The sequence below is a fragment of the Schistocerca gregaria genome, chromosome 2, assembly GCF_023897955.1.
Source record: "Schistocerca gregaria isolate iqSchGreg1 chromosome 2, iqSchGreg1.2, whole genome shotgun sequence".
NCBI lineage: Eukaryota > Metazoa > Arthropoda > Insecta > Orthoptera > Acrididae > Schistocerca > Schistocerca gregaria.
The window spans coordinates 809,137,144-809,636,444 of record NC_064921.1 but is presented as its reverse complement, the minus strand read 5'-3'; the positions used below and the strand labels follow the sequence as shown (position 1 = coordinate 809,636,444).

Genomic DNA, 499,301 nt, shown 5'->3' with positions numbered 1-499,301 from the left:
CCTGGGCCATAACAGTTAATCATGATACTGTTGATGTCTCCAAAAACTCTTATGAGTACACTTCTTATAACTCAGTACTGTCCTGGTAATGAATGTAATAATCAGCTACTTTGACAAGCCTGTGACTTCTCAAATCATGCCCTGATATGAGGTCCATTCTGTATGACATTTTGCCCACTGCAGCAGGAATAGCTATTTCCTAAACCAGGCAGAATCTCTCATTAATTAATTCAGTTGGTAATCAAGATTTTGAATAACTTTGAATCATAAAAGATTTATTTCAGGATTGACGCCATACTCATATATAGGGTATCTCATATGAAGCACAATAGTAATATTCCATATACTTTTGTGGATTAGCAACCTGAAACATTTTTCTTAAATCAAACAATAGCAAAGTCTTCGAGTCCATACCAAATAGTAGAATGTAACCTAACAGAATTTCAAAGCATTATTTATTTCAGAAAATTCACATCATTTCTTGATACAATCATGCCTACCCCAAAGTAAGCAGCCTGTGAGTGGCTGACACATCACTAGCAGCTGTATATCGGATTGCATAAGAGTTCATGGCCAGTTAGCAGTTGAGTAACACTTATGCATTAGTAAAGTATGTGCCTGGAGTTTATGCCATTAACATCTGTATGTCTGACCTTGTTGCTTGATTAACATCAGTGTGTCATTTTGTATGGGATCATGCATAGTGCTATCATTTTGTTCACATTTCTGCTTCAGCCAACGTTAAATACTAGATCTCAGTGTAATACATGTAACAAGTGTATCTGCCAAGATCATGAGACTGTGTAGTTGGCTTCTGTGTTTAAAGAATGTTGTGTGAGCCAATGCATTATTCAACCTGAAGGTGTTAATGGTCTGCAAACTACATTTATTGGACAGCATTATGTATGTTGGTAACAATACTGTAAGACCTTTATGAGCACTGATACAATAATAATTCTGTCATCATTTATTCTGTCACTTTGAACCTTAACGAAATCTGTGACATTGCCTAGTAGTTCAGTGATTCTTCTTCCTTATGGGTTTACAAAGAACGAGGTGTGCTTCCTTTTACCTGTGTATACTGTGAATTGTGGAACCAGAACTAGCCACTGACAGTGTGCCTATCAATGACTCAACACTTCTTCATTTCAGTGGGTAGTCTCCCAAAAATAAAACTGGAAAATGTTATTATGAAGAGGAAAGATTGCTACTCACCATGTAGCACAGATATTGAGTTGTAGACAAGCACAACAAAAAGAATGTGTCAAAAATCTGTCTCAGTTGCGAAATGTTACTGGTCTTTACCCAGGTTTCAGCGAGAGTAATCTAGTCTTCTTCAGAAGCATATAATAAACTAATACATGCCAGAATAAGGCACAGTCAAACATAAAATCTAAAGTACCGTAGTACCATGTCAAACTATGTTACTTAGCTGAGGAACAGCCCCAGCCCTACTTCATGGAATGCGGTCAGTTAGCCGCAGACACTACATTGGAACTGACTGTGGCACACAGATATGTACCAAGCAAGACTGTGGGTCACACGCATGCACACACAGAAAGTCAAAGGTGCCTGCTATTGGCTGTCTTTATGTTATGTACCGGGAAATTACCTATAATGTTAAACCATAAATTTGTGAGAGAACAAGGCACTAATTAGATAGAATCACGATGAGCATTAACTGTAAACCGAGACCTTATTAACTGATAAGAAATTTACTTGGATGTTAAGTTCAGCTTGTTAGATTAAAAACTACATATGATCACCACTATGTTATATGGTTCTGCATGATCTGATGTGGAGGATGAACAAGGTTATATGTCCGTAGTGTGAGAACTTCTCAGGGTTAGGAGAAGGTGGAAATAAAATAATTTCCATTACACATGGAGTGATACATCAGTTTGTTAGCACGAAATTTGACTGAAGTTGTTATGTTATGGCTCTACATTACTCAGCATTTATGACTGACTGGGTGCGTAAAGCTTAGGGCATCATTTATGACTTTATGCACAGATGGTCAACGTTGTGTTTTATGAAACCTGTAATAACTTAACCAAACATGACCGACCACTATATTTACTCACAAGGGTGACGTGAAACAAAACACTTATCAGAAAAGGTTATTATTAGTTATCCCTAACTGTTGAAATACACACACTAGTGTATATAGAGTATCAGATATTACCTATTTAGGATATTGCCTATAAGGCTATTAACTATTTAGGATGAGGATTATTGAGAGTATGGTGGAATTCTCACATAGACTACCAAGATATAAGGAACTAATATTTAAAGTACGGTGTGCCAGGGCGTACAACACCACTGCCAATACACTTATATACTATTGACTGACAAAGGTCAAGTTAATAATATGAACATGAGCTGTATTCTTCCCTTTCGAACAGGAACATAAATTAAGGAGAGACACTTAGACTTTGCTCACTATTAAACCATGCCCTTAATTAAATGTGCACTGCATGCTCCAAGCCAAAATCACAAAAATCAGTGGACGGCCACATGTGCATCTTTGCCTTTTCATCGTCAATGGGCTCATGAAGAACACTGACCATTCCCATCATTACTGGTGACAAGAAATGGTGTCTTTAGGCCAACAAAAGAAAGGAATGGCTGAGACAAAAAAAGCACCAATTCCCAGTACAAAGACCTGCGTGCTTCAAAAAAAGAAATCAGACATCTGGTGGAACTGCGACAGTGTATTGGGCTATGAATTGCTCCCCCCAACATGTAACCATCACTGCTGATGTTTACTGTCAACAACTGAGACATCCTGCAGAAGCAATCTAAGAATAATGTCCAGAAAGACTCTGTGAAGTGATGCTACTCCATATAATGTCCACCCGCATTCTCCAAGGCTGACAAAAAACATTACGTTTGAGCTCAGAATGTATTCTAGGATTCTACTACAGATGGATGTTGGTGAGATGGCATAGTAGTCTTCTGAATCACTCTTGTACTCCGCTCATAGGTAAGGGCCTTCTTACTACCACTGGGCACAGTTTTTCATTCAAGAAATGAATTAATTTGTCTTTTTCTATATTCAATGTACTATTAAAAATATGCAATGGACCAATAAATGATGATGATGATGATGATGATGATGACATAAAACACTTCACGGAAAATGCTACTTGTAGTGGACCGAAGATCAGGCCACTCCGTTGCCTGATACGCCCTGGATAAAGCACTCAATGGAACACATTAATGCAGAGCTTCAAGAATTTCTCAGAGTCAGGTGTGTTCAAACATGGGTGTAACACAGAAAATGCCTCTTTCTGTCATACAATACCTAGGATGTATTGCATCCGAATACTTCTAGTATGAGATTACCTGCTTGTCTAATTATTAGAGGAATCCTGTCAAACCAAAGCAAAATTAATTTTATCCCAGTGATTTCTAATCTATTTCCTAGGCCCTTTTAGGGGAAAATCATCCAAAAGACAAAGCAGCCAAACAAATATAACTGCAGTTGATTGGCGACACTTTAGAGTGCTGTGTGCACAAGGACCATATAAATGAAATTAGAAGGAACTTCAGCTTGGGCATAATATTGATGGTTTATTGATAGCAAAATCGTTTTCAATCACATAGTGATCATCTTCAGCGCTGTGGAGTACAAATTAAACTCATAGGTACAGGAATCAAGATATTATCAGTAACCAAAGCTAAGAAACAATCACAATAATCACAGTATTTGCTGGAATTTTGTTGGATTTAGTTTCAGATGCAGCAGAAGCCAAGTTGTCTCAAGTACAGTTAAGTACAATAACAGGGATACATTTTATGAAGTGCGTTATGTGGACGTCGGCTGATGATAATGCAACAGCTTGACCGGCACATTTAATTTGCACAGCACAGGCTGGCCAGCCAACTGGTCAAACTGATCTGCAGTGATGTGAGCGGTTGAAGTTAAGATGTAGAAAGACACAAGCAGACACAATATACCTTCAAATGTCATTTAATTTTTAAACAGACTGAAATAATATTTGGCAAAACTCCAGCAATACCGCATGCTCCTTACAGAACCAGATGGAAAGCATAAAACACTCTTGTTCTTGGACAGTATAATACTGTAATTAAAAATAAGAGAGATGAAAATTCCTAACTTAAAGACAGGGCAATTTTTCTGTACAGACTGTATGTGTCTAAAAAGTGTATTGCAGGGATTTTATCTTATAGCTAAATATTATAGCCACTGAAAGTATTACAGTTACTCGTATGGTAATCTCTGAACTCCTTCCATTTCTAAATCCAAAAAATACATTTCAGTAACATAACTACAATCTCCTACATTGTAAATGAGAGGATATACATCAGAATACATAATGCCAACCAAGTGCCACATTTTCTCCTCTTTTTTTATGACACCCTCTTCTGTATCCCACCAGTATTTGGCAGAAGTGGGTGACAAAGCATCATGCATTAGTTCCAGTATGTCTCACAGTTTAAATGTGTTGTTATTTCTCGTGACAAATTCATTAACATGGCCCCAGGTCAATTGGGGTGGGTTCATACATCAATGGTACAGTGGCAAGTGCAAGAATTCAGTGTTTGTATGGCGTGCTTGATGCCATGAAAATTATTGTTTTCCATGTTTCTACAATGCTTACCACTCTGGCTAATGTGAAACCACATCTGTAATATAAAACAATAAAGAGTATCTGATTTTTCATTTTTATCCTGAAAATTTAATTTGGTATGTTTTCTTAATTTAAACAATCTTTGATAATCAAGAATTTATACTTGCAATTAAAACTAGAACTTTGCATACAGCACATAATTAGAAACAAGATTACATGCATTTCTCATAAAATTGATGACTAGATATGAGGGTAATTTCAAAATTAATGCCTCCTATTGTTTTGAGGTGAAGGTCATCTGCATTGGTGTAGTGCTGCTTGAACATTCCTCTTTCATTTGCAGGTGGTTCTGTTGTTCTGCAGTAGTTGGCACCAGCATAGAAGGGTTCCAAAATGGAGTCTGATATGGATGCATGTATAAAACAGTGACATGTGATTGAACTCCTCACTGCTGATTGCACCGATTGAAATCCATCAATGCTTGCTAAAGGTGTGTGGAGATGAAACAACAGATGTGAGCAATGTGAGGTGATGGGTACGGCATTTTCAGTGTGGTGAAAAGAGTGCGGATGACAAGCCACAGCCCAGTCAACCATTCAGAGCTGTCATCCCTTGTAATGAAGAGCATCTTGATCAACTCATCCATGCTGATCAGCAGATAATAAACAGAGAATTGTGTGCAAAGCTGAATGTCAGCTGTAATGCCTTGGAACATCTTGGATATCACAAAGCCTGTGCAAGAGGAGTCCCGCAGATGCTTACAGAAGAACAAAAAACTCACCAAATGGATATCTGTCAGGACCTGCTGGACGAATATGAAGCTAAAGGTGGCAATTTTCTGAATAGCATCATCACTAGAGATGAGCTGTGGTGTCACCACTGCAAGCCAGTTATGGAACAGTGACATGTGAATTCTGTGTCAAAGAAGAAACTCAGGAGACAACTGTCTGCAGGCAAAGTGATGCATACTGTCTTCTGGGATAGCCAGGGTGTGGTTCTTTTGGATGTCCTGAAGCCTGGAGAAACTGTCAGTTCAGCATGCTACAATATGACACTGACTAAGCTGAAAGCCTGAATTTCCAGTGTAAGGCCAGAGAAGAAGACCAATTATCACCGGCACCATGATAATGTCAGGCCCAAACCAGTTTTGCGACCACACAGCTCATTGCAAGTTTCAGCTGGACTGTCTTACCACATCCACCATACAGTCCCAATTTAGCACCTTCTGACTTCCATTTCTTTGGGCCTCTGACAGATGGACTGCCTGGTGAACATTTCAAGACTCAGATGCTGTTTCAAAGCTTTAAGGAATTGGTTAGCCTCAGCTGGTCCTGATTTTCACAAGTGCAGCATACAAGCTCAGGTTCATATTCGGCAAAAGTGCATAACAAATGGTGGTGATTATGTGAAAAAATAACAGGCTGAAGCTAAAATATTGCTCTATTTAGCTCTGTTGTTGTGATTTATATATATTCTGTAGTTCCCATGCATGAAAATAGGAGGCATTACTTTAAGAATGACTCTTGTATGTGTTAATTAGCATATATTTGATGAATTTTATATTTAAAAGATGTACCTATTGCAAACTGAATAAAGAAAAAAGAAGGCCAAAGTGAGGTTTAGAACCATCTCTCTTTAGGCTATCCCACATTATGATTCTCCAATGCTGCTTATTCAATGATGCATTGCATTTACAGTAACACCTTAAATTTAGTGAATAATATCCTCAGAAAACTTCAAAACTGATTTTTTCTGTGAACCTGTTAAAAACTTTGGCAAGAATTAGTTTCTTGTTCATGGTTTTCCAAGCACATCTTTCACTATGGAGCGGGAAACAGCATCAGCCATTTCCACACTATGTATCAACAGTGCAATAGTCTGCATCAGTACAGAGACTGCGACTGTACTCGATTCATGAAACAAAAACTAATATCTGAAGTCTGATTAAGAAAAATGTTAATGGCCATTAATGCATTAGAATATCATAAAATTTCATTCACCATAACTTAGTAACAACATATGTAACGCAGAAGTACAGCCTACTTGCAAGAGCGTAACAACAGCACTGTATGTGTGCTATTGTTGCTTGTTTACTTCAGGCTTATTCTTATGATGAAGAAAACAGAAAAATACAAGTATGGAAACTCCTGGATGGAGCAATATATAAAATAAGAGAAAGGCAACCACTTAGCTATAGGGAATCAATGCATGGAGCACAAAAATACATTTCGGAGTTCAAGCAAACTAAGAAAGTATTACAGCAGTCTGCAGACAGGTTGCTGCTCCATGGACATAATTAGGGATGGTTCACCTACATACTGCAAGGCAGTGCGACAGCTAGCCCTCCACCAGAAACGCAGGAGGCCACACTACTTTGTTCTGTGGCACATCTCCCTCCTACCAAGTTGGTGTCATTATTTATTTCCTACACACTGTCTCAACTTCCTGAGACAAATGCACTCTTCTTCATTGTTGATGCAACTGTCTTGTTATGGCTTGGTAAGCCAGATATAAGTGCTGCAAATCACTGAAATTGTTGAAGCTCATAGCACTATGACAGAACTTGTGTGTTCACAAAATTTTGGAACCTCCCACATCCAGCCTAGCATGTACTTATTAATGAGTGCAATTGCTGGTCTGATGTTAGCTTGAAGTTCCTGAGGGCCTGCACCAGGTCTCTTAGGCAGTGTCCTTCACATAGCCCCAAAGAAAAAAAAAACTAATCCAGGAATGTCTAAGAGACCTTGGGGGCCAAGAAATGGGTCCTCCTCTGTCAATCCAGTGACCTGGAAATATGTTGTTCAAAGGGTTTGTAATGATTGGTTCCAATATGTTCAGATAAACAGTTAAAGTTATTCATGGCTCAGCTAAGAAAAATGGTCCAATCATACAGTTATGAAGTAGACTAGACCACATGTTTTCCTTTGAACTGTCATGTATAATTTTCATCAAATTGTATGGATCCTCAGAGCCTCAGGTCCTCATATTGCGCCAGTTTACCTTCGCAGACACACAGAATCAAGCTCCATCCATGAGCATTACCTTTTCCTGATAGTGTTCATCACCACTAATGTGGCTCAGAATCTCAATTGAAAATGGTCTGTACTTCGGCCTGCATCAAGTTGAAGCGCATGTAATTGTTTATTGTGTACATCAACAATATAATAATTTCACAAAATTTTAACATAGTAAATTATGCTGATGATACCTCCTTCATAAGTTGGGGCTCTACAAAAAAGTTAGTAGTGAAAAATAATTCAGAGAACATTAGCCTTGTCAAAGAATATCTCATCAAAATCAAAGTGGCATAAATAAGGACAAGACAATTCTGAAGAAGTTTCTGCTAAATTATAAATCAAGACAGGCAGATACAGAACCAGAGCTATCAGTTGAAACAATTGGATAAAATGCCTTTCTAGCATAATAGCGCAACATGTTTTAAGACAAATCTATTTTGGAATTATACACTCCCACCTGCAATATGGTATCGAGATTTGGGGTGGGCATCAACAGTGTATATGGCTAGGGCCTTTGGAGCCCAGAAAAAAAGCAGTTAGGATAATGGCAATAATTCATAAGCATCAGTCCTGTAGAGAATATTGCATTAAGTATAACATACTTACAGTGCATTTATTGTGTGTTCTCATAACTGAAGTGTTTGTAAAAGAAAATATGGAGCATAGTGTACTCAATAGTGAAATCCATAATTATAATACAAGAAAAAGAGAGGATTACCACATAAAATTTAGTAATAAAAGAGCAACAGATCATAGTCCATTTTCTGCTGGAAGATATTCTTATAACAGATTGCCAAATAACATAAAATTATTAAAAGGAAACATATTTAAGACAAAATTAAAGCAACTGTTAATTGATAAATGTTTATACTCTATCAAGGATTTTTTAACTTATTGTGTATAATTTATCTTTACTTCTAAACTGTTTTTAATGTTCTTGTGTTTGTAAATTGGCTATGTCCATGACTGTTAAGTTATTATGGACAAATAAACCATTCATTCATTCATCAACTATACTTTGTAAGCATAAAGCTTCAGTCTATTGTGCCGCAACCTGAGCACTGTTGTTGGTTAGTAGCTGCTACTGTCAAGGCGTTTCATAAAATGATTTCGTTGGCCTGCAGATAAATGCCTGTTACATCCATTCCACATCTATAATGCAATTATAAATAAGTAAAATGACTTACAGGAACCTGAAGTACAGATTATGGCAACCTGTCTTAGCAGTTCTGCAAGTCCCTAGTTAACTACAGTCATCTGCTAAGGCCACAGGTATCTTCTTCCACATATTTACTTCCATCTCAAAGTGTCAAACATGCCACATGGCCAGAAACCTGCTTACTACAGTAGCTCACTGTGGTACAGCACAATTTCTCAGTTCTGAGTGAGGTTTTTATCAACCTAACCACACTCTCACTCTTTGACTTCTCCTTGCAGCATCAACAACAGCTTCTGCTCTATATCTGAATCGTGATGGACACACTATATGGTGATCCACTTCATTCTGAGATGCTTATCATGTTGTTTCAAGACACCCCCATGCTCCACCATCTATATGCCTGCTATGCAGCAGGCATGTAAATTGGTGTTTCATTCTATGCCTTCCACCAGAGATGATTGATTACCCACTTCGCATTGTAAAATATCAGTGTCATGCTGGTCATAATCAGGGACAAGGTTGCAACTCTGCTAATTGGCCACCATTCCTACAACGCTGCACCATTGTCTACAACTAGCACATCAATGAGAGACTTTCTTAGGTATCTGTAAATTTTGAGAGTGTTTCATGTTTTTTATAGCAATATAGTCATTCAACAAATGTGTTGTTTCTTAACCACATGTGGACATTGTTCTTTGTGTGGCATCTACAATACCTTGTTTCACTGTTTTGTAATCAGTCTCCAAGTTAGGCATGGAAATGTTCCTACCAACAATAAAATCAATTGACTTAATATTCTACTTTGGCATGCTGTTGGCTGCGTTTTCCTGACAGTGTTTGTTTCAACACCCACCCATGTGTGCACCCACCCAGCAACTTCCATATTTGTGCTACAGACAACAGAGTGCTTTACATCACAAGCTGTTTCTCTTGCATGTGTTTCATCATCCTTTGTGCAACATAACGAGCCTTGACTGATTGATTGATTTATATATTTATTTATCTTACAGCTCGAAACAAGTATTTAACATGCATGGGCAATGTTATAATAATTACATTTGGATTATTGATACTCAATATAAATAGATTACATGCTACTAAGTAAAATATCATTTAAGTATATTTAACATAGCATTCCTGAGGTCAAATCATATCAGCACCATACTGTATGGGCACTTCAATATAAGCCATTTTTTTAACTTGTTTTTAAAAACTCTACCAGAAAGCTGTTACAGGTTGTTTGGCAGAGAATTATAAAATATTGCTCCCTTAATGAATGGGGTATTTGTTGTTAGCTTCAATCGTCTGCTCACCATATGAAAGTCAGATTTTTGTCTTGTATTGTAATCATGGATTTCCATATTCCTGTTTGTCACTTTTTTGTCTTTTTTCACTAATAATATTGATTAAAACATACATACTGCATAGATAGTCATAATATTAAACGTAATAAACAGGTTATTACATTAAGTTCTGTGTCTTACTTTTGTCATAGTTCTTATTACTCTTTTCTGCAATACAAATACCCTTTTTATATTGTATTGGCTACACCCACCCCACAATACAATTCCATAAGATAGATGGGGATACACCAACCCAAAATGCGCTATTTTTAATGCTTCAATATCTGAGTATTGAACTAATCTCCTTAGTAAATACAGACTAGATGTTATTTTACCACAGACATGATCTATTTGCTGATTCTACGAAAGTCTGTCATCTATATATATCCCCAGAAATTTACATTTTGAACAGGTATTTTCCTGAATGTCCTCATTTACAACAGTATTTTTATTTGAACTACTTGTCTTAAAATAAATTAAATTAGTTTGGTTAATATTGACCCTCAGGGTTTCTTTTTCAAAATGTGTTTGGGCCTTTTCAACAAAATTCTGTACCACTGAATTTAGGTCATCATTAATTACTACGTGCCCAGCAAAGCCCAGAGGTGTCATCAGCATACATAGTAATACAATGACTGGTGTCTAATACTTGGGAAATCATTCACGTAGCAAATAAACAAGACGGGGCCCAAGATAGAGCCTTGTGGCACACCAAAAGTAATATTCCTTATCTTTGATCTTCTTTTTTCGATTACCTCTCCATTATCATACACAACTTCTGTACATTGTTGTCTATCTTTAAGGTACGATTCTATTAAAAGCAACAGTTTCCCACTGACACCATTATAAGCAAGTTTGCTTAAAAGAGCGCCATGATGGACTCTGTCAAACGCTTTGTAAAGATCCAAACACACTCCTGCCGTTTCGTAACCCTCATTTATTTTCTCCAACAGACAGTGTAGAAACTGTACTGCTGCAGATATGGTGCTCCGACCCCTTCTAAAGCTGTGTTGGAAATCTCCTATTAAGTTATTCATATTATAGTGCTCAATTAGAATTTTTAGCATTATTTTTTCAATTAATTTAACAAACACTGAGGTTAAGGCAACTGGTCTGTAATTCTGTGGTTGTTTTCCTTCCCCTTTTTTATATAAAGGTTTAACTATAGCAAGTTTCAGTTTCTTCAGAAACACACCTTCTTCGAGTACACAATTTATTAGATGGACTAACGGTCTGGCTAACTCACCCTTGCATTTTTCAGTAAAAAAGGAGAGAGTTCATCCCATCCAGCTGATCTTTTATTTTTAGGTTGTCCATTACCTGTGTTACGTTCTCGATGGTTACTGTAGGTAGCTTACAAGAGTCCTGTTCCTTTTCCATATCATATTTAAACTGCCTCTCCTGTTTCATGCAAGTATCAATTTCAATAGCATCTATAAAGTAATCATTAAATATATTGCTAACTATATAAGGATCAGAAAAATTATCATTATGTATACTTAACTCTATATTATTAATTTTAGTTTTTGAATCAGTGTTCCTCATATCATTAACTACTGTCCAACACGACTTTGAGACACAGTCAGAATTTTGGATCTGTTTACTAATATGTTCTACTTTCCTTCTCCTTACTTCCTTGCGATACACATATTTATATTTTTTATAATCCTCTTTATATGAATCACGACTAGTTTCTCTGTGTAGCTTATACATATACTCCATTCCTTCTTTGAGTCTTTTCGTTTTTTCATCCAGTTTTACATGTTTGACTACTGGAGGTTTATTTTTATTTACATTGATCTTCTTTGCCGGGATAGTAATATCAATATGTCTAGTTAAAATTTTTACAGATACTTCCCATTTGCTGTCAATTCCCCTTTCTCTATAAACTGATTCCCAAGATTCTTGACCCAAAGTTTTCTTTAGCAAGGTGATGTTGTATTCAGAAAATAATCTTCTATTCTCGATTTTTTGTTTTGTTTAAGTTTATTAAGACAACCAATCACTAATAATTGTTCTAGATGATCGGATATGTGCCCGTTTACAGCCTGTGCCAACACAACATTTTCATAAATTGGTCATTACACGATCGATGGAAGTGCTGCTTGACTCAGTTATTCTAGTGGGAACATGACCAAGTAGATCTTTAATATCATAGGCTCGTATGCAGTCTTGTAAACCTTTGCATTCCTGGCAGTCGCTTAGTGTGTTTTTATTAAAGTCTCCTAACATTATAATATTTGCTGTATTGCCACCCTTGCTTAGCTTCCCCAATACACTATCCAGTGCTTCCAGGAAAACCTCGAGATTACCAGAAGGGGCTCGATGTATACCTACCACAATAAGTGGGACGGATACAATCGTTGACTTAATTATCACTGCTTCAAAGTCTTTCTCGGTACAACAATCATTAACCCATGATACTTTTTCTACACAACTTATTAGGTTACATTTCCTTATGTAAGCAGCAACACCCCCTCGTTTATGTTCTGTTCTGCAAAAAAACTATGTAGGATTATACTCCTGTAACTTATAATACTGAATATTACGGTTAGCTTTTTAATGCTCTGTAACCACGATTACATGTGGAGCTAGATTTGTAACTAAGGCCTCAAATACATCGATTTTGTTACCCGAGCCCTCAACATAATCATGTAAAAATGGTACATTAGTACAATCATGAGAGGATATATCCTTCTCAAGGTTAATATTACCACACAAATTGATAGTTTCTAAATTGGGAACACTGAGGGGCTTTTTTATCCTAAAAAATCAACAGTCTTGGCACTGCAGTGAGGAATTATTTCCGTTTGCTTGCTCTGCAGGCATATATAATTATCACTTCCGTCTTTCGTGTGTATGACATCTGAGGTACAAGGTACCAGATTTGAATTATGGCTTTTTGTTTCCTCAATAGCTCTGTTGATGTCAGTTGCTAGAGTATTCTTACCCAGACGATTAAGATGTAGTCCATGTTCAGTGAAGCTGCTTCTTTGTAACTGTTAAGGTCCAGCAGTCACACATTTTTTAACTTCGAGCAGAAATGTTTTAATTTTTTTTATTTGTAGATCAGATTTCTCGCTTCACACACGACCAGTCAGGCATATCAAATCTTGCCAGAATATTTGACACGATCACATTTGTATGGGACAACATCATTAACATAACAATCAACTTTTTAATAAATGAACTGGCATCGTTGCAATAAACGTCTTTTGAACCTGCTATAATAACAACATCACTTTCTGTAAAATCAGTGTAGCCATTGTTTACAGAGCTTGTTACATCAACAAACTTCGCTCCAGGTTTAATAACAGATGAAATGCGCATGTTTTCTGTGGACGAGTTAGACATACAATCTGAAATATTGCGTGCATGACTATCTCCGTAAATTTCAACATTCGTTTTACACTGAAATTGAGCTTGTTTAACCTTAGGACTACTTTTTGTAGTTTTGGTGACACTACTTGTATTTGCAGTTGCACTTTCACATGTGGTTTTCAATTCTTGTTGCTATTTTGTTTGATGTATTTCACCCACATCGGACTGTTTTTCAAGTATTCGTCTAGAATTTTCTTCCTTTAAACATAATATTTCAGTTTTTAATGCCTGAATGTCATTTTGAAGTAATTTTATAATTTCATTTTTGGAGTCCATCAGTCCACTAAAGTTACAAGATCGGCCGTTTCGTTATGTAAACAAGCGTGACACGCCCACGGAAAATCCTCACTGATGTATTTTATGTTTATTTTCGCGCACTTTTCATGTAACCAATAGTTGCACTTGACACACCAAATACCTTTCATAAATCGCTTTTCACATTCTTTACACGACGAACTGCTTATTTTTTGCCTTTTGGAAAAGAGCACAGTGCCACTACACTTTTCCATCGGCGCCATCTTACTTTAATGATTCTGCCACCACCCCCAATGACTTCTTGTCGCACATGACTGTTGCTCCTTTGCCCCATGACATCATCGTCGAGCTGACAGTGCATCTCATGGAACAATGCTGCAATGCCAATCTGCGTGCACAATTTGCAGTGATGCAATGACCGGCAAACCAGCCCCCAGCAATACCCGCAAAGATTCCTACTTCTACCGCCACCACTGCCATCTCCCCTGGCTCCACTGCACTGACACCAATCCCTTGCATGCCTCCAACAATCCATCCAATCACGTGATATCTCACCTGCTGCCCTTCTGTTGTGTCCCAGGTACAATCTACCAAATGGAAAATCAGAATTAATTACAACTTAGAAGATTTAGTCCGAAAACAAGGTGAACACAACTCAACATAATCACTTGTGTCCATGTCCGTAGCCAAAGTTCAGCTCCTGAGAAGCTCTAGCACAGCAAAACAGCATCACAACTGGCAGGAGACCTGCTCCATACTCCAGGAGGCCCACCATATGACTCTCCTTCTGGGCTGTGACAACGTGACTTAATCACATGGGGCTGCATCCTGGTTGGCTCCATCAACTCCAGCGGTATGACTGCTGCAACTCTTGCGGTGCCCCCACTGTGAGCACTTTGAAGTATGCCATGCTGCCACCACCGGAGTGTTGGCACATGGGGCTCAAAAAGGCAGTGGCCACATCTCACTTGCAAGAACCACATTGTTTGAATGCACAGCACAACACCTTTAATCTGCAGGACATTCACCTTTGGTTTTCCTTAATGGACACAATCTTTGGCAGCTGCAGCATTACCCAGGCTGCCAGAATGTTTGCTATGGTGATCATTCACTCAAGCTGACATTTGCAATGGAGGTTCGTCACGTCATCTCGTCACCACCAACCAAAACTAGACACTCTGGCACCACCTCAAAATGGAACTCAGGGCACCCCAAATGTGGAACGTTTGGGTCCTCCTTTTCCTTAAGCAGTGAGGGGACTAACAACCCTCAAAATTCCTGTGCCACCTCGAAAGCCTGATCAAGCCACATATGGTCTCTGATGGTTTCCTATACAATACTGACTGGCCCACCTCCCAGCCCTGATATAGGTGCTGATATATATGCTGTTGTCTCCCTCAAAGACGCCACAAGTATGGCCAACAGGGTGCATGAGATGTTGGCCCCTCTGTTTCTGACCACCTCTGCCGTCTGCCAGCCTCACCTTATCAGGTGCATTCAGCTGGCCAGCACTCTGCCAGCCACCCCGCTACAAACTCCTCCTCACCGCTTGACACACTGCTAATGATGTCACCAGCCACTCTGCTCCCAATTGGCCCGTAGCAAAGTGCCTAGCAGCCAGGAGCATATGACATCCTCACCCACATGAGTGCAGATATGGCAATGCTGCAGACAATGGTGGTCCACCTTGATCCAGCCACCACTGTCCACACAGCCCCAGCCACCAGTGCAACAATGGCTACTTCCACTACAGCTCCAGCCACTCTGCCAACACATCTCGCATCATGCTCAACCTCTGTTGGTACGACAAGCACTTGGGACCAGATGATATGACGTGCAGCAAGCCCTTCTCTTGTCACCCGAATGCCAACAGCCATCAGGATTAGGTGTACCTGGTAGCTCCTCAGTCTCCCATCACCTGTTTATCTGTAACGCTCGCTCCGCCACACCATTCCTCATTGACACCAGCTCTGAGTTGTCTATCTTCCCATGACAGCTTGTACAGGACCCTGGTGTTGTTTCAGACATCCTCCTGACAGCAGCGAATAACTCCTCCATCACCACCCATGACACACATCATTCCAACATCAGCCTCAATCTGTAACAGAACCTTCATAACACTGAACCATTTTCGAAGCAAACTTCATTGACATTACTGGCTAATCCTTGATGTTTTCAGGCAGTGACTCATTGGCAACAACCCCAGGTGATCAGCAAAGTGCACCATTCATTTCGCTGTTCTCTTCAATGTGAAGCAGGTGGCATATTCCAGCCCACATGCTGAAATCCTAGCACAATTTCCTGATCTCTCACTCACTCACCCAGTGCACCTTGGAGGTCCACCATTCAACTGTCCACTACACTGACACCACCACCCATGGACTATCTGTCTTCTTCCGGCCACTGCCCCTACTGCCGCACAAACTCAAGACTTCCAACACCAAGTATGACGAGCTGCTCACTGCTAGCAGGCTGTGTTCTTCAAAGAGCCTGTGGGCGTCTGCCTTCACCTTGTCAAGAAGAAGAATGGCTCCTGGTGCTCACGTGGCAACTAACAGGAGTTGAACACTGTGCCACCCCGACACTGCTACAACAACACACTAGCTGTGGCTACAATTTTCAGCCTGATCAACTGTGACAAGGCTTTCAGCTAGATTCCAGTCACACCTGAGAACATCCCAAACACTGCCATTGTCATGCCATTTGGGGCACAATGAGAATGTCTTCATGACCTTCAGCCTGGAACACCATGAATACCTCTACAGTATTTCTGAATGCTTCCAGGATGCTGGCATCATCATCAACACAGCAAAGTATGTTCTCAGTGCCAGTGAGGTGATATTCCTGAGCTGTGTCATCTCCACCACCAGCTCACATCCCGTGTCTGACAAGGTACAAGCTATCTTCACATTCCTACACCCAGAGACTTTAGCAGCCTGCGCTGCTTTCTCGGCATGTTAAATTTCTTCTACCACCATCTGACAAATGCCACTGCTATGCGTGATCACTCATTGACGCCATTCATGGTGGCAAAATAAAGGGCAATGGGCTGGTGCTGTAAACGCAACAAATGGAAGACAGCTTCTCTGCCAACAAGTGCAACTTGGCAAATGCTACCCTGTTTGCCCACCCTCACCCACCTTCCCACTTGCCATCATGGTTGACTCCAGCCAGACCACCATTGGCACAGTCCTGCAGTAGCATGCATGAGACACCTGGCAGCTGCTCGCTTTCTTCTGCAACAGGCTTTCTGCCACTCAACAGAGCTGAAACATGTATGACAGAGAACTCCTCACCATCTATGAGGCAATCAAATACTTTCAGCTGTTGTTGGAGGCTGTCACATCAGTTTTCACTGACCACAAGCCTGTAATGTTTTCCCACTATGTTATTCCTAGTGCACAACGCCTTTGCCTAGTAAAAACCCATTGATTAGTGACTTTTTTCAACATCTGTAAATTTTGAGACTTTTTCATGTTTTTGTAATAGTTTAATTGTCAAATAAATTAGTTGTTTCTTAACCAATTGTGGACACTGTTCTTTGTGCAGCACCAACCATGCTTTATTTCACTGTTTTGTACTCAATCTCATAAGTTAGATAGGGAAACATTCCAAGAAGATAATAGAACATAATGGGTGAGGATCCATGTGCAAATTCTAGCCATGCAAATAGATAATAAGCAAAGATGATTCCATCATGTGGATAAATTAACCAAATTCTGAGTTTTGCCTGGTTTGCATTTAGAAATTTTCTCACTATGCTGATTTATAAACAGGATTGCTACTATACTTTGCATATTTTCACTGACTACAGTCCTATGGCGTTATCTTCATGTTCCTTGCACCTATGATAAAAAATATATTAATTTTCCAGACTCACGCAGAAAGAACATTTTGTAAAATTGATAAGCAAATATCTGTAGGAGGCTGTTTAGGTATTGTTAATGACTAATGCAAACCATCTCAGCTGTATTACACATTTTTCGTGTTGTGACTGGTTTCATTCATAGAACATCTCCAGGCTGCCAAGTTGTGCCCAAGTCATGACCCAAGTGGTCTCGCTGTCATGTGTAATGTTAAAGATCAAATCCAAAACAATAATCATATACATTCCACCATCCATCAAAGATTATTTCCTTTTCAGATACTTATGATGAGCAAATATGTATTGTCCGCAAAGGTATTTATGGTTAACACTTTCAGTGAAACTATTAGGAGACAGATGGACTGGTTGCTGAATGTTACATCCTAGTATCCCTTTTCATGGACTGATGTCACTGCAACAGATGTTAGACACTCAGGAAATACGCCAGTTTTTACTAACTAGTTACAAACATAGCTTTTCATATCCATCCTAATATTAGCATGACATTGAAAAATCCACATTAGCATGAAACACATCACTCCCTTGGCAATCATGAGGACAAGATTAGATTAATTACAATATGCAATTCAAACGATCATCTTCCTGCACTCCATATTCAAATGGAATGGGAGAAAGCACTTAAAACTGGTACAATGGGTCGTAATATGCCATGCACTTCACACTGGTTCACAGAGTATAGATGTAGAAACAATTGAATTATAGGGTCTTATTCATGTAAGAAAAGAAATTGGAGGGGGGAGGGGCAGAGGGGGAGGGAGTGAGGGTAAGGGTGAGGGTGGGAGTAGATTAGAGGGTGGGAGAGGGTGACAGGGTGGGAGAGGGTGACACGGTGGGAGAGGGTGAGATGGGGAGAAGAGGGATGGGGAGAGGGAGAGGGGGAAGGGGGATGGGGGAGTGATGGTTCAAATACCTCTAAGCACTATGGAACTTAAAATCCGAAGTCATCAGTCCCCAGATGTACAGGGAGAGGGATACCGGGGGGAGATGGGTACAGTGGGGGCAGGGAGAGAGGGAGAGGGGGAGGGGGAGGGGGAGAGGGGGAGGGGGGGAGAGAGGGAGGGGGGGGGGAGAGAGAGAGAGAGAGAGAGAGAGAGAGAGAGAGAGAGAGAGAGAGAGAGAGAGAGAGAGAGAGAGAGAGAGAGAGTTGGGGGGGGGCAGTGATCTGTTGGTTTGGGAGAGAGGGAAGAGTGTATTGATGATTTTTATTGTTCAATTTGGAGTCTCAGTTTCCATATTCCATTATATGACCACTACAGAATATTTTATAGGTAGATAATCTCTGTGAACTCTTTTCTACTGACAATTTTGTGGTTCCCATGAAGGCAAAAACAGCTAATGATATAGCTGATACATGGCAAAAGGGCATTCTCACTTCACACATTAAAAGGTATATCCTCTCCTTCTTATTGCACCATATTAAGAACTCTCTCATGTGGAAAAACTATCTTTAGGCCTTTAATGAATGATCAGAAATAATACAATATTTCACAGCTCCTACCACTCTGTCAAACTGTTTGGTGGCAACAAAACAAACAGATGACAGAATCATACACGTGGATACTCAGGGCGAGATTTCCTAAGGACTGATGAAAGACTAAATTTTGTGAATAGTTGCTGCAATTGCACATCTTGATGATGGTTTGAAGGCTCTAAAAGAAAGTTAAATTATGTGGCTATGACAAAGAGTATATTGATTCATCCTGATATAGAAAAAATATATGCCAAATTTGCAAGAGCAGAAAACACAAAATGGCAACACTGCTGAGAGTACTGATAAATGTGATACATCAGACATCCCACTAAATGTAATATAGCACAAATACCAATGGAATTAGCAAGAAATGACACTAGGAATCACTGTACTGCACCTGTACCAGAAACTAACATTCTCATATTAGCTGACAAAAATGGCAGAAAGTGTCCATTCACTTTCAATAAATTATCGGAAGTCACTCTATCTGTAATGTCCTTTGTTAAACCGGGTGTGGTATTTAACAAAGTCACTGGATATATTCATAACAGAATCAAACACCAGGGAAAAGAAGAGCAAATGAAAGTAGTAATTGAAAGCAGTACTATACTTATAGAAATGATGTAACTGAAGTAATCAGAAAGACATTACACACAAGTGATGCTGTGTATAATTCTATACCAGCATGACAGTGTACAGGCAAATGATGTCATGTATCAGTCGAACAAGTGCACCGTAAAAGCAAGTGAAAGTACAACCATGTCATAGTAGCTGATGTAAACAGATTACTACGAAGACAGGATTTCACATGCCAAGGAATGAATATAAGCAAAAGAAGATGAATGAAACTTTGCAGGGAATCGCAGTGTGCAGTAACAATTGAAATTCAATATAACACAGGATAAACCACAGTGACTAATAAAGAAAAATATCCTACAAAAACAAAAAACAAGAAAGATATGAAACCTTGGCCATCACATTCCAAAAACGAGAGAGATCACATGGATCCAACAACAGAGAAAGGAGATGCACCATTAAATAAGGTATGGGAACCATCACATCACAAAGAAACAGGAAGACCACAATATGTTAACAAAAGAACCAGCTGGTGCACCATTGAATGAGACAACTGAACCATCACATGCAGCACTCCAGAAAGAATATGAAAGACATCAAGGTGCGAAAAAGCAACAACCACTGACTTCAAAAGTTGTGCAAATAGAAAGGAAACCAATGGACAGTTTGCAGAGAGTATGAGCACTTCCCCACCACTTAGCAAAAGACTTTTTATTCCACAGCCAATGAAAGAGAAGAGGGACAAGATAAATTATAATGAAAACAATGTGGTCACATGTCACTTTCCAATTACAACAGATCTTGCACAACACAAGGTTCACCTAAAGGAAAATAACAAAGTCTTTTAGCAAAATGTTCAATACCTAGACAACAAAGGACTACAAGTACAAGTGCTCCTGAGTGAAACAAAACAAACTGTATTATGCCTTAGTGAGCATGGGCCAAATGAAGCACAACTCTGCAATCTAAAATTAAGACACTATGATCTGATTGTTTATTTATGTAAATAAGAACATAAAGTTGGAGGTACAACTGTATACAAGGAGAAAATTGGTAGTCTATTGTATACTGTAAATGTATAAACCTTCCAGCATGCATTAAAAACAATTCTGAAATTACTAGCATAATAAGTAAAGAACTAATAATTTTCCATGTATACAGGTCCCTAAGTAGTAATATACATTTGGGGGTAAACTAACAAAATTATTACTTAAGTTTAAAATGAAAGATGTTGTAATATATGGAGACTATAACACAGATTGGGTAAAGAGTATTACTGAAAAAAGTAAGGTTTCAGCCAAAAGGCCTTCATCTGAAGTAGACAACACACGAAAACATTTGCACAAGCACATCTCTCACACATAAGACCACTGTCTCTGGCCATCGAGTCCAGACTGTGAGCAACTGTGCATGATGGGAGACACAATCTGGGTGGTAGGGGTAAAGAGGAGGTTGGGGCAGGGATAGTAGAGTAGGGGTGGAGGAAGGTAAAGTTATATGTGTATTGATAGAGGATCACTGCTATCAGCTGCAGCGAGGCATTTACCACTGTGCCATCTAGGACACAGTGCTATCGCAACTGCACAGACTGTCTTTGTACACCTCAAGGCCAATCCACACTCCCATCAAGCACCACCTACCACACCTGCTTAGCAAGTAGGAGATCCTGGGTTCGAACCCCAGTCCAGTACATATTTTCGCTCATCACTGCTGATTCTGCTAAATGTCTCACTGCACCTGATAGCAGAGAAACCCTTCAATTTAGATATAATGTTTCACAGCTGCAGGAGCTGCATGGTGTCTGTTCTTTCAAAGGAACAGACACTATGCATTCAAATAACGAAGGTAAAGTGATGCCTGTGGGAGTATATAGGGATGTAGTGGGGATGGGGTAGGTCAGCTAGTGCAGTTGGGAGGTAATACAAAGGGCAGGGAGGAGGGAAGTGAGCGGAGAAGGAGAGAAATAAAAAGACTGTGGGTGCAATGGTGGAACAGAAAGCTGTGTAGTGCTGGAGTGGGAACAAGGAAGAGAATAGGTGGTGAAGGACAGCAACCAATGAAGGCTGAGGCCAGTGAGATATGGGAACATAGGATATATTGCAGGAAGTGTTCCTATCTGTGCAGTTCAGTAAAGCTGGTGTCGATAGGAAGGATCTAGATGGCACAGGCTGTGAAGTAGTCATTGAAGTGAAGAACTTCGTGTTGTGCAGTGTGCTCAGCAACTGATTGATCCAGCTGTTTCTTGGCCATAGTTCATCAATGGCCATTAATGCGGACAGAAAGCTTGTTGGTTCTCATGTCCACATAGAATGCAGCACAGTGGTTCCAGTTTAGCCTGTAGCCCAGATGAATGCTTTCACATTTAGCCCTGCCTTTGATGGAATATGTCATGCTTGTGACCAGACTGGAGTTGATGGTAGTGGAACGATGTATGGGTCAGGTCTTGCATCTATGTCTATTACAGGGATATGAGCTGTTAGGCAAGTTGTTGGGTCCATTTGTGGACCAGGATATTGTGTAGATTTGGTTGGTGGTGGAATACCATTGCGGGAGGGTTGGGAAGGACATTCCTCATTTTAGTGCCCAACGAGAGTTAGTCAGAACTCTGGTGGAGATTGTGATTCAGTTACTCCAGTTTCGTGTGGTACTAAAGCATGATGAGAAAGTTCCTTTGTAGGTGAATGGTGGGTGGTGTGTGACTGGAGAGTTAGGGCATGAAAGAATTGTTTCTGAGCAAGGTTGGGACAGAAACTTCTTTCAGTGAGGGCCTCAGTGAGACCTTTGGAATATTTCAAGAGGGACTGCCTGACACTGCTGATGTGACTACCATGGGTGGCTAGGCTGTATGGGAGGGAATTCTTGGTATGCAATGGGTGTCAGCTGTTGAACTGGAGGTGGTTGGTGGTGGTTAGATTTGATATGGATGGAAGTACTGATGAAGCTATCTTTGAGGTGGATGTCAGCTTCAAGGAAGGTGGCTTGTTGGTTTGAGGAGGACCACATGAAGTGAATGTGGGACAAGGTGTTGAGGTTGTGGAAGAATGTGGATACAGTGTCCTCTCCTTCAATCCATATAATGAAGATGTCATCACTGAATCTGAATCATGTGTCAGGTTTGGGACTCTGGTGATTAGGAAGGATTCCTTTAGATGGTCCATGAATAGGTTGGCATAGGATAGTGCCACACCAGTGTCCATTTCCATACTACAGATTTATTTGTAGGTGATGACTTCAAAGGTGAAATAAATTTGGATTAGAATATAGTTGGCCATGACGACCAAGAAGGAAGTCCATCGGGAACTGGGAAAAATAGTGTTCAATAGCAGCAAGGCCATGGGCATTGGGGAACTTAGTGTAAAGGGAGGTGTCATCAACAGTGATGAGCAGGGTACCATGTGGTAAAGGTACAGGAACTGCAGAGAATCAGAGGAGAAAATGGTTGGTGTCTTTTATATAGAAGGGTAGGTTGAGGGTAATAGGCTGGTTGGTCGAAGACCGCACAGATTCTCTGAGTAACCGGCCACAATAAAATTTAGTGGGTGGTTGGGTTTATGGACTTTAGGAAGCATGTAGAAGGTAGGAGTGGAGGAGTGGTAGAGGTGAGGAAAGAGATAGACTCAGGGGAGAAGTTCTGGGATGGGCCTAAGGATTTGAGGAGAGACTGGAGATCATATTGGATTTCTGGAATGAGGTGACCATGGCAAGGTTTGCAGGTGGACCAATCCGAAAGCTAGCTGAGTCCTTCCACCAAGTAATTCTTGCTGTTCAATACCACAATTATGGGACCTTTGGTAGCAGGTAGGATGAAAGATGAGGATCAGTTTTTAGTTTCCTCGTACTTCATCTGTTCTGACCTTATTGTGATTTTTCCCACAATTTTTTGCATGTTTTGCCAATTTTTTCATACTTATTTCTATATTAATTAAGTATTTTTGTGTGTTTTTATCCTTCACCATGGAGCTTTGCTCCTTCCATCTGCACCAATACAGAAAAGTTTAATTATCTCTAGTCAGAACCCAGTTCCACATACTGTTCCTGCATTGTTGCCTGGCTCTTGGAGTCCCTACAAAAGGCCTTAACATCAAATTACCCATCTCCTGCTGCAACCCTCACTTCCAAGATAATCTCCAGCTGTTCAAATACTGCCAGTCCTTAGCCCCCACTAACCTACTCATGCAAAACCATCTAAACCAGGCTCAAACCACCTTGCTGTCCTCCTCTCCACCCATAAAATTCTCCTGCTGTGTAACCTCAAATTCCTGTGTCCCTACTCTCAAACTGAAAGTCTTGCTCTACAGGAACTAATGCAGAATAAACAACACTACTTCGAAAAGCTCTCCATCCTGTTTACCTCCTACTCCCACCTTGGACTGCCTCTATCCGCCATCTCCAAACCTCCCCATTATCTCATAGCTGACAAACCCTGTCTCAAGGACCTACTGCATTTACCACACCTTCAAAAACTCCCTCCCATCACCATACAGAAACCGGAACACCAACAGACCTGAAACACAGTCATGAACCTTTCCTCCTAAAGTCCTACACAAGTATCAGCCCTTTCCAAAGCCCTTGTCTTTAGTACCACTCTCAAATTCTATCATGCTGGGATTGTTGAAGACCTTCTCTCCTTCTCCCAGCCCCTAAAGTGGAAACACTTTCTTTCACCAGCCAGATTCAACCCAAAACCTATGTTGAATACTGTATCAGTTAACTCCTCCATCCAACAATGAGCCACCCCTACTGTCCCCCAAATCACCCCCTGTTAACTATCCAGAATATCTTAACTTTGAACCTTGCCTCACCATCAATCTTCAAACCCCTGAACATTCAAGCTAACCTAACATTCACAGAAAGAACCAGACTCCATCATCTAAAAACTGATTCTAACTAATAATCCTGCCTGTTAACAAACGGTCCACCACCGCAGTTTTGAATTACTTGGCAGAAGGACTCTGTCAGCTGTCAGATTTGTCCACATACAAAGCCTGCCACAGTGACCACATTCCAGAAGAATCCAGTCTCTCCTCAAATCCTTCGGTCCATCCCAGAACCTCTCCTTGGACTCTCTCTCTCTCTCTCTCTCTCTCTCTCTCTCTCTCTCTCTCTCTCTCTGTCTCTGTCTCTGTCTCTGTCTCTGTCTCTCTGTCTCTCCTCCCTCACCCCCCCCCCCCTACACACACACACACACACACACACACACACACACACACACACACACACACACACACACACAAAAATCCTACCCCTCCCCACACTCTTGCCATCTACATGTTTCATAAAGTCCATATACCCAACCACCCAGATGCTCCACTGTGGCAACTTATTGTGCCCCTCTGCCCCCACAGAGAGAATCTCTGCTGTCAGCCTATTACCCACAACTTACCCTCCTACATAAAAGACACCAAACATTTCCTGCAATGACTTTCCACAGTTCCTGTACCTTTACCACATGGTGTCCTGCTTGTCACTATTGATGCCACCTCCCTTTACACTAATATCCCTAATGACCATGGTCTTGCCACAACTGAACACTATCTTTCCCGATGCCCAACAGTTTCCAAACCCACAACCTCATGGTCACCATAACCAACTATATTCTCACCCACAATTAGTTCACTTTTGAAGGCATCACCTACAAGCAAATCCATGGTTTGGCAATTGGCACTTTCATGACACCAATATATTCATGGGCCATCTAGAGGAATCCTTCCTAACCCTACTGAGTCCAAACCACTGGCATGGTTCAGATACAGTGATGACATCTTCATGATTTGGTTTGAGGGTGAGGACACCCTGTCAACATTCCTCCAGAAAATCAACACTTTCTCCCATATTTGCTTCAATTGGTCCTCCTCAACCCATTGGACAACTTTTCTCGATGTTGATCTCCACCTCAAAGATAACTATGTCAGTACCTCCGTCCATATTAAACCTATCAGTCACAAACAATTCCTCCATTTCAACAGCTGCCACCCACTCCAAACCAAGAAGTCCCTCCCACACAGTCCAGCCACCCATGGCCATCAAATGTGTGGTTACAAGCAGCCCTCCTAAAATATACCAAATGTCTGACACACCAACTGAATGAGCCTCCCAACACTGTACAGAAACAAATCTCCTATGCCTTAACTCTCCAGTCAGCCAACACCTACCAAAGTCACACCATCCAACCACAAAGGAGCATTCTCCTAGTGTCTCAGTACCACCCAGGACTGGAGCAACTGAATCACATTCTCTGCCAGGGTTTCAACTACCTCTCATTATATACTAAAATGAGGAATGTCCAACCCACTATCATTCCCACCCCTACCACAGTGGTATTACACTGCCAGCAAAACCTTCACAATATCCTCATCCACCCTACTGAATGTACCATCTCCTGGAAAGTCTTCTAAAAACTGTATTAACATGTTACAATAACCACAAGTGAACTCAATCAATGTTGAATAAAACTATGCATGGTTCTTATGCAAATGTGCTATCAATGATGTATGCTGAACATAAAAATATTAATAATAAACATATTTCTATGCAACAAATATTAATAATAATGAAGACAATTAGTACACAATGTCATGGAATTTCTATATAACTGTCTGATAAAGACTTGGATGAATAAAATGATCATTCTGGTGTCAGCTCTCAAACCTACTAGACACACATGAATGAGGTTGCTTCTGAATGCACAATTTTGTTAATTGCATTTAAGTTTTTTTCAGAATATATGAATAAAAAGTATTTATCCTTCTAACTGCATTTCATACCTCTCCTTCCATGTGAATATTATTAAGTGGAAATAATTAATTATGGGTAGAATTTTCCAGTTTTATCATTGGCCATCTGCCATTCTTTTTTTTGTAATGGCACATTGGCAGCCATTACATGAAATATAATTACTCACATGATTTTCAGACATCACCCAAAAGATAACAAGAAAAAAATGCTTTAAATATTTTGCTATCAGGAAGAGAAAATATATTTTGCAGAAAAGTTTCCATTAAACATAAAAGACAAATGCAAAGATAATAAACAATAACATGAAGCTCAACCTTGCTTATGAATAAATCACAGACTGCTAAAAATCTTGTTTTTGCTGCTGTAAATAATAGTCAAATCATAATTAGCAATACAAAAGGTCAGTGTTTACCAAAGAATTTATGTAAGATTGAGAGAATAATATTGCAACTGCATACGTGATCATATTGTGTTTCTCTCTGCAATAATATTTACTTATCATGCATTAACTACTATGGTTTTAAACACACAATGTATAATTTTGAGCTATTCATGTGTTGGCTGCATAAGTAAATTGTCACAACACAACCCAGTACCTTTACTAAGAATTATTTGCCTACGTAGCAACATTGATGATTGTCAGCATATATTTTAGCCACTACTATGAGCATGCAAAATATCCGAGATGTCACAACTTACAAATATTTTCATTCACAATTCCAAATATAACAAACTGATACCTTTCATAAAAAAAGACAGGGAGAGGGAGAGGGAGAGAGAGAGTGAGACGATGTATCTGCTCCTGCCCCCATTTTTTTCCATTGTTTGGAAAAAATAAGAATTAAAGGAAACATTATACAGTGTAATATGAAAATAACAATATTACTATTGTATCTACAGAAGTGAGTGATCAAATTCAGTAAAACATTAATGATATTATCACTAATATTGAAAATAGTAAATGTGAAGCAAAAGTTCTGCAGACAGCAATCTCTTATCATCATGGGTTAATGTTTTGTATTTACAAAAATAGGAGTATGAAAACAGAAGTAAAGTAACACAGAAGAGAAGTCAATTACCTGTCTTTTTAAAATAACATGGAGGAAAGAAGATTGGAACTGAAACAAAGGAAGCACAAAGCCCAGATGAGAAGTGTGATGCATTTCTTAACACACCAGTGCACCATTTTCATTAGTCTTCCCCAAAATAACCTTTCAGAAAAAGCAGAATTAGTAGGCAATGAATTGTCACATATATAACTGAACTCAGGACTAGAGTGAAGGAACTCAAAGAGAAAAATATGGAGGCATATAAACAATGTAACATTGCTGCCCAGTTTTTAGTGAAGGTTGCGAGGAAGCTGCAATGAAGTGTTCAGTAGCAACCATGGGCCAGTAGGCGCAGTGAGGTGACATTTGCTCAGAATAACATGCACACATAAGAAATGCAAGATGGGCCAGCGGTGCTTGACAAAGCCTGCACTGTACAGGCAGGATGGAGTCACCACACCAGGGCAGGACCCATGCTGTGAGCCACATGACTGAGGGCTGGGTAATAGGACAAGCAATGTAAAAAGGTGTGAATTTTGAGGGAGGTTCATTCAGAGACCACCACCACCACCACCACCACCACCACCACCACCACCACATTAGATGATGAGATGAGCAGGCACTGCCAGCTCCATCCATGGGTTCAAGGCCAGGTCAGGCAAGCCACCTAATTCACATGATCGTGTGTTGAGTGGCACTGAGAAGCCACTGTGGGTGAATGTAGAGCTTGACTTACCAGTTGGCATGTTGTGTATAGTGGAACTGCTGGAGGATAGTGATGTATTAGATACAGGGTGTTGTTTAGTAAGACAAACAGGAAAGGGATGGAGGGAAAGCAATATCCATCAATGTGGATAATTTTGCTGCTGAGGTGGTTAATCATTGAATGTAGTGTTAGTAGCAATGTTACAAATCCAGAAGAGGAATATTGATGCACAGAAGGTGTAGGCAATGAAAGAGCAAAGGCTGACACTAAAACTGCATTGTGTTGGAAGGTGATGTATTTGAGGGGAACAGAGAGGGCAAAGGTGGAAGAACTGTTTCAAAAGTTGATCTCTATGTGAAGACTGTTACCTACACTACTCATGATGCAACACAGAATTCCCAGATGGAACGAAGCACAGGGTGCTAGAGGCCATACAGAGTATCATTGTCTTTGCAACTGATTTTGAGTGAGTTTATCAGTCAACAGTTGGCTGCTGGTATAACAGAAGAGAGTAGTAGTCCTTGGAGGGGCAGCAGTTTTAATTGTACAGACGAAGTCCACAGACAGTTTGAGGAAATATGAAATCTGCTGTAACTACTGCCATTTGAACAGTAAAACTATGACAGGTGCTTACCCCATTCCAAAACATCGTGGAAATGATTGATATTGTTGGACAGTGGTTATATTTCCCAATGGTGGACTTGAGGAGTGTATACCATCAGTTAGAGGTGGCTCAGTGTCTTTGGGACACTACCAGTATAGAAGAATGCCATTTGGTTTAAAGAATGTACCAGCAAAAATTCAGCATTTGTTGAATGGAGTGATGAAAGAACTGAAGCCTCAACAATGTTTATGTTAGAAAATGATGAGATTCCTCCAGGTGTTGGTTTTATTGGAAACTAGAAAGGCGTGTTCCGTGCGGAAGGCAGGTAGTCGTATCTGCCTTTCACATGGAACACGCCTATCTCACCACTGACTACTGGTGTTAGACACATACAGTTGCTGTCAACGAGTATGGGCGTGAAGATGATGATGATAATGTAGCAACATCGAAACTAGTTGCCAATAAAATCAACACCTTAAAACAGCTGGAGGAATCTCGACATTTTCTAACATATATTATACTATCTGACATCCCAAGTCATCCGTTTCAATTATGGATATACAAAGATCATTAATGTTTAGTGTATCTGGATGACATAATTGTGTTTTTTGCAAGACATATGCAGGAACATATGAAACAACTGAGGGAAGTATTCAAGAGGCAATGGGCAGCTCATTGAACACTGAGAACTGAAAATTGTCACTTTGTTTTGGTCAAAGTAAATTTCTTAGGTCATGTAATTAGTAAGAATGGTGTGAGGACTGATCCAAGATATAGGTGGTGCAGGATTTTCCAGCACCAGGAACAAGCAAGGAGTTACATTCTGTTTGGGGCCTCGTAAATTATTACAGGAAATTAGTGAGAGGATTTGTGGTGGAGCATGTTTGCTTATGCAAGCACTAAGGAAACATATTGAATTTGTGCGGTCTGGGGAGTATCAGAAAGCATTTGTCAGGTTAGAAGTACTGACATCGAGTCCAGTGTTGGTGTTGCCAGATTTTTTAAATGAATTTATATCATCATATGAAGCATCAAACCATGCTCAGAGAGAGAGAGAGCATCAAACCATGCTCAGAGAGAGAGAGAGAGAGAGAGAGAGAGAGAGGACTTAGCCTGGTGTACATATTTTCAATGTTACCTATAATGGAGGAAGTTTATAGTAGTGACTGACCATGCTGTTTGAAGTAATTACTAGGGTTGAAGGACCCATCCAGTACACTTACACTGATAAACTGGCATTAAAACTCAACAATTTTGAGTATGAACCATGGAAGAAAAATGGAAATGTGAACACACTAAGCAGCAACACAGCACTGATAAAGGCACTAGGTCGAGACCTTGCTGAGTGGCAAGCAGTACAGAGCACTGACAGGGAATATAAGCACTACAGTAATAAGCAGCAGTTCAAAATGTGTAACAGGTTGCTGTGTATGGAGAGAGGTTATGGCCACAAGTGGCAGGACCAGCGAAACTAAGGGAAAAGGTGCTAAGTGAAATGCACGATCATGTTTTGTTGGGCCATGGAAAATGCAGAGTGATGAATCAGCATGGATATTTGAGTTGGATGAAAGTACTGCTGCAGACAATGCCAGAAGTGGCAAGACCATTTTGTTTTATTGGGGTGGATATGCTAGGGCCATTCTGCTGGAAACATTTTGTGACAACTATAACAGACCATTTTTCTTGTTACATTGAGATGTTGCTGATGTCAGACCAGCAGGCAGTCACAGTTATGGAAGCATTGGTGAATACACTGAGGTTACAAAAGTCATGGGATACTTCCTAATATCATGTCAGACCTCCTTTAGCCTGGTGCAGTGCAGCAACTCGATGTGGCCTGCAGAAATCTTGAGCCATGCTGCCTCTATAGCCAATTGTAATTGCGAAAGTGTTATCGGAGCAGGATTCTGTCCATGAACTAACCTCTTAATTATATCCAACAAATGTTCAAGAGGATTCATGCCAGGCAGTCTGGGTGGCCAAATTATTCACTCGAATTGTCCAGAATGTTTTTCAAACCAATTGCAAACAATTGTGGCCAAGTGACAAAGCGCACTTTCATCCATAAAAATTGCATCATCATTCGGCTGCAAATGATCTCTAAGTAGCCGAATATAAACCATTTCCAGTCAATGATGAGTTGAGTTGGCCAGAGGACTCCAGCCATTCCATAAACACAGCTCACACCATTACGGAGTCACCACCAGCTTACACAGTGTCCGCCGGCCAGTGTGTCCGAGCAGTTCTGGGCGCTTCAGTCTGGAACCGCGCGGCCACTGCAGTTGCATGTTCGAATCCTGCTTTGGGCATGGATGTGTGTGATGTCCTTAGGTTAGTTAGGTTTAAGTAATTCTAAGTTCTAGGGGACTGATGACCTCAGATGTTGAGTCCCATAGTGCTCAGAGCCATTTGAACCATTTTTGCACAGTGTCTTGTTGACAACTTGGATTCATGGCTTGGTGGGGTCTGCAGCACACTCAAACCCTACCATCAGATCTTACCAACTGAAAACTGAACTCATCTGACCAGGCCAAAGTTTTCCAGTCTTCTACGGTCCAACTGATCTGGTCACAAACCCAGGAGAGGCATTGCGTGCATTGTAATGCTGTTAACCAAGGCATTCATGTCGGTCACCTGCTGCCACTGCCCATTAATGACAAATTTTGTGAGACATTCCTAACAAATACGTTCATTGTACATTTTGTTGTACAACCTACATTGATTTCTGCACTTATTTCACATAGTGTTGCTTACCCATTAGCAATGACAACTCTACACAAATACTGCTGCTCTCACTCATTAAGTGAAGGCCTTCGGCCACTGTGGTATGTGTGGTTAGAGGTAATGCTGAAATGTGGTATTCTCAGCACACTCTTGACACTATGGATCTCAGAATATTAAGTTCCCTAATGATTTCCAAAATGGAATGGTTCACGTTTCTAGATCCAGCTAGCACTCCATGTTCAAAATATGCTAATTTCCATCATGTGGCCACAATCACATCAGAAACCTTTTCGCATGAATCACCTGAGTACAAATGACAGCTCTGCCATTGCACTGCCACTTTATATCTTGTGTATGGTATAGTTCCAACATCTGCATACACGAATATCGCTATCCCATGACTATTGTCACCTCAGTGTACATGGATGTTGAAGTTTGGGATGCCAGAGACAATAATTACAATTCATGGGATGAACTTCATGTCAGACCTCACGAAAGAATGATGACAGCTCCTGGGAGAGAATAAATTATGAACTAGCCCATTGCAACCTCAATCAAACGGAAGCATGGAGCAGTTTCATCAGACAATTGGAAGGATAGTTAGTTATTATGTTAATTTTTACCATACAGGTCAGGTCATGTATTTATCTTTTGTAGTGAGTTTGTATAATTCAAAGGCACATCACCAGATTGTCGCCATATGAGGTGATGTATGGTAAGAAGATACCATCAGCATGCAACATGACTAAGAAGAAAGGGAGCTGCAAAGGAGAGTCAGTCTGAGAATTTTGAGAACGGTGAGAGAGGTTTGGAAAAAGGTTCAGCAAGAAAACACCAAGGCATTAGAAAGGCATGAGGGGGCTGTAAGGCGTTCAGGAAATTTACCTCAATATGAGGTGGGCCAGTGGATGATGATGTCAAATCTGCACACTCCAAAAGAGAAGACAAAAAAGTTTGTGAAATGGTGCCAGTACTCGTACTAAGTGATTGGTACCCATGAATGTGAAGCTATTGCTGCTGCATATGTCAAACATTTACAACCATTCAAGGGTGCACCAGAAGTGATCCCAGAGGGGACTATTAGCAAAATGAAGGGAAAAAGCAAAAAATAAGAAGCAGAAGAATCTCCATGTACCTTGTGTATTAAATTCGAGAGGGTAGTCAACATGTTCCATTTTTTGTTATCATTCTCCTGATTCTGGTTATTTTCTTTCTGTGTGTGGGATAGATTATTAAAGTAATTTTGGGTAGGAACATATGCATACACAAAGGTAAGGATTGTCTTTTATTATCTGGTGAGAGGTGCTGTTCGGAGACAGCAGGCTTCTGACAGGAGGTGAGTTGATAAAGGTCCCTGTCCTCAGATTACCATTCGGTTTTGGTGGTGCTGTACATCTTCTCCTGGTGTAGAGGGGGAGGGGCACTGCACGATTGCCATCTGGACAGAGGAGTTTTGCTTTCCAGGCACCAGGATGAGGTATTACCTAGTCACAAATAGTTGTTAAATGTTGTGAACTATGGAAGGTAAGGAGATTGGAAAAGGCTTGCAACAATTAGTAAGTAGTAATGGAGTACCCAGGGAATGTGTCAGAAGAATATAAGAAATAGCTTGTCACTTATGTGTGACTGAAGGAGCAGATGCAGGACTAGAAGGAGTAGTGCCGAATGAGCTACGAGGGATGAAATGCTGGAGGCAGGATACTCAACATGGTATTCAGGACAGCGGATGCAAGCAATACAAGCAAGCTGAATAAAACAGCAAAAGCTACAAGATAATTGGCAGAAGGAGAAAGGGCAATTATAGTGTGGCTTTCCACACAGATTGCAAGTTTCAAGAGCAGCGTGTTGAACAACATTGCTTGCTTTGACAGATAACTACAGAGGTAGTAGATTATGCCGGAACATCAGCTACCACTCTGAGCCTGGATTTAGAGGCAGTTCAAGCACGAATCCAAGTGTTAGATGCAAGAGTAACATTAACGAGACGGTTGAGTCACTAGGAGACAGTATTCTGGATTCAAGAGTGGGGCTGACAAGATTGCAGGAAGACATTCATCAGGCATTACTGTGCAACTGAGTGTGTTCTTGTTGTTACTCAACACCAGAAGAGGCTGAAAAGGTGTGGAGTGGTACCAGAGTCCAACAGCCATAACCTGACTTTCTACAACCATGTAGCAACTGTGGATGAGAAAACAGATGCACATTTGTATGTGAAGGTACCAGTGGTAGACAAGCATGTGTTATTTTAAGCGGTATGATGCACACCTATAGAGTAAGGCTAGAAACAGTGGATTAAGTTTGTGCAAGTAAAAGAGGATGGTATGTTACAGGTGACAGCAGATGGTGATCAGCATGTAGTAATGACTGAGACTGAGCAACACCAATGCCAAAGCAGAGTAGTCATTATATGTTGAACTAACATCATCCAGATGGAAGGAAGCACATGTGTCATGCAGACATTCTGGGGAAAGGCAAAGGATCATCCAAGCCAAAAAGAAAATGATGAAACCAAAGTCATACTTTCAGTGAGTGGGTCTACATTGGATGTACTAAGTCAGAAAAAAAATAGCAACTATGCAGAGAAATCCACCATATTTGATAGCGCCAACGTGTCTTTTATACCTGGAAGAAGAATTATACCCAGACTCGAAGAACAATGCCATCAACTGGTTGAAGGGACACAGGCTATTTTACATACTGTCCAGTAAAGAAGGGAGCGAAGGAGATTTTTGGAAGTACATCTCCTACCAGCATCACAAGCTACTACGCATCAACAATACATATGCCATCTTCCACAGAAGAACTCCAATTTTCAATGATGCGATTCAGAACATGGAGAAATGAGACAAAATCTGATCTTTGAAAAACACACACAATCAAATGATGAACATCACTTTCTGGTCTAGACCTGGGTTTCCTCTAAAATGTCAAGGAAACTGTAATGAATTTTAGTTTATTTTAAATTTCAGTTGAAAATTATGTACTACAGTAGAATGTTATGACCAATAAACTGAACATTTTTATTAAAAAAAAGTGTATTACAACATAGTAGTGGTGGCAAGTTGCTATGAAAAAAGGAAGCTCATGGGAGAAAGATGCAGAGTTCAGAGGCAGTGGCTTGTCAATTAATGGAACTGTGTGTGATGTTACAGGACCACCATTTCATTAACCACCTGCAAAGATGTGAGTTGATCTTTTAAATATAGCACAACTGCAGTACTACTGGCCAGAGGAACCCTTATGCACATTGCCTAAAGAAAACCTTACCTACTTGAATGACACATAGGAACCAAGCCTAGTTCATTCACTAAGTCGGATGATAGCCCCACAGTAAAGGCAGATCACAGCAGAACAAGTGATGCAGCATGTTGAACAGTATTAGGATGGTAGATGTCGGGTAACCGTGACTTTGAGTCTCGCTGTTCCTAGTGCCACAGTGACTCTGAGCAGGCTCATGAAGTCTGGATATCTATGGAACCAGGTACAAATATTGGTGCCTTGTCTTATACATGTACGAGTGGGACTTGGTGTTATTCATGTGAGAGGGCTGAAGGTGACACGACTGTAAAGTCAAAACTGGCTGCCTAATAAAACAATATCAAAATAGCAACTGTTGTATGGTATTAATACATTTAACTGACCAGCTGCTGTCTCACACTCCTGAGCCCAAGATGGAGTTACATTTAATGAAATTTTATTAAGTCAGTGAGAACTCAGAATAATATAGTCATCAATAGGGCTTCAGATGGGATAGTGAGGTGTAAAATATGACAATAATTCCAAGAATATGTTATATATGAATAAAGGGGAAATCCTTTAACTACAGTCTCTCTAACGTACCTACCCTACTGAGAGGGCAAAGACAGAGAAGAATATTTCCTACACAACTACGAGGAACTGGACCAAACTTATAAAGGTGGTGATAAGACATATGAATACTAAGGTAGGGTAGGAGTGGGTATTCTCCCCTAACATTGGTAAATAAAGCCTCCATAAATGGAATAGTAACAATGGACTCTGCCTGATAAATCATGCAACATCACTTAATATGACAGTTTCTAGCACATGGTTCCAACATAAGAATATACATAAGATGACTGGGGCATCCCCAGACAACAATACTAGGCACCAAATTGATCATACTCTGACATATACCAGGCATTGCTCTGACGTACTAGACTGTGTAGTTTCAAAGGTGCTACTATTGACTCCAATCATTACTTCCTCATACCAAGAATAAGGAGGAGAATTTTAAATACACAAAAGGTTAAAGGAGAAAGACAAAATAAGGATATCATCTCAGAACTTATGGACCAAGGAAGTCTGCTTAGCTGGCTATTTATTCGGAAAAGAGACTGACAGGAATACTTCAAAACTATAACTGTAACTTACACAAACAATGGAATAAAATCATAAATGATGTACAGATTGCTGCAAAGGAAGTGATTGGTATGGAACAACAGACCAGAAGGAATTAATGGTACTATGAAGCATATGAGGAAGCAAGAAGAACAAAGCACATACAAAGACACAGGGAAGAAGAAGAAGAAGAAGAAGAAGAAGAAGAAGAAGAAGAAAGCTAGTGGATGACTACAGAGAAAAAAAGGGGTGCAGAAAAGCAGATACTGAAAGCAAAGAAGATAAGCTTTTTCAAAAGGCAGTTGCACAAAACTGAATTATTGAATAATGTTAATGAAAGCAGGAAATACTATAGAAATATCAATTCAGATTCTTTAGTTGCCATTAGCCTCTTGTAGTGGAATAGGCTTTACAATGACGACATGATATAACATCAATCACTAAATTAATGTTCCATTACATATAAAAATTATTTATCCTGCACTAACCAGCTGCAGAGAATAGTGATCATAATCTCAAAACACACTTTATTCACAACAAATATCCAAGAATCAGCTTAACATATGGAATGTATTGTCTACTAACCAGTTATACAACTTCCTATTAAAATTATTGAGAGGGGTATAGAGTGTAGAATGTGGTAGTTTATTAAAAAATGTCAAACAGTTCATTTAGCAAGAGTTTCCCATTTTCTTTGCCCTATACCCAGCAATGTCACTAATCTTTTTGCTTCTGGTGACAAGACAGTGTTTACTCTCTCTAGTGTTAATTCTGTTATGGTTTTTTTTTTTTTTTTAATCATATATTAATGCTGCATAGACACAAAGGTTATCAATATGTATTCGAAGCAGTTTTACAGGTTTTGATTCTACATCTTTGTTGTGGTTTCTGGTGTAGACTGGACTATCTCAATCTGTGGTGATCAAGGCTTTATGACCCACCTGGCACATGACTGAAGCCCAACATAATGTGGCAAATCATTAATTGCAACAGTGCAGAAGAATGGTCCAGGAACAGAACCCTGAGGTACAGCAGATGCAACTTTCTTCCAGCAAGAATGTCTATTTTGAACTGACAGTCTCCCATTATTTATATAATAATTAATTATTACGAAAGCTGTACTATTTACACCATATACTGGAGCTTGGCTAGTAAGATGCCAAAGGCAATAGTCAAATGCCTTACTCAACAGAGACCATATTCTTATTTTCAAATGCAGTTAATGTATGACTGACAATTGCAAGGCCTGCAAAAGTGGTATTTTCTCCACACAACATTTTGGAAAGATCTTTGATGTGCAGCAACAAGTACGTTGCATATTTTCGTATTACAAAAGTATAAACATGAATTTCATCAAATATCACCTGTTACTTTCTGAAACATTGAAACTGAGATTGTGACACACTTTAGTAAGCCAGTCATAGCTCATGTAACGTTATCTCACAGGTGATGACAGTGGATATTCAGAGTATAGCAACATCACTGCCTTCAGTAGCGCACACACACACAAACAGGAAAAATTAATTGTTTAAATTAATATATGTAGTATTGCTACAAGAAAAGCAAAGCTTTCACAGGTAAAAGGAAATTTACTTTGAAAGTAACACTTTTCAAACCACCATTTGCAATATTTTCCCAGGACGTGCTAGAAATTTGTTCGTTTCTTGCCAGAGAGCGCCACATAACAGGCGTCACCATGCTTGCGCAGCTAGGATGGCGTAGGAAGCCGATATATTCTCACTTGTAAAACATTAAGAGATCTTACATTATGTCATAAAAGAAGCAACACATCAGAGGATACCCCAAGAGCATCGGAATTTTGTGAACCATACTACAATCCATAACTTGGCTTAAAGTGCACATTCGAATGTCCAGATTCCCAATGAATGATACTCTTTTCAGTGTGGTTTTTTTTTGAGATCTAAATTTTTCTTGGAGTACCAGTACTGTATTATCTTATGTTTGGTTCTTTATTATGGGATAATGCCATACATGCTAGAATATAAAAATGTGCACTTGAAATGCAGTGAACAGTTGAAACTAGCCAATAATGTGGAATTAATTATTAATGTTTGATTGTCAGAAAGGTGGAAATAAAATAAGACCTGAAACTAATATCATATTTTAGCATTCCTTAATTATGTGAATGTATTTTAATTCACTTGATAGCTCCCAGTCAAACAAATCCATTTTGTTTTCATTTGACACGAGAGCCGTGAATGACAGGAAGTGGCAAAATTACTAAATGTAAACACTCCCTACTTAAACTCAGACTGCTCTGTGCATCAGCCTCTGATCAACGACATTTCCGATCTGAGCAAAACTAGATTGTGACCCCCCCCCCCCCCTTTCCCGCCACCGCACCCTCCCTCGATCATTTGAGATAAGATGCCAAAAATTTAAAAAGTTGACTTTTTAAAAATATGTTCATTTTGTAGCGCACGACTTCCTGAAGAGTCTGATACATAAAACATATATTCGAGGTCTTAAGTGTGCCAAAGTGCAGTGCCACACCTCTTCACACAGCTTTCTTCTATCACACGTCACCGTATTTCGCTCTGTGGAATTCAAACTAATTGATGCCAAATTAAAACATCATGTGGTGCCTCTCCTGCTCCCAGTCGGCCGGCTTGATATCCAGCCGAGAGCGAGAGAGAGAGAGAGAGAGAGAGAGAGAGAGAGAGAGAGAGAGAGAGAGAGAGAGAGAGAGAGAGAGAGAGAGAGAGAGAGTGACTCAATTAGTGGTGGATGGGATTATTTGTAACCAGGAGGACAAGGTTCCAGAAAATTTTCACATTTTATCGCGTATTGTTTCATGTGACATAAAATTAAATATAGGATACGTAAAACCAGTAAAGGCAAGAGATAAGCAAGATATAAGCAAGATGGTACACTTTTCTTCAATCCTTAGGTCCTAGCTTTTTTTCTCTCTCTTATCTTGCTACAGCTTTACATGTTGTGCTTCTTTCTGCAAAAGACTCTAATACCTCATCAAAATTTGTCAAAAATTTTGCTACATGAAAAATCTAAATGTCATCTAACACCTACACGTCTATTTTCACACTGTCTGCTAGATAAAACAAAATAGGCCTGTCTAATATTGCAACAGTTGTAGCACACACCAAATAAACAAGACTGTATTGGCACAAATGGTCATTTTTATAGCACAACAGAATATAATTCACGAAGTACCAATATCAAATGCCTATTAGGCCTATTACAAGCAAAAAGCTTTATGTAAGGACGTAGTTTCACATTTCATTCATACACTCCAGATTCTCAAGCATGAGATCGAATAGTAGTAGTATGAAATTTTTGTATAAATTTGGAATCGTCATATTCTTCCATAATTTGTGTGATGTCCCTGTTCTCCTTCTTCCTCATTCTATCAAACAATATTGTTATCACTAATTCTGTAACTATTCCTGTCAGTGTAAAAATTCATTCTCTGGTTAAAGTCACTCAACCTGCAAGAATCGCCGGTTTCATTATCCTGCGTTTACTCTCTGATTAGGCATTATTAAGTGTCCATTCAACATGTTTTCCCTGCTACTCCCAGAACATAACTTAAGTGGCTGCTGGCTGGGGACTGTACAAATGACCCTTACTTGCATAATGACCTGGCCCAACATTTTCTGTCAAAATGTCATTTTCTTGGGTTCACTGAGAAGATAATACGAATCTTTCTTACCTGTTATTCCTATTTGTCATTTATTTCCTCTCTGGTAGTCTGAATCTATGGATTTCACTAGTAATTATGACAAAGATGATTATTCACAAACACAATCAACCACATAAACGAACAGTGATTGGCATTGGCCAGTTAGGGTTTACGCCGCTCAACTCGTGTAGCCTATCCCCCTTTGTCCAGATGCGACCATGATTCCCCTGGCAGAAGCATCATGTACACTATGCATGCATTCAAAAATAAACTTATTATTTATTCAGAAATCAATTTAGAATGTGTTCAAAAATGTTCAAGAACCAACAGGGATGTGTTTCAATGTCATATGAATAATCGATAGATCAACATGCGCTGGATGCCAGGCATTTTGTGAAACAAGGTTTTCCCCCCCTCAAGAATATGAATTTGGCAACCCCATTGAAATTGCCGCCCAGGGCAAGTACCCCAGATTGTGGAACAGGTAACGTGTACGAGGAGGGATAGCAGGATACGGGTGGGAGAAGAGAAGTCAGCAATGCCTGTCAGAGCATGCAGGGACTAGATGGTGGCTGGACAAGGCACCCAGCTGCAGCGACAGGAGGCTGTGGAGGGAGGGGAGGGGAAGAGAAGTGGGAAAGGAGAGTATCAGAGAAGGAGAAAGGACTGGTGGATGCAATGGCAGAGAGCAGTGCACAATGAGGGTGAGGGATGTGAACTAGCAGGAGGTGATAGGACAGAGGCGGTGGGCATGTAGGGCAGGGGGTGTGGAGACAGTAGGTTACCATAGTTTGGGGCCGGGATGAGTAGGAGTGATGAATGTGTTGCAAGGATAACTCCCATCAGCAGAGTTCAGAAGAGATAGTGGAGGAAGGGAGTGTCTAAATAACCTTGGTTGTAAAGCACCCATTTAAATCAAGCATGTTATGTTCAGCTACACGTTCTGGCATAGGGTGGCCTACTTAGCTCTTGGGCGCAGTTTGGCAGTCACCATTCATCCTGGTATACAGCTGGTTGCTAGTCATACCAATATAGAAAGCTGTGCAATGATTCCAGCTGAGTTGCTATATGACATGGTTATTTTCACAGGTGTTCCAGCCTCTGATATGGTAGGATAAATCAGTGACAAGACTGTAATCTGAAGAGCTGGGTGGGGGGATTAAGCAGATTATTCACCTGGGTCCTCCACACGGATATGAACCCTGTGGCAAGGTCAGTTTGGAGTGTAGCAACCAAATGGACCACGATGTTGTGGAGGTTGTGACCCAGGTGTAAGACCTGCCTAATCCATCCACCCAACACTTCATATTCCAGTTCTGTCAGAGACTTATCCTACCCCATCAGAGGCTGGGCAACCCGTGAACCTGTGAAAGCAGCCATGTCATATACCAGCTCTGCTGCAACCATTGCTCAGCTTTTTACGTTGGTATGACTACCAACCAGACCCCACAGGGATTAATGGCCACCCCCGAACTTTGGCCAAGAGCAAAGTGGACCACCCTGTGGCACAATATGCAGCTGAACGTAACATGCTTGATTTCAGTGGCTGCTTCACAACCCGGTTCATCTGGATCCTTTGTCCTGTGGTGTTATCAGTAATTGACAACCACAGAGATGTTGTACATTGAAACAGCATCGCCAGACACCAACGGGGAAGGAGGAATAAGACATGCATCCTGTAGTTAAAAGGGACCACTGCTACACTAGGCTCTTCAAATTCCACCGCACAGTACGAGAGAGATGAGTTCTGGTGAAGTCTAGTCAAATCTACAAGAGTATCAACAGTTCTGCATCTGCATCTACCTACAGCATGGGCATATGGCAGTCAATCAAGCTTCATTCCTGCTTACACAGGCATATGATGCAGAGTTCCACCTACGGGCACTTATTTGTAACAACTGCAATAAACAGTTGGTGTTCCTTAACCGCAGATTTGTACTGTATGCAGATCAATGACTTCAGCAGCTCTTGTGTATCTGGATCTCCATTAGTTCCACATGTGCTGTCACAGCCACAGCAACAAGAAGCAGAAGTTAAGTGCATGGTTTTTGTATTAATAAAGTATTCTGTTCATTTACTGGTCACTTGTCTCCTTGTGTGTGTTTGTGTCCAAAGCAGGACACTACATGTCCTCACAACACATTCTCCACTGCCAAAATTATCCCGACCTCAACCTAATGTAACCTACTGCCCTAAATCTTCCACCCAACGGTTCCCACCCCCTCTGTCCTATCACCTCCTCCCAATTTACATCCTCCCACCCTTGGTGTATGTTGCTCTCTGCAAACACACCCACAGACTTTTCCCCTTCTCTGCTCCTCTCCTATTCCACTCCACATTCCCCTCCCTCCCATCCCCTTAGCCTCCAGATGCCCCATCTGAGAGCATTGTCCTGCCATCATCTAGTCGCTACACACTGCCAGGCAGTGCTGACTTTTCTCCTTCCCTGTACCCCACTATAGCTCTCCCTTACCCGTCCCACTACAGACTGCTGCTTCCATTTGACACAATGCAATTGCATTCTGGTCAAAGCACTGGAGATAGAGGTCATGAGTGCATAAGGTACACTTGCTTCTATTAATGTGTCTGTTGTCCTCTCTCAAGTAATATCTGCTATACATAAGAAACGGGACATCCTGGAATGTACAGACTATAGAGGAATTACAGTATTAACACTGATGTAAAATAATCTCCTCCCTGCTTTCTGTCTGCATAAAACCTTCTGCAGAAAAACAATCCAGAGATATCAGGCAGAATTCAGAACTGGCAAATCAACTATTGATCAAATATCCAGCCTGAGGGGAATATTGCCATAGAGAAACACACCATATATTTGTTGATTTTAAAGCAGCATTTACCACCATAAGGAGAAACATGCCTTTCGAAGCCATGAATGATCTGGGCGTACCACAACAGTTAATACACTTCATGAGTCTACGGAAAAAGTAGTATTCAAAGTAAAGATGCCAGGAAACTTAACAAGTACTGAGACTAACTGTGGACTAAGGCAAGGGGATACACTATTGTGGATGGTTTTCAATGTACTACTAAAGCTCAAATCAACACAACAGGCACAATATACAGTACAGTAGTGCAGAGATTTTGGTCTTTGCAGATAATGGGAGTATTATTGCAAGAACAGCTCTAGCCGCTTTTTTGTTTTAAAAAAACATGGCACTGCTGGCAGCAGCAATAGAAATAGGACTGGAAGTGAACATCAATAAAACCAAACACATGCAAATAACACAGGGCTAAATACATTGCTAGAAACTGACCAGGTGTAAATAGAATCTATTAGTGACTTTTTCTACCTCAGAACACTGGTATTATCATAGAATGATATTAATGTGGAAATAAAGCAAGACACGTTCTTAACTAATCCCTTAGCTAATAAATGCTATTGTAAGCTGGCTCCTCAACTTATGGCCAGAAATTTGTCCTGAAGAACAAAGTGTCAGCTACATAAAACTTTAACGTTGTTGTCTTCAGTCCAAAGACAGGTTTGATGCAGCTCACCATTCTACTCTAGCCTGCGCAAACCTCTTTGTCTCTGAGTAACTACTGTAACCTACAGCTTTCTGAATCTGCTTAGTGTCTTTACCCCTTGGTCTCCTATGATTTTTATCCTCCACACTTCCTTCCAGTAATAAATTTGTGATCCCTTGATGCCACAGAATGTGTTCTACCAACTGATCCCTTCTTCTAGTCAAGTTGTGTCACAAATTCCTTGTCTACACAATTCTATTCAGTACCACCTCCTCAGTAACGTGATCCACCCATCTAAATCATCAGAATTCGAACATAAGGTGTTATGCAACACCTATGGGGGTGACTAATGAAGGTGGAGTGTGGCGCAGACAATATATTTTTGAACTTTACAGATTATAGTATATAAAAATCTTGAAATCGTAATGGTCATTACTATAAACTGACAGAAATAGGTCAGCCATGTCTTTTGTAGCAACGTGAGGACCCAACAAAATAGTGCTGCTACAAAACATGGTGGAACAAAGAAGGAGGGAAGACCACGACTTCGGTACTTCAATGACACACACGAAGATCTAAACATAATTGGTGTTATTTCCAACCAATAGCTCAGTACACAGTATCAATACTAAGAATAAGAAGAATCTACATAAAGGCCTAAAATCATTTAACTTGGTCCAAAAAGGGGTCCAATGTTCAGGAACACACATTTTAACAAATTGCGAGCAACCATTAAAAACTTGGTTTCAGATAAAGCACGGTTTAAACATAGTTTGAAAGACTTTTTGATAGGCAACTCCTCCTACTCCATAGATGAATATCTGAACAGAGATGTTAAGTCAGCTTAAGTAAAAATATTTGTTAGCTTTCAGTTTTAACAACACTTCGTCACAACAGTCAAGATTAGGTATTTTGCATATGATAAATTTATTAATAGTGGATAACAGTGTTTCATTCTGACTGTGTGTTAATTCTATAAATATTAGCTGTCCTAGTTTACTGCATTGTATTAACTTATTTTCACCTATCTCCTGACAAATGATCAGGGTAGTAAGTATTATATTCAAACGTTTTATGCTTTTATGTCACACTTTCTGACATGTTCCACACTCACAAGAATCAGGTCATTTTTTGGGTCTATGGAACAAAAACTGACTCTAATCTAATCTAATCATAGTAGGATGATCACATTCCTACAGAAACACAATTCTGATTCCGGCACAAAGCAGTTTCCAAAAAAGGAAATCCACAGATAACTGCTTTCTCAAGCCTACAAGAACCTATTGTAGATGCATTAGAAAGAGCAACTCTGTACCTGGTATGTTTCTGGCTTTGTCTCAAGTTTCTGGCACAATCATCCATACAGTACTAATTGAAAAATATAAAAGCTATGGCATGGACACAAAGTACAGTGGATAAAATCATATTTCAGTAACAGAAAACAGTATGTGATAACATAATCTAGATGCAGATCTGAACTGAGTGACATCAGTTGTGGTGTATTTGGCCCACTTGTGTTCAATGTATTTATGAACAATACTGAAGTCAGAAGTATAAAAAAAGAAAGTACTGTATGGTAATGATATGATGTTATTGAATGTAGAACTTTGGAAAGGAGCATATCTACATCAACAAATAACAGTACATTGGCTCATATACAATGACTTAATTATAAATCTAAAAAAAGGAGAATTCATGAATAGAGAAAAGGAAGATTACACAACATAGACTAAAAGAAGTTACATCTATAAAAGTTTTGGGAATTACAGTTGACAATAGCTCCAATGGAGGTAATATCTGTTGTAACTTAAGCACAATAATATTTATTATGAAACAGCTTGCACATTATGCAAATAACTTCTATGTACAGTGTACTGTGTCCCAGTTGAACCATATTTAGAATACGGAATTACTGTTTGTGGAAACTCCATCTGCAATAACACAAAGAGAATTTTTGTATTGCACATAAAAAGGCCACAGGAGTATCTTGAATAAAAAGCAAATGGAGTCATGTACAACTGCCTTTCATAATCTACAAATATCTACATTTCTATCCACGTACACACACAGAATAATAATTTCATTAATGAAAGGCAATACATTACCAGAAACAAATGCAGATGTTCATTCATATGAGACAAGAAATATAGGCTAGGTGAGAAGTATACCACAGAGACAGAGCCGCAAAGAAAGGTCCTCAACAGTTAGGTGTAGAACTGGTAAAGTGTCTTCCAAGGAGTCTACAGGACAGTATGAGTGAAAAGACATTCCAAGAACTTCTAAAGAACCACTCAATGGAAAAATAATTTTATAGCATGAAGGAGTAGGTGTGTAAAGACTGAGGAATGCTATTATTACCTGTATGTATGTTCTGTAATCACTTGAAAATATTGTAAAATGTAAGTAACTTGAAGACTTAAATATTAATAAAGAGAAAAGTGCATGCAACACTACTATCACTATTGCAAATTTGATGTTTTATTCTGTAATATGTAGGCTAAATATTTTAAGAGATTAGGTTACATTGACTTGTCCTGCATTAGAAGTATATACACTGTACGTAATGTAATCAAATGGGACTCAATAAAAATAAGCCAGTCGGTCAGTCAATCTTATCCTAGGATCTGAGTAAGCTGCCCTTCCTCTCCCCGCTCTGGGACAAAGTTTTGACAACTAAGTAGTGCGGCTCTACTAAACGGTACTATACATTTTGTTTCCTGAAGGTATATACTGGCCAGCAAGTCTATCTCTCACCACTTATTAGTTTTCTAGAATGAATTTTCCCCTGATAAAATTTTCTACACTGAATTATAAACAGTGATTTGACATGACATATGTAAGTTATATATGTGTACCACTCCAAATTACAATCAGGCAGTGTCTTCACTGCAAGATGGATGGGGTAAAATGGTACACATGGTCATGCTACAAAGACGTAGAAATGGTATTCATACTGTACTTAAACGTAAACTTCAATAACATGAAGCTCACAAATTCGAATCTTATAAGGAGCCAACAAATAAAAAACGCAAAATAAATGAAAATCAATCACACCTTACATATCAACAAAAACTGCAATCAAACAGGTCCTCTAAAACACAATCCCCCCCCCCAACAACCACCCATCCCATTAAGTCCACAACCAATACCCACAACCACCACCAACACCCACACATATCCAACCCACCACTGTCAGCCTCTACGTCTTACCCACAGCCCTCAAAAAACCATGAAAAATACAATAATCCCCAGTGACACTCTTCCGCCAGCAATACTCATCTAAATGAGATTGCTGGTTAGAAGAGCACCTCTTTCCCCCTCCCTATGACTAGCTTATCCACACACCCCTCCCTAAAAAAAAAAAGCCTCCATCATATTAGTGCCAGCCCCAGTTTCATAATTTTTAAACTCAAAGACGCTATGACTGATAACTAAATTCTTGTAACCTCTCTTACCCAAATCCCTATACAACAAAAATGCATCTGAAACGTCAGTACTTCCCTCCTCAACATATTTCTCAATAAACCCCACCAATCCCCCTTAGCACAGCCCTCCAAAATCCTAACAACACGGTCAGCATACCCACCCCCGAAATAACAGCCCCCTCACACCCACAAACCAATACAACTTACCCCTATACTTAACGTACCACGAGCAAACCTATCTACGCAAAGAAAATCAGTCTAACACCATTCTCTCACTCACTCCAGTCTCATGTGCACAAAAACTAATAGTGGACCTATAATAAAAATAACACATCAACAAAACAATCTCCCTCATGGTCAACACAGATTTCTCAAACCAGCTGCAGTATCTAATGGAATACTGACGTCATTATGTCGACACCACCACATAAACACGTACCTGGTCCGAGACACCGGAATTCTTGTTGGCTTCGTATTTTCATCACAAATACTGCATCTGACAACCTCCACAAAAAGACCAAATACCTATAAGAATTTAATAAACTAAATCATCGCCCCTCTCATCTCTCAATGAAGAACTATTATATTTCGGGGTCATATCCATGCCTAACAACAAAAACCACATAACAAATTAAACTTTTTATGGCACAAACCAATAGAAAAAAACCCTTAATAATGCACTGAAAACACTTTCAATGCACAATATTTGACCACTCCCAGCAACTTTGCACTGTCAACACAAAACCTCAAATGAATCCAATACAACACGTTACGCTCAGCACATACACTGACTATAAAGGGCACCATCAAAGACAGAAACAAAACATCCACAACCACAATCAATTCAAAAACTCCGTGCCATAATGACTTCACACACCACAACATTGTTACGTCATGGGTCAAAGCAGATGAGTGGAACTGGGCACATCTGTTGACCCTAAATTCCTCCCAAGCACTTAAATTTCTCAGTTATTTACAGGAACATTATACCACAGTTTCTGGATTACAGGTACAAGAAGATATAGAGATGTGTACTGCTTGCTGCAAAAGAATCATTCAATGACTATATAATACTGGGTGTTCCAGGACTGTCATACACAAATAGGGTCTTGCACTTAGCCATGCAGCCAACGTACACACGTTTTGGTGTCATGGTAGAACTAATGTGGATAGCTTTATAACAGACATAAGCCCCTAAATGTTGCCCTTTAAATAAAAACAAACTTCTGTGCAACTTTGACAGTTTTGCAATTTTACTGATTCTAGCATATGACAGGAATGATCACTCAGAGTAAAAAAGCACTCTACTAAACATGGGCTCTTAAAATGCATGTTTTAAATATTTATGAGCACTTCTTTATCTTCAAAACTGTGAAACAATCTCTTCCACTGCAAGCTTTTTGCTTCCCTCATTTTGAGAGGTAGTAGCATAGACCAAAACAAAGAAAAAATGTCCAGTAAACATGGGTTCTAAAGTGTGTACCTAAAGACCCAGAGCACTTCATCATCTTTGCCTTTGTCAAACACATTGCTTCTACTGAACAAGTGTTGTAGCTGTAAGCTATGCATCTCAGAGCCCATGTTTGCTACACTTTTTTGCTTCAAATGATCTTTCCTGTCATATCCCTAAGTAATGACCATTCCTTTTGGAACACCCTGCATAATACAAAGTAATAAAAGATGCCATCAAACATCAAACTGGAAAAGGCAGGCACAATTATAACAACATATGAATCAAAGATGTGGGTAGAATAATATAAAGTCCTAAGGAATTGGTATATTTGGCAAATGATCTTCCTAAACACTTGTAGGATCCACAATGACTTACATAGAAAGCACAATGAGGTTTTTCAAAACAGAGCTTGAAATCAGGTAGACAATACAGAAAAAAAGTCGGCAGACTCTGATAACGTTCCAGTTTCAGTTCTGAAGGTGTGCACAGACAGCATGCAATCCTCATTAACAAACATAACAACTGAGTCCTTCAGTGCAGGTATTTTTTCCAGAGCACCTTACTAAACTACAGCCTGTATCACTGCTGTCTGCATGTTCAAAAATAACTGAACCATCCATGACAGACAGATTAATGAGTTACATAATAAAAACAACCTCTTTAATGAAGCACAGTTTGGTTTTCAGCATCGTAGAAGTACAGTATTGGCCATCATAGAGATCACAGGAGTGGTACTTGAAGCTATTAGTTAGTTTCATGTTCCATAGATCTTTTTGTACAATAAATCATAATGATGTGGAATAAGTCATTTTATGCCCACATTGCAAATTTGTAAATATAGTTACGATCTGAGCATTTATAAGGGCATGTCTTGACAAGAATGACTGTATTGCAGGCATATTCTTACCCATGACCAAGATTTTTGACCCTGTTGACCATAAAACCTTATTAAGTAAGCTAAAAGAACTAGGTGAAGAGGAATATCAAACAAGTGGTTCCAATCTTAACTGGAAACTGTGTGCAAGAGGCAGATATAGTTCACGTCTGCTGATAATAAAATTTTACTGAGACCAGGTGTAGATGAAAAACAAAAAATATAGGTGTCCCTAATGTTTATGTACTGGATGCAATTATGTTTTTAATGTAAATCAATGAGTTTCCAGACAATACCAAGACATGGTGAAAAAGTTGTTTTCTGATTACAGCAACATCATAGTCACTAATAAAACACCAGAATGCCTATTAAAGAAAGCAAATTATCCCCCCCAAGGATGTTTACAAGTAGTCAGTATGTAATAAATTGACAATGAACACAAAGTAAAGAAACCATATGCACTTCAGCACACTTTAAGCATACAAGATTAATCTATAGATTGTGTACCAAACACAAATTTTTTTAGGGCTGAATATTGATTGTCAATTAACATGGGGTGAGCACAAAAGATAATGGCAAACAGAATTATCAGCATCCTATGCTCTTAGAGTTCTATCATCAGCTTGTAACAGCCTGTCTTGTGGTGACATATTTTTTCTACATACATTCAGCTCTTAGATATAAGATTCCCAAAATGTGGATGATGTTGTTGTTGTTGTTGTCGTCTTCAGTCTAGAGACTGGTTTGATGCAGCTCTCCATGCTATTCTATCCTGTGCAAGCTTCTTCATCTCCAAGTACCAAATGCAACTGCCATCCTTCTGAATCTGCTTAGTGTATTCATCTCTTGGTCTCCCTCTACGATTTTTACCCACCATGCTGCCCTCCAATACTAAATTGGCGATCCCTTGATGCCTCAGAACATGTCCTACCAACCGATCCCTTCTTCTAGTCTAGTTGTGCCACAAATTCATCTTCTCCCCTATTCTATTCAGTACCTCTTCGTTAGTTCATGATCTACCCATCTAATCTTCAGCATTCTTCTGTAGCACCACATTTTGAAAGCTTCTATTCTCTGCTTGCCTAAACTATTTATCACCCACGTTTCACTTCCATACATAGCTACACTCCATACAAATTCTTTCAGAAGAGACTTCTCGACACTTAAATCTATACTCGATGTTAAAAAACTTCTCTTCTTCAGAAACGCTTTCCTTGCTATTGCCAGTCTACACTTTGTATCCTCTCTACTTCGACTATCGTCTGTTATTTTGCTCCCCAAATAACAGAACTCATTTACTATTTTAAGTGTCTCATTTGCTAATCTAATTCCCTCAGCATCACCCGATTTAATTCATCTGCATTCCATTCACCTAGATATTCTAACTGCACCAAGTGAGTACATCTACCAATCTGATGTGCAAATCGGGGAAAACATTACAAAGTACTCCACTTATAGTTCTACACTTCATCATTGGAATGAGAATAGGCTTCAAGGAGGGAAGGGAATGGGGGAGGTGGAATAACCCAAGTATTTTCCACAAGTCATTGTCATTGTATAACAAATTCCTTGCAGAGATAGAAAAGGTTACTAATAAACATCTTTAAAAAAAGATAGTTAAAATATTCCTCATAATTAATTTATAAAACACAATCAAAGATTGCTTATAGGACTCAAGAGTAGTGCTTACTAATGACAGGGGAGTATTAAAACATCTGTCACCTTAGAATACATAATTATAGTGTAAGGCTTTTACAGGGCAAATCATGCCAAAATCTAAAGTGCACAATAGTAATGTTATTTCACTCTCCACCACTTAAAATCCCACTCATTTGGGGATGCTGATTCAGTCTTTTCAGGCAGCCAGAGGGAAGGACTTAAAAGATGAGCATGGGGCGTAGTTGGACATTTACCAGCCTGGAGTCAATTTTCCAAACACAGACGAGGGAGTGCGGAACATTCCAGCATGTTCGTTTTGCATCACAAAAATACACTTTATAAGTTATATGGTACAACTTGTGTGCGAGGTAAAGAACATTGCACAATAGGGATCAACTGAATGAAGCAGTGCAGCTTTTAAAACAGCGACATATTTGGGACAGTGGCACTGTCCAGCCATCATTATTTAGTTTTTCCTAAATCATTTAAGGCAAATGTTGGAATGGTTCTCCCATCATGTCTATGACCAACCATGTCCTATCCTCATAAAAACGTACTTACATATTCTGTATGCATTTGTATTGTGAGATATTTGTTTTCACTGTATTATTGTGACAAATCCTTCATCACAAGATAATGAATGGATGAATAAATAAGACAAATCACAGACCACAGCTTAATGTACTTTTAATGTCAAGACTATTGGATCTCAATGGGGAAAGAAACTCATCACTGATTGTTAAAGGAACAACACCTCTGAAGTGATTTCAGAAAATGGAACACCTACATTTGGATAAGTGTGAGTTATGCTCCTGAATACTAGTCCTATTCATCGCTTAACTAAGGCTCCTCTTCATTAAAACTGATCAGAAGGAATACTGAATATATGTATATAAGGCAGCAGTTATAATGATCAGCATAAATTGGTAGAGATAAATAAACCGTGATCAATTTTCCCACTTACCTGCTTAATTATAAATAAGTATCAACAACATTAATAAAGCCGACTGTAAAATTATTGTAAGGAGTTTTAATGGAATCTGAGCTCTTCACTACATATGTTTATATTTTCAGAAAAAGTGCTTTATTGTGAATGACATAATTGTCCGTTCACAAAAATTAGTGTAATTTGGTTAGTTCTCGGACACTAAACATAAAACTAACATACACTTTTCAGTATCATCTGACTGTTTCTCGCGCAACGTGTCACACACGAACTATCACAACACAGTTACAATCCAGCCTCACACTTTTCCTCCTGTTTTGTATGGCAATAGGATGAATTCACTGACTATTTTCGTTGTTCCACTGATGATATTTATCGCTCCTCCATTTGCTTGTCCTTAGTAATAACGGAATCGTCGAATTTCACCATATAAGTTGTGCCTTTGTGCCAATGCGCTGTCACTTTCGCTGGAAAACCACACCCGTTGAGGAACGCTTCAACAATTCCAGCAATAAATGTCGCACAATTCAAACTTGACTTGTCTTTCGGTACAGATATGAATTTATTTACGAGCGGCTCTTTCTCTATGATGTAGTACGTTCTCTCATCGTCATTTGCATGCTCCAGTTTGTCTGCTTCCTTCCCAAACAAAGTCTTCCACAGTGTTGACTTTATAAATAAAAGCATATTCAACAATTTTATCTCACGTTTACAGTTTCTCTCTCGGACAAATAGCAAATCTATCAGTCTCACTCCAACATCTTGCCCAATTTCTGCAAGCTTATTCTGCAGTTCTGGTACAGTGTAGACTCTATTCTGACAGTACTGAACCAGTTCCGAAAACAACAACGCGTAGCAGCTGATGCTAACTTCGCCTTTACCTCTACTGAGGGATTTATCCAGGATACTTGTTTTCGGACGAACGGTAGATATTCTGATACTCATCTTTCACAATGAACTAACAACCTCCCTCTTGTCCGACGGTGACAGTTCAATACCTGCTTGCCTGCTTCGCAAGAAGACTGATGCGCCCAGCGCCACAATGTAACAGCTGAAGCTCTGTGTGAGAACAAATGACAGACGGCCGATATTACGACAGTAGGATTTTTAAAAGATTGCCGGCATGCCGTTTAGTAAGAAAAATGTTTAACGCTTGATAACGTATAGAATGTGAGAATACAATCACAAAAGTTTGCATTTGCTCACCAATACTCTAACGTCTGACACAACTGATCTTCTCATGCCTACTGAAATAATTTAAGTGGGTCTTGTGGGACACGTTTACGTACCATAAAAATGTCTATCTATATGCCGTGACGAGTTAAAGTCTTTCTCATAGGAAATAACTGACATGGAAATCAGGGTATCGTGCGCAGCCATGACTTACCGCTTATGGTGGATTTGAGAAAGAGAAATAGTGTGCCACTGCACAGCAGACTATAGTACTTTGACGGCCACATTTCATCTATTCATTCGTAATATTATTTATGTATGTCATCATGACTTCAAACCACAGTGATCAACTGAAACAGCCACTTTCAACCTGATAAACCATGTCTTAAATGCAGTGGACAATCACAGAAATATCTCAGGTTTATTCCTGGACCTAACAAAAACTCCTGCTGTGATTGATCATTCTGTGCTTCTGAGGAAGCTTGAACGGTGTGTTGTAAGCCATATCAGTGGATTAAATCATATCTGGAATATCGTTCTCAAGTAACCAAAATTAAATACATGTAAGGAAATGAACTCTAGGTACACCTTCCAGAACCATTTGGACTAAGTCATGGTGTTTCACATGGCTCTATTTCAGGTCCCCTCCGCCTCCTCCTCCTTCCCTTTTTTTAATACATGAATGATTTCCTACGACACATTAGGGATTCTGAAGCTGTAATGTTTGCAGATGACACTAGTCTATTGATTGAAGTAAATAAGGAAGAAAATCTAACTGCATCTGCAAAAGATATTACAAAAGAAAAGTCTGAATGGTTTTATAGACACAGGCTAATAATTAATCCCCAAAAAACGATACTCATGAATTTCCACACAGATCAAAAGAAAAATGTGGCACAGCCTGTAATATGTATAGATAACCAAATCATTAGATCTGCCAATTAAACTAAATTTCTTGGGATTCATATTCAGGAAAATCTTAAATGAAGCACTCATATCACATCCCTAAATTCAAAATTAGCAAAAATGAGCTATGTAGTAAGAATTAAAAAGTCATTAGGCTTAGATGAAGTACCAGTGTGTACTGAAACAATGGATAGGGATTATACAAGGCCCCTTAACATATATAATAAATTAATGCTTCACATCAGGGACATTTCTAGAGCAGTTACAACAGGCAGGTGTTGTACCTTTGCTTAAGAAAGGTAATGCAAAAGTCATAGAAGAATACCAGCCCAGTTCCCCACTGTCAGCATTCTAAAAAATAATAGAAGCAATTATGAAAGACAGATTAATGAATTACCTGAATAAATATAATATTTTAAGTGGATCACAGTTTGGTTTCCGAAGTGGCAAAAATACGGAGTCAGCCACAGTAGAATTCACTTAAGTTGTACTTGATGCTCTCGATAAAGATGAGTGTGTCATAGGCATATTTTTGGATCTTTCTAAGGCATCTGATGCAGTCAACCACAAGATTCTATTAAATAAATTAGAAGCAATAGGAATAGGAGGGGTCGCTAATGACTGGTTTCAATCATACCTAACAGATAGGGTACAAAGAGTAGATATAACACATACCGAGTGATCAAAAAGTCAGTGTAAATTTGAAAACCTAATACTCTATGGAATAATGTAAATAGAGAGGTAAAAATTGACACACATGCTTGGAATGACATGGAATTTCATTTGAGCCAAAAAAAATAAAAATAAAGTATTGCTAGATGCATGAAAGATCTCTTGCACGCGTTGTTAGGTGATGATCGTGTGCTCAGCCGCCACTTTCGTCATGCTTGGTCTCTCAGGTCCTCAGACCTCAGTCTGTGCAATTATTGGCTTTGGGGTTACCTGAAGAGACAAGTGTATCGTGATCGACCGAGATCTCTAGGGATGCTGAAAGACAACATCTGATGCCAATGCCTCACCATAATTCCGGACATGCTTTACAGTGCTGTTCACAACATTATTCCTCGACTACAGCTATTGTTGAGGAATGATGGTGGACATATTGAGCATTTCCTGTAAAGGAGATCATCTTTGCTTTGTTTTATTTTGTTATACTAATTATTGCTATTCTGATCAGATGAAGTGCCATCTGTCGGATTTTGTTGAACTTTTGTATTTTTATTTATTTATTTATTTTATTTATTTATTTTTGTTCTAATAAAACTGTGGTGTCTCCGCCAGACACCACACTTGCTAGGTAGTAGCCTTTAAATCGGCCGCAGTCCAGTAGTATACGTCGGACCTGCGTGTCGCCACTATCAGTGATTGCAGACCGAGCGCCGCCACACGGCAGGTCTAGAGAGACTTCCTAGCACTCACCCCAGTTGTACAGCCGACTTTGCTAGTGATGGTTCACTGACTAAATACGCTCTCATTTGCCAAGACGATAGTTAGCATAGCCTTCAACTACATTATTTGCTAGGACCTAGATAGTTGCCATTATCAGTTACTATTGATATTGTAAATCATGTACCGTCAAGAGCGATGTTCATCATTAATGGATTAAAGTTAAGTATTCCACCAGCTATGTCCGTTGTTTCTAAATTCTTTCCTTGTCCTGTTCCAGACCTCACGCCAGCCTGCGTGAGCAAAATCGCGTGCCTTTCGGCCCTCTCTAGTAACATGGTGTTGGCTCTCCTGCCAACCACAACACCAGAATCAGAATCAAAATACATCAATATATGGGTTCCACAAGGTAGCATATTAGGACCAATACAGTTCCTGATACACGCCAATGACTTTCCCAGTAGTGTTACTCATGGTGGCAAAATTCTCTGTGCTGATGACAGCAATATTATAGTCACTGAGAAACAAGAGAACTCCTTGCTGAGAAAGCAAATTAAACTCTCAAGGAAGTCTATGATTGGTCAATAAACAATAACTTCAGTTTGAAGAGGAAAAATGACAATGTTAAATTAAATGTAGATGGCACCTCTATAGACTGTGTAACAAATGCAAAATTTCTAGGAATGAATATTGATTCTCAGTTGAAGTGGTATGAACACACAAAGGTACTCGCAAACAGAATGTCATCAGCATGTTATGCCCTTAGAATCCTACCATCACTGTGTAACATACAGTATCTTTTGATTACATATTACCCATATGTACACTCAATTTTTCGCTATCACATTCTTTGAGGCGTGGCGCCTTCGCATCGCTCCTGTCACTTGTTAGGACGACATCATTATAGGCATGAGTCAGTGACAGATGTCACCAGCTGACGTGGACCTGAGTTACAGAGCTGCACGTAGTTGTACTAGTAGCCGGCAGAGGTCAGCAGTTGACGGACAGTGCTAGCAGTCGTAGACAAAACAATGTTGTAAAGTTATGTTTGACTAATATTTAATGTATTTGCATAATTATAATTGTTTTATATGTGTGGTAATTAGCAGTGTGAGTGTTGTATGAGTGAATAAAAACAGAAGTAAATGAAAACTATTTTGTTTATTCACGAAGTACCAGTTAAACTATGCAGGGGATTTACTATAATTAAATGTGCAGTCAGTTTATGGTACTAATAAATCGTGAGTAGAACACAAATTAATCGATAATTTCAGAAGGAGTAATATTATATTTGATACTTTTCTAAATTTATTTATTTAGCAAATTGCCATAGAAAGAAGTGGTTTACTATGATTGGTCATTGAAGTAATGCACGGGTTAGTGCTGGATAATACTGCAACCTGATTTGCTGTTTGTGACATCAGCCAATCAGAAAAATGCAGGCTCATGCCAATCTATGCTGGGAACAAAGCCTTTGGTGTGATCTAAGTAAGTCAGGGCTGAGGGTTCGAACTTGTAACATCCCACTGAAAGCAGCTCTGACGAAAGTACTGCAAAATCGTGGAAAAATGCTAATTATGAGTTCATGAAGTAGTACAAAGTGTGTTTAAGTTAACGGTTTAGTGAAAGTTGTGTGGTTATTTCGGACGGAATATCAAAATGATTGCTTTTGACTGTTACTTAAAACCGCGTGGCATGTTGTGCGATCTAAGACTGGAACAGGTATTACATGTAGAGCACAGTGCACAACATTTGAGCAAGCATTTTCATAATTAAACGATCCAGTGAACTCTATTACTTCTGTAACGGGTGTAAATACCATAAACTGGCTATGTGTGTGATTGTGGATTGCATGTGAACTTTACATTGTGTTTCACTTAGTACGAACTTGGTAGTATTAACTGTGATCTTAATCATAAAAATACACCTGAAAATTTGCATTGCCAAGTTGAAACTTTTATTTCAGTACTAGCCATATGCCGTTTTCCGGACAATTCTATGTATGTTGCGACCTGCAGTAGACAGTAGTGGTCTAGTATTTTCTACTACAGCTTTTAGCTAGACAAATGAACATTGCTGGACACTGACAGGGCACTAAGAAGTAGTGTGCCATGCCACATCTTTTTTAAAGAATACATGCAAAAAATATAAACACAATTTTCAAACTCCAGAAAAAAGCCATAAGAATAATAACCAAAAATACTAGTTGAGCTCATAGTAAAGATCTGTTCAAAACACGGGATTTTAACTGCTCCATGAGAATATATTTACCCGTCAGTTGTACATATCACAAATAACATTGGTTGGTTGGGTTGTTTGTAGGAAGAGACCAAACTGCGAGGTCATCGGTCTCATCGGATCGGGGTAGGACGGGGAAGGAAGTCGGCCATGCCCTTTCAGAGGAACCATCTTCTGGAGCGATTTAGGGAAATCACGGAATACCTAAATCAGGATGGCTGGACGCGGGATTGAACCGTCGTCCTCCCGAATGCGAGAATAACATTGGTAATTACTGCACAAACAGCTCTGTCCATGACCATGTAACAAGAGAGAGACTTACCAAGAAAAAATAAACATAAAACTCAAAACAGAATTTTCTACCAAGAAATGAAACTCTACAATAAATTACCAAAAGAGATTAAAGAAATTACAAAAATACACTTATTTAAAAAGGCAGCTGAAAAGTACTTGTTATGCAATACATTTTATACATTGAAGGATTACTTGGGTAAAACAGAGTAGGGGTTCGATAAAAAAATTATACAAGTAAATAATAATAATAATAATAATAATAATAATAATAAAACATCCAACATTCCACTAACACCTTCACTTTATGTTTTTTTTCCCCTTTCTAGAAATACTTACCCCCAAACTATGCATAGCACAATACCAACACCTCTTCTTCTTTCTGAGCTCAACATCTCACTCGTTACGGAAGGAGGCTGACTCAGTTTTTCAGGATAGCAAATGGGAAGTTGCAGTACAGAAAATGGCCCAAAGACACAAAGAAAGATGAAAGTAATGAGAAGTAACGGAAATGAGAACAGCGAGACACTTAACACCAGATTGATGGTCAAGAAGTAGATGAAGTTAAGGAATTCTGCTGCCTAGTAAGCAAAAATAACCAATGATGGATGGAGCAAGGTGGACATCAAGAGCAGACTCGCTATGGCAAAAAAGGCATTCCTGGCCAAGAGAAGACTACTAACATCAAACATAGACCTTAATTTGAGAAAGAAATTTCTGAGAATATACCTTTGGAGTGCAGCATTGTATGGTAGTGAAACATGGAATGTGGGAAAACTGGAAGAGAAGAGAAATGTAGCATTTGAGATGTGTTTCTACAAATGAATGTCGAAAATTAGGTGGACTGAAAAGGTGAAAAGGTAAGGAATGAGGAGGTTCTGTGCAGAATCAGACAGGAAAGGAAAATGTGGAAAAAACTACAAGGAGAAGGGACAGGATGATAGGACATCTGTTAAGACATCAGGAACTTATTTCCATGGTACTAGAGGGAGCAGTAGAGGGCAAAATCTGTAGGGGAAGAAAGAGATTGGAATACGTCCAACAGATAAGTGAGGACACAGGTTGCAAGTGCTACAGGTTGGCACAGGACAGAAGTTCGTGGCGGCCCACATCAAACCCATCAGAAGACTGATGCCTCAAAAAACACGTAAATTCCCCATTCATACTGTAATCATCAGCAGAGACTTTAATCATCCAACAATTAATTACAGTTTTGTTTGTGGTGGGTATGATTAGACATCCTGTGAAATTTTACTAAATACCTTCTGTGAAAACTACCTAGAACAGACAGTTAGTGAAGTGTCTGGGCTACCTGAATAAAAATGTGAAAAATGCAACTCCGAAAACAACTTATTGGATGCACAAAAGGAAACAATAATACAATCTCCAAAATAACAACAGACTCAATCCCAATTGTGCACCATCGCAAATATAAAATATCAAATAATAATAGAAAAAAACCCAACTCTTCACGGGGAGAGATCACAAGAAAAGAATTCTGTAATGTCAAGATGTTTGTTGGCTATGCCAAGTCCATCTGCAAGAGATCAGCCAGCTAGAAGAGGCGTCTGGCCATGGCTGCCGGGGTGGCAGCTCTGTATACTTCCAAGTGGTGAGTCTAACTGCCCTTTGCCGGTAGTGCACTGCCCTGTAAAGACAGTTTGGTGGATGTTTCTGCTGGAACTATTTGCGATTACATGCCTGTTGTATTAAAGTAGTTCCTGAGCTAGCTGTGACTTCTGGTGAAGCTGTTCTGCAGGCTGTGCAAATGGGTAGCGGTTCCTGGTGGCCATTGATATAGGGGTAAAGCTGGTTGGTGTGCTTACGGGACATCATGCCATCATCAAGGGTGACTGCTGCCATAGCGTGGCCAGTAAGTGACAAGGTCCTGGCAGGAACCCACCAGGAGCTGGTGTTGTGTTGTGGCCGCCGGTAAATATTTGTGTTGATAACAGAGACGACGTAGGTTTTCCTGGTGAATATATGCTGTGTGATGCAGGAATCTTGTATTGGTTGAACGTGAAGTGGGATGGTGATGCAGTAGGCGCTATGGAGTATGAAATGGGTGGCCACAGCAGACATCTCCCCCACAGCCCCTGACCCCCAGGAGTGAGTGGAAGGCTCATCTCGACATCAAGCCCCAGGGGCATTGGTGACAGAAGACCGGGGACAGTCTCAGGTGCAGGATCTACCTCCATGGGCATACGGACCGCTGCCAGAGGGTCCGCCTGGGGTGTGACTGGTGGCAATGGTGGAGGTGGCAGTGAGAGGAGCATCATCATCCCCAAGTGCCGACAGTCATAAAGACGGCAGAGGAGATGGCTGCAGACGACACCAGGGGTAAAGCTGGTTGGTGTGCATACGGGACATCATGCCATCGTCAAGGGTGACTGCTGCCATAGCATGGCCAATAAGTGACAAGGTCCTGGCTGGTAGTAGTAGTAGTAGTAGTAGTAGTAGAGGGGTTTGTGGGCACACGACAGCAAGGTCTTCAGCGCCCGTTCAGTAACAGAGTGAGACGGGTGTCAAGAAAAAAACTCAGAACAGTTATATAAAACGGAACATAAAACATGGGGAGCAATAGTTGAAAAACATGTGCTCACCCACACCGAAGCATGGGATGAAGCAGGGCGTCAGCAGTAAAACATGGACAACACAGACAGAAAGTGGTAGAGGGAGCTAAAATAATGGAGCAGATTGAAGTGGCTGGCTGACCGCAAGGGAAAAAGGGAGGAGTCAGCCACTCTGCAATACACTAAAACCTCCAGCCTAAAAGTTTAGGCCAGAGTCCAGACACATCATAAAACTTAAAAAGCCTAGACACACACATCTCATCGTTAGCTAAAACACAAGCCAGATCCCCATCAACTTGTGCTTCCGCCCTCGCATTACGGTATAAAATGCAGTCTGTTAAAATTTGGCGGACAGAGATGTGCACACCACAAGCATCACAAAACGGAGGATCCTCCCGCCGTAATAAAAAGCTATGTGCCTGATCCGAAGATGTGCGAGGGCCACCTCTTCCTGCCTGAGCAACTGGCAGGAGGAACGCCACGACAGAGTGGTTGACTTTACCAACCGCAGTTTATTGGCTGTCACCGGCAGCCATTCGTCTTCGCACAACTCCATGCACTTCCTGTGGAATGCAGAGATGACAGACTGCAAGGGGATGGGACACTGGACCACATCCTGCACTCTGCAGGCCTCCTTGGCAGCCCGATCGGCCTGTTCATTGCCCCATATGCCGACATGACCAGGTACCCAGGTTGGTTGGTTTATGGGATTAAAGGGACCAGACTACTATGGTCATCGGTCCCTTGTTCCAAAGGAAAAAAACTAAAAACTCCTAAAGAGAAGAAAAACGAACAACAGGAAAGACGGCAGATGACACAGGACAAGAAATACTCAGACAAAGAACAGACAAAACAAAGTAACACCACACAGAGTGTGGCGGTGGTTGGCCGACCATAGGGATAAAAAAGGAATAGCCAACCATCGAGAACACATTAAAAACTCAGTTTAAAATCGTAGGCCAAAGGCCAGAATCAACACAATACAATAAAATGAAACAGAAACACCCAGATTAAACGATATAAACCCCCTGACCGAATAAAACGTAAAACTAAGTCAGCCATAGCAGAGTCATCTGTTAAAAGCACAGGGAGCGTGTCAGGCAGTGCAAACGACTGCCTGAGCACAGCTAAAAGTGGACAGTCCAATAAAATGTGGACCACTGTCAAAACGGAGCCGCACCGACATAAAGGTGGGTCCTCATGTCGCAATAGGTGGCCGTGCGTCAGCCATGTGTGCCCAATGCGCAGCCAGCAGAGGACAAAAGACTCCTTGCGAGAGTGTAAACACTGCAGCCAGACGGCAACGAACGTTGTTCAGAATGGTCCCCTAAGTTAGTGCATAACCGACACGACCAGCAACCATCGAACCGTAGGTGTAGACAACGCCAGAGCCCTGATACGTGGTCAGGATGGAATAAAAGCGGCGTCGGAAGGCCTCCGGAGGGACTGAGTCCTTCGGGCCCTGTGCCAAGTTGAGCCGAAGGCAAGGGCGAGGCACACACCACGGGGGTGTACGCAGAGGGGCCCAGAAAGGAGGTGGAACAGGGAAACACCCAAGCCCGTAGAGAAGCTGTTCGACACATACGGCGATCGGACAACCCAACCGGGGCCGACGTTCTGGCAGATGGACGACTGACTGCGGAAACAGGACACGATAATTTGGATGCCTGGGCAAGCTAAAAGCATGGGCAGCATAAGCAGCCAGTAACCGCAGTGAAGGGACACCTGCCTCCACAAGTATTCTGTCCACAGGGTTGGTTTGGAAGGCACCAGTGACAAGGCCTTGCGGATTGCGCCCTGTAGCCGACGTTCAGCAGCTGCAATGCCAATAGAGCTGTAGTAAAGACAGAAGTCGTCAGTACCCAGTACCAGGTACCCAATTCAAGCGCCGGCTCACCATCCGTTCAAGCAACTTGGAAAGAACGTTGGTGAGGCTAATGGGACGGTAGCTTTCCACCTCTAAAGGGTTCTTCCCCGGTTTCAGAATGGGAACAACAAGACTTTCCCGCCATTGCGACGGAAACTCACCCTCGACACAAATGCGGTTGTAAAGGTCGAGGAGGCGTCGCTGGCAGTCCACTGAAAGGTGTTTCAGCATCTGAGAGTGGATGCTATCTGGCCCAGGAGCGGTATCAGGACAAGCGGCGAGGGTACTGTGAAATTCCCACTCACTGAATGGAACATTGTACAATTCAGGATGGTGGGTGCGAAAAGAAAGACTCCGACGTTCTATCCGCTCTTTAATGGAGCGGAAGCCCAAGGGGTAGTTGGCAGAAGCGGAATTCAGGGCAAAGTGCTCTGCCAAGCGGTTTGCAATGACGTCGGAGTCAGTACAAACTGCTCCATTCAGTGAGAGCGCAGGGACGCTGACAGGGGTCCGATAGCCATAGAGGCGTCGAATCTGGGCCCAGACCTGCGATGGAGTGACATGGAGGCCAATGGTGGACACATACCGCTCCCAGCACTCCTGCTTGCGTTGGTGGATAATGCGGCGGCCTCGCGCACGCAGCCGTTTCAAGGCGATAACGTGTTCAATTGACGGACGTCGCTTGTGACGCTGGAGCGCCCGCCGGCGAGCTTTAATCGCTTCAGCTATCTCAGGCGACCACCAAGGCAAAGTCCGCCGCCGAGGGGACCCAGAAGAACGGGGGATGGCAGATTCGGCGGCAGTAATGATGCCGGTGGTGACCGATTGAACCACTGCATCAATGTCATCGTTAGAGAGAGACTCAATAGCGGCAGTGGAGGAGAACAAGTCCCAGTCAGCCTTATTCAGAGCCCATCTGCTAGGGCGCCCAGAAGATTGACGCTGTGGCAGTGACAGAAAGATTGGAAAGTGGTCACTGCCACACAGGTCGTCATGCACTCTTCATTGGACAGATGGTAAGAGGCTAGGGCTACAGATGGAAAGGTCAATGGCGGAGTATGCGCCATGCGCCACACTGAAGTGTGTGAAGGCACCATCATTTAATATCGAGAGATCGAGCTGCGCCAATAAATGCTCAACGATGGCGCCTCGACCTGTTGCCACTGACCCACCCCACAGATGGTTATGGGCGTTAAAGTCGCCCAGTAACGAGAAAGGTGGCGGCAACTGGGCTATCAGAGCAGCCAGGACATGCTGCGTGACATCACCATCCGGTGGAAGGTAAAGACTGCAGACGGTAACAGCCTGTGGCGTCCACATCCAAACAGCGACAGCCTCTAAAGGTGTTTGGAGAGGGACAGACTCGCTGTTAAGAGAGTTCAGTACATATATGCAGACGCCACCAGACACCCTTTCATAAACTGCCCGGTTCTTTTAAGAACCCCGATAGCCATGGAGGGCGGGGGTTCGCATTGCCGGAAACCAAGTTTCCTGCAGAGCAATGCAGAGGAAAGGGTGAAGGCTGATAAGTTGGCGGAGCTCAGCTAGATGGTGGAAGAAACCGCTGCAGGTCCACTGGAGGATGGTGTTGTCCATGGCTGAGAAAGGTGTGACGGGACTGGAAAGGCAGATTACGCTGCTGGGTCACCTGCTGCCTCCAATGGAGCACCCGTGCAAATGCTATCCATTGCGTCTGAGGGACCGGCGAGAGCGAGGTCCTCAGCGGACGCAAGAATCTCCACCTCATCCTCAGACACAGAGCTTGTAGGTAGTGGTGGAGTAGGTGCCATCGCTGGTGCCTTGGTCTTATGGGGCTTCAGTGTCGTTTTGTCTCGCTGTTCCTTTGGTTGCCGTTGCTGATAGGGCTTATTGGAGTCAGTCTCCAGAACCGAAGATGATCGCGAAGCTCAACGACCAGCGGCCTGTGGCTTCTTCAGCCACTGGTTGGTGTCTGCTGTGCCGCTGGTAGGAACCTAGAAAGGGAGTGACCCAAGGGATCCCTTCCGAGCGAGAGAAGCCGAAGAAGACTTACGCTTCTCCAGCTTAGAAGTGGGGACTCGTGTCCCCGGTGGTTTAGTGGGTTCTGCTCCCGAGGTAGATGGTGTGGGAGCAAAAGCAAGAGAAGGGGCCCCCATCGTCAAGGGTGCAGGTGAGGTCCTCTGACGCTGAGAGCTGACTGTCTGTGGTGCAGCTAAAGGAGCTGGAGCAGGAGTAACAGTGGAGGCATAAGATGACATCATGCGCACAGGATGTAGCCGTTCAAATTTCCGCTTAGCCTCAGTGTAAGTCAGTCGGTCCAGGGTCTTATATTCCATGATTTTGCGTTCTTTCTCTAAGATCCTGCAGTCTGGCGAGCAAGGTGAATGAGGCTCTCCACAGCTGACACAGATGGGAGGCGGAGCACATGGAGTATCGGGATGAGATGGGCGTCTGCAATCTCGACATGTGAGGCCGGAAGTACAGCGGGAAGGCATATGGCCGAACTTCCAGCAGTTAAAGCACCGCATCGGGGGAGGGATATAGGGCTTGACGTCACAATGGTAGACCATCACCTTGACCTTCTCCGGTAATGTATCACCCTCGAAGGCCAAGATGAAGGCACCGGTAGCTACCTGATTGTCCTTTGGACCCCGATGAACGCGCCGGACGAAATGATCACCTCTACGCTCTAAGTTGGCGCGCAGCTCGTCATCATACTGCAGAAGTAGGTCCCTATGGAAAATAACACCCTGGACCATATTTAAACTCTTATGTGGTGTGATGGTAACATTAACATCACCCAACTAGTCACAAGCAAGCAACCTGCATGACTGGGCGGAGGATGCTGTTTTTATCAAAACTGACCCAGAGCGAATTTTAGACAAGCCCTCCACCTCCCCAAACTTGTCCTCCAAATGCTCTACAAAGAACTGAGGCTTCATGGATACAAAGGATTCCCCATCAGCTCTGGTACAGACGAGATACCTGGGCGAATACATGTCACTATCATTCATTGCCTTTCGTTCCTCCCGTGGTGTGGCCAGGGATGGGAACGATTTGGGGTCATGAACGTTAGCTTTAAAATGAGCCCTTGAACGCTTAGAGACTGCTGGTGGCTGGCCACCAGCAAGAGATGATGTACCATGCTTCATTGCGGGACATCCGCCCTGATGCCACCTACTCCGACCAAGGGCCCTCCCCATGGGCGCCACACAGCCACAGCAAGAGCCACCTGGCAGGATGGCCATTGCCGGGAGTCCTGATGCCCCAGGGAGATGGCCATCTACTCCTTGGCATACATGGGGAGTAAACGGCGCGGGCATCAGTAGAGCGATCCCTGTGTTGTCAGGGGGCTACAACCAACAGGGTACATGGCGGCCCCACCACAACGGACTGGCTACCGTGCTGGATCTTAGGTGCAAAAATGTATAAGGTCGTCGTCGCAGCGAAAAGCAACACTGCACAGTGCAGCGTGGTAATCACACCCAGAGACGTATCCTCGCCCAAGAGATGGAAAACGAGCGGGACACTATTGCAACGACGAGAAAGCCAGGTAAAGGTCTCAATGCACGACAGATACAGTGCACCATGTAAGGCGCCCTTCCCCAATTGGCTCGCTCTTCGGAACAATTTAGAAAGATGGAGGTCAAACCCGAGAGGGGACCATCATATAAGACCGAAAAGGTTGAGACTCCTTTTAGTCGGTTCTTACGACAGGCAGGAATACCGCGGGCCTATTCTTACCTCCGAACCCGCAGGGTGGTGGTGGTGATTAGTGTTACCGTCCCGGCGACAACGAGGTCATTAGAGACGGAGCGCAAGCTCGGGTTAGGGAAGGACTGGGACGGAAATCGGCCGTGCCCTTTCAAAGGAACCATCCCGGCATTTGCCTGAAACGATTTAGGGAAGTCACGGAAAACCTAAATCAGGATGACCGGAGACGGGATTGAACCGTCGTCCTCCCGAATGCGAGTCCAGTGTGCTAACCACTGCGCCACCTCGCTCGGTGAACCCGCAAGGGGGGGGGGGGGGGGGACCAGGCACCCAGCAGGAGGATACTTCTGTACCCCGCCGTTGCAGCAAGTACAGTTGGTCATGTATCAGCCGGACCATCCCCTCAGTCGGGTACAGGTTCTGCAGTGATTGTAAGGCACTAAGAGAATTGGAGCAGAGAAGAAATCGATCGCCCCGAACACGATTCATCTGCTCCAGTGCCTTCAGGATCGCTATGAGCTCCACTGCGAAAACGGTATATTCAGCAGGGAGGCGAATCCGCGTAACTTGATCAGGGAACACTACAGAACAGCCAAGGAAATTCTCCTGTTTGGAGCCATCAGTGTACACGACGGTGAAACCGTGATGCACATCTGAAATGTTAAAAACAGAGATTGGAATGCAAATCTGGTGTGCTATCTTTCTTAAAATTAGTCAAATCTAAAATAAGTTTGAGTCGCCGGAGGAGCCAAGGTGGAGATCTGCGCCAACCGCGGCGTAAAACACGAAGACCAGCCATTGACATGGCACCGAGGCAATCCTGTGCGCGAATCCCATAGGGCGGCGTCGTACGTTGCCGGTTATGAAATAATCGTGCCAGAGGAGGCTGAGCAACGGTATGGTATGCAGGGGTGTATGGTGTGGACAAAGTTTTATACGCCTGGCGCACTGTAAGTAGCCGTCGCCGCATATGAAGTGGCGGTTCACCTGCCTCTGCACAGAGGCTTGGTACGGGGATAGTCCTGAATGCCCCAGTGGCCAACTGAAGCCCTTCATGGCGCACAAGGTCCAACATCTTTAAGTAAGAAAGCCTCGCTGACCCATACACTGTGCACCCATAATCGAGCCAAGATCGCACCAACGCCCTGTAAAACTGGAGCAGACAAGTCCTGTCAGCTCCCCATGTACTGTGGCTAAGACATTTTAAAATACTTAAAGCCTTAAGTGACCGCCGTTTCAGGTCTTTAAGATGAGGTAACCACGTGAGCTTCGAGTCAAAAATGAGCCCCAGAAACCTCACCGTGTCTTTAAAAGTGAGAATAGTGTCCCTCATCCGCAACTCAGGAAAGGTTAAAATCGAACGAGAACGGTTAAAAAGAACACATACAGACTTCTCGGTGGAAAACTTAAAACCACTCTTCTGCGACCAGTCATCCAAACGCCTAATCGTAAGTTGCAACTGACGAGTTGTCGTTGCAAGGCTTGAAGAAGAGCAAAACAAAGAGAAATCATCCGCAAACAAGGAACACTGGACAGGACTTTTCACTACGGACGTAATGCTATTAATAGCGATGGCAAAGAGAGTCACACTTAAAACGCTACCCTGAGGCACACCGTTCTCCTGCTCAAAGCGATCAGACAAGACGTCACCAATTCGGTATCTAAAATATCGTGGCGAGAGGAAAGACTGAATAAAAAGAGGAAGACAACCACTACAACCCCATTCGTGAAGTTGCTCCAGGATGAGGCGCCGCCAAGTGGTATCGTAGGCCTTCTCGATGTCGAAAAATACACCTAGAAGGTGATGACGGCGTAAGAAAGCTTGTTGTATAGCCGCCTCTAGGAGGGCAAGGTTATCGAAGGTGGAACGAAACCTCCTGAACCCACACTGAAAGCGACTTAGGAGTTGCCGGGATTCTAACATCCAGACAAGGTGGCGGTTGACCATCCGCTCCAAGGTCTTCCCTATGCAACTAGTGAGGGCAACACTACGGTAGCTACTTGGGCTAGTGCAGTCTTTCCCAGGTTTTAAATAAGGGATTAAAACTGCCTCACGCCACGCGTCAGGAAAGTGACCCGACGCCCAAATGGCATTAAAAAGTGCGAGGAGGATTTCTCTGTTGCGCATTGTGAGGTGCCATAGCATACTGTAATGGATCCTGTCGGGACCAGGGGATGTGTCACGAGCTCCAGACAATGCAAAATCCAGCTCCCACATAGAAAATGGGCAGTTGTAAACATCATGAGAAGTGGACTGGAAGTCCAGACTACATCTCTCAGCAACGACTCTATGGCGCTGGAAACCTGGATCCTGACTGCTTGTTGCAGGAACGAAAATGGGCAGTTGTAAACATCATGAGAAGTGGACTGGAAGTCCAGACTACATCTCTCAGCAACGACTCTATGGCGCTGGAAACCTGGATCCTGACTGCTTGTTGCAGGAACTGTGGCAAAATACGCTGCCATAGTCTGGGCAATGTCTCGCGGATCCGTGTGGAGAGTGCCGTTATTCATTACAGCAGCTATGGGGCACCTCCCTCCTCTGCCAGAAATTCTCCTGATGGTCTCCCACACAATGGAACTTTTGGTGGAACGATTAATGGTGGTCAGGAACTGTTGCTATGACCTCTTCTTGCTCTCACGAATAATGTGGCAACATCTTGCCCTCGCTACCCGAAAGGCTGCAAGATTCTCAGCACTCGGCCGACACTTGAACCGACGCAGAGCCGCACGCCTGGTCCTGATTGCAGAGCAGCATTTGGCACTCCACCAAGGCACAGGTGGCCTCTTCCGGTGGCCTGTGGAATGGATCTGCAGAGGCGTGGTGGACCATTTTGGTAATATGATCCACCCACACCTCAACATTCGCACAGTGTTTGAATTGAGCCAACTGGCTATAAAGTATCCAGTCAGCTCCACTGAGCACCCATCGTGGTGGTCTCCTTTCGGGGCCCACGCCATCTGGAAGGTGAATCCAGAGTGGGAAAAGATCACTGCCGTGCAAGTCAGCGACCACTTCCCAGTGAGCACTGGCGGCAAGAGCTGGAGAACAAAGCGAGAGATCAATGGCAGAGAACGACCCAGTCGCTGTGCAGAAATGAGTACTGTGTCCTCCATTGAGCAAGTAGGCACAGGATGACAGGAGAAGCCTCTCAATTGCACTACCCCTGGGGCTGGTACTTGCAGAGCCCCAAAGCACATTGTGGGCATTAAAATCACCACAAATAATGAATGGCTGGGGGAGCTGTATAAGAAGGTCGGTGAGGGCCGCTTCATCAAGTGTATCATGTGGGGGTAAGTAAAGCGAACATATAGTCAATGGATGAAGCACGTACATGGACACAGCGATGGCCTGTAAAGTCGTCGTAAGTGAAAGAGGCGAGGAGTGGTAGTCCGTCCTGACGAAAATACCTACGCTTCCTCTAGCTCTCTCTCCACGCAGGTCATCCTTTTTGTGGAGTGTATAGCCTCCTATCTCAGAGGAGTATGACGGATGGAAATAAGTCTCCTGGAGACATAGACACAGTGGTCTACCCTGAGATAGTAGACCAAGTTCCTCTACATGCGTCCTGAACCCTTGCAAGTTCCACTGAAGTATGGGAGCCACCTATGATGGGGGTAGCACCTTCATGCTGTCTCTCCGACGGGGCGGGGAAACCACAGCAGGTGGAGGGGCAGGTGTGGGGGCGAGATGATTGCCCCACACATACTTCGCATTCCATCAACTCTGGGGAAGAGTCAGATGAAGCCTCACGTAAAACAACATCCGCATGGTCAGAAGGTTTACCACGGGATTTGACCCGCTGATGCTGCTGTACAGGAGCCTTCTGTGGTTTGGTGGGCTTTGGGGGAGTTGATGTGAGAGTGGTAATGGCTGTACTGGGCTTCGGAACATTCTCAGCTGTTGGAGGCGCCAGGGGCTGGCCCAAGTTCGCCACTGTACCTTTGTCTGCCGTTCGAGTAGGGGCTACTGGCTCTGAAACACTGGCTGCGTTGCAAGTGCACTGACAGCTGCAGGTGTTAGTGCCAACACTCACCACCTCAGTCTGCGTTGAGGCATCGACTTTTGGAGTAGGCTTCTGAACCAGAGATGCAAAAGATGTAGCAAATGTGGGGGGTTGCATCGACTTATCGATCTTCTTGGCCTCACCATATGGGATACGCCGGGATGTTTTTATTTCCTGAACTTTGCGTTCCTCTAAAAATATTCGGCAGTCACTACTCCAAACAGGGTGGTTTCCAGAGCAATTGATACATCTGGCTGGAGACGAGCAACCAACTCCTTCATGAGCAGCCTTTCCACAGTTGCCACAAGTCGCTTCACCTTTACACCCTAAGGTGGTATGCCCAAAACGCTGGCATTTAAAACAGCGCATTGGAGACGGGAAATAAGGCCGCACACTAAGGCGAAGGAAGCCAGCTTTAATATGTTCTGGAAGTTTCCTGCTACTGAAGGTCAGAATAAAAGAGTCGGATTTCACAAGATTGCCATCAACCCTCTTCATGATATGTTGAACATCAACGATACCTTCCGGAGCCCACTCATGTTGCAGTTCGTCTTTGGGAATGTCAACTAGATCCCGGCAAGTCACAACACCTTTGCTATAATTCAAGATGCTGTGCAGTTCAGTGTCTATGGCATACTCCCCAAGGCATTTAGCAGCTTGCAGGTTAGTGGCTTGCTGGGAAGTCGAAGTTTCCACGAGCAAGGTCCCATTACGCAAACGCTTCACTGATTTTAAGGAGCCACAGATGCCCTCCAGACCCTTTTGTATATAGAAGGGCGAAACCTTCTCAAAACTACCCTCCTTCCATTTTACAATGAGAAACACATTCTGATGACCAGAATGCAATCTGTTACTAAAGACTTGGCTAGTCAAAGATGTGCTGCAGTCAGGGGGACTGACTGCACGAGCCCTCTTCAGAGACTGGGTGTTAGAACCTTCCAGCGGCCCACCCTTTCCGCTGGGAGGAGGAAAGAGGATTTCGAAGGATCCATCTCGGTCCCACGAGCAGCTAGGGAACGAGAAGTCCACCTAGACAGAGCCCCGCGTGCCTAGGTAAGCCTTATACAACTGGGGTGCGGCAGGTGCCTCAGAGGTTGCCCCCTTGCGACTGTTCCACCCCAACAGCCATGCATCTTATAGGCGCGCAACACACCGTAAGATTGAAGGGTTTTTATAGAGGTTTACCTTCCTCGCAATCCAGGCGGTCAAGCCAAGATTACCATTCCCCGCAGCACACAACATTCCACTGCTGCACCATACAGTGATCGCTGAAGCATGTCCAAGGGTTACGGTGACAGCAGACTCAGGACCCCAGGGTCGCCAAGCCCGTACTCAGCAAATGAATGCTGAGCCCCTGGGGGCGTCCTGGCAGGAACCCACCAGGAGCTGGCTGGGGAGAAGACAGAAACAGGAGAGACAAGGGGGACTGATGAGGGCACCATGAAGTTTTTCAGCTGGGGATGACCCATCCTGAAGTGGACTGGTAGGAGGAAAGAAAGATGGTAAGGGTGTCATCCAGGGAGTGTTGGGGACGCAATTTCGACATCTGGACTTTTAATGTATGGACAAATGGTTTGGGTACTCCTTTAGATGCAGGATGAAAGGGAGCAGTATGAATCAACTGGGTGCCCAGAGTGGTGCAGAAAGAGATAAATTCAGCAGATGTTAATTGAGTGCCGTTGTCAGTCACCAATGTCTCTAGAAGGCCCTCAATGGTAAATATGTGGGAAAGAGCTAGGATTGTATGGGCAGATGTCATGGAGGACATGCGGGAGAGATAACGAAACCCTGCGTCGACTTGGATAAGCCAGGAGGAGCCAAGGAATGGGCCCATGAAATCCAAGTGCAAACAGGACCAAGGAGAAGGTGCAAGAGGCCACAGGTAGAGGCATCAAGGGGGTGTCGACTGGTGCTGTTGACAAGAGGGATGTGAAGCCACCACGCGGGTGATGGCGGCGTCCACCCCCCTCCAGTAGACATGCTGATGGGCAAGCCGTTTCGTCAAGACAATCCCCCAATGACCAATGTGCACGAGCTCCAATGCCTCCTGGTGGAGGGAGGGCGGGATCACAACCTGCCATCGATAATTATCACCCAAGATAAAGAGGACCCCATCTCTGAAAGACACATTCTGGCGGTGGTGCCAGTACGCCTGGACCTCCGGCTGCAGCAGCTGACAACAGACTGATGGCCACCCATGCTGAATGTGGTGCATCAGCACCTGGAGGGTTTGGTCGTCTGCCATGTGATATGTGACTAGCTTGGCATTCAGCGGCAAATCAGCTACTGCCTCAGCAGCTGCATCATCCAGGTGTAAACAGGCAACCGGGTCAACATTGAACTCAGGATCAGCAACCACTGGGAGACGAGAGAGAAGATCCGTGTTAGGACGGAGATCTGTGGCCTGAAAACGGATGTCATAGGAATATTCCACGAGGAACAATGCCCAGTGCTGGAGTTGACGAGCAGTCGTTGTGAAGATGGCAGACGTAGCATTGAACAATGAGACCAGAGACTTGTGATCAATGTATAATGTGAAGCGGTGGCCATAGATGAAATTGTGCAATTTCTTAAACTCAAAGATGATGGCCAAGGTCTCCTCCTCAATTTGGTTGTAGGTATTCTTAGCTGGGGATATCATTTTGGAGATAAAGGCCACCAGGCACTCGAATCTGTTGATGACGTGAGACAATGCAACCCCCACAGTGTAGTCTAATGCATCGGCAGCCAAGGTGAGAGGCTTGCTGGGGACATAAGGGAAAAGGCAACACGGTGTCAGGAAAGAATGCCCTATCGCAAGCCTGAGACCAGTCCCAGGTAACATTCTTATGGAGGAGGCGGTGAAGAGGTTCTGCCAGAGTCGTGGCATGTGGGATGAAGCGGCGATAGTAATTGAGTTGATCCAGTACTGACCTGAGATGGGAGATGTCTGTCAGGGGCAGCAGCTGCTCAGTAGCCTCGACACACTGAGGCATTGGTTGATGCCATTAGTGCTCAAAACATGGCCGAGGTAGGGCACCTGAGGGACAAAAAAAATACATTTCTCCTTGTTGCAATGTATGCTGGCACTCTGAAGGACAGGGAAGAGGTGCCAGAGGTTCTGGGCCAAGTCCGGAGTTGAGATGCCAGCGACTAAGATGTTATCAAGGTAGTTAGCCATCCCCGGAATGTCTCTTGTAAATGTTTCCAAATAACACTGGAAGATGGCCAGAGCATTGGTGACCCCAAACAGGAGGCGGTTGTAACAGAAGAGCCAAAAAAGGGGTATTGATTATCAAGATCATTTTCGATGACTTGTCCAAAGGCAACTGGAGGTAGGCATCCTGCAGGTCACTTTTGGCAAACATCTTGCCGCCAGCCAACTTGGTCAGGATGTCATCAACCTGGGGTATGGTACAGGAGTGAATAACAGACTGAGCATTGACAGTGGTCTTAAAATCCCCACAAACATAAAGGGATCAGTTTGGCTCTCAAGGACCACAATGGGTGTAGCTCAATGACTATGGGGACTGGGATCAGGATGCCCTCAGCCTCTAGGTAATGAAACTCCTGCTGTAGTTTGTCACAGAGGGCAAATGATTCTTAGCAAGCCTTGTGGAACTTCGGTACTGCCGAGTAGAGGAGTTCAGTATGGACTGTGAACCCGGCGACCCGCGGAGATGTAGCAGAGAGCACGCCTGAGAAGTCATCCAGAAGCTGCTGCAAGTGATTGTCAGCCGACAACGACTGGTCAGCTGGATCCGAGTCATGTATCTTGAGGCCCAGTAAGGGAAAAAGATCCAGTCCCAATATGTTGGTGGCCTTGGGCGTGGCAAGGACCAAAACCTGGGCCATGGTATTGTAAGTGAGGTGATGGACCCAAGCCAAGAACCACTCCTGCAGTTGCATGATATCAGTGTAGTTATTCAGGGAAGCATGGAATGGATGAAGTGGCTGTGAACTGAGATGGCAGTGGGAATCCCCATCGATGATGGTGGCGGAGTGCTCCACATCCACTTGAAAAGGGAGAGGAGTGCTGTTCAACCACACAGTCACAGTGATTGCTGCTGCCGTGTGCGGAAAAACCAACTGCACAAAGGAAATTGGTGGCAGCAGGTCCATCTCGTCTACCATGGAGTCGGAGGCATCCAAAACGGTGTGGTCTATGGCTATCAACATTGGCAACAAACAGACCTCAGCTTTGTAACCCTGCATTCCACAAGCCAAACAGGTCACCCTCCAGAAGAGGCAATCCTGCCTCTGATGTGTGACAAAGCATTGACTACAGGAGGGCAACCGTTGTCACGGCTGCTGTGGCCGCTGTTGGCACAGGTGGGAATCAGTGCCCTGGTCCTGGAGGGTGGATGCAGCCTCACAAGGGGGCCCTGGTGCTCCTACAGTGGCTGTGGTGATGTGAACCAGCATCACGAGGAGCGGGCGGCAAAGAGGTGGGCGGCAAAGAGCTGCACCGGGGACTGCAGCACAGAAGCAGAGCAAAAGGACTGCTCATGAGTGTGGATAATGGATAAACAGGTGTCTAAAGAGGGCGCTTTCAGCTTCAGAAGATCAGTCCATAAGGTATCATCTGGGACAAGAATCATATCACAAATGAGTGCCGAACCATAAGACCACTTGCAATGGGGGTTGCCACAGAAAAAACAACAGTCACAAGAGAGACCTTGCAGTGAAGCAAGCCTTCTCCATTATGACTGCACAGGAAGCTTCTGACAACAGAAGAACTTGTGATGTGCTGCCACGACATGGACTTGAGAGTCAAAATAGTCAAGTAGGCTAGAAGTCAATGCCTCATAGGAGAGAGAATGAGTTTCTGCATCGGGATGCAACTGTTGAAGAAGGTGATAAATTTCTGGTCCCACAAAGACAAGAAAAAAATTTGTGATGCTGAACGTCACCAGTGACATTGTGAGCAATAAAGTGTTGCTCCAGATGAGCCATGTAGTTGCCCAAGGCTCAACAGATTTGTCAGACTTGGGAAATGCAGGGGACACGGCGCAGAGCCCCAGAAGCAGGGAAGTTCCGTGGGAGCACTACATAGGCACCCCGAAGGAGGGGGGGGGGGGGGGGCGCTGAATAATGAGCTCACTCATTTGTTGTTGCGTACTTTCCAACAGCACTATGACTCTCGCTGAGGGTTCATCAGTACTTGGAAGACCGTCTGCCATAGTGGACAACTACCAAGCAAAAGCGGAAAATTCTTAAAGCAACTCATCGCCACTGAAGAACCTGCACTAACAGAATAGAAATGTGGAAAACCCAAGTCCAAAAACAATTTATTGGATGCACCAAAATGAAACAACAATACAATCTCCATACTCTATCCCAACTGCAGATCATCACAAATATAAAATAACAAATAATCAGAAAAAATCTGACTCTTCAGGGGAGAGATCACAATAAAACAACTCGACAATGTCAAGATGTTCGTCAACTACACCAAGTCCATTTGCAAGAGATTGGCCACCTAGAAGAGGCGTATGGCCATGGCTGTCAGGATGGCAGCCCCGTATACCTCTAAGCAGTGTGTCGAACTGCCCTTTGCTGGAAATGCACCGCCCTACAAAGCCCATTTGGCAGATGTATCTGCCAGAACTATTTGCGATCACGTGTCTGCTGCATCAAAGTAGTTCCTGGACTAGCTGTGACTACTGGTGAAGCTGTTCTGCAGGCTCCATGAATGGGCAGTAGTCCCTGGCAGCTGTTGGTGGAAACATGGTGTTGTGTTGTGGCCGCCGGTAAATATTTGTGTTGACAACACAGACAACGTAGGTTTTCCTAGTGAATATATGCCCTGTGATGCACCCATCCTGTGTTGGTTGGACGTGAAGTGGGGTGCTGATGCAATAGGCATTATGATGTATGAAGTGGACGGCCACAGCAGTTAGCAACCCCACTAATGATGGAAATATATTCGATCTAATGGCAACAAACAGACCTGACCCCTTTGAGGATATACACATTGAAACTGGTATCAGTGACCATTAAGCAGCTGTGGCAACAATGATTATCAAAGTACAAAGAACAACTAAACCAAGCAGAAAGATATACATGTTCAGTAAACTAGATAAAAAATCAATAGTGTCATAACTTGAAACTTTCAGCACAGGGCAGGAACATGTAGAGAACTTCGTCTCAAGTTGAAAAGAGTATTTGACTATTGCAGTCTTTCGCAGCGTATTCCACTGATGAATTCTTCTCGGGTTATCAGCCGATTGGTAGCGTGGTCTTGTTGCAACGTTTAAATGCTCACAGAAAAGTTGCAACAAGACGATGCTACCACTCGGCTAATAACCTGATAAGAATTCATCATAGTTGACTATGCACTGGATAGATATGTACCCAGTGGAAGAGTTCATAATGGGAGGGAACCCCCATGGTGTACATCACTGTAAAGAAACTTCTACAGAAGCAAAGCTTACTGCATAATAGATGTAAAACAAAGTGCAGGGCTACAGATAGAGAGATGCTGAATGAAATGTGTTTGGCTGTCAAGAGAGCAATGCATGATGGCTTCAATGATTACTGTGATAGAGTACTGTCAAGTGATCTTTCACAGAACCCAAAGAATTTCTGGTCATATGTAAAGGCTGTTAGTGGCACTAAAGTTAGTGTCAAGACCCTAATGAATGAAACAGAAACTGAAATTGAGGGTAGCAAAGCAAAAGCTAAAATGCTTAACTTTCATTTTCAAATGTTGCTTGACAAAGGAAAACATAGGAGAATTGGCCCAATTTGATCCTCGTGCTACTGAAAAGATGAACAAAATAAGTATTAGTGTCAGCGGTGTTGAGAAACAGTGGAAATTGTTAAAACTGTAGGCCCCATGAAATCCCTGTAGGATTCTATACTGAATTTGTGGCTGAGTTAGCCCCTCTTCTAATTATAATCTATCATATAGCCCTCAAACAAAAAAACCATACTCAGTTCTTGGAAATAGGCACAGGTCACACCTGTCTCTAAAGAAGGGTGATAGAAGTGATTCACAAAAGTCTCGTACAGTATCCTTGATATCAATTTGTTGTAGAATCTTAGAACATATTCCGAGCCCAAACACAACGAGGTATCTTGAACACAATAACCTCATCAATGCCAACCAGCAAGGATTTTGAAAAGGTTGATCATGTGAAACCCTACTTGCACTTTCCTCATGACATACTGAAAGCTTTGGATCAAGGCAGCCAGGTAGATGCAGTATTTCTTGATTTCCAAAAAGAATTTGATTCAGTACCATACCTATGTTTATTGTCAAAAGTACAATCATAAGGGGTAGCAAGTGAAATTTGTGACTGGACTGAGACTTTTTGGTAGAGAAGGCACAGGATGTCATCTTGGATGGAGAGTCATCGTCAGATGTAGAAGTAACTTCAATCATGTGCCAGGGAAGTGTGTTGGGACCCTTGCTGTTCATGTTTTATATTAATGAGCTTGCAGACAATGTTAATCGTAAAATAAGGCTTTTTGAGGATGCTGTAGTTATCCATAATGAAGTACTACCTGAAAGAAGCTCCATAAGTATTCAGTCAGATTTTGATAAGATTTCAAAGTGGTGCAGATACTGGCAACTTGCTCTAAATGTTCAGAAATGTAAAATTTTGCACTTCACAAAACGAAAAAATGTAGTATCCTATGACTGTTGGAATTGGTCAACTTGTACAAATACCTGGATGTAACACTTTGTAGGGATACGAAATGGAATGACCACATAGGTTCAGTCATGGGTAGATCACGTAGTAGACTTCGGTTTATTGGTAGAATAGTGGGAAAGTGCAGTCAGTTTACAAAGGAGACAACTTACAAATCACTCATGTAACCACTTCTAGAATATTGCTAAAATGTGTGGGGCCCATACCAGATAGGACTACCAGGGGATACTGAACGCACACAGAGAAGGACAGTACGAATGGTTACAGGTTTGTTTAATCCATGGGAGAATGATATGGAGATAGTGAAGGAACTGAACTGGAAGACTCTTGAAGACAGACGTAAGCTATCCTGAGAAAGTCTATTAACAAAGTTTCAAGAACTGGCTTCAAACAATTACTCTAGGAATATACTACATATAGCTCACACCATGAGGATAAGCTTAGAATAATTACTGCATGCACAGAGGCATTCAAACAGTCAGTCTCCCTGCACTCCATGCATGAATGGAACAGGAAGAAACCCTAATAACTGGTACAATTGGACGTACTCTCTGCCATGCACTTTATTGTGGTTTGCAGAGTATAGGTGTAGATGTAGAACACATACACTCACCAAATTTTACAAGCATCAAAGAATAAAACAGCACTAACTGTGTGAACCACTATATGCTCCTAGTTAAACAGACGTTATAGAAAATTTATGGTATAGCGAGCAAATGTATGATGTCATATCTAACCAAAGAATACAGAAGGTTGAATCCAGTAATTTAACCAACGTTATCATCGGAAATTTGTATGACTGGGAAGAAATCACATATGTAGTTCCGCAAGGTTCAGTCTTAGGTCCACCATCTGTGTACACGATCTTCCGTCTGATACACAACAAGCGGAGTTAGTTCTTTTTGCAGATGACACTAGTACTGTAATCAATCCATGGAGACATCCAGCAACAGAATAAATGGTAAACAAGGTTCTTAACAGTGTCATTGATTTTCTGCAAATTGTCTCACTCTTGATTTTAAAAAGACAAATCTATTCAGTTTTGCACATGTAAAGATGCTACACCCCTGATAAGTTGTACACATGGCAAGGGAATAATAAATATATTGGCAACTTCAAAATTTTTGAGTGTCAACATTAATGACAATTTAAACTGGAAAACAACTTAGTTCCAGCACATTTGCACTTAGAATTATTGCAAATCTTAGGGAGAGACAAATCAATGAGCTGATATATTTTGCATATTTTCATTCAAGACTATCATGTGAATTAATGTTCTTGGGTAAGTCATCTGTAAGAAAGAAAGGCTTCATTGCTCAAAAACATTTTGTAAGAATAATATGTGGAGGTCACCCATGATTATCTTGTAGACATCTTGGGCATTCCGATTACTACTTCACAATATATTTGTGCCCTCATGAAGATTGTTGCAAATAATCCACTGCAGTTCAAAAAGAACAATGATGTATATAATCACAACACCAGAAGGAAGAATGACATGCATTACTCAGTTTCACATCCTTACAATTTATCATGCAAGTGATCTATGGAACATAAACCTAACTATCAAGGTAGTGTAAAGGAAGAGGAGGGGGGGAGGAAGTAAATTGCAATTACAGTGTAGTCACATGTACTCAGGAAATGAATTTCATTGTAATGCTAATATCTGTGTTCAGAACGGAGTGGTCGATAGAAATGAAGTTATTTTGATATAAGATAAAATAAAAACCAAGAGGATTTGTCAAACCATCTTGTATCATCTAAATCTTAGCTACATGCAAAACCTTGATGGCACTTTACTTGTGCACAACATATAAATATCCCATTTATTACATCAAATATTTTGGTAATGCAAACTATGGTGGAATTCGCTTTTTAAAAGTATTTTGTTAAACATATATAATCACCCTCTAATAACCCGCATAAGTTTTATGAACACCTCTGCAATCAAAGAATGAATTCTCAAACATCACTTAACAATGTAAAGTACAGTGCTAAGCTGCTTCCATCACATATATTAGAATGGCATCATTCTTGGTAAAATATTCTTGGTCATAATTTTGAATGTTACATACCATAATCATGTAAATAGGTAATGGAACTTGAAAAGCAAAATTGCTAGGATGAAGTTTGATGTAGTGGGAATTTGTAACATGAAGTGATGGCAAGACTACAAACAGCATCATGAGTTCATTCTCATAGCTAGGACAGACACAAAGCAAACACTAAACACATTAGTACAAATGCCTATTGTCTCTGCAGATGATGAAGAGACTGAAAAGATTTAAGATGAGCTACAATAAATTAGCCAATACAATAACTGTGATGGGCAGCCCAAATACAATAGTAGGAAAGGAAGAGAAGGAAAATAGTGTAAGAACATGAAATGGGGAGAACTGTACGGAAGGGGAAGCTGGTGTAATTTTGCACAAAACACAGTTTAACTATCACAAACACTTGGTTTAAGAACTAAGAAAATAGTCTGTATGCATGGAAGAGAAGTAAGCACATCAGAAGATTTCAAATAGATTATGCAGTGATAGGACAGATATTTAGAAATGAGGTTTTAAAGTGCGAAGCATTTCCTAGGAGCATATGTGAATTATAATTTATTAGCTATGAAAAGCAGATCAAAGCAGAACAAAGTGCAGAAAGATGGGATATGGATAAGTTGAAACAATCATGAGCTCCAGAGAGTTTCAAGGAGAATATCAGATAACAATTGTCCAAAATAGGTGAAAGAAATTTAGCAGAAGATGAATTAGTTGAGAGATGACATAGTGAAGGCAGCAGAAGAAGAGGTCAGCAAAATTGCAAGGCCCAGTAGAAATCTTCAGGTAACGAATGAAAGGAGAACTTAAAAAATGATGCAAATGAAAAAAGTGAACAGGAATCAACATCATCAGTCATTTATCATCCATTTGCTGTTGGATATTCCAGATTTCTCCATACCTTAAAATATTTAGCTTTTCTCATCCAAGTTTGTCCTGCTTGTTTCGCCATGTCATCGATCCATCTTCCGTTGGTTGTCTTCCAGGCCATTTTCTTATAATGATGAATCCAACAAAAAACTACCTTAGCCCATCTATCATAATTTTGTTTTATTATGTGGTCAGCAAGTCTCCATTTCAGTTTTGAAACATTCACAATCAACATCCACAAATCCTATCTTTTCTGTTACCCATTTATTTGTTTTTCTACCCCTTCTTTTTATGACTAACAAACATCTTTCCATTGTTCATTGGGCAACCCTAAGTTTTTGAACTGCTTGTGCATTTAATGCTTGTGCATTTTTCACAGCTTCACAGGTGTTAATGGCAACCTTTCGAGGCAGCTGTCGCACCAAAGTTGAACTTGGCTTGTGCAGGAAAGACTGGGTCTGTCTGTACTGACCTTTATTTATTTACTTATGGTAATTGTTGAAAGTCTACAGCTGCAGATATAAAGAGTTCCAGTGACTCAGATGGCTCGCTGAAAAGTATTCACATTCAGTCTACATCTACGTCTGTGGAGCTTGTTCCAAAAGGTACCAAATCCAAAAAATTCAAAAAAACGCATGGGAGATGGCAGCCCATACCTAATAGCTTGCTGGATCTACGAAGTAAATATTTTATTGCAAAAACTACCAAACCCCTTATAAAGACGTCACCAAATCCAGCATTTTCTACTGAAACATACCAAATACCGTTGAACTTCCTCTTGCACTCATCTGTCTGTGGCAGTTTTTCAAGTCAGTCTTAAATCCATTCTGTGATGCATATAATTTTAAGTATTTTCAATTGTTTGATGGCCGTTATGCATCTCAAAACAAAAATTACTGTATTTTGTTTCCGTTCAGTGTGAGTGCATGACAGTATGTATTTCAGTATGGGTGGCTCTTCCCTGCATATGACCACTCATACATGCCTGCAGATAGAGCTTTTGGTATTGTACAAAAGAAACTCCAGAAACTTGAAATTGTAACGCTTCCAGAGGAACATGACAGTGATTTGAGACAGTAGGAACACTTCACTATGTGAATTCTGATTTTTCCTGGTTCACTTGGTAAGAACTCAGTCAAATATCAGTTCCACAGTAAAAATCCTTCACAATTGGTGAAGCTAAAATTCTCACTATTCATCAAATGTCAGCACTGCTTGTTGCATGCTGTGAATGCAAAGACACCAGTGTGCAAACACAAAATGATCAGAAGGGGATAAGGTATGATCGTATTTTGCCTCAGGTAAAACATTTACCAAATAGTAGTCACATACAACAGGCAAAGAAATATGACTTGGTATTCCTTCTTTCTGCAGTGGGCTATGAATCGAACCAAATCCCTTTCTGAATAAGTATGGTAAAGGGTAATGATGTAGAAGTAGTTAATGTGGATGGAGACAATGGCAACACAGACGCTTATTATGGTGACTCAGGTTGTGAACTAAATGTCAGTAATACTAGAAAAAATTAGTTCCTATAACCATTATCAATACAGTATCATTTATCAACTCAAACAAAATAATTCTATCAGACTTACGCTAAATTCCACTCTAGAAGGTCCAGTAGACAATTAATAGATGATAAGTTTTGCTGTAAGTATGACAAAGAGAAGTTTTGCTCAAAATTTTTGATTGCTAAACATATCCTTTAAAGCCATTTGTAATAAATGTCACCAAATATATTAGTATTGTGTGTTATTTGGTCATGAAGAATAACTGGTACACTTTGAATACACTTTTTATGACAAACAGTACCAAATACAAAATTAATTTCCTAATAATTGTAAAATAATAATGAGTCCCAGACAAACTGTATATCAACTATAGTTTTCATATGGGAACTGTTGTGGCTACAAGGAATTTTTCTGCCCTACTGAAAAATATGCCTATTTGGATTTGATATCTTTTGGAAATGAGCTCAACATCTACATAAATGCTCCACAAGGCACCAAACAGTGCACAGCAGAGGGCACCTCATACCACTACCACTCATGTCCTTTCCTGTTTTTCTCACACACAGAGCACAGGAAAAATAACTGTCTATAAGCCTCCGTATGAATCCTAATTTCTCTTATCTTGTCTTAATCATTCTCATGCAGAACGTATGTTGGCATCAAATGCCAATGAGGGTCTACTTAACAATCTAATCATACAACTTCCCACCCTTTACCTGCTGTAATTTTCCCCAACAGTCAAGTTGTTGAAGACTTCATACACATATAAGCACCATGTCTCCCAAAGGGGGCCAGAGCACACACTTCAGCACTAAAAAGGAGAGAAGACACTATTATGTACTTTCCTGAACACCATAAATGGTTCCACTAAGCCAACATTAATGTGGGTGACCATCATGGAGATGGGAGCAACCAGCTGCTGGTCTATTGATAAATATAGATTTCCAGTGAAATCTGAGACATATAGCACAATGGTGAAACATTTACCCAGGTGACCACTATCACCATCCAGGTCCCAGTCTACTGTCATCACAATGCTACACTGACAGGAACAGCTGTGTCTTACTTTCTGGCAGGGAAGGATTTTAGAGCTGTTCCTTTTCGATGTGAGAGCTGGATTGGACACTACCTGCACCTATTGACACAAGGCTCCTGGTCATGACAAATGTATTAAACCATGATATGGCACCTCAAAGGAACAATTAAAGTAATCCTCCTCGGCCTGTTCAGTTGAATTTAGCAGACACAAAACTTCACCAGCTTTGACATTTAGTCCCACTACAAGTGTCACAGAAATGCTCAACAAACTGCACTGGGAGACATTACAAATAAGCTGTTGTGCTTTACTGTTTCCATTCCAAAATGGGACAGGGAGCTAGCTATAGCTTGCTATAACACACACCTCACATGATGACAATTGTAAAATTAGAGACATTTAGGTGGACAAAGCCCTGTCAACAGTCTTTCTTCCTCTGCACTACCCACACATGGAATACGAGGCGGGGGGAGGGGGGGGGGGGAATGAATCTCATAAAACATGCACCCTCCAGCAAAGACCACATGCTCCATTGCAGAACATAGATGCAAATACTGTCTTGGAAAAACGCGAGACAAATACTACTTCTGCAGTCAGTGAAGAACTATTCTTGTCCATGTAGTTATCATTGCTTAGAAGTGAATAGTGAACCATTGCTTCATCTGGATTCCTGAGCCCATAGAGATCTCCCATGTCACTTTCACCTTGGATTCCTCTCCCATTGTTTGTTTGGGTACAATGTAGGGAAAGCCCTGTTGGACTGACTTCAAGAGGATAACAGTGTCCCTCAAGACAGTGCCCTCACATTACCATCTTTTCTGTTCTACATTTACATTTATACTCCGCAAGCCACACAACGGTGTGTGGCTTTAGGCACTTTACGTGCCATTGTCATTACCTCCCTTTTCTGTTCCAGTCGCGTATGGTTCGCGGGAAGAACGACTGTCGGTAAACCTCCGTGCGCGCTCGAATCAGTAGCCTTACTTTCACTGTCAAGACACCACTGATGATTTTTCTATATTTTGCTCCTCCATTAACCTCGCAATAGTGACATACCAGTTCCAGCTGATGGAGTTGTGGTTCCAGCTTTCAGATGTTCAACATTTTTAACTCACAGTTTCAGCACTGAAACATACCACTCTGAAACTGAAATAGATTGTGAGATTCTTTGGCATCTTGTTTGATTATAAACTGATGTTACCACACCTCACAGAACAAAAACCAGGTCCCTCAGTGCACTTAATAAATTGAAAAGCATTAGCTACAAATCCTGGGGTGCAGGTAGATCTTGTCGAGGTGCAGATAGATCTTGTCTCCTCCAGTTTCATAATGTTTATGTGTTGTTCATGTTCAGTGGTGGGTGCCAGGTGAAGGACAAGCAAGGCATAGAAGTGCAGATGCTGTGAATAATACAGCTGGCTGCAAATGATTACCAGATCCCAGCCACCAAAATTCTGTGCTGACATTGGTTAGCTGCCACCACCCACCTAACTGCAGCTCCTTATGAAGCAACAATCTACAATACACATACTCAATTAGCCAATGTACAGAGCATGGTGTGTGTGTGGGGGGGGGGGGAGGGGGGGTTACTTTGTACCATTCGCTTTCCTGTTCCAGCAGGGAGCAGTGTTTTTGACTGCATGTATGCCTGCATACAGTCCCTCATTTCTTCATTATGCCCCATATGTGAGATGTGCTATGGAGGCTGTAGAATCATTCCTCAATCTGTCACAAATGCTGGTTCTCTAAACTCCCTCAACAATGTTTCAAGAAAAGACCACATGCTTCCCTCAACAGATTCCCTTCACAGAATATTTTGAACATATTCCTGTACTGATGAAAGCAACTTGTAACAAATCTTACAGCATGCTCTGAATGGTTTCTGTATCTTCCATTCACTCACTCACATGTCATGTTCCTTTAATTAACATTCCAAACACTTAAGCAGTACTTGAGAATGGGTCACACAAGTGCACTATAGTGTCCAAAAAGAGTAGTCCACTATTCACCTTCATTACAACAGACCTTATGTGTTTGTTTCACTTCACTGCCTTAAGCAACATTATGCCTAGATATTTAATTGGTATGACTGAGTCATGCAGCACAAAATTAACACTGTATTTGAATATTATGGGAATGTGTATGCTATCCATCTGCATAAACTTACATTTATCCGCATTTAAAGTCTGCTGCCATTAATTTCACCAAATATAAAGTCTGACCAAGTCATCCTGAATCTCCTGACAGACATTCAATTACTTTGCTACACACAGCAGTATTATTATAAAATAGTCTCATACTGCTGCTCACTATTTTCACCAGGTCTTTTATGCATGTGGAAAACAGGAGCAGCCCTATCGCACTTTCCTGAGGCAATCATATTTGGCACATACACTTCTCCAACTTTTAAATAAACATTGAGGAAATTATTATATTTGTCATTTGTTGTGTTAAACAAACATAAATCTGCCCTATCACACTTTCCTGAGGCAATCATATTTGGCACATACACTTCTCCAACTTTTAAATAAACATTGAGGAAATTACTATATTTGTCATTTGTTGTGTTAAACAAACATAAATCTGGCCTATTTTTTATTTAGGCCTATAATGTTTTCTATCATGGCTTATGTTAAAGATGCTAATGCCTCTGACAAAATCAAACAGTGGAAAATCTGGCTTCAGCAACCAGAGACTGTGGTCATGTGTGTGTGTGTGTGTGTGTGTGTGTGTGTGTGTGTGTGTGTGAGAGAGAGAGAGAGAGAGAGAGAGAGAGAGAGAGAGAGAGAGAGAGAGATCTATTTTCAACGAAGGCCTTGTTGGCTGAAAGTTCACTTTCTGACAGTCTTCTTGCTGTGCCTACAGCATCTCCACTATATGGTGAGTAGCTACTATCCTTTTCATAATATTGTTCCTGCCCATTTTTTTTCAGGGCACAAAAACATCTAGGGTTATATGTAACCATGTCAGAACCGTAGAACATGAAGAAAAAACAAAAAGAGTTAAGAATGACTACACGTTAAACCGAATCGACGTAAGGAAAGATATCTACGAACAGGGACTTGGAGAAAGGTCCATAAAATACACCATAGAGAAACAGAGATTCTGAACTGAAGATTAACTGTCCTTCACCATATTCTTGTGACAGATAAAAAGTAAAATGTGGCAGACAGACCATGTGTCATTCGCTAAAACAGCCGATGTCACGGACAGTAAACATAAATGAGAACGTAAGTCATTAGAAAAAGGGCAAGTCACGAAATGGTGAATCGTGAGAGGTTGAAGACAGTACATAGTGGTGGGGGAGCATCACTTAACAAATGGCAATGACTAAAAAGACAGTGCCCAGTATGCAACCTAGCTAAAATGATCTCCTCATGGCAAGAGGGCCAAGAGGAGGTTGCCCAAGCCAATGGGATAGTCTTAATTCCTTGGAGCTTGTTCCCTTGAAGGGAGGACCAGTGGTGATGACAAAGTGACACCAGCAGCTTACAGAGGGCTACACAAATATCAATGGAGGGACTGGAAGAACTAGCGGGCCAAGGGATGAGTAGTGCAGCCGTGGCAGCAACGTCAGTGGCCTCGTTTCCCATCAGACCGACATGACCAGGAACCCACATAAACATCACAGTGGCTGCATCAAGAATGAGCAAGTGACAGCTTTCCATTGCCCATTGCACTAAGGGATGGATGGTGTAGAATACACTGAGGCTCTGAAGGGCACTGAGAGAGTCAAAGCAGATGATGCAATTGAAAATCCTGTGTTGCCAGATGTACTGCATGGCCTGATCCAGGGCAAAGAGCTCTGCTGTAAATACTGAGCAGTGTTCTGGAAGCCAATACTGAAAAACTTCAATGCTAGTGACGAAGGCACACCCAACACCATGGCCAGTCCGAGAGCCATCAGTACACACAAAGATACTATCATGAAATTCTGTGGGAAGGTCATGAAACTTAAGGCAATAGAGTGGGGCTGTAGTAGTGTCTTTAAGAAGTGAATGAAGGCCAAGGTGGACATAGGCCACCACACAAAGCCTAGGTGGTGAAGGGTTCATACCCATCAGGAAAGTAGCAGACAGCGTGAAGTTAAGCTGCCGGAGCAGGAGATGAAAGCGAACTCCAGGAGATAACAGAGAAGAGGGATGTGCCCCATACTGGTGATCTAATGTGTCGTCAAAGAAGGATGTGTAGTACAGGTGGCCAGGCATGGAAGACAAATGGCATGTGTATCTGCAGAGGAGTACATCATGGTGGTACGACAGCAGTAGTTTGGCTGTTTCGGCATAAAGACTCTCAACCATGCTATTGTAAAGAGCACCAGTGACCAAACAGATGTCACAATGGTGGACAGTATTGACACGGCATAAGAGGGACGGACGTGCAGATGAATAAATGAAACATCCATAGTTTAGTTTTGAACAGGGGGCTGATACAAATGAAGGAAGGTGCTCTGATTCGCACCCATGGCAATATCGTTGTGCACACTGAGGATAGTGAGGGACTGCGTACACCGGGCAGCCGGGTAAGTTTCCTATCGAGCATGAGCCACAGGAATTTTGTAGTTTCATCAAGTGGAAAAGCAACAGGCGCAAGACATAAAGACGCTGGAAGAAACCAACTGTGCCACCATAAGTTCATACAAATGGTTTTGTAAGTGGAAAAGTGAAAGCCATTGTCGATGCTTCATGAGTAAAGACCACTGATACATTCCTGAAGATGTCGCTCAAGAAGACAAGTCCATGGAGAACTGCAACAGATGGCAAAATCGTCAACAAAAAGACAGTTGGAGATGCCTGGTGGGAGACAGGCCATAATAGGGTTAATGGCGGTATCAGAGAGGACGATGCTCAGGACAAAACCCTGAGGCAGCCAGTTTTCCTGGATGAAGGTGTCTGACAAGGCAGAACTGAAACATGCCTTGAAAACTCTCTTTCATTAATTCATGAAGGAAATGGGGCATGCGGCCACAGAAGCCCCACATATAGAGAGTATGGAGGATATAGTCGTGGAGCAGGTGTCACATGCTTCCTCCAAATAAAAAAAACATGGCTGCAGTTGGGTATTTCCACAGAAAACCATTCATGATATGACTGCAGAACAGAGCACTTGGAATCCACACTGCAGTGGTTAGTAAATTGCAAGATTCGAGCCACTGTACCAGCTGGGCATGAATCATATATTCAATCACCTTGCAAACACAGCCGGTGAGAGAAATGGGGTGATAACTAGAAGGAAGGCGTTTGTCCATGTGGGGCTTAGGTATGCATTTGACAGTGGCTTCACACCAGTGTCTGGGAAACGTGCCCTCTGCCCAGATGTGATTGTATGTATGAAGGAGAAAATGCTTGCCTGTAATAGAAAGGTTCTGCAATATCTGAATATGAACACTGTCCAGCCCTGGGACAGAGGATCATGATGAAGTGAGAGCATGGTCTAGCTCCCTCATTGTCAAGGTGGCATTGCAGCACTCATGATTCTGAGAATGGAATGGTATTCTCTAAGCCTCCTCAACTTGTTTCCAATTGAGGAAGGCAGGATGGACACGGGTGGAGCTCGAAATGTCTGCAAAATAGCAGCCCAAGGTATTGGAGAAAGCAGTAGGATCCACTATGACATCATCTGCCACTGTCAGGCTGGAAATTAGAGAATGGGTTGGTCCCAGATAGCCGTCAGATATTGATCCACACCACAGAAGACAATGTGGAACTATTGATAGAACTAGTAAAGGAAATCCAGCTAGCTTTTCTGCTATCCTGAAGAAAGCAATGACACTATGCATGCAACTGTTTTTAACAAATGCAGTTGGCCATCTCAGGCTGGCAGTTAACAACGCAGACCTCATACAAAATGCGCTGCGGCATGACTCAGTCCACCAATGGACCGGGACATGGCACAGCAAAGAGGAAGTGCTAGGAATGGAACATTCTGCAATGGTAAGGATAATGTTTGTAAGATATTTTACCTGGTCATCACAACTGAGGAAATGTTGTTCATCAAAGATCACCAGGGAAGAGTAAAGCCTCCAGGTACCCTTAGAAAGCTGCCATTTGGGTGTGCAAGTAGATGAGACACGAATTAGCAATCAGATAGTGCACTGGTAGTGGCCACTGGTTTGTGTGTCAGAGAGAATGGACCACTTGAGATGATGGGCGAGCCGAGCAGTGCAGAAGGAGAGGTTCAAATGGGAATAGGTGTGAGTGGAGTCGGAAAGGAACATGGGTGCTCCTGTGTTACGGCACACGAGATTAAAAAGATTGAGGTCAGCCAAGAGGGTGAGCCCCAATGGGGATAGTATGTATTACTCACCGAGCAGCAGAAAGGGGTGATGGAATTGCCCAATAAGCTGGAGGAAGTCTGCCCTGGTGACACCAAATGAGGGAGGGATGTAAACAGTACGAAGGGAAAAGGTCAGTGAGGAAGGAAAACAATAACTGCAACAGCCTGAAGCTGGGTAGTCAGGGAGTGGGTTGATCCATTGGAGGAGTGCCATAACAAGGAAAAGGGAAGAGGTAAAAATGAAGATGTGCCACCTCGGCTGACACTGAGTGCCAGCCTTTGAAGACTCACTGCAAAAGGGTGCAGGGGCTGGAGGATTCTGCCCATGAGATCTACAGAGGCATCAGCAGTCTCCCTCTGTCAGTCTATGGAGGTTCAGGGCAGAAAAATGTTTGGAGGTGCGCACCAGCAACATGGAGGTCGGCCGGGTGAGGGTATCACGTGGCAGCACTGTCAAAGAGGATCTCTGAGTCGGCGAAGGAGAAGACTGTATGACTTTCTTTGACTTTTTTGAGCCTTTCCAGTTGGCAGAGGAAGTCTCAGATGTTTGTTGACTGGAGGGACGTAGGAAGTCTCTGCAGGAGTATTCCTTGTGTCCTTTCTGGCCTGCCAGTTGTGTAGCAGGTGACTTCACCCAATGAAGTGAATGTTTGGTGCTTGTTGCACATGTGTACAAGGAGACATTAATGCTGCCATGACACTGGGCAATTTTATAACCACAATGCAGAATTTTCGGTCACATGTCTGCATGGTCATGTCCTTCATGGAGTGAGATGTAGCAAGAACAGTACTGTAAGTGCCATATCGTAGAATGCACGGTTTGCAAATAGCCAACAACTTGCGAGCGACCAGTTAAAAAATGGCTCAAATGGCTCTGAGCACTGTGAGACTTAACATCTGAGGTCATCAGTCCCCTAGAACTTATAACTACTTAAACCTAACTAACCTAAGGACATCACACACTTCCATGTCCAAGGCAGGATTCGAACCTGCGAACATAGCAGTTGTGCGGTTCCAGACTGAAGCACCTAGAACCGCTCGGCCACTTCAGCCGGTGCAAGCGACCAGGTAAGGCACTTTTTCCTTCACCCAGATCTCCCGGACAGCCTGCTCATCAATATATTTGGGACAATTTTGGGAGGAGGCAGCATGGTTGCCACTGCAACTGATAAAGCGGGGAGAAGGAGGCGGACAATCGCCCTCGTGAGCATCCCTACCACAGGTTAGACATTTGGCCGGGTGTCAGCAGAACATTTGAGTGTGGTTGTAATGATGACAATGAGAGCAGCGCATCGGGTTCGAAATGTACAGTCAGACTGTGGTAACTTCATAGCCTGCTCTGATCTTTGACAAAAGCACCACTCTATCAAAAGTGAGAAAAAGACTGTGTGTGGGCACTAAGAATGCATCTACCTTTTTCATCACCCAATGGACTGCAATGACAAACTGATCAGAGCAGTACATTTGGATTTCTGCCTAGTGTACATAACACCACAGGAGGAATTCAGCATTTGATGGGCCTTGACACAAACAGGATAGCTGTGGAGGAGGGAAGATGCAAGTAGTTGTGCTTGAGAATCAGAAGCAGTCTCCAAAAGCAAACTGCCATTTCATAAATGAGAGCAGGATTTCTCAGGGCCAGCTATTGCATCAACACCTTTCTAAATAATAAGTGGATTTACCATAGCAAATGAGTTACCGTTTTCAGTATGTGGAACCACAAGGAACTGTGACGCAGCTGGGATGGCCTTTGAATCATTAGCCGCATTCCGTTTACAGTCATTAGATGTTGACTGTGAAGAAGATGGTGGCTCTTTGAAAGAAAATCCCAGATGAGTGCCGGTGTCTCCAATGGCAAGCAACTTCCCTCAAAAGGGGCCACACCTGCCTTACTTGATTAACCACAACTCAGGTCACATCTCTCAGATACCTGACAGAGCGACCAATCAGCAATTTGAGAAGGGAGCAGCCCAGGCATCACCTCTTCCTGGGTCTGGCCTATACCAGGGGCTACATGTGAACCCTACCTGTAAACCCAAGATCTGGGAATTATGCATTACCCAGTCACTTGTTATGCTTCAGACAAGTGAGCTAGGCTTCAGGAGGACACAGGGATGAAGAAGAAAAAGGGGAACTCAAATGCTGAAGTGGAGGAAGGACAGAAGAAGGGGGACAAAGAACGAAAAACGGAACAAAAAACACTGGACAGCCTGTTCTGATTTCTTCTTCTGAATATGCAGAACACATTTTCAAAAACATCCCAGACATGTTCTCCAAGGGAGGGGATAAAGAATAACAAGAGATAGACATGCACCACGGAAGCGAAAAGATGCTGCAAAGGCCAGGCCCATGTGGTAGCCAAGCACAAACCCACCAAAGAGCGGCAACCCCCGGGGCATGGGGCATGGTGTCTCTGACAATTACCTGCACAGCATCTGATATACCCTAGCAAAGATATGGGCCGCAAATCAAGAAATCGATTGAGATAAGCGAGTTTTACAAAGAGCAGATTATTACTACGCACAGCCTGTGAATGAGTGTCTCGAAAACGGCGACGCTGGCTGAATGAAGTAGAAGGACAGTGAAACTACAACTAGACACTAAATAGTTGGACATCCATGACTCTTCACAGAACATGGGATACAGAGGCTAGTCTGCTCTTTAAAGAAGGATAGATAGTGATATGTGGCATCTCTCCTGAAAGAGCACAATGCTAGTGCATGCACAAATATTTCTGAGCACACTGTTCATCATACATACCACCCCTACATGTTCACATGTTGACCCAACAACACTGTCAATTATGATTGTAGTGGGCAGAGGGTCATCACGATTTGACCGCCAATCAATGGAAATATGTCAGCTCTGTGGGTGAATCACATTTTAGCTATTCTAAAAGTCGATGCTTGTCTCCCCAAACATCATCACCAAGGTGAACGGTGGCTTGAACAAGCAGCACACCATGGATGCAGGCTGGTGGGAGCAGTATTACGCCATAAGAGACATTCTCCTGCACTTGCATGGAACCTGTGGTAGTAATCAAAGACATGGTGACAGCTGTAAACTAGAACTGTTGATATTTTTTAAAATATGGGGAATCCAATATATTGATATTTTAAAAAATATCATTATCAGCCCTTGATATATCGAGAAAAAGTATCAATATACCGACAGAAAAAATGTTGACGCACCAGCCTATAAAAATAGAGCTGCACATAAACTGCTGCTTTTAGAGCTGTATATTTAAATATTGATATATTGTTAGATATTGTGTACATCAACGAGTTAACACCCTCCTTTTAGTCCTTAGAGCAAGAATCGAAAGGAAAGTGATGCATGTTCATGCTTGGTGATAATCACTTCATTAACAATGGTAACTGCATGCTGTTGAGGTGGTTGTTGTAGTGGTCTTCAGTCCAAAGACTGGTTTGATGCAGCTCTCCATGCTACTCTATCCTGTGCAAGACTCTCCGAGTAACTAATGCATCATACATCCTTCTGAATCTAGTTGCTGTATTCATTTTACTAACTGGTGATCCCTTGATGTCCTACCAACCTATCCATTCTTCTAGTCAGGTTGCCCCACAAACTGCTCTTCTCCCCAATTCTGTTCAGTACCTCCTCAGTAGTTATACGATTATCCATCTAATCTTCAGCATTTTTCTGTAGCACCACATCTCAGAAGCTTCTACTCTCTTCTTGCCTAAACTATTTATCATCCATTTTTCACTTTCATACATGGCCACACTCCACACAAATTTATACACGATGTTAACAAGTTTCTCTTCTTCAGAAATGCTTTTCTTGCCATTTTATATCCTTCCTAATTCGGCCATTATCAGTTATTTTGCTTCCCAAATAGCAAAACTCATTTACTACTTTAAATGACTCATTTCCTAATGTAATCCCCTTAGCATAACCTGATTTAATTTGACTACACTTCATTATCCTCGTTTTGCTTTTGTTGATGTTAATCTCATATCCTTCTTTGAAGATACTGTCCATTCCCTTCAAGTGCTCTTCCAAGTCCTTTGCTGTCTCTGACAGAATTACAATGTCATTAGCAAATCTCAAATTTTTTATTTCTGCTTCCTGCACCTTAATTCGCACTCCAGATTTTTCTTTTGTTTCCTTTACTGCTTGCTCAGTATACAGATTGAATAACATTGAGGATAAGCTACAATCCTGTCTCACTCCCTTCTTAACCACTGCTTCCTTTTTGTGACCCTCAAATCTTATGACTGCCACATAGTTTCTGTGCCAGCTGTAAATAGCCTTTCACTCACTGTATTTTACCCCTGCTACCTTCAGAATTTGAAACAGAGTATAGCAGGCAAAATTGTCAAAAGCTTTCTCTAAGTCTACACATGCTATAAATATAGGTTTATCTTTCCTTATACTATCTTTTATCAGAAGTCGTAGGGTCAGTATTGCCTTATGCATTCTTACATTTCTCCAGAATCCAGACTGATCTTTCCATAGGTCAGCTTATTCTGTAAAGGATTTATGTTAGTATTTTGTAATCGTGACTTATTAAATTGATAGTTCAGTAATTCTCACACCTGTCAGCACCTGCTTTCTTTGGAATTGAAATAACTACATTCTTCATGAAGTCAGGGTATTTCACCCGTCTCATACATCTTGCTCACCAGATGGAAGAGTTTTGTCATGGCTGGCTCTCTCAGGGCTATCAGTAGCTCTAACAGAATGTTGTCTACTCCCATGGCCTTGTTTCAACTTAAGTCTTTCAGTGCTTTGTCAAATTCTTCATGCAGTATCATATCTCCCTTCCCATTTTCATCTATGTCTTCTTCCATTTCTATAATATTGCCTTCAAATACATCTCCCTTGTATAGAACCTCTATGTGCTCCTTCCACCTTTCTGCTTTTCCTTCTTTGCTTAAGATTGGTTTTCCATTTGAGCTCTTGATAGTGATACAGGTGGTCCTCTTTTCTGCAAAGATCTGTTTAATTTTCCTGTATTCAGCATCTGTCTCACCACTATTGATATATACTTCTACACCTTTACATTTGTCCTCTAGCCATTCTTGCTTAGCCATTTTGCACTACCTGCAGATCTCTTTTTTTTTAAAAAAAAATCAGGTATTCCCTTTCACCTGCCTCATTTATTGCTTGTTTATATTTTATCCTTTAATCGATTAAATTCAATATCTCTCGTGTTACCCAAGTATCTCTAATAACCCTCATCTTTTTACATACTTGGTCCTCTGCTGCCTTCACTATTTCATCTCTCAAAGCTACCCATTCTTCTACTGTATCCCTTTCCCCTGTCCTTGTCAACCATTGCCTAATGCTCCGTCTGAGACTTTCTTCAACATCTGGTTCTTTCAATTTATCCAGGTCCCATCTCCTTAAATTTCTGCCTTTTTGCAGTTTCTTCAGTTTTAATCTGGTTCAAAACCAATATATTGTGATCAGACTCCACATCTGACGCTGGAAATGTCTTACAATTTAAAACATGGTTCTGAAATCTCTGTCTTACCATTACATAATAATCTGAAATATTCCACTGTCTCGAGGTCTCTTCCACATATGCAATATTCTTCCATGATTCTTAAACCAAGTGTTAGCTATGATTAGATTATGGTCTGTGCAAAATTCTACCAGACAGCTTCCTCTTTCATTCATTTCCCCCAGTCCATATTCACCTACTACTTTTTTCTCTCTTCCTACTATCGAATTCCAGTCCCCCATGACAATCAAATTTTTGTCTCTCTTAACTATCTGAACAATTTCTTTTATCTCATAATACATTTCTTCAGTCTCCGGGGCTAGTTGGCATATGAACTTGTGCTACTGTGGTGAGTGTGGGGTTCGTTTCTATGTTGGCTACAATAATGGGTTCAGTATCCTGTTCATAGTAGCTTACTCATTATTAAACCTACTCCTGCATTATCCCTATTTGATTTTGTATTTATAAACCTGGATTCACCTGATCAGAAATCCTGTTCTTCCTGCCACTGAACTTCACTAATTCAATTATATCTAGCTTTAACCTATCCAGTTCCATTTTCAAATTTTCTAACTTACCTGCCCGATTAAGGGACCTGACAGTCCATGATACAACCCGTAGAATGCCAGTTTTGTTTCTTCTGATAACAATATCCTCTTGAATAGTCCCCACTCACAGATCCAAATAGGAGACTATTTTATCTCCAGAATATTTTACCCAAGAGGGTGTCATTCTCATTTAACCATACAATACAGCTGCATACCCTCAGGCAAAAAATTACGGCTGTAGTTTCCCCTTGCTTTTAGCCAATCCCAGTACCAGCACGGCAAGGCTGTTTTGGTTGATGTTACAAGGCCAGATCAGTCAATCATCCAGACTGTTGCCCCTGCAACTACAGAAACAGCTGCTGCGTCTCTCCAGAAGTGACTTGTTCGTCTGGCCTCTCAACAGATACCCCTCCACTGTGATTGCATCTAGGTTATCTGTATTGTTGAGGCACACAAGCCACCCCACTGATGGCAAGGACCATGGTTCGTGGGGGAGGGGGGAATGAGGGGGCCAGTGGCACAATAAATGGCGTCCCACGGGGTGCGTCATTTGGTTCCATCACTTATCGGATTTGTCTGGAATGCTTCATGTCGACTTGCCTGTTTTTTTCATTTCTGGAAGAGTGCTGATCATGTCAGGCTTTTACTCTTCTACATACCTACCCACCATGAAGACCAATCTTGTCACTTAGGTTTTTGTACATCATTTTTAGCAACTGTTTTTGAAAAACGCCAATGTGAAAAAATAGTGCACTAGTTGCATTAAAAATTGATTTTTAACACAACTGAGATTATGTTTCTTCACATCAGAAATCTTGTTATTCTGTTCACACTGCCACCACTCAGTGCAGTTGAACGTCTTACTTGTGCCACTTACACTTGCTTCACATAGTAGAAGAAAAAGACTGGATGTGAAGAGAGCTCAAAAAGTAGTAATACTCCTTCACACAGTGAAAGTAAAATTATGTTCTGCTAAATTTTCAAAAGCACAGTTTCAGATATTTACCAGAAATTGTGAAAGAAATATAAAATATCAGGACTCAGTATTGCCACTTCGATATCGAAATATCAGAGAAAAAGTATTGTGGATAAATACTGATATTTTTTGGAAAAAGTATTGATATTTGATATATCAATAAATTTATAAACAGTACAACTTCAAACCACCTGCAACCCTTCATTCTTGATGTTTTCCCCTAAGGCTACGTCATCTTTCAGCAGTATAACTGTCCATGTCTCAGAGCCAGAACCATGCTACAGTGATTTGAGGAGCATTATAGTGAACTCACATTGATGTCTCTGTGACCAAATTTGACTGATATAAATCTTATGGAACCCATCTGGGCCACTATCAGGCGCCATCACTGCGTACACAAATCAGCGGCCCATTACTTATGTAAATTACATGACCTGTGAGTGGACATCTAATGCCACATACCTCCACAAACCTACCAACAAATTGTCTGATCACTGATATGCCGAATCAGTGACATATTTTGTCCCAAAGACAGACAAACAGGATATTAAGCAGGTGGTCATTATGTTTTATATCATCAGTGTACTTTTCTTACCAGATATTTATATCTATCACATTAAAATTTTGGAAGTAATGTGAGTCTTCATTTATCTGCTTACTCTATTAAAAGCTGTATGTACACTGTAGGTTGTATAAAACTTCCAAACTCTGTTTTAAAACTCAAGCCTGATCCAAGAGGTCTTCAAAAATTAAGTTAAATGTGTTGTCCCATGTTAAGATTATTGCATAACAGTGCTGCTTTGTCAGAAGACTGTACATGTTCTACATTTCCTGCAGACCATTTCTGCTGTGGTACAAATAACATGTCTATCACCAAATGGGAAATGCAGCATGGGACAATTCTTGTGGGAAGAACATCTAAATTCTTGTGGTATATGGACCAAGTGCAATGTCATATTCTGCCATAGCGAGATGGTACCAACAATTTGACCAAGGCTACACAGACATGGGTGATACCTTTCAGCAAGGAAGGCCAATCACTGTTTACAGAGTCTTGCTGACTGGCGAAAAATAGTGTCATGTACATGCCACTTTGAAGTGCTGCATAACATTCAATAAAAGTGATTTGACCTGCCATAATAATGAATAACTTATGGTTATGGTTACAAATGGCAGTGTTATCGAAAGCTGGTTCAGATAGCTACATTCAAGAGAGGCATGTAAAACTGCAAAAACTGTGTTCGCCAGAAGGAATATGAGAAACAGCAAAAAATGGAAAAGTTGCACGACAAGTAGATGTCTGACAAACGGTGTTACAGACAGCATCAGATATTCATTTGCAGAGGATGACTACGAAGGGAGCAGTGTTCTCTCACTTCATTGACTATAATTCATAACTTTCAAAAAATATCAGTACTATGAAAGCAAGAAGAAGGGAGGCCTCACCAAATTAAGCAGTTCTTACACATTAAAAACATGCAGACCATTGAAAATAAACTCTTAGACCACTTATTTTGAATCCTTTCACTCGTTCATTATTCACTGCTTTCCGTAGATGCAAACAATGAAGAAAAATTTAGTAGGTGTGGGACTGGTAGATGTTGTTGTGGTCATCAGTCCTGAGACTGGTTTGATGCAGTTCTCCATGCTACTCTATCCTGTGCAAGCTTCTTCATTTCCCAGTACCTAATGCAACCTACATCCATCTGAATCTGCTTAGTGTATTCATCTCTTGGTCTCCCTCTATGATTTTTACCCTCCACACTTCCCTCCAATACTAAATTGGTGATCCCTTGATGCCTCAGCACATGTTCTACCAACCGATCCCTTCTTCTAGTCAAGTTATGCCACAAACTTCTCTTCTCTCCAATCCTATTCAATAGCTCCTCATTAGTTATATGATCTACCCATCTAATCTTCAGCATTCTTCTGTAGCACCACATTTCGAAAGCTTCTATTCTCTTCTTATCCAAACTAGTTATCGTCCACGTTTCACTTCCATACATGGCCTCGCTCCATACAAATACTTTCAGAAACGACTTCCTGACACTTAAATCTATACTCGATGTTAACAAATTTCTCTTCTTCAGAAACGCTTTCCTTGCCATTGCCAGTCTACATTTTATATCCTCTCTACTTCGACCATCATCAGTTATTTTGCTAACCAAGTAGCAAAACTCCTTTACTACTTTAAGTGTCTCATTTCCTAATCTAATTTCCCTCAGCATCACACGCCTTAATTCAACTACATTCCATTATCCTCGTTTTGCTTTTGTTGATGTTCATCTTTCATGACACTGTCCATTCCGTTCAACTGCTCTTCCAAGTCCTTTGCTGACTCTGACAGCATTACAATGTCATCGGGGAACCTTAAAGTTTTTATTCCTACTCCATGGACTCTAATACCTACACCGAATTTTTCTTTTGTTTCCTTCACTGTATGCTCAATATACAGATTGAATAACATCGGGGAGAGGCTAGAACCCTGTCTCACTCCCTTCTCAACAACTGCTTCCCTTTCATGCCCCTCGACTCTTGTAACTGCCATCTGGTTTCTGTACAAATTGTAAACAGCCTTTCGCTCCCTGTACTTTACCCCTGCCACCTTCATAATTTGAAAGAGAGTATTCCAGTCAACGTTGTCAAAAGCTTTCTCTAAGTCTACAAATGCTAGAAACTTAGGTTTGCCTTTCCTTAATCTAGCTTCTAAGATAAGTTGTAGGGTCACTATTGCCTCACGTGTTCCAACATTTCGACGGAATCCAAACTGATCCTCCCCGAGGTCTGCATCTACCAGTTTTTCCATTCGTCTGTAAAGAATTCGCGTTAGTATTTTGCAGCCGTGGCTTATTAAACTGATAGTTCGGTAATTTTCACATCTGTCAGCACCTGCTTTCTTTGGGATTGGAATTATTATATTCTTCTTGAAGTCTGAGGGTATTTCGCCTGTCTCATACATCTTGTTCACCAGCTGGTAGAGTTTTGTCAGGACTGGTTGTCCCAAGGCCGTCAGTAGTTCTAATGGAATGTTGTCTACTCCGGGGGCCTTGTTTCGACTCAGGTCTTTCAGTGCTCTGTCAAACTCTTCACGCAGTATCGTATCTCCCATTTCATCTTCATCCTCTTCCATTTCCATAATATTGTCCTCAAGTACATCACTCTTGTATAGACCCTCTATATACTCCTTCCACCTTTCTGCTTTCCCTTCTTTGCTTATAACTGGATTTTTCATCTGAGCTCTTGATATTCATACAAGTGCCTCTCTTTTCTCCAGAGGTCTCTTTAATTTTCCTGTAGGCAGTATCTATCTTACCGCTAGTGAGGTAAGCCTCTACAATCTAGCCATCCCAGCCATTTTGCACTTCCTGTTGATCTCATTTTTGAAACGTTTGTATTCCTTTTTGCCTTCTTCATTTACTGCATTTTTATATTTTCTTCTTTCATCAATTAAATTCAGTATTTCTTCTGTTACCCAAGGATTTCTACTAGCCCTCGGCTTTTTACCTACTAGGTCCTCAGTTGCCTTCACTACTTCATCTCTCAAAACTATCCATTCTGCTTCTACTGTATTTCTTTCCCCCATTCCTGTCAATTGTTCCATTATGCTCTCCCTGAAACTCTGTACAACCTCTGGTTTAGTCAGTTTATCCAGGTCCCATCTCCTTAAAATCCCACCTTTTTTGCAGTTTCTTCAGTTTTAATCTACAGTCCATAGCCAATAGATTGTGATCAGAGTCCACATCTGCCCCTTGAAATGTCTTACAATTTAAAACCTGGTTCCTAAATCTCAGTCTTACCATTATGTAATCTGTCTGATACCTTCTAGTATTTCCAGGAGGCGTCCTCTTTCATTTCTCTTCACCAATCCATATTCACCCACTATATTTCCTTCTCTCCCTTTTCCTACTCTCGAATTCCAGTCACACATGATTATTAAATTTTCATCTCCCTTCACTATCTGAATAATTTCTTTTACTTCATTTCTTTTTTGATTTTATATTTATAACCCTGAATTCACCTGACCAAAAGTCTTGTTCCTCCTGCCAGCAAACTTCACTAATTCCTACTATATCTAACTTTAACATATCCATTTCCCTTTTTAAATTTTCTAACCTAGGGATCTGACATTCCACGCTCCGATCCATAGAACACCAGTTTTCTTTCTCCTGATAACGACATCCTCCTGAGTAGTCCCCGCCCGGAGATCCGAATGGGGGATTATTTTACCTCCAGAATATTTTACCCAAGAGGACACCATCATCATTAAAGCATACAATAAAAGCTGCATGCCCTCGGGAAAAATTATGGCTGTAGCTTCCCCTTGCTTTCAGCCGTTCGCAGTACCAGCACAGCAAGTCCATTTTGGTTAGTGTTACAAGGCCAGATCAGTCAATCATCCAGACTGTTGCCCCTGCAACTACTGAAAAGGCTGCTGCCCCTCTTCAGGAACCACACGTTTGTCTGGCCTCTCAACAGATACCCCTCCGTTGTGGTTGCACCTACGCTACGGCTATCTGTATCGCTGAGGCATGCAAGCCTCCCCACCAATGGCAAGGTCCATGTTTCTTGAGGGGGTAGACGTACGCATTACAAAATAACAAGTAAATTGTAGAAACTTCCTGTATGCATTTATCACCCACATTTTGCCCAGTAAATTATAAGCAAATCCACAACTTTGAAAAAAGCTGCCGCTGTCTCTGTTATATTAAACACCTGCTTCTTTTGGTAACTTAATAAGTACTAGAATAGACTGGTACTTAAAAATAAAATAATTACCTCTATCCATCTGCAATACAACCCTGTTTATTACACACTACTACTTGCACGTTACTCTGCAATAAACACTTCAGCTCGACATCTAACTTACAAAAAATATTCAGTCCTTAAATCTAGACTACCAGAAAATTTGTAGGAGTGGCTAATAAATAAGGTCATTTTCCATTGAAATGGTCTTTGCAACAGAACATGCAGCAACGTTAAGGGACCTACATAATGAGGAAAATCCTACATTAAAATTATTTTTGTGCCTTATTGTGATTTGGTGTATCTTGCAGTTCAGTTGAAACTGATTTTCCTCATCACCTACAAAAACTATTAAGAAGTAAACCCACTGGGAAGTGGATGTGTTCGAAGATACTTAAAAGATCTCTACGTGATCATACACAATTATCTTGTGAGATAACACAGACAAAGTAAATATTTAATCAGCAAAATTGGGCGGTATGAATATACCAGATTGTGCAAAGTTTATCAACTGCACACCGTACACACTTTCCCACAATTTTCTCCTTAAGTGTATTTGTTGCTAACAACAAAAATTAATTTCAGCTGCCTTGTTACTCAGCCCACTACAATAAAATTACAAAACTAATGATACAAGCTCATGTAACAAGTAGTAGGCCAATGCGAAAGACTGAACAGCAGCTATTTATGTTTGTATTTGGGCATCAAATATATGTTAAGAGACAATAAAATCTCATAAAGGTACATACTACAACGCAAAAAATACTTAGTATGCGATACAAATCGACAAAAACTGGAGAGCAAAAAATCGGTGGCCAGAGAACATTTACATTTGAATATCGTCTTACACTCGTACTCCGTTCATTATTATACCTAACTGACACGGCAGAAGGATAGTACGAAGAATTTGATTTTCCACTACTGGTTGGTCAAGTCAATCTATGTTGACGCTATTTTGCGTATATTCTGCTCTTCACACACCTCACTCAGAATTTTCAGTTATTAATCTCCTTCAAAATTTCCAAAACTAATTTATTTAATAGCAATCACTGATTGCACCAACATATTCATTGAGTTCATCATGTATACCGAAATAGTTCATTTTACGTTGGCCAGATTTTAGCCCTAGACAAAAGTTTTGAATAAAAATGTTTGCTTTGTCGTAATGACGCTGCTCTCAACTCCCACCATGTCGTAGTTGCGAATTTGGCTAACAGATGGAATGCAACTATCTAGTTCAATGTGTTACTGTAAAGACTTTTCAATCCATTAATTTAATAAAATAAATAAAATAATATGCTGTGGATGAAAGAAATACGATTATTGTTCACAAAAAACGTTGTTATTAAAGTTCCTTATTTCTTACTAATTTTTTTCTTTATGGAATACTGAAATATCTTCGAACAATCATGTAAACTATCTTTCACGGCAGCACATCAGTTCTTTGGTAATGGCTGTAGTGGTGTGTTTCTTGATGGAAGTGCTGAGGAAGTCAGTTGACAAGTTTAAAGGTTAAAAAGTGTTGTAGATGTGTGCGAAGGCTGTGACTTTGTCATTATGTCAGACAAAAACTCCACAAGAATAATGAAGTCCTCATCTGAAGGTGAAATACTTGACAGGGAAGAAACACAGTTAATAAATGAGACTGCCGATTTTACTAGAGCGAACTCTTATGCAGAGCCGAAGTTAAAACGCACCTTCACTCTTCCTAGGAATCTTTTGTCGTCGAGAATGAGTAAAAGAAGAGCTAAACATAAAGAAGGTAAAGATGTCAATGCCTCAAATGCGCAGACAATTTCGGAAGTGCAAAATACGGATGCTCAAAAGTCAAATAAAAAAGTGTTTAGAGTTCCTTCATGGAAGAAGTTTATAAACAAAGTGGTGCATCATATGTCGACCGTAGGTGTTCCAAATAATAAATATGTGAGTGTTAATTATAAATATGACAGGCGTAGACGAGATACTGTATCGCTATCGTCATCTGATATTAGGGTACCACCGACCCGCCCCGCCCACCTTGCAAATCTGGTAAACAGTGACAAGGTCCCCGGTGTAACAGGACTACGTAACCATGGGAATACGTGTTTTATAAATGCAGTTCTTCAGTGCCTCAGTCATACCGATATTTTAGCTGAATATTTTGTTCTGGACCAATACAAAGTTGACCTGTCCCGTAGGAATAAGTTGAATTCAAAAAAATATGGCACGAAAGGTGAAGTGACAGAACAGTTGGCCCTTCTCTTAAAAGCTATTTGGTCGTGTCAGTATGACCCCGAGATCACCAACCAATTCAAGATAGTTGTCGACAAATATGGTAGTCAGTATAGAGGTAACAATCAACACGACGCCCAGGAATTTCTTCTCTGGTTGCTCGATAAAGTGCATGAAGATCTCAACACGGCGACGAAGAAGAAATACAAGATTATTAAGGTAAGATGGTTACATTTTATCAAGAGTTTGGTCTCTTAATGTGGACTGCTTTTTAACCAACTTGTGAACACCATTTAATCATACACTGTATGATGTAAGAAGTGGTTTGTATTATAGATCATATGATGGCATATTCGTATATGGAGTTTATTACTATAGTGGTTCTCGTATGCAATTTTGTACTTTACACTCGTACATTGTGTAGTCACTGTAAATCTTCATTTTATAAGATTTGCTCTTTCGAATATGGTATGCCCTTGTTAGCTAATTTTTCTGTGTAAATAGTTTATTGTAGTGAGTTCAGTAATTATACACTCCTGCGGTTCGTTCGCGTTACACTATGTAGTGAGTGATTCAGGTTCTTTCCTGGATTTTTATAACAAATAATTATGTACCTTTACGACGGCGACTGGTGTTTACATGTGACTTTCAAAATAACTTGCAAGGAATATTATTTGTAGAAGTATTTGCTTTGTACGTCGAGTTTAACAGTATTAAATTTGTTTAATGTGGGCGTTTTGTTGATATGTTCCTTCAAATATTGTTACCTCAAAAGTGCCTTCACTGCGAAACACGCATTTCGTTGTTGGTTCTGGCCAGTGTACTACGAATGATTAGTTTTCTTCCGAATGCTCGTCAAAGAAGATGTGAAATTTATACCCATACAATCGCGATTGGGCGTTTCCGTATCTGAACTACAGATAGCGAGCAGTGGGTAACCCATAAAGCGACTACGTAGCTTTTCTCGCATTAGTGTTAACATGGAACATGCATGGAATTACTACCTGCTGCAAATCCGTAGTCGTTAAACTTGTCAATTTGGCGTTGTTTATGCAACGTCAACTTATTGGCCGTGTCAAGATACCCGTTTGCATTTTTTTATTTAATACCGAGAGCTCCTTTTGCCGAAGCATATGTGAATATGCACCGAGCCTATTTAAGAAGCAATAGAAATCAACCGATTTGCGTCGAGTTACAATATATCGGTGTTGATTTTAATGTTGTTATATGTCGGAGCGTATTGGCTCGCTGAGGATAGTTTCTAAAACATTAGTTTCCTCTGAATTAGGCTGGTCTGAAATTTGTTTCCACTTCGGGCGCTGTACCGTAAGTCATCGTTTCTTACCTGTTGCGTAATTACTAAACATTACAAGAATTATGTAAACATCCATGCCGTGAAGACACCTTCGCTCATTAGAATTGACATGTATACATATTGTACGTGGAGCGGTCTAGATATTTTCTATAAATTTTGACGGTTGTGTGTGTGGTTTGTGTTTTTCCTGTTTTCTGCTGAAGAAGTTTACCTTGGCATAATGTGCAAATTTACATTGTCAGTTTATAACTTTAAGGCCCTTTGAGGTGTATTGCAGTAGTGCGTACATTATTTTACACATAATCAGAATTTTCGTGTAAGTTATGCGAAGAAACCAACTTAGAGATCGCTTTTATATTAACTGTAATGCATGATATGTACACAAATATGTACGAATCGTACAAAACTGCTTAGGGGAATGGCATCGAGGGGCTATGATAGGATGAATGAATGCCGCTGTACCAAACTGCAACCGTTAAAATGAACGCATGCTAATGACTTATTATCTTGTGCTTTAAATAACACTTGGCAAATGATATATGTTTTAAGTGTTCTGACTGAGTGGATGTCCTTTGTGTATAATAATGCCATCTCGCTACCGGGAAGGCATTCAACAAATTGGGAGCTATAGGTATGAGTGGTGACTGTTGCTTATTTATTGATGACTGAAAATTACTGCGAAAACAATGCTTTTGAGTGAGAAATTCTTTGCCACTGTGTTGGTTGTAATATCGCAATCTTTGTAAATATTTTCGCATTTAACAAAAATATTTTAGGTTGTGTGTGGTGCTTTACGCTATGGGTATGTAGACATCATAAAATAACTCAAATAACTGCTTCATATACTCGTATCATGTACCACTACTCACTTTTTCTTGAAGACAAGCAAACAACAATGCTACAAAATGATTCGGGATTTTCGATGTCAGGAAACTGCAACTCGACGTTAAAGATTTGTGTATTTTGTGCTTCTTCGTTGCAAGGGACAGTGACGTTTAAATGGGTCGTTTCTAACTCTTTTTTTTTTCTGTATGGCAGCACTATCCCAAGGATCTTTCACCACAGTAAGGAATGGAGAGCAGGAAACCACTGTCTGTTCGAAATCGATGACAGCGCTATTTGTGTAAATAAATGGCATAGTCAGTAGTGGCTGGTCGCTGCTTTATGCTTCGCAAGAATCAACCTTCTGTTGATTGATTTGTTTTTAGAAATAACAGGAATTGAAAATACGCAAACTTGTAACGACGAACAGATAGAATAACACATTTGCAGGCATCTCGCTTTCCATGTATAAAGGAATGTTTGTGTGAAAACAGAAAAGAGAGAGAAATACATTAGAAGGCAATTTCTGAATTCTATTGAAAGCAGTGACGTTTGTTCACTGTTGTTTCCAAAAAAAATGCCGGTTAACACGTCTGCCATATTGTATTTCAAAAAATAGATCCTGGGCAACTTCGGATGTCTACTTCTTCACATTGATCGCAACAGCTGTCAGAAAATTAGAATCTTTAAAATCGCAGGAAGATCGTATTATGTCGTTACTGAAGCACACAACATTTCTTTAAAACATTAAAAATGAGTGCTCAAAGCCTTTTCGTAATTTGGAAGATGTGTTTTTTGCAAGCGTCATTGTGACGTGATTGTTTTGACTACCGATACATTGTACCTAGTAGTCGCGTCCGTGTTTCAAAGTAACATTTAAATAATTGTCGCATCTTGTAAATTAACGACTAACAAGTTGCAGCAAGCCGTTGTGGCCACGGAATGAACCACCGCATACACAAATATATATATATATATATCTCCAGTAGTAGTGTCATTTGCATTCTAACTCCGCCTATGATGTCACGAAACTGAATATAATAATGTATCATTAACAGTGTACTATTATGTGAAGGAGCTCGTCCTTCGATGCAAGTAGTAACGTTTCAGAATCTCTTGTTATTCTATTGTCTAGAAGAAATGTTAACAATGACAGACTTCGTGTGTTTGTATTGCTTCCCACATTAGTGATTTTGGTACATTCTTTAGCCGAAGCAAAGTTGATACTATGTCAGTGATTTGGAGACACAAGTATCACTACATGTCAGTGCGCACCAAATGTGAGTGGCTGTTTGGCGCAGGGTCACCGATCTCCAGTACTGCTCTATTTACGCTTTAGTTTCCGTCGTGAAGTGGCAATGCCATCTTTCAGCCACGGTAACACATCGGGCCGTAGAGCCAGTCCGATTAGCACTATTTTTAAAATATAGTGGAAATGGTAGAGGAATCATTCCTTCCCTTTTTTTATCACTCGTAATATGGTTTTGACGTGATTCTTACGTCGTGTGGATCACATACAACCAATGAAAATGGTGCCCGGAGACACATCATAGCAATTCACTAACTTGGTTTTGAGTTGCTTGTGGCGAACGGAAATTAGCATAAAAAATCTGCCGAAGTCACGATATGAGCTAGGCGTCGACGCAACGTTAACGCTCCCCCTCCCTCCCCATGATTACTTTAAAAAGTATGCCGGCCGTTGTGGCCAGATGGTTCTAGGCGCTTCAGTCCGGAACCGCGCTGCTGCTACGGTCGCAGGTTCGAATCCTGCCTCGGACATGGATGTGTGTGATGTCCTTAGGTTAGTTAGATTTAAGTAGTTCAGATGTTAAGTCCCATAATGCTTAGAACCATTAAAAAAATACCACAAATTAAGCTATCCAGCAGCTCAAATTGACATTTAAGTTGTCGTGGAAACGCACCTGCACAACAAAGAAACATGAAAATTTCTTTGATCTCTATGCCAGGGCGAGTTCCATCCACTTGCACTACTCCGCCGCCCTCCCCCCCCCCCCCCCCCCCTCCGGTTCCCAGGTAGCAATTAATATTCGTATGTTTGCAGATATATAATGTTAACCTGTTAACGTCGATGACGCTCTCACGTCGCAGAAAAGGATGCAATTGCTCTCGGCTACGAAATTAAGCGGTATATTGTGTATAAGCTGCCGCCAAGGGCAAGAAGCCGAGGAAGGTGAATGCTCTTCTCCGCGTACGATTTACAGCGATGCGTTAGTAGAGGCGGGCAGACCTGACGAAAGCATCGTGCGAAACAATACCGCGGTAAGTGCAATTGCGAAACAGGAGCGTGCCATTGTGTGCCGAGGTGGCGTGTAGCGTGTCGCCTGACATCCGAGACGTCAGAGCGAAACCTGGCTGCCGGCGCTGTGGACCCGAGAGCACGCCACAGCCACAGACACTCAGTTTCCGGGGAAGGCAGTCTGGCCTATGGTCTATACTTTGCAATCGCAGAATGCCTTATTTTGTTTTCGTTGTTTCTCCAAATCATCGAGGCGTCTGTTGGTACACAGTGGCCCTTGTTCCTTCAGAGTAACATGTAAAGCGCGCAGGTTATTGACATAAGCCTGTTTATTCGCAGAAAATTTTCTCTTTTTTCGTTTTTCCGTCATTTTTTCGTTGCTTCAAAATTTGTGAAGGTATATCTACAATTACGTGGATACGCTGTCGATTACACTTAAGTGCCTGGCAGTGTGTCCATCAAGCCACCTTCGCAGCAATACTCTGAGTCCACTCTCGAGCAGTATGCGGAAAAAACGAACGCCTAGTTCCTTCCGTGCGAGCTCTGATTTCCCTTATTTTATTATAATCGTTACTCCCAATGCAGGTTGGCGTCAGCAGAAAATTTTGCATTTGTCGGAGAAAGTTTGTGATTGAAATTTCATGAGAAGATCCCGCCGCAGCGAGTAATGCCTTCTTTTAATTATGTCCATCCCAAATCCTGTATCGTGTCCGTGACACTCTCTACCACATTTTTCGCGATAATGCCAAATGTGTAGCTCTTCTTTGAACTTTCTTGGTGTACTCCATTCATCCTCTCTCGTAAGGACCCCACACCGCACAGCAGTACTCCAAAGGAGGACGGACAAGCGTAGTGTAGGCAGTCTCTTTAGTAGATCTTTTGCATCTTAGTGTTGTCAATAAAAAAATCGCCGTCTTTGTTTGTTTCGCCTTCCCCAAAACATTTTCTGTGTGTTCTTTCCCATTTAAGTTGTTCGTAATTGTAATTCCTATCTATTTAGTTGAATTTAATCCTTTGGATTTGATTAATTTATCGTTTAACCAAAGTTTAACGGATTCCTTTTAGCACTCTTTTGGATGACCTCACGCTTTCCATTATCTAGAGTCAATTGCCAATTTTCGCACCATTCTGATATCTGTTCTAAATCGTTTGCAAATTGTTTTGATCTTCTGATGACTTTACTAGTCGATAAACGGTAGCGTCGTCTGCAAACAACCTAAGACGGCTGCCCAGATTGTTTCCTAAAGCGTTTGACTAGCACTCTAGTAAGAGAGGATGAGTCGAAGCAGTATCTAACCAACAACCTGTAAGTTGCCAACAGAGTGACGTTTTCATTTTTCGGCGGAGTGAAAGACACATTTTGTATGTTATCTGAGATTGTGTGTACGTTGTCTCTACTTTCACAGTTCCGTTGGCTTTGGTTTGTGCCTCAATTCCAATTATTTCTTCGTCTGTATAGTATTTAATGGTTCTTTTGCTGCAACACGACTTCGGCAGTAACACGCACGTTAGTAGAAATCTGTTTGTGCTGTATTTTCACCATACGGCAGTGGTTAGCAAAGTAGCAATGATACAGATTAGTCATCGCAATTATTTTGTAGTCGTCGGAAACTAAACAATAGCACTGTTTCTTTCCAGCAAGCCACTGATGTAGATGGGCTGTCATTTAACTTATTTCAAGAATGTTCGGCTCCACTTCAATGAAGAGAAACTACGAAAAGGAGTTCTGGTTTTTATCTAGAAAACTACCATATTTTAACATCTTAAGGCGCAATGAATCGGTATGTGGAAGTGTCCACCTACAGACACTCCCATGCTGATCGCAGCAGCAAAGTATGCGACGAGCTCAAACTTCGTGTTCCCTTTTTATAAGGGCAGAGGGCAACGTTGCGGCACATGCCTAATTAATATTTGTAGCTGCCCATTTTATCAAAATCAAACTCTTCCTTCCAACAGCATTCCAATTACAACAGACAATGGTTATATACTAATCGACCAGATAATTATGACCACCTAACTAATAGCCGGTATGTCCACATTTGGCACGGATAACAGCGGCGACGCGTCGTGGCATGGAAGAAATGTGGCCTTGGTAAATCGCTGGAGGGATTTGGCACCACATCTGCATAAACATGTCACCTAATTTCCGTAAATTTGGGCGGAGCGGGGGAGAGATCGATGAGATGTGACGCTACGTTCAATCATATCCCAGATATGTTCGATCGGGTTCAGATCTGGCAAGTTGAGGGGCCAGCACATCAAGTGGAACTCGCCACTGTGTTCTTCGAACCACTTCATCACATTCCTGGCCTTGTGACAAGGCATATTATCTTGTTACGAAATTCCACTGCCGTCGGGAAAAAAAGATTGTCATGAAATGATGTACGTTGTCTGCAACCAGTATAAAATACTCCTTGGGCGTCATGGTGCCGTGCACGAGCTCCGCTGGACCCATGGATGCCAACGTGAATGTTCCGCAGAGCATAATGGAGCCCTCGCCAGCTTGTCTCCGTCCCACAGTTCAGGTGTCAAAGAGCTCTTCCTCTGGAAGAAGACGGATTCGCGCCCTCCCATCGGCATGAAGGAGGTATGGGGATTCAGCAGACCATGCAACGCTCTGCCACTGCGCCAACGTCCAGTGCCGGTGGTTACGTGCTTATTTCAGTCGTAGTTGCCGATGTGGTGCCAACGTTAGCACATTCATGGGTCATCATCTGCGCAGGCCCATCGTTAGGAATGTTCGGTGCACTGTTGTTCAGCCGCATTTGTGCTCTACTCAGCATTAAAGTCTGATGTTAATCTCGCTACAGTTCGCAATCTCTTCTGTTTTACCAGTCTGCCTAACCTAAGACGTCTGGACTGATTTCACCTTGGTTTCGCCACGTGTTGATGACTCACCACAGCAGTCTTCGAGTACCGGCAGGTCGTACAGTTTCCGAAATACTCCAGCTGAGCCTCCGGACCATCGCAATGTGCCCCTGGTCAAACTCAGAAATTGCGACTTTCCCATTGCACACATGGAAGCACACTCACTGATACTACATGCTGCGTGCGTGTGTCTGATCAGCAGACATTCCTGGGCAGTTGACGCTGCTATCGTCTGGGCGGGATTATATCGGTAGTAGGTCGGTGGTCACAATGTTCTCATTGTGTAAGCCTTTAATTGTAGGAAGATGTGCCTGCAGCGTAGGCACCGATACGCTTACATTGAATGAGTGGAGAGAACCAAAGACAATTTGCCGACAGCAGGCGGTTTAACGGTAGTTTCTGCAAGTGAAGTGTTGATATAAAATAGGGCCTGTTTGTCGCATCAACAGTAAGCGGAAAAGAAGTTCATCAGAACAGTGCAACCAGGGCACTAAGGAAACCGACTCCAACACGTGTCTTTTCGACCTTCTATATCAGTGAGTGAAATAGTTGACTTCAGTCGATTGTATAAAGCATTTGAGTATTGCTTAAATGTTTTCATATCAAGTTTTACTCGGAAATCTGCGTTGTATGAATGTTCGTCACAGATTACATCGCCGCGAAGGGGAATCATACCTTACGCGAAAATTCGCGGCTGGAAGTTATGTTCAACTGTAATCTTCAGCTTACAATGTAGTGAAATTACAAGATAACGTTTTTGTCAAAATTGAAATGTTAAAAAAATTGGTAGCACAAAAACGTGGAAGTATTTATGTGACTATGCCACTCCCACACTCTGAAGCTCGAAATATTTTTTTCTGTCTTTAAGGTTAGGTAAAAGGAACTTTCGGCTATGCACATAATGAGTGCAGATAATAATTGATCTCAAGGCAATAGTTGGAGACGACTCGTATTTTATGTGAGTAGCTTAAAGGCTTGTTAGACACACTTAGCGACAGAGTAAAAGGGAAAATTCGAAATATTTGCAGTGAGCAGTTAAGTATGGGAATTTTGACAGGGGCCAGCAATGATTGAACACCTTTAATGTGCATACTCGGCTGAAGTAATAATTTTTTTACTGGCGAACACATTCTATGATAACATGCGCGTTAATTAATGAAACATAATCAAGGATAAGTAAGTCATTAGCATGTTCATATTTACTACGCAACGATAGTTTGGTGGCTGAGATTTTGATCGGGCATGGATGTGTGTGATGTCCTTAGGTTAGTTAGGTTTAAGTAGTTCTAAGTTCTAGGGGACTAATGACCACAGCAGTTGAGTCCTCAGAGCCATTTGAACCATTCTGAGATTTTGATTTGTGACTGTAGTGCAGAGGATCGCAACTTCGAAACGATGTCAATCCTCGGATTTTTTTCCGTTTGGTAGTACTCTCTCTGTATTGTTGGGTCATAAACATAACACTAAGTTTTAAAACCATTCCATACTTTCCGTTTTCAGTGATGGGCAGCATCATTTGTACAAGAACCTTACGCCATTCGAACCATATTGTTTCCTTCCGTTTACTTTACAGATATTTGAGTATTCTGTCTGATGTGTATACTGATGCCGACAGCGAGTTCAACGACCTCCCCCATGTTCCGTGATCTAATTCTTGGAATTAAATGATAAATAATTTAAGGTAAGCTTTAGTTTCGTTTGGACAAAAATACTGTTTAGCAGTTACAGCTGAGATTGAGAGCATCTGCTGATACCAATCAAAAGAAACCAGTCACTGACTCCAGAGTGCGTGCCGCTTTTAACATTTGCGATTTTGTGCTACAGAAAACCTTCAGGTGGTGGTTGGCGACTTGTTTAAAAGAGATCTAGTAACAGCCTGCATTGCATCACCGGAGTAATTTAATTGCCTACGAAGGAAAATGACAGGAGGAACCCAGCGTGAGTTTTATCAAATAGCGAATTTTGCTTGCGGTTTTAGGCGTTTTTGACTCTACTTCTATCCGCGTGAAATCTCCTAGTGCACAGATATTTAGGAATCGTGAAGCGTGGTTTTCATTAAACGTACAAGTAAGCTGCTGTGTTAAAATATAGCAGCTAGACGTCTAGGATGTGCCGACGACAGCATTTTCGGAAACTCATGAGCACATGCTGTGTTCCAAAGCAGGAGAAATTCCGGATGGCATACTTCTAGGAGATAGTGGGTATCGTTACAAGTATCTGTCGACGCCGGTATCACGCGAAGAAACGGCGGCTGGGTGAACAATAATCGAGCCCACACTGGTCATCTCAGCAGTTGAAAGTCTGTAGTAGCAAAAAGACGGTTTGCATGTTTAAGTCTAAGACTCATTGTAAAACTAAATCTTGCGGCATTTACTATAGTTACATTTTTTTCTTACACTGTATAAATATCAGTGCATCGGATTACGAGCCTGAAACGGATGACAGTGTTTGTTAGGTGAAGAATGTAAGGAGAAATTAAAGTACCTACAGAGAATGAAGCTAACAGGATCACAATGCATTGAGGGTGGCATTAATTAACAATGTATGTACGCTGATCCGTCTATAGAACTCACAAGGACACACCTCCTCTCGCTGTCCCACAACTTAAATCACGAAAGTAGTAGACCTTTAGTTTATTGCATAAACAAGCCGTTTGCTGTGGTTCTTAAAGTTTTCCTGTGCTGATTTGGAGAAGCTACATTCGGTTCTACGCGCTACACTGGTTTTAATAGCTTGTGGAGAGCAAGGCCGTTTTACACAGTGTGACGTCAACAGCATCTGGGTTCATTGTCAGGAAGTCATCTGCATCGCCTGGATGTAATGTTTAAATACAACCGTGCGCCGTGTGTTGGATGCTGTGAGGCGTATCGCCGCAGATGCAAGATGGATCGGGATCTTTCTCCATTTGAACATAAAGTCGTTCCATATTCTATGATTTGCGTGGGGCCTATTAGTCGTCCTCGACGGGTGTCGTGGCAGATTGAATCCTTCTCGCTTAATGCGGATGTTTAAATGGGTTTGTACTCCTAGTGCAGCAAGTTGGATCCATAATTGCTCCCATTCATGGCGTGTATAAAAGTGTGCTAAAACACGTTTATTGCTGGTTGTCTGCGTTGTAGCCTGTCGGAGATAGCACTTTGGTTATTGTCATGAAAGGGAACCTCGCAGTTGCCGAATATCTTATGTTCTTCTAACGAAGTTAACCGCCCTCTGGGTTCACAGCTTAGGACTGGGAGCTGGTAAGTTGGTGTAGTTTGTAAGACATCCTGTGATCGTACACGTTATTGTATTGAGAGGGGGGTGTTGTTGCTGTTTAGCCAAGCAGGTGCACAGTGCTCTGCTGAGGGTTGCAGCTGTTGATGACCACAGGTTTTGGAGTATGTTATTCCCGACACGAACGTTGGTTTCAGTATTTTCGTCGTTAGATCGTCCTGAAAATGACCCTATCTGAACCTGAAGTACTTTTCACGTGTGTTGTGGGCAAGAGACCAACAAATGAGATTGTTGCGCAGCCATTTACAGTTACTCGTTTGGCACCACTCAGGGTACACGCGTAGAGCGACTGGGACGTAATACGGTCCCGGGTAATTTGTGGCTGTCTCTGCGCGCAGGTATATCGTACCGATAATTTCCTTTTGCTGAACAAGGGCTGTAAGAGACAAGTAGAAGACTGCGTGCTCTTTCGGCACTGTTCCGTCAAGGTTCTCATCAGCGTGTATTGCACGCCGCGCCAAGAAAACTATACAATTATGCTTGAACAACGTGAAATATATGGTCTAGTCAGAGTAATGTGACCACCGTCAACGAGTAATAACCACTTACAGACGGTAGGTGGCAGTACTAGCAGTAGAGGGTATATAAAGCGTGTTGGGGGAGACACGGAAAACTGTTTAGTCGTTGTCGTAGTGTATAAACATCTATAGTGTGAGCATAGCCAGCTGTGCATGTTCTCAACATCAAACCAGGCTAGTCACGTGGCATTGCGACGTCGCTGCTTGTCTGCAATGTATGGTAACAGTGAAACTTTAATATTACTCGTATTCGCCTGTTTTTACATGTGTTTCTACACGTTTTAGTAGTAATAACATCCATGCTGCAGAATTGTTTTTGCGACGGTGCAAAGAGAAGTACGTGAAAGGAGGACCAGTTAATTTTCATAGGTACATACAATAAATCTCTAATAGTGAATATCATATGGATTGAGGCGCTTTATATGTTTAAAAATATCGAGACACGGTATTATAATGTCGTGTATTGTGGAGCAAATTTCTACGATTTCCCCCTCCCCATGCGTTTACGAAAGAAATGCTAGATAAATTTGCAAGTGTGTTTAAGCTGCCAGTCAGTGTTTACGTTTTCGTGTTATGTTCATCTTCAGATAAACTTTATATAAGACAGTGTGATTAATTTCCTCCATTTTATTCAGGTCCTCAAATCCTTGTGTGTATCTATGTACTTATGCACGAGACACTTTCCTACATTATATGATTTTAGTATTCTAACTCCCCGAAAGATGAAAAAGAGTCAAAATACGGCTCCACAAAATAAAAAGAAAGAATTTCGTCCCTATAAAATATCCCCCCCCCCTTTCCTGTAGTGCATCGGCGCCCAATACAGTGTCATTGTGGTGTAATCAATTAGAACGGAATTCGACAACGTGAATAAGTGCAGTAGAAAACCTAAAATGGTATTGTTGTTGGCTTTCACTTTTCCCGCACCCGAAAAAAACGTAAGTGGAACCGAGCTGTGGTACTGTGACGAAAAAGCACAATACCGTTGCTCTTGACAGCTTTAAAACTATTTCAGTTCCAGGTATAAAATTGGTAAGATTTCTATAAAATGCTTATACAAAGTTTCAGGATACTTCTGAAGGTGATGTATCTGTTACAGATAGCTAAGCGCTATACGGACTGACATGCGCCGTCCCAATACCACGTGACTTGAGCAGCAGATGTTGCGGAGAGATTTCTCGTTCTGCGCATCCGAATGCTCGCTCCATAGATATTTATACTCTATGGTCGTAATGCGGAAACCGCACGATTTATCTAACGTCCAAAAGGGCATGATAATTGACTTACGCGCAGTAGTGGAAGCATACCCAAAACTGCCAATTTTGTAAACAGCTCACGGGCGCCGTGGTTAAGTATACTTTGCATGGCAAAATTGCGCCGATCAACTGTGGTACACCACGGGCTATACATGAGAGAGATAAGGACGGCTGCGGTAATGTGTTCTGGCGAATAGACGTGCAACTGTTGAGCAACTGAACGCCCAGATGAACGAAGCAACTACCAACAGTCTCCTCAATGACTGTTCGATGAATGTTGCTGCGTATGAGCATCTGCATTAGGCACCAGGTCCATACATCCCTGCTGACTGCTGTTCATCGCCGACAAACGCTGAAATTTGCTCGCCAATACCGCAGTTGGACGTCCACTGAGTGGCGACAGGTGTCTTTTCCAGGTGAATCACGTTTTATGCTCCATCGGACAGATAGCAAGCACCCTGCAACATCATTGAAGGATTCAGGCCAGGGAGGGAGCGTTGTGTTCTGGCGAATGTTTTCGTGGCTCATTCTGGAAAGCACAGTGGATCAACACAAGTATGTACGTATCCATGGGAACCATGACCACCCCTCCACGCAGTTTGTTTTTGCGCGGCACGATGACATCTACGAAACGGACAATGCAGCGTGTCACACAGCTCGCAGTGTGCGTGCGTGGCGCGAAGAGTAGCAAAATAAAGTTTCCCGTTCCCCCCTGGCCACCAAACTTCGCGGATTAAAACCCAGTCGAGAATCCGTGGCGCCGCCTCGATCGGACTGTTCGTGCCATGAATCCTCCACCGAGAAACGCAGTGGAGATGGTCAGGGCACTGGAATCAGTATGGTTCCACATCGCTGTCGGTACCTTCAAGAACCTCATTGACTCTGTTCCTGCACATCTCGCAGCGCTCCGCGCTGCGAAAGGTGGATGTTCAGCATTTTGACAGATGGTCAAATTACTGTGACTGAACGCTGTACAAGAAACCCTAAGTTATATAGTGATCGCTAAAGCCACAATACTTCCCACCTCGCTGAGCAATTCCAAACCAGCTGCTTATGAAATCACAGACTATTATTCCTAAACATTATGTAAGGAACTAAGTTTATAAACCCCTTCATCTGCCTCACCTCCGTCCTCTACTCTCTCTCCCACTCCCAAACCTGTCTTGCGAATACCTTTGAGAACCAGCTATTCATTAAAAAAAAACTTTTACTGCATTTTTGTTTAGTACACTCTACCATCATTCTCTGTGATTTTGGCCCTTCGCCGATGGTCATCCTAGATTTTGCGGCTGTAAATACGAACGGCACTTCAATGTAACCGGACCGCAGGGCAGGGAGGAAAGCGATGCAGTAGATCGTTTGAACTCCGCTTTCGGTAATCTCAGTTGTTAACTATAGGTGTTGCGGGTTATTTATGCACAAGCGGAACCGTGCCCAGCATTCGGCTCAAAGCGCAACCATTGCGACGTGTGTTGCAGAGCAGAGGAATCCTATCGCTCTTTCACTCCCTCCTCGCATCCGGTTGTTTATGGTACAATTCGGTAGGAGCAAATGGCAGCATTTGTGTTGAGTCATATGAGTGGAACAATTTTTTTCTAATTGATCTTAGGCATTGGTTTATTTTTGAGGAATACAATATGAAGCTTCGTATGGCTCGGTGGCTTTGTCAGCAAGTGCCAGACCAAAAACCCAGGCGTCGTAGTTGTAGATTCCGAGGTGGTCCAAGGATATTTGCCGCTACTTTTCAGCTTTGGCAGCTTAAGTCAGGAGGCAATGTCATTCCACTTTTAGTGAGATCGTGCTCATTAAAGTGCTGTGGTGTTCAAACCAGCCTCCTTTCCTTGCTACGAAACTAATTTTGAACAAATTTTTGACGTTGTTTGTATGCGTCACCTTACTATCTTGTGTTTCCAGCTGCGCTCCCTATGAAATAGTTTACAGTCGAGTGTGGATCTTCTCTCTCTCTCTCTCTCTCTCTCTCTCTCTCTCTCTCTCTCCCTCTCCCCCTCTCTCTCTCATGTAGAGGAAAGAGGATGTTGAATGCCTTGACCCGAAGTATTTTCTTTCTTTTGACCTACCGCCCCGTTCTCTTCTATTTTTCTTCGGGAAGTAGTTTGGCCAGCGTTGTAGGAAAGCGCCCGGGGACTGGGTGTTTGTGTTCTCCTTGTCCTCCTCCTCCCCCTCCTCCTCCTCCTCATCATCTGTTGACGTGGCTAAAATTGGACTGTGTAATGCACCAACCGATACCCCTCAGTTTCGCTTCTTGCGAAAGGACGTCGCCGCATTGGACCTCTTCGCGCGTCCTAGTCGCGTTGTACGGCTGCTAGTCTAGCTTCGTTGCTAGCAGAGAAAGCTTGTCGCAGATTGTAAGTTATTGCCTGTCTGAACATGGGCATAGAGAGAGGCGTCCTCCTCCGTTCAGTTGATGGAGGTGGGACAGCGAGCGGGTGGCTTCTCTTAAGAGGCAGGGAGAGAGCTGATACATGGGGAGTTCCCGCCCCCATCAGACTCCCTCACCGCTAAGGGAAGCCTTACGACCGCCGCCGGCCAAAGAGGCGTGCTTGTCAATTAAGGGCACGTACACGGAAGGGCGGAGGCAGCGGCTGCTGTCTGATAGTGGCTAACGTATCCCGCGGCCTCAAGGAATAACATCACGTCGTTTAATGGGCATCGGTAAACTTTCCCCCTATATCGTCACGTAGGAATCGACACCGGCAACTGAGATTGTCGTAAGAGGTCACTTTTGCATTATTGCTACGAAGATGCAAATTTTTTTCTTCGTTCTGCGCTTGATTTAAAATCCATTTAAAATGTTTGTATCCTACAACAACCATGTAAAAGTTATGTCATTTCATGTTTGATGGAGTTCTCTGTAGTGTCTCTAAACATGTCAGAACATTTTTTATTTATTTTTAATTAGAGCCAGAGTAGCCTATTAAAAAAAAACCTGGTGAAAAGTACCTTTCTGAGTAACAGTTTCATGTTTATCGCTGTCCCACGCCTTCGCTTGCATAGCTACCATCCGAAAGTTCTACAGTCACCGCTGCACACGGGGTTAGTAAGGTACTGTAGTGGGAATCGTAAGTGGATCACATTCCCCCCACCCTCACACCTTCCGTCCGACCCAAGACTACTTTTATGCAATGTTTCTATACAAATTTGGCAAATTTTATAATTTTCTAAGTAGGTTCCATAAGAACGAACCACATCGAAACCAACTGCCCACTGAAATCTAATCCAAGAACTACATGTATTAATTGTTTAGCATAGTGTTTAGATAAGAAACTTGACTTTTTATGCTTCAGAATGTGTCAGAGTTTCATTTGCGCTAGAATAACAACAGAATACGTAACACGTAAGTAAGGCCTGTTTGCAGTGGTCTTCAGACAACAGGTGTTGCAACTAGTGACGTGTGGCAGAGCATATCTTTCTTTACGCGAGGGTTCAAACGAGATGAACCGAGTAGAACTGTCTAACGGCACGACGATCAACAACTGCAGTAATAGTATGTCAGCCCCAGAAGGCTTATTCTCGAATTCTTTTTTATTTACGCAATAGATAAATCAAGCGACACGAGGGAGCAGCAGAAACACTGCCTGCAGGAGCAAGTAATTCACATACATAAGCGAACTGTGTAAACAGCTGAGTGAACCAAGAACCCTCGGAGACGGTGTTGTCGGGTTGTACGACGACTCGCGTAACAAAAGTGGTGTGTCAGTTCATGCTTGATGCAGGACGTAGAAGTAGGTAGTTCGTCGATGGTTTATAGCAATCGTCGGCTGCTGTGACGTGTGCTGGACTGGACCAGCTGCTCCTGCGTAATGGTTCTGTGACAACGCACAGCCGTCGTAGGAGAAACCAGTCTGCTCATTAAACTCGCCTCTCAGTGTGTTGGTGTGTTTGGTATAACTGTCTGTGTGGCAGTGTTATTTGCCTCCCAGACACATATCTGCCGAGCTTCGTCACAGGAGCTCGCCGATATGTTTAGTCTGCGTTGTGTCCGTCCGTTGGCCACAGGCGGTCAGTTCCACTCGCGAAAGAGGGCCCGTTGTGCTTCCACATGTTGTGATCTTAGTTTCCCAGATTGTAAATGAAGGGGTTATTGGTGTCTCCCGTTTCTGTACGGTCTCGTAGCCGATTTCTTGATTTCGTCCGCAAGAGGCCACATGTGAAACTGGAGAAGCATGTGTCGACTACGTTGTACTTGCTCCAGCAACCCACCAAGGCCGGCGAAATTACATCGCGCCAGCCACATCTGGTGAAAAGCGTTTAGTTGCTGGGCATTTTGGAAGTTCTCTCAAGATTAAAGCAGCGCACTGTTTGGTAGCCGGAAGTTACTACTTTATTTTTCCTCGCAGGCTCTGCCACTTCTAAGTTAACGTACTACTTTTGGCTTGTGGCACAAATTTCTTCTGTGGAGGAGGGTCGTTTCATTTTGCTCTCCCCTCATTCAAGAGGTATACAGGGCGTTACAAAATGGTACGGCCAAACTTACAAGAAACATTCCCCACACACAAAGAAAGAAAATATATGTTATGTGGACATGTGTCCGGAAACGCTTACTTTCCACGTTAGAGCTCATTTTGTTACTTCTCTTCAAATCGTTTTAATCATGGCATGGAAACACACAGCAACAGAACGTACCAGCGTGACTTCAAAATTTTGGTTACAGGAAATGTTCAAAATGTCCTCCGTTAGCGAGGATACACGCATCCATCCTCTGTCGCATGGAATCCCTGACGCGCTGATGCAGCCCTGGAGAATGGCGTATTGTATCACAGCCGTCCACAGTACGAGCACTAAGAATCTCTACATTTGGTACCGGGGTTGCATAGACAAGAGCTTTCAAATGCCCCCATAAATGAAAGTCAAGAGGGTTGAGGTCAGGAGAGCTCCACGCAGGCCATGGAATTGGTCCGCCTCTACCAATCTATCGGTCGCCGAATGTGTTGTTGAGAAGCGTACGAACACTTCGACTGAAAAGTGCAGGAGGTCCATCGTGCGTGAACCACATGTTGTGTCGTACTTGTAAAGGCACATTTCTAGCAGCACAGGTGGAGTATCCCGTATGAAATCATGATAACGTGCTCCATTGAGCGTAGGTGGAAGAACATGGGGCCCAATCAAGACACCACCAACAATGCCTGCCCAAACGTTCACAGAAAATATGTGTTGATGACGTGATTGCACAATTGCGTTCGGATTCTCATCAGCCCTCACGTGTTGATTGTGAAAATTTACAATTTGATCGCGCTGGAATGAAGCTTCATCCGTAAAGAGAACATTTACACTGAAGTGAGGATTGACACATTGTTGGATGAACCATTCGCAGAAGTGTACCCGTGGAGGCCAATCAGCTGCTGATAGTGCCTGCACACGCTGTACATGGTACGGAAACAACTGGTTCTCCCGTAGCACTCTCCATACAGTGACGTGGTCAACGTTACCTTGTACACCAGCAACTTCTCTGACGCTGACATAAGGGTTATCGTCAACTGCACGAAGAATTGCCTCGTCCATTGCAGGTGTCCTCGTCGTTCTAGGTCTTCCCCAGTCGATAAGACGCCGATCAATTGCTTCGAACGTCTTCCTGTCGGGACACCTTCGTTCTGGAAATCTGTCTCGATACAAACGTACCGCGCCACGGCTATTGCCCCGTGCTAATCCATACATCAAATGGGCATCTGCCAACACCGCATTTGTAAACACTGCACTGACTGCAAAACCACGTTCGTGATGAACACTAACCTGTTGATGCTACGTACTGATGTGCTTGATGTTAGTACTGTAGAGCAATGAGTCTCATGTCAACACAAGCACCGAAGTTAACATTACCTTCCTTCAATTGGACCAACTGGCGGTGAATCGAGGAAGTATAGTACATACTGACGAAACTAAAATGAGCTCTAACATGGAAATTAAGCGTTTCCGGACACATGTCCACATAACATCTGTTCTTTATTTCTGTGTGAGGAATGTTTCCTGAAAGTTTCGCCGTACATTTTTGTATACATTTTGAAAGGTTTTGCAGGTACATGGGCGAATAGCTACCAATTGACAAGTGTGTGTGACTCCATTTTCCGCAGCAGTTGAGTAAATATTCGTTTACAAGCAAAACTCCTTTTTCGCGCTGTTACGCTCCCACGCACAAAAAAGACAAGATACCAAGTGACAAACAAAACTACCACAGCTGTATTGAGTACCAGGTCGTCAGTGAATTATTCACATCACGTCACCTCAGCGAAACACCCGTGATACTGCAAGGTAGTTGCAGTATCAAGAACTGCATCCATATCATTACACATTAACTCAAAACCAGTTGTCAGAAGACTGCATTCGACGAATACCGTTCTGTGAATGGCTTTTGCACCTATTGGAAGGTAAATAACATGATACAGACTGACGAAACTAGCTTTACTAGTGAAGGTATTTCCAACCTCGACAACAGCCATTATTTGTCGGAACACAACCCACATGTCACCCGTGAACGCGACTTTTCAGGCAAGCTTTTGCATAAATCTGTGGGCTGGAATCATGGGATGAGTGCTTTTGGGCCGTTACCCATTGCTGGACAAGTTGAATGTCCCCCTCCCCCTCAATGTTTCTTTGCAATACTTTGCCTGACGCATTGGAAAACGTTCCACTTCGTGTTACGCGACAGCCATGATCTCAGCATGCTGGTACAGTGCCACTCTTTGGAATGAATGCTCGTCAGTATTTAAATGTAAAATGAAACGTTTCTAGGGGAATGGATTATTCGTGGAGGTCCAATGTTTTGGCCTCAACGTTCGGGGCCTTAATCCACTAGATTTTTATTTGTGGAGGCTTTTAAAGGAACTAGGTTGTAGTACTCCACCAATGCATGTACACGACGTTATAGCTCGCGTGTATTCTGCTTCCGCATTGGTGGATGCAGACGTGTTTCGTAGAGTCCAGCAAAGTATGATCTTGCAAATGCAAGGTGGTCGCTTTGGAATCTTCTCTAAAGTCAACGTAGCTCGTACGTGCACGTACCGGCTCTGTGAAGATAAGGCTGGACGCGAAACGTACAGAATTGTATATAAACCTGAACTTACCTTCACGTATGTCAAGTATGATATAGTGAGGAAACTAAGTTTCAACGTGGACGCGTGGGGACTTCTGGCGAGTAAATGAAAGAGTGACTTTCAGTATCTTATATCAGAGGAAAAACAGAACTTAAAGGACATAAGATAATTAAGCCAAGTTCCGTATTATTTCCGCATAAAATTGAGCATGAACAGTGCTATGGCTGTGATTAAAAATGTAGAAACAACTCTGGATCCTTTTTCAGAATATCCACAACATACGTCTTTCATATAAAAGGCGAAACCGTTCTGTGAGATTAAATACAAATATTGGAGCAGAAAAAAATGTTTTGTTTGTAAGAGAATCTTTAAATAATTTTCTCGGTTGAAATATTCTCCCCTGTACGTAAATGGACGATGGCTCCGCTAACAGGTAGGAGGTGGAATGTTATCTTGGACAGAGGAGAAGAGCGGCGTTACAAAAACAGATAACGCGCCCGTTCCAGAAAGCAGCGTCTGTCCGAACTTTGATGTTGACGATCTGGGTAAACAGTTGTTGATTACAAGACGCGGTCGCTCCCGGGAAACTGTAAGGAAATGCAGCAACTCGGAGACAGACTTTCTGTGTATGATTATTGAATAAATTCCAAACTTATCTCAGCCGTGCCTGTTAAAAGTACTTGCTAAACAGTGTTCCCGACGACAGGAAGGATTCTCGTCGTAATCACTAGTATGGATATTAATCCGTGTCGTTTTCGTCTTTATGACGTTCTCTCGTCGGTCGCCCTCATCCTTGCTTGCTTTGTTAACAAGAGGTCATTGTGGTAGCATAGTGTGATCCAAGGAAATTGTAATACTCACTGTCGCTGGGTGTACGAGGAATGAATGGAGTGAATGTATCCTCTGTTTGCAAGATTGCCATATTTTGTTTACAGAATGTATAGCACAGGCGTGTTTTACTTCTCTAAAGTAGCTCTGTTGCTGTTTCTAAATGTAAAAATATTAAACTACTTTTTTGTTAGGATGCTAGTTAAAATACCTCGATCCATAATCTGAATAACATTTAAAATTTTGGACTGATTTAAACTGGCCTATCTGTGATTTTAATGGAGCTGGTACTTGAAATAAATGTGATGATGAAAATATAAACCTGCGCGGCATGGAGTTAGAATCGCAACGTTATCGTTAAGCCCCGTCTTCTTTTACCATTACTAGAAGTTTAATACAATCATTGTACTTAGAAAAGATAAAAACCTTGCTAAGTTTCGGCTTGATTTGCCTTGCTACGTTTCGGCTTGATTTGCCGGTCTATTCTGCCCATCACACTCCCACGAGCAGTACGTGGACGTGACGTGTGCGTCACAGATCTCGTGACGTATGCCATGTGTTGCGGAGTGGGTTTCGGAGGTGCCAGTGTAGGCAGCTCGCTGTATGCTGCTACGTGTGGTTCGTAGCTGGTAAAAGTTTGGATCATATGCTTCAGGCCATGGGGGCTCTATTTATGGAACGGCGAAGCTTGTGAACGGTTCAAGTGCCTCTGCGGTGGAAGGGTGTCGTAGACAAAAAAATGGCGTCGTTGTGTATAACCCATGTGGAAACAGCGCTTGTTACTAACTTAAGAGATGAATGTCAGCTACGGCACTGTGCGATGGAGAACCGACATTTTTACAGTTGAAGAACTGACTTCCCACGTAAATCAAGCCCGCTAGAACACAGCAGTGGAAAGCTAGAGAAATTAGAGCACATACGGGGACGAACGTACAGTCGTTTATCCCACACAACATCGTGTATGAAACAGGGAAGGACGAAAATGAATACGATAGCAGAAGTATCCTCAGCAACTCACCGTAAGGTGACATGCTGGTGTACAAATATTCACGTTCTGTGTGACACCGGCGGAAAGGTGTCACATAGACATACGGTACACTTACCTCGTAGATCTGTTACTTGTTCGTGTGGTTTCGTGAGTGCCGAAGAAATGTAGTTCAACAGTCACTGTATTATAAGACCCTAGTAGTTTATCTTTGGCGCTGATAATGTAGTCTTGTCATTATGCGCATTATTATTTTCGTGTCGTTACAGAGCTGCCAAAGGCAACCCAACCACAGATCATCCGGTGATGGCGACGAATCCCACAGTAAACGTGAGGAAGTTTTACCTCGCTGAAAACGACACCGCAGTGCTCGAAACATTTTGCGGAGCTGCTGACATTATCATGTACTACATACATCTCCATCGCAAATAGCAGTGACCTCGATAAAATTTCCTCGAGTCACATCCGATGCAGCGGTCTCGTATGCGTACTTTGAACTGGTGTTCTAAATTGGTCCTGACGTAAACCGAGATTGTGTTGACAGAGAAATGGAGAAGACGGATGTTTTGTTTTGTGAGCGCGGGGCACAGCTGAGAGGTTCCCTTGACGCAGCCCCGGATCTGGACTCTGTAATTACATAAGGCACGACCGGCGCCGTCGCCACAGATAAACCGGTCGCCTGCACAGCCGGACGTGGGTTGAGCTCTGTCCCTGTTGCTTCGTGCTTACAGAATGGCCGCTGTTCCATTTCGCAGGTAGCACATCTACCCAAGTTAAGGCTGTACTGGTATCCCATTGACTTCATTCAGTAAAAAGATCGTGGTCAAAAACACACCTGAGTTGTTTGCCGCTTGATCAAGATATACTGATCACCAGCGGAGTAGGTGGCGCATACTTACGGAGCGTTTATACCTTTACACCTTGCGCCTAGACGCCGTGCGCCTGTGCTTGCCTCACACGCAAATAGAGGCACGCGTGTAGGTTGTATGCCTCTTCCTCAACATATGCGTACGAGTGATTCCGTTCACACCTGTGGTCACACTGGGCGCCTCTACTTCCTTCTGGAGCAAGCTATAGCCGCACCGCGACTGCATTCTGTTCATTATTAGAATAATGGTTCAAATGGCTGTGAGCACTATGGGATTTAACTTCTAAGGTCAGCAGTCCCCTAGAACTTAGAACTAATTAAACCTAACTAACCTAAGGACATCACACACATCCGTGTCCGAGGCAGGATTCCAACCTGCGACCGTAGCGGTCGCGCAGTTCCAGACTGAAGCGCCTAGAACCGCTCGGCCACTCCGGCGGCTCATCATTAGAATTAAGACCAATACACGCAAGTACGATGATGCTGTGTTACACGCACATAGATTGAGCGATAATGTGCGGGACAACAGCTTTACCTGAGCATTTAACTTGGGCAGCATTGGCCAGCCAGCGGTCAAACTAGCCTGGATTGATGTGAGCAGTTGCATTTCAGACGTAAAAAGAGACGGACAAAGAAACAACATAGCTTCGAATGTCATTTAATTTTTAAAGAGAATGAAATAATTTTCGGCAAAACTCCAGCACTACCTCGCGCTTTTTAGGTGACCAGGTGGAAAACATAAAATGCTTTCTTTCTCACTTGACATAGTACTATAATCACAAACAAGAGTGACGAAAATTCCTAACTTCAACACAGCGTAATTTTTCTGAGCGAGTCACGTTTGACGCAAAAGTATACTGCAGGTATTTCACTCTACTGTTGAATACTCAAGCCACTGAAGGTATAAATTAGACAGTCGTGTGGTAATCTCCTAGCTCATTCCTTATCCGAATCCGAGAAACACATTTCAGTACTGGAACTGTCATCTGTTACGTTGATAACGAGTTGATCAACACTAGAATGCACGAAGCCACCTAGGCGCCGCATTTTCTTCTTTTATGACGTGTCATTCTAAATCCCGCCAACGTACAGCAGCAACATGAAATTGTTACTTCTCGGGCCAAATGCGTTAACTTGCCTCCAGATCAGTTCTGATGGGTTCATATTGTAATGGTACAGTGTCAAATGTAAAAATGCAGCATTTGTATGGTGTGCTCGATGCTGTCAAAATGATTGTTTTTAATGTTTCTGCGACACATCCGTGGTACAAAAAATGGACGTAGTCCAAATAAAGCGTATTTAGTTTTTCATTTTTGCCTTAAAAGTAGTCTTAATTTAAGCAACCTTCGTCAACACGATTTCATAAAATATCGATAATTGAGAATTTATATTTGAAATGAAAACAGGAATTTAGCGTGCAATACAAATTAAAAACAATATGTGCATTGTTCATGAAAAAGATGACTAATTTTACAATTACGAAATGTAGGTAATTCAAATTGAACGAGAAAAGATGACTCAGGCAAGACTTGAACCAGCAAGCCATGTGCTGTAATATTCCGCTAACTATTGCGCTACCGATTACACTAAACATTACCGTATGTAACACAGGCCCTTGAAAAACGTCAAAGCGAATTATCTCTGTAAATTTATGACGAACATTAGGAACAACCTATTTCTCGGCACTCTTCAATCGTGTTCCACACAAGTGTTTCACTATGGAATAGAAAGCAGCCGCAGCCTTTTTCACACGGCGTATTAACAGCGCAACAATCAGAGCACAACAGTGCAGAGGCTGTGACTGTTCACATTTTTTAAATAAAAACTACATAGCGAAAGCGTAGTTATGAAAAACGTTGATGGCTGTTAATACATTTGAATATCTTAGTTTCAACTAAGGCAACTTAGTAATAATGTATCTAACACTGAAGTAGGACCTACTTCAACGACGGTAACACCACCAGTGTACATGTGCTACGGCTTCTGACCAATCATCGTGTTTGTTTACATCAGGTTTATTCTTATGATGAAAGGAGTATAGCCGCAACGCAACTTAGTGTTACACGATAGAGACGCCAGCATCCATCCTTATTATTGAACTTTAATTATTCTCTATTTCCCAGTAGATTTGTAAGGGGACATTTTCGACATGAATATTTACTCGCAGGCTGTTTCGAAGTGGTACGCCTGCTTCCGTATTTGGCGGTGCTGCGGTGTACAGTCGTCGACGCAGATGCGCGCGTCAGGTTGTCCTGCAAAGGCAGGGCTAGTCGCAGAACGCGTTCAGTGCTGGCGCGACCTTGGGAGCGTCGCCCCGTGGTCACGAGGCCGCGGCCCCCCACTGAACACACACACACACACACACACACACACACACACACACACACACACACACACAGGGATTCTGGGGGCACAGCTGAGACTTGGAGCCTCTGCCCACCTGCCGCGCCGCGCTACAAACACAAACACCTGTCGTCCCCCGCACACCTGCTGCCATCAGCAGCAGTCGGCACCACGCACTGGACACTATAAAGAACCCTTCCAGCACAGCTCAGCATCAAGTAGTGTTTGAACCCCACGGCGACAGCCGCGCCTCTGGAGCGATGCCTGCTTCATTGTCATACTCAGTAAGCCACTGTGCGGTGCATGGAAGGTGGTACTTCGTATCACTGTTCTAGTCATCTGTTCTATTCGCGCTGTGCGCGAGGGGAATGATGTTTCGGTAATTGACTCGTACTTTTAGACTTTAAAATAATAACAGTATTTGGAATGAGTGTGGTCGTTGGGATAAGGGTGTTGTATGTTAACCGGGGACCTAGAAACGACGGAGAGACTCCGTCCCCGCCGCAGCCGCAGTGATCCACAACCCCACGACGACTACCGCAGTCGACTTCACGCCTCTGCCGCCCCCACACAGAACCCAGGGTGACTGTGCGGTTCGGCCCCCGGTGGACCCCTCCCCCGAGGGTACGTCTCACACCAGACGAATGTAACCCATATGTTTGCGTGGTAGAGTAATGGTGGTGTAGGCGTACGTGGAGAACTTGGTTGCGCATCAGTCGCCGACAGTGTAATTGCGGCGGAATAAGGGGAACCAGCCCGCATTCGCCGAGGCAGATGGAAAACCGCTTTAAAACCGTCCACAGACTGGCCGGCTCACCGGACCTCGACACAAACCCACCGGGCGGATTCGTCCCGGGGACCAGGAGCTCCTTCCCACCCGGATAGCCGTACGTTAGGCCGCACGGCCAACCTGGCGGGCTTGGGATAAGGGTAGTTGTGGGAATGAGAAGAAAACATCCTTAAAAATGAACCGAACTAGGCGAAATACTAATCATGACTTTATAATATATCCTTGTATATAAATTTCCATGCAGATAATTTTGAACAAAATTCTGTACACAGCATTACAATACCTCGCTGTAAACGATATTTGACATAAGAATGTAATCTTCGTGTACTTTTTTTTCATTTTCCTTAACCCACTGGCAGGCGCGCCCAGAAGTGTGACAAGGTTAGGCGCGTGGACCGCTGGTGTAGTCCAAACTAAAAATTTAAACATGAAAACATAATTTTTGTTTTAACATCAGTGATATTCTGCATTACACAAAAATTATCAAAAATAAATTTTAGCTTTGAAGGTAGAGATGTACAAAATGTAATTAATTTCAAAAGAGGACCCCATTGTACAATAAATTTTTATATATTCAAATACTATTGCATTATAAACAAATAAAATTAAAAAGAATTAGGACACGCTTTACGGTCATATTCCTTACATACAAATTTGCCCTCGGCCAAATTTCACATCATCTTGCGACATTCGAAGATCCTTCCAGAGATAAGGCAGATATTTCTGGCTCAGAAAATCCCGAGATGTATCTTTCTCCGCGTATAGTGGTGGGAGGCAGTGTGGGAATACTCGTCCTACTCTCGATTTGAGGTTTGACAAGCTCCCAGCCTATACTTTTCCGAAATTCTCTTCTTTTATTTTCGTCTTCGTTCAAGTTATTTGATTTGCATATACGCAGTGCTTCCAGAGATGTTTAATAAGCCAGATAAAACTGCCAGTGAACAGCGATAAGTGGTTCAAGCAACATTATATTTCTGGATCATTGGAGCTATTGCATCGACTCCAGTCTTCCTTTTGTAACAAAAGTCACTAGTTCTGGGTTTTTTTCCAGATTCCTCATCAATAGCATTTTCATGCTCGAAATCGATGTTAGACTTTTTCTATAATAGGCCACAAGAGTGCACGAATTTTATTCGTGAGGAATTCTAAAAGGTATCTCTCATTTATTCATTCGTAGCGTGCCGACAGAAGTAATTCTTTTTTCACCCAATTTGTTCACAAGAGAGTAACTGGAGAACCATTATCTCCAGTCTGATTGCTGTTGCCGTTTTCAACAGGTTATACTAGGTGAAAAACAACTTCCTCCCCAGCATTACGACATTTGTAAGGCCTGGCTGGTTGAATTCCGACGTAGATTTCTAAATTGAAAGTGTATCCAGTTTTAGCGCCACAAGTGCGAACATTTTGAGGCCATATCTTGGTGGCTTACTGGGGATAGATCGCTTGAAACAACAGGGTCCCTGAACGCTAAAAATTGCTCAGCGACCGTGAGAAATTCCCTGGCAATAAAATTCTTTCGACAATTGGACACAAAAATTTGAAAAATATTGCTAGTTGCAGCCAACTCATTCGTTTTTTTTCTATTCTCCTATGAATATCATCAGATCTTAGACGTCGTTGAAGAAAGCTAAACCTTTTTTGACTTAATTTATGGTAACAAGATTCCACTCGTGATCCTTCAGAATTATCCAAAATCTGTTCCAAATTTTTCCTCGAACTTACCAGTTATGAGAAGAAAGCTTCATAGCTTTAACTTCCATTCTGTTCGTATCTCTTAAGTCACGACATCGTATGAATTTTTCTCTATTTGAAGCTGTGTAAATGTGGGTGCAAGTCGGTATCGTTGTGATGATATCAGTCAAGAAAAGTTCTGCACAATGGATTTAATTTTTCGTGTTCGCAGCATTCGTTTTAGAACCAGGGAAAAGTTTTATAATATCATGGCCACGAGTTATGACATTCACCCTCGATGCTTCTTTTCGCCATTTTGTTATTTTTTTACCAAAGTAATATTTGTTAGTCATTATCATCTCATCGCTGCTATCACCTGAACTAACCTGAGGATCATCTGGAGTGATTTCCTGTTCGGACTCTGTATTATGCTCACTTTCTTCACTATAATCCTCACCTACCTCAAATTCATCTTCAGTGTGGTCATTCAACACACTGACTTTTGGCTAGCCACCAGGCGGCGTGTGGCGGATGGCACAATTCGTGCCAAATTCATATTTCCCCCCTTCAGTTCCACTCGCGCGAGGGAAAAACGACTGTCTGAACGCCTCAGTAAGAGCTCCTATTTCCCTTATCTTTGAATGGTGATCATTACTCGATTTGAAAGTTGGTGGTAATAATATATGCTCTACATTCTCGGTGAAGGTTGGATTTCGGAATTTAGTGAGCTTCCCCTTCTGTTTAGCGTTTAATCTACCTGCAAGTGTGTCCCACTTCAAACATTCTATGAGATTTGTAACGCTCTCGCGATGGGTAAATGTACCAGTCACGAATCTTGCCGCTCTTCTTTGTACCTTCTCAATCTCTTGAATCAAACTCAACTGGTAAGGGTCCCATACAGACGAACAATACTCTAAAACTGGACGAACTAACGTATTGTAAGCTATTTCCTTTGTTGGAAGACTGCATCGCTTCAGGATTCTACCAATAAACAGCAATCTAGAGTTCGCCTTACCCGTTACTTGTGTAATCTGATCATTCCATTTGTGATCGTTTCGAGTACTCACACCCAGATACTTGACTGATGTTACCGCTTCCAAAGACTGATCATTTATTTTGTACTCATACATTAATGGGGATTTTCGCATTGTTATTCGCAGTAGGTTACACTTACTAATATTGAGAGAGAACTGCCAGTCATTAAATGACTGATATGTCTCGCGGTAAGCAAGCAGTGCCTAGATTTTGTTAATAAAGAACGCTATTTCTCTTTTATAAAATGTGAAATAACTTAAGAGTATTGTTGGTAGAAGCGTTGAATAAAAGTCAAGAAAGCTTAAATATTTGCTGTAGTTCACTATAAAAATATAAAAACCAAAGGTTTTTAATAACAGATATTATTACTATTAGTAATTTACAAGAAGATAAAAAAATCGCTCACCAAAAACTGACACCATTAGGCGCGTGCACTGGAGGTGTAGCGCTTTTGGGTTTACATGGCACAGGGTCGGGGTCGTCAGAGGTATGTCCCCCTTACAAGCGGCTACTATATAGATACCAGGCACGCACGAGCCTGTAGAGAGCTGTAAGGCAGGCTTCCGAATTTGTGTAGGCTACAGCCATAGTTCGCGCACCTGACCAAGCGTTCAGGGATACAACAATGTTAGTTGATTTAGTTACCATTGAAAAGGCTACATAGAACTGACCGTGAGTGAAGACGGTATTTAGTAAATACAATCCTACTTTTTGAAGCGTTTGTCCCTGCGACTTGTTCATAGTGATTGCAAATGCAGTTTTAGTAGGCAGCTGTCTTCTTGTCATTTGAAAAGGCCAGCTTGGATCAGATAGTACTAAGTTTAACAGTGTATTACAGCAGTTTTCCCGGTGCCCATCAGCTGAGCATTAATTGTAAATTCATTTAGTTTTGTTAAAACAATACGTGCTCCATTGAAAAAGCCGTGATTAGCGTATGGATTTCTTACCAACATGACAGTAGTGTTTTTTCTTTAATAGAAGCTTATGTGGCGGTAATCGTGACGAATCTAATTAATGAAACAACTCTAGAGGAGGATAGAATTGGTTATCAGTCCCCTCGTCGGGTCGGGCTGCACGGAGTCACAGTCGTAGTGAATGCGAAGTGTTTAGGTTAGAATGTAGTGTTTCTTTCTTATATACTATATCACTAAATCCACGGTAACCTCGAACTGTATTTTGAGATTTTAATTGCACTTCGTACTCTACATAATCAAGTTAGGCCGTAGTAGCTAGGTGCAGCAAATCACAATTAAGAAGGAAAATGACATATGTTTGTCATTTCGGAAAGTACATTCCTTTAGAAAAGTCAGCTTCTACGTCAGGTAAGGATAGTGGACTACCGCAGTTGTCACGGTTATTATCCGTGACAATGCTGTACATAAATTGTCCAGTTAATAAGTACTTTAAAACAAATAAAATGGTATTTGTAATAAGATAATATGAAAAGGGAGTCTCTTACTCTTGATTAAAAAAATTAGCTTTATGAAATATAGCTATGAAGCTGGGCATGCATGACGCCGTTTTGCATATATCTTTTCCGTTAATATTTCCCACAGACAGTAACTTCTAGCGCAAAATCAGTATGCAATTACAGAAGCCGGTTAAAAAAATGTTCCTAACAATACCTCATTCATCCCTGTACGCTTAGTATATGTTAAGGAAAAGGAAGATTGACTTAAGAAATAATATACATGTGATCAGACATACAAAGAAAGAAAATACGAAAGTTTATTTACGGCATGTGCACGTTAAGAATTGAGATAAACGTAAGTTTGAAGTGCTGTAAGTTCCTTTTTGTGGTGCTGAGTTACGTACAGTGAGAGTAATGCTCTTGATAGAAACAGATAGTCTTCAGTGGTGATACAATCCAGTAAGTCATTAGTAACTAACAATGGGAGCGTTGTGCTATGTCGATGTAATTTCGTCACTGCAATCTTAAGCACCAAGGTTGGTACGTTTGTAGACGCAAGTTCTCACTGTGGCTGCTTGAAAAGACGCACAGGCCGATCAGAATCGCGGGCAGCGACGTGATATGGACGAGCGTCCTCTGGTGGCGCCTGTGCGTGCCGACTCCCTTTCGGAGACACTGAGCGATGGGGAGTGGCTGGAGGGACATTTAAATGTGCCGTCACCGGCTTAGCTGTGAGCGGCGCGACGCGTGCAGTCGGCAACGGCGCCGTCGATGCCGCGTGGAAAAGGCGTGATAAGCTGTGGTGGCAACCTTGTGGTCGCACTGCCGTGAGCTTCTGCATGTCAGGACGTCGAAACTAAGAGACGTTATCTGTGCCGGATAACTGAAAAGTATCAGAAAAAATAACTAATATGGAAAGTGGCGGCAACTGCGCGCTTGACCAGTCACTATACTGTCTTCATACTGGTTACCCGCTATGATCAGCTAATTACTGGCATCGTGATAGACCATTTGAAAGTGCTGTAGTTCCCGAATGAGAGCGAAGAGGAATTACAGTATTAATCTGCACGCGGAAAGAAAAATGTGCGGGCGCTCCATCTACTAATTCGAAATTCCTGTTACCATTGTACTTGCAGTACTCGTAATGGGAACGTTTGGCCATGTCTTTGGTCTGGTTTAATTCTACTCAACTTTTCATGAGCACTATGCGATTTAAGGTGTTTCAGTTAAGTCGAGAGAGAGGAGAGATTCTTGGCTGAAATAGCTGTGTGCGAATTGAGCAGAAGGGGGAATTAAATCGTTTTGCTTCTAGTAAAGTAACTATTCTCTTTCGATCATACGTTTCTCTTCGAAGCTTTATCTATACAGGACACACTGAAAATAATGAAGATTGTAACATACTTTGAATCTTCTTGCATGATATTTGCTGCTTCTCGTGTTGATCGATTTTTCTTTTTTCTCTATCCAAATATCCTGTCGTTTTAAAATATATATTATTTATCTGGTGGTGGTTAGTGTTTAACGTCCCGTCGACAACGAGGTCATTAGAGACGGAGCGCAAGCTCGGGTTAGGGAAGGATTGGGAAGGAAATCGGCCGTGCCCTTTCAGAGGAACCATCAAGGCATTTGCCTGAAACGATTTAGGGAAATCACGGAAAACCTAAATCAGGATGGCTGGAGACATATTATTTCTCTGTTCTGTGAGTACTCGTACAGTCTTTTCCGTCTGTAGGTCCTTAAATGTTACGTCATTACACAGTCTGACAACCCATGTTAATATCTTAGTTGAAACAGTTTGCGGGCATGTAACATGGAATTGTTTGCATTGGATCAGTTGCATGTAAAGCAGGTGGAAGACGTCGGTTCATTGTACGATACTGGCAAAGTTTAAACAGTCCGAAAACGGACGTCCCTTACAAAAGTCTTCAGCGACCCACCCTAGAATACTATATGAAACACTGACGAGGGGTATTGACTGTATACAGAGACTGAAACACTTGACATTGCAATCGCTTAATGAGGATTCCTACTAACGTGTCTCCCCGGTAAGAATAGCGAGACATGATTAGACTGATTACATCTCTGATATTTATTTGAGCATTCATTTGCGCCGCGCTCCATACGCAAATGGAACAGGAAGAACTCCTACTGTGTGGTACAATGGGAACCGCCCTCTGTTACGTACTTCACAGACGTTTGCGGGTGGTGGATGTAGATATAAATTTGTAGTCCCTTGTAGTGCAGTAATGTCACTCGATACACCAAGTGGGGAAGTCTTGTGTTTCGCTCACTACGTTGTTAGCAGTACTTCTGTCGTTCCTAGCGGATTATTCGCGGGTATTGGAACTATGCGGCGCTTCTATAACGAAGCTGAAGGCCGCTAAGCAGACGAGCGGAGATGTAGAGCGACGCTTTTCGCTCCAGCCCTTTCCATCAGTTGCCGTTTGTTGCGTTTTACCCTGATAGCTTCCGCCGAAAGCACTAACGTTCACAGAGTGGCGCTACAATAGAGAGCGGGTTTATGAGCCACGCCGCAGGCGAGGGTTGTGTGTGAGGTCTGGCGAGTTGCGGCCGGCACGAGGAAGCATCTGTGTCGAGGTGACACGCCTGCCCGGCGCTTGAGCAATGTCCTGCGTCGACGCCGCACGGCTGTTGAGTCATCGCGTTATCACGCCGCACTCTGCAGCGAGGCGTTTTAATCGGACTTCACTGCTCTGTCTGCTCAAGTGTTTGCAGAATCGTTTCGAAACGTTACTGTCCAGCGCTCAGATTCATACGGACTAACACTAGTGCCCGGTGCATCATGAATGGACCATTCACAATCGAGCGAGTTGCTACAACACAGAACACGCATTCGTGAGGACCTGGGTTCAGTTCCTCTTTCGACCGTCTGGGTTTTCGTTTATCGTAGTCCGGCTAACCCGCGTAAGGTAAATAAATGCCTGGAAGGTTCCAGTGAAATGACTTGGCTGATTCCCTTCCCCGATCAGAGCTTGTTTTCCGTCATAAATGATGTCGTCGTCGACGGTACGTTAAATCTTAAACTTCCTTCCTTGGACGTCTTCTCCAAGTAGTATCATTTGCCACGCTTGTAAACTTCTGTAAGAACTGGCGTTTTAAATAATTTAAAACACATGCGTGGTAGCGAGTTCAAAGATGATACTAGCACATAGCCTAATCGTAGCTGTAGGAGGAGGTATCCGAATTGCAGATGCAAGTCTTTTGAACCACTCCTTTTCTTCCCACGCGTTGCGACTGCTTTCAGCTAGGAACTCCGCAGAAAGTAAGCTGCTTATGTAGGCATTGATGTCCTGAGGACTGTATAGGTCTTCACAATCAGTTTGAAGAGTGAAACGTAACGAGGCCGGGCATCGTGATGCCTTATACCGCTTCACTCATTGTAATCTGTAGTCCCTGCATATTCTCGGTATTTTTTTTCCTCTTGAACGGATAACACTATACACATCGTCAGTATCGTGTAAAGATTGATCTAAAATCTGATTCTGTACCTAGTGTTAAATGAGTTGAATCCAGATCACTCTGGGACAACTAATCGTAATTGAAGACTGGCAACGATAAACTACGGAATTCGATAAAACTGTGAGAGATCGCTTATGACCACCCAAAATGAGGAGGGGGGTGGATTCGTTATTCATGAGTGTGAAAATCAATCCCGATTTCCGCCACCTGTGGCTCTCTGCTGGTTTCTGTCTTTTCACGTCTGATCGTGCCATTTCACCACTCGTCTGCTCAATGGACATCTTCGTCGTATTTACTACCACCACCACCACCACCACCACCCCACCAACACTCACTACACATCTCTTACTGACCCACAAAACCCGCTTTGTGATTCCTTAGTCTTTCATAGTCTTCGTTCTGTCATTATTTTGCCGTTTCTTGAAGGAAGCAAGCAAGCATGATTAGTGTTTGAAGTTCCGTCAACAGCGAGAGCATTGGAGACGGAACACAAACTCGCATGGGGTAAGGTGAAGGAGGAGGAGAGAAATCGGGTGTGCCCTTTTCAGAGGCATTTCATTAACTCTTTGAGAGTTCCAACAACATGACGAAAAATAATTTTAAAACGTTTCACGAAAGTAACCTTTATCATCATAGTCAAACACTCAGTTGTTTTAACGAAGTCATTTCACTTTGGAGTATAATTTTAAAAATTTTGACAAAATTAAAATTTATTGGCATAGTGAGCAACAAGAAGAAATTGGGAAAAAGTAAACATTTTTTTAAACAGGACGTTGGAACCACTGGGACATACAGTTTTCAACCATGAATCATTTCATGTGATATATTTGAAAGAAAATTAGCGTTTTCCTATACACAACCCATCATCTTGAAACCTTCAGGAACGTATAATGGCTTAAACAATTAAGTCCTAAATAACAAGCAAAACTGGGCCTATAATTTAATAAATTTTGTTTCAAAGTTAGATACTGCGCCAGTTTTGTTTCATTTCGAAACCACTTATGAACGCGTTAGTAGAAACTCAAATTTGCGTGAAAATAACTTTAGATATACTTCATTTTGAGTGATCTCCTCCATATTGCCATTATTAAACAAAACAAAAATTGAAATCTCTCACAATCACATTGCAGGATCTTCGCGCCGACTGGTGGTTTTGAGTGCTGTTAAGAAACTGCTGCGATGCACTGTGTATCACCAGATTTCTCTGCCTTAACAGCGTCGGTGGTATGATAGTAAATTTGTGGTTTCAGACAGAAACCACTGGTACCCAAACGGTTCAGCGACAGAGAAAACACGGAAGACCTTAATCCTTGTGGCCAGGCGGGGGCTTGAATGGCAGTGTTTGCGCCTTAACAGTTCCTGACCTCGCTCGGAGCCATTGACGTTTTGGCGCATCCCTCTTATTTCGAAGAGAAAGAGTGTATCAGGTCATACCCCGCCTCAGCCAGATTAGAGTGGTTCTGCACATTTGACATACAACGGAGGCGTCCGTATCGATCTTCGTTTGCCTGGAAGGTCTGCTGTGACGTGTCGATCCGAACCCGAGTGTGTTTATAAACAACTGTAAACCAAAGCACCTGGGTTCACTCACCGGTCTCGAATGAATTCCTCCTGCAGTTTTCGGCTCTGATATTCCGGGACTCATGATTTTATGATATTTTTTTTATCGTTGGGTTTACATTTATTACCTTTCCTATGTGATCCTGTCACTTCTGCGTTTGCGTAATCGCGCCACGTTCGACTTACATTCTCTGTGCCAAGAAGTTGTACTCGCAGCTGTAAATTAAGGGATTCTAGAGATCCAAGGAAGTTTGCGTCGTGGCGATTCTGTGAAGACTAACAGTCGAAACTTAACCCCATAACGTCAGTGCATGGCTGTGGAAACGATTCAGTAGGGGGGAGGGGCGGACATTTGAAATAAGTTTAAAGTTTAGGCAAGATGAGCCGTGTGCTGCGTGGAAGCACCGGCGTTGTTAATCTCGCCTTTAGATGCTCCCGTAAACAACCAAATTATGTTTCAGAATCTACTAGTTTATTACTACACTACTGCCTATTAAAATTGCTACAACACGAAGTTGATCTGCTACAGTCGCGAAATTTAACTGACAGGAAGAAGATGCTGTGATACACAAATGATTAGCTTTTCAGAGCATTCACACAAGGTTGGCGCCGGTGGCGACACCTACGTGATGACATGAGGAAAGTTTCCAACAAATTTCTCTTACAAAAACAGCAGTTGACCGACGTTGCCTGGTGAAACGTTGTTGGGATGCCTCGTGTGAGAAGAAATGCGTACCACCACGTTTCCGACTTTGATAAAGGTCGGATTGTATCCTATCGCGATTGCGGTTTATCGTATCGCGACATTGGCGCTTGCGTTGGTCGAGATCCAGTGACTGTTAGCAGAATATGGAATCGGTGGGTTCAGGAGGGTAATACGGAACGCCGTGTTGGATCCCCACGGTCTCGTATCACTAGCAGTCGAGATGACAGGCATCTTATCCGCATGGCTGTAACGGATCGTGCAGCCACGTTTCGATCTCTGAGTCAACAGATGGGGACGTTTGCAAGACAACCATCTGCACGAAGAGTTCGACGACGTTTGCAGCAGCATGGACTATCAGCTCGGAGACCGTGGCTGCGGTTGCCCTTGACGCTGCATCACAGGCAGGAGCGCCTGCGATACTGTACTCAACGACGAACCTGGGTGCACGAATGGGAAAACGTCATTTTTTCGGATGAATGCAGGTTCTGTTTACATCCGTGTTGGGCGACATCGCGGTGAGCGCACATTGGAAGCATGTATTCGTCATCGCCACACTGGCGTATCACCCGGCGTGATGGTATGGGGTGCCATTGGTTACACGTCTCGGTCACCTCTTGCTCGCATTGACGGCACTTTGAACAGTGGACGTTACATTTCAGATGTGTTAAGACTCGTGGCTCTACCCTCATTCGATCCCTGCGAAACCCTACATTTCAGCAGGATAATGCACGACCGCATGTTGCAGGTCCTATATGGGCCTCTCTGAATACAGAAAATGTTCGACTGCTGCTCTGGCCAGCACATTCTCCAGATCTCTCACCAATTGAAAACGTCTGGTCAATGGTGGCCGAGCAACTGGCTCGTCACAATAAGCCAGTCAGTATTCTTGATGAACTGTGGTGTCGTGTTGAAGCTGCATGGGCAGTTGTACCTGTACACGCCATCGAATCTCTGTTTGACTCAATGCCCAGGCGTATCAAGGCCGTTATTACGGCCAGAGGTGGTTGCTCTGGGTACTGATTTCTCAGGATGTATGCACGCAAACTGCATGAAAACGTAATCACACGTCAGTTCTAGTATAACATATTTGTCCAATGCATACCCGTTTATCATCTGCATTTCTTCTTGGTGTAGCAATTTTAATGACCAGTAGTTTAGTTTATTATTTACCAGCTTGCTGAATTGTGTGAAATGTTTGCCAAACAAGGACAATGAGAGAAGTCTGAATTGACGACAAATTTGACAAGATGACAGACGTTGTTTGTGTTGATGTTTCGCCGCGCATGTTTAGTTAGAAAGAGCACTCGTAGTTACCGAAATGGTAGAGGTGTTAAGCCTCTCAGCAATATGTTACGCAGAAAGACATTGAGGAGAACATCAGCATTCTACGCACAGCGTACACGCGGGACTGCAATAAAGTTAAAAATCGAAACTCCGGTTCTTCCGCGGACGATGTATATGTTCTCACGTTGTGATGTTTTAACGAACTTGCAGCAGAGGACAAGTAGAAAAGAATAAATTTTCACATAGGCTACTTGTCTTTTTCAGTGTAAGCGCGAAGTGATCGTAACAAGTTATTAAAAGTTTGTCTGTTTGGAGGAAAACGATGTAATCATCAAGTTTTGAGTATAATATTTCCTACAGCAGATTTTCATGGGTATATTTCTCTCTTTTTCAGCCAGTCTTTGGACCAGCTTCTTGTTTCCTGTTTCTGCCTTGTATGCGGTGCCAAATTCAGAGCAAGATATGCTTTTTCAACATATGTAGCCATTCCCACCACTGTCAAAATACGCTCTAAAATGACAAATCACACACCATGAAGGAATTATACCAATGGAACGGAATCGGTACACGTGATTTACATGTACAAATAAACAAGTGATTACAATTTCTGAAAAACTGGCCCGTTTGTTTCAGAGAAAATATTTCACAATTTGAGAAAGTCAATAACGCGTTTGTTCCACCCTTGGCTCTCATGCAATCAGTTATTCGCCTTGGCACTGATAGTTGTTGGGTGTCATCCCGAGGCTTATCGTTTCAAATTGTGTCCAGGAGGCGCGTTAGATCATCAAAATCTCTATATGGTTGGAAGGCCCTGCCAGTAATGCTCCAAACGTTCTAAATTGGGGAAAGACCTGACAACCAAGGTAGCGCTTTGGAAGCTCGAAAACAAGTAGTAGGAACTGTCGCAGGTGCGGCTGAAATGTAAGCGCAGGATGGGTTCCAATGAAGGCCAATAAAACGGGGTAGAGAATATAGTCAACGTACTTGGGCTGGAAGGGTACCGCGATCACAACCAAAGGGGTGCTGCTATGAAATCTCCAGTTGGCGGGCGACAGTCAGGTTGGTATCTCATCGCTGTCCAGGGCGTTTCCAGAGACGTTTTCGCTGGTCGTCGGGACTCTATTCAAAGCGGAACTCATCACTAAAGACAATTCTACTCCAGTCAGTGAGATTCCAGGCCGAAAAGTTGATGAGTCTTGGCTTAGCCTGCTTCAGTTGTACTTTAGCCTGGTCAGTAATTCTCGCCGTTCGTTCGTCTCTTCAGGCGATCCCTTGAGACATTACAACCTTGCGACAATTGTAGAAAACGTGTTTTTCCGACTAAGTACACGCGCCACTGCTTGTGCTCCCTAGGATCACATTGGCGGGTCGGAATGGGCGCATGACCAGTTACAGCGGAATGTGAAGCACAGGGAACTGCTCTCCAGCTGATGGATGACAATGCCCGAAACAAAATACTAGCCCGCTGGACCAGTACCAGCAACAGAACCGCCCGTGTCTAGTGGGCATTTGGCTCCACGAACTTGCGTCCATTCGGACTTGGGTGAGACACTCTAGAACGAAGTGTTGCAGCCCTAACTGCGGCACAAGTCCTCACTGCAAATCTAGTAATGGGAGCCGCTACCACGGACGGTACTGGACAGCCTCATCCTTGTGCATCCGGTATTGTCATGTGAGGACGCCGCAACACTCATTGACGTTCCGTATGCCACCTGCCGAAGATTACCCCACAGTACGTGACATTTGCGGCCCATCGTCAGACCGGTGTTACGTGTCACGATAATTTGATTGTACCTGTAGTGCACGTGTTACCGCCGTGTGTCGTCTTTCGCAGACCTCGACAATCCCTTAGCAAAAGGGCTTTTGTTTGTGGCATGCCTGGTGTATAACAAACGATGTAATATTTAAACTAGTGTGTGGCGGTTTTACCGCGACGGCCTGGATACTACAACATGCTAGCACAAGCTCATGAATCAACGCCGTATATTGTTTTGCAGTTCTCGCTTCTGGAAACAGTGTACCGGCGTTATCCTTGTTTGCCGGCGCTGCCAGCTACGGAAGACAGTGTTTGGAATAACTTGTCAGACTCCGTAACGCCTTACAGAGCGCTGACGGAGGCTGCGGCTTTGGTCTTGGTGGCTATCAAGGAGAAGCCTGAGATGGCGGGCTAAAACCAGTTGTGTAACGAAACACGATGTAGTCACCCTCCTAATTTTGATGGTTAAACACACGAAAATGTGTTCTGAGCAACCCGCGCCACAGCTCTTGGTTGATCACAAGTTGATTTTCCGAATTGTATTATTATTAAACACTCCACATTATAGTTCTTTGCGTAAATAAATGCATCCATTTGATGCAGGTATAATATATAGAAGTAACTGATGGCACTTACTTGTGTCGTTGAATTCACATTCATACAATCACTGATAGGCCTAACGAAAAATTTCACGTTCAAAATTAAACTTCAGAGTTATCTTTTACATTGAGCTTATCTTCTTCCGCGAATGATCGCATCCTGTTGCGATGTTAAAACATCGTTTAGTATTGGACATTGTTACATCACTTGCTCACATTTGCTTTGGATCCTGTTTCTATACATCGCACCTGCACCGCATGAAAAGACAGGCACTCAGCCATGTGTGCTGGGATGCAAATGTCAGTAGGGTAGACTTCATAATGCTTTAAGGCAGATACAATGGCAACGCTGAAAATTAAAAAAAAATCAAACCAAGATTAGTATTAAATTTAAATGGTTTTATTGCTTTTTGAAAATATTCTCCTTTAACATCCATATATTTTTGAATTCTATGAAACGAGTCCTTAAAGTAGCGATTTCACTCTTCTTGATCAACTTCGTAAACCAGGTTTTTCTGCTTCGTATGATGATCAAAATGATTGGGAACAAAAAGAAATCTCAAGGTGTTAGGGATGTATGGTGTAGGGCCCATGATTTTGATCTTTAGGGCATCAAGATACTCTGTTGTTAATTTTGCTATGTGCAATGATCCGTTGTCGTGGCATGCTACAAAAGAATGCTATAAGGAAAGGTGCAATGAAAGTGATGCCTTGGTTGACCAAATTTGAAATGGCAGGATGGAGTCAGGAAAGGTCTGACCGCCCTGGGAGGTCACGAGAATATGAGCGGAGGCAGAAATCAGTGGAAGATGCTGATTAGTGAGCCAGAAGTCCGACCTCGGTCCGTGTGGCCATCTTGGTAAGCTAGGGTAAATAGATGAGTCGAGAAATACTGTTTCTCCTTCACTCGGCAGACGTGCAGAGACACAACATTTTACGTGTTGTCTCATGTAGCTCGGAAATGCTGTCTTTCGAGGAACACGAGCTGCTATTCAGAACGATGATTACTCGTTCCTCTCTGTAAGCCTCAAAGCGGGAATTCGGAATTGAAAAACACGTGAAACATAAATTAAATGTGTCAGTAGAGTCTCGCCGTATAGGCTTCTAGGACTGAGTTGTACTTCAGCATTGCGAGAAACACACAAGCGGATTCCGGAGGGTTAGTTTCGTTGCTGGCAGACCCATATAATTGGCTGCTCTAGTGATTCCCGAGGGAGCCAGAATTTCTGATGTGAACATCTCCTGAAATTTCACTGGTCCGCTTTGGATTTCGTTTGGGTTGGAACTGTATTGGCTCTTTGCATGCAAAAGGAGCGAAATAGCGTTGTTAACATCGCATTGTTGTATAACGTGTGACCTTAAACCACACCGATTATATATCGGTGTTCAAATATTTAAAAGCTGTATCTCGTAGCCGCACCATAATAGGCTGAAGCATTTGCTGTGTCTGGGATCTTAGGTGGCGCATTGATTACGACAGAGCACACGTATCAGGGAATAGCGTGAGTCGGATCCGTTACTGGCCATTCCGATCGTTTTCCTCCATCTTAGAAATCAGACTACCAAAAAAGCAGACTACCAAAATACTTGGATATTTCCTTTGGCATAGTAAGTCGCCATTCTTACCATCAACCATAATCTAGCTGCTAGTTCTTAATTATTGTGTTTGTGGACAGTACGATCTAATTCATAACTCTGTAGTTGAGTCTGTCACTGAAGTGCGCCGTACGTAGGTGCTTCAAATAAAAAATAATATGAGTATTTGGAGATAAATCAAAAAAAGCACCAGTGCTGCAGCAGCGTATCCATTTAACACATAGAGAACAAACTGCCGGTAAGTGTTTGTAAGAAATAAAATTTCCGGTAGTGATTCAAATCAACCGTTAGCTTTCCTTTGTGACTGAAGGTTAAACATATTTCTTGACGAAAAGCTGTCTCCGAAAAAAAGGTTTCCTCGTGGAGTAAAGACTGCTTCGTGGATGCGGAGTACTACTTCCTTTCAGATTGCAATTTCATGCTCTGCCGACCAGGAACTGAGTGAAGATTGACGAAATGAGGAATCAGGAACACATTATTGATCGCCATGCCTGATCGCCGTGTAGTCCTTCATTCATTCATTTATTTAACTGAAGTAGTTATGATTCTGATAGACAACATGGTTCTTTATACCTCTGTCAGCCCAATACAGTTTGACGCAGGAAGGGAGAACGTTACAGCATGGCAGCCGTAGCAGTAACCTTGCGCTCCCGTTCTGAATATCTTCACAAGCTCCCCCAGTCGACGATGAGTGCGCTTTGCAGGGCCGCGAGAGCCTTATCAGGTCTCAAGGCACTTTGATTTGGAGATGCAAACATTTTATTGCGTAAATCACCTTGCACAGAGAAACAAGTAGTCGAGTTAATTGCCGCGATTGTCGTCCGTATCTGGCTGCAGTAGCTTGCCAGCACTTGCAGCAGAGCAATTAGTCAGCGGCCATAGAACAAAAGGCGTGTAACAAGGGTCATTGTCCGCTTGGTTATTGGTATGGTAGCTGTCTTGAAAACAGCTGGATGAGTCACTTCGTTGATTTGCTCTTCTGCAGGTGTAAGATAGATTAAGCATATACAGGGTGGGGCAAATACACTCCTGGAAATGGAAAAAAGAACACATTGACACCGGTGTGTCAGACCCACCATACTTGCTCCGGACACTGCGAGAGGGCTGTACAAGCAATGATCACACGCACGGCACAGCGGACACACCAGGAACCGCGGTGTTGGCCGTCGAATGGCGCTAGCTGCGCAGCATTTGTGCACCGCCGCCGTCAGTGTCAGCCAGTTTGCCGTGGCATACGGAGCTCCATCGCGGTCTTTAACACTGGTAGCATGCCGCGACAGCGTGGACGTGAACCGTATGTGCAATTGACGGACTTTGAGCGAGGGCGTATAGTGGGCATGCAGGAGGCCGGGTGGACGTACCGCCGAATTGCTCAACACGTGGGGCGTGAGGTCTCCACAGTACATCGATGTTGTCACCAGTGGTCGGCGGAAGGTGCACGTGCCCGTCGACCTGGGACCGGACCGCAGCGACGCACGGATGCACGCCAAGACCGTAGGATCCTACGCAGTGCCGTAGGGGACCGCACCGCCACTTCCCAGCAAATTAGGGACACTGTTGTTCCTGGGGTATCGGCGAGGACCATTCGCAACCGTCTCCATGAAGCTGGGCTACGGTCCCGCACACCGTTAGGCCGTCTTCCGCTCACGCCCCAACATCGTACAGCCCGCCTCCAGTGGCGTCGCGACAGGCGTGAATGGAGGGACGAATGGAGACGTGTCGTCTTCAGCGATGAGTCGCTTCTGCCTTGGTGCCAATGATGGTCGTATACATGTTTGGCGCCGTGCAGGTGAGCGTCACAATCAGGACTGCATACGGCCGAGGCACACAGGGCCAACACCCGGCATCATGGTGTGGGAAGCGATCTCCTACACTGGCCGTACACCTCTGGTGATCGTCGAGGGGACACTGAATAGTGCACGGTACATCCAAACCGTCATCGAACCCATCGTTCTACCATTCCTAGACCGGCAAGGGAACTTGCTGTTCCAACAGGACCATGCACGTCCGCATGTATCCCGTGCCACCCAACGTGCTCTAGAAGGTGTAAGTCAACTACCCTGGCCAGCAAGATCTCCGGATCTGTCCCCCATTGAGCATGTTTGGGACTGGATGAAGCGTCGTCTCACGCGGTCTGCACGTCCAGCACGAACGCTGGTCCAACTGAGGCGCCAGGTGGAAATGGCATGGCAAGCCGTTCCACAGGACTACATCCAGCATCTCTACGATCGTCTCCATGGGAGAATAGCAGCCTGCATTGTTGCGAAAGGTGGATATACACTGTACTAGTGCCGACATTGTGCATGCTCTGTTGCCTGTGTCTATGTGCCTATGGTTCTGTCAGTGTGATCATGTGATGTATCTGACCCCAGGAATGTGTCAATAAAGTTTCTCCTTCCTGGGACAATGAATTCACGGTGTTCTTATTTCAATTTCCAGGAGTGTAAAAATGGCCGATAGAACAGAGTCACAGGGTAGAAAGAAACACAGCAGAGGGAAGGAAATAGGGTACTGAAGTTACTGTAGCAGATGTTGAAAGTGACTACCATTCACCTTTGGTACTTTTGGGCCCTGGTCAGCTAGTTGCTGAAGGCAGATCGAAGCTGGACTCCTGGAAATGCTGCAGTCGTATTCGAAATGTTCTGCTGTAGTTCTTGAAGACTAAGGGGGTTGCTACGTCACACGTTAGACTTGAGGGCTCCCCACACAAAGTAATCGCACGCTGACAGATTAGGCGACCTGGGTGGCTAGCTAAGGCGGCGACCACTGACCTCTGCTAACAACTCAGGCGTGAAGATCGTGTAAGTGAGGTCCAAGGTTCGGCCGGCTGCATGGGCAGTTGGCCTATCCTGTTAGCAGTAACTGTAGGTCTTTTCCTCCTCCGTTAATTCTGCCACAGATGCTTTCAAAATGTTGGCGATGTAACGCGCCTAAGTCAGCGTCTGATGAAAGAAGGTGGGACCAGCAATAAAGCGTGCAAACATTCCACACCAAATCCCCAACCTTCTGATCCTGTAATGGTGTTGCGTGGAAGTTGTTCGGAATGTCTGCTGCCTAGAACCTGTGATTCTGTGAGTTGGCATAACCACTCAGGTGAAACCAGGACTACTCGGACACAAAGAACAAATCCATGTCCAAGCCATTCATTGTTATCTCAGTGAACAGCCAATCACAAAATTGGAGGCGCTGAGTAGCATCTGCTTGTTTTAATGCATGAACAATAGACACTAGTTGTGGATGCATGTGCAGGTCCAGGTGAAGTATTCGTCCACATGATCGACGTGATGTGCCGGTCTTTTGCAACAGGCGTCGGGTTAATTTGGTAGGACTCTGAAGTATTCTCTGCTGAACTGCAGCCACTATTTCTGGTGTGCGGGCACGTTTCGGAATGCTTTTTGACTTGTTCAAAACAGATTCCATCTGGCGCCATTTCCGGACTAAGCGTTGCTTGGTAGTCTGTGCTGGCACCTTGACACCATTAAACTTCTCAGTTCGAGTCCTCCCGCAGGCTAGTTAACTACTGTGTAAGCTTAGGGACTGATGACCTTAGCAGTTAAGTCCCATAAGACTTCACACACATTTTTTTTACAAACTTCTCAGTAAACAACCGACAATATACCGTTTCCACGACTTTTTGTCACGTAACTTCCCACACCGAACACCCGCTACTCCACAGTGAGTACCACTGCGTGGGTGCACTGCTCTACTCCACTGACACAACCCGCACTACGCTCTGAACCGGCGTGGATCAACGGCGGGCGTACACGTGTTCGCGTCACGGGGTGTGGTTATATGTATACATTCACGTCCAATCGTATCCACTAGTTCGAGTCACTTTTATGTGCCCCACCTTTAATTTCTGCACGTCAAGCGCTAGATCTGTGCTCTTTAAAAAGCGTTTGTCCGGCGAGTGGATGCCATCACGCGCAGACTCCTCTCCAGTAGGAGGAATCTGCGTTCAAGACCGGCCCACACTTATTTCCAACTTACCACAAAGACATAATCCACCAGATAATACGGAAATTCCATTCATATGAGCTACATTTGTGAGAATAGCCAAAGCGGTTTCGCACTGCCACCGTGCCTGGATGGGAGCGATTGTACGAAGGTAAATAATATTGGTATTTTAGTTCGAGATTTAATTTAAAAAATGGTTCTGAGCACTATGGGACTTAACTGCTGTGGTCATCAGTCCCCTAGACATGAGAACTACTTAAACCTAACTAACCTAAGGACATCACACACATCCATGCCCGAGGCAGGATTCGAACCTGCGACCGTAGCGGTCACGCGGTTCCAGACTGGAGCGCCTATAACCGCATGGCCACTTCGGCCGCCGGGATTTAATTAGATTTGCGCGAAATGTGTTTGTCTTTCCTGACATACAGACAGGAGCAAAGAATCAAGTGACGATTCGCGCTTCCGTATACCTATACACCCACGTTCCGACTTAGTATTGCGTTAATTCGGGCATCCCCCCTCCCCCCCCCCCCTCTCTCTCTCTCTATCTCTCTATCTCTCTATCTCTCTCTCTCTCTCTCTCTCTCTCTCTCTCTCTCTCTCTCTCTCTCTCTCTCTCTCTCTCTCTCTCTCTCTCTCTCACACACACACACACACACACACACACACACACACACACACACACACACACACACACCTCTAAACAATGTTGTAGCAGACACAGCCAAAAAATTATCTTTCGTATTCGAAAAGTTTCACTGAATGCAGTACAACTGTCTCTACATAATAGTTTAACTTCCTACCGTTAAACGATGTTGAGTCATCAACCATGTAACCAAAAGCCACTTCATTCTAAGTTTAGGGAAGTGCCAGCGTCTGCACCAGATTGAATTCTTGATATTATGACATGCCTTGTTGTTCAGTCACTGACAATCACCTCCGGTAGATTAGCGTGTCTGCTTGCTTATGTGCGAGACGAAATGCTGATTGCGACTTGACTGTTTTATACACTGTTTTCTTCACTGAGTGTTTCAGATTACAGAGCCCTCTAATTCAGGCATATTCGGCCGTGTTATGTGTACACGTAAAGCGATTTGATGGATTGTAATCTGCGGGACGTAACAACGTATAACGCATGTGGGAGTTTTCGACTCCGCATAATTCAGAAGCCTCTTACGCGATCCTCAAGCTGCCATAATCGTTCAATTACATTGTGTACGCCATATTTACCAATCGAATTGAACTAATGGATGTGCTGTGCGAAACGCTTGTAGTGAACACTGGAGAATTGTCTTGTAATGCTCGTTCTCTTATGTCCGCAGAATTCGTTCCATTGTAAACCACACTTAATACGATGATCGCGATTTAAGCTTTTATGAATGATTAGTTGATGGTGCTGTTCAGACGCGACATTGCTCATGTCTTAAAACATATTATAGCTTATTAAAATAATTACAGCTCTGAAACCTGAGACTGGGCGGGTTTTTATTTTTTTTTTTGCATCGAACTATTAAAGAAAGTGTTGTAAACTGGAAATTTCTCACGAAGCTATTCGCCCGATAATTTTTGTATTTCTGTCAAGTCAGCAACTTCGTCTCGAATAGTTCGTTGAATTTTTGATAGTCACCTGCAGAAAACACTGGTAATGTTTTGTTGCAGATTTTGATCGTGTTCGTGTTTTCGTCTGCGATGAATTCCGGTTGTCTTTCTAAAATGTTGGGATGCCGTTGCGCAGAAAGATTGAAGAGGCTTAGCATTTGACTTACCGTGAGAAAGGCGTCCGTAGGCATAACCGAAACAGCATTGGCTTGGATACTGAATGAACATTTAGCTATGAAAAGATGTCCGGCACAATGTCACCAGAGCTCAAAAGTAGGACCGGGTCAGTTGGTGTATTAACAGATACAGAAAAAATTCCATTGAGGAGAAGCAAAGCTTCTATAGAACACCGTAACAGGGGGCGAAACGTGGATATACTAGTACGATCCGGAAACTAAGGAGGGTGTTCCAGTATGAACCGAAACCAACAAGTGGTTTGTTCACAAAGTACTTCGAATGAAATGGTGGCCTGTTTCTTTGCTTTCAGTGAGCGCATCACGACCATTGCTTGAGAGGGTCGAAGAGCTGTTAATGTTTAGTGGTATACAGCAGTTTGTTTGCCACAAGTCATCTATGAAATCAGAAAAAACAACGGAAAACGTCCTTAATCATGACAGTATAATACTGTTCATTATTTGATGCTCATATTCACCTGTTAGTCCTAACGACTTTGTTCTCCTTACAAGGGCCAGAGAAGTTGATCGGCGGCCTACGCGTAAGTTAAATCTGTGGCTGGCAGTTAGACGTATATCATTATCATTTGCACTGTAGCGACGTCTTAGCAGGTGTACTAAAGAAAGCTCCGGATTTAATTACTCGTTCAAGGTGAAACCGCTATCTCTCTCAATTAAATTGTTCGCCAAACGAAATCAACTACAGTACTTCTTTGAGCACCAACTCCCTAAAAGAGGAAGTGAATGGTACAGTTTAATCGTCTTGAGGCGGCGTAGAGTGACAGGAGTCGTTGCAGTGCTCTGCCACGTGCGAGATACACTGATCAGCCATTACGCTATGACCACCGACCTACTATCCATATAAATCCGTCCAGGCGATAGAATTGCCACCTGGGGAGGAATGACTACTACTCAGACACACGCAAGGTGCATGTAGTACCAGTGAGCGTGCTGTGCATGTGTAGAAGGCGCGCGATCTCTTTGTTTGACCGAGGTCAGACCGTGATGGCACGGAGGCTCGCCACGACCATTTCGGAAACTGCACGACTTGTCGGATGTTCGAGGAGTGCTGTGCTAAGTGTCTTCAACACGTGGCGAAAGCAAGAAGAAACCACGTCCTGACGTCGTGGGGTTGGGCGGCCACCTCTCATTACAGATATCAGACGTCGTAATGTGAGTACACTGGTGAAACAGGACAGACGGCGAACTGTGGCAGAACTAATATTAGATATTAATGCTGGACAGTGTAAAAGTGTGTCTGAACACACGATGCACCGAACACTCCAACCGATAGGCCTGCGCAACCGACGACCAACGCATGTTCCAATGTTACAACCACCAACTGCGACTGAAATGGACACGTGAAAATCGGCACCGAACGTCGGCGTACTGCCAGAGTGTTGCATGGACTGACGATTCCCGATACCTTCTTCATCATGCCGATGGGAGTGCACAGATTCGTAGCCTTAGAGAGGAACAGCTCGTTGACACCTGTAGTGCCGGAGAGTCAAGCTGGCGGTCGCTCCATTATACTCCGGGGAACATCCACGTGGGCATCCTGTGGGTCCGGTTGAGATCGTGCTAGAAACATCTACATCTACACTCCGCAAGCCACCTGACGGTGTGTGGCGGAGGGTACCCTGAGTACCTCTATCGGCTGTCCCTTATGTTCCAGTCTCGTATTGTTCGTGGAAAGGAGGATTGTCGGTATGCTTCTGTGTGGGCTCTAATCTCTCTGATTTTACTCTCATGGTCTCTTCGCGAGATAAACGTAGGAGGGAGCAATATACTCCTTGACTCTTCGGTGAAGGTATGTTCTCGAAACTTTAACAAAAGCCCGTACCGAGCTACTGAGCGTCTCTCCTGCAGAGTCTTCCACTGGAGTTTATCTATCATCTCCGTAACGCTTTCGCGATTACTAAATAATCCTGTAACGAAGCGCGCTGCTCTCCGTTGGATGTTCTCTATCTCTTCTATCAACCCTATCTGGTACGGATCCCACACTGCTGAGCAGTATTCAAGCAGTGGGCGAACAAGCGTACTGTAACCTACTTCCTTTGTTGTCGGATTGCATTTCCTTAGGATTCTTCCAATGAATCTCAGTCTGGCATCTGCTTTACCGACAATCAACTTTATATGACCATTCCATTTTAAATCACTCGTAATGCGTACTCCCAGATAATTTATGGAACTTACTGCTTCCAGTTGCTGACCTGCTATTTTGTAGCTAAATGATAAGGGATCTATCTTTCTATGTATTCGCAGCACATTACACTTGTCTACATTGAGATTCAATTGCCATTCCCTGCACCATGCGTCAATTCGCTGCAGATCCTCCTGCATTTCAGTACAATTTTTTATTGTTGCAACCTCTCGATACACCAAAGCATCATCTGCAAAAAGCCTCAGTGAACTTTCGATGTCATCCACCAGGTCATTTGTGTATATTGTGAATAGCAACGGTCCTATGACACTCCCCTGCGGCACACCTGAAATCACTCTTACTTCGGAAGACTTCTCTCCATTGAGAATGACATGCTGCGTTCTGTTATCTAGGAACTCCTCAATCCAATCACACAATTGGTCTGATAGTCCGTATGCTCTTACTTTGTTAATTAAACGACTGTGTGGAACTGTGTCCAATGCCTTGCGGAAGCCAAGAAACACGGCATCTACCCGTGAACCCGTGTCTGTGGTCCTCTGAGTCTCGTGGACGAATAGCGCGAGCTGGGTTTCACACGACCGTCTTTTTCGAAACCCATGCTGATTCCTACAGAGTAGATTTCTAGTCTCCAGAAAAGACATTATACTCGAACATAATACGTGTTCCAAAAGTCTACAACTGATCGACGTTAGAGATACAGGTCTATAGTTCTGCACATCTGTTCGCCGTCCCATCTTGAAAACGGGGATGACCTGTGCCCTTTTCCAATCCTTTGGAACGCTTCGCTCTTCTAGAGACCTATAGTACACCGCTGCAAGAAGGGGGGAAAGTTCCTTCGCGTACTCTGTAAAATTTCGATATCTACCATTTTGTCATCTGTGCGACAATCTAGAGAAGGAACTACAGTGCAGTCTTCCTCTGTGAAACAGCTTTGGAAGAAGACATTTAGTATTTCGGCCTTTAGTCTGTCATCCTCTGTTTCACTACCATTTTGGCCACAGAGTGTCTGGACATTTTGTTTTGATCCACCTGCCGCTTTGACATGGCAGAAAAATCCTAAGAAATTTTGGTCCCAAGTCAGTACATAGAACTTTACTTTCGAATTCATTGAACGCCTCTCGCATAGCCCTCCTCTCACTAAATTTCGCTTCGCGTAATTTTTAGTTGTCTGCAAGGCTTTGGCTGTGTTTATGTTTGCTGTGAAGTTCCCTTTGCCTCCGCAGCAGTTTTCTAACTCGGTTGTTGTACCACGGTGGCTCTTTTCCATCTCTTCTTCCGATCTTGCTTGGCACATACTCATCTAACGTATGTTGTGCGATGGTTTTGAACTTTGTCCACTGATCCTCAATACTATCTGTACTTGAGACAAAACTTTTGTGTTGAGTTGTCAGGTACTCTGAAATCTGCTTTTTGTGACTTTTGCTAAACAAAAAAATCTTCCTACCTTTTTTTAATCTTTGACGGCCAAGGATTATCGTACAGTGGTTGCAGACCATGTACACCCCCTCATGGCGATTACGTTTCCCGACAATGTAATGCGCCATGTCACAGGACCAGGAGAGTGATGGAGTGAGTCGAGGAACACAGTGGCGAATTCTAATAGTTCCACTGTCCCCAGCTCGCCAGATCTTAACCCGATCGAACACATCTGGATGTGAATGAACGTAGCATCAGAGCTCATCACCCCTCCCCAGAATATACGGGAATTAGATGATTCGTGTGTGCAGATGTAGTGCCAGCTCCGTCCAGCTACTTATCAAGGACTCATTGCTTCCATGCCACAATGCGTCGCCGCTGTTATCCTGTACCAAAGGCGGACGAAACGGCAATTAGGTAGGCGGTCATTATGTCATGACTGATCAGTGGGTGGGGATGTAAGGTTGCGATCACAATGGTAGCGATATCGGTGGATTGCACTGACCTCCGAAAAATGGCCGATCTTAGAAAATCAGTACGCCACTATGTGCGCGGTCACGACGCAGCCGATGTAGTCGCAACACACAGACCTTGGCCGACACCCTCGTCCAGGAAATATGGACTGCCAGAAGCTGATAAGTTCAGTCAAACAACATAGTATGTGGCATCCTGAGAATGAAAGATTTCTCAATGCGATATAGTGGCCCGGATGTTCGCCACGAGCATTTCGGAAACTGCACGACTTGTCGGGAGTTCGAGGAGTGCTATGCTAAGTGCCATCAACATGTGGCGAAAGCAAGATAAAACCACGTCCAGACGTCGTCGGGTTGTATGGACTGAAATTGCAGCTTTATTGGAAACCACAAGGAGGCAAAATTACAACCTCAGAAATAAAATGTTCAAGTGACAGGGGTGGCTTATGTTTTATGCTTTAAGTTTGTAGTGGTTATTTTTTACATTGTTATAGTTGGGCATTATCTGTCGCCAATTATTGTTACTGCTTACCGGCATTTTATGCCAGTTGGGTAGTGATTCCGTTATGAGTGTTGCGCAAATGTTATATAGGCCACGTGTTACCACTGCCCTGTGCTTTCTGTGTTAAGAGTATCATTTCCTAAAATTTATGTTTGTCTTTCACGCGCGTGCTGTATGAGAGTCATTGATGTCTGTTTTTCTGAATTTATTTGAAGATCTGCAAAGTAGTTGTAATCTTGCTTTCCAATATCTGCACGGACCATTTCGTTAATGTGATCGAACGTTTCTCACTTTATCTCGTATATTCGTAAAACTCAACTGGGTACTCCAGTAACTTGAGTACAGAGTTTGCAGTATTCGCCACATACGTTTTGAGAAAACATAGCTTATTCAGTGTCTCTTGTAATAGCAACAGGCGCATTGCAGCTATCGTCTCCAAGACTAGAGGCGTCGTGGCAACCATCACGCCCACTGAAATTAAAACCAATTCTAATATCCTTAATAGAATAGGTTATAACCTAAGTAACGTCCTTGATCCCGCCAAAAACTGACGGAGATAGGACGTATGTTATCGGGCGACTTCTGGCGACGGCGTCTGGCGTCGGAGTGTGGCGTTCGTTATCGGCGCCATCCGTGAACTGCAATAGTAGAAAAGCTGTTTCAGCGCAGGAAAACACGGAATCCGGCGCTTGCTTTAATAACTACGCAAAAACGTCGCTTTAGTGCAGCTGATCAAGGTACGCCGATATCGCAGTGGCTCGATCGCCTAGCCACACATTCAGTTCATGCATACTCTTTTCCCGCCGATCACAGTCTGTGGCGACTGTGTATCTACGGCAGCATGCGCGGTGGCACGGTACGCAGGTTTAAACGGACGCAGCGAGTGCCGTAGATTCAGGCCGAAAGGCCTGCGGCCGAAATATAAGAGTAGCAGGGTTTGCACGGCTGTACGCATGAAATTTTATTCATAAGGGTTTCCGGTATTTGTTCGAACGCATGCAAAAGCGTACGCTAATTAAGCTTATCCATCACGGGTTAATTGAATGTAAATACATAAAATTGAAACCAGTCACTTTTTAATCATTATTTATTATTCCATGAACCGGTTTTCGAACCTTTTCAGGTTCATCTTCAGATGGTTTCTGGAAGTTGCATAATTATTTCTAACATAATGCTGGGTGCTGGCTTGCGACAGTATGGGCGGCTTTTTTTCTTTAGTGCCCATCTGTCTGCTTCCATTTTGATGGCCAGTTGGTATATCACTTCACATCACTTCCATCAAAACGACAGCAGACGATGGAGACCAACGAAAAAAGCCGCCCATACTGTCGCAAGCAAGCACCCAGCATTATGCTAGAAATAATTATGTAACTTACAGAAACCATCTGAAGGTGAACCTGAAAAGATTCGAAAACCGGTTCATGGAATAATAATTATTCAAAAACACTGGTTGCGGTTTTATGTATTTACATACAAAAGCGTATACATTTTAAAGGCGGATATTTTAAGAACTTAGTTGCACGGAAAATAAGCCTTTCGTGGTTTCAGAATCGACGTAAAAACTGCCCTTGAAGTAACAACGTGTAACCGCGTAGCGCGAACACAACCCCTGGTGCACCGATGTTGGCCCATCTGCCGGACCCGCCGTTGCATGTACCGGAAGCTCACCCCGCCTCCCCCTGCAGCGGCAGGTGTCCTCCCCAGACGTCTTCCCCTACTCCCCATGTTCCCCGTCCTGCCGGGCCCTCCGGCTATTTTAAGGCGTGACCCGGGCGTGTGTAGCGGAAATGCAATTTGAGGGGAGACCGGGCACTTCCGGCGGCCTGTCCACGATTCCCAGAACCGTCTAGCCGCTCCCGCTCCGAGGTATGGCCCGCTAAGCTTCGGCGTCTCTGTCTTCAAATTGACGTCCGTATTACAGGCATTTCATCAAAGGCTCAGGGCATCGAAATAGTTCTCGCTAAGAGGTGCTAAGCAACAGAGTTATTGGTTGCTACAGGTTTTATGTCGTAGCTGTGCTGACTAACGAGTGCGGTCGCTGACCAAGTGGTTGGAAAACTAGTACCAAGCAAAGAACGGAAAGCTGAATGGGGGAAGGAGTATATATAGAGGCTGCACAAGGGAAATGAACTTGAAGAGAATATTATGGTAACGGAATGGGAAGTAGATCATGATGAGATGGCAGATACGATACTGGGTGGAGAATTAGAGGGAGGTCGGAATGACACAAGCGGAAGAAACAGCGCCCCTGGAGTAGATGAGGTTCCTTGAGAAATCTGATGTCATTGGCGAGCTAGCCATGACAAAACTATTCTACCTGGTGAGCAAGGTGTATGAGATAGGCGAAATACCCTCATACTTCAAGAAGAATGTAATAATTCCAGCTCTAAAGAAACCAGGTGCTGGCAAGTGTGAATATTGGCGTACTGCAAGTTTCATGTGTTGCAGTATACTGCCACGAATTGTGTACAGAATACTGGAAAAACTGATAGAAGCCGACCTGGGGGAAGATCAGTTCGGGTGTTTATGTGGTCTTCAGTCCAGATACTGGGTTGATGCAGCTCTCCATGCTACTGCAACCTACATCGTTGAGCATCTGTTTAGGGTGGTCATCTCTTGGTCTCCCTCTAACGTTTTTACCATGCACGCTTCCCTACAGTATTAAATAAGTGATCCCTTGATGCCTCCGAACGTGTCCCACCAACCGATCCCCTTATCCTATTCAAGTGTTGCCACAAATTCCTCTTCTCCCCAATTCTATTCCGTACTTCATTAGTTACGTGATCTACCCATCTAATCTTCAGCATTCTTCTGTAGCATCACATTTCGAAAGCTTCTATGCTCTTCTTGTCTACACTATTTATCGTCCATGTTTCATCTCCCTACATGGCTAGACTCCAAACAAATACTTTCAGAAAAGACTTCCCAACACTTAAATCTATACTCATTGTTAACAAATTTCTCTTCCTCAGGAAAGCTTTCCTTGCCATTGCCAGTCTACATTTTATATCCTCTCTACTTCGACCACCATCAGTTAATTTGCTCCCCAAATATAAAACTCCTTTACTACTTTAAGTGTCTCATTTCCTAATCTAATTCCCTCAGCATCACCTGACTTAATTCGACTACATTCCATTATCCTCGTTTTGCTTTTGTTGATGTTCATCTTATATCCTCCTTTTGAAGACACTGTCCATTCCGTTCAACTGCTCTTGCAGGTCCTTTGCTGTCTCTGACAGAATTAAAATGTCATCGGCAAACCTCAAAGTTTTTATTTCTTCTCCATAGATTTTAATTCCTACTCTAAATTTAACCTTTTGTTTTGTTTACTGCTTGCTCAACACACAGTTTCAACAACACTGTCTCACTCCCTTCTCAACCACTGCTTCCTTTTCGTGCCCCTCGTCTCTTATAACTGACATCTGGTTTCTGTACAAATTGTAAATAGCCCCTGCCACCTTCAGAATTTGAAAGAGAGTATTCCAGTCAACATTGTCTAAAGCTTTCTCTAAATCTACAAATACTAGAAACGTAGGTTTCCCTTCCCTTAATCTATCTTCAGTTTGGGTACAAGAAAAAACGAAAGGTAAAAAGTAAGAATATGCGAGGCTAAACAAACCCTACGACTTCTCTTAAGGAAATACAGATAGATGCCCTCAGCATTACTAGACTCCGCCAAAGCTTTTGATAACGTTAATTGGAATATACTCTTTGAAGTTTTGAACGTAGAAGGGGTAAAATGGCGGGAGCGGAAGGCTATTTAAAACTAGTTTAGAAACCAGGCGGCAATTGTGATAGTCGAGGGGCGTGAAACGGAGTCAGCGGTTGAAAAGGAATTGGGACAGGGTTGTAGCTCATCCCCATTGTTATTCAATATATGCATCGAGCAAGGAATAAACGAAATCAAGGAAAAATTAAGAGTATGAATTTAAGTTCAGGAAAATGAAATAACAACTTTGAATTTTGCCGATGAGATTGTAATTGTATCAGAGGGAGCGTAGGGCTCGAAAGAGAATTAGAGTGGACGTTTTACTGTTTGGGCAGAAAAATAGCTGATGGCCGAAGTAGACAGGATATAAAACATAGACTAACAGTGTCAAGGAAAACTTTTCTCAAGAAGATTAATCTGTGAACAACGACCATAAATTTTGTATGGTAGTCTTTCCTGGAGGTATTTGTTTAAGAGTGTTGTGTTGTATGGAAGTCAAACGTGGACGATAAGCATTCCAGCCCACAAGAGAATAGAACCTTTTGGAGTGTGTTGGTATGTCGTCTTACTAATGAGCAGATACCGAATAGAATTGCGGAGAAAATAAATGTGAGAACTTGAAAAAGCAATCAGTGGGCATATTCTATATCCTGAGACATCAAGGAATCGGCACTTGTGTATTGGAGGAATGTTTGGATGGGGAGGGTGCGCAAAAATTGCAGAGGAAGGCAAAGAGGTGAACGCAGTAAGCACGTAGGTTTCTGTATGTATTCAGAGATGATCATGCTTGCACAGTATATAGAAGCGTGGAGAGCTGGATCAAGCCAGTCTTTCGGCTGAGACCACAGTAACAACACGTATAACAATATCCGCATTGCAAATAAAGGTTAGGCGCTTCAGGATTTTGCTGATTTACAAAATATCGCCCCCCCCCCCTGCTCAATAGGTTAACGTCTCTCACAATCTGCGGTGAGGCGGCGTCCAATGCCAAGTGCTCGGCGTGGGCACTAGTCACGTGTGTTGCGGAGCGCGTGGCTGGCGGCTGCCGCAGGGGAGGGGCGGTGCAGTGCAATACAATACACACGCAAATGGCTGGGCGAAGTGAAGCTGGTTCTGGAACGTGTAGCGTGTGCATGAGACGAGGATACTGATTCGTCGCAACTTCCGCTCCTCGTAAATGTCTAGTAGAGATGAAGATATTTGATACAGCCACTATAGTTCTTTTAAGAAAGGTATGAACGGTAGCATTTTGGACGTAGTGGAAAAACTCGACATGTATTTAGATTATTTCTAGGAAATTTAGAGACGATCTCAAAAGTGTCACTATTTGTGTTGGACAGAGTGAAGGTTCCAACTTTCATTGTGGGCGGTTAGGGTTTTAAAAACACTTTCATTTTAGTGTCGTAAAAGTCGATTTTGCCCTATAGTTTTTGCAAGTAGTTATTATTGTGATTTAACTTGGTATAACTCTGCTTCTTTACATTCTAGCTATCCCTGCTTAGCCATTTTGCACTTCCTGTAGATCTCATTTTTGAGACCTTTGTATTTCTTTTTGCGTGCTTCATTTACTATGGAAAGAGGATGTAGATGAAGATGAAATGGGAGATAAGATATTGCGTGAAGAGTTTGACAGAGCACTGAAAGACCTGTGTCGAGACAAGGCCCCGGGAGTAGACCACATTCCATTAGAACTACTGACAGCCTTGGGAGAGCCAGTCCTGACAAAACTCTACCAACTGGTGAGCAAGATGTACGAGACAGTCGAAATACCCTCAGATTTCAAGAAGAATATAATGATTCCAATCCCAAAGAAAGCAGGTGTTGACAGATGTGAAAATTACTGAACTGTCAGTTTAATAAGTCACAGCTGCAAAGTACTAACGCGAATTTTTTACAGACGAATGGAAAAACTGGTATAAGCCGACCTCGGGGAAGATCAATGTGGATTCCTTAGAAATGTTGGAACACGTGAGGCAATACTGACCCTACGACTTATCTTAGAAGAAACATTAAGGAAAGGCAAACCTACGTTTCTAGCATTTGTAGACTTAGAGAAAGCTTTTGACAATGTTGACTGGAATACTCTTTCAAATTCTGAACGTGACAGGCATAAAATGTTATTCAATCTGTATATTTAGCAAGCAGTAAAGAAAAACAAAAGAAAATTTCGGAGTAGGTATTAAAATCCAGGGAGAAGAAACAAAAACTTTGAGGTTCGCCGATGACATTGTAATTGTAACAGAGACAGCAAAGGACTTGGAAGAGCAGTTGAATGGAATGGACAGTGTCTTGAAAGGAGGATATAAGATGAACATCAACAAAAGCAAAACGAGGATAATGGAATGTAGTCGAATTAAGTCAGGTGATGCTGAGGAATTAGATTAGGAAATGAGACACTTAAAGTATTAAAGGAGTGTTCCTATTTGGGGAGCAAAATACCTGATGATGGTCGAAGTAGACTGGCAATGGCAAGAAAAGTGTTTCTGAGGAAGATAAATTTGATAACATCGAGTATTGATTTAAGTGTCAGGATATCTTTTCTGAAAGTATTTGTATGGAGTGTAGCCATGTATGGAAGTGAAACATGGACGATAAACAGTTTGGACAAGAAGAGAATAGAAGCTTTCGAAATGTGGTGCTACAGAAGAATACTGAAGACTAGATGGATAGATCACATACCTAATGAGGAGGTATTGAGTAGAATTGGGGAGAAGAGGAGTTTGTGGCACAACTTGACTAGAAGAATGAATCGGTTGGTAGGACATGTTCTGAGGCATCGAGGGATCACCAGTTTAGTATTGGAGGGCAGCGTGGAGGGTAAAAATCGTAGAGGGAGACCAAGAGATGAATACACTAAGCATATTCAGAAGGATGTAGGTTGCAGTAGGTACTCGGAGATGAAGCAGCTTGCACAGGATAGAGTAGCATGGAAAGCTAGCTACATCAAACCAGTCTCAGGACTGAAAACCACAACAACAATAATAACAAATACTCTGCTTCATAAATTTTGTGAACGAAGGTTATATGTCACTAGGTGAACGGAAGTTATTTCCGTACATCATAAATCACCAACACTAACAGAGATACAAAAGTGGGGTGCCAGCTAAAACAAGATTGACTATTCTTTATTTGGCTGAAAGCTAGGGACTGAGGCCGAATGAGAGTAAAATATTCTGTAACCGTCAACTACACTCTGTGGAAGCTGCCCAACTGTGTTGGTGGTTTGGACGTTAGTTTATCTGTAATACAACGTTGACGTAACATTTCAGAACAGTAATTTTGGACACGCTCTGCAACGAAACGCTCATTTCAGAAAAATCAATACAATTACAAATGACACGTGCAAGGTCCTCTCTGTTTTGTGACAGGGACATTACCCCTTTTTTCAAAATGGTTCAAATGGCTCTGAGCACTATGGGAGTCAACTGCTGTGGTCATCAGTCCCCTAGAAATTAGAACTACTTAAACCTAACTAACCTAAGGACATTACACACATCCATGCCCGAGGCAGGATTCGAACCTGCGACTGTAGCAGTCGCACGGTTCCGGACTGCGCGCCTAGAACCGCGAGACCACCGCGGCCGGCCCCTTTTTTAAGTAACGTTAATACCGTCTAGAACGAGGCTCGCTTTGTTTGAGCTTGCGACAGATTTTTATTTTGTTATTTAAATTTGTGGCCGGATGCCCTTCCTGAGCCCACGGTCGTCAAGGTTACCCGGAAGTATTGAGCCCCACATACTGTATGTGTGAATCGTCCAAACTTTGTTCTGTGTGTTACAGGATTTTAACCGTTTGCGTATCGTACTCTGAGGCGGAACCTGGGGGTCAGCAGAGAATTTGCTTAAAGAAGCGTGGGAAACCGCCTAAAACCTACATTCAGGCTGACCGGTATACCAGCCCACGGTCGTTAATCCGCCACGCGCATTCGATCCGTATCTCGCCCGCCTCCCCGTCTCGCTGACTAGTGCACTGCGCGTTAAGCTGTAGAACCAGGTCAGACCTTCGTCCTTCACACAAGTATAATCAAACCGTTGACCCAAGACATTCGAAAATCTTGCGAAGAATATTCAGTGATAGTTTGTGTAACCCAAGAAAATCAGTGAAATGCGCATTTGGGATGTTGACATAAAAATCCAGAAATGTAAATATGCCACGTGTTGCAACCCTTCCGAAGTTAATACTGTCATTCAAGGTATTTTCTTGTTGCACGAAATTATTCTGTATTGTGACGAAACATTGTCTCAAGTTTCCTAAGCACCAATGCCATGATAGTACACCAAACGAGCAGTGAATTGCGGCTACAGGAGACATCTCCACGAGATGTTTTTAACATGTTCTCACAACGGTCTCCATGTCATTTCATTATAGTTACTGCATTCACTGAACAATCATAACGAGAAAACTGTCAGTTCTTACCCGTAAGCTTTTTTTGTAAACACTGTTCAATTACGACTAACGCTGAGATTGTTTCTCATAGCAATCCATGTTAATCACGTGTTTCACGCGTTTTGCTAGTTGTAAAACTTACGAACTCACGTGGAAGAGGATATTCGGTTCAGTTTCTTTTTCCTTCAAATCGCGCCGTGTCTGAGAACTGACGGACCTGTAGCAGTGCGCGGCCTGAACGTCTGGTATATTCCAGACAAAATACTAAGTCTCTTCCTGAGCTCTTCATCTAGCATTCCACATAATAAGTTCTTTGCACTACTTTCACCTATTGCAAACAACACCATATCGTCCGCAAATACTGTGATATTCTCTTTCCTCAACACAAACTCCACTTTTTCCAACAAAACATTTTTCAATAATTTACTGTTGTGTATATTAAAGAACGTTGGGGATACACAGCATCGTTGCCTCTCTCCCTTTCCCACCACACGTTCGTCAGGTGTTTCATTTCCAGCACTTACGCTTATCGTCTATTCTAAATATGGACTTAGTAATACTCTTCTTTCCTTCCAGTCAGCTCCTTTCTTCTTCAAACTATAAGGGGCAGCTTTTTTAAGTGTCCCCTTTTTAAGGGGACCAGAAATGATTCACTTCTGATTCGCTTCCTGCAGCACGGGACAACAGTTAAAGCCCAGCGTTACTCGCAAACCTTTACCACCCTTCGCCAAGCGATCAAATCAAAACGACCAGTCAATCTCACGCGTTGGGTCATTTTGCTCCACGGCAATGCAAAGCGTCATACGGCCAACACAGTCGCGGCACTCCTGCAGAAATTCAAATGGGAGGTTCTCGGCCACCCTCCATACAGTCCGGACCTCTCTTCCTGTGAGTAAGTCATTTTTGGTACCCTTAAAAAGGCTCTGAGGGGCAGACGATTTACCACGGACGGCGACGTCCAGCAGTACGTGCGGAACTGGTTAACATCTCAGTCCCGGGAATTTTATGAGACAGCCGTTCACCGCCGTGGGTCACAGTGGGACAAGTGTCTCAGCAGCCAGGATCAAAACTTCTAACATGCAGCTACTGGTTTCTGTAATTATGCCTCAGGCCCGTTTCGTTTTGAACACCCCTTATGCTCAGCTTGGCCCATTGCATTCTGCCGAAAGCCTTTTCTATATCAACAAATACAGAATAAATTTCTCTCCCCCTCGAAAAGTATCTCTCAGCTGTAACTTATTTCTTAGTAGTCCATTTGCATCTCTTTTTCCTTTCCCGTTTCTTAATCCAAGATGTTCTGCTATGTGCCAGTATAGCTTTTCATACAGCCTTCTGTTCAGCGGTTTGATAAAGTTATCTGGTCATCCTCCTCTTTCATACATCTCATTAGAGGCGGACTGTCTGTCAGACAACCTCTACGTTACTTCTGCTGGAAAATCGTCAGTTCCAAATGTCTTACCACTTTTCATATCGTTCAGCGTATTCTGCACTTCTTTATCCATAGTAGTATACTGTTTCTCATCATCCCGTACACCCACATCTTCATCACTAAATTGCTTGATCTTTGGTCCATCTCATACACATGCTATCTACAGGCCGGATCACCTAAAACTTGCACTGCAGATATTGCGGAAATGGAAAGTGCTGTTGGCGTGCCGTTTTCACAGAATGGACTGGTAGTCAGGAGCTCGTACTGTTAGCCAATCAACAGATCGTAATAACACTTAGAATGTGTATTTTATGTCCAATTGTTCCATTTAATTGGCATTGTTTTATTTAAAAAAATAAGTGGTTGCACAAAAATACACTTTCTAAATATTGTTACCATCTGTTGATTGGCTAACTGTACGAGCCCCTGACAACCAATCCATTTCCTGAAAACCGCACATTCGTTGCATATTCCATTTCCGCAATTAAGTTGTAGGTGATTCACGCTGTATATTCTCGTCATCTGTGTAACATCTGTTGCTATTCTTTAGTTATCGCGCCATCCTTTCTGTCGATTTCAGTCTACCTTCCTTTTCCTAGTTTCCTCTCGTGACTAAGTATGGACGTGTCCCGGACGATGAAGCGACGTGTTCGACACGTCATCGCTGTGTGCGCTGCTTCGTATGTTAACTCGGGCGTTCTACGTGTGGTCATCGAGCCTCGGGGGAGTCTGGTGACACCGAAGTGCTACGCGAGAGAGACGGGCGGAGGAAGCGCATTCCTTCACGCCACGCCAGGCCGCCACGCCTGGAGGCGACAGCACAGTGGCCGCTGCCCGTTCCACAGGACTCGCCACGGAGACTCTCACTTTCCGAGTACGTTGCTGCAACTGTACGAAAATTAACCAGTTTCTCTACAGTGTGCGCCTATGTTCATTCATTGCAACCGCCCACTGAATAATTATTATTACGGTGGTGCCTTGTGGTAATAAGCAGATGGTTTCGGACCTTTAGCACTCATACATGTATTTCTTAAAAAACCTCCGCTCGAACAGGCCATGAAGGCCTAACCGTGCCGACGGCCACCGTGTCATCTTCAGCTCATAGACGTCACTGGTTGCGGATATGGAGGGGCCGTGTGGTCAGCACACCGCTCTCCTGGCCGTATGTCACTTCATGATACCGGAGCCGCTACTCCTCAGTTTGCCTCACAGGGGCTCAGCGCACCCCACTTGCCAGCAGCACTCGGCAGACCGGATGGTCACCCATCCAAGTGGTAGTCGAGCCGGACACCGCCTAACTTCGTTGATCTGACGGGAATTGGTGTCACCAGTGCGGCAAGGCCATTGGCATATCTATGGAAAACATTGCCTTTTTTCAGTGAGTCCAAAGAGAAATGCGGAACGATGAAAGAGTACTTCACAAAACCAACGTGTGAGCAATCTCATAGATCACGAAAAGGTTATTAGACGAAGACCAAAAATGTAAATTAACAATAATGGAATGTAGTTGAATTGAATTAGGTGCTAATGATGGAATGAACTAAGGAAATCAGACAATGAAAGCAGAAAAAATAACTGACGATACTAGAAGTAAATGTGAAATGGGAGACTCGCAGTAGCAAAAAGGCGTCTCTGTGCAAAAGAAAAAAATTGTTGACATCGAACATAAACTTAAGCATCAGCGAGTCGTCTTTCAAGATATTTCTCAAGAGCGTAGCCTTACAAGGAAGTGAAACGTGGGCAATAAACAATGCAACTACTAATAAGCAGGTACTGAATCGAATTGGGTGAAAAAATAAATGTATTGGACAACTTGATTAAAAGCAGGGGTCGATTGGTAGGACATGTCTGGAGGCATAAAGAAATCGTCTGTTTGGGAATTTGGGGTTGGGTGTGAAAAATTGCGAAGGGAGAACGAGGCATTAATACAGTAAGCATGTTCAGTTGGACGTAGAGTGTGTTAGTTATGCAGAGACGGAGAGTCTTGCACAGTATACACTAGCGTGAAAAGCTTCATCAAACCAGTGTTTGCACTGAAGACCAGAACAGCTCATAAAGGGAGGTTACCGCATACTGGATAACGATAGACATCGTGAATTCCAGTACAAGATTAATTAAGCGACGTCATGCATTTGTACCAAAGTGCCATGAATAACGAGTCAGATTACATGCGCTGTGGTACGTATCCGGCCCTGTGTAGCATCAGATGTCCACGCACAGCTCAGCTAATTCCTCTAATTTACTGGCCATTAGTTTGTGGACCCAGGCGCTGCCCTACAGCAATCTGCCCTCTGTGAAGTCGGTTATGTCTGTGGATTTTCCCATTTTGGCTCGTATCTTCAGTAGAACGATTGATGATTCGTCTCTTCTCCGCTTCTATACTTTCCCTGGCTCGTCACGTGCCCTTAACATCACCAGGTGGCATTTCTCGCCTCGAGCAGGGGTCGCGCTGTTTTCGCCCGCCAGTTTCTGTTGGGTCTGGACGTGAATAGTCCACCCTGCTAACTTGTAAGTAGTATTTAATACAGGGCTGCTTTCCCTTTCCAGTTGTAGGAAGCAAACCACGAGGGCCGTGATCGCATGCATTTCGCGGTTAGCAAACAATGTTTGATGTTAGAAAGGGGCCAGCATTCTGGCTTCTCGCTGACGTTTGGAGCTGCACCGGCCCCGAGACAAGGTCGCGGACAGCGCTCCGTGGCCCTACTTGCAAGGTCGTCAAGTTTGTCGCCTCTGGAATGCCGATCTCAAAGCTCGACGCCAGCTTTCCACTGTTTGCGATTACTCGTTACGAGCTGTCGTGTTTCTGGGCAATTATTGCTTTCCAGAGAAATCGCCATGACACGTACGTAAGCATCGTGTCTGATCACCTGCATCCATTCATGTCCGTTGTGTATTCCGACGGACTTGGGCAATTCCAGCCGGACAGTGCGACACCCACATGTGCAGAATTTCGACAGAATGGCTCCAGAAACTCTTCTGAGTTTAAACACTTCCGCTGGCCACCGAACTCTCTAGACATGAACCGGGATGTTGTAATGCGCTGTTCAGAAAAGATCTCCATCCCCTCGTACTCTTACGGATTTATGGACATACTAGCAGAATTCATGGTCTCAGTTCCCTCCAACATTACTTCAGACGTTAGTCGAGTCCATGCCACGTCGCGTTGCGTCACCTGTGCGTGCTCGCGGGGGCCCTACACGATTTTAGGCAGGTGTACCAGTTTGTTTGGCTCTTCGATGTATGTGGTTTGCTAATGTCTTCCGACGGTCCGTCGCAGACTTTTCCAGCAATGTCTGCGTTATCGGTGTCCTGTTATATGGCGTAGAAAGTTGTTTCCCGCTATTTAATTGAGATTGTCGTCATTGAATAATTTGCCAACGGACGCGGAAGCTTTCGTCTGTTACACTGTAAGTTAAATAACTTTACCGGCATGGGAAATTACTACCCGAAACTTTTCACGAAAGAAATCGGCGTCTTTCTGCATGGGAGCCGTCGTGCAGATTTGTTAGTATTTGTAAGCTAAAGGGCTACGATCATCAAAGCGCTGCGCCTTTTAGAGACTTGATATTTCTGATAATCTAGTCTTATCTAATCATGTCAGATGATTCTGCGCATTTATGAAAAGCTTCTGAGACGATGCACGTGCGTTGTACGAGGAGACTCCAAGGAGTTATCACACATCGTGGAAGGCCTAGTAAGTTTCATTGAATGACGCAGTATACTTTAAAGTGATCCTGTTACATGACACTATCTTTCAACACAGCCATCAAGTATTTGTAAACAACGGTCGGAATGTTCTGCCAGTCGTTAAGTTCTCTTGACTACAGAAGCGCGCTCCTTCTTCATGGAGCCATTCAAGAACTGCTGTGTGGCCGATATCATCGTTGGAAACCCTATTTTCCCCAACTTGCCGAAAAGGTGAAAATCGCATGGTGCAAGTTCTGGACTTCCAATCAGCAACATCTACTTACGTGCGGCCTCTGTCAAGTTGTTGGCGCCAGTTTACTATTGCTGACCACGACATCGCATTTGGTCCACAAACCGCCAGAGTTTTTGACGAATCAGGGTGCGACTTACATTTTTTGCCCACAAGAATCTGACTGTCCCGCGTACTTCAGATTTGTAGTTGGCGCGCCATCTCATTCGCACCCTGTGATGCGTCTGTTATCCGTACCGCAGCACAACTGTGTCTGCAACAAACACGGAACATGCACTATCTTCTGACAACGAACCTCTATTGTTGCGCAATGATCTTAGCGTGGGACGTCATGTGGAACTTAATTTCTGAAGTTTCTACATGTAAAGTCATCTTCCCGAGAAACATATGAGAAATCCCTCTATCGCATTCCTTCGGATAAGTCCGTGTATCCAGACCAGTTTCTTCCTAGGTAATCAAATTTCGCAGAAGAAGTGATGGGCGTCAGGAATATTGGTTATAAATTTATTGAAATCTGAAATCTGTGCGGGACTCTGATTTGCTTTTTATTTTACAGAATTTTCCAAATTAATCCACACAGTCCCGAATTCAAAGACTTGGGTCGAGTCGACCTCTGTTTACTGCTTTAATAAAGCTAAGCTGCAGAATTTGCGTATAATCTGCGGCGGTTCGCGTACGCCCTGTTTAGCATTTGTTCATCCGGCGCGTGTCAGAGCGCCCCTTTACAGGCCGCACAACGGTTTGAACGCGAGTCTTCCCGAATACAAGTCCACCGCGTTAACCACGTAATGAGCCTGCCGTGACACATCGCCCGAATGGACTCCCGAGCGCCGTTGGAGCATTATGCCGGCTGCTGAACGGCACGCAGTTCAAACCACACACCATATAAATGCCTGTTCGTTATTTAAAACTCTGCTGTCGAGTGATAGCAGACTGGATCACAGGCGGCTTGCACATCTAGTGTAGATTGCCTCTACCGACTCGTCGTAAAACAGGGACGTAGCGACATGCATTCTACACTAGTAAACGGATAAACCGGTGCACGGAGCACAGTCTCAGTTGCAGGTTGCTTATAGAACGGCTTCCAGGTGCAATAAAAATTCTTTTTCAGTATTTCGTCTGATCGACCTATTTAAAAAAAATTATGTGATGCTGTAATTTACCCATTAAGGGCTGCAATCTTAAGTTAAAAGTTTAACTCGGCAAGATGAGCATTACAGTTAGAAACTGTGTGTTTCATGGCAGCGCAGCTGATGGGGGGCAACTTACCGAGACAATTCATCCAGTATTTCTGAATGAAAGCACCTGATGATTTCAACTTTCATGAAAAAGGCAAAACGTCATAGTGGACACGACGTCGCTGTTCCAGCTCTCTCTCTATCTCTCTCTTTCTTATTCGGAGTAGGAGAGCTTATTAGCTTTTTCTCACTTGTTTTTTACGCACGCTAGCTTACGTATTTGTGTCAAGGATATGCCTGCCGAAAGCAACAGTGGAAGACTGAGACTAGTCTGGCCCTGTTGGAACTGCCGCCAGCATCTTGCAGGGTCATCGACCTGCCGCTGCTGGCTGGAAAATCGCCCAAGTGAGTTTCTTGTCTTGACGTGCACTCCCCATTCCCAGACCACCACCATCACCACCCTCCCCCCACCCCCTCCCCGCTTTCTGGGCGTACAGGAGACAAAAAGGAGCGACATTCTGTGTCAACGGTTTTCTGTATCCGTTTTATAGTTATAAACATCTCTGACAATAATTCCTTCGTCTCTATTCCCATTTTACCCGAAAACGAAAAGCATACATGATAAGTTCTGTTACATTGTCTTGGCGTAAAAATTCAAATATATTTTCTTCACTGTTCCTGTAATACGTTTGACAAATACCTGTCGTTTAGGCATGCTGCTGATTGCTATGGAATACGTTGCTTTATCTTAGCGTGTGCCTTTGAAGCCCAAACAGCCAGGGCAGTCGCCAGTTGCTGTCTGCCGGCATAATGGTGGTAGTCCGGTCACAGATTTTATCTTCACCTTGTAGTTCGTTTTTAAGCTAATTCGAATTGAGTGAACTGATTCGAATTGAGTGAACTGTAAGAAGAAAGTTAAATCCAGATAAAAGTAAAAACTAGGTGCTTCATCTTAAATCCGTAGACTTGTCTTCAGATGGTGCTTCTCAAATGTCTGATTCATCTACATCTACATACATACTCCGCAATCCACCATACGGTGCGTGACGGAGGGTACCTCGTACCATAACTAGCATCTTCTCTCCCTGTTCCACTCCCAAACAGAACGAGGGAAAAATGAGTGCCTATATGCCTCTGTACGAGCCCTAATCTCTCTTATCTTATCTTTGTGGTCTTTCCGCGAAATATAAGTTGGCGGCATAAAATTGACTGCAGTCAGCCTCAAATGCTGGTTCTCTAAATTTCCTTAGTAGCGATTCACGAAAAGAACGTCTCCTTTCCTCAAGAGACTCCCACCCGAGTTCCTGAAGCATTTCCGTAACACTCGCGTGATGATCAAGCCTTCCAGTGACAAATCTAGCAGCCCGCCTCTGAATTGCTTCTATGCCCTCCCTCAATCCGACCTGATAGGGATCCCAAACGCTCAAGCAGTACTCAAGAATAGGTCTATTAGTGTGTTTTGTAAGCGGTCTCCTTTACAGATGAACCATATCTTCCCAAAATTCTACCAATGAACCGAAGACGACTATCCGCCTTTCCCACAACTGCCATTACATGCTTGTCCCACTTCATATCGCTCTGCAGTGTTACGCCGAAATATCTAATCGACGTGACTGTGTCAAGCGCTACAGTACTAATGGAGTATTCAAACATTACGGCATTCTTTTTCCTATTCATCTGCATTAATTTACATTTATCTATATTCAGTTACCTGCCATTCTTTACACCAATCACAAATTCTGTCCAAGTTATCTTGTATCCTCCTATAGTCGCTCAACGACGACACCTTCCCGTACACCACAGCATCATCAGCAAACAGCCGCACATTGCTATCCACCCTATCCAAAAGATCATTTATGTAGATAGAAAACAACAGCGGACCTACCACACTTCCCTGGGCACCCCAGATGATACCCTCACCTACGATGAACACTCACCATCGAGGACAACGTACTGGGTTCTGTTACTTAAGAAGTCTTCGAGCCACTCACATATTTGGGAACCAATCCCATATGCTCGTACTTTAGTTAGGAGTCTGCAGTGGGGCGTCGAGTTAAACGCTTTTCGGAAGTCAAGGAATATGGCATCCGTCTGATACCCTTCATCCATGGTTCGCAAGATATCGTGTGAAAAAAGGGCGAGTTGTGTTTCGCAGGAGCGATGCTTTCTAAAGCCGTGCTGATGCATGGACAGCAACTTCTTTGTCTCAAGGAAATTCATTATATTCGAACTGAGAATATGTTCGAGAAACCGGCAACAAACCGATGTTAAGGATAGTGGTCTGTAATTTTGAGGATCCGTCCTTCTACCCTTCTTATATACAGGCGTCACCTGCGCTTTTTTCCACTTACTCGGGACTTCACTACGTTGGGCAAGAGATTCGCGATAAATGCAAGCTAAGTAAGGAGCCAATGCAGTAGAGTAATCTCTGTAAAACCGAATTGGAATCCCATCAGGACCTGGCGTTTTATTTATTTTCAACCCATTCAGCTGCTTCACAACCCCAGGGATGTCTATCACTATGTCCTCCATACGGGAATCTGTAAGAGACTCAAACGCCGGTATGTTTGTACGATCCTCCTGCGTGAAACAGTTCTCAAATGCTAAATCTAAAATTTCAGCTTTTGGTTTGCTGCCAGAATACGCTGAAAATGAGGAAAAAATCAAGATGGTGTAATGATTAAGAACTGTAGGGATGGAATCCCAAATCCCCGTTCCCAGAAAATCGCGTTGGACAAATTCATTGATGAGTACTTGAAAAAATAGACCGGTTTCTTTGCTAATCACAGTTACGTCTTTCATCACCTCGCTAGCAAAAAAGCTTTAAAGCCTATTTGTTTTCCTTCCTTTACACATATTTCAGCGCCTTGATAGCTCTCCCAGAAAGGAAGAGCTGATAACTGTGTGGCTCCAAGTATGGAACGATTTTAAAATTCCAGAAAGCCGGTGGCCTACTGATAAACACAAGGTTTGCAGTTCCTTACAGCGTAGCTTAATTTTCAGGCTAATGTCATGCACGGCGCGTTCATAGACATTCGAAGGCCACAGGGGGCTATTGTTCTCTACGGATTGTTGTTGTGGGACTCCCTGGTCATTCACGTCAGGTTTCGAAAGGCTTTTCAATATCATATCCGCTTCCCACTGTGGTTACGCTGTAAACTCGCAGCCAATTCCCTAACCTTCGCTTTAACTTAATAGAAAACTAGTGACAACTTTTACGAGCGACACCATTGACGGCGGTTAAACGAGGGCAGCGCGAATAGTTTCGGACGTACAACGTACAAGCTTTTGTGTGGTTTACAAGCTTCTGTGTAGTTTGGCACCAATTTTACTATTAGCAGCAAAGCAAATTAGCCCATGTAGTGTGCAGTCGCATCTGCAGTGACCATCGCCCCCCAGCTCCCCCAACCCCTCCAACCCCCCTCCCCTCCCTCCTCACACAGTGTTGTGCTTTCAACCCGGTAACAAGTGTTAATATGTTTCTCTCTTGTAATATAAAGGTCACTTGTCGCGTAAAATGTTGCTAATCTAAACATAATTGTTTCTCATAAAAATCCTGCATTCGATTATTAATAAACTCTGTTTTCTCAAAGTTTTGCACCATCTGCATATTTACTGACGTTTGTAGGTTTAGATCGAAGGGTACGTGAGTGAGAGAAAAACTTCGAAGTTAATCAGCACAAAAGGTAACACGTTCGAAAGTGCACATATCCTCAAATCAAATACAGTATTTTCCTTATTCTTGGGCCCACAGCTCTCAAATATCAGTTAAAAGATGTAATAGTCCCGCAGAGGCTCTGTTATTTGAATAAAATGTTTTATTTGTCACTATTGCCTAACAGCGACCACGTGGGCATTATCAAATGTCATTTACATACGACCATACACATGCTGATGTTCGTCCCCCCTTAGCTGAGCGGTCAGCGCTTCTCGACTGCCATGCAGCTGTTCCGGATTAGATTCCCGGGCAGAGTCGGAGATTTACTCCGCTCGGGGATTGGGTATTGTGTCGTCTTCGTCATCATAGACGCACAAGTCGCCCAGTGTGGAGTCAACTGAAGAGGCTCGTAACCCAGCAGCCAGGAGGAGACTTCAAGCCACCAGGGCCATACTATCATCGTACACATGCTATAGACCGACCCACAAACGATGGCAGTTCGCGCAGCTCGAGACACGGACGGGGATACGTTGTTGCCAGTTGCAAGCGACGGTTGCCGTAAGCGCATACACGAGATCTGCGCTTGAACGAATGGTATATAATGCAAATTACGTCTGTCGGTTGCTTGTGCAGAATTTGTCGCTTACCGCCACCATTAGTGGTGACAGCTCGCAGCTAGTGGGATGGAAATTCACTAAATAACTCGCTACAATCACGTTTATTGCTCGCATCGCCTATGACATTCACAACAGAGCCTGTAGAACAGTAGAGAGCGCTCAGTGCCTGTCGGAGAATGTGTGACGTAGATGCTCAGAACTGGCTTAAACTGGACCGCCATCGTTCGTGACTCCAGCTATAATAGCAGATCACGCACACAATTATAAATGTAGAAGGGAATGCCTCGTCATCTGCAAGTGATTAGTTGATATAGTTGATCATAGATCACGTACTGACGCGTAAATACATCATTCTCCGCGCGCCGCCTAGTGGTGTGTGGCGCAGGGTACTTGTGGTACCACTAACTTACCCCCTTACCCTGTTCCATTCGATGGAACAGGGTTCGATAATGTCCCATGGGGAGAATGATTGTTGGTAAATCTCAGTATTCGCTGTAATTTCCCGAATTTTCTCGTCGTAGTTATTACACAAGATGTTCGTGGGAGGAGGTAATATGTTGTCCGACTCTTTCCGGAAAGTGTTCTCTCGAAATTTCAGTAGTAAACCTCTCGGTGATGCACCATGCCTCTCTTGTAGCGTCTGCCAATAGAGTTCGTTGAGTATCTGTGTAACGCAGTCGCGCCGACTAAACGATCTCGTGACGAAACGCGCCGCCCTTCGTTGGATCTTCTCTGCCACTTCTATCTCGTACCTTGTAAGGGTGCCATGTTAATGAACAATAAGAATCAGTCGAAGAAGCACCTTGTAAGCCAGTACCTTCGTGGATGAGTTAAATTTCCTTAAGATTCTTCCCACGACTCTGTCTGCCATCTGCTTTTCCTGCTATTTGTTCTATGTGGTCATTACACTTACGGTCGCTCTGGGTAGTTACTGCTAGATATTTTATGACAGATACTGTTTCAAGCAGTTTCTCATGAGTAGTGTATGTGTACTATAGCGGCTTTATTTTTCTGTGCATGTGTAATGTTACCCTCCACTTCGAGAGACTATACCGTTCATAAGTCCTCTGGAGGTCATTCTGCAAATCGCGACTGTGTTCGGGCATTGGCTGGTCCCGGCGGAGGTTACAGTCCTCCCTGAGGCAGGTGTGTGTGTGTGTGTGTGTGTGTTTGTGTGTGTGTGTGTGTGTGTTTGTGTGTGTGTGTGTGTGTGTGTGTGTGTTTGTGTTCGTGCTTAGGGTAATTTAGGTTAGTAGTGTGTAAGCTTAGGGACTGATGACCTTAGCAGTTAAGTCCCATAAGATTTCACACACATTTGAACATTTGTTCGGGTATTGTTATTTTGTTGTAGACAACCGCATCATCTACGAACAGTCTTAAAGATCAATACATTTCCCAGTAGGTGTGAATATAGTGAACATGCGTTGCGTGCGTCAGTACGCTGATCGGAGCGTGCTGGCAAGCCTTTGTATTTTCTTTTTTTGTCTAAAGTCATTATGTACGATCTGATGTTTGCATATGTTTGAGCATGGGTGCATGAGGCTTGATAATTACCGTGTGGGTGACATTGACCTATAGATGCAAGTAAAACATTTCATTCAAGTAAGACAGTATCAGCGGTAGCTTTGTGTCTTATGAGCGATCTTCGCACATCTATGAAATTAAAATCTGGTTGTATGCAGCAATGTATTGATCCACTCTGTTCTGCAACGTGCTTGGACCCTCGTTGGTACGCCGTCTGCAAGGTGGTCCAGCCTGTCTCCCAGTCTTCGGCGGCAGCCCTCATGAGGTCACTCAGGTTTCATAGGAGAACACATTAAAAGTTGTAAATGGTTCCATGTTGCAAACTGTGCTCAGTCGACATAATGTTCGCAAGTAAAGCACGACATTGCATTCGGCTGATCACTGCCTCCTACAGAAAGATGTCCACGACTTGGGCCCAGAGTGCTCGTCGTAATAGTCTTGAAAGATGAACCCACTGAAATGTTGAAAGTCGACTGTAGGAGTGGGTGATGCTGTTCACACTGCACAGGCCTGTTATTGCTCTCGTTAGTGAGGGGAGGTGACAGACATCCCGTATATGAACCCAGCATGAAATGTGGTTGACCCACGTGCGTGATGAAAGCCGTGGGAAGTGCTTCGGTAACTGGCCGCGTCCACAATCTATTACGACGATGATCAGCCATCAGACGAATCCTACATTCATCGGTGAAGAGAATCCGTGCCAGGTGTTCATTTGCCTGCTCACCCAGCTCACCTCTGTGAGGTTTGTACTGTTGTTTGTAATAGACACTTAGAGGCAAAATAGACGTTGCGGAGGCGGTTGTGTACCATCTGGGTCTACAGAACCGATCTGCGTGCCTCTGGAAAGGCAGCATTCAGTTCCGTTGTGTTCTCCTCAGATAAAGTAGTTCGTAGTTGACGATCGTCATTTAGTATTATTGCCCGTGGACGACCACTCTACGAGGTAGATCTACCATGTTTTGTGCCTCGTGAAAGCGGCTGAATGTTGAGTGGCGTCGCTGTGGTGTACGAAAAATCAGCGGGCAGCTTCCCATCCTGACAGCCCTTCTTGCCGTAAAGTGACAACTGTCAATGGCCGTATTCTGTGTCATTCCTACTGATCGGTGCAGTAGGCTAGCCTCGGTAGTGACGTCATCTTCGGTTCTTTATCCGAAGCTCCTATTCAGTAAGCTTCTGAGACCTGCTACTGATTGGTCTGCCTGCCGATTTTTCGACAACTGTACCGAGAGGTTTTGGGTTTCGATATGGCCCTCTTCTTCGGCTCGGTGTGGTTTATTTTTTCCTAGAATTTGTTATTTTAACCATATTGAGCCGTTTTAGCTTCGGATTTAATGATTGTGTTACTGAAGAATCACCAGGATGCTTCTGGGTGGAAAGTTACCTTTGTTAGAAATTTTTGTTTTGTTGTTACTGTAAATGATTATAACATAAAAAACAGTTTTGGTCACTATTCTTACAAAATACCAGTTTTTTTACGTGATAAAGATTTTTAAAATCATTAATTTTCAAAAGGTCAGCTCTGCTTAATATAGCACACGAGTGTTAGCTGAAATACTAGCGACTACGCGTACTTTTTTGGCAAATGGTTTACTTATTAACTATAGAAATGTGTTTAAAACTTCAAAGTAACAACACAAAGGAATTGTTTGAAGCCTGATAGAGGAAACCTTCCAAAATTTCAAGTATTTACGGTCTACGCCTGCATTATTCGGCAACGAAGTCAGCCTGAGTCTCTTTCGAATCAAATCATGTGGAATAAAGCGTTACAGACAAACGAGTTGTAGCACAGTGGGTAAGGCAACGAACTGCTGTATCAAATGTCGTAGGTTGGCATACTGCTGGGTACCAAAATATTTTTTTCTCCTTTTCGTGTTCGTAACACATTGAGACTTATCGAAGTTAAACATTTTTCTGATATATTTGTTGTTATATACACGTCAGAGCGAGCTTTCTCACTAATAAGTGTCTTCGATTTCGTGACTCCCATATGTTTAATAAATGAAAGATGAAATTGCTGTGCTTGAAACAACTGACAGTGAAATTTATACTTTCTCTTGTCACAAATAATTCACCATTTCCTTCTGAATGCATAGCAATTTCCGAGTGTGGTAAGACAGGAATCAAAGAGCACACGTTAAATTACTGCGAATAAAACTAGCAGCAGTCGTCTTTACACTTCAGCTTGTCACAAGTATTTATCTGCCATGGAATCCTTAACAACAGTAGACAGAGATGAGAGTCCCGCCACAATATTTTTAAACTATACCACCAAATACGAAATATTTTGAGTCGTCAGATGCATGTTATAAACTGCAATGAACTTCTGTAGTTGCACTCGCCACATGCTCCCAAAAAGGAGTTTTTTTCCAATTTTGTTTTTATGAACCAAATCGTCCATGTTTCATGTTGGAAGTAGGCTACTACATCATTTGGATCTCCAGGACCGAGTTACAACCACATTCTGTGCATGTTCTTATCCTTTGGCACTCTCTTAAACAATTTTTCGGGTTCGTGGAGATGTGTTCCGTCTATGCAACGAATTGAAGATAGTTGGTTCATTGCCATACACGTTTCGCCTTTTTTATTTGTGAAGCATGTTCACGGAACGTACCTCCATGAATTTTGAAGCAACTAAAGAACAGCGGAAAATAGGAAAAAATAACGAATTTTTCGGGTGTTGCTATACATGTATTTGTACAATGTGGTACCACACACTGTTTCTAAATCTTATTCCGAAACGTAAAATCCAAAACAAGAGGTCGATGTGAATGAGAATAAAAAGACATAATGTGACATTTATGGCAGTTTCAAGAACACAGTCAATATTCTATTGTTTCGTGCATTCGTGGAAGCACGTGACCAGCGAAATTTGAACGGTATTACATACTCTACCCACACTTTTCGCTACCGTGAAGAATAGCATGTCTGTGTCGGCTGCTAGCCGCTTCGGGTTCGTGGCACTGCTGTGCGCATGTGCGGATCTGAGGCAGATTGCTTTTAATTGGTTGGTGCGAGGAGAACGGACAACAGCGTCTCTGTTCGCTAGGACAGTTCGGCATCGCTTCCGAAATACTAACAGAATAATGTTGGGGCTCTCCTTCGAAAACAAGACAGTTCGGTGCGTTCGCGTACCGATCTGGTCGGCAACATGGCGGAAAGATACAGAATAAGGCCCCACGACTTGGGCCTTGGAGGCCTGCTAACAGGCTGAACAGTTGAATGTACACGTGCAGCACCGAGCTCTTCACGACTGGAGGCGCAGCGCGCTCGCTGAACTGCACTGAGACAGCAGGTGTGCCTCTTCCTCTGTTGCACAGGTGACTGTCCCTGGTCGTTCCCTCCGCTCAAAATATGGGGTGAAAAACGTGTCTAATAACTTCTGACGTACTGGTTCGTAAGACTGTGGAGACTGTTATGGTCATACGAGGGAAAAATTACGTGATAGCGAAATACCAAGTGGTTATAACACCGTAGCACCACAAGGCCATGATCTGACCTGCTCCGAACAAATCAAATAAAAAAAAAATAATCTACCAGTACTGTTTCGTAAAATCAAGAAATAATGCACGAGAAGCAAGGTTGAATGACCACATTTGCAGTTTTAGTGTTTTCTAGGTGAATCAGTGAGAAATTCACGTAGGGTTATAGGACCAGCGCGCATACTGATATGAAAAACGCTTCTGTTTTCTATCATAAATACGGTGGTTCCGCAGCGCTCTGTGTGCCGTGTTGTCCAAGCCACGGAGCGCTGTCGCCATCGTAAACGCAGCAGTGGTCTCCATACGCTACTGGGTAGGTGTTAAGTTCATTTACTCACGAATGTAAATTCTTTATCGAATGCTGCCTGAGCAGCGAAAACAATGGTTACATCTAATACTATCCGCAAGGATATTAATTTGTGATGTAATTGATGTATCACACACCCGACAACCGGATGCCGAAGTTTTCCAAAGAAGGGCTGCTTATCGCGGATGTGTGCCATACGATACGGCGACATAGGTGAATGTACAACTGGGTGATGACTTAATCCGAGCAGCCAGATCGTCATTAGAGACACACTATACCAGTTTTTACTGATCAACCACTGTACGACGTTGCACTGGAATGGAGCGTGTAATGAATCGGCGATAGCTACCAAGAATAAGCGGACGACAAGTTAGGCGTCAATGCTTGTTTTATCTATATGTTACTTGTAGCGTGTAGCTAGGTTCGTATTTGCATTTGAAATAAACTTTGTGTTATATGCGTCAAATACGGTACCTCCGACCTGCAGATCGGGTACATCACGACGGTAACCCACCCAGCTAAATACAGTTTCCGCTGTGCTGTTTAGGTGTAAAGCCCAAAGAGATACGGAATACTGAGAGAGACTGTGGTACCTTATTTCGTGCTCCCAGCAGTGCTATTAACCGCCATATTCTGTCATTCTGCAGTCTCTCTCAACACGAGAGAGTCGGTGTTTAGTTTTGTAAGTCGCACATTTGCTGAATTTATCTCCGGAATTATGGCTGCAAAGTGCTCAGGGTATAAATGCACGCATATACCTGAAAAAAAAAGATCGATGGTGGTTGTACACATGTAAAAAAAAAAATATTTTCCGTAACCATCGTGTGTGTGTGTGTGTGTGTGTGTGTGTGTGTGTGTGTGTGTGTGTGTATTTTTTGTAGATTGATGTATTTGTGCACCTGTGCAATACCACTTGCTTCACGTGAGTCCTCATTGACATTTCCTTCGAGATACACGATATTTGCAGAATTTTAAGACAGTGGAGAATCTTAAGGAAGGCCTGCAGTCTTCGTAACATTTCCGAAATGTAAGGTTCATAAGATCGTTAAGTTTTTGTTGTGTTTGAAAAGATTGTTTGTGGGTGGAGGGCACGGTGAATATCGCCTTTTTCTTATGAGTATTATAAAGTAATACAGATATGGCAGTTGCAATAGGGCTTACTGCATGTACAACACACAGTGAGAAGCACAAGTGAATTGTTGTAACAAACGTGGTTGAAGAAACGCCGAAAATCGGCCACCTGCAGTACGTGTACCGAGTAAGCACATTTCCAGGGCCACAAGCATGGATAGCAACATTGGAAATCGTAAGCAACCCCAAACGAAAATTTAATATCACGAAACTGGTGCTAGAAAAGTTCTTTTTTCACGTGAAAAACAAGACAGTAACATAGGAAAACGTAACGTAGTAACAGACACTGAAGCGCCAAAGAAACTGGTATCGGCATGCATATTCAAATACTGAGATACGTAAACAGCCAGAAGGCAAAATACGGCGCTGCGGTCGGCAACGCCTGTTAACACAACAAGTGTCTGGCGCAGTTATTAGATCAGTTACTGCTACTACAATGGCAGGTTATCAAGATAAAAGTGAGTTTGAACGTGGTGTTATAGTCGGCGCACGAACGATGGGGCACGGCATCTCCGAGGTAGCGATAAAGTGGGGATTTTCCCGCACGAACATTTCACGAGTGTACTGTGAATATCAGGAATATGGTAAAACGTTGAATCTCCGACATCGCTGCGGCCGGAAAAAGATCCTGCAACAACGAGACGAACGACGACTGAAGATAATCGTTCAGCGTGACAGTAGTGCAACACCTTCTGCAAATGCCTGTAGATTTCAGTGCTGGGTCATAAACAAGTGTTAGCGTGCAAACTATTCAATGAAACATCATCGATACGCGCTCTGGGTGGCGAAGGCCCACTCGTGTACCCTTGACGACTGCACGATGCAAAGCTTTATGCCTCTCCCGGGCCCGTCAACACCGACATTGGGCTGTTGATGACTGGAAACATGCTGCCTGGTCGGGCAGTCTCGTTTCAAATTTTATCGAGCGGATGGACGTGTACAGGTGTGCAGACAACCTCATAAATCCGTGAACCGAGCGTGTCAGTAGGGGACTGTTCAAGCTGGCGGAGGCTCCGTAATGGTGTGGAGCGTGTGCAATTGGAGTTACATGGGACCCCTGATGCCGGCCGGTGTGGCGGAGAGGTTCTAGGCGCTACAGTCTGACCCGCGCAACCGCTACTTCGCAGGTTCGAATCCTGCCTCGGGCATGGATGTGTGATATCCTTAGGTTAGTTAGGTTTAAGCAGTGCTAAGTTCTAGGAGACTGATGACCTCAGAAGTTAAGTCCCATAGTGCTCAGAGCCATTTTTGGATCCCTGATACGTCTAAAAATGACTCCGACAGGTGAAACGTAAGTAAGTATCCTGTCTGGTCACCTGCATCTATCCATGTCCATTGTGCATTCCGACGGACTTGGGCAATTCCAGCAGGACACTGAGACACCTTAAAGTGCGTAATTGCTACAAAGTGGCTCCAGGAACTCTGTTCGGAGTTTACACTTCCGCTGGCTAAAGAGATCTCCACTCCTTCCTACTCATACGGATTTATGGACTGCCCTGCAGGATTCATGGTGTCCATTTCCTCCAGCACTACTTCAGACATTAGTCGAGTCCGTGGCACGTCGTTTTGCCGCACTTTTGCGTGCTCGCGGCGGTTCTACGCGATATTAGGCAGTTGTGCCTGTTTCTTTGTTTCTTCAGTGTATATGAATTACAGTCCACTGAAGGTAATTAATAAGTGAAAGAAGCGAATTGCGCAAGCCAAAAAACAAAAACTGCCTTTATGTGGTTTCAAATGCGGAACATACCTCCTTGAATCCATGAAAGGATATTATTATTTGCCCTTTCAGAGCAGTACTTTTTCCGTTTATCACTGTCCAGAAAATCGCATCAAACGGAAGTTCTAAAAAGAAAATAGCGCTCTGACGACGTCTCAAAACAGATGCAGTCAGGTAGAGCATTTAGACGAAGTCGGCAGCCAGAACCGGGAGCCCGCAATCGATAGTGCAGTTTACAAGTATCATCTAGGGGCGCGGCTGGGGAAAGCGTTTTTCGGAAAACCGGATTGGTGAGCTAACGTGAACGTAGGTCAGCTGCAGGTGCAGTCGCCGTCCACACGGAGGGGAAGGGAAGGACGAGGTGGACGGCACGGGCGGCTGCTGGATGTCGGTGGCAGGCGCTGGCCAAGGCCTCGGCCCAGCCTTGAGCCAGAGCTGCGGCCGCGGCTTGCGCAACTTCCCGTGTCGTGCTGTGCTGCGGCCGCGCCACACGCTCTGTGCCTTACCCGTCTCTGCCCGCCTGCCTTGTACCACACGCCGTGCCTCGGCGGCGTACCCAGGCAGGGCCGCCACCTTGGCGTCCCCCGTGCCTGCTAGCTCTGACTACACCGCAAGGTGCGCGCCGTGAGCCTGTTAGTCGCCGTGCACCTGCGAGTGACTCTCGCGCAGAGGGAGGCGGGCGTGCAAGTGGATGCCTCCTTAACGACGTGCACGTCTGCGTGATCCCATTCACACCTAGACTGAATCAGTGGCCAAGATGTCCGCTTCGCCGGCAGCAACTTTCGCTGCAGCCGGTATATTTTGAGACAACGACGCAGTCGTAGACGAAAGCACAAGTATTGGCATAATTAATACCTTTTGCGTAATGCGTGTATGAGCCTGGTAAACAGAGATGATAAAATGTATTCTGTTAAGTAACTCTACTCTTGATACTAACAATATATCATTTTGGGCCAATAATACCGAAGGAAAAAACAAAATACAGGTCCATTACACAAGTGGCGAAAAGGTTACATCTGATACTTGGCATTCTTGCTGCTGGGGACAGTGATCCAAATTTTAAGTTCCAGTTAGATACATTTACTGCATCGAAATCTATCATCATCGCAGATGTTGCCCGGGCTCTGATAAAATCCCTGGGAGACTGCATTAAGCTAGTTCGATGACCGCTTCAAATTTCTCCCTCTGGAAAACGAAATACTTATTTCACACTTAGCATTTAGTAAACACTCGAAGAACATCAGAATTTATCAACTCTGTTGAGGTATGTGCTACGGGAGCATTGAAGTGTGTGTGTGTGTGTGTGTGTGTGTGTGTGTGTGTGTGTGTGTGTGTGTGTGTGTGTTCAGTGGGAGAGGGGGGAAAGGTCTTCATTTCGTCAAAAGCATTTAATTGGATTTTGAGTGTCTTGTTTCTTCTTCAGTCTCCAAACTCCAGAAACGAGTGATTGGATGTAGCGCGAAATTTTGAAGCAAAGTGGAATTTCCCGCACTGTTTGAGAACTTCGGCCAGGAAACATGGGGTTCCGCGGTAGCTATACAACAGCAAAAGCAGCTACTGCAATTATAAGAAACATTTTGGTGATGTTTTATTTGATCTCTCCGACAAAAACTGTTTGTGAGGTTAGCGACAGCTAAAGGAAGCACACGGTTTCCGCATAACAAGGGCCGCAGATCACGCGTGTCGTTGAACATGTATTCTGGTTTACCTTGGTTGTTTCCACATTCTTTTTGTTTGTAGGTAGCTGTAGACGGGCGTTCTCTCTCACTGTTTTTATAATCCGCTGATTCACCAACTGCAAATAAGAAAAATTACTATAACACTCTTAAAAATACAGCGTGTTTCTCGTTATAGAACTAGTTCAAAGTGCTAACGCAAACTGAATCTTCCAACGTTGAGACGAAGTAGAACATATCACCGAAGGAAGAGAACCAGGGTCGGGCTGACTTGAAACTCGCGCGGTAGTCCGTACGCACAAATCACAGGCACCCTTGGCTTCGCACTGTTCAATGCGCCGCATTGCGTCTTCGTGGAACGGCCGCATTCGCCTAGGACACACGGAAAGGCGCAGAGGCGTAAACACGCTGAATGAACTTAAATATATTAAAAACAGAGCAGCAGCTGCCGCCGCAGCCGTATTAAGGAACCCACCACGTCGATATCTATCATCATCCCAGAACTTTCCTATGCTGTTTAGAAATGTCTGGAAAGCAACAGGAAGTTAATAACTATTAAATACGAATGGCCGACTAGATTGAAGGAAAGCGTCTCGTGGAGGAATTACGATGGCTTCGGCGCATCAAGGGCGTCAGAAGCACTCCGCTTTGGTCCGCCACGAATTCCTTTCCTGTGCTAACCTACCTCCTCAATTATTTGCTTGACGTATTCCAATCTCTGTCTTCCTCTACAGTTTTTGCCCTCTAGAGCTCCCTCTAGTACCATGGAAGTCATTCCCTCATGTCTTAGCAGATGTCCTATCATCCTGTCCTTTCTCCTTATCAGTGTTTTCCACATATTCCTTTCCTCTCCGATTCTGCGTAGAACCTCCTCATTCCTTACCTTATCAGTCCACCTAATTTTCAACATTCGTCTATAGCACTATATCTCAAATGCTTCGATTCTCTTCTGTTCCGGTTTTCCCACAGTCCATGTTTCACTACCATACAATGCTGTACTCCAGACGTACATCCTCAGAAATTTCTTCCTCAAATTAAGGCCGGTATTTGATATTAGTAGACTTCTCTTGGCCAGAAATGCCTTTTTTGCCATAGCGAGGCTGCGTTTGATGTCCTTACTCCGTCCGTCATTGGTTGTTTTACTGCCTAGGTAGCAGAATTCCTTGACTTCATTGACTTCGTGACCATCAATCCTGATGTTAAGTTTCTCGCTTTTCTCATTTCTACTACTTCTCATTACCTTCGTCTTTCTCCGATTTACTCTGAAACCATACTGTGTACTCATTAGACTGTTCATTCCGTTCAGCAGATCATTTAATTCTTCTTCACTTTCACTCAGGATAGCAATGTCATCAGCGAATCGTTTCATTGATATCCTTTCACCTTGTATTTTAATTCCACTCCTGAACCTTTCTTTTATTTCCATAATTGCTTCCTCAATGTACAGATTTAAGAGTAGGGGCGAAAGGCTACAACCTCGTCTTACACCCTTCTTAATACGAGCACTTCGTTCTTGATCGTCCACTCTTATTATTCCCTCTTGGTTGTTGTACATATTGTATATGACCCGTCTGTCCCTATAGCTTACCCCTACTTTTTTTAGAATATTGAACAGCTTGCACCATTTTATAATGTCGAACGCTTTTTCCAGGTCGACAAATCCTATGAACGTGTCTTGATTTTTCTTTAGCCTTGCTTCCATTATTAGCCGTAATGACAGAATTGCCTCTCTCGTGCCTTTACTTGTCCTAAAGCCAAAATGATCGTCACCTAGCGCATTCTCAATTTTCTTTTCCATTCTTCTGTATATTATTCTTGTAAGCAGCTTCGATGCATGAGCTGTTAAGCTGATTGTGCGATAATTCTCGCAGTTGTCAGCTCTTGCCGTCTTCGGAATTGTGTGGATGATGCTTTTCCGAAAGTCAGATGGTATGTCGCCAGACTCATATATTCTACACACCAACGTGAATAGTCGTTTTGTTGCCACTTCCCCTAATGATTTTAGAAATTCTGATGGAATGTTATCAATCCCTTCTGCCTTATTTGACCGTAAGTCCTCCAAAGCTCTCTTAAATTCCGATTCTAATACTGGATCCCCTATCTCTTCTAAATCGACTCCTGTTTCTTCTTCTATCACATCAGACAAATCTTCACCCTCATAGAAGCTTTCAATGTATTCTTTCCACCTATCTGCTCTCTCCTCTGCATTTAACAGTGGAATTCCCGTTGCAATCTTAGTTACCACCGTTGCTTTTAATGTCACCAAAGGTTGTTTTGACTTTCCTGTATGCTGAGTCTGTCCTTCCGACAATCATATCTTTTTCGATGTCTTCACATTTTTCCTGCAGCCGTTTCGTCTTAGCTTCCCTGCACTTCCTATTTATTTCATTCCTCAGCGACTTGTATTTCTATATTCCTGATTTTCCCGGAACATGTTTGTACTTCCTCCTTTCATCAATCAACTGAAGTATTTCTTCTGTTACCCATGGTTTCTTCGCAGCTACCTTCTTTGTACCTATGTTTTCGTTCCCAACTTCTGTGATGGCCCTTTTTAGAGACGTCCATTCCTCTTCAACTGTGTTGCCTACTGCGCTATTCCTTATTTCTGTATCTATAGCGTTAGAGAACTTCAAACGTATCTCGTCATTCCTTAGAACTTCCGTATCCCACTTCTTAGCGTATTGATTCTTCCTGACTAATGTCTTGAACTTCAGCCTACTCTTCATCACTACTATATTGTGATCTGAGTCTATATCTGCTCCTGGGTACGCCTTACAATCCAGTATCTGATTTCGGAATCTCTGTCTGACCATGATGTAATCTAATTGAAATCTTCCCGGATACCCCGGCCTTTTCCAAGTATACCTCCTCCTCTTGTGATTCTTGAACAGGGTATTCGCTATTACTAGCTGAAACTTGTTACAGAACTCAATTAATCTTTCTCGTCTTTCATTCCTTGTCCCAATCCCATATTCTCCTGTAACCTTTTCTTCTACTACTGCATTCCAGTCGCCCATGACTATTAGATTTTCGTCCCCCTTTACATACTGCATTACCCTTTCAATATCCTCATACACTTTCTCTATCTGTTCATCTTCAGCTTGCGACGTCGGCATGTATACCTGAACTATCGTTGTCGGTGTTGGTTTGCTGTCGATTCTGATTAGAACAACCCGGTCACTGAACTGTTCACAGTAACACACCCTCTGCCCTACCTACCTATTCATAACGAATCCTACACCTGTTATACCATTTTCTGCTGCTGTTGATATTACCCGATACTCATCTGACCAGAAATCCTTGTCTTCCTTCCACTTCACTGACTCTTACTATATCTAGACTGAGCCTTTGCATTACCCTTTTCAGATTTTCTAGTTTCCTTACGACGTTCAAGCTTCTGACATTCCACGCCCCGACTCGTAGAACGTTATCCTTTCGTTGATTATTCAATCTTTTTCTCATGGTAACCTCCCCCTTGGCAGTCCCACTCCGCTCATTGGACACGTACTCATTGTGTTCCTTCCGGAAGTACAACACACGCACACGCCTTTTGTGTGGGTGTCTTTGTTGTTTGCACATTGTCTTTATTTGTGAGGAACTGTAGACAGTCATTTCGTTACACACTGTCTTATAATTTTGCCGACAACAAACAATGAAATGCGCGACAGTCCTCTACACCTTCCATGTATTTATCATTCGAGCACACAGTCATAGTGCTAACGCATGGTCAAATTTTAGTGCGTGCGAAAAACTGAATTTTTCAACAAGCGGTAGTAAAGGCAGCAAAGGACAGAACAGCGAACTGACGACTGCTGCAGTGCACACGTGTCTCCCCGAGTGGAATGAGCAGGTTCTGGTCGACCCCCGCACAGGTTGGCTCGACGCGTGACTTTGCACCCTGTGCTCCCAACTGCCTGCACGTACGTGCGCACAGAAAGTTGCACAGTTCCAAAATTGCGGGTGGACGCGTTCTCGTACTGATTTTATCACGCTTGTTCCTATTTTGAACCGGTAGCCATCTCAGGACGCTCGAAATGCTAAAAGCAAATAGAAATGATTTTACAGTATGATGTGTCTGTTCTAGCACTCGTCGAGGTAATTTATCCGTCAAACACATAATTGTGAACAACGATTTCAAGGATAACAAATCTAAGGACTACAGAAGCATAGTACCGTGTAACAGACGATTAAAATTGTTCAGGGAGTACAAAGTGTGTGTCAGAAGTCTTGATGATCCTGTACACGCTGTACATTGACAAGCCGCAGGTCACGTCACGTAATTAACGTTTCATCGTCTGTCTGCTTTCCGCTATCTGCCAGCAACTTCCTGCACCGATATGCAGCGCTATGTTAACATGTTGTTGTTGTTGTGGTCTTCAGTCCCGAGACTGGTTTGATGCAGCTCTCCATGCTACTCTATCCTGTGCAAGCTTCTTCATCTCACAGTACCTACTGCAACCTACATCCTTCCGAATCTGCTTAGTGTATTCATCTCTTGGTCTCCCTCTACGATTTTTACCCTCCACGCTGCCCTCCAATGCTAAATTTGTGATCCCTAAATGCCTCAAAACATGTCCTACCAACTGGTCGCTTCTTTTGTCAAGTTGTGCCACAAACTCCACTTCTCCCCAATTCTATTCAATACCTCCTTATTAGTTATGTGATCTACCCATCTAATCTTCAGCATTCTTCTGTAGCACCACATTTCAAAAGCTTCTATTGTCTTCTTGTCCAAACTATTTATCATCCATGTTTCACTTCCATACATGGCTACACTCCATACAAATACTTTCATAAACGACTTCCTGACACTTAAATTTATACTCGATGTTAACAAATTTCTCTTCTTCAGAAACACTTTCCTTGCCATTCCCAGTCTACATTTTATATCCTCTCTACTGCGACCATCATCAGTTATTTTGCTCCCCAAATAGCAAAAACTCCTTTACTACTTTAAGTATCTCATTTCCTAATCTAATTCCCTCAGCATCACCTGATTTAATTCGACTACTTTCCATTATCTTCTTTCTGCTTTTGTTGATATTCGTCTTATACCCTCCTTTCAAGACACTGTCCTATGCGCTGCAAAAAGCCGGTACGAAGTCGACAATCCTGTTGCGTCATTTGGTAACATGGTCGATGTGGCTTTCGATACTGAACTACGGAAGTGGCGGTTGCACAGAAAATGTAGATGTAGCATATCCACGCGATGCAGTTGTCAGGTGTGTATACTGTTCCATTCCGTTAAGTTTTAATCACTTCGTTCAAACTTCGATGAGGAATAGTGGAATTAGATACGAAAATGCAGAAACTTCTGGTTTCGGAAATACTACCCCGTAAGTTTTCTTCAAGCAGATGATTAGCTTTCTGCCAAATAACACCACATGTATGACTTTTGTGAGTCTGCTGGTCTAATTTCCTATTTCATAGTATTACTCCTTCAACGACCCTTTCTTCTGTAGACTTCATTTTTCCTTAAAACATCGGTTGGACACAGTGTACAGTTGTACTGCTAAATTACTTTGATGAGTTGTGGTACACACACATGCATCACAGTATTTTAAAATCACTACTCTTGCTAAAAGGGAAATACAAATTTTACATATTTTCAGGAGACAGGCCTTCTTACATAAATACTTACAAGCATAATGGCCTAGAGTTGCTTCACTAGAGAATCTTGCAGGTACAGCCATTATTGTCGACTTTTTCTAACTCGATGCTTCGTGTAATGAAAAGTGGCGAGTACATCCACTACTTTTTTTCGAAATATTCCGAAACTTTTTAGTACAAATACTTCAAAATGCTATGTACGTCCTCCGTTTAATTTTGCCAAATGCGTGAGTGTAGTTGTTTCATACTCGCGAAGAAGTATTGAATGTCAGTAGGTCCAAAGTATTTTGACAACATTTGGAAAAAACAGAAGGGCAAATGAGCAAGTATTCAGAATGAGATTTTCACTCTGCAGCGGAGTGTGCGCTGATATGAAACTTCCTGGCAGATTAAAACTGTGTGCCCGACCGAGACTCGAACTCGGGACCTTTGCCTTTCGCGGGCAAGTGCTCTACCAACTGAGCTACCGAAGCACGACTCACGTCCGGTACTCACAGCTTTACTTCTGCCAGTATCCGTCTCCTACCTTCCAAACTTTACAGAAGCTCTTCTGCGAACCTTGCAGAACTAGCACTCCTGAAAGAAAGGATACTGTGGAGACATGGCTTAGCCACAGCCTGGGGGATGTTTCCAGAATGAGATTTTCACTCTGCAGCGGAGTGTGCGCTGATATGAAACTTCCTGGCAGATTAAAACTGTGTGCCCGACCGAGACTCGAACTCGGGACCTTTGCCTTTCGCGGGCAAGTGCTCTACCAACTGAGCTACCGAAGCACGACTCACGTCCGGTACGGCGATCCTATTTACGCACTACTTCACGAGGACAGCAGCTGTTGTAAATCTACTGAGGGCTGGAGTCTGGTGGTTACAACCGGCTGACACAAGAAGTTACTGGGCGAGATGACAGCCACGGCCAAACTGAACTGGTGTGCGGCGTTGCTAGGGCGGGTTTCCGAGTCAACTGTTGTAAAGCGGAGAAATTGCACGAGATGTACGTTTATTGCAATACATAGATAATACCATACATTATATAGGTGAACATTTGATTCGCGGACATTCAGTCGCACTTCGTTTGCAGTTATTACTTGAAATACTATGGAGTATTCTTCTGTTCATTAACCAGAAGTAACTGACGAGATCTCGGTTTACCGGCTTTGACAAAGTTTCTACACTTCTGGCGAGTAGGACACGTCGACGCATCAGTGGAGGACTGCTGCTGTATTCTTGCGCAGCTGGTACTCGTGTCAGAATTTGGGAAGAAACTGTGAGGAACATTTTCTCACTTAATGATTGGAGACTAATAATGGGATATCAGACCACCACAGCTCTTGACCTGAGGGTCACGTGGTGGAAGCCACATAACCATTCCCCGACGAGTGGCCTGCAGATTCTAAACATCCGCTAGCACTCTCGAGGCAGACGCTGGCTACCAAACGAGCTCTCTCTCTCTCTCTCTCTCTCTCTCTCTCTCTCTCTCTCTCTCTCTGCACTATTCTTGGCTGAGGTCACAACACAAGACTGTGACCCACTTTCAATTCGCCTCGACTGTTCGTGAGTCTGTGTTCGCATTCGCCTGCTGAACCTAGACAGACTTGCAATCCGCCATGGCTCGTGTAACTGCACGCGAGGAGAGCTGCGTTTATACGGGAAACGTAGCGTGTTATGGGAGTGGGCATCCGTCACAAGTGGCCAACTGTTGCTGGTCTCTAGGAAACTTTAATTCGTGTTTAACCTTTATAAAACACAGGTAATGAGGCTTATTTTTTAGGGTATTCAGATCTGTAGGGAAAATAATTCAGTACCAAATGTTCAAATCCATTGCCCGCTCGCCAAGTCTCATTACCAGCAAGAAGATGAAAGTGTATTTACAAGTAAGACGTTTTTAGAATTTCCTACTGCCACAGATATTTGCAGTTCTATGACAATCAACCAAAGTTTTGTGTTGGTTTGAGTAGGATAAGAGAATTAATACTTGTGCACACCTCTGAGAGCTGTGGGTAATGATGCAAAATGTAGAACTTCTGCATTTAACTTTTTCTGCTTCCTCGGCGATGCTAGTCCCTATCTCGCTAGACAGTGTTTCTCAAAACACCACCACTCGGTTAGGATTAAGCCTAGAACACCGATCGCGTTAGGCTATCATTCTCCGTACTTATCCCACGAATTTCGTAATCGTGTATATTATTTCTCAAATCAACATCCATTTCTCTCAAGACATAATAATCGGACAGCGATGAATGAGGTATCGTTAGAAAGGTTTTTCAGTCGACTTCTGGCATTACATATAGATTTTTCTCTAAAAATATTTGTGGAACATTTTAACATAAAAACATTTTAACATAAAAAAAAGACTTCCAACTATCAGTAGGCAAAAAGGGCATCGTGGATGCCCAGCTTCATACCTATATTTTACGAAGCTAACTTGTTAATCACGAATAAGTCTCCCGCGTCAAATTATCTTATTACAAATACAATTTTACTTGTTTTAAAGTATGTATTAACTTGATAATTTGTATGGAGCATTGTCACAGATAATAACTGGGATTACTGCGGTAGTCTATTATCTCTTCCCCTATACCTTAAGTAAAGTGAAATAAGAAAAAGTACACGAGGATTACGTCAAATATCGTTGGTACCGAAATACTGTAATACTCTGTAAACAATGTTGCTCACAATTATACGCATGTACGTATGATTATTATTTCACGTCGTTCGGTTCATTTTTAAAGATGCTTTGTCTTCATTCCCACAACTACCGCTATCTCAACGACTACAAGCATTCCAAAATTCTGTCATTACTTAGAACTATAAAATTGCGAAAGATTCCTACGGATCACCTGCTTAGGCTATGTTTGATGCTGCTGTAGCAACTGTTGAATAATCAGCGCTATGTGCGATGAATACGGTGACTGTTTCTCGAATGACACTGTAATGTAGGTGTATAGGTTGGCAGAAAATTCGTTTATAAACAATACTCCCTTTGAAAGCTGCAAGTGGTGGGATTTATTACTCCGGATACGTTTCGCCTTGTATGTGGGAGAGCAATAGGTAGGGGGAGGGGGAGACAGAGGGATGGGGATGGGTGGGAGGGAGGGGAAGAGAGGGAGTGGTCGAGGGGCTTCAAAGAAGGTACTAGTGACACAGTCAAAAACAGTCGCGTGAATCGATCTTTCAAGACTAAGCAATATCATTAGATTGAAACGTAACAGTGGCGGCGCGCAGACCTGGTCCATGACTTCGGCCTTGTAGTGGGCAGAATTAAAAAATAGCTCAGTAGGCAAAAGCGCTGCGAACAAATGACGAAGTTCGGAGTTGGGATCCTGGTTCGGCATATATAGTGTAAACGTATCAGGAAGTTTCAAAGCGGCGCACACTGCGCTACAGAGTGAACGATTCATCGTGGATACTCGGTATCCAGTAACCGTAGAACTTGTCTTCAATTTTGTTAATAAGAAACTCAACCGTGACTGATTCCTGTGTTTTATTGCCCCGCGGTCTGGGGCGTCTTGTCATGGTCCGTGCGGCTCGCCCCGTCGGAGGTCCGAGTCCTTCCTGATGTGTGTGTGTGTGTGTGTGTGTGTGTGTGTGTGTGGTCCTTAGCGTAAATTAGGTTAAGTAGTGTGTAAGATTAGGGACCGATGACCTCACCAGTTTGGTCCCTTGTGACCTTACCACGAATTTCCAATTGTTTTATTTCTACGCAAAAGGCAAGAGACCATTGTTCCCAGAATGGGCGCTGTCACCTTTGAAGGTAACTTCAAATATTTTGGTAACTGTAGAACGTGCAGGGCTATTGCCATTCTTGTTCCACAGTATGTTACACCGCAGTGTGACCGAGTGGGGTGTGCAGTGGTTACGTCTGTAGACTGGTATCCGAGAGGTGCGGAGGTCAGATCCCCATCCCGGCCTCTAAGATACATGTTTTCCGTAGTATCGCCTAAATCCATTGGTATGTCGGTTGGTTCCTATGAAATTATCATCATCATTTTCCTTTCAAGGATTAGCCTGTTGCCTGTTCCGAACTCACAAACAGAATAAAATGAGGCTGTTTATGAGTTTTCCAGTAATTTTAGAATCCCCTATGTGCGTTACGAGCGCTGCACAGTTTAAGTCGCGTGATGGTGCTGCCACTTCTATATAGGTATCGCGACCTGCCTGATTTTTTTGTCGGAGCTGTCTCCCTCAAGGAAGCTGGCTTCACCGCACGTTTAGAACCTTCCCTCCATGCCTTGTGTCCTGCTACACTCTTCGTCCGGCTCCTAATTCGAGATCAATCCGGCTAGGGTGATTGCAAGTAGCTACGCGACCGCCGGCCCAGCTTTCCGCTTCGTCGAAGCATGCAAACCCTCCCACCCGGCGCTGAAGGCGGCGTCTCCCGGGAGAGTCTACGAAATTATAAGACCGATTTCTTTGGAAAACTTGTCCACGTCTATAAGGACCTTGCCTTCAACAGGTCTCTAAACTCTGAATCTTCCTTTTCTTTCCATGGAAGGGATTTTCCACCTTGTAACTCTGTACATCAGGGTCGCCCAAGGTTGTACCAACGTACGCCCTCGCCAACGGCACAGGCACAGATAGGGGCACAAAACAGACTGGTTTGATGCAGCTCTCCGTGCTACTCTATCCTGCGCAAGCTTCTTCATCTCACAGTACCTACTGCAACCTACATCCTTCTGAATCTGCCTAGTGCATTCATCTCTTGGTCTCCCTCTACGGTTTTTACCCTCCACGCTACCCTCCAACACTAAATTGGTGATCCCTCGATGCCTCACAATATGTCCTACCAACCGATCCCTTCTTCTAGTTAAGTTAGGCCACAAACTTCTCTTCTCCCCAATCCTATTCAATACATCCTCATTAGTTATGTGATCTACCCTTCTAATCTTCAGCATTCTTCTGTAGCACCACATTTCGAAAGCTTCTATTTTCTTCTTGTCCAAACTATTTATCGTCCATGTTTCACTTCCATACATGGCTACACTCCATACAAATACTTTCAGAAACGACTTCCTAACACTTAAATCTACACTCGATGTTAACAAATTTCTCTTCTTCAGAAACACTTTCCTTGTCATTGCCAGTCTACATTTTATATCCTCTCTACTTCGACCATCATCAGGTATTTTGCTCCCCAAATAGGAAAACTCCTTTACTACTTTAAGTGTCTCATTTCCTAATCTAATTCCCTCAGCATCACCTGACTTAATTCGACTACATTCCATTATCCTCGTTTTGCTTTTGTTGATGTTCATCTTACATCCTCCTTTCAAGACACTGTCCATTCCATTCAACTGCTCTTCCAAGTCCTTTGCTGTCTCTGACAGAATTACAAGGTCATCGGCGAACCTCAAAGTTTTTATTTCTTGTCCCTGGATTTTAATACCTACGCCGAATTTTTCTTTTGTTTTTCTTTACTTCTTGCTCAATATACAGATTGAATAACATCGGGGAGAGGCTACAACCCTGTCTTACTCCCTTCCCAACCGCTGCTTCTCTTTCATGTCCCTCGAGTCTTACAACTGCCATCTGGTAGTAGGTACGTGCATTTCCCTACCCTTCGCGTTGCCATCTTCTGAGAATCCGCCTTTCGCTAGGCGCTCCACTGTAAACGCACAGTGGAGTCGCTTTGTCATTTGGTCCAAGCAACATCAGGGCTCATACAGCTGCCACATACACAGCTCGCTTACATTCAAGAACGATGCGTTTGATACTGATTTGCGACAGTATTACAGGATCTCAAAAGTCGGCGAACGGCCTTTGTATAATTACGGTACGGCTTTCGATGTTTTCTGATTTTTGCCGACTGAGAACAGACGCGCCGTGCGAGTGAGGAAGCAAAAAAGACACAGGAGATGTATAATTTATTTAGCCCTCCAGACCGTATTTTTGCTGCTCTCAAGTTTGTTGGTACGATCTTCCGTGTAGATAAAAAAAAATCAGGGTTAATTAAGGAGTTGTTACCCTTAAGAGCCTATAAATTGTTATACTCAGTACATCTAAAAATAAGTTGAACACTACCGTAAACAAACGTGTCCTCTGTCGTTAACCATGGGTTACGTTTTCAAGTACGTGGTGTCGTTAGACACCACTGGAAGGATACCTTTCTGAAACACAAAGTATGTTTTGTTACTGCAGCGGAAACGACACGCTGGCACACGCTAAAGCATCTGACGCCTAAAGTTTATTTTCTAATGTGTGTACTAAACGTTTAACCCATTTAGTTCTTGTATGAAGTCTAACTGGAATTGTTCGTATGAGTGGATTCTAGTGTAGAAAAAAATTGCAGAAAGGAAAGGGAGGGGGGTGGATCTTCGGCAATTGTGCCAGGGGACGCTGCATCGCTTCGCTACGGCTTTGCTGTACGCGAACACTGTGCAGATGTGTGAGACACACACACACACAGCCACCAGAGAGCCGCTGTGGCCATCCCACGCCGGCGGAAGCGGCTCCCGCATTCCAGCGCGCCCCACTCACTAGTCGTAGTGTAGGCCAGGCCAGACCGTCCTATTAATACCCCGCGTAAAGGACAGCACGTGCTGCGCCGGCAGCGACCACTTTATGTGCACAACACGGCGAGCGGTCGGCGCGCCGCTGCCTGCGCGCTGTCCTCCCACTCGGCGAATGAACGGCGTTCTTGGCGCTCCTACCCAAACGCAGTGAATTTTGGCCGTGGCGTGTACACCCACGTGCATGCCCCTCAAGCGTCTGTACTGCGCGGGTCGGAGGGTACTTCGTACCAGTATCAGCGGTTTTTTTCGAGCTCTCACGCAGCTTACGAGCAATCGTTCTTTCCGCGAACCATTCGCAGCTTGAACGGGAAAGGGAGGAGGTGACAGTGGTGCGCAAAGTACCCTCTATCGGACACCGCAGCGTGGCTTCCGGAGTAGAGATGCATACGTAGATTCCATTAACGTAGTCGTGCGGAGTGGTCGCGTGGTTTGAGGCGCCATGTCACGGATTGAGCGGCCCCGCCCGCCGGAGTCGCGAGTCCTCCCGCGGGCGTGGGTGGGTGTGTGTGTTGTTTTTAGCATAAGTTAGTTTAAAGTATTGTGGAAGTCTAGGAACCGATGACCTCAGCTGTTTCGTCCCTTAAGAATTCAGGCACGTTTGAACATTAATGTAGTGGTAAGAGTGGAAAATTATTCCCTCCGTGCCTCTATACGCTCCCTAATCCGTCTCACCTTACTCAGCGAGTCATACGAAGGTCGCAGCAGAATGGTCGAACATCTTCCTCCAGTACCGGCTCACTAAATTTACCCAACATGGTTCCACATTAAAAAATCTGTTTTCTTTCCAGGGATTTTCGTTAGTGTGGCGAACACTTCTGTTAAATTTTTGCTTAGGCTCTTTCGATCCTAGCATCGCCCTTTTAAATTCGTTTGATGTCTGTTAGCATCCCTACTAGAAAAGCTAGCACAGTGCTATAGAATTGATCACTCTCCCCTCTTGCACGCCTTTACCTTTACAGATGCACTGCGTTCTAATAACAGACAGGAAAGAAAAACTTTTTGTAATTTTCTGTTCTTTGATTTCGTTGCCCTCGATGTGATCCCTTCGAGAAGTTGCGAGGAACCCGAAGTGTGAGTCGGTCGTGGAAGACGCGCTGAGAACCTGTCAGGCATTGTCTTCCAACACGCTTAGCGCCTTCTTCTGGCCAGAACGGTCCCCGATCATCCGGAACGCTTACCAAGCGGTTCTGTTACTCGACTTGCTGAAGGAAAAAGGTAATTGGTTTGCAAGTTCAGGGTTGCATGAAGCTGACAACAGAATTTGTTGCCTACTCGCTTCCCTGTCTTCGCTACTGCTCCTCAAACTGTTTGACGCATAGGTCGTCATAGTGTAAGAGCCCAGCTGGAGGAGTCACTTTGGCCGTTTAGGCGGTCGTATGCAGTCGAGTACAAATGCTTAAGAAATCTGATGGTACAAAGCAGGAATAAACTCTACCACCTACTAGTTAAAATGCAATCGCCGTCGAGGCTAAATGTCCCTTCATGTTGACACGCACCTTGTCGTAATTCGCTCGGAGTCACATACAACCAACAGGAGTAAATAGTCGAGCAAGTTAAGCCTTTAATAGTACAGATGCTACTCAGTGCCGACTAGCGCATTCGAAACGTTATCGCTCGCCTCACATCAGAAAGTCACAGTGCCGGGATGGTATGTTGTTTCACAGTTATGGGTGCACGAACACGCTAGTGGGGTCAGGTGACCGTTTCTAAAAGTAACCAGCGTGTAGGGTGAGTAAACCGCTGTGGGGCAGCTTGGACTTGAAATAGTGGTAATTTTCGCGCGCCACAACGAAACAACGTTTTTAGGGCACAAATGGTATGTGTTGTTATTACAAAACAAGAGACAAGTAATGCAGCGGTCGAAACTTTTCTCTCACCTAATCCATGTGATGAAAAATATATACTTTCTCGATAGTTTTATAACAGAAGTTTGAGATTTATCTTTGATTTTAGATGTCAGAGTATACTCTCAAGTGTGAAATCTGCTTGTCACAGCTGCACAGACCTTTTTTGCATGCATACTGAGCAAGATGTCTTCAGAGTAGTCAAATCATGGTTTGGTGCTGTGTGAAGGAGGAGGGTACGATATGAGAATCGAATCAAGAATCTCCCAATTGGGCTACCACTGTGTCAACGCTAGGCGCATAATCAGACTTTGGTGATGACATGTCGCGTGTTGTAACGTCTGCATTACATGTTAGGCAGGCCTTTCCCTTGTGTGATACGCTGTCTAGGAGTTTCCTTGCGATATTCCGATAAATGGCTAAAGCAAAATATGCAAGTAGCTCTTTTAAAAGCACTGGAATTTATTTGGTCCGAGAATTAGGAGAGTAAGCATACCAGTTACAGTCCGATTGACGCTCACCATTCCGTTTCTAGCTACTGGTGATTGCTACAGAAGTTTACTGTACCTCTTCAAAGTGCACTATACATCAGTAAGCTCCTTAGTGCGAGAAGTATGCAGTACTTCGGTAGGAGAACTGAAGACTCCATTAAGATACGTTTGATATATGAATACAATTTTGTTTTATTTGTTTATCAGCACGCAGAAATAGACCTGATAAAGCCTATTATTTTCTTATATTTGTGGTCATAGATGAATCGCATTTAAGAAATTCACGTTTCTCTCGTTAGTCCACTTCTCCATTGGTGTATAGTGTAAACAACTACTAACAAAACATTATGTACGCATGCAAACTTTCCGCCTAGCGTAGTGGCCACGCGGTTTGAGGCGTCCTGTCACGGACTGCGCGACCCCTCCCACCGGAGGTTCGAGTCCTCCCTCGGACATGGATGTCTGTGTTGTTCTTAGCATAAGTTAAAGTTAGTTTAAATAGTGTGCAAGTCTTGGGACCGATGACCTATGCAGTTAGGTCCCTTAGGAATTCACACACATTTGAACATTCTTTGCCAATTTTCCAACAAGAGCGAAACGATCTTGTTTTCGCTCAGACCTGTGACTACAGCTCTGCCAGTGAGAGAAGTAAAAAACAGAGGCGTGCGCGAGAGCCAAGCATTTACAGACAACAACATAAACCGATGTTGCCCCGCAATACGAAATGTTCTTCAGCCTTGCCGGACAACACTAGCAACACCGCGGCAATACGTCAGCAACATCCTGCAACATCAGCAGTATTACCCAGCAATAACGCAGAATTTCAGCAAAGTCGACGGCAATGGTTATTGAGGCCAAATATTGCCATAAAATATGGACCGTGTAAATGCACCATTGAATTCGGAACTGAAAGTCCAAAGACAACGAAAAAAACCAATGAATGAACATCAGTTTAGGTGGGTGTATATCTAATTTTTAAGTTAAAAGTGTTGGAAATCTTTTGTATAACGAAAGCGTGGACAAAATGTCAACAGTATAAAACTATTTCAACTCGGAAGACTAGTTACTACACCAGTTTGCGTTACTGAGCATGGTTTCACTGAAGAGATGTAGCAACGTGGCTACAGCTTTGGTGAGGAGCTGGACTGACATTCTGGACATGTTCCATTCACCGATCCATGATCCAGGTTCAGACTTCCCGTGGTTTCCGTAAACAGCTTGAGATAAATACGTGGTGGCTCCTTTAAAAAAACATGCGGCCGGTTTTCCCCAGCAACCTTATTCCTCAGGAAGACTCGCTCTCCGATAACCTCAGTCGCGGTCGCGACGGTATGTCAAACCCTAAGCTTTATTTTTTTTTTTCGTGTACCTACCTTTCCGTTGAGTGTGGGATACTCTTACCTTCCTCAGACGCCTGAATTGATTTATACAGGAATGAAGTACAGTTTAACGTGGACACTGGATCATGATGCATCTCGGCATTTCTTACTCACCTAGTCATTGCCCCAGGTGAAAGAATCGATAGGCGAGAGAAAAAAAAATCGTAGCTTTGGATTTGCGGTCCATCAATTATCCATCTAACCACCAAGCCACAAACAAGTGTCCAGAAAGAATTCACGAGGAACCGTCCGATCCAGCTCTACACAAATTCTGTGTAGTGCTTCACCATTCTGAAGTTTTTTGTAAGTTGTTCCATACAAAAGGAAATCCAGTATTCTTCGTAAGGCGCATTCCGAGTTATTGCAGTCTCCTCCACCATGAAAAGCAAAAACTTACTTCCTCTCCCTCCACCCCTTTCCCCTCCCCTGTTCTGCGGGGAGCTAAAAGCCGCAAGTGCCTTTCAGTGAAAAAGATAGCAGACAAATGGTGGCAGTAGCAGCGGTGGCAGTTGTAGGGACAAGGAGGAGGCAGCTATATTGCACTGGCTCTGGCAACAGCGCGAAACTCTCTGGCCGGCTTCCAGCCGTATTTCATCTCCAGCCGTGCAGTTATCGACACTGGCGCCGTGGGAAGTGTGCCAGGAGTTTGAAGTCCGCCGCGACGTGGCTGCGTGTCACCGTCGCGCCACCACGAGCAGGTGCGGCGTGTCGCCGGAACGCGTTCTCAGTTTCTGCAGCGTCATATCACGTCACGTTGAATAGGTATCCACGTCCTATTTTCGTAACACGATGAGGTCTGGCGATGTGACAGCTGGAAAGTACCTTGCTATTCTGCCATTGTCTGGTGACTCAAAGCTCGTGACAGCCGATGGGTGATATTCTTGAGTCATCTGTCCGCATTTAACCGTGTTGCTTCCCGGCCCCTCTTGTTGCTGTGCGACTTGTTAGTGCGGGGGAAGTCGCACGAAGCAGGCAGCTTTTTCTTAACCGCTCTCTGGCCCGTTACTTCCACCTGTAGGTCCAGTCTTCCGTGTGTCCGGTTCCCACTTGAGGCGGCGGACAGACAGTAAGCGTCGCCCAGCTAGCGCCTCCGTCACCTTCACGCGGGTGTTCCGGAACTCCAGTTACCGGCATCATGGCCCTGAGGCTGGAGCAGCCACTTAGATACCCTCTTAATGCAGAAACCGCATCTATCGTTAACACGTTCGCTGCGAGTTAGGGAAGCCATGTGGCTAACGCATAAGAGTGCTACATTAAGAAAACAATTCAAAAATGGAAAAGTCAAACGTTCAAAGTGCGAAATATCACATTTGTCAGAACAGTCAAGTCTCTCTCTCTCTCTCTCTCTCTCTCTCTCTCTCTCTCTCTCTCTCTCTCTCTGTGTGTGTGTGTGTGTGTGTGTGTGTGTGTGTGTGTGTGTGTGTGTGTGTGTATCTTAATAACTTACCTGTATCCAAAGAACTGAGAAGTGATTCTGATATCACAGAACTATACTGCTCACCTTCTCACTGTAGAAAACAAAGATACAAATTGGTAAGTAGTCTTGTCAAAACAATTTGGTGATCAGTTGAGGTATCTAGGTTCGGAAGTATTGTCATCGGCAGAACGAACTAAAATGGTTCGATGTCTTTCTGACGGCTCTACGGAGTGGAGATAACAAAATTACGGACACCGAGATAATGGTAATAACGGAAAGTTGCTGCACAGGGGGTTGGTGTTGACGTGTGTCTACCAAACGAATTACACAAGCAGTCGGGTTCGGATAGTGTGTGAGCAGGTAGTGCAATGCAACAACAACGTGACTTAACTCGAAGCTATGGCACGGAGAGCCATAGGAAGGTTGGAAGCAGGACAGACGCGGAGGGAGGGGACTGCAGCTATTGGAGTGTCCCAAAGTGTAATATCCAGGACCTGGACGCGATTTCAGACAAGAGGAACCGTTAAAAGAAGGCAAGACCAAGGTCGTCCACGGGTAACATCAGCAAGAGATTACCGTTACCTCCGGTTAACAGTCCGTCGAGACAGGAGGCTGAATGAAACTCAGCTGCAACGCACCCTCCAGGCAGCAACAGGACGCGCAGTATCAACACACAGTCCGAAATCGCCTTCGGGAATGTGGCCTCTACGCATGGAGCCCAATGATGTGTGTCCCTTTAAAACCTCGACACCGTTTGGCCCGCAGAAACTGGGCATTGGAACATTAGCGTTGGAGGTGTAACGAATGGCGCCGGGTGCTGTTCACAGATGGGTCAAGATTTTGTGTTCAGCCGGCCAGTCGCCGTTTCCTCATCTGGAGAGAACGTGGAACTCGGAACACTCCTGCTTATGTGCAGGAAACCTCACCTCACCACGCCATGGTGGTGGTCGAATGGTGTGGCAGGAGTCAGTATTGGTGAACGAACCTCTTTGCCGTTCAGAATGGCGCTTTGACTACTCAGAGGTATAGCTGTGAGATCCTTGTACTTTTTGTTGTGCCCCACGCTGGTGCCGTAGGAAATGGGTTCTTTCTGGTGGACGGTAACGCTCGTCCCCACAGAGTTGGATTGTTGGACAACGTGCTTGAAACTGGGGGAATTGAACAAGTGGAGTGGTCAGCTTGTTCACTGGATTTAAAACTTGTAGGTCATGTCTGGGATGCACTTGGCTGACGCATTGCAACCAGACCAGCACCTCCTGCAACGGTTGTAGAGCTGGATATTGCACTCATGGAAGATGGCCAAATATCCCTCAAGAGCTGATTGATAACGTCATACTGTCCATGCCACGCAGGTGTGCAACTCTACTGGCCGCCCGAGATGATCACACACCGTATTAGAGGGCAACGAGAATGACTGTTTCATTATTGTGGTAGCCCCATGGTGCCTCGCTCTACGTAAATGCCATGTAAACCTAAAGTACAAACTTGAGACAGAAAACTGTCGTACCGTATCACACACAAATTACAATTGTAACCGATATCTATATAAAATACGTTACCATATGTCTGTTGTGTATGATATTTCACCTGATACCATAATTATTTCAGCAGTGTAAATAACTGATCGAAAACTTTCTGTATGCCATGCCTGGAAACTGACTCATACTAAGTGCCAATTAGAAAGTTTCTGTTTCAAGTTCCATTGATGCTAAGACACTTTTTATTTGTGATAATACAAGTACAGTAATATAGCAGTTACCTTCCAACTAGTAGAACTGCAGCCAACAAAATTAGTTTCTCCTATCTTCTATTTTTAGAAGCGAATGATAAAATAAATGGAAAAAACCCATCAGTATTGATGTCTGTTCCCATCCCTGGGCTCGGGCGTTGTAAGGTATACTGCAAAACTCCCTGTGCTGTTGAGGGTGAAACGTCAACGTCGTCGACACGCCTTCCTGTTTCGCAACTCCACTTTGACCGTGTACGGTTCCGACTGCACTCCTATCTGCTACAACTAATTGATTGGCCCCTATACATTGCGGCGCGGGGGAGGACATCGACCATATCTTTTTCGGCTGTACTCTGCCAATCACGCTACAACCGAATTACTGCAGTGCTTGGTGCTTAGTGTACGTCATCTTGCTACCACTGTGCAGTCACTGCTGGCAGCGCGTGATGTATCATTCTATACACGTAAATCCCATTTTGGAAGCTGAACAAATCATGATTTAATTGTTCTGTATAAAACAATGTAAGTAATGTACGTGAGGTGTGTGTGTGTGTGTGTGTGTGTGTGTGTGTGTGTGTGTGTGGTGTGTGTGTGTCCAATGAATGTGATTAGATGTACATTTTAAACTGAAACATATCATGTATTGGCGGGTGGTTGAGTAGATGAGTAGATAGGGCCCGAAGCCTACAATAAAAGAAAAAAAAGAGCGATAAGCCTAGTTGGTCTTGAAACCTTCTCGTCTCCTCTATATCTCTTTTGTTACGCAACCTTCCGTTTTACAATAATCTATGAAATCTTCCCTTAGGATTTCTATCTCTTGGTTAATAATAATAAATGAAATCTTCCCTTTGAGATTTATTCTCTTTCTCAATCTTCGCATACACATTTAATTGCTGCTTATTAAAAGTGATTTTCTGATTATTTCTACGAAACATAGATGTGTCGTCATCGTGGCCCTCAGTCGTTACCTGCAATAACCCAAAACTGTTCCTTACCTTTTTTACTGTTACTGGATCGCCATCTGACTGCTACATCGAACTGCGGTCATGAATATACTCACTCTGTTTTACTAGACTCTGTTAGCTGCTGGTGGGCTGTCATAATAAGTGGCTGTGTTTATTACCAAAGCTGACGTTATTCTTTAATTTGACTGACGTAATTCATAGTTAAACTTTTTCTTGACAACAATAAAATTTTGCAAAGTTTTATGTTGTTGATTTTTTGGATGGATTATTATCAGTAATGCAGTATTGCTGGCAAAAATTAATTATAGTCTGACGGAAATGATTTTACAAACGTTCAAATGGGACTTAATTTTTGCAATATTCTTACAACTAGCATTGCGCAAACTTACCTTCAGTAATCTTGAGTTTCTCAAAAAAAAAAAATCAATAATATTAGTTCCTGTTATGATAATAGTCAGCTGATGGACGCCAGGCACACCGCTCCTCTCAACCTCTCGCTTCAGACCTGCTACCGACTGACTCACTTCACTTCTCGCTTACTACTGACTTCCAACGAACACTGAAGTGCGGTCTCTCCCGCCAACAATCCTTTCTGGTGCAGACAATCCATGTTACTATTACAAAATATATCAATGCGCGGTCTTTCCCGCTCTTTTATTAAAATGTATCCATTCGCGTTCTCTCCCGACGTATTTAAAATTATATCAATGTGCGGTCTCTCGTGCCAACAATACTTTGGTGCAGATATTCCCTGCTACCACAATTATTTCCAACATGACAAATATTAATTATTCCTACTTAATCTTACTAATAAAATATAAACATCTTTCATAAATTGTGGTTTGACAATAGACAACAGAAATATACACGTCTCACTGAGAAGACAGTAGCACCGAAAACTCATTTTGTGCAAAAATGGGGAACATTATACATTTCCTCTCTTCAGTTTTTACACACACAGTTTTATTGTCACCCAGAGTGTTATCCTTCAAAATTTATACACTTTTACATGTGTCGAACCAGTTCTGGAAATTGAAAAGTTGTTTCTTCATTATAATGTTGGTACCTTAAAACATAACTTTGGAATATCATACAGCTTTTAGAAAAGATGAAAATACCATTGTTGACGCATTCATTGCTAACATGCGGGAACCAAAAGACTTCGTTAGACGATGAGTCAGGTGAATCGTGCAACGAGACGATAGTTGCAGGTTTCTCTCCGTTTCTCAGTAGATTTGTTTGACGTGCTGTGTGACAGTTGGCATTGTCATGATGAAGAATGCCCCAAAAATTTTGGTTGCCATTGGCAGTTTCATTGGTGGCTTGTCGCACACAAAACGTTGTATAGCTTTCAGCATTCTTGTTCGCCGACGTCTGTAGCGGTCGTGACATGTCCAGTGTAATCGAGAAAAAACGCCTACCATGTTCTTGGAAGCGCTTCGCGCATGAACCGCTTTCCTCGGAACAGTCAGACTGTTACATATGTTGGGAATACAGGTTGGTGACGCCTTAAACAACCGTAACATTTCGACAGGTGCACATCGTCATTTTCAAGGGACAAGTACAACGAGAAAGCACTGTGGAAGGACCAGACGTAAATTGGGTGAGTGATCAAATTACGACACTTAAAATCTTCGTCCGCTTTTCCGTACACAGGAAGCTTTTCCAACAGGATTGGCCGTATTCCGCGTTAACACGATGGGAAATGTCTTTTTCGACCACCATCTAAGATTGGTACCCGTCTTATTCCTTGCGGTTGTATTGGTCAGACCATCAGGACCGTGGGGGACCGTTTTATCGAGCTTAGGCGTAACACACACGTACAAAGGCTGAGCAAATCTGCTCTTGCACAAAGTTTGCTTGGCACCGGTCAACACACGAATTTCCAGCTATTAGGATAGTATTAACTAAGAAAACAGCTGAAATTAAATTAGCAAGTGACTTTGTAAATGGAGATGGAACTTTCCTGTTTCCCTGGTGAAACAACAGACGGACAGAGTTAAAGTTACCTCGCCAGTAGGTTGTTCATATTCACCATCGATAATTTCCCGACGACGGTCATTTTTGGTTGAGTGATGGCGATAGTGTTTACCATTTATGCCTTCAAAAAAAGAGGTTGTGCACTTGTCGAAATGACATTTGTGGAGGACGTCATCTACATCCACATCTACATGACTACTCTGCAATTCACATTTAAGTGCTTGGCAGAGGGTTCATCGAACCACAATCATACTATCTCTCTACTATTCCACTCCCGAACAGCGCGCGGGAAAAACGAACACCTAAACCTTTCTGTTCGAGCTCTGATTTCTCTTATTTTATTTTGATGATCATTCCTACCTATGTAGGTTGGGCTCAACAAAATATTTTCGCATTCGGAAGAGAAAGTTGGTGACTGAAATTTCGTAAAAAGGTCTCGCCGCGACGAAAAACGTCTTTGCTGTAATGACTTCCATCCCAACTCGTGTGTCATATCTGCCACACTCTCTCCCCTATTACGTGATAATACAAAACGAGCTGCCCTTTTTTGCACCCTTTGGATGTCCTCCGTCAATCCCACCTGGTAAGGATCCCACACCGCGCAGCAATATTCTAACAGAGGACGAAGGAGTGTAGTGTAAGCTTCTCTTTAGTTGACTTGTTGCATCTTCTAAGTGTCCTGCCAATGAAACGCAACCTTTGACTCGCCTTCCAACTGAAGTTGTACGTAATTTTAACACCCAGGTACTTAGTTGAATTGACAGCCTTGAGAATTGTACTATTTATCGAGTAATCGAATTCCAACGGATTTCTTTTGGAACTCATGTGGATCATCTCACACTTTCCGTTATTTAGCGTCAACTGCCACCTGACACCATACAGCAATCTTTTCTAAATCGCTTTGCAAGTGATACTGGTCTTCGGATGACCTTACTAGACGGTAAATTACAGCATCATCTGCGAACAGTCTAAGAGAACTGCTCAGATTGTCACCCAGGTCATTTATATAGATCGGGAACAGCAGAGGTCCCAGGACGCTTCCCTGGGGAACACCTGATATCACTTCAGTTTTACTCGATGATTTGCCGTCTATTACTACGAACTGCGATCTTCCTGACAGGAAATGACGAATCCAGTCGCACAACTGAGACGATACCCCATAGGTCCGCAGCTTGATTAGAAGTCGCTTGTGAGGAACGGTGTCAAAAGCTTTCCGGAAATCTAGAAATACGGAATCAACTTGAGATCCCCTGTCGATAGCGGCCATTACTTCGTGCGAATAAAGAGCTAGCTGCGTTGCACAAGAGCGATGTTTTCTGAAGACATGCTGATTACGTGTCAATAGATCGTTCCCTTCGAGGTGATTCATAATGTTTGAATAAAGTATATGCTCCAAAACCCTACTGCAAACTGACGTCAATGATATAGGTCTGTAGTTCAATGGGTTACTCCTACTACCCTTCTTAAACCCTGATGCGACCTGCGCAATTTTCCAATCTGTAGGTACAGATCTATCGGTGAGCGAGCGGTTGTATATGAGTGCTAAGTAGGGAGCTATAGTATCAGCGTAATCTGAAAGGAACCTAATCGGTATACAATCTGGACCTGAAGACTTGCCCGTATCAAGCGATTTGAGTTGCTTCGCAACCCCTAAGTTGTCTACTTCTAAGAAACTCATGCTAGCAGATGTCCGTGTTTCAAATTCTGGAATATTCCATTCGTCTTCCCTGGTGAAGGAATTTCGGAAAACTACGTTCAATAACTCCGCTTTAGCGGCACAGTCGTCGGTAACAGTACCATCGGCACTGCGCAGCGAAGGTATTGACTGAGTATTGTCGCTTGTGTACTTTACATACGACCAGAATTTCTTCGGATTTTCTACCAAATTTCGAGACAATGTTTCGTTGTGGAACCTATTGAAGGCATCTCGCATCGAAGTTAGTGCCAAATTTCGCGCGTCTGTAAATTTTAGCCCATCTTCGGGATTTCGCGTTCTTCTGAACTTCGCATGCTTTTTCCGTTGCTCCTGCAACAGCGTTCGGACCTTTTTTGTGTACCACGGGGGATCCGTTCCATCTCTTACCAATTTATGAGGTATGAATCTCTCAATTGCTGTTGCTACTATATCTTTGAATTTGAGCCACATCTCGTCTACATTTGCATAGTCAGTTCGGAAGGAATGGAAAGTGTCTTTTAGGAAGGCTTCTAGTGACACTCTATCCACTTTCTTAAATAAAATTATTTTGCGATTGTTTCTGATGGATTTGGAAGAAACGGTATTGAGCCTAGCTACAACGACCTTGTGATCACTAATCCCTGTATCAGTCATGATGCTATCAGCTCTGGATTGTTTGTGGCTAAGAGGTCAAGTGTGTTTTCGCAACCATTTACAATTGGCGTGGGTTCGTGGACTAATTGCTCGAAATAATTTTCGGAGAAAGCATTTAGGACAATCTCGGAAGATGTTTTCTGCCTACCACCGGTTTTGAACAAGTATTTTTGCCAACATACCGAGGGTAGGTTGAAGTCCCCACCAACTATAACCGTATGAGTGGGGTATTTATTTGTTACGAGACTCAAACTTTCTCTGAACTGTTCCGCAACTGTATCATCGGAGTCTGGGGGTCGGTAGAAGGAGCCAATTATTAACTTAATTCGGCTGTTAAGTATAACCTCCACCCATACCAATTCGCACGGAGTATCTACTTCGACTTCACTACAAGATAAACCACTACTGACAGACACAAACACTCCACCACCAATTCTGCCTAATCTATCCCTTCCTGAACACCGTCTGAGACTTCGTAAAAATTTCTGCAGAACTTATTTCAGGCTTTAGCCAGCTTTCTGTATCCATAACGATATCAACTTCTGTGCTTTCTATTAGCGCTTGAAGCTCAGGGACTTTTCCAGCGCAACTGCAACAATTTACAACTATAATTCCGACTGTTCCTTGATCCAAGCACGTCCTGTATTTGCCATGCACCCTTTGACATTGCAGCCCACTCCGTACTTTCCCGAGGCCTTCTAACCTAAAAAAACCGCCCAGTCCACGCCACACAGCCTCCGCTACCCGTGTAGCCGCCAGCTGAGTGTAGTGAACTCCTGACCGATCTGGGGACAGACGGGACGTGGTTGACATCCCCGTGATACCCAAGTCCGGCTCCCCACATTGGTGCCCATTGGCAACAGCCTCAAGCTGCGCGACCGAAGTCAGCGCCGATTGCAGCTGTGAGCGAAGGAATGCCAAGTCAGCCCTCATCCGAACACAGCAATCGCAGTCCCTGTCCATTCTAATCGATGTTGTACAACAGTTACAGAAACACGAGTCCGTGCCTAGATAACGCAAGCGAAACACGCAAAGAATGTATCAACTAACCTGTACAAATGCCTAACGACTGCGCTACAATCTGCTGAATTTACGATTACAGTAACGAAAACTCGAAATTGCACCTCCTATACGAAACTCACACGCAATATAAGTAAGAATCTACCAAGTAAACACTAAAGCGCGATGCTACAACTGTCAAATACTATAATACGCCCGAAATATGAATGAAACAATACAAGTACCCAAAAACACGCAAAGAAATTAAACTATGTAACAAATAAGTAAGCTAGGGATATAAGACTTGCTACTGGCAGCTGCTTATCCAACGGCGGCAGGGAGCACACTGCATTCTCGTAAGTTTATATGAACATTATACACATTGGGAGAAACTCAAGTTTGACAACAAGATAGTTGTTGCTTAGTTTCTGGCTCTTGCCGAGTAAGTTTGCTGTGTACGGATTTTGCATTTTCTGAGCTTTTGCTTACACCGATTGACACATGCTTGATTTCGAGCTTCAGTCTAATTGTGTTCACCGGCTGGGTATAAGCATATTGTGAAACACTTTGGTCGTTTTGTGATGCAATGAAGAAAAGATTCCCGTTCTCATTGTGCTGTTTCCCCTTTTCAGCGAACAAAATCTATACTCACTCTCTTCCCAACTGCTCATTTACTTACTGGCCATCCCCGTGACTGTATTCTCCGTTGAACAGCAGCATACATCGTGTAGTAGAGGCCGCTCACAACATTTGGTCCATTGATAGAAATCTGGATTAGCAAATTACCATATCGCACTTTCTGTAGATTGTGCCGTCATCCGAAAACATAGGTACGTGCTTCTCGGAACAGTCACGAGGCCTTCGTCTTGGTGAGCGCAGCCGAGCCGCTGAGAGTCCCTACAGCCACGTGTTTACTATCAGAGCAGGAATTAGGTTTACATTCCGCTGCGGGGCGATTGGCCTCTCTGTTTGTGTTCTCAGGCGCCCACGGAAATTGACGCGCCGCTCGATGTGGGCTCGGGAGCGCGGCAACGGTGCAGCCGACGTACGTGTGTGTGTGTGTGTGTGTGTGTGTGTGTGTGTGTGTGTGTCTCCACAGCCTTCACTCGTCCCCGCTGATCGTACAGTGCGGGCTTCAACTGCTGATATTTACATGGCCGGTGATTTGTGTTGTATGGGAACCAGGTCGTGGTCTGAGGCGTGTTACTGTACCCATCGTGTCTTCAGCTAGCGCCGGAGACATCCTGAGAGACTGCGCCGTGTCCTCCTGGTGGCTCGTTGCGTGTGTCTCGGCGACCGAGGACTCGTGCGCGAACAACAAAACTATATTGACTGACCCTTATTATCTGTTCTAAGCATTCCCTTTGCTGGTCTTCACAGAGACTACACGTGAAGAAAATATCATATACGCTGAACCGCCAAAGAAACTGGTATAGGTGTGCGTATTCAAATACAGAGGTAGGTAAACAGGCGGAAGACGGCACTGCGGTCGGCAGCGGCTGTTAACACAAGTGTCTCGCGCAGTTGTTAAATCGGTTACTGCTGCTGCAGTGGCAGGTTACCAAGATTTAAGTGAGTTTGAACGTAGTGTTATAGTCGGCGCCGAGCGATGGGACACAGCATCTCCGAGATAGCGATAAAAAGGGGATTTTCCTGTTAGACCATTTCACACTTTTACTGTGAATATCAGGAATCCGATAAAACATCAAATCGGCGACACCACTGCGACTGGAAAAAGATCCTGCAACAACGGGACCAACGAAGACTGACGAGAATAGTTCGGCGTGACACAAGTGCACCCCTTCTACAAATTGCTGCAGATGTCAATGCTGTCAGCGTGCAAACCATTCAACGAAACAACATCGATATGGACTTTGGGAGCCCATGGCCCACTCGTGTACCCTTGATGACTGCACGATACAAAGCATTTTCGTCTCGCCTGGGCCCGTCGATGACAGGAAACATGGTGTCAGGTCGGGAAAGACTCGTTTCAAATTGCATCGAGCGAACGGTCGTGTACGGATATGGAGACAACCTCAGGAATCCATCTTTCCCGCATGCCAACAGGGAACTGTTGAAGCTGGTGGAGGCTCCGTAATGCTGTGGAGCGCGTGCATTTGGAGTGATATGTGACCCCTGAAAAGTGTAGACACGACTCTTGATAGGTGACGCGTACGTTATCATCTTGTCTGTCTATTCATGCCGGCCGGTGTGGCCGAGCGGTTCTAAGCGATTCAGTGTGGAACCGCGCAACCGCTACGGTCGCAGGTTCGAAGCCTGCCTCGGGCATGGATGTGTGTGATGTCCTTAAGTTAGTTAGGTTTAAGTACCATAGTGCTCACAAGGGAACCTCCCCATCACACCCCCTCTCAGATATAGTTATAAGTTGGCGCAGTGGATAGGCCTTGAAAAACTGAACACAGATAAATCTAGAAAACAGGAAGGAGTTGTGTGGAACTAAGAAAAAATAAGCAAAATATACGAACTGAGTAGTCCATGCGCAAGATAGGCAACATCAAGGCAAGTACGAGCTCAGGAGCGCCATGGTCCCGTGGTTGTCGTGAGTTGCTGCGGAACGAGAGGTCCTTGGCTCAGGTCTTCGCTCGAGTGAAAAGTTTAAATTTTTATTTTCAGACAATTATCAAAATTCAGGCACTCACACCTAATCAACTTCGCTCTCCAAAATTCCAGGACATGTTCAGATATGCTTGAACATATGCAGGATTTCACGGTCTACACACGGAAAAATTTGAAAACGTTAAAAACATATGTTTTGACAGAGCACAGGAAAAACTGTGCGACTGTGAAACTGTTGCATTCATTTGTTGAAGTTTATGTGACAAACTCTTACGTTTTCATCACTTTTTTGCGAGTGATTAGCACATCCACAAGAAAATCTAAATCGGACAAGGTAGAAGAATCTTTTTACCCATTCGCCAAGTATACAAGTTAGGTGGGTCGACAAAATATTCCTGTCATGTGACGTACGTGCCGTCACCAGTGTCGTATATTATGTATCAGACGTGTTTTCCTGTGGAGGAATCGGTTGACCTATGACCTTGCGATCAAATGTTTTCGGTTCCCATTGGAGTGGCACGTCCTTTCGTCTACTAATCGCACGGTTTTGCGGTGCGGTCGCAAAACACAGACACTACTCTTATTACAGTGAACAGAGACGTCAATGAACGAACGGACAGATCATAACTTTGCGAAAATAAAGTAAACTTTTCACTCGAGGGAAGACTTGAACCACAGACTTCTCACTTCGCAGCTACTCACGCTACCCACGGGGCCATGGCGCTCCTAAGCTGACATTATCCTTGATGTTGCCTATCTTTCGCATGGACTACACACTTTGTATATTTTGCTTATTTTTTCGTAGTTAGAACGTCTTCCTGTTTTCTCGATTGATCTGTGTTCAGTTTTTCTAGCCCTATCCACTGTGCCAACTTATAACTAAATCTGAAGGGGGTGCTATGGGGAGGTTCCCTTGTCAGGGCCATTTTTGTCTGTTTATGTCCATTGTGCATTCCGACGTACTTGGGCAATTCCAGAAGGACAGTGCCACACCCCACACGTCCAGAATTGCTAAAGAGTGGCTCCAGGAACACTCTTCTGAGTTTAAACACTTCCGCTGGCCACCAAACTCCCCAGTCATAAACATTATTGAGCATATCCGGGATGCCTTGCAACGTGCTGTTCGGAAGCGATCTTCACCGCCTCGTACTCTTACGGATTTATGGACAGCCCTGCAGGATTCATGGTGTCAGTTTCTCTCCAGCGCTACTTCAGACATTAGTCGAGTCCGTGCCAAATCGTGTTGGGCACTTTTGCATACTCACGGGGACCCTACACGTTATTACGCAGGTCTGCAAGTGTAAGAGTTTCCTCAGGTCTTCAGTGTATGTCTCCTGTTGTTGGTCCCAAACATTCAGCGGTGATAATTTTGTACCTATAGAACAGGAGTTGACTAGGAGATTATCACTGATTAAAGATGTCGATTGTGGAACTTGTTTATTTCTAATATTCTGTTTATCTCTGTGTAGCCAGGGATGAAAAAGAATGTCATTTATGGAAACATTTCATGAGTTTTGTGCACCCCCTATGCCTCTTACTTAACCGTGAAAACACACAAGGTTAACAAACTAGGCACTGGATGAACTATTATGAGTTTTATATTACATTAGGGCAATACTAAAATATCCCGTCTTCGTCCACCCTGAGCTAGTTTTCATACTGAACGTGGTTGGTAGGCGCCTCTTCGAGGACTTTGGACGAATCTGTGGAAGTTTTCCCCTCTTCTCAACTCGCAGAGGTTTTCCTGTTGTCTATCTCTCAGGAAACTGCGTTTCCTCCAACGGCTTGAGTGTAATGGGTTTTATATTATATTGCAATGCCTTTGTTGTTAAGAAGAACGATGCAATTTTCCGTCGGAGGAACAGACCCTGCGGCGACTAACGAGGTTAGGAAATACCTGAAATGTAATCACAGAGGGACAACCATCAGCTGTGTAACGGAATGACGACAATGAAAGTGTGTTCCAGACCAGTACTCAAACCCGGATTTCCTGCTTTCCGAACGGCCGCCTTTAATCGTTTTGGCTGTCCGTACGACTCAAGGCCAGACTCGGACTTTCTTATATCGTGTCGTTTGCTTTCAAAGTATTGATCCCTCCAATTTATTCTACTCTGAGTACAGGCGACAATCGCAACAGCGCAGGGACTGGGCGAAACCGTGTCGCAGACCTGTTTGCTTCTGTGGATGTCAAAGCACCTCGTCGAGCGGGCCTTCTTGTTTCAGTAGTGTACGGTAGTGAGCCGTTCTCTATTAGTATCGGGCGCATGCCTGCGCCATCTCCAGATTCACACTACAGGCGATGTTCTGTCGACAGTGGAGAAGCCCAAAATGGAAGCAGTCTGTGCACTATATAAGTCCCTTCGTAGCGTCTCTATTAGGTGCTTGACCTAGAGACAAAGGGTTTCCCACCGCTGCTCGTGCTACTTCACTCGAGGCTGTTATTGTGCACCGGGCTTCAGGCTGTTTGCTTCATATCTCCATCTCTTACAGGGCCTTGCTGATGATAGTGAAGCGGCGAGTATTGTGACTGTGGTATTGTATTGTCTGGCATTCCAGCTAGATGCTCTGTCCACTGTGGTCCCTTACTTTTCAGCTTGCATTTGGCACTTTTACAAATTCATGCCATTGGCGTTCTTTATAATTTTCATGCTTAGTTCTAAACTACTATTAGTCGGATCTTTCTCATTACGTTCCGAAAGAAAACGCTTATTTTTGGCATTTCCACATTTCTTTGTTAATCACCCGAGCTACTGTGCCGTATAGCAGATGAGAGAGGCTAGCATTTTGGACCAAATGTTTTAGATTTAAGTGAAATCCTCAATAGCGTAAAGAATCGTTTATCCTGTACCTGTTGTTTCACATATTATGTCCATTCTTTCCTCCGTATTACTGAATCAGATTCTATCGTATTGGGACTCTTCAGCGTTGCGGACTCGCGTGCTGTCACGAAGCTGTTAACTCTTTGGCTGAACTCTTGTCCAGTAAAACGCCAAGTCTTTGGCTGTATCCCAATCTTTCGTCTCTTAAAGTTCTCCAGCTTGTCTCTCAGCACTACTAAATTATTTGTTTATTGGAGTCAGAAACAAATATAATTCATGATTATTACATTACAAGAAAATGAAAGAACTATCAAGCTACACTAGTCGTGACCAAAATCTTTCCACTTCAACTGAACCCGGTGTCGCATCAGATCTTCTGTGAAAGATTGCAGGACGTAGTTGACAATCCAGTAGGTTCTCCATGATTTGTGGTTCTCCGCAATCACAGTTGGTGGTATCCACAGGAAAGGGCAATTTCTGAAGGATACTGCTGGAACTTGCAACTCCAGATGGCTGAGTGGCCTCCACACGATTCAATTCTGTTGATTCGCGGGTGGAAGGGGTTCCCGGAAAAATGGGGGAGGGCGGCAGGCAGTTATTCTCAAGTCGAGATATCCACAATTGTTTTCTTGTTATAGCTGCTGCTCTTTACAAGAATGGAGCGGTCTTCTACTGGACTCAACCTTGGAGCTGCTGGAACATAGCCCTTGCCGTGTGATGTCACGAATGCGACGTGCGTGATTATGCTTGATATGAAACATACAATTTTGCTGTAGCTGGCTTCGGGCGAAGTTGGTTGTTAGAGTAATAGGCACCCAGCTCCCTCAGTGCGACATATTCAAAAGATTTCCCTTAACCAGCTGCTGCCAGATCATCGGCATAAAGGAAACTCCTTATTTTCACTGGAATGTACAGTGGAGAGCACAAGGAGCAAGTAGCAGTACGCAGCTGTTTTTACTCTTCCCTTGCCTTCCACTTGATGTCCTGTTTTGTAGAGGCGTGTATGTTATTCAGTAACACCACCTTCGTAACTAAACTTCTCTCCACCTGAAGATGATGGTGTGATCCACAGAAATGCGTAGTGACAAAATAAATGTTTGACGTTGAAAACTGTTGTAAGTACAGGCTGTTCAAAAAGTCAGTATAAATTTGAAAACTTAATAAACCACGGAATAATGTAATAGAGGTAAAAATTGACACACATGCTTGGAATGACGTGGAGTTTTATTAGAAGCAAAAACAAAACAAAGTATTGCCAGAAGCGTGAAAGATCTCTCGTGCGCGTCGTTTGGTGATGATCGTGTGCTCAGCCGCCACTTTCGTCATGCTTGGCCTCCCAGGTCCCCAGACCTCAGCCCGTGCGATTATTGGCTTTGGGGTTATCTGAAGTTGCAAGTGTATCGTGATCGAAAGACATCTCTAGGGATGCTGAAAGACAATATTCGACACCAATGCCTCACCATAACTCCGGACATGCTTTACCATGATGTTCACAACATTATTCCTCGACTACAGCTATTGTTGAGGAATGATGGTGGACATATTGAGCATTTCCTGTAAAGATCATCACCCTGCTTTGTCGTACTTTGTTATGCTAATTATTGCTATTCTGATCAGTCGAAGCGCCATCTGTCGGACATTTTTTAACGTTTTTATTTTTTGGTTCTAATAAAACCCCATGTCACTCCAAGCATGTGTGTCAATTTGTCCTCTCTATCAATATTATTCCGTGTTTTATACAGTTTTCAAATTTATTCTGACTTTTGATCACCCGGTATATTCAGGTCACGAAAGTGACGTTGAACATACAACTGTGAGGTAACTTAGGTGTCAGATTATAGCTGTAGTAGACCGTTTCGTATACAATATAGGTCGTGTATGAAGAATTAATGCTTATAAAGATAACGTTATTGTTACTGTGTTTGTTGTTTAATTATAAAACATTGTAATAGACACTAGTATATGGGAATGATGGTAACGCCTGATATCTTTGTACGCTGATATCTTTGTACGCTGATCACCCACAGCGTTGTGTAATACATCGCTTGTTGTTGACACCGCAAATGTCGAGAAATTGCATTTTTAAGAGAGATGAAGAGGATTCTAACTGTAAAGAGGCGTAGTTTACGTAGTCTTGGAAGTGTGGAATGTGCGTACATGTCTGGCTTACAATTACGCGGGACAACCTGAGCTGGTGAGCAGTGGTGGAAGAAAAGTGGTTGTAACAACCGAGTGGCCAGTCGATTGATTCTTCGTTCGATTGGTTGATTCCGTAGAATGAAACAAGTCTCGTCGACCACGTCAACTATCTGAATATTTTTCTTTCAGTCTCCGGGTTTGAGTGGTTTCAGTGAATGATGCAACTATCCGATGGTTACATGGGTGTTTCCATTCAGTACTCGGGCAGGGGTATACTGGCATGGGTACTTGTTCAGTCTTTTCGGTTATATATGGAACATGACTGGGGTGCCAACTTTTGTTGATACAAATAACTTACCTTGTTTCAAAAGGAGGGAAATAAAGAGTATTTCCAAAAATAATTTATTTTCAAAATTTATGTATTTATTGACCTATATATACAGATGCCTGTTATTTGAGGCATTAAGTGCATTTTTAATTTAAATGTACAGTATGTAAGGGTTAGTTAAATTAAAACGAACCAGATGGAAAACGTAAGCAAACTGTTTATTGTTTCAAAAGTAATGGCTATAAATGTTAACACATGTGTATCTCATTGTGAGACAAGGCAGTCAGTGGCTTCACGGAAAAATATTTGTGGTTGCCTGCGGAACCAACATTGTATCCGGACGTGCACGTCTTCTTCTGAAGCAAATAGACGGCCACGAACGGGAAATGTGGAAATCGCATGGGGAGAGATTGTAACTGTATGTAGGACGTGTGAGGGCTTCCCAGCGAAACTTCTAGATCGTAGTCGAAACAACGTTGGTAAAATGTGGGTGCACATTATTCCATATTTTTGGAGCCACGAAGAAAGACATTCGAGGCTGTCGATTTGGTACGTGCAATGAGATGCATGATTCCGCAGGCAAACGCAAACAATTTTTTTTTTTCGTGAATGTACTGACAAGTATTGTCTCGCAGTGGGATGAGTGTATTAACAGTTACGGCGATTAATTCTGCAATAATAAATGCAAAATTGACGCGACAAGAAAACCGAGAATGTTTTACTTATGAGTGCTGTCGCAAAAGACTTCGTTCTCAAGACACAGCTTATTTACTTTTTTTCGTCTGGCTTGTTTTCATAAGAGTTTTCCTTACAGAATACAGTTTTTAAAAAATTGTTTCTTTACCTAGTCATTTGCATTTTAAGTGTGTACTGCCATTTGTCGGTAGTATTTTTTCGCGAAAAATGTTTATCGTTTGTTAATTTTCTTTGAATTGTGAAACCGCCCAGCATTCGTCTGAACAAGTGAGAGGAAACTGCGTAAAAATCACACCGAGGCCGGCCAGCAGAAAGCGACAGAAAGGCTAGAGAGCAGCTTCACTTGAGAAGAAAGAACGAATAATTAAGGGAATATGCGAAAGTACAACTGTGTCGACTTTTTTTGTAGGATGCTGCCACAGACTGCTTAAAGTCGACGAAAATGAATGAGTAATAATTCAGCCCCTACGTAAAAGAAAAAAGCGAATGAGGCGATCGTTTTGCGACAAGCAAGTGAGTCGACTGTTTCCATTCAGTTGTCGGCCTCACTACTGGCGAGGAGGCCGACCGCGGGCGCCAGATAAAGTCTGGAGGCCGCGCTCCACGCAGATGGCTGAACTTGACGCTCGTTGCGTAAGGGCCGCCTGCTCTGCTCCGCCGTAATGGTGTGACGTGAGGTGACGTGTTGTAAGGTCGCGCCGGCGCCGCTGCGACGCCGTACCTCGGTCGTTTCTGGCCGCTTTCCGCGCATGGCGCTGAGTGCATGCCGACCACCACCGACAGCGCTCCGGTCCGCTACCAACACGATGTAGGGCCACCGACACGGCACTGTACCTCGTCAATGTTTACCAGGACACCCACTTCTCTATCATTCGCACAGAGGTGGTAGGTAGTGGCGCTAGACACGACTCAACAGAGTACGTCTCTACCAATCTACTCTGGTCTAACGTGAGGGAGAATTCAACACCTTAAGCACTTCGTGGGAAATCTAATGTATCTTTTTCTTTCGCGGCAGTCTCTCTTCTCCAAATGGATGATTAGCAAGAAAATATTTTTGCGATTCGGAGGAGAAAGTTGACCGGACTTCGCGACACTTTGCTAATTGTCCCCCCCCCCCTTCCCCCTTCCCAAGTCTGATTTTCGTTTGTGTGTTTGGATCTTATGGGCATTCAACGACAAGGTCACCACCGCTCTTACACTTAACTGTGATTGTAATAAATTGAAAAACAAAACAGTTTCCAAATAATAATTTATTCAGCTGGCCGGTGTGTTCGAGCGGTTCTAGGCGCTTCAGTCTGGAACCGAGCGACCGCTACGGTCACAGGTTCGAATCCTGCTTCGGGCATGGATGCGTGTGCTGTCCTTAGTTTAGTTAGGTTTAAGTAGTTCTAAGTTCTAGGGGACTGATGACCTCAGATGTTAAGTCCCATAGTGCTCAGAGCCCAATAATTTGTTCAGATCAATAGTTACTACAGTGTTTTAGCATAAGTGTCAATAAACTGCATCTCACAGAAACAAGTAACTGGAAAAGCATTCGTATAGAAAACTGAAACCTTCACGTGATGATGCAATTTATTAACCAAACTGCCCTGTTTCTTCCACGAGTCCATGATCGTTATGAATATTTTGTAAATAAAACGCTCTGTACCTCTTAATGTGTTCATTTATTACGCCGTTTGGGTTGCTGCCGTCATCAGTTCTGCAATTAAGAGTTAATGAGGTTAAAGAGCTACAGGCATTTGATCTACTGTATATCACCAAGCTGGAAAAGCTGATAAAAAGTCAAATTATTTTGAGAAAGTTCATTTACCAAAAACTTAGAACTTGCAGACAAGGTTCAGTGTCAGTACCAAAAACCTTTCTCACGTTGAACCTTGTTTTGCAAGCTCTCAGTTGTTGGTAAGCGAACTTTTTTTAAAAATAACTTTTTATCAGCTTTTCTTCGCTAATGTATAAGAAAGGCCTGCAGCTATTTATGCCCCTTCGATTTTAGTTGCAGATGTGATTATGGCAGTAACCGACATGGTGTAATAAATAAATAAACGGTTTTAGGCGCAAAATATCTTGGAATTGATTTAAGAACTTTAATAGCATCACGCTCTTGAGGACATCATTACTTTCGCGATATCAAATCGAAATATACATTTACCGTTATCAATCTTGACTGAGGTGTTCGATAGTGAACACAGGTCTCGAGTTTGAGGCTACAGCCCGATAAGGAGAAACGCCAAAAACTTTTCAGAGAGCAGAGGCAGCGATATGTGCCTTGTGACGGCAGGAGGAAGCGCGACTGAGCGCGTGAGCGTTTGACAGGTGAGGGGGCGTGCCTGCTGCATTCGGCGAGCAACGAGGCTGTGACATGGCCCAGCCCAGCAGGCTGCTACATACTCCACACTGCGTGACTGGCGGACAGTGACGGTCTGGGGAAACACGACGCCAGGGGGTAGACCTGTGCGTGATCCGGCACGTGCAAGAGGAGCGTGGATGGGGGCGCCACTACACACTGAGTGAACATAAATTCAATAAAAAAAAAAGATCCTAAACAGTCACATGAAGGCTATAACACCTGTAAAGAGTGAAAATTAAGATGACTGTATGCTTGAAAACGCTCCATCTATCAAACGAGTTGTTTTCAAGTTTTTCATCATCAGAGCTTTTACAAATGAAATGAACTTTAAAAGTTAATATCTTTTCAATGCCCCGATCGATTTTCATATACTAAATGTCCACTGGTGGAGTTGGTTGAGCTCTTATCAAAACATCTGTTATATTTGTAAATAATATATATATTTTAAATTACGGCATGCTTATAATTAATCTTCCACTACTGGAGACAGTGTAGACGTGAAAGTATCTACAGTTTGACTACTCTACTTTATACGAATGATGATCAGTGTGTGCGCTGCACGATTTGGGTTGTTAAGTAGTGCTAGTGTAATGACTTACCTTTATGCCGTGGCACTTACGCCTCGACGCAGGGTGGAGACGCAAGCATCAGTGTGCACTACAGTTGCAAGCAGTGAACATGGGTCTGGACAAGGTTAGCGGGGCTTTACTTATAAAGGTGTTTCATCCAAACAACGGCAGTAGTGTTGTTGCTCTTCGCGAGTATCGACGCAATAAAGGAATACGGAAAGCTTGTCTTACCGCAGTGGGGTTAAAGGACATGATTGTGAAGTTGGAATTAACGGATGATTTGTGAATTGCTCCTGATACACGCCGACGGCCAATTGCGGCAGCCTGGTACTGATACCGTTAGAGAGCACTGACCTGATCGTGTTGCGTAACTCCGCGCCTGCAATTTGCATTTGTACATTCAGTCAAGGTAGTATGGCAACTATCTTCGTGCACTGAAAGCCTGGACATTGTTTCCGCTATGGTGTCTGGGTGATGTAACATAGTCTATTTCTGGCGCGTTACTCCTGTAATCTGCTCGTGTTACGCAGTTAGCCTCGGTAAAGCATTGTACTTGATTTACACCTAGCATTTTGCTTCATTTATAACTAGCTGCTAATCACCTTTACAAGGCGCTATCTCGGCAGTGTCATTCTGTCCGTACTTTGTCACGTAAGTGGGATCATCTCCAAATTGCCTGAAACTGGAGCTGGCGTTGCTCGGCGTGTCATCAGGTTAGATGTTCACATCACCAGTGATTTGGAAGTGTTTGCTGATTCTGACAAAGGCGGTAATTTTTAATGTGGGTTGCCTGGTGGTAACTAAATAGCGGTTGATGTATATGGAAACTGTGGCTAGCCGCTTTATACCGGTCAAAAGAGAATTTAAAAAAGCTACATTATTCATTATTTTAACCACAGCACAGGGTCCAGCGTCGAGAATGAACGATGTAAATAAAACGTTACAAATCTAATCCACTTACCAGTGAACGTAAGAACTTCCCTTCACCTACTTGATTCATATTAATAGGGTATGTAGGGCACGATTAGGACTTACATGTATTTATAAAAAGAAAGGCACAAGTCTTAACCATTTTTGTATAGTCGCTAATATCCAAGCACTCCGCAGTCGAGCAAGTAAGCGCCTAATTTCGTAAGCACAGGGTTTCTTAATCGAATCTTGCTGCTGGTACTTTTCCATTTCCACGTAATTCTAACAGATTTATTGTGAGTCTGCTAATTATTAATATATAATGATTCATTTATTATTTATAGTATATTTATCCTGAAAACAGGAGGAAAAAGCTGTTTTCGTAAGGTAATTGGAAAAAGAGACATACTATAACTTTCAAGAAAATCAGTACAGTCATTGTATTTATATTATTGCATCTACATTTGTGGAAAGTATAATATGTAACCTGTGGAGGAGTTAACGCTTCAGCGTAGTACTGGTCGTAGAAAAATCGAAAACAACATTTATTGAAGCATACAGCACGCGTGATGAGCGCCGAATTTTTTTTCGTCTGCATGGTTTTTCAGTGTGTCTTTTGCAAAACAAGCTTGGTTTTCATTCATAAATGGCTTTCGGCACACGAACTTAGCGGAATACTTGCGCGTATCAGCGAAACTGTGGTACAGACGACTTATGGTATACAATTTATTGAATTTTTATGCAGTCTTCCCGAGCAGCTGTCTATTTATTCTATTAGATGTTGTATGCATAATTTTGTAATCGTTTTATGAGGTTGTTCGCTTGCATGTCAAAATAGTCCGCTCCGATAGCTGAGTGGTCAGCATGACGGATTGCAGTCCTATAGGCCCGGGTTTGATTCCCGTCTGGGTCGGGATTTTCTCCGCTCAGGGACTGGATGTTGTGCTGTCTTCATCATCATTTGATCCCATCCGGCGCGCAGGTCGCCCAATAAGGCGTCGAATGTAATAAGGAGCTGCACCAAGGCGGCCGGACCTGTCCCGCAAGGAGCCTCCCGGCCAATGACGCCAAACGCTCATTTCATTTCCATGTCAAAATAAACGTCGCAACGCTATACCAGCGGGGTTACATTTGAGAGATACTGGTTTAACACTGCGTGTTGACAGCATATGGTGGGGCTGAGCGAAAGACAAGCAGGTTCGATCCATCGACCTTACCAAAGAAACCCCTTACTCGCTCACCTGCGGACTCCTTGGACGCTACCGACCACACAAAGTACAAGTACAAGAGCAAGAGCATAAGCAGGCCTAAAATTTTCAGATACCGTTTTCTCGAAAACTGTTGAGAGTTGCGGCTTCCTTTCTACATATGTCGGCAGTCCTAGTTGTGCCCTACACACCGCACCCCGTCAGAATCAGTCAAATCGGTGAGGCGAAGATAAAAGGGTCCCGTTGTTCTCACGCTGGCAGCGAGAAGGCAGAAGTCTGCCGTTAGAGCTCGGCCACCCGCATGCCCCTCGCGATCGCAGGACTGGACCTCGGAGAGAAGACGTTTCCCGTTATTTGTCACTTTCCCATCTACGAGGGTAAGTCAATAATTATCCACAAAGTATTCATAAAATTTTATTGTAATCAAATAGGAAACTTACAAGAACATCATTTTTCGACAGAGTCTCCTTGCGATTCAACGCATTTGGTCCATCGTTGTACAAGCTTCCTGATGCGCTCATAAAAGAAGGTTCTCGGTTGAGCTGCGAGCCAGGAATGCATCGCTTCTTTCACTGCTTCGTCAGAGGCAAATCGGCGGCCCTTTAATGCCTGTTTGAGTGGACCAAACAAGTAATAGTCAGAAGGGGCAAGGTCGGGACTATATAGAGGACGATCCAGTACTTCAAATTTGAGTTTTTGGAGCGTTTCAGAATTGTGGGCAGCAGTATGCGGACGGGCTTTGTCGGGCAACACCACACCTTTTGACAGCAGTCCTCGGCGTTTGCTTCGAACTGCAGGCTTTAGCTTGGCAGTAAGCATTTCACTGTAACGTACACTGTTCATTGTTGTGCCCCTTTCCCCATAATGTTCCAGTACTGGACCTTGTACGTCCAAAAAAACCGTAAGCATCAGTTTTCCTGTGGACGGTTGGGTCTTGAACATTTTCTGGCACGGCGGATATGGATGTTCTCATTCCATGCTCTGCCGTTTACTCTCCGGCTCGTTATGATGGAGCCCTGTTTCGTCACCAGCAATGATCCTGTCTAAGAAGTTGTCCCATTCGTTACCATAGCGATCGAAATGTGTATTTGCATATGTCCAAGTGCGTTTGTTAATGCAGCTGTGTACGTTGTTTTGGGACCCATCTTGCACAAACTTTATGAAGCCCAAGTTTGTTGTGGATGATTTCGTAGGCAAAACCGTGACTAATTTACAGACGATGTGCCACTTCGTCAATAGTTAATCGTATAAGAGAATCATTTCATGTGAACGCTCAATGATTTCATCATTTGTGGCGGTAAACGGTCGTCCGACTCCTTCACAGTGCGTAACACTTGTGTGACCATTTCGGAATTTTTCAGTCCATTCGTAGACACTCTGTCGTGGCAAAACACTGTTCCCGTACTGTACCGAAAGTCTTCGATGAATTGCGGCCCCTGATACGCCTTCCGACCACAAAAACGGATCACTGAACGTTGCTCTTCTTTGGTGAAAATAGACAGCGGAGCAGCCATGATTAACATCACGGCAGCGATAACGAAACTAACCTAGCAGCTTGAAAATTGCAAAGATTTAACAACAAATAAACAAAGCATGGGTCATCAACGTAAAACGACAGTACTACGAAAATAAAAAAAAATATAGCTAAATTGCGGATAATAATTGACTCACCCTCCTACGTATGTGTACACTACAGAATTCATCGTCCTGTGTGTGCTACAACGATGATGTGGGCACAGAAACTCCGATACAAAATCTCTCAAAAGTGCCACACAAGCACGTTTTTAAATCCAGTGTTGTTGCTATTTCTCTTTTTTCAAGACTCAACAATTTGTAGTTTTTACCAACATCAGTGTGACGGGACCGCGCTCTTCATTGTTTGCACACGCCGGTGCGTTCTTTAGTATCCAGTAGCAGCTTCCCTTCTCATATCATTTCTGGTGACATTTGGAAAGGATGAAAACTTCTACAGCCCGCCTGCCGTGAAAGACTTCTGTTACTTTTGGATTAATAAGACTGGCTACCCCAATGACTCCGCTGTTGTAACTCGTGGCTTCCATCTGTAGTCATTTCCATACTATCTCAAATCGTTTTAGTATTTGTCCATGATCAGAGAAAAGTTCCACAAGTCGGAGAAGATGAGGCGACACACTATTTGATTTATAAATATTAATTTATGGACGGCAATGTTGCCTTGTAAGATAGTAAGTTATGGAGTTCGAACGATTTCGCGTATTGTTAATAATGCTGTACCGTTTATACACGATTTCTGCTTGCATGGTAATTCCCCAGTGCCGGTATATCAAAATTCCTTGAGGACCCGTAATGATAAACATGGGATGTAACTAAAGTATTCAGAAGTCACCCTAAAAACGCAAGTTGAATAAATCCTTAATATTTTCGGTCTTAAATCTTAGTGAGGTCGAGACAAACTAACAACACAATATGGGACTACTATTTGTTAACATCGAAAGTGTAGACATAAGTCAAGTCTATCGTATCAAGGACGGTATAATGCATTTTTCTGAGTCAGATCAACAAGTTCTGAATGCAGATTGTACAGTGGTTAAATGTTGGAAAGCCATAAAAATGTTGAGCAGCATAAGGTCATAAATGCGTCAGCGTAGCTTAGTGGTGTCGAAGCCTGTTTGCTGGTATGCGTTAGTTATCCGAGATAGCAACACGCCAGAGGAAGGACAGACAATGGCAAAGGGGCTCCACAAGCCTGCTAGTTAACCAGTTTCGTGGTTCTGCCACGGATATCAAGAGCCACCTTAGCGTTGTACAGTGGACACTCCCACGTTGTTCATCTGATGTCAACAAACTGAAGTCTGCAGTGAAACCGTGATACTTGATGCAGTGGACGCCTATGTCCCTCCTGCACTGTTGGTGTCAACGAACCGAACTGCCTTGTTGTAATAATTTATATCGACCTGACGGCTATTTAAGATCGAATTAGTCGAAACTGATAAAAAGAATTGTTATAGCTTTTAGCCGCTTTTGTTAAGTCTTTCCGAAATGATTTAATAGCTCTGGCGAACTGCTTGCATAAAGTATTTTAAATTTAGACGCTAAAGTGCTATGTGTAGTGTGGAAGTTCGGTATGCGACAGACCTTGCTCCGCTTCTAGCAGTGGTTTTTTCGTGTGTCACTGGAGCAACAAAGGGCAGAGTGCACACAGAACTGACTCAGTCCGCACCTGCGCAGATGGTGCGGCAGCGAGCGTGGTGGGGTCTCCGCGCATTAGAGGCGGCGCAATCCGACGATTGAAGTCTGTGTGCCTACGTATCTCACATGACTTGTAAGCCACAGCTAGCGAGCATGCAAACGGCGGTTTACTAACATGGTATCTCAGTACTACTAGTAGTTCAACAAATATAGACCTTTAGAGTGAATAGTTTCTCGGCAGAGTACCGAAAAAGTAGTAGCCGTATAAACTAAGAATCACCCAAAACAAAACAAGATTGACCACTCGAATCCGCATGGAAATATTGTCAAACAAAAACGAGACAAGGAATATAGCGTGGTGAACAAATTCGGTTACTACATTGGTCAAAATAATTCTTGCATATTGCGTTATTGGACATAACAGAAACAAAACTGATTACGTTGTCACTTACAGTCATAATAAAACAAAAATAAAGAAGATAAACACATTTCCACTTGATAAACAAGAACAAAAAGAAAACCTTACAAAAGATTCCATTGCAAATACTACTGTTTGTCACCTTTTTGCGTCACACATTGTTTATGAGCTCGTTTAACTGTGCCCATTTATCCTCGCTGCAGCTGACATTTGCAGAATATACACCTGTCTCGTCCCCGTTCCATTAGACCAGTGGTTTCCAACCTATTGGCAATTACCACGTGAGGGGGTAAAACGCAATTTTCTGAGGGGTGGAAGCAACAGGGTTGAACTGTGTTTCGTTCATGACTCTAAATTATTTTTAAAATCAATATTATAATTATTCCTTTAGACTATAGTATTGATTGCGTAAGTTGCTAATAACTGCATTTTAAAAGTACGAGCATCAGTATGTAACAGAGTATATATTACAGTTTGTGAGACGAAACGATGAACATCGTCTTCCTCACAAAACCTACCCACTCCATACATACTTCATGCCTTGCATCTGTGACAGCAAAATTGAGATGTATTGGTCACATATGCTTCGATATGTAATGAAAATAGCTTGTTAGGGTTGTAGGTAGTTCCCACAGTAGATCATAGATTGCTTCTGTATTCCCTTTGTAAAAATAAACGAACCAAAAGACAACACAATAGTAGCTACGTAATGGCTATTAAGCTTTTGTAGGACCTACACTGTCTTAATAATGATGATAATAGTGGCAGTGGTGAGGCAGAAAGCATGGCAGGTCGATGTCTTCCAGTTTGTGCCATTTCAGAAGTAAAGAGTTCAGCAATCAAGTGCAGCACAAACAGCAGGCCTAACTGCAGTGCACGCATTTTACTGTGGTTGATTTTAAATGAGAGCACAGAGAATGCGTCAAGCAGGTGTCGTTAGGAAGAAGAGTGGTGCAGAGGAAGTATGTTTTGTAACCAATTTCAATCTTTTGTTAGCTGTCTTTTCTGAAACGGAGTTACAGGTAACACTCGTGATGCACCGATAATTGCTTCATCATTCATAGAATTAAACAGCAACAGTTGTGTCACTGAATTATTAATTCGTGGTTTACTAAAGCACCTACAAAAAAAAACTAAATGTAATTTATCTTCTGTCATTTTAAAAATGTGTGTTCAAAGGACATTCTTCTTCATTCTAAAGTTACGTTAGGAGGTAATATTGATAATGGTGGGACGAGCTAATGTCTGGTTGTACTCAGGGGTAATGGTTTCAGAAAGATTGGGAACCACTGTATTAGTGACTATACAGGGCCTCTGATCATACGTTACGGTTATCTAAGCCATCCTGAAGCAACACAGCTCTCATAATGACACAGAGCACAATTACTGCAGTGTTTACAGGTGACACGTTTGCCATAGATTGTAGATACTGTCCGCTCACGGTAGCAATTTGAACTTTACCACCTAGAGTTATATTACAAATAAACCAGTGTGTTGTCATATTTCTGGTCACAACGTTCAGTGTTAAAGTTTCAGCAATATGCAACATTTATTTTCAGCTCTGTACGATATTGATAATGTATGACGAAGTACATGTGTCGCGTGGTAATTGTTGGTTCGCTCACAACCTGTTCAGGAATACTACCTAAAAATAAAGTTTTTTCTGCGTATTCCGCATCTTTCAGAAGCTGTGAAGCCTTGGGAAGTATTGTAGCTATGTTTTATTCTATTTAATGAGCTACTGGAGTAGTTAGTGGTTCCTGCAACTTTCTCAGGAGCAGTTTTATCGAGAATTTTGCTCCGTAGTTTACCTTTTCCGGAAAAAATTAATGGCATTCATTTTAATCGCACGTGCCAGATTATGAAGAACAATCCGTGGAGCTACGGTGCCTTGCTATGTACTGAAAACACAGCAGTGAGAACGCTCGAAGTTTGCACGTCGGCCGGCGACTCTAAAACGCAGAATAGAACGGTGTGTGTGTGTGTGTGTGTGTGTGTGTGTGTGTGTGTTGAGCCGGTGTGGCGTTATCTTGCGCGAGCTGTAGAAAAAAAGCGTGGGTTTTTTTCCCATTTCAAGAAGGGTCGTAGGACTTATGCACATAGTTTTTGGGCTGTATAGCTGATGTCATTCTACTGCAGAATTATGTAACGTGCTGCATTCTTAAGGATTATGACGTTTTTGGAGAACGAGAATCTCCTTTACTAGTCAGCATGTTTTCAGCACACAGAGATCTTGCGAGAGACAGCTCGCTATGTTCCTGCATGGGATCCAGAGCGCCGTAGACAAAAGGCGCTCAGGCTGAAGCCATGTTAGTTCGCTTCATAGAGCATCTGATACGGTGCCACACTTTCATTTAGTGAACAAAATACCAGCGTAGTATCGTACACGTTGTGTGGTTGGAGCATGAATTCACTGCAGATGAACTCAAAACGTCGACATTACGGGAACAAAATTGACAAAGGTAATTCCTGGGAAACCCCAGTGGAGTGTTAGGGTGCCGCTACTATTTACAATCTATATTAATTACATAGTGGATAACGATGGAAGGTCCGTGAGACAACTCGCGGACGATGCTGTCGTCTATAGCAAGGTTGCAACTACAGAAAATTGGAGCGGAAAGCAGTCGATCGATGTTTGGTACAGAGAATAACAGCTGATCCTAAACGTAAATAAATGTAATTTATTGCGAATAAATAGCGGGAAAGATACATTACTGTTAGATTACGCTATTGGCGACAAATGAGTGGAAACTGTAACTACCGTAAAATAGCTAGTAGTAATGATTCGTAGCGACCTAATGTGGAATGAGCACACAAAAGAAGTAGTAGGAAAAGCATACCCCAGTTTGAGATTCTTTCGGGGAAACTTAATGACATGTAATTTATCCAGGAAACGAACGACTTACAACACAGTCGTTCGACCGATTCTACAGTATTTGTCATCAGTAAGGAACCCTCACCAAGTTGAATTACTATGGAGGCAGCGGTGCGGGAGGAGAGAGAGAGAGAGAGAGAGAGAGAGAGAGAGAGAGAGAGAGAGAGAGAGATGCAACGGAGATTGATGCGTGTTGCCACGGGATCGGTAACTCGGCATTAGGGAGTTCACGGAGATGCTCAACAAACTCCAGTGGCACAGGCAACAAGACAGGTGTTATGCATCACCGAGAGATTTACTATTTAAATTTCGAGAGCACACGTTCCGAAAATATCGGGGAACATATTACATACTCCCACATAGGTCTCGCCAAATGATCACGATGAGAAAAATATGGGTATTAGAGCGCAGACGGAGCTGTTCAGTCACTCTTTGTTCCCGAACACTCGTTAATGGAGTAGGGAAAAGGCAGTGCTACCAGGAGCATCCGTCGCCAGTCACTATGACTAGACGCCTGTGGAATATTGATGTAGACGAAGCCGTCAGATAGTGTCGTTGCGGTTTCCTAATGCAATCCCCAATTGCACTATAAATTTCGTTTTGTTCTGTGTTTGACATACAAATAGTTGGCTATTGCCTCAGTTGTGAAGTTTTGATTTACCGCACGCTCCGTTTTCACTTCGGGTTGTCTGCTCTGTAGCTTCTGTCGCGTCGACGCGCTGCCGGTGGCTCCGAGGCTGTCCTGTGCGAAGATAAGCCGCAGCTACCAAAGCCCGTGTTTACTCCACTTACAGCTCCCCGCCTGTCCTTCATAAAGCGAGGTCGGCCACGAGCTTTTTATGCGGCGGCGCCTCTCTTCTAGAGTGGAGACACGGGAGTGCCTCCACCTGCCGCCGGAGGCTCCTTCTTGCTGGCGAATGTTTTCGTCTTGTCGTAAAGAACACGTCTCATCAAAAAATGGCTCTGAGCACTATGGGACTTAACATCTGAGGTCATCAGTCCCCTAGAACTTAGAACTACTGAAACCTAACTAACCTAAGGACATCACACACATCCATGCCCGAGGCAGGATTCGAACCTGCGACCGTAGCAGCAGCGCGGTTCTGGACTGCAAGGCAGAACCGCTCGGCCACAGCGGCCGGCCACGTCTCATCGTAAGATTGTTAGAATGTCTGGGTCGGAATGGCGCCACGACCTAGCACCGCTCTCATGTAGCACTAGATATGTTCATGTGGTAGCTAGACCAGTCTGCCATTGCTGTTCACCCAAACAAAAGTCGCCGAGGCGTCATATCGCGCAAACTGCTGGTCGTTTTTTTTCCAACACCTGATTTCTTTTATCTTCTTTATTTTGAAACTCGTCTACTGTTTGAAAATTTTCTCAGTTGCCCAGACCATAGCCCACTAGTATGCTCTTAACAGCCTCGGCACCCTGGATCTCCGCCTGTCACACCGTGTAGTTCAGCCGGCCGCCGCAGAGAGCTGTCTGCCGACTGTTCCAGCTGCTACTGTGTGGGGCGTGTATGTGTGAAACACGCTGCAACTTTCGGTTCAGGTGTTTTAGCAGAAGGAGGTACCAGATTTCGTGAAACTGGCAAAATCGCTTACACACTCGACCACAAAGAAGTAGCGGATGGTTTCACCAATTCTGTTTATTGGTGGGTAAATTACAACTCCTCAATAAAATAGATTAAATCTGTTTTTATGGCATCTGTAAACAAAATTACTGCTTTTCAGACTTTCAAACGTCGCAGAAGCGTAGTTTGCAACGTATTTTTATTTCAAATATTTATACCTGTTAGCAACATGTATAACTGTAGTACGAGTGAAAATACTACAACATTTTTAACATTATATGCATGCTTTCTGTATTATTTACTGTACCTTCGTTAATATGACTTCGGTTAGATGATGATCGTCGAAAACAAATAACGCAGCAAACTACTATTCACTGACAGGTAAGATCACTGTTCAGGGCCTACACAAGCACATGTAATTACAACAACAGTTCCTGAAATACAGTCCGAAAATGTCTGAACATAACGGTCTATTAAGCTGGGAACAGTCAGGTAGTAGCGCTGCGTGCGCCAACAGTGGGAACTACCCCAGACACGCTAAATCCCATTAGATCGGCGAAGCGCTGGGGCTGTTAAGAGCTTACTATAGGGTCAGACTAAAATCTAAACCAATGTAGCCGTTTCTCATTGGATTATATTGTGTAAAAGTTCGGGAAGTGAGCATCGTTTCTAGGGAAGTAGAAGCGTGATGAAACATTTATTCAGTGGGCGGTCCAAGCTGTTTCGCACGGTTCTTTCTTTCTTTCTTTCTTTCCTTCTCGTTCGTGTCCTTCATGCTCCATATCTAATTGAGGACTCTAGAGGCTGCATTCTAGATTCCGCGCTCCTTCGAAATTCACTTAGTTTTATGCGTTTTAATAATATAAACACCTGCCCCGTCTTAGTTAAGCCTTTGGGCGTCGCAGAGTATTATTGTATTTGTACATGTGCTAGTCAGATATGGAAACAAATGCGACAAGTTGTAGAATCTTTCACCACCTCTTGCTAAAGTAACCTAACTGTCAACTATTGCTTGTGATAAATCTACAGGGTGTAACGCGAATGTACCTACAAATGTCGATTGGTTGAACAGGCCGTGTTGAGGAACGAAATATTGCACAGAACCCCATGTCCGGATACGTCATCCGACGAAGCCACACTGCGTACAAGTTAGAGGGGGAAACGCCTGCCGCTAGGCCGCCCTGCCAACAGCGAACGTAGCTTTGTACGCTGACTGAGCGTGACCGGGGGCCCAAGTACTTGACTCGACGGCTCCCAGTTGCTCGTTGGTTTTTAGATGACGTCGAACGCGGCCACGCCTGCCTAAGCAGCTACATAGTTTGCGGCCAAAGAGGTCGCGTAACGCCAGACGTTTCGCGGTCTGCAGCGTTGTCGGTTGTTGTTTCCGGACAATTCAGCCCTGTCGTCAACGTACCATATACGTACGACCCATCCACGTCTGTCAGCATACGAAATTGTTTAAAAAATTCTGGAACTTTGTTCACAAAATTTTTCCACGCTTATCTTTTACTTAATGTGAATGGTCTCCGTCGAAATACTCTTTTCCACAATATGATCACCGCTCCGAACGCCGTTTCCATTTCCGGAAGTTGTCTTTGTACGCCTCTTGCTGGATCGCACAGAGCACCGTCTGTGAATTTTCATTTATCTCGTCTATCTTTTCAAATCTTCGTCCTTTCAACGGTGTTTTCAATTTTTTGTATTTCCAAAGTCCGCAGGGGCCGTGTCTGGAGAGTACGTAGGATGAGGCAGCATAGTGATTCATTTTTTGTGCAGTCACATTTCATTGTTTCCTTCTCACATGTTCTCGCAGGCGTCGCAAGTCGTCAGAGACTACCATCGAGTAACAGTTTGTCCCTGTGGCACGAATTCATGATGAATTAATCCTTAAAAGCAAAAGAAAACTATCAACATAGTTTTCACCTGACGTTTTTTTGCTCTTGAATCTTTCCCGACCCATTCTGAAGATTGAACCTTGGTCTCAACACTATTACCGTAGAGCCATGTCTCATCGCCAGTCATCATTCTTTCAAGAAACATCTCGTTCTCATTTGCGCGATCTAAAAGCTCTTCAGAGATTGCGAGGCGAAGGTCTTTCTGATCGAGTGGAGTACACTTGTCAAGTTCTGTCTTCTGACTAGGCAACAGTCGTGTCGCGTGGAACGACGTGTGTAACGTACTTTCTGAATTGCCTACATTAAGCGTGCCTTTGTTTATTCTGGAATAGAGAACAGAATATGAAAAAAAACGAGGAAGTCATGAAACGTTAGACGAAGAATACCATCCAGTAGGTATCCGTATGTGAGTTTTTGGAACACTCTGAAGGCCAGCTGACAGCTAGAAAGTTGAACTAGTGGGTCACTTTTAAGTGGTTTTAATTTTTTTTAATCATTTCTCACCAGAGCGTGCCAGACAAGGAGTAAAGTGAAATTGGTTGAATTTGTTAGGAAACATTTAATATTTCACGCAAAGGGGCGACTGGTTCGTTGTACTTCTGACACACTTTTGAGATATTGCATTTTCGTTATTACTGAACAAAGAATTCCTTTTCGACTTGCAGCAGATCTGGGTATAACACACTCCATTGTTAACGTAAATATATGCACAAAAATAACATAAATTGCGTTTTTGGGCTACATTTTGTCGGTGGAGTTTGTTCTCTCCCTCTCCCTTTCTCCCCACCCTTCACTTCAATTTTAAGTGGGAGTGCAGTTGTATCGAGAAATTCAGCTCTAACGTGTCTCACACAATAGACTGTTTTTGCATTTAAGCACTGTTGCCAGCGATAATATGTACTGTGTTGCTCTCCTCCTCCTATTTCCAATTGGAATATTAACCAACCCCAAGACTTCATCGCGCTGCGTAATGTGAGCCTTCGTCTATGTCTGGAGCCGTTGAGGGAATGTTGACTGTCCAAGGGTCGTGGGGCTCCTGAGGCGTATGTGGCATGGGGCTCGTACATACGCGCAAGGTAACCGTGCGCTTGCGAATGTAGACAACTGTCAGCTGTGTAAAGGATTGAAGCCAATGAAAATTTGTGTCGAACCGGGGCTCGAAAACGGTTTTCCCGCTTGTCACGAACTGTCACCTTACCACTAGGCTGTCCGAGCACGACTCGCGGCCAGACTCAAAATCCCATATGTCGTCAACCACGTGTCTGCAAGGCGAATCCGAGTTAGTCCCGTCCGGCACAAATTTTCATTGTCATTCCTTTATACAGCTGATGGTAGACAATATTGGCAACTGCGAATGCATTTGATGTATTTCATATCGGCTGTAGTCGCGGTCGCAGTGCCTGTATTTTTGGGACATGCAAGCGTGTGCGAACTAACTCTACACCGTAGCTCTGAACGACATAGACACTGCAGTATCGCGTATAAAGCGCGCTTTTGTCGGAGCGCGTGACACCACGCTTCTTGGGAACGGCCCACGGAGCGTCTGTGTGGCGGTGCTTTGTGGAGCGTGTAACGCGGCTGTTGTGGCGACACGGAGACACGCACGAGCGTCCTTTCTGCCTGCCTGCCGCAGTGAAAGCGCCTGCTGCAGAAGAGCGCAGGTAAGAAAGAAGAGAAGCCATTCCTTCCATCTAGCGGAGACGAGATGTGGAGGGAGGGGGAGAGAGAGAGAGAAAGAGAGAGAGAGAGAGAGAGAGAGAGAGAGAGAGAGAGAGAGAGAGAGAACTAGCTATGATAGGTACAGTGTACTACCAAAAAAGCTGCTGTCACGCTAGCACTGTACTGAACGGAATTTCAGAGCAGGGTGCATATGCAGTACATTTAACTGACACTTTCTCCCGTTGCCACCATGTCCGCAGTCAGTGCACAAGGTATACAGTTTAGTTTTTGTGACGGCTTGCTTCCCGTTTCTGTTCGTCTTGTTGTTTACTTTGAAGACTGATTTGACGAGGCTCTCCGTGCTTGTCTTTCCTGTGCAAGCCTCTTCATCTTTGCACAACTACGGCAACCTACATCCATTTGGACCTGCTTGCTGTAAGTCTACCCTCGATCGCCGTCTACAATCCAATCCACGCCGCGCTCGCGACCAGCCCGCACATGCACTACACTTCCCTCCGCTGCAGTACTGTCGACTCCTTTGTGCTTTTAGGTGTATCCTGTCAATCGATCCCTTCTCTTAATCTAGTTGTACCACAAAGTTCTTTCTGCACCGTTAAATTCAGTGCCTCTTCATTAATTACTCGATCTACTCGTGTAGTCTTCAGCACCGTCCTTAAGCATGGCATTTCAAAAGCTTCTGTTATCTTCTTGTGTGTACGCCTTATTTCCATATAAGGGTACACTCCACGCAACTGGTTTCACAAACAGCGCTTTCGTATTTGTTGTTAAAACTTTGGCATTTTCAGAAAAGCCTCTTTCTCTCGCAAGTCTGCATTTTACATGGTCTTCATTTTTGCCATTGTCACCTACTTTGCTGCCCGAACAGCAAAACTCGTCTGCTATTTTCCGTGTCTCATTTTCTTATGTCATTTCTCGAGCTTCGATAAATTTGTTTCGAAAGGCCTTCATTACACTCCTTTCTACTTTTGTCAAAGTTCATTTTATAACCGCTTTTCGAGGCAGTATACATTTTATGAACGATCTTTCAAGTCCTTTGCCGTCATCGACAGAATTAAAATGTCATCGACAAGCCTGAAAGTTTTTTTCTTTTTTTTTTCTCTTCCCGAATTCACCTTCTAAGCTAAATTCCTGTTTGGTATTCTTTACTGCTTGCTTAGTGCACATTGCAACGTCGGCACTATTCTGCAAGCATGATTTGGCGATTGCAATTACACCATTCATCTCTGTAACGAGCAACGTTTGACTGAAGTCGACAGTTTGCTATAATGTTTATTTACAAATACCACCGAAATCCCTAAAAATATAAAACAGGAAACGATAAACGGTGCCTGGGTAAACCGGACAAGGACATAATCCCTAATGTCACTGTGCCTTTAGAATGACGATGGTCCATTCTCAAATTAAGAGTGCAGTTTGCAGAACAGATGTGCCCGTTGTATGTGAGAAATGGAACTGTAGCAATTTCGTGTTTGTTTCTGAATCACACCCTTCGTTGGACGAATTCTGAAGTTGACACGGGTTTGACAGCGACCAGCGCTAGCAGACCTTTGGGAAGCGTTATGTCTGAAAACTGTGCTGTACGTAAAGAACGGTTCCGCAGTCGTTTCTCGGCTCGGTGAGGAGTCGCCTGTGCGCGGTGGACAGGTGTTGAGAGCGGACAGCTGCGCCGCTCGCTGCCAGCGCCTTCCCCGTCACAGCCACGAGCAGCCTCCCAGGACGTTCAGCGGCAGCTGTGTGTGTGGATGCCATGTAACAGGCAGGCCGCTGCCTCCCTGTTCCCCAAGTCGTGAGGAAGTGTTGCCACGTTAGTTATCTTACTTTCTCTCTATTGAAATCAGACTCTCACAGCGCGCACCGTTGGTCAGTAGACATCTCTGGTAGTGAAACTTCCTGGCAGATTAAAACTGTGTGCCCGACCGAGACTCGAACTCGGGACCTTTGCCTTTCGCGGGCAAGTGCTCTACCATCTGAGCTACCGAAGCACGACTCACGCCCGGTACTCAAAGCTTTAATTCTGCCAGTATCCGTCTCCTACCTTCCAAACTTTACAGAAGCTCTCCTGCGAAACTTGCAGAACTAGCACTCCTGAAAGAAAGGATATTGCGGAGACATGGCTTAGCCACAGCCTGGGGGATGTTTCCAGAATGAGATTTTCACTCTGCAGCGGAGTGTGCGCTGATACGAAACTCCCTCGCCCTCTTCTCCCTCCCTCGCCCTCTTCTCCCTCCCTCGCCCTCTTCTCCCTCCCTCGCCCTCTTCTCCCTCCCTCGCCCTCTTCTCCCTCCCTCGCCCTCTTCTCCCTCCCTCGCCCTCTTCTCCCTCCCTCGCCCTCTTCTCCCTCCCTCGCCCTCTTCTCCCTCCCTCGCCCTCTTCTCCCTCCCTCGCCCTCTTCTCCCTCCCTCGCCCTCTTCTCCCTCCCTCGCCCTCTTCTCCCTCCCTCGCCCTCTTCTCCCTCCCTCGCCCTCTTCTCCCTCCCTTGCCCTCTTCTCCCTCCCTCGCCCTCTTCTCTCTCCCTCGCCCTCTTCTCTCTCCCTCGCCCTCTTCTCCCTCCCTCGCCCTCCTCTCCCTCCCTCCCTCGCCCTCCTCTCCCTCCCTCCCTCACCCTCCTCTCCCTCCCTCCTTCGCCCTCCTCTCCCTCCCTCCCTCGCCCTCCTCTCCCTTCCTCCCTTTTTCTCTCTCTTTCTCGCTTTTTCTCTCTCTTTCTCGCTTTTTCTCTCTCTTTCTCGCTTTTTCTCTCTCTTTCTCGCTTTTTCTCTCTCTTTCTCGCTTTTTCTCTCTCTTTCTCGCTTTTTCTCTCTCTTTCTCGCTTTTTCTCTCCCCCCCCCCCATCTCTCTCTCTCTCTCTCTCTCTCTCTCTCTCTCTCTTCCCCCTCCTCTCTCTCTCTCTCTTCCCCCTCCTCTCTCTCTCTCTCTCTCTCTCTCTCTTCCCCCTCCTCTCTCTCTCTCTCTCTCTCTCTCTCTCTTCCCCCTCCTCTCTCTCTCTCTCTCTCTCTCTCTCTTCCCCCTCCTCTCTCTCTCTCTCTCTCTCTCTCTCTTCCCCCTCCTCTCTCTCTCTCTCTCTCTTCCCCCTCCTCTCTCTCTCTCTCTCTCTCTCTCTCTCTCTCTCTCTCTCTCTCTCTCTCTCTCTCTCTCTCTCTCTCTCTCTCTCTCTCTCTCTTCCCCCCTCCTCTCGCTCTCGCTTCCCCCCCTCCTCTCGCTCTCTCCTTGAACCTTGTTTATTGTTACTGCAAATAAAAGCTTGAATGGGAATTGAAGTATCTTAAAATGAGCAGGTAAATCAGTTGGGGTCATTAGTATGTGGTGTATGGAAAGCACGTCTCCAGCTGCTGGATTTCTGAGTATAGAGAATGACGAAATTTTGCGCGATTCAGGTTCCGTAGGACCGGTAGTGTACTAATCAGAAGTCTGTAATCCATAAATACACATCTCCTTATTACTGAGAAATCCGACTGCAAGAAAAAAAATCAGCATATTTTTGTGCCAGATCACAAATTGTCTGATGGTTGCAACGCGCTGCTGTCGTTAAAACTGACTGCACGGGAGGAAAGGTAACTGCTCATTTTCACAGCACAGAATTTTATTGCTCGCAGACAGTTTAACAGAAAGCCTGTACATTGTTATTTAAAAACACACACAGTTTTTATCCATCTGAAATGTTTATTAGAGTATCTGTAAAAATTAGAAGTTAAACGGTCAAGAACTTTCCGAGATTTGTGCATATCATAGTAAAATCATGCTGGGTTATATATGCTTTGAAAGACGTACAATGTGTTTGCGATACATATATCAAAGGATCGATAAATAAACGTTCATTTAACAACAATTCCGTATTATACATCGATTATACCTACCACTGTTATTTTTTATGTTGCCACTGGCACTATCCGAAGAATGGTTTGTTGTACAGGTAAAACTTTTTTGCAAGTCTAGGGAAAATAGTTAATCTGAAAGGCATTGCGGGGCAGATTTTATTGCTGGTTACGCTAAGGAAGTGTGGAAAACTCGTGAAAAGCGCATCTTATTCGAATGGCATTCGTTACATCTAGTTATTTAGTAAAATGTTGCGAAAGGTGAACAAAATTGTTGCGTGCTACGCTTAAGCCAGGCACACACGGAGTCAGTTTACACGTATAGGACAGAGGATGAATGTGAGCGACGTACTTAAACTCTCTCTAAAGTGTAACCGAGACAAGTTTCCGCTTAGTATGGCTCCGTCACTTACGCAGTCGGTGCCGGACGCAGTAACTTTCGCAGTGCAAACAGCCAGCCCGTTGTTTGGGATGCTCGCTTACTAATTGGTTTATCGCAGTTGCTAACCGCGGCCATTAGAAGCCAGCGTCACAGCGCTTCTCTCAGAGCGGGCAGCCAGTAAACACACTTAATTATTTGGCCACGACACGAGGCGGTAACGCTGTGGGCAGGCGCTGTTTGAAACCATCAGTTACAGTACTAAACCAGAGGGTGACGTTCTTCGTATGACACCATGCTGCCGCGATGCCGCACCGAATGCTGCCTGACAAGCGGAAGTCACCGTCCACTGGGTGGTCAAAGTGTCTCGATCCATTTCTAAGAAATAGTAAATCCATTTGTATAATACACATGTATGTTTGTTAGTCTATATATACGTTTTAACCGCTCTTCAATATGGCCTCCATCCATTTCGTAGCGTCGGTCTCATCATTGAAGAACAGGCGTCAATACATGCTGAAGCATGTCTTGTGAAATGGCCAACTCTGCATCCCGGGCTCGAATTCTTTCATTCATCCTGGAGATCCCTTACTTTTGTTTGGTACAGCCTTGGCTTGTACCCCCAAGCGAAGAAATCGCAGCGTGTCAAAGACGGTAAACGCAATGGCCACAGTGTTGGGAACATCTACCCATCCATCCGTTGGTGAATCTTCGGTTTGGTACTCCCTTATTATGAGAGCAAAATGAAGTGTGTTCCATCCTGCTGGAACGTGTCAGCGTTGTCGTGTTACTGAAGCTGTGGTTCCAAGAGTTGCTCCAGCATATTAAAGTAAAATGTTTCATAAACTGTAGTCTTTGTGAATCCAAGCCACACATTCACTTTTGGTGTGTCTCATTGCCACCCGATGGTAGCAGGAGGGGACTCTTTACCCCATATGCGGCAAATATATTCGTTAGATTTTCCACCGTTGTTGAATGTGGCCTCATACGTACACAAATTGTAATCCATGATGTGTTCGTTGTGTGCAGCTTCTATCACATCATAACACACAGCTTGGCGAGCTGCGTATTCTTGGTGGTACAACTTGTGAAGCATCTGAATCTGGAACGCTTTTTACTTTAGTGTACGGTGTAAAACTTTTAGTATCGTTCATTTTGGCACATCCAACTCTTGAGTGTTAACGACGAATAGATTGATTCCGCCTTGTGTCGATTGCTTGTCGAATTACGCTCTGGGAAAATCATGTACAGCAAGAGACTGTTCGGTAAATTAATCGGTTTCCAGTCCTTTGAAATATATTGAAAAGTAACCGAATGCTTGCTGTTAATGGCTTGTGAAGTATCGGAGTGAACTCCTGGTCTACCCCCAAATAAGATAAACTGCGGAATAGTTCACTAGCAACTACCACACTATCTTTTATCGTACAAACTTTTCGTGATCATTCAGGAAAAAGCACGCCCAGTTTATCACAGAAAAATAATATACTTTTGTATTATGTAAATCAACAGTTATTTCTTGGAAATGGATCGTTACTTTATGATAATTCAGTGTCATATATAACTGTCACTCTGTGTGCAGGCCGATGTACATTTGCAAGTAACATGCGCGCCAAGCCACAGATAATAGATAGTCCTACGCGTATGCAATTTGGCCGATAGTCGTTTGTTAGTTTGGCATTACTACCCCAGTCTGTTCCCATCTGTGCGTTTCAGTTCCTCTGAAATGTCCAATGTTTTGTGGTGTACAGGAGAAAAATAAACTGCGTTCACTGAATAACAAACAACATTGCGAGACGTTACGCCTACGGCCAGTCAGCGCACAGAGTCACGTTTGCTGCCGAAGGGGTGGCCTGGTGACAGGCGCCGGTTCCTGTAACTTTGACGCTCAGTAGCCTCGTTGGATGACGTGTCCATGTACGGGTTCCTATAATCGATTTGTTCCTCAGGACACACTCCACAACCTCTCGAAGTTCGTCGTAACATTTTTGAAACACCCTGTAGATACTCCCAGCTCTGCAGGCGAGTTGTGCCGGGTCTCTTAGTGCAGCTGTAGTTATTACATTAAATATGTGGCCTTAGGTAGCGACTGCCCGAGGCCAGGGCAAATACGTACAACTGCACTGCACAGAAGCGTTGATTTTTCAACTCCGTGATTTGGAGGTAGCACAGAATTCCGTGGGGCGCCACCCGTCGTTTCCGCTACTGAAATTTAAGGCAGCGAATTATGTTGGGTCCGGACGCCCCGAAAGTGTAACCAGCCAGCCACCGCTTTAATGTATGTGAGAAACACTGCCAGTCATCTTTATTGAGCATTAGTGCAATTCAGCAACATTTCGCCGCTGTAGATTGATCGCAAAATTGCCTTGCTCCGTGCCAGATCTTTAAGTAACATTCACTAACCCAGTCACACGTAACGTATGTGTTTTATGAACTGATTTCGCTAATGATGTTTCATCTTTTCGATCACTGGAAGTGACCCTGATTTGGTCAGTCGACTGAAACTGATCAATAGTGTGCCGGAACTGGTGGCCACATCCCTCAGGAAAGCGCGCAAGAGCGCTGTTGGCAAGAGTGGTTGTCTGTGAGAGCAGTTAAGTCGGTTACAAATAGCAAAAGAATTTGCGTAATAGCCTGCCACTGTCCATTAGCTGAGCTGCAACTGTTGGGCAAAAGTATGGAAACGCCGCGAGAAAGACAAGCTTCAACGTAAACGCAGATGCTAATGTAGTGGCTAATCTCGTAGCCAAGGGAGCCGAAGTGTTCGGTGTATCAAGGGGCACCATATCGAAGATTTATACGGCATACAGGGAAAGCGGAAAAGCATCACCCGCTGAGTCACAACGGACCGAAGTGTGTGCTGAGTGATCGTGATAGGCGGCCATTGATGAGGATTGCGACGAAAAATAAGAGGACAACAGTTGCAAGACTCGCTGCAGAGGTGAATGCCGCACTCACGGACTGTGTCAGCACCAGAACAACGCGAAGGGAGTTCTAGAAACAGAGAATTGCAGGGGGCGAGCTGGAATTCCTAAAATATACATCAGTGATGCAAATGCTTGTGACAGGAAAACGTGGTGCCAAGTCGTAAAACCTGGACCGTGGAGCAATGGAAGAACGTCAAGGTCGGTTGAATCTTGTTTGAAACTTTTTTCGTTTTCTGGACTCCATCCCAAGCGTACGATGTAGTTTGCTTGCCGCCAAGAATCTAACATGACGAGGCATTCATATCGTGGTATTCTATGGGCCCGTGGTCGCTCAGCAAGGTCTCATTACTGCCAAGGGCCATTTTGACTGATCAGCTCCACCGCATGCTACAGTAGTTGCTCTCCAGTGGTGATTCTGTGTTCCAGATGACCGGTCCCCTGTTCACGCAGCTTGTATCGCCCAGGACTGGTTTTGTGTGCACGAGGTGAACTGTCGCATCCGCTCCTGATCACCACAGTCACCAGGTCTCGATGTTGTCGAGTCTTTGTGGTTTACTTTCGAGAGAGAGGTTCGTGATTACTATCCCCCTCCATCATCGTCACCTGAACTTGTCAGTATTTTGCAGGAATAGTACTATTAAAATTCCATTGAAAACCATACAGGGCCTACATTTATAAATTCCGAGACAACTGGAAGCTGGTTTTGAATGCCATCGGATTTCCTACACCGTATTAGGCATGGTAATGTGTGGTGCTTTTGGTGTTTCAATATTTTTGTCCACCTCTGTACCTCGCTACAGTGTGTATGGAAGCATATGCTATGGGGAGTGGTGTCATCTCAGCTCTTGCGAAGCATATTGGATTGCTTATTCGCTAGCCGTGACATTTGCACTGTCTTTAGATAGAAATAACGAAGGAAGGCAAGTACATTCGGATTGAATGTCAACTTGACGACTAGCTCATTAGAAACAGAGCAGAAGCTCGAGTAGGGGATATAGGTGGAGAAAGGGAAGTGGAGAAACGGAACAGACTTGTGCTCTTTTCTAGAGGTACCATCCTGACGTTCTCGTTCACTGTTTAAGGGAGTTAGTGAAATATTAATCTGGATGGCTAAACAGTAACTTGAGTTGTGCTCCTCTCGGAAGCAAGCCCAATGTCGGCCTAACCAGAGTCTTGCCGAGATTGGTGTTTGTGGACACACAGTTATATATACGGTCTTTTTTCTGATATACAGTCCTAGTCACTAAAAAGTTTTTCTTAGTTTACAAGTAACGAGGGACAGGAAGTGAAGCCTTGTTTCTTCTCGCAGAAGTCACTGGGGAACCGTTCGTCTTTTGACTTTCGTTTAATCCACTCAGCTAGACTTCGATTCACGAAGTGAAAAAAGTTGAAAGATACTTACACGGACAGTCACACTCACACTCTCAAATAATGCTTACCTTGGTTATCAGCATAGTAACTACACAGGGCGACAATTACTGAACTACCTGAAATAAAATCGTCATAACTTCTGAACGGTTTGCGTTAAGGCGTTCAAACTGCACCGTTGGCCGCGGCGCATGATGACATGATGGTAATTAGTATGCGGGTTCATGGTTTCTTTTAGCGATTAAGTCCACATTCATTTGAAAGGGTATGTCAGTTAGCAGAATTGGGTCATTTCGCGATCGAGAAGTCTCTTCACCCTCAACGGGTGACTGTGGTGTGCAGTGTCCAGTCACGAAATAATCGGCGCGATATTCCTTGTTGGCGCAGTTACTACCGAACGGTATGTGGAGGTTATGGATGATGATTTCGTCCTCATTATCCAAAGTGACCCCGATTTCGACAAGATGTGGTTCATGCAAGACGGAGCTCTCGACCCCATCGAAGTAGGAGAATATTTGATGTCCTGGAGGAGCACTTTGGGGACTGTATTCTTGCTCTGGGGTACCCAGGGGCGACTGGCATGGGCCTCGATTGGCCGCCATATTCTCCGGATCTAAACACATGCGACTCTTTTTTTTTGGGGGGGGGGGGGGGGGGGTTATTAATAGACAAAATGTACAGCAATAACCCCAGAAGCATTGCCGAACTGAGAACAGCCATTCAGGAAGTCACCCACAGCATCTATGTTCCGACATTTCAGCGGGTCATGCAGAATTTCGCTATTCGTCCTATCTACATCATCGCCAATGACAGCAGGCATATCGAACATGTCATAACGTAAATAGTAATATATGTATGATGTTCACATGTCGAATAAAGTGTGCGCGCGCCGTAGTTTGTAGCTAATTTACTTTTTTTCATATAGTTGAATAATTGTCTCTCTCTATCATATGTTCAACCGCTAAAAGTTGTGTGTAGTTATACAGTCACATATCATGCTTTGTGAGTAGCGTTTTCATTCCGGGGGCAGTTGCTGTTCACGAAGCACTAAACACTGCAGGAAATGGATTGTCACGTGGTCTCGCAATGGGTAGCCTAAAATGATGATACAGGTGTCTTCCTCCTCTCCGCATTCACATAGGGTTGAATCAGTCAGTCAGTTGTAGCCGACAGGGGTGTTGTTGGAAACGTCTGTGGTTGAAGCGAACGTGGAACATGGTGCTAGAAAGTTCCTACTGTACATACGGAGTTCAGAGAAGCATTGTAGTAGAGCTGCACATGTATGTGCGATAGGCGGCACTTACTGTTCAACAATGTTCTGATCTGCCGGCGCACCACTTGCAGAATGTTCGAGTAAGGAACACCCTCGTATGTGTTTGTCCCAAGATGGATAGTAATCAGCGAAAGTGTCAACAGCTTCATTGCCCGTGATACCGTACTGCATCTTTACCCACATCTTAGTGATTTTCTTGTCACGGTTCGGTAGTTCTGCAGTTAGGTATATAATCTGGTACTCCATGTTTTATCATTCACAGCATGATTCCGTATGAGCAGCAGTGCCGATCGCGTGTCTGTCAAGTTAATATTATACAGGATTATTCTAAATGATGGGCCTATTTTCGAAAGTTCGTATGTATTAAAATACAAATCCAAAATGAACAAGCTTTATACCAATGAAAAGAGGAAGATTCAAAGTTTTTGGCGGACAGCGGCGGGGGAGGGGGGGGGGGGGGCGTCGATGATGATTTCAGAAGGGGCCGGTAAATTTCGAGCGGCAATAGGGCCATCATTCCGTTTCACTGTCAGTAGTGAGTGAGATGGTGCAGTGCAGCGGGCATTTCGTACCGAATTCGGTATTAAACCACCAACTTGCAAAAACATTAGCCGTTGGTTTAAGTAATTTAAACAGACTGGGAGTGTATGCAAAGGAAAAAGCACAGGCCGATCGTGTGTGTCAGAGGATGGTGTCACACGGATTCAAGAAACTTTTGGGCACAGTCCCAGTAACTATACCAATAGAGCGAGTCGAGAACTTGGAAGACCCCAACCATCTGTACGGAAAGTTGTGAAACGGCGTTTGCTGTACAAGCCCTACCGATTACAACCTCTGCAAGGTCTCAACCCCAATGACAAAGAGAAGCTCTCACATTTTGTGGTTAAGTGCTAGCAAAGATGGAGGATGACGCATTTGTACAGCGTGTAATTTTTAGCGATGAAACGACGTTCGACCTTAGTGGAAAAGTCAACAGACATAATGTTCGCATATGGGGTTTTGAAAATCCACTTTCACCATTGGAACACAAGAGGTTCACCAAATATCAGTTTGTTCTGTGCAGTATTCAGTACAAAGATTTACGTACTATTTTTCTTTGGAGAAAGAACTGTAACGGGAATCACGTACCTGGACATGTTGGAACAATGTCCGTTCCCTCAAGATATAAAAGATTCCCAGGACTTCATTTTCCAACAGGATGGAGCTCCGTTCCATTGTCACAGTGATGTACGAGGCTTTTTGAACGAGTCCCTTTCTCAACGCTGGATCGGTCGCAGGGTACTTGAGGACCTAGCTCTGCATTTCTGGCCACCGAGATCTCCTGATCTCACCCCCTGCGACTATTTCGTATGGGCTTATGTGAAGGAAAGTGTTTACGTCCCGCCTATACCAACCGTTCTGAACGATCTGCGGAACCGGATCACTGCTGCCGTGCACTCAGTAACGGCAGATACGCTTTCGCGTGTGTGGGACGAATTTGGCTACCGCTGCGATGTTTGCCGTGCAGCCAACGATGACCACATTGAATATTTACAAGATTTATCACATTTATAATGATTAAAAACTAATTAATTACAAATTATTAAATTTATTAAATTGCTATCAAATATTATTAAAAAACTTTGAAACTTCCTCTTTTCATTTGTATAAAGCTTGTTCATTTTGGAGATGCACTTGAATAAACATGAAGTTTTGAAAATGGGTGCATCATTTAGAATAACCTTGTATATTTATGTAAGCCTAAGTCGCTCTAGTGTTGCAGTGAGTTCCACTGTAAGCACCCGAGATTTCGGAGGCATTTATATTTAGCCACAATGGCGCGCCTGTTCGCCAAAATATGCACTTCTAACGCTACCGGAAGTATGTGATCCATCTTAGTATACTGCTCCATTTATTCGCACGGACTTCTTTGCGCTGTTCTTAAGAGCTGCAGGCTGATTTATGACTAGCGACATGGAGTTGTCCATTGTGTCGAACAGAAAGCTAGTGTTGTTGCAGTTAAACTGCGGTGGTTTTCCACAAATCGTCTATAATACTGGTGTTCAAAGCACGGCTGTATCATTGCGAGTGTCGCATCAGACTGGGGTATTTGTGTCTTCCAGACGCTCGGTGCGAGGAGCTAACGTAGGGGTTGGACTGCGTTAAGACAGGGTAGTCTGAGGCGGTAATGGAGCGGGTGGTGGGCTGACTGCCGACTTCTAATTTCGTGCGCCGCTGCGCCGTCACGCCATTGTCATGGAGATGGCCGTCTGGGCGCGCGACCTTGCGCGGAGCTCGCCTGCCGCCGGAAACTGGAGCGGGCGGAGCGGCTTCCACGTACCTGCCGGCTCGTCTCCCCCTGTACAACCGCCGGCAATCGCACCAGTCTAAATAAATACTGCACACGGTGCCTTCCGTGTTTCATTAACAACGCCATAGGGCATTGGTTGGTCAGATACAGTCCGTGCTTTCCTATCCACATGATGCAATTTCGTACTTCCAAATGCATTTTTGTGACTTATGGTTTCAGCTACACAATCCAGCAGATCTCACGTACGACTATTATGCGTAATACTCTCATTATTTCACCAAATCGCATTCCTGCCACTCAATTAAAAAAAAAGTAATCGCAGAGCGTTCCAGCACGAATGGGAGTTCTCTGTAGGAGAAACTTCCAATTTGCATTTGAAAGCCTGCGACTTTGGAACGGATACGAATTATCTTTTCCATCTGACGGAAACGTAAGTTGCTGAGCCCTGCTCTATTTTCTGTACGCTAGTTCATGACTTGCTCGGAGCAGAAAGATGGAGTCTCTGTGTCGAAGTTCACTGATTGCCTATTGCTGATCCTTTTAAACTAGGCCATGTTAAAGCTACAGTGTGCAGAGCATGGCGGAAGCTACTTCGTACCAATATTAGCGATTTCGTGCTCTATTCCACTTGCGTATTTTGGGCCACAGCAAAAGACGAAGGTAGTGTAGTACTGCTCCGATGACTGATAAGTATTGCTGCATGATGGTAGCAGACAGACAGCATAGCTAAACGTCTTGAAAATGAGGCTGCCGATACAGACAACGGACATGGTAAACGCTTGTTGGCTTCTTCTTCCTTGGCGACTAGCGCCATCTGCTGTTGCCACGCAGCAGCGCTAGTGAGTCGCTGCTGAAGTACTCTGATATATTAATCAGAATTATCCACCATCCTACTGAAAACAAAGTCTAGGCGCACTCAAAGAATGACTAATTTAGATATCGCAAAAATTTGTGATCGCCGTCATCGATATTGACTAAATCTTTTTCGAATACCTGTTCCCGTTGACGTCAACATGCTCGAGAGATACGAGCGTAGACTGCAGAGGCAGAATAATTGCTATACATCAGGACAAAAATCGCGGTGACTGATTTGTGGGAATATATATATATATATATATATGTGTGTGTGTGTGTGTGTGTGTGTGTGTGTGTGTGTGTGTGTGTGTGCGCGCGTGCGTCCCAGTAAACTACGTATGGTGAATATTCGACACTGCTCTAAAGAACAGAAAGAAGACCTACAGTGTTGCTATATCTGAATTCTTGCCAAAATTCTTAGTAAAACTTGATCGTAAAATAAACCGACAAACCGTTCATGTGGATTTGCAGTTCACTCCGTGCCAGTTATACATTTTGTTGAGAGTTAATGGTGCAGCAAATTGCGGATATGGGAGAGACAGTGGCAGGGTGACTGGCAGGTCCGTGCGTGAGTCATGGCTGCAGATAAAGGCCGTGCCTGCAGTTAAACGCTGGGCTCGGCGACTGGCAGCTGCGCCTAATGGGATTGCTTGTTAGCCTGTGCCGCGGCAGGACATCCACGTCCCCGCGCTATGTCTTCTATTTAGAAGATACCTATACAGTTTCTGAAAATGAGCGATTCTCTCTCTGCTCTGTGGTTCGAAGAAGAGGCTCCGTGCAGTAGTTCTGAGACCTCTGCCGTCATTATTTCTCTCTTCCGTCGCGATGCCGGGTTGGCGGAAGGAAATGGCAAATTATGTACAACAGCCAGGACTCGGCACAGAGCACAAACTGGTTGCCGACTCCCCACCCGTCTGCCCGTCCTCCACAGCACTGCCCCGTTCGTTGGCGAGTAGGTCGTTTGAGAGCTGTGTGCATGAAGGAGGCGCAGCGTTCCGAGTCGTTTCGGTTTATGTTTTTTCAAATGCGATAAACTGCATGAGGTCGCCCGCCTGATAAGCCTGAGTAAGGCACGAGCAGCGCGAGGTGGTGCGTCCGGCCGTGGTCGCCTCTACCGGAACCCGACTTGGAAACCTCCCATTTCGCAAAAGCGAGAACGAGGCCAAGACAGGGAGGGGGAATGTGCAACTAGAACAGAAGAGGCACGGACCTCGCCGCTGTTAAACTGTCAAATTTACCTGTGCCTATTATTATATCAGAAGCAATGTAGTAACGCGCAGTGTAACGTTCATGCAGTCTGGCGAATCCTCCTCCGCGTTATTTCCAACAACAGGCGAGTGTATAATACGTGCGACCGCCAACGCTGCTTACGATCCTGGCTGTCTCGTGCCAACGGTGAAGAATTTCGAAGGATGTTAGGGTTAGAATTTCAGAAAGCCACATAGTAATTGTATCGAACAACATCTGAGAAATGGCTAAGTGATTCATTCTCAGGATTGTTTTGACATTAGGATACTTTGTCGATATGGCAGTTTGGCACGAGTGACTCAAATCTACAGCTTTTTGCATCCAGTTATCTTCGCTTGTCGCCTGTCGAAGGTCACCTCAAAGACAACTTTGGCTGGAAAGGTTTCAGGAATCCGGACTACGTTTCCTGTCCAACTGAAGTCTGCCGCATTATTTTCTGGCTGTTGGATGTATAACATGTGTAGCAAGCGCGCCTCCAGAAATTGCCCGTGTAGCCTGTAGCAGAGCGCGCTAGCTTCTGAGACCGAGGGGTCAGCCAGACGCAGATCGAACCAGCGCAGCTGATTAACGGCGATTCACAGACACGTGGCGAACACGACTTCTCTGCCCCTGGTTGTGTGACGGTTTTGGCGACAAGAAGAGCACCAGGGCGTCAAGTCAGATAAACTTCAACAGCACACCACGAACGACAGGGTAAACGCTGGGAGGAATGGGGAGGGGGGGGGGGGGGTGCATGCAACATCAAATCGGAAAGTGTGAAGTCGTTATTTGCAACAGATTCGCAAGTAAGCGAGATACTACAAGTAACTCGAAATATAGTTTTCACTCATTAAAACGAAAAGCACACAGTCATGAAGAAATAAATTCTCAGTTCATAATTTTCGTCTGAAGATAATTTATAGCTCGTCAATGAATTCGATGGGATGGTACAAAAAAAAAAACTGCGCCATTATTTTGCAAACGACCAGGTAGTATATTAACGGTAAGTGGGTGTGAATGGTGGAGAGCGGTTGTCAGACGGTGGCTCCCGCAGTTGGCATGGTCGACAGTGATTAGCCGTGTACTGTAGGTTTTACGTAACAAGTGTCGAGTACGCGTAGGGTCTCGAGAGGCGGCCAGGCTGTCGCAAGCTGCTTCCGTTGTCGTAAGCGCCAGCCGGTCGTCGGTCTGAAATAGAGTAGCTGCCTGCGACACGGCCGGCTGACAGCGCCGGCGCTCCGTCCCGCGCGGACAGATTATTGTGGCGGCGGGCAAGGACCTCGCGAGGGAGAAGCACGTCATGTGCGAAAGGCCGCGGCGGCAGTGCGAGTGAGTGGCGGCGAGTGTGTCACTGCCCGGTGCCTGCCCAAGAGTATAAACAGCCTCCGTGCGGTTTATCTTGGGAGGTTTGTGGGTGGGGGCAGTCTAGTACGGACATTGAAGTAGCTCAAGACGTGCCACAGGTAAACTTAGCACCCTGGATACTCATCATTGTATGCGTACACAACATGTGTAGCAGATAGCACCAGATTTAAAATTACTTCGGAAAAACTCTGTTGGCAGTAAACTGTGTGATAGAAGAAAATAGCTTGCATAACACGCCAGACGTGGCAAAAGAAAAGGCTACAAGAAATAACGTCCATTGTTACAAGCTTGCAATCGTAAAATGCTCAGCCCCACGAAACGGTAACTTTTTAACAACATTCTCTGTGAATTGAGAAGTCAGCACTGCGAGTTGGTCACGGCTGTATCGACAATCATACTCTGCAAACCACTGTAAAATGCATTGAACTTTACCCGGGAACGTAACTTGCCTGACCTTAATCAGTTTTCTGCCCTGCTGCAGTAGTTCTCGCTTTAACCCGCGCGGTTGGATTAAATTTGTCACTAGTAATGCAGCTGCTGTTACTACAGAACTAATAAATGCTCTGAAGGAAGATTCCACAATTGGCTGGCCGGCCGCGGTGGCCGTGCGGTTCTGGCGCTGCAGTCCGGAACCGCGGGGCTGCTACGGTCGCAGGTTCGAATCCTGCCTCGGGCATGGGTGTGTGTGATGTCCTTAGGTTAGTTAGGTTTTTAGTAGTTCTAAGTTCTAGGGGACTTATGACCTAAGATGTTGAGTCCCATAGTGCTCAGAGCCATTTGAACCACAATTGGCTTGGAAAATGTGCACTGTTAACAATTCATACGCTGCCTTGTAGCAACGTTCGACCGCAGTCTCTTCAAAAGCAAAACAGTAATACAGCAGGACCTCAGGAGTGGAAAGGTCACTCGAAAACGCAGTTCGAGATTCCACAGAAAGAAATGTAATTCGCTCCTCGCTCGGTTGTAAGGATTCTAGCTACGGAGCACTTACACCCTCAATAAACTGAAACACGGCTAGAAAACCGTAAAGTGAACAACTAGACCTAGTCGATTCTCTTTCGGGTTGTTTGGCCGAAGATGGGCAAGGCGAGGGGCAGTCTGTTTGGTGGCGATACTGTGGTGGTACGCGGAGGTGTGGAAGCTGAGCGACTGAAGGAGGATACAAAATGACTTGGACAGAATTTCCAGTAGGTGTGATGAATGGCAACTAGCTCCGAGTATAGAAAAAATGTAAGTTAATGCGGATGAGTTGGGAAAAACAAACCTGTAATGTCCGAATACATCATTAGTAGTGATCTGCTTGACACAGTCACGTCGTTTAAATATGTGGGCAAACCAATATGAAATGGAACGAGCGTGGCGCCGGAAAACACTCCCCGACACCGGAAAGTCCTTGGTCCCTTAGTCGGCCTACCAGAGCCCGACCAGAACCCACAGAGTGTCGCGGCGGGAACACCGACCCATCACCTCGAAGTTGGAAAAAACACCCCCGAAGCTTGAAACTGGCGTTCGAGTCTTCTAAAGCCACGATTTGGCTGGCAGTGATGTGTTACATTATAACGGACGGAATGCCCCTCTGTACTTTCCTCTAGTATTTCACATTTAATGCTCCTGAAACACGACTGTCCTCCATTACAGTGACGTCTCACGAATTCCGAATAATTGAGGCGAGTCGCAATCCGAATTAGAGAAATATTGTCTAAAATAGTTACCTGAAGCTACAGTTAGGAATATAAGTGTGTGTATCGGTCAAATAAAACCTAGACACCGAGCGAGGTGGCGCAGTGATTAGCTCACAAGATTCGTGTCTCCTGCCATCCTGATGTAGGTTTTCCGTGATTTCCCAAAATCACTTCAGGCAAATGCCGGAACTGTTCCTTTGAAAAGGCACTGCCGAATCCCTTCCACATCCATCCCGCATTCGAAAGGACCGATGTCCTTGTTGATCCCCTCCCCCAAAACAACCAACCAACCAACCAAAATCTACACGAAATGTTCTGCTGTGTCAAATACTAGGCAGTACACACTGATGAGCGAAAACATTACGACCACCCGTTTAGTAGCATATTGGTCGTCCTATGGAACGCAATGCAGCAGCGATTCTGCGCGGCATAAATTCGGCAAGTCGTTGGTAGTTTCCCAGACGTGTGTGGCGCTAGATGTCTTCGCGTATATAACACGTTTCCTGTAAATTGAGGGCCGCTGCTGCATGGGCGTAAAGCTAGCGCCTGATAGCGTCCCAGATGTGTGTTACTTCGGGCTCCGAAGGTCATTAACTTGGGTTTACTGTCATGCTCCTGTAAACATTTACCACGGTTCTGACCTTGTGGCACACACTGTTACCCTGACGCCTGGTGCCATCGCCATGAAATGAAGCAAGTGGTCCGCAATAACGTTGACGTCGTCCACACCTGTCACAGTGCCTTCCATTACTGCTACAGGCCCCACGAAAGTCCTGCGAATGTCCCTCTTAACACAGTAGTGCCTCCATCGGACTGCGCCCGTGAAGCGGTCAGTGTTTCAAGCAGCTGTTCGTCTGGATGAGAACGTATGCACACACGACCGTTAACATACTGTGACAAGAAATACGATTATCCGACCAGGTGTCACGGTCCCATTGACCGATGGTCGACGTTCAACTATCACGTGTCACTGCAGTCATAATTGACGATGTTGTTGCGTCAATATGGCAATATGTAGAGGGGCGTCTGCCGTGGAGCCCCATGTTCAGTCGTGTACGCTGAACGTTATGCTTCGAAGCACGTGCTCCTGAACCAGTATTGTATCCGTTGTCAAATCTGGTTCAAAATGGTTCAGATGGCTCTGAGCACTATGGGACTTAACTTCTGAGGTCATCAGTCCCCTAGAACTTAGAACTACTTAAACCTAACTAACCTAAGGACATCACACACATCCATGCCCGAGGCAGGATTCGGACCTGCGACCGTAGCGGTCGCGCAGCTCCAGACTGCAGCGCCTACAACCGCTCGGTCACTCCAGCCGGCGTCAGATCTGTGGTATGCTGGCCCGACGAGTGCGAAACCCCCGCACAGCGGCTGTCGTCTAGGTCCAAGCGTTAAGAGGCGCTCCTTAAGTTTGCTAGCGCTGCTGACGCCACCTCAGCACTAGGTGCGGGCCTTAGCCCACGCGGCAGCCTAGAGTGTGCCCGCAGCCGCGCTATGAAGCTAGCAAGTACCGCTGGGACCGGGACCTCGGTCATGTCCCGACTGCGCTGTCCTATTTATCATCGCACTCATAATTGTTTCGTTTCCTGATATACCTGCGTGTAGGTTCTTGGTTTCGTTCACTCCCCGGGCTTGCCGTGTTGTTTTCGTTGTCCGTCCATTGCTGCTGTTGTCTTTCCGTGTTTATCGGCGACTGACCGTCGACGCCCTCGGCCGGTCGGCCAGTGTACGATTCCGATAAAGTCTGCCACAGGTCGCCGCCAATTGAGCTTTACAGATACGACAAGCTTCCGACTGACACATTCTGTGCTGAGGCTTGGACTTCCAACAACTTGTCACCTAGTCGTGGTTTCAGCACCCTTCAAGCAATCCCCAAACTGGTTCACAATAGTAGCCAACGAACAGCCGACAATTGCCGTTTTCGATACGTTCTTTCCTTGGCGCTGTGCTATAACAATCTTACCTTTGTCGGTGACTTGTGTGAGTGGATTCCTCCATATTCGGCCTATATCGTCGTCAGAATGATTCATCTTTTGCTTCATTTCCTTTTATATAGTTTCTTTGGTGCGGCACGTTGCAACAAGGGCACCATTGTTGCTGAGGGCATTGCCCATAGTGTTCTGTGTTTAATTTAAACGCAGCTAATGTTGTTGTTGTTGTTGTTGTTGTTGTTGTCTTCACTCCTGAGACTGGTTTGATGCAGCTCTCCATGCTACTCTATCTTGTGCAAGCTTCTTCATCTCCCAGTACCTACTGCAGCCTACCTCCTTCTGAATCTGTTTAGCGTATTCAGCTCTTGGTCTCTCTCTACGATTTTTACCCTCCACGCTGCCCTCTAATACTAAATTGGTGATCCCTTGATGCCTCAGAACATGTCCTACCAACCGATCCCTTCTTCTGGTCAAGTTGTGCCTCAAACTTCTCTTCTCTCCAATCCTATTCAATACTTCCTCATTAGTTATGTGATCTACCCATCTAATCTTCAGCATTCTTCTGTAGCACCACATTTCGAAAGCTTCTATTCTCTTCTTGTCCATGTTTCACTTCCATAAATGGCTACACTCCATACAAATACTTTCAGAAATGACTTCCTGACACTTAAATCTATACTCGATGTTAACAAATTTCTCTTCTTCAGAAACGATTTCCTTGCCATTGCCAGTCTGCATTTTATATCCTCTCTACTTCGACCATCATCAGTTATTTTGCTCCCCAAATAGCAAAACTCCTTTACTACTTTAAGTGTCTCATTTCCTAATCTAATTCCCTCAGCATCACCCGACTTTATTCGACTACATTCCATTATCCTCGTTTTGCTTTTGTTGATATTTATCTTATATGATGTTATCTTATACCCTCCTTTCAAGACACTGTTCATTCCGTTCAACTACTCTTCCAAGTCCTTTGCTGTCTCTGACAGAATTACGATGGCATCGGCGAACCTCAACATTTTTATTTCTTCTCCATGGATTTTAATACATATTCCAAATTTTTCTTATGTTTCCTTCGCTGCTTGCTCAATATACAGATTGAATAACATCGGGGAGACAGTGCAACCCTGTCTCACTCCCTTCCCAAGCACTGCTTCCCTGTCATGTCCCTCGACTCTTATAACTGCCATCTGGTTTCTGTACAAATTGAAAATAGCCTTTCGCTCCCTGTATGTTACCCCTGCTACCTTCAGAATTTGAAAGAGAGTATTCCAATCAACATTGTCAAAAGCTTTCTCTAAGTCTACAAATGCTAGAAACGTAGGTTTGCGTTTCCTTAATCTAGTTTCTAAGATAAGTCGTAGGGTCAGTATTGACTCTCGTGTTCCAATATTCCTACGGAATCCAAACTGATCTTCCCCGAGGTCGGCTTCTACTAGTTTTTCATTCGTCTGTAAAGAATTCGCGTTAGTATTTTGCGCTTGTGACTTATTAAACTGATAGTTCGGTAATTATCACATCTATCAACACCTGCTTTCTTTGGGATTGGAATTATTATATTCTTCTTGAAGTCTGAGGGTATTTCGCCTGTCTAATACATCTTGCTCACCAGATGGTAGAGTTTTGTCAGGACTGGCTCTCCCAAGGCCGTCAGTAGTTCTAATGGAATGTTGTCTACTCCGGGGGCCTTGTTTCGACTCAGGTCTTTCAGTGTTCTGTCAAACTCTTCACGCAGTATCGTATCTCCCATTTCATCTTCATCCTCTTCCATTTCCATAAATTGTCCTCAAGTACACCGCCTTTGTATAGTCTGTCTATATACTCTTTCCACCTTTCTGCTTTCCCTGCTTTGCTTAGAACTGGGTTTCCGTCTGAGCCCTTGATATTCATACAAGTGGTTCTCTTATCTCCAAACGTCTCTTTAATTTTCCTGTAGGCAGTATCTATCTTACCCCTAGTTATATAAGCCTCTACATCCTTACATTTGTCCTCTAGCCATCCCGGCTTAGCCATTTTGCACTTCCTATCGATCTCATTTTTGAGACGTCTGTATTCCTTTGTGTCTGCTTCATTTACTGCATTTTTATATTTTCTCGTTTCATCAATTAATTTCAATATTTCTTCTGTTACCCAAGGATTTCTACTAGCCTTCATCTTTTTACCTACTTGATCTTCTGCTGCCTTCACTACTTCATCCCTCAAAGCTACCCATTCTTCTTCTACCATATTTCTTTCCCCCATTCCTGTCAATTGCTCCCTTATGCTCTCCCTGAAACTCTGTACAACCTCTGGCTCTTTCAGTTTATCCAGGTCCCATATCCTTAAATTCCCACCTTTTTGCAGTTTCTTTAGTTTTAATCTACAGGTCATAACCAATATATTGTGGTCAGAGTCCACATCTGCCCCTGGAAATGACTTACAAATTAAAACCTGGTTCCTAAATCTCTGTCTTACTATTATATAATCTGTCTGATACCTTTTAGTATCTCCAGGCTTCTTCCATGTCTACAGCCTTCCTTTATGGTTCTTGAACCAAGTGTTAGCTATGATTAAGTTGTGCTCTGTGCAAAATTCTACCAGGCGGCTTCCTCTTTCATTTCTTTGTCCCAGTCCATATTCACCTACTACGTTTCCTTCTCTCCCTTTTCCTACTACCGAATTCCAGTCACCCCATGACTATTAAATTTTCGTCACCCTTTACTATCTGAATAATTTCTTTTATTTGATCATACATTTCTTCAATTTCTTCGTCATCTCCAGAGCTAGTTGGCATATAAACTTGTACTACTGTAGTAGGTGTGGGCTTCGTATCTATCTTGGTCACAATAATGCGTTCACTATGCTGTTTGTATTAGCTTACCCGCATTCCTATTTTCCTATTCATTATTAAACCTACTCCTGCATTACCCCTATTTGATTTTGTGTTTATAACCCTGTAGTCACCTGACCAGAAGTCTTGTTCCTCCTGCCACCGAACTTCACTAATTCCCACTACATCTAACTTGAACCTATCCATTTTCCTTTTAAAATTTTCTAACTTACCTGGCCGATTAAGGGATCTGATATTACACGCTCCGATCCGTAGAATACCAGTGTTCTTTCTCCTGATAACGACATCCTCTTGAGTAGTCCCCGCCCGGAGATCCGAATGGGGGACTATTTTACCTCCGGAATATTTTACCCAAGAGGACGCCATCATCATTTAATCACACAATAAAGCTGCATGCCCTCGGGAAAGATTACGGCCGTAGTTTCCCCTTGCTTTCAGCCGTTCGCAGTACCAGCACAGCAAGGCTAATGTAATAATCATAATAATGTAAGTAGATTAAAGAAGTAAAGGGGAGGTTTACTATCTTTGACCCAAAAAAAGCATGTTCTTTGAGAATTTTTTTTTCGTGATGTGTTATAGATATCAATTTCAAATTTGGTTAAAATGTTTATTGATATTTCCTCCACAAACTGGAATTTTTTCGACCGGAAATGTCGACGATCAAAGGCGGAAGTGCCATCGGAGCGAAACAAAATATCGATGTATACCTCCACGCGCGGTATGTCACAGGTCAGGTCAGCTGAAGCGTCTGAAATCAAAATTGAGTTGGCGTTAGCGATGTATATAAGATTCTGTAGGAGTTGTACCTCGATTAAGTTATTTGGACCGTAGGAAACAAAATGGCGGCCGTTTGAAAAAGTAGAGATTTTCACCGATTTTTCAACTTCGTCGGCCAAGTAAAAATATTTATAGTTGATGGATCGGAATAAAAGTGGTACAGCTCCTAGACAATTTAGTTAGCTTCGTCGGAAACAAAGAATCATGCCAATCGGTTCAGTAGATTTGAAGTTACCCTACCGCCCGATAAAAAAGTCATTTCGAGAAAAAAGCGTTTGAAGTTTTGACTACATATAAATGCAATATTATGCAACTTACGTTCAATCTGTTATTCCGGGTCCATAAACTATTCCTTCCTCATAGATTGCGTTCTGCTCGATCTGGCCCATTCTGCGCTGTTTCAGAACCGCTCGTACGGCCGGTGACAAGCGGTTTTCGGCCGCTTCAATCCGTTGGTCGTCCGAATGCTTGGCGAAGTGCGTCGAATAGTGTCTCAGGGTGACGTCCATCGTTGGCATGGTCTTCAGAATTGCTGAATATCTTTCGTTGAACCTGCTCACTGCCAGAAAAGTCGCTATCTCCACAGTCTTCGCACCAGAATGCAAATGCTTGGGGGCTAACTTCCAAACACACGCGTTCAAACTTTCATTTGAATTCTGTGTGTTTCCTCCCAAGCACTGGTACAATAACTCGTCCTGCGTAAGGGCCTCGCTGATCGGATGAATCAGTTTTTGAACTTCTTTGGAGAGCGGCTGGTCGTGTTGATATTCGTCCAGAAGCCCGGTAGCCTCTGCAATACGCCACTTGTACCAACTACTTTCCCCAGCCGAACAATTTTTGTGTTGTGGGTGGTCATCCATCGAACACTTGTGGAAATACGTTGCCCAAATAGCCTTCATCATCTGTTCCACCGAACTGGAATGCCGTCGGATTTGCCAAGCTGTAGTACGTTGTAAGTTCCTTGATCACTTCATCAGTTTTAGTCATGGGCAAGCACATAGAATACTTTTTCGCGGCTACAAAGTCGAGATTCCCGAAAATGCTGGCGCGTGAAAAAGGCCGATTTCAGGCAGATGCATTTTTTTGTTCAACCGCGAATAACAAACATTTTCGTTCTGTATTTGGAAAAACAGTTTCAGGGGTGGATCCTAAATACTTCTATGGATCCAAAAATGCAGTTTAAAAAAATCGATTTTTGCAACCAAAAGATAGTAAACCTGCCATTAAGGTTAAAATACGTACTAAAAGATAAGACTAAGATAATCGTGATTTAAGCAGTGCTGCAGACATACTTTATTGTATTTATTGAAATTCGGCACTGTATTTGAAAATTATATCCTACGTTTGCTGTAGGATGGTGTGTACTTCGTAAGTTATCTTCCGCAGTCGTCGCTGTTATTGCTGCTATGGCAGCATTTTCATTGCCAAAACGTGTTGATAAAGCTTAAAGGAGCAAGTTATTTCTCGTCGATACTCTTTCGTGCACTTGCCGATTATTTCGCTGACAGTCCAATTTGGTTGGCTTAGTCTTCATCTTCTCCAGTTAGTGTCGAACATCCTGCACGGTTGTAGATGCATCCTGGAAGTCTGAATCTTCCCTTCCTTCAAGACGAAATACTGTTTCTTTGTTGCACGAAAGATTATTCTTTTCGTTTTGACCAGTCAGGTACCCGTACACCCCTCAAGGTATTTCTGATGATGATCTTACATTCTCCTGCTGTAGTATGCCACGCAGTCGCGACACACAAACGCTCACCGCCATAATTTTACACAGCTGTAATCGCACAGAAACCAAGAAACTAACTTTTTTCAATTTCTCATGATACAATTTTGCTTTAACGCCTTAACACTGCATTTGAACTCACAACAAGGCCAATCAATCAGTTCATGGGTACCGTAAATAACTTTTAAATTGCTGTGCAAACAAGTATAATGGGCCATTTTATGTACGAGATGAACCACGACTGCGATAAACTTTTAGAGCTTGTGAAGCTTTCAGTCGCGTGTGTGACTGCCTTTACACACTGGCGATAACACCACTTTGCTGCGCGTCTGCAGTGTTGGTAGACCGCCAGTGACGCTGGCGGCACGTGGCGGTGTTCTCGTTAATACGAGCGGCTTTGGGGGCCAGCGCTGGCGCTGTCGTGTGGGCGCTGGGCTCTGTGGCGCCCCGCCCTGCTGTCGTGACGACCTGAGTCGGGCGGCCGGTGGTGACCTTTGTTCCCTTCCGCCCTTCCCTGCCTTAGCCGTGGCGTCCGCCGCCTCCCGACACAATGCATTGCCCCTCTCGAAATACTGCTCACCCAGCACACGGTTTTCACTGGCGCACTCTGCTCTGTTTGGATCTGCCACCTACGCAGAAAACGTCATATCGCCGCGAATAATAAAGCGTGAGTTGCTCCAGGGGTAAGGAACATTGAAATAACACCTGCCGATACTTCGATATGTGAACAGTCCCGTCATTTTCACGGCTCAAGTGCCACGAGATATCTCTGTGCACGGCTATTTAAACCTTCGGTGGACGGAATTGCGCCGACGCGGAAACTGAAATACGGCTACCACAATACCAAAGATGAGCCACGTCACACTTAATCGATAGTGGAACAGCATGGTAATTCTTACCATATCGCTCTGCGTGGGAGTCCTCCGTGCCTATGACGTCTCAAACCCTGGAAGTTTTTCAACTGAGACTGCAACGATACTGATGCTGTTAACAGTTTAGTAATCAGACATAATCTGCAGTTGGGATCTGTTCATTGCTCCGTAATCACCATAGGGTGACTTACATGACCTTAATTTGGTACGATGGCCTTCAATAAGTAATGCAACAGTTTTTTCTCGACCAGTTTAGATTTTAAAAAATGCGAAATTTCTTGTGGGACTTCAAGGAACATTCCCGCTTCAGCCTCAGTAGTTTCATTAAGTTCCGATATGTGGCGGCGCTATACGTATCCTTTACACTGGCGTCTGTGACGAAGATGCGTTCCAGAGAAGTGTCATTGAGTTTCTTCTGGCGCAAAACGAGACTATCACAGACATTCACAGGCTCTTGCAGAACGTCTGCGGAGACCTGGCACTGAACAAAAACACGGTGAGTCGCTGGGCGAGGCGTCAGTCACCGTCTCAACGAGATCGCTCAAACCTGTCCGATCTGCCGCATGCCTGCCGGCCGCACACAGCTGTCTCTCCTGCAGTGTTGGAACGTGCGGGCACACTCATTCGAGGTGATCGACGGATGCAGACGAACTTCCCATGACAACGCAAGGTCTCTCTCAAGTCTGCGCACCCGAGAGGGACTCAACAAACGTCATTGGATTGCTCTTCCTCATCCACCCTACAGCCCGGATCTCGCACCTTCCGACTTCCATCTGTTTGGTCCAATGACGGATTCTCTCCGCGGATAGCAGTACGTGGATGATGGGGAGGTTACTGATGGAGCAAGACTTTGCCTCCGAAACGTCGACTAGTAGATTTGAACCAATACGGCACACAGCGCCTCACAGTAAGGTGGTCTAACGCCGTCGCATTGAACGGGGATTGTTGAAAAATAAGGTTTTGTAGCGAAAAGAGAGTGGAATAGTATTATGTATTGGAATCCTGAATAAAACCAACACGCTTTCAGAAGAAAAATGTGTTAATTACTTGTTGAACATCCCTCGTATATGGCTCATCTGTACAGGATGCCCATAAAGTCTGGGTACACGGGGAATTCCAATAAAAATAATTAGCACATTTTAGTCACTTTAATGTAACACATAATATTTTCAACACGATGCCGTGCTCTTCAGTGGATAATTTGATGCGCTTTGCAAGATTAAGATGAAGTTCATGGAATAGATCTGAATTGTCGATTTTAACACACTGACTGGTAATGCGTTCCGTCAGGTGGTTGAGATTTATTATCTTCTTCGCGTAAACTTTCTCTTTCAGCATACCACAGAAAAAGAAACAAGGGCATAAAGGTCTGGCGAACGAGGGGACCACTCAACATGACCTCTTCTCCCATTCAACCAGTCTCTAACAGCTGTAGCAAAATGAACTCATCCTGCTGAAACCTGTGTGGAAGTTACCCACCCAAACGCTCAGTTTGAGGCATCAATTTGTCTCTTAGCATGTTCACACATGTCTCGCTCGTTACATGTTCAAAAAGATGAAAGATCCAAGCACACCATCACCTCTCGCCAGCCCTGATGTTTGGATGGACTCATCCAACGTGGATTGTCTGGAGACTAGTAATGCAATATTTGTAACTTGTACGGATGAAAGCCAGCTTGTGTGGCCGGGCGGTTCTAGGTGCTTCAGTATGGAACCGTGCTACCGCTACGGTCGCAGGTTTGAATCCTGCCTTGGGCATGGTTGTGTGTGATGTCCTTAGGTTAGTTATGTTTAAGTAGTTCTAAGTTCTTGGGGACTGATGACCTCAGAAGTTAAGTCTCATAGTGCCCAGAGCCATTTGAACCATTTTTTGGTTGTATTTCCAACAGGCTCTCTACATCCACATCCATACTCCGCAAGCCACATGATGGTGTGTGGCGGAGGGTACCCTGAGTACCTCTATCGGTTCTCCCTTCTATTCTAGTCTCGTAATGTTCGTGGAAAGGAGGATTGTCGGTATGCTTCTGTGTGGGCTCTAATCTCTCTGGTTTTATCCTCATGGTCTCTTCGCGAGATATACGTAGGACGGAGCGATATACTGCTTGACTCTTCGGTGAAGGTATTTTCTCGAAACTTTAACAAAAGCCCGTACCGAGCTACTGAGCGTCTCTCCTGCAGAGTCTTCCACTGGAGTTTATCTATCATCTCCGTAACGCTTTCGCGATTACTAAGTGATCCTGTAATGAAGCGCGCTGCTCTCCGTTGGATGTTCTCTATCTCTTCTATCAACCCTATCTGGTACGGATCCCGCACTGCTGAGCAGTATTCAAGCAGTGAGCGAACAAGCGTACTGTAACCTACTTCCTTTGTTTTCGGATTGCATTTCCTTAGGATTCTTCCAATGAATCTCAGTCTGGCATCTGCTTTACCGACGATCAACTTTATATGATCATTCCATTTTAAATCACTCATAATGCGTACTCCCAGATAATTTATGGAATTAACTGCTTCCAGTTGCTGACCTGCTATTTTGTAGCTAAATCTTTCTATGTATTCGCATCACATTACACTTGTCTACATTGAGATTCAATTGCCATTCCCTGCACCATGCGTCAATTCACTGCAGATCCTCCTGCATTTCAGTACAATTTTCCATTGTTACAACCTCTCGATAGACCACAGCATTATCTGCAAAAAGCCTCAGTGAACTTCCGATGTCATCCACCAGGTCATTTATGTATATTGTGAATAGCAACGGTCCTATGACACTGCCCTGCGGCACACCTGATATCAGGCTTTATCATATTCCGCAGAAACACGGTGTCAAGTGTGTTTTTCGACCACCATCTAGGATTAAGGGCTTTGTAGGTTCTCTAAAGGGTGAACTTGGTTTACGTACTGCCGGTGTTTACCGTATCCTGTGCAGTTGTGGAACATCATATTTTGGCGAGAACATTAGCACCGTGGAGGACCAGTGTATAGAGCATAAGCATCGTGCAAGCTTACAACAACCGAGCAAACGTGCGATTGCCGAAGAACATTGCCTGGGTGCCGATCATCCGGTGGAATACAGTCACCGGGATTCTTTCGTGCGTTCCAGTTACTGGGGTAGTGTTGCTAAGAAACCTATTCAGAATAAACCAGCAATTTAAACTGTCAATACGGTCGGTTTCGGCTAAATTCTGCTTGGAATCCCGCTTTCTGCCAGGCTGACGGTACGTGATCGCTCGTTGTATGTCACTGTTTCACTACCGCTAATACCTGACGTTGCTCGTGCTCAGTCGTGTCACGGCGCAAGAAGTTTACTGCGAGTGTCGCCCCTCCGCATACTCCGCCTTTTGCTTCTTGGTTGGCGTACTCCGCTCACTTAGGGTTTAAATTGCAATGTTCGTCGATCTATTGTCGCGATTGTATCATGAAAAATTTTCGGCTGCATTCCCGTAAGTTATTTCTTGAATACAGACGTGGTTCCTTGACGGCAGTCGCCTACGCGTACTGCGGGGAAGCGTAAAAAAGGTGGACGTCCCGTAGCGTCGATGATTCTGCACCGGTGTCCCTTGTCTGCGTTGACGTTTTTCACTGCCGTCTGCGCAGTTATTTGGCTGACAAAAGCTGAAATGGTCTCATTCTCAGGGCAAGAGATTTCTTCTTCCGTTCTCAACGACGGCGCCTCTGAGGCGATCGCGCCGTGGTGGTTAAAGCACTGAACTGCCACTCAGGTTGAGTGAGTTTTTAGCTCCCCGCCCGACCACATAAATTTACATCGCTCAGTAGTTTCCCAAAATCACCTCAAGCAATTGGTAAGTTTGCTCTGTCAGGGAGACCACTGTCACTTCTATTCCACGACCTTCCTCGTCTGAGCTAATCCTACGTCTCCATTGAGTCCTATATGATACTCCTTTCCCCTTCCTTCTTCGTGAACTAGTGAAAATATTGCTATCTACCAGTAGCTGAAGAGATGATGCACAGGTTAAATCTGTACACTGACTCCTATTTTTGGGATGTGAAGCTCCTAGTCTAATGACATTATTTTGATTCTGGTTTCCCGTGATTCCCTAAAGACACTAACATGATGCTGTGACTAAGATGATTCCGTCATCAATTCCGCGGTGATTTACGTAGATTTCGTCTGTTACTACATTCCAGTTTCCACATTGTCAAAGCGACGAGAAAGTGTAATCCTTTAGAGACACTTTCATTTATTGCCCAGCCTCTTCGCCTCACGCTTAGTACAGTAATACATACACAGTAATACATGGTCCCCCGGAAAGCTCAAAGCAGGGGTGCCCAACCTTTTTGCTCACCTTGGCCTCGTTGGAAGAAGACCTTTAATCATAACTTCTCTTCAACGGAAGTTTGTGTTTACCCCTTGCTTGGATTTGAGATGGCGGTGAGCGACGTCAGTATTCAGCGCTTTTAGGCACCTAGCCCCATAGCTGCGGAGCTCTTATTCAGCCAAGGACGTGATATGGGAGCGATGCACATACTGCTCACAAGTGATGACCTGCTCGCGAATGCACTCGTTGATTACCGCAGGAAGACTTACGACGTATACTGTCGCTAGTTGAAGTCGATTTTTTCCTTGCTTCGTAAGCGACGCGCATCGCATTCGGGAGGACGGTGGTTCATTTCCCCGTCCGTTCACCAATTTTCCTTGATTTCACGAAATCGCCTTAGGCAGCTGATGGTATGTTACTTTTGAGAACTACACGGCTGATATCCGTGCCCAATTGGAGCGTGTGCTTCATCCCTTATGATCAGTTTATCGACGAGAAGTTAAAGCGCAGCTTCCTTCTGTGCTCGTAGTGCCCAGTAGTGGTGTGTGGTCCTGCTGTGTGGTTGAGGCGCTTGACTTGTGTCTAGAAAGCGGCCTTTGTACTTCATAGCGAGCAGCTGGTTCTGTGAGGCGTGGTTGTTCATACCGTTTTGGTGGTGGTGGTGGCAGCAGCAGCAGAATGAGGCGTGGCTTCCTGGCTAGAACGTCGAGCCTTTTATGCTGAGGCTTTTCCTCCAACACGGCAGTTCTCTTCATAATCCAGGCAACTAGCAATGTACAGCCTCCAGCGTTCGCAGAAATGTAATTCTTTTGGCTTAGTCACTACTGAGCTTCGGCGCGTAGCTTTTCATCCTCACAAAGATGTTTGGTCCAGGCATTGTTGGTCCAGGCATTGTTGGTCCAGGCATTGTTGGTCCAGGCATTGTTGGTCCAGGCATTGTTGGTCCAGGCATTGTTGGTCCAGGCATTGTTGACACGTATCTGCTTGTGCAATGGTAAGTCTAGTGGTGACCAGAGCTGATTAGCGTTACAGTAAACGTCAAGCTAAAATGTCGTCCATGTTTTCAGGTAACTTGTTGGCTCTCAAGGGGATAATATCACCTTATTTTCTTGCCAGTATTAGCGTTGGTGAACGATTTGTTCACTGAATGCAACTGATTGAGCCAAGCAAAAGCACAGTTTAAAACATATACTACTTTATTCCAGTTGACTTCACATCCACACTGCAGCTCTGCCCCGACGGGAAAGACCCCTCATCACCGCTCCCGCCACACTGCCGTCATACAAAGTAGCCACTCCAAAACCATAATAATTTCCACAACTTTCTCATCTTCAGGCATTCCAAGAATGTTGTTTAATGCGAGATTTCCCGCTGTTCTTAAGGAAATATCGTGACTTTGTTGTACTTCCATGGAAAAATTCAAGACATGCGGTGCATGGATACAGTATCTGAGAGTACAGATTTCGGGTGAAAGTAACCAACATATAGAAATATCTTTCGGTTGTTTTCAAACAGTCTCTGTGATGTCACTTGTCACTAACTGTTGATGTTTCATTGTAATATGTTATTCTATTGTTACAATACCTATTGTTGAAGTGCGATAACTAAGATCTACACAGGGCAGATCCTGAGATGTCAACCAATAGTTAATTCTGTAATGGAGGGAAGTGTAGTTAAGGAAGAGGAGACCAAGATTCGAGTATAGTACAATATAAGCAGGTTGAAGTAGCTGTATGATGTAGTTAGTGGTTGTGCAAAGATGAAGAGACCTGTGCAGGATAGGTTTGCCCTGAGACTTGCATCAAAGCAGTCATCAGAGAGAGGATCGCAACAGCCGCCGTTCTTTTTTATTCTGCTACGTAACGTACTATCACATCTGCAAGTGCTGAACAGTGCAAGGCGCACCTTTTGTGGACAGCACAAAATCCTGGAAGTGAGGGCGAGCCACGCGGGCACAGATCCGCCCAGTAGCCAAGACGCGGCGCGGAGAATACAAACCCGTGTCTCCCTCCCAGGCGGGCAGAACAGACATTTAATTACGGGCGATTCCGCGAAAGCCGCTGCCTGCTATATGTGGGCGTGTCCCCTTTCCTCTCTGAGACACCGCCCTAGGAGCCGGCGCCGCCCGCTTTTTTCGCTTTCAGGGTTCCGTAACTAGTCACACCCAATAAGGTTTTACTCGCGAGTGTTAAAAGTCGTGTTACACAAAAGTAACATCTCGATTACATCTGTAATATTTTGTGGCTACATGAGGAAAGGAAGAATAAGCCTTTCTAAAATGTTTGGGCTCACTCTTCTCGTCGTTTTACTAATGTCGTAGTGCATTCGCCAACTGTAGCAATCGTACAGTTGTTCGAAACGACCAGTGTGGCCTCGTCCGCCCGACGCCATATTGTCCTGGCTGTTCAGAAAGGTTTGCTGTGCCGTGTGGTCATTCAACTGCACTGGGAAGCACCTCGCCGATACGAGTATCTTATCATAGTATTTCCCCGTGTAGTGCGTCACACATTTTTGAGGAAATCGACACCGGCTGTATCCTCTTAACGTGCACAAACGTCACCAAATTGTAATCAGCGACGCAACTTCCTTCAGCGAAGTAACCTACCAGTTTTCGCTGCCGTCGTGCATTTGGTTATAAGCAAGCGCTGCTTACTGTGTACTTTGCATCGTATCGCTACCACTACACACACCAGCTGGTCAAATTTCGACAATACCAGAAGAAACCTACCATAACTAACAACAACAACAACAATAATAATAATAATAATAATAATAATAATAATAAAGCGCAACTATCTGATCACGATCTTAACTTAGGCAAAATTGTGATGTCCGAAGTAAACAACTTCCTATAGCAGTGACTGGTTGCCGGTAACTGTTACTATTTAAAATTACAGCTGTTCATTCTACAAAGAAAAATTACATAACGATTTCAGAAACTACGTCAAGAGTGTCCTCACACGCTAATACCACTGTTCAACTAGTGGCGTATTGCCACAGCCAAGTACATGTTCCGGATAGCAGGTGTATCACAGTGTACTGGTGAAATTGCGCGGCAACTGGAGAGGTACTCCAAAGCTGAAGTACGCGGAACGGTACGATTCGTGAGGGCAAAACGTCTAAATACCACACAGGTTGTCACTGAAATTCTGGCGGTACGTGCACCAAATGCAGTATAGCGTCCAGCCGTAGTCACATGCCGACAAGATGACCAGGGCTGCGCAGGTGTGAGTGATGCCGGTAGCAAAGTCCACATCTCGATTTCCATCTTTTCGGTAAGCTGAAAGAACATCTAGAGGAAAAGAATCTTTCCAACAACTAGACGTTCCACAGCAGTTTCCGAATGTGTCCGAGGGATTGAACGATTGTTAGAGCGTTGCCACCTTTGTTTACAGAGACTTGGTCACTGCTTCTGTCTTACTACAATGTAGTGAAGCATGTCGTGAAAGAAGTTCCTTGAGCATGTTATTTCAAATTTCGGGCAACCGCAGCCAAATTTCCATATTTGGAAAAAATGATCCGCGCTGGCATTGCCAGTCTGGTTCGTTTCATTCAGAACACGGTGCCAACCGTAATAATGTGTAACTGACTTCTTGACGTCCTTTAGTAATTACGGAACCAGAAGGATGTGCTGCACGTAGCACGCGCTATGAGGCACAATCTCCACTGTGGTATACTGTAACTGCTGTAAAACACTTTTGATTATGATGATGATGATGATGATGATGATGATGACAGCCGGACCCTAGCGCAGAATGTCTCCGAGCTGTTCGGGAATCGAACCCGGAGCCCCGTGTTCCGGCGTCAGCAACGCTAACCGCGAGATTACGAGCTCCTGATTGGTTGTCGTAGTGTTGAAAAGAGTGCCTAACGTCGCAGTACTGTAACTGAGCCCGAACGCTTTCAGCTATTGCTGCAGTACTGCTGCTATCACGAGCTATACCTTTTTCTTGATTTGTGTTTTAATTATACCTGACATTGTATGTAATATCGCAACTGTTTCTGACGTAGATGCTTTACCACACCATATTATTGGTCTCTGACATCAGTGATTGTTATTCGAGACGCGGATTACGGAGGACGAGGCTTCAGATCCCCGTTGGGCCATTCGAATTTCGGTTTTGCGTGGAGTCCGTAAAAAGATTGCAATGAATGCTGGCGTGATTCGTCTGATATCAGACAAGACCGATTTTCTTTCCCGCCCATACTCCATCCCAAGTTGTGCTCAGTTTCTAACGACCACGCCGTCCACAGAATATGAAACAAAGTAGTAACTTTTTAACTGTCTGAAAAGTATGTTGCGCGTATTAGATGTATTGGGTACATTAAAAACGTATCCATACTTAAGGTGTGATAGGCCATCTTGGTCAGAAACAGTCTGAAAAGCTTGTAGCGGTGTTTACAGGCAAGGTTGCGCGAAGAAATAATTGTTAAGATGAAATTTCTACACGTTGCACCATTTCCGATTTAATTAGCATTGAAGCTAGCCAGTTAGCGTGTCACGCGCGCAAGTTCAGGCAGCCTGCCACAGACGGAGTCGGCAAACAAATTCTGTTCGTATCCTGAAATTGAACAAAAGTTGCTTTTGCTCATCTCCCTTCAATTTATCACTTCCGAAAGAAGCTAATATTGATTGATAATGAACATTTCAACGAGTGGTAACTCACAACGCGACGGATGTTTTTGCATTGCCGTATTTTAGCGCATGCAAGTAGCTTGAATTCGAGCGTGCAAGAATCTGATTGGCTAACTTCAGTGCTAAATACAGTGAGACGACAAAAGTAGAGAGATTCCTTATAATATCGTATCGGACCTCCTTTTGCCCGGCGTAAAGCAGCAGTTCGATGTGGCATGGGCTCAACAAGCCGTTGGAAATCCCCTGCAGAAATATTGAATCATGCTGCTTCTGCAGCCGTCCATAATTGCGAAAGTGTTGACGCAACAGGATGTTGGTCAAAAACTGACCTCTCCATCATGTCCCATAAATGTTCTGCATTCATGTCGGGCGATCTGGGTGGCCATATCATTTGTTCGAATTGACCAGGATGTTCTTCAAACCAGTCGCGAACAATTGGGTCCCAGAGACAAGGCACACTGTCATCCATAAAAATTCCATCGTTGTTTGGCAGCATGAAGTCCACGAATAGCTGCAAATGGCGTCCAAGTAGCCGAACGAACCATTTTATGTCACTAATTGTTTCAGTTCGACGAGAGAACCTACTTCATTCCATATAAACAGAGCCTATATAATTATGAGGTCACTGCCAGCTAGCAGAGTGTCTCGTGGACAACTTGGGCCCATAGCTTCGTGACGTCTGCGCCACACTCGAACCGTACCACCAGCTTCCTACTAAGTGAAATCCGGATCATCTGATCAGGCCACTGTTTTGCTGTCGTTAACGGTCCAACCGATACGCTCACGAGCCCAGGAAAGGCGCTGCTTGCGATGTCGTACTGTTAGCAAAGGCACTTGGCGCCGGTCGTCTGTTGCCTTAGCCCGTTGACGCAAAGTTTTTCCGCATTGTCCTAACGGATGCGTTGGTCATCTATCTCTCATTAATTTCTGCTTTTATTTCACGTAGTGTTGCTTGTCTGTTATCCCTAATGATTGTCGAAATGGAATGTTGCATGCGTTTAGCTCCAGCCACCATCGGCGGTCAGCGTCTGTTAACACTGCCGTCCACACGTCTCGCACAAATTTATTCGCTTGGCGCCGGCAGCGCTAATTCGGATTACTTGGCTTGTCGCCGGTCGTTCTTCACATTATCGGGAGATCATAAACTGTTAAGTTTTACTAATCTCTTCGTTAGTTCTCATAAGTTCTCAACTCTGTTCCCCACTTTTATGAAATTTCAAAGACGTACATAAGTAAATACAAAATTTGTTTGTTTGATATATTCGTTTATTTGCATTGTCTTTGGTACTTTGTATTTCTCTTTCATATGATATGCAGCAAAACAGTCTCCAGTATGTAACACAACTTGTGGCGATACCTGTAAGACACCGCTAGCCCACGGCTCTCGCGGTGTGCGTTTAACCCCATTTAAACGACGCGCCGAGCGCGCGCCCAGCGGCTGTACGATTAATTAAATAATCGACGTGCCAAACTCAGTTGAAATCTCTGGTCCAGAGGGACGTGAAGAGGCTGTGGTCCAGAGAGAGAGTAGAGTCAGTCGAGTCTTGTTCAGGCTTAAGAGTCAGTCGAGCTAGAAAGTGTCTTGTGAAACGATCATTCTGTGGATAATATTAGGGTGTTGATTTCTTTTATATGTGTTGTGTTGTCTTCTTCGATGAATAAAAAAAAATATAGGTAAAATAAATTTTTGTGATGTCCATCAATAAGTTCATTCCAGTAAAAATAGAACCACTTCCCTTCACCTTTATTCACCCTTTTTTCTTTCTTTCCTTTCAAGATAAACCAAAAACAAAAATTACCACCTCCTATTTTTTTAATTTTAATTCCGGACATCACAAACTCCACAAGACTTGCACATTAATTTGTTGTTCTTTTTTGGTTTGGTTTGGTACATCCATGGCAGTTTCTTCGTTTCGGAAATACGTAGGCCTATAAGTTGGTGTTTTATGTGACCTGTCAACCGGATCATGATGAGACGTATGTGATTTAGTGGCAACCTCCAAGATTTGCTTCGCATATTCATCGTAAATAATCGTATCGTCTTTCGTCTGCCATCATGAAAGAGCACAAGTACTTAATAAAAGCAAAAAAAAAAAAAAAAACTTGTTGACGTGTGTAACTTATTGCTACCTAAACAAAACACCAACAGAATGCAAAAGATACTTAAGTGCTGTCGCCGGCCACTGCGCGATTGTATGCTCATGACACCACTGTGGAGTTGCCGGACTGCAGAGTGTTAATTGCCGTATTTCGGTAATAATCACATGAATCACCTGAGTAAAATGACAGCTCCGCCAATGCAGTGTCCCTTTATACCTTGTGTACGCGAGACTACCGCCCTCTGTATGTGTGCTTGTCGCTGGCCCACGACTTTTCTGTGTATGCGCCAAAAGTGTTTAAACGGCTGTAATTGTAAGTTCAGTGCAGTCCAGGGGTGGGGGCGAGGAGCTTCCATTCGTTAGAGTAGTGTGGAACCCGTGAACTTGCGTTTCCGGGCGAATTCGCGTCCGCCGCTGCCGGATGCTACGCCCCGTCGCGACCTATATGCTACCGTCAGCGCTCTGCTGCCTCGCCGCTGGACCGTAATGAAATTCCCGACCTGCTACGGAAGCAGTCTCAGTGCTGCCGGAATCCGACATCCTCTTCGCCGCCTCCAGGCATCGCGACGGGATTCGGAACTGGCCTGACATACCGCAAGAGTGGAGCGCCTCCTGCAGCGCAGTGTGTTATCCTGTACACCGAATTAAGCATCGCTGTAGTCATGACAAGTACTGTGTTTTGTTTGGAATCTGTCTTCCTGTCGGCACAGTCTGCGCTTTACTGTTCCTCGGCGTCGCCATCAGTCGTCGAAAAACCACCTCGCACTTTTCTCACATGACATGGCGAAAGCCATGCGGTGAGACAGTCGAGTGAGTGCAGTATTTCTATACTTCCGGAAAATGTTTTACGCAGTAGCACACCAACACTTACTAACGAGACTACACCCATACAGGGCATCAAGCAAAATTTGTGACTGGAGTAGACGTGGTAAGAGAGAACGCACTTTTGATACATAAGCGTTTGGTGTTGACACACAATAATAATAATAAGAGTTGATTAGGGAGCGAAAGGAGCGTGGTCGATGGGAACTGCAAGTAGATACAAAAAATAGACTGTTCTGGAAGACTTAACTATGGATGTAATGAAAGTGTGGATCTAGTGGTGTGGGTGGGGTAGTTGTACAGGTGAATGGATGGGCTAAATTTACCAAGCTATTGTTCAGTGATTTGTACAATATAAGAGAAGACAGAGCCGAGTATGTAGAGGATCCTTAGGTGTCGTAAAGAAAAGTGCAGCCGAAATACCAAAGAATTATCCGATTCTGGATGCCTGACATTTTACGCCGTGAAAACCTCAAAATGAGCTTTATTCTCCAATCGTTCGCATTGTTGGTGAGGAAATACATCCCATTTTAGTTGTTTTATTGGAGCTCAGTAGTGTAAGAAAACACAAGTTACTATTTGATTTTCATATCCCTGTTTCTCTGTTACAGGTGAGTCTTGAGTTACAGCCTGATTCAAGCACCAGTGAGGAAACCTGTCGGTAAGGCTGAATGAATATTACAAAACCCTACATACTATGTATTTTTAATGCAAACAAGCCTCTTTTTTAAAAAAAAAAAAGTAGTGCTTGTAAATTATCAGAAAAGCTACATTCGTAGCTTGACTCTTAAAATTGTTCCGCAACATAACGGGATGTAGTGTATTAGGTGACCCGGCTTCGCAATTGCTAAATCTCTGTTCCTTCCCCCCCCCCCCCCCCCCCCTCGCCTTCTCTATGTCAATTTCCCTCTCGCTGTCCATTTCCTCACTTCCACCCCACCCTCTCTCTGACCTTGAACCTTGTTTATTGTTGCTATAGCAAATTCAGATTCCATAGTAGTATTCTAATGATAAGTAGATGAGCCACAACTCCTGATTTCTGTGAGAACCGACTGACAGGAATAAAACAAAGTAGCACATTGTTGTGTTTTCACTCTTTGCTTAAAAAATAGAAGTTATGAGACAGAATATATCATCGGTCAAAAATTTGTAGAGAACTTTGGTAACTACGTATAATATACACAAGCAGAGTGTACACTAATGAAACCGACCAAGTGCAGGTCCTACGAACATATGTCCAGAAATCGACGGCGAGCGTGCAATAATAAATTGTCTCGGAACACAGTACAGAGCTGCATCGAATCCACGTCACAACAGGTGTTTAAAGTGGCCTTCATGGGATGCAATGCCCGCGTTCACTCCTATCGTGGATTGCTGCACTCTCTCCCAGTAGCGTCACATGCGTCGTTAACAGGCTGTTGAAGGGTCTGCTTATCAGGAACTGGTTCAGCATACACAATGCTTTTCAGATGCTTCCAGAGCTAAAAATCCAGGGAGTTTGTTCTGTGATGTGGCAGACAATGCTACAGGGCCTCAGCGTCCTATCCAACGTCCGGGGAAGATGCTGATGTGTTGGCAAACTGTAATGCGGAAGTGCGGTGGTGTGCCGTCATGCAGAAAACACGTAATCTTTCGTATTGCCAAAGGTACATTCTCAAGCAGCCCAGGCAGAGTATTCCGCAGGAAGTCCAGGCATGGTCTTCCATCGAAGTGTTGTGGCATAATAACCTGTCCACGAATGTGGACGCCAAGAATCCCTGTCCACACACTGATGCTGAGCCGATGCTGATGAAACGTCTCAACCATTCGCTGAGGATTATCTGTAGACCTCATACGACAATCATGGAGATTGATCATGTCATTCCTGGTAAAGGTTGCTTCGTCAATAAAGAGGACTGATTACAGAAATTCCATAATTGTGATGGCCTGGTGCAAAAAAACATCGACAAAATCCTTCCCGTAGAGCGAAATCTGCTGCTGATATTCCTTGTCCTCGTTGTAGGTGACAGGGATAGTAGCGGCCGTCATGCAAGATACACGTAATGGTACTTTGGATTACACGATGTAGCCGGGCACTTGCCTAACCTTGTACTAAGATTCGTCCCAATGTTATAGGAGAACCAAGGTCCTCCAAATCTATTCTACGCACAGTGCACCGCCTTCCTGCACGTTCGTCTGTCTCAAAGGACCTATGATCACGCAAACGCCCAAAAAGGGCTTGAAATTTTGTGTTATTTGGTTGGTGTCTGTGAGGATACTTCCATTGGTATAACCGCGCTGCCTCTCGACCGTTTCCATCTGCTTGGACGTATGCCAACACCATCTGGGCTTGTTCCCGACTTGAATACCTGACCATTCTGCTGCTTACAGTTCCTTGCGTGACGGGCAGCCTGCAACACATAGGAACACACGGAACGTGGGGAGAGGAACTGGTGTTCGTCAGCGCCATGTGCCGTGGCAGCGATGCATTTCCGAACGTATGTCACAGGTCCCTTCTCCCCACAGTTTCCAGTCAGGAATTCGTCGCTGTAGTTTGTCGGTTTTATTAATGTTCTCCCTGCATGTGTAAATGTGCATTAGGATAGGGTCTACCGTCGGGTATACCGATCGCCTAGTGCAAGTCTCTTCAGTTGACGTCATTTCGGCGACTTGCGTGTCGACGAGGATGACAAGACGATGAAGACAACGCAACACCCTGTCCCAGAGCGAGAAAATCTCCAACCCGGCCGGGAATCGAACCCGGGCCCAGCGCATGACATTCTGCCCCGCTGACCACTCAACTATGAAGGATACATAACAACGTTAAATAACGATTTATGTTTATATACTGGTGTAGGTTGATATAGCACTTCGCCACTACATTCCCTGTGCAGAGCAAATGAAACAACTTTCTTTAATTCTACAACTATTTAAAGTGTAAACCAGGTGTCGGCAGTACTAATTGGTCGCCCTAGTGGATCCTGACAAATCGTGAAGGAGGTTATACTTTTTTCGTCCGCGGTGTGAAACAGCGTCGGATATTGAAGAGATTGAAGGCGTCACAATTTTATTATAATATTACCGCGTCGGTAATAGTTGTTGCTAGCGTTTCATGCTTACGTCGTAAACTACTATTATGAATGTCAGCCAAGTAATCTACAAACCATTTCGTAATATCATCATGGAAAAATACGCACAGAAGGAAGCCAGAATTCTGAGACACGCACGCGGTTAAACAAACTTTAACACTTTTGGCTGAAATATTTTCAGATTAAGAACATAAAAATAAATGAGTTCTTCTAAGTGTATGGAAGAAGCAGAAGATTCTTTTTCTTAAATACACTGCCTATAAAGAATATTAACGGAACAGAGGAGGTAATGTTCTAATTTTTGAATGTTTCAGTCGCAGCTAAAGAAGAGGGACTGAGATTATGCCTTTGAGGTAGCTAATAGGAAGTTCATTTTAAACAAAGATGCTGAGAAATAGAGATTGCAATGCACGCAATCGAGTTGGGACTGGAACAAGGCCAGAGATTCAGATACCCGAGAATAAGCGTGAGAAGATGGAGTACTGTGGGGTAGTGGGTCACCTCGCTTTCGTGTCACTTGCCTTCGAATGACTGATGCTACTACGTAATCCAAGTGAGCGTCCACAAGCCATGCGCGTCGCAGTGGTGCGCTTCTGCCTACTCTTGCTCAGTGGCTCTCCGGTGCTAAGGAACTTGAAACCACCTCATACAAGAAGACAGCGAGGTCTTGGCCATTTATGGTGTAGAATCCAGAAGAACCAATCACTTCCTGTGCACGATGTAATCCCGAGAGGCTCTGCAGACATGAGCCATTAACCGCCCTTCCAACGCCCAGGCAGGCCTCGAAATGTTGTTAATAATTCTTCCGGGTTATATGGCCGTGGTCCATGGAATTCTTCAATTCCCAACGTTTCGTCCAATACTACTTTGGACATCTTCAGAGGTATGGCTGGTCCTGCTGACTCCTGCCGACTGACGAGTCAGGCGTCGGAGAGCGGCCTAAATACCGAGGAAAGTGGGCGAGGTCTAGCTTGCACATAGTAGCAGAGAGAAAACTAGTCGAAGATAAAATGTAACTATCGATAATAGTCCGTCATAGATAAAAATCACTTATCGATTCTGTAACGCCACTGTCCAATATCTCACTTAATTTCAAGGCCTCTCAAATTGAGATATGGAAATGCGAACGTAAGGACATCGAAGTTTTTATTTTGAATTGTCCCAAACAAGAATGGGACTAACAGACTTTCTCTACAAACGCAATGACGCGATGGCTGAATTACTTTCGACGAGATGAAGCCAAACTATGCACTGTACATTTTGATGGTGTAACCCAGAGAACTAAATATCTACAGGTACTGGTCTATAAGACCAGTAGTAGAAACGTCAAAATTTTAAAAAGTAATGCCTTTTAAAATATTTAAAGAAATTTCGAGATTCCTACATTTTTGCAATAATCAAACTGCCGACAGTGCCAACCGGTTTCGAAAGATAAGTTATCAGCAACCTCATGAATGAGAAATTTAAAGGAATACAGACATTGGATGAAAATGTCAGTATAGACGAATCCTCAGTTGAATATAAAGAACGTTTAGCATTTAAACAATTTGATTCATCGTAAAGAGCGAGAATTGGATGAAGTATTTATAAGCTATGTGTGTCAAGTAGCAGTTATTGTTAAACTGTCAAAATGTATACTGGTCAGGGCAAAATTGGTCGGAATAATAGCATACCAAATGTCATGGACTTGGCAAAATACACACTGAATAAGGGCTATACTGTGTTTCTTGATAACTGATATTCCTCCCCCCAACCTATTTTTAAAAATACAATTTATCTGCGCACTACGCATCAAGAGGCAAAACATTAAAAAATAGACAAAAACATAAGAATGTTTATGGAGACGTAATAATTTGTTGGCTCTGAGATGGAAAGATTAAAATGACGTGTCTTTGATATCAACTAGACACGAAGTATAGAGATACCTAGACACATAGACAAAAACTTAGAAAAACAATGAAGCCCAAATGCATCCCCGAATACGATAAGGTAATAGATGGAACTGTTCTTCAATATCAGATGTTGGCCTGTTTTCACACGTGAGGAAAATCCTCAAAGGAACCGAAAACTTTTTCTATTTATTTCAGATGTGATCCTGTTCAACACGTGCATTATCCATCAAAAAAGCACAAGGTCAAAGAAAGGAAACTTGTGGTGTTAATTACCAAATAAATCTAACAGAGGTACTTTCAAAAAATTTCCAATTACTGGGCTACGAAAATAGTGGAAAATCTTCACTAGGTGAAACACGTCTACGACTCAAAGCGAAATACTGGGACCATCTCCCAAAACACACAGAACCGATGCCAAAAATTACATTCAACAGGGGTTTTCAGTGTTTGCATAAAACACAAAGTGTAAAGCGAAACGACGTGGACATGCACGGAGTGTGAAGTGGTGCCACATCTACCACAATGCTTTCAAAATCACCATGCCGTGCAGGAGTACTAACGTCTAGAGTTGCCCTATTTTCCTATTAGGAATTCGTTCAAGAACAACATTTCTTCTCATAATTACGTTTCTTTGTTGGAAATATCTACTTCTAGGTGTCTTGTTACCACATTTATTCTGAAGGAGTCACAGCTGATGACGCCCAAGGTTCTAAATTTCACGCGAGACTCCTCTTCTGGACGTCAACACTAATTTAATTAGTGTAGACGTCCGCAAGCAGAGTAGCGCTGAAAGAAAACTCAGCGTGTAACTACATGAAAGGTATTGCTGATGTCTCCAGCGTTACACTTGCCTGTTTAGCATGCGTCGTCTCCAACCGCTTGGGCAAGTTCAAATGGTTCAAATGGCTCAGAGCACTATGGGACTCAACTTCTGAGATCATTAGTCCCCTAGAGCTTAGAACTAGTTAAACCTAACTAACCTAAGGACATCACACACATCCATGCCGAAGGCAGGATTCGAACCTGCGACCGTAGCGGTCTCGCGGTTCCAGACTGCAGCGCCTAGACCCGCATGGCGACTTCGGCCGGGGCTTGGGCAAGTACTTCGTCGCAGTTGACGGAACGGCAAGTTAAGAGACTGCTGAGTGAGTTGCCATTTTGGTGCGGACATCAGGGCGCAGCCTGCGGGTCACAACCTGCTTTATTGTAGGATGACTGACTCCGTCGCAGCCCTAATGAGGAATCGAGCCTTGTCCAGTTTATGTCTGCTAGAGCTCCAATACTCGACGTGCAGCGATGTGATATTTGGAGCACGTCATAAATCCGCCGCACAGTTCGCAGACAGGATATTGGCACAGGTTAACGCACAGGGGCTGCGTCGGACAGTGTATGGAGGCTGCGCCGCCGCCCGAGTGTACACAGTGTAAAGTGGCTGCCTTCCGCTACGGCAGGCGGCACGCACCGTGACTCACGCCGACGCACGGAGACACAGCCTCCTCCGCCTCCGCAGGCGGTTTGCTCCTCCGGCAGGCGGGGCTCGTAATCGATTCCCAATACGGTGGCTGGCTCCCTTGCCTGGGCCTGTCCTGTTCCTCAAACGTGCCGAGAGGTCGGCCCCACGGCGCGCGCCGAGGTCAACCCACCAAAACGGAAGGCGGACTCAGACCCGCCCACTAGCAGGCACAACCGCCACCGTCTAGACTGCGCCCCTCTCGCTTACAGCCAGTTCCCGCATTTCGTAAGAGTTCGACAGACATTCCACAACTGCATCTGGAGTCACGCACTTCTGCAGGTCCATCCGAAGCCACACACGCCGTTGGCTACGAGAGCCGAGTATTAAATTTTTGCGAAGAGACTGAAACTCAGCCATTTTTATGGTACAAACCTTAATATTCTTTCTCAAAGTATTCGAGATCAAATGTTTATACACTGCTGCGCCCTCCGGAAAATAGGCACATAGCCATACATTCAAGCACCGAGTTTGTTAGTATTCAGGTGCTTCCAACACAGATTTCCTGCTTACGCTATACGTCACTCAAATAGTTCCATCGTGCACGACCATAAACATCAGGAAGACGAAACACTAGCATTCTGTAAGTATTTATTTGGCTCTATTCGAAACCACGTTAGCAAAGTAATTAAGTTTTTTCAGAAGTTGTTGTTGTTGTTGTTGTTGTCTTCAGTCCTGAGACTGGTTTGATGCAGCTCTCCATGCTACTCTATCCTGTGCAAGCTGCTTCATCTCCCAGTACCTACTGCAACCTACATCCTTCTGAATCTGCTTAGTGTACTCATCTCTCGGTCTCCCTCTACGATTTTTACCCTCCACGCTGCCCTCCAATGCTAAATTTGTGATCCCTTGATGCCTCAAAACATGTCCTACCAACCGATCCCTTCTTCTAGTCAAGTTGTGCCACAAACTTCTCTTCTCCCCAATCCTATTCAATACCTCCTCATTAGTTACGTGATCTATCCACCTTATCTTCAGTATTCTTCTGTAGCACCACATTTCGAAAGCTTCTATTCTCTTCTTGTCCAAACTAGTTATCGTCCATGTTTCACTTCCATACATGGCTACACTCCAAACAAATACTGTCAGCAACGACTTCCTGATACATAAATCTATATTCGATGTTAACAAATTTCTCTTCTTCAGAAACGCTTTCCTTGCCATTGCCAGTCTACATTTTATATCCTCTCTACTTCGACCATCATCAGTTATTTTACTTCCTAAATAGCAAAACTCCTTTACTACTTGAAGTGTCTCATTTCCTAATCTAATTCCTTCAGCATCACCCGATTTTATTCGACTACATTCCATTATCCTCGTTTTGCTTTTGTTGATGTTCATCTTATACCCTCCTTTCAAGACACTGTCCATTCAGTTCAACTGCTCTTCCAAGTCCTTTCTGTCTCTGACAGAATTACAATGTCATCGGCGAACCTCAAAGTTTTTACTTCGTTTCCATGAATTTTAATACCTACTCCAAATTTTTCTTTTGTTTCCTTTACTGCTTGCTCTATATACAGATTGAATAACATCGGGGAGAGGCTACAACCCTGTCTCACTCCTTTCCCAACCACTGCTTCCCTTTCATGCCCCTCGACTCTTATGACTGCCATCTGGTTTCTGTACAAATTATAAATAGCCTTTCGCTCCCTGTATTTTACCCCTGCCACCTTTAGAATTTGAAAGAGAGTATTCCACTCAACATTGTCAAAAGCTTTCTCTAAGTCTACAAATGCTAGAAACGTAGGTTTGCCTTTTCTTAATCTTTCTTCTAAGATAAGTCGTAAGGTCAGTATTGCCTCACGTGTTCCAACATTTCCCCGAGGTCTGCATCTACCAGTTTTTCCATTCGTCTGTAAAGAATTCGCGTTAGTATTTTGCAGCCGTGGCTTATTAAACTGATAGTGCGGTAATTTTCACATCTGTCAGCACCTGCTTTCTTTGGGATTGGAATTATTATATTCTTCTTGAAGTCTGAGGGTATTTCGCCTGTCTCATACATCTTGCTCACCAGCTGGTAGAGTTTTGTCAGGACTGGTTGTCCCAAGGCCGTCAGTAGTTCTAATGGAATGTTGTCTACTCCGGGGGCCTTGTTTCGACTCAAGTCTTTCAGTTCTGTCAAACTCTTCACGCAGTATCGTATCTCCCATTTCGTCTTCATCTACATCCTCTTCCATTTCCATAATATTGTCCTCAAGTACATCGCCCTTGTATAAACCTTCTATATACTCCTTCCACCTTTCTGCCTTCCCTTCTTTGCTTAGAACTGGGCTGCCATCTGAGCTCTTGATATTCATACACGTGGTTCTCTTCTCTCCAAAGGTCTCTTTAATTTTCCTGTAGGCAGTATCTATCTATCTTACCCCTAGTGAGATAAGCTTCTGCATCCTTACATTTGTCCTCTACCCATCCCTGTTTAGCCATTTTGCACTTTCTGTCGATCTCATTTTTGAGACGTTTCTATTCCTTTTTGCCTGCTTCATTTACTGCATTTTTATATTTTCTCCTTTCATCAATTAAATTCAATATTTCTTCTGTTACCCAAGGATTTCTGGCAGCCCTCGTCTTTGTACCTACTTTATCCTCTACTGCCTTCACTACTACATCCCTCAGAGCTACCCATTCTTCTTCTACTGTATTTCTTTCCCCTATTCCTGTCAATTGTTCCCTTATGCTCTCCCTGAAACTCTGTACAACCTCTGGTTCTTTCAGTTTATCCAGGTCCCATCTCCTTAATTTCCCACATTTTTGCAGTTTCTTCAGTTTTAATCTACAGGTCATAACCAATAGATTGTGGTCAGAGTCCACATCTGCCCCTGGAAATGTCTTACAACTTAAAACCTGGTTCCTAAATCTCTGTCTTACTATTATATAATCTATCTCATACCTTTTAGTATCTCCAGGGTTCTTCCACGTATACAACCTTCTTTCATGATTCTTAAACCAAGTGTTAGCTATGATTAAGTTGTGCTCTGTGCAAAATTCTACTAGGCGGCTTCCTCTTTCATTTCTTAGCCCCAATCCATATTCACCTATTATGTTTCCTTCTCTCCCTTTTCCTACACTCGAATTCCAGTCACCCATTACTATTAAATTTTCGTCTCCCTTCACTATCTGAATAATTTCTTTTATTTCATCGTACATTTCTTCAATTTCTTCATCATCTGCAGTATTGTTTGAAAAACTATATATGTTAATTTCATCATTCAATAAAATAATATGTTTAGTAGAAGAAACTTTTAAAAAGAAGGAAGTTTTCTATGTATTCAGTTAATCGAATCAGTTAATTTTGAATTGTAATTTTTGTAAATTAAACATCGAACAATGTGTAGTTTCACTACCTATTACTGTGAGGATATATAAAGGCCCGAATTTAGGTCCCGAAACGGTCAGTCCACAGCCGAGTTTCAAACAAGACACCCGTGTTGGTTAAAACAATGGCAGTGTCTGGTCCATACGTATCTTTCAATTCTTCAAGAACTGTGAACTTTGTGGTTAGGTTTTTACTACTCGTAGATGTTCAGTAGTAAACTATTTTAGCAGTATGTGGAGGGTTGCCTGCAAACTGCACTGCCACACCCCCCCCCCCCCCCCTTATTTTTTCAGCCAGTATGTCGACACCGAGGACAATCAACAAACGAAGAAAAAAGAGTAGGAAAACCGTCACAACTTGTTGCGAACTACGTGTTTTACACTATTAACCGTTCTTCGCCCATCTACAGCTGTGGTGTCGACATTTGTATTGTAAGCAAAGAAACAAACGATCATTTTCTCGAAAGCAGTTCCCGATGAATCACTTTAGCTGGTTCCATGTGCGAACACCTATGTAATTGACGGCTGTTTAGTTCCGGCTGGTAAGAATACATCCAAGGTTCTACTCCTATTACGATGTTGTTTAGGTGTTTTCCATTCCTTGAGCACTTTCTTCTAGCGATTTAACCGATATTGTTTCCGATGTTATATCAAATTGGGCGGGAGAAATAAGCAACATATTTTCTCACAGTTAAATGTTCGTGCAAAATCGAATGTAGAGAGCAGTCTTCGCCATGTCTAACGACGGCTCTATGTTTCACGCGGTTAGTCGCCTGCCGGTATGCTCTTCTCCCATGCCGCTCACAGCATCTTTTTCTTCTTCAGGCAACACCTGATTTTGACTGATCTTCAAGAAGTTTCGGAGACCTATTTTCTGAAGGCGATAGACTAAAGATCACCAAAAGTTGAAAAAAATGACTGGATGTATTGTTGCTAAGTTAGTCTTTTACAAAAATCGTAAAAAAAAGGGACTGACTTGAACTTCCACGTCCAATTCCCATTTCTTCACAAACCTTTCTTTAGACGCTCATAAAGTAATAAAAAAAATGTCTGAGATACTAAGGTTTTAATGCTGACTTATCTGAGACTTCGGAGCAATTAATGTCACATTTCAGTCTAGTGGTCGTTTTTACAATATCTCTACGGTACAATTGCGCGAGCAGCTGCTTCTGTCATTCGTTTAACTTCCGGATCTGCCCACAAATTCCTCGTGACACAGCAGCGTATCACAAGACGTCCTATGGAAGGGAACATCAAAGGTACCTGGATTTATGACTAAATCGGCGATCCAAATTGGAGGAACAAGCAGTGTGTTATAGGGGTAATAGTGATACAACACAGTTTGGTGAACGTCGGAAAATACTAACAAATGAAAAGCAAGGGTACAGTGGTGCACGTATAGCGAATATGGTACATGTTTTGTGCAAAGGCAGAACAAAGAGAACCAGTGGAGACGCAAACCAGTGCGTACAGTTCCGAGACAACCACCACCGTACTTCTCCTCTGGCGGTTGGCAGGTGGGCGAATAGCTCAGTGCCAGCGGAAGTGGACGCCAAGGGTGATGGGGCACCAAGAGCGCCTACATGGGAAAGAGTCGACTCTCAGCCAACCGCAGCGCTGTACGACCCAGCCTGCAAACTCCGCAGGAGATCCACTACGATGCTGCGGACCTGGCATCTGCGCTAGAAATTCCTCAACAATTCCTAATCCATCACTCTTCTAGTCCAAGACGATGTTTTGCAGCAATGAACTCTCATGAGATAAAATACGCTGCATTATTTTACTCCAGAGACCAAACGAGACACAAGAGAGTCGGGCCAAACATTTTCTCGGTCACGAAAGACAATCAAATAGAAGTCCTCTGTCAGGGACTGGGAATAATTATATGAAATATAAACGCTGTCATCCAATGTTTTACTGTGAACCGTTATTCCAAAGCGTCTAAAGATCCCCTAATAAATGGTTTCGGCAGAAAATCTTGTTATTTTGGTTTTGAACCTCAGTATGGTTCATGACGACGCCAGACTGCCAGCCTTTTTAGAGTGGAAGGGAAGGAATTCTGTATAAGTGAAGTCCACGAACCTATGTTCTCTTGTAAGGACACCACCATTCACTGTCTGAGTAACTGATCGGGAAAAACTTTGGGAAACAGTCACGTCGATTAAGCATTTTACCGTAGGGAGAAGCACGTACTTTGTTTCGCCCGATCTCAGGAACAGCCAAACACAGATCAGCCGTGGTGTAAGAACATAAAGAACATCCCCATCAGATACGAGACTTAGTGTCACCCGAAGCAATAGCTGTACATCTAAATGAAGACGGGCGTGCCTAAGGGAAGTGAAGTGTGACCGCGCATACTACTAACAACACAATAACACCGTCCACGACTGATCGCGCACTCTGCCGTCGCCTGCAGAGAGGAGACGGCGCAAAAGCGAAACACGTGTTGCTCATCCACTCTCCTCTTACGGGAAATTCTTAGAGAAGTTCAGCATTCTAATTACACCTTCAATATCCCCTAAGGAAAGTCATCAAAAATAAACGACACTTGCAACACTAAAATAAAAAAAAATTAATATCTTTACTCACTACTGAAACTATCTATTGTTCAGTAAGGAGTTCAAGATTCAGCCACGAATATCGTTGATGATTTGCCCAATACTACAAAATTTCTCACAGACAGGAAATTAAATTTCAAATCCTGAATAATTTCTTACGGATACCACCACCTATTCCAATGACGAGTATTAGCTGCACGAGCCGTCCAGTGTGGCCGAGCGGCTCTAAGGCGGTTCAGTCTAGAACTGCGCGACCGCTACGTCGCAGGTTCGAATCCTGCCTTGGGCATGGATGTGTGTTATGTCCTAAGGTTAGTTAGGTTTAAGTAGTTCTACGTTGTAGGGGACTGATGACCTCATATGTGAAGTCCCATAGTGCTCAGAACCGTTCGAACTAGTTACACGAAAACACCAAAGCTGGCCCACCCGGAAAGGTTAGAACAGTCACGGCATTGCTACGGCCACGGTGAGAACTCGGAAGTTCGAGGAAGGTTCGTTTCATGCATGATGGACAAAAACTGTGTGTCAACTCACAAACTAATCTGAATGTGCTTGTTGAGGTACAGAGAATGATCTCGTGGACGGAGGGACAAGTGCATTCTATGTGGCCGAACTGTAGTCTATGCAACATCACTTAGGACTTCAGCATCTCAACCAAGAGCACGAGAGGCTTGCGGTTCTTCAGCCTTATGATGACCACAGAGCTAGTATTCAGGACTAGTGATACAGCAGGTGTCTCTCCTGACAGTCGTCGGGTGCATTGTCTGTATTTTTCGTTAGTCATTTGCCGTTGCATTGTTGCAATTGGTAGCTGGAGTCAGCCGACACAAACATTGGCCATCAAGTCTTTCTTGCGACGCCCAGTGGCTGGAAAGTGTCGGTTTGTTTGCCGTTACAAACAAAATAGTGGAATTTTACGTGCCCATTCGATAGCGCTGTTTCAGTTTAATCTGGTGCGACATTCGAATTAGCGATACGTAGTGGGAGGGACAGTAGAACACGGAGAACTTGTCGCGTCTCGTGCGCCCTGCCCCGGGACCTTTGCTACCGCCATACCAGCGCTGCTATTCGTCTCTACCGGAGTACTGATTATTCGTGTTTTACTGTCTCCGTTAATACACAGCGATAAACCGAATATCGCACTAGACTAATTTGTGGTCTTTCTTTCGAGTGGACGTATAAAACTTCGCTTTAAAATTAATTTTTCATGTAAATGGAAACAAATTAACGCTTTCCATTGACACTGGGTGTCGCATGAACGACATGACGAACAGTTTTTACTTGGGCCGACTCCACCTGCATATTGCAAATGCATGTATTTCCCTTTTATAAAATTTGTAAATAACTGAGAGTGTTGAAGTTCGTGAATGTATTGTATGAAGTTTATGGCACACCGAAAATGACTGATTCATGTGTAGAATTGCTCTATAGTAAAGGTATTGCAACGTCAGACAAGGAAAGGAAAAGCAGGGGAGAAGTATCGCTGTGCTCGGGCTTTTAAAGTTGCCAAGCGAAAGGGTGCTGCAAGCTTTGTGTGGGAGCGCGCCAGGCCAGCGTAGAAGCTACCGAACAGTTACCTAACCCGGTAGGGTGAAAAGGAGGAAGAAAGTGTAGGGTGAGCAATGTAACTGTGTCTGCGTGCGTTATGAGCAAACGCCACACTGGGCTCCGTTGTACGTAACCAAGCGGTTGCACTGGTACAGTGAACAAAAATACGATACGACAGACGTGCCGTGCGAGAGTCTGGTGTGCAAAGAGTCTGTAATGAAAGAAAACATCCAATTCTTTTTTACCGCCTTTAGAGAGAATACCCTGTAGTATTGTAAATGTTTTGATCCCTATTTATATCGAATGTATGTATTATTGTACAGGCCATGATTAACACTGTACATACTGCCTGGTACGGACTCCTTTGCCAAATCGTTAAATTTGAACCTTACTGCCACTATATGCGAAAAATATTTACCGAAAGAACTTAATGATTGTCAAACATGTAAAACAATCTTTTTTTTTCTTTCTGTGTGAGAACTTTATTCAAATTGCCACGGACCAAGTGGTAAGTAATACGGACGGCAGATTTTCTAATCAGTTCTCTGACGAGAAGCCATATATATGATTTACCAAAACTAAGGGATTTGGTGGTCCGTTGGTAATTGGGCTATGCACGACTCTGACCAGAAAATGTGACTTGAGATTATCATGGGGTGGAGGCGTGCACGTCTGCTTTCATGCATGTTAGTTACGATAGCCGAAGTAACAGTTGCAGATTATGATACTCCAGTCAAACAACTAAAGCACTGACAAGTTAAAGGAAATTTTAATCAACCACAAATTGCAACGGTACCGACCGGCCGTCGTGTCATCCCCAGCCCACAGACGTCACTGGATGCGGATACGGAGGGGCCTGTGGTCAACACACTACACTCCCGGCCGTTTTGTCAGTTTCCGAGACCGGAGCCGCTACTTCTCAATCAAGTAGCTCTTCAGTTTACCTCACGAGGGCTGAGTGCACCCCGCTTGCCAACAGCCCTCGGCAGACCGGATGGTCACCCATCTATCACGTCTCCACACAAAGTCCTCTTTTTATCCTGGCCCGACACGAAGTTCACCGTATTATATTTTCCCAAGAAGTTTTTCTACTCTCCACCACCTCTCGACACCAAGTGTTCCTTTATCACCTCTCCCAAAAATCACACGTAGCTATTAGAATGTCCCAGAGTCTCACCACTCGCGCCATTGAGAAACAATCGTTCCCCCATCAAACATAATGATTTACTAAAATCTATAAAATGGAGCAGCATTATTTGCATAATAGTGAAGCTACAGATTAGGTACCAAGCTTAAGTTAAAGAACATTGTCCCCTACTTTGTTGAGTTGAAATATACGGCATTGTTCATATAAAAACATACAAGCAATTAAGTAAACAAGATTTAGCGCATACACGCTTATGGCAAATAATAAGAGTATTCGTTAAAATATGTGCAATATAAGCTCAACTGATGCGATTTTCACGCTCAGACCATTTACGGTACGAACTCTTACAGAAAGGTACAACGGTTTTAATACTCGCCAAAAATAACTTTTAGTAAACATAGAGAAACAGTTAATAAGGGTACGATGCTCTAACACATTTACATAATAAAAAGATATAAATCACAATAATTTAAAAAATAAAATATGTATCAGTGAGTGACTTTTACATTCGTAGATAGTCGTCAAGTATCATCCAGTACTTCGTTTACAAATATTGCACGAAGCGTTCAATAGTTACTAATGTGCAGTGACTATTGTAAGTATGTTTATTGTGCTCAGCTAGCTTCTACAGGTCTATGATATTTATAAAATGAAAGTCTAAATAAATGCGCCTCAATGTCGTGAACACGCTGATGTGTTTGCTACTGTCATAGTATGAAGTATCGAATTATTGTAGAATTATGAAGTATTTCAATATGGCCATCTTTCCATACTGCAGCAAAAGCCACCACTGTACCGGGCAAGCTCTTGCTGCTCGGGCTGAATGTCTGCCGCTTTCTCCCTATTAATGGGGAGAAACCCCAACTGCACCATTCTCCGCGGGCTGTCCCGTCCTTTGTCGATGCACGCAGGCCATCCGGGAAGTCGCGTGCAGCGCGACAGCGATCGCACTCTCTCGCACATTTTAAAACTTCTCTCTGGCCGTTTTCTCGAACATACGCGTTACGTTACAAACTTTAAGAAACATTTTTCCCTAGGTTAGTACTTGAGACTGAAAAGTAGAATTTAATTTTTTGCAGAATTTAGTAGTTTGGACAAATTAAGTTAGTTAATGATTGTGAATCTCTTTCCGATTTCATTTAACGTGCCATTTCTGTGTGAATTTATCAACGTTCTTATTGAGAGATTATCATTATATACCCAAAATTAATGTAGAAAGTATATTATCGAAAGGTTAAGGTTGGTTGATTTGGAGGAGGTGACAAAACAGCGAGGTCGTCGGTCCCATCGGATTAGGGAAGGATTGGGAAGGAAGTCGGCCGTACCCTTTCAAAGGAACCATGCCGGCATTTGCGTGAAGCGATTTAGGGAAATCACGGAAAATCTAAAACAGGATGGCCAGACGCGGATTTGAACCATAAATGTTACCATTTCACTTCATGAAAGTGAGAGTTGTTAAAAATTATGATGAATGCGGTCCTCAGTAACAATATGGTACACATTAGTACGCGTCCAAATTGGATTAGCGACTGTTTATGAAAATGCTATAACATACTCGTGAGTCAAATTTTGCTGCCAATTTTAAATTCTATAAGCTGGCACTCCTTTGCATTCTTAATTGTACTGAACTTTTAAGTCACTATAATAACATAGTGACAGGGAATCGTGTTGATAAATTAAATCCGATAACCAATCCATATATAGATATCACTTCCACAATCAGAATTCCTTTAAACTTCATGAGAGTGCGGGCTCAGTTTTTTCTTCACCCGCTCGAGCAGACATTGTCTATAACTAAAAACGTGGAAATTGATGCGAGAAGTACAAGATCATACCAAACTGCAGTGGGCATTGATTGTCACTGTTTCAGTGTCATCTGTAGAGTAAAAATACGAAACACCGAATGTATTTTTGGAATTCAGTACTTTTTTATTAATTTAATGCAACGAGCGTATTCGTTAGTAAAACTTCATATTGTATCGGGTTATTTACTAGTAAGGTGTCAGCCACTTGCCATAGTGGGCGAAACGTTAATCTCTGCGACAACGTGAATAGGCAGCCCCGTATCGGGAAATGTTTTTGCAAAAGTCTATAACAGACCTCGAATTTTCCGTGTAATCGCCGCTGATGTCCACACAGCTTGTGAGCATTGTCACGAGTCTCTCTCTCTCTCTCTCTCTCTCTCTCTCTCTCTCTCTCTCTCTCTCACACACACACTCTCACACTCTCACACACTCTCTCTCTCTCTCTCTCTCTCTCTCTCTCTCTCTCTCTCTCTCTCTGTCTCTCTCACACACACACACACACACACACACACACACACACACACACGCCTTTCGGTTGTTCTCTGGCTCTCACTGCAAGTTCACCAGCGCACTTTTTGCATCTCATCATCTCTGCAAAAATATTTCTAGGTGCTTTTTATTGCACCATACATTTCAGTTCTTTCGCCCCCGCTTGTTCTGTGTGCGAAGCGTGGGGAGATGAACTGCTTGTGCGCCCCTGCCCGAACTGCTGAATGCTATTAGCCAGATTGTATTGTGCGAGCAGAACTACATCGAAGTGTAAGGAGGCCGAAGAAGATTGGTAGCTTCCTCTCAGACAGTTTGTTTGTGAAATATTGCCAGCAGATTGCGATAAATATACAGCGTATTTGTTCGCGTGCTTAACATTCCTGTTTCACAGCATCTCCCCACGCTCTCCCGTCTGTCAGACTAGTCCGTAACCATATTCCTCGCCCTCCTTTACGTACGTTTCATATCCCCTGACAGTCCAACATGATCTTGGCCGCACAGTCTTATATTCAAGTGCACTAGGTGATCAGATGTATCCAAACATCTATTAGTGGACAATAATGTGGGATGTATTCACCCTTCTCCTCAGTGAAAACTTGAACAATGCTGGGGACAGTTTCAATCAGGTGCCTGAATGCGATCTGCAGTTTTCCCGGCGTGTTTCCAATTTGAACAGTTCTCGGGTATTCGACCGTTGAAGGCAGCTGTGTTTATTAATTACATCGTCCTGTAGTCCGATTTCGATTGCCTCCTTAGTAACGCAGTCCCAGAAGTAGGAGGTTGACAGAGTATTTTTGTTTTTTCATAGTCCATAGTATGGCCAGTCTTTCTACAATGGTCAGCCACGGCTGATATAGTGGCTTGGCGTAATTCGGTATGGCGCTTGTGTTCGCGGCACCTCTCTTCTACATGGCCATACTATGGACTATGAAAAAACAAAAATACTCTTTCAACCTCCTACTTCTGGGACTGCGTTACTAAAGGGGCCATCGAAATCCCACTACAGGACGATGTAATTAATAAACGCAGCGGCGTTCAACTTAGTCAGACTTGGAACCCTGCACTCACGCTGGAGAGAGAGATGCGGTCCCAGAGATCGAGTTCGGCCCCCGACGGCGGTAGCAGGGAGACTGCAGAACCCAGTTCAGACCCAGGCGCCGCTTCCCCCACCACCTCCAGTAGCCGCCGCGCCGGCCACAAAGACACCAGGAGAGGAACGGTGGAGGGCACAGTTCAACAGCTCGTCATAGTCACATATTTCTGTAGTCAATGCTAAGACACGCTTGAGTCGGAAGTAAAAGAGCGAAGCCACTGGTACTGGATGACTGCAATCGAGCGATCTGGAGTAATAAATCACGCTCGACTCTGTCGCAACCCCATTCGTGGTGGTAGTGTCTTTCGTGGTGGTCCCCTTAAGTAACGCAGCATCTGTGAGGCAATGGTTTATGGACAACAGTATTCCTGATATGGACTGGCCTGCCATGACTCCTGATCTGAACCCAAAGGGACAATTCTCGGGTGAGTTAGAATGTCGACTTCGCTCCAGTTCGCAGCGTCCAATCTAGCTACCATCCCTGATTTAGGCTCTTGAGGGAATATGGGTTATCACTTTTCCACAGACATTCAGGCACCTTTTTTGAACAATTCTTGGGTATCCGACCGGGTAGCGTCGTAGTTTCTCCACAATATTTCGGCAGACGTACATGCTGCCATCTTCAGGTGGTTCCTGACGAATGCTGTGCTGTCCCTCTCGGCGCCCTATATAGGCTTCGCTCTTTTACTTCCGACTCAAGCGCGTCTTAGCATTGACTACAGAAATGTGACTATGACGAGCTGTTCAACCGTTGCACCTCGTTATTTTTATCTTACTCCGCAAATTTATTGTGTTAGCTGGATCACTGGAAGCAGTTCGTAACTCACCATTGATGCCTTCGGCCTTTTTCATGCGTTTTTTTACTACCACCCTCCGCAATACTGGACGGACGCTGTCCGTCAGTACATGAGGTCTTGCTGGTGCACCTGTTCTGCTGTTACAGCTTCTCTACTGGTAACGCCATACTGACGGTTTTGTTATACACTACTGGCCATTAAAATTGCTACACCACGAAGTTGATGTGCTACAGCCACGAAATTTAACCGGCAGGAAGAAGATGCTGTGATATGCAAATGATTAGCTTTTCAGAGCATTCACACAAGGTTGGTGCCGGTGGCGACACCTACAACGTGCTGACATGAGGAAAGTTTCCAACAGATTTCTCCTACAAAAACAGCAGTTGACCGGCGTTGCCTGGTGAAACGTTGTCGTGATGACTCGTGTAAGGAGGAGAAATGCGTACCATCACGTTTCCGACTTTGATAAAGGTCGGATTGTAGCCTTTCGCTATTGCGGTTTATCGACATTGCTGCTCGCGTTGGTCGAGATCCAACGACTGTTAGCAAAATATGGAATCGGTGGGTTCAGGAGGGTAATACGGAACGCCGTGCTGGATCCAAACGGCCTCGTATCACTAGCAGTCGAGATGACAGGCATCTTATCCGCATGGCTGTAACGCATCGTGCAGGCACGTCTCGATCCCTGAGTCAACAGATGGGGACGTTTGCAAGACAACCACCATCTGCATGAACAGTTCGACGACGTTTGCAGCAGCATGGACTATCAGCTCGGGAGACCATGGCTGCGGTTACCCTCGACGCTGCATCACAGACAGGAGCGCCTGCGATGGTGTACTCATCGACGAACCTGGGTCCACGAATGGCAAAACGTCATTTTTTTCGGATGAATCCAGGTTGTGTTTACAGCATCATTATGGTCGCATCCGTTTTTAGCGACATCGCGGTGAACGCACATTGGAAGCGTGTATTCGTCATAGTCATACTGGCGTATCACCAGGCGTGATGGTATGAGGTGCCATTGGTTACACGTCTCGGTCACCTCTTGTTCGCATTGACGGCATTTTGAACAGTGGACGTTACATTTCAGATGTGTTACGACCCGTGGCTCTACCCTTCATTCGATCCTTGCGAAACCCTACATTTCAGCAGTATAATGCACGACCGCATGTTGCAGGTCCTGTACGGGCCTTTCTGGATACAGAAAATGTTCGACTGCTGCCCTGGCCAGCACATTCGCCAGATCTGTCACCAATTGAAAACGTCTGGTCAATGGTGGCCGAGCAACTGGCTCGTCACAATACGCCAGTCAGTACTCTTGATGAACTGTGGTATCGTGTTGAAGCTGCATGGGCATCTGTACCTGTACACGCCATCCACGTTGTGTTTGACTCAATGCCCAGGCGTATCAAGGCCGTTATTACGGCCAGAGGCGGTTGTTCTGGGCACTAATTTCTCAGGATATGTGCACCCAAACTGCGTGAAAATGTAATCACATGTCAGTTCTAGTATAATATATATGTCCAATGAATACCCGTTTATCACCTGCATTTCTTCTTGGTTTAGCAATTTGAATGGCCAGTAGAGTAGTAGTAGGACCGCCGCTCTTAAAATATGATGGTCAGTTTGGCATTACACAGAAGTGTCTGGGTATCTTTGACCACATTGTGTACCTGCGTGTGCCGGAGAAATGTTTTGTATGCCATGTCTTTCGAAACAGAAATCCAGTTTCCCCACAGTGTTACCAAAGCGTTGTCCATTAACCAGTAAATAATTTACAAGGGATCTTGGTTGCATACTCATCATTCAGCGTCTTCTTGGTATTTACAAGAGCGTGGAAAAGTGTAAAGCTGTAAAAAGTGGGACACCCAGGAGCAGTCATGGTGTGTGTGTGTGTGTGTGTGTGTGTGTGTGTTGGATCTGTGCGACTCAGTGCTGTTTCTTTTACGCATTCTCCGTTATTTCGTACGAAGGAGTGAGAGGTGGCGTAAGGCGAATTTTACACGAAAAACCTTGGCCCTCTCACCATGCTGAATGGCAGTGAAATACTGCACCGTAACCTGCGCAACTCTATAACTTAGTGCAAAGAAGGCGGTAGGAATGTTGCGACGATACCATGATCGTATAGTTCTGGAAATTGCTGCACCGAATGAGATTCTGTTTGCAAAGGGAAAGTCAGGAGCTGCTACAACACTCGGTGAAGACTCGTTATGGTGACTAGCGCTTCGGATCCGTGCCTCTCTTGTGCTGTAGTAAGTCCCATTCGAGTGTAATGAGGTGTCTTTCATACTGACATGTCGAGCAAAGAAAGACGTAAAAATGGCGCACGTATCATATGGATCTTATGTTCTGTCAGTGGTATCTTAATCGGAAAATTGTGAACTGCAGTCTGGTATTTAGGTTCACAACGACGAGCTTGCAGATTAAACTTGTAACATTTCATATCCCAGCCGATGGCTGTAAATTGCGTTATTCGTCGCCGGTGCTGTATGCTTAAAACACAACGAGCGAAGTGGCGTGGTGGCTGAAGCGCTGCACTGGTATTCGTGAGGGGGCGTCGTTCAGAACTCCGTCTAAACGGCCGGATTTAGGTTTTCCATGATTTCTCTAATTCACTTCCGGCAAGTGCCGGGACAGTTGATGGCGGCTTCGAGATATATCACGCCTTCTGATGACTTTCTCTATACTGACCTGCCCTTGAGCTGAACATTAAATCCTAGCCGGCCGGCCGAGAGGTTCTAGGTGCTACAGTCTGGAACCGCGCGACAGCTATGGTCGCAGGTTCGAATCCTGTCTCGGGCATATATGTGTGTGATGTCCTTAGGTTAGTTAGGTTTAAGTTCTAGAGGACTGATGACCTCAGAAGTTAAGTCCCATAGTGCTCAGAGCCATTTGAACCATTTTAAATCTTAGCCCCTTTGCTTCCTTCAATATTATACGGCATATTCGCCTTTCTTCATGTTTGCAGTAACATGCTAGTCGTTGGTTCGAACACTGGCGACTCTCAGTACTTCTGAAATATTATCACCATTTCCCCGTGGTTTCATTCCTCTGAGCTACGCGACCAGTCATCCTGACGAGTGCTACCAGTTTATCATCTCCGTGACTTTCCTTTAGGTATCGTGACTTTATGTTCATTTTACAGCCATGACAATGTGCTGCATGAGGGTACTGTCGCCTTTATGGCGATTGCACGGGCCGTTAATACCCGCGTTACTATGATGCGGTAAATAATTGCCCTTCTGCGTATCACGATGGTCATCTAGACGCTGCAGGTTCGGTTAATGTAATTACAGCGGTCGTTGTCGGCGTTTGATGGGACGCATGTTCTCGCCTGACCGGCAACTTGCCCAAATTGTCTGTGGCATATGGGTGCAGGCTGGGCGGTAACCATCAGCACTGCGGCGAGCCGCCCGCTAATTACTTTACGTCGGCGAGTGATGGCTGGGGGCGGGTGGAGGGGGTGAAGGAGGAGGGGGGGGGGGGCGGAGGGAGGGTCAGCCGCGTGCCGGCGGCACAGGTGTCGCTACTGTCGCGGCCACGTGACGCGGCTTGACGTCATGGGAGCAGGCTACCGTAATGTAGCAGAGCGCTCTGCCCGCTACATAAAGTCCCCATTAAAGGACCTAACAACGGGGAAGGCGCCGAATGTCCGCGGCGTAAATGGCCACTACTGACTCGCGCGAAGCGCTGTATGTCTACTAAAGCGGCGGTCCCTGCTCGTCACATCATCGTGACATCAGGGACATTTAATCAAACTAGACGACGAACTGCACCTGCCTGCCTTAGCGTGCTCACCAAAGCGCCTCCACCAACTGCAATACGGCAGCTGCTAACTGTCACTGGACCGCAAAAGAAAGTACTTTCCGTTTCTGCGTCCACATTTGTCAGTTACATCGAATGTTGCAGACTTCTGGTGAAGAAGAAAATGAACTGTTTCAAAACTACTGAATTTTTTTTTGGCAGTTCTGCTATATGATTTCAAAAGCCTAGTCAGGCTGATCAGAAAATTGATTCTGTTTTGTTTCACTTGTGCTTCACTCTTACATTTTGGTGTCTGGCAGAAAACTGCAGGTAGATGTAGGAATTATCGATAAACCAAGTGGTGCTCTCTCTCTCTCTCTCTCTCTCTCTCTCTCTCTCTCTCTCTCTCTCTCTTTCTTCTTCTTCTTCTTCTTCTTCTTCCTCCTTCTTCTTCGTGATAGCGGTGGTGCTGCAGTTTGTAGACTATGTTGATGCAGCTCTCCCCGCTAATCTATCCTGTGCAGTTCCCTTCAGGACTGTATAACTACAGGAACTAATATTTGAACCTGTTTTACCCTCCAGAAGCATTAATCTTCCTCTACAATTTCTACCCCTCCCCCACTCCCACCCTACTTTCCTCCAATACTAAATTGATGATGATTCCTTGATGTCTCAGATGACGTCCTATAAGCTGATCCTTTCTTCTACTCACGTTTTGCCACAAATTTCTTTTCTCCCCATTCTATTCAGTACCTTCTTATTAGCTATCTGTCCATCTAATCTTCAGCATTCGTCTGAACACCACATTCCGAAAGCTTCTGTTGTCTTCTTGTCTAAATTGTTATCACCCACGTTTCACTTCCATACATGGCTACACTCTATAGAAATCCTTTCAGAAAAGACTTCATCTCACTTAAATATATATACGATAGTAACAAATTTCTCCTCTTCAGAAACGCTTTTCTTGCCATTGTCAGCCTACATTTTATATCCTACCTACTTCTACCGACATCAGTTATTTTGCTTCTCAAATAGCAAAACTCATCTACTACTTTAAGTGTCTCATTTCCTAATGTAATCCTCTCACCATCACCTGATTTAGTTAGACTACATTCCATTATCCTTGTTTTGCTTTTGTTGATGTTCATCTCATATCGTCCTTTCGTTCCCAGTTCTTTGTAGTCTGACAGAATTACATTGTCATCGACAAAACTCAATTTTTTTAATTTCTTTTTCGTGAACTTGCAACCCCCTTTTCAAGTTTCTCGTTTGCCTGAAACTTAGTACGTGCAGTCGGTAAAATACAGTGTCTGAAACAATCTAAACACCTTTGAAACAAAGTGCACATTGTTTACGCATTGCACAGACATGCCACTATTAGTGATAGAAATTAGAACTGAAATAAGCGCGTGCTTATAAAGAACGCACTGCTGTAAAAATGCGCAAGGCTACGCACGTTTCACCCTAAAGCGAACCCCCCCTGTGGGTTCGGGGGTAAGAATAGGCCCACGGTATTCCTGCCTGTCGTAAGAGGCGACTAAAAGGAGTCTCAAACGTTTTGGCCTTGTGAGATGGTCCCCTAACGGGTTTGACCTCCATCCTTCTAAATTTTCCGAAGAGCGAGCCGATTGGGGAAGGGCGCCTTACAAGGAGCGATATGTCCATCATGCATTACCATCTCTAGCCAGGTTTGTCGTCATCGCTTAGCAGTCCCGCTCACCTACCATCTCTTGGGCGTGGATTTGTTCTTGGGTGCAGTTTATTGCAGTCTGCTATGCTGTGTCGCTTTATGCGCCAATGACGATATTGGACTACATCACCTGAAATCCAGCGCGGTAGCCAGTCCGTTGTGGTGGGGCCGCCATGTACCCTGTTGGTTGTAGCCCCCTGACTACACAGGGATCGCTCTGCTGATGCCAGCGCCGTTAACTCCCCACGTATGCCAAGGAGTAGATGCCTATCTCCTTGGGGCATTGGGACTCCCGGCAATGGGCATCCTGCCAGGTGGTCGTTGCTGAGGCTGGGTGGCGCCCGTGGGGAGGGCCCTTGGTCGGAGTAGGTGGCATCAGGGCGGATGACCCGCAATGAAGCGTGGTACATCATCTCTTGCTGGCGGCCAGCCGCCAGCAGTCTCCAAGCGTTCCAGGGCTCAATACAACGCAACTACATATGACCCCAAATCGTTCCCCTCCCTGGCTACAACATGGGAGGAACGAAAGACTAAGGATGCCAGCGCACCATACTCGCCCCGCTACCTGGTGTGTACGAGAGCTGATGGTGAATCCTTTACATCCATGAAGCCTCAGTTCTTCGTCGAGCACTTAGAGGACAAGTTCGGGGAGGTGGAGGGCTTGTCCAAAATGCGTTCGGGCTCGGTTTTGATCAAATCGGCGTCCTCCGCCCAGTCCCGCCGGTTACTCGATTGTAACAAGCTGGGGGATGTTCCGGTTACAATCACGCCCCATAAGAGTCTTAATATGGTCCAGGGCATAATATTCCATCGGAACCTTCTATTGCAGTCCGATGACGAGCTTCGCGCCAATTTAGAGCGGCGAGGTGTTCACTTCGTCCGGCGCGTACATCGTGGTCCAAGGGATAAGCAGGTTGCCACCGGTGCCTTCATCTTGGCCTTCGAGGGTGATACTTTACCTGAGAAGGTCAAGGTGATGGTCTATCGTTGTGACGTCAAGCCATATATCCCTCCCCCGATGCGGTGCTTTAAGTGCTGGAAGTTCGGGCATATGTCTTCCCGCTGTACTTCCGGCCTCACATGTCGAGATTGTGGACGCCCATCACATCCCGATACTCCATGTGCTCCGCCTCCCATCTGTGTAAACTGCGGAGAGCACCACTCGCCTTGCTCGCCGGACTGCAGGATCTTCCAGAAAGAGCGCAAGATCATGGAGTATAAGACCCTGGACCACCTGACATACACTGAGGCCAGGCAGAAGTTCGAACGTCTCCATCCTGTTCGAATGACTGCCTCTTACGCCGCGGCTACTACTGTTATGGCCCCATTAGCTCTCCCTCAGACTGCCACCTCTCAGAGCCGGAATGCTACACCTGCCCCCTTGATGGTGGGGGGCACTTCACTCCCTGCTGCTCCCGCACTACCTGCCTCAGGAGCAGCAACCCCCCAACCATCGGGGACATCAGTCCCCACTTCTAAGCTGGGGAAGCCTCAAACTTCCCCGGCTCGAATAGCACGGAAAGGGTCCCTTGGGTCCCTTCCTTCCCAGGTTTCCGCCTCTGGGAAGGGTGACGTCAGCCAATGGAAGAAAAGCAGACTAGCGGCTGGTCGCAGGGCTTCCCGCTCCTCCTCCGTCCCGGAGACTGACTCGAGGCCTTCTGGCTCCGTCTCAGGGTGGGTTCCGTAAAGGCCGCTCTGCCGTCGATAATCTGGTCTCCCTAGAGTCTGCCGTCCGTACAGCCTTTGCACGCCGCCAACATCTGGTTGCCGTCTTCTTCGACATGCGGAAGGCGTACGATACGACTTGGCGATATCACATCCTGGCCACACTTCATGGGTGGGGTCTTAGGGGCCCGCTCCCGATTTTTATTCAGAATTTTCTGCCGTCTCGTTCCTTCCGCGTGCAAGTTGCTGCGTCCCATAGTTCCTCCCGGGTCCAGGAGAACGGGGTCCCACAGGGGTCTGTCCTCAGTGTCTCCCTGTTTTTAATTGCGATCAATGGGCTCGCTGAGGCTGTGGGATCGTCCGTCGCAGCTTCGTTGTATGCAGACGACTTCTGCCTCTACTACATCTCCGCTGGCATTGCAGTTGCTGAGCGCCAGCTGCAGGGCGCTATCCGCAAGGCGCAGTCATGGGCTGTAGCGCACGGCTTCCAGTTTTCGGCCGCTAAGACCTGCGTTATGCATTTCTGCCGGCGTCGCACGGTTCACCCTGAGCCACGCCTTTACCTTGACGGTGAACCTCTTGCTGTGGTAGAGACGCATCGGTTCTTGGGACTGGTGTTTGATGCCCGGTTGACTTGGCTGCCTCATATTAGGCAGCTTAAACAAACATGCTGGCGGCATTTAAACGCTCTCCGTTGCCTTAGCCACACCGGATGGGGTGCCGATCGGTCCACCCTTCTCCGGCTGTATCAAGCGCTGATCCAGTCCCGCCTTGATTATGGGTGTGTGGCTTATGGTTCGGCATCGCCATCAGCGTTGCAATTGCTGGATCCCATCCATCACTGCGGGATCCGACTCGCCACAGGAGCATTTCGGACAAGCCCTGTTGACAGCTTACTTGTGGAGGCTGGTGTTCCTCCATTGCGGATCCGGCGCGACCGACTTCTGGCCGCTTATGCTGCCCACGTTTGTAGCTTGCCAGGGCATCCCAACTACCGTCTCCTGTTCCCGCACTCGATCGTCCATCTTCCAGACAGGCGGCCCCGGTCAGGGTGTACGATCGCGGTTCGCATCCGGGCTCTACTGTGTGGGATTGAGTTTTTTCCTCTCCCGCCTGTTTTCCGGGCAAATCTCCGTCTGCCCCCTTGGTGTGTGCGCCGACCATGCATTCGGCTGGATTTGGCACAGGGTCCGAAAGACTCGGTCCCTCCTCCGGCCCTCCGCCGCCGCTTTGTTTCTCTCCTTGCCGAGTTTCCCGGATCTGCCGTGGCCTATACCGACGGTTCGATGGTCTCTGGTCGCACTGGTTACGCTCTTACTCTAGAGGATCATTGTGAGCAACGGTCGCTGGCACCCGGGAACAGTGTATACACACTGCCGAGTTGGTTGCCATCTATCGCGCCCTAGAGTATATCCGCTCCGGCTCAGGTGAGTCCTTTGTCATCTGTAGTGACTCCCTGAGTGGTTTACGAGCTCTTGACCAGTGCTTTCCTCGTTCCCGTCTGGTGATGGCCATCCACGAGTCGCTCCATGCTCTTGCCCGTTGCGGCCGCTCCGTGGTCTTTGTTTGGACCCCAGGTCATGTCGGCATCCCGGGCAATGAGCGGGTTGACACGCTGGCTAAACAGGCAGTGAGTTCACCGGCTCTGGAACTCGGCCTTATGGAGTGTGATCTCCTGTCACTTTTGCGCCAGAAAGTGCTTGGTGCCTGGGGTGACGAGTGGCGCACCCTGCCCACGCCCAACAAACTTCGGGCGGTGAAGGAGACGACCGGTGTGTGGCGCTCCTCCATGCGGGCCTCTCGGAAGGACTCTGTCGTCCTCTGCCGGCTGCGCGTTGGCCACACGTGGCTGACGCACGGCCATTTGTTGCGCCGGGAGGACCCACCGCTATGTCGCTGCGGGGCAGCTCTGGCGGTGGTCCACATTTTGGTGGACTGCCCGCTTTTAACAGGACTCAGGCAGACGTTTGCGCTGCCTGCTACCCTCCCTGCCCTTTTATGTGATGACGTTGCTATGGCGGACCTCGTGTTGAGTTTTATTCGGGCAGGGGTTTTTTATCGTATGATTTGAGTGTTTGTCCTTTTATTTCCTGTATTGACTTGGGCCTTTGGCCTGTGGTTTTAAACTGTGGGTTTTAATGTCATTTGGTGGTTGGCTTTTCATTATTTTCATCGTCGGCCAACCACCTTCACACTCGGTGTGATTTTAGTTCCGTTTGTCTGGTCTTTGTCTGTCTTTCTTGTATTGTGTCGTCCCTTGTCTCAGTTCTCCGTTTTTAACGACTGACAGTTTTTGTTTCGTGTGATTTTATCGTGGAACAAGGGACCGATGACCTTAGCAGTCTGGTCCCTTCAATCCCACACCCAACCAACCAACCTAAAGCGAAATACGTACTTACATGCTTGCTATATGAAGTGAAGGATTGCTACCGGATTTTGTTTCCGCTGATAGTCACACATGCACGGCAAATGCGACAGTGTATTTATGTCAACACCAGGAATATTGTCTGCACTTCTTAAGACTACACATGGTGCATTTGTATGACAGATATACAAGGCAAAAGAGAACGGTTTTCGGGAATATTTTTGCCAATGCTGAGCAATTTCCTGCAGGAGACAGTCAGTAGAGACACGAAGCAGTCGAAACATGTTGAACTGCTAAATCGTCCACTACCATTTGCGGGAACAAAACCGCAAGAAAGATAGTAAAATTCGTACCTTATTTGAAGGAAAGAATTTATTATCGTTATGTTATGATCTTCTAATGAAGTACTGCAACAATGTACTGTTCTGATAGTCAGCTACTGCAGACACCGTTACACTGAATGACATGGGAAGTGAGTCGATAGTTTTTTATGACGTACACAGCGGAGGAAACCTTTTGCAACTTAGCGGACTGCGCTGTGACGCCAAAGTTCTGGGCTCGGACAGCAGAGTTGCACGTCCGTGTAGTGCAGAGGTCACTGGACCGTTGTCAGCATGCGTCGCTCTCTGCTCCTACCCGTCGACTTGTGTTTATCCGCCGGCTGTTATAGCCGTGCGGTTCTAGGCGCTTCGGTCTGGAACCGCGTTACCGCTGCGGTCGCAGGTTCGAATCCTGCCTCGGGCATGGTTGTGTGTGCTGTTCTTAGGCTCGTTACGTTTAAGTAGTTCTAAGTTGTAGGGGACTGATGACCGCAGATGTTAAGTCCCATAGTGCTCAGAGCCATTTGAGCCTTTTTTTGTGTGTTTATCCACATTACAGGCTAATCTTTAAAAACAGCATTACAATCAGGTTGCCATGCAGTCATGACTCATTTCATTTTGTAATCGAAGAAAGCTTTCACGTTGTCTACATATTATGTAATACATGAAGTGTATTCACAGTTGCGAATATGGGCAACCATCAATTGTGTAATGGAATGACAACGATGAAAATTTGTGCTGGACTGGTACTCGAGCACGGATTTCCCACTTACTGCGAGCAGTCGCCTTACCATTTGGCTATCTGAGCATGATTCGTGGCCGGACCCAGACTTCCGTATGTCGTCAGACATGGTCTACAGTCTATTCGTACATCCGTTATGTGTATTCCCATACAGGGGAGACATTTTACCTCAAAGCGCTTGTCTGGCGTCGGCGGTTAAATACGGTGCAAAAATTCCTCCTGACATGCATGCAATTTGAGACGCAGGCTTAGAGTTCCGGTCCGGCACAAATTTTCAGTGTTGTTATTCCGTTATATAGTAGACGGTCGTCCATATTCACAACTGCAAATACATTTCATTTATGTCATAATGGCTGTAGTCTCTTTAGCGACATGCGTGCATTTCCGAAGGAACTTTGCATCATAATTCGGAATACAACAGGCGCTGCAATATCGTATGTATTATTTTCATCCAAATATTTTATTACGTCTGCAACTTCATTGTGGAGACGTACAAACTCTTCCCAAGGGAATAAAAAACTCGGATGTCATGAACTGTTTTAATGTAAAAGAATTGGTCTTTTAAATTGGAATGACATTGCAGATGAATTAGTTCCATCGTCACGTTCACGCTGATGCGTGAAACTCAAAACAGCTTCTTGTCCCATAAATAGATGTAGGATTGGCTGTATCGTCAAGAGAGAAAACCATCCTTGAGTTCTTTCAAGACCACAATGAATTCTTCAAACCTCGCGTTTTCTTTGGCGACAGTGAGCTTAGGGAAATAGACGATGTTTTATGTCAGAAGTTGTCCATCCACGATGCAGTTCTCTTTTTAAACGCATTCACTTCCCCCACAAAATCAGAAATAAGTTATTTCTCACCTTGTAATGTCTTACTGAGGGCAGTCTGCAGTCAAGTCGGCTGAAAATATGGGGTCTTCAGTCTATTCCAGATCTTTTTTTTTTTTTTGTCCATAAATACAACAATAGCGGATTTTAAATCGAAAAATCGTTCCAAGCATGCCCCTTGGTTTGACCAACGTACTTTGCAGTAATACGTAGTCTCCATGCCCTTCGTTCAGTTCCGTTGAAAACTATTGCAATTGACTTTATAAATTTTGCTGCTCACGCCTCTACTTTCTTCACGTGCCGCATGCCTGCAAATTTCGCACAGTCTCCTTGTTGATGTGCAGAAGAATGAATCCCGTCTGTCAGTCATTGTAATCTTTTACTCTTTCATTGCAACTAATCTTTAATTTGTTTGTGCATTGTATTCTAATGTCGTTTCGTAGCAGATTTGTAGTAGTATCCGTAGATTATGCAGCTCCATTATAGGTATTGAAAATTCTCATTAATTTCCATTCACTTTTAAAGGCTTGTGACGATAGATCACTAGACTGCGTCTTTTTTGCCAAATAGCCCCTGAACCTGTGAACGTTCTTCATACCACGAACAAATAGTGAAAGATAAACGACGACTCTGCCGAGCTGAAGGGAATTGGGCCGACCGAAAAGTGCCAAACCGCAATACGAAGTGAAGGCTAATACTGAGAAGGACCGAGCAAAGCATCGGCTCGTATGCGGTTTGGCACGTCATGGCCGGCCCTCGCTTAAGTTAAATGCTGGAATGCTTCCTTTGAAAAGGATACGGGCTTCCATTCGCAATCCAAGGTCGTACTGCGTCACTAACGGCCTTGTCATTGACGGGACATTTAATCCTAACCTACCCACTTTCCTTCCTTCCTTGAAATAGCATCCGAGAAGAACAACTTTTCAGAAGTGTTATTATCATTGTCGCTTTTGTAATTGTAAATACGCAGTCTTAATACCTGTGTTTTCAGTTTCTCCAGTGCTTGGTTTCCGCTGAGGCGGTACATTATGCGATGCGACTCTCAATACGATACAAAAGGTACTTGCACTATTGAAGCAAATAGAGACATAGCTGTAGCAACTTAATTGGTTCACACCTGGACGGCAGCGATTCACCACAGACGACACCTCGCTGCTCTGCCAACCGACACAACACTGAGTGCTGGTTGCTCCACACTATAGTGCTCTACAGTACAGAGGGAGAGAAGGGGGGAACAAAATTTCAGGTCACCTAATGTGCCTTGGAAAAAATTACTTTTTGTAAATGAAACAAAGCCACGCCCATCTGTCTTGTCGGTATCTCAGTAGAGCCTCACTTACTGTGTAAAAAATTAAATACTACTGATTTGCATGTTTGCTCCAGTATGCAGTCTTTGACATTAGATTCTGAGGGAACTATTCGTTAAAAAATAAATTGAGTTTCACACATTGTAGTCTCACATCACTTGATAATGAACTGGTTTATTTTCACTACTGCACATAGCTATTGTGACACTTTGATATAAAGTAAAGAACCACGCATCTTCTGAAAAGTTTGCAGTGAAAAATGTAGTCTGTTGTGAGTTGACGTTTTTTTTTCATTTCAGGTCATAAATGGCTGCATACGTAATGTAGCTAACATATTGAAATTGTTTTTAACTGTGGAAGGAGTCCGTGTCAAGTAAGTAGGTGATACCTATTGGAAGTTGTCCGTGACGATGTTGGCAACATGGGAGGCTATTTCTGCCTGCTAGGAACTGCCTCATGGTTCTGTTTTTCGAATGCTGTCGATGCAGGCCAAAGGGGGAAACCAAAAATTTAACTGAAATGAAGAGAGACCAGTAGTCATCAGCTAATGATGCTGACTGGATTTTTTTTTCTGTCTGTGCTCCCTGATTTCAGGAAACATTTTGACGGGTGTAAAAGAAATCTGAAGGTCAAATTTCTGTTGCTTCTGATTGGCAGCTGGACAAAGTTGAGGAAGACACGCCTGAATTTTCTTCCATTTCTTCAAACAGGCGAAATTGAACAATTGTGCAGATAGCTTCGTAGCTTTATTAATTTTTTTACCATTATTTATATATGTATCGCGTAAAGTACCATACTAAAAATAAATTTTTCGTAATGGCATTTTAACGTCACTCAAAACACTTACACCAAGTTACCTTATTTGAAATGAGTAGTTTCTCAGCAGGAGAGATAGCAAGTCGAAAAACTGTCTCCTGCTTCATGAGAGTAGCTGATGATAATTGGTTCAAAAAGTGGAAACAGCCTGAACTCGTTTGGTGGAATTCATAAAAGGTGAGTTAGAGTTGAGAGAACTCATGAGAAACCACAGCCAAATTATGTTTCATATTTTAGCATTTTAAGGATACACCCTGTACATTATTTTTCTTTTTCAGTTACTTACATCATGATAAACCACAACAAAGTCCGCTTCGGAGTAGTTTTCGACTGCAGCTGAGGAATAAATACGATTGGTATTGTCTCATGCTTTTCGTATTGCTGTAGTGCAGGGTTCCCCAAACTGTCGCAAGTGGGAAGTGCATATGTGCTCCGCGAAAAATTAGTAATAACATGGCCATGTTTTGACAGCATTTCTTACGTAAAAGAGCTATAATTTCTGTGTTATTAGATATAATTTAAAATTGAAGTGCTCACTGAATAAAACAAATTTCTCATTTTTTAATTTCGTTAATTTTTTATCCTTTAAAATAAACAAGGTGTTCCATCATATTACCTGGAGTCTCAAAGTGTTCAGTCAGAGGAACAGTGTGGGAACCCGTGCTCTGGTGAAACACGACTAGCGTGTGGATAACCGTTTCGTCGTTTTGTTTTGTTAGTCTTACGTTAGTCTTTCGTATGTCTCCCACATTCCTACATGTGAACTGTTAACCAAACCGATTTACGGCGTAGCTTCGATTTCTTAAATCGTTGGAGTTGAAACTTGTGAGAAAATACAAGAAAAAGTGCTTCAGCTTAAGCTTCCCTGTTTCCTACCTGACAGTTTGTCTTTGAACAATCAATCGACGTAATTATTTCTTATTTCTTTATGGACAACAATCCGTTGTCTGAAACATTTTTCAGTATGGGTTCTGCTGTGGACTGGACTGGCGAGGATTACTCCACCTATTCGTTCAAAGCAACACGAAAAATGTAAAGCTTTGTAGGGACGCCCGGATTCAAACGAGTAGTCTCGATTTTGAGAGCTTCTGTTTTACCACTGCGCCATTTTGTGTGTCCTCGCTGCAGCGCAGAATATAAATACTCAGAATCGTCATGAATACGTCACTGTATGCTATATCTAGTTGGCAATACAGGAGATGAGTCATGTGTGCCGAGATATAAAACGAGTAGATAAGCTTTTCATTGCATCGTGCTTTCTCTCCGAATGGACGAAGACCAGTCAGTTTCTGCGCCTCTTAGGAAAGATGAAAAATCGAACGTGAAGTACTTAAGAGAAGATCTTATTGTTAATTCATAGAGAGACAGCCGAGATTTAGTGTTGAGATTAATTATGCTAAGAAGTAGCAGGATTAATTCCGACAAGTTTATCAGTTGATATCAGCGTTCTGCAGTGGTCAGTTCTATGCAGTCGTTAAGCTGACAGATCTAAATCGAAGCACGTAATATTCGACAAAGCTGACCTTAGAGCCAGACGTAGCGGCAGTTACCTTCGTCACGTCGCTGTCCAAATCCATGTTACAGTTAAAAGTGGCGCGCGCTGTTAACCTGGCAATACGTGCATGGAAAGCGCCTTTGTAGGACCCGCGACGTCTTGCTCTTCACGTCACGAAAGTTTTATGCCAGCGTGAAGGAAAAGGTGGCGAGACGTGCAAGCAGAACGTTATTGTTAGCTAAGTCGCTGTAGGAGGGAAGACCCTGGACGGAGTGAGACTCGGGTAACAAAGGCACAAGATAAACATCCCACAAATTTGTTGTTAGGTAGTAATTTTTGCGATACTACGAGCAGTACAAGGAAATAGAAGCTTCTGAAAATGTCATTAATTTCGTTTCACACACAGAAAGGCATCGAGGAAGAGAGATCTGGTGTATGCCAAGGAAGTGTTAAAGACCTGCTGATGTAAACTTAAACTAAACTCGTCCGAACAGACCATGGAGGCCCAACGGTACCGACCGGCCGCCATGGCATCCCCAGCCCACAGGCGTCACTGGATGCGGATACGGATGGGCTTGTGGTGAGCACACCGGTCTCCCGACCGTATGTCAGTTTACGAGGCCGGAGTTGCTACTTCTCAATCAAGTTGCGAGCAGCGCTCGGCAGACCGGATGGCCACCCATCCAAGTGTTATCCAAGCCTGACAGCGCTTAACTTCGGTGATCTGACGGAAACTGGTGTTACCACTGCTGTTCATATCTGTGTAAACTATTTAGGGGGCAATCTGAAAAGCACTCTTAGATTGTTTGAGGATGATGCTGTCGTGTACCGTCTAGTAAAGTCGTCGGAATGTCAAAACCGATCGTAAAATGGCTTAAACAACATATTTAAAGGCTGCGAAAAGTGGCAGCTGACTCTAAACAATAAGAAGTGTGAGGTCATCCACATGAGTACTAAAAGAAACCCATTAAATTTCGTTTGCCCTATAAATCAGGGAGATGTAAAGACCGTAAATTCAACAAAGTACCGATGGATTACAGTTAGCGACTACCTAAATTAGAACGATCACATAGATGATGATGTGGGGAAGGCAATTCAGACTGCGTTTTATTGCCAGAGCACGTAGAAGATGCAACATACCTACTAGAGATCTCTTCTGAAATGTTGCTGCGCGGCATGGGCTGTCTAACAGATAGGATTGGAAGAGGACATCGAAAAAGTACAAAAAAGGGCAGTTAGTTTTGTACATTCGCAATATAGGAGAGAGTTATGGATATGATAAACTAGTTGTTCTTGCTATCACTAAAGCAAAGGCGTTTTTCGTTGCGGTGAGATATGTTCAAGAAATTTCACTCACTTTCTTCTCGGAAACAAGAATAGTTTGTTGTCGCCCATTTACATAGCAGAAATAATCATGGTGGAATTGCGGAGTGAATATATGGATGAAGAGGTAAGTGAACCACATTTCAAAGCTAGCAAGGAGACTGAGATAAATTACTCTGGTTTTGGAATTTGGCTTTTATGAGATGCTAGAATAAAAGTCTTCGTGTACAAACGAGACTACATAGTTTCAAGAAAGGCGTGCTACATTAGATTTTTGTGGAAAAAAACAAGCATCGGAATTAAAAGTGGCGAGTTGTTTATTTAGACAGGTGTATCCGGAAACATTAATGTGTGAATAAATGTTATTACAGTTACAATGTGCGAGTAGTTATCGTCAGCGAAAATTTGAAAATTTCCGATCTGTGTTTAGTAGTTGTGCAGCGCTGGCTGGCTTTTTTTTATTTATTTTTTTTTTATACTAAACACGCGCAGTGTACTGCTGCGCACCACTTGTGAGAACGCCGACTACCGTTTTCCCGAATTCAAACTTCGGTAGCACCGAGGAGTTTTCCTCAGGCTCCATCGTTACTCCTGGGGACAAAGGGAAATAGCTGGTCCGGTTGGTAAGACACCACTAACGATCGGAACAGTGGAGTGCTACCTAGCCAGCCATGTAGCCCTCTATAATGTTCTCTAGTTAAGGATTGGGCGCTTCGATAATGTCGGTCGATCAGCTGCACTGGATCTCGTCCCGACTGCAAGGTTTTCGTTTTTCATTTTAACTGAGTGAAGAGTTACAAAAGTTTGTGTTTCCGTTGGAGTTCACCGTTCAGTGAACATACGTGTAGAGAACAAATGCTCATAGCGCAATCAGCTCTTAGTAGTCGAATAAAAAAGGTTTAACGGTTGTCAGGTAGGCGGTTGTCTCATCGCCACAGTGCTTGGCAGTGGGCGGCCTTCCCTCTCTCTCCGACCTGATAAATAGATGAGCCAACGTGTTGCAGGGACGTCTAACTGCGGTGAAACACACCTACGACGGATTCCCAGACGAGAAAGTCCAGCTAACTGCATGAAACATTCCGCGCAGTAGCCACGAAGCCGAGAGCGCTGGCGAGCTGAAGCCAGAGACGGTTCGATGATAAAAAATTCTACACAAGCGATATATCATTTGGCATGCATCTTCACCCGGATGGTTGCCTTTGTTGTGGCTCGTCAGAAGACCTCTAGTGTTCGTGGAAACGGTTTTCTTTAATAAGTATCACAAAGACATTCCTCTCAAACACGAATTTCTGAATCTCATTCTAGTGCTGAAATTCCTTTCTTGAGGAAAAGGACCCATCATTTCCATTGAAGGTAATTTCTGAGGTCTTTAAAGCCTTTTAATGAAAGCTGAAAGAACGTACTATGCTCTTCTAGTATGCATTCAGTAGAAAGAATGAAAATATTTTTTTTGTTCATTAATGGAACTTGCTATAATTTACAAATTACTTCACTGTTCATAGGAAAAACTGAGACAGAAATACATAAAACAACCACATAATCTTATATTAAGCTCTTAAAACCTAAGACTCTGTTTCGTTGCGTACTTTATTTGTTAAAAGCCAAGTAAACTTGCCTGTATTTAGGTGTTCGTTGTTCTGGCCTTCAGTTCGAAGACTGGTTTGATGGAGCTCTCCATGCTGCGCCAGCCTCTTCATCTCCGAATAACTACTGCGACCTACATCCTTCTGAATCTGCTTACGGTACTCATCTTTTGGTCTCCCTGTACGATTTCCCCCCCCCCCCCCCCCCCCCCAACCACCACTTAGACGCACTTCCCTCCAGTTCTAAATTGATAATCCCTTGACGTCTCAAAATGCGTCCTGTCAATGATCCCATCTTTTAGTCAACTTGTGCCACAGATTTACTGTCTCCCTAATTCTATTCAGTACCCCCCTCATTAGTTATGTGATCGACCCATGTAATCAACATAATTTTTCTGTAGCACCTCATTTGAAGAAATTCTCTTGCCTTTTTGTCTTAACTGTTTGTTGTCCACGTTTGACTTTCATACACGGTTACACTACAGCCAATTACTTTCAGAAAAGATTTCCAAGCACTTAAATCTATATTCGATGTTAGCAAATTCCTCTCCTTCAGAAATGTTTTTCTTGACATTGCCAGAGTGCATCTTACATCCTCTCTACTTCTGCCATAATAAGTTACTGTGCTGCCCAAAGAGTAAAACTCATCTACTATTTTCAGTGTCTTATTTCTTAGTGTAATTCCCTTAGCATCACTGATTTGATTCCGTTATCCTCGTTTTGCTTTTGTTGATTTTCATCTTGTATTTTCTTTTCAAGACAATATCGCTTTTGTTCAACTGCACTTCCAAATCCTTTTCTGTCTCTGACAGAACTACAATGTCATTGACAAACCTCAGTGATTTTATTTCTTCTCCATCGATTTTAATTGCTACTCCAAATGTTTCTTTTATTTCCTTTAGTGCATGCTCAGTGAACACATTGAACAACATCGTGCATAAGCTACAATACTGTCTCACTCCGTTCATAACCACTCCTTCCCTTTCATGCCCTTCGACTGTTATAACTGCTGTGTGGTTTCTGTACCATTTTGTAAAAAGCCTCTCTCCTTGTATTGTAGGTCAGAATTTTCAGACGCTTTCACTAAGTCTGCAAATGTTACAAACGTAGATTTGCCTTTCCTTAATGAATCTTCTAAGATGAGTGGTGGGGTCAGTATTGCCTTACGTGTTCCGACATTACTCCCGAATCCAAATTTATCTTCCCCGAGGTCGGGTTCTACGAGTTTTCCATTTTCCTGTGAAGAATTCTGCGGCTCTCCCCTATCGCTTCCTCCCGATTCGCGCGACTGCAACGGTTGCAGGTTCGAATCCTGCCTCGGGTATGCATGTGTGTGATGTCCGTAGGTTAGTTAGGTTTAAGTAGTTCTAAGTTATAGGGGACTGATGACCTCAGATGTTAAGCCCCATAGTGCTCAGAGCCATTTGACCCATTTTTCCTCTCGATTCGGCATGTACCGTGCCATGAAGTGGTTTACATCGATGGCTGATGGTCACGTAGGCTTTGCGTATGTTCATGGAGGACATATTGAACAGCACTCCTTGCCAGGTGGCTGCAGTGTTTACACTGCAGAGCTGGCGGCCACATCTCGTACTCTTGAGCACGTCCGCTGATGCCCTGACGAGTCATTTCTCCTGTGTACTGACTCCTTGATCAGCCTACAAGCTATTGACCAGTGCTACTCTCGTCATCCTTGGTAGCGTCCATTCAGGAGTCCATCTGTGCCCTAGAACGGTCCCGTCGTTCAGTGGTGTTTGTGTGGATCCCAGGACACGTCGGAATCCCAGGCATCGAACTAGCCGACAGGCTGCCAAACAGGTTACGCGGAAACCGCTTCTGGAGATAGGCATCTCCGAAACTGACCTGCGTTCTGTCTTACACCGCAGGGTTTTTCGGCTTTGGGAGACGGAATGCCATAATAGTACGCACAACAAACTGCGTATCATTAAGGAGAACACGAGTGGGTGTAAGTCTTCCATGCAATCCTCTCGCAGGGAATCAGTTCTCCTCTGCCGGATCCTCATTGGCCATACGTGGCTAACTCATGGTTACCTCCTCCGTCGCGAGGACCCACCTCGATGTCGCTGTGGCTCACAAATGACGGTCGTCCATCTCTTGCTGGACTGCCCACTTTTAGCCACTCTGCGGTGGACTTTAAACTTTCCCAGCACCCTGCCTTCGGTGTTGGGCGACAATGCCTCAACAGCTGCTTTAGTTTTACGTTTTATTCATGATGGTGGGTTTTATTATTTGAGCTAAGTTTTAGCGCATGTCCTTTGACGCTGTGTGTCCTCCACCCTAGTGCTTTTAGGATTGAAGTTTTAATGTGTTGCAGAGTGGCTGGCTTTTCCTTTTTATTCTCTTGGTCAGCCAGCCATGGCAATATGCTCTCTTGTTTTGATCTCTTCTACATGTTTCTAGCGTATCTTTGTGGCTTTCTTGTAGGAACGAGGTACCGATGGCCTAAAAGTTCGTTCTCCCCCCCCCCCTTTTAAACCAACCAACCTATCAATAGTTCTGACGGAATGTTGTCTATTTCTGGGGCCTGGTTTGGACTTACATTTTTCAGAGCTCTGTCAAATTCTCCTCGCAGTATCGTCTCTCTCGTCTCACCCTCAACTACGTCCATATTCCGTTCTATAATGTCGCCTTTAAGTTCATCTCCCTTGTATATACCCTCTAGAGGCCTGCTTCTTCGACCTTGGTTACGTTTTAGAAAATGGCCATGGAAATCGGTAATCGTGATCAAAATGTGTAAGTAAGCAAATGAAAAGGAAAAAAAGACTTGAAATGGAAAAAAAACTAATTTGTGTGTGGTGCTATGGAAAATTTTTGCATTAAGTCATATGCTATTCCTAGAGTTGTTGAGCGTACGGACTGATAATTTTGTCTTGCACCCGAGTTTACTGGGACGTTTTGTCTTCCGTTACTGTATACTGAGGTCTGTGACAGGTTTTGCTGCTGCTGCTGATGTTGATAGAGCGAGTATACAGACGTTGCACTCGCAGCGAACTCGGCGGGCGGCCCAGCGGCGACTATCGATTCCACGCACGTGGCCCGCCAGCCGGCGCGGCGTCATGCGCGCCTACGCGTGAGAGCGGCCGCAGTCGCCGACCCCGCTACTGTGGAAGGCGACACTGGGGTGTCTGGGGCGCTCAGGGGTACACGCGCTCCACTGCCGCCAGGCCAGAGTCTCTCTGCACACCGCTGTTAGGTGCAGGGAGGTATGGAGCGTGCGGAGAGCGATTGCTTAAACGCCTCTGCGTGTGTGTTGTAGATTGTCGAGTCGTGTTTTCGCGGTCCCAGTCGGTGCAGTACGTAGGGGGCTCAACGAATTAGGCAGTCTTCACTAAATACTGGTTCTAGCCATCTGTAACAAATCTTTCATCGCATAAGTAGCGAGTACCTTCAAGTCTACTCATTCAGATTTCTCACATGTCCGTCACACTCTCCCACGGGTCAAACAAACCTGTGGCCACTCGTGCCGGTCTCCTCTGTACACATCCCATATTCCCTGTTAGTCTCGTTTAGGGTTGCCATGTCCAAAACTGGAAAAGCCGGACTTGACGTTATACTTAACCGTACATTTTGCCCTGAAAGCCGCACTACCTAGCTTATAAGTAGAAACACAGTCTGTTGGGTATTATCAGTCGTTTATTGATACTCAGCTACAGTCAGTGGTTTGCGAGGTAAACCTTAAACGCATTTAAATTTTAAAAAAAATCAACAAGCAGCCTTATCAGTTTGGCAGTCTTGATGGCAAATATCTGTTCAGTCTTCTTGCTAAGGCAATCCACATCTACATCATACTCCGCTAGCCACCTGACGGTACGTTTGTACCACTAACTGAGCCCTGTAACCCTGTTTCATTGGCGAATAGAGCGTGGAAAGAATTTATGGTTGTAAGACTCTGTATTAGCTCTAATTCCTCGAATTTTCTCCTCATCTTCATCACGCGAGACGTACACTATGTGATCAAAAGTATCCGGACACCTGGCTGAAAATACTTAAATGTTCGTGGCGCCCTCTATCGGTAATGGACGAATTCAGTATGGTGTTGGCTCACCCTTAGCCATGATGACAGCTTCCACTCTCGCCGCCATACGTTCAGTCAGGTGCTCCAAGGTTTCTTGGGGAATGGCAGCCCATTCTTCGTGGGAGGAGAGGTATCGATGTCGGTCGGTGCGGCCTGGCACGAAGTCGGTTTTCCAAAACATCCCAAAGGTGTCCTGTAGGATTCATGTCAGGTCTCTGTGCAGGCCAGGCCATTACAAGGATGTCATTGTCGTGTAACCACTCCGCCACAGGCTGTGCATTATAAATAAGTGCTCGATCGTGTTGAAAGATGCAATCGCCATCCCCGAATTGCTCTTCACCAATGGGATGCAAGGTGCTTAAAGCATCAAGTAGGCCTGTGCTGTGATAGTGCCACGCAAAACAAGGGGTGCAAGCCTCCACCATGAAAAACACGACCACATCATATCACCACCGCCTCCGAATTTTACTATTGGCACTACACACGCTGGCAGATGTCGTTCACCGAGCATTCGCCATACCCACGCCCTGCCAGGAATCACCACATTGTGAACCTACACTCCACACAACGTTTCTCCACTGCTGTATCGTCCAGTGTTAACGCTCCTTACACCAAGCGAGACGTCGTCTGGCATTTACCGCGTAATGTGTGGCTTATTAGCAGCTGCTCGACCATGAAATCCAAGTTTTCTAACCTTCTGCTTAACTGTCATAGTACTTGCAGTGGATCCTGATGCAGTTTGAGTTTGGAATTCCTGTGTGATGGTCTGGATAGATGTCTGCCTATTACACATTACGACCCTCTTCAACTGTCGATTGTCTCATGTCAGTCAGCAGATGAGATCAGCCTTTACGCTTTTGTGCTATATATGTCCCTTCACGTTTCCACTTCACTATCACATTGGAAACGGTGGGTCAAGGGATATTTAGGAGTGTGGAAATCTCGCGTACATAAGTATGATGCAAGTGACACCCAATCCCTGGGGCCCTATTCTGGATCTTTCCGTCATTTTGCCGATCGGTTCGGTGAGCAAGCGCACCGAACTGCGTAGGTTTCGAAACAGAGCCCCAATATTATTCAGTAAGCATTTCGAAAGCGTTACCTAACGGTCCTAGCGAACCGAAATGCTGCTGTTCTCGTCGCGCCAACCAATGAAAAGCAATCTGCCTCAGATCCGCGCATGCGCAATGCAGCGCCATAGAGATACGAATTCGAAGCGGCTAGCAGCTGACACAGGCATGCTATTCTTCACAGTACCGAAAGTGCGGTTAGAGTACGTAATACTGTTCAAATTTCGCTGACCACGGGCTTCCATGAATTCATGAAAACGATAGAATATTGACTGTGTTGTGGAAACTCGTAAATATCACATTATGTCCTTTTATTCTCATTCACATCGACGTCTTGTTTTCTGAATATGAGTCAGGAATGAGGTGTAGTACCATATAGTACAAATACATCTATAGAAACACCCGAAAGTTTTCCGTCGTTCCTTAGTTGCTTCAAAATTCATGGAGGTACGTTCCGTCTATGCAACTAATCGAAGACAGTTCGTTTATTGCCATACGCGTTTCGCTTCCTTTATTCGTGATGATGCTTCACAAATAAAAAAAGCGAAACTCGTATGGGAATAAACTGCCTTCATAGACGGAACACGTCTCCACGAACCCGTAAAGTTGTTTAAGAGTGTGTCAAAGAATAACATGAACAGAATGTGGTTGTAGCTCGCTCCTAGAGATCCAAGTAATGAAGTAACTTTCTTCCCTATATGATACGTAAACGATTTGGTTTTTAAAAAACAAAATTTTCAAAAAATCGCCTTTTCAAGAGTGTGTGGCGTTTGCAGCTATAGAAGATCTTTGTAGTTTATAACATACACCTCATGAATCAAAATGTTTCATATATGGTGGTATAGTCTGAAAATATTGTGGCGAGAACCTTTTATCTCAGTCTACTGTTATTAAGGATTCGATCGCAGATAAATACTTGTGACAAGCTAGAGTGTAAAGACGATTGCTACTAGTTTCATTCGCAGTAATTTACTTTGTGCTCTTAGAGCCCTGTCTGACCACACTCTCGGAAATCGCTACGTATTCCGAAAAAAAGATGAATCATTTGTGACAAGAAGTAATATAAATAATGCCGGGATGGTTCCTTTGAAAGGGCACGGCCGACTCCCTTCCCCATCTTTCCCTAACCCGATGAGACCGATGACCTCGCTGTCTGGTCTCCTTCCCCAAACAACCCAACTCCAACCCCAGTAATACACTCCTGGAAATTGAAATAAGAACACCGTGAATTCATTGTCCCAGGAAGGGGAAACCTTATTGACACATTCCTGGGGTCAGATACATCACATGATCACACTGACAGAACCACAGGCACATAGACACAGGCAACAGAGCATGCACAATGTCGGCACTAGTACAGTGTATATCCACCTTTCGCAGCAATGCAGGCTGCTATTCTCCCATGGAGACGATCGTAGAGATGCTGGATGTAGTCCTGTGGAACGGCTTGCCATGCCATTTCCACCTGGCGCCTCAGTTGCACCACCGTTCGTGCTGGACGTGTAGACCGCGTGAGACGACGCTTCATCCAGTCCCAAACATGCTCAATGAGGGACAGATCCGGAGATCTTGCTGGCCAGGGTAGTTGACTTACACCTTCTAGAGCACGTTGGGTGGCACGGGATACATGCGGACGTGCATTGTCCTGTTGGAACAGCAAGTTCCCTTGCCGGTCTAGGAATGGTAGAACGATGGGTTCGATGACGGTTTGGATGTACCGTGCACTATTCAGTGTCCCCTCGACGATCACCAGAAGTGTACGGCCAGTGTAGGAAATCGCTCCCCACACCATGATGCCGGGTGTTGCCCCTGTGTGCCTCGGTCGTATGCAGTCCTGATTGTGGCGCTCACCTGCACGGCGCCAAACACGCATGCGACCATCATTGGCACCAAGGCAGAAGCGACTCTCATCGCTGAATACGACACGTCTCCATTCGTCCCTCCATTCACGCCTGTCGCGACACCACTGGAGGCGGGCTGCACGATGTTGGGGCGTGAGCGGAAGACGGCCTAACGGTGTGCGGGACCGTAGCCCAGCTTCGTGGAGACGGTTGCGAATGGTCCTCGCCGATACCCCAAGCCAACAGTGTCCCTAATTTGCTGGGAAGTGGCGGTGCGGTCCCCTACGGCACTGCGTAGGATCCTACGGTCTTGGCGTGCATCCGTGCGTCGCTGCGGTCCGGTCCCAGGTCGACGGGCACGTGCACCTTCTGCCGACCACTGGCGACAACATCGATGTACTGTGGAGACCTCACGCCCCACGTGTTGAGCAATTCGGCGGTACGTCCACCCGGCCTCCCGCATGCCCACTATACGCCCTCGCTCAAAGTCCGTCAACTGCACATACGGTTGACGTCCCCGCTGTCGCGGCATGCTACCAGTGTTAAAGACTGCGATGGAGCTCCGTATACCACGGCAAACTGGCTGACACTGACGGCGGCGGTGCGCAAATGCTGCGCAGTTAGCGCCATTCGACGGCCAACACCGCGGTTCCTGGTGTGTCCGCTGTGCCGTGCGTGTGATCATTGCTTGTACAGCCCTCTCGCAGTGTCCGGAGCAAGTATGGTGGGTCTGACACACCGGTGTCAATGTGTTCTTTTTTCCATTTCCAGGAGTGTATAAATGTCACTGTCAGTTGTTTCACGCACAGTAATTTCAGCTTTCATTTCTTAAACATACGGAAGTCACAAAATCAGAGATACTAGTTACTGAGAAAGCGCGCTCTTACGTGTAAATTACAACGAATATTTCAGAAAAATGCTTAACTTCGACGATTAACGAAGCCTCGGAATGTGTTGCAAACACGAACAGGAATAAAAATATTTCTGCATCCATCGGTATACGAACTTAACGCCCTCTGCCACGGCAGTTTGTCGCCTTACCAACTCCGCTACTACAAGTCACATGCTATTGCTGCGTTATTTTATGTAATTCCATTTTAGGGAGACACATGCTGCCGTCGTTAATTGAATGATGCGGGCGTAAGCTGTAAATGCATGAAATTTTTGAAGGTTTCTTCAGTCAGACTTCACAAGATTCCCTTGCATTGTAACTTAAAAGTTTGAAACGCATGTCGATAATTAATAAGTAAATCATTTGCGGTGAAGAGTACGCGAAGTCACTAGTAATTTCAGCTAACACTCATGTAATATACGCAAGCAGAGCCGATGTCTTGATATTTAATGATCTCTAAACTCTTAATTGCGTAAAATAACAGGTATTTTGGGTTTTTTTTCGATGTGGTAATCATTCACAGTAACTACCAAACCTAACAACCATATTTCTAATGAAGGAAAATAGTCTATTATGAACTCACTTTGCAACCGGACGCGTCCTGTGGTGATTCTTTAGCAACACAATCACTAAATCCAAAGCTAAGACCGCTCAATATATTTAAAATAACAAATTATGGGTTTAAATCAACCACAGATAACCGAACGACAGAGCCATACCGAAATCCAAAACATCTCGGTACGGTTGTCGAAAAATCAGTGGGAGGACCGATCGGTAACGGGAAATTCGGATAAATAACTGAAAATGTCAGTACCGAGACTAACCTACTGCACCGATCGGTATGAACGATATAGATTAGGGCCCCTAACCAAGTCCACGGGGCGCCCCATTATGCTCTCTCGATGTCTAATGACTACTGGGGTCGCTGATGTGGAGTACCTGGCAGTAGGTGGCAGCACAGTGCTGCTAGTATAGAAACGTATGTTTTGGAGGGTGTGCGGATACTTTTAATCACGTAGTGTACGTGGGGGCAGTAATATGTTGTTGCCTTACTCTTCATAGAAAGTGCTCTCTCTTCATTAGCAAATCTCTCCGTGATGCACTAAGTTTCTCTTGTAACGTCTGCCAATGGAGTTTATTGGGCTTCGCTGTAAAGCTCTCGCGCCGGCTAAACGATCCAGTGACGAAACGCGCATCTGTTCGTTAGATTCTCTCCCTCCCTATCAGTCTTACCTGGTAGGGATCCGAGATAGATGAACAATACTGAAGAATCGGTGGAACAAGTGCGTTATAAGACACTTCCTTTGTGGATGAGCTACATTTCCTTAAGATTCTTCCTATGAGTCTGAATCTGACACTTGATTTTTTCACAATTTGTTTTATATGGTCATTCGACTCTAGGTCGCTCTGGATCTAATATCAAAATAACTTAAAAGTGCTTCATTAAAAAGAAATAAAGAATTATCTATTCTTCTGGGACGGAAAACGAAAAGATATTCAATAACTTCTGACGCTTAAGTTACTCTTACAAACAGCTAACTATAATCTGTGGTTAAGTATTAATATTTCGTGTATAAATGCTTGGAATCTTTCTTCCGGACATGTCCGGAAGAGCACACGCTACGCGGAATCTCCAGCCGTCATACATATTACGTAAATTGAGGGTGGAGTGTGGAGAAAGGAAAGCAAGTGCAAAGAACTATTAATGTCAACTGCATCTGGTTCGAATCCCGGTCTGGCACTCATTTTCACTCGTCAATGCTGATTCCACGCAGCTGACGTAAATAGTTCCTTTCCTTTCCATTTCTTTCCTTTCCGCCGCCGCCCCCCACCCTATTCCACCTTCAGTTAACGTAATGTTAATATTTCCCATTTGAACCCACTTTATGAAGTAAGTTTATTTTTGTTGGAAATTATTTCTTGCAGCTCTTGACGGAATAATTTTAAATTTCACATCATCTTTGTGATTGTCTCAGTTGGAAATTTATTGTGTTCCTGCGTCGAGTGAGAATTTGTGAAAGAGAATACCCTTTGGACTTTGGCGTTGGGGCCTGGAGTTTCGAAGTAATACTCTGCCAATTTCAGTAATTCCGAATAAAGTTGTTCATTAAACTGTGTTTTGAAATAAGGTATGCACTTTTTGTGTTCCAAAAGCTTTTTAAAGGCAAAGCCGTCATCTTTTTTGTTGCATGAGTTTTGATGAATTCTGCCACTGATCGAAGAATTCAATGTCATCCAATTGTTTTCGTTTCTGCTGTTTGTTTCCAGGTCGGAACACCAACTAATTTCATCTTGCGCAATTGCTTTAATTGAATTTTCAGTGGTGTTTGGGAATTATATATCATTCTTGTTTACTCTGATTTCTTCCACCTGATTTGCATGTGCTTGAATAATCAATTTAGTTGTGCTTTCTCTAATTTATCGCTAAAAACCTTTAAAAAATCCGGACACGGCGTTAAAAACCCTGACACACCCGACTAAAGCCGGACACCTGGCAGTCCTAGTCCCACACACTTGCTCAGTATTTAAGATCGAAGGAACGAACTATAGCGCTGCTTACTGCTTCCCAGTTAAGTAACTAATTACTGTGAGATGAGAAGTGTTCCCGCCGTGATTCAGTATTGTGTCGGACATGCTAACAGCGCAAGTGGTTCCTCGCGAACTGTTGCATGTGGAGGGCTACGTTAACCAATCCGTAAACAGAAGGCCCAACACACCTGCAATTTCCCTAATTCACCATTAAGAGGTTTTCCGCTCTCGTGTCTTGTCAAGTTGTCTCGATATCCTACTTGGTCTTCTTCTCCGGCGGTAGTGAATACAAATATGGCTACAGTCAACTTTGAATGATGGAATGACAAGTGGCAAAATTTCAACGCTTCTTTAACGAAAAGATCGAAATAATTAAAAGCAACCAAGTTTTTTAATAGGAAAATCGAGAAGGAAAGTCTTCAGAGCAAGGCTAACGTTAATACTTGAATATAAATTCTCGGATTCTACTCATCAATCACCAAGCTCCATTTCAGTTTCATACAATTACCTCCACACGACTTTAATAAAAAGTCGAAGTCGCACGCGCGTGGATTCACATATAAACATTTTGCAGGACACTTTTAATCCAATAAATCATTTCTGGATGCATAATACCAGAATTTGTAAAAACTGATACTATACCCGTGAAAGATGGTTACGAACTGACTAGTAAACATCATCCGGGGCTCACTAATACGTAAACTTGATTTGAACAATGTAAAATATCCACTCGCAGAAGTTACATGGTGTCAGCCTGAATACTAGTCAATGACTGCCTATGCGAACCACTTGAAAACTCTTTCCAAACTGCCTGAGGGGCTAGCTTCAGTGTTTCGCGCCTGCCTACGCAGGCCGCGTTTCTTGTTAGTCGGTTTAATTGTCCAGTAACAGACAACCTTAAATCCAATTCTAATTAAACTGTGAGCTCGATTTTGGAGTTACTGAAGTCATGGTTATGAATCTCTGTGTGGATGATGTCGACAGTCCAGCCGGAATCGTACATAAACAATTAAACAGCTTTTCACACTTACGTGTTCGCCGCCAAGTCTGGCGGTGTGAATCGCTGTCTTCTCTGTGTGCTCCAGTACGGCACGACCCCTGCTGGCGTGGCCGCTTTCACGCTTCATGACCACGTTTCGTTTTACGGGCTCGGGACTGCTGCCGAGCCCCAGTGTGCCTGCTCGCCTAGAGCTGTCGTAAACCAGTGTGATGAAATCTGGTGAAATGTTCGTCGACATGGGGCAGAAGTATCACAAACCGTTTTGTTTGCAGTGTCTTCTGTAGACTGATCCATTGTCCCAGTATTCTGCCAGTGAAACGGAGCCTGCAGCTTTCTTTAACTACGACTGAATCTGTGATCATCTTATTTCGTATACCTGTAGAGTGATACACCCAGATATTTGTCGACGGTCCACCGATATGCTGTAACACTGAGCTTCACAATTAAAGCCATCGTGGCTGCTACGGTCGCAGGTTCGAATCCTGCCTCGAGCATGGATGTGTGTGATGTCCTTAGGTTAGTTAGGTTTAAGTAGTTCTAACTTCTAGAGGACTGATGACCACAGATTTTAAGTCCCATAGTGCTCAGAGCCATTTGAACCAATTAAAGCCATCATTAAATGCACCTAGTGCCACCAATAAATGTCGTACTTCACGTCGCATTACGCCGACTCTCGTAAGCAAGATGTGCCTAACGGCACAGCACATCCTCCCACACGTGACCAGTTGAACTGAGATTATGTTTGGTGACCGATGAATGGAGAAATTAAACACCCGGCTATCACGTTTTCTGTATGAATGGAATCATTGTCACGTCCATAACCACACAGAATGATTCAGTGTCGCCTTGTAGGCTTTTCATTTATTTGGTGCTACAAGTGCCGTCTAGCCACTATTACGTTAATGGAACAAAGCCCTTTACTACTTAAGCTGTAGGTATACTATACGAAAAGTTGAAGTTTTTCATGTAATGAATGCTACTATACAAAATCAAAAGACAGATGAACGTTAGCTGCGCCTGCGGCAGTGTGGGCCTCCGGAACACACATTGTGGGACTGCATCCTCTAAGAAGCAGCTGCGGGCAATGGACATCAGGTATTAAGGATGTTGGATCCCAAAGCAGTACTAAGGAGCGAGTCGACCTGGCGCGTCTTGGACTACACTATACCTGCAGTATACGCGAAGGCCAAGGAAGACTGCACAAGGCATTCAACCACAAGTGAGCATGCTGCCATCCAGGCTAGACAACGTACTCTGCAGATGTAGAGAAGGTAACTGAGGACGCGTCAACCGAATGAAACAGTTTCCCCACGTTGTGTTGGTGCAAGTGATTATGGAAGTGCGGACTTTAAGAAGTAACAGTGATGAGTGAAATGCCTCGCTACAGTGGAGACTCTGCTGACGTGCTGCCCGAAGGCCAAGGAATCCAACGGACTACGGCTCTTGACTGGGGTAGTGTGAGGGCGGATACAGTAGCGGAAACAACCATCTACAAGCTAAGTGCACCTAAATAATTAACAAAGAGTGTCCAGATTCTGTAAGGCCTGTAGTGCTGTTAGTAGTTGGGTAACTGGTTAAGGGTTTTATTATAGTTTTGTGCTAGTAGAAGTAGTTCAAATATTTCAATATTTAAAAAATTAAGTATCAGAAATAAAAAGGGAAAATAAAAATTTATTACTGTCCAAGGAAACTTGATTTGTATGGTCTATTGTAGCTGTTCAGAAATAGACTGAAAAAACGAAGAATAAGAAAATTACAAATAATGTTATCTTTACGTGGAAAGATAAATCGTGTTGCTCATTTTGATGATAATACTTAAATTTAACTAAATACAGTCAGAGACAAGGAGGAGAAGAGAGGTGGGTTACAGGGCAGAGTTCGCAATCGCCATGGGTTCTACTCTCGAAAAATCGTGAAGTTTACACCCCATGGCTGGTAGCCGCCATTCAAGATTATTTCAACTTCTCTGTGATCCTGAGGGCATGGCGCAGGTTGTCGAGACCTTGATCTCCCCTTACATAGCGATTCTTTGTGCTGTTAGTGTCCATCCATCGTGATTTAAGTTTAAGGTTGAATGACAAGTACGCGTTTTTTGTTACATTGATTTTTGTGTATTTCAAACTAGTTTTCGGCTTAAAGGGTCATCTTTAGAAAACTATTGACTAGCCTGTGAAAGGAAACTAGTTCTTACGTAACCAGACATTACAAGCAGAGATACAATTCACTTGCTTAGAGCACTGTGCATCAAACTTTTCTTAATGTTGTGCTAATTTCAACATTAAGAAACAAGTATGATGCACAGCACTCTATGGAAGTGGATTGTAGCTTTGCTTGTAATATTTGGTTTCGTAAGAACTAATGCCCTTTGAGACGATAATCAGTTGTTTGCTGAAGATGGCCCAATTAAAGCTATAATGGAGTCTAAAACTGGTTTGGAACGTAGCTGATGAGTCTACATTTCTCCGATAGCTTTGGTATCAGTGTGCCGTTTCCGTCTACACTCCACCGGGGATGTCCGTGAATTCTTCTGTAAAATGTTTTGGTTTTTTTAGCACACGAATTCACCCGGTTGGAAACGCAAGAAGCAAATTTTTTCCTGCTATCAGAATTAATTCATTCAGATTACTATAGAATAACACAGAGTCGGTTAACGTTCTTGTTGTTTCTACAGCTGTTAAGAGTGAATGAAGAGTATGTAGAATAGAACTTTATGTCTAGTTTTCCTCTAGGAACTGCGTATTTTCCTTTTGATGATGGCACTCGACTGTAAAAGGTTGCAAAAAAGTAAAGTACGTGATGGAAGAAGCTGAGCACAATGGCTGGCAGGAAGGAAGGACTGTGAAATCTCGGCCGTGGCGAGCTGGGTCCCTCGAACAGCTGCCATTATTCTCGCCAGCGTCTGTCCTCTGTCCTCGCTTCTGCTGCGACCTGGATTGCTGCTAAAGTTGTGACACATTTTGGTACAAGGACAGTATCTTGTCTCCTATTTTTACTAATTTTGCAGTCGCTAAAGGGAATTAAATGAAAACCTCTCCCACCTAGATGGTCGCTTTCTTATGTGTACCCACATTTAGGTTCGCGTGACAGTGATGTAGATGTTTCGGCGCGATTACTGGTTCACACTAGTCGAGCTTTATCTGCCGGTTACAGCCGAAAAAAACGGTATGGAACAGGTGGAATGACTCACTGCAGGTAGAACACGTTACTGCAACAGTCGAGCTACTAAGAGTGGCCTGAGGTCAGAGCGGTTCTGGGCGAGCACTTCATCTCAAGAAACCAAATGGACTTGCCGTTAAATGTTCTTGTTTTAATCCATTACGAGTAAGTAATACAAAATTTATTGAGTATTTCTTGACAGTTAAAAGTTTCGCGTCGGACTGTGGTTCGAATCCTGATCCCTGCTGTTCCTGAGAGCAGTCAAGCTAACTGCGCACGTCCCCAAGACTGAATCAAACTGTCAGTGCCACTGACGTTTACAGAAATTCTTTACCAGAGCTAGCACCAGAGATTCTGCCGCGGGGGTACGTGCGAACTGACCAGCAGCACTGGGAGAAACAGAGAATGTGAAGGACACTGGCCTACCCTGCCTCAGGCGGCGTACACTGCAGAGGGAGGGTCTCGTAAGACGTGACACTCCTTTCATTTCGTCAGCGATGCAACATATCGAAACGAGGTTTTTCAGCAAGTGTTGCAGATATCGGGGGGACATATTTTTACTGTATGTGTCAGCTCTTCCAGCTACTGTATTGACAAACGGTCCAGTCACGTTAATGAGACCACCAACTATGTTAGACGTCAACGTGCAACTACTCGTAGATATAGTGGAGAGTACTTGAAGCCTATCGGAGGGGGGGGGGGGGGGGCGGCAACGGTAAACAGTGAAGCAGTGCAGTCGTTGTCGTCATTCGGAACTTGAGTGATTTACCTAACGGCCATAAAGGCATGATCAGTCGCTTTCGGACCAGATGTGGATGCATTTCCGAAACGGCTAAGTTTGTAAACCGTTCGCGCGCTGCCGCGGTTAAGGCATACTGTGAGTGGGAAATTTACGCTATCCTAAACCGGCACCGAGGCAACTGTAGTGCACCACGGACTTTAGATGACAGGAGTAAACAACAGCTTCGTAGATTTGTGAGGGCGAATAGATGTGCAACTGTTGAGCAACTGACTGCCCAGATGAAACAGGGAGGCTACCAACGGTGTCTCCTCGTCGACGTTGCTGTGTATGGGCCTCTGCATCAGTCACCTGGTTCATGCACCCATGTTGACATCTGTTCATCGCCGACGAAGGCTGGCATTTGCACGCCAGAATCTCAACCGGACGTCCACTGAGTGACGACAGGTGCCCTTTTCAGATGAATCACGTTTTATTCTTCATCGGACAGATGGCCCTTGGCGTGTATGGCGTGAAACATCTGAAAGCAAACCACCTCCAACAATCGTCGGAAGGCTTCAGACCATGCGTTACCGTATGGGCAATGTTTTCCTGGCATTCCCGGGGTGATCTCCTCACTGTGTAAGGCACGGTGGATGATGAACGCAAGTATTCATCAATCCCTCGGATCATGTCCCTCCTTACTTGCAGTTTGCTTTTCCTCGGCACAACGGCATCTACCAGCGGGACAGTGCAACGTGTCACGCAGCTCGCTGAGAACGTCCGTGGTTCGAAGAGCACCAGGATGAGTTCGCCTGGCCACCAAACCCTGCGAATTAAAACCTAAGAGAGAATCTGTAGGACCACCTTGACCGGACGCCACGGGTCCTGAAGCGAGAAACTTAGCACAGCTGGCCACAGCACTGGCTCCACATCCCTGTCCATAGCTGTCAGAATCTCACTGACACTCTTCCTGCACACCTCGCAGCGGTCTGCGCTGCAAAAGGTGGGCAGTGTATGTTTCTTCGGTAGAAAGATATGCATTTTCAACTGAATTCGAAAACTCTTCACAAGACGATTACAAGAACAGTGATACAACGCTTGATAAGTGTTGGCGTTGAAAATTTTCGGTGGAATATGCGAGAAATGTGCTAAAATTGATTGGCAAGGCGGCCGATCTCGACAATTGCGACGTAAACAGCGCCAAGTGGCGAGGTCCTTATATGCAGCAAGAACAGTAGGCTCAACACCGATAAGAAAAGACTTATTTTCTCCTGTCCCTACTTTATACGATAAATAGCTTTTTTTTATATATATAATTTTGTGTGTGTGTGTGTGTGTGTGTGTGTGTGTGTGTGTGTGTGTGTGTGTGTGTGAAGAGTTTGTCAGAGTACTGAAAGACCTAAGTCGAAACAAGGCTCTGAGTAGACCACATTCCATTAGAACTACTGACATTTGGGAGAGCCAGTCCTGACAAAACTCTACCATCTCGTGAGCAAGATGTATGAGACAGGCGAAATACCCTCAGACTTCAAGAAGAATATAATAATTCCAATTCCAAAGAAAGCAGGTGTTGACAGATGTGAAAAGTACCTACTATTAGTTTAATAAGTCACAGCTGCAAAATACTAACGCGAACTCTTTACCCACAAATCGAAAAACCAGTAGAAGCCGACCTCGGGGAAGATCAGTTTGGTTTCCGTAGAAAAGTTGGAACATGTGAGGCAATACTGATCCTACGACTTATCTTAGAAGAAAGGTTAAGGAAAGGCAAACCTACGTTTCTAGCATTCGTAGACTTAGAGGAAGCTTTTGACAGTGTTGACTGGAATACTCTCGTTCAAATTCTGAAGGTGGCAGGGGTAAAATACAGGGATCGAAAGGCTATTTACAATTTGTACAGGAACCAGATGGCAGTTACAATAGTCGAGGGACATGAAAGGGAAACAGTGGTTGGGAAGGGAGTGAGACAGGGTTGTAGCCTCTCCCCGATGTTATTCAATCTGTATATTGAGCAAGCAGTAAAGGAAACAAAAGAAAAATTCGGAGTAGGTATTAAAATTCATGGAGAAGAATTAAAAAATTTTGAGGTTCGTCGATGACATTGTAATTCTGTCAGAGACAGAAAGGACTTGGAAGAGCAGTTGAACTGAATGGACGGTGCCTTGAAAGGAGGGTATAAGATGAACATCAACAAAAGCAAAACGAGGATAATGGAATGTACTCGAATTAAGTCGGGTGATGCTGAAGGAGTTAGATTAGGAAATGAGACACTTCAAGTAGTAAAGGAGTTTTTCTATTTTGGGAGCAAAATAACTGATGATGGTCGAAGTAGAGAGGATATAAAATGTAGACTGGCAGCGGCAAGGAAAGCGTTTCTGAAGAAGAGAAATTTGTTAACATCGAGTATTGATTTAAGTGTCAGGAAGTCGTTTCTGAAAGTATTTGTATGGAGTGTAGCCATGTATGGAAGTGAAACATGGACGATAAATAGTTTAGACAGGAAGAGAATAGAAGCTTTCTGTATGTGGTGCTACAGAAGAATGCTGAAGACTAGATGGATAGATCACATACCTAATGAGGAGGTATTGAATAGAATTGGGGAGAAGAGGAGTTTGTGGCACAACTTGACTAGAAGAATGGATCGGTTGGTAGGACATATTCTGAGGCATCAAGAGATCACCAATTTAATACTGGAGGGCAGCGTGGAGAGTAAAACTCGTAGAGGGAGACCAAGAGATGAATACACTACGCAGATTCAGAAGGATGTAGGTTGCAGTAAGTACTGGGAGATGAAGAAGCTTGCACAAGATAGAGTAGCATGGAAAGCTGCATCAAACCAGTCTCAGGACTGAAGACCACAACAACGTATGCCCGAAAATCCTTCGTTTTCGATGTATTAATGAGAAATTACAATTTTGGTGACTGGAGTTCAAAAACACACAAACTAGTAATAAATGCTAGAGATGTCGGCCTCTTGCTTGTAAACACGTATGTGCTGTAGACTGTCGCACCCTTTCAAATACTTTTTTTGGACAACATGGTTGTGGAGATGAAGCAGCGATTAGTATGATTAATTAATTATTCAAAAACAGTCTTAGTCGCATTTATTATTATTATTATTATTATTATTATTATTATTATACCGCCAACCGGTTTCAACCCGACGTGGTGGTCATCATCTGGGCGCTTACACCATTGCTCGACTGCTGGTGGTGTCACTCCTGTCTACATAACAGCAGGAAACTATAGACAGTAGACTGGAGTGACATCACCAGCAGTCGAGCAATGGTGTAAACGCCCAGATGATGATCCCCACGTCGGGTTGAAACCGGTTGGCGGTATAATAACAATAAATGCGATTAAGATTGTTTTTGAATAATTGATCTTTCAAATACTTCCTGACGACTTCGAATGGTTTCGCAGGCGTCCATGACAGGTCGATGAAGAGTTTCTGCTGCAGATACCAAATACTTACGTGCCCCCAGAGATAACAATCCAAAGATTAAGGTCGGGGGAACGCGCAGGCCCTGGAACTTGTCCTCTATCTGTCCATCTGTCATGGTAGATACTAGCCTGTCTGCGTCGAACACTGAAATTTAAATATTCTGGAGCTCCACCATGTATAAACCATTTTTTTCTTGTTTTCAAGCACACACCTTGTAGTAGGTCTTCGTCCTTGTTCTAAATAAAGTCCCCGTAACAGCATTTCTAAGAGATACTGGGATGGCCTACCAAAAAAGTCACCTGTAATGCTGTCCCACACATCAATCTTAAACTGATACTGGTGCCTAGCTTGTACTGCAGGACGAAGATTACAGTCGAGTCATATGTGTTGGTTGTGGAAATTTGCTATTTCATCGCTTCCAAACACAGTCTCGTCTGTCAACAAAACTGAAGAGACAAACAACGGCTTGGCAGTTTGTGCAACAAACCATCGGCAAAAGTTTTCCTGTGGTGGGTGAACGGCAGGTATAAAACCCTGGATATGTTGAAGATGATTCAAATACACGAGTTGCTAGTCAAGTATCGTCCCAGCGGAACTTGGGGATGTACCAAAAGCAAGGAGCACTTGTCTTGCGCTGACGCCTGGCTCTTCTTCGACAGTCTGCAAAACGCGCTCTTCGTGCTCAGGCGTACGATCGACACGTGGTCTTCTTCTGCCAATAGTCTGGTCTTCTTCTGCCAATAGTCTGTGGTACTGCGGGCCCTGTCTCGGCAACGCTAACATACATTGCACCAAAGGCTGGATGACTCGGCTGTCTTCGTTCTGAAAACTACGTCTCAAACAGCCGTGCAGCCTCGTGTCCATTACCATTCGCGCGGACGTACATAAAAATCGTGTTTGCCTGTTCACTAAATGAACATCCTGCCTTGTTTAAATGGAGCACTTCCACTTAATTCACCACCTGTACTAATGCACGCAATGGATACGTTGCAGATATGTGTATGATTAATATAAACAAAGCCCCCTGGCAATAACATCATGTAGGATGAGGTGAGCCGTCCGGTGTGGCCGAGCGGTTCTAGGCGCTTCAGTCTGGAACTCAGGTTCGAATTCTGCCTCGGGTATGGATGTGTGTGATGTCCTTAGGTTAGTTAGGTTTAAGTAGTTCTAAGTTCTAGGGGACTGATGACCTCAGATGTTAAGTTCCATAGTGCTCAGAGCCATTTGAACCATTTTGATGAAGTGAGTCAAATGGGTGCGTAGATAAGTGAAGTTGTTTGATTGTACCTGGAAAGCCATTTGACGTCAGTTTTAGTTAATAGTTATAAAATGAAGAATTATCGGACACATGTTACATCAATTTTTTTCTTGTTTTGGTGCAAGGAGACGGTCAACAAGTTCGTAAAATTATTTTCCAAGCATCGGCTAAGATTGTTTTAACTGGAAGTATGTGCTGTCGTCTTGCGTATCAGACGGGGCTTAGAATAGATGTTCCAAATGTGTCTACATAACTATGTTTTAAGTGAGCAGCTTCTGTGGGGAGAACTTGAGGAACCGAGATAGGCGGCGCAGTGGTTAGCATCCTGAACTCACATTCGGGAGGACGACGGTTCAAACCCGCGTCCAGCCATCTTGATTTAGGTTTTCCGTGATTTCCCTAACTTGCTTCAGGCAAATGCCGGGATAGTTCCGTTGAAAGGGCACGGCCGACTTCCTTCCCTATCCTTCCGTAATCCGATGGGACCGAGCAACCAACCACCCAACCAACTTGACGGTCGAAAGGCTCTAGACGATGGAATCTGGCATAAAACTCGTAGATGGTCCCATGAAATTGTCCGACCAGACATGACAGACAACGTCAATAATGCATGACCCTCACTACACCAGTAGAAGCAATGTCCAACATAAAAATCTTTAAAGTAAAAAAGACTCCAGTGGTTATGATAAAATATGAACAAAGTTAACTGTGTAACCAGTAATTTGTCAGTGAAATTTCTCCTGGGTGATGGAGATACGCTGAAGCTGAGCCTCTGTTTAAGAAAGGAGACAAAGAAACTTCGTCAGATTTTCGTTCAATTTCGCTTTTGCCAGCATTCTCGAAACCATCTGACAACAAATAATACATTGTCAGAGCCACACTGCGGATTTCTCAAGTGCTCTGATATTGAGAAGGCTATCTACACATACAATGGGAATATACTTAATTCATTAGACAATAAATTACAGGCTTCGGGTATATTTTGTGATCTGTCAAAGGCATTACATTGTAATAGGAAATTCTACAGAATGGCTGAAATCTTGTATCTGTGACAGGAAACAAGAAAGGTACTTGAATCATCCAATTGGGGACTAATTACATGTGGAGTCCCTCAACGTTCCCTCTTAGGGACCTTAATTTTTCTTGCTTATGTGAATGACTTTATCTATAACACTACCAGGTTTGTTTTGTCTGCAAAACATTCAATAAAAAATAAATCAATTGTAGTCTTAGAAATATAGGTTACAGAAATTTTTCATAGCCAATTCATTGCCACGAAACTTTGAAAAAAGGAATTACACGAATATCAATTTAGAGTGCGAATGTTGTCAGACGTAAATGATATAAAATTAAAAACTTTATCGTACTATGCTTACTTTCATTCCTTAATGTCATTTGGGAATATTTTTTGGGGTAACGGGTCAAGCAAACGAAAATTTTACGCGTTCAAAACGTCTAATACGAATATTTGTGAAGCACGTCTTGTACAGGCGTGTTTAGGGAACTAGGGATACTAAATTCCGCTTACCAATTTATTTATTCCTTAAGGAATTTTGTCATTAAAAGTATATCTTTTTCAAACCAACAGCTGGGTTCATGAAATCGGCGCTAGAAATAAGAATAATCTACAGAAATATTTAATCTCGCCTACTTTGATCCACAAAGTCGTTTATTATTCAGGAACATACATTTTCCATAGCTTACAAGCAGCCATAAAAATTTGAAATACTAATAAACTTCAGTTGAGCCTTAAGGATTTACTGGTGGCCATCTCCTACTTCATTGTTGAACTTCTTAGTAGAACCTGCTGTTGTGTATATGTTCTCATAATCACTTCAGTGTGTGTCGTGACAAGTCTGCTATTACCGTTTAAATGAAAACATGTTAAAGACTTTTTGACATCCATGAGGACGATTTCACGTGGAATCTATTGAAGGTACATTAGATTTCTATTTCCTTCCTTTATTTATTTGTTTATTGTATTTATTGTGTATTGTTCTGCTGACATGTTCTACACCCTGTAGGATCTCCACATTATGGATTTCTTGGATCGAAAAGTGCAGCTAATGTGATGGCGTTTTTTATATCGCAGTAGGCTACTCAAGCCATTTTGCCTTCCAGTCTTAAAATATTTATCAGATAATTTTGCGAAAAGTTTCAACCTCTTATATTATGAAGCATTACCGCTCATCTTTTCAGCGTCTTTCAAATGGCGATGCAAAATGTATATATGTTGTTGTTGTTTTTGTTGTTGTCTTCAGTCCTGAGACTGGTTTGATGCAGGTCTCCATACAGTAAAGCTGCATGTCCTCGGGATAAATTACGACTGTAGTTTCCCCTTGCTTTCAGCCGTTCGCAGTACCAGCACAGCAAGGCCGTTTTGGTTAATGTTGCAAGGCCAGATCAGTCAATCATCCAGACTGTTGCCCCTGCAACTACTGAAAAGGCTGCTGCCCCTCTTCAGGAACCATATGTTTGTCTGGCCTCTCAACAGATACCCCTCCGTTGTGGTTGCACCTACGGTACGGCCATCTGTATCGCTGAGGCACGGAAGCCTCCCCACCAACGGCAAGGTCCATGGTTCATGGGGGGAAATGTATATAATGAAACTGAAAACCACATACTTGGTTCATGTGTACGTACATAGTGAAAGACCTCCGGATATGGTAAAGCTAAAATTTATTAAAAAATTGAACACCGATATGACAGAATCAAAGACCGACTGTAAGCGTCGGCAAAGACAGTAGTTACGAATGCGCAGTAAAGTGTAGACAAATGATCATAAAACATCATTCACTTTTTGGTACACGATTTTGTTTCACTCTCTCGTATGTAGAAATTTCGTTAAGCAGTACTGCTCGTAGTATGACGGGCTACAAGTCTTTTATATCATATGTGTTTCTGAATAAGAGAAGACTTAATAACAGTATTAAGTAATTTTATTACAGTTAAATAGGACCAAGTTAAGACGAATTCCTTCATATTTCATATCACTTTGAGAGGCACTGGTGTTGCTTGGAGTCGGCTGCCCGCATCTACAATTGAAGCTGAAGAAAGTAAGTCCACGGTCATAATTTCTTAAAATTATCCGAAGGAGAAGTTCGTACAAGCAGAACATTTGATAAAAATGCGGTTATACTAATATTCTCTTTTCATTACAGTGGAAAGGACAGTTACTAATGACAGTCCGCCCGTGAATGGGGAACGCTCCAAAAAGCTTACGCTTTTGCTACTAGGATTAACAACGGAACGTAAGGGGTTCAACGGCGAGTAGACGACCTCAGCTGTTTCTCCCAGCAGGAAAGACATCAATACCTTTCATAATTTCCTTTAATTATTTTTTATTATAATACATTGAATATGTGGTCTAGAGTTATCTGGCCTTCATTTGCGTATCTGCACGGGATTGATAAGTTAATTTTCGAATTTATCAGTGTTGTCCCCGCCCCGGGGCGCAGTTTGTGTACCCCAATTGTGAGCGTTTAGTTATCCCGTATGAAAGTATGCGAACGTTTTCTTAATGTTTGCGGATCGTGTAGCTGAAGCGGGACGTGGTGTACCAATCGGTATTCACCTAATCGGATGTGGAGAAAATCACCTGAAGACCACACATCCAGGCCGGGCGGTACGCCGGTCCTCGTCGTTAAGTCGCCAGGCCGATTCGATCTGGGGAGACGCGGCTTCCCGAATCCCGGAAGAGGCGTACTAACGCGGACGGCTATCCGGACAGGCCAGTTGAGAGGAGTAAACATGTAACACTCTTAAATGGATTAGTCACACGTGATAACTACGTTGCTGATTCAATAAACGCCGGATACTCATATCGAGTGTTTCGCTACCCACCGGACACATCGGCCGTGTGGGTTGCAGCAATTTAAATACAAGGGCAGTATCTTGAAAAAGAAATAAATTACAGGCTGGTAAACGCCGGTTCCAGTTTGTGACCTATTTATTAGCTCACCCTCCTAGTTTTGATTACTTTTCAGTTGTGATTAATCACGTTTTGTGAAAAGTTTTGATTACTTTTCAGTTGTGATTAATCACGTTTTGTGAAAAGTCAAATTTCTTTAAAAAGAACACAGTCATGAGGTGTACAATAAAAGGAACAGCACTATCGTACACTTGCGACAACGTTCAGTGGTATCGAGCCCTTCATTTGTCGCAAACCGCGCTTTGATGTCTCGAACCGGTCGCTTACAAAAATGGATTACGTCTTACGCGACTTAAATATTTGTGTTCAACTGAGTGCAGTGCACTGTAATTTAACAGGTCTATGGGGATGAAGATTCCCGTCACTTCTTCATTGTACTGCAGGTTCAGCATATCTCAGCGATTTGTACTGGTGTCGTTTCAGTTTGATGAATTCAACTGATTTGATGTAACGGACGGTTCACGTATGTATCAAGTGATGTAACGACCCCGAACGCCAGCAGGAGTTGGAGACTTGACTTAAGACGGCCGCCCGTCCGCCGGACATTAGCGCGGCCGCTGCGCGTTAAGAGGCAGGTGCTGCTGACGCAACGCAGCCTTTAGCTGCCTGTGCCCGCGCGCACTGCACTGCACAGGTACCCGACCCGCGTCACATGCCCCGCTGCCGTCAGCAGCGTGGAGTTGGCGGCCTCTGCCAGGTGAACCCATTGCTCACCATAATATGCAACCAGCTTAAACACCCGACACTCGTTATCAGTTGGGTGACCGCCCTAGTAGCGTGTGGTATCGCTTCTGACCCTAAGATCGGTGTCGCCGAGTCGTTCCATAAACCTCACGAGAAACCGAAAACGTTGAGGAGGCGTCCCGGCTCACGAACGCTCAGTCGCCGCCCACTGATACGGACGTCTGTCCTAAGGCATCTATATCCCACTCGATATGGCGTCCCCAGATCGAGATTAGCGGACATAGGAGTGAGGCAAGCGGTTGGAGAGGGACACAAGAGCCTTCATACCCACGCAGTTTACTCACATTGTTCTCACTATTTGGGAGTAATTGGTTGGAGCATTGTTTTTCTAAAAGTTCTGTTAGTCCGAGCTGTATTTTCCGTACCTCGGGTGTCCAGTGGCTCTGTGTGTGTGTGTGTGGGGGGGGGGGGGGGGGGAGGAGGAGGTAGTTGATGCACCGTCCGCTGCGATAGTCGACTGCGACCCACGTTATCAACACGATTGTGACTGGTTACTCTGTCGCCGGCGGTTTCCCACGAATCGAGGGCTCAGGGCAGCACAGCCCTTGACCAGTGCGTGCACGATGTGAGAAATGAAATTTCCCACGATCTGGCAACGGTGAAACGCGTTGTTACTGGGCGTCTACTTCGTCTGGAGCTTGATAGTGCGCCAGGCAGATGACTATGCAACCAGTCGTTGCTTGATCTACTCTCGCAGTGTTCAAATACATCTGATGGGCACGGACTACATCACCGACCACCAGTATAAACACGTGGTCTGGATGTAGTAACATCTGTTACTCTTCTCCTTCTGTAGCTGTTGCGTGTTTCATGAACACTGAAACTGTGTTCATTTCAATTCCAAAAAATTCAATAGAATGATTAGTCAGAGCTGTGCATAAAAGTATTAAAATTAAACGAATAATTTAGTACTATGAAACTACCTATATATTTAGAACACACATGGCTGATTAGATTGTACTTCAGGAGGTTTTAAACATGGAGAGTGATGAACAAACGAATTAAAAGAAGAAATAATTATCAGGGAAACTACATAATATGTAAGGAAATTAAGCAATATCAGTAAGGTAAACGCAAATGAATACATTTAGGAAAATGGAGGAGTCTGAGGAAACATATAGTAAATGCCATCTTTGAGAGTGCGTTGGCGCTGCATTTTAAAAAGTTAAATAATATACAAATGCAAAAGAAGCAAAGAAGAAAAACATTAACACTCAATTAAAAAGTGTATCCATGAATTTGCTTTCAATAAATACACCAAGTAAAATAAAAACAATGCTTGATGAGACAACTACAGGAGCTATTAAACATGGAAAGCAATAAAAGTGCAAATTAAAAGAAAAAATTAACAATTGTAACTGCTGTCCATGTACAGACTGTATGGATTACATAGAAAATTTCAACAAAATAAAAGAACTCAATGAATACAGGAAAGTGGGGGGATTATGTAGGAACAGTCAGTGTGGGAAGTAATGAAAAAAGGAGAGGATAATTTGAAGTTTAGGAGAGGGGAAGTGGCAAGCTGTGTGTGGTCATTTAAGATGGACTGTGAGCTAGGTATTCGTTGATCTCCAGTACTTCCAGCAGGTTGAGTTTTTGGCCTTTGTTTACTAAGGAAGGACACTGGTCTCCGGCTGGTACTGACCCCTCATTTAGTACATGCTCAGCAAATTCAGAATTCTGCAACCTCCAGCTGCGTAACCTGTGGTTACCATTAAGTCTTTCTTTTAACAGACACTTGCATTTCTTTCCATGTTTAATACCTCTCGTAGTTGTCTCATCAAGCAATTTTTCTATTTTACTTGGTTCATTTATTTAATGAGAACTTACATAGGCACAGTTTTTAGAATGGTGCTAATTTTTTCTTGTTTTCTCCTTTTATATTTGTATATTGTTCAAGTATTTCCGTTTTAAACTGCAGTACCACAACACTCTCAAAGATGGTATTTACTGTATGTTCCCTCACACTCCTCCATTTTCCTGCATTTATTCGTTTGTTTTTATCTTATTGATATTGCTTAAGATCCTTACATATTCTGTAGTTTCATTGATAATTTTTTCTTCTTTTAATTAGCTTGTCTATCACTCTCCATGCTTTATACATTCTGAAGTACCCTTGTAAAGTGTTGATTTTTATTTATTTTATGGGTTTTGTTTTTTAAGTTAAACTTTTGTAAACTTGCTGCTCTACAAACATCGTAACTTCTTTGGCGACAGTAGTCAGTAAATGTCTCCAGATATTTCCAGAATGAGATTTTCACTCTGCAGCGGAGTGTGCGCTGATATGAAACTTCCTGGCAGATTAAAACTGTGTGCCCGACCGAGACTCGAACTCGGGACCTTGCCCGCGAAAGGCAAAAGTCCCGAGTCGAGTCTCGGTCGGGCACACAGTTTTAATCTGCCAGGAAGTTTCGTTTCCAGATGTCCTTGTAAGCCAAAAACCGTATAACAAAATAAAAGTAATACCGTATTGTAGAAATAAAGCAAACCAGCGCTTTTCATTTATAATAATGATGTTCTGCCAAGAACAGACGGAAGCTTCGGTTAACGTGAATGTGTGTGATGGGCGTGTAACACGATTGCCATAGTGAAACGTCCCTATATCACAGGCTACAGACACGGTCGAAGCTTAAGGTACTCTTCGTTTCAAACACTACAGTAAGGGTGGAGCTACGATTTTGAGAATGCGCCGCGCTAAGCCTGTTCTTGCCTAACAGTATACACCACTTGCACGCTGCTGCGAGCCGTCTGAAAATAATGCCATGGGTACGTAAACATGAACAGGGCCCGAAACATCACGCAGAAAATGTGGCAGCAACAGGCTTGCGCCATCCGAACTGCGAGGCTTTACGGCAGTGGTGTGTAAATGATGATTCGCTTTGGAGCTAAAGAATTTTCACAACGGAGAACGAAGCGGTTGCACCTGAGACGTGACTGAGGAAGTGATGAGAAAGGCCTGAACATTGGACGCTAACAGTACTTTCCACGCAATTGCTACAAATTTCAGCATCAATTCTGCATGAAGCAGAGGCTATGGGAGACAGTAAACGTCTGTGATGCGGCTGTGTAGAAACCGCGGTAACTTTTGGAAAGTGGACTGCGTCTCTGAAAGAAATTGCACACAAGACACAACCTACTTGTTATGTAGGCATGACAGCAGCCGTCGCAAGATTTCAAAGAAGCTGTGATAGGAATGTAACAGGTTGTGATAGGAATGTAACAGGTTGTGATAGGAATGTAACAGATCGGTATTGCCCACACACAAATGTAGCAGAGAGACTTAGTGATAAACGAGAATTCACAATGAATGTTCATTCTGAAATTTTCTGGCAAATGAAAAGCGTTCACTGGACAGCGACACGAAAGCAGAACGTTTGCCTTTCGAGGATAAGTGCTGTACTAATTAAACTGGTGTCGACATATTGCTAATTGCTGAACGGAAAAATTTAATTATTTTTGACAGAAAAATTATGCAAAGTTTTAAATGTTTATTTACTATTCTTGCTTAGCACTTGCTTTAATGTTTACTTGACGTTGTTGTTCAAACATTCTTTGATGTATGTAATCTACAACTGAAATTATCATCTTGTTATGTTATAAAAATATAATTCGTATAGGAACTGTATGTAAAATCAAATAAATTCATTAATGATTAATAAAATAATCAATTTTTAGTATAACAGGTTTTTAAGTTGGACTAAAGTTTAAAATAATTTCTCCTAGCCCAATGCAGATTCCTCATACGTTACAGATGGTCCTGATAATTTGATTGTGAATTTTTAATAGCTATGGCAGTACTTGTAAGATTTATAGCGATAAAGGTAGGGCGCATGCAGTAGACAATAGATGCATCAGTACTTCACCTCGTAATTATTGTTGATGGAATGCGGCCCACAGTTTCTTTTTTACCGTACAATTGAATTTCATATTTTACAAGCTTTTCCTTAGCTACTGAAAAATCACAATCATTTTCAGGGCCATTTGTAAGCGGCAGTGAGAAATTATTTCATACTTTTTAGTCAAATTTAAAAACGTGTTGCATTAAAAGCTGATTTTTATTTAAATGATTATTTTCCGCTTTTTAGTGGTGTGTGTGGGGGGGGGGGGGGGGCGGGGGGCAATTTCACAATCGATTTCAAACATTTTGATGACATTACAAGAGAGAAGTGTGGTTCGTTTCTCTTCCCCAGAGTCAGGGAATATATTGCTTCGTTCTTATGTATATGTCGCGGAAGGACCGTGAAAGTAAAGATTGGAGAGATTCGAGCTCACGCGAGGACTTACCAGCAGTCGTTCTTGCGGCGGACCGTTCGAGATTGGAAGAGGAGAAAAGGTGGATACGGCAGTGGTGTACCAAGTACGCTTCGTCACACACGAGGCAAGAAAGAGTTGATACTGCATTATTATCCAGCTGTGAGCTGTATTGAAGGTTTCAAGTCCGTAACTCATCGGGAAGTTTGTTTAAAAACAATTGCAGAATTTGTAACGGACAGACAGACAGCGAGAAAGCAACCTAATGAAAACGTGTTAACAGTAGTATTGAGGCACTGCACGCGACGCGCCTTCAGAGCTATACTTGCACCAGTATCTCCCTCCCAGCCAGGCCGACAGTTTTAATCTGCCAGGAAGTTCTCAATGGGAATCTTCGCAAGAAAGGTGGCGCCGTTCTCGGTAAACTCTTTTGGGTACATTTAGACGTCCTATATTCGAAAAGGATTGTGCGGCAGTTCTTTTGCCGTCATTGCATATCTTGGGCGAGGGTAGCGAGAGTAACGCCGTGAAGATTGTATTAGATAGAAGGGTGTGAAATATTATGTTTCCCTCACTCAGTAGGCGAGAAACGGATAGGAAGTCGATGGTGCTGGTACGAGGTAGACTAGAGCCGAACAATGCCCCAGCGGTCTGCGGAGTGTGTACTCGTGTATCAGACGTAAACTGGCATGGTCGCTGCTGCTACTGGGTGGGATTTTGTGGCCCTCGCTTGGACTGGTGTGGGTGCAGTTGCGGCCGTGGACACGGGACTGCGCTATTTGTGAGGGGAGAGGGCCCTGCCGACTACACACACACACACACACACACACACACACACACACTCTCTCTCTCTCTCTCTCTCTCTCTCTCTCTCTCTCTCTCTCTCTCGGCAGCCACTGGAGTGGCTGGCTGCGGGACGTCGTGTGTCCGCCAGCGAACCTGCACAGAGCAGTCAGCCCTGCTCTGCGCACAGAGCTGCTGCGAGTCGTAGGTCACGGAAGCGCCGCCGGGAGCTGACCGCACCACACCGCGGCGCTGGCACGTCTGCCAACAGGCTGGCGCAACGTGGCAGCCAGCGCGGCTTTAAGCAGGCCCCACACTACTGCGCGGCGCTTCTCAAACTTCCAGTAGTGAATGGTCCGCGGGAAGAACGATTGCTCGAATGCCTTCTGGACAGCTCGAATCTCTCTAATTGTACTGTCATCCTATTTCCGCGAGATACACGTAAGAGGAAGCGACACACAGCGTGTTCTAAAATTCTCCTTATAAATTTCTAGGACTTCTAGAGCTGGCCGAGGAGATAGTATCTTGAACTGGTAGCCATGTCAGCAAATTTATCACTTTCCGTGCCACGACCATTTGAAAACATGTTGGTAACGCGATCACTTTTACAGGCTGTTTATTAAGCGTGACCCAGTACATCACTTACTTCACAATTTCACTCATTAACAATCAAAGAAACAAGAAGTTAATTAGACCTCACAAATACTGTTGTTGACAATATGTCCTCTTCCAATTCGGGTGTGCGGCGTCTCCTAGGAACACTAGTTACGCATGCTTGCGGAGAATTTCCCATTTGTCGAAGGCGTTGCGTAATTGCGGTGAAAAGGTTATGCGATGGAATCGGACTTCGTGAAGAACGATTTTGATAAACGCTACCAGCAGCTCTTCCGTTATACTCAACTTCGCCATACAGAACGATCATGTAGATGTGTTCTGCAAACGTGCACCAACCACGTTCCTCTAACTCTCGCAGAGACGTGAATGAATCTCGATTTAGGTCAGCGAGGTACGATCGACGTTAAATGACATCAGCCGATCCGACGTAAGCACCCCTACCATGACTACCCTGTTGCGTACCTAAGTAACAAATATGTTTTCAAACGGATGTAGCAAGGAAGTGGTACGACTACGGACCTGGGTTCCAGTTCAGAAAATTGTCTACTCAGTGCCCTCTACAAGTCCAAGATGTTTGTAAGGGGAATTTTAGAGCAGCCTGTATTTGTTGACTCTTGTAGGAACGTGCGTCTCGGCACTGAACAATGAACCACGCCGTGATCCACAACATCTCTCTCGCAGCGTCTGCCACTGGAGTTAGTTGATCATCTCCGTCAGCTTTCGTGCTTACTAAATGAACCTATAACGAAACGTGCTTCTCTTCTTTGCATCTTCTTTATTTTCTGTATCAGTCCTACTCGGTACGGAGCGCATACTGACGAGCAATATCCAACAGTTGGTTGACTGAGAGTTTTGTAAGCTACCTCCTTCGTTGACGCATTACATTTACCGATAATTCTTCAAATGAATCTGTCCCGCATCTACCTTGTCAGTGATTATTTTGATTTCTTCGTTTCGCTTCAAATCGCTCTGGAGGCGTAAGCCTAGATGTTTTTATAGATATGATTGTTCTGAAATTGTGTAACCACACAGTAATCAGTCTTTCTGTCTATGTATTCGAAATAAGTTACCATTGTTTGTGTTGATGGTCAGCTGCCACTCCCAGCATCTGCATTTATCCTCTTTAGGCCATCCTTCATTTCGCTACAATTTTATAGCGTTGTGAATTCTCTGTATACAATAGCATCATCCTCGGAAAGCCCTGTGGAACATAGGACGTTATTTACTAGATCATCTGTAATATATGTTATGTAAAGTAATAGTTCCATAATAGTAAAAGTCGTCATTTAGTGGTGCCTGTAGACAGTGGAAGATCGGATGCACATAACTACAGACCAGTTTCGTTTAAGCCCGGATGTTGCTGCAACGTGGAACATATTCTGACGTCGAACGCTATCGCGTTCCTGAACAAAAACAAACTCCCCTCAATCAGCAAGGATTGAGATTAAACCACTCGTTTGGAACACAGCTTGCTTTAGCCATATACATCATCTCGCAAACAGTTGGTGCAGGCCAATAGCTAGATTCCGTCTTTCCAGATTTCCGAAAGGCGTGTCACGATACACAACACTGTTGACTACTAACCAAGGTTCGATCACACGGAGTGTGCTTACAGAAACGGGGTTGACCCAATGAATATGTGACTGGTAGAACACAGTTTTACTGGACAGCGAAAATCCTACAGAAACAAAAGTAACGCTGAGTTGCTCCTAGGAAGCGTAAAAAGACTTCTAATCTTTTCAGTATACATCTACGATTAATCAGATTATTCACTATCGATTCTGTTGCTTACACGAAAGCATCGTCTTACGACAAGTATAAGGAGATTTAGGAGGCCCTGTACAAGATTTCCACTGCCTTCAGTGAATGGCAGGTCTTGTAAAATGTTCATGAAATTAAGACATAGCCTATACAAAAGCAAATAACCTGATAACATCAGATTACAAGATTCGTTGTGAAGAAGGTATACGTCTCATCGAATAAGCAATAGTGGTGATGCTAAGAAGGGATCTGAAATGAGGCGATCACGCAACTTCAGCATTGGTGAAGGCGAATGGAAAACTTGGATGTATTGGAACGGTTCTTGAAAAGTGCATTGCATCTGTAAGGGACGCCAGTTGGACCAATTATAAAATACTGAAGCGGCGATGACAACAGACATTGTACGATTTCAGAGGTGCTTGGGTCAGAGACGGTTCTTGAGGTTGTCTACGATAGCCTTGATATTATCACGATCTGCATTCAATGGAAGTCAGACAGTCCAACGCCCTTGATCTGTCAACAGATGCGTGGTAGGATTAATTCTGATGAGGCAGCTCAGAATAGATGCTACACATCGCAGTTCCTGGTGACACGTGCCTATATAAATTTGACCAGAGAATGATAAGCTGTCGATCAATATGCATGTCTCCAGTGGAGTTCGTTCATCAAGTATAGAGTAAGGAACCAGTGTCGGCATATCCTGAACGCATTACCACACTTTGACAACAGATGGTACTTCTCCATTTTGCCTTCCAAACTTTTACAAGAAAGTGCAGCAGTAGTGGCCTGAGAGGAGACGGTATCGGCTCAAGACGTGGCCTGGTCGTGGGGCAGCCGAAACCCGATTCGGCGCCTCGTCTTCCGATTTACAGCCAAGATTCCCATGTGAAATGTCTCTGTACCCAGAAACGGCAGAAATTGGCCGTGGATATCAAAGTACAGAGGGGCAGCCGTTTCTGTTTAGCAATGTTCGCAACAAACTAGCCGAGGACTCAGACCGTGGAACTTCCGATCAGGATTCTGAGTAGCTGCTCCGGCACCTGTCACTTTGAGGAGATACTGATGTGAATGTGTTGCGGCAAGGAGAAATTACTTTCAGAGAGAGGCTCGAACCACCGTCGGTCCCTGTCTAAGACAAATATCCGTCTCAAACCGATCCAGATGATAGCAAAACATTTGCAGATTGCCGTCTTGGTACCGATGTTGAACGTGTACGTCTCACGTCACCAATGACCCAACTGATCGGTCGAGATGCTTAAAAAGGGAAATAAAATAAACGTACAGCCTTTCGGCGCGATCAACATGCCGCGTTTTTCTCCTTGGGGCTAACAGTGTCAGTCTTTTGAAAATACTACACCACTCTGCAGTCCTCACACAATTGATAGAGATGACAATCGAATTTTTATGTAGCGTATTACGGACTGACATCCTTGAATTCAGTAGCAAAGGAAAGCTACAAAGTCTGAATATTCATAATCGTCGCCTCATTATGATGCTGGGATCTCAGCAGAAATGTGCCAACTGCCGTATATAGTGTGTCATTAAATCTGTAGAGCTGGAATTTGTGTTTGCATCGTTGTCAAACCTAGACAAAAAAAGAAAACAACTTTGTCACCTAGGAAAGTTGGAAGCACTACACACTAGAGTCTCGATTGAAGGAAGCATTCGAGATTGGAACGACAGTATTGCTCCCGGGACAGGTGATAGACACTTCCCTTGCCGCACGTAATTTATCGTGCGCCAGTGCAGAGAGGTAACGCCTTCTGCACCTCCGCTGCTGTTGCAGCTGTTGGAGCCACTGATCGCAGTACTGTAGAGGCTCAGTTGCTCAAAATGGCAGTGCGACCGCTTTAGAGAAGACATTACTGCAGAAATGACTGAAGGAGTTGTAAAACAATTAGTCTGCCTAATGTAAGAGGATAATCATGCGGAATAAGTTGCGGTCGTGTTTGAGCTCAGAGGTGTTTACCTGTTGTATAGTCAAAATATGTTCATGCGGTGTCAGCCGCAAAAAAAAAAAAAGTCAACAAGTCGTCCGTGGCTTTCGCTGGGGCGCAAAGCACCGCCGATGTGGCTAGTAAGGAGTGATGATAAGGTCGGCCGCCAGTGCGCGTAAGCTCTGGTCTCACTTTGGTATTAGTGGGAAAGAAAGTCGTGTGGCTCGATTTCCTGAGACTTGGGAGTCTTAAGATCGGAAGGTAATGCTCCGTATCAATGCGCCGAAACTAGTAGCGTAGGTAGGTGCTGGTCTTTTCAGCATCAATGCGGAAGTTTGTGTAGGGAGACTCCTATTGCAGCAGGCGGACATCCTTCTACTGCACTGTCATTTAACGAACGGACGTCATGGTCCAGAAACTAGAAGATCGCCGTATTGACCCTTTCGTAAGCCTTCAGTGTTGACGGAACATTATCCTGAGAATACAAGTGAATATTTCACTCTGCGTGTTTCAGTAGACGCGCGGGTCATGCTTTGCTGACAGCAGCTGTACGTCACCGTCTAGCGTGGGACACGAGGACGATTTTTCATTCGTTTACACTCCAGTGTCGACAGGCAGCCGACTGGGAGCCTGTCTTGGCAAGTGTGTAGTGTCGCAAACCGACAGCTGCTTTAAGCAGAGCAGCCTTTTGTGTGGCAAGGAGAGCCTCACAAACTCTTTGCAAGTAGAAAGGCGTTTGATAGGTTAGGAGCATTCGTATTATATACACACATTGTCATTGTGTCGCGACTCTTTAAAGTATTAAGTCGGTAGGACGCTGAAATTTTAGAGGGATCCTGCGCTTAGGCCGAAACCAGAAACGAAGCATCTTTGGATCAGTAGGAAGTTCCATCCCGTCTCAGTTTTAGCTGAGACTACACGAAACCAGCAGTACGTGAAAGGTGTGGAGACTGTCCCTACCTCGCCCAACAGGCTTCTCTTCCTCTGCTCCCCGCAACCACCCTCTGCGTGTGCTGCACTGACAGTAAACAGTACTCGGCTGCGGTGTACGCCGAGTAGGAGCGTGAGGGCGGAGGGAAGCGGAAGATCATCATTTGGATTGTGGGTAACATGTTGAGAGACCGACGTGAGTAGAGTTTTATGGAGCCAGTTCGTGTTTGTAACCGTTTGTCCACGACGTTGTAGCCACTTCAGTAGCGTGTGAGTAACGCAGAGGTTATAGAGCACTGCATGTGAACTGCGGGAAGAAGCGGTAAAGAAACGTAAGACCAAGTCTCTGAATGGCGAAAGACCTGATAACAGCTGTTCCCTTCTGTTTTGGCACCATTGAGGGAAGGCGAAACGAGTGGCTTCGAAAAGAGTAGTGTTTGCGAACTTGAGACAAGGCGGTATCAGTACAACGTGCAGAATGTGGGCGTTACGATTACTGGAAGTTGGTGTGCTGCACGCGAATTCCCTATTGCTTTTATTACAGGTTATACCAAGAATGTCCTAACGCAGCACACTAGTAAATTTGAAGATACAAAAATTGATGATGGGGTGTCAAACGAAAGCAAGCCGCCCACATAATCTCGGTAATAATTTTAGGCGAGAAAAGCTTTGCGATTTTACTGAGGTCGAAGGAAATTGATTTGTTACTATGAGATATCAATCTATAAAACTATTCAAACAAGCCTTCAACTTCAGATTACGTTGCTGGTCAGAGTCTCTAAGCCGACCTTTACAGCTAACTATAAGTACTTTTTACTTGTTCTCAGTAAAAATTTCACTTTACATACGAACCTCGTAACAATAACTGTCATTGTAACTGTAATTGGAACCCCTGTTGTTTTTTCCACGTTTGTCGATTAGATTTAAGTTTTTTAAACTCCATCTTTTGCAAAAGAATATAAAAAGAAATAAATTGTGGTTTATGGAAGTCGTAGTTAAGAAAAACCACTGCTACTAATATAATTATTAGAATATCATTTCTATTAATGTTACGAATCGTACAGCTCCCTTAATGTAAGGTTCCTATTAAGGAAAGGGCACAGAGATATTCACAGGGAATTTTGGCGTACAGAAATATCCGCTGGTCATAGAGTGGGCGATAAATGATAGGGGCACAGCAGCAGCAGCGGAGATTGTGAAAGAAAAAAAAAAGACAAAAAGCAATGGAGACGAGAAGAGATGGGAGAGCACCAGAGTGACTGTGTGTGATAGGTATACTGGTTAGTTGCGGAACAGGAAGAAGACTGGGAGATAGCGAGGGGGAAGCTTCGCGCTGGTAGCAGGAAAACTGAAGTCTGCTCCTCAGTGAGGATGAAATTGCGGTCAGGGGGCATTTGCTAACTAGGCTGTCGTCTCTAGGCACTACCGTCAGGAGCCGAGCGACAGCTACGGTCGCAGGTTCGAATCCTGTCTCGGGCATGGATGTGTGTGATGTCCTTAGGTTAGTTAGGTTTAATTAGTTCTAAGTTCTAGGGGACTGATGACCTCAGAAGTTAAGTCCCATAGTGCTCAGAGCCATTTTAACCATTTTAAGTAGGCTGTGTCCCCCGACCAACTGGAAAATGGAGCATGTTTAGTCGCGCATTGGACTAATCAGATCTTGTATTGGTGTTCCGAAATGTTAATAACTGTGCCACATGCGATGAAAGTATTGTAGAATCCGGGATCTTACATGCTACAGATTAGAAAACATAGTGTATGAAATTGACGTCGCTTAGCTGGCCGCCTCTTCTGTAACGGAAGATAAAAAGTAGTACGTGATCAAAAAACCGAATGCAAGCGTTCATGGTTAATCGAGTCGAATGTAATTTTGATTGTGTCTTTCTAAACTTCCCATAGTGTTAGATGTTCGGCAGCACTAATGGTTAGACTGATTTCAGTTTTACTTTTAAAGAAAGAGGTGTGTAAATTTCTGCTTTACTTGGTGACTCGAGGTAGGTAGGTAGGTAGGTAGATTCCCTGCATGCCGTGACAGCATGTTCAGCCTAATTTATAGGTTCGTTCATCGATGGTTATATCGACGTATTCGTTATTTGTGTTAGAGTAAGAATTGGTTGGTTGGTTGGTTGGTTGCTTGCTTGCTTGCTTGCTTGTTTGTTTGCTTTTGGGGGAGGGGACCCAACGGCGAGGTCATCGGTCCCATCAGATTAGGGAAGGATGGGGAAGGAAGTCGGCCGTGCACTTTCTAAGGAACCATCCCGGCATTTGGCTGAAGCGATTTAGGAAATCACGAGAACCTGAATCAGGATGGTCGGATGCGAGTCTGAACCATCGTCCTCTCGAATTTGTGTTCAGTGTGCTAACCAATGCGCCACCTCGCTCAATTGTTAGAGTAAGGGGATACCATACACTACTGTAGGGAAACTGCTTCACGAAAATGTGCATACGAGGTGCATTCAAGTTCTAAGTCCTCCGACTTCTTCCTCCGGACTGGAAAGAGAAAACATGCGCATTGTTTTAAAATGAGGCCGCGCCATACTTAAAATGGCGACGTCTTCCTTACTTGAACACCGTGCAATCATTCGTTTTCTGAATTTGCGTGGTGTGAAACCAATTAAAATTCATCGACAGTTGAAGGAAACCTGTGGTGATAGTTATGACTGTGTCGAAAGTGCGTTCGTTGGTGCGACAGTTTAATGAAGCAGAACATCGTGTGACAACAAACCGAAACAACCTCGGGCTCGCACAAGCCGGTCAGACGACATGATCGAGAAAGTGGAGAGAATTGTTTTGGGGGATCGCCGAATGACTGTTGAACAGATCGCCTCCACAGTTGGGATTTCTGTGGGTTCTGTGCACACAATCCTGCATGACGACCTGAAAATGCTAAAAGTGTCATCTAGGTGGGAGCCACGAATGATGACGGACGACCACATGGCTGCCCGTGTGCCATGTTGCCAAGCAATGTTGACGCGCAACGACAGCATGAATGGGACTTTCTTTTCGTCGGTTGTGACAATGGATGAGACGTGGATGCCATTTTTCAATCCAGAAACAAAGCGCCAGTCAGCTCAATGGAAGCACACAGATTCACCGCCACCAAAAAATTTTCGGGTAACCGTCAGTGTTGAAAAAATGATGGTGTCCATGTTCTGGGACAGCGAGGACGTAATCCTTACCCATTGCGATCCAAAGGGCACTACGGTAACAGGTGCATCCTACGAAAATGTTTTGAGGGACAAATTCCTTCCTGCACTGCAACAAAAACGTCCGGGAAGGGCTGCGCGTGTGCTGTTCCACCAAGAGAACGCACCCGCACATCGAGCAAACGTTACGCAACAGTTTCTTCGTGATAACAACTTTGAAGTGATTCCTCATGCTCCCTACTCACCTGACCTGGCTCCTAGTGACTTTTGGCTTTTTCCAACAATGAAAGACACTCGCCGTGGCCGCACATTCACCAGCCGTGCTGCTATTGCCTCAGCGATTATCCAGTTGTCAAAACAGATTCCTAAAGAAGCCTTCGGCGCTGCCATGGAATCATGGTGTCAGCGTTGTGAAAAATGTATACGTCTGCAGGGCGATTACGTCGAGAAGTAACGCCAGTTTCATCGATTTCGAGTGAGTAATTAATTAGAAAAAAATCGGAGGCCTTAGAACTTGAATGCACCTCGTAAAAGAATCATTTGCGACTTCTTGGCGTCCAGTTTCTAACGCAAGATTTTATGATTACCTTGTAACTGAACGAGATGGCGGAAGAGATATTCTCAGTGCTGGCGCTTATGTACGGCTACATGTCATTACCATATGGGAGAAACATTAAAGACGGTATTGTAGGTACCATTGACACAAGCGGAAAAACCAACGGGCCAAACACTGAACCTGGACGAACTCCAGAGGAAACATTTCTCCACCACTACTTCTAGGCTGTGCAAGAGACGTGTCGATATCAGTTTATCAGGCAGTCACCGAACTATATGGGAGTGACATTTCGACATTAACGGCATCACTCCTGCATACAGATGGACTCTTATACCGTAGTAACAGAATGCACAGTGTCACATCGAGAGACTGTCACAGAGGCCAGCCGAGATATGCAGGTCAGGTGATAACTAAACAGGCCCGTCATTGCTGTTTCAGACGGACAAGAAAACCTATTACTAGACTTTAGTGACCATAAACTAAATGAAACATCGTGTGTAAAATTCCTTGGCGTCCAGTGGGATAAAAACTTAAAATGGAATCAGGACATGGAAAAAGGTATCAAGAAGTCTGGTTCAGCATATTTTGCTGGTTCAAAGTATCTTTCAATGTTTTGACCTAAAGACGAGTTTGTTGGCTTGTTTTCGTATATTTTCACGCCTTGTTGTCGTACGTTATTATCTGCTGCGGTAGTGCATGTATAGAAAATACAGTGTTTAATCAGCACAAGTGAGAATTGAGAACATTGTATGAAGTGCATTAGCATACATCTTGCAGAAGAAACACAACCATCTCTTTTGGATCTTCCCTCTCCTATCATTGCTTTCTGCTAAGGGTCTCAGATTGACGAGCAGTGATAAACTATTGATCGAATGAGGATCTTGTATGCGACCTCCTTTGTGGCTGGATTACACTTTCTGATGATTCTTTAAATGAATTTGTCTCTCTACATATATGTTTTATGTGGTTGTTCCGCTTTAAATCGCTCCGTTAGCATAGTCCCAGATATTTTATCGATTTAACTGCTTCCATTGTTTGTTCGACAATCAAAGAATAGCAGGACTTCCCGGCTGTTCATGCGCACGGTGGTGTAAAAGTATTCATTAGGCTGCCCTGCAGCATACAACAAATTGGGAATCGGAAGCAATTCAAAAGAAAATTGAAAACATACCTCATTAGACCCTCTTCCTACAAATTATTTTAAAATTTGTTAGTTACGTGCCACGTCGAAGTGGTCATTGCAGAGCCACGTCACAAATAGTGGTATGTTGTAGAGATGTAGGTAACTGTTTTATTTATCAGAGTACCGATGCAGTCAAGTAAATATTGTGCTAGCTGTAGCAGGTGAACAGTAGCTGTGTAACGTAATTTATTTAGCATTAGCTTTTTAAAACGACCAGTACATTAAGTTACATGTAGTTGGCGTTTGCATAAACTGTATGAAATAATGTTTTGTAATTTAAGTTTAAGATGATGAATGAATGAAATTTCACAAAAAGTACTCACTCATTGTATACACGTTGCAGAGTTCGGCGCGAATGAGCCACTTGTCTTCCATGGAGTTTGTCTCATTGTCCCTTCTCTCTCTCTCTCTCTCTCTCTCTCTATCTCTCTCTCTCTCTCTCTCTCTCTCTCGTGTAGTAGCAAACCGGAACGGTTGATTGCAGCGTGATACGTGCTGCAGATGTTTCGCAGTTACACACTCACGAAATATCTCCTTGATGCAACGTCGGAATCCGTCGAGTGTGTGTCAGCTGGCAGTCGTAGGCGGCAGTTCCAGATTGTTCGCGTCGATCGTGTGACGTCTCCCAGTAACCTGCTTCCACTTTTGTATTTTATCGATTGAGAAGCGTAAATATTTTATCGACCCTTGCATCCAAGCGGCCATCGGTTGCTTGATGGTTGCAGATGAAACTGGCTCCTGTGTCATAGTATGCGTTTGGCATTTGCAAGACTTCAGTTTTACACGTGTGGCTCTGGGAGGAGATTTTCTGTCCATCTTTGTGCAGTTAACGGCGAGTGAAGCAAGGACTTCGGTAGATAGGAAAGCTGATGCTTTTGATAGTTAAGGATACCACTGGGAGATGGACGACTGGAAGCTTCGTTGTCTGCGTGCCAGAGAGCCAAGAAGTGGCAGGACGAGGAGAGCATCATTCACCACTGGTACACACTTGCGACAAACGCTTCACGCACTTAACGGTAAGTGAATGTGAGGCCAAACTCATGGAAAAGTCTTCCGTCTGTACAAGAAACGTGTCGGGAGATGGCGAAGTGAGACTGCGCAGCGTGTGTTTGCAGGGAAGATTAAATATCCGCTTGTTACCTTTCCTACAGTGTCGTAATTGTTCCAAGGAGATAACTCCTTTCTCTCTCTCTCTCTCTCTCTCGCTGTGATGTGGGCGAGTCAGTTTGGATGAGTTACTACACACTCTCAGTGACTCAATCTGGCCTCCCCCGCCCCCCTATCTCTCTCTCTCTCTCTCTCTCTCTCTCTCTCTCTCTCTCTCTCTCTTTCTCTCTCTCTCACACACACACACACACACACACACACACACACACACACACACACACAAGCTCTGTGCTATTACATATCCAGAAAGATTTAAGGACATTCTCTCCTGCGGTCTCCTTCTACAAGGATCTTTATAAATTCTTTACGAACTGCGAAACTGCAATTGAGTGCTGACAATAAATTTCCTAAGGGAGTAAGTGCGCTGTCAGACAGCCTTCAGTACGTCCAGCTGTTTTAGAGCCTTCTAAAAGAGGTTCTAAAGTGGATATAACACATCTTCATTACACCCTCCTGTCTCACAAAAATTAAATTTTCTTCCTCGGCGAAGAACTGGCCCAGAATACGGCGTTATAACACATTTTGATGTAGCCGAATAGTGTGTTGACAGTTCGCGTTATACAATGTTCCTTCAGATATGCGTGTATGTCTGAAGGTACAGATACTGCGTGACTATCCACATCTGCTTACCTAAATATTACGAAATTTGGTTCGCAAATTACGTATCTAAATTATTTTCAGTCGTACTATTTATCGGTGACATGCGGAAATCTCTGCCGGACCGGTACTCCAGCCCAAATTACTCGCTGAAAGCGAGCGGTCGCCTTAAACACTCCGGCTACCCGAGCACGCCTCCAGGATCGAATCGAACTTACACGTGTCACCAATAAACAGTACAGCTGAAGTCAACTTAGATTCCTGATTTGCGAATCATATTTCGCAATATAATAAGTTTCTGAATCAAAATACGGAAACAAAGACAACTTTTGATATTTCAATGTCCAAAACTTCAAATTAAACGTAATGCAAGAGCTGCAGAGACGACACGTTTTAACATGATCTGTCATTTGTTACGTCAATTTCAGGTTCTTGTCAATAAAGACCCATAATTTAGAATATTCTTTTTCATTTACTGATTTACCTTCGTGCATTTGACATAAGTTATTGGTTTTCCTCCTCGGTGGTACAGGAAAGCAGCACACTGATAGATGTTTTCATAGACCAAGAAAAATTTAATCAAATAAAAACTTTCCCTGGTCTGAATGGTCTGTCAGATCATGATGCACAGCTAGTTACAGTAGATGGTATAGCTACATAGAGTAATGCAAAACAGTCCTCCAAAATAGTGCGTTCAGTTAACGATTTAACAATTCAAAATTTTTGGAAAGCTTGCAACAGTTTGACTGAGTTTAGGTGTACAGGGAACATGATGCTAATTTAAAATTTAACCTATTGCATGATACCTTTGTGAGTATATTCGAAAACAATAAAATATAACTGTAAGAGACCATGTAAAAAGCCATGGCTTACTAAAGGGATAAAAATATCTTGTAAACAGAAAAGGGAAATATATCTTATAGTTAGGAGTAGTGCTGACCCCGAAACAGTGAAACATTATAAAAACTACTGCACTGTGTTAAGAACAGTTATTAAAAAATCCAGAATTATGTGCATTATGCCTGAGATTAGCACATCTGATAATAAAATTAAAACAATTTGGAATATTGTTAAAAGGGAAATAGGGCAACCGAGAGCATGGGAAGACTGTATGTCTATCAAACGCAATGAAAAGTTTGTTAACGGGAAGTCAGAAGTAGAAAACATTTTTAATAATCATTTTTTTAAGTGTTATAGAGAGAATAGGATCCAGCTATTCATTAGAAAATGCAAGGCCTTTATGTGGAAGAGGCAGTACCTATGCAATTTGATTAAACTGAAATTCCCCCCACCTCCCCTACTGAGATTAGGAAAATAATAAATTCATTCAGAAGTAAAAGCCCACATGGAATTGATGGCATTCCCAACAGAGTATTGAAACCTTGTTACCAACAAATAACGAGTATTCTCAGCCACTTATGTAGTAGCTCGCTGAAACAGGGCCTTTTACACTGAAATACGCTACTGTTAAACCATTGCATAAAAAAGGGGATAGATCTGATGCTAACAACTACCGCCCAATCTCGCTTCTGACAGCTTTATCCAAAATTCTTGAAAAAGTATTGCATTCAAGAATAGAATCACATATTTGTAAAAATGAAGTACTATCAAAATGTCAATTTGGTTTTCAGGTAGGCTTTCCAGCAGAAATTGCTATATATGCTTTCACTGATCAAATATTAAATGCAACGAATAACCGAACATACCCATTGGGTATTTTGTAATCTCTCAAAGGCTATTGATGGTGTGTCTCATGAAATTCTTCTATATACGCTTAAGTATTGTGGTATGAGTGGGATAGTCCACGACTGGTGTAATTATTACTTAACTGGAACAGTGCAGATGGTTGAAATTAACAGTACAGATAGTCTGCAAAAACCAACAGAGTCCCGTAACTGGGGAGGTATCAAGAATGGTGTCACACAAGTTCAGTCTTGGGTCCCTTATTGTTCTTAATATATATTAACGACTTGCCACTCTGTATTCATGAAGATGCAAAGCTAGCTATTTTTGCTGATGATTCGAGTATAGTAATCACACCCAACAAGCAATAATCAGCTGAGGAAATTGCAAATGTCTTTCAGAAAATTATTAAGTGGTTATCTGCAAATGTACACACTGAATTTTGAGAAAATACAGTTTATACAATTTTATACAGTAAATGACATAACACCATTCATAAATAGACTATGAACAGAAGTCTGTTGCTAAGGCAGAATATTCAAAATTTCTGGGTGTGTGCGTTGATGAGAAATTAAATTGGAAGAAACACATCGATGATCTGCTGAAACGGTTAGATTGAGCTACTTACACTATTAGGGTTATTGCAAAATTTTGGTGATAAACATATCAGTAAATTTGCGTACTATGCTTATGTTCATTCATTGCTTTCATATAGCAGCATATTTTGGGGCAATTCGTCATTAAGAGAGAAAGTATTCATTATGCACAAAAGCGTGTAATCAGAATCGTAACTGGAGCCCACCCAAAATCACCTTGCAGACATTTATTTAAGGAACTCGGGATATTCACAGTACCTTCGCAATGCATGTATTCACTTATGAAATTTGTCATTAATAACCCATCCCAATTCAAAAATAACAGCAAAGAGCATAACAACAACACTAGAAGAAAGGATGATCCTCACTATTCTGGATTAAATCTCACTTTGCCACAGAAAGGGGTGAATTAAGCTGCCACAAAAATCTTTGGTCATTTCCCAAATACACTCTTGGAAATTGAAATAAGAACATCGTGAATTCATTGTCCCAGGAAGGGGAAACTTTATTGACACATTCCTGGGGTCAGATACATCACGTGATCACACTGACAGAACCACAGGCACATAGACACAGGCAACAGAGCATGCACAATGTCGGCACTAGTACAGTGTATATCCACCTTTCGCAGCAATGCAGGCTGCTATTCTCCCATGGAGACGATCGTAGAGATGCTGGATGTAGTCCTGTGGAACGGCTTGCCATGCCATTTCCACCTGGCGCCTCAGTTGGACCAGCGTTCGTGCTGGACGTGCAGACCGCGTGAGACGACGCTTCATCCAGTCCCAAACATGCTCAATGGGGGACAGATCCGGAGATCTTGCTGGCCAGGGTAGTTGACTTACACCTTCTAGAGCACGTTGGGTGGCAGGGGATACATGCGGACGTGCATTGTCCTGTTGGAACAGCAAGTTCCCTTGCCGGTCTAGGAATGGTAGAACGATGGGTTCGATGACGGTTTGGATGTACCGTGCACTATTCAGTGTCCCCTCGACGATTACCAGAGGTGTACGGCCAGTGTAGGAGATCGCTCCCCACACCATGATGCCGGGTGTTGGCCCTGTGTGCCTCGGTCGTATGCAGTCCTGATTGTGGCGCTCACCTGCACGGCGCCAAACACGCATACGACCATCATTGGCACCAAGGCAGAAGCGACTCTCATCGCTGAAGACGGTACGTGTCCATTCGTCCCTCCATTCACGCCTGTCGCGACACCACTGGAGGCGGGCTGCACGATGTTAGGGCGTGAGCGGAAGACGGCCTAACGGAGTGCGGGACCGTAGCCCAGCTTCATGGAGACGCTTGCGAATGGTCCTCGCCGATACCCCAGGAGCAACAGTGTCCCTAATTTGCTGGGAAGTGGCGGTGCGGTCCCCTACGGCACTGCGTAGGATCCTACGGTCTTGGCGTGCATCCGTGCGTCGCTGCGGTCCGGTCCCAGGTCGACTGACACGTGCACCTTCCGCCGACCACTGGCTACAACATCGATGTACTGTGGAGACCTCACGTCCCACGTGTTGAGCAATTCGGCGGTACGTCCACCCGGCCTCCCGCATGCCCACTATACGCCCTCGCTCAAAGTCCGTCAACTGCACATACGGTTCACGTCCACGCTGTCGCGGCATGCTACCAGTGTTAAAGACTGCGATGGAGCTCCGTATGCCACGGCAAACTGGCTGACACTGACGGCGGCGGTGCACAAATGCTGCGCAGCTAGCGCCAATCGACGGCCAACACCGCGGTTCCTGGTGTGTCCGCTGTGCCGTTCGCGTGATCATTGCTTGTACAGCCCCTCTCGCAGTGTCCGGAGCAAGTATGGTGGGTCTGACACACCGGTGTCAATGTCTTCTTTTTTCATTTCCAGGAGTGTAGTATTAAGTCTGTCAGGCAGCGTGCCAACATTCAAACGGAAATTAAAAGAATTTCTGAATGAAAACTCCTACTCAATAGATGAATGCTTAGATATCAAGTTGTAACTGTAAAAAAAATATTATTTTGTGTTAATAAAACTTATGTTAAAGTGACACGTTCCACATCATTACGAAATGTCGTATTCATGGTCTATGGAACAAGGATTCATGTATGTATGTATGAATAGCTGTGTGGTCAGAGGTTGCGTATTACAGAATCGAAGGCATTCCGTTCCATTTAACGAAGACCAAAAAAGTTTCATTTACGTTACTGGCGGACTGACTCGGCACTTAAGTGACAGTCTAAAAACCCAACAGTCTGTTTTTCGATCGGCAGTCAGTCCTAGGATTTTATCTTATCACTCGTCAATTACTTCACCTCTAGCAACGATTTGTTCTTGAGAAAAAAAAATGACAATTCGCATCGTGCTCCGGAGTCCACGCTAAATTATGCGGGCCCTGCTGCTACTTCCTGTGTTGGTCAGTCTGGAGGTCGCAGGAAGGAACGGCGTCGGCTACATTTGCTAAGTCCGTGCCTGGAAAAACTCTGTGGTGTTCAGACCATATTGTCGCACTTCCATGACTAACAAACATAGTTATTCAGCTCGCACTGGATCGGAGACGATGTACTAAAAGTTTTTTGCTGCACTATTTATTTACTCGTAGTGACGCAAGTTACACGACGAGATCATTTTTTCGATTTGCATAATCAATTGTACCTGTGAAAATAGTATAACAGGCGTAATATTTCTCCTTACGTCTATGTTAATCTGTATTCCACATACAGCACCGTATTGTTACGTCTTAGCTGGTATGTCGTGGTCTATATGCTAAGACTTGAACATAAAGTGCCATATGTATATATAGACTAACATAGACGTAAGGAGTAAATTTAGACCTATATCAGTACGATTAAACAAATAGTGCAGCAAAAAACTTGTACTTAAAATAAAAGATAATTATTTCAGCATCTTGAATATGCGATGAAAGACCACCTGTGAATAAAAAGAACAATAGGGAGCTTGTCAAAAGGCTCAGTAATTACATAAAAAGTCACTCTGAGGGTATCACGTGATACCGTACAAGCTTCATCCATCATTCTGTGTACCAGGATCCAACGGTCATGAATAAAGCAGCACCAGGAAATTATAGCTTGGCAGTGGGCGTACAGGCTTTACCTGGTGCCGCTGGGAGTTGTGTGGTTGTTTTGCACAGCGGTGTGGCGATAGCAATGGGAAAAACCAACCGGGTAAAGCCGACACCAATAATTTAGTTCTGAGTAGCCGGTATTTTTCGGTATTTCTTTGGTGTCTGTTATAACGGGTATTTTTAGTTTTTACTAATAACCGGGTAAGAAACCAACATATCAATTAGCCATAGCAGCAGTGCTACAGTTTTTCGTTTTTAAATAAAGCTTTTTTTAAGGAACGAGTAATTTTTATTCGTAAAATTTGCATTGCTTTGAAATATTGCGTTATTGCGAAAAGTGGGAAAAAGCGATCAGTGCTACTTCACTAACAATGCCGACAGAAACGGGCAACAAACACTTGACATAAGACTTGCTACTGCATTGCTGAGACAATATTTTACGTGTTACCGTGTGGCGCGGCGTATTAGACGGTAGGGCCTACCCGTGTACAAGCAGCTTACAAGACTCGCTCCATCTGGTCTATACGGTAGTTTCACACTCTCGTCCTCGAACATTGATTGTTTTAGAGACTGACACCATCCATATTCTGGAAATATTTGACAAAGTGATTTACCAGTGAAATACAGTGCTGCATTTGCTTTAAGAGATTAAAAGCGAGAGCTTCCAAAAAATGGCTCTGGCACTATAGGACTTAACATCTGTGGTCATCAGTCCCCTAGAACTCAGTACTTAAACCTAACTAACCTAAGGACATCACACACATTCATGCCCGAGGCAGGATTCGAACCTGCGACCGTAGCAGGACTGAGCGCCTAGAACCGCGAGACCACCGCGGCCGGCGAGAGAGCTTCCACAACAAACTTAAGATATAAGGAGAAAAACAAAAATTGAAAGAAGCTGATCTTCTGCATGTGTCTACATAATATGCCCATATCTGCTTGTAGCCCTTGGAAACGGACAAATTAACACGTAAAATAGAATTCTTGAATCAGAGTTTTCACTCTTTACAACTGACTGTTCTCAATGTCCAAATAGTGGTACGGTCCTAGATAACAACATGATTTTTGAGCAGAGTTTTAAAAAATTAGATGCTATAGGAGAATACTAGTGACTTTTTAGGACTGGACCAGTTATCACTTTTCGAGAAAAGCAGCGGAGCCCGAACCGCACAATAACCCTGAAAGAGTGGTTCGGTGTGGGGCGGCGGAGGGCTGAAGTGGACCACTGCGGCTCCGGCGGGGACGGAGCCTCTCCGTCGTTTCTAGGCCCTCGGTTATCATATAATAATACAATGTTTCAGTGAACTTTAACGAAAGCTTTTGTAAATGTACAAATATTGTGTGTTTTGCCTTTGTTAACCTGTTTGGTAAGATAAGTCGTAGAATCAGTATTGTTCGGCGGGTTAATACATTCTCAGAGACACAAATTTCGTTAGATACCCGTTTACCCATCGTTTCATTCTTCTTTGACGTGTTACAGAGATTCGGTGATACATCTGTCAGCACTTGTCTGGTGTCGTATTTGGCTTATTTAATTCTTCTTGAAGTGAGCGGGTATTTAGCCTTATCTCATGCATCCTGTATGTCAGGTACAATAGTTTTTTTTATCTTTGAACCTAAGTAATCAGGAGTCTAGAGAGAAAAAGAAAAGGTAATAGAGACGTAGAAAGTCCCTCCAAAATGGCCATCACCGAGCAGCAGAAAATAACAAAAGGGAACAGAATGTACTGGTTGTAACATGTCTGTGAGAGATCGGCTAGGCCCGATCTCCGGCATACTTGCGTGCGCGAGGTGAGCTGGTGCAGTGTGTTGTGTTGTGGTGGCGCCGGCACAGGTCCCCGTGAGCGCGACTTGCGTGCGGCGACCACGCGTGTCCCGCGTCCGTTCTGGCGTCTATCGAGCGGCGCGGCGTGGCCTTGCCTTGTCGTCGGAAATGGGGCATTTCCGCGGTCCGCCTGCCACTGTTAATAATGCAGCCGCCCGTAAACCCGGAGGGTAAGGGGGGCGCTGGGTGGGACACGTCAAGCAGTAAAAAGACCCGACGGCTCCCGGCTCTGGAAATGTAATCCCGCCTTATTACGGTTTAACTAGGGGCAACTCTGTCGCCAGTAAATAAACGACACTGTCACTAGTAGAATGTTTTCCTATTATAGCTGCACAATGCGTTACGGACCCTGTTATTCCATCTTCATATGCTAGTTACATTTAAAATGAACTTCTGTTTCTACGCTTGACTTACGCTACTGCATCTGATGACGCCGCGATTTCTTAAGTACGGGAAACACCTCGTTTCCATCGAAATATTTCAATGTCGTAGATAATGTTCTTTCTTTGTCTCAGTACGTGCTTTCCTTGTTAATTGCGTTCTGCTAATGTGCCTGTAGGTGACAAACATTTCCTGTTACCTCTGGAACTGCTGAGTAGTAACGCGCATTCTCCTACACTCCTACAAATCCGTGTCATTCGAGCTTTTCTCCTTTGTGTACGTTTCATATCTTCTCTCAGTGAAAGTTTGCTCCTCAAAATGGGCCAGTCAGCTGCACAGAATCTCCTGTTAAGTAAATTTGGGCTACGTTTAGACTACATACATGCGTATGACGATGCAGTTCTAGTCGCTGTTGTAGGCTTCGGATCGGAGATGTGAGTACATAGACTTGGACAGATGACACCTGCCAAGGCCGTACCTAGAAAGCAGGGAGCCGTACTGGACCTGAAAGCAACTCCCAGCACAGGCTGCACCAGTAGTCTGCTGTTCAGTGCTGAGCCACCTGAAGCGAGGTGGCGGGGGCTAAAGCGGCCGCTCTGGACTCTAGTGTATTCTGGAGGGCACCACTCAAATCTCCGTTCGATCATTCAGATTTGAATTCTCCGTGGCTTCACTAAATCGATTATGGCAAGTGCCGGGATGGTTCCTTTTTACAGGACACACCTACCCTATCCTTCCCTAAACTGAAATTGTGCTCCCTCTGTAATGATTTCGTCATCGATTTACTGACTGAAAAATAAGATGGCGTGGTGCTGCCTACTGGCTTCGAAGGGGGGAGGGGGGGGGGGGTGCGAATGAAGTAGAGCGCGTGACACAGGTAACCAGAGTGATATGAATAATGGGGTGTCTGCGAAAACTAGAAACTTCTCCCCTGTATTTTGTACTGAATATGCCCGTCCGTTGCTGTCCGCATCTGTACCTTACATCGCTTTATTCTCGAAATAACAGCGCTCACCAGTCAAGCTCCTAACTATAGACATGTGCTCTAGTACACCTATCTTTGGTTCTTCATCTACAGCCTCGTACTGACCGGTGCCATTAGTGCATTAATGCCATTACATCGTTAGATGTTATTGAAGAAGGAAATCTAATAAATAACGTCTTGTGACTTTTCTTTTGTCAAATATTTGAGCGAAGCGAAAACAAGACTCCCTATAAATTACGCAGTGGTCTTTTGCTCCAGTTTTTCATTGCCAAACGAAGAGTCGTAAAAGGACGAATGTAATATCAAGTTGTCAGCGTGAGATATAGTCTAAAAAAAAAAAAAAAAGCAAGTGCTGGAAGATAATACGTGTAATTAAGAAAAACTTAACTAAGGATTTGAGGGAATATTGAAATATTTCTCGAGAAGCTGCTGATAGCCATGTAAATGAAGCTTCGAAAAGTTCATACCTTCAGGCCTTAGCTATTTTGCGCATTAAAAGTTGCATTGGTGTTACATTTAACTGCCAAATGGCATCCTTCGAATCAAGTACTAAATTCAGGACTTCTGAGCACAGAAGACTCTAGGGAAGCAAATGAGATGTCACGGAAGCCATGCTTAATGGCCAAGTCGTGAAAATAAGTGAAAAAATTCTTAAAAAAACCGTCATGTTTTGTGAAGTGATATATCTAAAAGTAAGAAACAAAACAGGGTAGATACAGATTTGACTAGCGTCTGAGTGATGCTGGAAATAATATACAGGAAATGAGGCGCCGATTGAGAATTTAGAGTTCAATGTTTAACTTAGAATTTCAAAGACTACTACGAGATATTTATCTGAAGGGTTTTATAGACTTTTGTTGTGTGACTTTGACATATTTCTATCATTTGTGCCCGAACGAGCAAAAAAAGTTGCAACAAATTTTCAGACTCGACAGTTTTTGAATAGGGAATCTGTCAAATATCAGGAAAAAGAACGCACATTCTCAGTCGGCACATCATTTGGCGTACATAATTTCGAGCATCATCCAAAGGAGCGTCAAATATTTCTCTGGTCTGTTTTATTTCGTACTTTCGGATAAATAATTTCACAAAACATTTGACGGCTTGTTTCAAGCCAAAGGAAAAATTCAGATTGTCGCAATATAGTGAACGTATAATATGCCACTTCGTATTGTGTTGTTTTTGCAGTCGTTATAAATATGTGTTGAGTAAATTTAAATTTTTCTCATTTTCAGTGTAAGTGGTTCCCCTTTTCTATTGTCCATTAACCAATCACATGTGCCAAGATGGCACGTTTTTTCTGCTAATTCTCGATCTACTTTGTGCTTTGTCACGTTTATATTATAGATTTGTTAGGAGCATGAGGAAAAAGCATGCATGCGCGCTGCCATGCATGTTTTTTGTTATCCATTTTAATATATTCCTAAGGGGCAGCTGTCTGTGTTGACATTATCGGGAAATCTTTTTAAGACGTGTGTCCACGGGCCGTTGTCCCAAAAACACTGGTTAGGACGAAAGACTTTATTCGCCCCAGTAAATTCAAACATTCACATTCTGCAATGGCGCTGATAAATATGTTTTTGGAGCAGCCTCAAACCGATATCACCACCATCGCCATCGAACGGTAAGTGGAGAGTGTAATTGTCTAGCGAACCTAAATGTAGCTAGTTGTTTCTTCAGCGTTGGTACTGGGTTTTCTCGCGCATTTGCCGTGCGTCCTGAGGCGTTCAAGAATAATCCGTGTCGCACATAAAATGCTCTCGAGCCATCCTGATGTATGGATGAAGAAGTTGATGTTACTTGGACAGAGCAGCCGACCTCGATCGGCAGCGACATATGTGCGTCGCTGCACATCTCGACCAGTCATTGACTTTAATCCGTATATACGTCAAGAAATACACGTAGGCATGCATCAGGCTCACACAACTTTCACTGTGTCCCAGCGGACAGTTTGCAGCGAAGTGGAATTTTCGTTTCGTCTAGATCCTCATGTAGGATTTGGTTTGTTCGTTTACCAGCCGTTGTACGAAGTGTCTTCCTTGCGCTTAAGCGCAAATTTAATATTTATTCGTAATTTAAATCTGAAGCAGAGTGCTAAAGTCGAATGGAATTCGATTGAAATCTCTTCTGCATGTGGCGACAGCAAGAAGGGAGTAACTTTACAAAGCCACAGAACTAGTGAAGACAGCAATTTCACCAAGTTTGTATTCGTACCTGTGTTACCACCGGTTGTTTTCGGCTTTCCATTAACTTAAACTTTGGTATGTGAGAAGTTTGTCGTTTGTGTCAATCGAGAGCTGCGGAAACGACTTTGGGAGGCGTCTGCGGTGTAAGTGTGTAGCTAGCCAACTGTATTGACAAAATCCGTTTCAGCCGCAGTGCGGAGCCAGTGGGAGTCGCAGCAGCTGCAGCAGCAACAGCAGCGGCCAGCTTGTGTGACGCCGACGCTGGACCGCCCCCAGTTGGCGGCGGGTGAGGCTCGAGTCTGGCCAGCACCGGCCGAGGCCGCCGCGAGGCGCAGGCTCGTAATATAGCACTCGACACTTGCCCGGGTCGCGAGGACAACAGAAGTCAGAGCTCGTACGGAAAGGTTTACGTGTTCATTTTTCCTACGTGCAATTCGAGACTGAAACGGGTGAAGAAATACACCGAAACGCCAAAGAAACTGATATGTGCATGCGTGTACAAATACAGAGAGATGTAAACAGGCAGCATACGGCGCTGCGGTCGGCAACGTCTATATACAAGTGTCTGGCCCAGTTGTTAGATCGGTTACTGCTGCTACAACGGCAGGTTATCAAGGCCTAAGTGACTTTTAACGTGCTGTTGTAGTCGACACACGTGCAATGGGACACTGCAACTTCGGCGTGGCGATGAAGTGGGGATTTTCCCTTACGACCATTTCACAAGAGTACCGTGAATATCAGGAATGCCGTATAGCACCAAATATCCGACATCGCTGCGGCTGAAAAAGATCCTTCAAGAACGGGACGAACGACGACTGAAGAGACTCGTTCAACGTGACAGAAATGCAACAGTTCAGCAAATTGCTGCAGATTTCAATGCCGGGCCCTCAACAAGTGTCAGCGTGCAAACCATTCAACGAAACACCATCGATATGGGCTTTCGGAGCCGAAGGCCCACTCTTATACCCTTGATGACTGCACGACACAAAGGTTACCGCCTCGCCTGGGCCTGTCAACACCGACAGTGGACTGTTGATGACTGCAGACATGTTAACTAGTCGGACGAGTCTCGTTTCAAATTGTGTGGAGCGGATGGACGTGTACGGGTATGGAGACAACCTCATGAATCCGTGAACCCAGCATGTCAACAGGGGACTGTTCAAGCTGGTGGAGGGTCTTTAATGGTGTAGGGCTTGTGCAGTTAGTGACCCGGGATCCCTGATACGTCTAGATACGACTCTTGACAGGTGATACGTACGTAAGTATCCTGTCTGATCACCTGCATCCGTTTATGTCGCTTGTGCATTCCGACGGACTTGGGCAATTACAGCAGGACAATGCGACACCCCACACGTCCAGAATCGCTACAGAATGGCTCCAGGAACACACTTCCGAGTTTAAACACTTCGCTGGTCACCAAGCTCCCCAGACGTGAACATTATTCAGCCTATCTGGGATGCCTTGAAACGTGCTGTTCCGAAGAGATGTCCACTCCCTTGTACTCTTATGAATTTATGGATAGCCCTGCAGTATTCATGCTGTCAATTCTCTCCAGCACTATTTCAGACATTAGTCGAGTCCACGCCACGTGGTGTTGCGGCACTTCTGCGTGCTCTCGGTGGCCCTACACGATATTAGGCAAGTGTTCCTTTTCTCTTCAGTGTAGTATGAAAGTGCTCTTGAACCCTCTGCCGATTACTCATTTCTGAACAGCAAGGTAGTGATGTAGGTGTAGATGCAGGCGTGGAAGTGAAAAACGTGAAAGAAGCAATGTTTACATTTAAAAGTATAAGCATAAAGCAATCATCAGGTTGAAGGGTTTGTTTCAAAACCCCAAAGTAAATTGTTGTTTTCCGTATATCAGCCATCCGAATTAAAAGTTGCTCTGTAGCAACAAAAGAAATTTAGAAACAACGAAGAACGCAACTTCTAACCTCTGAAATTTTGTACTGTAACACGTTTCAAGTGAACTCGGGAACTAGGAGACTGCGCTTAGTGACACAAGGTGAACACGAACTCCTGCAACTAAATTTCGGAGGTTGCTCAGGGATATTTTCGGAATACTTTCCTGCAGCGGACACGTGGTTTCAAGTCGCTCATCGCAAGATAATTGCATTGCATTTCGTTTCTTTTCATCAGTATCTTTATAGTTCACTGAATAAATTTGGAGAACAGCGTAAATGCAGACACTGTGAGCATTGTGCCTTTTGTTTGGAAATAAACTTGTTCCATTCAGTCACGGTACTTGCTGTTGACAACGCTAAGGCCCACTTTCCTCTTCGTCCTCAAGTTTGCAGTCAGTAGTGCTCGGTTCCGTCTCCAAAATATGCAAAAAATATTTTTGAACGACCGATGAATTTTGTTTCTCTAGTTCGGGTTTACCTTGTATAAACTGTATCTATCACCACCCACCCCGCGTCCCAACATACAGCCAAAAATTCGGCACTGAGAAAGAATACTGTGTAGAATGATTGAGTTCGGGAACCTTGAGAGTGGTTTTGCTGCTCAGGTCGTAGCCTTTCTACTTTACCCACTTGCACGATAGTATATTTTAAATGTAGCTCTTCTTAATTGAGTTACCGAGTTTCCATTGTCAGATGCAGCCTAATAACCGGTACAGTTGAAGCTGCTAGAACACGCAAACACAATTAGTTTGTGTGTTCAGAGTTCACTACCGAGTTGTTCGCCGACATTTATTCAACATAGTCTTTTCAGCTGTCTGTGACTGAAAGAGGTTTAGTGTATTTGATGCTAGCTGTTCGATATCGCACGAATTTTGTTCTGTTGTAGCCGGTCCGTTCCGGAAGACTGTTGGTAATGTTCTGGAAGAAGGCAGTACATCTGTAAAGAAAATCACTCACAGTACACTAGTGCGGCCAATTCAGTAGTAGTCTACTGCGCCAATGGTTAGAGTCCTCATGGAGTGGAACGATTCCCACACTAACGAAAGGCTAATTGCGATTCTCAGGGAACTTAATCCGCGGAAGAAAGGTAACTATGTCGCAGAACGCTGTTTGGTAAAGAACCGGTATTCCGAAAAGAGAGAACGGTTATCATGCTTTGCGGACTAAATAATAAAATGTATTTTCTAGCTTATCCTGAGTAAACTTTATGCAAATAATGTGAAAATAAATATACATTAACTTCACGTTAACACTTGCTTTCGACTTTAAGAAAGCAAGTTATCAACTTTTCATGATCCAAAAATAACAAACACTGACTTTTCTAAATAAATTTACACTGAAATACTAAATGGACTAAGTCCACCAAGCAAGTTTTTTAAAAGTATTTCTACCTCTAGAAATCCTTTCTGTTCAGTCTTGGTTCAGTTCACCGTGAAAGTGTTTGTGCACCTCAGCTAGGTATTCAATCATACTTTTCAGGTCTCTCTTTTTCTATGAAGACAATCCTTTCACGCCACCAACCTCACTGGATGTGATCGTTTTGAAATTTTCACTTCGGCACCCTTTTTTCAACACTCCATTTTTCCCATCCCTCTATTTCTCCATTTTTTAACTGAATTACATCAGCTGTTGTGGGTTTAATCCATGAGGCAGGACTTACATTAACCATAGTTCTGTTAATGATGATATCATCAATTTGCGAGTTCTTGGTATTTTTTCAATTATTGAACTCTCGTAGAGTTACCAGTTCGCTCTTTATTTCACTGTGCTAAATCATTCCTTTTATTTTCACTATCCGTTGTACTGCCAATGAAGACACGCAAGAGACAGGCTACAGAACGGCAGGAGCAAGTGGAAATACGTAATCTTAATGTTCAGTATATCCAACTCATGTAACACGTTCTGCATTACACCATTTAGTATGAACAATTCATAGGAGTTACCCCTCATATCTACTGACTTTCATAGCACCCATATCAGCCATTATTGGAGGTAGCTCTTCAAGTATGTAAAAGCTCTGTTCACATTCCACCTAAAGAAGTTGAAAACAATTTATGCAGAACTGGCGCTTAGTCCATTTGGCATCATAACCCTTCAATTCTGTTGCCTCTGTGTTTAGATTACTACGACACACAAAAATTTTTGCCGAAATGGGACCCGAACCTGAGTTTCCTGCTCATCGTTGTTGGTCGCCTGAACAACTTAGGGTATCCGAGCACTCCTTGTGTGGTTCTACATAGGGAGAGACAATGTTTTCCTCGACAGTTTGCCTTGCTTTGGCATGAAATTTTCATCTGTCTATAGTAATCCATCCAGCTGATGTAATATTGTATTTGCAATTTGCGAATATATTTCATAGGGCATTTGCATTCAACTATACAGACACTGCACTAACTATATAAATATCTCGGATAGCTATCGTGAAAATAAGACGAAACAGATTAGGACTTGTACAGAGTCAGACTTTTTTGCCTCCCTCCATAAGCGAATGTAATAAAAAATTAAGTACTTGATGTTGATACGAAATACCCTCTGCCATTCGTTGCTCAGCAGCTTGTACAGTCATGTACATCAGTTGGTCGCTTTGGAGCTGCGCCAGTGGGCGTTGAAACTTTGTACTCATAACTCGGAGGTCCTGGGTTCTAGTAACAGATCTGTTAACGTACTGCAGGTTTTGTAGGCCCCTGCACAGCTCTGTTCATTGCAAGCACGAGCGCAGGGAGCGGTAAGTACCAGATCTGAGCGTACAGTGACAGGACGTTAAAGTAAGGTAATGCATTTAAGAGTTCATACCCAGCGTAGTTTACCGCTAGTGAGTTATGTCGCAGAGGATTGAATGGGTTTGCAGTGCTGTATGAGCTACCGAGTTCAGTTGGCAGTTAGCGGGTATTTTGTGCTGCCTACGAGACCGCGCGAGGTCAGGTTAATCGTCTTGTCAGCAAACTTTAAACGAGCGCTAACAAGCTGTTAAAGTGTTTCGGCTTGCGCGGCCTGTTACGCCCATTAGCAAAGTGGCGTAGGTTTTTACACACATAGAAAAGGAGTTCCTTCCTTTTGAGCAATGGGAACGATTCGGAATTAAGTAGTTGAGAGGGCCACATTTAATGTAAGTGGACCTCTCTTCGGACGAGCCGCCACTGAATGAAAGAAATAAAAATATTTTGACAGGTATACCTGTTACAGAATCTGAGGAATCAAACCACGAACTGATATGTTATAGGCTAATAGCGCGGTGAAGACTGACCAACTTTAATGATTCGTCTTTTTGTACCGAACGACGTGATGGAATTTTGTTATGCAGTTTATTACGCCAGTTGCAACATTGTGTCAGTCCAACGACAGGATCAAGAGAGGCTTGCATTATGACGTAGGCTTAACGAGGATCTCAATGCTTCAACATGTGCATCCATACCGAGTCAGTCACTGTGAACTGCATGTTAAGGGCGTAATTCGCATTGTACCAAGTATTGAGATTTCTTCCCATTCCTCTCGTGCATGGAGGATGGAAGGAATTAGTGCTTGTACGACACTGTCTAATTTTATCTGAGCCACATCTACGGGTCACGTAAGTAGTGGGCTGATGGTTATTCGTAATTTCTGCCACCGACCGAGACAGCGCAGTGCTTAGCATACTGGACTCGCATTCGGGAGGACGACAGTTCAAACCCGTCCCCCGCCATCCCAATTTAAGTTTTCCGTGATTTTCCCTAAATCGCTTCAGGCAAATGCCGGGATGGTTCCTCTGAAAGGCCACTGCCGACTTCCTTCCGCATCCTTTCCTAATCCGATGGGACCGATGACCCCACTGTGTTGTTCCCTTCCCCAAATCAACCATCCAATCACCCAATTCCTGCCCTGAAAGAAGGTTCGCGGACTTATCTGTATAGGTGCTTGTGAAGTACTCGACGTCTTTCTTTGCGAGTCTGCCAATCAAGACGTTCCAACATTTCTGTTACACGCTTGCCAGCCAGAATAGCGTGTGACAATTCACGCCGACCTCCTTCTGTATACGCACCATGTCTGCTGTTAGTCTGGCTTACTGTGTGTATCCCACACTCTTCAGCAGTACTCAGGTATGGACTGGTAAAAGTATTTTTTTACGCAATATCTTTCAAAGACAAGGCACGGTGTCCCAGTATCTAGCAGTAAATCAGTAGTCTGCCATCTGCTTTACCTACAACCAGCTAATCTAATCGTTCCGCTTCCTGTCCCGCACATAGCAATTCCCAAATATTTGATGTGACTGACTCTAATTGTCATTAATTAATACTGTAGTGACGGCATACCATGCTTTTAAGTTTCATGAAGGGCACAATTTGCGTTTCTCTACTTTAAGAGTAAGTTACCAATTCCTGCAGTAGCCTCATAACTAGTCAAAATACTGGATATTACTGCAATTTTTACTGCATATTTTTTCATACATACGTACATCATCCTCAGATAGCCTACGATTGCAACAAAAACTATCTACTAAGTCAATTAACTAACAGTGTGATCCTATTACACTCCCATGGTGTCCATCTTTAAAATACAATAGTCAGACCTGGTTAGATATCCAATATGAACAGATTCTCTTTATAAAGCTTTGACGTGGCGCATTACATTACTTTAATATTTGTTCCGTAGATCATCAATACAACATTTTGTAATGATATGGAATGTGTCCGTTTAGCCTACGTTTTCGATACACTTTTTTCAAGTGTCCGCTGTAAGATGAATAGAAACAAAGATACAGGGTAAGGAAGCTGCCCCTACCCATGGGTTTTATACTAACTGCCAACACTTTCAAAAACCACTCCGGAATTTTGAAATTTTCATATTGTTATGCTAGCTACGCGCAAACTATTAGTCCTACAGAAAAAATGAACACGGCAATTTCATAGGAAATTTAATGTCAAAATTTTTGTATTAACTTGCCACAGCAATGCCTCTGCGACGTGCATGGCGTCGTCGCTGGCGGCGCAGTGTACCTGTGTATCGCAGCTTGAAGGCTATTGATATTGACCTTGCTGGTCAATTTAATAAGCAGCAGTTAATTGGAGGTCCAAATGTGTTTCGTGGACTGCATCTGAACTTTACCTGTGATGTACAGGCATTGTTTGGAGGTAGTACTTGGCTCACACTTGCTGTTGTGTGGGGCAATCAAGCAGATTATGGTGGCCTTGAAGCTTTTCCAGATGCTAACATTCTTACTTGGAAGACATGGAGTATATCTGAGACTACAGGACTGTTGGCTAAACAGCCTTATGGTACTCTAGTTCCAAGCATGCCATTTGTGTTGAGTACAAGAAAGAAGAAAAAATTAAACGCTGATGAGTACTTGTTTATATGGGCCAAAGTTGGTAATGGCAATTGTAAAATAAAGATCCTTATCTCCTTTCCTTATCTCCTTTCCAAAAAAAAAAAAAAAAAAAAAAAACCCAAGAAAAACGTGTTTGAAGGTCATTTTTGTTTTGAACTGGTGTGGGTTGCATAAAACCCTCGGTAGGGGCAGCTGATGAATCACCCATAACTGGCAATACATCAGTTCTTTTGTATCACTAAGAGGAAAAAAAATAAAAAAAAATAGATCAAATACGGCAATTTCTTCTGAAGAGTGATTGGTACATTATCTTCCGCTACAAGAACCAGTATGATGCTACTATCAAGCTAATGATGTTTAACTTAACATCCAAACGTCAGTGAAATCTTCTTAGAGTGTGTTGAATAATTAAGTTGTTTTGATGTGTTCTTGTTGAAAATCTAAACTTCACTATCAGAAACATGTAAACATTTATATATGACAGTGTGTAAGACAAATAGCAGTTGTAGTCTACAGCATGATTCCATCTTGGTTAGAACTCTGTGCAAATTCAGTGTACCACAGTTCACTGTCAGAGTGTTTGCAACAGTATTTATTCTCATATGCACTCAAAAAATTGTGATTTCCCAGATAACAGTGGTGGCAGTTCTTGGCTACACCCCTTTCCTTGTCACTAAAAATTGTTTCATGATAGTATGACCAAGTTCACTTTCAAAAATTAATCGTTTGTTACAACAATATAGAAAAGATAGATCGCTACTTACTGTAAAAAAGATATGTTAGGTTACAGATAGGCACAATTTAAATGTGTTACATAAAACTTTCTTTTAAATGTGCCTGTTTGTACCTCAACACGTCTTCTTTATTGTAAGTAGCAATCTAACTTTTCCAACATTGTTGTTATTCCTACCTGGAGTTTCCATTATTTAATCTTTTGGACATTTGATACATATCCTATGCAACATTAGAAATTCTATGGCATTGATACAGAAGTCTAATTTAATTTTTCTCTCTTTTTCAGAACTCATTTGGTCGACCAGATGAGGTGGTTGCTGCTGAAACATTGGAAAACCACATTCGCTGCAACAACAGTTTCGTGCATGCTGTGTTCCAAGCTCAGTTTAGGTCATCACTAACATGCCCACGTTGTAAACGACAGAGCAACACGTTCGACCCCTTCCTCTGTGTGTCTGTGCCCGTACCGCAAAACCAGACAAGGCCCGTGTATGTCACGGTGCTGTACACTTCGCAGCAGCCGAGACAGGTCAGCAGCTATTCCTTGCTTACAGTGTTAAGTTAAAACTAACAAATCAGAGTTTTTCTTTATGTTTGACCTTTTGTTATAAAGGTACTAGTTCCTACACTCTGTCACTCATCTCATCATCATCAGCAGCAGCATCATCATCGTCGTCATATAATTCCAGTTTGTCAGTTGCTGTTAATGAGCCGCTTCCACTTGCTTTGGTCTGTGTATAACCTGTCGCCGACAACATTATCTGTCGTCCTTCCTTTGACAGCGAGGTCACTCTTGATCGTGTCGATCCATCAGGTTCTGGGTCTTCCTAAAAGATGTTTTCCTTCCACACCTCTTTACAAATTTCTGTTCTTGTAGGCTGCAGCCTTGTTACATGTCTATACCACCATAGCCAAGATGTGCGGATTCGGTCCAAAAGGGGTGTCTAAATTCTGCCTTCCTTCGTTCCTCCCTCCCTCCTCTCATCTTCTCGTTCCTTAACCTATTCACATTGGCCTTCTGGATGATGCATCTAAGGAATTTCATTTCTGGCGCCTCAGTGCCTCTCTTTATGATGAAGCATGCTTCGATATTGTAGATCAGTGTTCTTTCTCTGTCTTTCTCTCCACCACCTCTGCCCCTCCCCCCCCCCCCCTCTTCCTCCTTTTCTTCCTTCCCCCCCCTCCCCCCCTCTATTCTATGCCCATAGCTTCTGAGTAGTTGCAGTATACTTTGAAGAATATTTCTCCGTAATGGAGGAAATAAGGGGAAATTGGACTACCAAAGGGGAACTACATGCATTGCATCTCTTGAAAAGATAGGCTAATTTTTTGTGTATTGGGAAAAACTGTTCCCTTTTTCACACTGGGCTATTGCTTTGTAATCTAGTGAATTGTGAAAGGAGATAATAAATTAAATATGTCATTGGGATTACTTTTTGTGTTTCACCTCACCTGAATTGATGCTTAGTCTTGGAGAATTTTTTTTCCTTTTTTTTGCTTTAGTTTTGTTAGTGTGGTAGCTGTTTTATTTTGCCTTTTTATGTTGCTATAAATCAATGGACAAAATTCTGATTTTAATTATCACATAAATATCAGTTTTAAATGTCCATTTAATAATTATTTCACAACCTTATTTTTACTCTAATCTTGAGATAGCTCAGTAAAGCATGTTATCCTTATTTGTAGATTTTCTGCCAAGTGATTTTATAAAATTAGTAATACAAATTTCTCAAAATGAGAGGTTAAAATTGAACGATAAAAGTACCACAAAACTAGAAAATTCTCACCAGGAAAGTCTGAAGAATTACAAAGAAATTTCTACTCTAACCAACTAGAAAATTCTCACCAGGAAAGTTTGAAGAATTACAAATTCTACTCTAACCAACTATTTTGAAGTGCACCCATAATAGCATTTTGACAACATGTGAAAATTAGTGCAATCAGCATGGGAAATTAATTTCTGCACTATTAATTTTCCATGTTGCTTGCATTTATTTTCACCTGTTGTCAAAACGATAGTGTGGGTGTAATTCAGAATGCTTGGTGATTGTAGAATTTTCCAGTCTTTTCTTTTCACTTTCCTTTAATCATTTAATTATTAGTCTCCATTTTGTTTAAAATTGCAGTTGAGAAATTTACAGCACTTATTTTATGAAGTCACTACAAAAATTTAAATTTTTGCTTCGTAAGTATGCTAAGGCATAAGAGTCCTACAGTTGTTACTGTGCATTTCTTTCATATTATTTACTCATTCATTAATTTGTGAATGCCATTTGTTACACAAATGACATGATCTGAGAGGATGTGATTAATATCCAAAGTACCTTAGCAGAGAGAATAAAGTCAAAAAAATTCCCTTGTGACTTAACAGTATGTCATTGGATTGTAAGTGAATCAACAGTGACACATAAAAGAATAAATAACCCTCTTGTGTTCTGTATCTTACCAAATAAACAGTTCATCATAAATATTGTGGGGTAGTATAAGAAATTACGAAGCACAGCTGCCTTAACAATTTTATTCAGCCCTTTTATCTTCAGCTTTTACTAAAAATTTTCAGATATTGTATGAATGTTTTTGAAAGTGGAAGGAAGTGTAGTATTAGAGGAAATATTTTAATTTCAGGTGAAATTAGGTGTCTCTCTCCCGGCTCACGCAGAAGTACGAGAATTGCGTGAGCTGTTGGCATCCGATACATGCATCTCTGAGAACCACATGCTGCTCACAGAAATAGACGATTTTGGCTTCCATCGCACATTTTCAGGTTGGTTATGTGGTCAGTTTACGTGGAAGTACCATTAAATGCTGTGATTGATATGTCGATAGAATAGACAAAGTTAATACGAGTGCAGAAAATTACTCATAATTTTCCTGAATATTATTTCCGTGTAACAGCCACTTTCAATTGCCAGTTACAAATGTACAGGTAATACTCAGAACCCTAATGATACGTAGTTTTCAAATTAAAACTTCACCCTGGCACCTGATGAGTTACTGCCAGTTCAATTTACAACACTTTGTCTTGGATCTTACATCACAGGAGTCAGTATTGGCTCTACTCTTGTTCGTGCTACATATAAATGATCTGGCTTCTTGTATCCAAGGATCAGAAATAGTCATATTTACTGAAAATGTAGTTATTCTCTGCAAATGGGCTGTCACTGAGTTTACATAAAAGTTGTTGGTACAACTAGGTGTTAGCCATTCGAACAACTATAATTTCGCATTCAAGATATTCGGCCAGTTGTACAAAATAGAACTCCAGTACAGCAGAAATGAATAAGATTTATTCACCAATAAACAGAGAAGAAGGTACTTCATAATACGTCACTGTAGTTGGCACTACAATATAGTTGACAAGAACTGACTGTTGTTGCCAAGAAAATTATTGTCGTATGGTACATTCGTAGGATGTTGCACTGCACACACAGAACAAATCAAAACGAAGCACCTCTGATGGCTGGGATGCAAACTCTTAGACAGCTGATGTAAACACAAGCAATTGACAGTAACTAATGATCTTGCTCACTATAAATTCAGTAGATGCAGTTACGCACTGTACAAAGTCTGAACACACCATTAGAAATAATGCAGGACGGTGATTCATTAAATGAAAGAGTATATAATAAATGCTTAACTATTTATACTGGTAAGAATGTGAACTGGAAATCATATGTTACAGATATTAAATCATCTCAGATCTGCAACTTTTGTCAGGTGTTGGAGATGAAACTGTGAAAAAGTTGACTTACTTTTCTCACTTCCATTCACTAGTGGCATCTTATTCTGGGGCAACTCTTTACTTTCTTCTTTGTTCATTAAACTGTCAGTAGATAATGTATATATGATGTGAGGACGTGCACACTTTTAATTATATGTATACATACACTATAACACAGGCATAGCTGATTAAGTCGAAATGTAATTTATCACCCTTAGATAAATACCAAATACAAACCAAAATTTCCTTAACATTAGCTGAATGAGATAAAAACATGAAGTAGGATACTTTGATGTCCACATTAAATTCACTCAGTCATCTTCACATTTTGAAAATTTTGTGCATTCACCATTTCACTTCTGCAGTGTACACCATGCTTTCACTAATCTTTGCTATCTTACACTCTCAAAGCCTTACTTTGTAGTACCATGTCTGTCTGAGGCACCTGGAGCAATCAAAAAAAGCAAGCAACAGCATGGTCATTCTTCTGTAACAAGAAAGTCCATATACAAGGTGATTAAAAGAAACATTTACAAACTGACGTGACACATTTGACACACAACAATGATCAGTAATCACACAGGACTCCATGGATCATGAACGCCACAGTAGAGCGCTACAGTTATGTGTGGGCTGGCATTGTTGGAGACTGTTTAATTGCACTGTACTTTCTCCCGGACTGTCTTAATGGCGCACATATCTTGTATCCTGTGAGAGATTCTGCCAGACCTGCTGAATGATGTTTCCATACCTATTCATCACCACATTTCAGCTGACAAGTGAGGGCACATCTGCAGGCAACCTTTCCCAGCTGGTGGATTGGTAACAGCGAGCCAGTTGCATGGCCGCCATGATCACCCAATCGGTCCCCAATTGATTTTTTCCTATGGAGGTTTCTTAAGGGCCTTGGGTATGAAACACTTATGTCGCCAGAGGAACTAGTGGGCAGGATTGCTGCCTCAACAGGATGTCTTAGAGATATACCAGGTATCTTTGAGAGGGTGCACCGTTCAATGCAGCATTGATGTCGAGCATGTATCATTGCATCTGGAAAAAAACTTTGAGCACGTACTTTAGTGGGGGTCCATTTTTAGCATGCTACTAAATAACTGCAATGCCATTTAGTAGTCACAGATGGCCTTTGTGACCCCTGGTTCCTTTGTAGTTACTGATCCTTATTGTATACTAGATGTGCTGTTACATTTTGTGATGCTCTTCTTCTTTGAAGGAGATCCTGTCTACTGTTCAACCTCTAGATTTAGAGATGAAGAGACTAAATAACCTTTTAATTTATCTCAAAATCAGGTTTTTTATCAATGTATTTTGTTTGGAGTGGCAATATATTGTGCAAAATGTGCACAACAGTTATGCATCATTGAGGGAAGAAAGGGCTAGAACCTCTTGTAGACATGTCTTCAAACAGTTTGGCATATTGACAGTAGCCACACTATATACTTATTCCCTTACGAAATTTTTTGCCAGCAGTCAGTCACAATCAGTAAAGTCAACCCCACAAAGAAGGTCAAGAAGGATTATGTCTGGTGAAGGTGGTTGGCATGATGTTGGACTGTCTTTATCAGTCCAACTCTCTAGAAAATTTTTATCCAAGAACTAGCAGCCAAGTATCCTTCAGTGTGGCAGTGCACCATCTTGTTGAGACAATAGTCTTGGTTATAATTTCTGTAACTGAGGTGCAACGTAAAGTTACAGTGTGTCCCGGTAAACAGTTGCTGTGAACACAGGCTCAGTAAAAGAGAACAGTCCAATAATTATGTTGGGGAATTAAGCCACACTGGGCACATCTGTTCACTTTTCTGGAGATGTGAAAAGTCACTCGTCTTAAAAGCAAACCTTATTAAGGTTTTCTTTGTTTGCATCACATTTGTGCCAGCATGATCCTAGCAACCGTAGCACATCTGAGCTTATCTTCTGGCTGGCATAGCTTGAAGGAGTTGCACTTTGTATGCATGGAAATGCAGCCACTCGTGTAAACTCTACACAGCAGTGCTCTGAGGTATGCCTTTTTCTCTGGAAAATGACATGATGGTCTCTGCGGATGGATCGAGGTGTATGCGCAGTATCAACAGTGTTGTCACTCCAGGTCTGTTTCTTATGTCCTCATCACTAACACTTCCAGTCTATTTAAACTTTTCGTACCATCCTCTTATGCTCTTCTCTTCTGGCAGATCTTTACCATAGGCACTTCAGAACTTTTGCTGAACTATAACAGATGACCAATTTCTATGAACCCACAAAACTCTTTGCCCCCTCTCAAGCATAGACAGACACCATTGTGGCAACAGCTTCCTCTAAATTGTGCTACCTGTAATAGCAGAACAGGGGAGACAGAGAGAGAGCGCGCATGCAGGAGTGTGTTCATAATTAAGTTAAAGAGTTCAGCTACACAGCTACAGTTTGCAACAAGCCACGTAGCTGTATCTAGCACAGTTCCTTAGAAATAAATATCTGTAATCATGAATAGAGTTAATACTCGCATTGTAGTTCACGAGAAGACAATCAAGGTGTAAACTGTTTCTAACAAGAGATGCAGCCACAGATGAAAACAGTGATAGAGTGCACAGTAAGAACTTTTGTGCATTTTGCACGAGGAATTAATAATGAGAAAGCTTTGTGTAAGGTGGATATCTTTTATTTTTAATGTTGGGCAAAGGAAAATTTGAAAGTGGATTCCTCAGGATGTCTGGACTGTTTCCAAAGAGGACATTTGCTTTTATGTGCCAACCTGTTATTGTGAGTGAGACATGTGCGCAGCATTTCATCTGACAAACACAGCCTGGAAGCTGTGTTAAAATGCCTGCTTCCCAGACACAGAGAGGTGTGCCAGTCCTGGATCAAATCCACCTCATTGATTGACAGCAGTGAATGGTGTGCCAGCCAGTATGGATGTGCTTTTTAGACAGTTTTGCCATCCACCTAGGTAAAGATGGTTTGGTCCCAAAATCACATTTCAGATACATGATGCACAAACACTTTCCAAAAATGATGTCACATTTGACCATGTGATTCCACTAGGTGCAGATAGGAGGGCAGACAAATTCCTTCCTGGGGGTGAGGTTGCAACCAGTAGCTGTAAAATGCCTTTGGGAGTGGCAACCACATCATTGTAATAGCCTATGATGCATCTATAGTTGGTTCTCCCCAAATGTTGGAGGAGCATAATACCAGACCCAACACTGTTTGGATAAAGGAAGGGCACTAGAAAGGAAAGAGGGGAACACAATCGGAATGAAGCAGTATGTGCAAGTTTTCTGATCCTGCATTAAAATAGGCAAACATAATTTCAGCTGAAATATTAGGACCAGTGTTTTCTGAGTGGGAAAAGGGATTTTTCTTATTAATTACCTTTCAGAGACGACAACAGGGATTGGTGACCAACTGCATGAAAGACAAATATGTGAAGAGCGGTCCAGAGGACAAATGAGAAAGAAGAAATCACTTTTCTTCAGAGCAATGCTCTTACTTGCAAAGTTCTTCTAGTAGTGGGAAAATGGACGAACTGAAATTGGGATTGTTGGATCATTCACTCATTTTTGCAAATTGACACCCAATCTCTTGCACCTATTCTAACATCTAAATAAATCTGTGACTGGACAATATTTTTTGAGATCAATGACGAAGTTGTAGTAATGATAGCTGGCATATCTACACTCATGGGAACAACTTTGGGTAACACTGTACATAGCTAAGTGGGTGCTGCCTCAAAAAATTAAGTACTTCAGTTGTCAAGCTAAGATGATTTCTGCAAGTCTTTGCTACAACAGTCAGTATTATCTTTTCTGTCTCCTGTAAGTTCTGACAAGCAGCTGCTCTTCGTAGAATTTTCTTCCATATGTAGAGATAGTGTCCCAGTTTAGGTTATATGAGCAGTCAGTCAGTGCCCCAGAAGGAAAGCATAAAGATTTTCTCAACAACTGGTGGTTTAACTGCTTCACTGGTGCACTGACTATAAGGATCCTATGCTTAAAACATCTTATAGCAAACTTCAAAACATTTAGGATAATGTCTGTTGTGTATCTGACAGTTGTTGTATTGAAATGTGAATTGAACTTTAATTACTTTAATCCCGAGATGAGTCAGAAGATTATTGACAAACATTAAACAAGCAGGAATAAAACTGTGCCGGTGAGAATGCTGTGTTGCTGTTGTTAATGTGCTTCAGTGTTGAATGCCGCCTACTTCATAGTATCAGAATGCCAAATGACATTTCACTAATGTCCACCTATTGTTTGAAAAGTTGGAGCTAGCACATTGTGCAGTGTACATTGGAAAGCTTAAAAGTTGTAGGATTTTGACACTCAGTTGCAATTCCTTTGAAAGACTAGTTCAATGGATGTTACGATATGCTGTGCTGAAAAATAAACAATAGTATCATTTGTAGTGGAAGGTAGGAGACAAGATACTGGCAGAAATTAAGCTGTGGGGACGGGTCACGAGTCGTGCTTGGATAGATGGTAGAGCACTTGCCCGTGAGCGGCAAAGGTTCTGAGTTGGAGTCTCGATCCGGCACACAGTTTTAATCTGTCCGGAAGTTTCAGAATACACTGTTTTGAAAAACATTCTTCCAGTTCCCAAATAAAGAAGGTAGCCAAGTTGTAGAAATACAATTTAAACTCTTAAATGAGATCAGAGGGCACACTTCTTAAAAACGCAATTGAAAGTTACCAGTATTACAGTGGTATGGAACATATATTAACAGTTGGATGTGAAATAGAAAAGATTGTCAGTGGGGGAGAGGAACGACTGTGGGCAATTTACGCCCATCAAAAAAAAGTTTTGCGTCACCCAGGTTCCCAGAACTCCTGAAGATAGACGTTGACTGTGGGTATTGTATCACAAACACAGTCCCTTTGACTGTTCATAGATGTCACTTATCCCGCCCAAAGATGTAAACAACCATGCATGAGCACTGCCTATTAGAGGGAGGGGATCCGACAGCCTATCAGTTCCAGTCATTCCACCAGGAAGGAGCTACACAGCTCGTGTTGTCTGTAGTTCAACCATGCCTAGATGGTCAATATCGTGGGTCGATCGTGTCCACATTGTTACTTGTACCAGGAAGGGCTCCCAACAAGGGAAGTATCCAAGTGTCTGGGAGTGAACCAAATTGACATTGTTTGGACATGGAGGAGGTACAGAGAGATAGGAACTGTGGATGACATGCCTTGCTCAGGCAACCCAAGGACTACTACTGCAGTGGTTGACTGCTACCTATGGATTATGACTTGGAGGAACCCTGACAGCAATGCCACCATGTTGACTAATGCTTTTCGTGCAGCCACAGGATGCCGTGTTACAACTCAGACTGTCCACAATAGGCTACGTGATGCACAACTTCACTCCCGACATCGATGGTGAGGTCCTTCTTCGCAACCACGACACCATGCAGCACGGTACAGATGGGCCGAACAACATGCCAAATGGACCGCTCAGGATTGTCATCATGTTCTCTTTACCAATGAGTGTCGCATAGACCTTCAACCAGACAGTCGTCAGAGATGTGTTTGGAGGCAACTCGGTCAGGCTGAACACCTTAGTCACACTGTCCAGTGAGTGCAGCAAGGTGGAGTTTCTCTGCTGTTTTGGGGTGGCATTATGTGGGGCTGACATACACCGTTGGTGATCATGGAAGGCACCGTAACAACTGTATGATACTTGAATGCCGTCCTCTGACCGATAGTGCAGCCAATTCAGAAGCATATTGGCAAGACATTCGTCTTCGTGGATGACAATTCGCATCCCCATCGTGCACATCTTCTGAATGACTTCCTTCAGGACAACAACATCACTCGACTAGAGTGGCCAGCATGTTCTCCAAACATGAACCCTATCGACATGCCTGGGATAGATTGAAAAGGGCAGTTTATGGAAGACATGACCCACCAACCACTCTGAGGGATCTACACTGAATCACTGTTGAGGAATGTGACAGTCTGGACCAACAGTGCCTTGATGAACTTTAGGGTAGTGTGCCATGACGAATATAGGCAAGCATCAGTGCAAGAGGACATGCTACTGGGTATTAGAGGTACCGGTGTGTAAAGCAATCTGGACCACCAACTCTGAAGGTCTCGCTGTATGGCAGTACAACGAGCAATGTGTGGATTTTGTGGTCAATAAAAAGGGCAGAAATGATGTTTATGTTGATCTCTATTCCAATTGCCTGTCCAGGTTTTGGAACTCTCGGAACTGAGGTGATGCAAAACTTTTTTTAATGTGTATTTAAGTGAGAGAGATGGAAGAAAGGAAAGATAAGCATTGGGCAGGAAGCAATACACATGTATAGTGCACATAAGGATGCTGTTTGCGAAAGAACAACTTCAAACGAACAAAAAAGAAGTGAAGGAGGAAAAGAGCTCAAGTAAAATCATGTCATATATGCAGAAGTATAAATCTGACTATTTAAAGTTGTTGTGTGTAATGTTGGTTACTTAACTGAGAAACCGTTGCAGTTGAGTAGCTAGTGAAATTGTTTGCAGCATTATGTACATCTTCATGCCACACATTGATTAGCTACAGGTGGTTTATTGGGTATCATAATTTTTTTTATATTAAATATGTATTTTTCATTGTTGTAGATAACTAATATAGAATCAGTTTTAATTTCAAAAATTTTGATCCCAGGTGTGCAAATTTTGTTAAAGACTGAACTTCTGGTTTTCTCCATAGAGTAGTCTCTGATCTTATAGTTGGGCACTGAGCATGTTCTTTGCTAAAACATCTTTTCAGACACTCAGCCAGTGTCGATAATTAAGGAGACTGACCCTGTATACTGTCTGGAGCTGCCACAGCTGAAAGAAGCAACAGAGGACAGCGGCGCCTACATCCTCCTGTGCTGGGTCAACTTGCTCGTTGTGGATGATCAATGTGCGAGGTATGTGTACAGTAGAGCTGTGAATTTTTAATTTTTGTGAACTGAGGAAAAATAGATTATCAATAAACATGCTGTAATAAATAATATTAACAACAACAACAACAACAACAACTAAAGTCAACCCAGGGTGGTGGGTGAGTTCCATACAGGTTTGGGTGGGGGTGGGTCATGGCAAGGGTGCAGGCCAATGGCACCTGATTATACCAGTACCAAAAAGTAAATTACTTGATTACAACTTGTGAAGAGGTGCTACAGTGTGGTAGCGTAACCCCCTCATGGCACATGCTGAAGGAGGAGCTTGTGGCGCAGTGTCGGCTAGCGACCATCCGGCAGGTTCTGACGTATTCACTGCGGAATACTGGTACCTACAATCTGCTAGTGCAGGTGTGCTGCACTGTGTGAGTCCTGTGAGCGGTCCTGTAGACAAATGTGATCCTTGCTGATGATGTCAGCCTTCTGGCAGAAAGTCCCACATCCTTGTACCTAGAGTGGTGGCTTGAGGCAGCACAGTGTCCACACTAATTCAGAACAGGAGGGAGAACAGCTTTACTGCACAAGTCATGAGCTGCTGCTTCTGCTGCTGCTGCTTCTGTTGCTGGAAGATCCTGGAGTGCCCCACCAGTGTAGCAGCACCAAAGGTAGGCTTGGCGTTAGTAGATTGTGCTGCTGTTCAGGGCTTTTGGTGGCTGCTTGCCCTTACGTGGTGTGGCGGTGCCCAGCATACCCACCTCAGTGTAGTCGGTCTGATGGGCTGTGATTCTCTCTGCTAAAAAGTCACAACTATTTTTACAAGATAGTGGCTCATCTGTTGTGCTGAGGTGCTGCCCCTGATCATGATCTTGACAACATTTCTGCACCCACTGATGGAGAAACTACTTGACCCCTTCTGTAAGACCTCTATCTGGTTGTTGTGCTGGTAGGTTCAAAGTTCAAGATATGGTCTGTTTCGCAATGTATAAACAGCCATGTAGTTGCCTACAACTTCTGCAGCCCTCCATTGCCATTCTTCCACAGAATCACTGAAAAATAGTGGTGGCACTACATAGTAGTGGTTTTAATAATAATAATAATAATAATAATAATAATAATAATAATAATAATAATAATAATAATCCATATACATCCTCTACACAATGAAATGTATCTACCCATTACTTTCATGGAAGCTATTCATTTTTGAAAAAATTTCAGATGAAAGGTTCATGATATCTCACTGCAGTAAGTCAAAACTGTTAATACAGACTGACTATTAACTTTGAAAACAGTTATCAACTTGCCGAAAGTACACTGGGCCAGGCTGTTCCAGCAGGTGTGCCAACTGGCAGGCAGCTGGGTGCCCGTGGGCACAGCCATGACCGATGGGCAAGGATGCATGAACTGTGCACGTGTGTGCAGCAAAGGAGTCTGCTGTAAACTTGCAGGAATGGGAAAGCGGGTCGCATTTTGTGAATAGTCATCATTGTATATAATAAAACCAGTTATGAGGAGACTATGAACAAGTAATGCATTGTAGTGGGATGTGTGAAACAGAAATATTCTTTCTAACTAAAAAAGAGTAATATTTTATTACATTTGTAAACAAGTCATTTCTTTTTTATTGCAAGAGGCAAAATAGTTGGAGTGAGATACCTTGTTGCTGAAAGATGTAGAATGCTCTCCAGTGTTGATGGGTCATGGAGTTGGGACCTTTCCGTCGTTTTATCCTTGTCATAATGAAAAACAGTGGCTTACAACAACATCTAGAGCCAAACATAGAAGTAATATTACCCGCACTTCTTTGTAGCTTTGGAAACTGTTCTGCTTGGACATTATGGTATCATCTTATGAAATTGGTTGTATTGTAATATCTGTCCTTGAGTAGAGTGCACTATTGTAATCAGTGAGTGGTTGTAACTGCATTTCTGAAGACACCGTATCAGCTGCAGCAGAAAATATTACGCAAAATAAATAGAAATAATTTTCTAGGTTACACAGGTCTTTAAACATGGGCTGGTAATACTGATCGAGTTAAACAATATTTCGTTGGTACGCTGTGAAACATGAGTCTCAAGGTATTTGTAGCGATGAAAGGCTTTAAAAAAAACTTTAGATTTTGTGCAGTGATCTGCCTTTTGAACAGACTTAGTTAGTCTGTGAATGCATTTATTTTGTCATACATGTTAGGAATAAGATCCTTTGCTTGAAGTGACAAATTTTAGTGTCCTATTTGTTGTTACAGAGTGCTGGTGGTCGCTCTCATTTCCATAAAGAGGGTGATTTCCTTCTGAATAGCAAAAAATATATTGAGAACTTTGCCTTTACTAAGCCTCATATCGCACAATGAGGTGTACATCACCATACGCTGTGTCAATACCTCACAAAAATCCCTTGAACTGGTGGTGATTGTTACCATAGCACCTTACAAAATTTACACATTGTACCATGACCTTCGTGACATAGCCGTATCCCATACTTATTGCATTCTGGTGGACAAAACAGTGTAGATAAGTTTTTCGCAAATTCAGCCAGAATTTTTTTTGCTTTCACACAAGAGACAAATCTTTGCTGACACCCAGCCACCTGTAGAATTCCATCTGTCCCCACAGAACAGTGCCTAGCCCATGGGAGACATGTTTTCAACGGATTCACATACCATCTCAAATATATCGCGACTTGTGGTTGCGTAATCCTAGGTTTAACATCTAATAGTTCCATAGTTCCTTGAAAACCTGTAGTTCAGGGTCAACACCCTGCACAAATATTGCAAGCTATGCATAGTCTGTTACGAATGAGCAACAAAGGTCTGACCTTCCTCCTGTTGATTTTCCACATCTCAGCACCCGTGTCTCAGCTCCGACGAGAAACTGTTTATTTGGAGAGGCAAACTCCTTCAAATTTCCTTACCTCTCCTGATGTTAAGCACTGTGCAATTGCCAGCAAACAGTATATGAACATGAGACCCATTGAAAATGGCATGTCACTTCTTGCAATAATGTGTGCAACTGTCTAGCCCACTCTTAATGTAGCTTCGGTTGAATACTGATTTTCATCCGCTGTCTAAAATTAATTGCATAATAATGTATGCAAAAACTGAAACTGACACATATGAAGAACAGGCATAAAGTCTATGTTGTGACTTTATTCTGCCTCAAAATTAGCTGTTGCTGTATTTTTCTCTTAATTGTTGCAACAAGTTGCTTTCTTGCATCACCGCTGACCTCATCAAACTGCCCGGTGTGAAGGGACATGCTCCATATTGTACTACTTCATTGTAGTGAGCATCTTATGACATACTAGACACTGAGGCAACCCAACATTTTCAACAGATGAGAATTGTTCTTCCAAAAAAGGGAAAAGGGCAACAGGATATTGGGAGACATCATCGCTGTAAGTACATTCACCACAAAGTGCAAAACATTAATAAATTCTATGGAGCCAATCGTCAGCTGTGCTCCAAGCACACTGCAGCCAGTGTTGGAACATCCCGCACTAGGCCATTTCTGTTCTTCTATTTATTCCTTTCGTTCTCCATCCAACAGTTGCCTTCAGCTGCCCAAAGTACAAAGACGTGTCCATTCATTTTATGACTTTATTGTAAATTTGCTCTGCTTTCTTTTGGATGTGTTGGATATATATGTTACGATTGTCATGTAACATAACAAAATACAGAAAGACTTTCAGATGATGGACACTTTGTACATTGGCTTGCAGTTGACCCTCAACCTAAATAATAATTTTATTATGCATAAATGGTTGGATAACATATGCAGGAGTTAACATCTGGCATAACTTGATAGAAAACAATTATGCCAGTTCATTAGAGGACTCCTAAAAAAATGCAATTCCACTACAAATAAGTGGCTCATAAAACACCGTTTCAACCAATTTTTTAATATTGCTGATCAATCTGGGACCCTAAAGAGGTAGGTCTAATAGAGGAGATCCAAAGAAGAGAGGCATGTTTCTTCATGGATTCAATCAGTAAGTGCAAAAGTTTTACAGAGTTATTTGTCAAACTTCATTGACAAATGCTCAAAGAGAAAGACTGCATGTTGGGAAAGGATTACAGTTAAAAATCCTAGTGTAGATTGTAAGAAGAGTTGACAATATATTACTCTCTGAATCAAACACCTAGAATAATGACAACAACAGGTAAACTGCAGCAGTTTGAACTCATACATTGCATTACTGATATTTGTTCTTGCCACATACCGTTCATAAATGAATGGTTCATTTGGTATCGATAGCTACGATGCCACAATGTAGGTGCGCTCTGCTAGGTTGGCACTACGACACCGACAACAGCACCCTCGAGCCGACACTGTCCAGCTCTACAAGCGCCACTCCGGATTCAGCCCACTTGACTCAAAGTAGATGACCAAGCAACATTGTTTCTATTTCATAGTGGGCGAGCCACTACAGATTTTTCCTTTGTAACTTGATGTTTGGCTTCGCACCTACTTGCTCATCTCAGCCAAAGTTACAATAGCCTAATGTAATCCTAATTCTTCCTATTGTAAAGGTGATTTAAATTTAAACACAGTACTGAAACATTTCACCTTTTCCTGCTCGTAATCATTCCTACATTTGGCCTACCCTTCGGTTTAAAGGAGCAGACCGATGCGCTGCCTACCAGGCGGGATACAAAAGTTCAGATTTGATCTGTTCACGCACATTCTTTCTCCATTTTCCCAGGAATGAATAGCATTAAGTGTTTACATTACTCATACCAAAATAGGTCGAATCAGTACCTCGTTTCTCTAGTTCTGTCAGTACAGAGTCATAAGTGTCCCCAAACCCATGAATCCCAGAGAAAGTGATAATTCCTAATCATTGCTCTGTTCTGTAGTTATCTTAGTGACCTTACGCCATATACCCCTGCCCCATTGCTTTTGCCTGTTTGACCTGTCAGTAAACCAGTCTATGTCTCCTGCATGGTGTCGTGGTTTTTCCTTTCGGTGCTCACTACTTCTAGTTTTTTTATTTGGAAGTTATTGTATAGTCCGTCAGCATTTCCTCAGTCATTCATATGTTTATAGCATTCCTTACAATGGTATGGGATTCAAGATATCTTAAGTGTATCCAGTTATTTCCACTTCTTAGCTTGTATGCCCCTGTCACTGCCTCAATTTTAACTGACAGGTGTAATGGGGGCATGTCCAGCATGGTCTCCATCCCAGCAGTAGGTGTGCAGCTAACTCAATCTGTTACAGCTAATCAGATTCGTCTCTGCACCTTGCCAAGCTCTTCAGCAGCCACCTAGTGTTGTACTTTGTTCTGCCATACTGTACAAATGTCTGTACACTAAAGGAAATCCCAATTGCAAGACAAATATGTTCACATAACATTATGCACAAAATATGGTATTGTTGCCTAGTGTAATTGAATGGCATGTCTAAACCCACTAAGCCAAATGAGTTTCATGGTCACTGGACTTAGATTCAGCAGATATGTTGGGCTGCAGTGATTTATGTATCTCGTTATATCCCTAGATTACTTGGTACAGAAAGCATGTTGGCTAGTTCTGCAAGGTCAGTGTGACTTTGACAATCATTTGCCTCAACCTTTACCCCATTTTCAGTTGTGTATTTTTATAATTGAAACAACACACCACACCTTTCCTCTTCAACATATTTGTTTCTGAGTTTTCTTGTGACTTGTGTGAATAAGGTGAAAAAAAGTGTGATTCGTATATCCTTTCTCTCGCTTTGTTTTATATAGTGGTATACTTTGAAATAAGCTATTGTTAATGTATTTGTTTTCATGATATGTACTGATTATAAATATGTTTGTTTTTATGCCTTTGTTTAGGTTTAGCAGTCCATACACAATGCAAGTTGGTCGTGAGACATCTTACAAAGATCTTCAGAAACTGATCCTGAAAGAAATGAACACAATTCTTCATGATGATGTTCTTGTCAATTCACAGGATGTAAGTTGAATGAGTACTGTCCACATTGTTGTATCTATTAAGTTACTTTTTTAGTGTTAGAATTTTCTATTAAAAACTCATCTTCAGCATTTATAAAGAGAAATTTATCTGTCACACAATTACATTAATTAAACAGAGTGGTAAAGCAGCAAAGGAGATAAATTTGTGACAAATATGATCTCACTTAACAGATTCCTCTGTTCCGCATGCGCATTGTTGATGGGCTGGGAGGTTCACCTACATTCCTGGATCCTCTGCTCGACCACCCACTGTACATGGAGGCTGTAGATCAAGCACTTGCCCTGTGTGAGAAGGAAGCAGGGCCTCCTCATCTGAAGCTGGTTTTAGAGTGGGATCTCCAGGCCAAGGATAGGTGAGTAGTCAAAATGTTCTCAGTGAAGAAGTTATCCGTGTAGATCCATTGCATTACTTCTGTCAGAGCTTTCCTGATGAAGACACTGGTGGATTTTGTTGAAATTTTGTATTTTTGTAGAACACTACACAACAAATACAGCAAGAGAATTTACTGTGACAAATCTGCCACAAAAGAATTGGTTGCTACGTATCACCAAAGTTATTCAACTAGTTTACATGTGTCCTGCAATTAAATGTATGAAATTCCATTATTTTTGTGTGTAGTGCCTGGTGAAGGAAGGTATTCTTTTAATGCGGTAACAGAGATGAGCCTTTCATACAGTAGAAAATTCACTAAAATTTACTTGTGATGTACATGAGTAGGCACAAAATTCTCACTTGAAAAGTATGAGGGTCAGTCAAAAAGTAATGCCTTCTATTTTTTTTCTTCTTAAATGAAAAATGGGGACTAGGTGATATTCCACAGTGCTTCTTTCCTGATCCATTGCAGTAGTAACTTCCTGCTTCCACAGATGATGGCTGACATTTATGTTCATATTACAGTTCGTGAATGGGGAAGCAGAAACGCCCATTCACATTCATGAAAGACCGAAATATGAGTATGATGATCCAACAGTGGTTATAATCACGGTTATATGATTGGTTTGTTGCTGTAATGGAGCTGAATGGTGAAAACCGTTGGCTAACGAAATGCATGTTGCAACAAGCTGGTGACTGCAACCTCTCCATGCAACATTCAGTGAGTTGATGATATTTATGGTGACTGCAGATGACTGTGTCACATTACCTCCCGCAGCAGAGGCAGTGTGAAGGTGATTATTCAACAACTGGGATACTCAAAGGTTTGTGTAACTTGAATACCAACAATGTTAATTGACCAGAACAAAAAGATAAGAAAAACAGTTGCCTTCCAATTTTTGCTGTGCTTCCATTTGGAGGGGGAGTAGTTCTTGGAAAAAATTTTGGCCGGAGATGAAGGATGGGATCATGTTTTTAAACAGAAACAAAGAGGCATCACCAAAACTTACTAAAGAAGAAAATGATTAAAACTGTGTGATCGCCAAGGGAAGTTATGGCTTGGCTACAGTATTCTTGAGTGCAGAGGGCATGGTTATGGTTTATTTTTTGAAGCAGGGACGTACAATAAATTCTGTCCCATATACTGGATGCCTCAAATACTTCAAATCTTTCCTTCAGTGAAGTTCACACAGCAAAAGCTGAGGCAGATCTTCTTTTGCGTGACAATGGAAGACCACCTGCCAGTCATGGTACTACTGAAGATATTGTAAAAACTGAATGGGAAGTCTTGCCTTATTCCTCATACTGCACTGACGTGGCAGCATCTGACTTGCATTTTTGTTTTGCAGCTCATTGTGGGATTCACTTTGAAGATGAAGAGGTTGTGAAAATGCCTGAGAGGCTGTGGAAGGAGAACCATGCGTTTTACCAAACTAGTATTCATGCCCTTGTTAAAAGAGACGGACCAAAACTGCAGAAATTGATGGAGATTATATTAAAAAGGTCATAAATTAATTGTCAGTGTTGGGGGTTTTCAACCTATGTAGTGGCGTGTGAAATTCTAGAAAAATAAATAAAAGAGGCATTACTTTTTGACTGACCCCTGTGTTTGTTTTTAAATATCCTGGTATGTCACCAAATGCAAGAACTAGATTATCTAATAGTTAATGGGCTGAGAGAGAGCTTCCCAGTAATGAAACTTTGATTTTAAATATTCGCTGCATTATTAGGCTTTGACTTTTACTTTTTATTACGTAAAGCTCTCTGTGTAACTTGGTTATTCACTTTCTCTTAGAGATGTCAGGTTCCTTCTGGACACTGTGACTAGTGATTTTTAAATAGCTCCATTCTGTGCACATAACTGTAATTGGTGTGTCATTGCCATGATGTCAAGCCCATGTCTTTTTATATGACTTCTCTAGCCCATATGAAGAAAGTCTGCAAAGGTCCTTGCCTTTCATATTTCTGTTCAAAAGGAATATGATGCAATTGAAATATTGAGAGATGATTACTTGGGCACACTTTCTTAACTGCTATATTAAAATAATTGGCTTTTACAGTTGTAAGGGAAAACAACATGTATTAATAATAATAATAATAATAATAATAATAATAATAATAATAATAATAATAATGCTAAAGAAGTTCACCTCAACACATTCACATCTAACTAAATTTTTTTCTCATGTGGAAGTTTCTTTCTATTTTATTTAAATTATTTAATAGTTACATTGCAGACCCATACACATTCCCTGATACACTTACACATGGAATAACTTATAAGAAACCTAAAGATCAAGCAGACACAGCAAACGCAGCTAAATACCGCCCCATAACATGCCTACCAACAATATACAAAATATTAACTTCAGTCATTACACAGAAATTAATGACACATACAACACAGAACAAAATTATAAATGAAGAACAAAAAGGCTGTTGCAAAGGAGCACGAGGATGTAAAGAGCAACTGAGGTGACATATCAAGCTAAAACTAAACAAAGGTCGCTACACTACGCATACATTGATTACCGAAAAGCTTTTGATAGTGTACCCCACTCATGGTTACTACAAATATTGGAAATATACAAAGTAGATCCTAAATTGATACAGTTCCTAAACATAGTAATGAAAAATTGGAAAACCACACTTAATATCCAAACAAATTCAAATAATATCACATCACATCCAATACAGATTAAGTGTGGAATATACCAAGGAGACTCATTAAGTCCTTTCTGGTTCTGCCTTGCTCTGAACTCATTATCCAACATGCTAAATAATACAAATTATGGATACAATATTACTGAAACATACCCACACAAAATTACACATTTGCTATACATGGATGATCTAAAACTACTGGCAGCAACAAATTAACAACTCAACCAATTCCTAAAGATAACAGAAGTATTAAGCAAGGATATAAATATGGCTTTTGGAACAGACAAATGTAAGAAAAATAGCATAGTCAAGGGAAAACACACTAAACAAGAAGATTACATATTGGATAGCCACAGCCTGCATGGAAGCGATGGAAAAAACAGATGCGTATAAATATCTAGGATACAGACAAAAAATAGCAATAGATAATACAAATATTAAAGAAGAACTGAAAGAAATATAGACAAAGACTAACAAAAATACTGAAAACAGAATTGACAGCAAGAAACAAAACAAAAGCTATAAATACTTATGCTACACCAATATTGACCTACTCATTTGGAGTAGTGAAATGGAGTAGAGTAACACAGACCTAGAAGCACTCAATACACTTACACGATCACAATGCCACAAATATAGAATACATCACATACATTCAGCAACAGAAAGATTCACATTAAGCAGAAAGGAAGGAGGAAGGGGATTTATCGACATAAAAAACCTACATTATGGACAGGTAGACAATTTAAGAAAATTCTTTCTAGAACGAGCAGAAACTAGCAAAATACACAAAGCAATCACTCATATAAATACATCGGCTACACCACTGCAATTTCAAAACCACTTCTACAACCCTTTAGATCACATAACATCAACAGATACGAAGAAAGTAAATTGGAAAAAGAAAACACTACATGGCAAGCACCCATATCATCTAACACAGCCACACATCGCTCAAGACGCATCCAACACATGGCTAAGAAAAGGCAATATATACAGTGAGACGGAGGGATTCATGATTGCAATACAGGATCAAACAATAAACACCAGATATTACAGCAAGCATATTATTAAAGACCCCAATACCACAACAGATAAATGCAGACTTTGCAAACAACAAATAGAAGCAGTAGATCACATCACAAGTGGATGTACAATACTAGCAAATACAGAATAGCCCAGAAGACATGACAATGTAGCAAAAGTAATACATCAACAGCTTGCCTTACAACATAAACTTATAAAACAACGCGTTCCCACATACAAGTATGCACCACAAAATGTACTGGAGAATGATGAATACAAATTATACTGGAACAGAACCATTATAACAGATAAAACACCACCACATAACAAACCTGACATCATACTCACCAATAAAAAGAAGATATTAACACAACTAATCGAAATATCCATACCCAACACAACAAATATACAAAAGAAAACAGGAGAAAAAATTGAAAAATACATCCAACTGGCTGAGGAAGTCAAGGATATGTGGCATCAGGATAAAGTTGACATTATATTAATTATACTCTCAACTACAGGAGTCATACCACACAGTGTCCACCAGTACATCAATGCAATACAACTACATCCAAACTTATATATACAACTACAGAAATCCATAATTATTGATACATGTTCAATTACCCGAAAGTTCCTAAATGCAGTATAACATACCATACAGTTAAAAGGAAGTCACGCTTGATCAAGGTCCACGTCACTTTCTACTTCTGACCAGACATAACGTCTGAGATAAAGAAATAATAATAATAATAATAATTATTATTATTATTATTATTATTATTTGTTGGTTGTGGTAAGAAAATCAACCTATTTCTGTTAATTTAGTTTAGTTGTGATCTGTGGTGGTGCACTATAGCTATGTGACAACTTGGTTGACGACAGGAATGATTACTTGAGAATTGGCCTGCAACCCAAAAACTAGTCGTAAAGAGCAAAAAGTGTATAAACAAAATAAGAACTGAGTGCATCGGTGAAATTCTTTTTTCCAAAATGAATTATTTCTGTGAAATTATTCTTGATTATTTTCCAAGTCTTTCTCAGATACCAGCAAGGGATCAAATTGTGAGACAGAATTACTTATCATTAATTACTTTTAGGTAGGGGAATAGTTCATTCTACCAGTAGGTGCATATAAAAGTAAACAACACTATCTTAGAGTTTGGAACTATTAGTTCCTTCCTCATGGAGGAAAGAGGGATAAAGTGGTGAAGATTAAAGAAGGGAAGACCATTCACTCAGCCCCTAGGGTGACAGGAAACCACCTGTTATGATGCCAGAAAGAGGTGGAAGGGTTATTTGTATCCTGATGACATTTAAATTTAGTGAAATAGAACTGTGTAGAACCCAGTGTAAAAAGTAGTAAACTTTCCACACCTTTATGGCCTCAGAAATTGTTCATGTTCCTCTATACACAAATCTACCCACATATACACACTGATGAGCCAAAACATTATGACCACAGCCTATCACAGGTTTGTGGATGCCATCTGGTAATGTGGCAGTCACATGATGCAGTGAGGAATGTATGTAAACATAACAGTAAAGAATTGGGGCACAATTCTAGCACTGGGCTGCAAATGAGGAAATAATGTGACATAAGCAACTTTCACAAATAGAAAATTGCTATGGCACAGCATCTGGGAATGAGCATCTCGGCAAAGCTGAATCGTCTGTTTGCGTGCTACTGTTGTGATTGTATGTGGGAAGTGACTGAAGGATGATGAAACCATAAGTGAGCCTCATCACAGAATGTGGAGGTCATCTCTCTTCAAATATGATGACAGAGTACAGTTGTGGTGCAGGCACAGTTCCTTTAGGACACAGCATTCTGCGCACATTGCTAAATGTGGGGTTCGGTAGCAGATGAACTCTACAGCTTCTCATGATGACCCAATGACATCATCAATTAAGACGTGCAGTATGCATGTCTTCACTCAGATTTTGCACGGTATCAGTGGAAATCTGTTCTCTGGTTGGATGAATCACATTTCTTGTTATGCCAGGTTGATGGCCACATTCAGATACCCTATCATGTAGGAAAACAGCTACAAAACTTCCTATGTACCACAGACGGTAGCCAGTGGGGGCAGAATTACCCTGTGGCGGACATTCACCTGGACTTTAATGTTTCCTCTGCAAGTAATCAAAGGCACCATGAAAGCTGTGGACTACATGAACAGTTTTTGTAGACCACTTGCATTCCATCAAGCATGATGGCTTCCCCGTGGTAGTCATACCCTCTAGCAGCATAACTGTCTCTATCACAAGGCCAGAATTATGCTGCAATAATTTGAGAATCGTGATAGTGAACTCACATTGAGGTCTCGTCCGCCATATTCAACTGATCTAAATCCGAGGGAACTCAACTGGGATGCTATTTGGCACCAGCTCCGTATCCACAAGTCATTGCAATTACCTGCCACAAAGCTGCAAACGACTTCTTGAATTCATGCCATGCAGAACTGCTGCTGAATTGAGCTTCAAAGGTGAACCATCATGTTATTTGGTAAATTTTTATTATATTTTGGCTCATCAGTGTGTATGTTGGTTGTAGGGGTTCATAGAAAGGAGCGGTAGTGACCTTATAAACATGTGGCATACTGACTTAGTTGTTAAAGATATTTTATCGTTATGTTGAGACATACGTACAGTAACACATCAGTTTTCGCACCAAAAATGTGTTTTATTTTTGCTGCCAAAGGGGAAACTAAAATCGTAGGAAAGTTCTGGTGGGTTGTAAATACTTTTGGATTAAAGGAGACGACTCACTGAAAAGCATATTATTTGAGTTGCCGATAGGCACCCACAAAAAGAAAGAAAACTTACTGTCTTTTGTAGTAAACCTTTTTTGAGGTAAAGTATTCTAGCACAGCTTTCATAGTATTTTATTTATTTATTTATTTATTTATTTTTAATTTTTTGAGATAGAGTATTCTAGCTAAAAGGGGATTGCTATGAAAGCTAGTAAGTTTCCTTTATTTTTATGGGTGCCTATCGAGGACTCAATGCGTCCACTTTTCTGTGAGTGGCCTCCTTTAACCCAAAGGTATTTCCAGGAAACAAAAAGTGATAAAATATTTAACTTTGCATTTTGTACACTGAGCTTTCAGTTTCAGAAATATATATTTTAAATTATTTTGATTTTACACTGTAGATAGATAGGATTTTTCTGCCTAATTGAAGGCTTTTTAATAAAAGAGTAATTGGACAGCATCAGGAAATTGGCTAATGCATGAAGAAAATGAAACTTATGTAAGGTGTGTGCATATGTTGTAATGTTATGCAGATTAGAATATTCAGGATGATTTTGTTTTGAATATTAACTCGAGCAAATTCCCATATTTGCAGCACAATTGCTGATGACAGTGACCAAATGGAAGAACTTGCCAGTGTAAAGCAGCTGAAGATGAGTACAGAGCAGGGCGGAACTGTCAGCCTGGAGGAGTGCTTTGAGGTACAGTAATCGAAGGGAAATAAACAACTGCACTATCATATGGTTTCAAAAATAATATCCACACTTTCAAACAGTAGAAAGACCAGGATGGAATGACAACATTATGAAAAAGATAGATTGGTGAAAGCAGTGAATGGTAGCGTTTAATTGTGACAAGGTTGCCTCTGCTTCTACATCTACATCCATACTCCACAAGCCACCTGACGGTGTGTGGCGGAGGGTACCCTGAGTACCTCTATCGGTTCTCCCTTCTGTTCTAGTCTCGTAATGTTCGTGGAAAGAAGGATTGTCGGTATGCTTCTGTGTGGGCTCTAATCTCTCTGGTTTTATCCTCATGGTCTCTTCGCGAGATATACGTAGGAGGGAGCGATATACTGCTTGACTCTTCGGTGAAGGTATGTTCTCGAAACTTTAACAAAAGCCCGTACTGAGCTACTGAGCGTCTCTCCTGCAGAGTCTTCCACTGAGTTTCCTCTCATAAATGATAAACCCTGCCACACAGACCTACTACATTTACCACACCCTTGGAAACTCACTCCCTCCACTATACAGAATTCAGAACCTAAACAGATCAAGAAGACTGTCATGAACCTTTCCTCAAAAGACCTTAGTCTCACAGAAGTGTCAGCCCTTCCCAAAGGCCTTGTATTTTGCCCTATGCTCAGATTGTCATGCAGGGCCTTTTAAAGATCTTTTCGTCTCCTGGTCCCTAGAATGGGAATACTTTGTTGCCACCAACTATACTTATCAAACTCAATTCAAAACTTGTATTGAATCCCAGCCTGACTAAGTTAACTCATCCCTACAACAGTGATCCTTCTCCGCTGCCCCCAAATCCCTTCCAGTTAACTTTCCAGAATATCCTAACCTCAAATCTTGCTTCACCATCATAACCCAGATCCCCTAACATGGAACCACATTCCTCCAGAATCTAAAAACCTTCTCCCCCATTCGCTTCATCTGCTCCTCCTCAACCATAGTAGCCACCTCCCTCAGTGCTGACTTCCATGTTAAGAGTGGCTACCTCAGTATCCCTATTGACATCAAACCTATGAACAACCCACAATATCTGCAATTCAACAGCTAGCACCTCTTCCATACACAGAAGTCCTTTCAGTAAAGCCAAGTCACCTGAGGTGCTTGCATCTGTAGTGACAAGCAGTCTCTCATCAAATATGCCAGGGTCTCTTTGAGGCCTTCACACATTGAAATTACCCTTCCATTCTCATCCTGAAACAATCTACCATGCCATACCTCTCCAGTCACCTCTCACATACCCACTGTCCATCCACGAGGGAACACTCCTTTCAGTACTCAGTACCACCCAGTGCTGCAGAAAAGGGATCACATTCTCTGGCAGGGTTTCGACTACATCTCATCATGCTATCAAATGAGAAACATCCTCTCCACTATTCTTATCACCTCTTCTACAGTTGTATGCTGCTGCCCACCTAACCTATACAGTATTCTTGTCTATCACTATTATACCTCTTCTTCCATCTCTTTGCCTCATGGCTCATATCACAGCAACAGATCCAGATGCAAGGCTTGTCCCTTACACACTTCCACTACCGTCTGCCCCAGTCCTGTTGAAGGAATCTTCTACACCCATTAAAGGCAGGGCTGCTCAATGCTTGCTTAACATCCTGCACCATATGGATTCTTCCTACCGACACCAGTTCTGAATTGTGCACATGGGGACCCTTCCTTAAATGTATCCTTCGTTCCCATAATCCCCATGGCCTCAACCTTCGCTAGTCGCTGTCTTCCACTACTCACCTATGCCCTTCCCTGCTCCTGCTCCCAGCTCAGCATTACACACGCCTTCTGTTCCACCGCTGCACCGCGTGAGGTGGTGCAGTGGTAAGACACTGGACTCACATTTGGTAGTATAGAGTTTCATTCAAATTCCCATCTATCCAGATTTAGGTTTCCCATGACCACCTTAAATAGATGTAGGCAAATACTAAGATGATGCCTTTGAAAAGTATGCAGCACATTTCTGTCCTCATCCTTCCGCAGTGTGAGAATATGCTACATTTCTAATGACCTCACGGTCTACAGGATATATTAAACCTTAGTGGTCCTTCCTTCCTTAAGTTAATAATATTATGAAAAGGAAAGTTGGTGCTCACCATATTAGTCAGTGCACGTTAAAATAGCCAAATTGAATTTTGAGCTCTTTCGTTCCATGATCTGGAACTGGAATTAAAATAGTTGAAGAAAGGCATTTTGAAATACGGCAGATCATGAAGGGAAAAGGTAACATAATCGCAGCATTGGGCCAAGAGAGAGAGAATGTATGGAATGGGAACTGATACATTAATAACAAGAACAGTTAATTAAAAAATCACATAATTTTATTACAACAAAAGGAAGATGCAGTATATTTACGTTCCTGGAATTAACTTTTTCCCTCTGTTTGACATTTTTTATTGCTCCCATCAAATTTCCTATGTCAACAATATTAATTCACAACTGATTTTGCATCGACATATTTATAATTTTCCCACAATTTACACTGTATGAAAAAATGTACTGGGGGAAAAACTGACATAAAATGAGGCTGGCATGATGTTGGATGTCAAGTAGTGTTTACAGACATTGTGTGGTTAAGTTTCTTGACACCAGATTGCCCTACCTAGCAGATTTAAACCGGTAAGTGTGTAAAAGTTAGAACAATTCATGCAGTATCTTCTGCTGCTGCTGCTGCCAAACTCTACTCTGCATGGTAGCTGATAGGTGTAACTAGATTCATATGAATAAAGGTATCATGACCAATCACACCCATTTCCAAACTGCCTCTACTGCACATGTGCAATTTTGTGATTGTTGTAATCATTGCCATACCTCTGTTGAACCATATTTTGTGTGTTTTGTCTTTTGGCCACTTGCAGTGCTAGTTGACACCTTTATTCAGTTTGCCTTGCTCAAATGTTTTTGTCTTAAACACAGTGCGAATTATATCCTCATGCTGAACAAAATGTGTTTCAAGCATTTAATCTCATTGTTAAGTGAAATATTTACATATGTATGTTTTGTGGTGTTACACAAAAAAACAATGTGAGTGATAGTTTGTGTGTGTATTTTTTTCTATATAACTGAGGAAGCACAGTACCAGATACCTCAAAAAGACTACTACAGTTCAAGAGACGCAGAACAACACATATGCAAACACCACACACAATACTTATGTAAATATTTGCACTTGATATTGAGAAAAAATTCTCAAAATGCACTGTGCTAGGCATGAAAAAATATGTAACTGATGCAGTGTTTCATTATTTAAATAGTGGAGTGACCAGGGTTTCACCATACTAGTTTTTACATCCACATCTTCATTTATACTCCAGAACTCATCTTAAAGTATAGGAGATAGATTTACTAAAACTACCAAATTATTTGATATGTTTTGGACATTGGCCACCTGTTACAGGATATGTGAGCTAAAATCTGTGCTTTCTCATCTCTACTTAGTTTTTATCTTTAGTTATGTAAGTGACTTCATCAAGTTGGTTAATCCAAGAAAGTCATTCACACACATGCTTTATCCATCCACCCGAACAAAAATTGTGTTCTATATCTAAGAACCTTAACATTGATAGTCCACCCTTCACTTTTTCCTAGGAGATGAAAGCACAGTTAGATCAATACCACCATTCCCATATGGAAGGATAATAATGGCCAGTGTTGGTTGAAGGTTTATACAGAATACTGGCAGTAAAACTCAATTACATGTTACTATCCATTTTAGGTATACCTGTATAAACAGTGTAGAAGTGATTTTTAGTGGAGTTTTCTTAGAATGCACATATCTTTGGATTAGACTACTCACTGAATATTACAGTCATTGAGTCGGTGACAGGCACACACGAAAAGAGAGAAAAATTGCTAGCTTCTATTGCAGTAACTCTTTTTCAAGCTAGAGTGCATACAGGGGTATGTGCACAAGCACGCACCCCCCCCCCCCCCCCCCACACACACACACACACACACACACACACACACACACACACACACACACAAACACACAAAATCTACAGGGCCCTGGCTGGACACACAACTATTGTGTTTCCAGCTGGCACCATGTAGAGGTTGAAAACTTCCTACTACAGATAGTTCAGAAGTCCATTAATGGTGGAAATACATCACATTTGGTTGGTTGGTTCATGGGGGTCCAGACTACAAAGGTCATCGGTCCCTTACATCAGATTTAATGTCAATAAATGGACCTGACATATTTGAGAATGTACTTGTTGAAACTGGTATGTCACCACGAAGTAGCAGTACCAACAGCGATTACCTGAGTATAAAGGATGAGTAAAATAAGTGTAAAGATACAAATTTTTATCAGACTAGATAAATAAAAAATCTACTCACCAAGTGGCATCAAGGGAACACACACAAAAGGATTTAACTCTTCCAAGCTTTTGGAGCCAGTGGCTCCTTTTTCTGGCAGAAGAGTTGAAGAAAAGACTGATTCAATCGAAAAATGACTCGTTGTGCATCATTACAATTTATTTTGCAAAATGACCCATTGAACATGAAAATAGCTAACTAGGAGCTGCTAAGACAAGAATTGAGTAAGTAAAAAGGAAGATCAGGTCACTCGGTCACCATGATAACTGCTTCTCTTCCAGACCTAATTCTGGAGAATTTGCAGTGAAACAATATGCTTGCCCAGTATTTTATATTCATTGCACTTTGTCATATGTCACTACATATAGAATGTGGCTGCTGTTGCAATTTTTAGTCTGAAGACTGATTGAAGCAACTCTTCAGGGTAGTCTGTCCTGTGCAAATATCTTCATCCCTGCATAACTACTACAATATACATTTATTTGATGAACCTTCCTACTGAATTCAAGGCTTGGTCTCCCTGTACAATTCTTACACTCAACACTTCCTTACAATACTACATTGATGATTTTTTAGTATCTCAGATTGTGTGCTACCAAATGATCCCTTCTTTAATCAAGTTATGTCACAAATTTCTTTTCCCCTCAGTTTGATTCAGTACCTCCTCATTAGTTATGTGGTCTACACTTCTAATTGTCAGCATTCTTCTGTAGCACCACGTTTCAAAAGCTTGTATTCTTTTTTTTGTCTTTGGTGTTTATTGTCCACATTTCACTTCTGTACAAGGCTATACTCGAGACAACTATCTTCAGACAGGACTTCCTAATACTTAAATTTATATTAGATAGTAGCAAATTCTTCTTTCTCAGATAATTTTCTTTTTCAGTTGATTCCCTCAGTATCAATTGATTAACGAGGGCTATTCAGAAAGTAGGGAACATTTCCGTCTGATGCCACTAGGCGCATGCCAATCGCATATATTTTGGTATGTGCGTGCTCAGCAGCTCAGTCAGCATCCATCCGTGACAGTGGGGACATCTCTGCATCTCAGGTTTCTTTTTTTTAATATTTGAATTTGAAATGTGCATTGCAATCGAAAATCCCACCAGTTTCGAGAAGCGGTCTGTGATATGGTTTTTGTTGGCAAAAAAACTAAAACCTATAGGAATTTATCGTGAACTGTGTGAAGTGTACGGAAACAACGTAATGAGTGAATGTTCCCTCTGGAAATGGTGCATTCTGTTTAAAAATGGCCATACCAACGTTCACGATGAAGAGAAGAGTGGACGCCTGAGTATTGTGACTGACGATCTTGTCGCTAAAGTTGATGAAACGATTTGTGAAAACTGTTGCTTCACAGTAACGGAGCTCCACAAGTTTGATTGACTTTGATGTTTGAAATTGTCACTCAAAAGCTAGGCTACCACAAATTTTGTGCACGATGGGTGCCCAAAATGCTTACAGAGCACCATAAAAACAGCGAATGGGGCCAACGTTGACATTTCTGTGACCTACCACAAACATGGTGATTCATTACTGGATTGAATCATAACTGGTGACGAGACTTGGGTGAAACATGTCAATTGCGAGACATTATTACAGTCCATAGATTGGGGGCACAAGAGGTCCCTCAAGAAACCAAGAAAATGTTTGTGAACCTTGGCAGCAAGGAAGTTTATGGCAACAGTGTTTTGGGATAGGCAAGGCGTGCTTCTTATTGATTTTCTTTAACATGGAGCAACCATAAATTCTGCCTGGTATTGTCAAACTTTGCACAGCCTTAGAAAAGCAAAACAAATGCCGAGGAAAGCTGTTGTCCAAAATTTTGTTTTTGCATGACAATGTCCAGCCTCACACGGCAAACTGCACTAAAGAACTTCTTAATTCATTCAAATGGGAAATTTTCCCTCATCTGCCCTACTGCCCCGATCTTGCACCAAGCGACTTCCACTTGTTTCCCAAGATGAAGAACTGGCTTGGAACGCAGCACTTTGATGACAACGCGGAACTCCAGGTGGTTGTGACTCATTGGTTGAAGTCTCAGGCAGTAAAATTTTATCACGAAGGTCTTTCAAAACTTGTCCACTGCTATGATAAGCGCTTCAGTGTGTTTGGTGACTCTGTGGAAAAGTAATGTCAGGTGACCTCCTCTTCCTCAAAATCACCCTCTCCAAACCTTCCAGGAATTTCTCACTTCCAGCCTTGCCTTTCAATCATTCTTGAAAAACCTTAATCCTACTCCCAACATCACCACAGCCGAAGCCCAGGCTATCCGTGATCTGAAAGCTGACCGATCCATCATCATTCTTCCGGCTGACAAGGGTTCCACGACCGTGGTACTTGATCGTCGGGAGTATGTGGCTGAGGGACTGCGTCAGCTTTCAGACAACTCTACATACAAAGTTTGCCAAGGTAATCCCATTCCTGATGTCCAGGCGGAGCTTCAAGGTATCCTCAGAACCTTAGGCCCCCTACAAAACCTTTCACCTGACTCCATCAAACTCCTCACCCCACCGACTCCTCGCACTCCTACCTTCTACCTACTTCCTAAAATTCACAAACCCAAACATCCTGGCCGCCCCATTGTAGCTGGTTACCAAGCCCCCACAGAACGTATCTCTGCCTACGTAGATCAACACCTTCAACCCATTACATGCAGTCTCCCATCCTTCATCAAAGACACCAACCACTTTCTCGAACGCCTGGAATCCGTACCCAGTCTGTTACCCCCGGAAACCATCCTTGTAACCATTGATGCCACTTCCCTATACACGAATATCCCGCACGTCCAGGGCCTCGCTGCAATGGAGCACTTCCTTTCATGCCGATCACCTGCCACCCTACCTAAAACCTCTTTCCTCGTCACCTTAGCCAGCTTCATCCTGACCCACAACTTCTTCACTTTTGAAGGCCAGACATACCAACAATTAAAGGGAACAGCCATGGGTACCAGGATGGCCCCCTCGTATGCCAACCTATTTATGGGTCGCTTAGAGGAAGCCTTCTTGGTTACCCAAGCCTGCCAACCCAAAGTTTGGTACAGATTTATTGATGACATCTTCATGATCTGGACTCACAGTGAAGAACAACTCCAGAATTTCCTCTCCAACCTCAACTCCTTTGGTTCCATCAGATTCACCTGGTCCTACTCCAAATCCCATGCCACTTTCCTAGACGTTGACCTCCATCTGTCCAATGGCCAGCTGCACACATCCGTCCACATCAAACCCACCAACAAGCAACAGTACCTCCATTATGACAGCTGCCACCCATTCCATATCAAACGGTCCCTTCCCTACAGCCTAGGCCTTCGTGGCAAACGAATCTGCTCCAGTCCTGAATCCCTCGACCATTACACCAACAACCTGAAAACAGCTTTCGCATCCCGCAACTACCCTCCCAACCTGGTGCAGAAGCAGATAACCAGAGCCACTTCCTCATCCCCTCAAACCCAGAACCTCTCACAGAAGAACCCCAAAAGTGCCCCACTTGTGACAGAATACTTCCCGGGACTGGATCAGACCTTGAATGTGGCTCTCCAGCAGGGATACGACTTCCTAAAATCCTGCCCCGAAATGAGATCAATCCTTCATGAAATCCTCCCCACTCCACTAATTTCAAGTTGCCGCCGCTCATACCTCACCTGTCTTTCAACAACTTCTTTGCCTGTGTGCTTCCGCTTCGACTGACATCTCTGCCCTTACTCTTTGCCTGTAAATATGTCTTCTTGTGTCTGTGTATGTGCGGATGGATATGTGTGTGTGTGTGTGTGTGTGTGTGTGTGCGCGAGTGTACATCTGTCCTTTTTTTCCCCTAAGGGAAGTCTTTCCGCTCCCGGGATTGGAATGACTCCTTACCCTCTCCCTTAAAACCCACATCCTTTCGTCTTTCCCTCTCCTTCCTGAAGAAGCAACCATCGGTTGCGAAAGCTAGCAATTCTGTGTGTGTGTTTTGTTCATGTGCCTGTCTGCCGGCACTTTCCCGCTTGGTAAGTCTTGGAATCTTTGTTTTTAATATATTTTTCCCATGTGGAAGTTTCTTTCTATATATATATTAAAAACAAAGATTCCAAGACTTACCAAGCGGGAAAGCGCCGGCAGACAGGCACATGAACAAAACACACAAACACACACACAGAATTACTAGCTTTTGCAACCGATGGTTGCTTCTTCAGGAAGGAGAGGGAAAGACGAAAGGATGTGGGTTTTAAGGGAGAGGGTAAGGAGTCATTCCAATCCCGGGAGCGGAAAGACTTCCCTTAGGGGAAAAAAAGGACAGGTGTACACTCGCGCGCGCACACACACACACACACACACACACACACACACACACACACACACATCCATCCGCACATACACAGACACAAGCAGACATATATATGAGATATATGTCTGCTTTTGTCTGTGTATGTGCGGATGGATGTGTGTGTGTGTGTGTGTGTGTGTGTGTGTGTGTGTGTGTGTGTGTGTGCGCGAGTCTCAGAATCTTTGATTTTAACATATTTTTCCCATGTGGAAGTTTCTTTGTATTTTATTTACATCATCATATATATATATATATATATATATTCCTTGTACTTAGTTCTTTTTTTAATGTCAAAATGCTCCCTCCTATCTGAATAGCCCTTGTAAATCAACTATATTTCATTGCTGGTGTTATACTTTTGCTGATGCTTACCTATCCATTCCATTCACCTGCTCTTCCAAGACCTATGCAGCCCCTGACAGAACTACAGTGTCATTGGAAAATCTTAAAGTTTTATTTCTTCTCATTGAACATTAATTCTATCTCCAAATTTCACCGTTTCACATTGGTTTTCTTCAAAGCTTGCTCTATCATCAGGGATAGGCTACAATTCTGCCTCATTCTCAACTAATGCTTCCCTTTTATGTCCTTAGACCCATATAAGTGCAATCTGTTTGCTGCACAAGTTGCAAATATTTTGTCCCAGCTAACTTCAGAATTTCAAAGAATCTGTTTGAAGTAACATTGTCAAAGCTTTCTCTAAATCTTCAAACACTATAAATATGGGTTTATCTTTCTTCTAAAATAAGCCATAAGATCAGAATTGCCTCTATTGTTCCCATATTTCTTTGGAATCCTAACAGGTCTTCCCTGAGGTCAGCTTCTGCATTTCCCTATTCTCCTGCAAATAATTCATGTCAGTATTTTGCAACCATGACTCAAAACTGATAGTTTAGTAACACTTTACCTGACAGGACTTGGAATTACTACATTTTTCTTGGCGACTAAAAAGTATGTTTCAGTTGTTCCATTGCACACCCAATAGAATATTCTGTCCTGAATCTGGGGGAATGTCTGTGTCAGGGCCGTGTTTTGACTTGGCTCTTTCAGGGCTCTGTTGTATCTTCTCACAGTGTAATACCTCTCATCTCATTTAACTTATTCCATTTCCTGTAATATTGTGTTCAAAGTTCATTTCCCTTGTATAACTCATCTATATATCCCCTCCACCTTTAAGTTTTCCCTTATTTGATTAGGACTTTTTACCATCTGAGCTCTTGATGTTCGTGCAGCTGCTTTTGTCCAAAGGCGTCTATAGTTTCTCTGTAGGCAGTATCTGTATTTCCCCACAGTGAAATATGCTTCTAAACCCTTAAGTTTGTCCTCTAGCCAATCCTGCCGTTCCTGTCAGTCTCATTTTTTAGATTTCCTCACCTGTTTCAGTTTTATATTTTCTCCTTTCATCAGTTAAATCCAGTATGTCCTGTGTTATACAAGGATTTCTACTAGGCCTGGTCTTTTCACTCATTTGATAATCTGCTGCCTTCACAATTTCTGCTGTCTTGTACTGTATTCCTTTCCCTGTTCTAGTCAGTTGTTGCCTAATGCTCCCTCTGAAACTCTAGACACCCTCTCATTCTTTCGACTTTTAATCTACAGTTTATAAACATAGTTCATAACCAATAAATAGTATTGGATGAACTGCTACCCCTAGAAATGTGTTACAGTTTAAAATCCGGTTCTGCAATCTGTGTCTTAGCATTATGTAGTCAATCTGAAAATTTTTAGTTTCTCCAGGTTTCTTCCATGTATAAACCCTTCTTTCATGAGATAGTGATTAAGTTATGCTCTGTGCAAAATTCTGTCGGGCAGCTACCTCTTTCATTCCTTTCCCCCAGTCCATATTCACCTAATATTTTTCTTCTCTTCCTTTTCCTACTATCAAATTCCAGTTCCCCATCCCAATTAAATTTTTGTATCCATCAAGTATCTGAATAATTTCTTTTATCTCGCCAGACATTTCTTCAGTCTCTTAAACAGTGGAGCTAGTTGGCATATCAACTTGTACTACAGGGTGTACATAAAGTCTGGGAACACTTTCAATTATTTATTGCACAAGAATTAAACATTGTACAGATGTCATGCATATTGCATTTTGGAGAGAAACTCTGAAAGTTTTTTTTTTACAAACATTTGATATGTGAACCATGAGTGACACGGCAGACGTCAGGATGGTAATCGAATTCTTGCCATGCCCATCCCAGCATGGCATCGTCGACTGTGGCAGTCGCTTCCTGTGTTCTCTGCCGGAGCTCAGCTACATCACGTGGTAGAGGTGCTACATACACCAGATCTTCAATGTGTCTCCACAGAAAAAAAGTCATACGGAGTGAGATCTGGTGGTCTGGGAGGCCATTTCATGTAACAGCTGTCCCCTTCTGTAGCACAGCCAATTCATCGATGCGGCAGCTTCATGTTCAGGTTCCCATGAACTTCACAGTGGAAATGTTGCAGGACTTTTCCCACTTTCATTGGAGCCATTTCAAGTTCACGAGGTGCACAACACACCAATTTCTTTAGACTCCTTATGAATGTCTCTTGTATGCGCTCCACATTCACTTCACTCACACGGGATGTCCAATTCTCTTTGCCAGGCACAAGCAACCTGTCGTAATGAATTTGTTGTGCCAGTGGTAAATGACCTTCCTTGTTGGTGGCTTCTTACTGTACTTGGTTCTAAACATCCGTTGCACAGGTGTAACACACTTGTTTTTGTCCAACTCCAACACACAGAAAGCTCGCTTCGCATGTGAACTCACCATGTTTGCGACTAGTGCTGACTATCAGCAAATTACCAAAGTACACTGTGGCAGTATATGTGAAATAAAAAAAAAACTTTTAGTCTTTCTCTTCAAAATGACATGTGTATGATATCTGTATAGTGTTTGGTTCTTGTGCAATAAATAATTGAAAGTTTTCCTGCACGTTATGTACACCCTATACTATGGTCGGTGTGGAGTTGTGTCTGTCCTGGCTACAATAATGTGTTCAACATGCTGTTCATAGTAGCTTCTTTGTGTTCCTATTTTTTAAATTCATTATTAAACCTACTCCTGCATTACCCTATTTGATTTTGTATTGATAACCCTACCCTGTATTCACCTCACCATAAGTCTTGTTACTCGTGCCACTGAACTTCACTAGCTCCCACTGTATTTAACTTTAACTTGTCCAGTTTCCTTTTTAAATTTTCTAACCTTCCTGCCCAAACAAGGAAGCTGACATTCCACGCTGCAGTCCGTATGATGCCAGTTTTGTTTCCCCTAAAAGTGACATCCTTGTGAGTAGTCCCCACCTGGAGATCTAAATGGGAGATTATTTTACCTGAGAAGATCATCATTTAATCATACAATAGAGCTGTATGCCCTTCGCAAAAATTATGACTGTAGTATCCCCTTGCTTTCAGCAGTTCATAGTAACAGCACAGGAAGGCCATTCTTGTTGATGTTACAAGGCCAGATCAGCTGATCATCCAGGCTGTTGCCCTGCAACTACTGAAAAGGCTGCTGCCCCTCTTCAGGAACCACACATTTGTCTGACTTACTGCTCTCTGTATCGATCGGGCACACAGGCCACACCTCCAGTGGCATTACAGTTACCCAAATAACATATGCTAACAACAAAACATAATGATAGATAATCGTCAGGTAACGCTTACTCAGATTTACTGGAAGAATTAACTATTTAGCTTGTTCCTTGAAAGTAATCAGTTTGTCATCACTCTCGTCACAGGCAATTTTCTTCTTTTCAAAGGGCCTGGGTATGTTGTATTTTAATTGCAGACAAAGAACTGGAATTTTGCCTCCCACATTTCATAAAACTTACTTTGCGTCAGATGTCAGGATGAAGTGTCTTGCTGATGAATAAAGATGATGTGTGTCACAAGTCACCTTCCATGTGCATATGTTCTTTAGGTTGAGAGCCAGATGCGTTCTGGACATTTTTTTCCCAGAATGTTTTGAACGTTTGCCTCACATTACTTTCTCAAAAGGTTTAATAGTACAGTGGCATTTAGATCCTGCATCCTTTTTGTCTCCAGTTACTCCAGAACAAGATTCATACTATTCACCTGCTTTACACCACTTCTGCTTAAACTTCCTTCGTGAGGTACATGTCATCCTCTTCTGAGAAGATCTCTTCATCTGTCTTCTGCTCCTTCAGATAGGTATCTGAGACAGTGACAGATAGCTTAATATTAAGGCCCTGAAGAAATCCTATGCAGATTATCTGATTGCTAACAAATATTATTATTATTGTTACTATTGTTGTCATCATCATCATCATCATCATCATCATTGTTATTATTATTATTATTATTATTATTATTATTATTATTATTATTATTACTACTATTATTTTCACTCGAGTGAATATAGATGAAGAGATATGCGTATACACACCATCAAGCCTTCAACAACAGCCGTTCAGTGACAACCTTGTGTTTAATGCACTACAGGAGCATAATGGGATGTACATGCACGTACCAATATGTTCATGAAGATTTGCAAATTTATGTACTTCTGAGTCATTGAGAATATACTCAGGATCCTGGTCAGAGATATCAGGATCACTAAAAAGTCTTAATTTTCTTCTAATTCGTCAAATGTGGTCATAATCGTGGAAAACATATATGAGCCCCCTCTCAGTGCTAGCCATTTTACCTGCCTTTCGTCAATATGTTGCTGCAGCAGGCAGCCACTAGTGTTTACCATGAAGCATAACCCTGATATTTGTTTACTGAAATTTGAACCTGTTCCTGGTGTATTATATTCTGGTGTTCATAGGTAGTGCTGATTGCCTTACAACTCAAAATACGTGTGCTGATTCTTGCACTTGACTCCACAAAATACGCACTTACCAGACAACTGTGTGAAAGGTGAATAATTGTTTCCCATGGCCCTGATTAAAAATGTGTTGTTTATGTTTGCTATTGTTAGCAGATGCCAGTGTTTATATCTTTAAATTAGTAAGTGTGTTACTCTTTCCAAATGGTGAAACAATAAATGAGACGACTGTGCAAGCATACATAAAATACTAACTTCCTTAAAATGTTTTTAAGTATATGTAAGTATGTATGTATTATTTATTTATTATTACATGCCACCTGACCTCTTATGGTCACATTCCTCTGTCTGGAATTTCATATGCTTCCTGTTCTACATCATCTTTTCACTGGCTTGCTTTCCTTGCACTTTTCTTAAAGTTCGTCCACATCTCTTAGGTCCTTTTTCAGATTTAACCTCTTCTAAATTCTGCATTTTGCTTGTAAATGTATTTGCTTCCAACATTTGGGACTATGTGATGTCAGACCTGTCTTAACCTTTTCTCACTTTCTTAATCCCTGTTGCAGCATGTATCTTTTCCTTGTGTAGAAAGTTGAATATTTGTTTGGTTATGTGTTTTCATTCATTCTTTACATGTGTCCATGAACTGTTAGCTGCCTCTTAGACATAGTCTTCAAAATTCTTTCCGTGTTCTGTATGACTTCTTTGTTGCTTCATTGTTTCCATCCGCCTTCAGTTCAAACTGCACCTATAATTTTCCTTTCCCAGACCTTTAGCTCTTCCAGACTACATGTTGTCATGAGGCATTTACTAGTGTAGAGGTATTCCAGTTTGACAATGGTGTTGTAGTGGATTAATTTGACATTCCTGGAGAGACACTTCGTAATTTTTTTTATCTATGTGAGTCAATTGTCCAGCTGCAGCTTTTCCGTGTCCATTCTCCTGTGAAGTTCTTGCCAAGGTACTTACCAACACTTTCAATCTGACCTGTCCCTGTTTCATTGAATTTTGGTCCATATTTATCAGAAGTTTTATCTTTTTAACTGTTATCCTGAGTGGTGTTATTTTGACATTGCTATTTATTTTTATACAGTTGTACACACGAGCAGAAGTGCTGAGTGCTGAAGATGCCTGGCATTGCCCATACTGTAATCGTAAGCAAGAGGTAGTCAAGAAGTTGGGTCTGTGGTCTCTGCCAGATATTCTTGTGATACACCTAAAACGTTTCAGACAGGTATGTAGTGTTTACTAATAATATTGTAACTGTATGCACACTGGTAGTTATCAAACTAATTAAAAATATTTCACAAAATATAATATATTAAAAACAAAGATTCCAAGACTTACCAAGCGGGAAACGTTAGACAGGCACAATAAAATAAAATAACACACACACACACACACACACACACACACACACACACACACACACACACACAAATCCATCCATACATATGTGTGTGTGTGATCCATCCATACATATGTGTGTGTGTGTGTGTGTGTGCGCGAGTATATACCTATCCTTTTTTCCCCCTAAGGTAAGTCTTTCCGCTCCCGGGATTGGAATGACTCCTTACCCTCTCCCTTAAAACCCACATCCTTTCATCTTTCCTTCTCCTTCCCTCTTTCCTGAAGAAGCAACCGCCGGTTGTGAAAGCTCGAAATTTTGTGTGTGTGTTTGTGTGTTATGTTATTTTATTTTATTGTGCCTGTCTACCGGCACTTTCCCGCTTGGTAAGTCTTGGAATCTTTGTTTTTAATATATTTTTCCCATGTGGAAATTTCTTTCTATTTTATTCACAATATATATTGGTATCTGTAACATAATAAAAAAAGATTTGGTTTAAAGTATTCTTCCTCAGTTATAATTTTTTATATTTTGTAAGAAGCAGCGAGTTTCTTAACTTTTGGCATAACAGTTACTGACATTGAAAATTTTATATATATATATATATTATATATAAGAGAGAGAGAGAGAGAGAGAGAGAGAGAGAGAGAGAGAGAGAAAACCACAATATATCCTCATTTCAAACATAATGTTTTCCCGAAAGGGGCAATATAGTTGAAAGTAAATTTTAAAATTGTATCACAGTCAAGTCTTTTAATTGTTGGTATGGTCATGGAAAATCTTGGGCTGAACACAAGAACTGGTATGAGGAAAGACAGCCACTCACAATACTAGAGCATTTAGCAATAGGTGAGATAAGCACATAAACAACACAGTTAGTGTCATATCTCACTGAGTTACAGCTCTCCTCATGTGTTGTTCATTTACACAACAGGGTACAAATCTCATAAACATGTATTTATAACTTAAATAATATATAACCTTAAGATATGTCATAAAAATTCATTGCCATATGTTTGAATATCACAGCTACAATTTTTTGGTTAAATTCATATACACACAATTCTGAACAAGTACTGATTAGACATGAAATACCTGTCAGTGATTCGTGCCCAGTGTGCGACCACAGTCCTAAACCAAAATTCACAACAAAACCAAGTATTTACCTCATCAAAGTCCTAGAAGGAGGACGGGTCATTGTTGATAATCCATCCGTAAGTGTAGTTGTGCTATCATCCATGGAGCATGATGAGCTCTGATAGGGCAGGGATCAAGTGAAGACTTTGAGATACTGCTTCACCAGCTCACAACCAGACACTCCCCTTTCAACCTAAACTAGGCCTTAGGCTATGCTACAGATGGAAAGGTCACAGAAAGTGCACCCATGAGTGTTTTGTGCGACGCATAAGCCACGGCCAGGATGCTGGGCTGTGTACACAGTATGGTGCTTTGTTAGCAGTCCAGAAGCTCTGTGGGGAGCCATGGCAATCTACAGCAGCAGAAGGTTGCATCTTTACACACACTACTCGGCCTGGGCCTCCCATGGAACTGAGAGCACTGGGGCGGGAGGGAGGGGGGCACTGATTTAGAAACTGGTTGTATCACTCACCTTTTCATAAACTCTAAAGGCAAGTCGCATGCTTTAGGAATGCCCTGAGGTAAACTGATGGCATCATTTCTCACATCCTAAACTCTGAACCCCCCCAGCGGCTCATGGTTCTTCCACGAGTTCATGTGTGGGGCACAAGGGACCCTGAGATACTGCTGCCCATTCTTCCTTCCTGGGCTGCATTTGCTTCCCCTTGCCCCTCCCTCCCTGTCCTCTTTCCTTTCCTTCTGCCCCTCTTTCTCCTCACTTGATGTTCTAACTTATTGACCTGGATGTCCACCTGGTTTCTTGTATTCCTCCCAGTTTTTGTTCCTTTGCCTTTTCTTTTTCACCTTTCCTTTTTTGGCATTTTTGATCCTCCTTTGGGGCTTGACCTTCACTTCTAAATTTTCTCTCTGTAGTGCGAGCCATTTTGGGAAGAACTGCCTACCTAGCAGCTGCGGTGTGGATTCCTCTCCTCCCCCTCCCCCCCCCCCTTTCATTCTTCCCTTCCGTCCCCACCGTAGAGCACCATTCCCCCTCTCCCACTCTGCTAGGTCACCAGCATGTGTAGCCAGTCCTTGTGGTGGAGGTGTTATGTACCCAGCTGGCTGAGCTCCCTGGTAACACAGGGATCACATTTCTAATACCTAAGCTGTTGCCTCCCCATGTATGCCTAGGAGTGGTTGCTCGTCATTCTGGAGCATTCGAACTCCCAGCAGTGGCTGCCATACCAGGTGGCTTTTGCTGTAACTGGATGACACCCACAGCGATATTCATTGATTGCAGTGGATGGTATCAGGACTGATGCTTTGCATATGAATTATGTTAAGCTCCAAAAAACTGGCCGATCTTCTACAGCTATCTATTCTTTTGGCAATGGATCAGTTAATGATGCTTCTTATGACCCTGCAGCCTTCCCTTCCCTGGCTACATCCTGGGAGGAGGCCAGGCTCACCAGCTTGAGGTGAAACACTCCCTGCACTACTTGGTCTGTATTAGGACTTTCACCCCACCACGCCATTACTTTTTGTGAAATTTGTTGAAGACAAGTTTGGCGAAGTGTAGTCTCTCAGTAAGATGCAGTTCGGTTCATTGTTGTTCAAAACTACTTTTGCCGCTTAAACTGCAGCTCTTCATGCTTGTGAACATTTTGGTGACATCCCAGTGTTCATTACTCCTCATCTGTCTTTGAATAAGGTTCAGAGTCATTTTTCATTGGGATCTCATCCTCCATACTGACGAGGAACTCTGGACCAGCATTCATTTTGTTTGGAATGTTCAAAAATGGTCCAAAGGTCAATCTCATCAATACTAGGGTCTTTTTGCCATTTCAGGGAGACACATTACCAGAGGAGGTCAAGGTTATGGTTTACTTGGGTGATTTGAAGCTGTACGTCCGCCACCCATGATGTATTTTCGGTGCTTACATTTTAGGCATAAGTCTTCTTGCTGTCCGGAGGGCCCTCCGTGCAGTGAATTGGGACACCCACTGCATGATGGAGCCCCTTTGTTCCATCGTCCGTATTTGTTAACTGTAATGACTGTCACTCTCCACACTCATCGGACTGCTCGGTTTATAAGAAAGAAAAGGAGATAAAAGTGTTTAAGTCACTTGATTGTTTCTCCTACACTGTGGCTCATCAGAAATATGACCATCTTCACTGTGTGTGCCTATGACATTTAACTTTACCTCTGTTACATCCCTTCTTCCTCCTCCTCCCCCTCCCCCTTTCCTCACCCCAGTCCCATTCCCCTCCCCCCTGCTGCCACAACTCATCAGTGGGACCCACAGTCCTCCTGCTCTCTGTGTTGTGAATCTTGTACTCCCTCAATTCCCTGCCCCCTCAAACTATGAAAGACGAAGAAACAGAAGTCCCAGGAAAGGGCCCCCTCCAGTGCTCTTGGGGGCCTGTGCTCTGAGCCTGACGTCTGTATGGATGTCACCCTGTCCTCATTTTTAGTGGGTAGTGACTTGGCAGCATGACAGGCTCCAGCCCATTTGCCACGCATTTGGATCCCCATTCTGTGCATATTCAGAGGTACTGTAATGGATACTACCATCACTCCCCGAAGCTGCAGTCCCTCATTTCCTTTTACTTGGCAGCTTGTGTAATTCCCCAGAAATCTCATTTTACTGATGCTCACTCTCAGCTCCTCGTGGGTTCCATGTTTTCTGTCCGCCCTTTGAGGACTTTGGGTGGCATTCACATGTTGGTCCATATGGATGTTGTTATATCGTGGATCCCCCTTCGTACCACATTGGAAGCAGTTGCCGTCCGTGTCCACTTTGACTCTGCAGTCATAGTTTTCACTCTCTATCTCACTCCTGACAGGCCATCTACACCCACTGCTCTTCTTCAGCAACTCCTCCCTTCACCCCTCTTATTTAGGGATTTTAATATTCTTCACCCTTTGTGGCACAGGCACATAAGTTTCATCTAACAGGGGCTCCTCATTGACCAGTTTCCCCTACTCGTTTTAGTGCCATCTATGGCACTCTTCTGCTATTGATCTTTCACTCACTTCCCTTCCCCCTCTTCCTTCCTTACACTTGATGACCTATTCCTGACTTCCTGTTGATTCTCTGGTTCACTTCCCCCCACCCTGCCCGATGGCGAAGTTAATGTGCTGGGCTTTCAATCATGCTGTTTGGCCTCTATCTGTCTTCCAAGTCTTGTTTACACTACCTTTGTCAGGTTGTATTGATGAAGTCATTTGTGATATGTCCAATAAAATAATTTGCATCACTGGCATTCTGTTCTGTTGGAGCTCACCCATTGCCACCACCATTCATGGTTGTTGTTGTTTCTTGCAGCATCCTAAGCAGAATACGTCATCCACTGGTTGTATCACCTTTAAACATCTTCACGCCAAAATCCTTTACTTAATCAAACAGAGCAAACAGGTGTGTTGGAAACACTTTAACTCCCCCCTAGGTTCTTCTGTCTCTTCACCATATGTGTGGACTACACTGCACCCTCAGAGGTTGTGAGTGGCAGTCCTCCATTTCAGGCCTTGCCTTTCCAGGTGGCCTTTGCACAGATCAATCGGTTCTCACAGAACACTTCACAACCCATTTTGCAACTGCATTACCCGTCAGTCTCCTATCCAGCCGCCTTCCTCCTCCAGAAACAGTGAACTGCAGCTTCCCATATAAGTTTCACCTCTTGTGAGGAGGAATCCTACAGTGAACCTTTTACTAAATGAGGACTTTTTCTGATCCTCTCTTCTGCCCTCAATTCAGCCTTCGGCCCTGATTTAATCCATAACCATTTGCTTCAACTCTTCAACCCTCCATGATGACAGTATTTCCTCCAGGTGTTTGTACTGTACTTGGCTCCAAGACATTTCCCCTCGAGAGACAGGCAAGGACCCATCATCCTCGGCTAGTTACAGCCAACCAGTGTTATCAATGACACCTGTAAATTATTTGAATGTATGGTGGCTCGTAACCTCAGTAGGGTCCTCGAACCTTGGGATCTTTTCTCCCTTCACCAATGCGGCTTTTGGGAGGAATGAACTCTGATCAATCACCTGCTTCGATTGGAAATCTCATTTTGGCAGTCCTTTTCTCAGCACCACCATCGTATCACAGTTTTCTTCGATCTTTGTAAGGCCTACGACACAGCTTGGTCATCACATTCTGCTTATGCTCCATGAGTGGAGCCTAACAGCTCCTGTCCCACCAGTCATTCAGAGTTAAGATTGGCAGTGTTCTCAGCTCTCCGCAGACCCAGGAGAGTGGCATTCCAATGGGCTACATATTCAGTGTCCTTACTTTTCTCATTGCTATAAATGGACTTACACCTCCTGCCAGACCTTTGATCACTTCTTCTCTGTATGTAGATGATTTATTTGGGATAGCTCCCACTTGGCCTTTGCAGAGTGACAGCACCAGGTTGTCATCTAGCGCACTTCCATGTGGATGCTCTCACATGGTTTTCAGTTCTCCCCCCATAAGTTGTTGTTGGTGCATTTTCATTGCCTTACTGCAGTTCATCCTAATCAGAAGCTCTACCTTGATGCCCAATCTCTGACCACGATCCCCCAGTTACATTTCTTGTTTCTTCTTTTTGAAAACAAGTTTACTTTGAAGGATGGCTGTTTTCTTAAACTCAGTTTGCTGTTTTATAAAATCAATTTTCTTCACTTCCTTGCCCACACTTCTTGGGGTCCAGATCAGTAGATTCATCTCGGCCTTTATTGGGAGTTACTTCTATCCCATCTGAAGTATGGTTGTCAAGTTTATCGGTCAGCTGCCCGTTTCACAATGCTGCCTTGAACCTGGTTCACTCTCATGGTATCTGTTTAACCACTGGTGCCTTTCGCACTAGTCATGTCAATGATCTTCTGGTTGATGCTGGGATCCCTCCACTTTTGGTCCAACAGTCCCAGCTCCTGTTCCCTCCCCCCAGGGGGCTTGCCACTCGTTGGTGGGTTTGTGCTTGACTACCACAGGAGCCCCGGCCTTTGCAGCATTTTTTTCACTTCTGTGCTGCATGTCTATCCTCTTGCTATCCTTTTTCCCCCCTCACTTGGGGAACGTGTCTGGAATGTTATTGGGAATGTTCTGCGTTGTCTGTTGCTGACGTAAGAACAGCCTCACTTTTATTTTTCGCTCCCTTTTCCTTTCTTTGTTTCCCTTCTCCTCCCGTTCCTCCACTTCGGTGTTTGAAGTTCCTCTTTTTCTTCTTCCTCCCTGTGTGCTCCTGAAGGCTGGCCCATGAGTCTGACATGTAACAGGTGACTGGGTAATGCATAATTCCCAGCACCGGGTCGACAGGTAGGGTTTGCGCGTACCCCCTGGTATGGGCCAGGCCGAGGGATGGGTGACTGCTTGAGCTGCAACCTTCCCAAATTGCCGATTGGTCCCTCTGTCTGGTGTTCAGGAGGTGTAAACAATCACCTGAGGCAAGTGCACCCCCTTGTGAAGGGGGCCCCCAGTTGGAAGGAGCACATCATTGGAGATGCTGGCAGTCATGGAATGAGTCAATCGTCTTCCCAATCAATGTCTACGAAACGTAAATACAATGAGGCTAATGATTCAAAGACCCTTCTCGCTGCACCACAGTTCCTCATGGTGCCACATACTGAAGACGGTCAGTCTTTCATCACAGTAAATCTGTTTATTATTCAGAAAGGTGTTAATGCAACTGTCAGCCCTCTGAAATCTTGCTCTCGTTTACGGAATGGCACTTTGCTTTTGGAGACTACTTCTGATTCTCAAGCACAACAAGGCTTCACCATGGCTACCCTGTTCGTGTTGAGGCCCTTAGAACTCCAAATTCTTCCCTTGGCATAATTTGCACCACGCTGCTAGACAGTTAAACAGAGGCCGAAATCCAGTCTTACATCTCTGATCAGGATGTCGCTTCCATCCATCGTGTAATGAAAAAGGTACATTCCTCCTTAGTGCCCATCTACACTCTTTTTCTCACCTTTGATAGAGTGGTACTTCTATCCAAGATCAAAGCAGGCTATTAAATTATCACAGTCCGGCCGTATATTCAGAACCCGATGCGGTGCTACCAGCATCATTTCAACCACTCTAGAACGTCTTGTCGACAAACAGCCAAATGTGTCACCTGTGGTAGGGATGCGCACAAGGGTGATTGTCCACCTCCTTCTTCACACTGCAAAAACTGCAACCATGCCACTTCCTCTCGGGATTGTCCCGTGTATCTGATGAGTAGGCTGTTAGAGAGCTGGATAAAGGAAACAGTGCCTTACCCAGTAGCTCACAAGTTACTGGCTATTCACAAACCCTGCATTCTTCCATCTGGCACCTACAGTACTGTTCTTGCTACCCCTCGCTCCATGAAGGACATGGCCATGCAGACGTGCAACCTCCAGTTCACTTGTGAGGTTCTGAAATCGCTCAGTGTCAATGTAGCATCGTGCCATCCTCCCGTCCAGCAATCCAACAATCCGTCAAACTCTCACCTCACAGGTACATAAGTGGTAGGCTGGAAAGGACAGGAGGAATACTTCCATGAAGAGTTCCTCCAGCCAAACACCACTGGGTTCTTCCTCTAACTGCAAAGGCTTGAAGAAGTCCACCAAAGGCAAATCTTTTCCTTCACCAACTCAAAGACCTCTTCAGTGGTGTCGCCACATGATACTTCAGCCCGGCTGGCCTCCATGTCGCCAGTGCGCATCACCAACCAACCGTTTTTCAGCGTTGGACTCCACATACTGATTGCACAAGCAAGCTGATGATTCTGTGGACCCCATGGAGCAGGATTCTCCTGCTTCTGTGTAGTAGCGACTCTTCAATGTCACTCGGCAGCCACCGAGGGGACACCCCTGCATCTCTTCCTCACCATGACTCTCCTCCAAAGGAATGCTTGCAGCCTTCAGTCCCACAAAGAGGATTTACGCCTACTTTTAGCATCGCAACTGCCTTCAGAAAACGAAATTGTGCCCTCATGACCCACTTTGAGCTTTCACATTTTCTACTGATTCGTTTTTACCTTACCCCTGAGGTTGGCACTCCATCTCATGGGAGCATCATGCTGCTCATACGGGATGACATTCATAGTCAACCCATCTCCCTGACTACCCATCTTCAAGCTGTTGCAGTTCACCTTTTCCTTCCCCACCAGACTTTTTCCCTCTGTACCATTTATGTCCCTCTGACATTCGATGTCACCAGGGCATACTTACTTCAGGTTATTGGGCAGCTACCTCCCCCATTTATGCTACTTGGTAATTTTAATGCACATCATCCTTTTTGGGGTTCTCCCAGGACCTGTCAGAGAGGTGCCCTCTTGACTGACCTTAACCAACTTAACCTCTTCTGCCTTAACACTGGGGCACCCAATTTCCTTTTCGACTCTTCGCACACCTATTGTCATTTGGACCTATCTACCTATCCTTCTGCACTGCCCAGCTTGCCCATCGTCTCAAGTGTTTCCGTTCTTTCTGACACCTACAATTTCTCATGTGCTATCCATTTTCTGACTCCTAGCCCATCCATGTGCACGCCCAAATGACAGCTTACTAAGGCTGACTGACAGCTTTACTCCTCCCTGATGACCTTCAAAGAACAAGATTTCCCCAGTTTTGACGACCAGGTAGAATATCTCACAAACTTTATCCTTACTGCTGCAGAAAGTTCCATTCCTTGCACTTCCACTTTACCAGGTCGTGTCCCAGTCCTTTGGTGGACTGAGGCATGCCGCGATGCATTTCATGCACGGAGACATGCTTTCCGCATTTTTAACCATCATCCTATGATGGCAAACTGCATTCATTATAAACGGATGTGTGAAAAGTGTCGTTCGTTCTTAGAGACAGCAAAAAGCTAGCTGGACTTCATTCACTAGTTCTTTTAACAGTGCATCCCTTCCTCTGTCGTGTGGGCCAACCTCTGACAGCTCTAGGGACCAAGATCCATTCCCCAATTTCTGACCTGACAGTAGCAGACGTTGTCCTCGTGGACTCTGTTGCTATCTTCAACACCTTGGGCCACCATTTTGCGGAAGTTTTGAGCTCTTCCCACTATCGCCCTGCCTTCCTCCATCGGACATGAGCGGAGGAGGCTCGGGCGATACCCTTCTCTTCTCTGAATTGTGAGTGGTACAATGCTGCCTTTACTATGAGAGAGCTAGATCATGCTCTCAGTTGATCCCGATCCTCCACCGCAGCGCCAGATGCCATCCACATTCAGACGTTGCAGCACCTTTCTCTTGTGGGCAAGCACTTTCTGCTTAACACATACAATTGCATCTGGGCAGAGGGCACATTTCCTGGACACCGGCGTGAAGCCACCATCATACCCATACCTAAGCCCGGTAAGGACAAAAACCTTCCTTCTAGCTACTGCCCCATCTGTCTTACCAGCTGCATTTGCAAGGTGATGAACGTATGATTCATGCCCGGCTGGTATGGTGGCTTGAGTCTCACAATTTACTGACGAGTGCACAATGTGGATTTAGAGCGCAGCATTCTGCAATTGACCATTTCATTACTTTGTCCACCAATGTCATGAATGGTTTTCTGCGGAAATCGCTGACTGTGGCCATGTTTTTTGATTTGGAGAAGGCCTATGACAAGATAGAGAGCTGATATCCTCCGTATTCTTTACATCTACATCTACATCTACATCCGTACTCCGCAAGCCACCTGACGGTGTGTGGCGGAGGGTACCCTGAGTACCTCTATCGGTTCTCCCTTCTATTCCAGTCTCGTATTGTACGTGGAAAGAAGAATTGTCGGTATGCTTCTGTGTGGGCTCTAATCTCTCTGATTTTATCCTCATGGTCTCTTCGCGAGATATACGTAGGAGGGAGCAATATACTGCTTGACTCTTCGGTGAAGGTATGTTCTCGAAACTTCAACAAAAGCCCGTACCGAGCTACTGAGCGTCTCTCCTGCAGAGTCTTCCACTGGAGTTTATCTATCATCTCCGTAACGCTTTCGCAATTACTAAATGATCCTGTAACGAAGCGCGCTGCTCTCCGTTGGATCTTCTCTATCTCTTCTATCAACCCTACCTGGTGCGGATCCCACACTGCTGAGCAGTATTCAAGCATTGGGCGAACAAGCGTACTGTAACCTACTTCCTTTGTTGTCGGATTGCATTTCCTTAGGATTCTTCCAATGAATCTCAGTCTGGCATCTGCTTTACCGACGATCAACTTTATATGATCATTCCATTTTAAATCACTCGTAATGCGTACTCCCAGATAATTTATGGAATTAACTGCTTCCAGTTGCTGACCTGCTATTTTGTAGCTAAATGATAAGGGACCTATCTTTCTATGCATTCGCATCACATTACACTTCGCTACATTGAGATTCAATTGCCATTCCGTGCACCATGCGTCAATTCGCTGCAGATCCTCCTGCATTTCAGTACAATTTTCCATTGTTGCAACCTCTCGATACACCACAGCATCATCTGCAAAAAGCCTCAGTGAACTTCCGATGTCATCCACCAGGTCATTTATGTATATTGTGAATAGCAACGGTCCTATGACACTCCCCTGCGGCACACCTGAAATCACTTTTACTTCGGAAGACTTCTCTCCATTGAGAATGACGTGCTGCGTTCTGTTATCTAGGAACTCCTCAATCCAATCACACAATTAATCTGATAGTCCGTATGCTCTTACTTTGTTCATTAAACGACTATGGGGAACTGTGTGAAACGCCTTGCGGAAGTCAAGAAACACGGCATCTACCTGTGAACCCGTGTCTAAGGCCCTCTGAGTCTCGTGGACGAATAGCGCGAGCTGGGTTTCACACGATCGTCTTTTTCGAAACCCATGCTGATTCCTACAGAGTAGATTTCTAGTCTCCAGAAAAGACATTATACTCGAACATAATACGTGTTCCAAAATTCTACAACTGATCGACGTTAGAGATATAGGTCTATAGTTCTGCACATCTGTTCGACGTCCCTTCTTGAGAACGGGGATGACCTGTGCCCTTTTCCAATCCTTTGGAACGCTTCGCTCTTCTAGAGACCTACGGTACACCGCTGCAAGAAGGGGGGCAAGTTCCTTCGCGTACTCTGTGTAAAATCGAACTGGTATCCCATCAGGACCAGCGGCCTTTCCTCTTTTGAGCGATTTTAATTGTTTCTCTCATGGGGCTTCTGTGGCCGCCTTCCCTGTTTCCTTCAGGCATTTTTAAAAGACCGAGTTTTCAATGTGCGTGTGGGTTCTGCCGTGTGGGACACTTTTATCCAGCAAAATGGTGTGCTTCAGGGTTCCATCCTGAACGTTGTCCTCTTTGTTATTGCCATTAACCCTACAATTGCCTGTCTCCCGCTGGGCATCTCCGGCTCCCTTTTTGCCATATATTGCAGTTCTCCATGGACCTGTCTGAATGAGCAGTGTCTTCCGTGATGTCTTGATCGTCTTTATTCTTGGTACATCGACAGTGGCTTTCGCTTTTCCACTGACAAAACTGTCTGTCTGAATTTCTGGCAACACAATTGGTTTATCCAATCATCTTTACATATTGGGCCTGTTGTGCTTCTACTCATTGAAACTACGAAATTATTGGGGCTCATGCTTGATAGGAAACTGTCTTGGTCCTTCCATGTGTCTTACCTGGCAGCCTGCTGTCCTCAATGGTACTCCCTGGGGTGCTGATCGAACCACAGTCTTCCATTTGTACCGGTCCCTTGTCTGTTCGAAACTCTACTAGGGTGCTTCGTTTATGTATGTGCACGTCCATCCCTCTTACGCTGTCTCAGCACTATCCACCATCGTGGCATCCATTTGGCAATGGGTGCCTTTTTCACTAGCACAGTTGAGTCTGTATGCTGCAGCTGTTGAACTACCACTGTCCTACTGCCGTGACTTTGTTCTCAGCAGGTATGCATGCCGTTTCTCTTCCATGCGTGGCCACCTAACCTATGCCTACTTTCCTGATGATTACTTTGATCGCCAGTATGGGGTGCGTCCCTCATCTGTTACTTCCTGGAGTCTGCTTTCGGCACTTGGCTACGGTACCACCGTGGGTTCGTGAAGCGGCCCATGTTAACCTTGGTCTTCATTCACTTCCTATGGACAGTACTCTAGCCTCGGTCTATTGCCTTCAGGTTCACAACTTTCACATGGATCTTCGCGATAGTACCTTTGTATACACTGATGGCTCTCGGACTGACCATGGGGGTGGGTGTCCCTTCGTCATTGGCACCCGTCTCTTTCGATATTGGCTTCCGGCACACTGCTCAGTATTTACAGCTGAGCTCTTCGCACTGTATCAGGCCACAGAGTACATTTGGTGACACAGCCTTTTTGATTGTGTCCTCTGCTCAGACTCACTCAGCGCTCTTCACAGTCTGTTTGTGCTATACACCGCTCATCCCTTAGTACAGTGGGTTCAGGAAAGATGTCACTTGCTCACTCTTGGTGGACCAAGTGTGATGTTTCTGTGGGTTCCTGATCATGTCAGCCTGCCAAGGCCGCAGTCCTCGTACCTTAGTCCGAGAATTCCTCTGTTCCATCCGATGATCTCTGTGTTGCCGTCTATCAGGAGGTGGTGTCCCTTTGGCATCGCCAATGGTCTTTGCTTCATGGGAATAAGTTCCGACTTATTAAGCCTCTCTGTGATTTGGATGACCACCTCTAGGACCTCCCGCTAAGGGGAGGTCATTTTAAGTAGGCTACATATTGGGCACTGACTCTTTAGCTGCTGTCACTTCATACACATTGTGCCCAAGTTTTACCTGCCCACCACTTCCTGATGGACTGCCCATTTTTTAACCATTTACTTTCCTGCTTGGGCCATTTTAGCAAATAACATACAGGCTGTCAACCACGTTTTACTTTTTATCCCCCAAAGCAATATAGTGAAGGCCATTTCATGTTTAGTTTTGGACCTCCGTTTCTTTATGGTGTGTCTTCCCCCCCCCCCCCCCCCCCCCTCCTCCCACATGCCTGTTTTTAGCTCTCTTCTATTATGTCAATTGAGACTGACGTTTAGTTGTTTTTTAACTCCTCTCTGCCTTCATGTGCTATAGTTTTGACTTGGGCACATATGACCCCAGTTGTTTTTCATGCCCTGAAGCAAAACAAAACAAAACCAATCCTGGTTCCCTGTGCCATCACTATTCACTTTTCTCCTCCTCACTCCTCCTCACTCCTCCTGTTCTGTTCTTTTCATGGCTTAGGGGCATCACCCACCCACTGCCCACCCTTGGCTGAGTTTACCCACTGGGTTCTGCGTTGCTTCTCTCTGCCGCAGTTTCCATCTCTCCTCACCACCTTCTCTTCTGACCACTGCCCCACCCCTCTCCCTTTGGTTAGGTGCTGGGCCCCAGATACAGATAGTTGTCTTTCAGGGGCTGAAAGCCTCCATCGCTCTGTTCGATTCACCTGCTCTAACGGGAGTTTCAAGATCATCATCATCTTGGACAGTTTCTACCCTGTGGCCGGGTCTGTTTGGAACATAGGCCTCTCCATCGTCTTCTGTCGTGCCACTATCTCTCCGTCTTCACCTTGGTCCAGCCTTCTCCTTTCTTCTGGACGCATTCCACCACTCCCTTCAGCCATCTCTCTCTCGGTCTTCCTCCTTCCAGTTTCATTTTGCGTATCATCCTGGGTATCTCTTCTCCTCCATTCACTTAACATGCCCATACCATCTCAGCCTTGATTTCTCTATCACCTCTTGTAATGATTCCACCTTCATTAAGTCTCTGATCCCCTCATTTCTTAACCTGTCTATCTTTGTCACTCCAGTGCTGTTCCTCAAGAATTTCACCTCGCTAATGTGTACTTTGCTTTTCTCTCTTCCTTTCATAACCCAAGTTTTGGATGCATATGTCAGGATCAGGATGTAATAACTGGTATATAACCATTTTACTAATTTAGGGTACATCCTTGCTCCATATCAGGTATCTGACACACTTCTGAAATGCTTCTGCTTTTCTCCCCCACTCGTTTATTTCTCTGTCGTTTTTTTCATCTTCCTGTATCAGGCTTCCTAGGTACTTGAAACTCTCCACTCTCCTTAATTGTTCCCCACCAACTGTTATTCCAGTTGTACTTCTCTCCTTCAGTCTTGTTGTGATGATCACCTCATTCTTACTTTCCTAAATTTCATCCCACATTCTTGTACTGTACGTTCCCAGGATACTGTTGGTTTTTACATTGATGGCTCTAAATCCGCTGATCACAAGGGGTATGTCATCACGTCCGTGTGTGTGTGTGTGTGTGTGTGTGTGTGTGTGTGTGTGTGTTTGTGTGTGTGTGTGTGTGTGTGTGGTGGGGGCGAGCTTGGCAACCAACAACCTCCTGTTCTCCGGGGCGCCACATGAGCAGCTTTACATCAGATCCCTTTTTGCTAAATCGTGGACCAACTCTTGATGGTTGGGGGGGAGGCTACCTCCCTGTCTAATAAACTTGCGCAATGTAGGAGACTAGGAGACGCATAAACTTGCGCAATGTAGGAGACTAGGAGACGCTCACCATGTGGTATTCTTCCTTCCTCCTTCTGCCCCAGTTGGAATTTATCACCCTTTTCTGTCTTCATATCGGCGATACTTGGTTGACCCCTGGATTTTTGCTCCACCGTGAGCCACTCTCTCGCCTCCCCCCTTTTGGTAGTTGGCGCCCCCCACCCATTGGATCTCCATATTTTGTTGGACTGGCCCCTCCTTTTAGCCCTTCACACTAAATATGTCCACCCACCTGTTATCAGATGACTCTTGCAGAGTTACACCTGTCACCAGTTTTCTTTGCTAATGTTACGTGTCTTCCCATGTTTCGATACCTAAATTTACTTCAGGAATTATAGTCATTTGGTTAGTGTCTGCATTGGTTATGGTGGCCTTGGTCTTGCCTCCACACCAGCCAGGCTCTCCTCTCTTTTCTCTATGTTCTGTCTGGTCTTTTGTCTGCTTTGTTTCCCCCTTTATTGTGTCTTCTTCCCCTGGTGTTGTCCCCATTGTGTCATGATCATGGTATGGTGGGGATCGGAAAGGGTTGGTTGCAGTACTGGTGCACCAATGAGCAAATGAGCATTGGGTCTCTGGGGTATCCCAGCATTGGGTCTCTGGGGTATCCCTGCTCTCTCACCCACAACCCCCCCCCCCCCCCCTCCTGTTCTTTAGTCTTCTTGTTAGCCCGACATTCTTTTTATCTCTCTGCTCATTTTCCTTGCCCTTTGATTGGACTGTGCTGTTTGTGTTGTTCCTCACTTGATTTCTGCCACCTTAGATCATGGGACACATGAGGTTGCTATTTGGTCCCCTCCAAACAAGCAACCAATCAACCATAAACTTTGAAGGTTGCACAGGCACTAGCAAGTTGGGTGTCTCACAAGGATCCACAACGGAGTCAAATGCCAGAGCTAGTTGCACACTTTTAACCGCACCAGGGTTTGTAGTTGGCACCATCTATTGGTCACCCGTTTCATTGCTTATAACCAAAACTGCCAGAATTTGTTAAAGGCTGAAGAAATAACGGGTGCCAGTGAGGTGGTTTGTCTATGACACTTCACAAAAAGCTATTGTGTGCTACTTTCACCTCTACTCACAACAGACTACACATGCAGTTTTGAATAATGTTGGCACATACAGCATTGGACTGACTGTCCTTTTTTCAACTAACTGTCATGTTAAATTGCAACATAAATGGCAGTATTTTTCATTAATGTTCAGAACACTTAGAGTTTAGTCTAATGACAAAATTAATGCATATTGGTGAAATAATTCATGATAATGTGAGTTGTTCACGAGATGTTACACACAGTAAACATATAATGTCTAGTATCATCGTACAAGTTGTTTAAGTGCACTTCATGATTTAGTTTTTGTTTAATGATATATATTAATAGTGGTAACTGGCTCAGTTGTACAAGTTTATAACTTGTTGCACAGCTCTACCACGAAGTGGCACGTGGGGGAGGCTACGAAGACAGCAGCTACAGGCAGACATAGTAAAGGGTATAGTAAGGACATGATGTAGTTTAGCTGGGGATTGATGCAAGGTGTGAAGGACTTTGATTAGGGATTCAAATGAGTCAATGTGTCTCGTTTAGTAGCAGATTTGTCTCCTGCACTGGAGTCTGAGACTCCAGGGGCAAGGCATCAGGTTTAAGGACAAAAGGAGAAGCTCTGTAGCCTTGATGCTAGGCATAGAGTTTCTGATTAGTTTTGACTGGCATTTAGCTGTGCTGTTCCAGTTTCTTGACTTTAATTATTTTGATTGTACATTGCAATTTAGAAGATTAGCATGTTGAGGAACTGTACGATGTCATTTGACCAATTCTGGAGCATCCTTCATCAGCTTGGGACCTTTAACAAATTAGATTAAGGAGAAAGAGAGAGAAAATTCAACGAATTACTACACAATCTGTCACAGATTTGTTCAGTCAGTTCAAGACTGTCACAGTAATACAACTGCAGACATTACATGAAATACTAGGAGAGCCTTACACACAAAATTATGAAAAGTCACGTTCCAAAAGGATTTAAAAAATGTAAAACTTTCTTGAACATACATTACTTGTACCAAACACAATGCTAAAAGTAGAGAAACTTTAGGGCCTACACAGAAGTGTTCAGGCTTTCTTTCTCCTCGTGCACTATTTGCAAATGGTATAGGTGGGGGAGGGGGTGAGGGGAATGAAGCTGGAACACTGTGAAACCTCTGCAACACACACCACATGGTGGATTGTGTAGTACAGACGTGAGCATATTCATCTCGTAACAGTGGAGAGTGTTTTGGAGCACATACAAAGTTGCCATTGTACTAGATAGTGAACATCACTTTTATGCAGTTGATGTATTACAGCAATCCAAGCAGAGGTCTACAACAAAACTGACAACGCTGGTCGATTTCCCTCTATATGGGTTCGATATGAATCCTCACCTGGCTGACCGACCAAACGGCCCTCCTCCTCAAAACCTGTGTTCACCGGGTGGTGGTGTCCTCGGCGGTCTCGGCTGGTCTCCATGGAAACGGCCTCGTCGCACTCCTAACCGACCGGATGACAATGTGTACGACCTGTACGCAGTGTGCAACCACCATGGCCAGGATCCCCAGGGTGGCCATTATACAGGTACGGGCTCATCTTGATGCATTTCAATGTTTGGAAGGCTGTGTCACATAAAAATAGCTACTGACTAATGTGCTAACAGTATCAAATGAAGTTTGTACCTACCAATAAACTACTGGAATTATGCAAATACTCTTCTCGGGTTTGCCGCCGGATTGTATTGTGTAACTCGCACAATATTTCGTCGATGCAACTGCTCGACGAAATATTGTGCGAGTTACACAATACAATCTGGCGGCAAACCCGAGAAGAGTATTTGCAGCAGATCCGTCGGGAAAGCATGAAAAGTCACTACTGGAATTATGATTTCCTTTTTTTCCACCAACATTGAAAAACTTAGACATGCTATTTTCTGGGGGGAATTTGCGTATTTCATGCACTACCACTCTGCGTTTTTACGTTTTAGGTAATTGTAACTTGTTGTGTAATTTCCAAGATCTCTTGCAAGTGATGTATATCAAACATGCAACTGTCATGGTGCCAGATATCAATTTTGTTTACACTGTTGACAACAGTGATGACAGAAGATGACAGTGATTTACCTTACCTTAATCGTCAATCAGATCTTCATTGACAATTCTGCATCTTGGCTACTCAGTGAGAAGTAATCCTTTTTTGCTGTACCTGGGATACACTCTAGCAGTATCTCTCAAGAAAACTGTGAGAATCTTGTAAAAATCTTTTTACCAATTTTCAGACATTTCTCCCCATGACAATCCATGCAATTCCTAAGATCGTGATTTGGGAATGAAGTAAGTCTAAACCCCTTTCCATAGTACGCATCTTGGAATTAACTCTCCCCAGATAAGAGTAATGCGAGTCAACACAGCACTGGCTCCACTTTTGGGAAGGTTCACTTGTTACAAGAAGCTCTGTTATCAACACTGTACATGAAATTAATAACTAATCGACATCTGACACCATGACAGTCTCACACTCAATGTGTGTCGCATGTAAATGATCTCAGTAATTACTGTGATTTATGTACCGGTGCTGCCTAGTGCAGTAAGTTGTTTCTCTGAATTGTTGATAGAGGCATTGAAGAGTCTCAGTTCTTCATCCCTGGCAGTGGACTGTTACCAACATGTGGTAGTAGGTAATGTGTTGCTCATTATACCCTATCTTACAGATATTTCACAGCCTGTATTGCTTACTAAATGTAGAATTTTTTTCACATTTTTTTCAACTTTTCCTAATGGAGCTCTTCACTAATGGAAGTGACGTGCTACCTCTTTTGATCAGGTGGTAGTAGAAGGGATGGACTCCATCCGAATGAGGGGGTAGAGAGTGATTTTCATAACAGTGTGTGTGCGCACGTGTGCCAGACTTTCCAATCCTCAACCTCTCTAATATGTCCCACACTTTTCTGTGCCTCCATCTAATAGCCCAAAAAGCTCAGGCAGACTGGTTATATTAAATCTTATCACCATAAAATACTTTGTTGGAAAATATATTCTTTTCCACCACAGGAGATGGCATCTTTCAATACTATGTTGTAGCTATCAAAATATACTCATTTGAGCTTTGACCTGCAATCTCACTCTGTCTCAGTCTGCCTGAAATCCCATAATTGTTACTCCCTCTTTACTGTTACCCACTCCAAACAATTGCCTCTCTCTGCTTTCTGAACAAATATATTTTGCATTGGTTCTCATTTTTTATTTTTCCATCAAAATTATTAGTTTTGTCGAATATTGAACCAGAAGTAGTTGTCAGAGGAACAATTCCAGCATATAGAAAAGTCTAAACAACCTTCAGTGAAACTAAAAGAAAAGGCATCACCATTTAGAGTGCAAGAGGAATTTCCCTGTGCATCCCATAAGAGAGAGTGTGTAGGTGGAGTAAGGTGGTAGTCATAAATAAAATCCGCCAGATTTTCTAAAATCATAAGAAAAAGAAATATTTATTGAGAGGATCTGTTGATTTAGAAAAAGCATTCGAAAGTGTAAAATGGTTAAAGATGCTCAAAATTCTGAAGAAAATAGATGTAACCTGTAGCGAAAGGTAAATAATGTACAATATGTACTAGACCTATTGGGGTTAGCTGAAACAAGATAGAAAGGAGAAGGAAGGAGAGAACTGAGGAAAGGCTACTGACTGTACTGCAGTGGAAATGAGGAGGGAAGGAGAAATGGAATCAGAATAGTAGTAAGAGATCGATTAAAAGAGGAAGTGAAGAGAATAAGTGATAGGATGATGAAGACCAAAACTTCACTTGAGGGGACGACAATAGAGGTAACACAGGTGTATGCACTGCAGGTGGGTTGCACTTCTGAGGAGAAGCCATAGTTTGAAGAAGAAATACAGAAGCAGACGGGGAGGAAGAATATGACAGTAATGGGAGATTTAAACACACACTCTGGAAGAGAAAGACAAGGCTGCGAAAGTGTGCTTGGACCAGAGGGTTGGGGCTGCTGAAATGAGGAAAGTGGAAGATTATTGGAGCTCTGTCAAAGGAAAGGCTTGGTGGTTGGGAATTCTTGGTTCAGGAAAGGAGAGAGCCACAAGATTACCTGATACAGTCAAGACTTAAAGAGAAAGTTGATAGTTGACTACTTCCTGTCCAATAGTGCGATAAATAGGAACATAGTTGACATTAAGGTAATAGTGGTAGTAACCACCATTTGCTGGTAATGAACCTGAGAGGGACTAAGGATAATAAAGGGACAGAAAACCAGGAAAGACGTACAAGGGTATGCAAGTTAAAGGAAAAAGAATTCAGGCTACAGTACCTACGTGCAGTAAAGGAAAGCATCCCAAAGAATGAACCAAAAACGGTAGAAGAAGAATGGGGTAGATTCAAGGGAACATTAGTAAGTGTGGTGGAAGCAATTTGTGGGAGGACAAGCAACAAAAAGAGATGGAAAGAAACACTCTGGTGGAATGATAAAACAAAGGCTATAGTACAGAAGAAGAATAGAGCCTTTAGGGTATTGTTCCAGAAGAGAACAGTAGAGACAAGAGAAGAGTATCAGGCAAGCAAGAAAGAAGCAAAAAGAGTGGTGGTGGAGGAAAGAAGAAAGTGGATGGAACAGTGGACCAGAATGATGGAGGAGGATAGTGAAGGTGTTATATGTGATGATTAAAAGTAAGAGGAAGAACGGTACCACATATTATGCTCAAATGGTGAACAAAGTGGACAAGATGTAGAGAATGAGGAGGAACTCAAGAATATGTGGAAGGAGTATTTTGAAGAACTCCTGAACCCAAATGGAGACCCGGATGAGGAGGAACAAACAGATGAGAAAAAAAGAGGAGGAACAGCAAATAGAAAAAGACCTTACATGGGGAGAAGTAGAAGAGGCATTGGGCAAGATGAAGGGAGGGAAATTACCAGGTCTGGATGAGCTAAGTGTAGAGATGGCGAGAGCACGAGGAGAGGTGGGGATACAATGGCTGTATCGAGTAATGAAAATTGTGTGGAGACAGATGATGATCCCAGAGGATTAGAAGAAGGGAATAATTGGCCTGATCTTCAAGAAGGGAAATAGAAAATAGTGCAAGAACTATTGGGGGGTAACATTGATGAGTTACTGTGCAAAAATTTTTGAGAAAATTTTGGAAGCACGAATTTGGGCAAAATTAAAAAGAAGAATGAGAGAAGACCAACATGGCTTTAGAACAGTAAGCTCCATGGTGGATCTCTAATTTTTGCTCTGATACAACTGCAGGAACAGCACTATGAATATGGAATAGATCTACTAATGACCTTGGATAAGGGAAATGTACCATGGAAGTGTGAGCTGTGTAAAAGTGGGAGGAGAGAGATGAGAGCTTGGATTGAATAGAGGAATGGCTTGAGGCAGGGAAGTGCACTTTCACCATTGCTCTTCATTGTAGTGATGGATGATATAATGAGTGCAGTAGCACAAGTGATTGGTGAAAGGAAGATGAAAGCTATGGTGTTTGCAGGTGATCGGATGATTTTGGGAATAAGGAGGAGGAAGTACAAGAGCAGTTGGACATATGGGAACGAACAGTACAAGAATATGGGATGAAATTTAGTATAAGAAAGAGTGAGATGATTATCACAACAAGAAAGGAGGAGAGAGGAACAACGGGAATAACAGTTGGTGGGGAACGATTGAGAGTGGAGAGGTTAAAGTTCCTAGGAAGCCTGATACAGGAACATGAAGAGGGAGGGGGGGGGGGGGGGGAGGGACAGAGAAATAAACGAGCAGGGGAGAAAAGCAGAATCATTTCAGAAGCTGATGTGGAGCAAGTATGTACTCCAAATCAGTAAAAAGACTACATACCAGACAGTCATACTATGTCCCGATCCTGACATATGTATCAGAAACCTGGGTTATGAAAGGCAGAGGGAAAAGCATAGTGTAAACTAGCGAGATGAAATTCTTTAGAAACAGTGTTGGAGTGACAAAACTAGACAGGTTAATAAATGAGAGGATCAGAGTGTTATTGAAGGTGAAACCATTACAGGAGGAGATACAGAAATCAAGGCTGATATGGTATGGATACGTTAAGAGAATGGAGAAGAAAAGGATACCCAGGAGGATACACGAGATGAAACTGGAAGGAAAGAGACCAAGAGGAAGACCAAGAGACAGATAGCTGAAAGGAGTAGAGGAATGCATCCAGAAGAAAGGAGGAGACTGGACCAAGGTGAAGAAGGAGAGATGGTGGCAAGACAGAAGACGACGGAGAGGCCTGTATTCCATACACACCCAGCTGCCTGAGGCTGGAAATTGTCCGTGGTGGTGGTGGTGGTGGTGGTGGTGGTGTGCAAGACCCGAAAATACAACCCAAAAGTGGAGTAGTAGGGTCAGAAAGAGTATAAGACAAGGAAGTAATCTTTGCCCCTACTCTTCAGTCTGTACATTGAAGACGCAAAGGTGGACATAAAGAAAAGGATCAGTAGTGGAATTAAAATTTAAAGTGAAAGGCTATCAGTGATCAGATTCACCAGTGACATTTCTATCTCCATGAAAGTGAGGAAGAATTGCGGGACCTGTTGAATGGATTGAACAGTCCGATGAGCTTACACTAAAAACAGTGTAAACCGAAAAATATGTAAGTTATGAGGGGTAGCAGAAGTGGTATTAGTGATGAACTTGTATAAAAATGGGGGCCACAAAGTAGGTGGAGTGAAAGATTTCTCCTGCTTTGGAAGCCAAATAACACATGACTGTTGGAGCAAGGGGGCTATAGAAAACAGGCTAGCACATGCAGAGAGGGCAATTGTTGCCAAAAGAAGTCTACCTGTATAAAATACCAGCCTTAAAGTGAGGAAAAAATTTCTGAGAACTAAATTGTATGGATGTGACTCGTGGTCTGCGCAAAACTGATTTGAGGTGTGGTGTTGTAGAAGGATGGAGAAAATTAGGTGGGCTGATAAGACAAGAAATAAAAAGGTTCTCCACAGAATCAGTGTGAGGAGAGGGACACCTAGAAGACATTGACAAAAAGAACAGACAGTATGAGGTATAACAACTGCCCCTCTGCATGTGCTAGCCTGTTTTCTATAATCCCCTTGCTCCAACAGTCATGTGTTATTTGGCTTCCAAAGCAGGAGAAAATGGTACTTGAGAAAACTGTAGAGGAAGACAGATATCTTTCCTTCTCATCCCGTACAACAAATAATTGAAGAACATTTGGTGCGGGGACTGCTCTGAAATGAAGTTGCTGGCATGAGAGAGGAATTCTTGTTAGGCTGCATCAAACCTGTCAGAAGTACAATGGGAAAAAATGTTTTTGTTTTTCATTACCTCCATTCTGTATTTATTGTTTATGAAAAAACTAGCTTTTTGTACTCTATTGTGTATAATGTTTAATATTTCCCTGAAAGTGGAATTCATTTTTGCCTCAGTTTGCTTTGTCTGTTCTATCTTCTTTGTCCAAGGTTGATATGCAGCATACTGCTATCAATATACTTGCACATAGGCTTATTTCTCTTTGCTTTTGCAACTTCCTCAGTTGAAAAAGACTTTTCATTCAGAATGTATTATTTTTTTGTTGCAGTCCAGACAGTGTCCACTATGTCAGTAGTGTGTGTGTAAGTTGAGAATGTGGATCTAACAGAAGGCATTCTAGGGTAGTCCATGAAATTGCGATGACCACTGTGCTGAGATGCCGTTGGGCAGAGCATCTGCCTAGTGAGCAGGAGATCTTGGTTCAAATCCCAATCTGACACAAATTTTCAAATTGCCCCATTGATGTAAATGGCCAGTAGCAGCCAAATGTCAATTCCTTTGTCTTGTGTCCTGTCTTATTTGCTTTGCCAACAGAGGACATTAACTGATTCAGTACCGCATTCATCTTTGTTCACATCTTCTCATGTTCATTGTCCTTTAGACACCTCGTATATAAAATGTGTGAATTATTATTTTAGAGTTTGTTGAAGATCTTACAAGATAGCAAAAACGTGTGTAAGTGTACATCACTGGATTAGCTGTTAATTGTAGTTGTCAAAACCTTAACAGTATATATAAGCAATAAAAGACTTAGCTTACATTTGCAAATGACAGCAATTAATAGAGATTAATATTTAAAAATTTGGCTGCAGTTGGAAACGCCCTATGGAGCAATAAGATTGTAAGATGACGCAGCACTGTGATGCAATATGGAAATAGCATGAAGATGGCAATAATGCTGAAATAGGCCTATTGCTAATGTAAAATGTCTATCAAATAATGATTACAGCAGCATTCTGGTACATTGCCATGTCATTGCAAAAGATTCTTTCCTTATGTTCATCAGACCTGATTGCTGTCGCCTTACTTTGACAGCTTTCTGCCGGAACCCGTACGATGCCCAGTGGTACTGTTTTGACGACACTCGCGTGGAGCCCGTCTCCGAGACGAGTATAGTGACATCTGCTGCCTACATCCTGTTCTACCAGCGCCGGGGACTGAGCACGGGTTCCTACTCGGCCAGCTCGGCCGCATCCACCAGCTCGTCGGGCTCTGGGCTTGACCATTGGGTCTATCGGATGCCTGCTTTCAACCACTCCATTAGCCGCTCTCAGGAAGACCTCTCCAACAAAGGTAAAGTGGCTCACACACTTACAGAAACCTGTGATGGTAAAGGTTGCCGATGCTGTAGTCAATACTGTGAGCAGTTACTTTGATGATGTTTAGTTTACTCATCTGATGTCAGTGGTTTTATTTTTTTTTTTTTTTTGCATTATGTTGGTTTTGTTAATTGCAATATCTGTGTATGTTATATTCCTGTATCTGAGGAACTGAATCATTGATAGATGCATTAATAAGACTGAGAATGTTGCTAGCTGCTTCTTCAGAGCTATACACTACACATACACGTATACAGCTACATTGTCCCATTGTGGCAGCAGTGCAGCATGACTGTCCAGTGCAGTTGTGGCTGTAAAATGTGTGTGTGTGTGTATGTGTGTGTGTGTGGGTGGGTGGGGGGGGGGGGTCATGTGCAAGGTAGCTTTATAGCTCTGAAAGAGTATTCATCCTAAAGGTAGCAGTGTTATGTCTCATTTACGAGCCTATCAAAAATTTTGTGTATTGTTTATTTGGTAAATTCATCCCTTTACTCTTTAAATTGTGAATGTTCTAGCAATGACTTAATATAGTAAAATAAACATTTGTATTCAGTATTTAAGCTAGTTGTGCTAAGATAGCTATGTAATATTTTGATGCATTTTTTCATATCTTGTGCAAGATCCTCAATTTCTTCTGTTGTATTGTAATACATCACTTCCCACACTCTGCCACGTCTCTTCATTACTTATGATAGTTCATTTAAAAGAATGACTCAGCATAGTTGGGTTGTACAAAATCATAATTAATTCTCTTCTGTTGCCATTTTTAAGGCATTCCCATTAGCTTCAGTCAACATTTAAGTTTTATTATTGTTATTGAAGAAGTGTCTCGAGACGTCTCGTGTCTCAAGTATGAAGACGTGTCTAGAGTGGATACTAGGCTCTAACTGAAAATTAAGTCCATTCAGGAGTTTTCAATATAATTTGTTATTGACATTGTTAATTTGAGTCTTCATTGGCAATCTTTGAAGCAGAGTACTTTAGGTCCTCCTGGGTCCCCTGTACAGTACTGGTAGCTCCGTGCAGACCAGCTATGACATAGTGATGTCTGCTGAGAAACTCCATCTACCGCAAGCCGCCTGAGGAGTACCTCAACAAATTACAAGATACAAAACAAATATCTGAACTACTACAGGATATCATTTACTTACAAATGACATATTTGTGCAAGTTAACTATCATTGAGATTAGTAAAAAAATTAGTTGTAGTCATGCTAAAAAGTCCCGAATTTAATTTATCCCACCTCATCTAAATGAGTAAGTGTGCTAATCTAATTCAAATATGAAACCTTACTCTAAGGATTATTCTTTTCAGTTCTACTAAAAATACTGGAACATCAGTCATTTTTCCCTTTTTATTCACCAATGATTAACCTACTCAAAACACTCATACCATTCCTTGGTTTTCTTTTCAAAGCAACTGTGTTATGAATTATATTAAGTAAGTATGTAAATATAATTTTTGTATCATTGTTCTTTATTATTAATCATTATTATTATTATCACCACAATCATCATCATCATCATTCTTAGTTTCCTTTCAAAACTATATTTCTATATAATCATTTGTTGTTATATTTCCTTTCCAATTGGAACTTAAAATATACTGTATACAACAAGGTTGTGCTTAAAGGAACCCATCACATCAGACTGACTTCCACTAATTACAAAAAAAAAAGTGCTCTCAACCTTTATGAGTGTACCATAATCTTCTACTTACTACAACAAAAGACTGTATTGCCATCTCAGTGAAAATACCATATATTTTGCTTTTATGAAATCCATTTCTTTTACATATTTACCCAAAATATTTAATTCATGTGTGATATTTAGAAAAATGTTAAGTTCCTTTTGGTGTGAAACCATGAAATATCTCAACCATAAGTTATTTGGACATTGCTTCTGATGTGCCATTTATGTAATCCATTCTTTGTTTCAGTGGAACTGGCAAAATTAACATAAGTTTGACAGTCTTATCACCTGTAGAAAATTGTATGAAGCCAACCATATTATCATTCAAAATATTACAGACACTACAAAAACCCATACCAAATCTACATTTAATAAGTCAAATCTACAAAATCAAATATTGGGGCGGGGGGGCAGGATACCTAAAAATATTTCAGCTTTTCCAAAAGCCCTCCTTTAAAAGTAGAAAAACACCCCCCCCCCCCCCCCCCACACACACACACAGCAAAGAGGAACTCTTCTGCTGTGCTAATATTTTCTTTTCTTCTTTCTTCCTAATTGGTAGTATAATTGCCTAGTTATGAAATATGCCTCTGTTTATTGTCCTTGAGTTCGTATTTCTTTGCTAGAACTATCGTTTAAGATAGAAGGGTAACTATGCTATTAGGAATGTGCTTTCCACGTACTACTGTGCCTTTCGTTTACTTAGTAACACGTAATAAGCAACTGGAGAAGCTCTGAATAACAGTGTGAGCCTCTCCTGCATTGCCATTAAAAAGAAGTAAAGAAGCAGTTGCAGTCTCACAAGTGTAGGGGAAAAAGTTTTAGGTTCTGTGATATGCAGTATCAAAGTTTTCCTGACGGCACCAGTCGCTTTTAATTCAGATGCGAGTCCTACAATTTACTTTCAAAGCCATGTGTAATGTAGCTTACAGTTTCTTTTTCTCTCCTCACCAGTACATAGAAAAAGTGTGTGCCATATTTACAAATCCCAAACCAGCAGTGACTTGCTCTGTTTAATTAAAGTTTTGCAACATTTGTTGCAGAATCAGAAGAAAATGCTGCGCCAAATTTCACTCGTGGTGCTCGTAACTACTCGACGCTGCAACCGCAACCGACAAACAAGCGTTCAGTGGCCACGGAGACGGAAGCCGAGCATTACTCTGAAGAGGATGCGCCACTTGCCTCTCCCAGGAGTGACTGGGTGAGGGTCAAAACAAACATGGGGCAGACGTAGAAAGAGGTGTAAGTGGTCGTATGTCACTACACTAACACCACTAACATTAAACAGTTGTGGTGGGTGTGTAATGTGGTGCAGGGGCTGCAGCAGATAAACTGTGTCGTCAACACTTGCGTGAAAAGCTGTGCTTGTCTGCAGTATGTTTTTGTTGTGTCATACTTTGCTTTCTGTCAGCAATAATCTCAGTATTTACAAAACTACAAGCTGGAGCTTGAGAAACAACAGCAACATTTAATAGTAGAGCTACATTTTCTGTACATTATGTTCACAATAAATGCTACAATATGAAAAATTGCATTTTTTAACAGTTACGAGAACCATTAATATTAATGTTAGATTTTGTGCTATTCATTTACATATTTGTTACAAAATTGCATTTTTGAGGCTGGGTTAATACAGGTTGTTTCTTTTTAACACTAGAGAATAACTGCAGAAACTGGCTGCAATTAATGAGATCCACTCAATTTTTGTGCAATGAATATCCGTTTCCAAAATGAACCATGGCCTCAAAACAATCTACTGCAGGCCATCAGTAATGGGAATCACTGAGCCATTATGTGAAATGGTGATCAATGTAAGATTGCTACAGTTTTAAAAAGAAATCAGGAAGTAGTATTACTTTTCAAGTAGAGGAATCTCTTCATGTTTACTACTTACAGCAATCAATTTATGATCTGTTATCTTTTCCTTTACTTCCGCTAGAATTCATGGCTTCATTTGCCTTTATTACCTCTTGATATCATTTCCTGGCTCTGGAGATCTACAGCATGCATCTTCAGATTTATTAGAATTTGAATATGCTAGAATACTTGATTATGAGGTGTACTTTAGAGTAGTATACATTTAATGTAGTTTTGCGTTCGCCTGTTCCATCAGTTGTTGGTAGAATGTTTTGTATATTATGAATGGAAAAAAAAGTTGTTGTTGTTGTCTTCAGTCCTGAGACTGGTTTGATGCAGCTCTCCATGCTACTATATCCTGTGCAAGCTTCTTCATCTCCCAGTACCTAATGCAACCTACATTCTTCTGTATCTGCTTAGTGTATTCATCTCTTGGTCTCCCTCTACGATTTTTACCCTCCACGCTGCCCTCCAATGCTAAATTTGTGATTCCTTGATGCCTCAAAACATGTCCTACCAACCGATCCCTTCTTCTAGTCAAGTTGTGCCACAAACTTCTCTTCTCCCCAATCCTATTCAATACCTCCTCATTAGTTACGTGATCTATCCACCTTATCTTCAGCATTCTTCTGTAGCACCACATTTCGAAAGCTTCTATTTTCTTCTTTTCCAAACTAGTTATCGTCCATGTTTCACTTCCATACATGGCTACACTCCAAACAAATACTTTCAGAAACGACATCCTGATACATAAATCTATATTTGATGTTAACAAATTTCGCTTCTTCAGAAATGCTTTCCTTGACATTGCCAGTCCACATTTTATATCCTCTCTACTTCGACCATCATCAGTTATTTTACTTCCTAAATAGCAAAACTCCTTTACTACTTTAAGTGTCTCATTTTCTAATCTAATTCCCTCAGCATCACCCGATTTAAATTGACTACATTCCATTATCCTCGTTTTGCTTTTGTTGATGTTCATCTTATATCCTCCTTTCAAGACACTATCCATTCCGTTCAACTGCTCTTCCAAGTCCTTTGCCGTCTCTGGCAGAATTACAATGTCATCGGCGAACCTCAAAGTTTTTACTACTTCTCCACGAATTTTAATACCTACTCCAAATTTTTCTTTTGTTTCCTTTACTGCTTGCTCAATATACAGATTGAATAACATCGGGGAGAGGCTACAACCCTGTCTCACTCCTTTCCCAACCACTGCTTCCCTTTCATGCCCCTCGACTCTAATAACTGCCATCTGGTTTCTGTACAAATTGTAAATAGCCTTTCGCTCCCTGTATTTTACCCCTGCCACCTTCAGGATTTGAAAGAGAGTATTCCAGTCAACATTGTCAAAAGCTTTCTCTAAGTCTACAAATTCTAGAAAAATAGGTTTGCCTTTCCTAAATCTTTCTTCTAAGATAAGTCGTAAGGTCAGTATTGCCTCGCGTGTTCCAACATTTCTACGGAATCCAAACTGATCCTCCCTGAGGTCCGCATCTACCAGTTTTTCCATTCGTCTGTAAAGAATTCACGTGAACAGGTGACACTGGTATAATATTGTACAATATTTCTTATGTATTTTATAAACAGGTTTGCAGGTGTTATGTCATATTCAGGTACAAAGATATATGTGTGTGGCTTTGAAATTTTTCTAGGTTCAAAGATTTAAAACTAGCTCATTTTCAGTTTTAAAGTAGTTCATTTTCAGAGATCTTGGTTGGATTCTAATGGTAACTAGTGTTAATTTTTGATTTAGGACTCAAATGAGGAATTAGTTTGACCTTAAATCAAATATTAACAGTTGTTATCTTTGGAAACTAACTGAGATACTAGCTGCATGACTTCAAAATCTTTGGTCCTACAGAAGTTTCACAGCCACATGTGTTTTTACAGGAATGGCTGAGAAACTCCCCTTCAAGACTTTCAGAATAAACTTTTTTTGGATGATACTGAATTGTGAAATAGAATGAATTTTCTCTCACCAATCCTCAGAAATTAGTTTTGTTTACTAAAGAACTTCCCAAGGGATCACTACTGAATACATGTATGTTAAGCTTAACAATCAGAGAATGGAAACAGTAGTTTCCAATAAACATTTGAATTTTGTAAAATATATAATTCACCCTCATCCACCTATACTTACCTGTCATTAAAATTTGCCTTAGGGCCCATCCCCCCTCTCCCTCCCCCAATCCCCTGTAGTGGAATAGCAGGTATAAAGTCAGTATAAAGTCACCAGTTCCAGTACAGTTATCAGTTCCTTTCAGACCGAAATCATAATCCCCAAACAATTCTTCATTCCAAACTACTACTGCCCTCCCACACCCCACCCCCTTCTTCACCTACCCCCAGACAAGGCATTGTTCACAAGGTATGCATGCCCTTGCCATCACCTGTCACTTCTTGTTCTTGTGAGCTAGTGTGTAGTCTCTTTACTAAAAATGCACAGTTTTTTCATAGCATAATTGCTGGCGCCGTCTACTTGACAACAGAGGTACATTTTTAAAGGTGTTAAGGAGGTTCTGGCAATCTGTAAATTAGCAGTATAGGAGGCCTCAACGATACAGATATCTGCACCATAGGTGCAACTACAATGAAGGGATATCTGTTGACAGGCCAGACAAATGTGTAGTTCCTGAAGAGACGCAGTAGCCTTTTCAGCAGTTGCAAGGGTAACAATCTGGATAATCAACTGACCTGGTCTTGTAACATCAACCAAAACAGTCTGCTGTGCTGGTACTGCTACTGCGAACGAATGACAGCAAGGGGAAACTATAGCTGTAATTCTTACCAAGGGCATACAGCTTTACTGTATGGTTAAATTAGATGATGGCATCCTCTGGGGGTAAAACGTTCTGGAAGTAAAGTCCCCTGTTCAGATCTCCGGGTGGAGACTACTCAGGTAGACGTCGTTATCAGGTGAAACAAAACTGCCGTTCTATGGATCAGGGTGTGAGATACAGTGGGAATTAGTGAAGTTCAGTGGCAGGACGAACAGTACTTTTGGTCAGGTGAGTACTGTGTTATAAATACAGAATCTAATAGAGGTAGTGCAGGAGTGGGTTCATAATGAATAAGAAAAAAGGAATGTGAGTATGCTACTATGAACAGCATAGTGAATGCATTACTGTAGCCAAAATGCATGAAGCCCACATCTACCACAGTAGTACAAGTTTATATGGCAACTAGCTCTGCTATTGAAGAGACTGCAGAAATGTCTAATGAGAGAGAACAAATTATTCAGATAGTTAAAGGAGATGAAAATTTAATTGTGATGGGGGGAGTGGAATCTGGAATTAGGAAAATAGAGAGAACAAAAAAGAGTAGGTGGATATGGACTTTGGGAATGGAATTAAAGAGGAAGTCACCTGGTAGAAATTTGCACAAGGCATAATTTGATCATCCCCAATACTTCGTTTAAGAATCGTAAAAGAAGGTTGGTTATGTGGAAGAGATCCAGAGGCACTGGAAGATTTCAGATTGATTATTTAATAGTAAGGCAGAGATTTCATAACCAAATTTTTAATTGTAAGACATTTCAAGGGGAAGATGTGGACTCTGACAAAAATTTACTGGTTAAAAACACTCTGTTAAAATTGAAGAAATTGAAAAAAAGGTAAGAAATTAATGAGATGGAACCAAAGGTTGCTGAGAGTTTCCCCAGAGGATGCCATCATCTAATTTAACCATACAGTAAAGCTGTATGCCCTTGGTAAGAATTACAGCTATAGTTTCCCCTTGCTGTCATTCGTTCGCAGTAGCAGTACCAGCACAGCAGACTGTTTTGGTTAGGTAATGGTTGACTAGTGTTACTAGCAATACAGAAGAAGACAAATGGGTAGCTTTAAGAAATGGAAATAGTGAAGACAGCAGACGATCAAATAGGTAAAACGACAAGGCGTTGTAGAGATCCTTGGATAACATGAGAGATGTTGAATTTTAATGATGAAAAGAGAAAATATAAAAATGCAATAAATGAAGCAAGTGTAAGGGAATACAAATGTCTAAAAAATGAGATTGACAGGAAGTGCAAAATGGCTAAGCAGGAATGATTAGAGGATGAATGTAAGAATTAAAAACATATTTTTCCAGGGGAGAGACAGATGCTGCATACAGGAAAAATAAAGAGGTCTTTGGGGAAAAGGGAAGCAGCTGGATGAATATAAACAACACAGATGGAAAACATGTACTACGCAAAGAAGGGAAAGCTGCAGGTGGAAGGAGTATATAGAGAATCCATCCAAGGGAGATAAACTTGATTGCAATATTATAGAAAGGGAAGTGGACATATTTGGAGATAAGATGGGAGATGTGATGTTGCAAGAATAATTTGACAGAGATCTGAAAGAGCTGAGTCGAAACAAGGCCCCAGTGGATGATATTCCGTTAGAACTACTAACAGCATTGGGAGAGCCAGCCATGACAATATTCTTCCATATGGTGAGCAAGATGTATGAAATAGGTGAAATACCCCCAAACTTAAAAAAGAATGTAATAATTCCATTCCAGAGAAAGCATGTGCTGACAGGTGTGAATATTACCGAACTATCAGTTTAATAAATCACGGTTGCACAATACTAATGTGAATTCTTTACAGAAGAACAAAAAAAACTGCTAGAAGCTGCCCTTGGGGAAGATATGTTTGGGTTCCAGAGAAATGTAGGAACATGCTAGGCAGTATTGAACCTACATTAAAAGATAGGTTAAGATAATGTGAATGGTTATTTACTGCTGGTATAGAAATCAACAGCCGTTATAAGAGTCATAGGACGTGAAAGGGAAACAGCGGTTGAGGTTCGGGTGAGATAGGGTTGTAGTCTATTGCCAATGTTAGTCAATCTGTACATTGAGCAAGCAGTGTTACTGACTCCTAATCTAAAGTTTTATTAATTAAAATCATATTACAAATAATTGTTGTCATTTCTTTGGAAACACTGTTTGTGCCTTTTCAGCCTGTTTGACCACATTTCAGTTGTTGTTTTTGCATCTACACTGATAATATTGTACATGTTGCCTGTTGCCTCCACAGGCTCCTCGATGATATCTGCCACATATCCATGAACATCTGAAATGCTTTGGTTTTCCCTGTTTGTAACATAACTCTTCATTGTATAGCTTGTACTGATTTTCTTTCCTGTGTGACATGCATTGGATGTTACACCTTCACTCTCATCCTTCTCCTTCAAACCTATCATTCAAATTTTACTTTTAAGGTATTCAACTGTCTGCTCTCCTCCTATCAAAATGTTGACAGAGTCACCGATGTAGCTTAGAGATTGTGGCAGGGTTCTTGACATGAAGTTTAGTTTCTCCTTTCCTGTTACTCTCCCACCTGCTAATTTAATTTATCCAACTTGTTTCTGCAAACAGTTTAGTTGATTCCTTGGAGTATAATTCATCCAACTTTTTCATTATCTCAAATACCATTCACCTTTCCCAATTTCTGTTGTCCTCTCCATCAAACATTGGTACCTCAATGTCAGCCTTGCCCAATTTTACAAATCACTACTTTTCATGCATGAACATAAAAACTCATTATATCTCACAGAACATTACTTTACACGGGTTGGTTCAACACTATTCGCCAACTACAATGCATACTACCATCTGCAACACTTCATCTCACTCCACAAAGTGGCAGCATTCCAATATACTGTTAACAGAGCAGTCCAGCTACCACTCTCAGAAATTAAACTCGAGCAAGGAATGGAAACAACGAAACAAACGGTCATTGGAAATAACCAGAGCTGCTCATCAGGAGACTTATTGAAACACTGAACAACGGTGAGAGACTCGCAGCATAAAAAATACATAGAGAATAACATAACCCACACATTCCCATTCCTCATCAAGATTTCATATCAAAGTGTCGTTGCCTTTAAATGCATAGTCGTGAACATATCTTTCACACCACTAACGGATTGGCCAGCAATTACCTCATAGCGGCAAGACAAGAAAACCACTACACCATAGGGGTGTGTACAAAATGTAATTATTGTACTGTGTGTGTTTCTACGTACCGCAGGCAGGTAAAACATTATCACTAAAAAACACAAAATATGACACGTTAGAAGTAGTGGCCCACCTGCAAGGAACAAAATACTCTGTTAATAAGACAAGTATCAATATTCTACTTATCCATCCCAAATTCAAATGTTCTAAATATAAAAACGCCAAAGCAAACAATCCAAGGCCATCATATATGACAACATTTGCAAATGCAATACTATTGTATCCTTTTCTAACAGTAGCCTACATTATTAACCTTGGTTGTGGACATCCGCGCCCCCCCCCCCCCCCCCCCCCCCCCCACTCGATCACGTGCATGCACATTGCCATCTTTGCTTATTTATGTGTATAAAAGTATGTGCATGTTGCATAAACTTGACAGTGAAAGAAACTGTTACCACTGGAAATCTTTACATTCACATTTCCGTTCATCTTTTGGGGCTTTTACCAATATAATCTACCTGATGCTGAATATTTAAAACACTGAAATTTGTTTATAGTATATGTACCTTTTCCCCAAAAAGTCAGATGAGGTTCAAAGAAGCAGTTGTGCAAAAACTAATGAGAGGTGAACAACAACAACAACGTGCTACTTTTATTGGCACAGTTTTCTGTTCATGTAATGAAACGTAAAGACTTGTTTTAAATGCTGCATAGTACTATTTATATTAATTGAAACATTATTACTGAACTAGAGGTTTTTGACACATTGTCTTTTATCTTCAAGCTGAAATTTTTGTAACAGTTTGCTCAGATAATACAGCCCTCTTTAATTTACATCCCTTTTCTTCAGCCGAAGGAAGAGCAGAAATCAGCTGAGAACGAGGTGCCAGCAGAAGTGACACAGATGGAGTGTGCTGAAGACCAGAGGCAGGATGTCTCTTGTGAAGCTGGAATCCCCCCACCCCCACCCCTGCCGAGCGCAGATGTCCAGCCGCCTACAGTCGTCACGGAGTCGTGTGTGTGACAGGAGGAGGACTTCGTTTTTCCTCATGTCACACTGCTGGCATCGTTTCCCTGTTTCACATTGAACATCAGTTTCTATAAGCAGAAGACACTTGTACAATCTGCTTCGAGGCTGCTGTGAGGACTTTTATGTGAGCCTGAAATTGCTCTGTTAAACAGGGAAACAAACCATTACACCTAAACCGTTACTCGTCATCGGTTATCGTGTTCTAGGCTTCTCATTATGCGGCATATTTGCTTTAATGGCAGTTACCTCACTGAATTCCAAAGTACAACTATCATGAAGTTCTATTTTAGACGCCTCTCAAAAGTAATACTGAATGCATATCATGATGTATTTTCAAGAGTAATATTCCTATTGCACAGTTGTTTATATTTCAAGATCTGTATATGATGTAGTGCAGTTACAGACTTTTGTAAGTATGAAAAGATACAAAGTAAACATTTAGTTTGGAATACAGAGGAGATTCTTTAACAATGTTTCAAATCATTATAGAGATGCTACTTGAATATGGATCATATTCCACAGTTTGTTTTGATATTTGTACTGCAGAGAAAAAGCTCTTCAGCTAATACATTAAGATCAGATTAATTGTGGCTTTCTAACATTTATTCATTTTTTTTAAAGCATGTCAGCCATTTGTAAATTGAAGCAGAAAATCAAGTTAGAGGCAACCACCATGGTTGCTAAAATGTTAGCAGTTGAGCTGGTGACTTACTTAAGGTGATTTCTTGGTGCAGTTTATGGATGGCTGGTTTACATGTTCTGAAATTAGCAGTGTGTTTGGAGATACTTGCACCAATATTGATGCACTTCATCCATAAAAAATTAGTTCAGACAAGAATTATTACTTTCATTTTGTTAAATTTTTAATCAAAACATACTGATGGAATGCTGAAGATTTTTTGTACAATGCAGACAAATGTGACTTAGTCAAGTAACTGAAACCATAACCACCTATCAGAAACTGATGCAACAGTTGTGTACTGAAATTTTCAACTATCTGTTATTGTGATTAAGTTATCCTTGGGAGGGGAGGGGGGGGGGGGAGAGAGCAAGTGAGAGAAAGAGAAAGATTAAAACTCAGAAACATGGATTGAAAAAAATAGGAAGATGATGCAAGTGATGGCAGCTAACCGAAGATGTATTGAAATTAACCAAATGCTGTTGCATTTGTATTTCTGTAAGGGAGTTTGTTTATGGTGTCAGGTATTTTGTAATGAGGACATTAATGTATCTTTCTTAGAATTTTTTTGTGTTAAAGATTTTTATTTTTCCAATAAGAGGCATATGTTTTGTTTTACATACATGTAGCAAGAAATGTAATTTATTGTCGATTACAAGTTTTGTCAATGTCAATAAACAGAAACTTTATTTCCTGGTATCGTATACCTCGTATTATCAAAAATTTCAGAAATTTTCATGGAAAGTGTATTAATATTTCTCAGCATTCATATAAAATACTGATAATTTGTTTTACATGTTTGAAATACTTGGTGTGGTTTACATATTTATATTATCAGTTGCACTTAAATTGTCATGGGTGAAATTACACATATTTAAAAAGAACTCCTTGACTAAAGTAATGTAGCTTAAGACAGGAAATCAGCTCTCCCACATTTAAAAAAAAAAAAAAAGAAAGAAAGAAAGAAAAAACCAACAACATACTTTGGTCTACACAAACTCTGCACTCCCCCATGCCACCTCCCAAGGAGGGTGATACAAGCTTTGAAGAAAAGTAATTAATACCACCTCTCGTACCCCTCAGCCCCATTCTTCTTATCCTCCTGATGCATATTCTTTTATCTCCTACGTCTTGTGCTCAAGATCTGCTAACTCATTATTTTCTTCCACTTGGTACTGTACTCCAGTTTCACATCAGTATAAGTAGTTCTGTTGTCCAACAATTTTTCTGCATTTATGTTGAAACAAGTACACATTCATTTATAATTTAAAATGACATATGATCATAAGACATTTCACAGAATTTAACTGTAATGTCTATTAAGTAAAACACAATACAGTATTACACATGTGCATCAGAAACACCATTCTCCCCTACCTTTTCATGGGGCTCTGAATGTGACAGTTACTTTGTAAGTTCTACATAGCCAAGCAAGATAATGAGTTCTTTTGTTTTGCAAATGAATATCCCTTCCTTGTGAGAAAGAGAAGAAAAAAAAGGAAACAAAATTTGTGGGAATAGCAAAAATGAAGAATGAGTCACAATTGAGAGAAATAGATGGGAAAGGAGAGACTCATGACGGTAGGCTTAAAATGTTTTTCAGTGGTCTTTTCGTTGGATAATTGTACATTGGTGGCAAATAAATTATGTAGCAATTCCTGAACAATATCTTTTAACCTTTCAGTGTGTCACGTCCTTTAATTCACAACTCTTGAAAAATGAAATTGAATACTAGGAGATTGACATTTTCTGTCCCTGTTTTTATGACATTAAATTTTTTGTACACACTTATTGTTTTCCTTTGCTTGGTCATGAAACTCAACATTTTGTGCCATTCAAACCTTTAAAGTGAACAGGTAGTATGTTTGCATCAGAGACATATTTATTTCTCCCAAATTTGTGTAGAGAAGTGTATAATTTATTGTTGATTCTGAAATAGTGAACACCTCTTGCAACTGGAACCTGTAATGAAAATGTTTGTCGTCATTAGTCATTCTGGAAACACGGTACTGGCAAATCTGTGCTCATGAACTTAACGGTGTACAGTAGAGAGATCTAAGCTGCCCTCTTTTCGTATCCTAACAATCTGGTATGGTTCATGTCATCGACAAAACTCATGTTTCACTTAGTGGAGCACAGTCGGCGAAAATTTTCTATATTTTTTCTGTGTATTATTGTGTTGTGATGAGATGTTGGGCATAGTTGGGCAAATGATGTAAATATTTGTAAATAAATGTAAAAAGACATGTAATTAATTTGCTGATGATATCAGTTAGGAATTACTGATTTATTTCTTAGTGAGAGCTATACATTTTGCGTTCCATGGTGATTGCATCCAAAGTATTATACAACTAGTATCAGCTTGTGATATATGTTATTTGCCTCTCAGTTTTTGGTATAATTAGATGAGACATGCTCATATGCATCACCTAGTTAATTGATGTATCAGTCTCCCATCACACTCTTGCATACAATTTTGGCACTTGATGCTGCAATCGTCTTACGACATGTAACATTCCAAGCCAGTTGCACTTAAATGTAAAATGTCAGAGAAAAAAATTATTTCTTTTAGAACACTACTTATCCTTATCATCGCATTGACTTGCACCAGATAATTTAACATTCTGCTACTTCCAGCAGCATGATTACCACTGGCTGTTTGTTCCACAATAATATTAGTCCTCATAGTTCATAGGCATACTGCAATATCCCTTGTCTCTATCTTTAAAGTTTTTTGTGGTCTGTGTCTACACCATCTTTTATTTCATATCTCATCTGCTTACAATGTGCACTATTTAAAACACATTATATGGTTTTGCTTTCTAATTAACACAGTCCTTTCATTTTTGCCCAAGCATCTGTTTCCCCGATCATCAACCAGCTGTTTGAGACATTGATATTATTACGTTACTTTTTAGCTTACTAGTGAAGAGAAATTTACAATTTTGTAAACTGTTCATTCAGTAATTTGTACTTTTCTTTATTTTTTGCAATCAAAGTGGAAATGTAATGTGCAGGCTTTTAGCTGTTGTCTTCCTTTGCTCTTTTGCACCCTTATGGCCCTATCTTTCACTATTAATACCTCCTATGTCAGCTGTTGGAAATTTGCCAGATGTCAGTGCTCTGCAGGAAAGTTTGAATCTTCACTCGTAACCATAATGTGACTTTTGATAGCATGAAAACTGAATATTGCATTGCTGATATAACTCTTTGTTGTAATTAGCCCATATTTATTTAAGTATGAGGTACTTTGTTTTGATAGTAAAGCTGTTCTAAGAAAGTAGTACACAGGTGTGTTTCTAGCACAGATATTACTGTTAATCCTAGCCAGTGAGAGGCAACAACAGAACCATCTCTGATAACAATTACTAAATGAAACTGGCTGATCAGGAGCTATGGTATTATTTTAGTCTTGATCTGTTCGAAACTTTCTGTAACATTCTTGCAGTAGTGCATAAATACAGACATTTGGTATTTGAGACACAATTTTTTCACCCTTTGCATAGTACTGTTTTCTATTCCTTTCCCATTTTACTTTCTGGGTGTATTATAATGCTGGCTGATTAACAGCGTCTTCTGTAGACACAAAATAAAGCTTTTGAGACTGTAGTTGTATAAATTGATGATTCTCTTAATCATTCGAAAATGATTTGCCTATATTTATATTTGTAAAACAAATTTTCCATGTATTATTGTACATCATATTAGGTATTTGGCAACTATTTTACTATAAATTGCTGTGAACTGAAGAATAAGACATTAAACATTTTACCGAGCAAATGCAATGAGAAATAAAATGCCGATGGGTCAACTGGAAAGAACCATGTCCAGCTGTCATTTCTTTGGTTTTTTCACAATTTTACTAAATCACTACAAGAAAATGTCATAACTTCTAACACTATGTCAAAACAGGCCTTGTAAGGAATCTCTAATCAGTGTGCTGTTGATAGAGTTAGAAAACACAATCACAGCAAACCTCACCATTTTCCGATGCAAATCATTGCTGTTACTTTTCAAATACATCAGTCTTTCAAACAGCGTTTCTTCTTGCCTATGGTTCCAAAGTCTTGAACACTATTTAGAAAAGATCATCCAAGGAAGGGAGATTTCTCATGTGTATCATTTTAGCATCCTTTGTAATTTAAGAAATGCATCTTAGCACCAGAATCATTCTAATATTTTGTTTTAAGTTGTGACATAAGCAGTACATTCTATCACTGTGAAAGGTTTGTAACCAGTTGTGGATTCTGTGTGAAAAAATGAGCAGTTGTCATAGGTATACTTGTAACTACCTGTATTTTTTATTTCTAAAAATAAAATGTAAATACCGTGTAATTTTTTGTTAAAGAGGCACTTCTGGTTATTATTCTCTCAGATGTTAAAAGAAAAGAGGAAAAATATTCTCTTTCTTGTCACCATCACAGATTAAACCTTTGCATTGTATGGATCTTCTGATTATTTGTCACTAGACCTGAATTGTTCTTCCTGGTGGTTTTCCCACGCACATTGCATCTATGGCATCATGTACTTCTTTAGTGTGTTCCTGTGCTGTTTTAGTGAGCTACTGTGTATTTACTTCACTTTACGCAAACCTATTTCTCTGCAACAAATTTAATTGCTTCGTCCCCTCGTTTCCTTGTAATACTGTGTAATTGTTGAGGGTTCCTGAAGATCACACTTTTCTGTGAATCTATGTTTGCACATCAGTAATTGGCATTTACCACCCGTACCCTTCTTCCTGCAGTAGAAGTGTAACAGTGTGCTGGACAGTTCTCCCCCTTCCTGCGTTTTCAGAATTTATTCCCGAGCCAGTAAAGGCCCAAGCAACACAAGCTGCTGCTTGTGGGTTCAAGCTGAGAGGGCTGCCAGTGGCACCACAGCTTTTAAGAATCTTACAGAGGACATACTGCAGTTAGTATTGAAAACTGACATGGGTGAAAATGTAGGAGGGAAAAGGGGCACCAAATAGTAAGTTGCTTGTGTGGAAAAATGTTTTTGAACCGGTCCTATTCATTCTATTACCGAAACTGCAAACACTCATTGCTGGCAGCTTAATACAACTGCACAATTTTAATACGTCAAGCCAGCATTGCTTACAATCTATCATTTTTTAAATTTATATTGGGTTCTGTTTTAAGTTTTCATTGTTTGCAAAGTGGCTGTCCCTTCACAGATGGCAAAGCACATTCAACACTGTCAGTTGAACAGAAGAGGACAATTGAACACTATAAATTAGAAAGGGTCTAAGTGCAAAAAATAAAGACCCGATAAAGGTCGATAAACATATTTTATTTCAATAGAAGATTAGTCAACAGAAAATGGAATATATTTTGTGACGGACATTATGTATGAATGCGTTACGAAAGAAAATAATCAAGTAAATTCACTGTACCAATAGAAAAATCTATTTGGAAAAAATATATTTGAAAAGGTGTATATGTACCATTTTGACCAACACAGACAAAGGCCTTATCTCCAAACACCCTTGAAATCATTGTCCATATTTACAGCAAGATAAGGATGTTTCGCGCTACTAGATGTTATTAATGTTTCTGGATCGTGTGGTGCAGACATCTTAATGACACGCTTCCTCTTCTCAATTATAGCAAAGTCATGGTTGCAAGACACACACACAAAAGACTGTTATCAGCAGACTTATGACTGATTTTATTCAAGCAACCTTTTGCAGAAGAGTAATAACCATCATTTTAATTTGTTTTGTACAATACAATTATCAGTCCAAATTGCCAGCTTTCTCTTGTTGGAGGTAAGAAGGGAAATAGCTTTCAAAGACACATGTATGCATTTTCAGTGTCACAAAGATGAACGCACCATGTTCAGTATCACAATCATGAATACAAATATTGAGACAGGACAGTTGACAGTAGCAGAGCATCTCAGAATGTGTCAATAAAGGGATATAAAATATCTTCTGTAAATTGGCTGTGATCACATGTGTACCAGTACTAGGTGTCTGTAACAAAATTCTATCTTCATGTAATCCAGACATTCCCTTTTCTGGTGACAGTCAAGAGCTGCTTTGTGTTGGGTGTAGCTTTGGTCACACTTAAAATTTGGCATGCAGTAAGTCACAAGTACTAAAAGTATCCAATCTGATCTGTCCAAATGTCGAATTAGAAAAATTCTTGAATGTGTGAGCATATTATTGTACTTTTCATACCTGAGTATTAGACAGTAAAAATTTAAATAGCCTCGAGTCGTTCAAATCTGGACTTAATCACTGATTGCTCTCTATTTTAATGATTTTCTTTAACAGGAAAAGATCTGATGTGCTCACATATTTGCTTCCTCACTTCCTGTGAATACATTCTTGGTGCACTGTGTTGTCCCCTGTTATCAACATAAACTTACGTTTGTGAGGCAGTAAAAAAAAAAAATATTACGATGGACTTGTACATGACTACCGTTACCATCTGGACAACACCTAGCTGCATATGACCAAGAAGAAATGTTTTTTGTTCCTCCAATGTGCATTTGTAAAAATCCAAAAACAATTGTTGGTTAAATTCAGCTGACAAAGCATGACATTCTTCGTTACACTTTTAGTAGTAGTAGTAGTAGTAGTATTGTTGTTGTTGTTATCTGATTGCAAGATTGAAAATACAGATGTAGGTTATGGTAAGAGTATAAATATAACTTTCACTTACATGAGCTTTTGAAGGCTGTTTTGCTGACCGATCTTTCTGTCTGCAGTTTCTGTAGGTTTGTCCACTGTTCCGTAGTCTCTTCCTTTCCCTGGAAACACTTTCAGTGCATCTCTTTCTCCTTTTTAGGAAGTTAACATCACCACTAGAAGACATTTTGTACTACATGCAGTAAACACAGTGCTACCAGTTGGTGAGAACAAGCAGGGATTGGAACATTACTTGCTAACGTACCACTGGAGATACAGCACCTGCCATATTATGAGGACATTAAAAACTATACAAAAAACATTGAAGCCATAAACCCTTTATAAAAGTATTGTGCATGAAACATTGATCTTTTTAAACCATCCAACTTTCATTTGCTTGCTTTGACACATAGACCCTTTCTATTCAATTGTCAATTGTTGAAATTGATTCCAAACCAAAGAAAACTGTACCATTAAGTGTAATGACATTTTTGTTAAGTGGATTACAATGTAAATTGCAAATATAGCAGTTTTTTTAAATATTGATTCTTCTGTACTTACATACATCTTTAATTTTTTATATGCAGTTATGTAAGGCTGTATTTTCAAAACAGTTGTCAGTTTAAGTGTAACTCCATCAAGAATAATGTCATATGTCATTAGCAGATCTACTTAGCCATCTGGAAACTAATTTGTTAAACTAACCAGTGGCATAACTTCCTGCCAGATCTTTGTCTCCACTTAGGACCATTACTTTCACAAAGCAATTTCATGTTCATATTGTACAGTGTTGTATAGAAAGATATTAAAAGATAAGTGTGTAATTTCCAGAAAACATCAACATGAATATGCTTGCTTACAGAGGAAGATGTGTACATTGAAAACTAAATGTGTGTAATTTCATCAGAAATACCATTCACTGAAACATTTAATCAAAAGAACATTTTAATGGCGAAGGAAACTCTTTACAACATTACAGTTAGCGACTAATGTGACTTGACTGTTTGAAAGAGTTAAACAGACTAAATGTAGACTCATAGGTTCTATTTATTTTTGCATATGTGATAGAAAAATTTATCTGTTGTTGCTGCAGCTGCTGTGCTGCTACTTTGATTAAAACTGATGTCATGAATGGTACCCATTACTTGGTCTATATTTGTGTATACTGTTTCTCCCTAGAGGCTCAACATGTACAGGGAATTAATGTTAGATCCGTAGAAATAGGAAAATTATTAATGATGTGTAAGAAAGTGGGAAAAGCAGCTGAAGTGCCACCTTAATAATTATTATTAAAAAGACACTTGCGAGAGTATCTTTGCTTCTGACTGTATGGAGTGGTTATCTATGTCAAAAATTTAAAATTGGTGTGTAATGTAAGATAAACTGTGATTATGAACATGAGAAAAATGTAACTTGGACTATAAAAGTGTGTTCATTTGCACTATTACCAAACATGAAATGTGCCTTGTGAGTCCTAATAAATAGTTATCAGTTCATGATATGCCTGTCCTTCTTTCAAATCTTCGAAAAGAAATTAGAACTTCTTATGCATGTTTAAAACAGAAATAATTGGTTTCAGACAAAGTGTCTGCTTACTTGCTCCTGATTGTGGTGTCATTTGTTAAAGAATGCTTATTTTTAGTTTTTTGCAGTTCACTTTGTCCCATTGTTCCTGATCTTGCCCTGACTCCATATCTCCATGTGATATAAGGAAGATGCCTTATGCCCATTTTATAGGAAATGTTTATACAAATATATCAATAATTAATAATAAATATATGATTACAAATAAACTGTATGTTTCATGAAAGGTTTACTTGTTCTTTATCCACATAGAGCATAAGAGTTAATGGGAAAAAGAAAGTAACCATGTGAAGAAGTATTTGTAAATTTGGATGTTTCCGGTTTATTATCTATCATGTCTTTATGTCCTGTATTATTCACTCTAAATTTTGTAAATTCAGATTGATCAACTTTTACCTTTATTAAGGGGGCAAACCACATTAGGAGGCTGTTTGACGCAGATTTATTTATTTATTTTTGTATGGGGAGAATTAATTAGAATTTAATCGAATTTTGATATCATTTAATTCCTATTTCGAACAATTAGCCAAAAATAACTAAGTTGTACTGTGATGCCCACTGAAAGTCATGAGTTTAGTTCTCCAATTGCATGCAGTGTAGCCATTCCGATTTACATCTGAAATCAAAAAGTTTTCGATTTAACATTAATAACTTATTTTCTAACAATATGAACCTCAATACAGGTGCAAAATAATGAAAATTAAAAATTTTGCAGGCATTGGAACAATTTACTTTGATTTTCATGATTTTTTGTCTAATTATGCAAAGAAATAGACCCTTAAAATCATATCATCTCACAAGTAGGTTCATATAATTAGTAATTTTATAAAGATTTCATAGTGATCGGTTCTATACTTTTTGAGTTGGACTGCATGCAAATGTGAAAAGTCATTTCGAGAAAAACGTGTTTGAAAAATAAATTTTCAGAAACTAGAAATTCAAAGAAGTTAACAATGATGTAAAATGCTTACCAATTAATCTGCGATTCCAGCACCATATAGTAATCCTTCTTCTTCCTCATAGGCTTTGTTTTGTGCTTGCAGCAGTGCATTCCAAGCTTTCCGACCTTCCGCCAATTCCAATGAACTACATCGATTCTGCCGGTGCACATGCTGGTTATCCATTTGTTCGGCATAACTGGGGCTTCGCATGCCTGCTACAATTCCTGTCCCATTCATGACCATCAGAAGGGATGAATTTCTTTCAATGAGTAAGCCTGCTGCTGAATACAATGCCAATTCAACTGCTTTTAGTCCAGAGTGTAAGTGTTTAGGAGCTAATCGCCAAATAGTAGAATTGAAACTTTCTTTCGCATTTTGTGTGTGGCCACCTAAACATCTCTCCAGTAATTCATCCCTTGATAAATCTTAGTATATTGGAAGAACTTCCTTCTGTATGTTGGGGTGCAATGGGGTAGGGTGCGGCTCATGTTCCATTCCAAGGGCTGTCCATTTCTGCCACTCACACCAGCTACCTTCTCCCTCTGGGCAATACTCATGTCGAGGATGTATCCGTGGGAATCATATGATAGTGTGTCACCATAATTGCTTTTTTTTCACATATTGCACACTATCTGTGTCTTCTAATTGCTAGTCCATAATAAGCACTGAGCTTTTTCACTAATGACTCTGTGAGTTTACTTTTTCCAGTCAAGCCTACCTGAGGTATTTCTTCGCACCATCTGTGCTTGAGCCCGTACCCAATGTGCACTTGGTTCTATGCTCATAAAATCTAAACAAATGCAAATTTCGCTTTGAAATTTTGATGGCATACTCTTGGACAGTTAAGTTAATGATTTATGCAATAACAAAAAATCGGATTTTTTGAACCTCCTAATGTGGTTCCCCCCATTTATATCCCCTCAAATATTATGAGACACTGACACTGTAAGTAATGATTAACTGATGAAAACCTTTTTTATAAAATTGCTTGCGGTAAACAAAATCTATGGTTATCTAAGAGTATTGCATGCTATCATTATCAATTCTGAATAACATGAAGAATGAAAATTTATAGTATGATGTAAAAATGTAGCAACATGAAAAATTAGGTATTTTTTTAGTATGGTGTTTATAAAAGAAAAAAAGGTTGAACATCGGGAACATCATCTTACTTTGAGCAGTATCTCTTAGTTGCACTATCTTCAGACAATAACAATGCAAATAGAACTCTAAAATTGTTGAAACTGGATAATAGTTAATACTGTGCAGAGGATTTGGGATTCAAACCTGAGCTATCCAGGCACAACTCGTGACCCATTCTAACAGCTTCAAACCTGCTAGTACCACTCCCCAACTTCTCAATTTTCACATAAGTTTTCCTGCAAATTTGGTTGGAGCGTCACTACTAGGAAGATGGATATCACAAAAAATAGCATTGCTGCCGCCTAGAGGCCAGTTCGAGAATGAATTTTCTTTCTACGCAACAGAATTTGAGCCTATTGAAACAACTTCCTGACAAATTAAAATTGTTTGCTGGACATGGACTCAAAAACAGACCCTTAAATTCCAGAGATAATGGTTCCAAGTAGGGTAACACATCAGTTAAGGCACTGGACATGCAGTCAGGAGGTCATAGGTTCTAATACTTGTCTGGCCATCTGGTTTTAAGTTTTCATTTATTTCCTTAAATCTCTTAATCAGTACAGTCCATTCAAAAGAGTGGAGCCAGTTTCCCTCCCCCAACCAAACTTGTGCTCCATCTAAATAATGACTGAACGTTAAACCCTATTCTTCTTCTTCTTCTTCTTCTTCTTCTTCTTCTTCTTCTTCTTTTAACAGATAATGTTCTTACCAAAAGAGGTATCTGGATGCGATTTAAGCATGACGTTAACCCTCTTTCACTTTTTGAACTTGACAGATTTTCTCCTGGATACTTTGCTGGACTACCACTCCTGGATGAATGGACATCACAGAGAAATGCCTGAGCTGTAGCCTGTAGGTCAATCAGAAATTTATTGTTTCTAGATGGTATCTGTTTTGATAATTATAATAAACTGTAGTCTGGTTATTCAGTTTCATGAATCAGGAACAATGAAAAAGTAGATATACTGGAGGCTGACAGTGTTTTGAAGACAGGTGTGTGCATTATAGATTTTTACAATGAAGCTGTGCTGGTATGAATGTTTCTCAATCTCCACTGTTTAATCTCATCATAATAGTAACATTATTATGATGAGATAGTAACATCCGCTCCATGAACCATAGACCTTGCCATTGGTGGGGAGGCTTGCGTGCCTCAGGGATACAGATAGCTGTACCGTAGGTGCAACCACAATGGAGGGGTATCTGTTGAGAGGCCAGACAAACGTGTGGTTCCTGAAGCGGGGCAGCAGCCTTTTCAGTAGCTGTAGGGGCAACAGTCTGGATGATTGACTGATCTGGTCTTGTAACACTAACCGAAACAGCCTTGCTGTTCTGGTACTGTGAACAGCTGAAAGCTAGGGGAAACTACGGCCGTAATTTTTCCCGAGGACATGCAGCTTTACTGTATGGTTAAATTATGATGGCGTCCTCTTGGGTAAAATATTCTGGAGATAAAATAGTCCCCCATTCAGATCTCCAGGCAGGGACTACTCAGGAGGATGTCGTTATCAGGAGAAAGAAAACTGGTGTTCTACGGATCGAAGCGTGGAATGTCAGATCGCTTAATCGGGCAGGTAGGTTAGAAAATTTAAAAAGGGAAATGGATAGGTTGAAGTTACATAGAGTGGGAATTAGCAAAGTTTGATGGCAGGAGGGACAAGACTTTTGGTCAGGAGAATACAGGGTTATAAATACAAAATCAAATAGGGGTAATACAGGAATAGGTTTAATAATGAATAAAAAATAGGAGTGCGGGTAAGCTACTATAAACAGCATAGTGAACGCATTATTGTGGGCAAGATAGACACGAAGCCCATGCCTACTACAGTAGTATAAGTTTATATGCCAACTACCTCTGCAGACAATGAAGAAATTGAAGAAGAGATAAAAGAAATTATTCAGATAGTGAAGGGTGACGAAAATTTAATAGTCATGGATGACTGGAATTCAATAGTAGGAAAAGGAAGAGAAGGAAATGTAGTAGGTGAATATGGATTGGTGGGAAGAAATGAAAGAGGAAGCCGCCTGGTAGAATTTTGCATAGAGCATAACTCAATGATAGCTAACACTTGGATCAAGAATCATAAAAAAAGATTGTATACATGGAAGAAGCCCAGCGATACTAAAAGGTTTCAGATAGATTATATAATGGTAAGACAGAGATTTAGGAACCAGGTTTTAAATTGTAAGACATTTCCAGGGGCAGATGTGGACTCTCACCACAATCTACTGGTTATGAACTGTAGATTAAAACTGAAGAAACTGCAAAAAGGTGGCAATTTAAGGAGATGGGACCTGGATAAACTGACCAAATCAGAGGTTGTTCAGAGTTTCAAGGAGAGCATAAGGCAACAATAGACAAGAATGGGGGAAAGAAATATAGTAGAAATCTTTGGGTGACAGAAGAAATATTGAATTTAATTGATGAAAGAAGAAAATATAAAAATGCAGTAAATGAAGCTGGCAAAAAGGAATACAAACGTCTCAGAAATGAGAATGACAGGAAGTGCAAAATGGCTAAACAGGGATGGCTAGAGGACAAATGTAAGGATGTAGAGGGTTATCTCACTAGGGGTAAGATAGATACTGCCTACAGGAAAATTAGAGAGACCTTTGGAGAAAAGAGAGCCAATTGTATGAATATCAAGAGCTCAGGTGGAAACCCAGTTCTAAGCAAAGAAGGGAAAGCAGAAAGGTGGAAGGAGTATATAGAGGGTCTATACAAGAGCGATGTACTTGAGGACAATATTATGGAAATGGAAGAGGATGTAGATGACGATGAAATGGGAGATACGATACTGCGTGAAGAGTTCGACAGAGCACTGAAAGACCTAAGTCGGAACAAGGCCCGGGAGTAGACAACATTCCATTAGAACTACTGGCAGCCTTGGGAGAGCCAGTCCTGACAAAACTCTACCATCTGGAGAGCAAAATGTATGAGTCAGGCGAAATACCCTCAGACTTCAAGAAAGCAGGTGTTGACAGATGTCAAAATTACTGAACTATCCGTTTAATAAGACACAGCTGCACAATACTAACGTGAATTCTTTACAGACGAATCAAAAAACCGGTAGAAGCCGACCTCGGGGAAGATCAGTTTGGATTCCGTGGAAATATTGGAACACATGAGGCAATACTGACCCTACGACTTATCTTAGAAGCTAGATTAAGAAAGGGCAAACCTACGTTTCTAGCAGTTGTAGACTTAGAGAAAGCTTTTGACAGTGTTGACTGGAATACTCTCTTTCAAATTCTGAAGGTGGCAGGGGTAAAATGCAGGGAGCGAAAGGCTATTTACAATTTGTACAGAAATCAGATGGCAATTATAAGTGTCGAGGGGCATGAAAGGGAAGCAGTGGTAGGGAATAGAGAGAGACAGGGTTCTAGCCTATACCCGATGTTATTCAATCTGTATATTGAGCAAGCAGTAAAGGAAACAAAAGAAAAATTTGGAGTAGGTATTAAAATCCATGGAGAAGAAATAAAAACTTTGAGGTTTGCCGATGACATTGTAATTCTAACAGAGACAGCAAAGGACTTGGAAGAGCAGTTGAATGGAATGGACAGTGTCATGAAAGGAGGGTATAAGATGAACATCAACAAAAGCAAAACGAGGATAATGGAATGTAGTCGAATAAAATCGGGTGATGCTGAGGGAATTAGATTAGGAAATGAGACACTTAAAGTAGTAAAGGAGTTTTGCTATTTGGGGAGCAAAATAACTGATGATGGTCGAAGTAGAGAGGATATAAAAAGTAGACTGGCAATGGCAAGGAAAGCATTTCTGAAGAAGAGATTTTTGTTAACATTGAGTATAGATTTAAGCATCAGGAAGTCGTTTCTGAAAGTATTTGTATGGAGTGTAGTCATGTATGGAAGTGAAACATGGATGGTAACTAGTTTGGACAAGAAGAGAATAGAAGCTGTCGAAATGTGGTGCTACAGAAGAATGCTGAAGATTAGATGGGTAGATCACATAACTAATGAGGAGGTATTAAAAAGACATGGGGAGAAGAGGAGTTTGTGGCACAACTTGACTAGAAGAAGGGATCGGTTAGTTGGACATGTTCTGAGGCATTAAGGGATCACCAATTTACTATTGGAGGGCAGCGTGGAGGGTAAAAATCGCAGAGGGAGATTTAGGGATGAATACACTAAGCAGATTCAGAAGGATGTAGGCTGCAGGATGTACTGGGAGATGAAGAAGCTTGCACAGGATAGAGTAGCATGGTGAGCTGCATCAAACCACTCTCAGGACTGGAGACAACAACAACAACAATAGTAACATGGTAGCTTGAAGTTCAGTGCTACACTGTTGTCATGTCTCTTTCGTCTCCCCTGCCTCTAGTTCTCCTTTCATATTGTGTCTCTCTCATCTCTGGTAAAACTTTTTGTGCCCATAGTCATTTAAAATATTTCTTATTTTTTACTGGCTTGAACACTGGCTCCTGTTGCTGTCAGCAGACAGGCTTTGAGTGTGTAACAAGAGATTATATTGTAGTAGCCTTGTTTATTACATACAATTATGTATTCACAACAGATCCCCCAGTTTCACATTTGTCAGAACTTTGTCTCCTACCTTCCAAACTTCACAGATGTTCTCTGGTGTTCCTCGCAGGGTATTGCAGAGAAATGGCTTAGCTACAGCCTAGGGGTTTGTTTCAGAGGGAATTGTCATTCTGCAGTGCAGTGAAAATTCGTTCTGGAGTTACAAAGACAAAAATAAAGTTTGGTATGTGCAGTTAGCACGTCTGCCAGCACCACTTACCATTACCTTACCCATACTTTCTCCTCTCATGGCTGTCCTATTGACAAAAACAAATTCCATGGCATGGGCCGTCTCCCTCTTCTCTACCCAGCAAATTTTTCACTTGCAGCCAAGTGTCACTACAGGCCCAAATCTGTTTGGCTCATTGTGGGTTCTACATTACATTATGAATATCAAATGAGGTCATTGATTACTTAAGCCTTTCCTGTACCCGTAATTTCCTTCCTTCACTCATATCTGTCACATGTGTGGGCCACCATCTGTGCTTCTTAGTTTCTACCACAGCAGCCTCTTCTGTTGAAAGTTGAGACACATACTCTCACATTCTCATACTCCACCAGTGGAAAAACCTGCATTATTCAAGAAAGAGCCTTGTATTCACCGTCAAGTGACGTACCTTCTCTTCTTTGCCTCTTACGCACAAATCAGACTGAATGGATGTAGACAAAGTATCTGCAGTCAAGATACCCACCACCTAGTTGCTGAGTGTGCATCTACAGCATGGCTCACAAGACCTGATGCCTGTTACATCATGTGACTCATCTGGGCCACCAGTGTCCATCAGTTTCAAGATTAGGAAGTTGCTCTGCCACCTGCTGCTCTGTATTCATTATACAATTGCCTTCCACCAGTACCTCCCTCTTAGTTATATTCCTCTAGGTATCAGACTCCACACTCCTTCAATTTACGTTTTTTAGCCTTAGCTTACTTCTCCCTCCCTCTCTGGTAGTTGTCCACCCTGTTGCCTAATTACTTCACTTACACTTCCTTTTTGCTCTACTCATCATCTTTAGACATACAAGTTGTTCCCCCTTGTCAGTTCACTAGTTTTTCATACGTTCTGTGTTGCTTGTATATTATTTTTGCATCTGTTCTTTTATTTCATATGTGACCTGTCACTGCGCAGTGCTTCCTAATCTATAATATTTGATCTCACAATTAAAGTAGCTCTTCTCATGGTTCCTAGTTCTTGGTTTCCTTTCACCATACGTCTCAATCTTAAACTGTAGTTTAAATGAACTGCCTTTTCCTCTGCCACACACTTCACGATAGTTTGCAGAGTGTCGATGTAGATGTAATGGAGTTGGGCTCAAATTCCTAACTGGCTATCCATGTTTGGGTTTTCCGTGGTTGTCCTAAATCACTTAAAGTAATTGCTGGGATGGTTCTCTTAAAAGGAACATGCCCTGTTTCCTTACCTATCCTTGTCCTCTTCAAGCTTATGCATCATCTAGTAATTTTACACTTTGAAGAGTGTAAGTAAATTCAAATTTTATACAGAAATACACTGTACTGGTTCTTCTGATAAATACTTGTACTTTTATCCCAACATATAACATTGCAACAGTTAATAACAGGAAACCCTACTTGTTCATTTAGTTCGAAGTCAAACAATAGGCCCTGACAGTACACAAACAAGTTAACGATTTTGAGGTTCTGTGGACGTTTTTTTTTTTCTTCTTCTTCTTCTTCTTCTTTTTTTTTTTTTTTCTTTTTTTTTTTTTTTTTTTTTTTTTTTTTTTTTTCCTGTGACATCATCAGCATAGTCACAGCATGCTCCTTACACAATGGCGCACCTCGCTACACTACAAGCCGGGATGCCGAATCGTGGAAAAAACCCAAGGCCTTCGGGTACTGCAATTCGTGATAATACAGCAAATGCTGTTCCACCTTAAAGATGTGTGGTGTCCATCGGTATTGTTTCACATCCTGAAAAAAATAACAAAAACCTCCAAGCATCTTAAATATTCAACTAATAAATGTTTCCAACTACTGGGATCATAATTTGTCTTCTAGGTAGAGGCAAGGCTACACACTCTTCCCGAGTGAAATAGCTGTGTTAGCTGAATCTTCCATCGGTTCTTGGTAGAATGGTATTATAATAAATGAAAAGTGCTAGTTTGCTTTTGTTCTACAATATTAAAAAACGAAATGATCGTGTAGCACTTATTGGCTGGCATATCCCCTTTGGGGTTCAGCTACCATACTGCAAGTCTTTTTAGTTGACACCACTTCAGCAACTTGCGTGTCAATGATGATGAAGGACACGCAACACACAGTCCCCTGTCAGGAATGGAACCTGGGCCTCCTTGCGTGGTAGGTGGTAACGCTACCGCTGTGCTACGGAGGTGGACTGTTGTACAATATTACTTTTAGTGTGTTAACAGGTTTTTGGCTTACAAGGCCATCTTCAGACAGTTACTGAGTATTGTCACCAAAGAAGTTACAATGTTTGTAAACAACATTGGAAGAGAAGTTACATGTCTAGATTGAAGTAGACACATACAGTAAATAACATTTTTGACAATCTGGTGAAAATACTTAGTTAATGGCTGAAGATGGCTTTGTAAGTGGAAAACTGGTTAACACAATAAAAATAATACTGTAGAACAAAAGAAATAAATGTGTGTTTATATCAATATTTTTACACTCATCACTTTTGCATTAATATATTGACTTTACATCTTCATTTAGTGTTGTCTGTATTATTTATTCCAATTTTGGTATCAAGAAAACATCAGTTCCTTTTACGATGTAAACGTTAGGCCCAGAAGGTACTTGGGTCTCGCTGTATACCGGGCGATCGTATGAAATCAGGTTAGAGTATATGGGCCAGAAAAAGGTTTGTGCACTAGAGCTGTTGAATGTGGGAAGGTGGAGGACAGAATAATTGGCATGTTGTGGAAGTGTGAAAGGAAACATTAGATTAGGAATGTTAGAACCCAACAAAGAATTTTTTTTAAAAAAAAAGAAAGGAGAGACGCCGAATACAGGTACATTTCTCACCGTCCACCCTAAACTCCATCTCTACGGGGTACTTCCCTGGTAGACCGGAGGATTAAGATGTTCATCAGTCCTACAGAATGGTCATCACTAGCTTCACCCTCACGGGCCCCAAAAATTGCTTCTAATACTACTTTTGAAAGTAGGAATGAAAATAGCAATTTCTTTGTGATATGAGTACTACACCACAGATAGGGATTATCAGCCATTTACATCTCTTTCTCAGTCTTAAATCAGGGTAATAGATAAGCTCCATTAATCTACAATAAGGATGTATTAAACAGTTCCATCTCCAATGATCTCATTCTTGATATGACATTAATCCCTAATATTCCTTCCATCTCAAACAGTTACACCCTGAGCTTTGTTACTTGTACTAAGTTAACTAAGTCAATCTAATCTCCTTAATCTCTTTCTGCTTTTAAGTATATAACTCTCTTCCCTTCTCACTATTCATGTGTGTTGAGGTAAACTTAAATCTTAACTTAATAGTTTAAGGGAAAGATAGATTACTATCTACCATAAAAATGACACATTAAGTTGCAGACAGGCACAACTAAAAGACACTTACATATTAGATTTTGGCCAAAGCCTTTGTCAGAAAAAGAAAAAAACACACGCACTCACACTCATTTAAACAAGCAAGCACAGCTCACAAACACACGACCGCCATCTCCAGCAGCTTGGACCAGAGCTTGAATTAGTCTTTTAGTTGTGCCTCTCTGCAACTTAACATGTCTTATTTGTGGTAAGTAGCAATCTGTCCTTTCTTTATATTGTTGATATTCCAACCTGGAGATTCCATTGTTTAACTCTAACTTATTGTGAACAAATACCTGATTGCTTGGTTTGTTTCCTTTCCATCTCATAAGAACTCTGCTCACAGTGACCAAAATTTTCCCTGATTTCATTTTGTATAACTGTGGAATTATTTTTTTATCAAAACTAAGTCCAATTTGTGTGGTGATGGTTACTTATGTTATTTTTCATCTCTAGACTGGATGTTAGCATGTCATCCAATTTAATGTACACCTTGATAGCTGAGAGGTCAGTGCGATGGAATGCCAAGCAAAGGGTCGCGGGTTCGATTCTTGGCTGGGTCGGAGATTTTCTCTGCTCAGGGTCTGAGTGTTGTGTTGTATTCATCATCATATCATCCCCATTGACAAGCAAATCGCTGGAGTTGCATCAACAAGGAAGACTTGCACCAGGCGACCGGCCTACACGGCAGGAGGCCCTAGCCACATGACATTTCATTTCATTTCAACCAATTTTGATCTAAATCAAATACTCTCCACTCTTACTTTCTTTCTCTTCTCAATTTGAATTCGCTATCATCCATCTCTGCAGCTTATAAAAGCGATTATGGAATTACATTCTTCTTAACCTTCTACAATTTACACCATACAATTATCACTTCAAAGTACAAACTACAAGTAAAACATAAGTAATGCTGTTGTGAACTTGAGCTGTCTTCCTATCAAAATACCAGACTAAGGTGGCCCTTGCTTCATTAGTGACACTTTATTGTCAAGTAACCAATCTAAACCTAGAAGTACAACTACATTAAAATTGGATACCGCTAATATCGTTTGATGAAAAGTAAAGGTGTGATAGGCAGCCTCTTCTATTCCTTTATTTGCTTGCCTTTACTGCCTATTATACCCACAACATAAACTCCCATAACCAGCAGCATCAGACACAAATGTTTGTTTCTTTTTGCTAGCAATAATTCCTGCAATATTAAAGATATTTCACTACCTGAGTGCGAATGAAGGTCTACTTTCATCCCAAAAATTATACCATATACTATCAGTTTTATTTATTCTTCTTCGTCTTTATTACTCTCTTCTCCCAGTAACCATTTTCATGTCAAAACCAAAAGACTGATCCCTCCTACCTTTTCTATAGGAGGGCCTATTGTTCTACAGTTATGTCCTGGAGCCTGGCCCTTGCTCCAGGACAAACACGGTTTTCTGATGAAGGGTGTGTAAACAGTCTGTCTGTCAGTATATTCGGTCTTACATTTCTCATACTGTTAGCATTAAACACTTGACTTCTGTTGTAATTTTGATTATTCATCTTACCAGCTTTTTTCTTTTAACCTTGCAATACTTAAGTGTCATTCTTTCTTTGGGAATGAGTTGGATATCTGTTTCCACTGTTATTCTCATATCACAAGTTTTCCTCTTGATTTTAATCCCCTCGTTCTTTATTCATTGTGTTAATCCTCCTATGAAAGTCATTTATTCGCTTACACTTGACCATCCCCTGTACCATATTTCTTCTCTCATACAGTGCCAAGCAAGGCAGTGCAGTGGTTAGCACATTGGACTCTCATTCTGGGGGATGAGGGTTCAAATATGTCTCTGTCCACCTTGATTTAGCTTTTCCCTAATTTCCGTAAATTGCTCCAGGTAAATGCTGGGATGGCTCCTCTGAAAGGGCACGTCAGAGTTCTTTCCCCATACTTGAAACAATCTTGGCCTGTTCACCATCCCTAATGACCTCAATGTCAACGGAATGTTATATCTTAACATCCTTCCTTCCTCCGCTTTATTAAATGGAAGGTTAATATAAGGACCAACATTTTTATGAAATGATTCTTCTCTATAGGATCACTTAAGCATTTGGATCCTGTCAGGTGCCACTTTATTTGCTTCTTATAGCTACCCCTATAATACCTACGTTCTAGTACTTCAAGCATTAGCTTTTCTTGAGTACTGGAAAACCAATACTACTTTTGGAATCCAACCTGAAAATTACTCAAATAAGAGAATTATTTTAAAAGGGCTGTTTTCCACTTGACAGCATCATTTTCTACATAACTGAGCACAAAACCAAGTTGTTTGGAGTCATCCCAACATTTGGGCAAGGATTTAGAAAATATCCTCAAGAAGTAAGGAGGGTGAACAACCCCCTCCAATTTAAATTTACAAAACTGAGTAAATGTGTACCACTTTTGTTAAGTCTTTAATCTCTTTGTATAAACCTCATCTTTTATTTTCACCAGTTCATCGCACAACTTTCTGAACTCCGCCTCTGTTATTTCTGTGTAGGCTGGGGAATCATGTGTACTGACAGATGATTCAACCTTTCCTTGGACTTTTTGTTCAATTAATTCACCAACAAGCTTTTCCAAAGTTGCAAAGGACCAAAGATTGTTATTCCATGAGAATCTTTGTTTTTCTAAAACTTTTATCTGTACTGTATTAACTGAGATATCTCAGTAAATTAATGTTCAGTAAAATCTTTAATCTCCTTAAAATCTTTATTCAGGTCTCTGAACTGTTCGTTCCTAACTAAATCACATTGTTTAATAATCTCAGATTGTAACTCCCCTATTAAACCTGAAACTGCCCTTTGTGGTGTTGCTGTTTTATTTCTAATTTTTCTCTTACTAACTCCACTATATTCTCATACAACTTTTGGTTAGTTAGGTTTAGTCTCCATTTAAGTCATCACCTTCTGACTTCAATTCTTCCACTGAGTTAGGATTACTGCTATTTGATTTAATATTAAATTCAGTTTTTAACTCATCACTCTGAGCTTTTATACCTGTTAGTACTATCCAGTCAAGCATTCAGCTCTGCCTCTTGATACTTTAAATCATCACTTTGAGACTTAAATTATTCTTCTAAATTAGCATCTTGAGCACTGGCACATTCAGTACCTCTTCCAATACAAGGTCAATACAGGCACACAATAAAAAATATTATTTTGTTTGTGGCTTCAACACAGCTCATCAAAATTGCCTGCATGTCTTGTAGCATCACCACAATGATGGGAAAATGGATCATTGTGCTTGGTAACTGCACGGCTGTAGGTTGATGAGTGTTATACATTCCTACTGCTGGCTGGTGTGGTGTAACTTTGGAACTTGTGAACCAGTCATAGTCTCAACTGCCTATCTTCCAAATCATACAGTTAATTCTTCTTTCTTGTGATGGTTGTCAATTTTAACAGTTTGCCTAAATTCCATATCATATATATTTTCTTTCTTGTGATTGTTGTCAACTTGTACAGGTATCATTAATTGAGAAATTATTTCTTCTGAAGTCTCTATATCAGTATTGTACGAGGGTTGGAATTTAAATAGTGGCAACTATTTATTCACAACCAATACAAAAGAGTTATATGTTTGCACCTGTTACTGACCTTCAAAGTAGTCACCAGAATTGTGTAGAACCCTTTGCCAGTGATGTGGAAGGCTTAGTATACCATTAGCAGAGCCTGTTCTATTGATGGTGCGAATGGAGCGGTCTAAAGTTATGGTGACTCTTGTGTATAACTGTGATGGTGTTATTCTGACGCATTACATTTCTCCATGGCAGACCGTAATGTACAGTATTACTGTTCTTTTTTGGAGCATCACCTACGACCAGCTTTGTGGAAGAAGCAGTGACACTTTCTACGCAACCTGCCCACCACTTTGCACGACAATGTACTCCCTTGTGACTGTGATTTGATTCCGAAGATGAAGGAACCACTTTGTGGCATTCGCTTCAGAACTGTTCCAGAGATATGACAGGCAGTAGACTGCTCCATTCGCACCGTCAACAGAACAGGCTCTACTAATGTTATACTATGCCTTCCACATCACTAGCAACAGGTTCTACACAATGCTGGTGAGTACTTTGAAGGACAGTAACAGGTGAAAACATGTAACTCTTTTGTATCGGTTGTGAATAAATAGCTACCACTATTTAAGTTCCAACCCTTGTATATAATTACTCAATCATGTCATCATAAATCCTCTGCTATTAGTTTAATTGCTAATGACAACTGCAATATTTGTCAATATTATATCTTCATAAATATTAATGTCTCCGTACATGCATTTCAACCAGATTTTTCTTATTAGCTTTTGTGGATTTCCTGCACAAAATTATTCTGCATCCTGTGGGTCACCAAATCTATAATCTTCATGTAAATTCAATTTTTTATATAAGAATACACTGTATTACTTCTTCTGATAAATACTTGTATCCCAATGTATAGCTTTACAACAGTTAATAACAGGAAACCTTGCTTGTTAATTCAGTTTGGCAGCAGACTCTGACATTACATGAATGAATGATTTTACAGAGTTGTGGCCTTTTTTGTTTGCAGTGTGGCTTTGTCAGCATGGTCATGGCGGACTCCTTACTTGATGGTGCACCTTCCTACTCCAAGTTGGGATGCCAAATTGGGGAACAAATGGAAGGCTCTAGAACTTGTGATAATGCTGCAAACTCTGTTCCCCCTTGAAGACACATGGCATCCACCCTTGCCATGTCACGTGGAAAAACAAGTTATAAAAACCATCAAACAGTTTTCTGTTCTGAACAGTTTAGCAAATAAATGATTCATGCTACATCAGTCATCATTCATCAGCTACGCAGAGGTAGGGTTACACAACTGTTTTCCTGGGAGATATCTTTCACCACAATCTCTAAATGACTGTACTGTCGTTGGATGTTAAAGCCTAATCTTCCTATCGATCTTTTGTATCTGGTAGAATGGTTATCAAATTTTTGTCTGGCCATCTTTATGTAGATTTTCTAAGATTTCCGTAAACTGATCCAAACATTTGCTCAAACGATTCCTCAACAGCCTATGGCCACTACCTACTTCTGACTTCCAATTCAGGTACTACTCTATATTTAATGATTTCAAAATCAACAAAATGTCAAACACTATCCATCCTACTTTTTACTGGCTGTATGGGGATACTAGACTTATGAAGGCAGGTCATAAGAAAGTTGGTCATATCATGCTATGAAACCTTGGTATGTGTACAGCTTTGAATAAAATAATGAACTTTTATTTATAGATATTATGCTGAGATGTTTAGGCTACACATTATAGGGTTGTGATTATTTATGAATTTATCTTTATGTAAACTGATAGAGATGTCCTCACTCCATAGTAGGCTGTGTGCGGAACTGAATCTCATTAACAAATTGAAAGTGGCTGCTGAATTGTGACAGGAAGTTGGAACCTTGTCATTTGTGGACTACACTCTTGCTTGTGTCTGTAAAAATACATGAAATGGGTTTAATTTGTAATCCGGCATTAAATTTAAAATACACAGAATATAAACATCTGAGCCTGTGAACAATTTGGTTTTGAAAAAAAGTGGTTTGTGAGATGTGCACCTCAAAATGTCAAGCAGGCAAATACGACAAGCAGAGAAACAAGTTCTTATCTCCCTATTTCTTACCAGCACAAAGATATGTGAATGCATGCTTTCTCAGCTAATTGCACTGACAAGTTCTTCTCAGCAAACCATAAGTAGTTCCTTACTTTCCATCTACTGGTGGAAAAGTTTGTTGTTGGAAGATAAGTAAAAAATATGTTGAAACAGTGTTCCAAAACAAACATATTACTAATTGGCTGATTTCCAGAGAAGAATCAGCCTAAAGATGCTGCCAAAGGTGGACAGCTCATCTGTGGCCAGTTAGCCAAAATATATCGTAAGAATCAATACACTGAGATAGAAAATATGTAGTCTGTGAGTGCCACATCAATGTTGAAAGGTTAATCTACAAAATTTGCATTTAAAATCTAAATTTAGTTGTTAAACTTAACTGCTCTGCTTCAGAGTGTACACTGAGAAAGTACAATTTTAAAAACATGTTACATGAATGAATAAGCCAAAGGATCTCTTCCGAATATTCTTTCAATATTACCAGTGTGTTGATTTCAGCCAGTAATGACCACCCTTATACCTATTTATAGACAAAACATGCACCATATAAATAGCATCACTTGTTGGAGCACGTAAGAGGATAATGCATAAAATTTTAAACCTTGAAAGAAATGATTAATTATTTCCCTGAAATCAGTTGAAGCTATGAAGTAATGATGTACACACAAAAGGCTGGGAGAATACAGAAAATTATCCTATCCTTACAGTTTCGTGACCAACAACCTACATATTAACTACATATTAACTTTGTTGCTTCTCTTATGTCTATCTATCGCATGGAGAAAATTTCGTGGACATCAGTGTGGTTGTGTTTTTGAATGTGTGTGTAGTTGTGCTAGAAAAAGAGCTATTGTTCAAAAGCTAGTGTCAATGCTGTTTTCTGTTATCGTACTGTGCTCCAAACATTGATCTGCTGTATGTGAGTAGTTATCTTCCCATTATTTTATGTAAAAATAAAATTAGAGCAATCAGGAGGACAAGGCTGTTCCTCGTTCAATAATCTTTGGTCTGAAATAAGACTGAATGTTTGTATGTTAATTAAGACCTGTACCTCAATAACGTGATATTGAGCACATTGCTATAAAGAAAAAGTGATTCATTTCATGAAGTCGTGAAATGGTACTGCTGCACAGACAGGGAAAAAAAATCAGATCTAAGAAATATTTGATAAGTGATCGGAGGCTTTCTGGCATATAAGAAATAATACATTCCTCTCTATATTGCTACAGTTTTGTGATTAATGAAGAATTTCTCTATGGCTCTCATTTTTCTTTCCATTTCTCAAATTATTATACAGTAATAAAAAAATCTTTATATTGCAGTGAGAAGTTCCCTACCTTTGGAGTAAGCAAAAAGTCATTTTCTAGGGTGTAAATTTACACCATGGTTATTTATGCGTTTTTCATTAATTTTAGGTGGTTGAAAAGGGTTTGATGTTTTGCCTTTTATGGTATCCTTTGATTATAATTTAACATATTAATAAGATGTCCAACAGAATATTTCTAGACTATGTGAAAGGTTTGTTGATACTTAATCATATCTTCATGTCAACTGATGTTGATCCCATGTAAATGTCAAAAATTGGATTGTGTCCACTGGCTCTAGTGTTGCTCACACTTCACATGCAGTCTCCGGTTGAAGCTGTCACTGCCATTGTATTGTTTGGAACTTACTCAAAGTCGTGGGTTAGGATGGTTTTGATCGCTATTTGCTTAATTATTCTGAGAATTTTTGTAGTGTGTTCCAGATAACAGCAGCTATATAACAGCAGGACACAGTACACTATGGTCCAAGATGTCACTTTCTCTGCAAACCTCAAACCCACTGCATGGCATAAGCTCAACGGAGGAAAGATTATCATCATTTGGTTCGAGTCATTTTGTAACACCCAGTGGCTTTCACTTCTTCTGGTAGAACTGTTGTGCCACACTGCCTGCCATTGGTGTTGAGGGAACCTGGTTCACATGTAATTTGTCTGTGGTCTTCCACACCATAATATTTCTTTTCAATTCTAAAATGTGGATGTAGATGTGGCATTAGCCTGAAAAAGAGGAAGAAGAATCAGTTCTGAGACTAGAACAAATAGTGCTGGCCTGGTATAGCCAACACACACATATTTAAAACATAGATCCCTGTTCTGGAGGTGGATGCTGTACCAAGACACAAATTCACCTCTTTAATTTCTGTGTCACAGATCTTCCAATCAAGCCAAAGGACTGCTCCTATAAAATTAATTTAAAGCTCAAATATGCTATTGTTTCTCTTCTTCTCTACAAAAGCCAAGAAAGGGGTGGCTGCTGTTGTTGTCATAATCTTTATTTCAAAGATTGATTTGTTGCAGCTGTCCTTTCTTAGGTGCAAGTCTCTCTGTCATAATCTTTATTTCAAAGATTGATTTGTTGCAGCTGTCCTTTCTTAGGTGCAAGTCTCTCTGTCATAGCATAAGTGCTGCAACCTGCATCCATTTGAAAATGCTTGCTGTGGTCACGTTTTGGACTGTCTCAAGAAATTTTAGCCTCACATTTCCTCCATTACCTTATATCTTCACATATCAAGATGAGTCCGATAGACCAATCCCTTCTTTTTGTCTACTTGTGTTATAAATTTCTTTCCTCCCCAGTTCAATTCAGTACATCCTAATTAGTTAGCCAGTCTATCTATATAATCATCAGTGTTCCTCTATGGCACCACATATCAAGGACTTGTATTCTCATCTTGTCTGAGCATTTTACAACCCACATTTCCCTTCCATACAAGGCCACGTTCCAGACAAATATCTTCAAGGAAGGCTTTGTAATGTTTCATTACAGGATGTATATACTGCCTCATCACAAAATTTTTTGTCACTTGACCATGGTTTCAGTTGCACTAGGGACAATCACCATCAGAATAAAAAATTACGTGTACTCACACCATGGGTAAAAGTGTCTGAGCAAAAGTGCTCTTGTCAAATAGAAATGCTACAGGAATAAGAACTAAAAAGTAAAAGTATAACATGTCTGTCAACTGTATAAAATATTCCATGGAATACAATGACAGCCGCAAGGTCACTTAGGGCGAAGAGCGACATCACACAGCCGATACCGTCAGACTAGTGGCTGTGACAGTAGCGGCTGTGTGATGTCGCTCTTGGCTATAAGCCCAGACATTCCTTGCAATTAATGCTACATCAGTAGTGTATGCCATCATCTGGATCTGCTGGATAAATATTTTTCCTCCTGTTTTTTTGGCATTTGCTGAATTACCTTTTCTGATGCTAAGTCAAAGAGAAGCACAGAGATAACGTCTCTTTGCTGCAGCCCTCTCCCTACATCTAACTCTCCTGACAACATTTGTTCCATTCTTACAAACTGAAAATCTTTCATACTTTAAGGAATCTTGTTCTACTGCAGAACATTGTAAGCATGTTTAAAGTCAATATACAACTGATGAAGCTGTTTGTCATACTAATAAAAGTTCTCTAGAACTTTTCTCTATAAAACTATCTGGCCAATGACAGATCTATTTCTCCTAAATCCAGTCTGATAATCTCCCAGTATTCTTTCCACCCACAATTCTAGTTGAGAGACTGAAATCTAAACACCTTATATATTGTAAGAGAGCAGTCCTGCAGAAATGGTTGCACTCTGACTTACTTATGTAACAGGCATATTATTCCCATATGCCAAACCATTGCCATTTCTTCCATAATGTATATGTCCTTAATTAATTGCTCAGGTGCTGTCTACATATTTTTCATCCCAAATTTTAATAATTCGGCCTCTGTGCCATCTTCTCAAGCTGTTTTATTATTAATACATTTGTTTGCTATCCTCTAATTCTGGTGGTTCAACTTCCTCCTCTGCCTTTTCAAATTCCAATTCCAAATCTAGTTCCTTTTCTTCCTCATTCAAGGCTACCTCTATGTTACTTCTCCCCTTTCCACTGAATAATCCAGCAAAATACTCCTCTCAAGAATGTTATACAGAGAAGGGCACTCCAAATGTCTAATGTCTAATAGCAAATCTTGGGTCGACTACTGAACAAAATCTAGGGTCGACTACTGAGCCTGTAACACACAGACCTGCTCCATTTATTCGAAATTCGAATGTAAATTTGTCACAGCCTCCTGAATTACTTGAAAAACAAATTGAGTGTGCAAACGAAAAAAAAAAAAACAAAAAATAAAAAAAATTAACCACAATAGGCGAGTTGGAACAAATAAATGACAGTGAATCAATAACCCACAGTGTAAACCGGAATCTCTGAGTGAATACTACCAGTATTTCCTCTTACAAAACAAAGAAAGGGCAAAAAAACATTTCAACAACAACAGATGCATGTAACAAATTGGAACAAACAAATAGGCCTACCAATAAAGAGCTTACAGTCCATGAAGCGACAGGAGATCGATATGTTAGCAGTACTTCTTTGAACAATTCGAAAATTGGAGCCAGTATAAACGAAACCAGTCCCTACATCTTAGCCAGATCTTCAGATGAGAAACCTTCACCCAATACAGCTACAAATTGGCGTGATGCACAGTGTAGGAAAATAACTTTTCGATCTACGGATCAGCAAATATCATTCACAACATGAAAACAACAAACCAACAACATACACAAAATGAAGCAGAAAGTATCTGTACAACCAAAAATGCTGTATGCAGCTGCACTAAAGAAAAGTGTAGAGGAAGAAAGACCTCAAGCATCTGCCATAGCATCAGTCAGAAATTCAAGATAATAGGCACTGGTGATGAACAAGGAATGCTATATGGAGAGAAAAGGGCATGGTTTCATTTAGGAAAAGTGAAAAAGGGCACAACAACTGAAAATGTAACCAAATTCCTTAAGAAAATCTTTCCAGGATATAGCAACTTTATGTAGAAAAACTGGAAACAAAGGGTGTGAACAGCAGCTTCAAGATTGGTGTGGACTTCCATCTACAGGACAAGGTGATGGACCCAACACTATGGCCAAAGAATATTGTTATCAGGCGTTTTTTATTCTGGAGATCAACCAGTGCCCCACTAAAATAGTGCCTGAAATAAAACCCAAGGCCCCATAATATCTCACAGAAGTAACAGTTGAGATGATAGTTATATGCCCATAGTTATAGCAGTTGTTAATATACAGTGTTTAAGAACCAAGGTGGACCTTCTATCATTCTTTGTAGAAGAAGTCAAACCAGATGTTTTATGTATCTGTGAACACTGGTTAGATGAAGCAGGAGGTGACTATTACAGAGCCATTGAACATTTGGACATGGTAAATTCATGGTATCGAACTACTACAATTCATGGTGGTGTATTTGTATATGCAAGCAAGACTCTTAGTGTAAAGGAAATAGACTTAAGAAACTTCTCCACAGACCTAGATCTAGAATTAGCTTCACTAGTGTTAACAGATATTGACCTTATTATTGTCTCTGTGTACCACTTACCAGGTGGTAATTTTGAAAACTTTATCGCACAAATGGAAACGTGTTTGTCCCTCCTAACACGTCTTAAATCTAAAATTGCACATATAGGTGATGGAAGCACTAAAGAGAGAATCTTCATGACTTTGATAAATAGCTATGGACTGTTTGTTGCAAACTGACTGCCAACAAGAGGTGATGCCTGCCTAGACACAGTTATCACTAACCTCAATATCTAGAACTATAATATCAGTGTAGTTGAACCAATGATTGCTGACCATAGTGCATTAGTAATGGAAATAGGTATGAAATGCTCGAGTCAACTGCAACTGAAGCTCATTGCTCTCTAATTACACATTTAGTAAAAGAATCATAAAAGAAGAAAGACTAAATGACCTTAAAATAGCCCTGTCAAGTGTAAACTGGCAGCAAAAAATTCCAGGAATGGGAGCCAGTGCCTCATTTGAATGTCTGTACAATCATTAAAAGCTAAATTTGATGAATTATTTCCAGAAATCCACAAGAAGTATCCTACAGGCAAAGCTAAAGGAAGGAACAAACCTACTACAGGGAAGATGTGGTATACCCCTGAGCTAAACAAATTAAAATGCATTGTGCTAATTTTCAGGGACCATGTGAAAGCAGCTAGAGATCTCCCATCTAGAGACCTGCTTCATTGTAACTATGTAATAGCCAAATGAATTTACAGAAAGCAAGTGTAGGAGGCAAAAAAGAGATACAATGACAGGTTCATTAAAGAGGCTCACAATCCGTGCAAAGCAGCTTGGAATCTGGTAAAGGAGGGCAGAAAAAAGTCCACCTCAGTCTTAAATTCTGGTAGCCCTGACGCCTTCAATCAGTACTTTGTTAGGATGGTGAAAGATACTATTAATGAAATATCTGACTCCGGCTTAGTCCCCACAAGTCACATGAGAAACATAAACAGTAACACTTCTGAAAACTGTAAGGAAGTGCACCCTGAGGATATCATAAAAATAGTTAAGTCATACAAGAACTCAGAAAATTATTCTAGAGCTTGCTCAACCATTATCTATAGCAATTAACAAATGCTTATCCTCTGGTGTCTTTCCCAAAATTTATTAAAAATAGCACGGACAGTACCAATCTACAAAAAAGTTGACCTGTGCGAAATGTCCAGCTACAGACCAATTTCTATCATTCCTATTCTAGCTAAAGTTATGGAGTCTGTTATGAAACTCCAGTTACAGAATTATTTTGAAGTAAATAAGCTCTTCCAGGACACACAGCATGGTTTTCGCAAGGGAAAGTCAATGTTTACAGCAGCACTGGACTTAACCAGAAAAATAAGGCAAGGATTCGAAGACAGAGAAAGTGTGGCACTGACACTCTGTGATCTTAGCAAGGCATTTGACTGCATTTCTCACAAGATACTGCACAATAAATTGAAATGTTATGGAGTCAGAGGTGTTGTTCTGACAACTTTTCAGTCTTATCTGGAAAACTGGAGACAAGCGGTATCAATTCATGGAGCAATGTCACAAGAACAAAAGCTGGAATATGGAGTACCCCAAGGCTCTGTCATAGGGCCTCTCCTGTTCCTTATTTATGTCAATGAAATGGGTTATAACAACAATATGTTACAGTTTGCTGATGACACCACCCTTTTTGCCAAAGGAAGAATTGCTGCAGAATCACTCCAAGAAACAGATGAACCCTTCCAAAACATTAAAGAATGGTTCATCAAAAATAAAATTAAAATGAATGAAGAAAAAACATATCATCTGATATGCACCCTTAACAACATCAGATGCCATGATAATATGGAGGCTGTCAAACTGTTGGGCTTCATGATGGGCAGGAAACTAACAATGAACGAACACACAGTGTATGTGTGCTCCAAGCTCTCCCGTGTAATATACCTTCTGAGGAGGTGTATTGAGTGACCAATATCTCATAACCTATTCCATAGCCACATCAATTATGGCCTACTGTTATGGGGACATTCTGCAGATTGTAAGGATATGCTAATTCTACAGAAAAAAGCTCTCAGAATAATTACATCAAGCAAAAGACAGGAGCACTGCAGGCCTATATTCAAGAAGTTAGGAATTATGACAGTCTTCAGCCAGTATGTGTTTTTGTCACATCAGCGTGAAAGAAAACCAAGGAGTCTTCAGCATGAGGCAAGATATACACAATCACAATACCCGTAACAAGAGGAGCATCGAAACACCCAGGTGTCGACAGACGAGAATGCAAGACAACTTTCCAGTGGTTGCCCTAAAGATGTTCAACTCACTGCCGCAAGAAGTGCAATCCCTGCCGCTAGGAACATTCAGAAGGAGAGTAGAACAGGACCTGAAATAATGCCCATTGTACTCCATTGGTGAATTCTTTAATAGTGACCAAAGTGAATGGACAAAGTATAAATGTCTTAATTTTGTGAATTTTTCTTTAAATGTATACATGTAATTAATCTTGGCGCATTCTGTCCAGTCATGACTGGTAAACAACAGGTCACAGGTTTGCTTGAACTGTGGGAGAATGTCACGGAGGTAGTGAAAGAACTGAAGTGGCAGACTCTTGAAGATAGACATAAATTATCCCGAGAGAGCCTACTCAAAAAAATTCAAGAATTGGCTTTAAATTATGACTTTAGGAATATATGATAACCCCCTAAATTCTCACAGGAGTCTTGGAGGACAAGAGAAATTACAGTGCACACAGATGCATTCAGTCATTCTTCCCTCGCTCCGTATGTTAATGGGAAAATAGGAAGAAGCCCTAGTAACTTGTACAAAAGGATGTACCCTTGCCATGCCCTTGACAGGTGTAGAATTAATAACAAGTTTTTGCCCAGATCTGTGAACATCACTTATGATGTGTTCAAACAGTGACAGCGCACGTAATGAATGTTTGATTCATGAAATGTCATCCACGACTAATAGCTTCTGAAGATAGCCATTGTAGACCGGAACCAGTTACGACTGTATCATAATGTGGCTGTGACAGAAATAAAATGAAGTACAAAATAGAAACAGATAAGCAATGCTCCATATGGGGAAGAAAGGAAAGGAACCCTAATATGTGATACAAGAGGAAGCACCCTTTGCCATGCACTTGACATTGGTTTGCTGAGTACGGATGCATATGTCAAGCCTTGCACTGTATTGAAGGTTTATCGTGCCCAAAGATTAGAAACAAAATGGCCTATATGTTAACTATTATCTACACTTCATTAGCATGATTTTTCTATGCTTCCGCAATGCTAAACAGAGAAAGCAATTAACTATCTGAAGTCGAGAAATGAAACTGGTATTTTGAAGGACATTAAAATATTTCCTCCGGGCCGGATTCGAACCAGCGACCTATGGATTTCTGCAATTGTGCACCTCTACAGTCCACCGCTCTACCAACTGAGCTACCAGAGGAAGTGGCTTGTATTATGCGGACATTTATGTACACAATGAGTTTTACTTTGGACCCTATTATAGTTACTTATATGGAAATTGCTCATGACAATACGAAAAGTAACTGCAAGTAGGTGCATGAGTCTTGCATCGTATATCTGTTTTTATGCTCCGTGACGCTCGGTCTCCATCTCTACTCGCAGACACCACGTGACTGATATTCCGCTCGTGATTGGTCACGTCAATTCGCCGCCGCTGGAGTCGGGGCGTCTGTTCAACAGAGCGCAGTCCGCGCTCGATGTGTGAGGTGAGAGTGTGTCGTTCTCCGCGCGCTTTTCCGTGACTGAAAATCGACTCAAGGTATGTGCGGCTGCTGACGAGTTGTTGTTCGCTGTGTGTTTACTCGTTCCGTCACTTGCAGTAACGCCTTTAAGTTATTCTCTATGAAACGACGATTACACACACAATTTTTTCTGTCGATATATGAATTATTACAGTGAAAGTGCATTAATAGACATTTCATTTCCCTAACTTCGGATATCAAGACGTCAATAATCGAGTGCAGATTAAACATTTATTTTAATAAATTTGTTTGATAAGATCCATTCACTTCCAGAATATAGTGATCGTGCGGTATTGAATTCTCTTGCCGAATCTATGAATAAAACTTAGGAATAACAAAATGATGTTCTCCTTGCTTTCTTCAGTGACATTTTAATAACGCGGTCTTTAATTTCGAAGACCCTACAAAACTGGTGTTTATCTATCAAATAATATGTTAATACCACATGAAAGTCTGTAGATGTCTTTGTATAGGGGAATGCAGCTACTGTTATTTCCCCAAGGATACAGTCTTGTCAAATCGCTACACTCAGTGGATGGCGGGGGAGGGGAGGGGGGGGGGTTGACAGGAGACTACAGGTCTCCCAGTAGCCATGGTAACGTCGCCTCGCCCCCTCCCCACCCATTCGCTCGATACTGCCTAATCCTCTTGTCTGTGAAGTTAGCGCCGCTTGCCGCTCTAGTGTTTAGTTTTGTAAGCGGCGTTCGGAAGGAGACGCTTATAGTGAATCGGTGCGCCACAGAACCTAATGAACACTCCGGCCCAGTGCAGCTAAAGAGCACCAAACAAACAAACGAACGGATTCCTCAGACAACGCCGGCGCGCGCGCATGTGTGTTTGCATACGCGCACCCTTGTGCACGCAGCACCGGTCGTGAATTCGGCCGCTGTTGAACGACGTGGTGCGTTGCGGTTATGTTTTTTATACCCAACAGTTATGTTCTCGTATGCACTCCGTAAGCCCCTGACAGTACGTTGCAGAGAGCACTTGATTCTGATACTAGCGAGCTTCTGTTCCATTCCATTTGCGTATTTTGCGTATTATTTACAACGTTGCACCCATGTTAGAAAGGGATTGGCTGCAAACTGTGGACCAGCCGCCTCAAGCTTCCCCTAAACCAACTCTAGTGAATGCTGGGACGGTTCCTTCGCATTGCCACTTCCGGTTACTGTCTGAGTAGCTCGCGACCTCTGCATCGAATGTATATTCTACAAAAACAGCCACGCCATGTTGCAACGGTACAACAAGGACAGAGAACACATTGAGAGAAAAGGCGTTGTTCAGAGAAGCGCTTTGCTTTATTTCTTTTGCTTCCACGTAAAGGAATAACAAATTTGACACAGTAATTGTCATCTTGTCATTTTTTCGTGATTTCGTGTTATTTATAGTTCAGTTTTAATGACCATCGACGCCACTTTCATTAGAGGCTAGTCGCTGGAGTTCCATTCTTAAGTTTCTCCACTAAGGAAGCAACAATGACCACAAAAATACAGGTCTTTCAGCTGCAGAATGACCGGAAACTCGGGTAGGTCCCAGTTTTTCTCTCTATTGTCTTCTCTCCTTTCTCATAAGCCCGGACGGTTTCACTTCAACTGGTGGCGCTATTAGAAGGAACACAAACTCGTTCACCAGCTTTCATTTCGAATGCAAATGAAGTTATGTTCGCTGTTCTCAGCAGATATTTGCGCACATCATGCACATACGCTTAAGAAGACATAAGCAACCGCACTGCTGTGTCCCCAAAAATTTTGTGAACCAAGAGGAATTTATTCAGCAACTTTCGCCAGACTGCTCTCTCGAGTCGTTAAGTGCTTGCACGAGCGTAAGCTGGTAATAAGTCACTTTCGCCTACCGTTTGCCACGGACTGTTCCTGCAACGTCCTGGATAATCGACCGTGGGTACGCCTCGCGATGGAAAGCCATGCGACTTGCCTCTGTCCGTAGGGGGAGATTCGAATTCTTGCCCGGCGATGTTACTAGAGTTCAGCGCTTTCCTCGCACCAGTACAAGGAGAATGCCAGGGGGAAGCACTCTCCCACTTCAGATCACTGTGGAGTTCAGTGCTTTCCTCGCATCAGTACACGATCTGGTGACCTCGGTGGCCAAGAAATCACTCCACGGCAACTGATCCAGCGCCCAGGATACGTTTCAGTGAGGTAGTGTCACTGACATGTGAAGCGTGCACTGAAATTCACAGCAAAGACGATACTACGTAGCCTAATGTCGCTCTGGTTATATTCGCGTCTGAGTGCTGGTGACAGACATGGCTCTGACATCCGTGATTTTCAAACAGCTGTACCTCGGATACGGTTAAGAAAACGGCACATGTTTACTTGAAGTTTTTTTTGTTCAGAATCACTGATACTATCACCCTTCAAAGAACGTATCTTTCCTCCTGACTCATCCTGTACGCAGGGTGAACTTAAATAAAACCGACAAAGTGTAGGGACGGATTCATGAATGGAAATGGAGGAAAAAAGGTCCTCTGAACACGTCCGGAAATGGACGGTGTGCGCGCAACGATAACAAATCATTCTGGAACACAGGACACAGCTGCATCGCATCCACGTCACAAAGTATATTCAAAGTGGCCTCCCTGGCATGCAATGGAAGCGTTCGCATGTCGCTTTATGGATTGCCGCACTCTCGCACGTTCAGGGAAAAAAAAAAAAAAAAAAGGCTCTGAGCACTATGGGACTTAACATCTATGGTCATCAGTCGCCTAGAATTTAGAACTAGGTAAACCTAATTAACTTAAGGACATCACACAACACCCAGTCATCACGAGGCAGAGAAAATCCCTGACCCCGCCGGGAATCGAACCCGGGCGTGGGAAGCGAGAACGCTACCGCGCGACCACGAGCTACGGACGCGCACTTTCAGGCCTCTGTCCCAATACCGTCACAGGCGTCGTGAACAAGCTGTAGAACCCGCTTCTCCCGATACGGTATACGCACAATCTGCCGCCTCCCTGCACGTTCGTCTGTTTGAAAGTACCCATGACCACACAAACGCCCAAAAAGGGCGTGAAATGTTGTGTGATGTGGTTGGTGTCTGTGAGGGTACTTGCTTTGGTATAGCCGCCCTGCCTCTCGACCGTTTTCGTCTGCCTTGCCGTACACAAGCACCATCTCGGCTTGTTCCCGACTTGAATAGCGGACCATTCTGCTGCTTACAGTACGTTGCGTCACACACAGGCTGCAACACAACGAACGTGGTCAGAGGAACTGACATTCGACAGCGCCATCTACCGTGGCAACGATGCGTTTCCGGACACATGTTTATAGAACCTTTTTTCCTCTATTTCCTGTCAGGAGTCCGCCTCTGCAGTTTGTCGGTTTTATTCGATATTTTTTCCAAAAAGTATATATAATATATATGCGATATTTTCTTTCCCGATATATCGATATCAAAGTGACGATGTCGAGCGCCGATATTTTTATTTTATATAATTTTTTTCACAATTTTCGGTACATATTTGAAGCTGTTTCTTTGAAATTGTAGTAGAACATAATTTTACTTTCGCTATGTGAAGGAATCTTACTACTTTTTGAGCTTTCGTCACGTCCAATCTTAGTTTTTGCCTGTGTGAAGCAAGTATATATGGCACAAATCTAGTAGTCCGATTACACAGGGGGGGGGGGGGGGGGCGGGGGGGGATGAATGAAATAACAAGATTTCCGGTGTGGAGAAATAGCATACCTGTTGCGTTAAAAAAGAATTTTTAATGCAACTAGTGAGCCATGTCTTCACACCGGCATTCTTCATAAACAGATGCCGAAAATGACCGTACTGGTCTTTGGGTTGGGCGGAGTCGGATGAGGGTAAATGCTGACGTAATCGGCTCTTCGCTCTACCAACAAAAACTGCAACGTTCAGCGTCACCATGCAATTCTGATGACACTACAACTAGCTGGGTCGCTGGCGTTGACAGAATCGAAATAAAAAAAAAAAACACATAAAAACAGGGAAGTCGACATGAAGAGCTCCGGGCAAATCCAACATGTGACGAAACCGAGTGACGGACCCATCGGAAGCCTTTTATTGCGCCACTTACATGGTGTTATAATTGTTAGCAAAGTTGTTATCGCCAAGCATGAACATAAATAGTTTTCCTTTCAACTCTTGTTCTAAGGGCGATAGACACGCTGCTAGTTTGTTCGTGTACAGAATATCTAATAAAAAATCAATACTTAAATATACAGCTCTGAAACCGGCACTATATTTGTAATGAGAAGCCGAAATTGTTATGGGCTGCCACGTCGATATCGTTTCCATCGATAATTCGATACTTTTTCTCGGTATATTGAGAGCCGATAGTGGTATATTTTTAAATATCGACATGTCGGATTCATGACATTTTTAAAAATATCATCAGTCCTATTACACTGTACAATCGAATCATTCGAAAAGCTATGAGGTCACAGTTAAAATTGTCTCCTCCTTTTTCCTGGCCTTTATGCGATGTCTTCACGGGGTCGGCATGTCAGCCTGTATTTGCAGCGGTAGTGACATTGTGTATCCGGATGCCCTTGTTGTCGCCAACCCTTCCCTCCCGGGACGGAAATTCCCTATGTCCGTCCAGTGTTATTCCATATGAAAATGTGACCTAGTAGAATGTGGGAAACCGCCTAAAAACCACATTCAGACTGGTCGGCACGCTGCCCCTCGCCGCCAATCCGCCGAGCGTCCCCGACGATGTTTGGTTTGTGTGGCCCTCAACTGCGCAGTCATCAGCGCCCGTACAAAGTCCCAATTTTTAAACAGTCCAATCTAGCCAACGTCACGAATGATGATGATGATGATGATGAAATGATGATGAGGACAACACAAACACCCAGTCCCCAGGCAGAGAAAATCCAAAACCCGGCCGGGAATCGAACCCGGGATCCCGAGGCAGCAATACTAGCCACTACTATAGACCACGAGCTGCATACCCGAGGGTCCCCGAATCCTGGAAGCGGCGCAGGTTTCCGCGCAAGTACCGTAAAAACTGCAAGCTCGTCACTATAAAACGTGAACAGCGATGCACCAAACACACTTGCCCATGGGCACGCCACAAGTTACTTTCTAGATCGGTCGCTGGCTCTGCATTCGAGATAACGTGCTGCTTCATCCCTCCCAAGAATTCCGGAATTCACTCACAATTTTTTTTGCGATATCCTCATAACATCGTATTTTCATTAAGGGAGCGTTTACTATCTTTTGGATCAAAAAATCGATTTTTTAAAATTGCATTTTTGGATCCATAAAAGTGTTTAGAACCCACCCTTGAAACGGTTTTCCCGAATACCTAACAGAAATGTTTGTTATTCGCGGTTGGACAAAAAAATGCACCTGCCTGAAATCGGCATTTTTCTTTCGGAGTACGAGTTATTGTACCGCTGCTTGGGAGGAAACACACAAAATTCAAATGAAAGTTTGAACGGCGTGTTTGGAAGTAAGCCCCCAAGCATTTGCATTTTGGTGCGAAGTCTGTGGAGATTGCGACTTTCCTGGCAGTGAGCAGCTTCAACGAAGGGTATTCATCAGACCATGACAACGATGGACGTCACCCTGGGACTCTATCCGACGCAGTGCGCCAAGCATTCGGATGACCACCGGATTCAAGCGGCCGAAAACCGCTTGTCAGTGGCCGTACGAGCGGCTCTGGAGCAGCGCAGGATGGCCCAGATCGAGCAGAACGCCCTCTGTGAGGAAGAGGAAGGACTAGTTTATGGACCCGGAATAGCAGATTGAACGTACGTTGCATAATATTGCATTTATATGTAATCAAAACTGCCGGCCGGAGTGGCCGTGCGGTCCTAGGCACTACAGTCTGGAACCGAGCGACCGCTACGGTCGCAGCTTCGAATCCTGCCTCGGGCATTGATGTATGTGATGTCCTTAGGTTAGTTATGTTTAATTATTTCTAAGTTCTAGGCGACTGATGACCTCCGAAGTTAAGTCGCATAGTGCTCAGAGCCATTTGAACCATTTAATCAGAACTTCAAACGCGATTTCCTCGAACTGACGTTTTTTTATCGCGCGGTATGGTAACTTTATATTTACTGAAGCGACTGGCATGGTTTTTTGTTTCCGATGAAGCTAACTAAATTGTCTAGGAGCTGTACCACTTTTATTCCGATCCATCAACTATAAATCATTTTACTTGGCAGAGGAAGTCGAAAAATCGATGAAAAAAAAACGTTTTTTTTCCCAAATGTCCGCCATTTTGTTTCCTATGGTCCAAACAACTTAAGCGAGGTACAACTCCTAAAGAACCTTTTGTACTTCGCTAACGTCAAATCAGTTTTGATTTCAGACGAGCCGGCTGACCTGTGACATACCGCGCGTGGAGGTGTACATCGAAATTTTGTTTCGTTCCGACGCCACTTCTGCGTTTGGTCTTCGACATTTCTGGTCGAAAAAATTTCGGTAATTAGAGGAAATGTCAAACATTTTGACCAAATTTGACATTGATATCTATGACACATCAAAAAAAAAAAAAATTCTCAAAGAGCATGCATTTTTCCGGCCAAAGATAGTAAACCTGCCCTTAACAGTATTTGGTGTGGTACGTGCAAATCACACAGAACTGTACCACAACGGACGGATCGGGATTCAGCACCAGTTTTTCATCGGAATCCAAGGTCGGTCTGCTAACGTCGAACGGTAAATACGCTGCTATGATATTGTAGCTAGGTTAAGGAAAAAGCAAAATAAAGATGTATTTAATATCGTCCAAGGTGGCGAAGGCTGGGAGTTTAAACTTCTGCGTTGGGACTAAGTGGCAACCAACCGATAGTGCAGCGTAAATTTTAACCTTCGTTCCTGCGATAGTTTACTCTCTCCAAAACGAGCTTTCGCCATCGAAAGCGCTTCGCGGTCGCAGCGCAGAGATTATGAGAGTTTCATTCTGAGAAGCGCAGACGGCTCGGAGACTGATCCATTAAAAGATAGCCGGCCACTCGGCCGGAAGTCTCTGAGGCCACGGGCTGCCTGCCCGCTACACGCCACGGAACCGCGCTCCGGTGTTCCTGCCTCTAACGCGGCCACACCTTGCTCCGCAAATCGCTGTCGGGGAGGGGGCGCCCGGAGAATGACTATCACTGCCTCTGCCATCCGAGATACACTGGGTGACAAAGGTAATGGAATACTTCCTAATATCGTGTCGGACCTTCATTTGTCCGACTTAGTTCAGCGACGTGGTATGGACTCAACAAGTCGTTTGGAATTCCCCTGCAGAAATATTGAGCCATGATACCTCTACAGCCCTCTATAGCTCCGAAAACGTTGCCGGTGCACAATTCTGTGCACAAACTGACCTGTCGATTATGTCTCATAAATTCTCGTGGGTGGCAAAATTATTCGCTCGAATTATCCGGAATGTTCTTCAAACCAGTCACGAACAATTGTGGCCCGGCGACATGACGCATTGTCATTCATAAAAATTCCATCATTGACTAGCTGCAAATGGTCTCCAAGTAGCCGAACCATTTACTGTCATGACTGGTTCAGTTGGACCAGAGGACTCCACGTAAACAGTCCACACCATTATGGAGCTTGCACAGTGCCTGTTGATAACTTGGGTCCATGGCGTCGTGCGGTCTGCGCCACACACTAATCCTACCATCAGCTCTTACCAGCTGAATCAGGATTCATCTGACCAAGGTTTTCCAGTCGCCTAGCGTCCAACCGATATGGTCGCCAGCCCAGGAGAGGCGCTGCAGGCGATGTCGTACTATTCGCAAAGGCACTTGCGTCGTTCGTCTGCTGTCATAGCCCATTAACGTTAAATTTCGCCGCAGTGTCCTGACGGAAACGTTCGTCGTATAAGTCCCACATTGATTGCTGCGGTTATTTCATGTAGCGTTGCTTGTCTGGTAGGACTGACAACTCTGCGTAAACGCTTCTGCCCTCGGTCGTTACGTGAAGACCGTCGGCCACTGCGTTGTCTGTGGTGAGAAGTAAAGCCTGAAGCGTGGTATCCTCGGCACACTGGTGACATTGTGGATCTCGGAATATTCAGTTCCCTAACGGTTTCCGAAATCGAATGTCCCAAGCGTCTACCTCCAATTACCAATCCGCGTTCAAAGTCTGTTAATTCCCGCCGTGCGGCCTTAACAATTTCGGAAACCTTTTCACATAATCACCTGAGTGCAAATGACAGCTCCGCCAATGCACTGCCCTTCTATAACTTCTGTACGCGATACTGCCACCAAAACTATATGTGCATATCACTGTGCCACGACTTTTGCCATCTCAGTGTACAGTACAATCATACGGGGCGGCTTCGTAAAGTGATTGGCTCGACAATATTTCGACCTATAGAACTCAGTGTGTACGCTGGACGGCAAATTTAAGCAGAAAAAAGTAACATCGCGAGTGTCGCATGTAAACGTAACAGAACCCGCACTGTTCCTCTCTTTAAACGTTGGTAAACGTAAGGTAACACCCGTAAGGAAAGGCGACAACGATCGGTGCCGATACACGTGGCTCGCTTGCATTTTTTTCCTTCGCATAAACAATGTGTTTCTTCAAACTGCCGACGCCGTCTGCGAATGTTGTCGGCATATGGAGGTGATGGATTCTGTCACTGACGAAATAGTTTCTGCATTGTCATGACAGAACAACAATTGGTAGACTCGTACAAGTGGAATGACATTTTTTACGGGATGCTGTATTTTCACCCATAACACGGAACTTTTCACTTACGCATCACCGCACATTCGCCAACTTCCGATACACTGCTGTTGCGCAGACAACGAAATTTTTAAAATTTCTTTTAGAAGCCCCAAATACTAGTGACGGATCTCTGAACTCAGTCACCAGGTTCCGTGATCTGTGCCAGATGGCACGTGTGTGTGCAAATCGGAGGGATCGATAGTGGATCGCAGCGTTTTCCGGAACTCAAAATTATTGATCTTTCCCAACAACGTTTTCTACCAGTTTTTCCATTCTTCTGTAAATAATTCTTGTCAATATTTTGCAACCATAACTTGTTAAAACTAATGGTTCGGTAGTGTTCACACCAGTCAGCATCTGCCTTCTTTGAAATTTGCATTATTATATTCTTTTGAAGTCTGAGGGTACTTCGTCTGTCTTTTACATCTTGCACGCCAGGTGGAATAGTTTTGTCATGGCTTGCCCTCTCGAGGACATGAGTAACTTTGAGGGAACGTTGTCTACTTCAGGGGCCCAGTTTCGACTTACAGCTTTCAGTGCTCTCTCAATTTTTTCTCCCAGTATCATATCTCCCATCTCACCTTGAGTTGCTCCCTCTTCCCTTTCTATAGTGCTGCCTTCAAATTCATCTCTCTTGTCTAGACCTCTATGTACTCACTCCACCTTCCACTTTTCCCTCCTTTGTACTGGTTTTCGCTCTGAGCTTTCGATATACATGCAGCTGCTTCTCTTTGCGCCAAAGTTCTCTTCGGTTTTCCTGTGAGTGATATCTATCTTTCCCCTAGTTTTGCATGTTTCTACAATATCCAGCCTTACATTTCTCGTCCAGCTGTTCCTGCTACGGCATTTTGCAATTCCTGTGAACCTCATTTTTTAGAAGTCTTGATTTGTTTTTTGTCTGCTTCATCTGCTGCATTTCTGTATTTTCTCCTTTCGTCAGTTAAATTCTTTATCTTACGCATGGTCTAAGGATATATAACACGTCTTGTCTTTGATCGTTTGTTGTCTTCACCATTTCATCACTCAACGCTCCCCATTCGTCGTCTATTGTCTTCATTTTCCTCCTTACCCTGTTTCAGTCAATCGTCGCCTAATGCACCTCTCTGAAGTTCTCAATAGCCTCAGGTTCTTTCAATTTATCTAGGTCCCATCTCCTTAATTTCCTAACTTTCTGCACTTACCAATAAATTATTGTCTGAATCCACAAGTCACTCGGAATGTTTTGCGGTTTAAAATCTGGTTTTGGAATCTCTGTCTTGCCATTATGCAATCTGTTTGAACCTTCCTGTACCTTCAGGCCTCTTCCACGTATACATCATTCTTTCATGATTTTTAAACCAAGTTTTAGCGATGATAAAACTGTGCTGTGTGCAAAATTCTACCAAGCGGCTTCCTCTTTCATTCCCTTCCCCCAGTCCTCATTCTTCTACTATTTTTCCTTCTCTTTCTCTTCATACTTCAGGATTCCAGTCCCCCTTCACAATTAAATTTTCCCCTTCTTGAACTATCTGAATAATTTGTTTTAACTTCTCATACATTTCTTCAATCTCTTCATCATCTGCGGAGCTAGTTGGCTATGAACTTGTATTACTGTGTTGGGTGTTGGCTTTGCATCTGTCATGGCTACGATAATGCGTTCACTATGCTTTTCACAGTAGCTTCATTCCCATATTTTTATTCATTGTTAGACCAACTCCTGCATTATCCCTATTTCAAATGGCTCTGAGCACTATGGGACTTAACATCTGTAGTCATCAGTCCCCTAGAACTTAGAACTACTTAAACCTAACTAACCTAAGGACATCACACACATCCACGCCCGAGGCAGGATTCGAACCTGCGACCGTAGCAGTCGCGCGGTTCCGGACTGAGCGCCTAGAACCGCGAGACCACCGCGGCTTATCCCTATTTGATTTTATATTTATAACCATGTACTGACCTGACAAGAAATCCTGTTGTTCCTGCCACCCCACATTACTAATTCTCACTGTACCTCACTTCAAACTATCTATTTCCTTTTCCAAATTCCGTGCCCTACCTACGCGATTAAGGGTCCTAACATTTCACGCTCCGACCCGCTGAACTTCTTCCTGAGCAGTTCCTGCCCGGAGATCCTCCGGAATATTTAACCCAAGGGGTTGGTATCATCATTTAACCATACAAAAGCACCGGAAGCACTTAAGGAAAAAGAAAGAAAAAAACTGCCGTAGTTCCGACCCTTGCTTTGTGCACTTCTGCGGCACCAGCATAGCAAGACCGTGTTGACTGGTGTTAAAAAGGCCAGTTCAGTCAATCATCCAGACCGTTGTCCCTGCAACTACTGAAAAGCCTGCTGCCCCTCTCCAGGAAGCGTACGTCTGTACATTTGTCTGGCGTCTCCACAGACACCCCTCCGCTGTGGTTGCACCTACACCACGGCTATCCATATCGTCGAGGCACGCATAATACCCAATCTCGGCAATATCCGAAGAGGAGTAACAGGGCGACTGAGTTTATCAGTATTCATGTACGATCAATCATGCAGGGTCAGTAGCGCTATCTGATTGTGTGCAGACGTTGCTGATGTTTTCTACAGGAAAGTAACTTTTAAGGAAGCGGAAAACAACTTGGATTGTTGTTCCGCTTGGAATAATGAAATGATTTTTTTTTTTGTTAAAAGCAGATAAATTACAGTGTAATGCCTGTAAAGGAGAGAAAGAACTATGTGGTATCAGTTACCAGGATTAGTGATCAATATCTTGAGCATGTCGCATTGTTTGGATATCTGGTCATAATGCTACGAAGTGATATGAGATAGGGGGATTAAGAAGGGAATGCCAATGAAAAACTTTGATAAATGACACCTTATAAATACCATGGTCTGCACTTGAAATATTTCTTAGCGAGAACTGTATTCAAGTGCATAACCCATCGTCAGTGACACATTATGTATCTCTAGTATATCAAAGACATGTGTGTCAGTCATAATGCATTACGATGGCCAGTTTGATGTGCATCTAGAAAGCAAACAACCATGTGGATACCGAGATCCCAATGACAACTATGTGTATGTTGATACGATAAGATATGAAATCCGTCCTCTCTCACAGCACACATATTGTGCTATATTGTACTGCTGTCAAATGTTAGGCTGTGACAGTTATTGACCATGAATAACTGTCATGTAGTGGTCAGAGTCTCAAGACAACATGTGTACTATGAGATAGGACGGACTACATATTCTGTCGTGTTAACATAGACATGGTAGTAACTGGGTTCTGGGTGTCCACAGAGTTGGTTGTTTCCCAGATGCACATGAAACTGAACATCATAAAGAATTTATAATTGACACACGTCATTGATATAGAGACACATAATATACCACTGGCGATGGGTTATACACCAGAATATTATTTTGGTTAATAAATATTTCAGGTGCAGTTCATTGTGTTTAGAAGATGCGCTTCAACAAATATCTAAAAGCTGCAGAGCAAAGGAAAAAAAATCAAGGTTTTTGAAAGACTTTGGTTTGTTGGAAGGCTTTTGGGAAAGTGCGGTAATGGTAATGGAAACAGCAAACAAGACGCTACGGCGATCAATTTTAGAATACTTCTGCAGCGTTTGGAGTCCCCACCATGTACGCGCGACATGAGACAAGGAACAAATTCAGAGGCGGGACGCTAGATATGATCGGAGCACTTTAATTACATCTACATTATACCCCGCAAGCCACCTAATAGTGTGAGGCGGAAGGTACTTTCGGTACCACTATATGATCCCTCCATCCCTGTTCCACTCGCGAATAGTGCGTGGGAGAATGATTGTTGGTAAGCCTCTGTATTGGTCCCAATTTCTCGGATTTTCTCCTCGTGATCAATACGCGAGATGTGTGCGGGGGGAAGTAATGTGTTGTTCGACTCCTCCTGAAAAGTTGGGGTTGGGTTGTTTGGGGGAAGAGACCAAACAGCGTGGTCATCGGTCTCATCCGATTAGGGAAGGATGGGGATGGAAGTCGGCCTTGCCCTTTCAAAGGAACCATCCCGGCATTTGCTTGGAGCGATTTAGGGAAATCACGGAAAACCTAAATCAGGATGGCCGGATCCTGAAAAGTGCTATCCCGAAATTCCAATAGTAAATCTCTCCATAATGTGCAACACCTTTCTTGTAACTTCTGTCAGTGGAGCTTGTTTAGCATCTCCGTAACGCTCTTTCGCCAGCTAAACGATCCTGTGACGAAACGCGCCGCTCTTAGTTGGATCTTCTCTATCTCCTATCTTCTCTATCTCCTCTATCAGTCCTACCTAATAGGGATCCCATATAGACGAACGATACTTAAGAATCGGGCGAACAAGCACCTTATAAGCCACTTTTTTTCGTGGATGAGCTACATTTCCTTAAATTGTTCCGATGAATCTGAGTCTGGTGTCTGCTTTTCCCACTATCTGTTTTATGTGGTCATTCCGCCGGCCGGTGTGGCCGAGAAGTTCTAGGCGCTTCAGTCTGGAACCGCGCGACCGCTACGGTCGCAGGTTCGAATCCTGCCTCGAGCATGGATGTGTGTGATGTCCTTACGGTAGTTAGGTTTAAGTAGTTCTAAATTCTACTGGACTGATGACCTCCGATGTTAAGTCCCATAGTGCTCAGAGCCATTTGAACCTTTTTTCGTGGTCATTCCACTTAAGGTGGCTCTGGATAGTAGCTGTACAGTAGTGGATTTGTTTTCCTATGTATGCGCAATATGTTATATTTATTTACGGCCTCGCGGGGTAGCCGTGCGATCTAAAACCCTCGTCACTGTTCGAGCGGCTACCCCCGTTGGAGTCCTCCCTCGGGCATGGGTGTGTGTGTGTGTTGTCCTTGGCGTAAGTTAGTTTAAGTTACGATATGTAGTGTGTAAGCGTAGGGACCGATGACCTCAGCAGTTTGGTCCTATAGTCCTTACCACAAATTTCCAAAAAAATTATTTACGTCCAGGGTCAACTGCCAGAGCTGGCACCATTCATCAGTTCTCTGCAGGACGTTCTGCAAATTCTTTCTATCTCCTGGCATTGTTACTTTGGTATAGACAACTGCCTGAAAGAGCATCCGACGCTTTCTACTACACTCATGCTCATAAATTAAGGATAATGCTGATACATGGTGAAACAACGCTCTGGTGGGCAGTTTGCGGGTTTAAATCACCACGGGGTATGACCACGCGGTGTATTTGACCTGCGGTCGTCGCACGCTGGCAGCAGTCCACATACGCAGAGGTGCGTTAGTGCAAGTCTGAGTACGGTGCAGCGAGTAAGTGTGGAGACGTTTTCAGACGTGCTAATGGTGACTGTGTGTTGAAAATGGCTCAAAGAACACATATTGATGACGTTATGAGAGGTAGAATACTAGGGCGACTCGAGGCTGGTCAAACATAGCAGGTCGTAGCAAGGGCCCTCCGTGTGACACAAAGTGTGATCTCAAGATTATGGCAACGATTCCAGCAGACAGGAAACGTGTCCAGGCGCTACAGTACGGAACATCCACAGTGTACAACACCACAAGAAGACCGATATCTCACCACCAGTGCCCGCAGACGCTCAAGGAGTACAGCAGGTAGCCTTGGTCGGGACCTTACCGCGCCCACTGGAACAGTTGTCTCCAGGCACACAGTACACAGACGACACAGACATGGTTTATTCGCCCGGAGACCTGCAAGGTGCATTCCACTGACGCCTGGTCACAGGAGAAACCGTAAAGTATGGTGTTAAGAACACTGTACACGGTCAATGGAACAGTGGGCTCAGGTTATGTTCACAGACGAGTCCAGGTATAGACTGAACAGTGATTCTCGCCGGGTTTTCATCTGGCGTGAACCAGGAACCAGATACCAACCCCTTAATGTCCTTGAAAGGGTCCTGTATGGAGATCGTGGTTTGATGGTGTGAGGTGGGATTGTGGTTGGTGCACGCACACCCCTGCATGTACTTGACAGAGGAACTATAACAGGTCAGGTGTATCGGGACGTCATTTTGCACCACTATGTCCGCCTTTTCAGGGGTGCAGTGGGTCCCACCTTCCTCCTGATGGATGATAAAGCATGGCCACACCGAGCTGCCATCGTGGAGGAGTACCTTGAAACAGAAGACGTCAGGCGAATGTAGTGGCCTGCCTGTTCTCCAGACCTAAACCCCATCGAGCACGTCTGGCATGCTCTCGGTCGACGTATCGCTGCACGTCTTCAAACCCGTAGGACACTTCAGGAGCTCCGACAGGCACTGGTGCAAGAATGGGATGCTATACCCCAGCAGCTGCTCGACCACTTGACCCAGAGTATGCCAACCCGTTGTGCGGCCTATGTACGTGTGCATGGTGATCATATCCCATATTGATGTAGGGGTACATGCGCAGGAAACAGTGCGTTTTGTGGCACGTGTGTTTCGGGACGGTTCTCAACTTATCACCAATACCGTAGACTCACAGATGTGTGTCGTGTGTTCCCTATGTGCCCATGCTATTTTCGCCAGTTTTGTGTAGTGCCACGCTGCGTGGTACCACATTCTGCAATTATTCTTAATTTATGAGCATAAGTGTAGATCATTTATATATATTGTAAACAGCAACGGTCCTATCACATTTCCCTATGGTACCCCGGATATTACCTTTACATCTGTCGATTTTGTTCCTTTAAGAGCGACGTTTTGAGTTCTGTCTACAAGAAAGTCTTGAATCCATTCGCAAGTCTTCTCCGATATTCCGTAAGCTCGTATTTTTTTCATTAAACAGCAATACGAGACGATGTCAAATGCCATACTGAAATTAGGATCCTTGGAGCAAAGGCATCGTTCTGTTGACACCCTGTTGGGATACCGTAGGGGAGGACTGTGCGACAATCCTGCTTCCGGCATCCTACAAAAAATGGTTCAAATGGCTCTGAGCACTATGGGACTTACCATCTGAGTTCATCAGTCCCCTAGAACATAGAACTACTTAAACCTAACTAACCTAAGGGCATCACACACATCCATGCCCGAGGCAGGATTCGAACCTGCGACCATAGCGGTCGTGCGGTTCCAGACTGAAGCGCCTAGAACCGCTCGGCCACAACAACGGCCGGCCGGCAACCTAAACCTCGCGTGTAGGAGAGAGGGATAGAGAGAGAGAGAGAGAGAGAGAGAGAGAGAGAGAGAGACTGGGGAATGTACAGCATATGCGAGTGGTATACGACAGAAGATCGCTGATACTGATTCCAAGTGCCCTCCGCCGTGCACTTTGCTTCCGGAATGGTAGGTAGATGCAGATAAGCAGTCCTACCACACACACCGACCCGTTGCGAGTCAGTTGAAGTAGAGGCGGTAGAAATGCGCGTGATTCAGATGAAGAAGGCGTGCGTCTGCCTGGAAACCAGCGCCTCTGTAGACACAGATGTAATGGGAGAGCGGACGGGCAACCTCCTCGCCTCGGCTGGCCGGGCATGGTGCGGGAGGGGCCTCCTCCAGCGTCACACTCCTGGCGCGCCATGACGACACGCTGACGTCATCTGCCAAGGACGGCAGGCACTGTTTGTTGCTGCGGAGCCATAGTTGCGCCAGATAGGTAACCTACTGACGAAAGCGGTGCAGGTCGTCCGAGAAACGCAGGCGACGTGGCAAGAATATCGGACATCTTTGTTACTTTTTGTTGTTATCCGACATTTGACCAAAATCTTGTCGTCATCGCTGTTTGTTCACCATTTATACGGGGCAAATGCAACAGTTTTAGTGTCCATCTCGGTGAGGAAGGATGGGTTCCTCAAAGGCTTCTGGAAGGAGGCCTCCCACAATAGTTAAGCCACTTTTTCTCCCAATCAGGAAACACTCGGTATTGATAGGGGGAGGCTGTGATGACGTGCGCGTCCACGAGCAGATTCGCGTTTAACGCGAAATTACTATACTTAAGAAAGGAGAAGTCACAGTGACTCTGAAGTAGTGAGGGAAAAGGCTCATAACTAAACTTGGAGTCATGAGCGGCCGAACGGTTTTAGGCTCTTCAGTCTGGAACCGCGCGACCGCTACGGTCTCAGGTTCGAATCCTGCCTCGGGCATAGATGTGTGTGATGTCCTTAGATTAGTTAGGTTTAAGTAGTTTCTAAGTTCTAGGGGACTGGTGACCTCGGATGTTAAGTCCCATAGTACTCAGAGCCATTTTAGAGTTATGAACGATGGCGGTCGACTTTAGGCTTGTTCTGCGCAGCTACGTCACGCATTCTCCGGCAGGCAATGGGCGTTCAGAAATGTTATCAGCGCTCTGTCGTGACTATCCAGCATTGAAGGTGGTCGTAGCGAGTTATTTAGCGATTTTTTTTCTATTTGTTGCGAGTTGTCACGGCTGATGGTGGCGGTAAGCGAAAAATTCTGCTTGGCAAGCGAGAGACGGAATTTGCAGTATACACGCTTTCTTCAAGCGCAGAATACGTGTACGCGCGTACCGCAGTCGTCGCTGGGACCCGGCAATAACGCAATCCTTGTCCGCGTCCCGAGCTGCGTGAACACCCATCGTGCGTGGGTCAGACTATAGTGTCTACAAAGTATATAAATCTTTCAAAGACCTGTGACGTATTTCTTTCAGAAGATCAAGCGAGTTCCGAGAAATGGACTGCTTAATTAGGATGTTTATTACAATTATAAATAACTAGCGAATCCAGCAACGCTTCGCATTTGCTAAATATGTCTGGCAATAGGATATACGTCCTAATCTCCTTCTCCTTCCCCTCTGCAAATGGCATCGCCATTGAATAAGCCTTTTTTTTTAAAAAAAAAAAAAAGATTATTCCGTTTCTTCACTTTGAGGGTCATTAATCAGGAATTTTTGTGTTGGTTATTTTTGCTGGTATGCAACGTTATGTTTTCAATCCTTCAGACTTCTATTTTACTTTAGAATTTTGATTTTCAGTTTCATCCTAACATCATTGGAATACGACCTTTTTTATTCATTGTTATTTGAAATTATTTTCTAACTTCATTTCCCAACTCGTTGGAAATCCCGGATTTAATAGTATGAGGAGATATTTTAAGATCCTTGAATCAAAAAGGTAGCATCCATATTAGTATAAATGACGTAAAACGATGAAATATGCATAGACAACGGAAACATGCTGACTGTTTACGTACCAAAATAATTCAGCTTAAAAATACTGCGTGGATATCTATGAATCTTTTGAAGTATACTTCGTGGCAAACGATAGGTTTTAGAACTCATCAAATTGGTACAATTGTATAAAATTTTAGACTCGTACCCCCTATCGGAGTAACTTCTGCGGATGCCGATGCAGTGGCGCTCGTTACAATAGCTGCTTTCAAAAGGTGATTCAAACATGGAAACGGCTTTGAGGATGACAATGCTAGAGGCTGCAGCATCGTCTGAACACAGTTTCAGCAAATTAAGGTGATGAAAAGCACGCAAGGTCGAGCACAGGAGAAAGTAGCCTGTTGCAAACGTAGTTATCTTGTCGGAAGAATACGACATAACTACTAAACTTGACTGCAGTAGCATAATCTTTGAGTTGTCTCCTCTCAAAACAAGGAAATGCGAAGGAAAATAATTTAAAAATGCAAAATTCCTGCAAAGGGATACTTTCTCATCTCTTAATTATATCCCTTTTATTTTTATTTCTAATTAATAATTTATGAGGAGCAAATAAAACCTGTTATTTTTTGTACATTGCATTAAAACCAGTCAACAGTAGCTACCATATATAATAAGGTATAGATTTTGTTTCAGTATTAAGGTTTATACTATTTGCCGTACAGGATACTGATTTGGCAGTGAGCAATCAGTGTAGTTGATTCAAGCAATATTGTCGGCAAGGCTTCATTTTAATGTACCTAGTTTTTAGTGTTCCGTACGTCAACTGGTAAAACCGGAAATCTTATAGGATTGAAATTTACGTCACATACAAAAGTCCGCAGGCCCTTATCAGTGTAAAAAAAATTTAAGCTTCTAAGTCAATGTAATAAAAAGTCACAGCCATTATGCCACAGATTTTGACACTCGCAAAGACACAGAACCAACAGGGTACTTCCCGTTGAACTAGAATTATTAAACTTGGCGAGAAGGAAAGCTTCACAGTACAAGTAAACGGAAAAATTATATGACACAAAAAATATCGAAACTTCCTGGCAAATTAAAACTGTGTGCTTGACTGAGATTCGTTTGTGGGACTTTTGCCTTTCCGGGGCGAGTGCTCTAACGACTTCTTTTTTGTTGCAACTCATTTTGTTCGTTGTATATATTGGGGGCGGACATCGAAATTTAGCTGATTTCTTTTAGTACTCATGTGAATAACTTCAAACTTTTTCTTATTCAGGGTCAATTGCCACTTTTCGCACCATACAGATATCTTACCTAAATCATTTTGCAAGTCGTTTTGATCATCTGATGACTTTACAAGACGGCAAATGACAGCATCATCTGCAAACAATCTAAGACAGCTACTCAGATTGTCTCCTATATCGTTAATAGAGATCAGGAACAATAGAGAGCATGTAACACTTCTCTATTGTAATGCACGCTATGTGTTATCTAATTTCAGTTCTGGCGAAGTGCTTCATGCATTGAAGTGTCTTTATTCCTTATCGCAAAATTAACTCTATTTAGAAGAAATGTGAACAGTTCTGGTGACACTCTAGACCATTAAAATAACTTCTTGTGTCTTCCATTACAAACTATTTCAGCAAGAATGCTGAGCAACCGAGCTGACGTCTTTTCTTCATCCAGTCACAAATCGAAACACGGTTCTTATTTTTTTCTTATGGAGCGATTCCACGCAACAAGCTTTAACTCCTTCACATTCGTGCGACGTGCAGATGCCAAAACTTTCACGAAGACACGACTCAGGATCCCATAAAACGACGAAACTGTAGTGTATACTGGTTACGCCGTGTCGAGTCAAATATGAAATCATTTGCGTGCAACTCATTCCACGCAACGATTGGCGCACCCTATTGTCGTGTAAACTAGGCTTAAGGAACGGTGTGCATCGTTTCGTGCGCTTGTCGAGAAACAAGTGATCAACTACATTCTTGGCACTTACGAAAGCGTGCTGAAAAGTGATGCCTCCGAGTTTTTTTAATGTGAAAACTCTTAAAGCTTTGTATATGAAACATCAACATTCTACTCTATGTCTATATTCTTCAAGTCTACATATTTCTTTCTCAACAGTCACCCTGGCGAAGAAAACATTTCTACTAACAATAGACCAGTTTGTTGATACCGCCACTGTAGAATGACTTTGTTGACGGAGCCACAACCTCACATCTGCTTGCACCGATTCTAATCACTATCAAAGTGAAATCCTAAAAGGTGTTCTTTATATTTTGAAAACAGATTAAAGTCCGATGGGGCCAGATCGGGGCTGCATGGAGGACGGTCGATAGTGAGCTGAACGTGTATATTCGAAATCGATTACTCGTACAATTTGCTATTTCTCAGTCACTGACGTAGTAACGATACACATCACCGTGTTACACGCTACAATTCGGAGCCCTCACGTGGCAGAGGGCTGTTAACACGAAGAATAAAGATGTAGAATGTTAATAACATTTGTTTTATTTAAAAAGCTTTAAGAGTTGTCGCATAAAAAATTCAGAAGCACCACTTTTCAGCACGCCCTCATACTATCTAAGTTTATCATGGCGTTTCAACCCAGCAACGGACAGATATGTAGCACTTTTTAATTTAATTCTGTGGACACTAACAAAGGCAAGCCTTGAATAGTTTCAATTACATTATTTCAGAAAAGTTTCAATTAGATGTATACCACGAGAAAGATGAAACTTAACGATTTTGCCCCGCGGTCCAGTATTCACTCAGTAACCTTCACTCGCACCAGTAATTTCAAAGATCTTAAGTGCAAGACTTTACACTACACAATCTCTGACTGACAACTCACATGATCGATACATCGCTGGCAATCTCTGTGGCAGTATCGTGCTACCTTATCGCTGCAATCGGTTGCTGTCTTCGATACCGGCACATCCGAGCGATCCACCAAGCAATGACAACCAATATTTCAAACGGCACCATCACGAAATTCAGTAGTGTCAATTGATCAGCTTATGCCATAAACGAGAAAGGAAAGAAGAGGGGGCGGAACTGTGTTGAGTTTGTTTTGGAACGACGTCTCCTCGGATCTGTAGTTTATGTTAAGAACATAGTATATTTTTCATTTACGACAAATGCGATGGGTCTAAAGCGTAACGAAAAGTATTTACGTTATGAAATGATCTTAAGTGCAAGACTTTACACTACACAATCTCTGACTGACAACTCACATGATCGATACATCGCTGGCAATCTCTGTGGCAGTATCGTGCTACCTTATCGCTGCAATCGGTTGCTGTCTTCGATACCGGCACATCCGAGCGATCCACCAAGCAATGACAACCAATATTTCAAACGGCACCATCACGAAATTCAGTAGTGTCAATTGATCAGCTTATGCCATAAACGAGAAAGGAAAGAAGAGGGGGCGGAACTGTGTTGAGTTTGTTTTGGAACGACGTCTCCTCGGATCTGTAGTTTATGTTAAGAACATAGTATATTTTTCATTTACGACAAATGCGATGGGTCTAAAGCGTAACGAAAAGTATTTACGTTATGAAATGATAATTAAATCGACACCCTAGCTGCGAACAGGTGCTGATATACATAATTGGGGACATGTTGAAAATGTGGTCCCTGACTGGGATTCGAAACCGGGAACTCTTGTTTACATGGCACACGCTCTATCCATGTGAGCCACTGAGGATAGTGCGCCTGCGAGGAACTTATCCCTTGCACGCTCCCAGTGAGACCCACATTCCCAACATGTCCACACCACTACATTCGAAGTGCGCCTAATAGATGTTTGCCCATATTTTGCCATATATTGTGATTATTACTAAAAACTTCCCACAAGTAAAATTCTAATTTTTCGGCAGAAGCTTCAAAATGCCTATCAGAGTAAACTCTGTGAAGTACCAGTGCCTTTATATTTTTATTCCTTTGCAATGTGGCAACTGCTTTCATGTGCTTTGCAGAATGGTTCATGTTCCTTAATTGTAATATGTGAAGTTCTTAGTCCACAGGGCCATAGCGAAACGAAATAAACCACAGAACTACGATTATAAAGAAATCGGTGCAACTAGTCAGACATATTACTACACAAGGCGATTTCTCGCCTGCGATTCATCGGATTATTTGGGAATTGCAAGCGATTTTTTGCACACTCGCGCGACATAGAATAGTTCGCGCGACCTGGCGAACGATTGCTGTACCGTTCGTGTGTGGGACCCTCAACGAGATACAAGGGCTCTATTCCTCGAACTAGAAGTGAAAATGTTTAGCGCGAGAAGCAATACACATCATCCCGCGCTCTGGTTCAACGATCACGCACTGGCATAGCGTAAGAGGCGCTCCTGCTATGCAAACACAACCGGTAACGCAAGGCTGTATACCAGAGACTTACGGTTAATTTCTTTTTATCGGCGAGCTTCATGATAAATGACAGTCGTGCTATCGTGATTCGTAATATCACTTAGTTGTGAGACGAAGGTGAGAAATTCGCTTCTACGTGACGAAGATGAGAAATTTGCTTCTACGTCTTGCGCAAATTTAACAGTCTTGTGCAGAATAATGTGTCCTCAATTTTAACTGTAGTGTTTTAGACATCAACACGTGTTTGACTACTGTGATTTCGATATCAACTGAAGACGCGGTAAAGCAGGTTTTTCTACTAGACACATTGCGAACGGATTTGTGTATCATTGGGTACCGACTAACGTGTTCACATACCATTATTTTTTTATGCTTTTCACTTCATCTGTTGTAGAAGAATTGTGTGTTTACTCCTAAATTTTACTGTAAGAAAGCAACCATCACTCACGCCAGACTCTGTAACAGAGACAGTTTCGACCTCTTAATGAACTCAAAACTGTGTTATTCCATTAAGGAAAAGTAAGTATGTTGACGTAAATTGAAAGAAATGCTCTTCACTGATCATTATACCAAATATAATTAATTGGACTGGAGTCGTAATTTGATTAATTAGCTAATTTTAAATAGTTAACTGAAAGTATATTTTAATATCACTTACTTATTGCACAGAAACATCTCCATATTCAGAGCCGCACCTACTGCAGCACATCTCGGATCTCTGCAGCGTTGAAAATGTTATTAACGTAGCGAGTTAATGTCAAGCTGTCGACTTCGATTTGAAGGAAAAAAAAGAAGAGGTGCTCTGAAAAACAGCGATGAGACGCACCCTATCAGGCAGTCAACTATTACACTGAAATGCAGAGACCTCTCCGGTCGCACGCAGTATAGGAAATGGCACGAGAAAACTGAGAACTATTCCGAGCACTTGGCTAGACGTCCTATTCCGCCAACGAGGAACTTCGTAGTTTCTGGCGTCGTAGAAACTTGAGAGCAACAATGGACGGCTGCGCAAGCTTTTACATTGTCACCGACAATAGGAGCTCTTTCCAGCAGTGGGTTGCTAGAAACTCATCCTTGTAGATTTTCTTAGCCGCTTATACAATTTTTTTATTTTTTTTGTTTCCGAAAAGTTTCCTCCTATGCGTGTGGAGCAGGTCGTTCAATGTTCTCTAACTATGGATGTTTTAAGTTCTTAGCTCAAATAATGCGTAACAAAAAATCGTCTATTCTATGTTGTTTTTGCTGCGATTCATCTCACGTCAGTTCCTGCACATTAGCGTTAACTACTCCATCCACCCATCTAACCTTCGGCATTTTCTTGTGTCAGAATTTTTCAAAAGCTTCTATCTTGTTTGAAGTGTTTGCTGTCCACGTTTGACTTTCGTACAGTTTTATACTGCAGACAAATGCTCCAGGAAACACATACCAACACTTAAATTTCTGTTCAATCTTAGCATTTTTTTCTTACACGGAAATGCTTTTCTTAATATTGGCGCTCTTCATTTTTATCCTCTCTACCACGGCCGTCGCCACTTATTTTGCTGCCCTTCGCCGTGCACCGTACTGTGGCTTGAGGAGTACCTACCGTATGTAGATATAGATGTAGAAATAACGAAACTCATGTACCGTTTTCAATGCCTCATATCTATAATTTAGTTAGCTCGGTATCGCCTGTTTTAATTGTCCTACATTGCATTGCCCAAGCTTTGATTTTGTTGATGTTCATCTTATAACCTATATCAGGACACTATCCATTCCGTTCAAATGCTATTTCGAGACCTTTTCCATCTTTGACAAAATGACAATGTGATTGGCAAACCTCATACCTCAAGTTTTTTCTCCCTGTACACTAATGCCTTTTCGAAATTTCTCCTTGGATTCCTTTAAAGCTTACTTAGGTTACAGAGTGAATAACATCGGGGATACGCTCCAACACTGTCTCCTCTGATCTCAACTACACTCCTGTAAATTGAAATAAGAACACCGTGAATTCATTGTCCCAGGAAGCGGAAACTTTATTGACACATTCCTGGGGTCAGACACATTACATGATCACACTGACAGAACCACAGGCACATAGACACAGGCAACAGAGCATGCACAATGTCGGCACTAGAACAGTGTATATCCACGTTTCGCAGCAATGCAGGCTGCTATTCTCCCATGGAGACGATCGTAGAGATGCTGGATGTAGTCCTGTGGAACGGGTTGCCATGCCATTTCCACCTGGCGCCACAGTTGGACCAGCGTTCGTGCTGGACGTGCAGACCGCTTGAAATGGTTCAAATGGCTCTGAGCACTATGGGACTTAACTGCTGTGGTCATCAGTCCCCTAGAATTTAGAACTACTTAAACCTAACTAACCTAAGGACATCACACACATCCATGCCCGAGGCAGGATTCGAACCTGCGACCGTAGCAGTCCCGCGGTTCCGGACTGCGCGCCTAGAACCACTAGACCACCGCGGCCGGCGGACCGCTTGAGACGACGCTTCATCCAGTCCCAAACATGCTCAATGGGGGACAGATACGGAGATCTTGCTGGCCAGGGTAGTTGACTTACACCTTCTAGAGCACGTTGGGTGGCACGGGATACATGCGGACGTGCATTGTCCTATTGGAACAGCAAGTTCCTTTGCCGGTCTAGGAATGGTAGAACGATGAGTTCGATGACGGTTTGGATCTACCGTGCAGTATTCAGTGTCCCCTCGATGATCACCAGGGGTGTACGGGCAGTGTAGGAGATCGTTCCCCACACCATGATGCCGGGTGTTGGCCCTGTGTGCCTCCGTC

The 499,301-nt window shown here is 42.9% G+C and overlaps 3 protein-coding genes and 1 non-coding gene across 9 annotated transcripts in view; 2 read left to right on the top strand and 2 right to left on the bottom strand.

The window, feature by feature from the left end:
• Positions 1-51,431: 51,431 nt before the first annotated feature.
• Positions 51,432-52,425, bottom strand: LOC126335108 (trafficking protein particle complex subunit 5-like). The gene has a single exon (XM_049998051.1). It carries the CDS (start codon positions 52,310-52,312, stop codon positions 51,740-51,742), a length of 573 nt encoding a protein of 190 aa, XP_049854008.1. The 5' UTR covers positions 52,313-52,425; the 3' UTR covers positions 51,432-51,739.
• A 49,606-nt stretch (positions 52,426-102,031) lies between these two features.
• On the top strand, positions 102,032-449,388 carry LOC126335105 (ubiquitin carboxyl-terminal hydrolase 31). Of its 3 annotated transcripts, XR_007564816.1 has the most exons (13): positions 102,070-103,055; positions 367,326-367,568; positions 369,665-369,803; positions 377,508-377,652; positions 383,443-383,563; positions 383,755-383,936; positions 390,998-391,103; positions 405,645-405,785; positions 422,748-423,015; positions 429,759-430,016; positions 432,778-432,935; positions 440,397-448,475; positions 448,511-449,388. XR_007564816.1 is itself a non-coding variant. In XM_049998042.1 (12 exons), the coding sequence occupies exons 1-12, from the start codon at positions 102,183-102,185 to the stop codon at positions 440,568-440,570; spliced, it is 2,808 nt and encodes a 935-aa protein (XP_049853999.1). In that variant the 5' UTR covers positions 102,032-102,182; the 3' UTR covers positions 440,571-449,388. The 3 variants fall into 3 exon arrangements, 2 of the variants coding, with proteins under 2 accessions (XP_049853999.1, XP_049854000.1); XM_049998042.1 differs by having other exon boundaries at positions 102,032-103,055; positions 440,397-449,388; XM_049998043.1 differs by lacking the exon at positions 448,511-449,388 and having other exon boundaries at positions 102,061-103,055; positions 432,778-432,976; positions 440,397-440,486.
• Positions 449,389-474,021: 24,633 nt separating this feature from the next.
• Positions 474,022-474,112, bottom strand: Trnay-gua (transfer RNA tyrosine (anticodon GUA)). Its single transcript is given in 2 exon segments — positions 474,022-474,057; positions 474,076-474,112. It is a non-coding gene; the product is annotated as a tRNA-Tyr (tRNA).
• Positions 474,113-474,334: 222 nt separating this feature from the next.
• Positions 474,335-499,301, top strand: part of LOC126335107 (protein tweety) — an 866,725-nt gene continuing 841,758 nt past the window's right edge. For 2 of the 4 annotated variants that reach the window (XM_049998049.1, XM_049998045.1), the window contains exon 1: positions 474,364-474,451. The gene's annotated coding sequence lies outside the window, so the exon portion shown is untranslated. Of the gene's footprint in view, positions 474,452-499,301 lie in introns of all 4 variants that reach the window. The other 2 variants (XM_049998047.1, XM_049998050.1) reach the window with 2 other exon arrangements.

Bases quoted from the DNA above. Each gene is read 5' to 3' on its own strand.
- LOC126335108 (XM_049998051.1), bottom strand. From the start codon at position 52,312: ATGAGTATCAGAATATCTACCGTTCGTCCGAAAACAAGTATCCTGGAT.
- LOC126335105 (XM_049998042.1), top strand. From the start codon at position 102,183: ATGTCAGACAAAAACTCCACAAGAATAATGAAGTCCTCATCTGAAGGT. The intron at 369,804-377,507 runs GTTGGTTATGTG...ACATCTTTTCAG, and splicing joins CTTCCATCGCACATTTTCAG to ACACTCAGCCAGTGTCGATA. The intron at 383,937-390,997 runs GTGAGTAGTCAA...CCATATTTGCAG, and splicing joins GATCTCCAGGCCAAGGATAG to CACAATTGCTGATGACAGTG.